This window comes from Anolis sagrei, chromosome 2, assembly GCF_037176765.1.
Source record: "Anolis sagrei isolate rAnoSag1 chromosome 2, rAnoSag1.mat, whole genome shotgun sequence".
Classification (NCBI taxonomy): Eukaryota; Metazoa; Chordata; class Lepidosauria; order Squamata; family Dactyloidae; genus Anolis; species Anolis sagrei.
This window is the reverse complement of record NC_090022.1, coordinates 264,199,610-264,771,438: the sequence shown is the minus strand read 5'-3', so window position 1 is coordinate 264,771,438 and position 571,829 is coordinate 264,199,610. Positions and strand designations below refer to the sequence as shown.

Below are 571,829 nucleotides of genomic sequence, written 5' to 3'. Positions count from 1 at the left end.
GCATGCAGATTTAAAAGTGCTTCAATGCCATTGTGAATCATATCTCGATATTGTTTCCCCCCCCCCTCCTATTTGATATATTTTTATCTATTAATCTTGTTTGAAATTGGGTTGTTGTGAGTTTTCTGGGCATAAAGGCCACATTCCAGAAGCATTGTCTCCTGACATTTCGCCCACATCTAAAGCGGCCATCATCAGAGGTTGTGAAGTCTGTTGGAAACTAGGCAAGTGAGGTTTATACATTTGTGGAATGTCCAGGGTGGGACAAAGAACTCTTGTCTGTTTGAGGCAATGTTGCAATTGGTCACCTTGATTAGCATTGAATGGCCTTGCAGCTTCAAAGCCTGGCTGCTTCCTGCCTGGGGGGATTCTTTGTTGGGAGGTGTTAGCTGGCCCTGATTGTTGCCTGTCTGGAATTCTCTTGTTTTTTGTGTGCTGCTCTTTTTTGGCACTCTGTCCATGTTCAGAGACAATTTAGGTGCATATGCAGAGAGAGTGCCTTGGACTGAGAGAAGATCCAACCAGTCCATCCTCCAGGAAATAAAGCCCGGCTGCTCATTGGAGAGAAGGATACTAGAGACAAAGTTGAAGTACTTTGGCCACATCATGAGGAGACAGCAAAGCCTAGAGAAGACAATGATGCTGGGGAAAGTGGAAGGCAAAAGAAAGAGGGGCCGACCAAGGGCAAGATGGATGGATGGCATCCTTGAAGTGACTGGACTGACCTTGAAGGAGCTGGGGGTGGTGACGGCCGACAGGGAGCTCTGGCCTGGGCTGGTCCATGAGGTCACGAAGAGTCGGAGACGATTGAACGAATGAACAACAAGAAGAGAAACAGATTTGTGCGTTATGAAAAATGTATGTATAAGAGGGATAACAAATGAAACATTGACATCCAAATGATTCTTACAGAGTATATGGGGTATTGACATTGAAGTACTTACTTACTAAGGCAGTCCCTCATCGTCCGAGTATGATTGTCTTTCAAGATTGGTGGGTCCATAGGTGACTGTGGAGCCCTATTCTTGATCTGCATCTTCTTCCGCAGTGAGGGCATTGGTTTCCAGGTGGGAGACAGTCCCAGTCAGGGTTGGCTTGACACATCTTCTTCTTGGCACGTTTCTCCCTTTTGCCTTCCATTCGTGCCTCTTCAAATTCTACAGCACTGCTGGTCACAGCTGACCTCCAGCTGGAGCGCTCAAGGGTCAGGGCTTTCCCGTTCTCAGTGTCTATGCCAGAGTTTTTAAGGTTGGCTTTGAGCCCATATTTAAATCTCTTTTCCCGCCCACCAACATTCCATTTTCCATTTTCGGAATAGAGCAACTGCTTTGGGAGACGGTGGTCGGGCATTCGGACAACGTGGCCAGCTCAGCTGAGTTGATTGCAGAGGACCATTGCTTCAATGGTGGTGGTCTTTGCTTCTTCCAGCACACTGACATTTGTCTACTTGTCATCCCAAGAGATTTGCAGGATTTTTTGGATACAGCGCTGATGGAATAGCTCTAGGAGTTGCATGTGACATCTGTAGACAGTCCACGTCTCGCAGGTGTATAGCAGGGTTGAGAGGACAATGGCTTTATAAACAAGCACCTTGGTCTCCCTACAGACGTCCCGGTCCTCAAACACTCTCTGCTTCATTTGGAAAATTGCTGCACTCGCAGAGCTCAGGCGGTGTTGTATTTCCGTGTCAATGTTGACTTTTGTGGAGAGGTGGCTGCCAAGGTAGCGGAAATGGTCAACATTTTCTAATGTTACACCATTAAGCTGTATTTCTGGCATTGGAGAGGGATTGGAGCTGGAAGAGCACTGACATTGAAGTACCGGTAAGGCTCTCATTTCCGCAACCAGCGAGCAAAACCAGGCACTGTGCCTTTAAGAAGAAGCACGTGGCGCGCTTCCCCTTTTGCAGCAGGCCAAGATGGCTCCGCTTGGTTTGTAGCAAGGACGCGGCTGGCCTTTTTGCAACTATCTATCGCCTAGCTATCTAACTATCGCCTGCAAATGCCCGAAGAAGATAAATCCTTCCAAAAGGAAGCGCCGACGTGGATTTGGGAAGACCCGACCCGAGAAGAAGTCATTTGGGAAGAGAGAAGAAGGTATGTATAATAAGGAAAGTACTAAGAGAGGGGGTGTGTGCATCTACACTGTAGAATTAATGCAGTTTGACCCCGCTTTAACTGCCACGGCTCCAAGCTGTGGAATCCTGGGAATCACCAGCCCTCATTGGCGGGGAAGGCTTAAGACCTTGCAGAACTACAACTTCCAAGATTCAATAGCCTTGAGCTTTGAGTTCAAGTGGTATAAAACCGCGTTAAGTCTACAGAGTAGATGTAGATGCACCCTAAGACCTTCTAAGGCAGGCATGGGCAAACGTGGGCCCTCCAGGTGTTTTGGACTTCAACTCCCGCAATTCGCTGTTAGGAATTGTGGGAGTTGAAGTCCAAAACACCTGGCGGGCCCACATTTGCCCATGCCTGCTCTAAGGTCTGTATTTCTTATACTATGCTTCACATTTTTTGTTCCTGGGTTATGAATGCCATTATTACCTAATTGATTCTATCATAAAAACTTAGGGAAAAACTGTTGTTACGGGACACCCTGCAGCATGTTTATAGTTTTGCAATGAATATGTCGAGTCGCAACCAATTCAATAGTTTGTGGCAGTCACAAAAACAAAGTTCTTAGAGTATAGTGACTACTTTCAAAAGCACATTCCACACAATTAATCAGGAATTAACACTTTCAAACAGTAACACATTTTTTCTTCAAATTTTGTTACATAGTGTTATTTACTGTAGTGGAATTGTATGAAATTGTGGAATATGTAGTTTGGTAGGGCACTAAAACTCCCTGGCAGAGAATTCCAATTACAGCAAGCGACTTGGAGGCACATGGCCACTCTCTGCCAATTACAAGATCTCTACTCCTTCGACTACATGTCTGCAACTGTCAGCTTCAGGGTGAGAGAGTTCAGTGAGGAAAGTGGGTCTTCATGGCTCAGTGGGGGATTCAAACTCAGGTCTCCAGAGCCATAGTCTAGTGCTCAAACCATTACACCACATTGGCTTGAAATCACAATTACATACATGCAAATACACTTACAGAGAGCCAACGTGGTGCAGCGCTTTGAATATTGGGGTGGAACACTTGGAGACCAGGGTTCGAATCCCTAAACAGCCTTGGCAACCTCCGGGTGACCTTGGACAAGGGCCCACTTTCTCAGAATCAGAGGAAGACAAAGACAAAATAATAAAATAATAACAACAACAATCGTGTTAAAAAACAAAGTATGGATCGTTGATGTCGCAACCCCAGGTGACAGCAGGATTGCAGAGAAACAACTGGAAAAGCTGACACGATATGAGGATTTAAAAATTGAACTGCAAAGACTCTGGCACAAGCCAGTAAAGGTGGTCCCAGTGGTGATCGGCACACTGGGTGCAGTGCCTAAAGGTCTGCACTTAAACACAATCGGTGCTGACAAAATTATCATCTGCCAGCTGCAGAAGGCCACCTTACTGGGATCTGCACGCATTATTCACCGATAAAACTTGGGAAGTGTCCAACGTGTGATCCAATTCAACAGCCAGCAAAGTGTCTTCTGTGGACTCATCTTGTTGTGTTTCAAATAATAATAACAACAACAACTTTATTTTTATGCCCTGCCTCCATCTCCCCAAAGGGTCTCAGGGTGGCTTACAAATAGGTTAAAATAAGCATAAAAAAACAAGCAATATCAAACATCAATAAACATAAACAGAACCCATTCTGAACACATTCTGTGAGGAATAATAATAGTACACTTTATTTATACCCCGCCACCATCTCCCCAAAGGGAACTCGAGGCGGCTAACAAAAGGCCAAGCCCAAAAGTACAATACAGCAAAATAAAATACAAGATGCAGACAACAAAATTACATCACAATAAAATATGTACAGCAGCAAAATAAAACAAATCAAGGTAACACTATAAAATCGAACAGAATGGGTGGGCTGAATGGACGAGGTAAAATGAGGTAGGACAAGAAAATATGTAATTGAGGGAAGCCCAGAAAGAATAAACGGTGAGGTTGGTTTTCAGTTTAGGACGGGGGTAAGCGCATCATAGGGTCAACACTATAGATGGAGCAGGCAGAAATGGGATAAATGGTCACTCTCCAAAGCCACATCGGAACAGCCAAGTTTTAAAGTTTTTCTTGAAATCTGCTAAGGTGGGGGCATGCGTAATCTCACCAGGTAGTGATTCCAAAGCCCCTTGTAAGGTCGCCTTAGGGTTATCATAAGCCAAAATTGAATTGAAGGCACACAACAGCAAATACTGTATTGTTATATGCGAAACATAGGGTCACATTACGGAGGACTGAGAAAATAAGGCAGTTGCACGTACTGCATTTATTGGTTATCACCTCCAAAATCAAAATGGTGCAAACGCAAATCATGTTCCTTTGACCATATAGGAACATGGTTGTTGGTTGCATACATGCTTTTCCAAATCTGTTTAAGGGAGCAAATTAAGAATTCATAGTTGTTTAGAGTTGTTATTTTTTCTGCATACGAGGCAATGAGATGTTTCTGTTTCAACTCAGGACACAGATTCTTAAAATTTATTTCTCTCAACAGGTTAAGAAAGCTGTGAAGTTGTGATGGAAGAGCCTTGCAACAATGTTCTCACATGTGTTTGGAAGCAAGATAGAAAAAACACCATCTCATTAAAAGAAAAATGTTCTGACATGTCAGTTTTGATACATTAGTAGAGGCGTAGCTGTTCTAAACCATAGAAAATACACATACCTCCACATTTTAAAAAACCTAACAAGTCAAGTTACATGCTCAGTATAGCTAAATAAATAAACCCTGCCACCTCTAAACCTGCCACTCTAAATATTTCATATAATCATAGATTTGGAAGAGACCCTCCCTTCCAGACCACGATTTTTCTGGATTTCTGGGAGTTGAAGGCCAAGGCGTGTGGGAAGGTTGAGAGCCACTGCCCTAAACAGTTCTGGCCCAGCTTACTTGTCCAAACGTAGCTCCCCCTATGAACCATCTCGAAGTTAGGATCTTCTGGGGAGGCCCTGCTCTTGGTCCCACCTCCTTCCCAGTTGTGGTTGGTGGGGATGAGAGACAGGGCCTTCTCAGTGGTGGCCCCTCAGCTGTGTAACTCCCTCCCCAGCAAAATTAGATCAGCTCCCTCCTCTTTGACCTTTAGAAAGTAATTAAAATATAGCTGTGGGATCAAGCCTTTGAACAATAATTCAGAGCAAGAAGTGGATATGGAATAAGTCAATTATGACTGGAATGACTCCTGGACTATGATTTTGGATTGTGTGGTTTTAATTATTGGTTTTAATGTCTAGATCTTTTTTAACTTTTTGGTTTTTAATGTATATGGCTTTTGTTTGTTTGTATGTCTGTTTATGCGGCATCGAATTGTTGCCTACTTGTAAGCCATTCTGAGTCCCCTTCGGGGTGAGAAGGGTGGGGTATAAATATAGTAAATAAATAAATAAATATTTTTGCAATTCTGTGTCTTTTCTCAGATCATGATTTTTCTGACCTAAAAGGGGAACTGATGCTAAAAAACTTACATGACCAACAATCAATTTTTAAAATAGGTTGCAAGGTTTCTTTCCATGATATTTACCACAAAACCAAGTCTCAAAACTAGAATTTCTAGCCTCTTCCAGAATTTTGTTAGTGCTTGGGGGGGGGGGGGGGGGGGGGTTGAGAATTCTTCCTACGGTGTAATTCAGTTTAAGCAATTCAGCATCTTTAAATAAGCAGAATAACACTTGAGGAAACTATGCTATTAGAAGCTATAATAATGTTAACATAACAGAGCACACATGAGACTCAGGAGAAGCATGAAGTGTAGACACCAAGTAAGTTGAAAGCATTATTTTATTGACATTTCAATAAATAAGTTTTCTGTTCTGGGACAGAGAGAAAAACATTACTGGGCTAAGTTCCATTGCCAGCAATGGATACAGAATAGGCCTAACAGAGTAATGACGGTCAGCAGAAAACCTCAAGCCACTCCAGTGAATTTGTAAAGGCCTACTGCCACATGGCGTGAAGGTGCAGCCTCCCTACTAAGGCTAGTCTACACATTGGCTAGGATGTGATGGGGCACCCTCCTAGCGGTTTCACCTTTTGTACATGTACACAGGGAGATGACAGCAGAAAGAACAAGCTACTGACTGCATGTTACTTGACACTGTGGTCCCATCCAGCATTTGAAAAACAGGTGGCAAAGCCAGCAGCCCCCTGCCCACCTACCTTGTCATCTGCATTAGCATGCATGCACTACCAATGAAACAAATAGGCTCATGTCCGTTAAGAATAATGCAGTACAGAACATCAGAAGTACCACTTCATAATGCACAAGTGAATATTTCTACCTCAGATCTCCCTGCATATTGTGTTAGTAGGTTTTGGGAAGAACAGGCTATAGTTGTGCTTGCATGCTAAGTTTTCAAAGAGGCTCCTTGGGTACAGGAATCACCTGACACCTCCCCATTTGGTTTTTGCCACAAATATTGCTCTAAGAGTGTACTTTCAATTCTTAATGTGTAGAACAGCTTTGGATATCATGGCAGTTTCAGAACAAGCTACCCAAATTCTTCACAGAAGAAAAAACATGTTCTTTTTGAGAGAGAGAGAAACATTCTTGTTCATTGTTTCCTCATCTCAAAGAACAATAACACATTTTCAATAGATGTTTTTCTTGTAAACTTCTAGAAAGTCCAATGATTTCATACATAAAGAAGTGGACCACTGCTGATTCTTTCATGTTAAGGATACCAAATTTGAACATAATACAGCGATTCATTTTATAGAAGTTCGTTAGATCCACAGTCTAAAAACAGACTAAAATATTTGCTATTTAAGTGAGCAAATAACATCTCTCCTAAATTACTTGGTTGTTCCACAATCTCAAATCCCTTTGATTAAATCTGGCACCATTTTAATTCATTAATATCCTATACTTAGAAGTAAAACAAAAACAATACATAAACCAAATAATAGATTGCAGGTGATCTGCCTATACAACTGTAAAAGAAATATACTTGAAGTTATCTAACTTATACTTTAGCAAAAAAATAAAACAGTGTTCTAACTATTTAAATCAGTTTCATTCTGTAGTTCCTTAGATACGTTCTTCTGAGATTTAGAGTCCTGGAAATTTTCCGCAAATCTTTCTCTTGCTTTATCCCAATTTCTTTTGTTCTTGCTGCTGCTGATCTGAATGTCTTCAGTAGCGATAGGAACACTTGAACCAAGGCCAGCATGTTTTCTGTGCAGCTGAAGCTTGATCTGTCAGAGATCAAATTCATATAAATATATGTTTAACATGTAATTATTTCATAACCTTGACAGGTTTAAGAGAGCTGAGCATGTGGAAAACAGAACTACTTTTTTAATGTGTTTGTTATGAATTTTACTCTGCCATTTTGGTTTGGGGCACCCAATGTGGCTAGTTGCAAACTAATGCAAAACAATATAATCCTTACATTTTTTAAAAAAAAGTCCATAATGTTAAAAGGATAGATACTAACAAGGAACAGTATCAGATATTGCTACTTTTATGTAATTTGCAATGGCCACTTAGACTGAATGTTTATCAAATACCCTTTCTTTTTATAGTTAAACATGTCGTTAAGGCTTGATATTTCTTTCAAATTTCACTTTCTGCTGCTTTGAGTCTCATTTAAGAAAGGAAAGCACGGTGTTATAATGATGATAATATTGATATTTTAGGCATGTGAACCATAACTGATGGGAACAGCTCTTAACTTCTTTGCTATGGCTCCCTGTTTATGGTTTGCTGTCCTCATAAAGATCTAATAGTCACAGACTTTATTTTCACTCTGGTGCCAAACTTTATTCAGGCCTTTGGGGTCTCAATTACTTCTTCGGTAAGTTTACATGGTTGCAAACTATTTTAACCTATCAAGTTGATCTCCCATGATATATTGTACACATTTTGTCTGTTTAATTTTTTTTAATTTAAACTTGTTTTTCCTGTTTACCGCTCTGAGATTCCATGCTATAGATGGGATGTAAATATTTTAACAAAATAAATAAATAATAAATCTAGTTCAAACAGCTACTTCAGGCTAACCATACCACACATAACAAAGGCCTGTCCAGTCTGTTCATTTACCCAAGGTTCATTTACATAATGCAAAATAGGAAACATCTGGAATAGCTGCCTGCTTTTTGTTTCCCTACATCCATCATAGTTCTCGTACACGTATCATCACCATCATTCAATTAATAAAAAAGATTTATCAATTCTTCCCAATTCGGCAAAACAATTTACCCAAAAGGTAGCATAAAGCATCTTTTCAGTACTTTCTGCTAACAATACAAGGCACAAGAAGTGCCAAAGTTACAAGAATTGGCACAGTGGTAGTTACTCAGGCATAGAAACATCAGCTGAAGAGAAGTCCTTATTTTCTCCCTCTCTATATGTATGTATGTGTGGGTACTATTCAGAAATAATTATGATTTCCGTAATATTGCAATTCCCATGGAATCTGCATAATGAAATACACGTACCGGATCCTTTATTCCTCCACCTTTCTTTCCAAGACCTTCTCCTTTCTTCCATCCCATTTTCTCCAACATCTTATGACCTCTGTTGCTATCACTAATTTCACTGTCAAAACAAAAGACAAAAACACAAAATGAAGGAAAGCGTATATTATTTGCGGGAAAGGTGTTTCTAAAACAACTTCAATGACTAAATTAGACAATTAAACTTATTTGTAAGCATATTATCAAAGTTATTTGATTTGTGATTACTAAAAGCATAACACATGCTTCGTGAATGGCCATGACATGCAAGTGTGTGAGAATAACAATAACAATATATTCCAAACAATAGAAATCAAAATGACTTACACATGAATAGAGGCTGGAGCATCATCTCTGTGAAAATTTCCTTCACTCCCAACTGTTTCGCGCCGCTTTTCTGCTCTGTCTTTGTAATTTGGATTTTTTATAGCTTTATCATTTTCATATTCTGTATTCTTTTCAAAACACAAATCATGTCTGTGATTTTTTCCCCCAAAGAAAACATTCAATAACACAAGCACGCACTTGTAGCTACAGTTAAACCAGTTTGCTGGACATTGTTCCATACTTAGTCTGCAATTTTGGAAATATTAGTTTTCTCAAATTTTTAATTTAGGAAGAGGTAGTGAAGAAAGCAGGGGGGTTTATATACATTCCTTATGAGGAAAGTTAATGTTTATTTACCTTATTTATTTACCTTATTTATACCCCGCCTTTCTCAAGGCAGCTTACATATATAGGCAACAATTCAATGCCATGTAAAACATACATATATAATAACATATATAATAATATTTAATATAATATTTAAAATATATCAAACCTTAAAATACTTGTTAATATCAAGTTATCCAAAATCATACTGTCATTGCACTATTCCATAATTCTCTAGTGGGTTATTAACTGAACGCCTGATTCCACATCCACGTCTTTAGCCTTTTTCTGAAATTCAGGAGGGAGGGGGCTGATCTGACCTTATTAGGGAGGGAGTTCCATAGCTGAGGGGCCATCACTGAGGGCCCTTCCACACCGCCCTTTATCCCAGGATATCAAAGCAGAAAATCCTACAATATCTGCTTTGAACTGGGTTATCTGAATCCACACTCAGATAATGTGGGATTTTCTGCCTTGATATCTTGGGATAAAGGGCTGTGTGGAAGGGCCCTGAGAAGGTCCAGTCTTGTCCCCACCAGTTGCACTTGTGAAGGGGGCGGGACCGAGAGTAGGGCCTCCCCAGATGATCTTAACTTCTTAGCTGATTCACAAAGGGAGATATGGTAATGTTGAGAAAAAAATGGAGAAGGAGACATGGCAGGTTTATAAAACCTGTGTCCCATGTCTCATAATATCAAGATATGGGATCGTCAGTGTCAACCAGTAATTATGGCTTTATGAAACTTCCAGATTCAGAGGTTATTGTTTTAAAAGAACCAAATACATGTTGCTGAAAAAACTGGCACATAAGGCAATTGCCATTATTTAAATTCTTATCTCACCACACATGTTAACTATAAAGTGCAATTATTTGAAAGGGATTCTCAAATCCATTTGCTGTAACTCATATATAATTCTAGAAATTTTAGTCCAAAAATCAGCCATAAAAACCTGATAAAGTACAGTACATTAAATCTTATAAAAAAGGAACCATTCCCATCTCTAAGTCTCTAAGAGACCAAAGGTGAAAACTTAGCCAATTCCAGGAGAACCTAAAAGAAGTAGCAACCCTCTCTATGCTCTCTGACATGATGCCACTTTGGCCTCTTAGGATGCCTGAATGGGAAAAATGGCCTAAACTGGGCAGAGGCAGCTGACCTCCCCCACTCCCCAGTGAGATGGGGCTGGCAATTTCCCCTCTCTGGGGAATGACCCTTGACTAATTCATAAATCATATCAAAATGCCTAATTTTGACCTGTAACCTGCCTTTGGCTTAAACATTTATATATGCTAGAGAAACTAGGGGTGTATCTACACCAGGTATGAGCAAACTTTGGTCCTCCAGGTGTTTTGGACTTTAAACATGAGGTTGGCCTATATGCAAGATAAATGGTATGTATAATCCAAACTTTTTTTTTTAAAAAAAGGAGACTTACTTGTAAGCCATATTTTACACGTATCTGTTTCAATTCTTTTCTTCTAATTAATTCTTTTTCTTCCTTTGTCAATGAAAGACCAACTAAAAAGCAGGGAAGAGAATTTCACTTTTAAAAAAAGATTGCAGTAAAATGTCCATCCAGAGAAGACAATCAGATAAGAAAAAGACTGCTTCAGAGGTGGAAATTTGCTATACTATAATGGTATAGTACAATATAGTAATATTTAATACTGATATTGGACTATGCTAATATAATATATTGTATGCATATATATCTTGTAAGCCACTCTGAGTCCCCTTCGAGGTGAGAAGGGCGGCATATAAATGTCATAAATAAATAAATATTCTGCACAAAATGCCTGAATCTAATCAGACTAAGAGAGGAGTTACACAGACACTCAAATCCAGGGCTAGGCTGGAGCATTGCAACAGATAAACATGGTTGGTGGTGCTTGGCCATGTGGACAATGGACTGCTTCAAATTAGAGCCGGCCCAGCTGTCTACACTAACCCAGGAGGGTGGGGCTGCTTCAGACGTTTGTCAAAATTTCATAGCATCCCCTGACTTCTAACACAGGGTAATACTGGTTAACCAGTTTTACCCTGTGTTAGACACAGGATGCCCCGAATGTCATTTGAATTTCCAGGAATTGTTTCTGATTGAAACCAGAGTATAGGGCCAGTACAGACAAGCCCTAACTACAGCCACCATTTATATCTGTGTCTCATCCTTTATTTCCTGTTAGGATTCGGATCGTCCAGACTTTGGGACCATAACATCCTCCCCTCCTTCTCATCTTGACCAAAGACTATGCTCAATGTGTATATTTGTGTCACCAGATCCCATCTGAACTTGGGAGCTAAGCTGGGGTTAACCCTAATTAGTGCTTGTATTAGAGAACAGCCGTGAATTCCAGGTGCCGTTGAGTTAAATTTCAGAGGAAGGAACTAGCAAAACCATATCCGAGTATTCCTTGGCTAACAAAATGCTATGAAATCCATTAGGTCACCATAGGTCAGCTGCTTACTTGAAAGCACATACACACATGATAAGGATACTGTTTGTGTAAGGATTTGGGGTTTTTACTAGAAACCAACAAAGCTTTCATGGCTGGAATCATTGGGTTGTTGTGAGTTTTCTGGGCTGTATGGCCATGTTCCAGAAGCATTCTCTCATGACGATTCATCTGAGGATGCCTGCAATAGATTCAGGTGAAACGTCGAGAGAGAATGCTTCTGGAACAAGACCATAAAGCCCAAAAAACGTACAGGAACCCTGGGGTCAATCTGTGGTTGTGCATTGTATAAGTTGTTGTTGTTGTTCTTGTGTGCCTTCATATCATTTCGCCAACATCTATGGCAGGCATTCTCAGAGGTTATGAGGTCTGTATAAACCTCACAACCTCTGAAGATGCCTGCCATAGATGTGGGTGGAATGTCAGGAGAGAATGCTTCTGGAACATGGCCATACAGCCCAGAAAACTCACAGCAACCCAACAAAGCTTACTTTGCTTTATGTTTAATTGGTGAAGCATTTATTTTATTAAAAAATATCTTATTATGTATATGTTTTCATCTATGTATTTCCCCTGGAAGTTGGCCATGAGATGTTAATAACCAATAGTTTATCACTTACCAGAAGATTTGTTTTTCTTGTCAAGGCGTAAATGGGCTCTCACTTGCCCTGGCTCACATCCATCACAGGTTTCACTGCCAGGATGTATGTGAAAGGATAATACTGTTTCCCCAATCTTCACTTCATCTCCATGTTCCAAAACTTGGGGCTCACTTTTTGCTTTGGGCTATAGGCAGAAAGAAAGAAAAAGAAAGATCCAGGATGCAGAAAGTAAATATTGATAAAAGGCTTGGCGGCTATAGCTTCAAAAAGGAGAATAAACAACATGGAATATCATAAAGAAAATGCAAGTGGTAACAGCACTGCAAGGACACAGAATGTTCAAAGAGAAGATATGGCAATTTCTCTTGTTGGGCAAACCCACAGCATTGAACAATACGTTCCCCTTTTTAATGCTCACCTGCAAAATTGGATTTCCATTAACAACAGTACCATTTTGACTGCCTTGATCCACAAGAACATAGCTTTGCAATTCGTGATCAAAATATACTTCTGCGTGAAACTAAAAGGAAACAAAAAAAGGATAAGCTGTTCTTTAACAATGTATGATATTTAAAATGCAGTAACTTAATCATTTTTATATTTCCTTAATATACTTTAAATTATATATGGAATTCCATCATGAATTAATTTACCTTACTAACACCCACTTCTGGAATTTGGAGTGTGTGTTCCATAGTTTTCGCTCTGTAAAAGGATGCAATAATTAAGGAACTTCAGGAAATGGCTTGAGACTACCTTAAGTTATCAACAGTGCAGTTTTATCAGTGGAATTAGAAGTTTATGGAAGGACATAAATCTCTAGTAAATAATCTCTAATTCTTCCCAGAACAAGAGTTACAAGGAGAACTGTTGAAATGCTATATTTAGTTTCAGTATGAAAAGGAGCCCCTAGTGGCGCAACAGGTTAAACAGCTGAGCTGCTGAACTTGTTGACCAAAAGGTTGGCAGTTTGAATCCAGGGAGTGGGGTGAGCTCCTGCTGTTAGCCCCAGCTTCTGCCAACCTAGCAGTTTGAAAAAATGCAAATGTGTGTAGATCAATAGGTACTGCTTCAGCAGGAAGGTAATGGCGCTCCATGCAGTCATGCTGGCCACATGACCTTGGAGGTTTCTACGGACAACGGCGTCTCTTATGCTTAGAAATGGAGATGAGCGCCATCCCCCAGAGTCGGACACAACTAGACAATGTCAAGGGAAACCTTTACCTTTTATGATGGCCTTGTATAATAATTTACTGCTGAATGAGCTAGTGGAAAAAAAATACAAAACATGTGCAGTACTGGTTCTTAAACACAACACAGGGAAGTGTATCCAGAAAGTTACCTACCCCTGATGCCAGATTCTAACAAAATCAACAGGGGCACTTAACCACCAGAATATTAATTTGAATGGACTACAGATAGGTTGGAAACATGAGAAAGTGTTTGGCCGCTTTCTTCTGTTAATGCACATCTGAATCAACACATAATTTTGCTTTTGGCTGGTAGCTTTACATACCCATTCAAACAAAATTCCACACCACCATTCCTTTTGTTCAACTGCTCAGCACCTATTCCTCATATACTACTATATGAGAACCAGATAAAATGTTGGTCCAATACTTTTTAGTTGGGTAATGTTATATGAAAAGTAACTAAATGAATTTATCATAACCAGTATATATTTTAGTTTCATTATAAGTGGGAATCTATGGCATTTCAAATAAAATGAAAACAGCCAGTTCTGTTCTCTCTTGTACATGCACTTGAATTACCTTCCAATTGTGGCAGGTTTGTCAGCTGTGATGATATATAGAGATCCCATCTGGAGTACAGGTGATCTTACTACAATCACTCTAATACAAGGCGGCCAGATCTTGTCAATATCTACAACAATTAAAAAAAAGAACCATAAGGGAAAATAGCAATTATTTTGTAAGCTCTTTTTATTTTCAAACTATCAGTATACAGCTTAGTCATTAAATCTGTTAAAACCATGCTTCCTCGAACTGGTGCCTTCAAGATGTGCTAGACCAGTGCTTAAATGTGCCCCATAAAAGAAAATGGGGTTGTGAAAAATTTGGCAACAGTAACAACTTTCTGAATACCACTTAGTGGTAGTTTTAGTTGGGGGGCGTGGGGCGTGGTGGCACAGCAGGTTAAACTGCTAAGCTGCTGAACCACCTGACCGGAAGGTTGGCAGTTCGAATCTGTGGGATGGGGTGAGCTCCCGTTGTTAACTCCAGCTTCTTCCAACCTAGCAGTTCGAAAACATGCAAATGTGAGTAGATCAATAGGTACCGCTTTGACAGGACAGTAACGGCACTCTGCAGTTATGCTGGTCACATGACCTAGGGAGTGTCTGCGGACAATGCCAGCTCTTCGGCTTAGAAATGGAGATGAGCATCACCCCTCAGAGTTGGACTCGATAAGCTGGCTAGGGCTTCAGGGAGTTGGGGGCACAAACACCTGGAGGGTGGAAGGTTGGACAACCCTGGTAAGCCATCACTCTTGGACTAACTTGGCTCCAGGCATTCAGATACAAGTGGCTCAGAGATGGCTGTGATATCCTTTTATGATAATCACAGCTTTCCTGTGCTACTGGGGAGGAAGTGCGAGCACTAGAATAATGCAACGCTAAACTATCATTGTACCAACAACATTCCAACTATGGATGGCATCAGGTTGAGGAAGACAGGGTTAAACAGATGGCTCAATGAATCAAACTATTTCAATTAATTGAGCATATTTCAAAAAGTTTGGACATCCAGCAACCCATCAACTGACCACAGGAATTATTGCTGTTGGGCCAGAGAAATGCATCTTGGTTATATATGTGAAAAAAGCAGATAAAGCAACATTAAAAAGAGTTTCTGGTAGTAATCAAAGCCAATAGACAGAAGCCCCACTACTTCTAAAGGCAGAAAGCAAGCCAATACTAAATTTGCAAAATGGTCCAGAGATAATATGGGCACATTGGGTGAAAAGGAAAGCTGCTACACCTGAGAGAACAGCTCTTGTGAGGAATACTATGAGTTATTTTCAAGATTTTCTAAAAACCCTGACCACTCCACTAACACCTAGAAATGTATTCAAATGAGGTAGAATTTTTTGAAATTACCTATCACTGTAAGTACCTACCACTTGCTTAACAATCTATATGCCTTTCAATGGCAGATACTATGGGAGGGGTGCAAAAGGAGGGTACTGTTATATCCTGCTATGCACTCAATTGGTATCTGATTGACCGCTGTAGGAACAGAAAGCAGGCTTAAATAGCCCTCTTGAATGCTCCAGGTTAGTTATGCTTATATTCTTATGAGCAATATGTAATAATAACAAGACAGAAATGAACCACCTTTAGGAATGCTATATTCCAGAGGAAGGCAGCAAAAGACATGTTTTGTTCACAGTGTGGACCAAGCAAGTAGGAAAATAGTCTATTTCAACACCATGTCATCTAAATAGTCCAATTATTAGCTATGCAGTTTGTATAGTACATGTGATACCTAACAAGATTTTTACAATACTACAATCCACATTTAATTAAATACTGGAACATTATACAACGGAGAGACTGTATTGGGCAATGTTTTGGAATTTCAGTGCAGACACTGATTTTGTCACCTTAATTCAAACTTGTAGATTTAAGTTTTTGCCATTACAGTATCTGTTTTGTTTGTTCCTCAACTTGCAATTATTTGGGAATACTTGGTTTAAAAAAATCCGTAATTCACCTTCGCTGTCATTATCTTCTGAATTTACAGTGTCATCACTTGACACTTCATCTTCACTGCTATATTCTTCTTGTTCAGAGTCTGTAATTTCACCTTCTTCTGGTTCACTCTCAGTCTCTGTTTTACTGTCATCTATAGAAGTACATTTTGTGTTCTTGAGCTGTAAATTGTTATTTGGAATACTTGATTCTTTGATTGTTAATCTGTTTCTTGTATCAATGTCCAATTTAGCTTTTTTCACATGTGGAGAGTCTTTCTCTTCAAGCAAACTTATTTCATTGGTGGTAGAAAGGCAATTCAGACTGTTGGAAGATTTCTGTTCATCTGTGTTTAATTCCTGAAGATTTATAGAGAATGAAACTTGAGAATTTTTTTAATTAAAAAAATGAACTGGATTTTGTGAACCACCTGACACAAATATGTGACTAAGCTGGTATATTTAGAGATACCTTTGTAATACTATCAAGCAATATCTGATCATCAGTTAAATCTATTGTAAGCCATTATGGTAAAATCCTCATCAGCATTGACTTTTGGTCAGTTTACCCTCAATCTACAGGTCCCTTCATTAACTTTTTAGTGGGACAGTCTTTTTTTTAACCAGGCATTCCTATCAGAGTTTGTTATATTAACTTTTTTGATCCCTCAAACCCATTAGCATTTCCTATGTTTCTGCCTCATTTTTTCTCAGCAGTGAAACCACCAAACTGGACAACAAGTCAACCAACCATCATTTCCAAATTGTCAGAAAGCATATGAGAAGAAGACACAATATTTTCCTAACTAACATCACTTTTTTTTCTCCTAGAAAACACCATTGGCAGGCCTGAAGCTCCAGCAGCATTAGCTAGCTAGACAAAAAAAGTAGACAGGCCAGAATTTCCTTCTAAAGTACAGGCAATCCCCAAGTCACAAACAAGATAGGTTCCGTAGGTTTGTTCTTAAGTTGAATTTTTTTGTAAGTTAGAACAGGTGCATTTTTAAGTGTAATTCCAGCCAAAAATATATCTGTTTTAATCTTGGATAGCACAGAGAAGGGTTAATGCCCCTGTAGTGTTTGTTTTGCTGTCTGTGACCCTGTTTATAAGATTTCACTTCACTTTCTGCTCCTGTGATAATTGGATTTTGAAAAAAATTGGTTTATTGTGGAAAAAAAGGATTGGTTAGAAAGCTTATGTGGAGACCTTTTCCCCATAACTCTTCCAGGAGTGAATTTCCCTTCTGAGGGGTAGATTTCTCTCACTTCCTGTTGTTTCACACACACCCCCCCCCCCCCCCCCCAATTATTAACTGTGAGTATGAATGAATGAATGGTTTATTGTGTATACAACACAACTATTTTATATGAAATTTGGATTCATATAACAGATGCTATAGTAATTCACAGTTATACTGAAGTGTTTAAAGCTAACTGGCTCATATTTTTCGATTCCAGTCCAACAGTGTGCTGACAACCCCCAAAGGTTTCAATAACCCCACCTGTGTTTAATAACCAAGAGCTTCTTACCATTTGTAACAGCCAGGTAAGAAATGACTAGTGTTCAATCTCTCTAAATATGATCAACAGGCTCTAATTATGAATCGTCATCTCTTTGAATAAGCATCTATTCTAGTATCCTTTTTCTTAATCTCACCAAAATCCAATTTATTGGATTGATCTCTAGCCATGTAAATCAAAAAGAACAAACATTACCACAAAACACTCTCTACTCCACACAGAAAAAACTGTATTTGTAAAGTACAAAGTATTTCTCATATTCTCACAGAGCCCATTCAGATGTAATAACTCTTTACCAAGTATAGTTTTAACAAAATATAGTTTTACAGTGGCCATATGGTACATGTTAAATACTTCTTAAAATACAGAGGAGCAGCTCTGGCTTCATATGCGAAAATTGTTAAGAAATCGCACACAGACAGTAAATAAGATGGTGTAATAGATTAACTATCACGAGCTTAGTTTAAGACAAAACTCTTTTAAATAAAATGCAAATGATTACTTTTGACAAGCTTCTCTTTTTGTAATCACATTCAGCAGTTAATCAGTAATCTATCTTCCAACTTCCACACAGACCCAATTTTCTAACTGAAAGATACATATGGAGTGGGAACATACAATCTATGAAGCATCTTGCATCCTATTAATATAAACACGACACTTCTTGGGATCTCTTCACATGGGGCAAATTTTGGCGCAACTCTGGTTCCACAACAGCTTTGTCACAGAGCCTGCCACTTCATTTACACACCGGAATAGTACTTTTGGGGCAGCTCCGTGGCAAAACTGCTGCAGAACCAGAGTTGCTGCCAAAAAAAGCTGCCAGCAGCAACACGGGAGGCTTCCCATGCTTGCATTGCCCTTAACAGGGCAAGCCGACCAGTGGACGCTTCCCATTATGTGATAAAGCAGGGAGAAGCCAGAATGGTGTGGGGCGTGAGGTTCCCACAATCCGCCGCGATTCTAGCGACATGTTTGAAGAGGTCCTGGAGAATGGACACTCAACACACACACTGATTTGAATACATTCTAATAGAAAATATGTCTCATTGGAAAAAAGGACAATTATCTAAAAAGTAAAGTCTTATGGACACATACAACTATTTTACTTGAAATATACTTTTTCAAAAATGCTTGTCAAAGTAATTCTCAGAGATGGGGTTGTACATCTTCAATTACAGAGATCACAGCGATTATATCTAAAACAATTTGCCACTGGTATTCTCTTCATGTTAAGTAGTTATGACAAACGACACTAGATGGTTAAATCCCTTTTCTATCTGTTTTGCTGGTTCTTGATGTGCCCGTTTCTTTCCATCATTTCTACAGTGGATACTATTAAGGTATACAGAAAACGGGGTGAGTTTTGCAAGAATCAACACCAAGGTTGGAGTAGATATATGTGGTTTTTTTTTTAATTGTTTTATTGGTTTTTCCCACTCCCACCCTCCCCTCCTTGTACATGCCATTTATACATCAAACTACAGAAGTTACATTTGAAATATCAGTCTCAGTCTTAATTTTTCTGCTCCACATCCTAACACATTCTCTAAATAATTCCGAACTGGTTCCCACATCCTCTTAGTTATTGTAACCTTTTCAATTTTATCTATATTATTCCATTTGCAATTTGTTATTTCCACATTTAACATATTCACTATATAGTTATACCAATTAATCAGCGTCCATTTTGTTTTGTCTTTCCAACCCCTCACTAAAACAATTTGTGCACAAGCGATTAATTTGTCAACCATTTTTTCCTTTTGTATATTCTTCACTCCTGCTATTCGTCCATGTAGTATATTTCTATTAATTATTACTATTTGTAAGTTTAACATTCTATTGATTTCCCCTTCAATCCTTTTCCAGTATTCTTGCACTTGATCACATTCCCATATCATATGATTAAACACCCCTCTTTGTTCACAGCCATGCCAACACCTATCCTTGATCCCTGGTACAAAGCGTGAAAGTTGTGCAGGAGTTCTGTACCATTTTTGTAACATTTTCCTTCTTGCTTCCCTTAATACATTATACTTTTCTTTTGCTATATTACTTATTTCCCTTTGGATGTCTTCCCTCTCAATTTCCATATCCAATCTCCATGTTTGGAAAATTTCCTCTATTATTTCTTCTTTTACTGTTATAATTTGGTCGTACAGATCTCCTGCCACTTTCTTCTCCCCTCTCAAACATTTCCTAATCACCTTCTCAAATGGACTATCCTGTTCTCTAATTTTCCCCCTCCGTCTAAAAATTTCCTGTCTTATAGCCCAGCTTTGAATCCAATTCCCTGACCCTATCCAATTCTGAATTTCTTTTTGTTCTACGGGGTTTCCATCCTCTGTATATAGATCCTCTACTAACCTTTTCCCTCTGCTTTCAATCAGTCTCAATGTTCTGCCTATCATTTCATCATTATTATAATTCATTTGCCATATAGTTGCCATCTTATTCTCATTACCTGGATTTAACTTCTTCTTTCTTTTTTTCCACACTTTTACTGTTCCTTTAAAGGGTTCCTTAAGTTCTGTTTCCTCTCTCCTCTTCCATTCCCTAAATATTATTTCTTTTCCTTTAATATTATTTATTATCTTCTCCATATTTACCCATTTTTTTTCCGTATACTGTATTTCCAGCAATCTTTGGATTTGAAATGCATCATGATAAACTTCCAGACTTGGGATCCCCCAGCCTCCCTCTTCTTCTTTTGCATTTAACCATTTATTATTTATTATTTATTTATTATTTGCATTTATTGACCGCCCCTCTCAGCCCGAGGGCGACTCGGGGCGGTGAACAACAACACAAAGAAACAGTGTACAATAAGTCAGGACAACACAAACCAGACAATACAAACATAACATATACTTATACTAAAAGTCCGCTTCGTCTAGTCCCGGGGTCGTAGCCAAAATTCATAGTCCTAGTCCATTCCAGAGTCGTTCAAGATGCACTCAATTGAAGGCCTGCTCGAAGAGCCATGTTTTCAGGCCCCTACGAAAGGCCATCAAAGAGGGCGCCTGCCTAACTTCAGCAGGGAGGGTGTTCCACAGCCGGGGGGCCACCACCGAGAAGGCCCGCTCTCTCGTCCCCGCCAGACGTGCCTGTGAGGCAGGCGGGACCGAGAGAAGGGCCTCTCCGGATGATCTCAAGGCCCTCGTGGGCTCATAGGCCGAGATGCGGTCTGCAAGGTATTTTGGGCCGGCACCGTTTAGGGCTTTGTAGGATAACACCAACACCTTAAATTGGGCCCGGTAGCGAATCGGCAGCCAGTGGAGCTGGGACAGCAGGGGCGTTGTATGCTCTCTGCGTCCTGCTCCCGTTAGCAACATGGCTGCCGCGCGCTGGACTAGCTGAAGCTTCCGGGCCGTCTTCAAGGGTAGCCCCACGTAGAGAGCGTTGCAGTAGTCGAGGCGGGATGTGACCAAAGCGTGTACCACCGTGGCCAAGTCAGACTTCCCAAGATACGGGCGCAGCTGGCGCACGAGCCGAAGCTGTGCAAATGCTCCCCTGGTCACCGCTGAAACCTGAGGCTCCAGGCTCAGCGATGAGTCCAGGGTCACACCCAAGCTGCGAACCTGCGCCTTCAAGGGGAGTGCGACCCCGTCCAGCACAGGCTGTAACCCTATACCCTGTTCGGCCCTGCGACTGACCAGGAGTACCTCTGTCTTGTCTGGATTTAGTTTCAGTTTGTTCGCCCTCATCCAGACCGTTACAGCGGCCAGGCACCGGTTCAGGACTTCGACGGCCTCCTTAGTAGCAGGTGGAAAGGAGTGACAGAGTTGGACATCATCTGCGTACAGATGACACCGCACCCCGAAACTCCGGATGATCTCACCCAGCGGCTTCATGTAGATGTTAAACAGCAAGGGGGACAAGATGGAACCCTGAGGAACGCCACAGATCAACGGCTGTGGCGCTGAACAGGAGTCCCCCAGCAACACCTTCTGAGTACGACCCTCCAGAAATGACCGGAGCCACTGCAAAGCAGTGCCCCCAAGACCCATCTCTGCAAGGCGCCCCAGAAGGATACCGTGGTCGACGGTATCGAAGGCCGCTGAGAGGTCCAGGAGCACCAACAGGGACACACTCCCCCTGTCTAGCTCCCGGCGCAGATCATCCACTAAGGCGACCAAGACCGTCTCGGTACCATGTCCCGGTCTGAAACCAGACTGTGCCGGATCCAGAATATCCGTGTCTCTCAAGAATACCTGGAGTTGTGAGGCCACCACGCTTTCCATGACTTTGCCCAAGAAGGGGAGATTGGAAACAGGCCGAAAGTTGTCCAATTTAGTGGGGTCGAGTGATGGTTTCTTCAACAGCGGCTTTACAATAGCCTGTTTTAGGCTCGCTGGAATCTTGCCTTCCCGGAGGGAGGCATTAACCACCACCGTTACCCACTCGGCCAATCCCCCTCTGGCCTCCTTCAGAAGCCAGGATGGGCAGGGGTCTAGGATGGACGTGGTGGGTCTCATTCCTCCAAGTATCTTGTCCACATCCTCGGGTTTCACAAACTGAAAAGAATCCAACAAAATTGGACAAGCAGGTGCTTGTGTCACATCCACAGAGACTGCATCTAAAGTGGCGTCCAGCCCAGAGCGGATCAAAGCGACTTTGTCTGCAAAGAACCGAGCAAATGCTTCGCAGCGCGCTGCCGAGTTGTCAGGGCTCCCACCTGCAGTAGGGGGAGTTAAAAGACCTCTGACAACCCGGAACAACTCCGCCGGACGGTTTTTTGCAGACGCAATAGTGGCCGCAAAGAAAATTTTCTTTGCGGCTTTTATTGCCGCGGCATATGCCCTTAAAAAGGACACAAACCGTGTTCGGTTTGACTCGCTTGGGTCCGAGCGCCACACGCTCTCTAGAACCCTCTTCCTTCGCTTCATTGCTGCCAGCTCCTCGGTAAACCAAGGGGCTGGTTTAGCTCGGTTACTTGAGAGGGGACGTTCCGGAGCGATCTTGTCAATGGCCCTGGTCATCTCCCCATTCCAGAGAGCGACCAAGGCCTCGGCATGATCACCTACCGCGGTGGCGGGAAACTCCCCAAGAGCCGTCAGGAATCCATTCGGATCCATTAGCCTCCTGGGGCGGACCATCTTAATGGGTCCCCCACCCTTGCGGAGGTTAGGGGGCGCAGTGAGTCTAAATCTAATCAGGAAGTGGTCGGTCCACGGCAACGGAGAGATGGACAACTCCTCCACACCGCCACCCTGCTCCCATCCCTGGCAGAAAACCAAGTCCAATGTGTGTCCAGCACAGTGGGTGGGGCCAGTTATTTGTTGGGACAGCCCCATGGTTGCCATGGCGGACATGAAGTCCTGAGCTGCACCTGTGAGGGTTGCCTCGGCGTGGATGTTGAAGTCCCCCAGCACAAGAAGCCGTTGGGACTCCACCGCCAGGCTCGAGACCACCCCCGCTAGCTCAGGTAGGGAGACTGTAGTGCAGCGAGGTGGACGGTACACTAACAGAATCCCTATTCTGTCCCGGTCACCCACCCTCAGGTGAACGCATTCAAAATTTGTGGTCTGCGGGATGGGGCTCCTGGTTAGATGGATGGAATCTCTATAGACCACTGCGACTCCGCCTCCCCGTCCTCCGGCTCTTGGTTGGTGTTGCACGGAGAAACCTGGGGGACAAAGCTGGGAGAGATTTACGCCCCCCGCTTCATCCAACCAGGTTTCCGTGATGCACGCCAGGTCTGCCCGCTCCTCCAGGATTAAGTCCTGAATCCAAGTTGTTTTTCCGTTGACAGACCTGGCGTTCAACAACACCACCTTCAAGCCAGAGGGCCCGCTCACCTGGTTACACCGCAATACCTTAGGAGACCTATTGGGAATAGTTAATTTGGAAAAGCGGTCCGAATTAGGCCGAATTCGAGGTCTCCTCCTCCCGCATCTCCTCCTTCCCACCACGACCTCTATGGGGGCCCCTCGGCTAGTGGAACACCTCCCCCCCTCCATGCCGCAGTTATGAGCCATAGGATTACTTTCTCCTACGCTTGTTGTTAGGTTTATTGGTATTTGCCAGCATCTCCCCTCACCCCCCTCCCCCCTCCCCACCACACTATTAATCACAGGCTCCGGGCCACCTCCTCTTCTGCCCCCTCCGTAACCCCAGAGCAACAAAAACAGTACACAAAGGGGGGCAGGGAACCACATGGGTAGCAGCAATATGGATGGTAGTCGATATTCCGACTGCTTCAATAGTCTAGGACTTAAAGTGCATAAATTTCAGGAGCAGTCCGTCGGTGGGCGTCAATGTTCGTAAATTACTTAGCAGCGACACACAAATTCAAAGGCACATTAATAAAGTGCTAGGTCTAAAGTGCTCTACTTAGCGATATAAAGTGCGGCACAGAGGGAGCAGGGAAGGGGCGAAAGTGCTGGTGCAATCTAGCAGCAGATGGCAGGTGCCTAGGTGCTCTAACATGTTCTTATTTCGATGATGACAGATAGCAACAACTGACTACCAGGAAAGTGCTAGTTGATATTAAACTAAATAATTGCTATGACCCCGGTAGACTAGACGGTTGGTAAACCAGCGGATAGGCTTCCGGTGTTGATAACTCGGGAATGGGGCAGCACAGATGGTTAATCACACTTTGCTAAGTAAATGGCAGCAAAGAAGCTGCTATGCGGTCTGATGGAATGGCTGCGCAGTCGTGGCCAAGTTCACAGGAGGTAAGGCTCAGATGGAAAGGCCTGGGTGGTAGAGGGCAGCGGCCGGCAAACAGCCCTCGTCGCCCGCTCTCGTAGATGATAGGCACAGATGGTAAGGAGCAGCGGCCGGCAACAGCCCTTATAAGCAGCTTCGCCGATGGTAGGCCCAGATGGTGAAGAGCAGCGGCGTTGGGTGACGGCTCACGGGCGGCTTGGCTTCCAGGAGGGAGCGCTTTCAGGAGAGAGGTTCGCGAGTGGCTTGGCTTCCAGGAGGGAGCGCTCCAACAGGGCCAAAGATGGAAGCGGCCTTGGCGCTCTACCTCTCCTCTCTGTGGCTCCAGCAGCTGCCCAAAGACAAGGCCGCAATGGCGGCGGCGCGGTCCTGCGGAGGCGGCGGACGTGGCAGCTCCACCTCCTAGGTAGCCCCCAGCGGGTGGCCCGGTTGGTGAGAGGGAGCGTTCCAGCAAGGCCGCAGTTGGAGGCTCTGGCTCTTCTCTCCGTTCCCCTCTGGCTCCGACAGCTGCCTCAGCAGCGGGCTGCAGGTGATGGCAGCGCGATGTTGCGGAGGGGGCGGGAGCGGCAGCTCCTCTTCCCGGGCGGCTCCGGCGGCTGCTCGGGCCGCGGCTCCGGCGGTGGTCTGGTTGCCGGGGGGGAGCGCTCTTTGCCAGGCCGCAGATGGGACGGCCTCGTCGCTCTTTCCCTCCCTCCTCCGCGCTCCTCCGCGCTCCAACTCGGGCCCTGGCCGCTGCCCCAGCAGCAAGGCCGCAAAGGACGCCGAGGACGCAGCACCTCCTTCCAGGTTCCGGTTCCGGTTCCGGTTATGGCGGTCAGCAGCAAAACGCTGAGCTGCGCCGTCTGAAAAATTCAATCGGGGGGAATCCGGTCGACCCCCCCCCCCCCCCGAGACCATCCTAAAACGGGGAAGAGAGACCTAAACCCCATGGGTCTGAAGAGAGCTGGGGAGCCAAGGATAGGGACCGGAAAAGCGAAGGTGAAGGCGACAAGGGAGCGCCGCCATTCCAACGCGGCTGGCTTCCTCTCCCTCCCTCCCCCCTTGACAAACCACGACCCCAGAACCTACCGGTGAGTGCTGGTGGCCCATTCGGGATCTGTGGGAGGTCGAGCCGCTGCTGTGCAGCCGCTGGGACTGCTGCTGGGACTCCCTGGACTCCCTTATTCTGGGTCTTTTCCTGCCAACTGCCCATATTCTTATTCTTCTGTCCCATGTCTTTAATGTTTTCCTCTCTACTGTGTTTGGTAAGGTTTGGAGTAAATATAATAATTTCGGTATTATGAACATTTTCAATGCCCTTATTCTGTCCACTCTTGTTAATGTTTTCCCTTCCCAGTTCTTAAGTTGCTTCTCTATTACTTTCCACTTCTGTTTGTAATTCCCCTTAACGATACTCTTTGGATTTTTGTATATCCATATTCCTAAATATTTTAGCTTCTTTGATCCTAATTTTAATCCTGATATTTTCCTAATCTCCAATTGTTCTTTTGGTGGGGTGTTAATACATAGTATCTCTGACTTTTTGATATTAACAAATAATCCAGATATATTCTTAAACTCTTCTAATTTTTTTATCATATCTTTTATCATGATTAATGGTTGATTTGTAATAATCATTGCATCATCAGCAAAGAGATTCAGCTTTATTTCTTCCTTTTCCCCTCCCTCCTTTTCTATTTTATATCCTGTCCACTTGGTGCTATTCCTAATACTTTCAGCTAGTATTTCTATCGCTATTACAAATAAAGTGGGGGATAATGGACATCCTTGTTTTGTACCATTTAAAATGGGTATCTCTCCTGTCCTTCTGTCGTTAACCCTTACTCTTGCCTTGCAGTTACTATATAGTTGCTGCAATGTTTTACAAAAGTTTTCCCCCATATTCAACTGTTGACATACATTTAATAGAAATTTGTGATTGACCTTATCAAAGGCTTTGTAAACATCCAATTTAAGAATTCCAATTTTTTCCTTATTCAAATTTGCATGATTCATTGCGATTACCACATTTTTTATTGGATCCCCAATTTTTCTTCCCTTCACAAATCCATATTGATCTTCTTTAATTATTTTTGGCATTATTGTTTCCAATCTTTTCGCTAAAATTTTTGTAAATATTTTGTAATCCTGATTACATAGACTAATAGGCCTGTATGACCCTGGTTCTGTTAAATCTCTTCCCTTTGTTGGTATAGTAATAATTTCTGATACCTTCCAGGTTTGTGGGACTTTTTGCTTAGTGTATATTTCATTAAACAACTCTGTTAAATGTGGTACCAATTCTTCAGTATATGCTTTATAATATTCCGCTGGGAATCCATCTGGCCCTGGTGACTTAGCTCCCTTTAACCCTTTAATTACCCCTAATATTTCCTCTTGTGTTATTGGTTGATTTAATAACTCTCTGTCAGAGAGAGAGTAGATATATGTGTTCATGAAAAAAACTCATTCTGGTGGTCATTATATGCAGGTGCTCATTAAAGCCAGTACATTTGGGCTACACCCAATGGAATATAACTGGGTATGTTTTAGGATATATGTTTGCTCTCTCCCTTGGGAGTTGGAGATGATATGCTTTTTGTGATGCATACAAGGACTATGTAAGTTTTGATACTCTAGGATTTATTTTTGATGGAATGCTACAAGAACTAATTGCAGCAGCATTCCATTTAGAAAAAAGAGATACAGATGAAAAAGTGCACATAGTTGGGAAAAGTGAAGTTGGAAAAGTGCAGTAGTTAGGAAAAGAAAAATGGAAGCAGGTGTCATGCAAGCAGGAGAGGGAGAAGCAGCATTTCTCACAGTTACTTCAAGCAGATGAGAAAAATATAAATCAAATTAATTTATAATCAAAGAATCAATTTAAAACATTGAACTAAACCAAGATTACTATTTTTAAATTCATTTATTTTCTGAACAAGCATATATTCTGACTAGGTGCTCTACTAGTACCATTGTTCTACTGTACAATGAAACAGAAACTTTATGCATCCTGCATCTACTGCTGGCAGTCCACATATATATTGCAATATACAATATGTCTATTTCTAGACATGAAATGTACATATGAAACCTACTTGTTTTAACCTTATGCACCTTATTTAGAAATGGGTGTTACTGAACAAGAGCAATGTTTATTTGTGAGAGATAAAGTGAATGTCCATGAAAAGCTCAGGTATGGGAATATAAAATGGAAAGTACATAATCAAACTGGAGAAATCATTTCTGAAATACAGGGTGGCATCTCTAGGGTATTATTGTTTATTATAGGTGATCTACAAATAATTTAAATACTTGAAAGGCAGTTCTTTTTGACAACTGAAGATGGGTTTCCCCAGTACTCTTTTTATCCACTTGAAAAAGGAGCTTTTCATAAGAGTCTCCCTTTCCCATTTATACTAGGATGATTTTATGCTTTGTCTGAATGTTTACATTTTATATATGTCTTACATTTAATTGTTTTAATTTATTTTAAGTTCATAGTTATATGTAGTGATTCGTTATTATGATTTCTTTGTGTACTGTATGTTGGCATTACATTTTTGCCATTAGTATGTTGTAAACCGCTTTTAGTTCCCCCAGGGGTGAGAAAGGTGGTAAATAAATACAGTAAATAAAATAAATAAACCGAATATGCAAATGTGCTCAGGTTCCATTTTAAACCAAATTATGTTTAAAAAAATAAACATATGACAACTGAACTATTTTACAAAAGAAATAACTAAATCCTGTTGCTTTTCTGAGGCAGATTCTAACTGTTCTTAACTAAAATAAATAGATATAAATTAGGATTTAGCCAACGTTATAGCTAGATATATTACTTTTAATGCCTCTCAAGATTGTGGTAAATGCCCATAGACTGACATCTTTGACATCATAACTCTACCTTTACCAGAAGTTGCCAATCCAGAAGATGAAATCTTCAGATTAGCCATGGTTTCTGTCAAATGATGTACCTAAAGATGAACAGCAGCAAACAATAAACAACGCAACATAAAAATGAAGTGTGTGTTGACTATTATGGAAACTTCTTGTCTCAAGACTACATTGCTTCCAAATTCTAAAGGACTTTTATTCTGGAGTCTAAAAAACCAACAGACAAATCTTGACATATGCTCCCTTTATTTATTTTTTTGCAACCTAAGTGTTTATAATCTTATGCATTTTATGCAAACGGCCAGGATTATAAATCATATGTCACAAGGATATCACAGCCAGCTCCAGTAGCAGCCAAGTATTTGTCCCCAATATAAATTCACAAGCCACTACTGACTGTACCGATCCATGTTTAAGAGGCTTCCGGGCAACAGCAACAGAGGGGATGTCTCCTCGCAATGCATCATATCAGTGACATTCATTTTACTAGGCACTATCTCAGACACTGGATTCAGTAGAATAAATCACTACCCATATCCCTGCACCTGCACCTAAACTTTTTACCTATGCACTTGATTTATAAACTATTTCAAAATTATCTCTAAAACTTCTGCAAAGATCACAATCACTAACTGGTAAATGTTCAGATTCTGTGAACCCGCGACATTTATAGGGGAAAGAACCAGTTAGCCTTCCCATCTTGACTTCAGTCACTGCCAGAGACACATTTACATATCTATTTGCCTATTCACCTATTAAAGATAATGAGTTTGTTGCATAGTGTGTTAAGCTGCACAAAACTAACTCCAATAGTGTTATATAACGGTAAATGCTTGTGCATGTCCAACTGATAGACAATTCTCATACTTCTACTTATGAAACTGACTTCAACTTTAGTTTCACTAAACCATGGATGACTTTTAAAATATAAGACCCAATCTCACAATCTGCACACAGAAATGTAATGCACTTTTGGATGCAAATACCTATCGCACAGAGCTCTCACCAAGCAACAATTTTTGTACATCCTTTCAGCTCACTATGACATGTATCCATGAAACACACATGTTCTGAGTAAAACGTAGGTAGCTTTTTATTCAATGTTTCTTTAAAACATTTGAATACCATCCATCTAATACAAATGTGGCAAACAGTAAACGTATAACAAAACACTAAGCATTAAAGTCATACTATTACAAGTATGAGGAGGAGGCAACTAAGAACACACTAAGTAATCCCTTAAATTAACAAAAAGAATATAATATACAGGCGCACATTTTAGAGAACACTTTCTATAACTGAGGTATCTTAACCAAACACATATTTCATGCCTATAGCTGTGTTTTATTTTTTTTATTTAACATCCCACCTTTCTCCTGGATAGAACTTATGTTTCTGAAGAAAGCATTTAAAATCTTTAGCATACAGCATTCAAGGTAGAAGGCTCCAAATTTGGACAAATCCCAAATACAGAGCCAAATCAGACTGATTTGAACATACAGCAAATGATTCCAAGCAAAAGACTCCAAAGTTTTAACAGGAGACATTGAAATACAGATAAATTGTCCTAAAAAGTTGTCACAGTTCTTCCCAAACTCTCTAGGGGTTTCTTTTTTACTGTGAGTTCCAGTTCATTATCATCTTTCTAGGGAAGAATTTACCTTTTCTTGTAAAAAAAACAACTGAAGTGATTGATTTTGCCAAGTAATTAAAGAGCTAGGAAGTGGGGGGAGATAAAAAGATGAAAAACCATCAGCATTAGCAAAACTAAGACACTATTTATCTCCTAGTCCTCCATGGTGTCAATAAAAAGAATTCTGGAATGGCAATGATCTTACATAGGGACACCAGTCTCTCTATCACAAAATTGTGCAAATTATTTTGGGAGACAAATACACAAACATCTTGTCTTAAACTGTTTTTATTTATAGTTTTAAAAGACAATTTTCAATAATCTATTTTTATTTTTTGTGTGTGACACAAAAGGTTTTAAAAATGGAAAAGAGGCTCCCCCAGGTGCTCACACCTTGATTATTTTCAACATTATTGCTAAAAACTATGTTGTACATACACTTTTGTGTAGACTATGTATAGCAGTGCTATTGAAATGATGATACATTGACTGGTGTCAGTGAATGAGCCTCTGGGTGCCAATCTATGATGCAGTTCCCCAAATAGAAGAAATTAACTCTTTTGTCATTGTACATTGTACAATGAAATTAAATGCAATCCCCAATCATGTTATATATATATGAATTACAAAACAAAACACCCATCTTTCCACATTCTAGTCGCTAATGAGAAAAGCAACTGCAGCAAATGAGAAAAGCAACTTCAGCAAATGAGTATAAATATAACTGGCCCTGCTTTACTCTTCTAAACTTCATTTCTACCTAAAGTACTCTCAAACTAAATGGATCAACCCAAAAGTAACAAAATTGTTTTCCAAATTAACCAAAATGAACCCAGAATATTATATTAAAACAAAATCATCCAAATCATTGAGCTCTCTGATACTTTCACTAATATATTCAAGTCATGCTGAACAAATGAGAACAAATTTCTAATTGGAAAATAACCTTATTTGTTCCCTTTAAAAGTGTATGCTGGTTGGGCATCAACTTTTATCTGCTGCCAAATTATAAGCGTACACTGATCTGAGATATCCAATATTTGTCTTCCAATTCAACATTTTCAGTTTGTATAAAGCTCTTATACAAAGTGCAGAAACATATATGTTGGATTATATGAAGAATCAAGCAGAATAAAAAGTAACTAAAGATGATCCTTGAAGTGACTGGACTGACCTTGAAGGAGCTGGGAGTGGTGACAGCCGATAGGGAGCTCTGGCGTGGGCTGATCCATGAGGTCACGAAGAGTCGGAGACGACTGAACGAATGAACAACAACAAAGATGATAGGACAATTCCCTGATAGCAAATAATTGTATTAATTTGGGCAGTGGTTCCCAACCTGTGGTCTGTAGACCACCAGTGGTACGCAAGAACTAAAATATGGTCCCGCAGCCTCACAGTTACTACACTGTTGCAACCAGAGTGACTGGTATTGCAAAACCCTTTTATTGTGCTGAACGTTAACAAAATGCAGGGATAATAACACAGCCCAACCAAAAAATGTTTTTCTTAGTGTCTTCATTTTAAGCCTGTTCCCGGGGTTATTTGGGGTGCTGATTCAGAAAATTGCATTGGATAGCCCACATCAGCTCTAGATTATTAAATATCGTTTTCTGTGGAAAAACAGATGGCGACTACTAGATGGCATATGTTCTATATCAGAAAGTAGAGCTGATGTGGTCTATTCAGTGCAATTTTCTGAATTAGCACCCTAAATAAACAAACCGAATCTAAAGTTGACCAAAATCTGATTCCAAACTCTTTTGATACTAATGTTGGAGTGGTCCCTGGTCAATGTGGTCCCTGGTTAAAAAAAGATTGGGAACCATTGCATGGGGAGACAATGTATACTAGCCAAAGCAGCAAATGGGAGTAATACCGGAAACATAAATTAGATGGCTGTACATCGATACTGACCACATACAAATGAAGCTTAAATGGCCTTGCCTCTCACATGTGGAAAGGCCATTAAAGCTTCTGACTCTAAGACAAATGATTGATCATCATTATAATTTACAAACTATCTCTAATGATGCTTATGGAATCCTGAAATGTATAGCTTAATGAGATGCAAATTCTCTGCCAGGGAGCTTTGATGCACTCCCCTGAACTATATAACAGAATTATAAATACTTTATCAAACTATCAATTCCTGGATTTCACAGAATGGATTCATGGCAGTTACAGCAATTTCAAATTATTACACATGTCAGGTGGAGCTACTTTGAAATTTTCTCAGTTATGTCACCTTTTCAATAAAGTTCACATTTTCCTTTCTCAATTATTATTACATTAGAAATAAACAATATAAATCATTTTTGTATAATTAAGAACAGAGTTGCCAAGAACAGAAAGCAACGTGTTAAGTATACCATATGAACTGTAAGGTGAGAAACTTCTGAATGACTGAAAACTAAATCAGCCTACAACGAAAAAGGCAAATGAACAATGCTGCCAATCAGCCAGATCAAAAGGACACTTCCTCCCAATGATTAAAAGAAAAAAAAACACCTTTTAACAAAACTATTCCTCCCTATCACCTGATCCAAGGAAATTAACTTCCAAATACAGCAGCCTCAAACTCTAAGAGAAATCCTTACTTATCAGTATGAAATACCACACTTTTTATCAATTCATGCAGATAAAAAGAAGGCACTGAAGGCCTGTTCTTCAGTGCCTTCTTTCCTTTAATATCTATATCAGATAGTACAAATGAACACATCTGAGAGTTATCATATCTCTAAATTGTTAAAATTTGAGACTAAACACTATTTTATTTTAAATATGATCTACAGCAGGGGTCATCAAACTTTATAAACAGAGGGCCAGGTCACAGTCCCTCAAACTGTTGGAGGGCCGGATTATAATTTGAAAAAAAACATGAATGAATGAACGCACACTGCACATATCTTATTTGTAGTACAAAAAACACTTAAAAACAATACAATAATTAAAATGAAGAACAATTTCAACAAATATAAAATTATTAGTATATCAATGGGAAGTGTGGGCCTGCTTTTGGCTGATGAGATAGGATTGTTGTTATTGCTATGTGCTTTCAAGTTGTTTCAGACTTAGGTTGACTCTGAGCGAGGGCCGGGTAAATGACCTTGGAGGGCCGCATCCGGCCCCCGGGACTTAGTTTGAGGACCCCTGATCTACAGCATATAACAAAATATATGTTTAAAATAAATGTATTCCAAGATATATGTTTAACAAAATTGCTTCTTGAAAACGTTACCTTCTGCTCAGTTGCCACTGACCACTCTGCATCTTTTTTCTTCTTTTTGCTTTTTTTATCTTTGCTGTGCTGAGCATTTTCACTTCCATAAGACTGGAGATCCACTCGTGAATGGAATTGATATCGACCACTTTCAACATCACAATAGTAATAAATTCCAGTGGCTGGATCATAATACAATTGGGATTCCTTTAAGAAAATCATTAAAAAGGAAATACGTATTTCAAAACTTAATAAACAAACCATACATGAAAATACCATGATTAAAAATGGAAGTATGCACAAGTTTAGGAAATAGAAAGTATGCAAGGAAGATACAACTAAAACTAAATCTAAATCAGTAATAGCTGAAAAGAGTTCAGTACAGCAAGCGAAGGTTTAGCAAAAATGTATGTACATATCTATAAAAATGGTAAATTATATTTGAGACCATCAAAAAAATATGCATAAGCAAAACTACAGAATGTTTTGATGTTTTTATATATGTAAGGTACAATGTGGACTGGCAGAGAAAATGTAGACATTCTACACCTCACAATTTAGTTCTTGAACATCTTTTGCATAGAAATGTAATATGTAGACATTACTGAGTTAACTGTTATTCCATATGTGCAAGTAAAATAGATGAAGTTGAGGGAATGGCCTTCACAACTTCAGTACAAAATTGTACCTATCCAAATCCTACTTGAGAAATTAATGTTTTCACTAAGGCAATGTATCAAAATTTTAGTATCAGGTTTCCAGTTGAAGGCCTTTGTACTGTTCCAGACCCTTGTTATTACTACTCTTGTGCCAATTTGTATGAAGTTATCTAGTGCCTTAGAAAGTGGATATTTCATTTTGGTGAGCATTATTTTTGTTTTCTTAGCATTGCCTATTACTTCAAGAAAAAGCCATTCACAAAATATTTGTTACAAGAACTGTTTTTAATAAATCCAATTAGCTTATATTTGTTAGTAAAATGTATTTATTTCACAAAGTAATAAATTAAATATTTACCGAATTATAATAAAATCCAGTGCTATGGTCATAGTATAATCCAGTGCTTTCATCATATATGAATCCTGTTTGTGATACAGCAGCTTCTGCAGCAGCTCTTAGACTTTCTGCTAATGTACCTTCTGTTAACAAAAGATCTTCTGATTTCTAAAAAAGAAATACAACATGAATGACAACTTGGTGAAGCACAGAATATTTTACAATTTGTTGTTTCCTACCATAAGAGTACTAGAAAATATAGCTATCATAGATGGGAAACAGCATGCCAAAAATACTGCTATTCCCAAGGTTGTCTTTTAAGACCCTGATGGACCTGGGATCCAGCTTCACTTAGCACTCTTAACTACTATAATAGACTATCTTATGCATTTTGTCCACAGGAGTTAGATGTTCACCCCATCTCAATTATAATATTAAAATACAGTACTATATGAAATTAATAATTAATCAATAAAGCTCTTTTTTACGAAGCACCAGGAGCCAAGAATGGCCTTATTCTATACTGCTGATGCAGCATGGATGAAAAAAAATCAATACAACTATCTGAAGAATTCAACCTTTTTCTTCATCAAAAATTGCATTGTTGACTACAGCAACATAAAGTAGGATCACATTGTATATGAGAACATATGAAATAACAAGAACCATAGTATTTTTTTGAAAAGAATATTTGCATTGGGTAAGTACATGCAGGTTCAATAATGCCTACTTAGCTAGTTTTTCATGGATCCTCTTTTATACTACAAACATAGGGCTATCATAAAAATAATACATGATAAATGTACACATCAACATCTTGACGGCAAAACAGATCAGAAATATAATAACAAAATGCAGCTCACCTGATCATTGTGGATTATACAGTCATGTTTCCCTTGCTCATCATGCTTTGTGCCATTTACATGTGAATGATCACTTAACTGTAACTCATCTGCACATTTGTAGTTTGATTCTGTATTATCTGACTGCACTGGTATACTGGGTAAATCATGAGGATCAGAACTATTATAATTATGGTAGTAGTAATCTGCAAAATAAATGTAAAATTAGCCGTATTTTATATAAATTATATAATATTTCATTTCTATAAAAATAAAATAGTACAAATAGATCACAAGATTTTAAATCACAATATAAAAGAATGGATCAAATAAAAATTCAAAAACAATATAGCTGTACTGCAGCATAAAAAGGAAAGATGAATGGGGAAACAGTCTGTTAAACTAACTGAGCTTTTGTAGCTTTATTTATTTATTTATTTACCTTACTTATATACCGCTGTTCTCAGCCCGAAGGTGACTCACAGCGGTTCACAACAAATACAACAAATACAAACAGCAAAAATTCAGTGCTACAGTATAGAAACAGTTAACAACCTAACACATTACACATTCAATACACTTCCTCATATGCCCAAAGAACTGGTCTGCAATCCACAAAAGTTCATACTGAAATACACCAATTGGTTTCCCCTTTCTATTTTATAATAAAAATATTCTATGATTCTATGATTTTAGAGATCAGGGTCACAGATAAAACAATCTGTAAACAAAACAAACACAGAGCAGGAAAAAACTTGTGAGCAAAAGACATTCAGTTTATGAAGCTACTCTTACATCATAGGGCAAAATGTTCCACAATACTTGTGCAGTCAGTGAGAAGACCTTGTCTCTTATCATCAGCTGGGCACATGGAAAAGCAATAAGAACACATACATAAGCCTCTTTGCCACTGTAGTTTCAAATGTAGTCCCACACTGAGGATATTACATCAATCCAACCTTGATTCTTTACATCAAGATTTAAATTAACATTTTACCAAACTGTAGGATTACATGAAAACAAGGACTACTATAGAACACAATTAAATCAGCCAGGAAAAACCAATATGGCAGAATGTTCTGAATACTGGCATTCCCATAATAGAGCAGCAGAATTAATTTAGTTATTTCTGTTACATATGTACATTAGGAAACAAAGCTACAAGTTTAAGGTTACTGAGCAAACCATGAGTACTTCATTAAGTCGCACCATTGGCTAGCTACCTGAATCTGACCATGATGAAACATCTTCTGTCTGTACTTCTACAGTGCATGTTGCCTTCTTGTTTCCTTTGCTCTCACTGATTTTCTTATTCAGTTCTTCAACCTAAAAAAAAAAACGTATTTAGAAGCTGGATGAGGGAAAATCAGAAAGACTGGCAGGAACACTTTAAAGACATCAGTGGTGGTGTACATACTTTTTATGCATAAAAACAAAGACTTGTTGGTCAAGGAAGTACAATTCTCCACCTACTTGCTATGTCGAAACCTTACAAAGTCATGTATATCAGTACATAACTGCTAGTTTCACAAATATGACCATGGGTGAAAAGGGGACAAGTGCTATCTCTGGGCCCTCCATGGCTGTCAGCAATCAGTATATGGTAATTTAATGAGGAGGGCAAATTCTGATATGCAGTACAACTATCCCTGTCACTTGACTATACCAACATAGAACAATATAGGTCCTCTGTAGGAATTTTCTGGATTCTCCAGATAATGTTATGGCATGCGTAAGGAAAGATGACAAACTGAAGAATGGAAGAATTCAAAATCTGAGGGAGGACATAGAAAGGTATTAGGTACATACACTAACAAGGAAATGGGTGACAGAAATTGGCAGGTTGACTTTAAGGGTACAAATATGAATTGATCTAAGTCTTCACTAGAATTTATACTTGGAACCTGCTCGCTAACCCCTAGTCCTGGAATTTGACGAGCAAAAACAAATAAAGAGTTTTCCTTCACGTCACAAATAAGAAACTACTACAAAACCCCAAGTAATCTCCACCAAGATAAAAGCTTTCAGACAGGCACTAGCATTTCATTTTTTCAAAAAACGGCTACATGACATGAGTGGAGTTGGTGACCAGGTTGGAGACAGACAGGATGAGGGCAAAACACAAGAAACTGGAATAAACTGCAGAGTAACAAACAGATGCCTTGCCTATATGGCCACTGCCCTACAATGCAATAGCTAGAACACCAAAAGCAGGAAGCCCAAATACACAACTCTATTTAATCATATAGTTAATATATTTTATTTAATTATTTTAATTTATATTCCAAATTTCACTCATATGGGACCCAACGTGGCTTAATTCTTGGATGTCAAGTTCCCTTATCCTAACCTATCTCACAAGGTATGGTAGTTGTAGGACAGGGCAAGATCTGGAAACATGTATGCTTCTGTAAGTTTCCTTGAAGAAATGGCAAGATATGATAAATGTAAAAGATATAAAATAGAAAGCAATTTTTACAGATCTGTTCTTTTTACTCATCAGATGAAGGAAATCTGTTCTCCAGATGCCGGAATAGTAACTCCCACAATCCTTGGCCATTGGCCATGTTATGTGGGAAGATGGGATATGCCACTGGCCACTTCTGACCTAAATTAATCCAACAGAGCACTCTGGGCAAGGCAAAAACAGAGCAGAATGGTTTTCCCCCCCAGAATAGGAACATTACTGAGGGAAGCTATGCTAGAGGAGGAAGAGGAAGGGGTGGTTATGCAACAGTTTGTTGTTGTGATTGTGTGCCTTCAAGTCATTTCTAACTTATCATGGGGTTTTCTGAGAGTGTGTGACTTATCCAGGATTTTTAGTTTGTTGAAGCACCATCACTCCTTGGCAGAGAAGAACTTGTAAAACTACAATGGCCAAGATTCCATAGCACTGAGCCATGGTAATTTTTATTTATCATGTCAGAAGCAAATTGAGATTACAGTTATAATGTATATTTTAAAAAAGCCACAAACAAAGTTAAAAACTAAATTTCCTATGACCAGAAGCTGACCACTTGGAGTGCTTCTAGTGTCACTGTGAGAAGGTCCTCCATTGTGCATGTGGAAGGGCTTGGCCCCATGTAAGCCACTCCAAGTCGCCATTGGGGAGATGGTGGTAGGGTATAAATAAAGATGATGATGATGATGATGATGATTATTATTATTATTATTATGTGGGTAGCTGTGGGTTAGTTATGGGATCCATACTGAGTGGTGTCGGAGGTCATGGAGGTTGGGTTCATGGGTGTGGGGTTAGAGCAGTGTTTCTCAACCTTCCTAATGCCGCGACCCCTTAATACATTTCCTCATGTTGTGGTGACCCCCAACCATAACATTATTTTGCTACTTCATAATTGTAATTTTCCTCCTATTATTAATTGTAATGCAATTATCTGATAAGCAGGATGTATTTTCATTCACTGGACCAAATTTGGCACAAATACTCAATATGCCCAAAATTGGATTGGGGTGGGGTTGGGGGGGATTGATTTTGTCATTTGGGAGTTGTAGTTGCTGGGATTTATAGTTCATCTACAATCAAAGAGCATTCTGAACTCCAGCAATGACGGAATTGAACCACACCTGACACACAAAACTACCATGGCCAACAGAAAACACGGGAAGTGTTTGGTGGGCATCGACGTTGAGTTTGGAGTTGTAGTTCACCTACATCCAGAGAGCACTGTGGACTCAAACAATGGTGGGTCTGGACCAAACTTTACATGAACACTCAATATACCCAAATGTAAACAATTGTAGAGTTTGGGGAAAATAGACCTTGACATTTGAGTTGTAGTTGCTGGGATTTATAGTTCACCTACACTCTAAGAGCATACTGAACCCCACTAACAATTGAATTGGACCAAACTTCCCACACAGAACCCCCATGACCAACAGAAAATACTGTGTTTTCTGATGGTCTTTGGCGACTCCTCTGACACTCCCTGGCAACCCCGCCAGGGGTCCCGACCCCCAGGTTGAGAAACACTGGTTAGAGGGACAATAAATGTTAAGGTATAACTGTACAGTCGAAGTTGATTTTTCATATGCTTAATGAGCACTGACTGTATACCATTCTGTAAACTTGCATACTCTTTTGTATATTATTATTATTATTATTAAACTTTATTTGTACCCTGCTAACATCTCCCAGAGGATTCGATGCGGCTTACAACAGGCCGAGGCCACAACAATACAACATAACAATACAATCAAGCAAATCAAACAATTAAAACAAATTAAAGCAAAAATAAACAACAAGCACAGTACATTAAAACACAGTAAAACTGGGCTGGGCCAAAAGGTGGGTACAAGGATTAAAAGTGCTGATTTGACAGGAGGTGCATAAAGGGTTTTTAGGGCAAGTGCGATGTGCAATGTGCAGCAATCATTGGTTCTGGTAAAGTGCTTGTGGGTATATCTTTTTTTCTGGGGGGGGGGGGGTTGTATTTTGTTTTGTTTTTTGGGGTTTTTTTCTCTGGTGTCGGTTTTGTTCCCTGTGTGCACATAAATCAATAAAAAATTTTGAAAGTATGCTACAATTTCTTTCTCTCTGTTAGTTTTATAGGCGCTAGAACAGGCATAAGCAAACTTCAGCCCTCCAGGTGTTTTGGACTTCAACTCCCACCATTCCTAACAGCCTCAGGCCCCTTCCTTTTCCCCCTCAGCTGCTTAAGCGGAAAAGGAAAGGGCCTGAGGGTGTTAGGAATGGTGGGAGTTGAAGTCCAAAACACCTGGAGGGCGGGCCCAAGTTGGTCCATGCCTGGTGGAGCTGGTACCTGTCTCCTCCACTTGGCCGCAGCAGCTTGGGCCTTGAGGCGGCGCTTCTTCTCCCGCTCCAGGCGGCTCCGACAGGCGCCCACCTCGGCCTCCAGCGCAGCCACTTCCTCTCGCAGCGTCTCCAGCTCGTCTGCCATTCTTGTGGCTGCCTTCTCTTGAAGGGGCGGAAGCAGAGGCCTCCTCAGCGAGCCGGACTGAGACGCAGCGGCCGGGAGAAGGAGGAGGAGGAGGCGCGGCAAGAAGGGAACAGGCCTCCGCCTCCAACGCCCCTCGGCGCTGCCATGGCAACGGCCGCGCGAGAGGGTGGGAGGGGGCGGGCCCAAGGGTTCCCTCCCCTCTTCCGCCGCTTTCCTTGCCGGAAAATAAACAAGCGCCACTTGACTCTGAAAACTTTCTTGAGGACCACCACAAGCCCCGGATGTTGCTCCTAGCCAAGGAGGAAGTGACGTTAGGCAGAGGCGTAGACGTCATGCGGGGAGCGTCTGTCAGTTTAAACTCTTTCCCTAGAGTTTTGGACTTCAACTCCCAGAATTCCTCACCGTTGGCCTACTGGGCTGAGGCTTCTGGGAGTTGAAGTCCGGCCAAGGATTGCCAGGCGTGGGCAAACTTTGGCTCTCCATATGTTTTGGACTTCAGCTCCCAGAAGGCCTACTTAGCTGAGGCTTCTGGGAGTTGAAGTCCTAAACTCTTAAAACAAGCCAAAGGATTGCCAAGTCCAAAATGGATTGAGTAGATAAAACTGGTGGCCTACTTGGATTGCCAGGCGTGGGCAAACTTTGGCTCTCCAGATGTTTTGGACTACAGCTCCCAGAATTCCTCGCTATTGGCCTACTTAGCTGAGGCTTCTGGGAGTTGAAGTCCTAAACAATTGAACAAGCCAAAGGATTGCCAGATATGGGCAAACTTTGGCCCTCCAGATGTTTTGGACTTCAACTCCCAGAATTGCTCACCGTTGACCTACTTGGCTGAGCCTTCTGGCAGCTGAAGTCCTAAACACGTGAAATGACCAAAGGATTGTCAGGTGTGGGCAAATTTTGGCCCTCCAGGTGTTTTGGACTTCAGCTCCCAGAATTCCTCACTGTTGACCTACTTGGCTGAGGCTTCTGGGAGCCGAAGTCCTAAACACTTGAAAGGGCCAAAGGATTGCCAGACATGGGCAAACAACCCCCCCCCCCCCCCGATGCTTTGGACTTCAGCTCCCAGAATTCCTCACTGTTGGCCTACCTGGCTGAGGCTTCTGGGAGTCAAAGTTCTAAACACTTGAAAGGGCCAAAGGATTGCCAGACATGGGCAAACTTTGGCCCTCCAGGTGTTTTGGACTTCAGCGCCCAGAATTCCTCACTGTTGGCCTACTTAGCTGAGGCTTCTGGGTGTTAATAATAATAATACTTTATTTATACCCTGCCACCATCTCCCCAAGGGAACTCGGGGCAACTTACATGAGGTCAAGCCCAACAACAACAAAGCAAATATATAACATAAAAATACAGCAATAAATTATAATGAAAATAATAATGCAAAAAACAATACAGAGTAAACACACAATGCAATATAAAATCACAATAATTAGGCACAATGGGCAAGGCCAGTTGCAAAGATTACAACGTTTAAAAACGCTGGGTGAGATGAGCAGTGTAGTGTATCTGGAAGGAAGTTCAGGTGGGACAAAACAATGGGGTTGAAGGCACACTGGAACAGCCAAGTCTGGAACAGGCTCTTCCTGAATGCTGCCAGGGTGGGCGCTTGCCTAATTTCTCCGGGGAGTGAATTCCAGAACTGTGTTGAAGTCCTAAACACTTGAAATGAGCCAAAGGATTTCCAGGCGTGGGCAAATTTTGGCCCTCCAGGTGTTTTGGACTTCAACTCCCAGAATTCCTCATCGTTGGCCTACTTGGCTGAGACTTCTGGGAGCCAAAGTCCTGAATGCTTGAAACGGTGTTGACAGCCCATGTTTACCTATGCATGATCTACACTGCAGAATTAGTGCAGTTTGACACCACTTGAACTGTCATGGCTCAATGCTATGGAACCCTGGTGGTTGTAGTTTCACAAGTACTTTAACCTTCCCTGTCCAAGACTACAGGTTCCTCACCAAACTCCCACGATTCCATAGCATGGAGCCATGGCAATTCAAGTGGTGTCAAACTACATTAATTCTGCCATGTAGATGCAACCATCAAGGTTATTAAGATCTTCCGGAGGGGCCCTGCTCTTGGTCCCACCACCTTCGCAATCACGTTTGGTGGGGACGAGGGACAGGGCCTTCTCGGTGGTGGCTCCTCGGCTTTGGAACTCCCTCCCACTAGAGATTAGATCAGCTCCCTCCCTCCTGACCTTCAGGAAACTAATAAAGACCTGGCTTTGGAATGTGGCATTTGAGGACTGAATCTATAACCTTCGTCCACATGGAAGGAGGATGATGAACTGTGACTGTGACTGTATTGACGATTCGGCTTGGGTAATGTGATGATGATGTTTTTTACTGTACTTATATTTTAATCTGTAATGATGATGCATTGTGTTGTTTTTGTATATTATTGTATTTGAACACATGTTGTGAACTGGCCTAAGTCCCTCGTTCGAGGTGAGAAGACCGGTATATAAAACTTCTAAATAAATAAATAAATAAATAACCTGTATTTCATTTTTTTTTTTTTACAAAGTTATGGATTTTTTGTTTCAAACGTCTTAGTTCTTCCATTAATCTCCAGTAGGTGGTGATAGGGGACTATTAACTGTGATGGTGAAATCTTGATTTGCATTCTAGCAAGGCCTCTGACTTCACACTAGGACCTTTTCTTTAAGAAAAAGAAGTTTTGCGTGATATTTTCCTGTTGCAAAATAACAAACTACTTTGAAAGATGCAAAAAGGAGGGAGATAAGGGTGTTTCTGAAGCTATTGTTTTGCAGGGTTTTCAAGACCATATGATTTTCTTTTTCTCTTCTTACTTACTTAATGATTTTATTAATTAGAAAATGTTAACAAAAATATTTTTTTAAATACTATATTATTTTCTTCCCCACCTGCAGAAGTAATAGGGGCTTAAGATCTGCAACTGTCAGGCAGAAATCAGGTTGTATCTACACTGAAGAATTAATGCAGTTTGACAGCACTTTAACTGCCATGGTTCAATGCTCTGGAATCCTGGGAGCTGTAGTTTCACAAGATCTTTATTTTTCTCTGCCAAAGAGTGATGGTGCCTCACCAAACTGCAACTCATATTATTCCATAGCATGGAGCAATGGCAGTTAAACTGGTGTGAAACTGCATTAATTCAACAGTGTTGTAGATGCACCTTCCATCAACTCAGGTTTGATTGGTTGGTTTTCAAGCTAAGTTTGTGTTCTCTGCATTCCAACCTGGCAGTTGCAAATAGTTATTTATGTCTCCCATAGGTTGTATAAATATTGACGTATTTGTGTATTTTCTTGTTTTTTGTCCTTTACTGTTGATATGGTCAGTGGACTAATCAATGAATTTTACTGTCGACATATTTGAGGTAAAATGGTTTATATTTCTGTAGTTAACTAATTTTTAAAAATTCTGGTAAAATACTACCTGCAGCTAATTTCCTTCTCAACTTCCAAAATTACACTATGTATGATTAATTAATTAATAATTTTATAATTTTTGAAACGTTGCTCCCATTGTTAATGGTATGATTGAAGTCGAAATTAAGCTGGCTGCAAAGGAGTGGTGTGGATCTATTGTCTGGTGCACATTGCTACTTTGACAGCCAGATGCTGAGTAAGTAGTAAAGGCAAGTGGTATGAAGGCAATAGACATAAGTTTATTAACTTTCAGGCCTGAAAGGATGTCTTTCAGAGTCTCCACTCTAAAACATACCCATGCAAGGTAGTGCAAGACATTTTATTCCCTGTGATAAAAGTTTTTAAAACTCGCCAATCAAAAGACCAGCTCCCCCCCCCCCCCTGATTGGCTCAAAAATGGTCAAGTTAGGATCTGGGCTTTCATTGGCTGGGGACTCCTGCTGGCATCAGAGATGGATGGAGTTTCCCCCATGGTGTGAAGAATAGAGAGCTGTCATTTGTTCATTTGAAGACAGAGCATTTCAAATAGTTTGCCCAGGCTGAGCTAATCACATGGATTAAGGCAATGCAAAGAGTCTGTGATAGGGTAATTATATAAATAATGCACAAAAGGAGTCAGCCTCTGAAACAATGAAGAGGGTCATGCAAGCCCAGACAGTTCAATGAAAAGCAGACAGAACAATACAGACTTTATCAAGGCACAGTTTGTGTCTGATATTTCTAAATACCTGGATATCCTCAGGAGACTGACTTTCATTCATCCTCATCACATGGGCTTTCAGTACTGTCCTAAGATGCTGCTGAGATGCAGACAGGACAGAGCCCAATGGAGCCCATTACATGATGCATGACTGTTTCCAGTGAGGCTCCATGCCAGCTCTGTGCACGCAGCATGCTAAGCGCCAGTTCTGAGAACACAGGAGACTACCTGCGTTCTCATAGAACAAATCGAGGACAAGGCAGGAGCAAGCTGGGGACAGATGGATTTCACTGTGGGATGGCAAGAGGACAATGCAGGGTGCTGCACAACGATTTACCAAGCCGCACAATGATTTACCAAATCACACTTTCGAACTTCTGATGAAAGCAAAGGAACCACTTCTGAATAAATATTGTCAAGAAAACACTATATTAGGTTTGCCCAAGTGTTCCCACAAGTTAGCAATGACTTGAACAACACAACAACATTCCATTTTGCAATAAGTTCATTTCAATCAGAATTTAATGTAAGTCGTTGATTAGTATAGCTGTTACATTCATAAGTTCTTTTGAATATTTTTACACTTTTTTGGCTGCAGACTCCCGCCAAAGAGGCTTAGTTTGAGAATGCCTCTATTGGGACCAGCCAAATTACCACTCATGTGTACAAAGTTTCAATTTCTCCAGAATTCTTTAGCCTAAATCAACAGTTTATAACCTTTTTTTTTTTTTACCAAGGTCCCCCTTAAAATATCTAGTTGCTGCAGTCCACTCATGATTTGAAAGCTTAAAGTGCATCAAATATTTATTTAAAGTTGTTCATCAGATTTGGAGAGACCAGAGAAAGAAGTAAGTTCTCACATTAGTGTTATAATATTTTACCTGGAACAATTTGCTAAAAATTAAAAAATGTTGTTGTTATTTGTTCAGTCGCCTCCAACTCTTCATGACCTCATGGACTAGCCCTCACCAGAGCTCCCTGTTGGCCATGGCCACCCCCCTTCAAAGTCAAGCCAGTCACTTCAAGGATGCCATCCATCCATCTTGCCTTTGGTCTGCCCCTCCTTTTCTCTTCCATTTTCCCCAGCATCATTGTCTTCTCAAAGCTTTCCTGTCTTCTCATTATGTGGCCAGAGTACTTCATCTTTGCCTCTAATATCCTTCCCTCAACTGAGCAGTCAGGCTTTATTTCCTGGAGTATGGACTGGTTTGATCTTCCGGTCCAAGGCACTCTCAGAATTTTCCTCCAGCACCACAGTTCAAAAGTATCTATCTTCCTTTGCTCAGCCTTCCTTATGGTCCAGCTCTCACATCCATAGGTTACCATGGGGAATACCATTGCTTTAACTATGAGGATCTTTGTTTCAAGTGTGATGTCTCTACTCTTCATTATTTTATCGAGATTGGTCATTGCTCTCCTCCTAAGAAGTAAATGTCTTCAGATTTCCTGGCTGCAGTTTGCATCTGCAGTAATCTTCACGTCTAGAAATACAAAGTCTGCCACTGCCTTTATTTGCCAGTTATCAATCATTCTGGTTGTCATAATCTTGGTTTTTTATGTTTAACTGCAACTCAGCTTTTGCATTTTCTTTTTTTTATCTTGGTTATAAGGCTCCTGCTGCCTCATAATTAGCAATGCTTCTTAAAGGCCCATTCAACTTTACTCCTCAGGATGTCTAGTTCTAATTCACTCACCACACTATCAAAGCTCTCCTCAATATTATTATACTTCTGAATAGTCTCATCAACTTCTCTTGATCTCTTCAGCTTCTGTTAGGTCCCTGCCATCTTTGTTTTTGATCATGCCCATTTTTGCCTGAAATTTACCTCCAATGTTTCTAATTTTCTGGAAGAGGTTTCTTGTCCATCCTATTCTGTTGCATTTCACTTGCAGGCTTTTTGAAACTTGTATTGTGAATTCTGATCCTATGTTTTTCAAATGATTTTATGTTTATGTATTTGTAAAATAAGGACCAAAAATTATTTTTCATGTAAGCATATCATTTCAAAAAGCATCAATACTTCCCTAAGCCTCTTTGATGGCACTGGAATATCTGCTTGTAAGTGAGCCCAGAAATTTGGAAGGGACTGGTGCTTGAATTGCAATTAGGGAGCACCATCCGTGAATATTTCTATTAGCTTGTCCTCTGTTGCTGTGATCCCATCTCATTCACATACATTAACTGAATATGGATCTTGAATCAGGTTTGTACTTGCATCAGAAACAGACAAATATTCATGGAAGCTATGTTGCAAAACTTTCAAATGCGAAGTGATAAGTGATATATCCTTCTCAGACAACTTTTGGCAGTGGAACCAATACTTTTCTGAGGTTTGGAAATGTCTCATAGTTTCGGCTCAATAGGTGATGGACAATTCCATTTTTATATCATTGCTTCAATCTTGTCTTCACTTTAGAAACTATAAGTTTTTCCCATGAATATTTGGGTCTATTTAAAGACTGAAAATATGTGACAGATATGCTAATTTAAAAACCAAAATCTGTCAAGCGATTGCTAAGGCGAAATTGCTGCTCCATGAAGAATACAAATGCAACAAAACTTTAGCTAACTATAGCAAACAAACTTCATAGTATAGTAAAAGTTAGTGGTGTTCACTGTGCATATCTTTGGGAAGTTGCTCAAAAAGTCTTTAATTCAGTGATTTGCCTTTTTATAAAATTGATGAATTTGACAGATTCATTTAAGGCACTTAAGCTGTGGGTATCAACCCCAAATGGGGTCCCCTTGATTCAATGATGGCAAAAAAATGGCTCTGATTTAAGATATGTTTTAGTTTTTCTAGTATCTTCTTAGTAACGAGGGCTGCCCTAAGTTTGCAACAATGATACCAAGTCACTAACAGTATGTTTGAAAGTAATGAGTATCCCACTCCTTCTTAACTAAGATTCTTAAAGAAGACTTTCAAAGCGAATAATTAAAGTCACTACCAGGTGTTGCATATAATTGGGTTACACCTAGCAATGCATTTTGAGGCAATGAAATAATGAGTCATCGCCATTTTTGGAATGGAGTCCAGCTGCAACATTTGCTGAATTTTTAAATATCTGTTGAAGTTTATATCCCAGCTTTGATGCAATGAGTTCAACATGACATCCAATGGGTGCTTGGTAAACTACTGAGATTTGGTTCCAGGACCTTCTGTGGATACAAAATCTGTGACTGCTTAAGTCTTATTATATACCATGACATTGCAAAATGATGTTCCTTATATAAAATGGTAAAATAAAGGTTTGCTTTGGCTTTTTAAAGAAATATTTTCAAACTGTGAATGGTTGAATTCATGGGTATGACGGCCTGATTGTACATGGTTCTGTTCTTTCCCACATTATTTCCACAACATGCTTATGGGATAGATCGGACTGAGTGTGAGTTTGTGTCCTATGGTCACCAAGTGCCTTTCAGGTTCTATGGACTTGAACCTAATCTCCCACATCACCTTGGCTCTCCCATGTAGACATAAAACAGAAATGGAAAAAAAAAGTGTAGTTGCAAATCCGGATATTAATTTTAGACAGTACCGGGGGGGGGGGGGGGGGGTGTCAAATAGTACAAAATGTCTAATGGTTAGACAGAAAGAAATCCTCAATGTAAAGTCCCTTTTCGGGTAGTTTTCTGTAATTACCTGGTCATAGAATAGATTGCCTTTATGTTATTACATGCACATGTTCATTTGCCTGGACAGACCTTTTTCCCCCAACCATTCAGGTGTGTACTGGAGGAAATGTTTCCTGTCTCTTGCAAATGAAGGTGCTGCCATTGACCCTCCTGCATATTTCTTTAACTTGGAAGTTCTGTAAGGTCCCTCGTCAACTTGTGGAAGCAATCAATGCATGAGTCACCATGCTGACTTGACTCACAGCATATCTAGTAATAACAGAAGAAAGGAACACATGCTATGAATATTTTTTATCAGCAATTACAGCTTGGACCCTTTTCTGCCAAAGGGCTAATTTACCAGAGGATACAGAATTCATTTTTAAGGCAGTTGCCATCATGTAAGAATAAAAGGCTGTGTCTCAAAGGTATGTCTTTTAAAAGTATTGTTCAAAGTTAGCACTCTTTAGAGTTAGCGGATGGCAGACAGGCAGGTAGGTGGGGAGGGGGGGAGCAGGATCAGATTATGAAATGCTTTCTACATACAAATATGTACAGAACCAAGCAGCAGCCATTCCACCAGGCTGTAGATAGGGGAAATGAAGCAAAGTAGGTTCAAAATCAGCCTTCCTGATTGTCAAATTTAATCTCTTACTTATTGTTGCCCAGCAGCTATTCCACCAAGCTAAGGAACTTCACAAGAATCTCAATATGTTTAGTGCTCTGTCTATTAAGACCATAAACCTGGAGACAATGACTTCCTTTTCCATTTCCAACTATATGTTCTAAATCTTAAAGAGAACCAACATAGTATAGTAGCTTGAGTGTTGGAGACAGGAGCCCAAGACGCAAATCCCCACTCAGGAATTTAGTAACCTTGAGCAAATTGTACTTTTTCAATCCAAAAGGAAAACAATTGCAAACTGTTGTTGTTGTTCATTCATTCAGTCGTCTCCGACTCTTCGTGACCTCATGGACCATCCCACGCCAGAGCTCCCTGTCGGCCGTCACCACCCCCAGCTCCTTCAAGGTCAGTCCAGTCACTTCAAGGATGCCATCCATCCATCTTGCCCTTGGTCGGCCCCTCTTCCTTTTGCCTTCCACTTTCCCCAGCCTAATTGTCTTCTCTAGGCTTTGCTGCCTCCTCATGATGTTGCCAAAGTACTTCAACTTTGTCTCTAGTATCCTTCCCTCCAATGAGCAATCGGGATTTATTTCCTGGAGGATGGACTGGTTGGATCTTCTCGCAGTCCAAGGCACTCTCAGAACTTTCCTCCAGCACCACAGTTCAAAAGCATCTATCTTCCTTCGCTCAGCCTTCCCTAAGGTCCAGCTCTCACATCCATAGGTTACTACAGGGAATACCATGGCTTTGACTAGGCGGATCTTTGTTGCCAGTCTGATGTCTCTACTCTTTACTATTTTGTCGAGACTGGACATTGCTCTCCTCCCAAGAAGTAAGCGTCTTCTGAGTTCCTGGCCACAGTCTGCATCTGCAGTAATCTTTGCACCTAGAAATACAAAGTCTGTCACGGCCTCCGTGACAATTGCAAACTATTTCTGCACAAATCATGCCAAGAAAACCCTATGATAAAACATAAAAAATATTGAAAGTATAGAAGAACAACAGAACGTCATATGTTCTTAAGTGACACCATCCTGAGAGATCTGTGCTATGTGCAATTTATGAATATATAGCTTAGCCCTGATCAAGAAGGCCATGTTTATCAGACTGAATTGTTGATGACTAGGGGTCTTGAGGTGTCCCATTCATGTCCTTGTATGTACATTCAAGTCACTTCTCAACTTTTGGTGATTCCATTAATTTTAGTGCTTCTCTACTTTGGGGGGAATGTGGGCAGGACCTGCCATGTGTCATGTGATGGCGCACGGCAGGCCCAGTCCTTGCTACTAAAACAAGTGGCAAAACAGGGCAAAATGCCCCGTGTAAAGAGGTCATGAGTTATTTAGGGCCCCATAGGGTTGCCAACTCAACAAAATGAAGTCAACTTGATAGTACATTACTGACAACATATCAACAAACCTGGCAACAATGGGAAGAAGTACGACATGCCTTACAGTTGTTAATTGAAATAATAAACTGTCTCTATGGAACAGGAGAGGGCAACTGCAACAATCTTTCAACAATCTTGTGCCAAGTAGCCAATTGTATTGCTTGTGTGAAATGCAATCCAGAACCATCTAGAGCAAGGGTGTCAAATCCATTTTCACCAAGAGCCACATTAGCCTTATTGTTGCCTTCAAAGAGCAATTTGTAATTATAAGATTGTATAAATGTAACTATGGACCTTATCAGACAGTCTTCTTTGCATCTTCTCATTTCTACACGCTGCTGAAACGGAGCCTCATGGAACCCAACACATGGTGCAGGGCAACTTTCATCAGAGCCCAGAGTGCCTTTCTGGGAGTCACGTGTTACCTGAGTCCTAATGGCACAAAGCAGAGAAAAGCGGGGGAAAGATGGATCTGAAGGAGGAAAGGATATTGTGATGACAGCAGACAGCCCTGATGTGAGGGAACAGAGTTAAATGATTCCCTCTACTGTCCCACACTCCTCCCCACCTTTCCCTTTGCCAGTCCGATGAGGTCTTATGTTTTCCTGGCATTGAAAGTTTTGTGGGCCACATAAAATGATGTGGTAGGCCTTGCGTTTGACGCGTGTGATTGAGAAGGTCATTGTTGCCCAGTCTTTTATTAGAACAGTGGTGACAACTGTGGTGGATAAGAGAGACAGGATTGTCCCTGGGGTTCTCTGGAGGCGGAGCAAACAACTAACAAATTGAAAATTGAAAAATTAGAATTTGAAAATGTTAAACAGGGTAGAGGGATGGGGGCAGAGGGTGAGCCATATTAGAAGGATGAATTACTTCCAGAAGATTCAGTTCAGCCTTCTTTCCCAGCTTGACCAACAAAGGGCAGCCTGAGAAGTCTGTAATGGCCAAGGTTTGAAGGAATAGTTTGGGGGACTACATGCCCCAAGAGGTGGAGTTCCCCCCCCCCCCCCACATCTTAGAACATAACTAGGGGAAGATAAACATTGCAAGCAGACCTGAGCTGCTGAGATCAGCATTGTTCATTATTCAGTCCCAAATAAAAGAGATGGGTAAGTGATATACCTTACATGATGTTGTGGAAGATCAGGAAATGGAAAGGGGTACATATCTTTCCCCCACATTGTGGGGTCATCTAGTATTCTTCATTTGCAGCTCTCCATCTTTTTCTGCCACTATTTAGAAAAGCTAGCAAAGGAAATGTGTCTGCATTTGCTCTTTTTTCAAGCTGTTAAACTACTAAGCATAGTCACCCCTGCAGTGCAGATAATAATGCAAGTATTTTCAGATGTCAAATTGTAACAGTTCCACCATTGCAGTTTCAAAATAACAAATCTTGTTCATATTTTATCAAAGAAATGAAACAATAAATGAAACAAATTGGAAACATAGCATAAAAAAGAATAAAAAGAATGAGCAAAAATAAATGATTGCTAAGTTAATTAAATTGGGGGCTTTATTTAGTTGACTCACATTTTCTGAGAAAGTCTATAAGTGTATCATTTTTTATGGAACAACTGGAGGTGGTTATCAGAACTTATGACATTTACAGCCACTGAAAAATATGTATAAGTATTAATCTCCTTATGCATTATTACCCCAGGACTATAATTCAGAACAAATTGAGTGAAAGATATATTTAATAGGTGTGTTATGTAAAGAACCTGACCCTGTAGTTGATATGCATTGTAATTACCTCAAGTAAATTATTACTTTGAAGAGGCATGAGTGATTCTCAACATACTTTTAACTAGAGAAAACTGGAATTCTTGTTGTGTAGTCTGGGTAGCAACTGGCACTAAATCTGTACTGAGTTGGACTTTATTTATCGTATCAGAAGCAAACTGATTGTACAGTTGCAATGTATTTAAAAAACACAAAGTTAAAAAAACTTGGCATTATACTAAATATCCTTTGACCAGTAGCTGGCCACTTGGTGTGCCTCTGGTGTTGCTCTGAGAAGGTCCTCCATTGTGCATGAGGCAGGGCTCAGACTGCATTGTAACAGGTGGTCTGTGGTTTGCTCTTCTCCACATTTGCATGTCATAGACTCCACTTTGTGGTCCCATTTCTTAAGGTTGGCTCTGCATCTCGTGGTGCCAGAGTGCAGTCTGTTCAGCACCTTCCAAGTCTCCCAGTCTTCTGTGTGCACAGGGGGGAGTCTCTCATTTGGTATCAGCCATGAAGTTCTGGGTTTTAGTTTGCCACTTTTGGACTCTCACTTGCTGAGGTGTTCCTGCGAGTATCTCTCTAGATCTTAGATCTGAGTTGGACTGAACCTGGCTTTTCCCATAGATTTTAGCAAAATTAGCAAATCTCATTTCCCCTTGCACAGAATGAATGGCTGGGTGCATTGCTTGTGCTGCAAATCCAGGCATAAGTTGTGTGGACTCCCCACAGCAATTGAAAGGTGACTCCAATTTATTTGGCCCCAGTTTAGTACTGGGGACAAACCTTTGTGCTTCCATGAGATTTTGAGTAACATGAACATTTTACATGAGAGCTAAAGCAGTTTACACTTCCATTGTTCACTAAAGGAGAAAAAACATATAGGTGTTTCCTCTAGAATTTTAATGCTTGAGTGATTCAGTAGTTAAGAAACACTTTCAAAATAGACATGACAGTGAATGACACTGTACAATTTTATACTATTGTGTACTTATGACATACATTCATTAGGTAAGCATTAAGGCTATTCATAGAACTGCTCAACATGCTGCATGCACAGTTTTACAAATGTTAAGTTTTTTAAAATAAAGGACATTCTCTATGTAAAGTTTCAAGATTTAATGCCAAAAATAATCACCACAAATGATAGCTATGAACTACTTTTCCTGTAGAACCAGCATGGTGTGATGGTAAAAGTGTTGAACTAGAGCATTAGGAGGATGGGGTCTGAATTTCCTCTCAGCCTTGGAAACCCACTGCATGGCTTTTACTAAATCACATTCACCCTTAGAGAAAGACAATAGCAACCTCCTTCTGAACAAATCTTGCCAAAAAAACCCTGTCACCTGGCTTTGTATATGCATATGTCACCTTCAAGTCACCTGTTGACTTACAGAGATTACATGGATTTCATCGGATTTTCTAAGGCAAAGAATACTCAGAAGTGTTTTGCCAGTTCTCTCCCCTGAAATGTAGCCCACAGTACAGCCCATTTATTGGCAATCTCCTATCCATGTACTAATCAAAGTTAGTACCTGGATAGGAGACTTTCAGGCACTTTCTGGCACTGTCTGAAAGGGGATGGGCAAATGGGTGGATGGGCATGTGAATAAGTGAGTGAGTGAATAGGTGGGTAGACAAATATGCTAGTGAGTGTGTACATGAGTGAGTGAGCGAGTGAGTGCATGATTGAAATGCCAGCTGGTGGGCAGATGGATGGGTGAGTGAGTGAAGTGCCCTTGCTGAAAGGAGGTGGGCAAGTGAGTAACGTTATTTAGGGCAGGAGAGTAACATGTGGAAGGGAACACTAGATGGTTTACAATGGGGATGTTGTATGCTAATCAGAATTTCTTGGTAATAGTGAATAGGGGTAAATATAAATCTACCATATTTCATTGCATAATAGTTGCTATCGTGTAATAGTTACACCCCCCTTTTCATTTAAAAATGTGGTAAAAACTGTGACTATTATGCAGTGAATATAGTAAAGCATTCATTGGTGCTTTAACCTTTATATTTTTTGATACTAGAAGTTTCATGATCTTAAATACGTTTTTCACATTGCTTTTTATAGCCTGACTAGAGGATTCTAGGATGGTTGGTGCAAAAAATATTATTTCCAAGCTGTAATTTTCAAATGTCTTCACTGACTACATTTTATCATCTGTTTCTCTTCCTGCATTGACACTGTCAGTGCATGCAAGGCTGAAGAAATGCAGAGATGCAGAGCTTCAGGAATATACCGTATATACTCTAGTATAAGCTGACCGAATATAAGCTGAGGCGCCTAATTTTACCACAAAAAACTGGGAAAATGGATTGACTCAAGTATAAACCGGGGGTGAGAATTTCAAAATAAAAATAGATACCAATACAATTACATTAATTGAAGCATCAGTAAGTTAAATGTTTTTGAATATTTACATAAAACTGTAATTTGAGATAAGACTGCCCAACTCCTATTAAACCATTATTCTAACCTTCTTCAATGTAAATCTGCTTATGTAGCCTTCCAATAACAATAGAGAGTAAAATAATAAATGATAATAGAGTAAAATAATAGAAATGTAACAATAACAGCAACAGATTAAAATAATATACACAATAATAACAACAATAATAAAGTAAAATAATAAATGTAATAATAATAACAATAATAAATAAATGTAATAATAAAGTAAAATGATAATATAATAATAATAATAATAATAATAATAATAATAATAATAACAGAGTAAAATATAAATAACCTTGACTTGAGTATAAGCCAAGGGGAACCTTTTCAGCCTAAAAAAGGGCTGAAAAACTAGGCTTATACTTGAGTATATACAGTAAACGTATTGTAATTATTTTGTTGTTGCTGCTGCTCTGAGCCTTCATGTCATTCTAATTTATGATGACCCAAAGGTAAATCCATCCTATGGGTTTCTTGGCAAGATTTATTCTGAGTGGGTTTGCTTTTGCCTTCATTGGAGGCTGAAAGAGTACGACTTGCTGAAGATCATTAAATGGATTTTCGTAGCTGAACAGGGATCTGAACCCTTATCTTCAGAGTCACAGTCCAACGCTCCAACCACAACACCCTGCTGATTCTCATACCTAAATGCATATTTGCATGTTCAATACAAATTTGTACATACATTTTGTCCAGAGGTGAGTGATGTCACGTGAGAGTGGTTGCCACTATGTTCTTTGTCCAGAATTGGCTAGCAACTGCGCTCAGGTTTTTTTTTAAGTTAGTAAAAGTAACTTGGTAGGTATTTTTAGTAATATTTATTCATGGAAATGGCAGTGCTTACGTGGTACATATAGGAAATGAGGGCATCAACTTCAGGGAAAAAAGTTTGCATTACAAAAGGGGATTTGCTGTGCTTTTGCAAGAGATATGTACATAGTTTACTTATAGCATGTGAGAGTGAAAAGCAGGAAACAGAGGTTTATATTTTGAGGGCAAAATTTGCATTTGAGGGGGATGATTAGGGTGCGTCATACAAATTTGGTAGGAGTTGAATTGCTGTCATTGTGAGAAAGCTACAATTTACACTGGGGAGGGATTTGTGTTAGAAAAGGCTTCAGGTTTCGTCCTTTATTTCTTGCCCCCCTACCCTGCCTGTCCTGCAACACTTTCTCAAACAGGAGGAAACTCCAGAGCTGGTCTAACCCAGTGCAAGAAGACCTTTGTGGATAGCAGTCTAGACGTTGGTTCCATGAAACATCTTCCTAGCTACAAACCAGAGCTCAATTCTCAGATTTCTACTCATAGGCAGTTAACTAACATCGTAGCACTGGACGGGATGTTGACAGCAAAAGAAGCTGCAAAACTCTTCCTGATTTTCTTTGGAAGCCAATTGTTTTTGTTGTGTGTCTTCAAGTCATTATTGATTATGGTGACCCCCATAATGGGATTTTCTTAGTAAGACTTAGAGGGGGGTTGCCATAATCCTACTCTTATTTTTTTCAGTGCTTTTTCAAAAAGCTTTTCCTTACACTCAAAGCAGTTGACTATATCACTAAAATAAAATAAACAATAAACCAATTCAATTAATCACATAAAAACAAATAAATTATAAAATAATTAAATCAATCATTAACAAACATCTAAACAAGTTAAAAGTCCTGTCTGAACAGTTGTGCTTTTGCATTTCTTTCTAATTGCAGCAAAAGTAAGAACTGATCACAGTTATTTGGCTATCAATCTTTATTGATGGAACTAAAGTGTGCTCTTCTCTTTGTTGTTTACCATTGTCATCTTGTATTGAACACTTCCAGTTTTGGAGAAGATAATCTACCATTAGATCCTGAGTGCTAAACAAAAATGAGCATGATGATGAATGAAAGCAACCCCCAGCCTTTACATTTTTTGAAAATAGCAGCTATTGTATGTGTGTTAATTCTGAGCATGGAAGATTTAATCTTTTCCTATTGTGCCATCTTATACCTCATTTTTTTCTCACTGTTTGAGTCTGAGTATGTGTTATAAACAGGGCCACTGATTAAGGCCTAAGTCCAAACAAACACCATAAACAAGTAAACTAGCTGAAGTCAACAGTTCAAGTCAGTGATGCTGGGTACAAATGTCCTCAGAAAACAGCAGAATATATGGAAGTCCAATTCAAAATAAGAAACACGAAGTACAAACAAACCAGAACACTAATGCCAAGATTCAGTGTTCCAGAGGTTGAACTCAGAAGTCCTTTGGTCAAGAAAAAAATGGGCATTGGATTCAAGCCAAATAATGACATCTGCATTGAGGGAATCACAGCACTGAGTGATTTATATTTCAAGATCTCAGCTGCTGCTTGATTAAGGAGATTTTTCAAATAATGTTTGAGATCTGTAATCAACACTCTAAAGCAGTGTTTCTCAAACTGTCCTCCTCCAGGTGTTTTGGACTTTAACTCCCGGAAATCCCAGTCAGTTTACCAGCTGTTTGGAATTGTGGGAATTGAAGTCCAAAACATCAGGAGGAGCACAGTTTGAGAAACTCTGCTCTAAAGATGTGGGTATGTGTAACCCCTCTGTATCTGGTAGGGTTTGATAGGTTCACTCAGATGTGGTGTAATTCAGGAAAAATTGGATGTTTTGTCTTCCAAAGGGACTTCTGCCATGTTTCTGCGAGGCCGTAGGCCTCTATAGTTTCAACTTTCCTTGCGCAATTGATTTCAGGGATGCGGAAGTGAGTTGGAACCTTTTTCTGGGGTGTGTTTTGGGGACTTGATGCTATATTTTCCCCTCTGCTAGGTCTCAACTGCAAAAATGGTGACTTCCAACAGTATGATTGTGTCTGAAAGTGATCCCCTATAACCTTTTGTCCTTTCCTTAAAAATTCAAGGAGGTAACTCTTTTATTTTTATTTTAATAAATTATTTCTAAAATTGTTTATTTTTTTAAAAAACAAACAAACAGTGGATTGTCTGAACATGTTGAAATTTGGTATGCTAACAGAGGAGGATGTGTTGTAGCAGTATATCAAGTTTCATTAAGATTGGTGTAAAAATAAGGGAGAAGGCACTGGATTTTCCCCAGTGCCAGTGCCATTTTCTGTGTATTGCGCAATTGCGTCCGCCATTAATGAATCAATTCGGAAATTTCAGAAGTTTCAGAAAGTTCTGACTTTTTTGGGGAAAAATTTGGAAGTGACTTTAGAATTGAACCACCAGTGCTCCCTAGATCCGAAACTGGTTTTGAACCATTTGTTTTTATCAACCAAGCCTAGTATCTGGCTTAAGTGTACTTGCTTTGGTTTCACTTGCTTACTGTGGAGTGTTTGCTTCCATTCAGGGCTTGACTCCAGCTGAGGGTTCATCTTCAGCAGACCGCTGGGAACTCCTGGTCTCCGTCTCCTCTGCTGACCCTTTTAGCAGCTGCTCAGCCTCGCTATCAAGCTGGTTATGACAGTATGATCCCAGTGGTATTATCAAACAGCATTCTTGCACACAGCTAGTAGCATGGGTTTCAAGCTAAAAGTTTCTTAGAGTTCTTAAGGAGCAGATTAGAACAATAAGAAGAATGACATCCCCCAACTCAAACCTAGATGGGTTTTCAACACCATGCCCATTTTTAGAGCCTCGTGTGATAATATTCTGTGTGTGCTAGTGGGGTTTTCAGCCTTGGTCTCCAGAGTCATACTCAAAACACTCAAATCATTACACCCCATTTGACCATGGAAATTCACTGTGTGAACGGAGCAGGCCATGATTTCTTATCATCAGAGAAGGACAATGGCAAACCCCATCAGAACAAATCTTGCCAAGAAAACCTTGTGGTGGTTTTGCCTTGGGTTACTCTAAGCATTTGTTTACACTGTTTAAAATAATCTGTTTTTGATTGTGTGTTCTTGGTCTGCATTGACCCTTTAATAACCCTCTAATGGCACATACAACATAGATGTTGTAATGAGATCACCATAACTGGCCATATGTTTCCACCTGGCAAACTCGCCCCTCTGTTAGAGTGCAGTCCTCATTTCCAATCTTTCACATTCTTTTCAGTCACGTGGTCATGGCCATTTTGCTTCCCTCCTTCCCCCAGTTATTTATACAAAGATATGTCTTTTCTGTTAAGTGGAACTGCATTGAAGGCACACAATAACAACACAATTCCTTACAGTATGCAGTTATAGGGCTATGATTCCACTTTAACCACATTAACTCTATGCTATGAATCCCATGATGCATCAATGCCAACCTGAGTGGAATCACGATAGTACAATGTGAAAGGCCCAATTCTAGGAGAAAAGTGGAGACTGCATATGGAAAGCAGAAAGAGCTTTGGGGGCAGCATATAAGAAATAGGAAGCAGAGTTATTCTGACAGCTTTGTTGAAAAACCTCATGCTTTTCCCTCTTCCCTACTCCCCCCTTTGTCATTTTAGATGGAAACTGATGGGCAGTGACAGGCTTGTTTTTACTCACTATGTGTAATCTATTCATGTGTTTTCAAGAAAATTGACCTCCTAAATAATGACCTCTAAATGATGATATATGAATTTATTTTTTAAAAAAATTCCAGGCAGTCTCACAATGCCAGCAGACTGCTTTCCTATGTTTCACACCCCTGTTAAGGCCAAGCAAGCTTCATCTCCCTCTTCCCCAAGATTGTGTTAATTGAAATCGCCTTTGGAAGACTACCTAGCTCCTGGACATGTGTACTTGGTCTGACTAATCTTCTAATGGGGGAAAAGAGAAAAAACACTTAATGAATGCATTCCAAGTGCACCACATTTCCATTGATAAAATCTCTCCTGTACTTACGAACTAAGTCAAAGTAAATAAAATTCTCTGTATTTTCTAATGCTTTATGTCGGTACTGTAAGCACTAGCTCTACTCTTTGGCCATTGAGATTGAAGACCACTGTTTTTGCCTTTATGCCCATCTATGTCTCATTCAATCTTCTGGCAGCGTGACACACCAGGCTCACAGACCCATGATTTAGTGGTAGCTGAAATCACTCAACAATACTACAGAATGCCTATAGAATCTGGTTATACGGTATCTCTTTTAAAGCAATATATTGCTAAGATATTTTGATAGCATTGTTGCTTTTAGTGAACAAATTCTTATCTCCTTTGCTAGTGACATCATCACTATTATTTCTAGCAGCACTGCAGCAAATGTGAAATGGATTGTAAAATTGAGTTACTGGATAAAGCAAAATGGTGTATAACAATAGATGAAAGAAACTTCATTTGAAACATTCATTTTAGAGACAACCCATAAAACACATTGTACCTGTTCAATATATGTGTATTTTAAATCCCACATTATGATGAAATTGAAAAATGAAGTAAGATAATATCTAAAGTTAAAACTAAATGAAAGTGCTTGTTGGAAAATGCCTGTGAAAGTTTTTTGGGAAAGGGAATTGTAAAAGGGTTTTGCTAAGTGGGATTAAATTGCCTTGGCAGGTATGTTTAGAAGAAACAGAGAACCTTTTTGGTGTCTTCTCCTGAACCTTGCAATTGTGGCACTTAGACACTGACACTATAATCCAGTATGGAAGTGGCTTGGGAGGAAATTTCAAGTTGGCTTGAAACTGTGTTAAATGATCATTGTAGATGTGACCCTTGTCTAATAGTTTTATGTTACAGGAGGGTAGATTTTCCTCCTTCCTTCAGGTCATGAGGGTACCTTTGCTAATGGCAACAAAGCCACCCAGTGACTGCCACAAGCTCTCCACAGCTTTGTGGCCTGTGCACTACAGGAAAATGTGGCATTGGCTCAAGTGCTTAGTGAACTGGTTCAAATCAGAACTGGTCTAACTCCATACCAACTTCAGTTTGCAGGGCTTCTTCAGAGCTTCTGGACAACTGCAGAGCATTCTTCAATTTCTGGGTTAACCTGTTTTACCCCATATAACAGACTGGAAGGCCCTGGATGTGCAGAGTGACTTCTATGAATTTGGGTTTCTGGCCAGTATAGACAAATCCTCAGAAATTATTTTTGACCATAATATGTTTTCTGGTTAGACTTATTTGAGACCATAATTTAATGTGGAAAAATGGGGGGGGGGGTGAAATGTTCAATGGTTTATCTCTGACATTCAGCTGAAAATAAGCATGAATGTTGAAAGGGCATCTCCAAGTCCTAATTAAGACTACCAGTTGAGACCTGTGACAGTGTTATAGCAACCATCTTTAAAAAGGCCTTCCCAGTGGAGGCTTGTACAACTTATCTGTCTCCGGTCCACAAGTTGCAACTTGTTAAGTCAATGCTCCAGTTCTGTGACAAAAAAAAAAAACCTGAGGCATATTATATTTTTCATGCTTTGGAAAAGAGAAATACAATAACAATGAAACTCCTGTGATCTAAAGCCATTTGAGACTGTTTCCATAATCACATGGGTGAATAGATAAAAGGAAAATATAAGACAGCAGCAGAAGGAAAACCCAAAATACAGACAGTCCCCATGTTATGAACAAGATTCCTTGGGTTTGTTCTTAAGTTGAATTTTTAGGTAAGTCTGAACAGGAAGATTTTAAAATGTAACTCTAGCCAAAAAGAGCTTTGGATTGCATAGGGAAGGGTTAGGACCCCCATGTTGTTTGTTTTGCTGTCTGTGCCTCTGTCCAGAAGATTTCACCTTACTTTCTGTCTCTGTGATAACTGGATTCTGAAAAAAAAATCCAATATACTTCTAGTCCTAAGAATTTCTGATAAGGGATAATCAACTTGTATTTCCTGATTGCTGGCTGCTGTTCATCTGGAAGCTTCCCTACACTTTTGTTTATTTATTAATATGAAATTGATGTCATTTTCCAGCTATTCTTGAGCTGATTTTGATTCAACAGAAAAGTATTTTTTTCTTCTATGAGTTCCAGAACGTCCTGTCCTGTCACCTTCTTATCAAAAGTAATTGAATAAAAAAAATTAAGCACCAATTTGAGAGAGGACAAAGAAATAAATTGATCTCCATATTCAAGTCGGGTGCTTCTTTCAAAAGACTAGACAATAATGCTTTTATCAGTACAAAAGCAACTACATACATCAATGACCACAGCAAGAACCATTGTTCCTTCAGGCATTAGGGAAGGCATTTCAATTTTAAAAAAGCAAACCTTATAAATTGACTTAGAAATGGCCTTCATTGAGGAAGAAGTGAATGAAGCTACTCAAGATTTGGCAACAATAGCCACAGTGATTTGCAATCATGAATGCTGAAAGATAACATGTAATTTGCATTGGGTAAAAATAGAAAGATGAATGGAATATATGCTGTTGTCCTATCTCTATGCTGCGTTCTTTTTGCAACCTACTCCTAAGTATTGTCGAAGGCTTTCATGACCGGGATCACTGGGTTGTTGTAGGTTTTTCCGGGCTATATGGCCATGTTCTGGAGGCAATTTTTCTCCTGACGTTTCGCCTGCATCTATGGCAAGCATCCTCAGAGGTAGTGAGGTCTGTTGGAAGTAGGAAAAATGGGTTTATATATCTGTTAAATGACCAGGGTGAGACAAAGGACCCTTGTCTGCTGGGGCTAGCTGTGAATGTTTCAGCTGATCACCTTGATTTGCATTCAATGGTCTGGAAGCGTCTGGGGGGAATCTCTTGTTGAGAGTGATTTTATGTGCCTGTTTGTTTTCCCTCTGTTGTTTTGCTGTTGTAATTTTTGAGTTTTTTAATAAGCCCACTATATGGTTCAGATATGTGGATGACACCTTCACTATTTGGAGCCATGGAGAAGAAGAACTCAACAGGTTCCTGGAACATCTTAACAGCATCCACCCAAACATCCAATTCACCATGGAAAAAGAAAATGAAGGAAGACTGCCTTTTATTTGATGCATTTATTAACCGCCATTCTTAGTCCTTTTCTAGATGTCCTAGTCACCCGCAAACCAGATCAACAATTGGGTCACACCGTTTACAGAAAACCCACACACACGGATAGATATATACATAAAAACTCCAACCATTACCCAAGTAAAAAAAGAAGCACAATTAAAGCCTTGGCAGACCGTGCAAAAAGAATCTGCGAACCCCACCTTCTCCAAGATGAACTGAACCACCTAAACCGGGCTCTACTGGCCAACGGATACTCCACCTCAGACATCAGAAGAGCTGCAAGGCCGAGAACAAGCCACGAGAGTAAAGATGAAGATCCACCCAGAGGAAAAGTGTTCTTGCCATACATCAAGGGAACCACTGACCGCATAAGAAAACTGATGAGGAAACACAACATACAAACCACTTACAGACCCACCAAGAAAATCCAACAAATGCTACGTTCAGCAAAGGACAAGAGGGATCCTCTCACCTCTGCAGGAGTCTACCATGTACCGTGCAGCTGTGGACAAGTCTACATAGGGACCACCAAACGCAGTGCCCAGACACGCATCAAGGAACATGAAAGGCACTGCAAACTACTCCAACCAGAGAAATCAGCCATAGCAGAGCATCTGATGAACCAACCTGGACACAGCATATTATTTGAGAACACAGAAGTGCTGGACCACTCTCACAACCACCATGTCAGACTACACAGAGAAGCCATTGAAATCCACAAGCATGTGGACAGTTTCAACAGAAAGGAGAAAACCATGAAGATGAACAAAATCTGGCTACCAGTATTAAAAAACTCAAAATTACAACAGCAAAACAACAGAGGGGAAACAAACAGGCACATAAAATCACTCTCAACAAGAGATTTCCCCCCAGGCACTTCCAGGCCATTGAATGCAAATCAAGGTGATCAGCTGAAACATTCACAGCTAGCCCCAGCAGACAGGGGTCCTTTGTCTCACCCTGGTCATTCCACAGATATATAAACCCATTTTCCTACTTCCAACAGACCTCACTACCTCTGAGGATGCTTGCCATAGATGCAGGCGAAACATCAGGAAAAATTGCCTCCAGAACATGGCCATATAGCCTGGAAAAACCTACAACAACCCACTACTCCTAAGTGTTTAAAAACACAGAGAGCTTCAAAAAGTTGCTTTTGAGACTTCAGCTCTCTAAATTCCAGATTCTGGGGGCTAAGATCCTGAAGAAATAGCCTTTCCATGCTCTGTAAAAAAAATAGGAATGGTTCAGAATTGTGTAGTGGCCCAAGTGTCTATATTTTTGTCAGAGATTGGTCAAGCTCCATAGCTGAGTGGGGATTTGGATTCAGGTTTCCCAGTGTCATAGTCCAAACTAAAATTAGTGCACCAGCACATCTACTCCAATATAATTTTATGTTACACAACAGGGACATATCTACCACTGCAAAATTATATCAGTTTGATACCACCCTAACTATTGTGGCTGCATCCATAAATTGCTGTTCAGGTTGACTATGAATCGGAAGACATGGCTTATATACAAACATGGATTGGAAGTACGTGTAATTGGCTAGATACCCACAGTCCAATGTGTTTTGAAGCCAAAACAGGATCTATCTTTGGAAGTCACTTGTGTGGTAACTGATGGTGTTTCTGTTTCTACAGGCTTTTTAACCTTACAATCCATATTCTCACCGACCAAATCCCACACCATTCTGGAGAATTCCACAACCCTCCTATGTAGCTTTCCAAGGGATATGCTCCAGGGAAGAAATTGGAGAATCCAGTCTCTGGATATCTTCTAACTTGCAGGTTGCAATCCCATTTGGTGTCTCCTAAATGAATGTGGAGGTCATGGAAAAAATGTGTACTTTGCCACCTAGTGACAAAGACGTTTACATGAATTGTTTGCAAGAACGTGCAGCAAATGCTTCAACTGTACTTCGTCAAAAAAGCAAAAGTCTGCCTTGTTTTGCAAGCCTTGCAAATGTTGATTTTGCTTGATGACTATCTTTTCTGTTTTAGAAATATTTCCCTTCAAATGTTTATTCTAAAAAGCTAAGCAGAAAGGGAAGGGTTAATACCACCTATTTGTTTTGGTGAGGAGAAAAGGATAAGGATTGCATGCATGTATGTGAACAGACCATGATGAAAACAAGAGGGAGGTCGGTATGGGTCCATTTCAGGCACTAGCCCACTCTGCAACCTGGGATCTTTTAAGTTGGAGGTACAGGCCCCCAAAACACCTCATTGTGCCCCCCCCCAAAAAAACCCAATTGTGCAGAAGAAAGGAGAGCCACAAGTATATTCTTCTTCTTTGAGTTGCAAACCAAGTATATGGCAGTGTGACATGAAAAAATGTTGAAAATGTTCTACGTACTGCAGTATCAAATATTCAGCCAATATTTAGTTCTTTACATAAACATAAACAAGCAGATCCATCTCATTAGTATGTAAGTATCTTTAATAAATGGCAAAATTATATGTACATCAAAATTGTTTTAAAATGAATTTCTGTTTAATTTATTATCATGGAATCATAGAATCATAGAGTTGGAAGAGACCTCGTAGGCCATTCAGTCCAACCCCCTGGTAAGAAGCAGGAAAATCACATTCAAAGCACCCCTGACAGATGGCCATCCAGCCTATGTTTAAAAGCCTCAAAACAAGGGGTATCAGTAAATGTTTGGTTTATATGTGTATTTTATATACTTATATACTGGAGTCACACAAACATTTCTTGGACAAAAGGGGTCGCGAGTGGAAAAAGTTTAAGAAGCCCTGTTCTAAAGCTTCTCTGCATGCTAGTTTTGTCTCCATCTGACATCAATACATTTTTAGCCAAAAAGTGCTGCATAGGCAGCTACTGATTTACCATTAAGAAAAAGCATTATATTATTAAATATTATATTCTTTTTTTAAAGAGGGGGAGAAGGAAGGGAGTTTGAAGCAGTGCCATGCCTTTTGTCATTCTGTAAACGTCAATTTCATTTGAAATAGTGGCAGATAATGAAAGCTGTTCATTTTGTAGTGACTCACGTGTAATATACTGCATTTCCTTTTATAGGAAATGATGTGCGAACAAAATCCATAGCTGCTATGATTAGTAGTTGCTGATCTTTAGAGATAAGTAGCCAAGACAAAGTGGAAAAGGAGGGAAAGTGCGTCATTTTCCCAATGAGAAAATCTCCTCAGATACTAGAAGTCATGAGGCTGTAAATAAAAATGATGGTAATGAATCACTCCTTGGAAGTGCAGTATAACTTATGTTGTAAGGGAAAGCACAGCGGATATACGAGGTCGTCACTGAGTTCATTAAGGAGAAGGAAAAGCTCTATTTGAATGGGAAACATGTTTTTGCTTTGGCTTTTTTTTTAAAAAAAAAAGATAAAATAATGATGCAAACCTAAAGAGGGTTAATTATGGAAATTCCAAACCTTCCTTCAGTTTTATATGAACTTTCCTTGCCATATAGCCTACTTACTACCAAGGCCAGCTCAAGACATTTTGCTGATGAAACAAAGGTCACAGTGGTGTCCATACTATAGATTCAACATCCATGGCTCAAAAATACTTTTAATTCAAAAACCAAACCTTTTTTTGTCATGTTATATAAGTGACACCATTTTACCATGGCATTATATAAAATGGAATTTGAACACCCACAGACTTTGCTATCCAAAAGGGTCCTGGAACCAAACCTCAGCAGATACCAAGGGCCCAAGGGACACACTTTGGAAAAAAAATACTGTATCGGATGTCATTCCAGGCATCTCTGAGGGTTCAAAAGAAGAATTGGATCTCTAAACAAATTCTGCTCAGACGTATCACTTGGTCAACAATCAAATCCCTATTGCTAAAAAATACTGGAAGCTCTTGGGCTGGGAGACAACCTCTCAAAGGTGAGGCTGATGGAAGGTGAGCTTCCAAGGGTTATATAATGCAGAGACAAGCAAAGAAAATCAAAATGTACGAAAGTGACTCATCGTCCACCTAATAGCAATGAGGACTGTGCAAACAGCTTAGCAAGAGAGAATTCACTTCCTAGTCCATTGTCAGACTTTTTCCAGTCTCAAACTTCAAAGGGATGCAAAACATATCCAACAAGTTCATAAAATATAAACAAACTTTTTCATGTCACTGAACAGCTGTTAAAGTTCAGCAGTGATGCAAACAAACCCATTTTCCTGATGACAGAGACTGAACTCATTATACTTGCTTATTTTATTGCATTGTTTTTCTTGATCTATGTCTGTCTGGGCGTGTCTCCATGTAAGCTGCCTCGAGTCCCTTTGGGGAGATGGAGGTGGGGTACAAAAATGTTGTTGTTGTTGTTGCTGCTGCTGCTGCTTTTTGAGCTAGAACTCCCCAAATCAAATAAATATAAGCAAAATATTAGGAATGCAAAAACAATTCTGAGGAACATAAAGACCAACAATACAGCAGTCTTCAGAAGGAGGAGGAGGAAATAAGCCAATGCTGCTCTGAAAGAACACATACATATAACTTTAGCATGCACACATTTTTGTCCTCTTTTGTTCTCTTTTTTGAAAGTATGTACAAGGCCACTTCATATTATCTGTCCATTTTTGATAATCTATACTATTGTTCTCCCCTAGACCATTGAAAAAGCCCTTAGGTTTGAGTGTCCTAAACTTATGTATTTCATCAGCACAGAGGTCAGCTGTGACATGGTATGCATGTTGCCCCAGTCTATATGGCTCCATTTATTTCTGATCTATATGTATTAGAACAGAAAGTAGGCACAAACTATACATTGTCAAGCTTCTTAATCATAAATGTAGGCCCTCTACCTTCTCCCTGATTGGCCAGCACTGAGAAACTGGCCAGCATTTCCCATTTGGTTGAGAGGCGGGCCTTAGGTGGTGTGCCTCCCAATTTGTGAAGAGAACAATGATGTGGCTGAGGATTTCCTTCCAGCTGGACAGGGAGGCCCTGGGGTTTCCAATGAGCCATGGAGGTGGTCCTGAGGGAAGGAGAGGTCTCCAGGGACTGTGTCAACTCCTGGGTGTGTAGCAATGGAATGAAGACAAAGTCTGAAAAGATGATTGATAGGATTATGTAGATACCAGGTCCTGGTTGAAAAGACAATGAGCACTGGATCTCCAGACGAAGAAACGAGTCCCAGAAATGTCTATTGGCGAAGGGAGTGCAAAGTTTCTTCCTAGACTTTTGTCCCATGGTTAGCTGAGATCACCAAAAGGGATGTTTCCGGGGGCAGGCGGATGGCCTGCTGGCATGTAGAAAGATTATTTGTTCCACAGATTAAGTCCTATCTCTGATTCCCATACAGGGTGTGGAAAGAGTATCTGGAATTGCTCAAGAGGTTATTGCAGTTAATAAGTTCATGTGGGTTTTGCCTTCAATTTCATATAGCTCAGTAATAACAAAAATTAAAATATAAAAGATAGTTCATGTGGTGTTTTAATATAGGATCTTAGGTAGAAATGGGGTGAAAGTAGAAGGGCCTTGCTGGGGCTGCATGCCGGGCTTGAAAGGTTATTTGCCTTATTTGTTTTAATTCATTCCTCTGTGCTCATTCGCATAAGGAAAAAAAGAAAGATGAAAAGAAATATAGAAAGATACTTTGTATGGTAAAGGGCCTGGAAATGGAGGTATATGATACATATTAGCAGTTTAGGTTGTAACTTGGTCGGGAGAGAGTGGGGCCATGAGGCGATCTCCAGGGGATCTCCAGTGGAGCTTTGGAGCTTCATTGCTGCGGACTGGCTCAGTCTGAACAGCTAAATTGAGGAACATGTGTGTGGGGGGAGTTGGGGGCTATGGAGTCAATCAATTAAGACTTTATTATGGTCCATGACCAGCACAGTCTATGGAGTCGGGGTTGCTACTGGTCCTGGGAGGCTCAGGGGAGGCTGCAGGGACTGTGGCCATTGTCATTCATTTGGCCTTTAATCCTTGGGAAACAATGTCTTCTGTGGGAGAAGAACAATGTCTTTCTTTTATTAGGGGTGAGGGTGGTCATGTTCAATAACCAATTTTGCATATGGGCAAAGCAGTTATTCATCATGCACTACCCAGTATCTGGGCTGTTCAATCCTGAAGCAAAGGTCAGAGGACAGAAGCCTGAGCATTCTTTGCATGGCACGGAAATTTCTGCAGAATGGTGTTTTGAAGAAAAACGAATATTCAATTTCCGTCTCACAATACAAAATATGTTTGCATGTATGCTGCAGCCATAATTCACTGGAGCATCATGTTACACACCTCAGAATTTGGGAAGAGGATTTTTTGAAAAATGTCATCAAGTTTTGAGGGTCTGGCTTCAATCTGAAACTCCCAACAGGGGATTCATGTGAAGCAGAAAGTGGGACATACATAACCCATTGGTAAATTAAGGTAGCATTTCACCATTTGATACTTTTTTAACATTTTTGTCTGTGTTTCAGGGCATTTGCGGGATCTAAAGGTAAAGATTTCCACTGACTTTAAGTCTAGTCATGTCCAACTCTGGGGAGTGGTACTCATCTCCATTTCTAAGCTGAAGAGCCGGCGTTGTCTCTAGACACCTCCAAGGTCATGTGGCTAGCATGACTGCATGGAGTGCCATTACCTTCCCGCCAAGGTGGTACCTATTGATCTCACATTTGCAGGTTTTTGAACTGCTAGCTTGGCAGAATCTAGGGCTAACAACAGGAGCTCACCCTGCTCCCCGGATTTGAACCGCCAACCTTTCAGTCAGCAAGTTCTGCAGCTCAGTAGTTTAACCCGCTGTGCTACCAGGGGTCCTTGGACCCTAGATGCGGCATCAAGATGCTGGAAAAAATGGTTTGTCATAATTCACAAAAAACAAAAACAAAACCAGGAGAGCAAACTCTGAGGTACTGCTGTTAAGATCCTTGAGGGAAGAAAGCAGGAGAGGGCAAAGCCCTTGCTGCTAAAATTCATGAGGCTTAAAAAATGTGTTGACAAGTCTCTTGAAGTTTAAAAAATATAGGGGTAAATAGGAGGTATCACGAACCCTTTCATCGGTATTAGGATCTGAGCAGGATCTGGTACAGTTCAGCTAGAAAACAAGCAACTCCCTGAGAGCACCTCCAGAGCTATTTTATTTTAAAGTTCAACAAGAGGTTTCTTCATCCCAAAGTATTTATTGGAGACAACAGCACTATCATTCCTACTTCCCAGCTCAGTTTAAATAAGCCCAGTATTTTTCTGAAATAAAACATACCTTCACTTAGCATTCTGTTTGTATTATCCTTGAACAAGCTAAAATTCCACCCAGCAGTAAAACATAGGTACTGTTTCCAGAATATTTCAAGAGTCTGGATGAAAACCTGAAAACATGGAGATAAAATCAAAAGAAGAACGGGAATGTCTTGCTATTTCCGTTTTTCCCCCTTTCCAAATGAGCCCTAAGGCACTACAACTGTATGCAGACATGTGCAACACTAAATACATTCATGCTGCTTTTTGAATTACTGGGATTTAGAAGTCCTCATTCATTTAATGTAGTGGCATAATGGATTAATAACCATTGTGCTGGCTGAACTGCTGACCTGAAGGTCAGCAGTTTTGAATCCATAAGATGGGTGAGCTCCCATCTGTCACCCCCAGCTGACAGGAGTCCCTGGTGGCACACTGGATTAAATCCTTGTGCCGGCAGGACTGATGACTGATAGGTTGAAGGTTCGAATATGGGGAGAGTGCAGATGAGCTCCCTCTGTCAGCTCCAGCTCACCATGTGGTAACATGAGAGAAGCCTCCCACAAGGATGGTAAAACATCAAAACATCCAGGTGTCTCCTGAGCAGCATCCTTGCAAACAGTCAATTCATTCACACAAGAAGAGACTTGCAGTTTCTCAAGTTGCTTCTGACACGATTAAAACAAATTCACTTAATGAATTCATCTAATACAAATTCACTTCATGTGTTGAATAAAAATAGAAATCCAGAAACCTAACAGTAGATTACGCCAGTCTTCTCCCCTCTTTGTTGCAAAAAGATGTGAAATAAGTGTCTATTTGTAAACCAGTGTAATATATGAGAGCCCTGACTATTAATGGTACCTCTGGAAATATTATCTTACTGCATTGCCAGCAGGGATTCCCACAGCCAGATAAATGCTCAGGGACAAACATTTCTTTGTACAATCATGTCTTTCTTCATTAATGCTTATGCCCATTTATTTTGCTATAGTAAAAATATGTTCAAACATTTCTCAAAGGTTTTTAAATATTTCTACAATCTCTTTTTAATGTCCACGTTAATGCCGCTGTAATGGTCTGCCAGCTTTGTAGTGAGTGGAGCCCACAGTGGCTGTTTTTAGTCGGGCAACATACCAGTTGATAAGACTTAAAAGGTGGAGGGAGAATATCAATGAAATTAGATTTTGACAGTACTTTGCATGTATTTATTAGTGCCCGGGCCAGTAGAAGGAAAACGTTTTTCATGCTATAAATTTTATTAAAAACAACCATCTATACATTTGTATTAAATAAATTAACAAGCAATTAATTTTCACACACAAATACAGAATGTTCTCTTACAAAATTGAGGGGTAATTTCAGTAACGGTATCTTTTAAATGCTTGTAACTGATGCAGAAGAGAAATTGCTTAGTGGTTTTCAGCATCTTCTGCGTTTTGCATGGGCCCTCAAAATAGTTAGAAAAAGTTGCACACATATTGAACTAATACTTGCATCGTAAACATGCACCCAGATTCTGTGGTGTGTGCTTGTCTTTTGCTTTGACTCAATGGATGTACACATACACAAGTACTGCTTTGGGATTCCATATGGATTTGTGTACAGTGGAAATACTAAACACACTTGGTGACGGGGTGGACAATATATTGGAAATGCTAGGATTAATACTGTTTTGATCATGGCAAGAATGACTCAGTATGAAAAGGTAAGTGTTTATACACTAGAAAGGGTTCATAAAGTTGGCCGATCAAAATCAACTGTGTTACAGACGAGAATGACTTGTCTGCCTTCTCAGATGCTCGAAAGACAAAACTCCTCAAGGCTGTTCTCTTCTCTGACTTCCAGTTCATGCTGTTCCAGCTGATGGTACTCAAAAGTAACACGGTTGATATGTTTACCACTGGAGACCATTCGCAGCACTGTGTTGTCACAGCCAACCTTCATTTGAGCTAGTGAAAAAGAAACATCAACAACGTGTTATGCTTGGAACTCTACCACGTTGATATAAATCATTTGGAAATAACTAATTATAGACTGGAAAGAACTCTAAGTGACCAGTCAACTTCTTTACCATCCATATATACATTCTCAAAATACAGGCTGTATATGATCTCTTTATAACTCAGTGCTCTAATCCAGAACAGCTGTTGTTTGTGAAAGCACAGGAAGTGGACTGATTACCGTACACGTAGGTTATAAATGCATGTGGATCCATATTTGTGATGCAAGGAGCAACTAGATATGAGGAACCTTTTAAATGCTATATTTAACCAGCCATATTATACTGGATTGGACTATTTCTTCAGGACGGGCAGTGCCCTGTGGCATATTCATCATGGTTAGAAACTTATTTATTTGCTGCATTTATAAATTTTTGTTTAATTTATATACCTCTTTTCTCCTATTTGGGCACTATGACCTTCAGAAGAGAAATAGAAAGATATGGAATTGATGTGCACCGATGAACTGGAACGGACGGACTACGTTTAATGGACCATGTGATTAACTCTTAATGTATTGTTTTATATGTTTTAAAACTGTTTTAATGTATTTTATAACTGTTATTGTGTATTGGTAATTGTACATATCTTATGGCTTCTTACAGTTGCCTACTTGTAAGCCACCTTGAGTCCCCTCTGGGGCAGAGAAAGGTGGGGTAGAAATGCCATAAATAAATAAATATCCCGCCCTTCTCACCCCAAAGGGGACTCAGGGTGGCTCACAAAAAAGGCACAATTTGATGCCATATATACATACATAGGATAAAACAAACAATATGCATTAAAATCAATAATTAAAACATCATAATCTTAAAACCAGTTACTTAAAAACCACACAGTCCAAAGGTGTATTCCAGGAGCCATTCCAATCATAAATTGCACTATCCCATAGTTATTGCATTGCAGATTACTGTCCAAAAGCTTGGTCCCATGTCCCTGTCTTCACTTTCTTTCTGAAGGACAGGAGGGAGGGAGCTGATTTAATTTCACTGGGGAGAGAGTTCCATAGCCAAGGGGCCACCACTGAGAAGGCTCTGTCTCTCGTCTCCAACAGTCGCACCTCCGAAGAAAGTGGGATCGAGAGCAGGGCCTCCCCAGAAGATTCCCAATGATTGCCTCACAATGGGATTAAATGCTTTATGTATTCTAAAAGCATTGCCCTCATTTTAAATGGGCTTCCCGCATAATCATGTACTCTGTTTGATTGGCTACTTAGGCAATCCTGCAGTTCATTATTTCCTCCCAAACTGATTTGAATAATCCAGAAAAACATTGTTCTCACTTCAAATGATCTAATTTGACCTCTGGTCTGTCCGTAAATCAAATCTGATTGACTCCATGGTATCAGGATGCCATAACTCTAGGATGTAAAAAAGAGGGAAGAACGTGTTGCGCCTCTACCCTCACATAATCTGTGAGATTACGCTTCTATACAAACCAAAAGCTTGCATCAGTGACCCAGATACATTATATGTGTATTTGTACAGAACTCACATTTTTGGCTTCCCTTTCATAAAGTTGCTTTTTCAGGAGCATTTAACAATACTGTGATGTACAATGGCACATACCCAAATTTTGAAGTTGATCTTCTGAGTAAGTTTATTTTTTGTTTAATTTATATGCCTCCTTTAACCTATTTAGGCACTGTGCCCTTCAGAATATCACATTCACTCAATAATATGATCATACAGTGGCATTGCAGATGCTTGCGTGAAATCTTCCAACATAATTGCATGACTGAATTTCCCTTTTTGTGTGAATCATGACTAATTCTAGGTAATGATCAAGGAGCTTAGAAGTAACAAACAGGACTTGCAATTAACATGGAAAAATAATGTGTTGTGTTAATTCATTGAGCTTTTCAAATAGCAAAGGGAAAATCCTTGTCATTTTGCTTTTGACGCAATGAAGCCCATGACAACAGTTCATTTTGACTCATTGTTTTGTTTTTCTTCCACCATTTTCTCTAATTAGTTGTCAGAGATTGGTGATAAGTTGCTATTTAAAACATAGTAAGGCTTTGCAATAAAATTGGCTGGTTTTTAACTCTTGAAAGGTTTGCATAGAATAGAAGCTGCGGTGTGCAGCCTGCCTATGGCTTATTTTAAAAGTAACAGTTAAAATATTAATTGATGCAATAAATCAAATACTTCACAACAATAACAGTAGATCTGATAGTAATTAATTTTGGTGGCCACTAAAAATTAACAAAAAGAAAGCAAAGTTTCAAGCTGTAGTTAACAAATAAATGGTTAGCTGTAATTGGTTCTTAATCCAATTATTAATATAATGCAGTCTTAACCTGCATTATATGGTCAGCCTAAACTCATATGATGCAGTTCAATGTAGTTAAACTTCATGATATGAGTCTACACTGACCATATAATGCAGATTCAAACTTCTGCGTTATATGGCATTGTAGATGGGGCCAAAGTCAAAGGAAGGAGCATTTTTATACTCAAAGCATACTGGACTTGTTAAAGTAATTAACACTGTTTATTTACACCTAAGAAATGGGAAAGCACAATTATTTTTATAATGGCAACTATGACAACTAACCACTTTTTTTCACCTATAAGTAGTCACTTTTTAAAATTTACATGTCTTTTTTAAAAAAATTTCTACACACTTTGTACATGTCTAAGTAACAGAAAAACAAACTTCATGTTTATTGCATTGATGCCAAATCAGTACTTTGGAATTAAGACTAAACCAGGACCCACCAAAGGTTATCCATTATGCTTTTCAGTTTCAGACCTAAGACTTCATTCATAAAATGTCAAGAACAGCTCTGGCAAATTGTTACTCCCTCCTCTCTGAGAAATTACACCCAAACTTTTTCCTCCATCCAGTGCTTTCCAGATATTTTGGATGTCAGCTCCCATGGTCCCACACACTTGACCATGGTAGGAAACATGGTGAAAATGTTCTGGAGGCTATCAGATTGGAGAAGACAACTGTACAGAATGGACCCAACAGACAACCGTACCAGCACAGCACCACAAAGCATAACATTATGCCAGTGAGACGGGCAAGTAACAACAAATCTATTTAGAACTTAACAGATTTTCATTCGCTGAAGACATTTGCACAAGAGACATGAAAAAAGGACTCACCTGGGCCATGAAAGGAGTGACACAGATCTGCTAAAGGGAACATCTTAGAAGGGTCCAACCCATTTCCTCCCAACAGCTCCACAAAATCTCCAACTCCACCACAGCCTGTGGAGGGCTTCTATTAAAAAGAGAGATAGAAAGGCAGAATAAAGTGCAAGAACATAGAACAAAGTGAATGTTTTTATATAAGATTTTTTAGTAAATGGGATTCACCTAAAGAATTCAGCTGCTTTTAAGTTTGATTGAGATTGTCATTTGAAATTAATTAAGATCAGAAATAAATACTGGATGATTAACAACAAAACACCCAAACAAACCTCACTAAAAGTGGGAGAATAGATGCTGTTGGATTCATGTAGTCCAGACAGATATCACTATCATGATGTGGCCATTATTACAAAGATTAATGATAGCAACTTTTACTTGGAGAAGATTTCATATCAGTTTAGTATTATTGGTGAATCGCTCCATCTATATAAATAAACATGTAATGTTCATTTGTGGGATTAACAAAACTCAAAAACCACTGGGTGAATTGACACCAAATTTGGACACAATACACCTATCAGGCCAACAAGTGGCTATCACTCATAAAAATACTGAAAAACACAGCAGGAGAGACTTAAAAGCAATATATATATATATATATATATATATATATATATATATTACAGTGCATGCATAAAACCACATACATACACATATACACAAATATATACACATGTATATACACACACAAAACACATATACACAGACTGGGCCACAGCAATGTGTGGTAGGAGATAGCTAGTAATAACTAAAGGACTTAATAGGTAAAAGTCCCTTTAAAACCCATCAAAGACGGCTTCCACCCAATATTAACCAAGTGGGCATCCACTCACACAATAGGTTTTCACTATTCTTCCATGCATCTCTACATTTGTTCTAGATTGAGGTCATCAAAAGCATATTCTGGCAGTAGTGTTAATTCTGTCAATTGATGTATATGTTTGGATTTTGGATCTGTATATTTTGGCTCTGCTTAGAACTGCAGTTACCAACCTTTGGTCCTCCAGAGGTTTTGGACTTCAGCTCCCACAATTCCTAACTGCTGGGTAGATGGCTGGTATTTCTGGGAGTCAGAGTTCAAAGCAACTGGAGGATCAAAACCACAGGATTAGCAGATTAGGGTCATAAATCTTCTGCAGTGATGATGTTGGAACATTTCCAAGCATACTAAAGGTTTTTACCTTGAGTTGAAGGGTCCTCGGATGTTTTGGCCCACAACTTCCAGAAATCCCAGCCAGTTTACCACCTGTTAGGATTTTTGGGAGTTGAAGGCCAAAACATCTGAGGACCCACAGGTTGAGAACCACTTGTGTAGATCATGAATAAGAAAACATATAGCTATACTAAAAACACATCAAAGTGTCTTCATTTCTTTGAAGAAGCAACTTACCTTTAATTGGAGGCCATTCAAATGTCCCAGCATAAGATCAGATATTTTTATCATCACTGGGTAGATGATGGAAAAACTGCAGTTTCTGTGTTGATGAGGAATGACCATGGTAAACCTTCCAACAGGAGTCTGAGAGATGACATTGCAAGCTTTAGTACAGGGGAAAGATACAGAATTACTTAGTCACAATCTATTGAGTGAAACACAATGCAAACTTTATCTGATGTCTCAAATAAATAAATAAACTTTATTTATATCCTGCCCTATTTCCCCATGAGGACCCAGGGCAATTTCCAACAAACAAAGGCAAACATTCAGTGCCAGGATCAGAATGGTGATTGTGTGAGCATCTGTCTTTTGTCTCTACAAAACATATCCCAAAGGCAAATCTGAAGGATGTCAGTTTAGATTAGGACTACTGTATGGTGCTTGCCAAGAGAGGATTAATTGCATGCTCTCTCTGAACAGTTTCTGTAATATAACCCATACGGACCCAAATGTTTTTGGGGAAATGTAAAGATACATCTTGATATGTTTTCAAAATTCAAGTCTTCCAAGTGTTTTGGATTTCAGCTCCCAAAATCTGTGATCGCTGGTCAAAGCAAATAAAGTTTATGGGACATGGAGTTTGAGAATCACTGGCATGATGATTTTGTATCAGTTTAACAGTCATGGTTTCTCACAATGCTGAGAACTGTGGTTCATGGTGGATATTGGAACTACCTATTACATAGTCATTTTTATCATCATGGTGGTGTGTATTTTTGGATTTCAAATGTTAAAGAGGCTCTGGCTCATTTAGCACCTGGATGAATGCATGATGATCATTTATTCATTCATTTATTTATTTTGCATATTTGTATCCCGTCCTTCTCACCCCCGGAGGGGGACTCAGGGTGGCTTCACAGCAAGCATTCATTCAATGCCAACAACAGTAATAAAGAATAAAAGTAATTAAAAACAATTTGTTAATGCTTTAAAATTACTAAAACATTGCTTAAATCATGCAAGTTTGAAATCATAGTCCAGGTCAGTCTGTTGTCATTCACACAAATTGGGTAACATTCTAAATTGCTGCTTTTACCATTTTAATGCTTGGTCCCATAACTAGGTTTTGAGTTTAATTCTAAAGGACAAGAGGGAAGGTTAGGGTTAGGGGGTCAATCTAATGTCACTTGGTAGAGAGTTCCACAGGCAAGGGGCCACCACTGAGAAGGCCCTGTCTCTCATCTCCACCAGTCATGCTTGCGAGGATGGTGGGATCAAGCACAGGGCCTCTCCCATTGATCTTAGACTTTGCGATGGTTCATAGCAGGAGATACATTCAGACAGGTTAGCTGGTCCAGAACCATTCAGGGCTTTATGGGCGAAAGCCCTATACTTTAATACTTTTTTTGTTGCTGCTGTTGTAAACATGTGAACCATGCAGTAGCGCAGTGGGTTCAACTGTTAGCTCCAGGAAATCTGCTGACCTGGAGGTTGGCAGTTCAAAGCTGCAAGTCAGGCTGCATTCCCGCTGTCAGCCCTAGCTTCTGACAACTTAGCAGTTCTAAAGCATATAATGCAAGTAGATCAATAGGTACTGCCTCAACAGGAAGATAAAAGGGTGCCCCATGCAGACATGCTGGCAACATGATTGTAGATGTCTATGGACAACAGGCTCCTTGGCATGGAAAAATGGAAGAAGAGCCCCTCCCCATGGCCAAAGTTGAGCATCGCCTCCAGGCACCGGAGATGGGAGGGGAAGGCCTTTACCTTTGTCTGTGTATTGTATGTCATTGTTGTTCACTGTGTAAAAGGCACTGAATGTTTGCCTTATATGTGTATACTGTAATCTGCTCTGAATCCCTCCAGGGAGATAAAGCAGAGTATAAATAAAGTGTATTATTATTATCTCCCAAACCAGGGCTTTTCTGTAGTGGTGCCCCTAATATGGAATATTCTTTTCAGAGTACCACAGCTAGAATTTATGGTACAATATTTCAGTACCAGGTCAAACCTTTACTATTTGCTCCTGGAATTTAGAAACATGTTTTAGCCTACTCTTCACTTTCTTGTTGTTGCACACCTTTTATTTCTGTTTAATCCTTGCCATTGTTTTAAATCATTTGTATCTAATACTAGACTATCTTACATGCTATGCATAGAACATGATCAAGAAATTTCATAAATAAGTAAAACTGAATAAATTAAATATTTGAGCTGATCTAGTTAAGACAGGATTTTAAGAATCAAAGTAGAGGATATTTTAAATACATATGGATCTGTCTAAAAATGTGTTGCTTTTTATAAGCAGCACAAAAAATGGCATGAACTGAAATATTACTACTGAAAATGATGCATTTATTTGAATTTACACCACACGATTCAAGGTGATTTTTGAAGAAGGGGAAGCATACTTCAAGATGACATCTGCAATACTATGACTGGCTGCAATTGCAGGATAAGAGCCCTGCACTGGCAGGATATCATGATACATATTGCACCCAATGCATTTTGTTCACTGGCACAACAAATCTTTAAGTCTGGGCTGTAAGAGGCTTTACCACAACATTCATAGAATCATAGAATCATAGAATCAAAGAGTTGGAAGAGACCTCATGGGCCATCCAGTCCAACCCCCTGCCAAGAAGCAGGAATATTGCATTCAAATCACCCCTGACAGATGGCCATCCAGCCTCTGTTTAAAAGCTTCCAAAGATGGAGCCTCCACCACACTCCGGGGCAGAGAGTTCCACTGCTGAACGGCTCTCACAGTCAGGAAGTTCTTCCTCATGTTCAGATGGAATCTCCTCTCTTGTAGTTTGAAGCCATTGTTCCGCGTCCTAGTCTCCAGGGAAGCAGAAAACAAGCTTGTTCCCTCCTCCCTGTGGCTTCCTCTCACATATTTATACATGGCTATCATATCCCCTCTCAGCCTTCTCTTCTTCAGGCTAAACATGCCCAGCTCCTTAAGCCGCTCCTCATAGGGCTTGTTCTCCAGACCTTTTATCATTTTAGTCGCTCTCCTCTGGACACATTCCAGCTTGTCAATATCTCTCTTGAATTGTTTATGTATATCCCTTCCTATTGCCTGACTCCAACACCCGCATTCCCCCACTTCCCTTGTGACACAGATGGATATGTGAAACAAAACTTACGGAAAAGATTGGGCTTTTTCTTTACTGTTAATGCAAATCCATTTCCTGGATCATGAATCCTGAAGAAGATCATGGCTACATTCTGCGATGATCTGATAGCACTTTTGATTTGACCAACTTCACAAAAATCTACGTATCTTTCCGAAGTGGGAAGAGGATGGTCCAAGGAGCTAGGAAACTTCTCACCTTTCAGTATCCAACCATCAAACACCTAGAGGAATACACAAATAGAGTGTTTTGATTTTCTCCAAGTTGCTTTTGTCTGTCCCCACTCACCCAAACCTGGAAATAGCAAGTAGCTAGAATATGGAGGTTTTATATACAACATTGATTTAGATTGTCAACACTTCTGAGACTTTTGCATTTTAAAACTATTGCATTCAACTTTAACTGGCGTGGAATCCTGAGGTTTGTGAGAGAGGCAAAACATTTACAATTCTTAGAAAACTTCTCTGGTGCCAAACTACAAACTCCAGTATCCCATAAGTATGTATGAAAGGTGCTATGTGTCTCGTGGAGTCTTCAGCAAAACAAAATTCTAGGTTTGGGAGGTGTTCGTGAGGGTTAAAGGCCATTGCTGATATTCAAAGACAATTTCTGAAAAGTTTGTGTGGGTGTGTGTATCAGGAGTGACTTGAGAAACTGCAAGTCACTTCTGATGTGAGAGAAATGGCCATCTGCATGGACGTTGCCCAGGGGATGCCTGGGTGTTTTACTATCCTGTGGGAGGCTTCTCTCATGTTCTGCATGGGAAGCTGGAGCTGACAGATGGAAGTTCACCTCATTCCCCGGATTCGAACTGCCACCTTTTGGTCAGCAGTCCTGCCGGCACAAGGGTTTAACCCATTGTGCCACTGGGGGCTCCTACCAAAAAGTGACTACTGGACATATATAATACCAGTGAATGAAGGTAGGAATGGTATTTTTTTTTGTTGCAGAACAGTTCATTGTTTTGTTTGGTTTTGTTCATACAACTGTTCCTCACCTACCCAGTTCTTACTACTAATCAATAATTTAATCCAATCAATTCCATGTAAGACATGATATTAACATCAACAGTAAAGTCAGCACTTCAAACAGCAGCAGTTAATTATTTTGACATTTGCTGTAGTTTTCTACTTCAAATGTTTTAATACTTCAAATGTCCTTAATTAGAGGAAACAAATTTCTGAAGCCTGACATTTAAACCTGAAGCAATCGAAGTGATCTATATGGGGTGCCAATTGAGTGACATTTGTGTGACTGTGTAGCAAGAGGCTGGTTTTCAGCTGTTACTTTCCTAAGTGTCTCACTTTGAAGTTTGTGCCAGATACAAAGAAACAGCTGCTGGCTCCTAGTTCTCCCCTCCCCAAACACTTTCTGGGAAAAAAGTGTGTTACTCTCAATGGCCCTGCTCCAAAAATTCTTGCAGTCAGCCATAAATTATGTAGATGCTACAATATTATCTGAACCATTTTCCACTCTGATTCCTCTTTGCCTTTAAAATGTATAGAGAAATCTAAAAGTTTTCTAAATCCCAGCTTTAAGTACAGGGAAATTTAAAGGTACACCAGATTTGTAGCTAGGTTAGTTTATTACATTAACAGACAAACAATCTTGTGGCACCTTAAATACTATTAATGTACTATAGCATACATTTTTGTAAATTTAAATCCAATGCATACATTTATTAGTAATCCCACAGCCTGATTTGTGACTACTTGAGATTTGCTTTCTTTAATTTTATTGCTGAGCAAGCTTTGATGTACAAAGATTTCTGTACTCAGGACAGCCATGATATAACAGTGACCATGTCATATCAGTGATCAATTAGAATTTTACACTACATCTGGAAGATCCAGGTTTAAATTCCCATTCAGTCAAAAAGCTAATATATTGTCAAAGGCTTTCATGGCTGGAATCACTAGATTGCTCTGAGTTTTCCAGGCTGTAGGGCCATGTTCCAGAAGTTGTGAGGTCTATTGGAAACTAGGCAACTGAGGTTTATAAATCTGTGGAAGGTTCAGGGTGGGAGAAAGAACTCTTGTCTGTTGGAGGCAAGTGTGACTGTTGCAATTTCTCCCACCCTGGACCTTCAACAGATATATAAATCTCCCTTGCTTAGTTTTCAATATACCTCACAACCTCTGGGGATGCCTGCCGTAGATGTGGGTGAAACCTCAGGAGAGAATGCTTCTGGAACATGGCCATACAGCCTGGAAAACTCACAGCAACTCAGCTGATATATTCAATGAGCTTGAGCCAATCACCCTTCCACTCAGCTTAACTGATCTCACAGAATTGCTGTGAGGATAAAATAGTATATGTAAACCACCCTGAGATCCTACAAAGAAAGAAGAAATGTAACATTCATCGTTCTTTACTTGTATTACATTGAAATTTAATTATTTACATTTAATAGAATTAATATTTATTTGGAGTATAATTCCCTGAATCCCCCAAGCCGTATGCACAGTGACCATGTCATTTTATGATTTTTCCTTTTTTCCCAGGTCTGGTTTCAAGGGTGTTTCTATTTGCAACCTTCATGATGAATCACATCTTTGGTAGAACCATCTGTCATTATTTTGAGCCCTCTTTGTACCATCATGATCCTAAGGCACACAACTGACACCATGGTCGACTACTGCTCATGCCTTTTGGAAAGCCCTTCCTGAACAAAAAAGTTATTGCAAACCTTCAGAAAGTCTCCTGCTTGACAGTCAATGTTGATGAAATCAAAGTCAAGCGTGATTAACTCTTGTGGGTCCCCTATGAAGAACGTAGCACAGTGCAGCTGGGGCTGGTCAGCAGTGAAGGTGAACTGCCCTTCTATACTCAGCATGTCAATGCAACCTGCAGAAGAGAATGGAAGACCTCAAAGTGATGGCTGAGTTTCACTTCACATTTTGTACTTAAGCACAAGGTAACACAGTATAACATATACAAGTCATTCATGAAATGTGAAAGCATATATGTATTTTTAAGGAACTTTCTATTCCCCCAGTGCCTATAAATTGGACCTGGCAGTCCTCACTCACCCAAAAATAAATCTCAGTCATTTTAAAGCAACACACTTTCCAACTTATCTCAATCTTAAGGCTAATCCATCACAGGATCTTTGAGGGCTGATAGAGTGCCCAAAGTCACCAAGGAGATTCCACGTCCAAGCAGGAAAATGAATCCTAGTCTCCAAAGTCATAGTCAAATGCTCATATCACTTACTCTCAACACTTTAATACATGACTGCAGCCAATCCTTGAGTTACAAACATCTGATTTACAAACTACTCATAGTTAAGACGTGTGTGTGGTGTGTATCCTTAATGAAAGCCAAACATTTGTTACTTCATGCAAAAGATAAGTCAGTAACAGGTGAATAACAATTTATTTCCCATGCCAACATGGTTGGGAATCTGATCTTTCTTTTAATCTGAACTTTAAAGAAACTGTCTAAGCCCCTTCCACACAGCTGAATAAAATCCCACATTTTCAGCTTTGAACTGGAATATATGGCAGTGTGGACTCAGATAATCCAGTTAAAAAGCAGATATTGTGGATTTTCTGCCTTGATATTCTGCCCTGTAAGGGAGAATATGTAAGAATGTGAAATCTGGCCCTTGATTGTCCACATATTAATGTCAACTTTAAAGTGGGATTTAGTATCTCAACAGGTGACAATTTAAATTTAAATTACAGCTATGTACAGTATTGTGTGTGCTTTGGAGAGAATTTATGGTAGCAAGTGATGTGAAAGACTCCGTTTGAGAACCCAGAAACATGCTGCCCATCAAAGTGGACAACAGATGAACAGGTAGTCCATGTCTTCTTCAGGTCTGCCAAAACCAAAATGCTGTCAGAAAAACAGCACAATGGCAGATCTTCCTATTTTAGCTTTCAGTACATCACTTCCTCCTTCTTTTTATTCAGGAAAGCATGCCAAATCAAATCAAATCATTTATTTCGGTCATTGACCAGCACAGGAAATAGAGTCACATTTTCATACAAACTTGGTATGTTTGGTACATTAAAAATATAAATATAACTACGCCCATTTTTCTAAGGTGTCAACCACACTATCCTTCCCATGAAATAATGATTTATAGTTGGCCTTCCCAAGTGATCCATGATTTCCAGGGCTTACATTTCAACCTGGGATTGCCATGAGCACACCTGGAGCACCCCATCTCTGCAAAAGTTCAGCACTGATGATTGGCAGCTAGTGCCTATGCTGGGTGTGTAGTGTGAATGAGAGTTGTAGTGTGGCATCCTGCAACAGGTGGGGTGCCACACATCACCATTTTTCAAGCAATCTTACTGGCATGGCATAGTTAACAATTCCCATGTCCTTCTGAAAATATTGAAAACACTGAGCTCTGAGTGTCTGTGTGCCTTCAAGCTAAACTTATGGTAACCACGTTAATTTTATAGGATTTTTTTTTAAAGGTGAGGAATGTTCAAAAGTGGCTTTGCTGTTTCCTTCCTCCAATACAGCCAACAGGAACTGGTATCCCTTGGCATTCAAGTACTGACTCTGTGTGGCTTCCAAAATCAAACATGATGTGGTGCCTTTTGGGTCTTGAGGTAGACTGAGCTGGGGTTTTTTTTTTCTTTTTGCAAACATAAATGGAGGTTGAGGAAGAGAAGGAAAAGAACTGTTGAAATTGGAACCTGTTGCACACTAGACCCCTTCTTCTCTCTCTTTACACACAATGAGGGATGCTGCATGCTGACTATCCTTGTTAGTTGGTAACAGGAATGCAAGATAATGCTACCTGGAAGAAGAGAATAAGACAGATTGGCAGCTAATTAGAAGAGGGAGTTTGACACTCTGTTCCTATCAATTTCTTCCCTTCTTCATTCTGCAGCTATAAAAGAGGATAGCTATGAAATTGTCTCTTCAAGTAAGCTATAATGGTGCATTGGGTTGAGTGCGACTGCAACTCCTTAGATTAGAGTTCAAAATCCACCCCCAGACATGGACACCTATGGATGGATGATCTGGGGCAAGAATTTCTCAGGTTTAGAGCAGTGATTCCCAACTTTTTTTTGACCAGGAACCATTCTCTAACATTAGTACCAAAAGGGTTACAAATCAGTTTTTGGTCAACGTTAGATTTGGTTTGGTTATTTGAGGTGCTGATTCGGAAAATTGCATTGGATAGACTACATCAGCTCTAGTTTTTGATACAGAACATATGCCATCCAGTAGTCGCCATCTGCTCACCCACAGAAAACCATATTTATTTATTTATTTATTTAGGATATTTGTATCCCGTCCTATCGCAACCTCCTTAGAGGGACTCAGGGCAGCTACCAACCAACACAGCACAGTACCAACAACATAGTAAAACAAGCATAAATATACATATTATAATAAAACAATATAAAAACATTAAAACAGTTTGCCGATTTAAGTTGTCATCCTAAAAGCAGTCCATCATAGTCCAATAAAACTGTATCTTTGCCAGCAGGTCAGTCTAATCCATGAACGCTTGATACCACAACCAGGATTTCATTTTTTTCTAGAAGATCAGGAGTTATGGAGCAGATCTGATCTCATTTGGGAGGGAATTCCATAGCTGAGGGGCCACCACAGAGAAGACCCTGTCTCTCATTCCCGCCAAATGTGATTGCAATGGTGGAGGGACTGAGAGCAGGGCCTCACCAGATAATATTAGGGTCCTAGGAGGTTTGTAGAGGGAGATATGTTCAAACAGGTAAACTGGGCCAGAACCGTTAAGGGTTTTGAATTGTGCTCGGAAGCTAATTGGCAGCCAGTGGAGTTGGTGTAGTAAGGGCAATGTACGCTCTTGATATCCCGCTCCCGTAAGCAACCTGGCTGCTGAGCATTGGACTAGCTGAAGCTTCTGAACAGTCTTCAGTGGCAACCCCATGTAGAGTGTGTTGCAGTAATCTATTTGGGGTGTAACCAGAGCATGGACCACCATAGCCAAATCCAACCTCCCAAGATATGGGTGCAGTTGACGCACAAGTTTTAATTGTGCAAAAGCTCCCCTGGCCACCACTGAGACCTGGGATTCCAGGCTCAGCAATGAGTCCAGGATCTCTCCCAAACTGCGAACATGCTCCTTCAGAGGGAGTGTAACCCCATCAAGCACAGCCTGTAACCCTATTTAATGATTTAGAACTGATGTGGTAGTAGTAATCTTTTGTGGATAGTCAGCCTCTCCCCTCCTGACATCCCCTTTGCCTTGGCACTATAAGAGGGTTTTGGTTTTGAGGCTTCAGTGTAGTAATGGTAAGGCTACGGACCATATTTTCGTTCTTGCAGACCATTGGTGGTCTATGGACCACAGGCTGGGAAACACTGGTTTAGAGGAAGGCAAAGGCAACCCTACACTGAGCAAATCTTGCCAAGAAAGCCCCATCATATTAGAGTTGTCATATGTCAGCAGAGTACTGAAGACACACAACTACAACAAACCCTTCAAGACAAACAAACCCCATTCTATTGTTTCAGAAATGCATTCTGTACATGGCCTTTCACCTGCATTCCTAAATACTCAAAAGGAGGCTCCCAAATGGCTATTGGTCTCCCACTCTTTCTCCCTCTTTTACTCTTTAGAGATGAACTTGGTAGGATCAACCACTTCTTTTGGCATCCCAGGTTAAGTGATGGGTGTGGGGAGGGGGAGATAAATGGTTATCTGAAGACTTTTCAGGCTTTCTGATGGGATTGGGTGGACATTTTACCCCTCATGGGACCCCTACTCTACTTGTGAGCAGTCTAAATGTCCTAAATGCAGCAGATCCTGATTGATCTTGGAAGCCTAAGTGAGAGAGCTTTAGTACTTAGATGGAAGACCATCGCAAATACTGTAAGCTCTGTTTCAAAAGGAGTTGGCAAAACCCTCTCTGAATAGCCCTTGCTTAAGAAAACTTCATGGTTCCCATAAATTGACAGGTGAAATGAAACAGATAAGCTAGGGCTAATTCTGTGTTTCCCTCACTGCAGCTGACATCTCATCATGATCAACTACTATGTGGTCTGCGGAGGAAACCCTCCCTCGAGGAGAAAGAGTCAAACCTGCAAATTAATGTCCCTCTAGTTCAGGCACGGGCCAACTTTACCCCTCCAGGTGTTTTGGACTTCAACTCCCACAGTTCTTAACATTCTAGGGATGTAGGCAGTTGGAAATTTTGGGAGTTGAAGTCCAAAACACCTGGGGGACTGACATTTTCTCATGTTCTAGTTCAGGCATGGGCAAACGTCGTCTCTCCAGGTGTTTTGGACTTCAGCTCTCACAATTCTTGAGATTCTATGGCCGTAGATTGCTGGAAATTGTGGAGGTTGAAGTCCAAAACAATTGAAGGACTTAAGTTCTCTCATGCTCTAGTTCAGGTATGGGCAAACTTCAGCCCTCCAGGTGTTTTGGACTTCAACTCCCACAAGTCTTAAGATCCTACGGCCGTAGGCTCCTGGAAAGTGTGGGAGTTGAAGTCCAAAACACCTGAAGGACTGAAGTGTGCTCATTCTCTAGTTCAGGTATAGGCAAACTTCATCCCTTCAAGTGTTTTGGACTTCAGCTCTTACAATTCTTGAGATCCTATGGCCGTAGGTTGCTGGAAATTGTGAAAGTTGAAGTCCAAAACACCTTGGGGGGGGGGGTGAAGTTTGCCCATTTATTTATTTATTTATTTATTTTGTATCAAAAGCATTGCATAAATTAGTATAAAACTGATAAAAATAGAAGGAGTGCAGGTGGCTAAATATCTTTTGACCAAAAACGGGCAACAGCAATGGCATTGTCTGTAGCCTCCAACAATTCTTCCTCTGTACATGAGGTCCATGTTTGTACTAGAGGGATGTAGTTGGACCATATCTGAACTAGAGGGACATTGACTTGTAGGTTTGACTTTTTCTCCTCGATGGAGGGCTTCCTCCCTGGACCACACAGTAGCTGGTGATGATGAGATGTCAGCTGCAGTGAAGGAAACACAGAAGCAGCCCTAGCTTATCTGTTCTGGATTTCAACTCCCATAATTCCTAACAGCCTCTGGCCCCTTACTTTTCCCTCTCAGTCGGAAAGGGAAGGGCCTGAGGCTGTTAGGAATAGTAGGAGTTGAAGTCCAAAACACCTGGAGGGCTCAAATTGGCCAATGCCTGCTCTAGTTCCACGGAGGACTAGGACTTGGGTTCTCCAAAACAGCCAACCAACTCGCATCTAGAATTAATGCAATTTGACACTGTTTCTCTGCCTTGGTTCAATGCTATGGAATCACGGAAGGCTCAAGACCTTCGTCAAAGGACAGCTCCCCTGATCGCATAGCACCGAGCCCAGGCTGAAGCAGGGTCTCATCCCGCCTCCCTTCTCCAGTGCAGACGAGCCCTTCCTTCTTCCGAAGCGCGGGACTCACGCAGGGACCGCCGGTAGAGCTGCCCTTCGGCCAGTTCCCTCTTCCACTCGGAGCGGAGCATCAGGACGGGCTCCTCCTCCTCCTCCTTCCTCACCTGCGGAGAGAGACACAAAGCGGGCTACTCACACACCTGAGCCCTTGCCTCAACAGGGCACTTTGAATTGCCAGGGCGCAAGGCGATGATGGGGGGTGTCCGCAGTTGGTTCGATATTAATGTAAAGGTAAAGATTTCCCCCTGACATTAAGTCTAGTCGTGTTCGACTCTGGGGGTTGGTGCTCATCTTCATTTCTAAGCCGAAGAGCCGGCGTTGTCCGTAGGCACCTCCAACGTAATGTGGCCGGCATGGCTGCATGGAATGCCGATACCTTCCCGCAGGAGCGGTACTTATTGATCTACTCACATTTGCTTTTTTTTTTTTTTTTGAGCTGCTAGGTTGGCAGACGCTGGGGCTAACAGCGGGAGCTCACCCCGCACCCAGGATTCGAACCAGATACCTTTCGGTAAGCAAGTTCATCAGCTCAGCAGTTTAACTGCTCCACCGGGAGCTCTAAAATTAATGTAAGCACACCCTTTCTCTCTCGCCAAGCCCATCTCTGATTGCCATCCCGTTCTGGGTACCTCTACACCTAGAATTAACGCAGTTCGACACCGCTTTGGTGGCCATGGCTCCATGCTATGGAATCCCGAGACTTGGGAGCTCGCTCTTTGGCAGAGAAGGCTGAAGACCTTGCAAAACTACAGCTGCCACTATTCCATAGCAGGGAGCCCTCTGACCGCCATCCCGTTCTGGATGCCTCTACACTTAGAATTAACCCGGTTCGACACCCCTTCGGTGGCCATGGCTCCATGCTATGGAATCCCAGGACTTGGGAAGTCGCTCTTTGGCAGAGAAGGCTAAAGATCTTGCAAAACTACAGCTGCCACTATTCCATGGCAGGGAGCCCTCTGACCGCCATCCCGTTCTGGGTGCCTCTACACCTAGAATTAACCCGGTTCGACACCCCTTCGGTGGCCATGGCTCATGCTATGGAATCCCAGGACTTGGGAAGTCGCTCTTTGGCAGAGAAGGCTAAAAACCTTGCAAAATGCCACGATTCCATAGCAGGGAGCCAAGGAAGTTAAAGAGGCATCAAATGGCAGCCCTGGAAGACCCCAAACTCCCCTCCAGCGGACAGGGAAGGGGAAGCCAGCACCTCGGTCTGTTCTTACCTCGAAATACCTGCTCTCTCCTTCCAGGGCAGCCAGGAAGAGGAGGACGAGGGGACCCGCGATCCGGAGCTCCATGCCGGGGATGCTGGAACTTGTGCTTCTCCTGCCGAGGAGGGAAGGAGCGTGGAAGTCGCCTCTCTGTCTGCTGGTGCAGAGATGGATAGACGGATGGGTTAGGAGAGCAGCAGGCGAGCCGCTCCTCCGGGTCTCTCTCTCTCTCTCTCTCTCTCTCCCCGTTTCCCGCTCGACACCTGCTTTTTATAGAGCCCTTGGGAAGGGGAGGCACCCCGGTCCCCTGACTGATCGGGTAACCCATGGTAACGGGGCGACAATGGCGTGGCAATGACGCTGAAGCCTCCTTCCACCCCAGGTCGTCCGCACTCCGAGTTCAGGGTGCATCGGCACTGCAGAAATAATTCAGTTTGATGGCACTTTGTAGTTCCCTAAGGTAGAGGCACTCCTTGGCCGAAAAGGCTAAGGAATCATAGACTCCTAGAGTTGGAAGAGACCTCGTGGGCCATCCAGTCCAACCCCCTGCCAAGAAGCAGGAAAATCGCCTTCAAATCACCCCTGACAGATGGCCACCCAGCCTCTGTTTAAAAGCCTCCAAAGAAGGAGCCTCCACCACACCCCGGGGCAGAGAGTTCCACTGCTGAACAGTTCTCACACTTAGGAAGTTATTCGTAATGTTCAGGTGGAATCCCTCACTCTAATCCTATCTCTAGTCTAGCTACTCATTGAGGACTGGAGACCTGATGTTGGAAGAGACCTTGTGGGCCATCCAGTCCAACCCCCTGCCAAGAAGCAGGAAAATCGCCTTCAGATCACCCCCAACAGATGGCCATCCAGCCTCTGTTTAAAAGCCCCCAAAGAAGGAGCCTCCACCACACTCCGGGGCAAAGAGTTCCACTACTGAACAGCACCCACACTTAGAAAGTTCTTCCTAATGTTCAGGTGGAATCCCTCACTCTAACCCTATTGCTAGTCTAGCTACTCATTGAGGACTGGAGACTTGATGACACTAGGGATGAAACCCAACACACAGTCTTAATTATCAGCAACCATACCAGTGCTATGTTTGAAAATACGTCTTTGGCTAAAGCAAGTGTAGACAATTGTGTCCCTTTATTGATTACTAGCCGCCCCTTCCGAGCGTTGCTGTCGCCCAATCTGGTGATCTGGAAAATAAAGTAATGAGAAAGTGTTGGTTTCTAATATATGTAATCTCTTGATGCTTGTGGGATAAAACTATTTCTTGTTGTTTCTTTGTCAGTGTTGATGTGGAGGTTGTCTGGTTTGCCTACTCTGGAACATGCAACATATAATTTTCCTTCTTTAGGGGTCCCTTTCAAATCTATGATACTATCTCTCTCTGTGTGTGAATCATTTATATCTATCTATATGTATGGCTGGATGGCTCTTTATCAGGAGGGCTTTGATTACGTTTTCTTGCCCTGGTGAAGGGAGTTGGACTGGATGGCCTTAAGTATTTTCTGTTGGCAATGGCGGTTCTGTGTAGGAAGTTTGCCCCAATTCTCTCGTTCGTGGGCTTCAGAATGCTCTTTGATTGTAGGTATACTGTGAATCCCAGTAACTACAACTCCCAAATGTCAAGGTCTAATTCCCCCAAATTCCATCAGTGTTAATATTTGGGCATATGGAGTATTTTTGCCAAGTTTGATCCAGATCCATCATTGTTTGAGTCCACAGTGCTCTCTGGATGTAGGTGAACTACAACTCCCAAACTCAAGGTCAATGCCCACCAAACCCTTCCAGTATTCTCGGTTTGTCATTGGAGTTCTGTGGGCCAAAACTGGTTCAATTCCATCATTGATGGAGTTCAGAATGCTTTTTGATTGTTGGGTAACTATAAATCCCAGCAACTACAACTCCCAAATGACAAAATTAATTTTTTGAGTGATGGTCACTCCTTACTAGGTGTCTTGTAGCCAAATTTGACGGCAATTCATCCAGTGGTTTTTGAGTTATGTTAATCCCATAAGCGAACATTATATTTATATATAGAGATAGATTATTATTTCTTTAGAATATTTATATCCTGTCCTTAATGACCTCTGAGGAGGGACTCAGGGCGGCTTCCAACAGGCAACAATTTGATGCTGATACAGTATAAAACACCAATAAAATACAACAATTACATAAAAATGGTTATAAATACATTAAAACCAACAACAGTAAATACAGTAAAAACCTACAACAACACATTAAAAACAGTTCACCAGGTTTAAAAGCATCATCCAAATCAGTCCAACTTACGGTCCGTAAAATCTCATCTTCACCAATAAAATCTGTCTACTTCCATAAACCATCGGCTATGCTGGTTTGAAGAGCATTATAGGCCAAGTTGGCCAGCCTTGGCTAAGCCTTAGACCAGGCATGGGCAAACTTGGGTCCTCCAGGTGTTTTGAATGACAATTCCCACAATTCCTAGCATTCTCAGCCCCTTTCTTTTCCCCCCTCAGCTGCTTAAGCAGAAAAGGAAAGGGAGAAGGAAGGGGCCCAAGACTGTTAGGAATTGTGGGATTTGAAGTCCAAAACACCTGGAGGACCCAAGTTTGCCCATGCATGTCTTAGATCCTAGTCCTGAACAAAGAGGTTGGAAAGACCACTTAAATGTTTTCCTCTCTAAAATACAGCCATGATTTTCTAAGGCAGGACTACTCAGTGTGGTGGTCTGTGGACTGTTGCCAGTTTGTGAGCCATCAACTGCCAGTCTGCAGGGAGTTTCCAGGAAACTATGTAAACATCATCGTAATATGGCACAAATGTGATACCATTTGGTGGTACATTGAAGGAAATAATTGCATCAGATAACTTGAGAACACTGAGAACCCATGTTTGACACGACAGTCAAATGCTACAGAGGAGTGCTTACTGCTACCTGCTTTTGTTTTAGCCATCTTTTGTACTGAACATACTTGCTTGTTTGTGCTAGACGGACCTGCTTGTTGCACGGGTGATATTTCATCAACAATGGCACAAAGGTTCTGCCTGTAAAAACAATCTTGCCAGTATGTGCTTGACATAAAAACAATAACAAGAAGATAGGCTTGTGTGGCAAAATAACAAGCAACTTTATGTAAAACAAACAAAAAAAGATTTTGTTTTGTTTTACAAAAGCAAGCAGTAATAATTGCTTTGAATTCAGTACTCTGTACCAGATTAATGCTGTGAAACTAAACCATCTCTACATCTAAACTTGTGCTTCACACTATAATATCCCAATTTCTGTTTTGCACTAGGAAAGATTGAACCTTACCTATAGAGACTGAAGTACAGCTGCACTTTGTTTGTTTGTTCGTTGTTTTATGGCTCTTCAGCAGCACTTAACTTTTCCTCATTGCAACCCATATTACATGCATATATACACAAGCCTTGACCACCCCCCACCCCCCAGTGATGCAGTGGGTTAAACTGCTAAGCTGCTGAACTTGCTGACCAAAAGGTTGGCAGTTCGAATCCGGGGGAAGTGGCTTCTGCTAACCTAGCAGTTCAAAAACATGCAAATTTGAGTAGATCAATAAGTACCGCCTTGGCGGGAAGGTAATGGCACTCCATGCAGTCATGCTGGCCACATGACCTTGGAGGTGTCTACAGACAATGCCAGCTCTTCGGCTTAGAAATGGAGAAGAGTACCATGCCCCAGAGTTGGACATGACTAGACTTAATGTCAGGGGAAACCTTTATCTTTACCAATACCCAAGCATTTCACTCTTTCATCATCCTCCCTCACCATTGTGCCACTGTGGTACAATGGGGCCACAGTGGCACAATGGATTAAACCTTTGTGCTGCTGAACTGCTGGCCTGAACTGCTATTCGAATTGCAGTTTGAATCCGCAGAACTAGTGGAGGGGGGGGGAGCATTTGATAGACCAGGCCTCCTTCCATTTCAGGCAAAAAGATGCTGCTAATCTGGATTGATCTTTGGCAGCATGTACAAGCCTCGGTCTCGCGATAAAACCCCGGAAAGAGGCAAAGAAGGCACCTCCAGGAAAAGGAATATTTCCATAATCATTTCAGCATTAATTCACTTCTAAATGAGGAGGAGGAATTATACAAAAGGACCACAGTGGCACAATGGATTAAACTCTTGTGCTGCTGAACTGCTGACCTAAACTGCAATTCAAACTGCACTTTGAATCCGCAGAACGGGGTGAGCTCCCGTTGTTAGTCCTAGCTCCTGTCAACCTGTCAACTTGAAAACATGTAAATGAGAGTAGATAAATAGGTACCACTTTGGCAGGAAAAAGGCAAAAAGACGCCTCAAGCAGGTCTTGCCAGCCACACAACCAGAAGGTAACAACACAGGCTCCTCAGTTTGAAAATGGAGAAAAACACCTCCTCAGGAGCCAGAGCTGAGCACTGCCTCCAGAAGCCAGAAATGAAAAAGCTTTTGCCTTGCCTGTGTTTGTGTATCACATTGTATGTGATTATAAAGTGCTCCTGTGGTGCAGTGGGACTGAAGACCAACAGGTCTCAGGTTCAAATCCGGGGAAAGTGTGGATCAGCTCCCTCTGTCAGCTCCGGTTCCCTTTGTAGGACATGAGAGAAGCCTCCCATCAGGTTGGTAAAAACATCAAAACATCTTGGCATCCCCTGGGCAACATCCTTGCAGACGGCCAATTCTCTCACACCAGAAGTGACTTGCAGTTTTTCAAGTAGCTCCTGACATGAAAAAAAAATGAATGTTTGCCTATGTCTGCTGTAAATGCTGCAATCCACTCTGAGTCTCCTAGGGGAGAAGTGTGGAATATAAATAAAGTCTATCATCATCATCATCATGACCATCATCATCATCATAATCTGCACCTATCTTTTGTCTGAAGCTGTCTCAGGATTTGCTCCTGTCTTTTCTGAACTGCTGCTTCCTAATCAACCAATAAGTCTCACCTTTTAGTCCTCCATATACTTTGCAATTCAGCTACCAGAAACTCCTCCTGCTATGTCAGGGACTCTTAGAGTTGAAGCCTCACTATACCCAAATTTTACTATTTGTGAAATTCTTGGTCAAGCTAACATTTGTAGTCTGCATGGTTCTACCTATGCCAGGATATCATAGGTAGAACCATACCAAGGAGAACAAATGTGCAACTATGCTTGTACAAACAGCTCTATGGTTAATATATAGAGAACAATAAAAACAAATAGCCGATTTCATTCTGTTTGGTCTGCTCCTTTCCAATCTTTCAACTGGTAGTTCTCAACTTTTGGTCTTCCATGTGTTTTGCACTTCAGCTCCCAGAAGCCCCTTCTGACATGCCCAATAGTTAGAAACTCCCAAGAGCTGAAGTCCAAAATATCTGGAAATCCAAGGGTTGAAAAGTAATATTTATTTATTTATTTACATCACTTCTATCCCGCCCATATCAGTCCGAAGTACTGCAACAGACTGATATTCTCAGGTTTGATTTTACTTCCACTCACCTCTCCTTTTGTGGCAGCCTTTGTCTTAAATCATGTATGTATAGCTTGCTAGCTTTCCCATATTATATGAGATATTCTTTATTTGAGGGTTAGGAAGCTTTTTATTTTATATGGCCTGAATAAAAAAATGCCAGAAGCCCCTGTATTTTGAAGTGTAAGTTATATGTAACGATAAAAATGTTTGAATTATTTTTGCATGTAAAGAATATGTTAATTTTACAGAGTAAACATACATCTAACTCAGCTGAAATCAATACTTTGATTTAGTGTTTACGGAGGACAAAAAAACCCCCAGCCCTGTTAATATTTACTTCCTGATTATCAACTCTGCATGAAATGAATTCCATCTGTCCTTTATTGCTATTTTGAAAATCTGGCAAGATTAGTCACTAGCCAACAGACTCTTTTGTTCTGTCTATCAGATATGCTTAATAAATACTTTTCCAAGCCACCAATGTTCACACAAATCCAGCAGCCTGTGTATCAGGACATTTTGCTACCTGGGTAGAGCAACAACAAATGTGGTCTCCTACTCATTCAAGTCATGCTACTCAAAGCCAGCCAAGTTATTCTGATACATGTTTGTTAAATTTCACTTGCATCTCTCCCTGTTTGTGCCAGTAAATAACCATGATGCAAAAAGCTAACAATCTGCTGTTCTTTCTTGAAAACCAAATCTGCTGCTTCCAATATGGCCTACCACGAGTACAAGTAGCGAGTTGGCATGATTTGGGAGAAATAATGAGCTACTCAAGTGGACACCAGTGGGCCTTGACAACCTAAGGGTGGTAGAGAGGAGATAAGTGAAAGAAATTGGAGTGTTTAGTGCCAGAAAGGCAACACAAGCAATTAAAAAAGGTCTGGGTCTACATCACAAATGCATGAGACATGAAATATGCTATTAAGTTAAATTTAAATACATTTGGTGTACACTATTTGGAAGACCAAACACCAGCTCATCCAACAATGCCATCACAATAAAATGAACTTTCTTTGGGAAGAATTCATGCTGTATGTTGTTAATAAACATGTTATGTATTTTTGTTATTTGTGTAGACATTATTTGGATAATAGAATCATAGAATTAGAAGTGAAACATAGGACATCCAGTCCAACCCCCTGCAGGAAAAGCACAATCAAAGCACCTCCAACAGTTGGTCATCCAACTTCTGTTTAAAAGCATCCAAAGAAGGGGCTTCTGCCATACTCCCAGGCAGAGGTCTTATGATTGGGAAATTCTTCCTAATGTTCACGTGGAATCTCCTTTCTTGTAATTTAAACCCATTGGTCCAAGTCCTAGTATCAAGAGCAGCAGAAAACAGGCTGCTCCCTCTTCCTGATGACAGCCTTTCAGATATTTAAACATGGTGATCATGTCTCCTCTCAACCTTCTCTTTTGTTGGTTAACCATACCCAGCTCTTTAAGCCACTCCTCATAGGGCATGGCCTCTAGACCTTTGATCATTTTAGTTGCCCTCCTCTGAACATCTTCCAACTTGTCAATATCTCTTATAAATTGTGGTGCCCAGAACTGGACACAGTATTCCAAGTGAGGTCTGATCAAAGCAGAATAGAGGGGCACAATGACTTCCCTTGATCTAGACACTATACAGCTTTTGATGCAGCCCCAAATCCCATTGGCTTTTTTAGCTGGTGCGTTGCACTGTTGGCTCATGATTTAACTTGTTGTCCACGAAGACTCCAAGATCTTTTTCACATGCACCGGTATCAAGTGTCACCCATCCAGTATCTGTGCATTTTGATTTTTCTGCCTAAGTGAAGTATCCTACATTTCTACTTATTGAAACTGGTTTTTAGATAGTATTCCTCATATAAGTTACAGGTCTGTTTGTAGCTGGTGCAGTTGGTACATGAAATATTTGGAAATTGAATGTTGTCACTGAAGACCTTGTTTGAAATGGCAATATAACTCCTAGAAATTGCTCTTATTTGCTCTTGATTAAGGATTTGCTCGCCTTTTGGTTGCTCATCATTAATCATTTGGCAGTTTTTGGCTGTCCATAATTAACAGTTTTCCAGTCCTTTTGTTGCTCATCATCAACAATTTGTCAGTTCTTTGGTTGTCCATCATTAACACTTTATCAGACTTTGGGTTGCCCATGATTAACAGTTTGGCAGTCTTTTGGTTGCCCAACATTAACAGTTTGCTATTCATTGGAGCAAGTTGTTTCACAGCAAGTATTTGATTCTACCCACAGCTACAGATTGTTTACCTTTAAGAGTCTACGACTTGACTTTGCACATTTATATAGCATTTAAACATACGTTTATTTTGTATTTTTGTTCTTTTGTTTAGATAGATTCCTATATTTTGCTGTTAGATTTGTAATATTACCTTTGGCAATGTTTTATGTATGTTTCCTCTTTAGGCGTAAGTTATTTATACAGATGATAAACATGTATGTTTTTTTTTATAGTCTTTTGTGTATTTAATATCAGAAAGAAAGAACCTTCAACTTCAGAGGTCACCAGCGACTGTGGACAATCACTCCATACGTTGAAATTTGTATGTGTGATTTTATACAATAGAGATGATGGAAATTTTGAAACAAGGTTGTTGTCATATCTTAGGAATATTATCTATTGAATATTAAAAGAAAGGGATAGAATACAATTAGAATCAATGAATATGTTGAACAATAAATGCAAAATGGCATTTAAGTAAATAGGAATAAATACAATTATACATTTACATACTAAAAAGGTAAAGATTTCCCCTGACATTAAGTCTAGTGGTGTCCAACTCTGGGGGGTGGTACTCATCTCCATTTCTAAGCCAAAGAACCAGTGGTATCTATAGACACCTCCAAGGTAATGTGGCTGGCATGACTACGTGGAGCACCGTTACCTTCCCGCCGAAGCTTTACATATTGATCTATTCAAACTTGCAAGTTTTTGAACTGCTAGATTGGCAGAAGCTGGGGCTAACAACAGGACCTCACCCCACTCCCCAGATTTGAACTGCTGATCTTTCAGTCAGCAAGTTCAGCAACTCAGCAATTTAACCCATTGTGCAACCAGGGAATCCTTGGTGCTACTAGATGGCATCAATTTTGATGAGTAAATGGAGAACAGCTAAAGCTAAAGTTCCATTATATTAGCATATTCATATTCCACAGTAGCCCTTATCAAGAACCATTGCTTCACTTTACATTAGTGCAAAATTCTGGGCCAAGGTTTTTTTTCCTGGGAAAGGTAGGGACCTCTTCTCTTGAGATGCTCCTGCACTGAAAAATATAAAGTCAACAATATATACCCTACAGGTGCATAGCCGGAAAATTGCCAGACATGTGGGCAGCCAGAACACTGGGATCCCATATGATTTGATCTTGCCATAGTTAAAAACATCCCAGCCCTGTCCAGTTTTATTCAGAAACAAAAGAAAAAAGTTAAGCAAAACAACCCCATGATAGTAATCTTTCAATTATTCACGCTAGTCAAGACTCCATCACTTACTATTAATTAAACAAATCCTTGTTACCACTTGTTGGAAATATAATTTGTTAATATTACACCATATAATTTAATAAAGCTCATTAACAGACTGACATTGCTTCAGGCAATTAAACAATCTAGCTCTCCCTTTCACATTATTGTGACTTTATCTGTATTAGGAAATTACACACCCATTACTCATTTCTGAATTAGATGCTAATTGTGCTGTTCTTTATGATGTAAACAAACAATTGGTTTGCTGGATATTTCCTGCTTTCCTTTTGCTTATGAAACATAACAATCAGAGTCAGGGGGTCTGGAACCCAATTAAATACCATTTTTAGCTAGGAGTTCTAGACTTTTCCAGCAGCAATGCAGACAGGCCTCCCTGTTGCCAGGCTAGCTCAAGACTGGTATACATGAGGCAAGATTACATGTAGATTGTACCTCAGGTTTTGCAAAAGGAAGCCTTTGTATAGAGTCCCAGGATCCCATGAAAGCTCATGAAGGAGACTCCCTCATATGATATGACTAGAGATGTGCTTTATACAGCCCCACCTTGTGTGCTAGGAGTAGAAAGAATAGGCACCAATAACATTCATAACAAACACATGCCCTCAGCATTTGCTCTTTGAAATTTGAAACTGTTGTTGTTTATCAGATGCTGGATGGTAGCTGGTGCCAAGTCTTCCTACTATCATTGTATCAAAAAATAAGAACTTGAAGTTGCGATGCCATAAAGAAAAAAGCATGTGCAACATAATTGGGACATGATACACCTTCCTCGTCATAGGAAGCATCTCCTCCCAAATCCCTCCTGATGGGAGGAGACTCCTGAAGTTGGAGGCTCCTTCTTTGGAGGCTTTTAAACAGGGACTAGATGGCCATCTGTTGGTGGTGCTTTGAATGTAGTTTTCCTGCTTCCTGGCAGGGGGTTGGACTGGATGGCCCATGAGATCTCTTCCAACTCAATGATTCTGTGATTCCAGCATCCCAAACAATTCCTTTTGTGTGGGGAGGACCCTCCAAAAGTCTTCCCGGTGTTTTTAGGGGACAATGTCATGTTCCAAAACTATTAGAGGTAATTGGGATTTAAAATAAAGATAAATCCAAATTTATTACAAAAATATAGATACCCAAATGATTAGGAAATGAGAAGAGGCAGTTGAATGCAAGGTAGTCCGATGAAATGGATGAGGATTGGAACGAGAGGATATAGCTGTTTTTAAACTGTTATATGCATTGTCTTTATGTTTAAATACACTTTTATTGGTTTTGCTTTTGAATGTATGTATTGATGGCATCGAATTGTGCCGATATGTAAATCGCCCTGAGAGATAAAGATCACTTAAGTAATTGTCATGAAGTGTTTGTCCACATTTTGATCCTTGTGTTGTTGTTGTTGCTGTTGTTGTGTGTTTTCACCTCATTTCTAATTTATCCTGTCCCAAAGATAATCCTATCACAGGGTTTTCTGGGGCTTAGAATATTTGACTTGCCCAAGATTACACAGTAGGTTTTCATAGTTTTCTTTGCTTGTGGACAGTGGGTTCAAGTAGTAGTGAATGGCGTGTCTTAATGTATGAGTCGGGGGGGGGGGGCTGTACAAGGTTCTGAATCTTTTTGGGAGATAGAGTTTAGTGTCATGAATGACTTTTCAATGACTTTAAAGCATTTGTTATTTTTATTGCAATTTCCAGTGTAAGAGGGTACATCTGATTACAGAAAAACATTTAGACATACAGACTTACAGATTCTATGCAACTACATTGGATTTACAATTACATGGCTAACAAAAAAACAAAGGGGAATTACATTTTCACTCAACATTCACACACAATGTACACACATTCATCCTCATGCACTCAAATATTTTCCCTCCTTGGAGAAGCACCTGTTAGGCCAGACCCTGCTTTCTTGCAGCTTGTCAATGCATAGTTCCAGAATGCCAAAACTTCAAAACGCCAAAATGCCAAAACTTCTTTCCCTAAGAACAATGCCAAGGACCAGATCTCTGTTTTCCATATAACAGAACCTGACTCACTACACAAAATCTAAGACTCCGGAAGCACTTATTCCTCTTCCCTTGAGAAAGAAGCCCCAAAGTTACCAGACTGCACCCTTGCAAATCTGCCACTCCATGGTACACTATCTCTCTCCTTCCCATGGAGCAGAGCATAGCGGGTGGAACAGACCCCTCAGGTCTGCCACACTTTGAGCATTATTAGACTGAGTCTTTTATAGGAATATTCTGCTGATGCAGTCCCAATGTTGTAAATTAACGATAGACATCTTCCATCCTGGATCCATCTCAGTTTCCTGGCCAGATGTTGGTCTTCTTGATTGGTGTTGACAAACACAACACTTGTGTTGACTTCCTTCTTAACGTAAGGAATGTTGCAAACATTTCCTTAACTTGAAAGAATCATTGTCACAGGTCTTATCACAGTTTACTTTTCAGCTCTTATTAGCAGGTTTTAATCATAGTCTAGCAAGCAGGTAGTTAGTTATTGGAAGCCTTAATATTATACTGCTGTCTCCAAAATTATTAACTCCACTTATCCTTCCATTCTTCCATTCATTCCCACACATCATTTTAATTTTAATTTTTACAAATCTGCACATTGAATTTCTTGTAATATTAGCATATTTAACCAAACATTCATTGCAGCTGAAAGGGATCATATGGACCATCTGATCCATATTCCTATATATCCTTGTAGCAATATATAGCTAAAGCACTATCAAAATACAGTCTCTTCTTTACAGTTTGGTCTAAGACTCAGAGAAGATTCACTACTCCACTAATACCAATTGTTGTATAATCCCATGGAATTTCTTTCTTGATAAAAATAGCTAAATTGGATTTGTTCAGTCTTCTTTTAGATCACTGACCCCATGCACAAAAAGTTTTTCAAAGTATTTAGGCTACAAAAGATGGATGTAAATAATTGAACTACAGTTGCTACTTTAATGTCATTTTAGAAATATTTTCTCCTTCATTTATTGTATCAGTTTTCTAGAATTGTTAACTGTCTTGCCAACCTGTATAGGCTGAGAAAGTGGTCTGTGAATCCTGTAAATGAGTAAAAATGTTTCTAGGGCAAAATCAAAGAAGCTCTTAATCTATGCTGCTTGTTCCAAGCCTCTTGTTCCCTCTTGAAAGAGAACTATCTCCACAGGACAAAAGGTCTCTAGGGTGAAAGTAAATCAATTAATAAAAGACCTGAAGATTGAATTCTAAAGAATAGAGTAATCAAGTAAAGCTGTTATAACCTGGCCCACAGGAGAACATAAACCACTTAACAGCTCACTGGGAAGGATTTGCCTGGCATTTTGCTGATAAAATTACTGTTATTTGTTCTGATTTGGGCACTATAGTTGATACTCGTCTGGAGGATATAATTCTGGTCTCTGCTTGTCCAGTGATAATGGATATTTTTCAGATTGTGCAGTTTAAGATGTGGACATGATCCTTGGAGGGGTGAGAGGCACCACATATATACTAGATCCTTGTTTCTCTTAGTTTCTTAAACAGACCAAAGGGAGACTGGCTAAGTGGGTAATGGGAGTGATTAATGCTTTTCTAAAGGAAAACATGTTTCTAAAATGCCCGAGAGAAGCTATTGTAAGATCTCTATAGGAATAAAAACGTTCATCATATGCCATTATAATATGTATTTATTTATTGTATCAGAAGGGCACCAAGGGTACAGTTGTAATGTATTAAAAAAACCACAAAGTTTAAAAACTTGGCATTATATGAAATGTCCTTTGACCAGTAGCTGGCCACTTGGAGTGCCTCTGGTCTTGCTATAAGGAGGTCCTCCATTGTGCATGTTGTGAGGCCTCAGGCTGCATCGTAATAAGTTGTCTCTTGTTTGTTCTTCTCCACATTCGCATGTCATGGACTCTACTTTGTGGCCCCATTTCTTAAGGTTGGCTCTGCATCTGGTTGGCTCTGCATCAGTGCTTTCTAAGGTTCCCAGTCTTCTGTGTGCCCAGAGGGGAGTCTCTCATTTGGTATCAGCCATGGCTTGAGGTTCTAGGTTTTAGCCTTCCACTTTTGGACTCTTGCTTGCTGAGGTGTTCCTGCGAGTATCTCTGTAGATCTTAGAAAACTATTTCTTGATTTAAGGCATTGGTGTGCTGGCTGTTATCCGATCAAGGGATGGGCTGGAGATGTTACTGCCTTGGTCCTTTCATTATTGGCTGCTACGTCCTGGAGGATATCAGGTGGTGAAATACCAGCTAAACAGTATAATTTCTTAACTGGAGTAGGGCATAGACATCCTGTGATAATATGGCATGTCTCATTAAGAATCACATCCACTGTTTTAGCGTGGTGTGATGTGTTCCACTCTTGGTATGCATACACAGCAGCAGTGTAGCAAAGTGTAGGGGCAAATGTCTTCGCTGTATCTGGTTGTAATCCCCAGGTTGTACCAGTCACCTTTTGTATGATATTGTTTCTAGCCCCACTTTTTGCTTGATATGTGTTGCACACCAAGGCTGTGATGAGGACCTTTGAACCCACAAACACACCAATATATAATATATAAACTCGATTTTCCACAGATATATCAACCCTACTTGCCTAGTTTCCAACAGACTGTACAACCTCTGGGGATGCCTGCCATAGATGCAGGTGAAACATCAGGAGAAAATGCTTCTGGAACATGACCAGACAGCCTGGAAAACTCACAGCAACCCAAAGGGTGCATTCTTAGACCAAAAGGAGAATTGTCAACAAACTGGAGAGAAGGAGGGCTGTACAATGTAGACTCATGGAGAATAAATAATACAATGGATACAAAATAATAAGGAATCGATTTGGAAGTTTTGGAAGTTTCGGAAAGTTTTTAATTTTTTTAAAAATGGGAAGTGACTTTAGAATCGAACCTCTAGCACCCCCTACATCCGAAATGAGTTTTGCACCAGTTTTAAAAAATCAACCAAACCTATACACCAGAAAGTAAGCACACTCTTATTCCATCAGGCTTTTAGAAATGACTGTGCTAGGGTTTTGATGCTGTGCAGTTTTGTTGACTTATTTTGTGTATTTTATCTCTTACAAAGAAGGAACACATTGTGTCAATATGAATCATCAATGACATTTCCTTCATTTACATTGGTATTACTTGATCATCGGTATAGTCTCCATAGTACCAAAGTGCCCTTTTCACCACTTAAGTTCCACAGCAATTGAATGAACAGATAGATGACATCTTGTCAAAAATGAAATCTAGAGCTATTATAGCAGCCTTGATATGTTTTCCTTGGCGATTAGGTTGAAGATTTGGGAAAATGTTTATATGGCATTGATAATAAATTTCAGAAGCATGTTAGTAGGTGGCATGGTAAGCTTTTACCTTAAGGGAAAATATCAATTGCTGCAAAATCACAAGGGAACATATATCTGAATGGTACAAACCTTGAAACAAAAATGAGTTATCACTCTCCTATTTGTATCAAGTGATATATCATAAAGGTAATTGCTTTCTAAATATACAGAAGTTTGGGAGAGTGCTACTTCTAAAATGTCTCACCCAGCATGGTTATGTTAGCTGGGACATTCTGGAAGCTAGAAAAAAATACTTTTCAATTTTACTTACAACAGATATAATTATCGTATCCTTTTTGGAAGCCGCCTTGAGTTCCATACTTGGATAAAGAGAGCATATTAAATAATTAGGCAAACAGACAAATAAATGGCACTTCAGCCTTACAGTACATATCTTGCAGTTCATGGAAACTGACTTCTGTCAGTGGGCCTCTGATAAAGAAGGGATAATCCCCCCCCCCCAAAAAAATAGAAAATCTCTCTGCAAACACTGCCCTTTATCTTGTTGTATGCCTTTAAGTCATTTAAGTGACCCTAAAGTGAAGTTATCATAAAGTATTCTTGGCAAGATTTGTTCAGAGATGGCCAAAGTTGTGCAGCGAGTTTCCATGGCAGAGCGGAGAGTCAAAGCTGCAGAGCCCTAGACCACTGCTTCATAAACAGTGTCTCCCAACCCCAAATGGGTTCCCCTTGGATCCCTGCTGGGGTCACAAAATATTTTGCAACAGTAAAGGGTTTCTGAACAACTTCTAGAACAGGCATGGGCAAACTTTGGCCCTCCAGGTGTTTTGGACTTCAACTCCCACAATCTGTAACAGTCTACTGGCTGTTAGGAATTGTGGGAGTTGAAGTCCAAAATACCTGGAGGGCCGAAGTTTGCCCATACTTGATCTAAAGCAGTGGTTCCAACCTTTTTTTGACCAGGAACCACTTGACCATGGATCACTTTGACCAGGGAGCACTTAACCAGGGACCACTTTGACCAGGGATCACTTTCCAAAATTAGTACCAATAGAGTTACAAATCAGTTTTTGGTCAACTTTAAATTCAATTTGGGATGCTAATTCAGAAAATTGCATTGGATAAACCACATCAGCTGTAGTTTTGGATAGAAAATAGACGCCATGGTCAGCAACATGGAAAGAGTGATAGGCAATGTGAAAGGAGCAGAAATAAAGAAAATAAAGAGGAAGGATGCTCATGGACCAGATTTTCATCCTCATGGCCCACTGGTGGTCTGCGGCCCACAGGTTAAGAACCACTGATCTAGAGGCTATTTTAGATGTTTACATGAATCTGTTAACAACAATCTTTAACAACAACCTGTACAATATTTACAGTGGACTCTGAGGAAAATGGTTCGGCTGTAAAAATGAAAATAATCCTATTTAGCAAGCCTTGCAAATGCTGATTTATCATCAGTAAATGTTTTATTTTTATGCCTATTTTATATGCCTATAAAACCAAGATGCAGAAGTATTTATTGGGTGGAAAGGGATCACAGGTGGAGAAGACCTCCCCTAGAAGACCTGCCCTACACCATGCTAGTTCTCCTTTATTGGCCTAATAAAGATAAAACTGTTAGTTGGATTTTGCAGTTTTAAAATGTTATGGCCAATATGGCTACGCCCTGACTACAAAAAAAAAACCAAAAAAACCTTTGACATTTATACACAATATGGTTGATTTTCTTCTCACATATCTATAACTGTCAGTATTATCTCTTCACTCTGCTGTGCTTTTTAATCCTTTCTACAGATTATTTGTACTTTCTATATTAAAATGCAAGAAAGTTATATTTGTTACACCACATTTGCAGCCAGTCAGTCAGGAAAAATCACTAGTATTTCTCTTCAAGATGCCCCCAGCTATGTTAATTTTAAAAATTTTGTCGACCAGCATTAGTTGTTATATCTCACTTTTGAATAAACTGTCAGATGTCAGACAAAATATTTATTATCAAAACCTTCATGAGGCCTTCATGAGGTTAGCCCAAAGTATTATAACTAACTAATTTTAGCTAAACTGAAAGCCTTACTGTGTGTGTGTATATATATATATATATCTGACCAATTTTTGATAAACAAAAATCCTCACTATATATATATATATATATATATATATATATATATATATTAAAGGTTTCCCCTGACATTATGTCTAGTTGTGTCCAATTCTGGGGGGTGGTGCTCACCTCCATTTCAAAGGTGAACAGCTGGTGTTGTCCGTAGACACCTCCAAGGTCATGTGGCCAGCATGACTACCATTACCTTCCCACAGAAGTGGTACCTATTGATCTACTAGCATTTGCATGTATTCAAACTGCTAGGTTGGCAGAAGCTGGGCCTAACAGCAGGAGCTCACGCTGTTTCTTGGATTTGAACCACCTTTCAGGCAGCAGGTTCAGCAGCTCAGTCGTTTAACCCACTGCAGCACCAGAGGTGAATATATAACTTTGCTAAACTGAAAGCCTCAACATTTTTAAAAAAATATTTAAAACTTAGTTTGTAATATATTTTAAATGTCTTCCTTCTTACACTGAGAAAGTAATTGCATAAGTGAGGTTAGCTAATGGAAAAAAATCAACATGTGATTATTCTTGCTACTATCAAGTATGCTTTTGTTCTGGTTATAAAATGGAACAGAATGAACTAGGAAAGAAAATTGCCTGACAGCTGCTTTTTCTGAGGCCAAAAGCAAAATTATCTCTGAGGTTTTTCTTTAGTTTCAGACAGAAAAGGGGTCACATCTGACAAAACATGTTGTGCATCCTGCATATATCATGGTTTTTCCTTTTCAAATATATGTGAATGAACAGAAAATGATTGGATTTGGGGAAGGTATGGTGCAAATCTTCCACCTATGTACCCTGAAGACACCAGGTACTGGCTAATCTTGGAAGCTAAGTTGGGCCAGGCCTGCCTAGCATGTGGAAGGGAGACACCGAAGGAAGGCAATGGCAAACCAACTCTAAGTATTCCTTACCTTGGAATTTTCAAAAAAATTAATGGGAGTTACTATAAGTTAACCAACAATTTAATGTACAGGACAGGACATGATCCAAGTGATATACAAACATAATCAGCAGAACAACAACTATCAACATATTCATTTACAGCCTGACTTTCCTCCTGTTTGGGACTCAAGGCAACTTACACTAGCCTAAGTATAACTAAAACTTCACAATATACAGAAGTTTAAAATGTAACTGAAAAATGAAACCTGTTAAAAAGCACACAACATTAAAAAGAGAGGCCCATTCCCCTGAGCAATCAGTCCCCAATACTCTGCTTAAGCCAAAAGGTCTTCACCTGCTTGAGGAAACACAGAATGGAGGGTTCCAGACTATCCTCTCAAGCAGAAATGTTCCAAATCTTAGGAGTAGAAACTGAGAAGGCCCCCTCCCATGTTTCCACCAGATGTACCTATAAGGTCAGAGAGAAGAGAATGGACTCATAAGGGAGAAATGTTGTTGTGCTTCTTGAAATTGTTTCCAATTTATGATGATCCTAAAATGAACCAATCACGGGGTTTTCTTAGCAAGAATTTGAGAGGGATTAGCCATTGCCTTCCTCCAATGCTAAAAATGTGTGACTTACCCAATGTCGCCTAATGGGTTTCCACAACCAAGTAGGAATTCAAACCCTGTCCTACAGAATTATAGTCCAATGCGCTTTACTATGCTTGCCATCCTACAAAGAACCTGAACCTGAGCTTTTACAGAAGCACCATCATTCAGCTATTGAGCACATGCTTTACATGTATAGGTGAAGATCCTATCCAGGTGCACTGCTTTATGGTGCCAGGGGAAGCCATCACGGCTCATGCACTTGCACTTTTGCAGTCAGAGAAATGGAGGACAACTAATTTGCCCAAACTTTTCTTCAGGGTGACAATGGACCGTAATTTTTTCAGGCTGCCAAAATATGGCAGATCTTTCTATCTGCCAGGACTTCACCAGTAGACTAAGTTAACTTAGCAAATGTAGGGCAGACCACATGACACATTGCTCTGTTTTCCCAACTATCTCCACACTATCACCACCTCCAATCACAGCATCTGCTGCTTGAAGCAGATGCCTCACTGTAACTAAGAGCTAGGCTGTCCTTAATTATATTTTCCCAATGACTGCTAGAAACTCTCATATCAGAGAAGTGGAGAATGCAGTCTGGGTTTTAATCTGAACTACAGGAGAACTACAGTATTTAAATATTATGTGAGCTTGTTGACTGAAAGGTTGCAGGTTCAAATCCGGGGAGCTGCATGAGCCTCAGCTGTCAGCCCCAGCTTCTGCCAACCTAGCAGTTTGAAAACATGCAAATGTGAGTCAATCAATAGGTACCGTTCCAGCAGGAAGGGAACGGTGCTCCATGTAGTCATGCTGGCAACATGACCTTGGAGGTGTGTACGGACAACACTGGCTTTTCGGCTTAGAAATGGAGATGAGCACCAGCCCCTAGAGTTGGACATGACTAGACTTAATGTCAGGGGAAACCTTTTACTTTTATCTAAATGTGTGTCTTGCTTGATGTTTTAAACTGTTTAATATAATGAAGTTGTTCTTGTGTGCTGAGTGCAGAAGAGCACTCAGATTGAGAGAAACCTGCATTCTCATCCTGAACAAAATCTATCAGGTTCAGCAAGTTTTGGAAAACAAGTATAATTATTCCTTGCTCTATTGGGAGGAAGGTTTCATAATTTTAACATGAGTGTTAATAGTTCTGTTGCATAATAAATTTATACACTTTTGTACTTGAATGCAGGTCCCATCTTCTTCCATGCCGGCCACATGACCTTGGAGGTGTATATGGACAATACCGGCTCTTTGGCTTAGAAATGGAGATGAGCACCACTACCCAGAGTCAGACACGATTCGACTTAATGCCAGGGGAAAACCTTTACCTTTATATTATTAATCCTGTTTGAGGGATTCAGCACCTTGGATAGCTCCTTTAAGGTCCAAATAAAATCTAGAGCAGATTCACCAGCCCAAAGGCAGTGGCCACTATAATTGCCATCATTGTAATGAAAGCATTAAAAATAACAACATTGGTCCTTATTACTAAAAGAAGGGGGTGCTGAGTAATTGCATTGCTTTTAATCTGTTTCTTCCAAACTGTAGATTTTACCTTCTCTTTGAAGATAGAGCAAAGGTTCTGGAAAGATTCATAAGAGCAGATAAACTAAAAGGGGAAGGAACCAATAAGGCAGGATTGCAAAGGTGGTGAGAAATATTTTATCACTGGCTATTTTAGGCAAGACACCAAATTTCTCTTCTCACCATAACCTTCCTGTGACAGGTTGTGCTTCCATGAAATTGGTAGCAAAATCTGTTTCAAAATGAAGGCTAATTCAACATTCTTGCTCACATAGGTTTGTAATATTTTTAGTTTAAAATGTAAGTTTATTTCTGGTTGGTTCAATTCAATCCACAGTTTACACGAAGCAAAATCAATGTTGTATTGGCTACAGATGTAAACTGTGGAATTTATTTGGAATTTTACAAGAATCCTATACAAGCAGAAGAAAGCTGAGGTTTAGAAAAACCCAAATACTAAATACTTCCATTATATTTGGAATCAATTTGTGGTTTGCACAGAAGAAGACACAATAAAGGCAAAGCATTACATGGATGTCCCTTTGTTCTGTTGCAATTTAAAAGAATCCTTTTTTCTGTAGAAATCATGTACTATTACTTGATGTTAAAACTTCCATTCCTTTGTCTAGAAAGAGAGGCAATAATTCAGTGTCTTATTTGTCTTTTTTCTAAATATGCAGCTATTCAGTTCATTTTTAAAAGTATTGAGAGTTTGATCCAAAAGCAAAAGGGAATACCAAAAAGCCATCTTCATTCAGTGCATTTAAAGATGATTGTTCTAGTATGGGTCACCAAAGGGACAAGCTGTGAACCTGCGTCATTTATATTACAAGGTATACCATGGGGTATTTGCAATTTTAATAGCTGTTGTAGCCATTACCAGTTTCTGAATGCCAGCTATTAAAGGTTATCAAAATTATTTTTCCAGCTAGAAAAATAATGACATGTTCTCTTTATGGCATAAAATGCCTTATATTGTTGTTGGTTTTTTGTCACATATATGCAAACACTTTGAGACACTGAGTCCCTTCGGGGGGAGAAGGCAGGTTATAAATAAAGTTGATTATTATTATTATTATTATTATTATTATTATTATGGTAGCTATCTAATTCAATGAATCTGTATAATCTCAAAATTATATGGCTGTGGACTCCTTTCATACCATGCAGTCACTTTGAACTGTATTATGAGTCTATACTGTCATATAATCAAGTTCAAAGCAGATAATCTGGATTTTATATGGCAGTGTAAAAGAGGGTGTCTCAAAGAGTTTTGAATTTTCTTCCAAATAGAAGTAGGGCAGAGTAGGACTCATGTGTTGCTGGACTACAGTGTCCAGCAACCCTTGCAATATAGTCAATGTTGAGAACTGAAGTCCAACAACATATGAAAGGCCACATGATTCCCAACCCAGAAGAGGAAGAAAGAAGTAGAGACAAGTGAAAGAAGGCACCTCTTGATCTATCATTTTAATGTCACATAGATATTTAGGTTACAGCCCTATTTTAAATAATTAAATTTATTTCTTTAAAATAACACCAGGATGCATACTCTCAAGTTCTTAGAATCATACCAAATTTCATTTATCTAGAGTCCTAGCAGTATGGTAGATAGTTTTATTATTATTATTGTAGATGAGACACATTGTAATCTAGAGTTACTTGTATTTTGCTGACTCCCCTTCCCAAACTAGCCATTGGAAGAGACCAGACCCTCATATGAATCCATTCCAACTATAACAAGGCAAACAGGTTGTGTGAGATCCAATGTTCTGTCCTCCAGTAAAGGGAAAGAACTTCATCAAAATATCCGGGTGGCTTCTTCCAATGTCTCCTAATCTATGCTAATGGTAAGCCTTGGCCTTGCTAGTGAGTTCTTAAAACAGGAATTTTGACTTATGCAGAGTTTTATCTATATCTTGAAGCAACTATGACCCCACTCTATATCCTTCCTCTTTTAAAATGTTATCTGTCATGTTTTAGAAGCATCAGAATATAAATGAACCAGAAGATTAATCTTACATGAACCTATCTTGTACAGCCAGTGATAATATTTACAAGGCAACATAGTCGCAAGCTTTAAAGCAGTGGACCACCAGTAGTCTGCAAGAACAAAATATGGTCTGCGGCCTCACCATTACTACTCCATTGCCTTGAAACCACACAGCAATGAGAGTGACTGGTCTCGTGAAACCCTCTTATAATGCTGAGGCAACAGGGATGTCAGGTGGGGAGAGGCTGACAACCCACAAAAGAGTACTACTACCACACCAGCTCTAGATTATTAAATATGGTTTCTGTGGGCAAGCAGATGGTGACTACTGGATGACATATGTTCTGTATCAAAAACTAGAGCTGATCTGGTCTCTCCAATGCAGTTGAATCAGCACCTCAAATAACCAAACCAATTCTAACCAATTCAAAAATTGATTCATAACCCCTTTGGTACTAATGTTGGAGAGTGGTCCCTGGTCAAAGTAGTCCCTGTTCAAGTGGTCCCTAGTCAGGTGGTCCCTGGTAAAAAAAAAGGTTGGGAACCACTGCTTTAAAGGATATATGAAATAAATGGTCAAAAAGAATAATAAACATGATCTGTATCAGAATGCTCTTACGCAACCTTGATTTCTTGTCTGTAACAAAATTAATTTCACATCCCAAGTGACTCAAAATGCTGCCTATATGTTATATCCTTCTAAAATCATATACTTTCCAATCACAATTGTAGCTATGTTCAGGAATGCCATATCAAAATATGCTTCATATATTCATTTTTCAAATATTTTAATGATGCTGAACAACAAACATACCACCACTTGTAGGATCAAAGGAAGTCAAACAAAGCCTTCTAATATTTGTTCTAAAAACATCATCATTTGCCAGTTAGAGCCATATTTTTTGTTCTTATCTTGTCAAAACACTCATTTACGCTGTTGTTTCCATGCTGCAGTTGACTTGTTCACCTTGAACCAATCGATGTCCCATCAAGCCACTGGACATGTCCACAATACTGTGGCTTAGCATGAGAGGTTGAAGAGGTGTTGCCTTGAAAAAGATTTACTTGAACAGTCAATGCATGAAGGAATTGAAGAATCCAGAATTTAACAACAGTGAATTGACGTCATCCGGACACCTTGTCATGATATCTGATTGGATCTAGCATTTGATGATGGTAAAGGCTTATTAACACTGGCTTGCCACCTACCAGAATGTGTTAATCCAGTCATTTCCCAAGTGCTACATAAAGTTTCATTTCAACAGATATAAAAGCAAATGCCAATGCCCTGCAGGATTCTAGACAGTACAATTTGTTTTCTAACCAACGTATGGACATCTCATGCACATCAAATAATTGCAGGAACTTAGGAAAGGCTTGCTTGATTTTGCTGTATTTTTTACTGGTCTCACATGTAAAAGGAAGGTTATTAGACCACAAATAGCTCTTACTTTTATATTGATCTTTTTCAGGTAGACTCTACAATATAGGCTCCTTTTTAATTTAAGTGTTTAATGATAGAGTCAAGGATGTTTGGATAAGTTCACACAACAAACACCCTTCTCATTGTTCAGAGAAAAAGACTAGTCTAAATTCATGATGAAGGCGCAATTTAATTAAAGAAAAGAGATAAATTCCCAAGTTCAGTCTGACTTTGCCATAGTCTCTCAGTCTCGTCAATTGATCCCACTAATAGAAAAAAGCACTGTCATGTCTAGAACAAAGAATTATGGATTATACCCTTCATTTTGAAGATGGTGTAGATAAATATACCTGGCTATCATTCTCTACCACTATCAGCAACATGCAGCCCTTCGACTGTTAATAGCTTAAGCTTTTTTGTGGATATCAGGGATAGAATTTAAGATAGTCTACCTAGTTACAGTCTAACCCCTATATCCAAGAAGGATACATTTCTGAACTTACCATGGAAGCAGGAAACTATGGGTGAAAGCAAACCCTAATAAAATGAATAACTTTCACTAGAAGTTACTATAGATGTGACCTAGAGGACCAGCAAATTCCTAGAGGTGTATCCTCACTAGGAATTTGATAGGTCATCCCTTTATGGTAAAGTCCAGTAAAAGCCTAAACTAGAACTGTCTGGAGAACCTAGAACATTCCTAGAGAGGGCATACATAGTTGGATATAGGTAAGTAAAACAGCAAGTATCAGAGGAGTATAGAAGCAAAAACATTGCTTTGAAAAGCAAGTCTGAAGTGTGTGTATATTTATATGTCTTATTCATTAGACTATGTCTTTTGTGTTTGAATGCTTTCCTTGACTGAGTGTAATTGTGGCTAATGCTAAAGGAAAGTTTAGATCAGATCTGTATATAATTGACCTTCCATCAAAAGCCTGAATTCATTGCAAATAAAAATAATATGGGTCCTTTCACACAGCCCTGTATCCCAGAATATCAAGGCAGAAAATCCCACATTATCTGAATGTGGACACAGATAACCCAGTTCAAAGCAGATATTGTGGGGTTTTCTGCCTTGATATTCTAGGATACAGGGCTGTGTGGAAGAGCCCTCTGATGGTGTGATATGGATGATAGAGCCATCCCACTTCCCCTTATTTGTAGACTTCATCCAAGATATTGGAGTGCCATTGAGAAAGAAGACTAAACCAACCAAACTAACCTCCTCAAATTGTACTTCTGCTCTATCCAATTAGAGTTGCCATATCTCAGACTCGGCCATATCTTCTGCAATCCTTAAGACAAAGGGGAGAAATCTCAGGGCCAGAATACTACCTTGAAAGTGTGAATGTTTCTTTATTCATAAGGCATATTATGACTATCTTTATTCATAAGGCATATTATGAATATCAAAACAATGTTTGATTCTTGCAGTGCCATAATGATACCACTGGAGGTGTCCCCTTATGAAAGCATCCTTATATCCTCACCAGAACCTGCCCGTATGACACCAGAAGGAGTTGTCCCTTGATCTCAGGTCCTGGGACTGAAATCTCAGGTTCTCTGAGAATCCTGGTTTGGCAATCCTACTGCCTATCTTTTGTTTGTTTGTTTGTTTATTTACTGGTATTTCTATCCCATTCCTTCCCAACCTCCCCCCCCCCCAAAAAAAAAGGGGGACTCAGGATAGCTTACATTTGGCAGCAATTTGATACCACTACATATAACAAAGCAATGTAATAAATAGAACATTCATTACAAGCAATAAAACAGTAAAAACAGTAAAAACAGCAAAAACACAGTATTAACAGCCATGTCATCATTCCAGTCTTTATGGATCTGCTTATCTCTTACTCATACTGAGCATGATTTTGGGTCCATGGTTGTTCATGGATTAGAGCACTTATTGCCCCAATAACTAACCATGCTGAATGAGGATGGATGTGACTTTCATGATAATTCATTGTGCTTAGATGAGGGTGGGAGAAACTGGTGGTGGAACTAGCAGAGATGTTTGGGAATACAAGATCAGAAAAAGGTTGCTAAATATGAACTTTTAGGGTAGTTCAGAGGGATGCTATGAAGATTAGAAGAAAGTCCCATCATGCTAGTTTCCTGGCACAGTACTGAATGTAAATGATATATCTGTAAAATACAGACCCCTTCCACACAGCTGAATAAAATCCCACATTATCTGCTTTGAACTGGGATATATGGCAGTGTAGATTCAGATATCTCAGTTCAAAGCAGATATTGTGGGATTTTTACCTCGATATTCCGGGTTATATGGCTGTGTGGAAGGCCCCCCAATGGAATTGCGGGCAACGAAAGAGCCATACATCTATTGCAATACATTTTATATGGACACTTGCCTGTATCTAAATGTTTGATTATAATGCAAAGCTTTATTAGGGCTCTGTCATAACCTGTCTATGAGTACAACATGTATATTTATTAAAAAATAAAGTTGTATTCTGCTATGAAAATAATCTTCCTCCTCCAATCAAAATGATCAGAGACACTCCTACAGCCCAGCTCTGAACCTCATCAAATTGATAGAACATCAGCTTTTGTTATGACCTTACATTTGGTCATCAGACATCCTGTTTGTAGTAATCAGCTTGTTTTGGGCTGCATGTGTGTCACATTTCAGCTTAAGTTAAGCACCCAAGAGAATGATACTCGGTTGGCTTAACCCATACAGGCTCATCTAGTTTCACAGTTTTATAATTCATTGTGCTTAGATGAGGGTGGGAGAAACTGGTGGTGGAACTAGCAGAGATGTTTGTTTCTATTTTGTGCGCAAAGCATCTGGATTATCTGTTATGTAGACGCCAATCCCCAAATTGGACTGCCTTTCTATACTTTATTTCAGTTTTTTGAACCACAGCAAAACTAAAGAAAATCATTACAAAATATCAATGGGAGAATGTTTCCAACCAAACAAGGCCTATCTGCATGAGAATGAGGCCAGCAATTCTACAAGTAGCTCCAGAAATAGTTGGTAGAAATCTGTTTTTGATAGATTTATGCAACAGCTGCAGCTGTGATCTGGGGGGGGGGGGGCACGACGACGATGACAAAAACCCAATATAAGAACAAATAATGAAGGAGCCTTTGGGATCAGATGAATGAAAGTGGCAGGCTTGTCTAAAATAAACATACAGAAAACTTTTGATGAGTGCTGTAGGCATGAACATCCCTCTGTAAATCATTGGCAGTGTATAATGAAGCATGATAGTCCTTTGAGACATTGCAGTCCATTAAAGGTGGGACTACTCCTGGCTCTCAGTTCAGTATAGCCTCCAGCCAGAGTTAGATGTGGCCTTGACTTTGCATCCTCCCAGTACTTCACCCACACCTGTGTAAATGTACCAGTAGCTTTTCAAGAAACACAAAGGTTCTGTTGCTTTTGTTTCTCTGTATTGAAATGAATTTAAATGGTTCTGGGTTAACCATTTAATACCTTGCTGTACAGTTTCTGTACCCACAGTGGTATTTTGTGGCTTCCATATTAGTGATGTATCTTCCTTGGGTTTTAAAGTAAACCTTATAAACAGAGTGTCAAAAATGCTGGACTATTTTGAGGATATGGTTCATCTCCTTGTATAGAAACAGAGAGTAAACTCTAGGACAGATTCACTGCTTCATGGACATACAAGCCACCAACTGCAAGTACACTACCAGTACAGTTTCTACTGCTATATTGCTATAGCCTTGTTGCATAATAGCCTTGTGGCTCAGCTGCACAACCTCTTCATGTGTGCTCAAAATTGTGTGTTTAATGCCACAATATTGCAAAGTAGAGGTACTGCACAGTCAATTTTTAAACAAGCCATCTATTCTTTCTTTCTTCAGAATGCAGTGAAATGGGAATGGTTGTCCATATCAATGGCTGATTACAATACTATACCTAAGTGACCATATAGTGACACGTTTAAAGGCACAATATATACAACAGCAATATTTGCATCTAGTTAACATCTACAACTGGCATAAGCTACTGACTGGTTTTTACAACACATTTAGCTTAAGTCTCAGTTGTTCCAGTGTGCTAATATTTTAAAACATGAATAGTCGGTGTTAGGAGTACTTGAGCTGACGAAGAGGATCGTACTAAGGGGAAAAAAAAATAAAAGGTAAACTCTTGGCTAAGTAGAAGTAACTGTCTTCATCTTTTCAAATGACGATTGAACCTGTCAATGCAAACAGAGATGCAGTAGTCATTATACAATTAAAGTTTCTTAGAAAAGAAATTATCTAGTTTAAAGCACGTCATATTTCAAATGCCATGTGCATTCAGATGGAAATATTAACATTTCCATATATATATATATATATATATATATATTCATACACATCTTTATATTAAAGGTGCTTTTTACATATTTAAAATTGAGTACCAGCATTGTTCCTTATTTTAAACGGTATTACGTCACATTTTGCGTACCTGAAATATTAAATATTTTAAAATAGATATACATCTGTACTAAGTGAAAATATTAAATATATAATATATAATATGACAAAGAAATGATCTAGTCTGACAGTTTGGTAGGCTAGCATAGGAGTTTTCCTGGTATCCTTATCATAACCGTAGTATTATACAGACAGTAGTGTTGTAGAGCCAAGCCTTGTAGGATCAAAACCCTAGGACTTTATGATCAGCAGCAAGTAACAGAGCTGTGCTTAAGAAGAGAACCACCCAAGAACAAACAAGGCCAGAAGCTCTTGAAATAACAGAGAGCTGGTGGACCATGGAAGAAAACAGAGGGACAAGAGTGTTTGATGGAGAGCAGCTGTGAAACTTGGAGGGGCTGGGACTGAGGTGGGATGAGTGCATAAACTGGCTTTGTGGGCTACAAAAATAGACAACCTTTGAGCCCCAATTTAACAGCAATATAATGAATAAAAGAGGATACTATGGAATGTAAGATCTTCTGGGGAGGCCCTGCTCTCGGCCCTGCCATCTTCACAGGTTCGATTGGCGGGGACGAGGGATAGGGCCTTCTCAGCGTTGGCCCCTCGGTTGTGGGATGCCCCCCCCCAGGGACATTAGATCAGCCCCCACCCTCTTAACATTTCGCAAAAAAGTTAAAATCTGGCTATATGAGCAGGCTTTCCCAAATGCAGTGTAGCTATTAAATTCTGATCTCAGAACGGTTGGACAACGTGACTTGACAGTGACTGGTAATGAAATGCGGAGGACTTATGGTTTTTATTATGTTTATTGATGTTAATTGTAATGCATTTTTATCCATGTTAAATGTTTTTAATGTTTAAATTATCTTTGTATTGTTGTGGGCATCGAATTGTGCCGTTTTGTAAATTGCCATGAGTTGCCCTCAGGCTGAGAATGGCGGTATAGAAGCATAGTAAATAAATTAAAAAAAATAATTCTTGGCCTTGTTCCTCTGTAAGCCACCCCGAGTCCCTTTGGGATGATGGAGGTGGGGTATAAAAATAAAGTTGTTGTTATTATTATTATTATTATTATTATTATTATTATATAGCAAATTCTTAGTTGGTCCAATGAGATTAGCCATTAGCCATAAAAGACATCCTATAGATTGATAATTAAATATGTACCACCTACCTTAGCTATTCTCCTTTTTCCTCATTTGCTCCTCAAAGAAATCATTACATGCGACTGTCAATGCAGCAACCAGGACCACAAATTCATTAAAATCCACCTCATTATCTTTATTGCTATCCAGATCTTTCATAATCTTATCAACCAGCTGAGGATCCTTTTGACACTACAAACGTGAAAATAGATATTAGCATATCTTGGCATGCTGTCGGATATTGGTTACACAGTCTTCCGAGCAGTGGCAATTGTCTTTAAGATTTCTATTTTAATTCCTTGTGGGTATGTGTGCATACTATTTACAACCTTTAGATTTTTTACATGAACGCTGACATTTACCTCTATTTGATTCAGCAAAGAGATGGCTTTGCATAATTTGTATTTCTCAAAGCATAATTTTTATTTCGAATGTTTTCAATACTTCAATTAAAAACTAAATATCAATGTGTTCTTCACACCTAGAGCTATCACTCACATAGTTTGGTGACCACTGAATGTGTTTGCATATGAAAGCATCCATAAATGGAACATTAATTCAGAAACAAAAAGCTATATCTTATTTATAAAGGATGCAGACACTAGTTGCATGGGTACAATAGATAAAAAGTTACTTCACTCTACATAACAGAGAAGGTGGAATGCCTCTTGTAAAATGAAACTTGCCACAACATATTTTTTCAGATTTTTGAAATGCAGTAGGTTACATGAAGGTGTGGATATACGCGGATCCTATATTTTCACCACACTTGGGCTGGAAATATGCCATAGAATCACAGTGGAAATCCAGAAACACTTTGGGGTGGGGAATATTTTTTTGAAGTGTGTGCAAGTGAAACCATAGACATGAAATCTGTCGATAAGGGGTCTGTACTATATTACTTTACGGGAGTACAATGCCCCTTGCCCATTATGGCTAGAGAATTCCAAAAGCTATAGATCAAAAAAGTATGTTTTTGAAACTGGAGTTTTAAACCAAGCAGAAAACCTGATTAATAACTATATTGTCTAACTGGAGGCACATTTTTAGTTGATCAAAAAGTTTTCAGTTTACACTAACAGATGAAATGGATTAACAATGAAATCACATATGTGTGTACTCAGAAATGATGTTTATGGATATTGGTCAGACTTTGTAAGTGAATCAACATGAGTCAACCTTTCTGGATTAGCATGTGGATACAATCACTTCAGGAAGTTATTTCCACCTCCACCTCCACCTCCACCCCCTCCTTTAATCAGCAAAAACAGACAAACAAATAAAATGTATATTTAGGACCAAATGTATAAAAAGTTGAAAATATTTATATTTTAAAATGATTTACCATATATAAATCCATTTGGAATTGGGGCAGAATGGTTCTCAGTGATGAATCTACTCTGTCTCACTCATACATCTATTTATGATAGACTGATTGTTTTCTAAATAAATTGAACTAACATAAACAATGAATACATAAGAAAATGAAACCGTAAAGAGATACAATGTATAGAAGGTAAAGGTAGAGATTTTCCTGTGACATTTAGTCCAGTTGTGTCCGACTCTGGGGGATGGTGCTCTTCTCCATTTCTAAGCAAAACAACTGGCATTGTCCGTAGACACCTCCAAAGTCATGTGACTAGCATGACTGTATGGAGTGCCATTACCTTCCCACCGAAGCAGTACCTATTGATCTACTCACATTTGCATGTTTTCGAACTGCTAGGTTGGCAGAAGAAGGGCTAACAGTGGGAGCTCACCCCACACCCAAGATTCAAACTGCTGACCTTTTGGTCAGCAAGTTCAGCAGGATACAATGTATATCTCTATGCAAATAAAAATTGTTATTGAGTCCCCTGGACTTATTGTTAGGTAAGTGAATATAGAATTACATATTCAGTTCAGTGAAATTTTTCAGCTAATTCAAAAAAAGATAAACATAATTGCTAACATTCATTATCTTGAATCCTGGTTGCAAAGAAGTATTAACGCCACCTAATGTCACCAAAAACTGTAAGGAACCTCCGACAATGCTAATTAAACTGCCACCATAATGTATAGAGACGCTGGTATTAAAGTCTCTGTAAGTCTCTGTTTGCGTTGTGAGGTAATTTTGGTAGAGTGGAATGCACCGAACGTAAAATCAATGGAGATGAGGCAGTTTTTTAAAATAACAAAGAGAACAAGTTTATTGTTGAACAAAGCTTGTGGTTGCAATATAAAGATGTTCAGCTTGGCATATACTTGATGGTTACAATATGGAGAGGTTATGCTTGGCATATACTTGATGGTTACAATATGACTTGGTAGAGATACAATTCAGCCTTTGATGTTACAACTTTTAAACTCTTGCTCTGGTGAAGGTGTCTATTATTCAGTGTTCCTTGCTGTGAATATTCTCACTGTTTGATCTATACTGGATCAAATAATAGAACTCCAGTCTTCCACCGACTGGCAATCGTACAAAGCCTCTGTTAGTTCTTTTAACCAAAGTAATCTAACGAGGTTTTACCCTTCAGCTCCCTAGCTGAAGAAATATTCACGAACACTAAACTAACTCTACACTTCTTCACTCCTCAGAGTCTCTTTCCTGACTCTGCTACTCTCTCAGAGTCCCTATCTGACTCTGCTCTCTCTCAGGGTCTCTTCCTCCTGACTGAAACTTAACTGTCACTTTCAAACCTTTTTCTCTCTAAGCTCCTCCCACCTCCTCTTCTGCCTTGTTTCCATGGCAACATATCTCTCACAGCTGGGCCGCTCCAGCCACAGGCAACCAATGTAAAACACAAATACAGATTTAAACACATTATAATAAACACTTCTGTACACCTCCCTCCCCCAGAAAAATTATTTTTGGACCATTCTCAATCCCAGAATGGCAAAAAATAATTCCACATATTATCCAACAATAAATACATACACAACATTTCTGGAAGGCAAACATATTATGGTTAAATACATTTCAATTACACATACATACAAACCTTTAACCTACGAAATTCTAGATAAGGCGTCCGCAACTATGTTCCGTTTACCTGAAACATGTTTAATTTCAAATATAAAATCCTGTAAACATAAACTCCATCTCAACAATTTGTTATTTGTACCTTTTACATTATCTAGCCATCTTAATGGAGCATGGTCCGTTTGTAAGGTAAACTTTCTCCCCCACAAATATGGTTTTAGTTTCTTAACGGACCAGATGATGGCATAGCATTCTTTTTCAATTGTTGACATACTATATTCATTAGTATGCCATTTTTTACTCAAAAACAAAATAGGTCTGTCTTCACCTTCTACATCTAACTGGCTTAGGACAGCTCCTATCCCAGTATCTGATGCATCACATGTCAAAATAAAAGGTTTATCAAAATCTGGTGCCATTAGGACAGAATCCGATGTAATTGATTTCTTCAATTGATCCATGGCAGTTTGACAACTTGGAGTCCAAATTACCTGGTTCGGGTTCTTCTTTTTGGTAAGATCCGAAAGAGGGGCCGCCAAATTACTAAAAGATGGGATAAATTTGCGATAGTATCCAGCCAATCCAAGGAATGCCCTAACCTGTTTTTTCGTTTTGGGCACTGGCCACTGGTGAATAACTGCCACTTTAGTAGGGTCAGGTCGAATATGACCTCCTCCCACTAAATGTCCTAAATACTTAGTGACACTGTATCCTATCTTACACTTAGAAGCCTTAATAGTTAACCCTGCTTCTCTCAACCTGCTTAACACCAGATCCAAATGTTCAAGGTGAGCTTCCCAGGAATCGCTGAAAATCCCTATATCATCGATATAGGCCACGCAAAAAGACCCCAGCCCACTTAAAACACTGTCTACTAATCTCTGAAATGTGGCTGGGCTATTTTTTAGCCCAAAAGGGAAGACAGAAAATTCAAATAACCGACTTTGGGTTCGGAAGGCGGTTTTGTGTCGATCCTGTGGTGCCATGGGCACTTGCCAGAATCCTTTAGTCAGATCTATACTACTAATAAAGTTGGCCTTTCCCATCCTTTCTAGCAGATCGTCTAAACGTGGCATAGGGTAAGTATCTGTCTGGGTTACTTTATTTAACCGCCTATAATCCACGCAAAATCTAATTGTCTTGTCTGGCTTCTGTACCAACACTATGGGTGAAGCCCAAGAGCTAACTGATGGAACAATAATACCTAGGTCCAACATTTCTTTAATCTCCTTTTCAATACACTCATTAATTCTCCCCGTGACCCTGTAGGGTGGAGATACTATGGGAGTTGCATCACCGGTGTTTATTTGATGCTGGACTCCCTGGACCTTTCCTGGCAAATCTGAAAATATGTCTTTATATTTACTCAAAACTTTCACAACCTCTCTTCTCTGTGGTTGGGACAATTCTATGTTCATTTCTACCCGATCCAAATTTTTGTACTGTTCACGATCACCCTCCCAAAAAGAAAAGGGACCGGATTCTTCCTCCGAAACAACAAAACATACATTAGCAGACCTTTCAACATAAGGCTTTAACATGTTTACATGGACTCTTCCTTCTACATTGGAATGTTCATCATAAATATCATAGTTTATTTGGTTGTGTTTTCTGATGATCTTCCAGGGTCCCGACCAATCCAATTGAAGTTTGTTGGTTTTGTTGGGAGATAAAAATAAAACTTCATCTCCGATGTTGAAGATCTTTGGTTTAGCAGTAGAATCATAATAGTCTTTTTGTCTCTGCTGAGCCGCAAGTAAATGTTCTTGTGCAATGTCCCTAGCCAGTTGCATTGTTGCTTGAAGATCTTTCAAATACTCCGACACTGGAACTGGATCTGTGGCTGGACTTTCCTCCCAATATTCCTTTATCAGGTCTAATGGACCACGAGCTTTCCTTCCATATAGCAATTCAAATGGACTGTAGCCAGTACTGTCATGAGGGATGGTCCTGTAGGCGAATAACAGTTGTTGCAATTTGACGTCCCAGTCGTATGGCTTCTCTTGACTGTAAGACTTTATCATTTTGACTAAAGTCTTGTTCATATTTTCAACTAGTCCATTTGTCTGTGGATGATAAGCTGTTGAAGTCAGGTGTCTGATACCACATAACTCAAGCAATTTCGACATAAGTCTGGAGGTGAATTGGGTTCCCAAATCTGAAACCAATTCTCTAGGATAACCAGTTCTTCCCCAAATGGATAACAGTGCATTTGCAATCGTTGTTGTCTCGATGTTAGTTAGAGCTACAGCCTCTGGATATCTTGTGGCGTAGTCAATCATGGTTAAAATGTATCGGTAACCACGTCTGCTTGGTTTACAAAGAGGACCCACTATGTCAATGCCCACTCTGTAAAATGGTTCTCCAATTATTGGCATATGGATCATAGGAGCTTTAATTTTATCCCTTCCAGTACTCAATCTTTGGCAGATGTCACAAGACTGGCAAAACTCTTTGATCTTCTGGAACATGCCAGGCCAATAAAAGTTCTTAGTGATTCTCTTTGTGGTTTTCCTCACACCCAAATGTCCACCTTGAGGGTTTTCGTGTGCCACCCTCATCAGCTGTTCTCTAAAACTTTGAGGCACTACAATTTGACTACTTGTCACTGATTCTTCTGTTGACTCCACATTCCTGGTTTCTCTATATAAAACACCATTCTTTAACACAAACTCGGAGGGCTGTTCTTTTGCCAATATTGTGGGGTTTTGAGCCAAAGCGAATAGAGGTTTAAGAGATTCATCGGCTCCTTGTTCCTGCCGAATTTCTTCAATTCCTCCCGTCTTCTTAACAAGCTCAGCAACCGTAGCACTGGATTCCGGACTCTCCTCCCCATCCTGTTGTATGGCAAAACACATGGCTTTTTGATCATGGCTTTCGTTGTTATATTCTTCCTCTTCACACGTCATCTTCCAGTTTTCAATCTTCTTAGCCAAATCATTTCCAATTAAACATCTGTATGGTATGTCAGGACTGACTGCAAAATCCCACATACCCTTCCATCCTCCATATTCTATTGGCAAAGTCACTACTGCTGTTGGTATCGCAGGTCCTAAACCTTTTAATCTTATTTCAGAGGTAGGCCGCTGAAATTCCTGAGGTATTATTTCTGGATGTATTATACATACTTCAGAGCCTGTATCTCGAAGTCCTTTCATGTCTTTGTTGTTAATAGAAATGGTTTCTAAGTAATCTTTAGAAGGGCTGCCTGACAAGATGAACAAACATTGTTTCTCTTGAGGCTCTGAATCTGAACTCTTCTTTGACACAGTATCTGGTTCTGCCTTTGGTGTTTCTTTTACTTTATTCACAAAGAGGGTTGTTTTCTCTTTTCTTAACAGGGGACATTGATACTTAATATGGTCCCATTTTCCACACTGGAAGCACCTTCTTTTTACCTCAGGAGCAGTTTGTCTTGTTACACCCTGCCTCCTCCAGATGGTGTTTTCTATGTCAGAACCCTTTTCTTGCTGTGGGCGCGTTTGTTGTTGATAAAATGGCTGCTTGTTTGTTCTTTTATCATTTGGCAGATCTTCCCTTTTGAATCCTTCTTTTAGGGTTGTTATTTGATCTGCCATAACCGCTGCCTCTACAATAGTGGATGGTTTGCGATCCTGAATCACCCAGCGAATATCATAAGGCACTAATTGGAAAAATTGTTCCAGCTTTAAAAGTTCTCTCAGCTGTTGGAAATCTTCTACCTCAGACGTCCTCAGCCAACTATCGAACAGTTGAGACAATTTAGAGGCCACCTGAGCAAAACTTTGGGTTTTGTCTCTCTTTAGGGTCCTGAACTTAAATCTATAGTATTCCGGAGTTAAACGAAACTCTTGTTGAATTTGCTTCTTAAACAGATCATAATCTCCATAAGACTCTTCAGGCATTTGTCCATAAATTTGTAAGAGCTTTCCACTAATCTGAGGCCTAAGGTATGTCATCCATTTTTCCTTAGCCACCCCAAAATCTCTACAACATCTCTCAAAAGAGATTAGAAATTTCTCTGGATCATCGTCCTTGGTAAATTTAGGGAATTTCTTTGTCAAATCTGGGGTATCCACTCCAGATCTCCCTTCCTGGATGTCACTGGATGTTTGAGACAAAGCCAATCTTTGCTTCTGTAGCTCAAACTCCATTCTCTTCAATTCTAACTCCTGTTCTAATTCTCTCTCTCTTCGTCTTTCTTCCATCTCCAGTTCTCTCTCTCTTTGTTTTGCCTTTCCTCTATTTCCAATCGTTTCATCTCTAGTTTGTACTTATAAGCCATTTCTGACATAGGCACTGGCTCCATCTCTGTCTCAGAGCCCGAACTTCCTTCTTGGTCTCTCTCTGTTTCCTCAGCAAGCTTTCTCTGTCGCCTAGTAGTCATACTCCAATAACTTTTACCTCACAACTTTTTCTTAAATTAATATTAAGGCACTTGATCAGTTGTTAATCGTATCCCGTCGTCTGCCACCAAAATTGCAAAGAAGTATTAACGCCACCTAATGTCACCAAAAACTGTAAGGAACCTCCGACAATGCTAATTAAACTGCCACCATAATGTATAGAGACGCTGGTATTAAAGTCTCTGTTAGTCTCTGTTTGCGTTGTGAGGTAATTTTGGTAGAGTGGAATGCACTGAACGTAAAATCAATGGAGATGAGGCAGTTTTTTAAAATAACAAAGAGAACAAGTTTATTGTTGAACAAAGCTTGTGGTTGCAATATAAAGATGTTCAGCTTGGCATATACTTGATGGTTACAATATGGAGAGGTTATGCTTGGTATATACTTGATGGTTACAATATGACTTGGTAGAGATACAATTCAGCCTTTGATGTTACAACTTTTAAACTCTTGCTCTGGTGAAGGTGTCTATTATTCAGTGTTCCTTGCTGTGAATATTCTCACTGTTTGATCTATACTGGATCAAATAATAGAACTCCAGTCTTCCACCGACTGGCAATCGTACAAAGCCTCTGTTAGTTCTTTTAACCAAAGTAATCTAACGAGGTTTTACCCTTCAACTCCCTAGCTGAAGAAATATTCACGAACACTAAACTAACTCTACACTTCTTCACTCCTCAGAGTCTCTTCCCTGACTCTGCTACTCTCTCAGAGTCCCTATCTGACTCTGCTCTCTCTCAGGGTCTCTTCCTCCTGACTGAAACTTAACTGTCACTTTCAAACCTTTTTCTCTCTAAGCTCCTCCCACCTCCTCTTCTGCCTTGTTTCCATGGCAACATATCTCTCACAGCTGGGCCGCTCCAGCCACAGGCAACCAATGTAAAACACAAATACAGATTTAAACACATTATAATGAACACTTCTGTACACTGGTCAATCTAAATTTCTGATTCATCATTGTTAGATACAATCAAATATTCCAACCACTAGTCCATTTAGCCCATTACTGTCAACACTGGATCGAAACAGCTCTATGAAATCCAGACTCTGGGGCAATGTTTTTACCAATTCTATCTAGAGATAATGAGGAACGAACACAGAAACGTTTCACAGTAAATTCTCTGTCACTGACTCCCCTACTGCTAGGTTTATTGCAGAGTCTTATAGCCTTCTTCAGTCATTACTCACCACACTTTCTTCAGAAAAGTGAAACATCTAGACCCCCTTCCATCACTACTTTCCTCAGGTGAAATGTGACTCAGATGAAATGAAGAAGCTTCTGTCTTCACCTTGCTTTTCCAGGCTTCATTCTCATTCTGAGACCTACATATAATCAGGAACTTCTTGTCTTCAGGTGCACCACTTTCCATGTGAGGAAAAAGATGGTGAAGAGGCCGAGACTTATTGGTCAATTGCTCCCATGTTGAAGAAAGCATGGTGAGTGGCAGCCAAACAGAGTTTGTATAAATCAATGCTTATTAAACTATCCTGTGTGAAGAACTGCACCAACATGTTTGTCCCCATTGCCTACAACTGCCACTGTCATTCCTGGAAATTGGCCACATGGACCACCACTTTGAGTAGAACTGAGATACATGGCTCAGAGTGTATATATTCAACTTTCCCTTACTAGAGGGTAAACATGCTGAGATAAGCTATGCCAGCACTACACAAACTTCATGCAGAATAGCAACATTGTGCACCATGTATCAATGAATGAATACCTATGTGCAATGCACAACTGTAATGTACAATCAGAATGTATAATCACAACCACTATGTACAATATTGCAATATGTGCAGCTTTGATTCCAGCATTGAGGGTGTCCTTTGGGAGAGATACAGTGGGGTATAAATAAATATAAATATAACAACAACAACAACAACAACAACAACAACAACAACAGATCTGTTGCACCATGACAAATAATTAACTCTGCACGTGTAGCATGATTTACATACAGTAGAGTCTCACTTATCCAACATCAATGGGCTGGCAGAATGTTGGATAAGTGAAAATGTTGGATAATAAGGAGGGATTAAGGAAAAGCCTAATAAACGTCAAATTACATTATAATTTTCCAAATTAAGCACTAAAACATCATGTTTTACAACAAATTGACAGAAAAAGCAGTTCAATACATGGTATTGTTATGAAGTGATTACTGTATTTATGAATTAACACTAAAACGTCATAATGTATTGAAACAGCTGTGGATCCAGGCAAGAGGCAGACTGCGTTGGATAATACAGAATGTTGGATGAGCGAAGGTTGGATAAGCAAGACTCTACTCTTTGTGTATGTGATTAACTAAATGTTGGCCAATAACTGTGACCTAAAGCAAACTGTATTCCAGCCTGCTTCTTCTGCTAATTATGATTATTCATATGGAGGGGAGAGTAGATAAGAAGTATTTGTAATCTGAATTAGCATTCTGGTTAATCTTGTGGGGTTTTTGCCTGGGGTGTAAAGGCACATCAGAGACAAAGTGCCTTTAATCCACATGTGTGGAAAATGCTCTACATCACTCTATGGTGAAAGTTAACATGTGAACTTGCCCTTAAAAGAAGTATAATCTTTTTTTTTTTTGCCTGATGTGCAAAGATCTGAAGGCATATCGATTGTCTACTAGTAGATTACTCTGAAGATTGGACCAATATAGAAGCATTTTATTAAGATGGTACACAAGACAGAAAAAGCCTTTAGTCCAAGAAAATTGATGACAGCTTCCTTTTTCTCCCCCTTTCTTTCCTATTTTTACAAAACTGCCAATGAGGTTTCTTGGGATTAATGGACTGGAGGATGCCAGGTATATATCAGATCTTTCTTTTCTTTTTCAGTACAAGAATTTCAGCTGAGAATAATTTAGGGACAAACTAGAGGAACACAAATCACATTGGCACTGATAATGTGTCCTGGAGCGAGGGCGCTTCTCGCCAATCCCTCTGCTCAGCAAAGATAGGAGGCTATATTTAGAGGCTGCAGGAGTTCCAATCAACCTGTGAATAAAACACCATGCAGCCTCAAGCTGGAAGAAGCACTTATAGAACAGGAACAGTTCCAGATATTGACTAGTGTTCCTCTACATAATCTTGGGTCATCCATCTTCTATAATAGTGTACCAAGCCTCCCTGAGCCTGGCTGTGCATCTGTTTTTCTTGAAAAACTTTGTGAGGAAAGAGCACCATCAGAAGGCTGAAATGGAGGAGCAAATAATAGTCTGTGATTGGCAAAAATGTACATTTTCCAGTACCTAGGGTGTCTATCCTGACTGGGATCAACATTGGTGCTCATGAAACCTTTTGAGAGCCAATTTATTTTATCCAAATCCATATATGCAATATAGTTTACATTATTTAAATTGATTTCTAAGTTGACAAATTTAGGAAGATTAGAAGATGTCATTTAGGAAGGAAACCAATGGCTGGTATTCAGCTACCATGTTAACTAAGGCCTCATTATAGGTATAGACTCATATAATGCAGTTCAATGCAGTTAAATTGCATTATATGGCAGTGTTGGTGAGGCCTAAGAGTAATTTAATAAATATATATCTAGTACATATATACAGCAGTGATTCTTTCTGTTGCAGTCTATGTTGTAGATGTAACGTTGACATTGATGAATAGGTCCATAATAGGTTAGTCAGTAGCAGCATACAGAATCATTGGTTTTTTTATGACATCTACCAGATGGTGCAGTGGGTTAAAGAACTGAGCTGCTAAACTTGTTGACTGAAAGGTCACAGGTTCGAATCCGGGGAGCGATGTAAGCTTCCGCTGTCAGCCCCAGCTTCTGCCAACCTAGCAGTTTGAAAACTGCAAATGTGAGGTACCGCTCCAGCGCTCAATGCAGTCATGCTCACCACATGACCTTGGAGCTGTCTGCAGACAATGCTAGCTCTTCAGCTTAGAAATGGAGATGAGCATCACACCCCGGAGTCGGACACGACTGGACTTAATGTCAGGGGAAAACCTTTACATTACCTAACTATGATTTGCTGTTTTGGAATTGTTTTACCTATATCTTTAATGAAAATGGATTCTCTTTTTGAACCAAGTAGTACAGAAATTGGCCCTGAAGGTGATAATGAATTTCTGAACACCGAAAATCCAGAAATCTGTGTCGCTGGTACCTATTGTCTTCCATGTCAGTTGGATAAGATTCAGAGTCTTGGTTCAGAGTGAAGTTCAGAGGGCATTCTTGGCTTCTAGGGAAACATCCTGTTTGATTTGTTCTAGAACCCATTTATTTGTCTTTTTAAGCAGTGCACAAAACTCTGCTCCAGTATCACACCTAAACTAAGTCAATTTTCTTTCTATCAACTTTTTCGCTGTTCTGTTTTCACAGCCATATTTAGAAATGGGGAACATGAAGACATGGACCATCCTAACTTGGGTATTCAGTGATATATCTTTACAAGTCAGGGTCTTATCTAGTGCCTTCATAGCTGCTCTTCTAAGCTTCTGTTTTTTTTAATTTCTTTAAGTCTCCACTCTCAGGCCTTCCGTGTTGTCTGCTCCAGGCTATAATTAGAGAGGCCAAGATTGATGTTGTGACCTTCTGCTTGCAAAGCATGTACTCTGCCATCAAACTAGACCACATGTAGCTAGTACCAGATGTTGAGAAGAAACAAGAATGGGCATCAGATCCATACTGTATTTGTGAGCTTTCAAAAGCATCTTACTACAAACTTGGGACAAAAATGCTGAAATAGATGGACCTGCATCAGGTAAAGTACAGATGGATCTGCAATAGGTGAAGCACAGCATTCTTAAACCGAACAGCTGGATACAACATAAAGAAAGAACCATATATGCATAGCATGGAAGCATTGACAGGAATGCCTGGTAATTAATTGCACAGCACCTTTGGCCACTGTCCCAGAACTTGGAAAATATTATTTTGGACCACTACTGTTAGAACCAGGACCACCACTTACCATGACTGCTGAAAAGGTTACTTTCAGGACTACAGCTACCACAACCTTCACTTACCATGTTGGTAGAAGGATTCTGGCAGTTATAGCCTAGATATTCAAAGTCTGCAATTTTCTATGCACTTTATTGCAAAGATTTCCCTCCATCAACTTCGACATACGACAGCAGCTATGCAAATCGGAAGCCCTTCCACCCAGGCTTTATGGACTCCCCAAAATCCACAAGGACTCCACCCCACTCAGACCAATCGTGAGTGCCATTGGGTCCCCCACATATGACTTAGCCAAATTTCTTGCTGCACAGTTACAAAGCCACATTGGGCTCACAACACACTACATCAAGGACTCAGCCCACTTCATTGAAAAAATCAGCAATCTCCAGCTAAATACAAACGACAAACTGATCAGCTTCGATGTGGTGTCTCTATTTACCATGGTCCCAGTTGCAGACACCATGGCACTCATCAACCAGAGGTTCCCAGAAGACATCACGGCGCTGTTTCACCATTGCCTCACCACCAGCTATTTTCAGTGGGACAATGAATTCTACGAACAGAAAGATGGAGTAGCTATGGGGAGCCCTCTCAGCCCAGTCATAGCTAACTTCTACATGGAACACTTTGAAAAACAAGCTCTTGAAACAGCAACCAAAAAGCCCACTATATGGTTCAGATATGTGGATGACACTTTCACCATTTGGAGCCATGGAGAAGAAGAACTCAACAGGTTCCTGGAACATCTTAACAGCATCCACCCTAACATCCAGTTCACTATGGAAAAAGAAAAGGAAGGAAGACTGCCTTTTCTAGATGTCCTAGTCATCCGCAAACCAGATCAACAATTGGGTCACACCGTCTACAGAAAACCCACACACACAGATAGATATCTACATAAAAACTCCAACCATCACCCAAGTCAAAAAAGAAGCACCATCAAAGCCTTGGCAGACCGTGCAAAAAGAATCTGTGAACCCCACCTCCTCCAAGATGAACTGAACCACCTCAACTGGGCTCTACAGGCCAATGGATACTCCACCTCAGACATCAGAAGAGCTGCAAGACCAAGAACAAGCCACAAGAGTAAAGATGAAGATCCACCCAGAGGAAAAGTGTTCCTGCCATATATCAAGGGAACCACTGACCGCATAGGGAAGCTGATGAGGAAACACAACATACAAACTATCTACAAACCCACCAAGAAAATTCAACAAATGCTACGTTCAGCAAAGGACAAGAGGGATCCTCTCACCTCTGCAGGAGTCTACCGTGTACCATGCAGCTGTGGACAAGTCTACATAGGGACCACCAAACGCAGCGCCCAAACAAGAATCCAGGAACACGAAAGGCACTGCAGACTACTCCAACCAGAGAAATCAGCCATAGCAGAGCACCTGATGAACCAACCTGGACACAGCATTTTATTTGAGAACACAAAAATGCTGGACCACTCTCACAACCACCATGTCAGGCTACACAGAGAAGCCATTGAAATCCACAAACATGTGGACAATTTCAACAGAAAGGAAGAAACCATGAAAATGAACAAAATTTGGCTACCAGTTTTAAAAAAATTCTAAAATTAAAACAACAGAGAGAAAAACAGGCAGGGACATCTAATCACCTTTCATTAAGAGTTTGCTCCAGGCACAGTCAGCCCATTGTATGCTAATCAAGGTGGTCAATTGAAAAGATTCACACCTAGCCCATCTTACAAAAGCCTTTTGTCTCACCCTGGTCTTTCCACAGATATATAAACCCTCTTTTTTCCCAGCTCCAGACCTCACCCTCTGAGGATGCCTGCCATAGATGCAGGCGAAACGTCAGGAGAAATGCCTCTAGAACATGGCCATATAGCCCGAAAAAACCCACAAGAACTGAATTTTCCAAGTTCTTCCATTTCTTATACACTTGGTATTTAGATGGGCCCTGCCTGATCTACACAAGGAATTTGATTTAGACATATTGTTACAAATTGTTACTTTCTAATATAATCTTAGCAGTGTACTATTATTGTTCTGATAAAACTATCAGAAGCTTTGTGATGATTGAACAGAAGCTCTCCAAAGCTTTAGGTGCTCTTACTGCCTATTACAGGGAAAACCAGCTGATTCCTAATCCATGTAAAACACAGGCATGTGCTTTTCATCTTAAGAACAGACAAGCATATCGAGCTATGAGGATTACCTGAGAAGGAATCCCATTGGACCATTGGAGTACACCCAAATACCTGGGAGTTACCCTGGACTGTTCTCTGACCTACAAGAAGCCCTGCCTGGATACCAAGCAAAAAGTGGGCGCTAGAAACAATATCATACACAACCTGAGGATTGGCACAACCTGGGGATCACATCCAGATACAGTGAAGACATCTACCCTTGTGCTTTGCTACTGTGCTGCTGGGTATGCATGTCCAGTGTGGAATACATCTCACCAAGCTAAAACAGTGGATGTGGCTCTTAACGAGACATGCTGCATTATCACAGGCTGTCTGTGCCCTACACCACTGGAGAAATTACACTGTCCAGCTGGTATCACACTACCTGATATCCGCCAGGAAGTAGCAGCCAATAATGAAAGGACCAAGGCTGCGATATCTTTGGCTCATCCCGTTTGGATATCAGCTAGCACACCAACACCTTAAATCAATAAATAGTTTTCTAAGATCAACAGAGATACTTGCAGGAACACCTCAGCAAGCGAGAGTCCAAAAGTGGCAGGCTAAAACCCAGCACCTCAATCCATGGCTGATACCAAATGAGAGACTTCCTCCTGGGCACACAAAAGACTGGGCAACTTGTAAGGCACTGAACAGGCTGCCTTCTGGCACTACGAGATGCAGAGCCAACCTTAAGAAATGGGGCTACAAAGTGAAGCTCTTGACATGTGAGTGTGGAGAAGAGCAAATCACAGACCACCTACTACAATGCAGTGTGATCCCTGCCACAGGCACAATGTGTGCATATCCTTATAGCAACACCAGAGGCACTCCAAGTGGACAACTACAGGTCAAAGGACATTTAATATAATGCAAAGTTTTTAAACTTTGTGTTTTTCAAATACAACTGTACCCTTGGTTCACTGCTGATGCGATAAATAAAAAAGCAGTGTGCTCTGGACAACTCAGACATTATGTACGTTCTGTTGAGGAGGCTGGTAGAGCAGCTTAAGTCTGGAGTCAGACTTTTCTTATCCCCGCAGAGAGCTAAATACAAATTGAAAAAAGAATTGTAGCTCAAACTGTGTAAGTTCATTTCAGTTCTGTCTCTGGTTGATAGGATTTGTATGTTTTTCCATTGTTTGAAACATAGGTTAATCAGAATAGACATTGCCCCCTCTAATCCAAATAAACCTGTAAATAGACAACAGAATTATACAATCTCTCAAAAAACTCTCAGCTGTCTTGAAAACTACTGTCCTTCATGCCCACATTTTAGCTAAGAAGACTACAGGTAGTGATCCAAGATTGGAGGACTTTCTAAAGCAGTGGTTCTTAACCTGTGGGCCACAAACCACCAGTGGACCGTGATGAGAAAAATCTGGTATGCGAGCCTCCTTCCTCTTTATATGGCATATGTTCTGTATCAGAAACTACAGTTGATGTGGTCTATCCACTGCAATTTTCTGAATTGGCACCCCAAACCGAATCTAAAGTTGACCAAAAACTGAATTGTAAATCTTTTGGTACTAATGTTGGAGCGTGGTCCCTGGTCAAAGTGGTCTCTAGTCAAGTAGTCCCTGGTAAAGTGGTCCCTGGTCAAAAAAGGTTAGGAACCACTGTTCTAAAGTAAGAAAAAAAAGAAGGGGATTACTGGCACAGCGAACAGGAATGGTCTGGATGCATCTGAGCTCAGCTGGAGTCATAGCCAAGGATTTCAATGGGTGAAAACTATAATCATGATTTTTTTTCTATTTCAAATTATTGGATTTTTAAAGCAGTTTTAAGTTGTTTTTCTTACACCATCATTAACTTAATTGCATTTAAAGGTTGCAATTTTTTGTGCTTTTTATTTCCCCCTGTTTTTAATTGTACTGCTATTGTGCTCTTTCTTTCCTTTTCTGCCCATCTTGGTTCCCAAATTGAATAGGGAAGCAGACTGCATTTGCTCGGAGCACCACAACCCAGCAGAATTGTCACCTGTGAGCTGCACCTGCCAAAGCTCCCTCACAACCATTTGCCCATATTCCAAGTCATCACAGATCTATCTGGCATACACACTTACTACATCATTTGGTTAGGCATGCAAAGCAGTCCTGTTGTGATCAAAGAATAGCATGTGAGAAAAATCTAGGGAGAAATGTGATGGATGGAAGGATGCAAGCTACACTCTCAAGTACAAAACAGTGTTAAGAACTGGATCATAGCCAACACAAAAAGAAAGTGAGGAGGTAAAGGCAAGGAGAAAGCCAGTGTGGTATAATGGTTTGAGTGCTGGATTACAGCTTTAGAGACCAGAGTTTGATTCGCCTTCTGCCATGAAAACCCACTGGGAAACCTTGGGCAAGTCACAATCTCAGTCCCAGAAAACCTTAGTCAGAAATGTCTCAAAGGCATATGACAGCAATCAGAGTATTTCCCACTCTCTATTAAAGAAACATTGTGGTATAGTGGTTTTAGCAGTTCAATTATGTTGAGAAGGATGTACTCGCATGTACAGCGTGGCATAAGACTGTGGAGGCCAAAATCTGAAGACTTTCAGAATACCTCATACATGGAGTAGATTGTGCAACAGATTTTTTTTGGGGGGGGGGGGGGGACTAAAGTTCTATAAATTCCCCAGAGTATATGGCCCATAGACATGTTTGTTGTAGGATACTGGAAATTGTAGTACAATAATAAATTTTGCAGGCTACATACAAAGTCTTATATTATAACAAGGCTTGGTGCTAAGCTTCATAGCTATGATGAAACCAAGAGCCCAATTTGGTCTCCAGCTATGGACAGGGCATGATATGTACAGTAGACCAACTATTTCTGCCCATAGAAGACCTGCTTTTGCAGAAAAGGCTTGATTGCCTGGCTGAATGAACAAATGGCTCCTGAAACAATCTTCAAGGATTGTTGGATAACAACTCCCCCTCCTCAGTTATCTTCCCAATAAATAGTCAGCTAAAAAGGCTTAATAATAGTTACTCCATCTTACCGAAAGGAAGTCAGTGAGTTCACTGGTGAGGAGCTGTTTAAGTTCTCCTTTATTGAGTTTATATTTATCCCCTTCTTTTGCTGAATAATGATGGAAGACCCTGATTAAAGTATCCATTGCACTCTCCAGTTGTGTCGGCATACTGCAGGAAGAGAGGAAGGAAAGACTTAGGGCAACTCTCCATGGACCATCAGAAAACGCAGTCATTTCCTTCCATGAAAAGGAATAAATATTTCCTCAGAAAGGGAAAAGATAGGTTTCAGATATCTGTGGTCTTCAATGTAGTCATCAAATGCACTCAGTTATTATTTATAATGCTCATTTAGGTGAGCTCTTTTTTACAGATAAATCCAGGAGAAAATTGTAATGCTTTGGATTCACTGAGTGCTATAATTGTCAGCCCTGAACCATGATTGTGAGGTCTCTTGATAAGGAAAAAGGAAAGAAAGCATAAAGGAAGAAGATTCAAATCCAAATTTCAGGCAACCTTTCCTACCTGTTCCAGTTAAAGTTGTTCCGAAATAAAGTATCGTCCTAAGCTGGCACAGACTTTATCCAGGGTGTCTCCTCAAATATCCCCTGAGCTTCTAGAAGGAAATCACCAATGACTTTCACTATTTGCGACCACTTGTTACTAATCAACAGGTGTGTGCATCTTTCCTCAGGTGGCCCTCCTGGGTAGTGGATGGCTTCCCTGAGCACATCCAGAAAGGAGCTAGGAATAGAAAAGCTATGGCTTCATTAAAATGTCAAGGATGGAAATCCAATTAGTTGCTAGGAAGCTGGCCGCTGGGAATATTACTGAAACAAACATAGAACAAGATGATGCAGGGCTGTGCCTTACTTGTTATATTTCAATCCTACCTAAAGAGCATATTCATTTATTTTCCCATTCCCGACTACTTTGTAGTGATTGGCCCAATAGGATTCCCATCTTCACAAACAAATAAGGGTTTTAATCTGCATCTCCCTAGCTCAACGTGCTAACCACTGCATCATGCCTTTAACTTCATAGGACATTGATCCAAATTTAATGTAATGGTGAGGTTCTTAACAGCATCACAGTTCAAAAGGAGAAAACAGAGCTTTCACTACATTAATTTCTGGCTAGAACATACAGGAGTGCAATGGCCAGGAATATTACTGAACATCTCCCCCTGCCAATAACCACAAGAGAATTCATTGTAGCAAATGCATTTTGGGGGAAACAACCCATAATCTTTTATCAATAAAAATGCTACCAACAGATGGGTTCACTAGAAAATAAACACTACAAATGATATTGCCAAAGTGGCCACAAATTTTCTTTGTAGAATTCAGTCCTCTACTTCTAAATTTTTCTTTATGTTTATTATTATCTAATCTAAGAATGAGAAAATCAAAGTGCTCTTTCAGCAATCACCACTCAATCCCTCTGAAATGCCAGAAATACAGCTTAATGGTGTAACATTAGAAAATGTTGACCATTTCCACTCCCTTTGTGGCTACCTTTCCACAAAAGTCAACAGTGACACTGAAATACAACACCGCCTGAGTTTTGTGAGTGCAGCATTTTTCCAAATGAAGCAGAGAGTGTTTGAGGAATGGGACGTCCATAGGGAGACCAAGGTGCTTGTTTATAGAGCTATTGTCCTCCCAACCCTGTTATATGCCTGTGAAATGTGGACTATCTACAGACGTCACACTCAACTCCTGGAACAATTCCATCAGCGTTGCCTCTGAAAAATCCTACAAATCTCTTGGGAAGACATGATGCTCCTATGCCATCAACTCCGCTGGACTGGCCATGTTGTCCAGCGGAGTTGATGCAGTTACTCTACTCCCAACTCAAGAACAGAAAATGAAATGTTGGAGGACAAGAAAAGAGATTTAAAGATGGGCCAAAGCCAACCTTAAAAAACTGTGGCATAGACACCAAAAACTGGGAAGCCCTGGCCCTTGAGCGCTCTTGCTGGAGGTCAGCTGTGACCAGCAGTGCTGTGGAATTTGAAGAGGCACAGATGGAAAGGGATAAATGTGCCAAGAGGAAGGCGCGTTGATCCCATCCTGACTGGAACCGCCTTCCACCTAGAAACCGATGCCCTCAGTGTGGAAGAACATGCAGGTGAAGAATAGAGCTCCACAGTCCCCTACGTACCCACTGCCAAGACACCGCACTTGGAAGGATCATAGTCGGACAATGAGGGATCGCCTAAGTAAGTATTACTATCTGGTCAAAAGACTTTTGAGCTCATCAATCCCTGCAATGGTGGAGGCAGCAGGGAGACTGAAGCCATTCCAAGATTAGGCAGAAGGAGTGACACCTAACCACACCTGAAAATGATTTGGCAAAATAAAACTATGGCATTATGAATGAGAAGTGTACTCAATTATTATTAACTTAAGAAATATTAATTTATTGTTGAGCCCTCCCTGGAATAATAAGGGCTAGCTGCAATCAGCCCTATTTGCTCTTACTTGGGAGCATAATAGACTACATGGAAGGAACTTATATGCATGTATACATTCTGCTTTTAAAAGGAGAAATTAATAACATGTGACCTGATAATGTTGACATGCACACACACCACAAACAAATCTCAAAAATCATTTCAGTGATCCTTCTGTAGCTACTGGATTAATCTGGAAGACATGGTTTGAAACCTATGCAGCTGCATCATTAACGCAGAGGTTTCCTTTGTTTTGTTGTTGTTGGGACACACACAGCCCTTATTGTGAAAGATAGGACTGTAACATTAGTACTGAAGAGTTAAAATAATGTTGGCAAAATGCATATACGTGCTGTAATCAGAAAATTGGTTTGGAGTATGGCTCCCCCATGTGTGTCGACATGGAATTGTTAGGTAGCTGCTTCAACAGTTCAACACACACATTTGAAGTTATTGAAATCTTTTGCCCTTTTCTATTGGAAGCAAGTGTGTGTGTGTGTGTGTGTGTGTGTGTGTGTGTGTGTGAGAGAGAGAGAGAGAGAGAGAGAGAGAGAGAGAGAGAGAGAGAGAGTTGCTTATGGGGAAAGCATCAGGCATCCCTCCAGGTGTGGTTCAGCTGTAACCCCCAGCATTTCTCATTACTGATTATGCTGGCTGGACTTGATGAGACTTGGAGGTCAGCAACATTTGGCTGCATAAATCCCATAAAGTTTTTGGATGCACCATATCTCTGAAACCTCCAAGCTCCAAAGGTTGTGTGATTTTAGCTCTGCTAAAATTGTGGGTTTGGGGCCCGGAGTGTCAAGTTTCCTGAAGGCCAGATGAGACTAGCGGCCTCATCAGAGGGGCTGCTGGAATTGCCACTCATTCTGACAAATCCAGCAGTGCCCATTGGGGGGCATGAGGAACCTGTTGCCCCATACCCCGCATCACCCAACTCAGCTGAGTTCTCAGCACATGGGGGGAAATGTCGGCCATTCGACTTCCCCTGTTGATTTCTATTCAACACAGGAAGTCTTTTGTGCTGTCGCCACAATGGCATGCACTGGTTCATCTCTACTTTTACACTAGGGCCCCACCAGAAGTTGCTCTATGCCATGCAATGAGAGAAGGCGGGCTCTGTCATAAAAGTAAAGGTGTTATCAAAACGAACCTCATGTGATGAGGTTGACAGATGGGTTAAAGGCAAAATCAGAGGCTTTATTCTTAATGGCCAAAGAGAATGTCAGAAGAGCAGCACTCCAAATAACTGACATAACACAACTGTGAATACAGAGTATGTTTATTGTATTTTGACAGCTAATCAGATCTACTGCAATTACTCTTGATTGGCACATAAACTGTCCAGCTAGAATACGTTCCCTGGGTGGTCCAGGGCTCTGTCCGATGTCATCACTGGTTAGTTCTCACTGTGATGGCAAACTTTAATAATATGTCATTGGATTACTTTGAAGAATACTGTCTGTCTATTTATTGATCTGCACAATCAGAAAAGGAATGCAATGTGGAAATGTATAATGGGCTTAATGTCCTGGCTCCAGTGGATACAATGGCGTTCATCCAGACAAACATTGGGTGCTTTAGGATGATGACCACTTCAATGGGTGTTGCAAGGATGAGTCTTTTTGGGAGCATGGAATTGGAATCATTCCCACTGGTAATCCAGATAGCATTAAGTGAAACAAGAAAAGAACCTAAGGGGTCTGATGCAACTGTGTTCCCCCAAATCTGTGTTCCTCCCAAATCTTCCAGTTCATTGTAAAAGAATTGTGGTAATTTGGGGGATTGTTTCCTGGAATCAAAGGAGTGGTGATGAACCATTCCAAGAACAAAATGGGAAAATCAAAAATTGGGGTGCTGTATATCACCATAATTCCTAATTTGAGGTCCAATTTTTCAGTAACACCAGGACAGCAAAACCAACATAAATCTTGGGGCACAACCTCCTAAAAACAAAACAAAATACATTTTTGCAGTCTAAAATGCTAACAATTACCAACTTGCTTCAGGGCTTTCCCAGTCCCACCATCAACACATATGTGTTGGTGAGGACATGGAAGAACCCCAACTCCCAAGCTGTGCAATTTCTTGTGCTAGATGGCAATCACCACCAGTCCCATCTCTCTTTTGACCGGCAAACAAAGACCTTCTTGTTTTTTCAGCTCTTTAATTGTAATCGTGCCAACACAGAAGGGCTTTCAATAGGAATATGTATTTTTTTCATCATTATTATATGTCTCTGCTTTTGAAATTGTTGTAAATTAATGACTGAGATCCTACATCAAAAGATAGAGCTATTATCATGTAGTTACACCTTCCTTGAAAACCAACATGTTAAGCTTCTGGCTATGCTGGTTGATGGAGTTTGGAAGCTGCAGTTTAGAAATATAACAAAGCCCTGCCTTATATGGCCAATGATGATGGGTGAAGGGAATTTTGCAGTCAACCAACAAACATATGAAGGGACACAACGATGTCAGAGGCCCTTAAAAAGTTGATTTTTTTTTTTTAAAAAAAAACCCTGCCCAATAAGCTTTGTCAGTTTCTTTCCTTCCAATGTGCACATGGCATCCCCTTTTGAAGATTACATGCTCACAAGCTTTGCTGCAAAGACGTGTTTTAGCAGGAGGTCAAAAGATCATATGAGTTGACAAAGTTTGCTTATTTAGTGTTTATGGATCAGACTTTGGCATTTTTAGATAATACTGTTTGATGCCGCTCCTAAAACAACAGGGCCATGTTTAGATTATGTAAATAATCTGACTGTTTGTAATCTGAGTTTCCTGTTTCAACCATACTTTCATATTGGCTAGGTCCAAGGCTGAAACATTAAGCAGCATAAATAAGGGCAACCACGCAAGGAAGCAACTGAACAAATAAACAACAAATAAACAACAACAACAGGCAAAGGGAAGTCCATACCTTTGGGATTTCTGACTTAAAACCAAACTACTGGAAATTTAATTTGAAAGAATCATGATTGTCCAGGGTCTTGGCTAGTTGGCTGTCATTTAAGGGGGGCAGGAATTTAGAGGCACTGTTTCAGCCAGAACTTGGGGGGGGGGGGCACTTTATATGCAATTGCCAAGATCCACAGCCAGCACAAAGACCCTGAAAGCTGCAGTCTAAAATGAAACTTTCAAACTCTAGTTGAACTTTTTGACAGCAATTGCCAAGATCCACAACCAGCATGGAAGACTCTGAGAGTTGTGGTCTACAAAGGTAACTTTTTCCAACTCAGATTGAAGCACGTTTAACACCACAACAGAATTCGTGCCACACTTCTTTTGGCACCAAATTAGGTCTAAAGTATAACCCCATGGGGACATTTCCAAGAGCTTGTTTTATTTCTCAATTTGCAGAGCGGCTCAGATAAGATAATGATCTCCATAAACTGGAAGGAACCCCAAGTAGAAAATTTGGATTTTAAGGAAATAGCAAAAAATAGTAACTTATTTACCTGGTTTAGCCCCATGAAACTTCAGAGTACAGTGGCACAGTGTGGAAAGCAAGACTGAGTCCGATTTGTGTGGTGGCCTACTGTCATCATCACTATCCCATTTTCCTTTTGTGCATCAGTTCGGGAAAGTTGCTGGATCAGGCTCATGTCATCACATTTGCTGCAGTCAGGTAGCTGCAGAGTTCTGTGAAAACTCCATACTGACATGAATCAGCAAAGGTGCCTGTCTAACCAGGGGGAAGAGTGGGGAGGAATAGTTACTTTTAAAGGACTTTTAAAGAGACATTTGGAATTGAATTAGTCATGTTTTATATAATTGCCTTATTCATCCAAAAGTTGGTAAAGGTGAGAAATCCCCCAAAATACCAGCTCGTATCTCTGATGCAAGGAGCTGCATGTCTTCATTTTGTTCCCAGAGTTTAATTCCCCCCACTTCTATGAAGGCCTATTTTTATGACCCCGTTCCTCATGAGCTTCTCCCTCATAAATAATCTGCTCCATTTCTATCTCATCCTGAATTTTTAGTTTTTAGTATTTTATCTTGCACATGTGGCCCGCTCATTGTCACTATGATTGTGAATGATTTTGTTTTGCATATTATATTGCTGTGTTTATATGTTTTATGTATTTTACTGGGTTGTTGTGTTTTGGTTTTTATTTTACTGTAATCTGCTGTTGGGCTTGGCCTCATGTAAGCTGCCCCGAGTCCCTGTTGGCGAGATGGTGGTGGGGTATTAAATAAAGTTGTTTATTATTATTATTATTATTATTATTATTATTATTATTATTCAGGAGACATTCATGGCAACCTCATGAATTTCATAGGGTTTTCTTAGGCATTGAATATTCAGATGTGTTTTTTTCAATTCCATCATTTGAATTATAGCCTACTGCATCTAGTTTTCATTAGCAGACCCCCAAGTACAAGTCAGGCATGCTCCTGCATGGTTTCTGAGATTGAAATTGATTCGGCACCGTTAAGATACTTCCTGCAACATTAATACTAACAAATTATTTTGTTCAGCTTTAGAATAGATTATAGAACAAGAATTACTTTTCAAAGGCAACTTTACAAAATGTGATTGAGAGCACTGCTTCTTAAACTGTGGGTGCCAACTCCATGTGGGGTCCCCTTAGCTCAATGTGGGGGGGTCACGAAAAAAATGGCAACAGTAAAATGTTTCTGGATACCACTCATTTACACAAATCTATTAGCGACAACATGCAGTGTTTACAGTGGACTCAGCAGAAAATGCTTCAGATGTCCTCCACGAAAAGGAAATCAGCCTGTTTAGCGAGTTTTGTAAATGATGTTTTAGTAAATATTTGATTTTTATACCTGTTTTATATACAAGCAGTCCACGAGTTACAAGCATCCAACTTACAAAAGACTCATAGTTTAGAATGGGTAGAGATAAGAGGAAGTGAGAGCAATCTATCCCTCAGAAGGAAATTCTCTCTTAAAAGAGATATCGGGGGGGGGGGGGGGGGTGTCTCCACTGAAGCTTTATCACCAATCCTTGTTTCCACAACAAGCCATTTTTTTCAAACTCAAGGTATCACAGGGACAGAAAGCGAGGGAAATCTTTAGGACTGGAGACTGGAGTTACACTTTAAAAATGTACTTGTTCCGACTTACATACAAATACTAGTCTTGGATGATCATGGAAAAAAATGTTTCTAAACTCATTTCGTATGTAGGGGGCGCTTGCGTTTCGTATCTGAAAGGATTTATGAAATTTCCGAATAAAAATTTCGGAAATTTCGGAAATATCCGAATTGCTTCGTTAATGGCGGACGCGATTGCGCAATACGCGAAAAACCTGCAAACGGGACAGAGGAAACTTTTGGAGCTTCCCTTTTGTACCAACTAAAATTAAATTAAATTACAGTAAATTAAATTAATATAAAAAAACAAATAAAAATAAAGTTTCTGAAATTATTAAATTATTATTAAATTATTAAATATTATCATCTCTAGTAATAATAATGGTTCTTTCCCTCTTAGTACCAGTTACTGAAGTGTGCCAGAAAAAGGGATAAGAACTGCTTTTTCTAGAATCATTTGTGGGGAAGAAACAAAGCAGGCCTTTCATAAGTCTTGTCCAGCAGAGCATGGGGTTTCCTTTTTCAAAGTAATTGGTTGCTTTTATATTGTCAAGATCTAACCTAAAAGTAGTGAATTACAGTTTTTAGAAATAATATTTTATTTATTTATTTATTTTATTTAATAATTGTATTTAATAATTTAATATTTAATAATTTAATAATATTTAATATTTAAGTTCTTTTAATGAAATAATAACGTTTTAAGAAGATAACGACTGTACCTACCCAAGCCTAACAAATACAACTTAAAAATAAGCCTATAAAACCTAACTCATTTATAACTTGGAGACTGTACTTTATAAGTCACAAAGGGTCCCTCTTCTGGGGATATTGAATATTACATGACCATATGTGAAATACAGAAGGAATGCAGTGTACATTAATGGTACTCAAACTTTATTCCTCCAGACTTTTCAGCTTCAACTCATGAAACTTTTCCTTGATTTGAGTCTCCTGGGGGGAGGCTGATAGCCATACAATGGGTGGCTTTCACAGTATTCAACCTTTTTCCTTTCACAAATGGCAGCAACTTCCCATTGCACATCGGGGGGCAATGCCAGCTAGCTTATACCGATATTTTGACATTTTGGAAACCTATGAATATTTTGAAAACCTATCTGTCAATCATTTCTCACTTATTTGTTAAATTCTACAAAATATAGCAGCTCCTTGCACCAGAGATATGAGCTGATGTTTTTAGGGATCTCACATCTCTCATTTTTTTTTGCTCCTTGCTTTCTGTCTCAGTGGCAGAGAGTGTGTGGTCCTCTGCATCATGGCTTCGTAAATCTTTTCCACCTGTGCCCATTTTCTGCCCAAGATGTTTTTATGTGACACATGTATATAAGTTCAGGTAGTCCCCTAATTAAGAACAAGATAAGTTCTGTAAGTCTGTTCTTAAGCTAAATTTGTATGTAAGTCAGAACATGTACATTTTTAAGTTTACATTTTAAGTGTAACGTCGTGTGTGTATATATATATATATATATATCTCTCTCTCTGTCATGTGTATATATATATATATATATATATATATATATATATATGAAGTTACAATTAAAAATGTACATGTTCTGACTTACTAGCTAGCTTTGGATAGTATTGGGAAGGGTGAACACCTCTGTCGTGTTTGTTTTGCTGTCTGTGTCCCTGGTCAGAAGATTTCTGTCCCTGTGAAATTGGATTTTGAAAAACTGTTGTGGAAAGAAAGATTGGTGATAAAGCTACTGTGGAGACACTTTTCCCCATGATAACTCTTTCAGGAGAGAATTTCCCTTCCAAGGGGTATATTTCTCACACTTCCTGTCATTTCACCACCTCACAAATGAGTCATTTGTAAGTCAAATGTTTGTAACTTGGGGGCTAGCTGTATATAAAACAGGTATAAAAAATCAAACATTTATTAAATCAGCATTTACAAAGCTCACTAAACAAATAGGGACACAGAGAGATGACTATTTGTAATTATTTCCACATATTGCATAGCGCCTGTTACTTCTGTTGCATTTGAATAATTCGTGTCCTATTGCATTCCTTTAAACTTTGAGAAAGTATTTGTATTATATGATGGCAGCACATTCACACTAAGTACAATCCTGCATATTAAGTGTGTTGACATTAAGGACAGGAAGCCTACAGCTAAAAGGGATATTCTTGCTCTACAACATTCTTGCCTTTCCCCAGATAAATATACCGTGCGCGATACAATGTGTGATTCAGACTCCTCCCTTTGCTTTCTGTAGGCAGGCAAATCTCCAAGTTCTGTTTTATGAGTTGCATAACAGCGTTATCGCAAACAACAGAATGTGTTTGACAGAGAAAACTAAGGTAATAAAATATAATAATACATCAGATAGCTAGATATCTGACCAGTCAGGCCTATAACACCTGGGATGGTTCAGTTTAGATGCCAAACCCCTCCAGTTATTTGCACCTATGTTCTTACGACTAGTTCACGGAAATGGTGCCAGAAGAGAGACGCTATTGCTAATGAAATATACTATTTGGTGAAATATAATATTTAATTATATTTGTCACCCAAAGAGCAACATGCAAGCAAAATATAATTATCCTTTTGCTGGATTCTTACATAGTACACTTCGTAAGCTCTGCCCAACCAACCTTGCCAAGTGACTTTGACTCATGTTGTGTCAAACTCTTATGGATGATAGTGGAATAATACCAGAGTTTGAAATGGTTGCTAAACTCCAATTCCTAACATCTCAGTTCTAGGAGTTCTAATTTTTCCTTCAAAAAGTTTCCATGCTCTGAATAATACTGATAGTGATCTGGTAGTTAAAACAGGAGAAATGCCAACATTATTATTGCCAGCATTCTCAAAAGGTACTCAAGGACTGGATCATTATTAGGATCAGTTTTTCTCTCTCTTGGGCCCTTCCACAAAGTCCTATTTACCAGAATATCAAGACAGAAAATCCCACAATATCTGCTTTGAACTGGGTTATCTGAGTCCACAGGGCCATGTATTCCAGCTCAAAGCAGATATATTGGGATTTTCTGCCTTGATATTCTGGGATATAGGGCTGTGTGGAAGTGCCCTTAGATATTTGCTTCCCTCTCCCAAGGCGAATGCAAAACACACAGATGTGTTTGCAGTGGAATAGCCATTAAAAACTCCAGCAAAGTTTCTCACAAAAATCATCAACAATTGTCTGGTTGCCCCTGACATGATAAATAAATAAATAAATCAACTGAAGGAACAGGAAGGAGGCATTGCTAAGATAAATATATTTCATGAGAATTGCTACATTAAAAAAAATCTGGGGATTGAGGAAAAAACATGGAAAGTGAAGTTTGGTGGCTTTTCGGGTAAAACTAAACAATGGAGACGTGATGGGAATTATCAAGTCATTTGTTCTTCAGCTCAACTTTTGCTAGCTTTCTTTTCCTTTGGTTATTCTTATCTCTTTGCTGAGTGGAAAGATATTAAGACATAGGAAATGGCAGAGCCAAAAGGTAGACAGGAGAAAGATGAAATAGAAACAGGCTTCCCTGAAGATATGAAACAGGAAATGTTGTGGCAAGTTGAGGGAAGAAGAACAAAGAGAGGCAGATGTTGACAGTTTTGTCAGTCACTCACCAGTTGTATGGCAAGTTTCAATTCACTACATGTCTCAGGTTCATTTCCTCTCACCCCTTTCCCAAAATCTTACAAAAATGCACTACACAACATGCGGACACAACCCAACTCGTAGTAGTTTTCAAAGAAGTAGCTGCATTAGTCTTTTGTAACATGGAAAAGAGGAAGGAACAAAAAAAAAAAAAGGAATGTGGCAGCATTTTTTTAAAAAAACTAACTGCATCTGAAGAAGCAAGTTGAAAATACTAAATTGGTTTCCATTGGATTTTTAGCCAATGGTGGTTTGACATTAATTTCCATCTCTGTACAAAAAACATGATCTTTATTTTTTTTCTTCTGCACCCTAACTTATGAGTGACCCATGTGTTCCAGTTAACATAGTACACAGAAATGAAGAATTTCAATAAAATTGTAGTATTTGTTTCTTTCATCTTTTTAGTAACAGCTGTTGGCTTGTTGTGATTTTGGGATCAAAACATTATGACTTCCCCGGCTGAGGTCTACTAAGGGATGGTAAGGCCAACCACCTCATGAGGGGAACAGCTGAAGACACTTGAGCATGGTTCATTGCAGAAACATGGTTAAAATGTGAAAAATTAAAAAGTTTTAAAGCGATTAAATTAATAGTAATAGATAATTTAACCCAGTGGCACAGTGGGTTAAATTGCTAAGCTGCAGAATTTGATGATTGGAAGGTCAGCGGTTCAAATCAGTGGATCGGGGTAAGCTCCCATTGTTAGCCCCAGCTTCTGCCAACGTAGCAGTTCAAAACCATGCAAATGTGAGTAGATCAATAGGTACAACTTCAGTGGGAAGGTAACAGTGCTCCATGCCAGCCACATGATCTTGAGGGTGCCTATGGACAACACCGGCTCTTTGGCTTAGACATGGAGATGAGCATCACCCCACAGAGTCAGAGTCCACTACACTTAATGTCAAGGGGAAACCTTTACCTTTTTAATAAAGTTAAAGTAGTGAAGTTATTCAGAGTGCTAATCTAATCCCAGAAAGAACGGAGAGAAAACAGACAGGAAGAGAAGGGGTGAAAAACATTCCTCAGAGTATCAGTTTACATCCCAAAGAGGATACTAGACAAGAAGGAAGGACAACTGTGGTCACTTAGCTATCTAACCCTCTCTAAGGCATTCTTGACTCTTTAGTGCTAAATTGTTGCAATATAGTCATCCCTCCACATTTGTGATTTTGAATTTGATTATTCATGGATTTGATTTAAAATGTCCTTTCAAGGAATATCTACTTTAATTCTATTGTCAACCTCTTCCAGTCACAGGCCCGTAGCCAGGATTTTGTTTCGAGGGGGGGGGGGTATTTTTTTTCAACGGGGTTTTTGGGGGGGGTGAGTTTCGGGGGGGGGGGCTGAGTCTGAGTGAAAGAGGGTCTAGCCTAGCAAACCTTTTGTATCATTACCCCAATACCCCCATGCATATGGGATATATTGAGTATGGTGATCAGATCATGATATGAATAAACATAACAGTTTAAATAATGCACCAGTAAGGCCTTTTTGCGAACCACCATGAGAATTTCGGGTGGGGGGGTTAAGCCCCTCAAGCCCCCCCCCCCCCCGGCTACATGCCTGTCCAGTCATTATGGAGAACCTAGAGACTTTTAGTACAAACACATCTCTAGGTCCTCAAATGCAATTCTATGGCCAGTTTTCAAAGTCTTGAAATATGTCCATCCACCCGCTGATTAAAGGCTTCCACTGTCATTCATTTCTTTCTTTTTAAAGGATGCTTCAAATAAATGGATTAATTCATAGTTTTGATCTATACTTATAACTCTAACTGAATGTTTTTGATGAAAAAACAATAGCAATGTTTTCAGCAGACTTGGGCAATGTTCTCATAGGTATTGACCTAAGCATGAGCCCACGGGTAACTGAAAGGCTACTTAAATCTGTATGTTCACCAAACGGAGAAGAACAACATACATGGTAAAATAATGTAGGCAGTCTCAGATTTAAGTTTTGTTTCACACAAGACAAGTTAATCATAACCTCTAGTAATATTAATGGCTCTTTCCCTCTTAGTACCAGTTACTGAAGTGTGCCAGAAAAAGGGATAAGAACTGCTTTTTTCTAGAGTCATTTGTGGGGAAGGAACAAGGCAGGTCTTTCTTAAGTCTTGTCCAGCAGAGTTTCCTTTTTCAAAGTAATTGGTTGCTTTTATATTGTCAAGATCTAACCTAAAAGTAGTAAATTACTGTTTTTAGAAATAATTTTTGGCTTCACTCATTTCTCAAAAGTAAACTGAAATAGTTATTTTGGCGTCTTCCCAAACTATTGCAAAGAAATGAGATCTTGTGCTACAGAAAATCTCACTTATTACTTATTAACAGATATTAAGAGTGCTGGGCCAAAACTAACAACATGAATTTCAACAAGGACAAACGCAGGATATTACACTTAGGGAAAAACAGCAAAATGCACAGGTACAGGATGGGTGATGCCTCGCTCGACAACAGACTATGTTAAAAAGATCTTGGAGACAAGTAGACCACAAATTGAACATGAGCCAACAATGTGATGCAGCAGCTTAAAAAATCAATGGGATTTTGGGCTGCATCAAAAGGAGTATAGTGTCTAGATCAGCCATGGGCAAACTTTGACCCTTCAGTGTTTTGGACTAACTTCCAGAAATCCCACCCAGCTTACCAGCTGTTAGGAATTGTGGGAGTTGAAGTCCAAAACACCTGGATGGCCAGTTTGCCCATGCCTGGTCTAGATCAAGGAAAGTCATGGTGCCCCTCTATTTCTCTTTGGTTAAACTTCACCTGGAATACTGTGACCAGTTCTGGGCACCACACTTTAAGAGAGACATTGACAAGCTGGAAGATGTCCTAAGGAGGGTGACTGAAATGATCAAAGGTCAGGAGACCATGCCCTATGACAAGCCCATAGCCAGGATTTTGATTCGGGAGGGGCTGAGTTTGTTTCGGGGGGGGGGGGGGGGGAGGGCTGAGTCTGAGCGAAAGAGGGTCTATCCTAGCAAACCTTTTGTATCATTACCCCAATACCCCCATGCATATGGGATATATTGAGTATGGTGATCAGATCATGATCTGAATAAACATAACAGTTTAAATAATGCACCAGTAAGGCCTTCTCGCGGACCACCATGAGTATTTCGAGGAGGGGGGCTAAAGCCCCCCAAGCCCCCCCCCCCCCCAGCTACATGCCTGCCCTATGAGGAGTGTCTTAAAGATCTGCAGAAGAGAAGGTTGAGAGGAGACATGATATCCATGTTTAAATATCTGAAAGGGTGTCATAAGGAGGAGGGAGCAGGCTTGTTTTCTGTTGTCCTGGAGACTAGGATTCAGAGCAATGGGTTCAAATTATGGGAAAAGAGATTCCACCTGAACATTAGGAAGAACTTCCTGACCGTATGAGCTGTTCAACAGTGGAACTCTCTGCATCCAAGCGTGGTGGAAACTTCTTCCTTGGAAGCTTTTAAATAGAGGCTGTCAAGGGTACTTTTATTGTGTTTTTCCTGCATGGCAGGAGATTGGACTAGATGGCCCATGTGGTCTCTTCCAACACTATGATTCTATCTGTTTTGACTTTCTGAAAAATAAGTCCTAACAAATAATAAATTCAACCCACACAAATCAGCCATCAGAGAACGGAGGGTGGATGAAGGAAGCTGGATAGACAACTTGCCAAATAAATACTCAGATTTCATAATGCTTTAGACTATTAGCCAGTCTTTTGTGTTTCGGTCTGGAGATCTGAGCGAGCAGACCTTTTACTGCTGTGCAGTATTTCAATAAACCTTATTGTTCCCATGAAAAATAATAATGCTTTTTTCTCCCATCCAGCAAAAGAATGGCCTCTCCCGCTTAAAACATTTTTATTGTGATTTATCCTGGGGGAACAGAACTCAGTTTCTAGGTAGGATTAAAATGTTTTGTTTGCCAAGGGACTTGCCTTTGGATGTCTGATGAAAAGGGAAGTGTCATATGCAGAGGCGGCCCTAGGTAATTTTCAATGGTAAGCAAACAGTATTTTGGCGCCCCCCCCTCCCCCAAAACCAATCTCTATCTATCTATCTATCTATCTATCTATGGGGGCATGGACAAATTTTGGCCCTCCAGGTATTTAGGACTTCCTACTGGCTGTTTGGAATTGTGGGAATTGAAGTCCAAAACACATGGAGGGCTGAAGTTGGCCCATGCCAGCCATACATACACACACACACACACACTAGCCATCCCCTGCCACGCGTTGCTGTGATCCAGTCTAGTGATCTTGAAAAGAAAGTAATAAGAAAGTTGGTTTCTAATATATGTAATTTCTTAATGCTTGTGGGTAAATAGTATTTCTTGTTGTTTCTTTGTCAGTGTTGATGTAGTTCCAATACAAAATACTGAAGGGATTTGGGGAAAATAGACTCTGATACTGGAGGGGTTTTGGGGAAGCATGTACAATAATTTAGATTTGCAGTACCTTCAGTCACTTCCGTTCATGAAGAAACCTCCTTGCCGCCCTGAGAGGGGTGATGGCACAGCTGCCTGGAGAGGCACTTGCAATGCTGCCCCTCTTCACACAGGAGAAGAGGCCCTGTGCTCCATCGGCTCCTGGGTATGCGCTTTGCATTCTCTTCCCCCACACGCTTTGCAACTCCAGGAGAGGGACACGCGCCGGCATTACCAGGCGCACGGAAAAAGAGCCCTCATGCTGGGAGCATGCTCTCCCTCCATCCTTCCCTCACAAGTGCGCACGTTGTCCTCCTCTCCTCCTCCTCCTTGCAGGCCAAGGGAGACAACAACGCCAGTGTGCATCCTTCTCCCAGCGTTAGGAAGTGCATGGAGAAGGAGGGAGATGCAGAGCGCACATTTCCTAATGCCGAGAGAGGGATGCACAGCAGCATTGTCGGGCACGAGGAAAAAGAGGCCTCGTGCATGCCTCTTTTGTGTTTCATCTTGGGTGCTATCTTTGAAATGTGTCATTGTGTATGTAAACAGCTATCCCATGATCCCAAACATTTTATTTATTTATTTACAGTATTTGTATACCGCTTTTCTCACCCTCAGGAGGACTCAAAGTGATTTACACACTTCTAGTTCAAAGCACTTTGGATCAGGGATACTCAACCTGTATTACATTACAAACTGCTAGACTGGCTGTTAGGTATTGTGGGAGTTGAAGTCCGAAACACCTGGAGGGCTGAAGTTTGCTCTTGCATGTGTTTGACCCAGAAGCAGATGAAGAGCCCTCCTTCCATCCAACTGCCACTGCTTTGGCCTTGGAGAAACAGGTGGCATGTGAAGCCATGGAGCCCTTCCAGACAGGCCCTATGCCACATTATCACAGGGTGTTTACGCCCTACACCACTGGAAAAATTACACTGTCTAGCCGGTATTGCGCCACCTGACATCCGCCGGGAAGTGGCGGCCAATAGTGAAAGGACCAAGGCAGAGACATCTCCAGCTCATCCCCTGTTTGGGTATCAGCTGGAACACCTCAGCAAGCGAGAGTGGAATCCTCGACGTGCGAGTGTGGAGAAGAGCAAACCACTGACCACCTGCTGCAATGAACCATGAGCCCTGCCACATGCACAAGGGAGGACCTTCTTGCAGCAACACCAGAAGCACTCCAAGTGGCCAGATACAAATGACAAATCAGATAAAGGAATACTGGGGAAATTAATATAAAGCAGTGTGTATAAAGGGACATTACATTTGGTAATCTAATGCAGGCTTTAAAAGGTTTTAAAGATCAAGTCAGGGTCTGCTGCAGTTTTTAGTTTTGGATATGTTTTTTATGGATTTTAACTGAATTTTTAAAATACCAATGATATTTAATTCCATTTTAATGTTTGCATATTTGTGGATTTTAAACTGTACTGAAATGTTTTTAATCTAAGCCAATTTGAGTCTTCGTGGGGAGAGAAAAAGCAGGGTATAAATAAACATAATAATGTGTTGTGGAAGGCTTTCATGGCCAGAATCACTGAGTTGCTGTGAGTTTTCTGGGCTGTATGGCCATGTTCCAGAAGCATTCTCTCCTGACATTTTCCCCACATCTATGGCAGGCAACCTCAGAGGAACAAAATCTGGCTACCAGTACCCTCTAAAATAACCCTCTAAAATCAGAACAATAAATAAAGAGCAACACTAAAAAAAGGGGGGGGGGAATTCCTGACATGAAGCAATTAGGGCCAGTTAACCGCTCCCAACAAAGGATTCCTGGGCAGCAACTAGCTCGGCTTCGAAGCTGCAAGGCCATTAAATGCTCATCAAGATGACCAATTGCAACATTCGCACTTACCTCAAGCAGACATGAGTTCTTTTTCCCACCCTGGACATTCCAGATATACAAACCCCACTTGCCTAGTTACAAACAGACCTCACGGCCTCTTGAGGATGCCTGCCATAGATGTGGGTGAAACATCAGGTGAGAATGCTTCACCAAGCACCAAAGAGCATTCTGAACTCCACCAATAGAACTGATCAAACTTGGCATACAGGACTTCCATGACTAACAGAAAATACTGGAGGGGGGGTTGGGAAAAATAGACCCTGACATTGGGAATTGCAGTTTACCAAGCACCAAAGAACATTCTGAGCTCCACCAACAATAGAATTGAACCAAGCTTGGCATATAGGACTTCCATTACCAAATACTAGAGGGGTTTGGGGGAGGCATGTACAAAAGATGACATTTGCAGTACCTTTTGACGAGGCCTCCTTGCTGCCCTGAGAGGGGTCCAGGCTCAGCTGCAGGGAAGGAAAGGGAAAGAGAAAGAAAGAGCCTGGCTGGCTGGCTGGCTGCCTCCCTCCTGGCAGCACGTGGAGGGAGGGCTTCCCTCTCGCCTAGTGGGCGGGGCCTGCGCTTCTCCATTAGAAGGCTGTGCCTCCCGCCCTCAATCCTCTCTCTCTCTCTCTCTCCCAGGACCCTCCGTGCTTCTCTCTTTCTCCTGCACATGTGGCGAGGCCTCCAGGCTCCTTGCGGCTGCCTTCCCTTCCTGGCTGGAGGGCCCAAGAAGAGCGAGTGGGAGAAGAGGCCTTGGGAGCATGCACGCAGGAAGGGAGGGAAGGCAGCCGCATGGCGCCAGGAGGCCTCAACACATGTGTAGGAGAGTCAAGCACGGAGGGCCGGGGTGGGGGGAGGCACAGCCTGCTGCTAATGGAGAAACGCAGGCCCTGCCCATTAGGTGAGAGGGAAGCCCTCCAGGTGCAAGGAGGCCTGCAGCTAGGCTCTTTCTCTCCTCTCTTGCCTTCCCTTCCCTGCCTCTCTCTCTTACACGCTGTTGAGGGCGCATGGGGCCTGCAGGAGGAGGCGTGGCCTAAGGAGACTCCGGTGCCCGGCTAGCAGAACAGCGCCCCCTGGCAAAAAAAGTATTCCGCCACCGCTTACTTCGCGTAATGGACGGGCCGCCCCTGGTCATATGGGTGTTTTTAAAATTTCCAAGAACAGAGGAAAAATCAACAAGATATATTTCTCCATCTCTTCCTCTGTCAGCAACTTTTCTGAATGTTTCCTGTGATACCAAATACACCTCTTTTCCACCTTCCTTTTCATCATTTCAGGCCACAACCCAAAGCTATAAAAATAATTAAAAGTTGTGTTCATATTGGCAAAGGAATAGTTTCCTGCTGTTGCATTGCATTCATGATGTAATGTAATAATGGCATTATTACTGGGAAAAGGAAATAAATAAAAGTAACTTAAACATAAAGGTTTTCTCCTGACATTAAATCCAGCCATGCCCAACTCTGGAGGGTGGTGCTCATCTCCATTTCTAAGCCGAAGAGTCGGCGTTGTCCGCAGACACCTCCAAAGTTGTGTGGCCAGCATGACTGCACAGAGCGCCATTACCTTTCCACTGGAGCGGTACCTATTGATCTACTCACATTTGCATGATTTCGAACTGCTGGGTTGGCAGAAGCTAGGGCTAACAGCAGGAGCTCATGCCGCTCCCCAGATTCGAACCTGTGACCTTTCGATCAGCAAGTTCAGCACCTTAGCAGTTTAACCCACTGTGCCACTGGGGGCTCCTAGTAACATCATTAGTAAATACTTACTTTCAAGCTTTGTTCTTCTGGGCTATTCTTCTGCCCCTAAATATTATCTTTCCAAGTTTAAAGCATACAGCACTGCTGGATTTGTTACAAGCATTTTATAAAGAACACAATTTCTTATCTCCCTAAATACTTTTCCTCATGTTTTCAAATGGAAGAAGGCACAACTCATTCTCAAATTCCAGGTGGTTTGCTTTCAGAATGTAAAAGTCAAGAGGTACTCACACATTTCTGTGTTACTTTTTGAGTCACATTGAATACAATTCCCAAATAAGAGAATTTCCTCGAATAGTAACTTAGGAAGACATATCCTTTCCAAGTGTAGGTAGTTGTACTAGAAGATCCTTACAATTAGGAAGGACTGATAAAACCAATTACTCTCAGCACTAAGAGACTGAAAAATTAGCCATTCTCTTTAACAATCAAGATGGGAAAAACAGGCAGGACTGCACAATACAGCTGCCTTTGTAGATGGCTGCTTTCAGCTCATGGAAGCCTTTAGTTTTCCATGGCACACAATTTCACTTGGAGTCTATACAGTGAAAACTTAAGAATCATGGAGTTGGAAGAGACCTCATGGGCCATCCAGTCCAACCCCTTGCCAAGAAGCAGGAAAACTGCATTCAAAGCACCCCTGTTAGATGGCCATCCAGCCTCTGTTTAAAAGCCCCCAAAGAAGGTGCCTCCACCGCACTCTCGGGCAGAGAGTTCCACTGCCGAACAGCTCTCACAGTTAGGAAGTTCTTCCTAATGTGTAATCACTTTTCACATAGTTTGAAGCCATTGTTCTGCCTCTTAGTCTCCAGGGCAGCAGAAAACAAGCTTGCTCCCTCTTCCCTATGACATCCCCTCACACATTTATACATGGCCATCATGTCTCTTCTCAGCCTTCTCTTCTACAAGCTAAACATGCCCAGCTCTTTAAGCCACTCCTCATAGGGCTTGTTGTCCAGACCTTAGATCACTTTAGTTGCCCTCCTCTGGACACATTCCAGCGTGTCAACATCTCCCTTCAATTGTGGTGCCTAGAACTGGACACAGTATTCCAGGTGTGGTCTGACCAAGGCAGAATAGAGGAGTAGCATGACTTCCCTCGATCTAGCACTATACTCCTATTTATGCAGGCCAGAATCCCACTGGCTTTTTTTGCCATCGCATGCGATTTTAATAAACATATAACTACGCCTGGGTTCTCCAGATGCTGGATTGCATGTGCCAGAAGCCTTAAACAATATAATCAGTGATGAGGAATGCTGACTGTTTCAGTCCCATAAATTCAGAAGGCTGCACAATTTCCAATCTAAGATTATAGTCTATCTAGTTTATAGTTTGTGATCCACAAAATAATCTAAAATTCCTAAAGTCACCAGCTCCCATCAGATCTTCAAAAACTAAGGAGGGTCAGCCAGGGGCGGTTCAACCCATTACGCAAAGTAAGCATTCGCAGTATAGTTGGTTTTACCCAGGGGCGCTCTTGGGGGAAAATAGACCTTGACATATGCGAGTTGTAGTTACTGGGATGTATAGTTCACCTACAATCAAAGAGCATTCTGAACTCCACCAATGATGGAATTGAACCAAATATGGCACACAGAACTCCCACGACGAACAGAAAGTATATATCAGTGATTGGTTGGGGGGGGGGGGCAAAATACTGTTTGCTTACCGTCGAAAATTACCTAGGGCCACCTCTGGGGTCAGCTCTGCTTAATACTCAGACGGGAGACTACCAGTGAGTACCAGATGTGGCAGGCTATGTTTCAGAGGAAGGAACTGGCAAAACCACCTCGGAGCATTCCTCACCTAAGAAAACCCTGTGAAAGTCATGAGGTCACCATAAACCAACAAGCAACTTGAAGGCACGCACACACAATCCATAAAAATTCATAACAAGCCTGTTAGCTTTTAAAGCTCCACATTTCAGCAGATTGATATGGTTATCCTTTGAAAACTGTATAAAAGTTGACCTTTTAGGATTTTAGGATTCACTGTTTTATTGCATCAGCCTGTATGCATTGTTTGAATTACCTGCCCTTTTTATGCCCTTTAACCTTGCCATATTTTATTTGCTCATAGATGAAAACCAGTGTATGTCTTCTTTGCAGACAAAGGCAGGTTGTGCATCTTATTTCTAAATAATATCAGGAAAGAATGCCAGTTTTCTTTGTGTTACGAAAAGATAGAAATGGCAATATCCAGAATTTTGTACATGCATGATGTTTTTAGTGCTATCTTCACACAAAACAGAGCTTGGGAAAGCTATTTTTATGCACTGCAATTTTCAGAATCTCCCAACTCACAGAAATTATGGGATTCTGGAAGCTGCAGTCTATTTAAGTTTGGAAATAGCAAGTTCCCAAGCCTTTCACTATTTGTTTAATGTATATATTTGCTAACCTGTCTTCTAGATATATGTTGATTTGCCAGTTTGACTTATCTCTTTGATGTGGGAGGAGCTATAGACATGATTGTACTGAGCATGTGCAGACTCAGGACTTCATTTTGTGTTCAGTCTGCTTACCACTTCATTATAGGTGAATGTGTTTTACATCAGACCTCAGTGGAGGTGAATGCATGTTGCTGTTTGGACTTTAGTAGAGAAGTATGACTTTTGGACTTCAGTGAGTACTTAAAGACTATGGACAATTGATTAAGTATCATACCCTGTGTACTCAACACAGAAAAGTAAGTACATCTTATCTAACTGAATTCTAATAAGAAATGTGCGTGTATGGTGAATTAATACGAGTTGTTTATGAGTAAACAAGAAACGTTTTCAATTTGTTTTTATCTCCAAGTGCATATTTTACCTAAGAGATTTCAAGGGAGTGTATATCTTTTGGGCAATTGCAACTGCAAATTCCACTTCAAAGAAACAACCTTCCTATGCTAACAAAATATATATTTTTATAGTGGCATGTCTTTATCCTTGGCAGTTTAAAGATGTGGTTCTTCAGTTTAACAGCTGAGTTACCTGTGTGCCATTACATGAATGCTAATGAATATCACTTGTTCAAAGAGTTTACTTCTAACAAGGTCATGCTTTTCTCGACTAGTGGTTTTCAAAAGGTGGTCTCCACATGTTCATGGAAATTCACATTTGCCAAACAGATGTGCCATCATTTTTACCTTTTAAATGAGGTTATGATGCAGTTATTTCCAATAAGTTATGGAATTTCCAATATTAAGTAACCTTTTCTAGGTTGAAAGTCATAACTACCATCAATATCAGAGACCTGGTGTGAGATTCTTAATCATTCCCCAAGCCAGAAGACAATAACAGTTTTCATTACTTTTACTTTGCAAGAAATGACTGCAATTCCGTAACATGACAACACAAAGCAACTGGAGTATATTAAACATCTTTATAAAAAAGTTTAAAATATTGGAAGTACAATTCTTTTTAAAGGCACATAATTATAGACTACATCAAGGCTACATATTGGTCACATTGCATATTCACAGCATATTTAAAATAAAGATGTGTGTGTGTGTGTATACATACATACATAGACATGGTATATTACAGATACATGTATGTGCATCAGTGCAAAAATAGTCACTTGGACATCAGTAATACAATACTCCAGAGCCCTTATAGATTCTGGTTTGACAGGACTGACAAACAGAAATCACTTGCTGACATCCTCCAGTCTGGTAACAAAGGAATTGAGTTGCATGAACAAGGAGTGTGTGCCATTTAAGTATTACATATATCCTCTTTTGCCTTCTATATCAACATACCTGGACACTAGTAGAAATACCCGGGACCTTAAGGATTCACATGGTCCATTTTGCAATCCTTTTTGCTATGAGCTAACAGCTCTGCAAAACAGAATCCTTTCGATTTAAGTATGTTTTAAAACAAAGGACACGGGGTTGGATGACCCATGTGGTCTCTCCCAACTCTATGATTCTATGAACTACATCACATTTGCAATTTCCTCTTGTTTTTCCTCTTATGAGTAGTGCTACTATGAGCTTTTGGAGTGTTCGTGATGGTCTTCTGTGAATAAACTATTCTGACGAAGCCCATTTAAAGACAAACAGCACTCTTCGCTGATACTAGTCCAGGTTTACCCTGCATCCACATGCAAATTTAATATGTTGATCTAGTTGTGTTTGAACTGGAGGAGTAAGAGGGGGTTTTCCTTGGGTATCTATTTGAAGAGAGGGAGACTTGCATCCTCTTGGTAGTGCGCACACTTCGACAAAGGAGAGCATTTTTAAGATTGTCCCTAAAGTCTTTGGAAACAAAATAATAAATGAATGGATCGATGCAGCTGTTGAGAGATGAAAGACACAGTGCAACGATGTATGCTGCATAGATGTTACTGAAGCCATGGGTTTTGATCTGGGAATAGTGCACAAGCAGCAGGATATTACTAGGAAAAAAGCAGAGCAAGTACATGGAAAGCACAATAATGATTAGCCGGATGGCTCTCTTCCGCTTCTTCCCAATGTTTACATCTGTAATTGAGGCATTCAGGGTCTTTATCATGAGAATGTAGGAAACCGCGGTGAGGATGGCTGGGAACATGAAGACTCCAATGGCGAGAGAGAGGAAGTAGCTATACATGTCGTTTGCTAGCTGTGCTTGAGGCAGGACATCGTGACAAGTGGTGATGTTGAGCTTTGGAATATAAACAGTTTGGTCCACAAGATATAATGGAATGGTGCCAAGCATGATTAGTACCCATATTGCAGCTGAAACTGCAATGGCAATTTCTGATTTCTTTCTTGACTGTACTATGGGGTTCACAATTACCCAATATCTTTGAACGCTGAGACAAGTCATAAACAGAATGGAGCAGTACATGTTCCCATAAAAGAACCCAACCATGACTTTGCATAGGGCTTTGCTGTAGATCCAGTTATTGCCATTAACGTGGTAGGCAATCTTCAGAGGGGACAAGATGACAAAGAGGAGGTCCGCCAGGGCCAGGTTAGCCATATAAATCACTGCAGGATGCTTCTTTTTGGTCCTGAAAAAGAAGACCCACAGAGCCATGGCATTGCTTGGCAAACCGATGACAAAGACGACAATGTAGACCAGTGGCAGGAAAACTGTCATGAGTTTTCCAGTAAGCATTTTAGTTGCAAATTCATCCACGGTGTATGTTTCTGTAGTTGCGTTGATTGTTTTGGTTTTATGACCAATAAAACTTCTTCCTGGTCCTCTGCTAGTCCCATTTGTCACTAAAAAAAGGAGAAAAACCAAAGTGTCAGGCTACAGGTTTGCGGATTAAATAAAGTATACACATGCATACCCCACCACTTGATCCTATAATTCAGCTTGAGTTTGACATTACTGAGGGGATGATCAGACAAGTTTTACTTCAAATTGTGGGGCCAGTAAATGATGTTGTGAGAAAGGTAATAAAAAAGGATTCACACCAATACTGCTTCAGTTCTGTCCAATACAGGCTTTATCTCTCTCTCTCTCTCTATCATAGTCTAGGAAGCCAAATATTTACTAACATATATATGTTGTTGAAGGCTTTCATGGCTGGAATCACTGGGTTGCTGTGAGTTTTCCAGGCTGTATGGCCATGTACCAGAAGCATTCTCCCCTGACCTTTCACCCACATCTATGGCAGGCATCCTCAGACATCACAACCTGAGGATGCCTGCCACAGATGTGGGTGAAATGTCAGGAGAGAATGCTTCTAGAACATGGCCATACAGCCCAGAAAATTCAAAGCAACCCGTTTACTAATATAGTTTGCCCTCTCCTATCAAAAATGGCACTTAGCCAAAAGCAGAACTTGGATAAAAAGAATTACAACAAATAATGGATTTAAAATTTAAGAATGAATCAGTAAAAAGAGACAATAACACTCTCCATAATAACCCGACCTTAGTGCCTGACATCTGTTCTGAATGAAAAGGTCTTTGTCTGCTGGTGAATTGCTAACCATCTCCATTCCTACCACACCCTTGTATTAGTGTAAGACAAACACAGGATTGGGAACTGTAAACCTGGCTCATAAAACGTAGCTCACATTATGCTGATGCGAAATAGGTTGATCATTAGGTGAGGCATTTTTCATTGTCCTCTCCCATACAAGTAATATGCTCATCACACTTAGGCTGGATGTACACTTCCTTTTTTCCTGTCAGGAGCGACTTGAGAAACTGCAAGTCGTTTCTGGTGTGAGAGAATTGGCTGTCTGCAAGGACTTTGCCCAGGGAATGCCTGGATGTTTTACCATCCTTGTGAGAGGCTTCTCTCTTGGCCCCACATAGGGAGCTGGGGCTGACAGAGGGAGCTCATCCACACTCTCCGAGGATTCAAACCTCCGATTTATTGGTCTTCAGTCCTGCCAGCACAATAATTTAACCCACTGCACCACCGGGGGCTCCTTATATCCTAGGATCTGTTACCAGATTATATTATTATCCCACATTATCTGATAGTGTAGACTCATATAATCCAGTTCAATCAGATAATCTAGGATCAGATCCTGGGATATAGTAAAGTGATACCACATCAAAACTCATACCTTGCAAAGGCATACATTTCTACTAGATGCTAAGTGAATTCATTACCCAATCAAGAAAATCCAGATTTCTTTTATACTTAAGAACATTTTTGAATTGCCCAAGAAACCATGATGAAACACTGTTTTAATTTACATAGTAAACATGTACAAGAAAAGAAAAAGGAGAGAGATCAAGAGAAGTGCTCTCCTCCCTTCCTTCTTAGAGTCCTTCTCCATGGGCCCTTTATCCCAGGATCTGACCCCAGGTTTTCTGTTTATCCCAGATTATATGGCAGTGTGGACTCATATAATCCAGTTTAAAGCAGAAAACCTGGGATCATATCCTGGGATGTAGAGAGATCCTGTGGAGTAATAACCTGAACTTTATTTGTTTCCAGTTCCATTTTAAAGCTCACATTTATCTCTTTCTCTTTTCCAAATATGGAACTTCAAAGAACATTTTTGCCTTTTTACTATTGTGAGATCTACCATAATGAGAGCTGTCAGTTTTCTTATTCTACCTCATGTCTGTAAGATTAATCCACAGAATAAGTCAACCACAGAACTGATCTGGAAAACATTAAAAGGGGTCCAAGTTATTCATATCCTTCCAACCTCTGAGTCACACACTCTATAACCTTTGAGTCATGCACTCTGTAAATCTGCAACTTAGGAGGCTTAGCCACATTGAATCCCAGTTGTGACGAGGTGGCACGATATCATTGAAGTAAATACACCAAAACATAGTAGTTTGATTCTCATGGTGTAAGAAAAAAGGAAGACAAAATATTCTAATGGCTTGAAATAATATAGGGTAGCTTTCAATTGAGTCTCGGAGCTTCGATGTATTGCAGAAGGCTTTCATGGCCGGAATCACTGGGTTGCTGTGAGTTTTTCCAGACTGTATTGTCTGAGAATGCCTGCTATAGATGTGGGCGAAATGTCAGGAGAGAATTATTCTGGAACATGGCCATACAGCCTAGAAAACTCACAGCAACCCTCTTGGAACTTTGTGGTATTAAAACTAGATTGGCAACAAAACCAATTGCCCAGAGAGGTGGTTGAGTCACTTTCTCGGAACATCTTTTGAAAGAGACAGGGCAACTACTTGCTGGAGATCCTGAACTTAGCGGAAGTTAAATTCAATGGTACATGAGGTGCCTTCCAGCACTATGATTCTATGTCCCATAACAAATTGGCTCAAATTAAACACCTATTTTTAGACAGTTGACAAGCTTCACATGTTGGGTGTGTTTCTTTTGATCTCACCAGCTAGCAGACTAGTTCTACATGTTTGGTGTTATATATCTCAAAATATCCAGTCATGAAGGAGGAGAAATTTACTCCGAAATGTGTCAGTGGTTTATACATTGTTACATTGAGCCCTTGGTGTCTGCTGGGGTTTGGTTTCAAGGCTTCCGCTGAATACCAAATCTGTGGATTGTACGAATTGACAACAAATTTGGACATAATACACCTATCAGACCAACGAGTGACCATCACTCATAAAAACACTGGAAAACACAGCAGAAAAGACTTAAAAAGCCAAAAACCAAAAAATACCTTACAACGCATGTGCAAAACCACACACATACATATATATGCAAACACACATGCATACACAAATATATACACACACATATACACATATATACACAGAGAAAACACATATACACAGACTGGGCCACAACAACGTGTGGCAGGGGATGGCTAGTGGCATAATAAAATGGTTGTCTCTTATACAAAACAGCATGAGCTCCTGTCTCAGCTCTAGCTCCACATGCGGAGACATGAGAGAAGTCTCCCACAATATGGTAAAAACAGCAAACATCCAGGCGTCCCCTGGGTAATGTTCTTGCAGGCGGCCAACTCTCTCACACCAGAAGCAAGTTGCAGTTTCTCATGTCATTCCTGACACACACACACAAAATCCTGGAGTGCATCTGACTGTGGAATTAACACAGTTTGGTGCCAATTTAATGGCTCGGGAAGCGATAGTTTGGTGAGGCACTTGTATTCTTTGGCAGAGAAGGCTAAAGGCCTTGTGAAATTACAACTCCCACAATTGCATAGCATTGAGCCAGGGCAGTCAAAGTCTCACACCAGAAGAAAACTAGCAGTTTCTTAAGTCGCTCCTTATATGAAAAATAAAGAAAAAGAAAAAACTGCCTTGGTTTGAGAGCAAGTCCCACTCAACTTATCAAATCCCAGAGTAAACATGGGCTCAGATCTTGCAGCCAGGTGCAGAGTTGAAACCAATGGATTCAAATGAGAAACATTTGACTAAACATTAGGAAGAAATTTGAGAAGGTAAGAAGAACCATTCCACAGGAAACGTCAGGAGAAATGCCTCTAGAACATGGCCATATAGCCCGAAAAAACCCACAAGAACTGAGAACCATTCCACAGTTTGGGAGGGGGGGGGGAGGACTACAAGGTTTTGAAGCCAAGGGGTGCATCTACGCTGTAGTATTAATGGTGTTTCACCACAACATTGCCCTCAGTGCAATGTGTTAAACCCTTGTGCCGGCAGGACTGAAGACCGACAGGTCGGAGGTTCGAATCCGTGGAGCGTGTGAATGAGTCCACACTGCCAGATAATCTGGGATAAACAGAAAAGCTGAGATCGGATCCTGAGATATAGGGCCTGTGGGAAAGGGCCCTATGATAATATAAAAAGGAGGGGAAGAGAGCACTTCTCTTCATCTCTCTCCTTTGAGTATCTCCTTTTTCTTTTCTTGTACATGTTTACTATGTAAACTAAAACAGTATTTCATCATGGTTTCTTGGGCAATTCAAACATGTTCTGAAGTATAAAAGAAACCTGGATTTTCTTGATTGGATAATGAATTCCCTTAGCATCTAGTAGTAATGTATGCCTTTGCAAGGCATGAGTTTTGATGTGTCATCACTTTACTATAAAAATGGTGTATTAGGCTGGATCTACGCTGCCCTATATCCCAGGATCTGATCCTAGATTATCTGCTCTGAACTGGATTAAATGAGTCTACACTAGTAGACAATCTGGGATAATAATATAATCTGGTAACAGATCCTAGGATATAAGGAGCCCCTGGTGGTGCAGTGGGTTAAACCCTTGTGCTGGCAGGACTGACAGGTTGGAGGTTTGAATCTGGGGAGAGTGTGGATGAGCTCCCTCTGTCAGCTCTAGCACCCAATGTGGGGACATGAGAGAAGCCTCCCACAAGGATGGTAGAACATCAAAACATCTGGGTGTTCCCTGGGCAATGACCTTGCAGACGGCCAATTCTCTCACACCAGAAGCGACTTGAAATTTCTCAAGTTGCTCCTGACATGAAGAAAAAAAACCAACATTGAATTGCCATGGCTCAATGTTATGGAATCCTTGGAGTTGTAGTTTGGCAAGGTCTTCTCTTGAGTTTTCTCTGGCAAAGAGGGCAGGTGCCTCACCAAAGTACAAATCCTGGGATTGCATAGCATTGAGCCATGGCGCATGATCAGTCTGCATTCATTCTACAGTGTAGATCAATGGGCGAACTTGGGCCCTTCAGGTGTTTGGACGTCAACTCCCACCATTCCTAACAGCCTCAGGCCCCTTCCTTTTCCCCCTCAGCCGCTTAGCGGCTGAGGGGGAAAAGGAAGGGGCCTGAGGCTGTTAGGAATGGTGGGAGTTGACGTCCAAACACCTGAAAGGCTGAAGTTTCCCCATACCTAGTGTAGATGCACCCAAGGATGCTTCAAATTGAGGCTTTGCTGCACTGAAAGTGACACTGGATGCTCCATAGGGGTGGATCTTTCACTGGAGGACCTCTTTACCCCTTGCTGGAAAGATCCCCTTGATGGACTGCAACCCTCACCGGTGGGGATTCCGGGCGCTGTTTCCCACCCCCAAAGCTCCATTTTCCCCAGTCCCGGCCCCTTCCCTGCCCCACCCCACCTGGGGAAAGGTGAACGTCGCTTCCCCCTATCTCACCTGTTGCTGAAGCGGCCACCAGAGCTGCCCCCAAGGCCAGGGTGCCCAGCCAAGCCCGGCCGAGGCGCCCCATTCTCCAGGCACGAGTCCCGCGTCCGAATCGGGAGAGAGAGCGCTTCCTTCTCCTGTGGTCGGAGCCTCCGGAGTTTCGGTGGCACCTCAAGGGGAGGGCGGGGGAGGAGGAGGAGAGCCCAGGGGGCGGGGCTTAGCAGCACCTTCGTGGCGTCACCGCCAACTCCACCCGCCCCCGCGCCCAGGTGAGCTCAGCGTCCTGGAATTCCGGCCGAAAGAGGAGGAGGAGGAGGACGCACAGCGCCCACTCTAAAGCAGGCCTGGGCCAACTTGGGCCCTCCAGGTGTTTTGGACCAACTCCCACCATTCCTAACAGCCTCAGGCCCTTTCCTTTTCGGCTGAGGGGGGAAAAGAAGGGGCCTGAGGCTGTTAGGAGTTATAGGAGTTGAAATCCAAACACCTGGAGGGCCCAAGTTGGCCTGTGCCTAGTGTAGATGCACCCAAAGATGCTTCAAATTGAGGCTTTGCTGCACTGAAAGTAACATTGGATGGTGGGAGTTGAAGCCCAAAATACCTGGAGGGCCCAAGTTGGCCCATGCCTGCTGTGAAGTCAGTGCAGTTTAATAGCACATGGACTGCTATGGCTCCATGCTGGGGGATTCTGGCAGCCATTTTTGAGAGATGAAGCAGGGTATAAATCTTTGTTGTTGTTCATTAGTTCAGTCGTGACTTCATGGACCAGTCCACGCCAGAGCTCCCTGTCGGTTGTCACCACCCCCAGCTCCTTCAAGGTCAATCCAGTCACTTTAAGGATACCATCCATCAATCTTGCCCTTGGTGGGCCCCTCTTCCTTTTTCCTTCCTTTTTCCCCAGCATCGTTGTCTTCTCTAAGCTTTCCTTTCTTCTCATTGTGTGACCAAAGTGCTTCATCTTGGCCTCTACTATCCTTTCCTCCAATGAGCAGTCAGGCTATATTTCTTGAAGTATGGACTGGTTGGATCTTCTCGCAGTCCAAGACACTCTCAGAACTTTCCTCCAACACCACAGCTCAAAAGCATCGATCTTCCGTTGCTCAGCCTTCCCTAAGGTCCAGCTCTCACATCCATAGGTTACTACAGGGAATACCATGGCTTTGACTAGGCGGATCTTTGTTGCCAGTCTGATGTCTCTACTCTTTACTATTTTATCGAGACTGGACATTGCTCTCCTCCCAAGAAGTAAGCGTCTTCTGATTTCCTGGCCACAGTCTGCATCTACATTTGTTCACTCCTGATATGATAAATAAAATAAAATTTATCCCAATCAGCCCCACATATGTACTTCTCAAATGTATTGTTTTGCTTAAATATAGAGTTGTTTTATATGCTAATTTTGGGCCATACATAAAATATATTTTTTCTGATATGAGATTCCTAATACATTGTCCGTTTGATGTATGGACCAAGGTAGAAATCTCTCACCTCCTGATACAATTTACAATCAAATAATATGTGTCTATATCCTGAATTTCAGGTGCTTCGCAGATACAAATCCATTCATTATAAGGGATGCTGTTAAATTTCCCATATCCGACCATTGTATCAAGCTGATCAGATCTAGCTCAAGTGAATACCTCCCCTAAAATGTTTTGGCATTTGCATTTTTAGTTGGCAATTTGAAAGATAGGTTTATATTGACTCGGCCATTTTAAGGTGGCAACCTTACTGAGGGTGGCTATATCTTTTTGTGCCTCTATATCCAAAATTCATTGAATAGCACTCTTTATATCATAAAACTATCGACTATATCATAAAAACATAACAACATTTAAACATTAACATGTGGAGTTAAAAACATATCAGAAATAAACATTACAATCACATAATCCGGAAATTATGGTCCAAGTCCATTCCAAATATCAAATATCAATTACATATAATCCCTGATCATTCCTTGTATTGCTTACTGCCCAAAGGCTTGGTCCCATAGCCAAGTTTTACTTTTTTTCTGAAGGTCAGGAGGGAGGGCACTGATCTAATTTAGTTGGGGAGGGAGTTCCATAGTCGAGGAGCCACCACTGAGAAGACCCTGTCTCTTGTCCCTACTAGTCACACCTGCGAGGGGGGTGGGACTGAGAGAAGGGCCTCCCCAGATGATCTTAACTTCTGAAATGGTTCACAGAAGGAGATACGTTTGGACAGGTAAGCTGGGCCGGAACCGAGCTAAACTCCAAGCTAAACATATCTAATTCCTCATAGGGCTTGGTTTCCAAACCTTTGCTCATTTTCATCACCCTTTGCTGGACACATTCCAGCCTGTCAATATCCTTCTTGAATTATGGTACCCAGAACTGGACACAGTTTTCCAGGTGGGCTTCCTCATACATACATACATAGAATAAATCACTGAGTTTTTTACTTAGGTGGTTAAGTTTTAAACCTATATTCATTCTCATCTAGGAGTAATCCTTCCCACATATTGTGAAAGGCTTTCATGGCCAGACTCACTGAAATGTTGTGTGGCCATGTTCTAGCAACATTTTCTCCTGATGTTTCACCTGCATCTGGCATCTTCAGAAGATCTTTCCTATGCTTAATTCATTTCTAATCATAGAAAGGGAAGATATATTATTCTGTAGGGCTGTCTAACAGCTTCACTGCACCCCAGCTGAAAGAATGGAGCCCCTGGTGGTGCAGTGGGATAAACCCCTGTGCCGGCAGGACTGAAGACCAACAGGTCGCAGGTTCGAATCCAGAGAGAGCGCGGATGAGCTCCCTCTGTTAGCTCCAGCTCCTCATGTGGGGACATGAGAGAAGCCTCCCACAAGAATGGTAAAACATCAAAACATCCTGGTGTCCCCTGGGCAACGTCCTTGCAGACAGCCAATTCTCTCACACTAGAAGCGACTTGCAGTTTCTCAAGTCACTCCTGACACACAAAAAACCTGAAAGAATGCTCAGCTGCTGACACAGTCAGAGGTGAAAGGAAAGTCCAAAGCTGCACAATAGGAACATGGAAAATAAGAAGCATGAATCAGGAGAAGTTTGCTCAAGCAAAACAAGAAATGGAATGTGTAACAGTGCAATACTTGGGGCGAGTGAGCTAAACTGATCAGGAATGAGACATTTTGAGTCAGAATTACACAGTCTTGTATTCTGGAAATGAAAACCCAAGAAATATTGGGGTGATTAAACACAATCTCTTGTTAATAATTGGCGACTGGAACACAAAAATAGAAAACAGAGCAAAAGTGAAGATTTATCTGTCTTTTCCCCTATTCTGTTCGCTATTTAAACCAATGATGGGTGGCCTGCGGTCCCACTATAACCTATGGAGAAGCAGTTTCTAGAGTTATTATAACATTCCTTGAAATGTTGTAAAATGTATTAAAATGATAATATTGGTGGAAAGTTTTTTTCACTTTTGTCATTATCTTCACATTTTTGTTTTGCCTACTTTTGAATGAAAATCAAAAGCACTTCTAGCCTTCTCCCCCTTGAAGCATTAACAACACAGAGAGGTGGCAGGTTCCCAGCATCAGATTAAAAAAAAAAGATTCCTAGTAGGAGTCTTGTGGGAAATGGGGACAGGAGAGGTAGTCGCCACTGTTGAAGTAGATAAGGCTTCACACATATTTCTCTATTGCGAGAAGAAGTTAAAAGAAGCCATTCCCAAAAGGATGCAATTGGGTAGAATACAATAGTGAAATAACAGGGCAATTCAGATGGAATGCACCACAGGGATTCTGACATGCACTTGCAAATCCATCTTCCCGAATGGCCACCAGTGCATTTCAGATTTTACTGCATCTTTGTTGGCTATGTAGTTTTATTGGCTATTGCCTCTCACTTTTATTGTTAATTTGATTGCTTTTCAAAAACATCATAGGTTAAATGTTTAGCTCAGATGTATATTCTGGTCTATGCATTTTAATAATACATCCATCATGTGATTATAGTTATTAATCTCTGCTGGAGTGCCTGTATTGTGCAAATTGTACTTATTAAACGTTATACGTTATATTCCTGCTTCTTGGCAGGGGGTTGGACTGGATGGCCCATGAGGTCTCTTCCAACTCTTTGATTCTATGATTCTATGATTCTATACTTGTCCAGTTGATTCAGCCAGTCTAGTTGAGAATAACAATCTGATTTTTTTTAGTCTAGATCTCTTACAACACTGGCCCCAATCGACAATTTAGCTCACTAAAAGGATAGAATTACAATAGGAAAATAATTATTCGTTTAGCCTGAGTAGAAATTCTGACATTCATATATAAAGCAATCCTCAAAAAAGGGAGAGAAAAACAATAATAGTATTTTTTTAATTGATGGCACGTAATGGAGCCCTGGAACAGAGATATTTGAGATATCAGTAGCTTTGCATGTGATATGGAAACATTGTATATCTCTTCTTTCACTTGAAAATCCTGTTAATCTGATCCATCAGGATAAGATTACATTGATCACACATATGCACATGCTTGATTTCCTCCTACATTTTAGACAGCACAACTGTATGTGCAAACAATCCTCTATGCTAATAGTGAACTAAGTACAGTATCTGAGAGACTTTTCTAGCCCTAGCCAAAGAAACCACTCATACAATTAGAAATGACTTTAAGAGCCATCCAGCACAACACTGTGCTAGAGCACAACTTGGAAACATCCTATTTAGGGAAGATCCACGCCTAAATCATGAGTGGATAATGTCATTCAGTTTGCATCTGGATGCAAAGGCATCCAGATGCCTTTGCATATATTTGGCTGCTGAATCTGCCAAATATACTTCAATCCCCTCTGAACTCCATCAGCCACTGAATGGCAATGGCAAAGGCTGCAGTACATAAACAGTGGTGTCCAAGAAGGGTTTGAAGCATAGTGTAGTTCTGTCTCTGGAACTATGACACTATCGTAAACTGGCTGGGATTTTTGGGAGTTGAAGCCCAAAACACCTGGAGGGCCAAAGTTTGCCCATGCCTACTCTGCAGGATCTTGACCATTGATTGCAGGTGTGTCTGCACCCACAATCTTCTCTGGCACAATTGATCAATACTATGTGTATTATATATTGCTTTGTATCTTGCTCCAGGTTAAGTAAGGGGGAACCTTATAAACTCAAAAGAAACATGGTGTATACTGTAATTAAACCACCATTATCACATGTTTGATGTTTTGTGTGTGTGTGTGTGTGTGAGAGAGAGAGAGAGAGAGAGAGAGAGAAGTACCCAAGTTCTTATATTACTTCAAGAAGGGTGAATAAAACACAGATGGTTTACTTAAGGAAGTTGTATTTATCAAGTTAATCCTTCTATGGCATTGTCAAACACACCCTTCAGTTACAGAGCAGAACAATAGACACTTAAACCATTAAAATTATAAAAACGAAAATGAAAAAAACTTTCTTAAAAACGAAATCCCTTGAGGTATAATTATTTTATTTAATGTAAAACTAACTAAACATTTGGAAACTTGAAAGCATTAGAAAATAACAAACATCTCTCTTAATTTTTGCATCTGCATAGTTTATATAAAGAAATGTCTATTCTTAAGAAAGTGTAAACTTCTTCAGAATAATCTTTTTCCCAACCCGCAATAAAAAAAAATCGGCAACAGATTCTGTCGTAGGTTTCAGATCTTGATTATTCTTTCCATCAATACAGGACAATAGGTCTATCTAGTGCAGTGGTTCCCAACCCTTTTTCCTTTTTTTTTTTTTTGGACCAGGGACCACTTTGACCAGGGACCACTCTCTAACATTAATACCAGAAGGGTTACAAATCAGTTTTTTGTCAACTTCATTTTGGGGTGCTGATTCAGAAAAATGCTTTGACTAGACCATATTAGCAATAGTTTTTTGATACAGAACATATGCCATGGTCAGTGGCAGGGAAGGAGTGGCAGGCAGCACAAAAGGAGCAGAAATATAATAAAATAAAATAAAATAAAGAGGGAGGTTTGTGGACCACATTTTTGTCCTCATGGCCCACTTGTAGACCATGGTCCACAGGTTAAGAACCACAGGTCTAGTGCCTGACCTTAGATCCCTTCTACATTGTCATATAAAATCCAGATCCAGGCTTTGAACTGGACTATATGGCAGTGTCCAGTTCAAATAAAAAATGAGATTGTCTGTTTTTATAATCTGGATTATATGACAGTATAGAAGGGGCCTAAGATTCACCACCATTGCTGCACAATACTATTCATGTCTATTGGAGCTGGAGGAAAATTCTGAGGGTGCCTTGGACTATGAGAAGATCCAACCAGACCATACTTCAGGAAATAATGCCGGACCACTCATTGAAGGGAAGGATATTAGAGGCAAAGATGAAGTACTTTGGCCACATCATGAGAAGACAGGAAAGCTTAGAGAAGATAATGATGCTGGGGAAAATGGATGGGAAAAGGAAGAGGGGCCGACCAAGGGCAAGATGGATGGATGGTATCTTTGAAGTGACTGGCTTGACTCTGAAGGAGCTGGGGGTGGTGATGGTCAACAAGGAGCTCTGGCGTGGGCTGGTCCGTGAGGTCATGAAGAGTCGGAAGTGACTGAACGAATAGACAACAACATTTAGAAGTAAGGTCCCTGACAAAGAGTAAAAAGTCTCTTGGACTAGGGCCCCTTCCATACAGCTGAATAAAATCCCACATTTTCTACTTTGAACTGGAATATATGGCAGTTTGGATTCAAGATATTCCAGTTCAAAGCAGATAGTGTGGGATTTTCTGCCTTGATATTCTGGGCTATATGGCTGTGTAGAAGGGCCCTAGGACTACAACTCCTACCAGCTACAGTCAACATGACCAATGACTAGAGTTTATAGAAGTTAGTGTCCCAAACATCTGGAGATTGTGGCTGCTGTGCGCCATCAAGTCTTTTCTGACTGATGATTATCCTAAAAGTAAGGTTTCACAGGATTTTCTTGGCAAAATTTGTTCAGAGGATATTTATTTTTGCTCTCCTCTGAGGATGAGAGAGAGTGACTTCCCAAGATCACAAAACCAAGCAAGCATTCAACCCTGGTCTCCAAAATTGTAGCCTAACATTCAGCCTACTACAACGTGCCTCGAGCTTGCCTGCCGTGTATATACTGTAGTTTTGAAGTATTCACATATATTTTAAATGGCAGTAAGTGGCAGGGTTTTTGTGTTTGTTTTCATTTTATATGTTTGGGCTTTACTTAGACATACTCACATTATTATTATTATTATTATTAACATGTCACCTTCTGAGATACTATTTAAAATCTAAAAATATACAAACATTAAAATAGAATGAAATGTTAATGATATGAACAAGTGAACAGTTAAAATCCTTAAAGACTGATTAAAATGTATTCAAAGCTAACGGCATAGTGTGGGAGCTGTTGTTCTCCAATTGCATGCTTTTTCTAGTTTTGGAATGAGCCTGATAATGGAAAAGTGATTTTGGGAAATTTAGGAAATTTAGGAAATTTGTTCCCCATAGTTAAAAGCAACTGGGTGGGAAAGAAAGTGATTGATATTGAAGCAGCAGTATAATCAGTTGGGAAATGAGCCACATCATTTCTTGACTCCTAAAGCACCCTTGTGAGACTGCTAAAAGAGCATACGTGTATTTTACTGAGTAATAAAATAAATCTTAACTTTATAACTTTAGAGTAAAGATACAAATGATCACTGATTTAATTAGATAACCAAACATGGAGTCAAGAACTGTTACACTGGCTAGACAACCAATAGGAAAAGACAGGCCATAAATTCAGTTGGATGTTTTTCTGAGGTTCACATCTGTGTTTTATTATAAACTATTTATCCAGTTAATCTCTGTTGAGAATGACTCAAGCCAACGTCACGTCTATTTAAATTACTGATAGAAAGGAACAGGCTGTTGACTCATGCAGACCATTTTCATTTAAATGGCATTCTTAGTTTCACTTGAATCTCAGCAGACATCAGGCAGAATTTATCCAACAATATCCTTTCTCACTTTGTATAAAGCATGCCCTGAGCAGCACTTTGGTGTTGAAATCATATCAAAGCATTCCCAAACTACAGTATTCTGATCCCAGATCCCAGAGATTCCTTTCTGATAGTTTAAATCTGTTGTTTAGACTAAAGGATAATTAATGACCCTTAAGAATAAATTACATTCCTTGTTTATTAACTCATCTAAACAGGTTCTCAAAGCAAGGGTCAAGCTATGTATTATGCCTCCTCCATTTCAGCCTCACAAAAGAAAGTTGGAAAAGTTCCTTTTTATTTTCAAATTATCTTCAAAAGATGTTTCTTACTTTTTTTCACTTACTGTAAATTTTCACCCTGGCTGAGTTATATATTCCTGGCAGCATTCTAGGCTAACTCACAAACATCGAACTGGAATGCTGCAGAGATCAAAGCTATGTGCCCAAGGTTTTTTGTTGCCTGAGGTACCCACAGCCATGGGAAACTGCCCAAGTCAGCCAAGTATTTTTGGCAACTGATACAGGAAATCCTAAAGATATCTCTTGCCCAACTTGGCAGTAAAAAATACAACAAGGAATCAACCTTCAGCTGAGAGCCAGCATGTTGTACTGGTCTGAGCATTGGGCAATCCTGGATGGTATAGTATGGTGAGTCACCAGCATTCTTTAGCAGAGAAGGCTAAAGGCCTTGTAAAACTACAACTCCCATCATTCCCTAGCAGTGAGTTATGTCCGATAAAGTGGTGTCAACCTGGATTAATTCTATAATGTAGATGTACCCTATGACTCTGGAGACCAGGGTTTGAATCTCTGTTCAGCCATGGAAACCCACTGAATGAGTTTGGGCACATAACACTATCAGCTGCAGAGAAAGGCAAAGCCAACCCTACTCTAAATAAATCTTGCCAAGAAACCTCATGATAGGGTTGCCTTAGGGTTGGCATGGGTCAGAAATTATTTGAAGTGTTGTCAAAGGCTTTCATGGCTGGAATCATTGGGTTACTGTGAGTTTTCTGGGCTGTATGGTCATGTCCCACAAGTTTTCTTTCCTGGCGTTTTGCCCACATTTATGGCAGGCATTCACAGAGGTATAACCCCCACTTGCCTAGTTTCCAACAGACCTCACAACCCCTGAGGATGCCTGCAATAGATGTGAGCGAAACGTCAGGAAAGAATGCTTCTGGAACATGGCCATACAGCCCAAAAAAATTACAGCAACCCAATTATTTGAAGTTTCATGATAGCAACAACTATCAGCTCCATACTAGTACTCAAAGTCAGTTGCCTGAGGCAGCCACTTTGCTGTGTCTTTCTTTCCTGAGACTATAAAACCCCCACTGAAAAGCCCCTGAAAAGTTCATTCAGTCCTTCTTGGATTCAAATCACTACCTATGGTGGTCTTAATAAGCCACTCATTATTTCAAGAGATTTTGTAGCAATCTCAAAGATCTCTTTGCATCATGATTAACATGGCTATATCTTCGGATTCTATCACTAATTATCATTTACACATTCTCTCCTGAAGAGATCCCTGTGAAGATTAAAGACAGGTAAGAGAACACGGCAAGATATGTACAACTTTCCTTTGTAATTTATTATGATTTATTCACCTCAGAGCCTATGGAAAATAACACTGTGTTCTGTGAGGTTAAAAGCCAAGAGGCAGTGGCATATTTTAGGCCACCTACTGAGACCATAGACATGGGGGAGGAATTGAAACTAGCTTAAAGAGACAAAAGCTGGGAATGAGTATTTAGTTAACAAGAACTGGAAATGCAAAATATTTTATCTCAGTAGAGTATAGATGGAGAGACGCCATCTGTATCTTACCAGAATGTTGTAGAATGGGGTCAATTGGAGGTATTAATTGGATCTGTTGAGACCTTTGATGGAAATTATTCACTCAACTTTTTTTTAAAAAATGCATTCATATCACAATCTGATGAGATCTGGTCAAAACGACAATGTAAAAATATACTACTTGCTTCATAATTAAAGGTAAAGATTTCCCCTGACATTAAGTCTAGTCATGTCCAACTCTGGGGTGGTGGTGCTCATCTCAATTTCTAAGCCGAAGAGCTGGCATTGTTTGTAGACACCTTCAAGGTCATGTGGCCGACATGACTGCATGGAGCGCTGTTACCTTCCTGCCAGAGCAATATGTATTGATCTACTCACATTTGCATGTTTTCAAACTGCTAGGTTAGCAGAAGCTGGGGCTAAACGTGGGAACTCACCCTGCTCCCTAGAACTGAACTGCCAATCTTTTGGTTAGCAAATTCAGCAGCTCAGCAGTTTAACCCGCTGTGTCACCGGGGGCTCCCTTTTCTTTATATGCCAAGTAATTCAACTTTTTAAAGGCCAACACAAACCCAAAAACCAAAACCATAAGGTTTACCCAAACTGAATGCATTTCTGTGAGATCCAGCATGCATTGATTACAACTCTGGACACTGGAGACCAGGGTTTGAATCCCCATACAGCCATGAAAACCCACTGGATGATCTTGGGTAAGCTGTACTCTCTCAGTCTTAGTGGAAGGTGAAGACAAATCATCTCTGAACCAATCTTGCCAAGAAAATGCAGCAACAGGTTCATCTTAGGGTTGCCATAGGTCAAAATTTACTTGAAGCTATATATGTATTTGGTATCAAAATCTCCAGAATTTCCAGCGAGCATAGCTAATGTTCGGGTCCAAAAAATTGAAAGAGATACAGGCTGGAGAAGGGAAGATCCATTCCCAGACTACTGTTATTTCGGTGAAGTGGTTGGAAACTTTCAGAGAAAGTTGGATGTGTTTGAACAAGACAGAAGGAGGCTGGTGAAACTGTGCAATTGCTTCTGAAACAGATACAGAGACAACATAGTTGTACAATACAAAGATACATGTCCTGACAGTGTATCTCTTGCTGGAGGCTACAAAACTATTTGAAGATCAGGCTGTAAAAAGTTTGTATGAGAGACCATAACCAGCCTGTCTAGAATAAACAGCATTCTCAAAAAATTGATGGATTTCATATGATCATAAAGACTCCAAAGACACTTTAAACTTGCAAGCGCTATGTGTTTAGGAAGTTCAGCTTTACAGAAAGCACTGCCAGAAAGATACTTTCCCTGTGGCATAGTGTTGTTCATCTCTACGATGGTGGCCTGAATTGATGCAAGATAATCCACTAGCTACCTACCGGAACCAGAACAAAAGAAATGACATCATCTCAGCTAGGAAGCCCTACGGAAAGGCATTCTGGAAATCCCCCCTCCAGATAAGAAGACTGATTAATCCAGTGTTTCTCAACTTTCCTAATGCCGCGACCCCTTAATACAGTTCCTCATGTTGTGGTGACCCTCAACCATAACATTATTTTTGTTGCTGCTTCATAACTGTAATTTTGCTACTGTTATGAACTGTAATGTAAATATTTGATAGGCAGGATGTGTTTTCATTCACTGGACCAGATTTGGCACAAATACCCAATATGCCCAAATTTGAATACTGGTGGGGTTGGCGGTTGGGGGGAGGGTTGATTTTGTCATTTGGGAGCTGTAGTTGCTGGGATTTTATAGTTCATCTACAATCAGAAAGCATTGTGATCTCCACCAACAATGGAACTGAACCAAACTTGGCACACAGAACTCCCATGATGAACAGAAAATACTGTAAGGGTTTGGTGGGCATTGACTTTGAGTTTTGGAGTTGTAGTTCACCTACATCTAGAGAGAACTGTGGAGTCAAACAATGATAGATCTGGACCAAACTTGGCATGAATACTCAATATGCCCAAATGTGCACACTGGTGGAGTTTGGGGGAAATAAACTTTGACATTTGGGATTTGTAGTTGCTGGGATTTATAGTTCTCCTACAATCAAAGAGCCCTTTGAACCCCACCAACAACAGAATTGGGCCAAACTTCCCACACAGAACCCCCATGGCTTGAAGAGACTTGCTTGCGCGAACCTTCCTCTAACTTCGCACGGTCTCCCATGCCCGCACATGTGCACCATGCTGCCATGCACCAAGCACGCCCGCTCTTCTCTCCCCACTTGGAGTCTCAGAAACAGCCCTCCCCTTGGTTGAGAGGCTGGCTGAAAGGCAGGCCAATTACAGCGGAGGAAAGCTTTTGGTGGGAGGATTCACCGTCTGTTTCCAAAAAGGAAGAGCAGGACAGTTGGAGAGATCTTCAGCCTGCTCTGCCAATGGGGTTCCTATGACCATCAGAAAACCTACTATATAGTTAACCTACTAATCAAAGAACAGAGCTGCTGCCATGGAGGTTGCCCTCAATCTGGAGAAGAGTAGAGGCCAAAGAGGTATTTGTAGCCAGCATGGAGGAACTGGTTGACCATATGGTTCACTCCAGCTTCACTCTCGGTGTGGTAATTCTTGTGACCTCCCCCCCCCCCGGGGTCCCAACCCCCAGGTTGAAAAATTCTGGATTAGCCAGTAATTCTGCAGAACATGTAACAGAGGATAATGCTGTCAGAGCATACAAGGGTAGCATAATTTTGTCTGTAATTTTTTAGAGTCCTCATCAAGCGACATGCCCTCTAGATGTGTTGGCTTACAACTTCCAGCATCCCCAGGAGTGCACTAATGTAGTCAAGAATGAGGGAAGCTTTAGTCCAGCACATCTGTTAGGCCTAAGGTTGGCAAAGGCTGTTGATGGAATAGTAGCTTTTCCGTGGCATTTTTATGGCTTTCGAAATGCAGCTGTTAACAAGTTTCACAATAAGCACTCCTTCCACAGGAAAAAAGCATCTTGTCTCTATAGCTGTTTGAATAGGATGTGGTATTGCGGATTGATTGTAGTCAATTACTGTGAACAGTTCTTAGGCAATAAAGACAGAAATCAAAGAAAGACATTCTCAGTTTCATTAAAGGAGACCGAACGAAAGTGGATGAAAATGTTTCTTCCGAGTAGCCTTTTAAAGAGCATAAAATTTTAAATCATCTTTATTAGCTCTCTGTAAAGGTTTCTCCCTGTACTTACTGACTGTGCAGACATTTTATTTGTTCTTGGCTGCTTTTACCTATTTTACCTGTGCTAACCGGTTTACAAATGCCATTCTCCTAATATTTGATCCAGTATTGTTAGTTCTTACTGTTTAAGCTACCCGAGTTTTGTTTTTTTGCTTTAACAACGAATAATCCAGTAGCACCTTAGAGACTAACAAATTCATTGGAGATTTCATGGATGATGGGCTACTTAAATAGATACAAAATGTGTTATCCAGAATTTGTGGACCAAAAAAGTTTCAAAATGGGGTTAGAATGAGAAACTGCAAAGCTAACCAGTCACTGGGAAGTCTCGGTCTATCAGCAGAAGCCTGAAACAGGATAAGAGTTTCTTATCACACCAAATGTGCTAATTGCCTAAACTAGTGCAGGGAACTTATGTATATTATCAGCTACAATTTTGTGAATGGTACCCAATGCTGCTAATGTATTTCTCAGAACTTTCTGCATTTAATTTCACTCTAACCTTATTATCTAAAATTCAGTCCCAATTATGTACATATGAGATCACAAAGAGTCAGAAACGACTGAACAAATGAACAACACAAAATTGGAATTCTGAATAACTTTTCATGTGTCTGATAGAATGGGCCACAGTCTTTAAAAGGTCGTAGTAATACATGTGAAGGTCCTTAAGGTATTTCAGCTCTTCGTTGTTTTCTAGCCACAGGCTAACATGACTATCTACCTAGAAAACATTTTAAGAACAGCAGGCAAACAAGTACAGGCAATCCCCTAGTTACAAACAAGATAGGTTATGTAGGTTTGTTCTTACGTTGAATTTGTATGTACATTTTTAAGTGTAACTCCAGCCAAAAAGATATTGTTTGCATTGGATAGCATATGGAAAGGTTAACACCCCTGTGGTGTTTGTTTTGCTGTCTGTGCCCCTGTTCAGAGGATTTCACCTCACGTTCCGTTCCTGTGATAATTGGATTTTGAAAACTTTGGATTGTTGTGGAAACAAGGATTGGTGATATAGCTTCAATGAGACACCTTTTCTTTCAGGGATGAATTTCTCTCACTTCCTGTTGTCTCAGCCACATTCTTAGCTATGAGTCGTATATAACTTGGGCACTGCCTGTACTAGGGAGAGTACTACATGGAAACATGTGACAAATAATGCCCAAATGGTGCCTAATAGTTCCATTAAAGTTCTACGATGTAAGCTTTTAGCTGGCTATAGATTGAGCTTGGAAACTACTTTTGTGGCAAGGTCATCCTGGCCAGGGAATCGATTCTAAAAAATTCAGCTTGTGAAAACCCATCACAATACTTCATATAACATTCAAAGCAAAATGTAGATACCAATTGGGCCACAATACTGCCATGTATCTTCCTTGAATCATATTTTAACATATCCATCTGATAAAGAGGCTAGTGAAATCTCAAAAGCTGGTGTGTTTTAAATAATATTTTATTTTATTTACCCTATTTATGCCCTGCCTTTCTCTACCCCAAAGGGGACACAAAGCAGCTTACATATAGGCAATTATTCAATGTCTTAGAACACATACAATAACATTAAAAATAGAATTAAAATTAAATTAATGCATATTAATATATAAAGTTAATATGTAAAATACAAATCAAACATTTTAAAACAATACATTTAATAACGATAATAACAATAATAATGATTTTTATTTCTTACCCACCTCTTCTCAAGTGTAGTTATTATAAAAGGTATTTTTTGCTTTTTGCTTGATTCAATTAAGATATTATTACAGAATTGATTTTAAGTCTTTTTCTTCTTTTCTTTCTTTCTTATGGCCAACATTGCTATGGTTCCTAAACTGAAGACACCAACATTAATGGCAAGCAGGGGGATTCTGTTTCATTATAGTATGCTTTTCTGGGGTTTTAACTTCTCCAAAACCAGATAATACAATCCAATTTTGTGTCATTTGGTAAAATTTGCTTGTTCCATTCTGTAAAGTTGGATTCTTAATATCAGATAATAAAGAGACTTTCCCAAGAGACTAAATGTTCATATATTGCCTGGAGCTTCAAACTGCATGGATACTAATGCAGTTCTCAAAGGGGGTGTTTTACAACTTCAAACAGAGAGACCAAGCTGCCTTGGTTTCAGCTGATAAGACAATGTAAACAAGTCAGAGGGAAATGCAGTGCAGCAGCTGGGGAACTGGCTGTGAGGATGAGAAAGGAAGGGCCAGATACTCTATCAAATATGAGATGTGCTAGTAGGTTGCAGCCTTGTTAGACACCTGAGTCTAACGTACCTGTTAGTTGTGTGATTAATTGCCTAAACTAGTGCAGGGAAGTTATTTATGTTATCAGCTACGTACCTGATAGTTGTGTGATTACAATACTGTTCTGAACAATCTGTAAAAAGGACAGCTTTCAAACATAGCAAAAAGCCTTCCATGTATCAATGTTTATATTACCAGTACAGTCAGCTGACTTAATGTTTAACAGGCATATAAACATCAGCTATTAAAGTTAATAATGACCATGTTTGGCCATCTGTTTTCCACCCTTGTTTCTTGGTGGTGGGGTTGTTATGAATAACTTTCCCACATTGGAAAAGAATACCCCACTTCTGACACCAATTTGTCATGAATGACTTGTCAATAACTTTAAAGCATAGCTTCTTTTTATTGCAATTTCCAGTGTGAGAGGGTATATCAGATGACAGAAAAACATTTAGACAAAGAATGACATTGGAGATACAGACATATAGATTCTATGCAACTACATTGGATTCACAATTACATGGCTAACAAACAAAGGGAAATTACATTTTCACTCCACATTCACACCACATGTACACACATTCATCCCCAAACATTCAATTATCACTATATCCTTTTCTCCCTCCTTGGAGGAGCACTGTTAGGCTAGACCCTGATTTCCTGCAGCCTGTCAATGTATAGTTCCATAACGTCAAAACTTCAAAACACTGAAATGCCAAAACTTCCTTCCCTAAGAACAATGCTAAGGACCAGACCTCTGTTTTCCATACAGCAGAACCTGACTCCCTGCCAAATTCCAAGACTCCAAAAGCGCACTTCTTCCTCTTCCCTTGAGAAAGAAGCCCCAAAGTGACCAGACTGCTCCTGTGCAAATCTGCCACTCTCCATAGGTACACTATCTCTCTCCTTCCAATGGAGCAGAGCATAGCAGGTGGAACAGACTCCTCAGGTCTGCCACACTTTGAGCATTATTAGACTGTGTCTTTTATAGGAATATTCTGCTGATGTAGTCCCAAAGTTGTAAATTAATTATAGACTTCTTCCATTCTGGCCCCATCTCAGTTTTCTGGTCAGATGTAGATCTTGATTGGTGTTGATCTTATGTTGACTTCCTTCTTAACATTGTAAACATTTCTGTCCCAATTCTTATCAGAGTTTACTTTTCAGCTCTTATTAGCTAGTTTTAATTACAGTCCAGGAAGCAGGTAGTTAGTCATTGCAGGGCTTAATATTATACTTGTGTCTCCAAAATTATTAACTCCATTCATACATTCTTTCATTCTTCCATTCATTTCCACAAATCATTATATCAAATCTACATTTTTCAAATCTGCATATTAATTTTTTGTGACAGGAGTGTGAGCTCTTGTGAGGTAAAAGGTTATGCTGCTTGTAGCAGTGTTCCTGGGAGGGTCTCACATGTCAGACAGATGTAGTGGAGTTTCTTTCTCTGGAGGTTTTTCCGCAGAGGCTATTAGGAGTGCTTTAATTGTGCCCTCCTGCATAGCTGGGGGTTGGACTGGATGGCCTTTGGGGGTCTCTTCCAATTGTAGATTCAAGGATTCTATATCAGGAGTAGGCAATATGGGATCTAATGGACACACTTTTTCTCTCCCATCCACCATCTCATCCTGACCAAGACCAAGCCTTTTGGGATCCAAACGTTTGCCATCTTTCCTTCACTTTCTGTCTCCAAACCAGAAGAGGAAGGATAGGAAAGGGTAGGGAGGGGGCTTGCAGAGAACCTCCTCTCTCCCAGCCCATCCACCCTACTCCAACCCACCATGTGGCCCCCAAGTTATAAAGTTTGTCCATGCCTGGTCTATATGATAGAATGTATGAGGTTTGAATCACTTTAACAACCATGATGCAGTGCTATAGAATCCTGGGAGTTGTGATTTTATGAGGTCTTTAGCCTTCTCTGCCCAAGGGTGTTGGCGTCTCACCAAACTACATCTCCCATGATTCCATATCTTTGAGCCATGGCAGTTAAAGTGGTGTAAAACAGCATTAATTCTACAATGTAGATTCACCCTCAGAGACAATGGCAGTGGCACCACGAATAATCCTTGTCAGTATTGTGAAGAAGGCAGTACCGAAATCTTGAAATCTTTTACCTTGAAAACACTTCTATGAATTTTGTCATCAGTTTCACCATTACTAATAATACTCCTGGGATTGTGTATTAATTTTCCCTCTATCTGCAATAACACTTCTGCTTTGTAATGAATCATATTTGCAATTTTCTGATCCAGGAATTACTCTTGAGAAAAGCATCCAGGTATGTAAAGATTGTGTGGTTTTCAATACTTTCAATATTCTGTTTTGAAGGAATCCTCGGTGTATATAACAGGCAAGCTCATTGGCTGTACTTTGAACGTAAGCTGGCAATAAAATGAATGAACTCTGGACTTCACTCTGTATGGCATACAATCCCTTTGGCTTGCTTCCATTAGTCATTGGACATTGGCCACAGGCACTGCCATCTCTGCTGCTTGAGAGCAGATTTTATATGATAAACAAAAGGGTAGGAAAAGAATTAGGTCAGGAAGAGAAGAAGGGAAGGCCCGTTTAGCTGTTGTTTCGCAGCTGAAATGTAAAAACTCATACATCTGAGTCTTCTAACAGATATAAACTAAACCTAAACTTTACTGAGTTACTCAGATCCAACATCTCTTGATTATTTGTTTGCTTAATAGATTTCTATCCTGCTTTTCCTATAAAGTAAATTGGGCTAAGAGCTGCTTCACTGAGTACCTCATGTTGGAGCATGCAAGCAATCAGTGTGGGTGGGTGTGCGCGCGCGTCAACTGCAAAATAAAATGCATGAAGCTGATTGGTCGGACAATGCACAGGGTGATGGCTGAGCCTTGAACTTTTGGATACTGTTGTATTTTTGCTCAGACTCGAGCTATGCAGGTGCAGAGAGGCGATGAGAGAGAGAAGCAGAGAGAAAGAGAGAGAGACTAATTCGCTTCTTGGCTGCTGAAAGAAGGTCTCTCATATGTACACAGAAAGGACCATTCTAAAATCTCTCATAAAAGGACATTTAGTGAGTTGATGCAACTGATTGTATTGTATTGTATTTAAAACATTTATATTCTGCCCTACTCACCCCGAAGGGGACTCAGGGTGGAGCACAGCATATAAATACCAAACATTCAATGCCGGGACAAGAATAAGTTATATGCATACATAAACATTAAAAACATGTGTCTCAACATTAAAGTAGGAGCCCCCGGTGGCGCAGTGGGTTAAACCCTGTGCCGGCAGGACTGAAGACCGACAGGTCGCAGGTTCGAATCTGGGGAGAGCGTGGATGAGCTCCATCTATCAGCTCCAGCTCCTCATTGCAGGGACATGAGAGAAGCCTCCCACAAGGATGGTAAAACATCAAAAACACGCAGGTGTCCCCTGGGCCACATCCTTGCAGATGGCCAATTCAAACCAGAAGCGACTTGCAGTTTCTCAAGTTGCTCCTGACACGACAAAAAAAAACCAACAACATTAAAATATACTGTTTAAACATATGTTGTTCTGAATTAAGAAGAGTAAACTACTTGTTCTTCACTGTTCATCTGTGTGGCATATTTTCTTTATCTGGCAAGGCAGTGTGTGGGGTGATCCAACATGAACTACACGTGGTTTATTTTACATTGTGCTTCACCTCACTGTCTGGTTACCAGAGCAAGGATTTGAAATGAGATCTGAGTTTCTCAGACTGGCATGCTCTAGCTCTGTCTTTTCTATTGCTTCCTCATTTTTGACCCCACCATTTTCCATGATGGTTAAAGTTGATTAATATCTTCAGAAGCTCTGAAGAAATGGAAAAAAAATTCTTGCACTGTATCACCTTTAAACCAGTGACCATTCTATTTGGGGATTCTGGGGAGCTGCTTTAAAAAGTAACTTTTCCAAGCCCTGCATTTAGATCCATGAGTAAACATGTTCTAAATTTCAGAGAAATTAAATGAACAGATCATGTTTCTATCTTCCAATGAGATGGAAGGATGAGGAGAGTTTGCATATTGGTATTGAGTCTCCCTAGAATTATTATAATCATATGAAAGAATTGAACCTCCATTTAGGACTCTAGTTTGATTCTCTGGCTTCTATATTTAGTCCATCCATCCTTTTTTCCAATAATGGGGCTCAAGGTAGCTAACAATGTATTAAAAACAATACACGTTTAAAACCTTGTTGAGTAAAAGTATCAATATAAGAAAAAAAATCAGACAGATTTAAAATTAAAACACTGAACACAACCCCTCCGTTATGCCAGCTCCACTGGCTGCCGATCAGCTTCCAAGCACAATTCAAAGTGCTGGTTTTAACCTTTAAAGCCCTAAATGGTTCTAGCCCAGACTATCTGTCTGAACGTATCTCCTGTTACGAACCTTCACAAAATTTAAGATCATCTGGAGAGGCCCTGCTCTCAATCCCACCACCAGCGCAAATGCGACTGGTAGGGATGAGGGACAGGGCCTTCTCAGCAGTGGCTCCCTATCCGTGGAATGCTCTCCCCAGGGACATCAGACTGACCACCTCCCTTCTGTCCTTTAGAAGGAAACTTAAGACTTGGCTATGGGACCAAGCGTTCGACCAGTGAAGTCGCTTGCAGGCTGATATGGGCGGGATATAAATAATGTAAATAAATAAATAATGTCAGCAAGTGAAAAAAGACTTAAGCAACTCATTACAATGAATTGATCCAGACATGGATTTTGGATTCTGATTTTTAATAGGTGTGTTTTAATCTATTGTTTTAATTATTGTTTTAATATTTTCAATGTATTGGTGAATGTTTTATGATACTGGCATCATATGGTGCTTCTGTGAAGCCATCCTGAGTCCTTTTCCCTCCCCAGCCAGGAGTGAGAAGGGCGGGGTATAAATATAGGAAATAAATAAATAAACAAATGCTGTCACGTGATTTCAACTATTGTAAACCAGTAGGTTTGGATGCCTGATGTGCCTGTCTAGAAGGCCAAATCAGACATGGATGGATTTGAAGGCAAAAGCAGAGGTATTTATTCTCACTGGCCAGAGAGGATGTCAGCACTCCAAAGTTACAGACATACCGCATTTGTGCATACAGAGCCTTTTTATTTCATTTAACAGTTATTCACAGAGGCGGCACTAGGTAATTTTCAACAATAAGCAAACAGTATTTTGGCGCCCCCGCCCCCCAACCAATCACTGATCTATATTTTCTGTTCGTCGTGTGAGTTCTGTGTTCCATATTTGGTTCAATTCCATCCTTGGTGGAGTTCAGAATGCTCTTTGATTGTAGGTGAACTATACATCCCAGTAACTACAACTCGCATATGTCAAGGTCTATTTTCCCCCAAGAGCGCCTCAAGAGCTCCCCTGGGCAACATCAACTATACTGCAAATGCTTACTTTGCGTAATGGTTGAACCGCCCCTGGTTATTCAAGAAACCTACGCCAGGTCCTGATTGGTTGAAAAACACTCCAGCTAGGAGCCATGCTCCGGCTGGCTGAGTACTCCATGGAGTTTTAGCTGGTTGGCTCTTTGTGGTGGCGGGAAATTCAAAAAATTGTCATTGTAGCATTTGGAGTGTCAGTTCATTTTATTGATTCACCTCCAAGAGGGGCACGATTGAAAGGAGTGTGGTGATGGTCTTAATGGATTAGTTTTGGTGGCCACAATAGTGTGAGTCCAGTGTCCACAATGGATACTTCTGGATGATGGCCATCTCAATAGGGGAAGCTGGCTCAGGACATGGGTGCCAGATCTTTCTCACAGATAGAGTCCCAGGGTCCCATGAAAGGGACCCTGGGAACTCTGGCATGCATACTTTGAGTAATTTCCCCTCATCTTCGTTCATTATGGAGGGATTGTGGAAGTGAAAGGCAGGGGTCTTGGATGTGACCAGACATTTCAAGAACAGCTTACACAAAACGTTAATATAAGACAATAAGTCATGGCTCTCTGGGCTTTATGGAGCTACGGTTTCCATTGTATATAATAGTATATATTTCACAATTTGCAGGGGCCAATTTCTCTATATCTGTGGTTCTCAACCTGTGGTCCATGGACCACCAGTGGTCTGCAAGAACCAAAATAATTGTCCATGGCTTCACTGTTACCACACTGTTGCAACTAGAGTGACTGGTCTCGCAAAACCCTCTTATAGTGCTGAGTCTTATTAAATATGCTAGATTTCCTTTTACCAGAAGCTGGCCACTTGGAGTGCTTCTGATGTTGCTGTGTGAAGGTCTTCCATTGTGCATGTGGCAGGGCTCAGGCTGCATTGTAGTAGGTGGTCTGTGGTTTGCTCTTCTCCACATTTGAATGTCGTGGACTTCACTTTGTAGCCCCATTTCTTAAGGTTGGCTTTGCATCTCGTGGTGCCAGAGCGCAGTTTGTTCAGTGCCTACCAAGTCACTCAGTCTTCTGTGTGCCCAGGGAGGAGTTTCTCATCCGGTATCTATAATGGATTGAGGTTCTGGGCTTAAGCCTGCCTCTTTTGGACTCTCATTTACTGAGGTGTTCCTGCAAGTGTATCTGTGGATCTTAGGAAGCTATTTCTTGATTTAAGGCATTGGCTTGCTGGCTGATATCCGAACAGAGGATGGGCCAGAGATGTCAATGCTTTGGTCCCTTCATTACATAATCAAAGCAGATAATACACATTATCTTCTTTGAACTGGATTCCATGGGTCTATACTGCCATATAATCCAGTTCAAGGCAGATAATCTAGATATTATATGGCAGTGTAGAAGGGCCTCGGACAAACCTGTAAAAGCCTTTGAAACAATGTATGATTTATCTGCCTCCTTTTTCCTTTCAATGCTCTTAATGTCCAATCCCATTTGATGTGAAAATGCCATTGTGTAATAATCCCTACTTTCTAATGCATCTTTTAGACCACATGTGGTTGTTTTTATCTTATTTTATGACTGCAGTTAGACAGAGAGCTTTAGTGCTTTGTCTGAAAGTCAGAATATGTTTTTCCCTTAAGTGAGGCAATAACAAAATAAATGAGCAGTTTTCTGCATATCTTTGAAAAGCTGCATGTTAAACGTTGCTTCTGTTTCTACAGTATTTGAAAAAAAATACAAAAGTAAAGGGCTACTTAAAAACAATAACAGCAACTGTTACAGTAGCTACTTTGAGTAGCTACTGACTTCATACTTTAAAAATACCTTAAAAGTAACTTTCCAAGCTTTATATGCAACTGAGATTTCTACAAGTCCCTCTCTTAACTTTTTATTGTCCCTCCCAGCTTTACAATGTTGAGTGTTGCTTGATATGTCTTGTACACTATTGGTAACACAGAAGTTGGTATGTTATACCTAGCAATGCCCACCTGCATGAACCACAAAGATAATTTCATATCTCCCACTGCAATTTTGTAGAGACCATACTGGGGAAGTGGTACTTCCTTATGGTCTTAGAGCAGGAAAGACAGTTGCACGAAATGAAAAACCTCATCTACTTATTGTATCGCAGAATGTGCTTAATATATATCAGACACATTACAACCGTGACACAGAAGCATAAAGCCTTGTATGAATCTATGAGATTACGACATTTTGAATATTCTAGTATATTTTTAGTTTCTTATTGTACAGCTGGACAATGCACAGAAAGAATTATCCAAAACAACTAATGGCTTGTGGCATTTTGGTTTAGGAAAGGCTAAAACATGTGGAATTTTCCAGTATAGAGAAAGTAAAGGAATGGAAGGCATAAAAGAAGTTTGTAACATGATACATCTTATGGAGAAAGCAGAGACAGAAACTTTCTCCTTCCTATCTCTTAACAGTGAAGCTCCGGGTCACATGGCTGTCTGGTCAGAAGTAAGGCACACAGCACATAAGTAGAATGGAATTGAGTGGCATGGAATGAGGGGATTACAGGAGTAGATGACTCCAAAATCAGACTAGAAAAATTCCTGGAAGATAAGGACTTTATTGCACAAGGAAGGCAAACTAGCATTGAAGAGGGATCATCACCTTTGGTCCAGGTCCGTCATGCATGGGGGAAATGAGTGAAGGTACTGCAAGTCCCATCATCCAGGGCAAGTTTGGTCCGCATCCATCATTGGTTGGGTTCACAGTGCTTTCTGGATGTAGGTGAACTACAACTTGTATAAATAAAAGCCAATTTCCCCAAACCTGGTCATGGGGGTTCTACGTGCCAAATGTGGTCCAGATCCATTATTGAAGGGAATTGCAGTGCTCTGCCTTGATGCAGGGTGAACTACTACTTCCATACTGTTGAGTCAGTCCCCCAAGCCCCTCCAGTCTGTTCAGTTGCTGATCAATTCCTCTGTGTGCTGTGTGCCGTAGAAATGTGCAGGAAAGGGTTAAGTGAGAGGCAGTGGGTGGGGTCATGCAAATTTGGAGAAAGAAAGGAACCCTGGAACAGCTAGAATGAAATGGTCCCAGAATGAAAGCATTCCTTGGGTGGTGGGTGTTTGGGGAGGACATTGGCAGGAGTTGGGCTACATGTTCACGGCACTCACTATAACCTGCAATGTCAGTTGAGGGAATGCCTTTGGAGACTTCTCAGCACTTGGAACTATAGCCTGTTTGTGGATGCAGGAGGCTGTCTGTGTAATTGGACACCTCCACCGTGTACACACATTTTCACTTTTATTATGTGCATAGATATAGATATAGATAGATTAGGCATTGAGCCCTGTTCTGCATCAAGGGAGGCAGCCACCCAGAATTGGGCATCTCATCCACTGTCTCTAACCCAACAAGGATAACTATGACAAGAAGCCATAGATGGAGTGGAAAACCCATGATGTAAAGACATTAAACAATCACATACTCAATAAAATTGTTGAATAAAATTATTGTTGGTTAGTTGCTCCATTTATTATTTTTAGGAAAAGCCTTTATAACACATTATGATCCAGACAGCCTTGAAATATACTTGTCCTGATGAAATTATAGGAACATGTCAAGCACTTTGGAGAACACAATGAAGCTAGAAGTAGCACAGTGAAGCGGGGAGGTTGTGTAGTTAAGAAGTTGGCACATAGTTCAGAGAAAGCCGTTTTCTTGTTCTCCAACACCATATAAGGAAACTAATCTTATAAGTGTATGAGGTTAAAAAGGACAGTATCATTGCTCAGACATCTGCAAAAGTAGCTTAAGAGCAGCTTCTGAACTCTTCTTATTCTGATCTGTGGGGGTGGGTGAGGCATTCTGATTAAATACAGCTATAGTAAAGGTAAAGCATGCCCCTGACATTAAGTCTAGTCTTGTTCGACTCTGGGGGGTGATGCTTAATCTCCATTTCTAAGCCGAAGAGCCAATGTTGACCGTAGAAACCTCCAAGGTCATGTGGCCAGCATGACTGCATGGAGCTGTAATGTAGTTTAAATATTTGCTTTTAAAAAATTCTCATCATATATGAAAATTATGTCTCCATAATATTTCTACTCTCACATCAACTACTGCCCAAACCAAAGCATTTCATTACATAATGTTGAACAAGGTTTCACTGGCTGTCATCTGCAATAGCTGGTCTGGCATTGATTTAGAAATATGGTGCCTTGAATTTTATTTATTTTATTTACAGTATTTATATTCCCCCTTCTCACCCCTGCAGGGGACTCAGGGTGGATTACAATGCACATATACATGGCAAACGTTCAATACCATTTAGACATACAGCATATATAGACAGACACAGAGGCAATTTAACATTCCAGCTTTCCGGCTTCATGAGGGTATGCTCAATTCCAGCCACAGGGGGAGTTGCTACTTCACTGTCCACTTGTGACATCGAGTCCTCAATATAGTACTTCCTCATTCTTGCACACACTGCTGGAAGGTTTTATGGTGTTGTGAATTAGTTAAATTAACCTCCCTAACCTAAATTTCCTACTTGACAGATGCAACTGTCTTTCAGGCTACATAGGTCAACCACAAGCTGAACTTTTAATGCTCAGGAGCTCACTCCAACCTGGGCTGGCTTTGGACTCAAGGCCTCTCAGTCAGTAGTGATTTAATGCAGCTGGCTACTAACTAGCTGTGCCATAGCCTGGCGGTCCAGTTTCTTAGATTTGTATAAGTATATTGAAAGCAGATCTAGTATGTATTATTTCCTCAATTATTTCATATCCCAATAAAACACTTGTTCCTCTTTGGATTCTACTTCTGGCCCAACCAGTTCAATGGGGTTTGCACCAAATATTGTGCATACGGTGAAAGTGTTAGCTTTCTGGTGCCATCTAGTGGATTTCGTCTATACAATCCTTGTATAGTACATACATGGAACAATAGTAGAAAGCAGTGCAGATGAAAGAGTTTGGAAATCAAGACAGTCCCCAAGTTACAAACAAGATAGATTTTGTAGGTTTGTTCATAAGTTTAATTTGTTTATAAATCTGAACAGGTACATTTGTTAAGTGTAACACTCCAGTCGTGTGTGTGTGTATGCAGGGGTGGCTCAACCCATTACGCAAAGTAAGCATTTGCAGTATAGTTGATTTTGCCCAGGGGTGCTCTTGAGGCGCTCTGGGGGGGGGGGGGGGTGGGGAATAGACCTTGACATATGCGAGTTATACTTACAGGGATGTATAGTTCACCTACAATCAAAGAGCTTTCTGAACTCCACCAATGATGGAATTGAACCAACTATGGCACACAGAACTCCCACAACAACAGAAAATATATATTATCAGTGATTGGTTGGCAGGGGGGGGGGGGGTGCCAAAATACTGTTTGCTTACTGTTGAAAATTACCTAGAGCCACCTCTGTGTGTATATATGCATGCATGCTTCGGATAGCATAGGGAAGGATTAATACCACTGTGGCTTTTGTTTTTCTGTCTGTGCCCCTGATCAGATTTCCCCTCATTTTCTGTCGCTGTGATAAATTGATTTTGAAAAAAAATGGCTTATGGAAACAAGGGTTGGTGATAAAGCTTGAGTGGAGACACATTTTCCCCATGATAATTCTTCCAGAAATGAATTTCCCTTCTTAGGGAGAGATTTTGCTCACTTCCTATTGTTTCAGCAGCATTCTTAACTATGAGTCATATATGAGTTGGATGTTTGTAACTCGGGAATTACCTGTCATGTAAAGCACCTATAGTGAGTCACGTCTATCTTGTACACACAGAGACAGTAACAAAGGCATAACAAAATTACATTTGAAAGTAATGCAAAGTGCAAGGATGTAGTTATTTTATTGGTGCAACAAGTAATTGTTTCTAGTTCCTTTTCAAAGCTTCACAGATGGGGCATTTTCAGAGGAATTTTTTTCATGTTTTACACATTCTTATCAAGCAAAGAAAAATAGTGAAAAATAATAAGCAACACAACCATTATTTTGAAAAACAACAACTTTTCAAGCTTTAGGACTTCTGCTGCTATCAGCTTGTGCCCATCTGAACACTACAGAGGAACAGCATGCTGAAATTTTTGCTTGGGCTGACATTATTTCCTGAGTTCATCTCTATGGCTGTGCATTTGAGACAACTATATGCGAGAAGAGTCAGGAAGATTAGAAAAGCTCGTGAGATATCTTTATGTTTCTATGGACAAATCCCATTTAGACTGGAAGGACAGGCTTAGAAGGCCAAAGGGAGTAGAATTAAGACGTACCTTAGTAGATAATTTTATCTGTAGATATTCAATGCATTGTATGATCAACTAAACAGAGCAGAACATTCATGATATCTATATTCTACTTGGAACTACTTCTGTAGATTGGAAACTTTAATACAGCACACCTGAATTTGTACACTTTCCGGTATAACCTGCACAAAGTATTTCTCTTGACAGGTATCAATACACCTGAGAGCACATACTATTACCAATTCTATTTTCAAGGAAGTCTTTCAAGGAGCCTAAAAACCTTCCTTTTCAATGAAGTTTTTGGAGAAAACTAGCAATATCCAATGTTTAGGATGCTCTTAGACTTTGTTACATATTACCAGGGTGGTTTTTAAGTGTATTTTATTGAGGTTTTAATTAGTTTCACAGAATTTGCTAATATATGGCTTTAACTTGTTCGTTTTTTTAATAAAAAAATGTATTTTTTTACTGGCTGTAAGCTGCCTTGCGCTCTTGACTGGGGAAAGGTGGGGTACAAATTTCATAAATAAATAAATAAATAAATATTATTTCTATGATTTGGAAAATTATGTTTTTGGATTATAATCTCAATAATTTGAGGATCTGAGGAACTGCTTTGAAAAGATGTGTTTGTTGTCAGGATTTGGAAATTATCTGACATTTTCTAAGTGATAGCAGAGTTAATACCTCTGGTCTAACCATCTGTAAAAAAGTTAAGCCATTATTATTACGGTATGGAGGTTAATGCAATGTGAGTAGTATATAGGTTGCAGTTATACTGAGTAATTATGAGGGTTGCTGGGAGACCTGGGGGTTTGGAGAATTACTGCTGTGAGTAGTGAGGAAGAAGAAGATGTAAGGTTTGTATATGTTTTGTATACTTTGTATACTGCTGCAACAAAGGAGAAAGAAAAGCCTCCCTGCTTATTTGGTAAAGAACAAAACTCTCTGTGTGTTTTGTTGTTTGAGTAGAAAATACAACTGTGTTTTTTGATACCTGGTTCCTTAACTGGAACTAACAGTGTCACTATTGCAAGGACAGGAATTTTATGACTGCATAGATCCCTTGACATTTCCCCTGCATTGTTTATGTCCTTCTGATTTTGTAGTCACGATGTTCTTTTGTCAAACCCAAAATCCTCATTTGCAAGGCTTTGTAGAAGTATTGGTTAAAGCACCTAATGGAGATAAAAAAAACTGGAAATCCCCTTACATTAGAAGACATGATGCCAGAATACCAATGAATGCAACTATTCATGCTGCTCTGGAACTCAGAAAAGAGAACAAGGTACAGACTGTGGCCAGCATCCTTTTGGAGAGTGATCCATTCAGTTTCTGAAAAAAAGAGCTTTCAGACCTGTCTTATTGACATTTTCAGGTGGTATACCGATAGTTCAAGAGACAAGGATTTGAAATGTTAGGGTTTTAAAAGATTGTTTCAATTCTCCCCACCAACAAGAGGAGCTGATCAGGTAGAAAACATATGCTTTGGAATAATCATAGGCTATACATTGAACCAAAACAAATAGCGGAGGAGGACCAGATGGATGCAAGCAAAGGGATATCTGTTTCTCCTCATGTAAGTCTGCAGCAGTGTCAGATGAAGAAAAGTAGCTTATAATGCTATGTAAGAGGCTAAATAAATAAACTAATATGGAAAAGAGAAATGAACAAATAAGGCAGAAAAAATATTGAAACAACCACACAGGGACAGGTTTGCCATGTTTAACTTAGATACACCATTTGTTTGTTCAGTGATAAACAGTGGTATCATTCCAGTGAGGGCTACGTGCCAGATGCTAACTCACATGATAAAGGCACAGCTTAGTGTACACCATGATAAGGACTACATTTACCTCAGCACTGGCAGGAAATAGGCAATGCACATAATTACTTTTTTTTTCTGAGAAAATATCCGGTGGGGAAAATCTGAAACAGGACTTCTTGACTTCTATTTCACTTCCTGAATAACTTCTCCTGGACCAAAAACATTGCAAAATGGCCATGGGTGTTTTGAGTAGGCAAAATTAGAAGGGTGAAAGTTCGACATGGCTGGAATCCAAAAACACCATTTGGGTTTCTAAAGGGTGGTCATCCCACAACTAGGGTACTACAGCTGAGAAGGTCCTATCCCACATAACCACACAGTGTACTCACTTCACTGAAACACGGTTTTCTGAATTGTTTGTCAACTCCTGCCTTTTAAAAATCCAGCTGGCCTTATTACTTGTAGACTGGAACATAATGTGATTTAGCTCTGATAAAATTGTGGGTTTGGGGCCTGGGGTGCCAAGCTTCCAAGGGACTTCTATTGCCCTGTCAATTGGTCTAGATTGTGGCAGGCTAGGATCTGCAGGCTGGTTGGCTGGGAAGTTGTTGTTGTCTGTTGTTGGTGCTGATTGGTCTCCAGATTTGGAAATAAACTTGCCACTAGTATATTTGAAAGCATGTATCTGTTTATTTATCCACCCAGGTGAAGGGTGAAATGGATTTTGATATCTCTGTTTCAGTCAATACAATGAGTACCAGACATGTTGTTCAGGATGTTGGCATACAGTGGAGACCTCACAGAAGGGTGTCTGGCACAACACTATAGGTGAGGAAATGTTCCCAGGATAAAATCAGATCATATCAGGTAAAACAGGAAAAAGGACCCAGGGACTCTTATGCAAGTCCACTGTGCATTCCCCTGACTCTCCTAGTTCCTTGTGAAAGGATTATGGCGATTTTGGGAATAATTTCCTGAAGTTCAAGGCGGAGTGAGGCATTATCACTATGTAACACAATTTTTGTTCCTGGGTTATAAATGCCATTTCCTAATTGGTTGGACCTAATTGGTTGGACCAAGGGCAAGATGGATGGATGGCATCCTTGAAGTGACTGGCTTGACTCTGAAGCACCTGGGGGAGGTGATGGTCGACAGGGAGCTCTGGCGTGGGCTGGTCCATGAGGTCATGAAGAGTCGGAAACGACTGAACGAATGAACAACAACAACAATTGGTTGGACACTGAAAACGTTTATTAAACTGCTAAAACTTTGTTTTTACAGGACATCCTGCAGCACATTTTGTTATAGTTTTTCAATGACTATCTCATCGAGTGTCAAGCAACAAAGTTTCTGGCAGCCACAAAAACAAGTTTCTGGAGAATAACTACTTTCAAAGTAAGTACCACACAATTAAACAGGAAATAACACTTTCAAACCAGGAACAGAAATTTTGTAAAATTTTGATACATAGTGTTATTCCAAAGGCATTTTGCTCTGGAACAATAATTCATTATTACAGAGCAAAACAGAAAGGCAATGCAGGCATACTGTATGCCCCAATGGAGCTGCATCTTTTAATTTATAATTTTGGGGATTGAATTGAAGGCACAAAACAAGAGCTGTCTTAGATCAGTGTTCTTCCGGAATAGGGAGCAGTACGACTTGTCTATGAAAGTTTGCAACGTGTCATGTGTGAGTACAGTAAACTTCAGAAACTGTAGCTCAAACATGATGACATCATCAATCCAAATTACAAGTCACTCCCTAGCTATTCAATCTGTCACTTTAATTTGTAATACTAATCTCTTTATAAAGCTTTGGAAAGTGGCACACACATCACATTACAGCACTCTTTTGTTCTGTCTGCATAACGTAATTGCATGCTATTTGTAATGTGAGCTTAATGAAATTATTTCTTGAGCTCATCTCCATCACTATATTATAGAATATGAATAGACTGCAAAGTAGGAAAATTGTTTTAAGGGAAGACTTCCAAAGGTAGCATGTAATATACATTCTTTTTTAAAATAGAAAACAATATATAGCTTCAGCCCCAGAAAAGCTAATGATAAGGTTGCCATAAGTTGGAAACTTATGCTATAAGATACAAAGCAACAATAACAACTTTAAACAATGAAAGTATTCATGCTACTTGCAGATTCAGAAAATAGAAAATAATAATTGGAAAATGCTTTGTGTTCAAAAGAAATCACATAGGTCATGACATCTTTGCTGTGTCTATACATCCTTGTCAGAGCAGACTGGTTTAACATTCAATTTCAAATAAGTCATTATTTGAAGCCTTTGGACTGCAAATAAGCATGCAGTATTTGAACACTCATAGACCACCTACACTTCAGAATTATATCAGTTTGACACCACATTAATTACTGTGGCTTAATGCTATGGGATTCTGAAATGTTTAATTTTGTAGCATATTTACTCTCCTCTGTAGGAGAGGTCTGGTAACACAATAAAGAAAAAAACTATCCCAGGATTCCATAGGATAGAGCTATGCCAGTTAAAGTGATATCAAACTGCTATAATTTGTAGTCCATTAGTCTACGAAAGTTTATCCTACCAATTTATTTTTTCTCTTTTTGTCTTGCAGATGCTACAAGGTCACTTTGTATGAAAGCCCATGTTCACCAATGACCGTATAGGTTAAGATGTCAGATATGCCCCCCATGTGTGGTGATTTTTACCCCTTTGGCCCTAAATCTGAGGGGAGGGCATGACTAGGAAGCCCTCCCATTGCCACCAATGGTCTGAAAATTTTTGTTCTTTTGGACGCGAGACAAAATTCCCATTCGGATAGGTGCCCCATTTTTGGAAGCAACAAACAAAAACAGGGCGAAACAACTGTAATAAAACAAAACGGATAGTGATTCCATCCAAATGCACAAGACTCTTAGATACTATGTTTGAGGCAAAATATTCAAATCACTGGAAATGGTGGTTGTATTACTGTTTGCTTTTTCCTGTGTATCTTTTCTGAAACTGGAATTCTTTTTAATATGCAGAAACCTCCACACTTGCTTTTGACATTTTGAGGAAGCATAATAATATATCAAGGGATCAATGCAACAGTTGATGTTACCAATACAGAGGGAGATCATGAAGGCAAAAAAGAGACCTCCATAATCTGGATCTGGAAAAATGAATGGGCTCAGCAACAGGATGTTCATTGGACCAAAACAAATAACAAAAGAGCACAAGACCGCTGCAGACAAGAGGATGGTGCGCCTCTTCTTACCTGGCCTTGCAGCAACATCAGGAGAATGCAGCTTCTTTATAATACACACATAACAGACAGTCGAGATGAATAGTGGTAGAAAGAAGAACAGGACTGATAATGAAAAAGCATAATAACGCAAGTGTACAATCTTGTAAGCATCTAGCGAATCAAGGCAGGTTGTAATATTTAACTGGATTACCTTCTCTGTTTGTGCAATCAGCATGAGAGGTATCACTCCAGAGAAGGATGCAAGCCAGATCACACCACATGCCAGGGTGGCACGTCGTGGTGTTCGCCATGACAAAGACTGCATGGGATATACCACAGCCAAGAAACGATCTATGCTTATTGCTGTCATCAGCATTACTGAGCAATAGATGTTGCTGAAGAAGGTGCCTGTGGCAAAACGACACATGTGAAGCCCAAATGCCCAGTTGTGTCCCCAAAAATTATAGGTTATTTTAAATGGCAGTACGGCCACAAGGAAAAGGTCTGAAGAGGCAAGGTTGAACATGAATATGAAAGCTGGCTTCTTCAACTTTGTTTTGAATAGAAACATAAAAACCGCCATGATGTTTAATGGAAAACCCAATATAAACACAACAATATGGACTGAAGGGACAAAACGAGTCAGCCATGGACCATTCAAGTACATTTGCAACTCTTCGGGTATTAACATGATTTTCTGATTGGGGGTTTTCAATTCTGGTCCATCTGGGGGGTTGACTGGAACAGAAAACAGGTACCAAGGAGCACTAGGATGAATAAGTTCATCTGATGAATCTGAAAGAAGAAGTAACATCAAAATGAAAAAAAATCAGTGGTGCAAATTAATTTACAGCATTCAAGAGAACTTTTTACATCTCAGTATAGACTAAGATCAGCTGCATGGTACTCAGTTACAGTAGTTTGATACCACATTAGCTGCCATGGTGCTATCCTATGGAATCCTGGTATTTGTGGTTTTGTGAGAGAATTCTCTGCCAGAATCATCTACTGCTGTAGTTCAGGGGAATATGAATATCTCACAGTTCCCATCCAGCCATAAAATGACCATGATGGTCTACTTCATCAAGCTGCTATCATTGTGCAATGGAGACATACCTTAGGTTTTCAGGCAGTACATGTTGTGTGTCTCTTATCTGGATTTCCATAACCTGAAACTCTCCAAAATTGTCCACTTGGGAGGCTGAGATAGTGTCATCTTTGCTTTTGGATGGTTCAGTGTCCACAAAATTTGTTTCATGCACAGAAATATTGTATATATGGTTCTTATGAAACAGAAATTAGCTTCATCATTAGAATTGGCTTCCATCTCCAAGATGGATGTATATGCAAACATAGCGATTCCAAAATCCCAAACACTTCAATTCCCAAGCATTTTGGATGAGATATATTCAACCTGCACTTATTGGGTTTTAACATTTACCAGACTTGATGCACCTGTGCATGTTGAAAAATCTAGCAAATTTCAGCTGCAACAATAAAAGAGGATATTCTGCTCTTATATTGTGTAGGAACAGCACACTGTATCTTTGTTCAGTGCACAGGCTGGGATCCTCTTTGATATTGGCATAATAATAATAATAATGCAAAGGCTCTGGCATAAACCAGTACAGGTGGTTCCAGTGGTAATCGGCACACTGGGTGCCATGCCAAAAGATCTCAACTGGCATTTGAAAACAATAAACATTGTCAAAATCATGATCTGTCAACTGCAAAAGGTCACCTTGGATCTGTGCGCATCATTCGAAGGTACACCACACATTCCTAAATGCTTGGGAAGTGTTTGACTTGTGATTTTGTGATACAAAATCCAGCATATATATCTCATTTGTTGTGTCATACTGTGTTTTTGTGTCAGTAAAATAATAATAACTTTATTTATATTCCACCCTATCTCCCTGAGGGTGGATTCCAACAAATAAAAAAGGCAAACATTCAATGACTCAGTACAACAACAAATACAAACATAATAACCCCAAATAACTTCATATTTGAAAACAATTTATAACATGACATCTATAAATTAAATAAAATGTAACCTATCAAAAATTATATTTAACATAAAACATCCGCATTAATGAAGGTTCACTAAGATATGTGAGTTGATTATGTGGCATAAAGCTCTGCTTAAGGATACTGTGAAGTCTAGGATGCTGTAGGTCCAAGAGGGACATGGCTGCTTGTCAGAACAACTGGGTGCTTCGAAAAGATTCTAGCCATTGTCTGGATCTTCATACCTAGTAGGGATTTACTGGTGAACACATTTGTCAAACTGAAGGCCTACAGACTGAATCTGGTCCATTATGCCATTTTATGTGGTCCTCCAGATGCTGGACTATCTCCTGTATTCCTCATCATTAGACATCATGATTAGAGCTGATGGGAGCTGTGATACAGTAACATCTGGAAGACTGCAGCTTGTTCTATTGGGTCAGGATCCTGGGATTTGAATTTAGATACATGCTTGTGGATATGATGTCTGCCTTTAAAATGTTATTTAACTTTTCCCAAAGCACAAAGCCAGAAGTGCTATTGCGTTCTGATTCCCATTATCCACCACCCGCATGGTAGATAAACAAAGTGATGGAAGTTGCCATTCAACAACATCCGGGCCCAAACTGGAGAAAAACTAAAGAACACCGACCGCCATGTCAAAAGGTTATAGTTGGTCTCTGTATCCATGGCACTTTGAAAGCAACCATAAGACTGATTAAAATGAGTTTGACACCCCTGCTCTAGAATAAGTACTTGCACCCAGGATAAGGGCCAGCACTCAGGGTGGGAAAGTCTTCAACCAGTACTAACATAATTCATCATCATCATCATCATCATCATCATCATGGCAAGCTGGGACAACGTAAAAGTCAGTCCATACTGTATAAAGAAACCCCGACTCAGCCATGAAGCTCCAGGTGTGATTTTGGGCTGGCCACACCTTTCAGTCCAATTTACTTGATGAGTTGTTGTGGAATAAAAACATTGGGAGCAATTCTGAGGAGAGGAGTGGGATATAAATGTTACCCTTCAATAAACTAATAGAGACATTGTTTAAGATATTATACCATTCAATGTAGTAGTACACTGTGTTACAACAAAGTAGTAGCACAATAGTTTTCCTGGACTTTGTGTGAAAACAGACTTTAACAAATCAAGCTGTGCCATATATGGTTATATGTATATACTCACAGTTTGCCCTTGCTGTGCTAAAGAAGTTGCAAAGTATACTGAGCAGAGACAGTAGTGTCTTCAGAGAGAGCCCCATTTCTTCTCTAGAGGAAGTCACTCCAACGTACGTTTCCAGTTCTCTGAATGCAAATGGCAGGCCACAAAGGGACTATCCAGATGAAATAGTTCACACAGAGGGAATTTTATCAGCATGAGGAAGGGATGAGCAGATGCATCACTGTGTCCCCATTTGTAATCCTCCTGTATTCTCCGACTATTTCTTCTGTCCTTCTCTATCTCCACAAAACACCTTTTCTGAAGGAAAGGATGGGACAAGTGTACAATGTCTTTTTTTCTTAATATTACCGGGAATCCTTCATCTGGCGCACCCAAAATGAAACTTTCCCTACTTAACTCGAAGAGATGATTCTACTCTTCATCCAATTTGAACTTGAATGGTTAAAGAATCAAGGAGAATGGAAGAAAAAAGAAGTCATGGGTTTTTCATTTATTCAGTCTGGCTGCTCCCTGAAGCACCAAAAGGAGATTAATTCCACCCTCCCAAACCCACACATTTCACGAGAGTAATGAACAACAGCCCATGAAGAAGGAGAAGTGTCTACTTGGTTTAATGTCTTTCTTGAACTTTATCTTCAAAAACATTTTCTAATAGCGAAAAATTTCTGAAAAACACATTAGGATAATGGATAAAGATGCTTTTCTTGTGGTTTTGACGGTATTCATTTCCATTTAAAAAGATAACTTAAAAGCCTCATTAGTGAACCAAACATTGTCTTTCACTGTACCCAGATCTTCTCATTGCAAGTGTTTTACTGATAATCTCATTTCTTGGGCCTGTCCTACCATTAACCAGAATGAGGTAGCTAGCTACCTCAGGATGTAGAAGATGCTGTTGGGGGTGACAATGATATACTGGGGAACCATAATGGAAGCTGCAGCCTACCTCCTTCAGCAGAATGCTAAATACTCAGCACTGTGTAAATACCCATCTACGCCAGGAACTAGATAGGGGGAAGCATATCTTTGTTGGTTCAGCAGGGCCTTTCAGTGGCATTTGATAACATCAACCAAATGCTTTTGTGGGACTAGCCTGTAAGAACATCTGGAGGCCCTACCCCCCCCTCCTTCGAAACACCCCGACCCCTCTGAAAAGTAAAATAAAGTTACCTGGCTTCCAGTACACTCTTGAAAATGACACGCCAGGAGAGCGAAGGGGGAGGCATTTTCCTCCTCCCCCCACTTTCCTGGCATGTCATTTCTATGCACCGGGAGAGCTGCTCCAAGAGTGTACTGGAGGCCGGGTAAGTTTATTTTACTTTTCAGAGGGCTTTGGGGAAGGGGTGGGTATTCCCACAGTTTTCTGGACTAATTTAGTGGATTTATCCTGCGCCTTCCAAGAAAGTGCAGAATAAATCCACTATCTAATTAATTCAGTACAAACCAGGGTTTTCCTGGGTTATAGCGAATTAATTCTGGACAGCCCTTTTTTATGGTGGGGGTTACCACCATAAAGGTACTGTCTGGACCAGGCCCGTAGCCAGGATTTTGATTTGATGGGGGGGAGGGGTGCTGAGGATCTACCCTAGCAAACCTTTTGTATCGTTATTCCAATACCCCCATGCATATGGGATATACTGAGCATGGTGATCAGATCATGATATGAATAAACATAACAGTTTAAATAATATACCACTAACGCCTTCTTGCGGACCACCCTGAGAATTTGGAGGGGGGGGGCTGACGCTCCTCAAGCCCCCCCCCCCCCAGCTACATGCCTGGTCTGGACTGGTCCTCAGAAATTGGTACTGGGAGATTCCTTTCCGATAATAATAATAATAATAATAATAATAATACTTTATGTATATTCTGCCCTTCTCACCCTGAAGGGGACTCAGGGCGTATCACAAGTACACATACATGGCAAACATTCAAATGCCATTTGTATAGACAATACACAGACAGTGCAGAAGGAGGTGTTGTTTCGATGCCATGGACGGTTGGCTCAAGTTCACAGAGGGTGCTGTCGCTCCATCTTCTATGACGAAGAGCTATCAGGACTTCCTCATTCCAGCATTGTAAAACATCTCCCCCGCTTTTAGCAGTACGTAATTTCGAACTGTTTTTGAGCTGTTTTCGAACTGCTTAGGTAAACAGTGAGCAGGGCTGATGGTCGGCTGCTTATGCTGACCCGGGGCTTTGAACTTGCAACCTTTTGGTTGATAAATCTTATAGTTGCTGATGATATACCAGCTGTGCTAAACCTCTGATGTTGTCCTGTGGGATTCCACGAGGTTTTTTTTCCCTTGGTCTCCCATGGTCTTTAACAGGATGAAGCTTTACAATTCTGAGATTAGGTGTTACCAGATGCTGATGACACTCAATCGTTTTCACCTCAATCCAAAGACTGTTTTGGGTCTACATGAGCAATTACGGAATGGATGAGACCAAAGAAGCCAAAACCTACTAGTCCAGACAAGATAGAGGTGCTCCTGATTGGTTAATAAAAAGACAGATCAGAGATTAGGGATTCACCTTATTTTGGATGGTGATACTCTTCCCCAAAAGATGCAGATACACAGAGTCGGTGTACACCTGTATTCAGTCCTGACCCTGGATGCTTGGGTTTCTGTGAGGGGCAGAACTGTATTAATAGCGATTGTGATGTTTTATATGTTTTTAATGTGCATTTAATTTTAATTTTAAAACTTTTACTTAATGTATTTTAACTGTCATTCAAAGGCATTAAATAGTTGCCATATATAAAGCTGCCTTGAGTCCCCTTCGGGGTAGAGAAAGGCAGGATGCAAATGGAGTAAATAAATAAATTTGCATGCTTAAAACTACTGTGCCAGTTTGGTACCACCTTAACTGCCATAGCTCATTGCTATGGAATCACAGGAGTTAAAGTTTACAAAGTCTTCTGCCTTCTCTACTAAGGAGCGCAGCTACCAGAATTCCATAGTGTTGAGACATGTCAGTTAAAGTTGTGTCAAACTTCATTAATTTCACAGTGTAGGTGAACCAAAGGATAAAGACCTTGGAAAACAACAACTCCTCGGATTTTCTAGCATTGAGATGTTACTGTTAAAGTGGTGTCAAACTGCATAATGCTACAGTGTTGATGGGATGCACCTTCTCTTTCCAGACTCAAAAGCTCTGGTTTTGAACTATAAAAACCCTATATTGCTCGGGCCCAGCCAATTTGAAAGGTCCATATGAGTTTGCTTAAGCTTTAAGATCTTACATCTATCCACTGCCTTCAAGGACAGAGCGGGAGGGAATTTGGGCGAAGGCTTTCTCTGTGGCTGCTCCACACTTTGAACTCCCTCTCTAGGGATGTTAATGCAGCTCCTTTGTTTTCCTTTTGGCAATCTTTCTTTTCTAGCAAGCTTTTTGAAACCAATGTCAACAAATATTACTTTTATAGTGCTGTACTACTTTTCATCTCAGCTTTAAAAGTAAGATTTTAATTTCTTTGAAATTCTGCTGGCATTCAATAGTGTTTAAATCTTAATGTTGTTGTTTTTTTTTACTATATGTGTTTTACTGATTTTTTTGAATTTTTTTGAAATGTTGTCTTGACTCCCCGTCTGAGATAAAGGCTGGATTCAAATAAAAAGATAGATAGAGGGCAAGAGGATGGCAAGGAGGCTAAGCTGTTTATAGGGTTTGGGTCATAGCTGCCAATGCACATATGCCGATCAATGCAGGACCAATGCAGTATATTTGAATTTGTAAAAGATGCAATTTTACACTCCCTGGGAAAAGCGAGGAAGAATTTTAAGAGGATTCAAACTACTTGGGTCCCAAGGAGAGGACTCCCCAGTCTGAGAGTAGGAAGCTTTGTTGCATTCCTGGTTCTTTTCTCATGGGCAGCTAGGAATCAAACAGATTATTTGTTAAATTTCTCAGCTTTCCTGAATTTCCACAAAATATTTTGTGCATGTCTCCTGTTTACATTCTTTTACAAGACAGAATGAGAATTATGGGAGATATACAAGAGATCAGAGGTTATTTCTTGCAACCATCTTGGAGAAATGACATGTTCTAGACTCAGGAATATTTTGATCTGTGATAAGGTATGAAATATTGGAACAAGGTATACACTGAAAGATTGTCACAACAATGATACAACAGCTTAATTTGGTAATAATGTTCTGGGTGGGGATCGTTTGTTACAGAGAAAACAAAAGATAGTGTTTTGGCACTTCGAAAGATTTGCGAGTTTTATTTGGCATAGGTTTCCATGAGCTCCTCCCTGCTACTTGAAATGTATGGGCTAGAATCCACAAAAGCTGATGTTAAACAAAAATGGCTAGTCCTTAAGGTGCTACAAGACTTTTGCGGTTTTGTTCAAAACAACAACAACAACATTTTTTTTTAAATGGCATTCATAGCATTTTTGGAAAAACACCTTTTGGAGATCATAACTTTTAGAAAAGCACGACCTTTCAGAGAAGAGACAAAAACCCTTTAGAATAGAATCTTCTCTTGTAGTATACAACCAGATATAATTATGCAAGTATTACTCCAGTTTCAAATATCTTTGAGATGGTTCCTTGTGCCAGCCAGCCAGGGCATCTCTTATAACAAAATACCTATCAACAGGTCACATAATCAAAGAGATAGAGACAGAGAGAGAGCATGTGGTCTGCAGCTCCTCCTACAACTTCTCAGGTACCAGAGTAAAGGAAGCTGCATATCAGAACATACATATAAACAGTAAGCAACAAGTTCATAGACAAACACATTGCTAGAGAAGGCTTGATGAAGGTTGTCATTTCCAACAATATCAAACCTGTTAATGTGTAAGATCAATATGTTCCGTTGTTTTAATGATATTCTTTGACCCATATATCTAAGGCCCCTTCCACACTGACCCTATATCCCAGGATCTGATCTCAGATTATAATCTTAACCCAGATTTACTGGCAGTGGAGACTCATATAATCCAGTTTAAAGCAGACAATTTGGGATCAGATCCCAGGATATAGGACAATATAGAAAGGACCTAAGAGATTATTATCCGTAGTTTCATTAATTCATGTTGAACAAAATATGTTTCTCTAGGCATTTCCAAGTCATCCAATATTGTTTTTTCAGGCTACAAGTTCAACATGTTGATTGGGTTCTCTATTCTCTAGTTTCACTTATCCACCCAAAGACCAGGAGCATGCCCCCTGTGGATATGGAGGCAGTACTATATATCACTAAACATCACTATCTTCAAATTTTCTATCCACTATATGTCTTTCACTGGTTCCATTGGCTCCATCTCAGTTTCTGTTCTCTGCACATAGTTTCCCCTTGTGTCTCTCTCTCTTTCACAGGCATGCACACATTCACCCTGGTGAAATATAAGAAAGCACATATTCATGAAAAAACTGGCAAAAAACTGAGAAAAAATCACTTCATCTCCTGTTTTTGCCGTAAAATGTTGGTAGTTTCTAAGCACAGTGATGTTTTTTTTTTCATTATGAAAGGTGCTTTAAAAAAAAAAGGGGGGGGGGTGATTATGCTGAAGCCACTCATGATTGAGCCATGGAAGGATGACAACTTGAGGTCACAAGTATCTCTCTGCCAACTGTAGATGACTTCAGCCTGCTATGATATTCAATCATTCTTCTCAGGTTGAATATAATTCCTCTCTCCCCTAATTTGTTAATGTGTGTATATAATTCTAAATCCAATTGTTTTTTTCCTACCTAGAATAAAAATATTGGATTCATGGAATTTATGTAACTGTTGACTTCTCAAGTTTCCATCGATTTGATGGGTCTGGTCAAATTGGCACTGCCAACTTGCTTAGGTCAATTTGACAGCATATCTGTCAATTCTGCATGTCATTGACCTCAGTCATCCTTTTTTTGCTATTTTGAAAACTTGGCAATACTAATATCAGCCATAAAGTTTCTGTCCCACTCTTACTTATTTAGGAGATCCCTCGTAGCCTGGGGATGATGGTCTTCCATGTTCAGTGTACTGGTGGTGGGTACGTAGGTGACTGTGGAGCCCTATTCTTGACCTGCATGTTCTCCCACAGTGAGGGCATTGGTTTCTGGTCGGGGTTGGCTTGATGCACCTTCCTCTTGGCAAATTTCTCTCTTTTGCTCTCCATTCATGCCTCTAGCTAGAGGTCACAGCTGACCTCCAGCTAGAGCGCTCAAGGGCCAGGGCTTCCCACCCACTCACTGCACAAGACACTTCTTAGGACCGGTGTGCTCTCCCTTAGCCATCTAGAAGAAAAGTGGTGGCCAGATCTATGCATCTGCATCTGGAAAATCCTTCTGTAGCAAAATCAGTTGGTTTTGGATGCTCTCTATTGCATCAAAATAAGTGGTGTGAAATAGAGAGAGAGAGAGAGAGAGAGAGAGAGAGAGGAAAGCTCTTGCTAAAATAAAAACTAGTTAGTCTTAAAGGTATTGATTTGTTGCTGTGTTCCTTTAAACTTACCACAGGTTTTGTTGTTGTTGTTGTGTTTCCTCAAACTTATCACAGTTTTTTTTTTGGTAAGGTTTGTTCAGCGAGGGCTTGCTTTTGCCTTCCTCTGAGGTTGAGATAGTGTGGCTTATGGAAAGCTATCTAGTGGGTTCCAAGGCTGAACAGGGAATCAGATCCTGATCTCCAGAATCAGAGTTAAATGCTAAAAATACCAGACCGTGCTGGCTCTTAAATGACATTCCTTTTTTCCCTCGCTCTCCTCTTTATGCTGCAAGAAACTAACATGCCTCTTTCTTTTGAAATCTGCACCTTAAGTGGACTGTGGTGGCTCTTATTTACCCACTATCTCAGCCATGAAATTCTCTTGAGTAGTTTCTTCTGTTCTTTTTAATTGCAGCCTCTTCTGCGCCACCCTCAGCACTTCCTTTGCTCAGTTTTGCAGACCAAGTCACTGAGGCAGACTCATTTACTGAAGCTATGGCATTCTCTGGTGGCCAAATGACAGAACTACAACTCATTAAAATTGCTGGAGGAAAATAATCAAGGAAGCAGCCAAGCTTTGAAGCTGCAAAGCCATTCAATGCTAATCAAGGTGGCCAATTGCAACATTCACACTTGCCTCAAACAGTTCTTTCTCCTGCTCTGGATATTCCACATATATATAAACCTCACTTGCCTGGATTCCAACAGATCTCACAATCTCTGAGGATCCCTGCCATAGATGTGGGCAAAATGTGCAGGAAAGAATGCTTCTGGAACATGGCCATACAGCCCGGAAAACTCAAAGCAATCCAAACAAGATTTAGAAATCCACCCAGACTCTGATCAGCTGTTGTCTGAACATGTGTTTCATTTGATTTATGGAGATTCATATTGAAAGGTAAGATGTATTTCCCCCTATATGCTCAAGGTTATTTGTGGTAGGGATACCTGGTACATCTGGCTGCAAGCGAAACATTGCAGAACTATTTCTCACTGAACAAGAATGCAAGCAGCAATGCCTAGAGAGGGAGCTTTTTGTATGAGAAGCAGATACTGGTATGTCAACCAAAGAATATTATCTGTGATGTTTTTAATACTGTTTATATGCTTCTTCCATTGGCCTTGGATATCTCCGTATAGTGAATTCTCTCTGCTTGTGGGCAACAGGTCCTTGCATCCCTGCTCTTCATGTGTTCATGTCACTCATTGGTTTTACCTGGAAGAAGTGAGTGAGCATGAATGTGATGCCCCCTCCAAATAGTGTCCAAGTAGGCAAGAGGCTCCATTCTCTCCATTCTCTCACAAGCCATTATGCTTCACAACAAAATGGTATAGGGCATTTTGTTCCCATACATTACATTCTGTGGGATAAAAATTGAAAATATGCACAAATTTAAACAGACCAGTTTCATTTCTGCAATAAACAAAAAAAATGTCTGTACGTGGTAGTGAGCTGAAAATTGGAAACTTCCCCTGCATTTTGCTAGTGGTTTACAATGGCACACACCCAGCACATGCCATTGTAACTCACTTCAATTCTTGCATTCTTTGGAATTCTGTTCCAATCAAGTACTAACCAAAAGCTGCCCCCAACTCACCTTGGAAGCCCACACACATTTATCTCCTCCAGGCAGGATTTTCATCCATTTTCAACATGAATTTCACTCCAGACCACCAAGCATATGGAAGAGTGGAAATATATACTGGGGCAAGAGGGGAAGGGCAAACTGAATGGCACATACTCATCCAAGATGTTGGCATAGCTTTGTGTCTCCTAGCATTTGCCATCTGAGGTGGGTACCTACCAAATGATACCGAGAATGGAATGTGTGTGTTTTATGCACACATTAAAATATATCTGTAGTCCATATTTTCAAAATACAAAATTACTGTAGAATAGTTGCATTAACCTACGGATAAATTGACTCGGGTTTTTTGGGTCAATTTTTAACTAGATTTATATATGTGTATATGCAGTATCCTTAATGATATTTTGCAATGGTTTTTGAACAAAAAACTTTCTATCTGCTGTCTCTGTCATCAGTGTTATTCCATTGTTATTATAGGATTATTCAATACCAAAAGGATGGTATCTATCTCCAATACTAATTTAAACACTTGGGATTTGTTGATTTTGCATAGTTATTAGATGGTTAGGTTTTGAGCAAGTTGATAGAAATTTCAACTCTTTTAGTACATTGTTTCAAAGCTGTTGTTTGTAAATGAACTGACATTCAGTTGCTAAACTTGCCTTACACAGTCACAATGAATCAACCGACAAACAGTTTGTAAATTTATTTGCTCCTTCAGTTTACAAAAATAGGAAACTTCTATAACTCTAAAAAAGCAATACCAGTAATAGTTTATTGGTTAAATCAGAAATATATAATATTATGTACATAACTGTAGAATATTTACACATTTTACTTAATGCACAGTTAAATACTATGTGTGAAATACATTTGATGTGGGCTTTCCCACTTTGAAAAAAATGGATGGTAGCAATGTATTTATTCCCAAGTCAATCTTTTTAATTGGGAAAATAAGATTTAAAATAGTAATTTAATATAAACTTTAAAAGTATATGGCTCCTATTCCTTTTATCATTGCCTTGTGAACTCAAGAGATTGCATAGTTGTCACCCTGGTTAAATTACATTAATGGCAGTCCCCAAGGTATGAACAAGATAGGTTCTGTAGGTTTGTTCTTAAGCTGAATTTGTATGTAAGTCAGAACAGGTACATTTTTGAAGTGTAACTTCAGATATATGTGTGTGTGTCTTTGGATAGGGGGCCATGGTGACACAACAGGTTAAACTGCTGAGCTGCTGAATTCACTGACAGTTGGCAGTTCGAATCAACAGGACGGGGTGAGTTCCCACTGTTAGCCCCAGCTTCTGCCAACATAGCAGTTCAAAAACATGCAAATGTGAGTAGATCGATAGGTATTGCCTCGATGGGAAGGTAAACGGTACTTTACCTTCAGTCACACTGGCCACATGACCTGGGAGGTGTCTACGGACAATGCAGACTCTTCGGCTGAGAAATAAAAATGAGCACCACTCCTTGAGCTGGAGATGAGCACCAGAGCCCACAGGGGAAACTTTTACCTTTATCTTTGTTTGATGTTTCTAGGCATTGAATGTTTGCCTATTGTCTGTGTTTGCTGGAATCCACCCTGAGTCCCCTCAGGGAGATAGGATGAAATACAAATAAAGTATTACATTTATATATTTGGATAGCAAAGCGTTTGTGTGCCCATTCAGAAGATTTCATCTCATTTTCTGTCCCTGTGATAATTTGATATTGAAAAAACTGGATTGTTGTGAAACAAGGATTGGTGACAAAGCTTCAGTTGAGACAACTTTTCCCCATGATAACTCCTTCAAGAGTGAATTTCCCTTCCTAGACGTAGATTTCTCTCACTTCCGATTGTCTCACTCCCATTCTCAGCTATGAGTCATTTGTAAGTTGGATGTTTGTAACTTGGGGAATGCTTGTACTAGGTTTTTAGATGACCATGGAATGGGATTAAAAGCAAGCACTTTTGTGTACTTTCAGCTTTACATTTTGTCACATTAGTAATTCTATGCAATTCTACTGCAAAAAAAGTAACATGCAAAATTGCATAGATTGGTCTCTTGCAAATACGAAATGAAAGTTTAATATAAATCATACACTATAACTTGAGGAAGAGCATCTTTAATTTAGCTTAAAGGCATATAACTTTTTTTTTACTTTATAGTTGCCAAATGTGGATTCATTTAATGATCATTCTTTCTATTGTGTCACCCTGTTGATACATGGCCAAGTCATGATGTATTTTACATTTAAAAAAACCCTCAAACTGAATGAAATTTCTGTACATGGGGCCAGGGAGCAAATGCCTATTAGAAGTATTTACTAAATAAGGATGTTCAGGCATTTTCACCCATTTTAGAAATCTACCCAAATTAATGCAAGATGTAGAGTAAAACTAGTTTTAAATTACTGCCTTGCTTAGCAGCACCTTCTTCCATACCACTTATATTAACATATAATTAAGTGATAATATTTACTCTTTTCTCTGATTCTCCAAAGGTTTGGATATCCAAACAATAATGTGATCTAATCGATAAGAGCCCCTGGTGGCGCAGTGGGTTAACACAACACAAACTGGATCCCTATTTCCTGATCTGCCTTACTACTGACCATGAGCACCTCTGTCTTGTCTGGATTAAGTTTCGGTTTGTTTGCCCTCATTGGAGCCCCCGGTGGTGCAGTGGGTTAAACCGCTGTGCCGGCAGGACTGAAGACCGACTGGTCACAGGTTCGAATCCGGGGAGAGGCGGATGAGCTCCCTCTATCAGCTCCAGCTCCTCCTGCGGGGACATGAGAGAAGCCTCCCACAAGGATGATAAAAAACATCAAATCATCCTGACGTCCCCTGGGCAATGTCCTTGCAGACGGCCAATTCTCTCACACCGATTCTCTCACACCAGTTTCTCAAGTCGCTCCTGACACGACAAAAAAAAAAAAATCTAATCAATATTTCACACAAGGTAAGCCACATGAGGGTACATAAGCTCACTCAAGGCATATGAGATTTAATATATAATGACAGCAGAAAGCATACATTAGTGCTAACCAAAAATTAAAACTAAGTTGGATTCTAAGTTTTTGATCTTGTACTAAAGAATGGTAATTCCCATCCTATAAAGAGTGCTGGGCTCATACAAGGAGCCTTTGATCTTATACACGTAAGAGCAATCTCTTCTCAGAGAATGGCAAACACTGTATGATTAATTAAATGCAATACAAATATTTGTATACTAATTTGTATACTAATACTTGTATACTAATACTTGTATACTAATACTTGTATACTAATTACTTTCCTTCCTTTCTTGGCAATATTTATTTAGAGGTGGCCTTCCTGTAAGGCCTTTAAAAATGTGAGATATACCTCATTTCCATAGCTGAGGCAATATTCAAACTCTGGTTTCATAGAGTCCAAGGCTATTAAATAATGGTGTATTAATGAGAAATTAATAGAGACATATAACACATATTGGAGGCTACCAATGCAACTAGCTTGAAATCACAGACATAGAATATAATACAGAAGGAGAATCAGGGTTCTCAAACAATTTCAGGGGAAAACAGCTTTTCCAGAGCAAATTTCTCCACTGAAGATATTTTAGAATTAAGAGACTGCTACACTTTATGCGTTTATAGATATGTTTTATGATTTAATTTATAGTTTTATGCTACTGTTGTTTTATGTGAGGTTTTCATGTTTTGTAAGACATTGAATTTTTTTTTTCGTGAATATGCTGGAAACCGCTTTGGAACAGCCAGTCTTTCAAAGATCTATATTTTGAAATGAGAGCTTATTTTAAATCACTACTGTAATAATCAAAAGGGTAAAAGGTGACTGAATTTTGTGTAAAGAACTGATAAGTTTCAGAATGGTTTTTCTTTACTTTTCTGCTCAGGGCACAAATGGAAAGAGAAACATAAGCACATGCATAGCTTGCATTCTGCTGTACTTTATACTCATAGTACTATGATTTATCGGTGTCAGTTATCAACATTTATTACACTGTAGAATGATTAAAAATAGAAGCCTGGATAGCACTGTCTCAGTGAATGGTATGGCTATACAGCTTAATTCAAAATGCTACTAGGGTCACAAGAGGCATGTTTAGCCAACAGTTCAACAATATTGCCAAATCTGGTCCTTTACAATCATCCCTATATCTAAATGTGTGAACACTGCAATGTAAAAAAGCATTGCAATAAGCGTAATTTTGTCTTAACTGAACATTCTGTTCTTGGTTACGAGAGAAATACCAGGGAAGGATATAATGCATATTTGGAAAAAAATACCTCTGTGATTATAATCAGTCCTCTGAATACATGGGTTCAACCATCCATGGAATATATATATACACACACACACACACATACACACACACATACATACACACATACATACACACACACACACAAAAGTCAACCTTGATTTTGCCATCTTATATAAGCATTTTACTGTGCTATAGTATATAATGGCACTTGAGCACCCACAGATTTTAGTATCCATTGAAAGTCCAGGAACCAAACCACTGCAGATACCAAGGCCTCACTGTTCTGTTAGTTCCAACTAGAGCAGCGCCACTGATTAACTTATGTGTCAACTCAGCATTCAAGAACTGATTGAATAGGTTAACTCCAACTATGACCAACCAACAGGATTCCAGTCAATGTAGGTATGCAAATATGTGTGCATAAATATGCATGCATGCCCTTTCATACAAACAGGATGTAGCCGGCCACGTCACAGTTCTCAACTTCCTATTCATAGCCCATTATGTTCACACATTAATTATGTGAAAAATGAGTGTAGGCCAATACTCTTTTAAAAAAACAGAGCTGCATAAAACACAAGAGCATCAAGTATACATTTGTCCACAAATGCTTATGTTAATAACTTCCTATAGACGCTGTTTCCAAGCGTACTGGTGCAGGTCCCCCTTCGGCTGGCCCGCATCATGAGCTGGTCGCTGGTGCTTTGGCTGCAGGGATCATCATTCACTTTGCAGCACAACAGGTTGCAGAGGTGTCGTTTGCATTCGGACGAGGCAAAATAATAGACCAGAGGATCAATGCAGCAACTTATACTGCTAATGCAGATGCAGAGGAGATAAACAAAATAGATACTCCCCGAATAGCTTCTGTAAGAAAAATGTATGTAATGCGCTATGAGGAGAACATTTGTTGGACCAAAACACAACACAAAAATGGAGAAAACCGCTACAGACAAAAACAAAGCCCGTGTCTTCTTGCTCTGCTTTGCAGCGATGTCGGACGAGCTCAGACGCCAGATGATGCAGATGTAGCAGACAGAACAAACAATTAATGGCACAAAAAAGAAAAGCAAAGAGAAAACTGTGAAAAATATGAAGTAATATCCTTCAAGATCCTCTTGATTCAACACATCATAACATGTTGTAATGTTTAAGTGAGGTATTTCCTGGGTTTGCTCCGTGATAAGCAGAGGTATGACTCCAGCAATGGAAACAATCCAAATGGCAATGCACACCACGGAGGCGCGACTTAATGTGCGCCATGACAGAGACTCCATTGGGTACACCACGGCCAGGAAACGGTCAATGCTTATCACCATTACCAGTAATATGGAACAATACATGTTGCAGTAAAATGTAGCAGTGACAAAGCGACACATTTCCGGACCAAGCACCCAGTTGTTTCCAGAAAAATGGTAGCCAATCTTAAAAGGAAGCATGCTTGCAAAGAGTACATCTGCAGAAGCTAGGTTGAACATGTATACTATGGCTGGCTTTTTCATCTTCATTTTTATCAGGAACACAAGAATTGCCATGATGTTCAGAGGAAGGCTCACTATGGCAACTAAAGTGTAGACTGATGGCACAAAAAGGGTCAGCCACACACCAGTCAGGTATCTTTCAGTATCTTTAGACACAGAGAATAATTTTGGTGTGGTCTGATTGCCAAAACCTGATCCAAGGTCGAAATCATTTTCAGCATCAGGGTCGTCCCATGAAATCTGTTCAAAATCGTTTCTTCTGGACATGGGAAAAGATCGTGGTGGCGCCATGCTATCATTCTTGAGAAGACATCCTAGGAAATCTAATATAAGAATATAATAATTAGGTGTGGCAATTAAATAAACACAGACATCAGAATATATTTTAATTAATTAGAAGATACACCTGAAATTCTCTATTTTCCACCTAAATATACTGACATTACAGCTTTTTTTGGTACATCATCTATATTATAATCATGTCATTTCCTTTTATTGTCCTTTTCATTTTCTTATGCATTTATGAGAAACTTTAAAGTAATTTGCATGTTGGCATATATAACAAGTAAACTTATTTTTCATTTGTTTGGTCACTTAGATAGATTGATACCATTATGTAATAAAATTAGGTTTGAAATCCTAATGACCTAATTTTCACATATAATAATAATAATAATAATAATAATAATAATGCACTTTATATTCTGCTTTATTTCCCCGGAGGGACTCAGAGCAGACTACAGAATACAGATACAAGGCAAACATTCAATGGCTTTTACACAGTGAACAATATCAACATACAATACATTGACAAAGGTAAAGGCCTTTCCCTTTCATCTCTGGCATCTGGAGGAGACACTCAACTTCACCCATGGGGAGGTGCTGTTGTTCCATTTTTCTGTACTGAGGAGCCTGTTGTCCATAGACATTTCCAATCGTGTTTTGCCAGCATGTCGGCATAGAGTGCTCCTTTTACCCTCCTGCCTGGTTGGTACCTATTGATCAACTTGTATTGCATGCTTTCAAACTACTAGGTTGGCAAAAGCTAGGGCTAACAGCTTTGAACTGCAAACCCTCCAGTAAACAGATTTCCTGCAGCTAGCAGTTTAACTTGCTGCACTACCACGACCCCCAGTTACATCCTATTATTCACAAAATACTAATTAGATTTTTTAAAGTGCAAGAATTCAAATTTCAAAAATGCTTTTCATGTTGAGTAACAGAAGGATATAACTTTCCATAGCCTTTGAAATAGCAACTGAGATGTCAAGCATCAAGTGTTATATAGGAACCTAGCCAATCAACATCATTTTGGATATTCAGTTACACCTCCTTCACATAGCCTCAAAATATTACTTCCCTAGAAGTCTCTGTGAAACTGAGTCTACATACCTCAACAGCCAAAAGCATCCCTGGAGCTGGGAAAGATGGCTAATGAGAGGTTAAGGATTGGCTAATTAATCTTAATCATAGTAGGAAGCATGAAGGATTTCCATCAGCCTGGGGATGGTGCTATAAGTCAAGTTGACAAGTTACATGTATATGAGAAGAGACAGGGAAGAAAAGTGTATTGACAATAGTCTTTCGCCATTAGTTATGGCTAATGTATGAGAATACTGTCATTAGGAAGGGGAAAAGAAGGACCAATATCCTGAGGTACAAGGAAAATGATGAAAATTAAAAATTGTGGTTGTTTATTTATCATGTCAGAAGCGAATTGAGGGTACAGTTGTAATGCATTTAAAAACACAAAGTTAAAAACTTGGCATAATACTAAATGTTCTTTGACCAGTAGCTGTCCACTTGGAGTGCCTCTGGTGTTGCTATAAGGAAGTCCTATGTTGTACATGTGGCAGGGCTCAGGCTGCATTGTAATAGGTGGTGTGTGGTTTGCTCTTCTCCACACTTGCATGTTGGGGACATAAGAGAAGCCTCCCCAAAGGTTCATTACACATCCGGGTGTCCCCTGGGCAACATCCTTTTAGACGATGACATGCAGCATGCAACCAAACAAACAAAAAAACATGGTAACCAATATGACTTCACAAAAGAAGTCTCTCCTTTGGGAGGCATGCTTCAGTCTCTCTTCACTGTGGGAAAAAAAAAAGGTTAGAACTGTGCAGGGCCCATGAGAAATACCGAATAGCAGAATATGTTCCCTAAGGGGATTTGCAAGTCAGCTTGTTGACTAAACTAAGACCAATCAAGCGACTGAATAGCTATGAAAGCAAAGCTCCGGCCATTGACAGGAATGGCATTTGTACTACAAAAGAAGAGATTAAGAATAGATCACATGACTTCTCAGCAGCCACAAAGTATTATTGCACTGCTAAGCAAGTTCAGTGTGACGCAAGCTGTGCTTTGTGGTCCTAATGAGCGCAGGAGAAGCAGAAACATGATCTGCATCACATTTTTCATAGAAGTGATTAAAGCCTTTATACAGAATCTACACTACAAAACTGGTTGTATATCAAGTGCTCTGACACAATTAAATTAAGTGTCTTACTTAAATAAGTGTGGTTAAGATAGAGGTATGGAACCCAGAGCGACACATATATTTTGTGTGAAACGGTTAAGACATGATAGGCTGACATGATTTCACTCAGTTCTTTAAAAATATTTACTTGTAATTGCTGGAGCTAAAGCTAAACACTGATAATTCCTTCTTAAACAAATGAGTATCAAATAACATACCATATTACCTAAAATATGTTGACACATCAGTGCATCTGACTCCCAGATGTACACACGATCGAACAGACCAGGTGACCCATAACAGGAACCCATCATTTAGTTATTAAAACTCCACATAAAAGATGTGCTTATGACAACAGCATATTCTTTCTACAGTGAAATGACAATAGAATTTAGTGCATGGTTCTAACCAGAGAAGTATTTACTTTTGATTACTCATAATATTGAAACCACTTCAGATATAATTGAGGTGGATTTTTACAAATATCTGTATATCACTTATCTATCACTAAAATTCAATGGGCATTACTTCTGAATAGATATGCTGCGGATAGTGCTGCCTGACATTAGGAAAAAATATTCTAATTCTTATGCATTAAAATGTAAACAACTGATCAAAATAATAAGGTATTAAGAGACTGTACCAAGATCATGACTATTATTTAGCATGGAAACAGGAACCTGGATAACAGTGAGCCCTACTGAAATGAACCACTTCATTTCAGAATCATACTGGAGGACCAGAATATTCCCAGAGAGGCATCTTCTCTAGAAATTTACTAGGTCATCCAGTGATAGTACACAGTAACTTCTGGAATAATAATAATAATAATAATAATTATTATTATTATTATTATTATTATTATTATTATTACTTTTCTCTCCAGAAGGAGACTCAAATCAGCTTATATAAAAGCATTTCAATACAATTTAAAATCTACAGATATACAAACATTAAAAGAGAATTAAATATCAATGGTATTAAAAATTCAAGGTTAAAAATGGAAGAATACAATAGAATTGCCTGGGATCTAGACAGTTCTTAGAGGGGACATGGATGTGGGTGGCAAAACCGTAGGTACTGGAGGTCAAATTGTACAATAAATTAATGGTTGCACAGCTATTTAGTGCTAATCAAGGTGGCCAATTGCAACATTCACACTTGCCTCAAACAGACAACAGTTCTTTCTCTCACCCTGGAAATTCCAGAGATATGTAAACCTCACTTGACTAGTTTTGAACAGACCTCACAACCTCTGAGGATGCCTGCCATAGATTTCAGCGAAACATGAGGAAAGAATAAATGCAGGTGAAACGTCAGGAAAGAATGCTTCTGGAACATGGCCATACAGCCCAGAAAACTCACAGCAACCCAGTGATTCCAGCCATGAAAGCCTTCGATAACACAATACATTATATTACTTTTGTTAATTTATGTGGAGATGTTCTCATCCTTTTGTGATATAACCAGAACTTAATTATAACACATGGCAGCTATTTATAATCACAAATGCAACACCTAAACAAGAATCAAGGAACATGAAAGGCACTACAAACTACTTCAACCAGAGAAGTCAGCCATAGCAGAGCACCTGATGAACCAACCTGGGCACAGCATTTTATTTGAGAACACAGAAATGCTGGACCACTCCAACAACCACCACGTCATGCTACACAGAGTAGCCGTTGAAATCCACAAGCATGTTGACAATTTCAACAGAAAGGAAGAAATCGTGAAAATCAACAAAATCTGGCTACCAGTATTCAAAAACTCTAAAATCAGGCCAGTAAATAAAGAGCAAAAACTCCAAAAAAAAACCCAAAAAAAAAACCCAGGGGAATTCCAGACAAGAATCAATCTGGGCTGGCTAATACCGCCCAACAAGGATTCCCCCAGGCAGGAAGCAGCCAGGCTTTGAAGATGCAAAGCTATTCAGTGCTAATCAAGGTGTCCAATTGCAACACCCAGACTTGCCTTTAGCAGACAGACCTCACAACCTCTGAAGATGCCTGCCATAGATGTGGACAAAACATCAGGAGAGAATGCTTCTGGAACATGGCCATACAGCCTGAAAAACTCACAGCAACCCAGTGATTTCAGCCATGAAAGCCTTCGACAACGCATCGAGGAGACAAAGTTTGTGGTATAATCTCAAGCATGCTGCAGCCAATGTAAAAGGTCTGACCTGTTAAGTGTTTGGTGTGAGCAATTTCTTGAAACACAAATACTGGTAAAAAGAATTTACACAGACAGACTTCCTGTTCAGCTTGAATCTATATGATTTATTTTACGACACCCTATATAGCACTCAGGTTAGTGTCGCTATAGAAACAGAACAGGTATGTGTAGTTTATGACCTCCATTCCTCAACTGTTTTGACCTTAATAATGGCTTTCACGTGTGCCCTTACCCTTTTTATATAAATTCATAATAGTAAAACAGGGAAGAGGATCTGTATTGATACCTGTTCCCTTGGGTTTGCACTTCTGTTTGTCTCATATAACCATGAACTCTCTTTAAAGAGCAGATGCTATCCTCCTGGTGACAACTAGTAAAAGTCTGCTCTCTTAAAACAAGGGTGGGAAACATGTGGCTTTCAGAGCGGTTTCATGGCCCTGGGGTACCTGGAATTAAAAAAGCTGTTTGCTCCCCAGTGTCATCTGGGGGCCTGGGGACAAATTTCAGCACATGTTTGCCTCTCCCGGGCCATTATATGTCCTGGAGAGGTCATAAAAAACAAGACATATACTTTAAGTTACTTTTATGTCCCCTCCTGTTGTTAAAGCAAAACAAAACAACAACGCTCCTGGACCTAACACAAATAAAAACAGCCCAGGATGGCTGAGCCAAGGAGTTTTAGATATGGTAATAGATTTTTAATTATTTAAATGGTTTTAACTGTTTATTGGTTGTATACTAGCTTCAGTACCCAGTGTTGCCCAGGTTATTTGAAAAAGTAAAAAAAATTAATTGTAGAAAATGCATAAGGTTGTGAGTGAACTACAACTCACATCACGCCAGATTAATCCTGAGAAACTCTATCATAGAATCACAGAATCATAGAGTTAGAAGAGACCTTGTGGGCCATCCAGTCCAGCCCCTTGCTAAGAAGCAGGACAATCGCGTTCAAAGCACCCCCAACTGATGGCCATCCAGCCTCTGTTTAAAAGCCTCCAAAGAAGGAGCCTCCACCAAACCTCAGTGTAGAGAGTTCCACTGCTGAACAGCTCTCGTTGTTGTTCATTCGTTCAGTCGTCTCCGACTCTTCGTGACCTCATGGACCAGCCCACGCCAGAGCTCCCTGTCGGCCGTTACCACCCCCAGCTCCCTCAAGGTCAGTCCAGTCACTTCAAGGATGCCATCTATCCATCTTGCCCTTGGTCGGCCCCTCTTCCTTTTGCCTTCCACTTTCCCCAGCATAATTGTCTTCTCTAGGCTTTCCTGTCTCCTCATGATGTGGCCAAAGTACTTCAACTTTGTCTCTAGTATCTTTCCCTCCAGTGAGCAGTCAGGCTTTATTTCCTGGAGGATGGACTGGTTGGATCTTCTCGCAGTCCAAGGCACTCTCAGCACTTTCCTCCAACACCACAGCTCAAAAGCATCGATCTTCCTTCGCTCAGCCTTCCCTAAGGTCCAGCTCTCACATCCGTAGGTGACTACAGGGAATACCATGGCTTTGACTAGGCGGATCTTTGTTGCCAGTCTGATGTCTCTACTCTTCACTATTTTATCGAGACTGGACATTGCTCTCCTCCCAAGAAGTAAGCGTCTTCTGATTTCCTGGCCACAGTCTGCATCTGCAGTAATCTTTGCACCTAGAAATACAAAGTCTGTCACAGCCTCCACGGTTTCTCCCTCTATTTTCCAGTTGTCAATCATTCTTGTTGCCATAATCTTGGTTTTTTTGACGTTTAGCTGCAACCCGGCTTTTGCGCTTTCTTCTTTCACCTTGATTAGAAGGCTCCTCAGCTCCTCCTCGCTTTCGGCCATCAGGGTGGTGTCATCTGCATATCTGAGGTTGTTAATGTTTCTTCCAGCAATTTTCACCCCAGCTTTGTATTCATCCAGCCCCGCACATCGCATGATGTGTTCTGCATACAAGTTAAAAAGGTTGGGTGAGAGGATGCAGCCTTGCCGGACGCCTTTCCCAATCTTGAACCAGTCTGTTGTTCCGTGGTCAGTTCTGACTGTTGCTACTTGGTCCTTGTACAGATTCCTCAGGAGAGAGACAAGGTGACTTGGTATCCCCATACCACCAAGAACTTGCCACAATTTATTATGATCCACACAGTCAAAGGCTTTAGAATAGTCAATGAAGCAGAAGTAGATGTTTTTCTGAAACTCCCTGCCTTTCTCCATTATCCAGCGGATATTGGCAATCTGGTCTCTCGTTCCTCTGCCTTTTCTAAACCCAGCTTGAACATCTGGCAACTCTCGCTCCATGTATTGCTGGAGTCTTCCTTGCAGGATCTTGAGCATTACCTTACTGGCATGAGAAATAAGGGCCACTGTACGGAAGTTGGAGCAGTCCTTCGCATTTCCCTTTTTTGGTATGGGGATATAAGTTGATTTTTTCCAGTCTGATGGCCATTCTTGTGTTTTCCATATTTGCTGGCAAATGGCATGCATCACCTTGACAGCAAACATTAACAACCTCAGATATGCAGATGACACCACTCTGATGGCCGAAAGCGAGGAGGAGCTGAGGAGCCTTCTAATCAAGGTGAAAGAAGAAAGCGCAAAAGCCGGGTTGCAGCTGAACGTCAAAAAAACCAAGATTATGGCAACAAGAATGATTGACAACTGGAAAATAGAGGGAGAAAATGTGGAGGCCGTGACAGACTTTGTATTTCTAGGTGCAAAGATTACTGCAGATGCAGACTGTGGCCAGGAAATCAGAAGACGCTTACTTCTTGGGAGGAGAGCAATGTCCAATCTCGATAAAATAGTAAAGAGTAGAGACATCAGACTGGCAACAAAGATCCGCCTATTCCAAGCCATAGTATTCCCTGTAGTAACCTACGGATGTGAGAGCTGGACCATAGGGAAGGCTGAGCGAAGGAAGATCGATGCTTTTGAGCTGTGGTGCTGGAGGAAAGTGCTGAGAGTGCCTTGGACTGCGAGAAGATCCAACCAGTCCATCCTCCAGGAAATAAAGCCCGGCTGCTCACTGGAAGGAAGGATACTAGAGACAAAGTTGAAGTACTTTGGCCACATCATGAGGAGACAGCAAAGCCTAGAGAAGACAATTATGCTGGGGAAAGTGGAAGGCAAAAGGAAGAGGGGCCGACCAAGGGCAAGATGGATGGATGGCATCCTTGAAGTGACTGGACTGACCTTGAAGGAGCTGGGGGTGGTGATGGCCGACAGGGAGCTCTGGCGTGGGCTGGTCCACGAGGTCACGAAGAGTCGAAGACGACTGAACGAATGAACAACAACAACCTTGACAGCATCATCTTTTAAGATTTTAAACAGTTCAGCTGGGATCCCGTCGTCTCCTGCTGCCTTGTTGTTAGCAATGCTTCTTAAGGCCCATTCAACCTCACTCCTCAGGATGTCTGGTTCTAATTCATTCACCACACCATCATAACTATCCTCAATATTATTATCCTTCCTATACAGATCTTCTGTATAGTCTCGCCACCTTCTCTTGATCTCTTCAGCTTCTGTTAGGTCCCTGCCATCTTTGTTTCTTATCATACCAATTTTTGCCTGAAATTTACCTCCAATGTTTCTAATTTTCTGGAAGAGGTCTCTTGTCCTTCCTATTCTGTTGTCTTCTTCCACTTCCATGCATTGCTTATTTAAAAATAGTTCCTTATCTCTTCTAGCTAACCTCTGGAATTGCGCATTTAACTGGGCATATCTCCCCTTACTATCACTGTTTCCTTTTGCTTTCCTCCTTTCTTGGGCTACTTCCAGTGTCTCAGCAGACAACCATTTTGCCTTCTTGGTTTTCTTTTTCTTTGGAACGTACTTTGTTGCCGTCTCCTGAACAATGTTGCGGACTTCTGTCCATAGTTCTTCTGGGACTCTGTTTACTAAATCTAGTCCTTCAAATCTGTTCTTCACTTCCACTGTATATTCGCTAGGAATGTTAGTGAGATCATATCTAACTGGTCTGTGTATTTTCCCTGATCTCTTTAGTTTTATTTTAAATTGAGCAATAAGAAGTTCGTGATCTGAGCTACAGTCAGCCCCAGGTCTTGTTTTCACCGACTGGATGGATGTCCGCCACCTTTGGCTGCAAAGGATGTAGTCAATCTGATTTCGGTGCTGATCATCTGGTGAAGTCCATGTGTAAAGCCGTCTTTTAGGTTGTTGGAAGAGAGTGTTTGTTATACACAGTGAGTTTTCCTGGCAAAATTCTATCAGCCTGCGTCCCGCTTCATTTTGTTCTCCCAGACCATGCTTGCCTGTGATCCCAGTTGTCATTTGACTTCCCACCTTGGCATTCCAGTCTCCTGTAATGAAAATAATGTCTCTTTTTGGTGTATTATCCAGTAGGTCCTGCAGATCCTCATAGAACTGATCTACTTCTGCTTCTTCAGCAGCTGTGGTTGGGGCGTATATTTGGATCACTGTGATGTTGAAAGGCTTTCCTTGCACTCGAATTGAGATCATTCTGTCATTTTTTGGGTTGTATCCAAGCACCGCTTTAGCGAATTTCTTATTAATTATGAAGGCTACTCCATTTCTTCGATGTTCCTCTTGTCCGCAGTAGTAGATCTGGTGGTCATCTGATGTGATGCTCTCACAGTCACAAAATTCTTTCTAATGTTCAGGTGGAATCTCCTTTCCTGTAGTTTGAAGCCATTGCTCTGCGTCCTGGTCTCCAGGGCAGCAGTACTTCAAGTTTGTTATGTTGGGCAAGTTTCCTCTAGATGCATCATCGGTGGGGTTCAGTGTGCTCTCTGACTGCAGGGTAAACTACAACCCTCACCCCCAAATCAAGGTGAATTTTCCCCAAAGACTTCCAGTATTTTTTGCTGGTCATGCTGTCTCTGTGTGCCAAGTTTGGTTCAATTCCATCTTTGGTGGAGTTCAGGGTGCTCATTGACAGCAGGTGAACTTTAAATCCCAGTACCTACAACTCCAAAATGTCCAGGTCAATTGAGTCTCCTGAGTAGTGGGAGTTATAGCTATTTGTAGAAGTAGGAGCTTATATGTGTAAGCGGACACCCCAGCCACACATACATACATTTTTTTTACTTTTATTATGTGTATAGATATTATATCTCTTTTTGCCTCTACTGTCCAGTGATATGTTGTTACCCTATGGGCATGCAAGCTGTTCACTAGCATACTGTAAAATAATTGTGGAGAGCTTTAGGGCGATCTAATCCAACCCAGTAAAGACTTCACCTCTAAAGCATTCCTAGTTGTGGAAGGGCTGGAAATCATTTGATTTTCCAGATGGTAACTTACAATTCCTAGCATTCACATCATCAACTATGCTGGCTAGGGCTTCTGGGACTTGCACAACAACAACATCTGGGACACCACATGATTTTCATCCCTGCTTTAAAGTACAGATTCAACATGCTTTGCCTTGCGCTCATTAACAGGAAGCCAGTCAGAATCGGTCAATGACAGGAAACAAGACCACTGTAGAGCTACCCTTCTTATCTTTTTTTGATTGGATTTGCTATCCCAAGGAACATCATCAAGGTTCAGTTTGAGATCAAAGGTCTTTCTCTCCCTTTTTGACATTCAACAAAACACTAAACTAAACTAAACTCAAATCCCTAACCTTGGAACACTTGTATATCCAAAGATGTAATACAACACTGAGATAAAGTTTAGTTTACCCTACAAACCGTCCTAGAAAAACAAAATGTTCATTGGTGATAAAATGACTCATCAAAAACACATTTTAAGTTAGCTTTTTGCTCATCTCTCAACACTGGAAGAAGTACAGCAACAACAGAGAAAAATACGCAATCAGTAAAGATTTCCTCCTCCTCCCTACATCTACAGTGTCAACAAAGAGAGAGCTTGGATTAAAGTTCATCTTCAATATGTTTGGACAGTGAAAACTTTCTCACACAGTAGATCATCCTTGTCAATAAGTCCATAAAAGTGACCAGATTGGCAAAATTATTTTGTGTGTGTGTGTGTGTGTGTCAGGAGCGACTTGAGAAACTGCAAGTTGCTTCTGGTGTGAGCAAATTTGCAGTCTGCAAGGACACTGCCCAGGGGACTCCTGGATATGTGGGAGGCTTCCCTCCTTTCCCTTCATGGGAAGCTGGAGCTGACTGACAGGAGCTCATCCCACTACCCAGATTCAAACCACCGACCTTTCAGTCAGTGGTCCTCCCTGGACAATAAAGCACAAGTTCCTTTGCCGGGCAAGAAAAAACAGAATAAAAGTTTATCTGAATGGAAAAGAGAGAGGGAGGGAGGGAGGGAGGGAGGGAGGAAAGCAATATTACTACCAAATTCACTGGAGAAAGAAGAAATTGAGAAATGTATTGTTGCACTTTCCTGCGCTCCTGTAAAAATGTATTGCACTCATTGAATCTGTACCTCAGCTATGTTTCTTTCAGCCGTATTGTTTTTATATTGCTTTCAATTGTGTTGTTATTTGTTTTATCTGATGTTCTAGCTGGTTAAAGTGTTTTACATGTGTGTTTTAATTATAATCTTGGGCGTGTCCCTTGTAAGCCACCCTGAGTCCCCTAGGGGAGATGGCTGGCGGGGTATAAAAATAAAGTTGTTGTTGTTATTATTATTAAATCTATTCCTTTTCCAACAGATTGCGGTACTTCCATTCTCGTTGTACAAAATATGTCATCCTTTCTCTGTGGCTAACACAAATGTATGTATTCCTTCCTTCACCAGCTTACACAAATCAGGAATTGTTAGGAATTGTGGGAACTGAAGTCCAAAAGACCTGGAGGGCCCAAGTTTGCCCATGCCTGGGCTATGGGCATCTCTCACCATCGTTCCAACTGGGGTTCCCGATGGGCTGATTGGGGAGTAAGCTTGCTAGATTTATATGTCGTTCTCTGATGCTTGTAGTTTTAAACACTTGTGTATCCATTGCCTTTGAATCCCCCACCCCCAAAGGAACCTTTGGCTTTGATAAAACAAGAGGTCATTTAGGAGGTGGGCATACCACGTGCTTCTGTTTAGGGCAGTACCCCCCTCCCTTTGCCTGTGTTAAACAGACATGCAGGTAAGAGGAAAAGGAGCAATTGCAGGGGAGAATCTGCATGGTAAGGGAAGTAATGCCTGTGCTAACATGCTTCCTCCTCTTCTCTCTGGGACCAGAGTGGGTAGCCTCCTCCATCACAGTGGTTGTCCCTCCCACCACAGATGTTTACATTTTCCTCAGTTTTGCAGGAGATCTGCAACCCTAACCACCTGAAAGTGGAGGAATGACTGTATATCCTTTTATATTGACACACACTAACAAGGCTATATCATTACATATTTTAACAAGTTACTCATATTAAAAAATTCAAAGTTAAAAAGTTAACCACAAGGAAAGTTATTAGAACTGCAAATAATGGTTTTCATTTCCTTCAATGCTGCTGTTTTAGACCACATTCATGGAGAATGGCAGCTTATCTGCTATGTGACGTTCATGAGACTTAAGGAGCCTAAAAACTGTGTGGGAATTCATCCCTCCTTTCCACCCAAGTATTCTGGAAATTATGTCCTAAGGAGCAAAATGCAAGAGGAAGAAAAGCTTATCTAATCTAGCATTCTGTACCCACAATGACCAAACAGATGTCTGCAAAAAGCCTGCAAGCAGGATGTGTGCACAACAGCATTTTCCCAGCCATTTTAAGAATGTTTCGAGGAGTTTTCCCCCATTATGCTAACAAGTTTCAGCACAAAACCCAAGAGTTTTGTTATATCTTAAAGACCAGCAAGTGTTTTTTGGCATCAAGCATTTGTGTGCTCAAGCCCACTTCTTCAGATGTAGCATGGGTTCAAAACATGTCAAATTCCATGACAAATAAAATAGATGCAGTTGACACAAACTGTTCTTCATGCTGCACACTGAGCTTATGCCAAATAAAACTGTTGGAATTATTTTCTGTTTCTTTGTTCTTCTTCCACCCAAGTATCCCAGGAACAGATACTGCCTCTGCTTCCAAAGATAACATACAAGTATCATGAGTGGTACATATTGATAGAAACATCACTCATGACTAGAAGTTTTATCACTTTGATACCACTTTAGCTGTATGGTTTCATCCTATAGAACAGGGGATCTCAAGCTTCCTAATGCCACCACCCCTTAATACAGTTCCTCATGCTGTGGTGACACCCAACCATAAAATTATTTTTGTTGCTACTTCATAACTGTAATTTTACTACTGTTATTAATTGTAATTTAAATATCTGATATGGAGAATGTATTTTCATTTGCTGGACAAAATTTAATACAAATACCAGATACGGCCAAATTTGAATACTGGTGGGGTTTATTAATTTTGTCATTTGGGAGTTGTAGTTGCTGGGATTTATAGTTCACCTACAATCAAAGAGCATTCTGAACTCCACCAATGATGAAACTGAACCAAACTTGACGCACTGAACTCCCATGGCCAATAGAAAATACTGGAAGGCTTTGGTGGGCATTAACCTTGAGTTTTGGAGTTGTAGTTCACCTGCATCCAGAGAGCACTGTGGACTCAAACAATGATGAATCTGGACCACACTTGGCATGAATACTCAGTATGCCCAAATGTGACCACTGGTAGAATTTGGGGAAAATAGACCTTGACATTTGGGAGTTGATTGTTAACCTACAATCAAAGCCCCCAGTGGCGCAGTGTGTTAAAGCGCTGAGCTGCTGAGCTTGTTGACCTAAAGGTCGCAGGTTCGATACTGGGGAGCGGTGTGAGCTTCCGCTGTCAGCCCCAGCTTCTGCCAACTTAGTAGTTTGAAAACATGCAAATGTGAGTAGATCAATAGGTACTGCTCCGGCAGTCATGCTGGCCACATGACCTTGGAGATGTCTATGGACAACGCTGGATCTTTGGCTTAGAAATGGGAGATGAGTACCACACCCCAGAGTCGGACACGACTGGACTTAATGTCAGGGGAAAACCTTTACCTTTACCTACAATCAAAGAGCATTCTGAATCCAACCCACAATGGATCTGCACCAAACTGGGCACACTACCTACATGCCCAGCATTGAAAACTGCTGGGGTTGGGGGGAGGGGGACGGGACTGTTTTTGAATTCTGGGAGTTGTAGTTCACCAACACCAAAAAGGAACTAAAGAACAGGCGGAGAGATCTTCAGCCTTCTCTGCCAAAAGGGTTCCTAAGACTACCAGAGATATGTGCTTTCTGATAGTCTTTGGCAACCCCCTGAAAGCCTCCTCATGACCTCCCCATGGGTCCTGACCCCCAGGTTGAGAAATACTGCCCTAACATCTTCATCAAACACTATGGAACAAAATTAGGGGGGGAAACCAGTTTCTAGTTTGAAAGCGTTATTTCCTGTTTAACTGTGTGGTACTTGCTTTGAAAGTAGTTGTTATACTCCAAAACTTTGTTGAATTGGTTGCGATTCTATGACAGGCCTGGGCCAACTTGGGCCCTCCCTCCAGGTGTTTTGGACTTCACTCCCACAATTCCTAACAATTCCTGGCAGTTCCAGTGGTGTCGAACCGCATTAATTCCCCAATGTAGGTGCAGAATGAATTCGCAAACAGCTCAGGAAACGTGCTGGGAACCGCCCCCCACCCGGAGCCCTCTTTGCGGCGCCCACCCGCCGTCTAAGCCCGTCTTTCTCTGTTCTCGGACCTACCATTGTATCCGAAGGGAAGGGAGCGCGAAGGGCGGACCACCAGCAGAAGCAGGAGGAGGAGGAAGCGGGGCTGCCCCATGGCCATCGCGCTTCTGCCGCTGAGACCGGCGAGCGAAGGCAAGGGCGACCCCGCGGCGGTCCTCGGAGGAGTCGCCGGCCACGGGAAGGGAAACGCAGGCGGAGGAGAGAGACACACCGAGGAGGGAGGAGGGGAGGGAGGGAGGGAGGAGGAGGCGGCCCACAGGACTGGGCACCGCCCCGCAGCCCCGGCGGGGAGAGAAACCCGACCCTCTCCTTGGAAAACGGATCCGGGGTTTGAGGAGGGATGGGGGAGGCAGAGAGAGAGAGTGGGGGGAGGATGAGGGGGGGAGAGAGGGGGAAAGGGAGGGAGAGGGGGGTAGAGGGAGAGATGGAGAGAGGGCAGGGGAGAGGGAAGGAGAGAGAGGGGGAGGAAGGGAGAGAGGGGAGAGGGAGGGGAGAGGGGGAAAGAGGGAGAGGGAGGCGGGGAGTAAGGAGGCGGGGGAGAGAGAGGGAAGGAGAGAATCATAGAATCAAAGAGTTGGAAGAGACCTCATAGGCCATCCAGTCTAACCCCCTGCCAAGAAGCAGGAATATTGCATTCAAATCACCCCTGACAGATGGCCATCCAGCCTCTGCTTAAAAACTTCCAAAGAAGGAGCCTCCACCACACTCCGGGGCAGAGAGTTCCCCTGCTGAACGGCTCTCACAGTCAGGAAGTTCTTCCTCATGTTCAGATGGAATCTCCTCTCTTGTAGTTTGAAGCCATTGTTCCATTGCGTCCTAGTCTCCAGGGAAGCAGAAAACAAGCTTGCTCCCTCCTCCCCGTGGCTTCCTCTCACATATTTATACATGGCTATCATATCCCCTCTCAGCCTTCTCTTCTTCAGGCTAAACATCCCCAGCTCCTTAAGCCGCTCCTCATAGGGCTTGTTCTCTAGACCTTTTATCATTTTAGTCGCTCTCCTCTGGACACGTTCCAGCTTGTCAATATCTCTCTTGAATTGTGGTGCCCAGAACTGGACACAATATTCCAGGTGTGGTCTAACCAAAACAGAATAGAGGGGTAGCATTACTTCCCTAAATCTAGACACTATGCTCCTATTTATGCAGGCCAAAATCCCATTGGCTTTTTTTGCCGCCACATCACATTGTTGGCTCATGTTTAACTTCTTGTCCACAAGGACTCCAAGATCTTTTTCACACGTACTGCTCTCGAGCCAGGCATCCCCCATTCTGTATCTTTGCATTTCGTTTTTCCTGCCAAAGAAGGAGGAAGAGAGGGTGGGAGAGAAGGGGGAGAGAGGGAGGGGGAAGGGAGAGGGGGGAGAGAAAGATGGAGATGATGGCAAGCCCTTCCACTCGCCTTCCCATCTGACTTGGCCACGGTGGTCCACGCTCTGGTTACATCCCCATATAGACTACTGCAATGCTCTCTACGTGGGGTTGCCTCTGAAGACTGCTCGGAAGCTGCAATTAGTCCAAGGAGCGGCAACCAGATTACTAACAGGAGCGGGGTACAGAGAGCATACTACTCCTCTGTTGCACCAGCTTCACTGGCTGCCAACTAGCTTCTGAACACAATTCAAAGTGCTGGTGTTGACCTATAAATCCCTAAATGATTCCGGCCCAGTTTACGTGTCTGAACGGATTCTCCCCTATGAACCATCAAGGTTGTTAAGATTTCTGGAGGGGCCCTGCTCTCGGTCCCACCACCCTCACAATCGCGTCTGGTGGGGACGAGGGACAAGGCCTTCTCGGTGGTGGCCCCTAGGCTCTGGAACTCTGGATCTGCACCTTCTCTCCTGACTTTTAGAAAACTGGTGAAAACCTGGCTCTGGAATTTAGCATTTGATGAGTGAGTCAATAACTCCTGACCACACGGACGGATGGCGATGAATTGTGACTCCATTTTGATGACTTGGCATTATGTAATTATGTGATCATATTTTAATGTTTTAGTGAATTATGGAATGTGATGTTTTAAACTATTGTTATGAATATTTTGTTGTGAACTGGACTGATTCCCTCTGCAGAGGTCGAGAAGACCAGTATATAAAAGTTCTAAATAAATAAATAAATCTCCACCTCCCTTTGCCTGTATGCCACACACTGACTGGCTTTGTGGAATGGATGTTCCTCCATAATAGGCATGGGCCAACTTGGGCTCTCCAGGTATTTTGAACTTCAACTCCCACCATTCCTAATGAGCCCGAGCGCAGCGGGGAGCCCCGCCTTCACCTTGGTGTGAGCTGCAGCGGAGAGTTCCGCAGTTCCTGGACCAAGCTTTTGGGACCAACAGATGAAATGCGCCCCAGCAGCTAGCTCAAAAACCAGGAATGCCTGCAGTTTCACCCAGCCTTCCCTTTCCCTTTACTTTGTATCCTTCCCCTAATAAAAGTACTTGAAACTTGCAACTTTTTATCTTTCCGCATGCTACTTTTGTATCCTTTCTTGACTCTAACAAAATAACATTGCGATAGACCTTTTTTTGGGCTCCGGAGAGCCGTGAGCCCGCGGGAGGCGCCTTCGGGCGCCCCCCGGACCCCGAATCTGCGTTCGCTTAGATCGCGGATACGGAAACCGCCATTTCAGACCCCCTTATCCACGAAAACACCTAAGATGGCGGATCGCCGCCGTTCCAATTTTATATTTTTCTACAACTAATTCTAAGACTAACTGTCATTTCCCTTTTCTCGTTTTGGGCTCCTTCACCCGGGAAAAAATTAGTTTTGTTTTAAGTATTTTATCTTGCAGAGAAACAGCTGATTGTCAAACTGGCCAGGCTTTCCGCTTCTTCTTGGCAGCGCTCGCTCCCGCTTGGATCCAACAGCCAGGGACCCACTGCGGCCACCCGCAGGAGTCCCGGAAAGGCGGCCAGGCATGGACCCTGGCCCCTGATCAGGGAAATGTAGTTTCCCAAAGGACATTGCCTCACAGATCGCAACCCGGAAACCTCCCTTGGACTCTCTTGTTTGCCCTCTCCTATTGACTTTCTGCTCCACATCCCGAACTGTTTTCAGCCACGTTTTGAACGTAAACCTTCAGCTCAGGCTTGCTCCGATTTGCAAGCAGCCTCCACTTCCGTGTGCCTTCACCAGGAGTCCGTGAATTTCTCCCAATAATAAAGTGACTGAATATTTTTATTAATAAACTTTCGCTGGGGATGGGGATGGGATTTGCCGTATGAAATGTATGGGATATATGAAATGTATGTAATGGAATGAAATATACTTTGGTTCCCCTCCCCGCTTTTCCTCTCTGACCCTTTTGCCCCAAAAGGAATTTGACCCAAGGATTACTGCGACAGGGAGGAAATCCTTTGTCCTCCCAAAACAGTCCATATTTACATTTGCATGGGCCCGTGATTGATTTCGTCTCAAAGCTTATTTTCAGAGCAGACAGTAAGATAAGGGATGGGTCAACAGAAACTCAGGGGAAAAGGACTGATTATATCATTTTCTAGGTATTTGTTGATCCCCCTTGTTTACAAGGCCCCCCTTGTTTACAAGGCCCCGAGGTCCAAATACCATCAATAGCTCCTCTTTTCACCTTTTCATACTTCCTCCCAAATCCAATCATAGTCCGGAGGAAACTCATTGTTCCCCTTGTCTACCACTCCGCCGATGAGAACAAAGGCTCAGTAACAGCTGGCGGATGCCCCCTGGGCATCCCATTTCCCCTGAGCTGTCAAACTTCGTCCCGCCTCCTGGCTGCTGATTGGACCATCTTCAGAGGCGCTAGGAAGGCGCCGATTGGCCCCCTAGAGGCGGCAACGCTCGCTGATTGGTCAAGAGGCGGGACGTACAGCCAAGCCTCCTCCCAGCTGTTCCGGGGCCAGCCAATCAGGGCAAAGCCGGCCGGCAGAGGGCGGGCGGGATTTTTTGAAAATGTTTCCTTTGTCTGTGCGCTATAAAAATGCCTGTAACTTCTGTGAATGTATGCTTGTATGTGAATGATCACTGCAATCGCATCCTTTTCAGCTGAATCGCAGAAATAAACGATTCGGTCACTGAACCTCTTCAGCCTCTGGTGAGATTAATTTTTAATATTTTTGCGCTTTGGATTGGCTCTCGCTGGCTGCTCACCGAGATCAAAAGACCCCTTTAGCAGTCTTCAGGGATCTCCCCCGCTGGGAGAGCCCCACAAAAGAGCTCGATATCACTAACAGCGTCAGGCCCCTTCTTAAGCGGCTGGGGGGGGGGGGGGGAGGCCCTGAGGCTGTTAGGAATGGTGGGAGTCGAAGTCCAAAACAAGCCCAAGTTGGCCCATGCCTGTTCCATAAAATAACAGGCCCCATCCAAATATTTGTTTCTCATTTTGATGCTTCGCCCAGACATGACACTGCCAAGAAAGACTTTTTTTGAATCAGCTTCAACGTTTTAATGGCAGAGAGAAAATGAAGGCTTTTCCCATCAGTCATAGAATCCTATAGTTGGAAGAGACCTCATGGGCCATTCAGCTCAACCCCCTGCCAAGAAGCAGGAAAATTGCATTCAAAGCACCCCTGACAGATGGCCTTCCAGCCTCTGCTTAAAAGCCTCCAAAGAAGATGCCTCCACCACTCTCTGGGGCAGAGAGTTCCACTGCTGAACAGCTCTCACAGTCAGGAAGTTAAGTTCTTCCTCATGTTCAGGTGGAATCTCCTTGCCTGTAGTTTGAAGCCATTGTTCCGCATCCTAGTCTCCAGGGCGAAAACAAGCTGGCTCCCGCCTCCCTATGACTTCCCCTCACAACTTGATCCATGGCTCTCCCACAGGGTGGTAAAACATTATTATAAATGTAATAATGATTAGTGAAAAAACTTGAGTGAATTTCCCTTCTGAGGAGTAGATTTTTCTCACTTCCTGTTGTTTCACCCCCATTTGTAACTATGAATTGTTTGTAAGTTGGATGTTTGTAACTCAGGGACTGGCTGTATATCAAGTTTTTTGTTCATATAAATTGCTGAAAGAGCCAGCGGCATAGTATGCCGCTTCCCCCTTCAACCACCCCAATTAAGCAGTAGTTCATTTGGTTCCTGTGTGTTTTCTGGGCTGTATGGCCATGTTCTGGAAGTATTCTCTCCTGACGATTCATCCACATCTATAGAGACATCCTCAGAGGTTGTGAGGTATATTGTCTGTTTGAGGCAAGTGTGGATGTTGGAAATGGCCAGTTTGATTAGCATTGAATGGCCTAGCAGCTTCAAAGCCTAGCAGCGTCCTGCCTGGGGGGATCCTTTGTTGGGAAGTGTTAGATAGCCCTGATTGCTTCCTATCTGGAATTTTGCTGTTTTCTGAGTATTCCTCTTTATTTACTGTCCTGATTTTAGAGTATTTTTAAAATACTGGTGACCAACTTTTGTTCATTTTCATGGTTTCCTCCTTTCTGTTGAAATTGTCCACATGCTTGTGGATTTCAGTGGCTTCTCTGTGTAGCCTGATATGGCAGTTGTTAGAGTGGTCCAGCATTTCTGTGTTCTCAAATAATATGCTGTGTCAGGAGAGAATGCTTTTGGAACATGGCTATACAGCCCGGAAAACAATGGTTCCGGCCATAAAAGATTTCGACAACAGATTAAAAAGTATTTCTTTGTTAGTAATTACTGTATAATGTTGCAATGCTCTTTGGGGATATTCTTAAAATTGTGTTGTTGAAGAAATGGAATTCTCATTCCCTTTCTAACAGAGTTGCATCCCCTACATTCCAAAGTTGTTTCCAGGAATTGAACATTGGCTAGTATTTGAAGATATTATTTCTCATCAATGGCTGCATCACTTCTCTCCCAGTGAATTATTCATTGCCTAGGGAAGTATGTTCAGAGGAGTGGTTGCCTGGAAGGAATGTAAAAAGACCATTCCTTGGTGGCCTATTGGGACACAAAACAGAACCATTAAAACCTCCTGTTGTTTACTTCACACCCTGGAAGAAATATGGCAAGGACCAGATATATTTTGAAAGGTTGGGGAAGGGGTATTATCTATTCCAAATGAAATAATAATAAGGAGGAGGAGGAGGAGGAGGAAAAAAGAAGAGAAGAAGAAGGCTCTCCATGGACAGTTCCTGGGAAAAATTGAGAGCCAAATTGACAACGAAAAAGCATGGCTGTGGCTCACAAATGAAACTCTGAAAAAGGAGACAGAGGGCCTGATTCTGGCAGCCCAAGAACAAGCTATTAGAGCAAATGCCATCAAAGCCAGAATTGAAAAGTCGACAACAGATCCCAAGTGTAGACTCTGCAAGGAAGCAGATGAAACAATAGATCACATCCTCAGCTGCTGCAAGAAGATCACACAGACAGACTACAAGTAGAGGCATAACACCATTGCTCAGATGATTCATTGGAACTTGTGCCACAAATACAATCTGCCTGTGACAAAGAACTGGTGGGATCACAAGCCGGAAAAAGTTACAGAAAATGAACATGTCAAGCTACTCTGGGACTTCCGAATTCAGACTGACAGAGTTCTGGAGCACAAGACTCCTGACCTCACGGTTGTGTTAAAAAACAAAGTATGGATCGTTGATGTTACAATCCCAGGTGACCTCAAGATTGAAGAGAATCAACTGGAAAAGCTGACACGATATGAGGATTTAAAGATCGAACTGCAAAGACTCTGGCACAAGCCAGTTAAGGTGGTCCCAGTGGTGATCAGCACACTGGGTGCAGTGCCTAAAAACCTTGGCCTGCACTTAAACACAATCGGCGCTGACAAAATTACCATCCATCAGCTGCAAAAGACCACCCATCTGCATGCATTATTCACTGATACATCACACAGTCCTAGACACTTGGAAAGTGTCTGACGTGTGATCCAATAAAACAGCCAGCAGAGTGACCTTGTTTGCAGAGTGACCTTATTTCAAATAATAATAATAATAATAATAATAATAATTTATTTATTTATATTCTGCCCTTTCTCCCCAGGAAGGACTCAGGGCAGATAATATCTAAGGACTCTGTGGTTTTGTCCCGGGGTGGGCAGCTTTTGATTCTTCAGCTGTTTTGGCATACATCACCCCATAGCATTGGACATGTTGACTGGGGCTTCTGAAAGAGTTCAATGCATCTAGATGCCCAAAGGTTCCCTATCTCAGCCCCATATCATCTCCCCACAGCCTCCCCAGCATGAATTGCAAATAACCTGTTCAAGATACAAAGACAGCCTGGATATGTGAATGCAATTGTGAAGCTAGTTTCAAAAAAGTATTAAATCAATTCGAGCAAATTTTACAGGAATTGGAAAAAATAGAGCATGCTGAAGATTATGCTGTCAATGGCCGGAATTACGGAGTTGCTGTGTTTTTCAGACGGTATGGGCATGTTCCAGAAGCATTCCTCCAGGTCAGTTGTTTGGCCGAACAGGGTATTGGGTGGCAACCTGTGCTGGATGGGGTTGCACTCCCCCTGAAGTCACAGGTCCGCAGTTTGGGGGTTCTCCTGGATTCAGCACTGACGCTTGATGCACAGGTGTCAGCGGTAGCTGGGAGGGCCTTCACACAATTAAAACTCGTGCACCAACTGCAACCATACCTTGTGAAGTCTGACTTGACCATGGTGGTCCATGCCTTAGTTACCTCTATACTGGACTACTGCAATGCACTCTACGTGGGGCTACCCTTGAAGATGGCCCAGAAATTACAACTCGTAATTTGCTTGGCAGCCAGATTAATAACTGGGGCGAGTTACAGGGTGCGGTCAACCCCCCTGTTTAAGGAGCTTCACTGGCTGCTGTTCATCTTCTGGTCCCAATTCAAGGTGCAGGTTATCACCTGCAAAGACCTACACAGTTTGGGACCTGCCTACCTTTGTGACTGTATCTCTCTCCATGAACCAGCCCGAGCTCTACGATCTTTAGGAGAGGGCCTCCTTTCGCCCCTGCCAGTATCACAGGCCCGTCCTGTGGGCACAAGGGAGAGAGCCTTCTCCTCTGTGGCCCCGACTCTGGAACTCATTGCCTGGAGAGATTAGGAAAGCCCCCACCTGAGAAACCTTTAAAAGAATCTTAAAACCCGGCTTTTCCGTTGTGCCTTTGGAGAGTAGCCACACAACCTTACTTTATTGCTCCCCTCAACTTTATTATCCCTGGAGTACACTTCCCCCCTTGTATGAAGCCCTGTTTTTTACAATCCCGTTTCTGTATGAGCTCACCTTCGCAAATCTGCTCCTCTTTTATCTCACCCTGAGTTTTAGTATTTTATTTTATACATGCGGCCTGCTCATTGTCATTGTGATTGTGGGTATTGTACTTGTATATTGTTTATTTATTCATATGTTTTATGTATTTTACTGTGTTGTTGCTTGTGTTTTGGTTTTTATTATCTTGTAATTTGCTGTCTGGGCCTGGCCTCATGTAAGTCGGCCCAAGTCCCTGTTGGGGGAGATGGTGGCTGGGTATAAATAAAGATTATTATTATTATTCTCTCCTGACGTTTTGCCCACATCTATGACAGGCATCCTAAGAGGTTGTGAGGTCTGTTGGAATAGATGTGGGCAAAACGTCAGGACAGAATGCTTCTAGAACAAGGCCATACATCTTGGAAAACCCAGCAACCCATGCTGAAGATTCTTTTGCTATAAAATGCCATTTTTCCAGGCCCTGTACTGCTGTGATATGATATATTTTGATAGTTTTGATCCGTAAATAATATTCTGCCCCTTGCCAACAATGTGCTGCCATCTGTAATTTATGATTCAATGTTTTGGAAATGGGTATCCTTTTGAAACAAATTCCACAGACTAACAAACAAGAGTTTTCTTCTGCCACCCTGGACATCATTCCACAGATATATAAACTTCACTTGCCTGGTTTCCAACTGACCTCACCATCTCTGAGGATGCCTGCCATAGATGCAGGCGAAATGTCAGGAGAGAATGGTTCTGGAGCATGGCCATATAGCCCAGAAAACACACAGCAACCCAGTGATTCTGGCCATGAAAGCCTTCGACAATACAAAAACTCTTTCATGTTCAAAGGAAACAATTTCAAACCAAGCAGATGTTGATTGATTGCATTTTATTTGTGATTTTAATTTTTTTCTTACAAAAAGAGACAGGCACAATTTATTCCTTTTAAAATACCTCAAGTACATTGCAAAAAAACCCCCGATCACTATTCAAATTGCCCCTTTACACTTAAATTAAAAGGCTGTGTATAGAAGATTTCAATGAGGCAGTAGTGCATTTTTAGTACGAATGAATTGCAATATATATATTTTTATACAGTAAGTGTTAAATTTATAATTACCTATAAAAACTTTGCATTGCACAACAATTCACTTTACAATTGACAGGTCTCCGGGGGAGGAAAGCCCCAGCATTTAAGAAATATTCGCTATTCTTTAGAGACACAAATTAGGATTTGTTTTTCCTATGAATAATTGTGTAAGAAGAACTATATTTGGTAAATTGGGGGATGTGTGGGTGGATAAGGTGGGGGGAGGAGTTCTATATATGCTGTTCAAATGAATGACCTGCATATTTAAAAAGATCAGCCACACAATGTTTGGATGCCACTAAATCATTTCTGAAATTGAGTACCAACACCACAGAAATCTGGAAGTACTTAAATCGATTTTTATGTTCTTATTTTACTACTATATTATCAAATTATGAAAAAGGCACGTAAGTACATTCTTGTGGACTTTCTTGAAGAAAGTATAATAAGCTTCAAATAGTTAAAACACGGACCCCACAGCTGGGACTGGATCTGAAGCAGAGTCCAAGGTATTATTAATCTTCACTTTCCATAGAATTTCTTGTTCAGCAGGAATATGAGGAGGTTTACATTCACTTTAGCTTTATCAAACATTTTCATCACAGAGACGCCTTCATACTGCATCTGAAGCAAATCCTACAGTAGTAAAGAAATTGTAATTAAAATCCATTATCATATATACATGAGAACAGGTATAATCCATTCTGTTCAACTGGAATTGGACAAGATTGGTATGGTGTAGTGCAGGCATGGGCAAACTTTATAACTTGGGGGCCACATGCTAGCACTCCCTGCTAGAAGGACTGGCTGCCTGGGGATGGAAAGAAAGAAGGGAAGAAGGAAAGGAAGAGAGAAGGAAGGAAAGACAAAAAGGAAGGAAGATTGAAAGGGTGGAAGGGAAGGATAAAAGGAAAAAGAGAAGGGAGGAAGTGAGGGAGGGATAAAGAGAAGGGTGGATGGAAGGTAGGAAGGCAAGGATAAAGAGAGAAGCAAGGAAAGACAAAAGGGAAGGAAGGATGAAAGGGTGGAAGGGAAGGAAAAAGAAAGAAGGAAGGAAGGGATGAAGAGAAGGATGGAAGGAAGGAAGGGAAGGACAAAGGAAAGAGAAGGAAGGAAAGAAAAGGGAAGGAAAAAAGGGAGAGAGTGAGGAAAGAGGGAAGGACGGACGAAAGGGAAGGAAGGATGAAAGGGTGGAGGGGGAGGATGGATGGAAGGAAGGGAAGGATAAAAGGAAAAAGAGAAGGAAGGGATAAAGAGAAGGATGGAAGGAAGGGAAGGATAAAGGAAAGAAAAGGAAGAAAAGACAAAAGGGGAGGAAGAAAGTAGAAAGGGAGAGAGGAAGGAAAAAGAAGGAAGGAAGGACGAAAGATTGGAAGGGAAGGATGGAAGGAGAAAGATGGAGAGAAGGGAAGGAGATAAGGAGGAATGGAAGAGAGAAGGAAGGAAAGGCAAAAGGTAGGGAAGGAAGGATAGAAGGAAGAAGGAAAAAGAGAAGGAAGAGAGGATGAAAAGATGGAAGAGAATAGAGGTGGGGAGAAAGAGGGAAGGGGGAGGAAAGAGAGGAGGAAGGAAAGACAGGAAGGAAGGAAGGAAGGAAGGAAGGAAGGAAGGAAGGAAGGAAGGAAGGAGTGAGGGAGGGAGGGAGGGAAAGAGGGACGAATGTGTGGAAGGGAAAGAGAAAGAGGGAGGGTAGGAAACAGGAAAGAGAAGGAAGGAAGGATAGTGGAGTGCCTGAGAAAAGAGCCCAAGGGGTTGCATCCAGCCCCTGGGTCTGGGTTTGCCCATTCTTGGTGTAGTGGCTAAATTTTGAGTTTACCTCAGTGAATTCCATAGACAACATGAATAGGGATTATGCTAATTGGGGGATACTGGGACCAACTGTCCAAAAACAAAACAAGTCTTTTCAAGTTCAGATATCACCCATAAACTCACTAAGTCACTTTAGGGAAGACTAAATTTCAGGAGCTGTACCCCAACCTACCAAAATGATGATTTAACTGTACTGTTGAAATAGATTACTCTTTTACATAAATTACTATGTAAAATACTCTGATCACTTCTAATTTACTGCCTAACACAATAAATACAAGAATGAAGCACACACACCTCTTACAAGACATTTACTTTTTAAAAAAATACCTGAAAATGGAGCTGCACTTTTTCCATCTCCACACCCAAGAATTTAGCTTTGATATCAAAGTCACCCACTTCTTCACCAGGTGAAATTTCAAACATCACATTCTTAAACCTTAGAAAAGAAAAAAGGCACATGTTTGAGTGAATGGGCTAAAAATACAACACATAAAAACAAGTAGATAAGCTCTTAAAAACTCAGATTTTAAAGAATTTAGTTACTAAGTATTGGCCAAATTCAAAAGCTATACTTCTGCATCACATAACGGAGAACTAGAATTTTCTTCTTTCCTTCTACTGCACTTTGTGGTGTAGAAAACATGTCTCACTGTGCTTTGGAGTATGCTTTTAAGGCACAGCAGCAGGAAGGAAGGAAGGGGGATGGCAAATTCAGCTGTAAGAAGTGGCAGAATTAGACCACTGGATCTTGGTCAGGTCATACGATTTAATAGTTTAAGTAGCCAGACTAATACTCTGAATACATTAAGCATAAAACGCACTGGTTAGGCTGAAGATCATCAATTCCTAGTATAACCCCCTTTTCATGTAGTCTTGCTGCTGTATACTTCAGCGAAACATTCTTCAGTTTGTTTGCTTTCTCCTCTTGTTTCCCATTTAATTTGATTGATCTCCGTGAGTTTCTGGAAAATTAAAAAGAGTGAAACAAATATTAGGTATAGTCGAAGGATTTCATGGCCGGAATCACTGGGTTGCTGTTAAGTTTTTCGGACTGTATGGCCATGTTCCAGAAGCATTCTTTCCTGGTGTTTCGCCTGCATTTATGGCAGGTATTCACAGAGGTTGTGAGGTTCTGACCTCACAACCTCTGAGGATGCCTGCAACAGATGCAGATGAAACATCAGGAGAAAATGCTTCTGGAGCATGGCCAGACAGTCTGAAAAACTTACAGCAACCCAAATATTAGATAAGCAGTGTATTTACCATTTCTTTGGGAAGGCAAATGTTTTCAAGTTTAATATATTTCTCCTAAATGACATATTTAAAAGGACAAAGGTAGGCACACTCTGCCAAGCAAGAAGATTTATCCTTTTTTGTAATTTTCAGAATATAAAAATCAGGACTAGTTCAACCCTCTACATCACAACTAAACGAACTCCAAAAATTGGTCATTCGACTGTCATTTAAAGACCTCGAACAGATTCTAACATTTGCAGGACGTCACAGCGCGTTTACAGGTTTTAGAAGGTCTCTATTTTGTCCTGGCCTTTGACATGTTAGAGATACTGCGTATTCTATGAAAGTAAAAACATTTTACTTACTTTCTTGTTAAATTATCTAGGCATGTTTTGATATAAGTGTTATAATAATTGACTTGGTCTTCATAAAAAGCTTTCTTGGAATTGAGTGCATTCAATGTTTGCTGGAGTTTCACCAGTTCTGCTTTCCGATGTTGCCTGTATCTTCTTTGATTTCGGATATCCTAAAGAATTTTCAAGGAAAGGAAATATGGTTTATTTTAATTCTGCAGACCCATCTTAGCCAACAGGCCTGTTTGTGATGATGATATGGGCAGAGGTAGGTCGCCTATACCAAACTTGAGGTATGAAATAAACAAACAAGCAAACTGCATATGATTTGAAAAGGACAATTTTGGAAACCTTTAGGGAATACTCAAAAAATCACAAAAGAGTCCTTGTGAACTAAAAGTGGAGTGCAGGGTTTTAATACCCACTCATCCAAGGAAACCTATTGGGTGACCATGGACAAGTCACACTCTCACAGCTTTAGAGGAAAGCAAGGGCAGTACAAATTCTGCCAAGAAAACCCTGTGATAGATTCACCTTAGAGTTGTTATAATGTCTCTGAGGAAGTAAAGTTAACCTATAAAAACTTCTGCTTCTTTCTTTCAGTTTCAAAGGTGCCACAAGATGCTTTCGTATCCTACCCTTCAAATAAAGTTCATTGGAATTATTATACTGTACATTTTTACTACACGTATCATACTTTATTTTATAAAAAATAAAGTATAGTGTTACACTCCATTAACTACTTGCACGTTTTCATTGTAAGTATCATTTTGTGTCACAAAATACTTAGAAAAAGTATTTTGTGACACAAAATGATACTTAGACTGAAAACGTGCAAGTAGTTGATGGAGTGTAACACTATAATACCAAGTAGTTGACAGAGTGTAATTATAATAATTACCTTTGCTATTTCATTGATGATGTCCTGGTACTTGTTTTCCGACGAAACTAGTCCAGCCTGCTCCAGTGTTCGGAGATTCCTCTGTATTTTCCTTTTCTTTTGCTCTAATGGAAGCTGCCCTTCTTCAAGGATAGATCGACTGTGTTTCATTTTCTCTGGAGTTTTTGAATCCAAGAGTGCACGTTTTTCTATTACTTTTAAGTGCTCTGCTTCCTAAGAGAAAAAACAATTTACATCTTTATATACATAAGAAAACATATTAGACCCAGAGATGTCATCACTTTACTTCATGAAATAAAAAAGCTGTTGTATTTAAGATTGCTCCTGCAGCTTTTGGCAAGGATTCTTCAACCAAGCAAAAGCAATGTATAGGTCTACTCTCACATACTACATTGCTAACATTCTCTACATAGTTACCCTACTTTGCTTTTGTCTAGTGAACAGAGGAGAACCTAACTATGTTAAAATTGTAGGGGTGCTCTCTGCTTTTGTCCAGGTGCCTCAGTAGCTTGTACTACTATTAGTATGTATACATAAGCTGACCAGCTGTTATTTATATGACAGATGATTTGGCCAGATTTATTTTGGAAAATTTGTCAGGGAAATAACTACAGAAGACATACCTCTCTGGAAACCGGAGGTTTAGCACAGCTGATAAATCATCGGCAACTACAAGATCTGTCAACCGAAGGTGCAAGTTCAAAGCCGTGGTTCGGCATGAGCAGTTGACTGTCAGCTCTGCTTACTGTTTACCAAAGCAGTTCAAAAACAGCTTTAGCTGTAATTAGAAAAATTAGGTACCACGAAAAGCTGGGGACATGTTTTATAACACCATAAAGAAAGAAGATCAGAAAATGTTGGGTGACCAAAAAGGAAGGAGGAAGTCCTGTCTGTATACTGTCTATACAAAAGCGGCATTGAATGTTTGCTGTGTATGTGTGTTGTGATCCACCCTGAGTCCCCTATGAGGTGAGAAGGTCGGAATATAAATAAAGCATTGTTGTTGTTATTATATTACATGTTTCCTCCTAATGATAGACACAAATCACTATCTATTTCTAAATACATCCAGGCTTTCCCTTCTGCAACGAGAAGGTCTCCTGTACATAGACGGATTTTGATCAAGCAGAGGATTCCACTGATAAAATGGAGAAGATATTATGATTTGCACGGGATCCTGTCTTCATCTGTAACCAATACAATATTGTTCTAGAATGGCTGGGAATAGCACAGAAGGTGACACTAAGCCAAAAAGCAAGGGATGTGGGCCCCTTTTCTTCTACAAGCAAAGCACTCTGAGATATATTGCGCAAAGGGGTACTACTGGTAGGAAAATATACATAAATTAAGTCTGCTGTTTCTTGTCTTGTTCTGAGGAGGAAAAAGCTGTTACCTTCCTCTTGTTATCTTAATATGTAGAAAGCTTGCCCATCCATCCTCCTCAATTGTATGTGTTTTCACAAGGGCCACCAGCATAACAAGCAACATCTGTTGAATTCCCTCTTCCACACACCCACGAAAGGGAGAGGAGCTCTATATCTCTTATTTCACATGACCACTTTACTCCCACTTAAAAACACCTTCCTCTTTGTACAAAATTCCCAAAACAAACTGCAGGCAACATTTTAATTTATATAAATACGTTACATTTATTTCCTTATAATGACCTGGTTTTTGAATACTGACAGTTTAGAAAGCATGTAAACAATTTTAAAGGCAAATATTTCCACTCAGTTCCCACAACATTTTCCCAGACAGTTGTTTGTTTTTCCTACTAAATGAATAAATTCAAGTTGAAAGCCCATCAAAACATTACCCTGGAACACTCAGTGGGAATCAACAAATTTTCCATGATATTAAACTAAAATTAAAGGTAGAGCATAGCCCTTGTGAGCTGAATCCCATAAGTACAGGTTTAACAGATCAATCTTAAATATGCATTTCAAATACCCACAAATATAGCGATATTCAAGAGCTGACAGTCCACAATGAAAAAAAAAAGCTGTGGATCTGGATACATGGTGAACAGTCAGTTATCTAGTAATAATATTGAACATTTCTCAACAGCCAGTATAATGTACTGTAGCTAGCTGAGTTGATTCAAGTTTAACAAATTCTGGCTCAAATCATACCAAATAGGAAACGTAGTGAGAAGTTTGGTCGTGGCATATTCTTTCAGTATAAATAACCTCAGAGTGATTGTAAGGATAAAATTATGTGCATGGATGAGAGAAGAATGATATATGCTTCTCTGAACATCTTGGAAACAATATGTAATATAATCTATGTATAATCTGTAATACAGTATACAAGAATTTGCCTCTTTGACTTGGTCTATCTCTACTGCAGCCCCAACACTATGAAATCTAGACACCAGACTTAAATGCTAAAGAGAGTGTACCTAAGTATTACTTTTTAATATTAAGCACATTCAGAAGAAGATCTACAAGCCACTCTAAACACCTTTGCAGAAGCATATGAGAAGCTCGGCCTGCCATTGAACATCGAGAAAACCAAAGTGCTCTTCCAGCAATGACCAGCAATCCCTCTGTAATGCCAGAAATACAGCTTAATGGTGCAACATTAGAAAATGTTGACCATTTCCGTTACCTTGGCAGCCACCTCTCCACAAAAGTCAACATTGACAATGAAATACAACACTGCCTGAGCTCTGTGAGTGCAGCATTTTTCTGAATGAAGCAAGAGAGTGTTTGAGAATCAGGAGATCCTTCCAATGGCTGCAAAATATGGACTGTCTACAAATCCTGAAACAATTCCATCAGCATCGCCTCCAAAAAATCCTGCAAATCTCTTGGGAAGACAGGCGGACAAACGTCAGCATGCTGGAAGAAGCAAAGACCACCAACATTGAAGCAATGCTCCTACACCATCAACTCCATTGGACTGGCCATGTTGTCATAATACCTGATCACCATCTCTGAAAGCAGTTACTATACTCCGAACTCAAGAATGGGAAATGTATTGTTGGTGGACAGGAAAAGAGATTTAAAGATGGGCTTAAAGCCTATCTTAAAAACGATGGCATAGACACTGAAAACTGGGACACCCTAGGCCTTGAGAACTCTAACTGGAGGTCAGCTGTGACCAGCAGTGCTGCAGAATTCGAAGAGGCATAAATGGAGGGCAAAAGGGAGAAACTTGCCAGGAGGAAGACACATCAAGCTAACCCTGACTGGGACCACCTTCAACCTGGAAACTGATGCTCTCATTGTGGAAGAACATGCAGGTCAAGAACACAGTCATCTATGCATCCACTGCCAAGACACTACACTTGGAAGGCCATCATACTCGGACAACAAGAGATCGCCTAAGTAATTACTTCGTATTTCACATGAATTCATTTTAGTTTAATAAAAATATGTTTCTTGCAAAGTGAGGTTATTTCTGCTAATGAGTAAATAACATTCAATTATATTCATACATAGGAAAAAATGCCTAGTATTTTTAATTACACATTTGCTCTTTACATTGCTCTCTCAAGACATAAGTCTTCGAGATTTATATATAACAAGTTAATTACCTGAAGTTCTGTTGCTGGTGTTTCCAAGATTTTTGCAAGTGACTCTCCGGGCTGAGCTCGTATCACATCAATAATAAGTCTTTTTGTCCTTAATGGAAGAGTTGAAACAATTTACAGAAATCCACTTTACAAGGCAACCCCATGAGATAAACAGAACTACCTCCCACTGTGTTCATTTCAGGTTTAGTGATCAGTAATTTAATTCAAACAAAACGGAAACCCTTTTCCTTAGCATTATTCATTCTCTACAATGTTATGTCACGAATGGAGGTGTATTATGCATGTATTGTAGTAATGCAGAAATATGTATTTATTTACTCAAGCATTCTATATTCTAGTCCCTAGTGTGAACTGGCATTATTTAAGATTCATTCTCTCTGCTCAAATTTTAGATCAAGTTTGTTGCTGCTCTGGTAGTCTTCTTGTTTATGACTCATCCTGATGTCTCTTTTGTTGGCACCCTCCTAAGGTTTTTTTAAAACATCTTTTAAAATAATCTATGAGTCGATTTCCCAAGACAATGATATTCAGAATTTGTCTGAATCCCTTCCACCTCTGTGATTTTAAAGATTTCTGTGGGTGGAACTGCCAGAGCCCTAAGGGAATGACACTTTGAGAGCTGTCAAATGATAGCTGATAGCTCTTAACTCTTGGGTGAAGGCACTGGAGGCTAAGAGGGCTCAAGAAAATAAGAGATAATGAGCCAAGAGGGTTTGTCATCGTTCTTCTCCACTAGACAAGGAGAGGAGAGCACGGCAGCTCTCTGGGTAAACAAGAAATAAAAGTTCACAACACATTTCTCAGGGAAACTGACAGTTACACAGAGAAACCAGAATTAATCTCTGCAAAAACTTTTTGGTACTGGTAAAGTCTCCACAAAGTGGTAAAATGAAGCCCCCGGTGGTGCAGTGGGTTAAACCGCTAAGCTGCTAAACTTGTTGACCGAAAGGTCGCAGGTTCGAATCCAGGGAGCGGTGTGAGCTTCCGCTGTCAGCCCCAGCTTCTGCCAACCTAGCAGTTCAAAAACATGCAAATGTGAGTAGATCAATAGGTACTGCTTTGGCGGGAAGGTAACAGCACTCTATGCAGTCATGTTGGCCACATGACCTTGGAGATGTCTATGGACAACGGCGGCTCTTTAGCTTAAAAATGGAGATGAGCACCACCCCCCAGAGTCGGACACGACTGGACTTAATGTCAGGGGAAAACCTTTACCTTTACCTAAAGTCTCCACAAAACCTAACAACAAAGTGATTACTTGGATATTATAAACTGGAGTCCATGAAGTTTTATATAGCATATTTCTTCATTGATTGTAAGACACACAGTAATTTCTGTATCACTACCACCAACAAAAATACACATTATACCTGTGATTCAAAGATATACCCTGTTTTTAGAAATGTTTATATAGGGGGAAAAGTGTGTCTTAGAATTGAAGAAATACAGTAGTCCTCTGCAATCAATTGTCTGGGTTAAGAATGAGTGAAAATTTGAGTTCAGTTTTATTTCATCAGAATCCACACAAAAAAAGGTCAATGTGTTGTTGAAGGCTTTTCTGGCCAGGATCACTGGGTTGCTGTGAATTTTCCAGGCTGTATGGCCATGTTCCAGAAGCATTCTCTCCTGATGTTTCACCCACATCTATGGCAGGCATCCTCAGAGATTGTGAGATTGCCTGCCATAGATGTGGTTGAAACATCAGGAGAGAATGCTTCTGGAACATGACCATACAGCCTGGAAAACTCACAGCAACCAAAATTTGACAACTTGAATGGTGGAGAAAGTACAACTGGATCGATCTGCCCATTCAGCTGCACTGTATGGTGTAATGATCTGAATGCTGGACTACAACTCTGGAGGGTTTGAATTCCCTCCTTGGTTGCTGGAAACCCTTGGGCAAGTTATTCTCTCTTAGTTTCAGAGAAAGGCAAAAGCAAATATCCTCTGAAGAAAACTTCTCAAGAAAACCACATGATAGATTCACCTTAAGGTCAATATAGTCGGAAATTACTTTAAGGCACACACCAACACTAATAGCTGGTGTGTTGATGTTGTGAGCTTCTACTTCAGTTTGAACTTCCACTCAACCAAAACACTTGCCATAAAATGCCATAAGCTTCCAGTGACATAATCCCAAGAAGAAGAAAGCTCCAATTAAAGTTTGCACCCCTGGTATTATCACCAAACACTACAGTAAATAAAGAACCATCTCCAGTTCTGTTTATCCTCTACATTCCAATTCAGTGAGTTTTCGATGCAGATAGGCAAGTAAGTCTTTGTATGTTCAGATCTTTAGTTTTAACTCCACCACATTATTGTTATTTATTATAAATGGTGTCATCGGTTTACTGTTGTTTTAACTGAACACACGTAGATTGCTTTGGAAATTGGTTGAATTCTAAGAAACAATGCAAATTTTAGAATAATAGTATTGCATACTGATGACTCAATGGGGAAAGTTGTTTTTGTACGATGATATTTTGATAACCTGTCATTGGAAAATGTAGTAAGATGCTCTTGAGAATACCATAGAAAGAACATACTGTAACTGCTTCATGATAAGGTTTTAAGAAAAAGGGATGTTTTACTAGCAGGATACAGATTAGACTTTACAGGAAACCAAAGGAAACATCTGTCTTAATTTAACGCTGCTAAAAGTGTTCTGGAACTTATTTCTTTGGTGGTCTTGCCCATTGAGCTACCTCATTTTTCTTCCCATACGGACACACCACCAAAGTTGCTTCAGAATACATAGCAGGAGTTAGAGGAAGGTTATAGTTACTTAGTTTTTTTGTTTGCTTCCATTAACTGTGTATCAACTAAATCCATTATATTGAACAAACTTTAATGATGTCCCACTAATGTACTATATTGCTTGTCCAGGAATCAAAACAAGCATTTGTCTCCAGTGAAGAAATATTCTAAAGATTGACACTTCATCCCAAATAGACTACTGCAATGTGGTCTATGTGGGGTTACTTCTGAAGACTGTTCAGAAGCTTCAAGTAGTCCAAAGGGTGGCAACCAGGTTCCTTACTGGAGCGGGGTACAAGGAGCACACAATCCCCCTGTTGCGCCAGCTCCACTTGCTGCCAGTCTGCTACCGTGCACAATTCAAAGTGCTGACTTTAGCCAACAAAGCCCTAAACAATTCCAGCCTAGCTTACCTGTCCAAAAGTATCTCCCTCTATCTTGGAGGTGAAGGTTGTCTGGGGAGGCCCTGCCCTCAATCCCACCTTCTTCTCAAGTGAGGCTGGTGGGGACGAGAGACAGGGCCTTCTCAGTGATGGCTCCTCATGTGTGGAATTCCCTCCCCAGTGAAATTAGATTGGCTCCCTCCATCCTGACCTTCAGAAAGAAAGTGAAGACATGGACGAGGGACCAAGTGTTTGGACAGCAACTTTCAGTGCAATAAGTGACTATGAAATGGTGCAATTTATAACTGGAATGACTCCTGAAATATGCCTTTGGATTGCTTGTTTTTAAGTAAATGGTTCTTCAGATTTACATGTTTTAATTATTTGGTTTTAATGTATAGATTTGGTTTTATCCTATGTACGTCTATGTGGCATCAAATTGTGCCTTTTGTGTGAGCCATCCTGAGTCCCCTTCGGGGTGGGAAAGGTAGGATATAAACGCAGTAAATAAATAAATTATAAATTATACAAGATCCTGCATGCCAAACCTTTGTAGGTATAAATATAATTTCTTAGCCAATAACCTCTTTTATCTATTACTCAGATAAAGTAAAAGATTTTATTTAATCCAAAGCGACTAACAATTTATAGCACTTAATTTTAAGGAATTTTTTGGCAATTCTGCATTTTGTGAGAACCTACTTCATCATCAAGCCCTTGATGTCTTGTTCTTCGCCTTCCCGTAAATCATATTTTTTGGTCAACGAAAGAGAAATTTCTGTCTTAACAAGTTGACTTAAAGTGCTTTCCTTGTTAGGATCATTGGGATCAATAGTTCCTTCTCCTGTAATTAAAAAAAGAGAAATATTAATGCTTTGAATGTTAAGCTGATGATAACAACCAGCATCTAAATTGTAATTTCTAAAATAGCATTTCTAAAATCTATCTTACCTAGGAAGGTGTCCACATCAGGAACTTCCCCCAGTCCTTGTAGGAGTTCATTTAAGACATCATTTTGGTCAGGAGCAATGGCATCCTGGTGCTCTAGTAATAACTGTAAAGACAACAGCCCATGTTGTAACTACCAGAATAAATGTGACCACCATCCACATGGTACTACAGGGTGGGCCAAAAGTCACAAAGGGGGTCAAATATTTAATGATTCCTTTATTTTATTTCTAATTTATAATAGCATAGCATCATGCAAAATATAGCTAGACAACAAATTTACATTCCACATGAAAAATCAAATCTCATAAGTGGAATCCATGTTCTGCTTATTAAAGTTATTAAAACATCAGATCCAATTTTCTCAAATAAAGAATGTTAGAAACAGAAGAGAAAGCTGAGAGGAGACATGATAGCCATGTACACATATGTGAGGGGAAGTCATAGGAAGGAGGGAGCAAGCTTGTTTTCTACTGCCTTGGAGATTACTCGGAGACTAGGACGCGGAACAATGGCTTCAAACTACTGGAAAGGAGATTCCACCTCAACATTAGGAAGAACTTTCTAACTGTGAGAGCTGCTTAGCAGTGGAACTCTCTGCCCCAGAGTGTAGTGGAGGCTCCTTTTTTGGAGGCTTTTAAGCAGAGTCTGGATGGCCATCCGTTGGAGATGTTTTGAAGGTGATTTTCCTGCTTCTTGGCAGTGATTTGGACTGGATGGCCCACAAGGTTTCTTTCAACTCTATGATTCTATGATTTTAAGTGGAGATGAGGTAAGTGATGATGATGATGATGATGATTTTTTTTTGTCGTGTCAGGAGCGACCTGAGAAACTGCAAGTCTTTTCTGGTGTGAGAGAATTGGCTGTCTGCAAGGACGTTGCCCAGGGGACGCCCAGATGATTTGATGTTTTATCATCCTTGTGGGAGGCTTCTCTCATGTTCCCACATGAGGAGCTGGAGCTGATAGAGGGAGCTCATCCGCCTCTCCCCAGATTTGAACCTGCGACCTGTCGGTCTTCAGTCCTGTCGGCACAGGGGTTTAACCCTCATGATGATGATGATGATGGAAAGATGTGTATGAAAATACTCGGGAAGGGGAGTTATGACTGACTGAATATGCCAACATGGGCTGATGCCAAATCTATGTTCCTAAAGTTAGATAAAGAAAATAATTCCCATTTCAGGAGCAGGACATAGATCAAACTATAGTTTCACCATTCCCTACTCTCCTTCTGGCAGCAGGTAAAGCTTTTTGTCTAAGAAGGTTTCAAATATTTAATTGATCCCACTGAGGGTTTGGGGGATTTACTTTTATTTTTATATGCTCTTTAAGTAATTCATACCATTTTAGTGTGATTATTTGTAATTGTGTTTGGAAAATTTATTGGTGGATATTAGCTGATTCTTTTTGTGAGCTACCTTGGGGGTCCCCCCCAGGAAAAAGGCAAGATATATCATGAATGAAACAAAACAAAACAAATACCATAATTGTGAGCTATAGCCCTTCTTTAAGGCTTTCATATGGTCAATATTTTATCATGCATGCTTAAAATAAACAGAGAGAAGAATTTCTGCATTAGAGAGAGGAAACAATACATAATCCTACAGTATGTTTCTAATCTCTCAACTATGATTCAGAGACAGGCTGTATTAAATCACTTTTTCTGTTTCTTAAAAAGGGTTCAAAAAGCTCTTGTTGCTGAAGGCAGTACAGTATGTATGTTCAGAAAAGAAGGGCCCTTCCACACAGCCCTTTATCCCAGAATATCAAGGGTGGGACAAAGGACTCCAGCTCCAGCAGACAAGAGTTCTTTGTCCCACCCGGTCATTCCACAGATATATAAACCCATTTTCTCAGTTCCAACAGACCTCACTACCTCTGAGGATGCTTGCCATAGATGCAGGCGAAACGTCAGGAGAGAATGCCTCTAGAACATGGCCATATAGCCCAAAAAAACTACAACAACCCACTACTCTCCTGAATTCCTGGTCCAACACTTAAGCCATTACTCCATCTTGGCTTTCATGAAGCTACCATTAACTTACAGGATTTCTGAAATGTTACTTTAATAAAATGTTAACAATCCATTCTTGGGAGTAAAATTAATTCATAAAAGAACTTTGCCCCCAAATTAATGTAGTCGGCTATGTATTTATTTTTAAAAAGCATGAGATATCAACTTTGAAGTATCCATGAAATGCAGGGCAGCTTCTACACCTTGTTGCACCGTAGACTATATTTGAGGACTAAGTGATAACCAACAATTGTTACTCTATTAATGGAAGGTCTCCATCCATAGAACAGAGAGGGAGGGAGCAATGTTTAGTGATTCATTCTTCCCTTTAGAATCCTTTGCCAACTTCTAAAACAAGTGAAGATGATTTACTGGACCCTCCAGAGCAAATGAGAGGGACACACAAGACAGAAGGGGAACAATTGTTTGCATTTCTGACAGACGACTTCTTTGGCAGGAATAAACTAATTGGATATCAAACTCTCAAGTTATTGTATTTTTCAGACTCCCATATAATTTTTGGACCAAAATATTGTGAGGATTTGAAAAAGGACGCCATGATATGGTGGGTTAACTGGAGAGGCATGTGTCAGCAGCTCATTTGCTGAGCATGCAGGAGCCAGAGTTCTGATTGGCTACTGCCTCTGGCTAGCTGCTGAGACCAACGGTTCTAACTGTCATTTTGCCATTTTCTCACTTTGGACAGTGAAGAGATAGTGCTGGCTGCAAACTATCTTGAATACTGATCATTTTATAGCATGAGGCATATTTCAAAGACTATTTTAAAAGACTGTTTTATCCCTCTGTTCTCTGTCTGAATTCAAAGAGAATGAAATATATATTGTAACCCTGTCTGAACTTTTGAACAAAATTAATTTATTTTTTTACAATATTTCTATCCCGTTCCTTCTCAGCCCCTGAAAGGGGACTCAGGTCAGCTTACATTTGGCAGCAATTCGATGCCACTACATATAACACAGCAATATAATAACAATTAAAACAATAAGTGAAACATTCATTAAAATGCTAGAGTGACTTTTATTATACTGCAGAATATATCTTGGTTTAAATACTGTGGTAAAGTTTCTGCTTATTCTGCTTATTCACATTTACCAAGTCTCAGAAATATACTGGGTATATATGTACGTGTGTGTGTGTGTGGATAGAGAGATAGATACACATGCATATCTTACCATATTCTATTCTATGGGAAAATCTTTAAAAATTCCCCCTCTGTGACAGCACTTCAGTTCTATAAGGTTATAAATGAGTAACTGCAGATATATTAAGTATTTCAATCAATTTCAGAGGATCAGCTATTAAGCCTTCCAAAAGGAAATGTGCAGAGAAATTAAAGCTGAGCAAAAAGCTGTAATTTGAATTTTTGTTTTAACGATGAAAGAAGTGAATGATCTCATCTGAGTGTTCTCAGAAAAACATTATCTGCTAACTTTTCACCCATATTTTTTCCTACAGTTAGCAACAATTATTATCATAACAAGAACTACAGGCTATAAATAACAGTGCTGCAGCTGTGCTTCCTCCACTTTGAAGTATTTTTAAAAGGAGATCATAAAAAGCATGTTTGAAAACACTGGGTGATTATAGGTATATGCGAATAACCAGACCAAGGGGCTTTCCACACAGCCCTATATCTCAGAATATCAAGGTAGAAAATCCCACATTATCTGAATGTGGACTCAAATAACCCAGTTCAAAGCATATATTGTGGGATTTTCTGCCTTGATATTCTGGGATAGAGGGCTGTATGGAAGGGCACCAAGAGGTTTCTAGCAACTGAGGGTACTCCAGCACAACTATATAACCCATAATATCAAGGCAGATAGTCCATAATATCTGTTTTGAACTGGGTTATCTATCTGAGACTACACTGTCATATAATCCAGTTCAATGTGGATTTTATACAGCTGTGTGGAAGGAGCCTGAGGTGCCTTTTTCTACGTGTTTTACTCTTCTCACAATACCGTTCCAAGAGGTGGAAGACTGACATTGTTCTAAAGCCAATGAATCTGGTCTTCATTTCCTAGGGCTTCATTGTCTAAGCAGAAAATTCTGCATGGCTATGCTATGAATATCTACTACATCTTTGGACTACACAACGAACCAACCCTAGTTGGCTGTTGTAAATTAATTATGGATGTTTGTTCAGATTTTATGTCATAGAATTTTGCTGTCTACATGTAGTTTAATTTATTGATGTTAGCTCTTAATGTTACTTTCATAGGTGGGTTTTTTTTTACCTGGATTGTAGGTCAATATCTGTGTGTGTTTTATGGAGGCATTGAATGTTTGCCATTGTATGTTGGAATCCCTTGGGGAGATAGGGTGGAATACAAATAAAGTTTTATTATTATAAAACTGGAGATGGGTAGAGCCAGAAGGAGAGAAGTAGCTGAGGCAGCCATTTTTACAGCAGTTAGGAATTTGGTGGGGAAGAAGACAGTCAGAAGCTTTGAAGGGGGAAGGAAGGAAGGAAGGAAGGAAGGAAGGAAGGAAGGAAGGAAGGAAGGAAGAGTTTGGGAACTGTTTGTGGTTTAAGGATACCTCTTTGAGGGTAATAATTAATAGGCCTCTATAGTGATTAGAGCGCTGTGGAAGGAAGGGAAATTCAAAAAGTTTAAAAGACCCTGTTTGGGTTTTCTCTGTGTGTGTAACTTTAAGAAACTCAAGATATAAGTACCATCCTCTATAAGAAGTAAAGCCTGACAAGTTATTTGAGACCATTATGCATACTGACTGTTCAAAATAAACAACATTCTCCTGTTTCATCTCAACTGAAGTCTTTGTGTGGCTTCTTAAACATTCCAGTGAAGGAGGTGGCCTATTAAAATAATGAATTGGTGGCAGAAATAGAAACCTTTAATAATAATAAGAGATAACAAAGACAAAATATAGAATACAGTGGTGGCTTCCCACTGTTTAGGTTTGTGTGAGTGAGGGTGTGCGTGTGCTCTGGTTCCCTCACGGCCTTGTCATTTTGTCCTTTGTTCTCCATCTTGTGTGTGTGGTGGTGTCTTGTGGTAAGTTCTGCCTTCCACCCCGCCTCCCCCCCAATCCATTGTTGCATTGTTCATTTACATCACCAGAAAGATCCAAGGATGTTGAATCAAAGCAAGTGCCGAGACAGATGTGGAGTAACTGGAAGGAGGGAGGGAAGAGTAAAGGAAGGGGGATAAGAAAGGAAATGGAAGAAGGATAAGCTCTGTTTGACTTGTCTGAGTGTCTGAAATAAAGGAGGCACTGGAAGTATTCCAAACAGCTGTGTGAGTCTTGTTTGAAGTAAACAACTGACGAATTGATGATCATGCTTATCATGTCCCCCTGCCTATGGAGGACGCTGGATTATCTCACATGAACTCAGCAGAATCACAGAATAATAAGAGTTGGAAGAGACCACATGGGCCATCCAGTGCAAACCCCATGCCATGAAGGAAAAGCACAATCAAAGCACCCCTAACAGATAGCCATCCAGCCTCTGTTTAACAGATAGCCATCCAGCCTCCATGGAAAGAGCTTCCACCACACTCTGAGGCAGAGAGTTCTACAGCTGATAACATAGATGAAGCCAGAACAGAATATAGGGAGACTATTATTTTCCTTGCTTCAAACAATATGCTTCTATTAATGTAGGCTATGGTAGCATTTGTGTTTTGCTGTATCACACAGCTGGTTCATGTTCAAGTTATCACCAACAATTTGACAGGATCTGTTCTTGACAAACATATGCTGGTTCCAACTAATCACTAAATCTCCATCAAGATATTTGAAAATAGACTGATGTATAATCGTTTGTAATACACTTCCTGGAACTGGGGGGTGGTCAGGATTTTCTTTTTTCCTTTTTTTGAATCAATGTTTAACCATTTCTTTAACTGCTCATCTCTTCCTATCAAGATGTCTCGCAAATGATATTAGCTTATTTTGCAATGTTGCACAAACTTACTGAATGTGTGTTGATAATTTCTTCAATTGAGATATATATCACTGGCTTGCTAAGTGTCACCATATCAGAATATTCATCAATGTTGAATTTTTCTTCAGGCTCAGGAACAACACATGCTGCTTGAAAAAAATTCCTAAGGGAGAAACATACATTTGTAATTTTATGGTAAGAAATGAGTTGTAGCAATATCCAATAACACAAGCCCAAGCATCACAGTGACTTCAATCTTAAGCGTACACACTCCATTTTCTGCATTATTCAAAAACAAACTAGCCAATGCCAACATTTAACATTTCAAGCGAGACTGTCTCAATCCTTGGAATATGAAGCCATTGTTAGCATAAAAAGAAACTGAACAGGTGCCAACTGAGCTGATATTCCATTTTATGGGAAGTTATATAAATATGACATCAATGAAGTTATTTCAGACAGCTGTTATTAACATTGCAGTTTATTTTGACTCAAGTGAACGTTTGCAAAGTGACGACACCACCCAGACTGCAAATTTATTTGGGTCAAAGACCATCGTTTTTTCAAAACATTTTGGCAAGCTAACCAAGCACCATTTACTACTATTGTCTGAAGAAATAGAAAAAAATGAGTACTGTAAATATGCTTTTCCTACTATAGCATACAGTTTTCTATAGCATAAATTATGCAGTTATTCCCCCTGAGATGAACACAATCTGTCATTACAAGAACTACCAAGACATGCATGTTAGGTGGGAAGTCTGCGAGCAGGTGAATGCACATGGCTAGTTCATCTGGTGGTGCAGTGGGCTGAATTGCAGAGCCACTAAACTTGCTGACCAAAAGGCTGGCGGTTCAAATCCGGGAAGCGGGGTGAGCTCCCAGTGTTAGACACAGCTTCTGCCAACCCAGCAGTTCGAAATCATGCAAATGTGAGTAGATCAACAGATACCGCTCCGGAGGGAAGGTAATGGCGCTCCATGTAGTTATGCTGGCCACATGACCTTGGAGGTGTCTATGGACAATGCTGGCTCTTCAGCTTTGAAATGGAGAAGAGCACCACCCCCCAGAGTTGGACACAACTAGACTTAATCTCAAGGGGAAACCTTTACCTTTACCTAGTTGTAATATTAATAAGGAAATGATCTGGGTAATAGAAAAGGCTTTTACCTATAGAAAAAAATAATCTAAAATATAATTTAAATCTAAAATTTCAGAAAACTGGCACCTCAGGTATGTTTCTGTCTCATAATTTACTGGGTATTTATTTCAGTACGTACCTAAATTTCTCATATGTTTGAGAGAGGTAACTGTTCATGGATGAGAGATGTGCGTTTTCCCCTTCAAAGAGGTTATTTGAGGCAGCATGTTGAAGGACTTTGGCCACACAACCCAAATTCCTCCTCTGTTCAGAATGGATCTGGCCTCCTGCCGTCATGTCAATTATGTCAAATCCATCAGGTGCAACAATCGCTGGATTCATAAACCGGTAATAGAGGAGATTTCCAACAATCTATAAAGGGAAAAGTTTTTTTTTTTAAAAAAATCCTTGTGTTCAAAAAGTTTATTCATGGACCATATTTCCATGTCATGGTGAACCAAAGTTCTTAGAAATTAGCTCATAATGAATGAATAATCATGCTGGTACATGCTGCTTAATAGCTCTGGCTTGGCTCCCTTCTCAGGAAGAATAATGCAATGAGCTAGGCTGTGGTTTATCTGGCACGATAGTTAAACCAAGATCTTTAACTTGTTGTTCTTTTAACACGCCAGTGTCAGAAACCACGAATACTTCTTATTTATCTGATCTCCCACAATCCAGAAAGCCCAGTGATAACATCATATCCGAATCACAGAATTAGTCTTGTTTCTATGCACCAGCATGCCCCTGCATCTCTCTCTTTCACTTACAACAACTGTCATTTGAATGTAGCTAGAGTTTTGGTCCAGAGATAGTATTTCTTAACTAATGTATATATTAGCTGCAGAATAGACTATACAGATAGGAAAGGGGGAAATCCATTAATATAGTAATGGCCTTACAAAATCAAACCTATGATTCATACTTATCACTAATATTATTAAAATCAGTTTAATAATATTGGAAACAGGGAAAAGTCCTTTTCTAGGATGCACTTCTGAAGATCTTGCTTGATTAGGGGATTCTTATCATTGGAGCCACATGGTGCAATGGGTTAAACCCTTGTGTGGACTGAACTGCTGACCTAAAGGTTGGCGGTTTGAATCCGGGGAGTGGGATGAGCTCTCATCTGTCAGCTCCAGCTTCTCACATGGGGATATGAGAGAAGCTTCCCACAGGATGGTAAAACATTCGGGCGTCCCTTGGGCAACGTCCTTGCAGATGGCTGATTCTCTCACAACAGAAGCGACTTGCAGTTTCTCAAGTCACTTCTGACATGACTAAAAAAAGGGGGGGATTCTTTAGACCTTAGCTATTTCCTTTTAAGTTCAGACCCAGAGTGTTATTGTATCTGAGTTGTTCAGTGCTGCTACTAAAAATCAAAAAGCGAGATTATTGAAGATCAGTTCAAATGCCTTTCAGGTTTCACTAACATCCTGATTTTAAGTATCCTTATATTTTGAAGTTATGCCTTTTGAGTTCAATAAGATTTTATCCTCAGTGAAAATGTAAAATTTTAAAGCCTTGTATCTTATGCCAATACTCTGACCATCAGGAAAAGAGTATTTATGCACAGAGTTCAATGTTCACTGGTGCTAAGAAGTTACTGATAAGGACACTGGCTTTCAGTTGCTTATCACTCAACATGGACATTTCCTCCAGGAGAACTTGCCAATTTGGTATCACACTTTCCAACCAAAATAGAAAATGCAAGTAACAAGCAGGAGCAAGTCATGCCTAAAGAGGCAAGTCTGATTATGGAAGAATGGGATGATATGCCAAACCGAGTTATATAGCAACTGATAAATAAGTACAACTTGAGATAATGTTGGGTCAGCTCCAGGCTGATTGTATCTACTCTGCTTTTGATTTTTGTTTTGGATTCACTTGAATCCAACATATACCAGACAGAGCCAGGCACAAATGATACACACTTACAAATAAAGGAGAAGGAATATCCTGGCATATTATCTTTAGTTTTTAGAAAATGAATCCTGGGGGTATAATTTGTATACATATGGATATAAATGAAAGCAATATAGATGTTTATCCTCCACACCCTTATTTAAACAGTTTGAATGGTGGTAGACTTTGGCCTCTTTGAGCGCCAAAAAGTAGAAACAGCACCTTAAGCACCTAGAACTGCACTAGAAAGTCAAGTGCTTTAGTAACTCAAGACTGAATACAATTTCATATTCCCACCTTTTAATGAAGTGGTCCTCAACCTGTGTGACCCCCAGGTGTTTTGGCCTACAACTCCCAGAAATCCCAGCCAGTTAAGCTGGTAAGCTGTTAAGATTTCTGGGAGTTGAAGGCCAAAACATCTGGAGACCTACAGGTTGAGAACCACTGTTTTGAAGCATTTTCAAACAACTAAGATGTATCTATATGCTCCAGTGCATCTATGATTAGTTATAAATAGTTTAAAGAAATATTCTCATGTAAATGAAATGTGAAGTTTAATATCTAATCTTAAGGCAGAAGCTTATAACAATTAGACCCTCCTAATGTTGCTGGACTGCCACTCCCATCATCGCGCACTATTGTCTATTTTGGCTACAGTTGATAAGTACTACAGTGCAAAAACAACTGAAAAGCCACAAATTGGCTACTCCTGAATCAGGCATTCATGCATCCTTTATACTAGCCCTGGAACTCATCTTAACCCTGCCACCAGCACAGGAATTGACACCAGCCATTAAAGCCTGTGCTCTAAGAGATACAATGAGAACATTCCATCTAAGTTGTCACATCTTCAAGCGCACCAATGAGCAAACAGAGATACTTCTTTTTTATCACCTGCTGACCTACCCTGTTCCCTAAAGCAAGGCACTTTCTCCACATAATTAGAAAGATGTTGACAAATCACCCTCACAAATCTACCTTTAATAGCTCATCTTCTGTTGCATCTGGAAATTTCTCATGGAGCGAGTTCTTCAGAACTTTGGCTATATATCTCAATCCATAACTACATGAAATAGATGAAAAAAGAAAATAATGGAGAGAGGATGAAAAACAACTAATTCAAGTCAACCCAAGGAAACTCAAAACAAAGCATTGCATTTGTTTTTACAAACTTTGGAACTAAACAAAACAAGATGGCACTAAAACCATATGTTAACACAAAAGAGAAAGATACATTATGAATGCTAATAACATATCTGAATTTGAGGATGCAGGGGAATACCCCCCTCTGCTGGTGAAGTGCCACTGTAGATCAAAGCATGCTTAAGCGCATTCTTGCATTTTTCCAATAATTCTTCCACAAAGTTTCACCAAAGTTCTACTTGGATCCCAGACTTACGGCATTAAGTTTAGAGATGAGAATATGGAAGTGAGGACTTTATCAGTTACTGCTCTAAGGCTCTGAATTGATGTCTCCAATCGATTCACCACTTCAGGATGCGTCAATGCTTGTTCTGTTGTTACATCATAAGGTAGTTTGCTACATAAAAGAAATAATTAAAAAAGAGGAAGAAATAAAGACACCTGTGCAGAGCACAAGAATGTTGCATTTTTAAAAAGTTCAATACAAAGTTGGTGAAGCTGGGGACACTTGCACGGACCCCTGGCCATTGACCTGTGGTGTCCCACAAGGTTCCATTCTATGTTGTATGTTATCACACGCTGTTCATAAACTTTACTTCCATATCTGAATATCAATCACATGCTTATAATCCATAGTACAAAGGCTAGAATGTCTTGGACTAAGATTATGGATGGCATGACTTACATATGAAATGTAATGTTTTTAAATGTTTTTAGTATATCTTAATTTTAATTTAATTTTAATTTTCAATATTTTGGAATTGTATGTGTTTTAAGGCATTGAAAAATTGCCTCTATGTAAGCCACCATGAGTCCCCTTCGAGGTAGAGGAAGGCATGAAAAAAATAATAATACTAAGCTCTGACTGAAAGCAGTGGAAAACAGCCAGAAATAGCAAGTTTATGTGTATTAAGATATGTAAATGATAATAATTTGTACTTAACGTCAAAATTAACTGATTGATTGAATAAGGTAGATAAGCATGTACACGTCAAAAATATTGGTACCCGATTATATCTGATTTACCATGGTTTGCTTTTCTGTTATGTACCATAATAAAAATAAACAGTTTTAACAAAAAAAAAAAAGAGGTAGAGAAAGGCAGGGTATAAATAGTGTAAATAAACTTTAACATTTCATTTTCTCATTTAGATGCCAATTGTTTCAGTGTGCAAGGTGATCTATCCAGCCAAAAGTAAGAAACATACTTAATAATAACTAACTTCCTTTTTTTTTTGGAGAATCCAGCTTACTTTTAATTTATACAAAATATGTCATGCATAATATATCACAGCTTGAGCTTCTGGGCAGAGAGCGCCCGCTTCTTGGGCTTCCGCTGGCTTTTCTTGGCTTCTCCGATTTGCATTTTCACTTGATCTTGGAACTGGGAGAAGAACGCCTTGGAGGACTTCAAAGCCATGTCTTTGCCGTCATCCTTGAGCAGTGAAGTCTGGCCTTCCTTGGTCAGCTTTTTCAGCTCAGCCACCGAAGCCTTCTTGGTGAACCTGGGGTTTTCCTCCACCTTCTTCTCCAGGAGCTTCTGGCGCTTCTTCTTCTCTCGCAACTTGATCTGCCTCGCCAGCTTCTTCTTCTTCCACTCCCGCTTTTTGTCCGTGGAGCTCTTCTCGGCAACGGCTTTCACATCCCCACCTTTGTTCTTCTCTTTTTCTTTCTGAGAAGAGACTCGAATTGCTATTCCTACGTCTCTCTAGGAACTTCCAGGTCCGGCAACAACACTTCTATATTCAGATTATATTCAGATTATATTCACATAACTAACTTCCTAACAGCCTAAGCTGTTAACCCTGACCCTAATATTTGGGATATTTGCTCCTTCCTCCCACTAATAAATAATTAAAAATTACACTCTGTTTTATCTACCTCTGCAGATATACCTACCTAGCTTCTCCAGTTTGCATTTCCAGTTGATTTACCCAGGCCTTGTATACTTCCACAGGGCTTGTGTTGATCACTAGAGATTTGTCATCCATTATCTCTTTCACCACAGGTGCCAACAGCTGGCGTAGAGTATTCTGTCCCCGAGCACCTCGGTTAAAGCTGACCACCATCTTGATGACAGTCGGATTTCCTGTGACAATATCTTGAATCTGGTCTACTTTGGAACTGCAATAAAATAATAATCACACTTCAGCTCTAGTTGAAGACAATCAAAGCAATATTGGCACCATCTGAATATAGCAGTTTGTTCTCTCCACTGTGATTTCTTTAAAAAAAATCCATGATTTTGCAACACTATACTAGTCAATTTAAAAAAATTACTAAAATGAAGAAATGGCACTTGAAACAGAAATATTGAACAATCCCAATATCTGTGGGGAATATGTTCCCAGACTTAGCGCAGAAATATGACAATACAAAAAATGATGAACCTTACGGAAATGAACAACTTTCAGTGGAAACATATTACAGAATCTCTAGTATTTCTAGGTCATTCAGAATGATTATTATATGGTCAACTTTTGCAAGAAGCATACTACATACAGAATTGTACTGGAAGAACTAGAAAATATCTAGAGAGAACACATTATTTAGATGTGAGTAAGATTGCAGATAATGGTACCATGGATTGTATTGTACGGTATGTTATTTTTAAGGATATTTTACTTAATCAGTCAAGATAAAGAAAAGTACGATAAAACAGAAAAACCTAAGAGGAAGTTTTCCCTCTTTTAATATACGCACTGTATCTCTTCTTCTAGAGCAGTTTTAAACAGCTTCAGAAGCAAGTATTCCTCTCGTGGATTAGAAGCATAGTTGTACAAAGTGAAAATAACTGTATCCATAAACTTGGTAGATTTATTCTGGGGCATCTGGAAAATCAACTTCGCCAGGTAAGTTGGATTAGTCTATGAAAAATAATAATAATAATACATTAATAAAAATATATACTTTCCTACTACTTGATTTATAAGCACAAATAAATCAAAACCATCTAGATGAGTACTAATTCACACTTAATAATGACTGAATGCTGCCTGAATAAGTGCCACAGTGAAGAACAGACAAAATTACCATCTGCCAACTGCAAAAGGCCACCCTACTGGGATCTGCACACATTATTCACTGATACATCACATAGTCCTAGACACTTAGGAAGTGTCTGACTACAACAACCAGCATAATGATCTTGTTTGCTGTGTACTAATCTTGTTTTGTTTCATATAATAATAATAATAATAATAATAATAATAATAACAACAACAACTTTATTTATATACTGCCCTATCTCCCCAGAGGGCAGATTCCAACAAGAAATTGTAAACATTCAATGCCAGAATACACGAACAAAGAGAAATAAACGCACACACACCCCAATACTAAAAGAAAATTCACAACTATAACAAAATTAATATTATAACAGATAAACAAAAATTAAGTAATAACATAACCAATCAACCACTGAATATAGCATTTTAACTCTTGTCTGGCAAAAGGTAAGAGCTTCATTTGTCCCAGGAGAACCTAAAAGCAGCACTGACACCCTCTAATCTCTCTTCTGTGGTGCTACTTCTGGCCTTTTGAAATGTCTTGGCAGGAGAATGGTGGTAAAAGTGGCCAGGGGGAACAAACCTCCTGAGGTGAGACTGGTACTTTCCCCCTCTCCATGGAATGACCCATATCTTATCTATCTTGTAATCTGCTAATCTACATCACTCTACCCTGGTCAGTTAAGGATGGAAGCCTCTTTAAACAGGAAATTCTTTGCTAGCCAGCAAAAGGACAGCAGAGAATGGGGTCATCCTTAAAAGGGAATAACCACTGCGAAGGCTCCCTCCCCATGTCCTCACCAGCTGAGCCCGAGAAAACCTTTCTCTGAAAGTCACTAGACTTGGGCAAGCTTATATGAGGAAATAGGGCTTTCAGGATAGCATATATCAAAGCCATATAGGGCTCTATGGCTCAAAACAAGTACTATGAATTGTGCCCAGAAATGGACCAACAGTCAGTGAAACTGTTTCAAAAGGAGAACATGCACATGGATGAAAGCATTAAGATGAAATCTTACTATGGAAGTATCACAGCTATCTTTGTAGTTCATAGGAACAAACTCAGGCTACCTTTAAAGTGTTATTCTCAAACTCCTAGCTTGTTAGTCATCCAAGGGGCCACCTCCACTGGTTTTGCAACAATGATCCCACAATTTCCCAAAGAATGGTGCTTGATAAGTTTCTCAAAATACTCCATGCCATCCAGATAAGCACACCAGCTGCCCACATCACTCCTGTTAGAATCTCTTTGCCATCATTATTCAGCTCTGGTCCAAGATCCCCTGCTTTCTACTATTTTAATATTTTCCCATGTATCACTGTGTTACTTCAAAAAAGCTCTCAAATTCCAGAAATCCCAAAAAAACTGTCATATTCTCCATTCCTGGTGGACTAAACTTCCTCTTTTCCCAATCTCATTATCTAAAGAATGATATATCTTCATGATGGCAAACTACAGATTAACCAGAATCCTTGTCATCTGTCCTCTTAATTTCAAGGATTTCAAGAAAAAAGACTAGCCTGGAAAGAGACAGATGTGCTATTTGTGTGGAATGTATTAAGAAAGCCATGGATCAGTGATGAACCTTTTAGGCTTTGAACTGGATCTTAAACTTCCAAGTATACTAAGACCCCAAAGATACCTCAGAGTATGAGATACTGCAAGAATGGAGAGGTAAGGGAGGCTGTATGGTAGGGGAAACAAACTAGGTGCTTCCATGTAGTTTTGGCTCATTTTCTTCTCCTTTGCCATCTCAACTGGATGGGTCAATGCCTCCTGGCAGCATGTTTTCAAAGGGTGCAAGGCACTGTTACAGATAGGAGTGGGCGGGAGAGTTCTCTTTCCCTGTAAAGTTTTGTATTACTTGTGGTCTTTAGACTTCAATCCTTATGTACTGACAGAATGATTTTAATGTTGTTGTTTTTTTCATTCAAGATAAGTATGGCCATCATTAAAGATCATCACACAGCTAAACACCAAGAAACAAAATAAAGGAACATGGGGAAAATACAACTGACTGTAATCATCACAAACTAAAAGAGAAACTTGAATCCTGGATATATATTTTTTTTAAAAAAGAAGAGTAACAATGAAAGCAAAGCAGGATAACAACACAGAAAATAGTACACTGTAACAAAGAGTTTTTATTCCACAGAGTAAAAATGAGAATTTGACATCCTCTAGAATGCAAATTATACAACGAACTAAGCTGGACTTTCAGCTATTGGACACTTACCTGCAGAAGATAAAACAAATGTTGATAGGCCTCCAGTTTTTTTCTCCTCTCTTTGCTCAGGCCTTTGATGCCTTGCTTGTCCCCAGTTACCATCTCTTCCATCTGATTTTTGCTTTTTTTGTTCAGCTTCTTGCTGTGTGATATGACATCCTGTCAAGGCGAAGGAGAGCTATAATTCAACAGCTATCTTAAAAGTTTGTGAACATTAGACATCGGGCATTTGGGGTAACTGAAATTCTCCCCTACAACCAGATAAACTTTCCTATCTTTCTGTGTAAACAGAACATGAAAATTGAATGTTTTTGGACTACAAATCCCTGAAATTTTCCAGCTAGAATCTTTCAGATTCAGGAAGTTGTAGCCCAAAAAAGCAACATTACCAAGTTTTGTGTTTCAGTTAATATGGCATGATCCCAGAACTATGAAACCCATATCCATGGTTTTACTTACCCTGTGTTTGAGGAAAACTGTCTATCATAAAATTGCATGACCCTCCATGCAATTTTATGATATGCTTTCTCAGTAGTTACTAGGGTTGCATTGGAAGACCTAGAAAGTTCTGAAAGAGCATATCTCCCATAGGAATCTCTGGATCCTCCAACACAACTCTATGGGATTCTGGGCCATAAGTGAGGTAATTTAGTGGAGTCTAGTTGTATCCATAGTTTCACATAACCATAGTTTGATAATAAATCCCTCATAAATGCAGGAGACTTACTGTATTATAAAAAAAAGTTCATACTATGGGTAAAAGTAATTAAACAATGAACTAACATCTAAAATACTGGCACTGAGTTAATACATAGAGCCCAGTTAAAATGTCAGCCATAGACACTCAACAGAGTTGAAGGTGGCAAACACAGATTGTGGAATGAAGAAGAGGAAGTATCACATCATTAATTATCATTTAAGGGGAAAGTAGCAAGCAACATGCCTTAAATTTACCAAATCAGCAAGTCTCATCCAAGTTGACTAACCTGTAATGTTATTCTATTTTTTACCAGCAATCCTATCTTGATATCCATAAGATTCAGATCTTTTTCTAGTTGTTGACTAGATCGGATATTTGTGACCACCTCTTCCCTTAACCTGGTTACTTCCAGCTCTTCTTGGAAGTCCAAATCACTCTGATCCATGAGGTAGGCAAATTTGCGCAGGACATTCAAAGGAGGGTTTTCAGAACCCGCTATAAGTCAAATAAAGAAACAAGAAATTACATTTAATAACTTTAGACATTTCAATTCTAAACAAATTCCACAAAACTATTGCAACACTTAGTGCTGCTATTTTTAAGACACCCAGCTGTGCACTTATGCAGCTTTCCAGATGTTGCTGGACTGAAATTTCAGCATCCCTAACCAGTGTAGTCAATGGTGAAGTATGTTGGGAGTTGCAGTCCAACAAATCTGGAGACCATATAATTCCCCTCTGTCTTAGAACATACTGTACATAAAACTATTATTTTGCACTTACTCAATATTCTGTAGTCTTCCCTAGCTTTGTTCGCTTTAAGGAAGGCTTGAATCTTCACAATTTCGTCATTCTGAAAGAGGCCAAAACAATGCATTTTCAGACATTACCACACAAGAAACGGCCTGGCTGCAATTATTCTTTATGTACACAGAGTACAAACTAAATCACCAACTTTCTTCCCCCCACACCAACTCTTTGACCTCAAGGAGAAAATGTCTGATCTGTAGAAATGTTTTCCTCTGGTCAAATGGAAAGCAGCAAGAACCTACTAATGAACAAGGAAGAAATATGAAAAGTAAACATCTTACATGATCTTTGAAATATTGCAGACGTTTCTTGTATGCTCTTCTTGCTAACCACATTTTAACCCATGCCTGGATCTAAAGGTAAAAGGAAGGAAGAGATACTTAAAAACTATAGTTAAATTTTTTGCTGATTTTTAAAGATATTAGTTTTAAATAACATGTGTACAAATCATCTGTAAGACAAGCATTTCAGGCAGGGGCTCCTTAGAGCAACTGTTTCATTTTATTTCAGGGCTCAGTTTCTATACATTATGTCTATACTGTACTCATTTTAATTTGTAAGCTGCCTTTAGTCCCAATTTTGGAAAACAGTCTCAAGTACAAACAAACATACTAAGATGCAATTGATATATTGGATATAATCTGAACATATATATATATATATATATACACACACATCAATTGAATGGATGAACAAACAATGCATCCAGGGTTGTCAAAGGCTTTTATGGCTGGAATCACTGGGTTGCTGTGAGTTTTTCTGGGCTGAATGGTCATGTTCCACCCACATCTATGGCAGGCATCCTCAGAGGTTGTGGGGATGCAGTGTGCATACATTAAGAATACCTACTTAAGTCTACAGAAAAGGTAGACTATGAAAAAAGGTATATAAGATATGCAACACTAATGCTTAACAATAGTGTCAGTGTTCGCTCTTCTATGAAATGCATACAATAGTAGAAATTTCTCTACAGTTTTCAGTCACCACTATCATTCAGTCAACTCTTTCTGGAGTTCCAAGCCCAAAATACATTTTAAACAGTTTCCTTATGGTTGAAGGCACCAGAAGACAACTAAGATAAATCAGCACAGCAGTTTTTCAAACATATGGGGCACTTACCTTAGTAATAGATGCAACGTTTCTTTGCAGCATTTCAAGTCTTTCAGAATAGATTTTCCTTTGCTTATATCCTTTCCAGCATGCCTGTTTTATTTTTTCAGATGCAAAATATTAAAAATATGATCAATTCTAAAATATTTTCTAAATCTACTTAAGAGTACTTTTTGGCAAAAGACATTTTTTAAAAAGAATTTATTAAATATATAATGGATCCTCCGGTGGCGCAATGGTGAAACCCTTGTGCCGGCAGGACTGCTGACCGAAAGGTCAGTGGTTTGAAACTGGGGAGCAGGGTGAATTTCCGTCTGTCAGCTTTAGCTCCCCATGTGGGGATATGAGAGAAATCTCCCACAGGATGGTGAAACATCAAACATCCGGGCATCCCCTGGACAACATCCATACAGACGGCAAATTCTCTCACACCAGAAGCGACTTGCAGTTTCTCAAGTCACTCCTGACATGTATTTTTTATGATGATTTAATTTTCTAAATAAAATATCAGCACTCAAAGCTTTCTTCATAAATAAATAATAATAATATTTAGATCAAATTCTGAATTGTTTCAAAAGAGGACCAGCATTAATAACACAGCAACTGTTAAACAAGGTAATGTAATATTATATGTTTTGTCAAGGTGTTCTAATGTTAATCCTTAAACCATCATATAGGCACAGAAAGAATGCAAGGCTGCAACAGTGACCCTGGTCTATCAAGACCAAGACTACTGTAGGGCCTGCCAACATGACTACAAGGAAATGACAACAAACTGCATATGACAGGACTGATTATGTACATGGTTTCTCTTGTAGAAATCAAAGAAGGCATAAGCACATCTCAATTGTGTGCATAAATAACAGGTTTGTTCACTACACAGGAATTATTTTCCAGTTTATATGTGCTTATTATAATATTGTGCACAAACGGGACACTTGGGTATTTCCTCTCATCATCAAAAATGTAGCAAGACATTCTCCAAAGTTATCTAAAATAATTTTCAGGCTATTGTTCATCAACATCCAGGTGCAGCAAAGAATTTTCACTAAATAATGATACCTGAAGTTTTATCACTGATGGCTCCTGGGTTTGAAGATATGCTTTTCTTTCCTTGTATTTTCTTCTGATGAGGAACCCTCTTGCTCTAGCCTGCAGTTGAATGATCAGGTCCTCATTTGCAAACCACAACTGTTCTCTGTTGTAATCTGATGTGATCTGATTAACAATATTCTAAGAGAGGAAAAGAGAATGCAATGGTTGGAGCAAAGCATAAAGAGCCATGCAAAAGTCAGTTGCAGTAGCTTACTATACGTCCTACTAGCCAAAGTCTACCCTCACAATGCCATCATCTCACTTCAATTAAGTTGTAAAATGGCTTCTGAGATTCATGTTGCTTCACAATGGAATAGTACAAGGCTTAAAACTGCACTGATTATGTGGGCTCCACATAAGCATTCATAATATCTTACTTATTTTTAAAATGCTGTCAAGTGTCTTGAGCAATGTACTCGACAACAACATGGTTCACCAATGTATAAAACAAGTTTCCTTCTTGTCACTGAAATAACAAGTTCAACAGAAGCTACATATGTTGCGCCTGTTGCAATCTTTAGCTGTTTCGAAAGACATTAACAATTTGAGGGAATAATGAAATATACCATAAAGGTATGTTTTGCAAGTTACTTCATAAAATCCCTGGTCCTCAAAATAGCAGAATCCGCCTATTTCCTATATAAATTTATTCCTGCCATATATAGTAACTAGTTGCCTAGAACTACTAGCATTTACTCAGCCCCCTTCCACACAGCTGAATAAAACCCCACATCATCTGCTTTGTACTGGAATATATGGCACTGTGGACTCAAATAACCCAGTTCAAAGCAGATATTATAGGATTGATATTCTGGGTTATATGGCTCTGTGGAAGGGCCATTAGTAACCATTTTCTCCAGTATTCAAATTTGGGCATATCTAATATTTGTGCCAAATTTGGTCCAGTGAATGAAAATACTTCCAGCATATCAGATATTTACATTACAATTCATAACAGTAGCAAAATTACAGTTATGAAGTAGCAATGAAAATAATTTTATGGTTAGGAGTTACCATAACATGAGGAACTGTATTAAAGGTCACGGCATTTGGAAGGTTGCGAACCACTGCTCTAGGAGTTGTTTAGCCTTGCTCTAAAGCAGTGGTTCTCAACCTGTGGGTCCCCAGATGTTTTGACCTTCAACGCCCAGAAATCCTAACAGCTGGTAAACTAGCTGGGATTTCTGGGAGTTGTAGGCCAAAACACCTGGGGACCCACAGGTTGAGAACCACTGCTCTAAAGGAAACACATTCTCATCCACTCCAGATTACTGGTGTGCTTGGATAAGAATTATTTAAGTAACTTCCTTTGACAAAAGAAAAGAAATATAGAAGGAAATTAAGAAAGAAGGAAGCTATACATGTTCTCCAGAGGTAGGGGACATTTTCAGTGTTTTTGTCCTCTTGGGATAAAATAAACTGAAAGGACCCCTGGTCCTGCTCCCTGAAAAAAACAGACTTGGAGAGCCACAGTGTGCCTACTCAATTAAGATGAAATATTAGATGTAAAGCCTACTGTGTGATTCAAGTTGAATGAATATAACCACATTTGAAATTGGAAAATCACCCCAACTCCAGGCTTTATCCCTTCTGCTTAAAAATAAAAGAAAAAAAAACAAACAAAAACAACAACAAAAACTTCCGAACAGCCCATGTTTTCAACATTCTACCTTAATCTCTTCACCAGTCAGCCAAGATGTTTTGGGGACAATTCCTTCAGGAGGAATACAGGTGCCTGTTCCAGTTTCCACATTGTAGTAATAATTATAGAGGCCTTGCATTAAAATGTTGATCCAAGGGCCTTCATCTGGATCTATAAGTGTTAAAAGGAAATATGATTATATTACATAACTAATATAACCATAGATAGTTTTTTTTCTACTCCTTTAACACCAGGAGTAAATCAATGTATTAAGTAATCTTAATACATTGATTTCTGTATCTTCAGAGAGGAAAGCATCAATTGATATGCAAACATTACAAACACTACAGCATAAGCAGATCAAAAGAACGAATCAGTTTTGAAACAGAGGTAAATGAACAGCTAATGTATGTATGTATGTATGTATGTTTGCATGCATGTTACAGCTGAGGTACACAATTTTGCTGAGTTCAGGGGCCAGTTTCAAGTCCCTTTCCACCCCAGGTCATGCTATAGTCACCACTTCAAGTAGAAACATGAGAGACTCCCCCCTGGGCACACAGAAAACTGGGCGACTTGGAAGGCGCTGAACAGACTGCGCTCTGGCACTACGAAATGCAGAGCCAACCTTCAGAAATGGGGCTACAAAGTGGAATCCACAACATGCGAATGTGGAGAAGAGCAAACCACAGATCACCTGCTGTAATGCAAACTGAGCCCCACCACATGCACAATGGAGGACCTTCTTGCAGCAACACCAGAGGCACTCCAAGTGGCCAGCTACTGGTCAAAGGACATTTAATCAACTACCAAGCTTGCAAACTTTGCGTTTTCTCTGTTTGTTTGTTTGTTTGTTTTTGTTAAAAAATGTAATACAACTGTCTGGTTGCTCCTGACACGATAAATAAATAAATAGGTAGAAACATAATGACATGGTTACATTTTTAAAACTTCAAATAATCTCCAGCCTTTGTCTATGCAGTATGGGTGGCTTTTATAATCATCATCATCTTTATTTCTATTCCGGTCTATCTCCCCGAAGGGACTCAAGGTGAATTCCAAATATAAAAGGCAAACATTCAATGCCCAAATACAACAGCATCCTCATTATTTGCACCAACTGCTAATGAAAGACTCAAAAGCTAATAGCCTTTATATAACATATTTTATTTCCAAGAATTCCTGGAACTTACATTTCGTTCTTCACTTGGTCTGCTTTTTAGAAGAGACTTTGTGACCTAAACTAGAAGCTATTTTACAGGAGCAGTGTCTATTGAGCATTAATATAGTTTTTTTCTTTTCTCTTCTCTTAGTCCCATGCCAGGTGACCAGGGGATGACATAGTTTTTAAGAACTGGTTAGGATGGAAGGTTTAATTCTCCTGTACTCATGTGATCTTTTTTAGTTCTGGATAAAATAGGTAAGGGATAACACCCCTGTGGTATTTTCTTTGCTGTCTATTCAGAAGATTTCACCTCAGTTTCTGTCCCTGTGATAATTGGATTTTTTAAAACAAGGATTGGTGAGAAAGCTTCAGTTGCAACACCCTTTCTTCTGTGATGAATTTCCTTTTTGGGGGGGGGGGGTAGATTTCTCTCACTTCCTGTTGTCTCACCCCATTCTCTTTTTTTTTTTTTTTTTTTAGTGAAAATATTCTGGCTTTATTTTATAGTGGGACTGCCTGTATTTATATCTTAACGTTTCTAATGTGATCTCAGTCACCATCTACAGTGTCATATAATACAGTTTCAAATTCCATAATATGGTCAGTGTAGACTCAGATAATGCAGTTAAGCTGCATTATATGAGTTTATACCAGTGGTTCCCAACCTTTTTTTTTTTGACCAGGGATCACTTGACCAGGGACCACTCTCCAACATTAGTACCAAAAGTGTTACGCTCCAGTTTTTGGTCAACTTTAGATTCCATTTGGTTATTTGGGGTGCTGATTCAGAAAACTGCATTGGGTAGACCACACCAGCTTTAGTTTCTGATACAGAACATACACCATCCAGTAGTCACCATCTGCTCAACCACAGAAAACCAATTTAATAACCCTGGAACTATAAGAGGGTTTTGTGAGACCAGTTACTCACAATGCAACGGTGTAGTAATGGTGACTCCGCGGACCATATTTTAGTTCTTGTGGACCACTGGTGGTCCATACACCACAGGTGGTCTACACTGCATGGTAGTGCATATAAGGTGGTGCATTATATGGTCTACACTGACCATATAATGCAGTTTCAAATTGCATTATATTGCAATATAGAATGGGCCTCACAGAGGCTAATACTAAAATCAACAACTTTAAAAATTTTTTTTAAAAATAAGCAATAAAAATAACAAGAGTAAAATCATATTAAACGATTTAACAAATTAAAACTACCTGAAACAAGAAGAAACAATTAAATCCATGTCCATGTATATTTTGGAAGAGCTCTATTAGGCTGCAAAGTGTTTAATTAAAAACATGATTTAACTTGGCACTGGAACAAAACCAATGCCAATGCCAACGAAGCCTCTATGGGGAAGGTACAGGCACCACAACAAAGATGGTCTTCACTTGTGTTCTCCCATAATTTATTGCTCTTATTGGTGCCCCATCTGTCCAATCTCAGTCTTTATGCACATAGAAAGAGAGGTGCTCCTTTAAGTACTGGGGGTCCAAGGTTGTTTATGGTTTTGAATGACATCTTTCTAATAAACAGGGATATTTTTCCTTAGTCTCCAGCATTAAGTTGTGGGAACGAGAAGAAAGAAGACTGGAGCATGTGACATGGATAGGAAGGGAAGAGGCAACTAATCTGTGGTTCAAACCATGAGCAAAAGGAAGCTGTTTCCTCACAGATACTGTTTGTATTGCTCTTGGAAGTCACATTTCATGCACACTTTGAGAGCTAGGACTGGTAAAAACCAGAAAAAAGTGGATGTTGTTAGAAGAACATTGCATGACTGCCCTTTGCCACATGCTCCAGATGCCTCACAGGAAGGAAACTAGTCACTGAGAGACAACAGGATGTTGAATTTGATGAATAATCAGTTTGACCCAAAAAAAATTAGTTCCCAAGTATTTTGAGAGTAAAGTGTGCCTCTGTTATGGGGAACATATTTTTGCAGCCTCCACGGCACGCATACGCAGATAACTTTTCATTGGTTACAGTCAATATAAACTGTTGTGAGACTCAGAAATCAGGAATTCTGGGAATGTGAAGTGTTTTCCAGAAGCAACTTTTCAGGAATATAGGTAAAATGCGAGCAATTCCTGAAACATCAGGAATTTATGTGGACAACCGCTTTAGTTTGCAACAACGCTCTGAATCCAAAATTGGTCTACCATCTACTCTTCCCCATGCTTAATAAGAAATAAACACTCTCATCACCAGATCATCCAGAGAGATCTTTCAGAAATACTTCACATGTTGCCATCAGACCAATTAACGTAATTGGTTCAAAGACCAGCTAGTACATGCCCTTTTTTTCAATGTTTACTTAGGCATAAGGTTAACAAAGCACAAAAGCAAACAAATTCTTGTGTAATACGAAAAGCATTTACAAACTAAACACATGTTTGCTGTGATGTGACTGAGCCAGGCAAGAATGTTACCTTTGGGTTTTAAACTTTTGGCTTCCAGCAGACTGCTGTAGTAGGTTTCAGCACACTCTGGAACAGTTCGTAAATTGAAGTTTGGCGATTGTAAAATGGTGATGATCTGTGCAGGGTTTCCTTCTTCTAAACACTGGTTTATTTCTGTTGTCCCAACAGCCACTGAAAAGAGAGTTCAAGTTAAGCACTAATAATTCTATGTTACTAATGCCATATTACAGATGTTACTCTCATTACAACGGTTTGCTATCCAAATTCATTAGAGGGAAATGCAAACATTAAGATGAATGAAAATCCCTCCCATATAGACATACAGTCAAGACCCTTACTTTACATTAGAATACACCCAGATTACAATAGAAACAATATAATTCAATGTATGGATTTCAGAAGTTATTTGAATTTAGGTTTAAATGCTTGTTAATAAAACTTCAAAATATGGTAAAAGGTAAAGGTTTCGCCAGACATTCAGTCTGGTTATGTCCCACTCTGGAGGGGGGGGGGGGGGGTGCTCATCTCCATTTCTAAGTTGAAGAACCGGTGTTGTCTGTAGACACCTCCAAGGTCATGTGGCTGGCATGACTGCAGAGCGCCGTTACCTTCCAGCAGAAGTGGTACCTATTGATCTACTCACATTTGCATGTTTTCCAACTATGTTGGCAGAAGCTGGGGCTGACAGCAGGAGCTCAGCCTGTTCCCTGGATTTGAATCATCAACCTTTCATCAGCAAGTTCAGCAGCTCAGTGGTTTAACCTGCTGCACCACCTGGATGAATCTGAGTGAATGAATCTCCTGACAATGCAGGAGATTGGGTTGTTGTAGGTTTTTCGGGTTGTGGGTCATGTTCTAGAAGCATTTTCTCCTGACATTTCGCCTGCATCTGTGGCAAGCATCCTCAGAGGTTGTTAGGTTGCACTCAGAATTCACTCAGAATGAATGCAGGAGATTCATTCACTCAGATTCATCCAGGGTTAATTAATGATAGCTAAATTCACTATGACATTAATTCCTATCACATATAATACTGAAATTTCCTCAGAAAGAAATCATATTCTGAAATAATTTAGACTGTCAGACACACCTAAAGAACTCGGGTACAATTGTGTGAGTCAAGAGAAAATTAGTGGAAATTTTTCATTTAAATGAGAGACAAGCTTATCTGTTTTGCTGGCATCAAAGGAAGAAGAAAGCTAGAATTCAACAACTCAAAGAAATATCTGTCACAATGAGAATTAAAAGGAAAAAAGGGGAGATTGCAGATGCAGTCATAATGAAGTGGGTTTATATACATGAAATTTAATGCTGAAATAAAACCACTCAAAAATGCTTCCATACTTAATATTGTATCTCCTCCCTTTCTCCTTTTTACATTGTAACACTTCTTTGAAAACAGCATGAAACTGATTTTTTTGAGGTGTTTTAAAGTATATCTGCTCAGTTTGCTTGTAGGTGGAATAAAGTTCCTATGTAATTCCCTAATTCATGATATAGGTAAAGCCAAAGGTTTCCCCTGACATTAAGTCTAGTCGTGTTCGACTCTGGGGGGTGGTGCTCATCTCCATTTCTCAGCCAAAAAGCCAGCATTGTCTGTAGAAGCCTCCAAGGTCATGTGGCCAGCATGACTGCATGGAGCACTGTTACTTTCCTACAGAAGAGAGTTCCAAATGATCTACTCATATTTGCATGTTTTCAAACTGCTAGGTTGGCAGAAGCTGGGGCTAACAGCAAGAGCTCACCCCACTCCCTGGATTTGAACCGCCAACCTTTTGGTCAGCAACCGGGGGCCTAATTCATGACATTAAGAGGTGATTAACGTTAGAAGATCACAATGCAAATAAGTAATTGTCTAAGTACATGGGAAGTGCCTTTTCATGTGTGGAAGAATCAAGATCCGCCAGAAAGAGTCAGAGCAGACAATGAAGAAGGCTTTAAAGAAATATTGCTCTTTAAGATCAATACACATTCTGAATGTCCCATGTGTATGACTTTTTAAATCCCCCATTTTAATCCCCTAACCTCACATTAATCTTCCAAATTTCCTCAGTTTGTTTGAATGACACAGTCTCACATTTTATAAATGAAGAACTGAATTCCAGTATTGCCACAAAACTCTTTAAATACAAAGTACAATTAGCTTTAAAAAAAAAGAGAGAGCAGGAAATGCTTCATGGAAGGCATCACCTCTCATGTTGTGTACATGCATACTTCTTTTGTCCCAGTATCCTCTTTCAATCTGGCAGAATGTTTAGCTAGAAACCAAATTCATTAGCTTCAATACAATGTTCCCTAAATGTTGGTGTCTGATCTAAGGTGACACCAAGATATTTAGGATAGGAACAACCCTCAAAAAGAGCTTGGACTGCTGTTCCTAGACGCAGAAAAAGCTTTTGACCGGGTCAATTGGGACTTTATGTTACAACTGGCAAGAGAGAAGGACATGGGCTTCCAGTTCATCAACACACTAAAAACGATCTACTCAAAGCAGAGTGCCAGGATAAGGATTAATGGCCAACAAACAGAGAAGATCACAGTAGAAAAAGGCACCAGACAGGGATGCCCCCTGTCACCGTTGTTATTCATTATGACCCTGGAGATCTTACTAGATGATATCAGGAGGGACAAAGACCTTAGAGGAACTAAGGTCAGGAAGGATGAGTTCAAGATAAAAGCCTATGCCGATGACATAGTGTGCATCATAGAAAATCCAATCGAAACAACTCAAAAATGGATGGATAAGATAGAAACGTACGGGAAGGTCTCGGGGCTCAAAGTCAATAGGACAAAGACAAAAATTCTAACTAAAAACATGGATAACGCTAAGAAGACGAGATTAGAGAACACCACAAAGCTAAGTGTGACCAACAAGATAAGATACCTGGGGATCTATTTAACATCTAGTAACTCACAACTGATTAAGAACAACTTTGAGCCAACATGGAGAGAAATGTGTAAAAAGATGGAAGGCTGGAGGCAGTTAAATCTAAGCCTCTTGGGCAGAATTGCCCTCATAAAGATGAATCTCCTCCCCAGAATGATGTTCCTATTTCAGACGATACCTGTGATTAGAACTAACCATCTCTTCACTCGATGGAAAAAAGATATGATGAAATTCGTCTGGTGCGGCAGCAAGGCAAGAATTAAATATAAAATAATGATAGATGCTCGGGAAAGAGGGGGCTTTCGCCTACCCAGTCTCCAATCTTACTATGAGGCCTGCGTTCTATCCTGGGTTAAGGAATGGTCAACCTTAAAAAAGAAGAAGCTCCTAAATCTTGAAGGCTTCGATATTAGAAGAGGCTGGCACGGGTACTTGTGGCACGGCAAGGCCAAAATTGAAAATTTTTTTACAAATCATTTCATAAGAGCTGCCCTGCTGAAAGTGTGGGAGAAACACAAGGGGAAACTATACAGCAAAACCCCTCTCTGGCTGTCCCCCATAGAAGCTACACAGAAAAGGGAAATACCAAGCGAAAGATGGCACACCTATAAAACTCTTCTGGAAAGAAAAGACAGCCAATGGAAACTGAAACCCCTGGACTCCTTGAGAGAAACGGACGAGAAGCTCTCCTGGTTCCACTATATGCAAATTACTGACTGCTTCAAGGAAGACAAAAAGAAAGACTTCTCCTCACAAGAGTCATTGTGGGACAAAATAATGGAAAAGGATAAAAAAGTGGTCAGAGCCTTATACGGGAAGCTCCTGGAGTGGGAAACTGAATTGGAAGTCGTAAAGGAGAACATGACCAGCTGGGCAGCCGATTTCGGGCACTCTATTCTCCTCAGCGAGTGGGAGGCAATATGGAAGGGAAAATTGAAATTTGCAAAATCCGCCAACATACTAGAAAACTGGCAAAAAGTCTTTCACCGGTGGTACCTAACCCCTCAGAAGATGGCAAAATTCCACAAAGGAACGAACAGTGACTGCTGGAAGTGTGGGGAGGAGCTGGGTACCCACTACCATGCATGGTGGCAGTGTAAAAAAAGTCAGGAGCTTCTGGCGGGAGGTGCATAGGGAAGTGCAGAAGATCTTGCAGATAAAAATGGAGCTTAAAGCAGATTATTTTCTTCTACATCTATTAGACTTTCAGTTAGATCCTAACAAAGACATGTTGTTGTTTCATTTCTCAGCAGCCGCCAGAATTGTGCTCGCTAGCAAGTGGAAGAGCAAGGAGATACCAAAAATTGACACCTGGCTATTAAAAATCAGAGATCTAATGGAGATGGACACTTTAGCGACTATGACTTATGAAATTAGCGAGAGACGCAGGATTGACTGGCAACCATTCAGGCACTATTTGAAAGAAAAGAAGAGTATAACTTTAGGAGACTAGGGAAGCTGCGCAGATGATTTAGAGACTTTATATTCTCTTGTTACTAGTATAACTCTGCTGAATCTTTGAGGAAGTCCACCTGTTTATTGTTATTTGTCGATAGAATGACGCCCCTGTAATTGTGTGTGTAGGTGCTACGTAGCACCATTTCCTTGGTCACCTTTTTTTTTCTCACTCCCCCCCCGCCCCACTAACCTCTCCCCCCCCCCACCCACCCACCCCTTCCTCCCTCCTACCCACCCTAACCCCTTGGCTGAATGTGGAATGTGTAATGTTTAATGTTCAATGTTCAGTGCCTAGCTGACTACAATTGAATAACTGTGCAATTGTATAATTGTATAATTGTATAATAGTATGTCTTAATTATGTGTCTCAAAAACAAAAAATTCTGAATAAATATTATTAAAAAAAAAAGGATAGGAACAGTGTTTGAACTCTTGGTCTTCCCAGGAAACTTTCCATTTCCTGTTGGCTTCACGATTACATAGGTGGATTTGGATTTGTGTCTTGGCAGGGATAGGCTTCAGGTGGTTATCTTTGTAGTAGCTGGAGAGATCTTTCAGGGCATTAATAAATTGATTTTCAACTGTTTCAAAGTCTTTTGCTTGTGATGTTAGGTCAAAGTCATCAGCATATAGAAAGCTCTTTGTGAATAGTGCCTGTGGCTGATCATTAGTAAAGATGTTAAACAACGTCAGTGTATGAACGCTGCCTTGAGGTAAACCATTATTTTGCCTCCTCCATCTACTTTTCCTGGCTTGAAGCTCCACATAGAAGCTACAGTTTTCTAGGAGGGTCTGGACAGTTTTTGTAAAATCATAGTCCTGGGTAATATGGTTGATTTTCTGCAGCATTTTTATATGTTACACTGTGTCATAGGCTGCCGTAAGGTCCACAAAAACTGTTCCTGTAATGCAACCTTTCTCATATCCTTCCTTGATATATTCATAAGATAAGTAAACAAGTCATTTAATAAGGCTATTTTGAAACATTTGACAGTTAAAGTAAATATAGACTCTATAGTTCAGACAGTGTCTCGTTAGGTTTGTATTTGGCTTGAGGTAATAAGCAAAGTTCCAAAGATATGGATAAAGACTGTTTCAAAGTTCACGTCTTCTCTTCCAGGAAGAGAACAGCAGGTCAAGCTGCCGTCTTTGATTATTAAGGCATGGGGTTCAATACAGACAAAAGATTAAAAAACCTCTACAATGCATAAGAATTATGGAGTTGGCTATTCCACACTGACACAACCTGTTTCATTATCTTGTTTATTTTGTTTGGTTCCAGGTTGATGTTTTTAATTTGCCAAGTATCTCATAATCCTTATTGTATGCATCTTCAGAAAATGTAAGAGGTTGGTCAATCTCTTTCCAATTTTAATAATGATGGCTTAAATCCTGTTGGTAAGCCCCAGCTATAGAAGACCCATTCAATCAATCATTTTATACCCTTCTGAAAACTCCTGTATGGCACTAGAAGCATACTACTGGTTGGGAAGTGGAACTGGGTGTCATACCATATCAAACTAATTTAGAATAGCAGCATGGGCCGAAGTATTAGCTCTAAGTACAGCTAATTATTTGCCTATTTTATGTAGACATCTTAAAATACGCATGTACACAGTTTTCAGTTTGGAGAACAGAGCCCCAATGTATTGCTCATCTCAATTTAAGCAACATTATTTCTTTCCCCTTCTGAGATAGTTTGTGTACAGTACTTCTCTTTAGCTTATATACACTATAAAAGTATTGGTGGGTTAGTCATTGTACACTGAATTTAAAGAATTGAAACATTTGAATTATTTTCTGAAATCCTCTTTTGCCAGAGACTGTTGGGAGTGTTAAATGGCATTAACACTAAGGCCAAATCAGCAGAAAGAAAGGATGAAGGGGTCTGAGTTCCCATTTAGCAAAAGAGGTGCTTGAATTGAAATAGCTGAGTTTTTCTCTTTATTAGTATTTTTTCTACTTGGTAAAAGAAAATGCTTGTGGTAAAGGACTTGAAGGAAGTAAATTGCAGAGAGGAAGATTCATTTCTCATTTACATCGTAAAGTTAAAGGTTTCCCCTGACATTAAGTCCAGTCGTGTCCAAGTCTGGAGGGTTGGTGCTCATCTCAATTTCTAACCGAAGAGCTGGTGCTGTCCGTAGACACCTCCAGGGCCAAAGCAGTATCTATTGAACTACTCACATTTGCATGTTTTTGAACTGCTGCGTTGGCAGAAGCTGGGGCTAACAGCAGGAGCTACCCCCGCTTCCTGGTTTCGAACCGCAAGTTCAGCAGCTCAGCGGTTTAACCCACTGCGCCACCAGGCAGCCCATTTACATACTGTCCCTTAAAGTAGACACAATCCTACACATTTCTGAACTATCATAACTATATACATTCTACTACAGATGTCATTGTTGCTTTGTAGTGTGTGTTTCAGTCATTTATGACATGGCAACCCTAAAGTGAACCTATCTTGACAAGATTAGTTTAAAGAGAAGTTGTCTTTGCCTTCCTGTGAGGATGAGAGAGTACGGCTTGCCCAGGGTCACCCAGTGTGTTTCCTTGGCTGAGCAGGCATTCAAATCCTGATTTCCAGGATTGCAACCTAAAGCTCTCTATAATGTTATTGTATAGTGTTAATAGATGTTATTTGACACAACACACACTATATCTACTTGGAGAGTTTCTTCCAACTTGTTTAAAACACAGTATTTTGCAAGTGCTCTTATTTTTTTGTCCTGTTTAAAATCCTTTGTGTGAACAACTGTGACTCTTTGCTAACAACTCCTGCAAACAAACAAAAAAGCTGCTACATTTACTATTTCAAAACTATTAGTCATACAGCTTGAAAAATCTCTGCTGCATCTGCACATTGGCAAATCCTTACTTTTCTCCTCAAAGTATTCTGGTTTAGTTGTCAAAAGAGGAACTAAAAGACTAAGAGAGAGAAACTGATTTGCTTCCCAGAAAATAATTTTATGAAAGAATATCTCTCCATGTTTACTGCTCTTCCCATTACTTTGTAATTAACATCACCAGGAACAGGAAACATGGGCTATAATAACTTGGAAATCCTGACTTCTACGTCTAGTGGCTTATGTAGTCTATTTAATCTGTTGCTACAACTTATCTTTATCTGAATGACCTCAAGCAATGAAGCAACCCTCCTTACCAATGAAAGGTATAATCTTCCAGCAATTTATTCCAAAGTAGTTTTACTGAGGTCACGGACATCAACACCAAAGGTAAAGGGCAATTGAAGGAATGATGCACAGATTTTTAACCTAAAGCAAACATTTCCAACTTTAAATAAGTATCTGTCAAATTCTTCGGCACAAATAACTCACAGGCTTTTTAAAATAAGAATTGGCAAACCTGTTGTTGGAGCATTTCCCATCCGCTCTAGGCACATAAGCCAATGATGAAGAGAGGTGGGAATTGCTTTTTAGTAACTTCTAGACCGGGGGTTCTCAAACTTTTTAAACAGAGGGCCAGGCCACAGTCTCTCAAACTGTTGGAGGGCCAGATTATAATTTGAAAAAAAAAACCATGAATCAATTCCTATGCACATTTCACATATCTTATTTGTAGTGCAAAAAACACTTAAAAACAATGCAATAAGTAAACGAAGAACAATTTTAACAAATAAAACTTATTAGTATTTCAATGGGAAGTGTGGGCCTGTTTTTGATTGATGAGATAGGATTATTGTTGTTGTGTGCTTTCAAGTCATTTCAGGCTTAAGCTGACCCTGAGTGAGGGCCGGGTAAATGACCTTGGAGGACCTTATCTGGCCCCCAGGCCTTAGTTTGAGGATCCCTGTTCTAGAGGGCCACATGTTGCCACTACTGTTTCAAAGAATTGATATCCACCAGTAAAACATCTGCTTTGGGGACTGTTGCAGGGTCATTAAAATGAACCAATATGCTGGTCACTGAGGACAAATTAGCACGAGGCATTCTGAAACAACTTGAGATGCAGAACTTCTACTGCTGGATGATGTAATACCACACTAAGACAATCAGTCCATGCAATCAAACTACTTGTCTTGTGAAATTCAATTTCAGGCACTTTGTCAAAACTAGAAGTGAATTCTCTCTGTAGAACACAGTTAAATGTATGGATTCAGATGAGTGCTTACACTTTGATGCGTCTTCCAAGTTTCTATTAGCATCTTCAATTCCCTTCTGTATCTCATCTAGCCAAAGAAGTGATGAATCATCGTGACATTCCTGCATATGAAGGCAGAAAACCACAGTTAAATTAAAAAAATAGTCAAGTCAAAGCATCCATAGCTACCAAACAATCCTCAAAAGTTGGGACTATAGGCTAATTTATGCTCAGTCTCAGGACGATTTATCTTGAACTCTTCTGAATAATTATGTACTATCTAATTTTGGAGTCATAGTCCAAAATTAACCCTTTCAAGCTTTGTTAGGTTTGTCTGACAAGAATTATAGAATCATAAGAGTTGGGAAAGACCACATGGGCCATGCAGTCCAACCCCCTGCCATGCAGGAAAAGCACCATCAAAGTACCCCTGACAGATGGCCATCCAGTGTAAGGTGTTATGATTCTGCCACTGAAACCAGGAACTAATTTCTAGTACTGTTACTACATATGTACAAAATATTTGCTATATTTTATCCAAGTGCAAAGATATTTAGAATGTATTTCTTATTGAATGTATAAGATAAGGCATACACAGGAAGCTGAGTCAGTGACCATAAATGAAAGCTAGTTAGCAATTTCAACATCAGTGAAAAGGAAGTGTGCATACAGATAGAGCCATGAGCCAACTAAACCACTATGAACTTTGAGACACACACACACACACACACACAAAGATTTTATAGTAAAATAATATTAGAAAATAAGGACATCATGTTAAAGCCAAATCATTTTTCTCCTTTACATAAAGTTTTACTAGAATTTGAGGGAAAAAATGAAAAGGGGGGTAAAACCTGCGATGTTTACAAATCTAAAGCATTTCCTAAGCCAAGCAAGTGATGGTGAAAGCCCATTTGCTAAACTTATGACTCCGAAAATAAGTATTACAAGGGAAATGGAAACACATGAGTCTTAACTAATAAGAGTATTATATGAAGCAGCCATCCTGAATACTTCTCATGTGGAAGATGGAACATGCTTGTTTTCTCTGCTCAATAAGTAGGACATAGACCATCCAAAGTATAAGAAAAAAAATCAAATAGCATTAGCAAGAACTTCATAATGGTAAAAAAAAAAAGTTCCGTCTTGGAACACGATGCCTCAAAAAGTGTGGTGCTCTCCTTCATTAAACAGCTGTTGGATGGACATTCATCAGGAATGTTTTCGCTGTGAATTTCTTGCATTGATGGGGATTAAACCTGATGACTCATGAGGATCTATTCCAGCTCTACAATTCTTTGATTATAGGATGCATTGATATGTTTGAAAAAATGTTTGACAATTAACGTTCCTAAGTCAAGCAGAATCTTAATTAGATTTTTCCATGAACTTTTTCATCTTTCTTCCACTCACTGAGTGACACTGTGAGGCAGAATCTTCCAGATCATTTACAAAGAAGAATATATGTCTGTACATGTATGATATGAATGAAATACATTTGAGTAATCTAATCTGGCAATAGGTTGCAACATATTTCTTCAATGAGCTTTTCCACTTTCCAATGGATACAACTTTCATTGTGTATTATCCGAAATCAGCCTCCTTCAACCTGACGCCCTCCAAATGTGCTGGACTCCAGCACCTAACAAATCACAAGCATGCAAATTATGACATATTTCTTATGAATGAGTATTTTTCCACTCTAAGTTATAAAAATGAATGAAAGGTTGTGCTAATTCCTTTAATCACAGTGAGGGCTTTCTCTTTTTAAAACATTAAGGATCAAGCATGGTCCGTGGAAATAAGAGAGAGGGCCCCCTGGCTCTGGAACTTTCTCCCCAGGGAGATTAAATTAGCCCCCACCCTGTCCATCTTCCAGAAAGACTTGAAGACTTGGATGTTCCAATGTGCCTTCGCATAATGGTTTAGCTACTGATTAAGTCTGCCTAGCCCTAATCTTTTTGTTAGATTCCCAGCCCCAGCCCTACAGTTTGTGTTTGCACATGCCCTTGTCCTGCCCTATTAGTCTCAAATCTGCACATCGGTTTATGTTTCATGATGTCTTACTTTTTATTGGTTTTATTGTTTTAATATATTTTACTGTTATATGTTTTAATTGTGTTACCTTCTAATCTATTTTTATATTGGGCTTGGTCCCAATGTAAGCTGCCCCGAGTCCCTTCAGGAAGATGGAAGCAGGATAGAAGAATAAAGTTGTGGGGGTGGTGGCTGTTGCTGTTGTTATTATTATCATCATTATTATTATGGTCTTTTTTCCTAAACTGAACACCACATTTATTACATATATAATACTGAAATCAATTTTGTATAGCTTAAGTCCTAACTTCTCTGAAGGTCTGGAGATGGAACACACCATCCATTTCTCTGCTTGTGGCAGTTTATGAGTTAATCTCCTCCAAGAGAAGGGAAGTTTCCCTCTGTGTTGGTTTGAGGCTCTAAGCAGCCACTCCTGTTCTGCGTCACACAATCTTTTCGGAGTGAGAGGAAGAACAAAACAGCTCATCCCTGCTCCCAATGCAAACCCGTACTTACAGGATGGATTCAGCGGGCATTTCTAATGCTCCTAACACCTCTTCAGCAGAATGAGGACTAACCTTAAAAGCTTAATTAAAATTGAGAGTCTCCAATTGCCACAATGAAAAGTTTGGTTTTCCTGACAACTTGGTTGCTCTTTATGTCTTCTTCTCTATGCCAGAAAGGTAAGACATTTGTTTTGTGCCTGAGTACTTTCTTGCTTTAATTTTGGAAGTGATTAACCAAGTTAAAGATACCAGAAAGACAAAGACTGACAGTTAAAAAAAATCTCAAATGAGATAAGTTTCCTTTTTCAGATACTATCACTTGAGAAAAATAGTATTTAATAGTGATCAGCAACACCAAGCTGGCAAACATTCTTGCACTAGCATTTAGTGATATTCACCTTTACACATAGAACAGCAAAGAATCCCTGAACTTAACAACTATTGGGGAAAAAAGAAAATCAAAACAGTTACAAACTTTTGGTCATAAAAATCTTTAGAAATTAGTGAAATAAGTATTAGGGTTTGTTGTTTTTTTTGGCATAACATTCCTGCAGCTAATTCCACTCTGACAACTGTTTATATTTGCTAACTTTAAGAAAAAAAATCTCCCCTTCCTGATACTGTGCAAGCATTAATACAAGTCAAACAGAAAGCTCGATAAACAGCAATGAAAAGTAATTCAGTACAAAATATATGAGACGGAAGAGATGAAATAAAACACTTGATTAACTACTTTATTTGGTATGTTCACAAGAAGTACATTCTAATAATGCTGTTGTGTTAAACAATACATTATTCAAAGGCAACTACAGCCACAGGCTCCTTCCTCAAGATCTCTCTTTTTCTTTTTTTCATGTTTTTTTTACTTACTTTTATTATACATTTATCAAACAACATGTATAAGCATACATTCTTCCCTCTTTTTACAACATCTTAGATAGAAGAATTTGTCATATTATATACAATCTAACAGTAAAAATAATAAAATACATCTTTTTTATCTTTCTTTCTTAACGGAACAATATTTCTTATCGTTCCGTTACAACTTATACTATGTATATCTCTACCACACACCTTTTATCTACTTATACATGTTTTATTTCTTTATAATTAGTATTATACCATTTCCCCCCTCTTCCCTTTACCCTTAGTTTGTGCCCCCTTCACCAGGACCAACCTACTCATGGCTATTTCTCAATTCCAAAATGTCATTGTTTCTGTTGCTGGCTTGTGCCCCTTTCCCTCATTAAAAATATACTCAATAAATTTTTCCCATATTTTCCAGAAATCTGTTTGTTTCCATATTCCCCTTTTAATTTTAATATTGCAGGTAAGCAAGATCTCTCTTTTTCTATTTGGAATTGGCATTACTTCTTTCCTCAGTAGTTACTGAAAATTTAGGAATCAACACTGCCGAGCTGTTGTGTGTCAGCATTTTCTCTGTTGTCCTAGAATTTTTGAAGAACTAATTTGGGGAGATCTACCCAAGTTTTAAATACAAATTGCTATACAAACTGATCAGTTTTGACTGGCACGGTGCTTCATATATACCTGGGAGGCAAGTAGTCACATTCTTGACTAGGGCCCACCTTTCTCATTGTTTATCCTGTTTTTCCTAATTGCACTGCCCTTACTTGTTTGGAACCGTGGCTCTTTCTTGTTTAGACACCCATATTTTGTCTTTTATTTTCTTCAGAGTTATTTCATTTCTGCATTAAGTGCAAGTTTGCTACACAGAAGGGGAAAACATGAACGAACAAACTAGCACAAGAACCAAACAATTGAACAATTCCTGGAATTGTCTTTTATTTGCTCTACTTAAATCTTATTTAGTTCCTACAGAGCGCATCTGCTGTAATTTCTGCCTTAGAAGGTGGCTTTAAGGGGCAGAATTAATGCTGCATTTTGAAGGAACACAGTAGTAATTAAAGGATAAAGGTCTGTAAAGCCCAATGTAGGTCATTTAAATAACTTATTCAAAAACCTCACAAACTGCAAAGGGAAAAATATTATTCTCTGATGAATTGTTCCACACCTCATTATGAATAGCTCTTTATTTTGTCAGCTGTCTACAAACATATCTTTGAATTGGCTGTCAGACCTGGATCAGAGAAATCCGGGTTCAAATCCCAAATCAGCCATGAATCTCACTGGGAAACATCTTGCTCTCAACTTAACCCACCTTACAAGGAAAGCTTGAGAATAAAAATTGGAGGGTAATACATGCATATGTCACCATCAGCAATATCTGTTCATTGGGGAGGTGGATTTGCGATTATCTTCCTTTGACAATGAGAGTGACTTGCCAAAGTTCACCAGTAGAGTTTCTACAATCAAGTGGGTATGTGAAGCCTTGATTTCAGATTCATAATTCAATGCTTAAACTATACTGGCTCTCAAACCTGTCACTCTGCTTATTTATTTGACCTACTTATACCCCGGCTTTCTCTACTCCAGAAGGACTCAAGGCAGCTTACATATAGGCAATTATTCAATGCCTTAAAACATATATAAAACATTAAGCTTAAAATAAATTAAATTTAAACTAATATATATTAAGCATTTAAAAGCATTACATTCAATATGAAAATCATGCCATCCAGAAGTCGTAGTCCAAAGCTATTCCATGGTCATTGCATATATTCCAAATCTATTCTTGCACTGCACTATTTTCCAAAAGCCTGATCCCAAAGCCAAGTTTTTACTTTTCTTCTGAAGGCTAGGAGGGAAGAGGCTGATCTAATGTCATTGGGGAGGGAGTTCCATAGCCAAGGGGTCACCACTGAGAAGGCCCTGTCACTTGTCCTGTATATATTGTGATCTTAAAACTGTAATGTTTGAGAGCTGTTGCTCCTTTTCAAATTACTTTAAATGAATGTATTGCAACTATTATGTTTGAGAGCTGTTACTCCTTTTCACTTCACTCTTTGTGAACACACTGAATTACACTGAACCATATACTGAATATCATATACTTTATGCTCCTTGAGTATTTTTTCCTGTCACTTGTCCCCACCAATCACACTTGTGAGGAAGGCAGAACTGAGAGCAGGGCCTCCCCAGATGATCTTAAATTCTGAGATGGTTCATAGGGGAAGATACTTTCGGACAGGTAAACTGGGCTGGAACCTCTTACTGTAAAAACGCCATCGCAAGTATGATATTTAGAACATAACTGTTTTTGCCTGTAAGTTGACATTTCTGTAACCACATTTTTTTCCAACTTTCAGAAAGTAAATATGACAACCACACAGTGTACAATAATTCAGGCCCTAAGACTTTCCACAGCACTGTACAAGATGGATATGAGAACATACCTTATTCATGCATAGAAGGAGTGAAAAGGACAATTCAGATCAAGGACAATAAGTGCACCTCAGTGAACTCCAACATCTCAACTCTGAAAATAACCAATGTCACAAAGGAATACTTCACCAGCTCCCTGAGCACAAAGCTAATACCAGCTATATATATAGCTGTTGTTTTAATAGGAGTGCCATCAAATGCCATCACTCTATGGACGTTGTTTTTCAGAATAAGATCTGTTCGTACTGCCATATTCTACACAAACTTGGCTATTTCAGATTTCCTATTCTGTATCATGCTGCCATTCAGAATCACCTACCACCTCAATGGCAATAACTGGTTATTTGGAGAAGCCATGTGCCGGATCACGACTGCTATCTTCTACGGTAACATGTACTGCTCCACTCTACTTCTCACTTGCATCAGCCTTAGCCGTTACGTGGCCATCGTTCATCCATTTACTTACAGAAATCTGCCTAAGCAACTCTTATCCACATTCACCTGTGGGACAGTATGGACGATCGTTTTCTTATATATGTTACCTTTGATCACAACAAAACAAAGCTATACTCTGGAGCAACTAAATATCATTACCTGCCACGATGTGTCTAACAACTGTGAAACCTGGGCACATCTCCAACATTATTACTTCATTTTTCTAGCAGTAGGTGGATTCCTGATTCCTCTTTGTATTGTTATTTTTTGTTATGTTTCAATTATTCGGACACTCAAAGCTTACAATCTGAAGTGGTTCTGGTATATCAAAATCAGTCTCCTTATCCTTAGCATTTTTGCTGTGTGCTTCACTCCCAGCAATATCCTATTGATTGCTCATCATATGAATAACTACTATAATTCTAAAGACAGTTTGTATGGCTCTTATCTTATTGCTTTAAGTCTAAGTAGTCTGAACAGTTGTCTTGATCCATTCCTTTACTTCCTGATGTCCAAAATTAACAGCAAAAACAATGTAGCTTGTCTCACCACAATTAAAACAATCCGGAGAGGACAAACATGACACCATTCACCTTTCTGATATAAGACACAATTGTACATATGTAATTTATTAAGATACAGTATTTAAGGTTTATATTTTTGTAACAATAAAACTCTAATAATATGAAGTGTCTTGTATATGTACATTATTCTAAGGTTGAAAGCCTTAATTGTGTTGAGGGACGATTTTAACTGCGGAAGTGATAAGTTAGGGACTACAGGCTCAGCTACTTTATGAACTTATTTTGGTTCTAATACAATTCATGGTAACAGAAAGTCAAAGAAAAAAAAATTAAATATAGACTCCTTCTCTGATAATGAGTGAAATTTTCAATTACACAAGTTCATTCAGTATGTCAGAAAGGTAAATATTTACAGAAATTACAGTTATTCAAATTTAGCCACTACCTAATCAACCAGCAAATAACCCTTACACACCATATAGATCTTTGGTTGCTCTTTCACACTGTAGTCTGTTGTCGTGCTCTGTTAAGTCTGTTATGCACTTAAATATTTAGTATGGAGACCTGAACAGTGTGGCTGTTACTCCCTGTGCTCATTTTCCATAAACTGTGTTACTAAATGGAGACTACATAAATTGCTCTGAACAGTAGCAGCTAAAGAAAGTGAGCAATTTAGATTAATACAACGGTATGAAAAACAGTGCCATTGTGGTTTCACAATTACATGACAGGACAGTAATACAGGATACATACATTTTCCAGAATTGTGCAATAAATATATATCACACATTACACACTTTGTTAGTTGCTCCTTTATCATGTAGCATGATATCTATGATTATTTAGGATACAACTTTATGATTCTATAAAGCAAATCATTCCCAGCTGCAGTATCCACTATTCTTTTCTCTCTTTCTGGGCCACAGGCCCGTAGCCAGGATTTTGATTCGGGGGGAGCTGAGTTTGATTTGGGGGGGGGGTGAGTCTGAGTGAAAGAGGATCTACCCTAGCAAACCTTTTTGTATCGTTAACCCAATACCCCCATGCTTATGGGATATATTGGGCATGGTGATCAGATCATGATATGAATAAACATAAGAGTTTAAATAATGTACCAGTAAGGTCTTCTCGTGGACCACCATGAGAATTTCAGGGGGAGGCTGAAGCCCCTCAAGCCCCCCCCCCCCCCCCCGGCTGGGCCACATCCTTCAACATGTCATTTTGCTGCAGCACTGATGGCAGTTAAGAAATAATTCTTTTTTCACCATTGTGTTAGAATAGTGTCATCAAATAGTGTTTGTGGTTTTATTCTTGTTTAAATTACAAAGCGCAGATATGATGAATGAACTTATATAAAAATACATGAAAGGAATAATTAGGCTGTTTTCTTGACAAAATACAAACACCTGAAATAAGCAATACTAAGTGAGCTTAGCAAGTGCGGAAAAGTGTGGAAACATTCACACCTAGCTCCAACAGACAAGAATTCTTTCTCCCACCCTGGACATTCCACATAGACCTCACAACCTCTGAGTATGCCTGCCATAGATGCAGGAGAAGCGTCAGGAGAGAATTCTTCTAGAACATGGCCACACAGACTGAAAAACCTACAACAATCCAGTGTGGAAAAATGTTTTCCATCACTATGGAGATAACAGTGGTAAGTAGGGTTTTTACATATAAATATTCATGCAAGGACAAGACAAAAAAGGAAAATTACATGAAACTTTAAGAAACATCTACCTGGCATTTGTCTGCTTTTGCATTCCTCAGGACCTCTTGATAATGCCATGCATTTTCTTCCTTCACACCATGGAGTTTTGCTGTAGGAAGCAATAGCGCTTCCACTGTTCTTCTGGGATCTCCTACATCAATGGCCTCATTAATGTGACCAATTGCAACAATTCCTAATTAAGGAAGAATTATTTCAGAAGTAAACATATTATGACACACAGTTGAAGATGAATAATAATACACAGCTAAGCTCTTATGTAAATATTAAAAATCAATTTCTAAATTGAAGCATACATTTTTCTACTAGTCTTCCACTGATAAACAGAATTCTTCATTATATTTGAGAATCTCTGTGTCAGAATGACTTGCTTGGGAGTGCAAGAACATTTAGAAGAACCTGGCCTTAAAGTAGCAGGTAGCATCATGGAAGAAGAAGTGGGTAAAACACTCTGGAAAAATGTCAATTAGTTCTTTCTTGTTATCATCTCCAATTATTTACAGAACATGCTGTTCCCTATCGGAATTGTCCCATGAAAATTCCTTGGGAAAAGATGGGTTACACTGCATAGACATTTTAGCGTTCATGGCATTGGTGTTGTTATTGGCTAGTATAACAAGAGTAAGCTCCGTGTAGGTAAATAACAGAGAACAACATGCTTGCCAATAATTCTTTATGGCAATTAATCACTGGGCACTGATGGTATGTGGGTTGGTGAAGCCACATCAGGTTTTATCTGGAATGTTACATGAGTTTAGCAACCTGAATAATATCCTGAAAGTTTTGATTAAAACCCAGAGTGGCTCCATCATCACACTGACATGAAACTTACCACATCACTGCCAATTATTATGCTTGGAGAAATTCCATATGGAAGCTATGGTGTAATATTTGCATTTCTTCAGCTCTTTGTGAATAAATAAATTCTTGTGTGTTATTGTGCGAGTTATACTAATTGTGTTGTTTATTTTGATTATTGCTTGTTGTTTTTATCAATGTGTCGTTCGAAACTGGCCTCATGTAAGCTGCTCTGAGTCCCTTGGGGAGACGGTGGGAGGGTATAAATAAAGTTGTTGTTGTTGTTGTTGTTACTAAAGCCGGCCCTCTTAGCAGCATGCAAGATTTTGGATGAATTAAATATGATGCAGTAATGAAACAAACTAATGCCATTTAATAGAACACATGTTTGTTTGTTTTTCAGTCCTTCACAGCACTGAATGCATTTTGCACTTACTATCGTTTTCCTCTCGAACTTGAGTATTAACCATGTCAATACAGTTCTGGATATCATTCCAACTTAAATATTTTTGTCCTTGAGATGATGCTTCTAACTTAATAGACATCAGGGTGTCTGCATAACTGTAGAGAGATAATTATAACACATCTGTTATTATTATGTATCACAAGAGTATTTAGGAATTCAACAATAGACTTGTTTTCATAAGTGAAAAAGGAACAACACTCTAGGAAGATAAAAACATAATACACTGAAAGATTCATTCAGCTATAAACCAGTGGTTCTCAACCTGTGGGTCCCCAAGTGTTTTGGCCTACCACTCACAAGAAATCCCAGCCAGTTTACCAGCTGTTAGGATTTCTGGGAGTTGAAGGCCAAAAGGTTGAGAACCACTGCTATAAACCAATGGAAATAAGCTTTCCTTAAATTTCTACTAATTCCAATAGCAACAGGTGCTTCACAGAAACACGTCAAATATGGGTGTTTTTTTTTTTACCGTTGCAGGTTCTCATCTTCCAGGTTATTAAAGCCAATGGATGGGTTGCTGAGATGTGTATTTATTTCCACAATGTTCTTATTTTCCAGAGCTTGGTTTAATAACACCACCGCTGATAGCATTTCAACAGCAATAGACAGTTCATCATGAGCCAAGTAGTTCTGTAAGAATATATTCTCATTACAATAAAATTAAGCTTCCACCACCAAATCAAAATGAACCTTCAATTTACATATACATTAAGATCCCCCCTCTCTATATATATGTATAATTAACTCTTAAGTAAGGTTTAAAAAGGAATTATTAGTTTACCCATGACCCAAACTAATATATTTTCATTTTGATGCTATCAGCGACTCAGTTTTATTGATTTGGACCAACAATAACATTCGAACCTCAGGATGAGCCAGAATTCTTTAGAATACTGACTTATTGTGAAAGAAAAAGTATGCTGGTAATTGGATTGTTCTTTTAGTTGGAGAATCCAATTAAACCAGATTCTTATCACACCATTCTGTTATGACATCACAGTGGTGGTTTGGTTCTGCTTTTCTCTCAGCTTTATCTCACAGCTGTTGTGCTATCCAATCATTGGTAAAATATTTTTAATGCTGAAATTAATATGGTAATGACCTTATAGTTATTTAAAATACTGTATAAAATCTCCTTTAGGCTATGTGTACAAAGATACATGAAACGTAAGTGAACTTCATGTTTAGACTCCAAGATATTTCATTATAGATGTATGTGCAAGTATTTCAAAATCTGAAAAAAAAAATCCAAAATGTATGTAGGGATGTAGGTGTGTGTCTGTGTACATATATTTATATATGTATACACTTATACCTGTATTTACTCGAGTATAACACGCTATCAAATGTAATGCACACCTCAATTTTGAAGGTGTGAATTATACAAAAAGGGAAAATCGGGCTCCAATGGGGACACTCTAGCTTTGCCCCTTTCCCTCCTTCCCATCCTGAAATTGCATCTCAGCCTCCCCTCCCCTCCCTTTCACCCATGAAGATGAGGAGGCTCCACCTGAGAAGACCACCATGGAAGATGCCTGCCAGGGAGGAAGTCAAGGGATGCTCTCAATGTATGATAAGCTCTGTCCGCACCAGGGTTGCCTTGGGCTCAGGGAAGGAGGTACCCTACTGGTCTCAGGATGTGGTGAATATAGCCATCTTACCACAGCATTCTGTTGTTGAAGATTGAAGAGTTCGTTCTGGTACACAGGAGCAGCAGACGGGTAAACCTCACACAACTGGGCCTCGGGTTTCATCAGAGCAGCAACTGTCTTATTCGGGTCACAGTTACGAATTGCAATATTAATATTGTCAACTGCGATAAGCTCTAGAGGCCAGGGGAAAAATAACATCAGTAGTCCTTATTACAGCTGGCACATGTAATGCTATGCACTTGATATACTGAGCAATAACATTGGCAAAGAAAGCCTGTTAGCCACTTCCAAGTCAAGTGGAAGGTGCTTTAGGCATTTGTGGCATCTTCAAGCTACCAATGAGAATATTCTGTAGAGAAGAGCAAATTATGCATCCATGAAATATGTTTTCAGTTGTGCAAAAGTGCAGTTAAAATATAAAAGGAAAGAGGTAGTAGGGCTGTATGAATAGGGAGATATGACCAGGAAGCAAGAATAGTAGCATGTTGTGGACATCCTTTTATTTTAACATTAAAGGCTCTGCATGCTTTCAGTGCCACATTCACCATAAGGGATAGACATTTTCTTTGCTTCTCATCCTTATTATTATTATTATTTTTAAAAAACTTATTTGACAGGCAGTATATTCCTTTTTGTGATCTTACAACATTGTTCAATGTGTGCACGAGTCTGTGCTAGATGTTGGAACAAATGGGAAACTTTTCTCAGATGACAGTTTCATTTGTTGTACTGAACACTATACCTGCTGAATCAGAAAACTTGATAGTCATAACTTAAAGACCCCAATGTTTGTAGAGACACTACTTTTATAGAAAATATTTTCAGAAATATAAGCATCCAAAGTCAAGTGAAGCAAGGATATTAAACACTTATTAAAACTGCATTATGTCAAAAGAGAGGCATAAATATGATGCAACATAAGCAAAACACACACTATGCTCATGCTGTATTTTCAGTGCATACACAGCAAGCAAAGAGTTGTTAGACTGATGGATTCAAGCAAACGGATAAAACATAAATTGCCAATAACCTAAGCCAAAGAAAGCATGACATAAAAGTGTGCTTCAAGCTTAATATCCCAAAGGAGGAATTTTTATGTTTCAGGAATTGAAAAAAAGCAAATGGTAGAGAATGCGGCTGCAAATTTAGAACCCCCTTCAATATACCAGGTCTATTTCTGAAACACTAATGTACTCCTTGCTCGAAAAATCCCTATGAAATTCAAAGGGCTGCAATAAATTGACAAGTGGCTTGAAGACACACACACACACACACAATGGAGAACACAGGCTGTGTATTAGCTATTGAATAATACTATTATATCAACGCTAGGAGCACTTGATGTTTCCAAGGTGTTGTTAATAAAGTACAAAACAGATTTCATTGACAAAATATGTGAACCAAGTATGATTTGTTTTCAATGTTGAGTCTCCTTGTAGAAAGAAAAAGCGGGGTATAAATAAACATAATAATAATAATAATAATAATAATAATAATAATAATATCATGTATTTAACACATTTAATTAAACTGCCTTTTAACACCACCAGGAGAGTGGACAAAAAAGTGAACCCAATTTTCATCTTCTGTTTTGACACCAAAAAGTGATAATACACAGCACTGTGCAAGTAGTTAAAAAAAAAAAACCATGACTCTAGGAATGATGGTAACTACTCTACAGTACAGTTACTCAGGTAGTGAAATTACAAGTGAAAATCAAGAATTTACTCACTAAATTTGTGAGAGTCTGCTTCCTCATTGGCAATACTAACTTCAGTCTGTATCTCACTTTTGTCGAGCATAATAGGAACCCCTGCTATCTAACAGATTAGAGGATAAATTAAAGGAAAAGATGTTTCATTATACTTCCTAATTAAGGGGTAAATGAGTACTGTGACACACTTGGAATTGTTGGCTGAATACCTCCTTTAAGGTCAGTGAAATATTCTGTGCAGAATTGTTATCTCATTTTTAACTAGAAAATAAGCAATTCCCTTAAGAAAAATTTCACAAATCATTGCTTTGGAACAGGCAGCTCTCTAGCTTTCCAAAAATACCCTTTCAACCTAAAATTTAAATCTAATAGTATATGCAATGAAGTACTTTCATACAAATGAGTGAAATCAGGGCTTTCTTCCCCGATATCGTCTTACTACAGCCCTCTTTGACCTCCAAAACTTCCTTGAGAAGGTTTTCCACTTTGCCAGAGGAGAGGTCTTTAGTTCTTTAGTTCTTCCCTTCCGCCCCAGTGCATAGGGGAGATCACAAAATATGAAGGAAGTGCACCACTGCATTTTAGATACTTATATTTTCTCCTTAATCCACTTATAGGTGGCTGTATCAATGGATATACAGTATTCCCTCTCTACTTCGTGGTTTGCTTTCCACGGACTTGCTGTTTCGCGGGGAAGGAGAAGGGGGAAAAGGAGGAGGAGGAGGCATTGCTTCCTTTCCTTCCTTCTCCACACAAGCAGGGAAGGAGGAGGAGAAGGAGGGATTGCTTTTTTCCCAAAGGTTTGGAGTTGTACAAGCTGAAGGCATCAGAAGATCACACGGGAGAAGGGGGGAAAGGAGGAGGAGGAGGGGGGGGGGTTGCTTCCTTTCCAAAGGTTCGGAGTTGTGCAAGCTGAAGGCATCAGAAGATCGTGCGGGGAAGGAGGAGTGGAAAAAGGAGGAGGGCTTGCTTCCTTTCCTTCCTTTCCCACACTGATGTGTATCAGCTCATCAAAATGAAAAGCACGTATATGGAGAAAGAGAAAATATTTTGCAAGCCTCTCTCCATTAACTCCTCAAATCCTAAGAGGGCCACAAGACATGCTGAAATCATATTTGGAAACTAAAGGGGTTTAAGGTAAACTCAAGTGTCACACTAGCATGTTATGTTCAGTTACCTGTGTTTTCTGCTCTTTAAAATCAAATAACTGTGCTAGGTACCATGTGGAATTTTGCAGCAGAACTTCCAATAGGCTCAGAGCAGGGTGGTTCAAGCCTGCCATCAGTGCCACTTCATCTTGCATGTCAATAGCCTTGTTCACTTGGGCTAAAGCTATGTGAACTGAAAGGAAAACAATGCTTACAGATAGCAAAATATACCAAATTAGGGGTTTTTTTTCCCTCTTCCCTTTATTTTTTCAAAGAGAATCTCTACCACATGTCTGTGCATCACTATGCATTGATGCATCTGAATCAGAACTTTCTTAACTTGAAGGGCTTGCAGCATGTAAAAGAGGGGTCAAAATTTACAGTACTTTGCAGCCAGCAGAAGACAGAAGAAAGTAGTTAAAGTATATTGGAACCAATCATCAAGTTTGTTGTTACCCAGAATGCAAAGGCCAAAGAAGCATAGCATCATCCAACTTCACTCATGAAACAGGAAGAAATGCCCCAGAAGATTCAACGTAATTGCTGAAGCAGCAACATTCAGAAGTTTTTAAAAAATCAAAGACCAAAAAATATTAACTGCATATACTAGCATTTTTCACTTGCCTCGAATTTCAGAAAACTCTAGCTTGACAGTAAATGAAGATTACTCACTGTTGACCTTATTGAGGTTCCCCTGGATCTCAGCTTGTGTCAGTAATTCTTCATACACATCTCTTTCTTCCTCCAAAATTGAGCCATTCTAATAACAAAAATACAATTTATTAAATGAAGGCAATTGTAGCAAGGGATGCCACTGAAGACTTCAAGATATGATTCTATGATATGGATGCTCTCTTCAAATATAAGTGAACACACAGACAGTTCAATAGGGAAATCAAGTTTCAGGAAAGTAATTACAGTAGAGTCTCCAACCTTCACTCATCCAACGTTCTGTATTATCCAACGCAGTCTGCCTCCCGCCAGGAATAATGTCAGGGGTGGGAGAAAGAAAGAACCCTTGTCTGTTTTGGTGCTAAATTCGTAAATACAGTAATTACTATATAACAATACTGTGTATTAAACTTTTTTTTGGTCGATTTGTTGTAAACCATAATGCTTTGGTTCATGATTTGTAAAATCATAACGTAATTTGATGTTTAATAGGCTTTTCCTTAATCCCTCCCTATTATCCAACATTTTTGCTTATCCAACGTTCTGCTGTCCCATTTATGTTGGATATGTCAGACTCTACTGTACACGTAAAAACAATCACAATGAGAATTTGGTGAAGGTAAGGTAATGGTCCCCCCTTGACATTAAGTCTAGTCGAGTCTGACTCTGTTGGGGTTGTGCTCATCTCCATTTCTAAGACAAAGAGCCGGCACTGTCCATAGACACCTCAAAGGTCATGTGGCCAGCATGACTGCATGGAGCACCATTACCTTCCCGCAGAAGCGGTACCTATTGATCTATTCACATTTGCATGTTTTGGAACTGCTAATTTGGCAGTTCTGCTCCCTGGATTCAAACCACTGACCTTTCAGTCAGCAAGTTCAGCAGCTCAGTGGTTTAACCCACCGGACCACCAGGGAACCCCTTTGGTGAAGGTAAACATCAAAAACAGTTGATCAACTCCATTTGTTGCCTTTTCTTAAAGAAATCCTGACAAATTAGTAGAAGCTATTTGCATGCTTGGACTTGCATATTGATCATAGTTCTTTTTAAAATATAGTATCATATGGAAAAAGAATCTTGTGGCAGCATTAAGAATGGCAAATTAACTAATATGCATTTTGTGATCTGCAGTCTTCAGATACATGGAGTACAATCCTTTAGAACATGAGTATGACTAACGGTCATAAATAATCAGGATTTCAGATGGATAGACTCATTCAGGCACGACCCTGAGTCTGCAAGACCTGAGCAGAGTGTGACAAAGAGGTCTCTCATTCACAGGGTCACCATAAATCCAAGTTGACTTGAAGGCAGCTAACAACAACAAAAATAAACATCCTGCCAGCAAGAAAAGGAGGTAACACACGACAACCATCTGTTATCTAATATACACATTTGTTCAGCAGTTTATTATCTCCAAAGTAGTAAAACAAAATGTTCTGCTTGCAAGAAACCTTTAGTACTGTTGTGCTGAAACCAAAATGATCTACTGCACATTATGGTCTTAATAAAATAAAAGGCCTACTAATACACACACACACAAACACACATCATATAGTATATTAAGTAATAGTCTGTATGTCATAGCAGAGAGTAGACAGGCCTAAGTGAGGCATAACTGTCAAATGTTGAAGTGTTTGATATTATTATTATTATTATTATTATTATTATTATTATTATTAAACTTTATTTGTGCCCCACTAGTATCTCCCAAGGGATTCGATGCGGCTTACAACAGGCCGGAGCCCAGCACAACACAATACAACAATACAACAATACAATACATAGCAAATAAAACAGTTAAAGCAGAAAACAATAGCAATAACAATACAACAGGACATTATTAAAAACTGAGCCAGCCGGAGTAGGGTACAGGATTAAAAGTGCTGAAAGTGTCGGAGGGATATGAGATTAAAGTATAAGTGCTTCTGGGCTTTGGTAGTGGGGTTCCTAATCTGAGAAGGCACGTTGGAATAGTCAGGTTTTCAGGTCTTTTCTAAAAACCGCCAAGGTGGGGGCCTGTCTGAGATCTTTTGGGAGGGCATTCCAGAGGCGGGGGGGGCCACCACAGAGAAGGGAGCAGAATCACCATGGATGATCACTAATAGATCAGATTTTGATCCATACTGGTCAGTTTTTATTAAATATGTCTTAGAGAATGAAAAAAGAAAACAATACAACTTTGTTGGTCAAGAATTTTGGATATGACAATTGTTTACTGGCTGACTCATACATTTATGGCAAAGAAAATGACACTTGTTCAGGTCTTGGTGGTGGAGTTATGTGTTTGTAAAATGTTCATTGTTTCGTGTTCTGTTTACACTGTAAGCTGTTAATGTAAGTAAATAAAATTATATTAAAAATGGATGACCCTTCATGGCCAAGTACAATTGTTCTCCTTAGGCAAAATCTTGGCACTGGATCCATAAATGAATATAAAGACCTATTCCAGATTCACATGTTATATCACAATGAGGACATAGATTTCTAGATGGAAGGTGGTCCCGACAAGGGGAGTCAATGCTGATGGAATCTTTCCAGGCGCTGAGAGTGACATTTGTATATGGTCCATGTTTTGTAAGTGTACAATAGAGTTGGAAGGACAATAGTTTTATAAACAAGCATCTTGAAAACACAACTTTTTCTAAATAATCTGAGCCTAAACATCCATAAAAAGTGAATAGGAACAAGAAATATGAATCTTGAGTTCACGTCCTTTTCCCAAACTAGGCATCTCTAAAACTAATCATGCTAATTATAATGTATTTCAGCTTCCCTGATATGCTGCACATAATTTCAAAAAGGTGGACCATTTTTAATAGTCTCAAGATGTAGATTGTTTACTGAACATTTTCTTATTGAAGAATGTTTCCAGCTCTAGGGTCGTAAAAGAGTTAAAAGGATTTAACTGGGGATTGCAGGAACAAATGCATTTCTGGCAACCATTTGTTTGGCACTGCAAATTTCACAAGACTAGAGATTTAGATCTGCCATAAAAATGCAAAATGGCATTTTGACTCTTCTGTGCCAACTCACACTCCGTTCGGGCAAGAATGTAAAATCAGATGGATTAATACACACCCCCAAAATGTGTTATAATAACATGTTCAAATATGTTTTAAATTTAAACAATGGTTGTGAATTGAGCATAGCAATCTTTATTATATGGCTGTCATTCTGAATCATTGCTGTAGTACTGCTCAGGTAAGTATGTACTCTTGTCTTATCTTTACACATAAAGAACAATTACATGAAACAGTTCACATCCTCCATTTGGTTCCATCCAATGAGCCATTTGCATACCTTTAGCCTTGCATTTTCTTCTTTTCTCCTCTTAGCTTCAGAAAGTTCCTTCTGATATGCATGGGCAAGATCATCATCCACATTGACCAACATGGCATTTGGATTTTTGAGTGTTTTGATAGTTTGATCTGCAACTCCCTTCTCGATAGCTTCATTAATTGCAATTACTGCTGCGTGCACTGAAAAGAGAAGAATCCTTTTTTTAAAAGGTGATGCTGACTGGATTTGTAGAATGTTTCTCTTTCAGTAACCAAAACTGAACTCCCAATCAGCGATAGAAACTCAGTGGGCAAGCTTGGGAAAGTCACACTCTCTCAGTTTCAGAGGAATAAACAATCTTACCTTAGGGTCACCATAACTTGGAAATGGCAAAACAGATATTGCAAAACAACACTGGGAATGATACTTTAAGGATCTACATAATAAAAAAAACTTTTCCTTTAATTTACTTTTTGGTAAATTCAGGAGACCCAATCCAGAGACAGAGGGCCTTAGCCCTTTGGCCCTCTCTTGGTCCTAGTCTTGGTTAAGGGTCCCACATCTGAAATTATGACTGCACTTTATATTTTTACCCTCTCTCTATGACAGACACCTTCCCTGCTAGCTCCCAAGCTACTCAGGATCCCAGAGAACAGTTTCCTCCAGCTTTCTCTACCATCTCCCTGCTGTCAGTGCACACTACTCCAAAAAGTGATCCATGAAAGCATGACAGACCCTTATAACAGTGTAAGCCAATAACAAGATTCCAGGTCTTGCTTTGTCCTTCCATCTACCCCTACTTTAAAGCAGGGGTCCCCAAAGTAAGGCTCATGGGCTGGGTATGACATTCCAAAGTCATTTACCTGGCCCACATGCTAAACTTTAGACTTAGGGTCACCCTAAGTCTCAAACAGCTTGAAGGCACACAACAACACCACTCCTAATAAACCTGACTGTCTCATTAACCAAAAGCAGCCCCACACTTTTAATTGAAATACTGGTACGTTTATGATGGCATAGTTTTTTGCATGGCAAATAAGATGTGTGCAATGTGCATAGGAATTCATTCATCAACAGTGAGGAACCATGAACTGGTTATCTGCTTAAAAAGTCTGAGGATTCCCACTTGAAAGGGGGGATTTGTTTTCTTTGTGTTTGGAGAGACTTGAGAAACTGCAAGTTGCTTCTGGTGTGAGAGAATTGGCTGTCTGCAACAATGTTGCCCAGGGGATGCCCAGAGATTTGATATTTTACCATCCTTGTGGGAGGCTTCTCTCATGTCTTCACATGGAGAACTGGAGCTGACAGAGGGAGCTCATCCATGCCCCCCCCCCCCGGATTCAAACCTCTAACCTGTCGGTTTTTAGTTCTGCTGGCACAAGGGTTTAACCCACTGTGCCACTGGGGGCTCCTAAGCTTTCAAGGGTTGTTATAGATAGTGTGTTCAATAAAGCACTATTTGTTAAGCCGGCAGCATTTCGGCTAAAATGATCTATGCACTTATCAGAAGTGGAAGCAGTGGTTTGAAAAGGGACAGTAGCTAAACTGCAGCACTTTACATATTATATATTTTTTTCAAAATACTAGAGAAAGGAGAAACCTCACTCCCAGCAAAGACAAAGCTTGTTTTTTTTATCTTCTGCTTTCTTATCCCTTATCTACGCAGTCCTATGGGAGTGGGTAGAATAACCTTCCAGATAGAATATTGGGTAGGAGGAGAGGATAAGGAGAGTAGAAAGAGTAGAGAGATTTTTATCTCACATATTTTAGGATTAACTTGGTATAGGGTTAACAATAACGTTCAATATTAAGGTTTTTACTACACTGATTTGGGAGAACTCAATATAGTGTGGACTGATAAGGGAGAGGAGAGGGTTAACTTGGATTGGAGTTATATTGGAGTTAACATGGATCAGGGTTAACATCCAGATACTGTAGTTTAAGTACACTGATCTGGGATAGTTCTGCATAAATGGAGGCGGAAGAAGAGGAATGATGTCAGTGTTTTTCTTGGCATTTTAACTTTGTGAATCATACTGACGTCAATAAATCATGTAGATATCTATATCCCTCCTGTTATCCTCATTCCCCTCTCCCCAATTCTCCTTTTTGTGTCTGTTCTGGGAAAGCTTCTGTACACTTGCTCCCAATCCTTTCCACTCTTCAAGCATTTTGGACGCTCTGTAAAATACCTGCCTTTGGTCTCAATATTTATTAAGTAGAGTAGACTAACTTTTGATCTGTTTTTTGAACTCTCATTCAAATTTTAGTGGACCCTTTTGTTCTCAAACAGCTTTTACACATGTAAAGTTTGAGTTGTATATCTAGAAGAGCTTGTTTAAGAGGAAGGCAAAGGCAAACCCTCTCTGAACCAATCTTGCCCATAAAACCCTATAAGTTGAACCTTTTGAAAATGACTAGAAGGCACAAAACAACAGCCATAAATATTATAGGTAGATTCACTCAACAAGGGATGCCACAGTCCTGAATTTGCAGTGTTTACTCATTAATAAAACAACCTCTTGGCGGTTTCTCATTCATATATACACCATAATTTGAAGCCAACTTGATAACACACAATAATACATCTACAATCTTAAGAAGTAGGATGGAAACTTATATCTTTTTAACTCCAATAGCTTTTTTTCACTCAAAATCAATTCCTAAATACTTATTGAATTAGTTGCATTTAACTACAGTAGAGTCTCGCATACCCAACATAAACGGGCCGGCAGAACGTTGGATAAGCGAAAATATTGGATAGTAAGGAGGGATTAAGGAAAAGCCTATTAAATGTCAAATTGCGTTAATGTTTTTACAACTTAAGCACCAAAACATCATGTTTTACAACAAATTGACAGAAAAACAGTTCATTACACAGTATTGTTATATAGTAATTACTGTATTTACGAATTTAGCACCAAAAGAGGCAAGGGTTCTTTCTTTCTCCCACCCTGGACATTATTCCGGTGGGAGACAGACTACATTGGATAATACAGAACAACAGATGAGCAAAGGTTAGATAAGCGAAACTCTACTGTACTTAGTTAAAGGCATTTTTTGAGTATTTCTTTGGTCTATGTAAGCCATGAAAAAAAATTACTGAAAGACTAAGGAGTTGTGAACCATGAGAGTTTGGGAATCTTCTGGGTAACGTATCTATCTAGTTAAAGTCAGAGATGAGGTTTTTTTGTGTGTATTTCAGAATTTTAAAAGGAATTTTAAAAGGAAGATTGCTAAACCTAATCTGGCTTTCTGGTGATGTTTTAAATCAAAGGAACTTGCAGACACATTTTAAATAACAATTCAGAACGCTTGTTTCTAATGCTCTGATTAGGTAAACTTACATGCTGCTTCATCCACTGAGAGTTCACTGGCTAGTATACCTCCGATTTTATGAAATGAAGGCATCTGTATACCATACTTCTCCAGTTCTTTCCGCATGTTGCTGATTTCTTCCTCTAATTGAAAAAAAGGAAGGGGGAAAGAAGACAGAAGAGTTACATGGAGAAAACCACTTATGATTTTTTTTACATTACAAAAGAATGCACAATATATGCCTGAGGGATAGGGGTTAACCTGTGCACCTTTACATAATTCTTAGTCATGGGCCCGGTATCTGTATCATCTATTTAATTCGTGTTTCCATTTTGTTCCGTCCATTCGGATGGCACAATACAAAAGACTCCCCCCCCCCCCAGAATAAAAATAAACTTGATACGAAGGGTAGGTGGGTGCAAGTACAGGCTTCAAGCCTACTTTTCAGCATCATAGTTATAGAGAGAAGAGGGATTGCACTGAGGTCTCTTTATTTGAGATGTTAGGTGCGGGGCTGGAGGCTTCCCAGTTGCCAGGGCTTGTTCTCCACCACTCAACAACCGTGCAGGCCCAGAAAGACCCTTGCAGGCCCACACGCTTTCAGCCTACATGCACAGGCATGCCAGGGACTGCACGAGTGAGGGCCGAGTAAGCAGCGCTCCTTACCCCGTTTGCTGGGGCTTACCCGGGCGGGTCTGCACAGTTGCCGAGTGGTGGAGGGCAATCCCAGGCAGCCGTTAAGGAGCGCTCCTTACTCAGCACTCAGTTGCATGCCCTGGCAGACCCCCGCACGTAGGCCCAAAGCATGAGGGCCTTTCTGGGCCTACATGGTTGCCAGCCAGTGGAGGGCAAGCCCCGGAAAGCCATCAGCCCCATGTCAATGATCTCGGATGAAGAGATCACCTCAGCAGCAGTGGTGCAAAGTAGGTTTCCCAATTGAAGTGGGAAACAGCAGCAGCCCTAAAACTATGGGGAATGGGAGCATTTGTATATGGTCACCCTCCCATTGCTGCTAATGGGACAAAAACAGTCTTTTTTGGGGGGGATGTGGGACAAAAAAGCTCATTCAGAAAGGCACCGTTTTCTAAAGCGGCACTCGAAAACTAAAACGAGGCCAGACGAATTAAACAGAAACGGATAGCAATCCTATACAAATGCACGAGACTAATATATATGATTCTCCTTGGTCTTCTCCTGTCTGAGAAATCAGCTCAGAAAACACAAGGATTTCTTACCTAGCATATTTTAATGAATTAGACACATTCTTTGCATAACTATTCTACACCCACTTGGGCACAAGAATATGGAGAATGCTGGGGGAGTACAGAAAAAAAATTGTCACACAAATCCAGTGTTTTTAGAAGCTGCTCTAAAGGAGGAGTGAACAAACAAAACATATTGCAAACGAAGATGAAAAGGTACCTGTAAAGTCTACTTTCCCCAGCAAGTCCTGGATCTGAGGAGCTATTCCTAGTTTAAACAAATATAAACTACAAAGGAAAAAAGGGAAATATGTTAGATCACAAAATGTTAAATTACATGTTCAAGCATCTGATGAAGTAGTTTGTTTTCTATGAATATCTGCAATACATTTCTCGGTCTTTTAAGCTAACATAGATTTCTGATAATAATAATAGCCTCCTGTCTTCCTGAGGAAACAGTTTTTTAAAGGTTAAAATTTGCAAATGTTGGGGTTTTCTGTCTTCATATCCGAAAGCCATGCGTAAAATATAGAATAGTAACCAAGGTAACTTATCTGGTGAGAGTTTACTTTGGTTCGGTTTAACAAGAATACAACTATACAATGTTGATTTTGCATATAATATCAGGAAATTATGTCTTTTTGCCTTTCAAGATTATTCAATATTCAGATATTCTTCTGGGAATCTAAAATAATTTCAAAACTTCGTAAGACATTCCAAGGAAATCCAGCATTCATTTAAGCATTGCCTAAAATACCTATGTTAATACCATTCGAAAACATCTGTAGTGAAACCATCTGGACAACAGCTGAACAAATTCACATCTTTATTCATGTCTTCTTGCCATGAGAAATTAACAACTGTTAAAGATTTGGACAATTTTATTAAGACTACACAAGGGACTAATCAAAAGTTGTTTTTAGAAGTGGAAGTCAAAGTATCTCATGCCCATTTAGAGAGTGATGCCAGTTGGCAAGGCACTCTCTAGAACGAAAAAGAAACATAACTCCTGTTCAAAGGATCTTAACATTTCAAAAGCGGGTAAAACAAAGAGGTGACAAGAGAGGAACTGTGAGCAAATGTAGTCACATAGAGATATAGCGGAGTTGCTATGTGTTTGGAAGCAAAGGCAAAAGGAAAACATATCGAAGAAAGTCTGTGGATGTGACAAATTTTAAGAAAGGAACTATAATATTTCTAATAATATAAGCTTTCCTACAAGGACATTCCAAGTGTAACCAAGAGGAATGCTAATCAAAACCAAAGGATTTAAAAATACATGTTTAAACAGATAATTGTCTGCTTGTAAAACTAACTTTATCTTCTTCTGACACCAAATCTTCATCCTTCCCAGTTACTCTTTTATATTTTTAAAAGCAGTATTTCCTTATGGGTACAGGATTAGTATCTTTATCCAAAATGCTTGGGATCAAAAACATTTTGGATTTTAGAATTTTTTTCCATATTACAGAATGCATATATTGGCATATATATACAAAATGAAATAGCTTGGAAATGAGACCCAAGTCTAAACATGATGCTCCTCTATGGTTAATATACACCTTATACACAACATGAAGGTAATTTTATACAATATTTTAAAATAATTTTGTGCATGAAGCACAGTTTATTTACAACGAACCAATGTATAATAATAATAATAATAATAATAATAATAATAATAATAATCTTTTTTCTCCTGAAGGGTCTCAGGGTGGCTTACAAATGGGACAAGATGTCTACAAGACATAAAAGCCAAAACAACCCATAAAAGCCAAAACAATCCATAAAACACAACATATTAAAATAGAAGCATCATAAAATACAAAAGTTAAGATAAAACGGACTAGAAATAACAGAACAGATTACATCGGAGCACCATCAGACTAGGTTCAACAAAAACAATGACCAAGATTTCTTAAATTGACATGAAAAAGCTATAAAAGGGCTGGGCAATGGATGCTGCAAATAGCATACCATAGGGCCGGGACAGTGAATGAAGTGCAAAACAGACTACTGTATGGAGACTTGGGGACTGGGCATATATAATTAGGGACTAATCAATCTCGAATGCTTCCTGGAACATCCAGGTTTTCAAATCCCTACAAAAGGAGGACAGTGTGGGGGCTTGCCTAATCTCCCTGAGGAGGGTGTTCCAAAGTCAGGGGGCCACCATTGAGAAGGCCTTTCTCTCGTCCCCACCAGTCTTGCTTGTGATGGTGGTGGAAGCAAAGAAGGACTATCATTATCTTAGCCACCTATTTTGGATTTTGGAGTATTTGGGATTTCGGAATTCCAGATAAGGGATGCTCAACCTGCAAAATAATGCTATTTGCTTCCATTTAAAGTTGTTTCCTTCATTGGAACAGAATGCTGGACAATTTTGTTATTCCTTCCTAGGTTTAAGGCAAATTCAATGAGTTATTTTCAGGTTGGCATGGCTGACATTACCAGTCACCGATATATTATAACTTTCTTGGAAAAATCAGCATCACAGTCCTCCTTGTCTTGAGAAAATATGGTTTATGTAAGGATTATTTTTACCACTAGAGGGCAACAGAATTTTCCTTAATACTTGACAGAGACAAGCATTCTACCTAGTTGTAATACAATAGTGTTTTTTTTTAAAAAAAGAAATGAGTATTACAACTGAAATCATGTAATACATGCCTTTTCATTTTTAATAATAACAAGAATTGCCATCTCTGATATTCAGATTTTAAAATACATTTGTTGCCAAACTGATTGTTAACATACATACATGCATACATGCATATATACCCCATATTGTTACAAGAAACATAAAGTACTTGAAAACACATATTAACTTTGAAATCTCAGCCGTGAGCAATTAATCTTTAATATTGCTGCAAGTCAACAACAAAGCACAAAAATAATGAGAAAATATTGGAAATTAGAAAGAAAATACAGTACTGGAACAAGGCCATACAGCCCAAAAAACTCAAAGCAACCCAAATATGGTACTTTCAAGTGTACTTTATGAAGATAATATAAGAAAGAACTACACTCCAGAGATTTAGATTGGGAATGTATAAACAAGTACCTAAAAGTATCCAAGAGTTAAATATGGGTATCTTATTGAAAGAATCTTGTACCATAAAAAAGACTGAAAAACTAACAAACAGGATACAAAATACCTGTTTGAGTTTATATTCTTACTATTTCAACCAGCACAGAAATATTGTATTTCTTCTATTGTAAGAAGCCATTGGTCGTAAGACGCACCCTAATAGCACCACCATCACCAATACATAAAACACACCTCCAATTTTAAGATGCACCCCATTTTTATAGATGTTTATATGGGGGGAAAGTGAGTCTTAAAATTGAAGAAATACAATAGTAATATCGTATATTAAAATATAGATACGGATTTTAATTAACTATTTAAGGAGGGGGGTCAAACTAAACCAGACATAGGCAAACTTTGGCCCTCCAGGTGTTTTTGGACTTCAACTTCTACAACTCCTAACAGCCTACTCTATGATGCTATGACATATACCAGCCAAGGTAGAGCAAGCCAAGCAGGATGAGGAGAAAATGTATGTGTTTGTGAATCCATCAGCTCAAAACCTGTGGCTCATACCAGCCAAGGCAGAAGATGTGCAGGCAGTCTCCTCTCACTGCTGCATTCACTCAAATTAGAATAGCTAGAAGGCAGGAGGATTTGACTCCTGATAGTAACAATGGATCAAATGCTCTGTTTCAGATCCTTTTACTACTGTACTAGCTTCTGAACTTTCTACAGACAGAACAGGGCCAAAAAACTCTACTAAGTTCCTCTGCTCTACTTGAGGACACCTTCTGTCCAATCCTATCACCTTCAGTGAACTATCTGTAGGGGTTAGGGCTTCAGTCCAGAGCATCAAGGGACAAATGATATATGTGAAAAGTCAGAACAATAGCACTGTAGATAGTTTTTTCTTGTCAGCTCAAAATATGTTTTAACAGCAGGAAGTTAACACATATCCATTAGATTTTTTTTCATTTCAGGAGTGACTTGAGAAACTGCAAGTCGTTTCTGGTGTAAGAGAATTGGTTGTCTTCAAGGATGTTGATCAGGGGATGCCCAGATGTTTTACCATACAGTAGGAGGCTTCTGTCATGCCCCCGCATGAGAAGCTGGAGCTGACAGAGAGAAGCTCATCCCACTCCCCGGATTCAAACCACCGACCTTTCAGTCAGCAGTCCTGCCAGACAATTAATGATATACAGAAGCTGAGATACTAGAGAAATGAATCTCAACTTCCTTTGAAACTAAATGTTTTTCCTTCCAAGAAGATGTGCTAAGATGCTCAACTTCAGAACAACAACATGTAACAAGTGAACATCTTTTGTAGTTGATGGCTCAGATTGTGTCTGAGGTCAAACTCAAGTTCAATGACTTTTGGGAAGTTAAATCCCAAAAGCAATAATACTGTACACATGAGTACAAAATATATGGAAAACTACTCACTGCCATTGCAGTAATGCACAGTTAAATGCAGAGCGTGCCATGCCTATGTTTATTATAGTAGTCAAACAATCGATTAAGCCGGCTTCAGCACTCCAGCAGAAATAAACATTTGAAATCCGCTCTTGCTTCAACGTTCAGTTAAACATATGAGCATGTGACATCACTGCAATGGAACTTAGTTCATCATTTCTTTATAAGCTGCTTAACTTTAAGAGTCCCATGTGTCCATGTCAGGAAACAGCTACAGACTTGCAAAAATATCCAATCATATAGAATATTGTTACATAGGAAATACAAATTACCCTTTATGTTTTTACACAGCACAGTTGCTTTCGATTATAAAATGGTCATCATTTCAGAAATATTTAAAATATTTTTTGTTTTGTTTACTGTTTGGATCATACCCAAGTCAGCAAGTTGATTAACAAAACTGAAATTATTCAAAAGGTTCAAAAATTGAATATCAAATACAAGAAATGGTTCATTCATAACAATTATTGCTTGCAAAAGACTGATAGGGAAAATGAGATAATTTCACTTGGGTTTTGAATTTCTGAAAGATAAATGGCATCTACTATCAAAAATAAAAAATACAGGCTTACCGTATATCTAGTGGTTTGTTCCAACTGGAATAGAAGGGATTATGTCAACATTTCCATTTATTCAGGGCATCTATTCCAGTTGGGACTAGCAACTAGCTGCAGGCCATAACCAATCCTGTTTCATGTGCCAGAGGAATATTAAACATCTCTATCTCGTCTATTCTACCGCAGTAATACCTACAGCACCTTACCATAATGAGAACTATGAAGTAGAGTAAATCTTCTTAGAATCCTAGGGTTGGAAGAGACTCCAGGGGCCATCCAGTCCAACCCCCATGTTCCATGCAGGAACAGCACAATCTCTCTCTCTCTCACACACACACACCTCCTCAACAGATGGCTATCCCATCACCCAGTGTAACAAGAAAGAGCCCCTGTTGAACTCAGATGCAGAGAGTTTCACTGTTGAACAGCCCTTCTTGTGGTCTAGACCATAATCCAGGGAGAGCGAGTTGAGTTCCCTCTGTCAACTCCAGCTCCCCATGCGGGGTCATGAGAGAAGCCTCACCACATCCGGGTGTCCCCCGGGCAATGTCCTTGCAGACAGCCAATTCTCTCACACCAGAAGCGACTTGCAGTTTCTCAACTCACTCCTGACACACACACACACACACAACTGCTCTGATAAGTGCTTTTCGGGTTATTTGATACACTAGAAGATAATTCTTTTTCTGCCAGTGTGCCTATACACTTTATTCATGCCTTATTATTATGTTTCCATAGTTGCTGAAAACTTGATAGCGACTGGTAGCTGACAGCTTGCAGACATCACTCATGGACTGACACTAGTTAAGAGACCACTACTTTGAGCAGTATTGCTCTTGATGATGTTGGATTGCAGGTAACATTATCCTTCGCCATTGGATATGCTGGATGGGAGTGATGGGACTTTAATTCAAAATTATCGGAGGGCCTACAAATTACAAGATCTATTACTCATAGGATGCTCTTAAAGGAAACGCATGATTGTGACTACAATTCTGAAAAAACTTTGTGCATAGACAATGTGTTACATAATCTTGGGGGGGGGGGGGCACAATAGCAATGTAGAACAGATGTCTATCATTTTATAATCTGGCTAGTCACATAAGATCCAACAGAAGATCCAACCAGTCCATACTTCAGGAAATAAAGCCCGACTGCTCATTGGAGGGAAGGATAGTAGAGGCCAAGATGAAGCATTTTGGCCACATCATGATGAGACAGGAAAGCTTAGAGAAGACAATGATCCTGGGGAAAATGGAAGGAAAAAGGAAGAGGGGCCGACCAAGGGCAAGATGGATGGATGGCATCCTTGAAGTGACTGGACTGACTTTGAAGGAGCTGGGGATGGTGACAGCCGACAGGGAGCTCTGGCATGGGCTGGTCCATGAGGTCATGAAGAGTCGGAAACGACTGAACGAATAAACAACAAAAGTCACATAATGCTGTAGCAAACACACATTTTATATCAGTGCAAGTGTAAAAGTAACATCTAATACTAGAACATATCATAATGTACAGTGGATTTTTAGTGCTTTTATATTTATAAAAGCAAAAATGTAGACCTTTCCTATTCCTGAAGTCTGGCTGTTTTCTTAATTCACATTTTTCAAATGTGAGAAACCGTTTGAAAAATGGTTTCTCACATGTTCTTCGATACAGAGAACTGTGCACATGCAGGTCACTTGTTCTTTAAAATGTTGCTTCTGGTATTTACACAACATCAATTTTTAATAGCCACGTTACCTTCATAACCTGTAAACTACTTGCTGTAAAAAGGAAGTAGATTCAGGGGTGGGAAGAAGATTTATGTTCAAGTCTGGTCTAAATTTTACCTTAGTGCATGAATGCAATATATCATTCGAGGTATGTTCTTCCTATCATATACATCTGTGGTTTCTGGGTAGAATATCTGAATGAGGGAAAAACACACCATCAATTATTATTTCAATAAACAAACGTTTCATAGACCAGCAGACTGGATTCATGTTGTATTTTGACACAGAGAAACAATTCAAAAGCCAGCTCAGCTGAAACTGCCTAATTAATGATGCTGGATTTTCCAAAGCATTCCGAATCTGGTAGTTGTCCAATAACCTGACAGTATAATCCTATACAGTGCAGCCATATACATTTCTACACAGAAATTAATGACACTAAGCAAAGTGGGACTAACTTTAATATATCTGTGCATTGGATGCAGCCTGAATCCATCTGAATGTAATGTAGTATGTCAGAATTATATGCATTGTTGAACTCATCATTGTCTACAAATAAATAGCTCATGGATGTATGAGTTGGTCTGCTCACACAATGTACCTTGTGACTTCTATTGCTTCATTTGTACTACTGTTGCTGAATACGCATGCTCAGTGTGGAATACATCTCACCATGTTAAAACAGTGGATGTGGCTCTAAATGAGACATGGTGCATTATCACAGGGTGTCTACGCCCTACACCACTGGATAAATTATACTGTTTAGCTGGTATTGCACCATCTGACATCTGTCGGGAAGTAGCAGCCTGTACTGAAAGGACCAAGGCATTGACATCTCCAGCCCATCCTCTGTTCGGATATCAGCCAGCATGCCAATGCCTTAAATCAAGAAACAGCTTCCTAAGATCTATAAAGATACTCACAAGAACATCTCAGCAAGAGAGAGTCCAAAAGTGGCAGATCAAAACCTGAAATATCAATCAGTGGCTGATACCAGATGAGAAACTCCCTGCTGGGCACACAGAAGACTGGGTGACTTGGAAGGTGCTGAACAGACTGCACTCTGGTACCACGAGATGCAGAGCCAAACTTAAGAAATGGGGCTACAAAGTGGAGTCTAAATCATGCAAATGTTAAGAGCAAACCACAGACCACCTATTACAATGCAGCCTCAGCCCTGCCACATGTACAATGGAGGACTTTTTTACAGTGACACCAGAGGCACTCCAAGTGTCCAGTTTCTGGTCAAAGGAAATTTAGCATAATGCCAAGTTTTAAAATTTGTTTGTGGTATTTCTATACATTATAACTGTATTCGCAATTTGCTTTTGACACGATAAATAAAATCACTTTTTGAGCAGATTGCAAGCAGTCAGAGCTGCGAACAGCATTGAAGGAATTTAAAAGAAAAGGTTGTATGCATTATGTGGCCTGCCCTATTGTCCAGGCTATCTAATGGGGGAGCACCTATGAATGTTTTTCCTAATGTGACAGCACATTTGTGTCCCTTGGTGTACAAGTGATTTTTTTTCCTGGATGCTCACCACAGGCAGTACCAGTCCACAGACTCACAACTACATATCTGCCCTAACTTATTCCGCTACTCTCAAATGCATTAGGGAATACTGATCAACATTAAAGATTCAGTTATCTGTGTGGTTGGCTACTCAATGTGGAATGAAAGGAAGTGGGTCATCTTGCCCTTTGCTTCAGGCTGCAAAATACTTTGAGCTGCTCATTGGGGTTAGGGCTAAATTTGTTCCTAGAGACCCATCTGGCTTGGGTAGATTTTGGGCTCTTATCCCCCTTGCACATTGCACCTATTTACTTTGCCCTATTGCTTGCAAAGATGGTAGGAAGAGTGGGAGACCACACAACAACGGGGTATTGGTTCTATCAAGGAAAACATGTCTTTAAGTCTGCAAGGCCTTTTCATGGCTGGGGCTCTTGAAGGTTTCTCACTCATTGGATTACCTTAAGTCGAAGTTGTGTTGATTGCAAACAACAACCTGCCAACAGAAAGGTCTATCCCACCTTTTAATTTGGTTAGAAAATTAGTTCAGAAAAATAAAGAGAGTCGAGAAAATTTTAAATTTCAGAGCTACTTCTATAGTCCATAGTCAAGTTACTGAAAGAAAAACCTACTAAATATTTCTGGTGTGTAAAAAAAACCCCGCTAAAAACAATATAGAAATGAATAAGCTGTTTATGAAATATTTCTGGGAGCTTATGAAGGAGAAAAAAAAACCAAACCTTGTGAAACACCTGTTGGCAATTTGTATAAGTATTAAACACTGGTATTAAATCCTACTGGGAGTTCCTTAAGAAAAAAAAATATATAAAGAAAGGTGAAAGAAGGGTAAACAGGTAAAACAGCTTTTTAAAAATAACTTTTTGGCCGATGATTTCCAGAATTCTCCAGCCAATAGGGCCAGTGCACTAAATAAAGCAAGTTATTTAAGCTCTGAGATGATGAAGTTCTGTGCTACGGAAACATTATATTGCACTGAGTTCTGGGCAGCTGCCTTGGAAGTCCAAAAATGGTGGACAACAAGCAATGGATTTGAAAGAAGTCAGAGGGAATCAAATTTGTAAGCATGGCATACTAATTCATGTGTCTGTCACCAGTGTTGTAAGCTTGCTGGTTACAGATTGGCTTTTAACCTTATACTGGGGAAATGCCAAGTAATTCTTTCTTCTGTGTCTTTGGCATTGTCCAGTTGTTCCCAGCCTCAATGCCAGGTCTCTGAAATATTCGTGAGCTGCTTGACCTAATAGCACCAACTGATGCCAGCTGGAAAACACGAGAGCTTCCTCCTGTTCTGCATTGTACCAGCTGCCTTTGCAAAACACAAGGGGCAGAATACAAATTCTTTTTCTCTTCCAGCTTTCCTGCTAATTGGTAGCAGAATTTCAAAGTGATACTTTTTCAATCCCAACTCCCAAAATCCATGGCCACTGGATTCTAGGGGCTGCAAACCAAAAATGTAAATTATTCAAGCTCTAGTTTGTAGTAAAGGTTTTGCATCATCTCCAAATTAGGAAGGGTTGTAATTTGCATGTAAATGGGTGTCCGGTTCAAACTGCAGCACCTCTTAGAAAGCCATGGCAAGTCAGTGTAGACAACCCCGAGAAAGAGGAACCCCTTGATTTAACTTGCAGTAATTGGAGCTGATTTAACAAACATTTTAACAATGTGGGCACAGCATCATCAAGATTCAAATACTTACTTTAGGTAAGCCAATTGACTCCATTGCCCGCAACCACTGTACCGTGTTGTCTGTGTGACGGAAATGAAGACCTGACCGCTAGCAAAGGAAAAAGAAAAAGAGTGGAGAGTAACAGAAAAAGAAAAGATTCCTCAGTTATTTCATTATCTCCATATATAGGATCACCAATATGAAAAATGGAGGTGGTTTCTGTAATTTTTTATGGTCGTATAAAAGTGAGCACATAAATAGGTGTTGCTTATAATCTGGTTGCACTATAGACAATTCCTGCTAAAATGTCCTCTCCTTCAAAATTAAAATATATACAATCTTCTCCAGTCTCCAATCTAATGGTATCTAGATTTCTAAGCCTTCCCTATATAAGGAGTTTTGAAAATTATCTAGATAATTAAATATATAATTTCTAAACAACTAAATCCGTTTCACAGAATTTGACATTTATTAAGGGAACAGAAATATTCAATCTACTGATCAACTCATCCTCAAACTGTATTTCCAAAAAAAAAAAAACCCCTATAAAATGAAACCGTGTACTTATTAAATCCATCTCATTTAGACATTGTTCACCTTACCTGCTTAAGTCTCAAGATTTACCACATCAGTTCACTGATACAAGATTTTTCACTAATGTGGTTCACTGATACAAGGTTTTTTAAATATAAGAATAACTAAATCATAATTTTATAATTCAGATTTCTACTGACCTCCAGGGCGGAAATCATGATTTAGTAGTAATTCATCTAGTTTCCTAAGCACCTGTCTACAAAATGCACACTTGGGAAGGACCAATTAGTATCTTCTTTGTAGACTTTCGGTTATTCTATTATCCTCAGGTCCAAAGCTTAGCCTCTGAAACCGCTCCCATACATGTGACCCAAAAACAATGATTGCAGCCAGCTGAGAAATATGGGAGCCTACTTGAGGCTCTTCAGTGGTTTTCAACTTGTGAATTCCGAGGGTTTTTTTTGGGGGGGGGGGGGAGGGTTTCCTGCAACTCCCAGAAATCCCAGCCATCTGTTAGAATTTTTTGGGAGTTGAAGGCCAAAATATCTGGGGACCCACAGGTTGAGAACCACAACCAAAACAGCGGAAGTACAATAATTCTACCAAATTACCTGAAACAAGATGGGCAGTGACCTGGGGAATAGCTTTTTTAGTTGGAACTTCCTCCCCAGAGAAATTCATTTGATGTCATTCTTATTTCTGTTCTGGTGGTCACAAGCAAACATTAAATTTTCCATGCTTTTTAGTACAGATTCCAACTATATATTTGATTGTTTGCTGTGCCGTATATGTTTTGTTGTATTTTTACACTTTTGTGTGCTGCTCAGTCATATTTAAAGAGCTGATAAAGTGCTTGTTTTTAATGAACTCCTGCTGTTTATTTGAGCATTAAAGGAGTCAAGTAGTTACCAACTGAGACAGCTAAAAGTGAAGCAAAGAAGTCCCTTATCCCAAAAACCAGGAGAAAAAAAAGTTCCAATGTTTCAACTTTAAGTGTTACAGGGAATTCTCGGATTTTAACTTCTCATGTATAAAACAGATGACTGCCAATGATCCACTGACATTTATCTACAGTTTTATTATTTTAGCAGCAGGAAATGAGGTTCTTAAGACAGCAATTTTTCTCTTTCCAGTAACTTGAGAGATTTAACAAGACACAGATTTTTAAAAAATACACCTGGAACTGGACACCCACATGCCGTACCTTTATATCTTTGTCAATGGAAATAAATTTGTAAATACGAAATCTGTCTATTTAACTAATGATTGTTTTTAGGTTTTGCAAAGGAAATTGGATAAAGCTTTAAAAAACAAAAACAAAACCCAGAACAATTCGGAGTGTTGCTGGGCATTCTGACACAGGGCTTACATCTTTATCCATCACTGCTGAGTTGCAACTTTGCCTACTAAGGTTACTATGGGATAGAATGACAGGAGGAAAGGATTACTTGCTACCCACAGCTTCCTCAAGCCTGGTGCTCACCCTTGTCATGCTGATACAGTACAATTTGAGGCAGCAATCACAGACAGAGCAACAGATTTACTCTCTCATCTGTTAATCAACCATTTACCTTATAGCGTGTTTGTTCCACATCGTAGATCTTCTTATCAGAGACCAATTTTGGTGCAAAAAACTTTGCTAACTTGGCAAGGTACACACCATTCCTTAATCCTTCTTCCAATTCTGTAGTAGGTGGCAGTTCTTCATCTAGACAGACTTCCATCCACCTGTAAATATACATAATTAAAAAAAATCTGTAACCAAAGCAACTTTAAAGTGGTACAAGTTGAGCATCATGAATGCAGAATGCAGAAATCCAAAAGACACAAAGATCCAAAATTGTACACATGGGGGGCTGGGAAAAGGGAAATTTTGCTTTGTAATGATTCAATGTACACAAACCTGCACAAAATTATTATAGATGTTGTATGAAATTACCTTCCGGCTATGTGTATAAGGGATAAACAAAACATAAATACATTTCATGTTTAGACTTGGGCCCCATTTCCAGGATTTCTGACTGTGTTTGTTTATGCAAATATAGTATTCCAAAATCTGAAAATCCAAACCCCTATGTTTTTGGTTAAGAAATACTCAACCTGAATAATGCTTTATTTTCACTTTAGTTCAGCTATATAGACTGTGGTGCTAATAACACAGTTTAGTGCTTTTGGAATAAATTTCAATGTCACCTATTTTCTTGCCCTTGTCACAGACATTACATGACTGATTTATGACGATGCTTTTTCTCACTGGCAAGAATCATAGAGTTGGAAGAGACCATAAGATGCAACCTCCTGCCACACATTTTAGTTGCCCTGTTAGACATCAATGAGGAGGCCTGCCAACTGAAGGAAAAGAAAGTGTGATTCTTATCTCACCATGGCTGTATGAGAGAGAGAAAGGGTGTGTCTGACAAGCATTATGTACAAACCATAAACAAAGGTTTAGAACTGCATCAGAAATACACAACACAGCAGGAAGGAGATAGTAAGTTCTGGGAATGAATTAAGCCACACTGATTATCAGACTTGCTAAAAAGTCAGCATATAAAGTAATTGATTGGTTGACTGATTGAAGCTTCTGAGAATAATTAAGTCTTCAGAATTAATAAGCTCATTCGGGTGCTTCTTTATTAGCAAAAGTCATTGAGACGCTCTAAATGTGAAGTGTACTGACCTATTATGGGTCTCCTACTTATTTCCAGTCCCTTGAAAGAATCTGAAATACACGTTTGTGGTCCTTTTCCATGTTTGTGGAACATACAAGACACAGCAAAAACCATCAAAATGGATACAATGGAGACTGCATGTGCTGTTTCTCCTTTCCTGGAATTCAATGGAACCATGATAGATTTGACAGTAGTGCTTCTAGGCTGTTGCATAGTTGATTGGAAAAACTACTGAACTAAGGTGTACTTATGGTTCAACTCACTAGATTGCTGAATTGCTGGGGAAAGCATAAGCCTTGAGTTGCTTGTTATCAAAATCAACAAGGATTAAATAAACTAGAGGGTTCCACTGTTATTTATGACACACAAACACCCATGATTACCATAACACACTGTATGGAGACCTGTCTTTGTATAAGATGGTGATAATTCAGTACAAAAGTTGCAATAAAATGTTGCAATAAAGAGAAAGCACTCTTATTCATGATTTCAGCTAGCTACAACCTTTTCCTAGCCAGCTTTGTGTAATGGTTTAAGTACTGGATTATGGTTCTTGAGAACAGGTTTCTGAAATCCTGTTTGGACACAGAAACCTATTGGGTGACTTTGGGCAAGTAACACTCCTTCAGCCTCAAAGAAAAAAAATCAGAACCTCCTCTAGGATACGGAACAATGGCTTCCGCATGCTACAGGAAAGAAGATTCCACCCGAACATTAGGAAGAACTTCCTGACTGTGAGAGCTGTTCAGCAGTGGAACTCTCTGCCCTGGAGTGTGGTGGAGGCTCCTTCTTTGGAGGCTTTTAAACAGAGGCTAGATGGATATCTGTTGGGGGTACTTTTAGTGCGATTTTCCTGCTTCTTGGCAGGGGGTTGGACTTGATGGCCCATAAGATCTCTTCCACCTCAAGGATTCTTTGATTCTATGATTCTAAATTACTCTTGCAAAGAAAGTAAGGTTGCTTACCTGTAATCATGTTTCTTCTAGTGGTAACTGTGAAATTCACACCTGTGGTATTTCCCTGCGTCCACGCAGCTGACTCGGATCTTTCTTGAAAGCTTTTCCTAATTAGGGACTCCAGCCCCGCCCATCTACTCCTAATAAAGCCAGGCAGTGGGGCTTGGAGCCTTAATTCCGTACCGCGAAAGACAGTCGGAGATAAAAGGCATGACAGAATGTGGGGAGGATGGGCGGGTTGTGTGAATTTCACAGTTACCACTAGAAGAAACATGATTACAGGTAAGCAACCTTACTTTCTTCTGCGTGGTACTGTGAAATCCACACCTGTGGTAGACTAGCGAGCAGTCCCACGGATGGCGGGTGTCATGCTAGTGCAGAAAAAAGTACTGCTCTCCCAAAAGCCGCCTCCTTCTTGGCAGCTAAATCCAATTTATAATGGGAGACAAAAGTATGCGGTGGTGACCATATGGCCACTCGACAGATATCATGCAGAGGTACACTGTGCAAAAAAACCATGGAGGGTGCCAATGTTCTAGTGGAATGAGCATGGATCTGAACAGGTAAGTCCAGTCCTGCCATTTCGCAAACTAGCCGGATAGCTGCAACTATCCAGGCCGCCACCTCTGGGTAGAAACAGGAAGGCCCACAGTATCCCTACGGTACTTAACAAAAAGTCGTAGGGACTTCCGTAATGGAGCTGTGCGGTGGACATAAAAAGCAAGAGCCCTCCGCACATCAAGAAGGTGCAAAGACTGCTCCAGGGGAGTAGAAGGATTTGGAAATAAGGTTGGAAGGACAATGTCCTGAGACATATGAAACTATGATGCTGCCTTAGGTAAGAAGGAAATGTCTGTGCCCAGCATGACATCCTTATGAAATTTCAGGTAAGGACTATCGACTCAAGAGCCATAAGCTCGCTAGCGCGACAAGCAAAAGTAATAGGCACTAAAAATGCCGTTTTCCATGATAGATGGAACATGTCAGAAGTGACCATTGGCTCAAATGGTGGTTTCGTAAGGGCGAAAAGAACAACCTCCAACCTCCAAGAGGGGGCACAGGCCTACTTGGGGCCAGAAATTTGTAAAGCCTTGCAGAAATCTCTTTACAAGAGGATCGGATAAAGGAGAGGGAAGAGAATGCTCGCTTCTAAACGAATCTATATTTGCCAGATTGACCTTCAAGAATGATAATGAGAGTCCTGAATCTGACAGAGAGATCAAAAAATCCAGGAGGAGGGAAGTGGAAGCAGACAGAGGCTGAACCCCTTGCTTTTGTGAAAAAAATGCAAAAATGACACCACTTACAAATGTAACAATGTTTAGTGGCAGGTCTCAGGTCAAGGTCCAAAATGCCCTTTACTGGTTGAGAGAGGGCTGAGGCTGGAGCTGCCACGCCGTCAACCGGAACTGAGTGACCTGGGAGTACGGGACTGGGCTGTTGCCCATAGCCAGCAAGTCTGGCCTGAGTGGCAACTGAATGGAACAGCTGCCTGCAAGTTGGAGCAGAATGACAAACCATGGCTGGCGGGGCCACCATGGTGTGATGAGAATGCAATCTACCTGCTCTGCTTGAAGACGAGAGACCACGCTGGACAGCACTGGCAATAGTGGAAAGATGTACAGGAGGGTGGATGTCCAATCCAGGAGAAAGGCATCTCCCAACAGCCTGTCTGGTGGAGGCAAGACGTGCTCCAAAGAATTGGCACTTCATGTTGGCGGGAGAGGCAAACCAGTCCAGAAGGGGAGTGCCATCTGACAAAGAGTTCCCATGCCTGGGAAGGAGGAAGGGACCATTAGCGGTCAGTATAAACTGTCTGACTGAGGGAGCCAGCAAGAGAGTTCTTGATGAATGGCACTGATGGTTATGGTATACCAGTCCCAGATTCTGATGATGAGGGCAAGCAAATCACAATCGTGGTGGTGGTAGTAAGGTGGACAATACTGTCCATGAGCAAATGAGAGATAAGGTGCAGTGCCATTTCTACTGCGAGTAACTCCAAATAGTTGATGTGCTCCATGCCCTCTATGGCCGCCTAAGGACCATGGATGGTGTGACCCTTAAGGTGAGCTCACCACACTGAGAGGGAAGTGTCGGTTGCTAACATCGCCCACACAGAGATTGGAGCGATGAGTCCACTAGTTGAGAGACCTGAGGATGGCTAGAGGGACAATGACACATTCATTGGGCTCATCCTGCATGGGATGAAGTGCCCGAAGAAACCAATTCTGGAGAGGCCGAAGGTGCAAACAGGAGACAGGAGTGGCAGCTGTGGTGAATGCCATGTGTCCCAAAAAGCACTGGACATCCTTGGCATGGATGTATGGCATCTGCCAGACTCAAAGAGCTAATGAATGCAGATTCAGAAACCTGTCTGCTAGCAAATAGGCCCTTGCATGCCAAGAGTCCAATACAGGCCCAATGAATTGGTTGTTTGGATAGGCTGAAGAAGAGATTTTACCTTGTTGATAAAAAGACCAAGCGTCTGCTATAAAGACAGAGTAAAGTGAATGTTCCTCTGTAGATACTCACAGGACTGTGCACCAGCAACCAGCCATAAATATAGGGGTAAAGTACTACCCCGTGCACCCAGGGATGAACCGGCATACAGCCATCTCCTTAGTAACACCTGTGGAGCTGTGGAGATACCAGAATGAAGAACTTGAAATGAAAAAGCCTGACCCATGTCTTGCTGGATAACAGAGGGAGGATGGTTGGTAATGACAATACCTGAAATTTGCAATATGCAATATATGCATAAAATCCTGTAAGGTCCAAACCTGGCCAAAGCCCACTGCCTTTATTGGAAACCAAAAAACAGCTGGGGAAAAGGAAAAAGAAGGAAACATAGAAAGATGTAAAGAAGCTACTGCTCCTTTTGAAACAAAGTAATTACCTCCTGCTAGAACACAGGAGGAGGAGTGGCCCGTAGAGTCCCTACTGGGGACAGTTTGAAAAATTCAATTGCATAAACATGCTCTGTAATCTCCAACACCCATGAGTGAGAAGAGATCTAATGCCATGCATCTAAAAATGATGAGGTGGAGCTCCAAAAACTGGAGCTGAAGGGTTGGAGGCTATGAAAGAAGAGAAAATGCATGCGAAAAAACGATTGGCCCTGATCTACTTCTTCCCTTTAGTTTGTTGTCACCCCTGGATAATTAAGCTGAGGGGCTGGCCACCACAATCTAGGCTAGATTGTGGTAAAAAGCCAAACTTAGAAGTAGGCTATGTTCTGCCATGGGCAGTTATCCCGCCATTGCTCTGCCTTCTTTGGAGAGGGTAGAGGATCTACACATGCTGGTGGATGGCTGCTGCAACCTTAGTACTGTATCGGTGCTGTGCTTAGCCGTAGCATTGTGATGAGAAGCTAAGGTGAGATACTACTGACAGAAAGCCCTTGGGATCTGTTGATGTTGTAGGGGAAGAAGATCCAAATAAGGTGCTGAGCTATGCCACAAGAGCACCTGATAGGCTGCCATACAAGCATGGTAATGAATCATGCAAGTGAGTAGGCTAGCAGTGGGGTGGATCTTCTTATCACAGTGGATTAAACAACTTTGACCACAATAAAGTTCAGTTTAGTAGGCTTAACTAACCACTCTGCTGAAGAGGTGCGTATGCAGTAAAGTGCATTTACAAACTTAGAAATTCCAGACACAGATACAGGAGTTGCCCTTTGTTTTTCGCCAAGCTTAAGCGAATATGAAAGTGCTGGGAGAACTGTACTTGGAGCTTGTTTCTGCTGTTGCTCAACTGAGAAAAGCAGATCCTCTAAGCAATCAAGGAGGAAAAATTAGGTAACACATCCCCTAAGGAAGCTGGGATGGAAAAATCCTCCTCAAGAGTAGGAGAAATCTGCTACTCATAGGAGTCAGAATCTACATCAGACTCATTGACTGGTTGCAGCTGAAGGAAGCACCAGAATGAGCTTAGGAAAAAGTTTTAATAAACTCCTGAAAACCAAAAGAAGGGACTACAAATCCTTGAAAAGGAGAGGAGGGTGCAGTTTGCCTATGCAAAAGAGTAGCAACCTACCTGTTGAGGCATGGGCCAAGTGGAGATGGGGCCCAAAAGACACAGTACTTACAGTCTGAGCCGTCACTGAAGCTCCCAGGCAGCATGACGCAGAGGGAGGATAGTAGCCCGAAGGCCCCTCCAAGGAGTTATATTCCATGGGCTTAGACCCAAAGCCTTGGCAGCCATCACTCACACAGGTGGCGTGGCTACCTTGAGCCTCCCCTCCCCTGAGGGGGGCAAAAGCATGGCAGGAATTGTTGCAACCCGAAGGCCCCTCCAAGGCGTTATATGCCATGGGCGTGGAGGTAAAGCCTTGGCTAGCCATCACTCACACAGGTGGCGTGGCTGCCTAGAGCCTCCCCTCCCCTGAGGGGGGCAAAAGCATGGCAGGGATCGTTGCAACACAAAGGCCCCTCCAAGGCGTTATATGCCATGGGCGTGGAGGTAAAGCCTTGGCTAGCCATCACTCACATAGGTGGCGTGGCTGCCTTGAGCCTCCCCTCCCCTGAGGGGGGCAAAAGCATGGCAGGAATTGTTGCAACACAAAGGCCCCTCCAAGGCGTTATATGCCATGGGCGTGGAGGCAAAGCCTTGGCTAGCCATCACTCACACAGGTGGCGTGGCTGCCTTGAGCCTCCCCTCCCCTGAGGGGGGCAAAAGCATGGCAGGGATCGTTGCAGCGTCCACTGCCTGCTGGGGTAAATGGGGCAGAGAAAGCACGGGCAGTGAGAGCAAGCTGTCCTTAAAAAAACAGAGACAGCTGAGAGGCGTGGCTGCAACCCAAAACAAAGTTATTGGCACAAAGCCACAGTGGCAGTTTGTTGCCACAAGCTCTACCAGTTCCTGGGTCTGGAAGGGGTGGTAGGCTGGTAAAAATCTTCTTCCCTCCTGCTTTCTGAGCGAGGGGAACAGAAGAAAAAGAAGGTAAGTTACTGCCCATTGCCAAAGGCAAAAAAGCCTGCGCCTCAGAGGACACGGCATTTTTTTGTTTTTTAGAGGGAGGGAGTGGGTTTGTCTAATAGGATAAACAAAGGTCCCAGAACAAAAGTTGGAATTGCTGTCTGTTAGAGTAGTCAAACTGGAGTCCTTGAGTCAAACCAATAGTTGTTTTAGGAGAGAACACCGAGTTGTTGCTGCTTTCGCGGACAAAAGGAATTAAGGCTCCAAGCCCCACTGCCTGGCTTTATTAGGAGTAGATGGGCGGGGCTGGAGTCCCTAATTAGGAAAAGCTTTCAAGAAAGATCCGAGTCAGCTGCGTGGACGCAGGGAAATACCACAGGTGTGGATTTCACAGTACCACGCAGAAGAAAACCTTGTCATAGGGCTGCCATAAATACGAAACAACTTGAAGGCACACAACTAGTACTACAACAACAGCCTTTTTAAGGACAGATCTCCCCTTTACTGACCAGTCAGTCTACACCCAGTCTTTCCCAGGTTTATTGTGTGGGAATTTTTTATTTTTGTTAACTCTTGCATAGTAGGTCAGTTTTCTGGAATTTTTGTTTGTTCACCAAAGTATTTAACCAATTGGTGCTGTTGTTTATGGCTCTCATTATTTCCCCCCTCTTTGGATGGGTTTACGGTGATTGTTCTTAATGTTGTTTCTTTTTTGTAAAAAGAAAAGCTGTTACATGCATTTTAAATAAGATGAATGAAATAAAATAAAATGAGATATTAAAAGAAGGAAATGGGTAGAGGAATTTGAGTAGTAATTGTGGGGGACAGAGAGAGTGTATCAGTAAGGAAGGAAAAGGGTCAAGGAAAGTAATTTAATAGAGACCCAAGACTGCAAAGACTTACAGAAGAGGAAAAGGGAAACAAAGTAGAAATATTGTAGGAAGGATGGGGCAAAGATCTCAGAAAAATAGTGCATGCTTTGGAACAAATAAATAGGGTTATGAGAGACTCTTAATAATAGAGACAGCTCTTCAGTCTTCACCATGTGTGATAAGAGAGAAAATGGAGGAGTTGTCCATGATAAAAAAGAGATAATTTTACCTCTACCCTTTGCCCCAGTATTATAAATCAATGTCTAGCCAAACCACAGTTCAGGGGGGGGGGGGTCAATTTCCCCCACTTTTAAACATTTCTTCAGACACAGATAATTCCTTGTCAGAAAAAGGCAAGTGTTTAGCAAGTCAGTGTTTCATGAAATAACTTCCATCAGATATGATACTCTTGAACCCATTAAATGACACGTGAAAATTGTTTTCACTGAGGAAATATGATCTTGAAAGCTTTCCAAGAAGCTACAAAATAATAAATCTACATGTTGAGCAATGTCACTAAAAGCTGTATTATACAAGATGTTAGGCTGTATTCAACACCTACAAATATGAAGTCTGTTAAGCTAGCAAAAAGCTATTACACTGAAATTATTATTTGCCAATTCCACTCACCCTGTTTATACTGACTGTACAGATTTATTCCAGAGTGGGCTTAAATGTATATTATTAATATGGAAAGGTATACACATGATATGACAATTTTGTCTTCTGCTTACTTTGAAAAAGACAAACAGGGAGGAATTAAATATGTCTCGACACCTGTGGATTTTCAAATTCTTCTAGGAAACAGTTTTACTTTTTAAAGTCCAGCTGTACAGAAAGTCAGCAGAGCAAAAACTGATTAAAATGTGACAGTAGCTATTCAAATACAATTGTACTGTGCGGTGCAAATTAACTCTACTATAAATATCAGTCACATATTCTTCATTTATGTCACTGTCACAACTTGGCAGGATTTATCCTGGAGGCTCCCTTCTCAGCCACAAACATTCCAAAGCTGTGTCTTGTAATTATACTGATAGTCTTAAATCTTTTAATCTGACTTGCAGCCTTCTGTCACAGTTAAGAGTTGCCACCTGATATATAAGAAAAGATCTGAATGGCAACAGAAGGTGAATGGGTGGGTGGGTGGTAGAGTGACTTACAAGCTAGGCACCTAACATTTATTTCAATGCCTGCACTCTACAGTAGTCTTTGCAGTAATTTTGAAAAGGATAGTATAGAATTTCACTCTAAAGGAAAAAATCTCCTTCAAAACATTAGTACGACAAAAGGTAAAATAAACATTAGTGTTCAAGAAAATAATTTACCCAAGTAGAATGCATATTTAATATTTCTACTCCCTACGAAAACCCAACACAGAGCTGTGTCCAAATGGGACAGGTAAAATTATTATTTGCATACATGCGTAAATAAATATTTATGCAATCAAGAATGTCGCTCATACACTGAGCACCATGTTTTGATTCCAGCAAGGTTAAACAGTGATCCTCACCAGTGGAAAAGAACAATGATAAATAGATGCTCAATTGTGTGAATTATTGGAGTGGGGGAAGAAACACTGATCAAGTATCTTGTCATGGTAACGACTAAGCTTGTTTCTAATACGTGATCTCTTCAGTGTCATCAAGATGAGCTCTCCACTTAAAATCTTGTTTGCATTGTCTTTAATGGTTTTTTTTCCTTCAAATTCTTCATTTGTTTTGTCAAAAAATTATGGCAGCATTCCGGACTGGAACTAAATGCAGTTATAGCATATTCTGAAAGTTTTCACCATCTTAAACATTCTCAGATAGCAGTTCATGTTTTGAAAAAATAAATGCAACATACAGTAACTGCTTCTTAGAATATAACAAGCTACAAATGTCATACTTTCACCAGGTTCTAGACCTTATTTACCATACTAAAGGCAATGCATGAACGCATATGTTCTATCTACAGAATTGGAAACAGCTCCATTTCCTCTATTTCGTTGTTACAGACCCACAGCTAATCCCTTAACAAAGGTAGGTTCAGATGACATGTGTTGCATACCTGTACTTCAGGTGACCTCTTTCAAGTGGAAGCAGGATCTACCTTTACTGGAATCCTGAAATTCCTAATTAGATTTACTTTCAGGCACACACTCCCCAATCTACCTTAATTATATCCCAAAAATTAATTCCTTTTTTAATAAGTTGACAGCCATAATTTTGACTAAGAAAAAAATAACCATCCCAGCTTTATATTTGAAGATCATCACCTACATTTATTTTAGAAAATTTATAAGTCAATGTTTGGCGTAAGTTCAAAGGGCAATATACTAGTCAACACAACAAAGAAGAACATTCAACAATAAAACAATAGAAAACAGCAGTATGTTCAGTAAGACAAGCAAATGCAAAGCAAAATTAAATTCAGTTCTTCGGTTTTCTGGAATACCTGAGCAAATGTCTGTGTCTGTTGCTGTTGTTAACTGCCTGCAAGTCAACTTCAACTTACAGAATCATAGAATAACAAAGTTGGAAGAGGCCACATCTAGTCCAAATCCCTGCCATGCAGAAAAAGCACATTCAAAGCACTCCTGAAAGATAGTCATCTAGCCTCTGTTTAAAAGCCTCCAAAGTAGGAGCTTCCACCACACTCTGAGGCAAAAAGTTTAACTGCTGAACAGTTCTTACAATCAAGAAGTTCTTCCTAATGTTCAGGTGAATCTCCTTTCCTGTAATTGGAACTCATTGTTCCAATTCCTAGTTTCCAAGGCAGTGGAAAACAACTCTGCTTTCTCTTCCTTGTGGCATTCTTTCACATATTTATACATTGCAATCAGGTCTCTTCTCAACCTTCTCTTCTACAAGCTAAACATACCCAGCTCTTTAAGATGCCTCTCATAGGGCATGGTCTCCAGACCTTTGATTATTTTAGTTGCCCTCCTCTGGACACCTCCCAACTTGTCAATGCCACTTAAACTGTGGTGCCCAGAATTGGACACAGTATTCCAGATGAGGTCTGACCAAAGCAGAATTGAGGGGCATCATGACTTCCCTTGATCTAGACCAGTGGTTCTCAACCTGTGGGTCCCCAGATGTTTTGGCCTTCAACTCCCAGAAATTCTAACAGCTGGTAAACTGACTGGGATTTCTGGGAGTTGTAGGCCAAAACACCTGGGGACCCACAAGTTGAGAACCGTAATCTAGACATTATACTCCCTTTGATACAGCTCAAAATCCCACTGGCTTTTAGCTGATGCATCATACTGTTGGCTCATGTTCAACTTGTTGTCCATGAAGACTCCAAGAACATTTTTACATGGACTGTTGTCACGCCAGGCATCACCCATTTTGTATCTTTTTATTTCATTTTTTTTTCTTAAGTGTATTATCTTACATTTGTCCTTGTTGAAATTCATTTTGTAATTTTCGACCCAACTGTCTAATCTTTTAAGGTCATTTTGAATTCTGATCCTGTTCTCCAGAGTATCAGCTGTCCCTCCTAATTTGGTGTCATCTGCAAACTTGATAAACTTGTCCTCTAAACCTAAATCCAAGTCATTAATAAAGATATTAGACAGCACTGAGCCCAGGACCGAACCCTGAGGCCCTATAATGAAAGAGCTCCAAGTCACCTTATCCTCAACAGCCCTGCTCAGGACTTGCAAACTCAGGTCTGTTGCGTCCCTGATTGAGGCTTCCTCTTTTCCAACTGCATTCCACTTTACCAAGCATTATTGTCTTTTCTAGTGAGTCATCTGTTCTCAGGATATGGGCAAAGTATGATAGCCCCAATTTAACTATCATCACATGTAGAGAGAGTTTAGGCTGAATTTGTTCTGAGGCCCATTTATTTGTCCTCAAAATGCTTCTCCAGCACCATATTTTGAAAATCACATTATTTTCCAGTTTTCTCCAGATGGTGAATTTCATACATGAAGTAACACACAGGAGTTTTATCTAAATATTTCCCATCTAACTGCAGACAGCAGTGGAGCTTTATGAATGGCATCTGATGGAGAGATGCTTACATAGTTGTAAGATCAGTGGTTCTCAACCTTTGGTCCTTCAGATGTTTTGGACTTCAACTCCCAGATCACTTTGTGCATTTGTCATATTGCAAATTGAAATCCAAAACATCTGAAGGACCAAATACTGAAAATGATTCCTTTAGTAGCCAGATCTAAATCCATTTAGGACATCATAAAGACTACTACTCTGAACTGTGACTAGAAATTTAAATGTAAGGAACTAGTGGGAAATACTCTCCACAGATGATTCAGTTTTGTAAAATAGCAGCAATGATCTATATTAACCGGAAGTAACTAAAAAGTCATCCGAAAATAACTCATATGCAACCCAAATGTTTGCTTCTTCTTAGAAGGTATCAAGATATGGATTTATAAGCTACTAGCTGTGCCCTGCCACGCGTTGCTGTGGCCTATAGTAAAACTTATCAAAGTTGAGGTAGATATCTGGACTATTATGAAAGAGAGGTCCCTACCTATTCCTTCCCCCTTTTCCTCCCCCTTTCTCTCCTTTCTTCCTTCTCTACCTCTTTCTTTCTTTCACTACTTGGTTTCATCCTTCTCTCTTTCCTTCATTCCCTCCCCCTTTCTTCCTTTGCCTTTCTTCCCTCCCTGTTTGCTTCCTTCTTTCACTTTTTATTTCCTTTTATTTTACCACCATCATAAGAATAACAATAATGCAATACATTGCCTCTGGGACCTGACACCTCTCCCATTCCCCCAGGGTCTCATAGGAACAATAGCATAATAATAATAATAATAGAAATAACAACCTTTACCCGCCACGTGTTGCTGTGGCTAATCTTCACTCTTTCTCTCCTTCTTTCCCTCCTTCCTTTCTTCCTTCCCTCCCATCTTTCCTTCTCCTCTTCTTTCTCTATCTCTTTCCTTCCTTCCCCCTTTTTCTTTCTTTTCTGCTGTCTCTCTTTTCTTTCCTTCCATCTTTCCTTTTCTTTCCTTTTCTTCTTCCTTCTTACTCTAACTTTCCTTCCTTCCCCCTTTTTCTTTACCTCCCTTTCTCTTTCTTCCTTCTTTCCTTCCTTCCTGTCTTTCCTAGATTTTGACAGGGCGGGAAGGGGCGGGGTGGGGTTTGGAGGTGGCGTGAAGTAAAAGGAGGTAAGATTGGGGTGGGGGAGTGATGGAGCGTGGGGTTGCGTGTGTGTGTGCAGCGGCGGGGGGAGTGATGGAGCGTGGGGTTGCGTGTGTGTGTGCGGCGGCGGGGGGAGTGATGGAGCGTGGGGTTGCGTGTATGTGTGCGGCGGCGGGGGGAGTGGGGTTGCGTGTGTGCGTGCGGTGGCGGGGGGAGTGATGGAGTGTGGGGTTGTGTGTGTGTGTGCGGCAGGGGGTGTGTGTATGCGGGAAGCGGTGCAACGGGGCTTGGAGTGAGTTGTTTTTCATTTTGAGTAGATATGTTTGTACCTTGTGGGTTGTGTTATGGGCATGGGAATTTTGGTTAAGTTTCGTTGAGGGATTTTTGAGTTTTATTCTTTTGCCGTTTTGTGAGTGTGTTGTTGTGTTGTTTTTCATTTTGAGTAGATATGTTTGTACCTTGTGGGTTGTGTTGTGGGCATGGGAATTTTGGTTAAGTTTCGTTGGGGGATTTTTGAGTTTTGTTGTTTTGCCGTTTTGTGTGTTGTTGTGTTGTTTTTCATTTTGAGTAGATATGTTTGTACCTTGTGAGTTGTGTTATGAGCATGGGAATTTTGGTTAAGTTTCGTTGGGGGATTTTTGAGTTTTGTTGTTTTGCCGTTTTGTGAGTGTGTTGTTGTGTTGTTTTTCATTTTGAGTAGATATGTTTGTACCTTGTGGGTTGTGTTATGCGCATGAGAAGTTTGGTTAAGTTTCGTTGGGGGATTTTTGAGTTTTGTTGTTTTGCCGTTTTGTGAGTGTGTTGTTGTGTTGTTTTTCATTTTGAGTAGATATGTTTGTACCTTGTGGGTTGTGTTATGGGCACGGGGATTTTGGTTAAGTTTCGTTGGGGGGTTTTTGAGTTTTGTTTCCTCGTTGGATGCCCCTAACAAATTTATATATATAGACAGTAAGGTCAAAATATAATTTCTTAGAATATGAAATAGTTTTAATGCAACACTGAACTTATTTCTTCCCCCAGGCACTAAAAACAGCATGATGTCCTATTAGATATCATTCTAAATTTGAAAAACTTTTCAATTTGCGTTGTTTATAAAAGCCTTATTGCTCACTGCATTATTACACATCCTCAAGTCTATACTTGAATATGATTTAGAACATGTTTGTTTATGAGTTTGGCAAATTAAATCCATGACTGAATATCGTCCGTGGGCCTTTCCAGACAAATATATTGAGCAATAAATATACAAGCTGTTTATCATAAATGCTTAGCATTTATCCCACTAATTCTCCATATGTATTTTCAGAATATTAGTTTGAAAACTCTGCCAACTATGAGTAATTCTTAGGCAATATCAGTAACTCAGGAAACTTTTCTGAGCTTATGCAAATTAAGGTCCACAATGTTTGTAGCCAAAATAAGCTATCAGTTTCCCTAGTTTCTCTTGTTGTTGGTCCTTGGTATATAGTACATTTTTAGAGGTGGAGGAATCTCATGGAAAACTCACTCCCACACACCTCACTACCAGTTTAAAATTAATATCCAAAGCAAGATCAATATTTCTACTGGCCAACAGGAAATCCTAAAGATATGGAGATACCCTTTGCTGTTGTTTATAGATGACACCACATGTACATCAGAGTCTCTATGAAAGGAGGCATAACACAAAAGCATGTACTTAAGCGTATCTAAGCCCCTTCTGAAATGTTTTATCAGTGGTGCTGCAGCATATCAGATTTGACTGTTATTGTTATCATAATTGCTGCTTTCTGGGACCACTCTTCAATATTACTGGTATTTTCCTTGGTCCTATTACAGCACAATTTTACTTCAGATAAAGCGAACAGATTCAGCAAATCTACATTCATATTCATATTCATATTAAGCTAGCCTTCAGGCTGAGAAAGGCGGTATATAAATATGGCAAATAAATAAATAGCCTCTGGTGGCACAATATTAAGGAGTGTCCCCAGTGGAACAATTGGTTAAAGCCTTGTGCTGGGAGGACTGCTGACCAATGGGTCTGTGGTTCAAATCCAGGGAGAGCAGGTTGAACTTCCTCTGTCAGCTCCAGCTCCTTATGCAGGGACATGAGTGAAGCCTCCCACAAGGATGGTAAAATATCAAACATCCAGACATCCCCTGGGCAATGTCCTAGCAGATGGCCAATTTTCTCACACCAGAAGCAACTTGCAGTTTCTCAAACTGCTCCTGACATGAAAAAATTAAGCTATTGGTCAGGGTTAATTCAGGCATTAAATAAGATGAGCTACGAGACCAGTAATTTCACAACTATATGCACAAACATGACATATAATGGCTGTTAGTTGGCAGCCACGCTCAAATTTGAGTGTGGAGGATTGGAATTATCGTTCCTTTGATTCGTAAGTCATAGAGGTTTCTATGAATATTTTTTTTCTAGCATGCAGGTGATTTTTGTTTGTTCATATACAGTATATTAATATATAATAAATCACTGAGCCCCCGGTGGCGCAGTGGGTTAAACCACTGTGCCGGCAGAACTGAAGACCGACAGGTTCGAATCTGGGGAGAGGCGGATGAGCTCCCTCTATTAGCTCCAGCTCCTCATGCGGGGACATGAGAGAAGCCTCCCACAAGGATGATAAAACATCAAAAATCATCCAGGCGTCCCCTGGGCAACCTCCTTGCAGACGGCCAATTCTCTCACAACAGGAAGCAGTTGCTCCTGACACGACCAAAAAAAATAAAAAATAAATCTATATTCCAGGTAGCTACTAGCTTTCCTCTACTTGTATTATCTAAGGTTTTGAAATACAGCTCCCTTCATTTCTAGTTACTGGAGACTGACAAGAGTGATAATCCAAACCATCTGGAGAGCACTAAGATGGAGAAGCCTTATCATTTCAAAGATTAGTTATTGTGAAAAGTAAAAATGAAACATGTTCACCTAGAACCAGAATCTTTTCAATGATTAGATGATTAGGATACATAGAGAACTGCTGACTATAAGAAGAGGGCATGCATAAACTAGATTAACCTTTGATCTGATCCAATCATGCAGTTCTGATATTTTTATGCTTGCTCTTACAGGGAGGTGGCTGGAAAAAAAGACTCTCCAACTCACCCTTGCTTCCTTATGGCTGCTTGTATCCTAGAGAAGGAGTGTCAGCATTCGGAGAGGATAACATGAGTTATAACACCAGTTTTGATATACCTAAGAGTGATAACACTCTGAAGATGGGATTAATAGTAGACTATTTATGTCTAATAACATCAGATCATGTCTGATTTTGGAAGCTAAACAGAGTCAACCCTGATTAGTACTTGGTTGGGGAGTCACCATGAAGGAACTTGCAAAACCACCTGAGTATTCCTGGCCTACGAAAATCTTACATCATCAACAGGTGAGGTGAAGGCACATACAAAGCTCAGAGGACAAGAGTAGCAGATGAAAAAGGGAAACAAGACATTGCTTGAAGTTTGAATCCTATGATCAGTCTCTCCCATCACTCCAAACATGCTGTTTTGTGTAAGTACTCTGCAAGGATGGGATATTTTTGGTCCTCCAGATGTTTCAGAAGGCAACTCCCATTGTTCCTTACCATAAATGCTGGCTGAGAGCTTTAGACCAAATCAAGTAAGAAATCTCTCCACACCAGGCGGAAACACATGCTACCTATCTCATCCAGGGTTTTGTCAATGCTATCAATTTTACTTCTAGTACATTTGGCCTGCCCACTCTGTTCCATTTCTCTATCATGTTTTTGGAACTGTTTTATTTTATTTTGTTATGTTACGTATTTATTCTGATGGTATTTTTGCTGTACTTGTATTGTATTTTGTTGTAATTTTTGGGCTTGGCCTCATGTTAGCCGCCCTGAGTCCCCTTTGAGGAGATGGTGGCAGGGTATAAATAAAGATGATGATGATGTCATCCAAAATCATCCATTTAAAGATAGCAGCACTGAGCCACCTGGTCTGAGCTGGAAGGCCACAGCAAAAATCTGAAGAACAAGAATCAGGGGACAACACAGGTGTAGGAAATGAGGCTGGAGACCACTGAAGACGAGCATGTCACTGTGCTTTAGAAATTATCTTCACCTTGTGGAAAATACATATGTATCTCAATAATTAAATAAGAAGTATGACTCGATTTCACACTCTATAAAACCTTAGTTCCCACAAAGGCTAAGAACACACATTTTTTTCCAAAAAGAAAAGCTAAGATGCTTAAGAGTTTAATTAACGCTTTCAAGTGAATAGAAGTATCCTAAGATATGGGTTAAGAGGTTCTGCATGTAAACCTCATAACTCAAACCCTACAGGAAATGTAACGAAGGGCTCTGTTAAAAATACCAGACCTATTCAAGCTGTCCAGTAGAGCAATAGGCAAAGCAAACATGTTAGACTTAAATCTAAGATAGCGACAGTGTTAAAAAGAAAAACAGTCATTAGACAGGAAATCTGAAAAATCCTGCTATCAATCAAGATCCTAAAGAAAAATGTAAATTTTCAGTTTTGGAAGACATATAGCACTTAGTAGCATGTGATTCCTAGACAAACCAATTATTTCTTGAACTGTCTAAAATTCAAAATAAATGGTAGAGCTCATCATTGGGGAGTTAATGTTAAATCCCCAAGTATATAAACTGCAATGTGAAATGTAGTCACCACCAGATTTTCTGAAGTGGGTTGGAAAAAAAACCTACAATATAAATTAGAAATGTTTGCCCATTTCTATTTTTGTTTAGGAAGCAATAATAACAAAGTCACTCCCATCTCACTTGTAAATACAGATTTTAACTTTTTCAAAGCTTTTTTCTGCCAGGCTTCCCTATGACACTAGCATCATATCTCATCATTAAGGATGCTTCTGCCTATGTATGCAAAGTGAGTTCCAGCCAGAGATCACATTCTGCCAATGGAATATTACATTGCCATTTTGACTATGTTTTGCAATTACGAAAGGGAAACTAAGACTATTCAAAGTGAGGGCAATGTGTCCTGAATAAGCAAATAGTTTCTTGCATACCATTCAACATTTCCTGATAGCATTTCATGAAAATATCTCATCTACTTCCAGCTTAATATTGCCATTAAGAATTACAACCCATTCAGGTGAACGCAGCAGAAAATAAATCATGGGTCCAACAACAACAAAAAACAACTCTATCCGATAGATCTTTCAAAATTAAATCTAAAACGAGTAACAATATTCCACCTCTGTATATCTTTATCCATCACTGTTGTTTAACATAAGAAGCAGGATTTGTTATGAAGTCAAAATCAAAGTAAAAATCCATATTTATATAGGAATGCATTGCATTTGTCACTTGGACCCCTGTCTTAACTAGCATTCAAATACGAATTGGAAAATACTGTGAAAGGTGCTGACTTTTACTGGCTTCTGTCAAGAACTGCCACCGGATCTCCTTTATTTGTTTTACTGACATATTGTTTTTTTAATTTGGCATTGTCTCACAGATTCAGAAAATAAATACATTATTACAATTAATTCAATTCAATAACAATCCTTAAATGGAGTTTTGTTAGTAAATTAGTATCACCGGTTCAATGAAGGAGTTCACTTGCCAATATTAGCCAATGCCTTATCCCTGAACGTTCAAAAGAAGGCTCTGGAGTGATTCATACTAGCAAAACTAGCCATGTAACAGTTCACGTTTGTAACAAAAGAAAATAAATCATTAGGTCATCATCTTCAGATTGTATCTGTTGGTGATTACAGGGCAAACAGTCTACAACTAACTCACAGTCTAAGTCAGGGGTCCTCAGTCTTTTTAAACAGAGGGCCAGGTCACAGTCCCTCAAACTGTTGAAGGGCCAGATTATAATTTGAAAAAAACATGAATGCATTCCTAAGCACACTGCACATATCTTATTTATAGTGCAAAAAAAAAAACACCCCCACCTTAAAACAATACAATAATTAAAATGAAAAATAATTTTAACAAATATAAACTTATGAGTATTTCAGTGGGAAGTGTCGGCCTACTTTTGGCTAATGAGATAGGATTGTTGTTGCTGTTGTGTGCTTTCAAGTCATTTCAGATGTAGGTTGACCCTGAGCGAGGGCCGGGTAAATGACCTTGGAGGGCCATATCTGGCCCCCGGGCCTTAGTTTGAGGACCCCTGGTCTAATTGATTCAGTGGAGATGCTCTCGCTATGGCTAATTGGAACATCCAATATAAGGTATTTTTGTATAGACAAGAATTCAAGCTAATACCTGTTCCTGTCCTCTGAAGTATTATAATAGAAGTGGCATTTTTTAAATATGCTTATTTGGCTCATCACAGTCACCCATACCTATATAGAACAGTCAAAATTAGATATGTATGTGTGTATCTCATATATCCCAGGGACAAGGAGATTGCCAGTCTCAACATTTTGTTTTGTCTCCTAAATGCACCACCAATCAACACAATTTATTTCAACCTCCAAAATGTTATTCTGGCTTTTTAGCATATTACTTGAATTGATTAAATATTTATCTTACTTTAAAAGGTTAGAGGAGGGCTGTACACTTTTTGAAACAATGAATAGCCTGTTTCCTCTTTGTTACACAGCCAAATAAGCCAATCTCTTATTGAAAGTATAGATAGGATATAACAGAAAATTAAACAGAGTTGTTTCCTCCTTCTGGGAAAACTCTGTTGAGACCATGATGTTTCAATTTTCTTGTTGAAAGACTTAAACAAATGTATTACTGAATTACAGAATGAGATTTCGAGTGACCCATAATATTTAACAAGCACTTCAAACAAAGATAAATCAATCAAACAAACAACAAAGAAGCACTATCTTCATAAATATGATGCATTCCTCAAATATTAATTGTATTATTTAACATTAAAAAGGAGCCCCCGGTGGCACAGTGGGTTAAACCACTGAGCTGCTGAACTTGCTGACCAAAATGCCGCAGGTTGATTCTGGAGAGCAGAGTGAGCTCCCACTGTTAGACCCAGCTTCTGCCAACCTAGCAGTTCGAAAACATGCAAATGTGAGTAAATCAATAGGTACCACTCTGGCGGGAAGGTAATGGCACTCCATGCAGTCATGCTGGCCACATGATCTTGGAGGCATCCATAGACAATTTCTCTTTGGCTTAGAAATCGAGATGAGCACCAATACCCAGAGTCACACACAACTGGATTTAATGTCAGGGGAAAACCTTTACCTTTACCTTATCATTAAGAAGTATTCTAAGAAGAAAATTGACAAATATGCACTTCTACCCCAATCCAAATTCCGAAACTACCAACTTGAAGAAGAATCCACTGCATGCCTACAAAAAGTTTTGCTCAACATTACAAAAACCCTTATTTCATCCAATGATGCTCTAAGTCAAGGCTAGGCACCTATGTGAGGCTGTCAGTTGCATTCTACTGGTTCTCTAAGATAAGACTTTGAATTCGCTATTTCATGTCTACTATCCAAGGACCAGTAAGAGGTTTGTTTTCAGAAGAAACTTCCCCAAATTGGCCACAGTAATTCTACACACAATGACAATGCAAAATACTTTTTGTTTGCAACCAGGAAATACTATTCATATCTCCAAAATCATGGGTCTGTGAAGCATAGCTAAGTACAGATATAAATTACACAATTTCCATTCTCAAAATAAAACTGTGAATTGAACTGAAATACTGGATTACTCCCCCACCCCCTAAATACCTTTAGTGGGCCAATGTAGACTTCATTCAGACATGAAACTAAAACATGGCTTTTTAAATAATTATATTGTGGAATTTTGTACAAATACACTATTTGTTTTAAACTAGTTGTTTTGTATACCCTAAATTGTTTTAAAATGTTCTGAGTCTGCTTTAAATCCCTTATATTGTTTTAAATTGCATGACAAATAGCTGTGTATAAATACGAGGGTGGGTCAAAAAGCTTTGCCTCCTGTGTCATAAAAACATTATGAATGAACATATAACAGCAGAAGTTGCTACAGTTTTGTGTAGTGAATAGTTCAGGCTATGATCTGTGTCTATGTGTTTATTCATAACGTTTTTATGACACAGAAGGAAAAGCTTTTTGACCCACCTTTGTAGTTAAATAGGTGAATAACTGATTGATTGATTGATTGATTGAATGAATGAATGAATGCTATGAAACATTCTGTAAAAATGTATTGTTCTGGAATGCAGACCCATCCTATTTTAGCAGCCAAGAGAAATATGAATAACCTGTGAGGACCCATTATTCATTGGCAAGAAGGAATCAAAGAAGGGATACCAACAATGACATTTCATTGGTGTTCAGGCAGTTTTTGTAACATAACATAGCAATCAGTTGAACAGACACACATGCCCCATCCTATGAAGTAGATTTATTTCTAAAAGATTATTGTTGCATGCTCCTCAATTTGGCGAATTTAAAAAAGTTCCTGAGGTAGTACTATAGCACTGAGCTTCCTTTGGACAGTAGTATGTAACCAAGATTTATTATGGTTTTGTAATATTATGAAATATGAAGAGCACAGTCTGGGAAACACTTCTTCCCGTGATAGCACAACTACTGATCTGAAATACAAGTCTTCTGTTGCAAGATCTGAAAAATGACTCAAGATTGTAACCAGATTTCTTCCATCTCTAACTATTATTTTTTTGACATTTTTCTTCACTCTGAAAATGATGGAATATCCTTTCCAAGAGAAAGTAAGAGATTGGAAAACTGCTTTTGGACTAAAACTCCTCAAATCAGCAGCCACCATGGTACTTGGTCATGCACTATTTATCCAGGAACATTATTATAGAACCAGGCATGGTAAGAAAGTGTTCAAAAATAACCAGATTTTTTCCAACAAATTTGATGAGGAATGTGGATATTACTATATCCAAGCTACACTTAATTTGAGCTGTAGGAACAAATGCAATCCACACCTATTCCCCAATGGCCATTTCCTGGGGAACACATTTTGACAAGACAGTCTGAGACAGCTTTTTACTTGTGATCCCTTGTGATTCAATAAATGTGTGTTTGAAGCTCTGATTTCTCCGTTACATGTGATTGTTGTTTTTCATCTATATTTCCATTCCAAGTCTTTGCTGAAGTTTGATACACATATTGTCTCTCTGAAACAAGACAGATGTTAGAGGTTAAAAGGAATTTCAATCTGCTAAACGTTTCTTTTCATGTGTGTACAACATGCTTCGGTTTCTTTCTTTCAATACTACTAAACACCAGACAATCAATGTCCTTGCTGCCCATATGCAAACCCGATACATACGCGTATGTGGAATTAGCAAGAATCATACAGCTGTCCTTCAGAGAAAATATTTTTTCTGTTTTTGCAACAGTTTTCAAGACAATTTCTGCTTATGTTCACAGAGAAAACAGGGAGAGATATGAAGAAAGTGGAGTGAGAAAAACAACTCCCCTTTTACAACAAGATCTGAAGTAGATGAACCTTTTGCAGCTCAACAAACCAAGCTCAGCACAAGTAAAACGCAAGGGCTGGAATTCTTTCTAGTGATTTTTGCACACATAAACCTCATTTTGTATGGTTACTCCCCTGCCCATACACTCAGTCCAAGAAGGACATTTGCTGCTATCACTTACTGGTGGAGGAAAGAGTGGGGGAATGTGATTCAGGTCATTACAATTCGGCTCCTTCAAGCTGCCTGAGAAGAAAAAGGCAGATGCGCTCCACTAGAGAGCATACCATCAATGTTTTTCCCCTGGCCAAGCTGTGATGAGCTATTTCTTTATGGCCTGAGTTGAGTCCTTTCTCTAGCAGTAAGTGAGAGCATTAGGGAACCTTCCTGGAGTTTTAACAGATGATGGATGATGGGAGGATGCAGAAGTGATGTAAGAACCAGACAATCATGTGACACAGCAAAGATACCCAAGAATACACTACTCATATAAGTGAACTAAGTCACATATTAAAATATAAATGGCTTTAAAATAAACTGATTTAAAAGTTTCCTTCTGTAACAGAAATTAAGTCCTGACTGATCATGAAATCACAATTCTACTTGCAATATTCATCATGGCAAAGCACTCCCTGTCCTTCGGGTGAGTGAAGGACAGCCCTTCCCTTCCTCTGAAAGGTGAAAACGGGAAATATCAACACAGTGACACTACATTTTCAAGATTCTTCAAGGAGAAACACAGTTCACACACACCCCTTTTAAAATGGGTGCTTCAAATCATTCAGCAACAATCTCTCACCTCCCCCTTCCCCTTCCTTTTCAACTTTCAAGTTGGAAAATTAAAGTGGAGGGATTGTCTCAGATGTAGTACTGTACTTCAGAGAAATGGTGCAGCATCAGAGTCACAACTGTGCCTCTAGCAACCACACAATGGCCAATAACAAGATTCAAGCTTTTCTAAGAAATGATGAGACACACATTCATATCAATGTATTGTCGAAGGCTTTCATGCCTGGAATCATTGGGTTGTTGTAAGTTTTTCAGGCTGTATGGCCATGTTCTAGAAGCATTCTCTCCTGACCTCACAACCTCTGAGGATGCCTGCCACAGATGCAGGCAAAACGTCAGGAGAGAATGCTTCTAGAACATGGCCATACAGCCTGAAAAACCTACAACAACACATTCACATCATTTACCAAGGATATTAAAAAAAGATACAAGATCATGTCTGATCTTGAAAGTTAAGCAGGATTAGCCCTTGTTAATACTTGGAAGAGAAACAAATAAGAAATAACAAGCTATAGTAAGCTATACTTCCAATGTAAGCTAAACATCAGATGAAGGAATTGGCAAAAGACACCAGAATATTCATTGTAGAAGAAAACACTATGAAATTCCGGAGGTCACCATAAGTCAACAGGCAACCTGAAAGCATATGGACAAGATGTTCTTTATTTTCATGACTGATCATTTAAATTACAGAAAAACACAGGAGCCATAAATTGTAGCTATCTGTTAGAAGGGGCATGCAACACCTGTATCTCATACATTTTGTATCTTACTTCTACAACAAATAAACTCTGTAGGCTCTAAAGCCCTAACCGGCTTGGCACCATGTCACTTACAAGATAGTTTCCTTACATACCAGTCTTCTCTTTCACTCAGATGGCCAAGGGAGGCAACCTTTTGGAACTGGCAGGAAAAGAAGACTGAACCTTCTTACTGCAATGTTGTAAACTCCCTTTGTTGCTGTTTATTCATTCAGTTGCTTCCTACACTTTGTGACTTCATGGACCAGCCCACATCAGAGCTCCCTGTCACTATTTTATCAAGATTGGTCCTTGCTCTCTTCCCAAGAAGTAAATGTCTTCTGATTTTCTGGCTGCAGTCTGTGTTTGCAGTAATCTTTGCACCTAAAAATAAAAGTCTGTCACTGCCTCCATGTTTTCTTCCTGTATTTGCCAGTTATCAATCAGTCTGGTTGCCATAATCTTGTTTTTTTTTTAATGTTTAACTGCAACCCAGCTTTTGCACTTTCTTCTTTCACTTTTGTTAGAAGGCTCCTTAACTCCTCCTCACTTTCAGCCATCAAAGTGGTATCATCTGCATATCCACCCAGCAATTTTAACTCCCGCCTTGGATTCATCAAACCCCGCACGTCACATGTGTTCTACATATAAGTTGAATAGGTTGGGTGAGAGTATACAGCCTTGCTTTACACCTTTCCCATTCTTGAACCAGTCTGTTGTTCTGTGGTCTGTTCTTACTGTTGCTACTTGGTCATTATACAGACTCCTCAGGAGACAAACAAAGTGATTTGGTATCCCCATACCACCAAGAACTTGTCACGATTTATTATGATCCACACATAAACTCCTTATTTACAACATATAATTTAATCTGTGAATCTTTTAAAACCTGCTATGTTCTGGTTTTTTTTGTTTAAAATATTACTGTAAATAATTATTTTCATGGTGTTATCTGCCTGTAGAATGAGTCTAAAAGAAAAATTATTTCAAATAGATAAGCATTCCCAACTTTTCATGGGTTTTTAAAATACCACACTTGTAAAGTTACATCACTTTCTGGCAACCACCAATGGTAATTTTCCAAAGCCTAAAAGAAAATTAATCTGAAGAATGTATGATTCAAAGATTTCTATTGTTCCAAGAAAAAATGCTTCATTTTAGCCTAAGCTTTATGCCCTCTGTATGAAGAACAAAAGTTGTGAAAATTTACCATTAGCTCTGCTAGTCAGGAGCGACAACCCTTTAACCTGTCAGATGTTGATGGACTCCAAATTATACCAGTAATCATACTTGGTGGATAATGAGAACTGTAGTACTTTGACATCTGGAAAGTCAGAATTATTTATTATTTATTTATTTTATTTACTTTACTTATATACCACTGTTCTCAGCCCGAAGATTTTGATATAAGGAGCCTTAACTAACTTCATACTGAAGTAATGTGGCAACTACTGATGGCCAATTCTTCCACCTCTCTCCTCTTCTCTGGTGTTATCAAGACCTCTAAAGAATCTCTCTCTAAACCAGTGTTTTTCAAACTTCCTAATGCCATGACCCCTTAATACAGTTCCCCATGTTGTGGTGACCCCCAACCATAAAATTATTTTCGTTGCTACTTCATAACTGTAATTTTGCTACTGTTATGAATTGTCATGTAAATATCTGATATGTAAGATGTATTTTCATTCACTGGACCAAATTGGGCACAAATATCTGATATGCCCAAATTTGAATACTGGTAGGGTTGGGGAGGGGTGGTTATTGATTTTGTCATTTGGGAGTTGTTGTTGCTGGGATTTATAGCTAACCTACAATCAAAGAGCATTCCAAACTCTACCAACAATGGAACTGAACCAATCCTGACACACAGAACTCCCATGATCCAGAGAAAATACTGAAAGGGCTTGGTGGGCATTGACCTTGAGTTTTGGAGTTATAGTTAGCCTACATCCAGAGAGCACTATGGATTCAAACTGTGATGGATCAGGACCAAACTTGGCACAAATACTCAATATGCCCAAATGTGAATATTGGTGGAGTTTGGGGGAAATAGATCTTGACATTTGGGAGTTGTAGTTGCTGGGATTTATAGTCCACCTACAATCAAAGAGCATTCTGAATCCCACCAACAACGGAATTGGGCCAAACTTCACAAACAGAACCCCCATGCCTTAAAGGGACTTGCTAACGGGAACCCCCTCCAGCCTCGCATGCTGTCCCTCGCTCGCACATGTACATCACGCTGCCATGTCCCAAGCATGCCTGCTCTCCCCTCCCCACTTGGAATCTCAGAAACAGCCTCCCCTTGGCTGAGAGGCTGGCCAATCACAATGGAGGAGGATTTTTTGGTGAGAGGATTCACAGTCTGATTCCAAAAGGAAGAGAAGAACAGGCTGAGAGATCTTCAGCCTTCTAAGACCATTAGAAATATATGTTTTCTGATGGTGTTGAGCAATCCCTCTGAAAACCCCTCGTGCCCCCTCCCCCCCGAGACCCTACCCCCAGGTTGAGAAACACTGTTCTAAACCCATTCTTTGGCTGCTCATTTATTTTTGGCTTTTGCAACTACCATAAACAAATCAACTTCTACCCTGAAATAGTTAATTGAAAAGAGATTGGAACATTAATAGTTTTATCAGTATTTTCTGTTAGTACACCTACATACAGTGATATCTTTCTGTCATTTGGTAGAAACAAAAAGAAAGACTGAAGCTACTCTCCAGCCTTTCCATTCCAGGATACCGCACAGCATGCTAAAGTGTTTTGGCCTATTGCCACACAGCATCTGGACTTCTTCCAAACAAAAACTCTCCCAAGTACACATGGTATCAGGTTAGAATTAATCTGTCCTAAAATGCAGGAGCCAGATTCCATAGTCCAATTGAATTTCAGTGAAAGCAGGACTCGAAAAGAACAAAGCTGGCTTTAGAGTTGCTTTCCAATTTGACAACTGTCCAGTGCTCTTCAGACATAATTCAGAACAGCAAAAAGGGCACTTGCAGTCTGGAGGACTAACCACTGCTGGGAAATAATCATACTAATGTAAGGCAAAACATAACTACTATTGCTGCCATAGAAATTCACAGGTATCTCATATGAATTTCTTATATTCCCAGATTCGCTATGTTAACTGGTAGCTTTTTGATGCAATTACATTAACTACAGTGCTCATATCCAAAAGGATTAGTGGCCACTCTTCTATAAAACAAAGACTGACTACCCTTTGCTAAAAACAAAACTGTTAAATCTTCCACATGTATGAAACCACATCTCACAGTAGAGAGCACGACATTATTTTCATAGCAAAATCTAAATAATTCTATTTGATCCTTCATGCGATCAAACACAACAATGCAAACAGTGCGCAAGCTTTTGCAACTTCCAGATTTTTTTCTTCAAGAAAAGCAGAACAAACAGAAAACAAATTAAGGCTTAGTCTTAAATCTGTGTTGTCTGCATACAGTGGAAAAGGAAGAGGTTTCCAGATTCTCAAATGAATATTTCCACAGATAACAGATTTGATCTGGATTAGGTAGGCCCTCAGCACAGTGAAACCAGGAAAGGCAAAAAAGTTTTTTTCTTTATTTTTGCAAATGTAACTGTATTAAAAGCCTGTATAAAAACCCTAAAAACAGTAAGAACAGCACCACACAGCATTAAAAGCCTAGCTATAATCCATTTATAAAAGCCCGATGGCACAAAAATGTGTTGGTCTGTTAATGGAAGAAGAATGAGGATGGAGCCACCTGGCCTCACTCTATGGAAGAAGTTCCAAAGTTCAGGGGCAGCGATGGAGTAGGTTCCCTCCCTTGTTCCTACCAAACAGGGCTCTTTGTGGTGAGTCAAAGTGAAGGCTATCTCCAGATGTCTTGGAGGTCTTATGGTCTCATAAATATATTTTACAAAGGCAGACCCACATAATCCAAATGGGATATAACCAAAGTATCTGCGACTATGGCCAGATCTGGTTTTTACAGGAATAGGCACAGTTGAATATAAATTCCTACATATAAATTCCCACATCTTCAACCAGGTGCAGCTCACAAACTCCTTTTCTTTGGAAAACAGAGAATAAGTAGGCTGTCTTTATGATGATAATGATGGATTAAGTACAATTCAAATGAATATAAATAGAAATCAAATTATGCTTTGATTGTGATTTTTCTGCAAGGCAAGGGGTTAGACTAGATGGCCCATGTGGTCTCTTCCAACTCTCTTATTCTATGATTCTAGGATCAATTGGTTGGGGAGGATTATAATAAACAATAAACTCTCTATTTGAGGTAGCATACGTATCATTTTCCTAAACTTTAAAAGCAAACTGTACATAAAGTACAATTTTGGATTAGTTTGAAGAAAAATATCAAACATTTCCTCTCTGATATATTAGGACATGTGAAAATCAGATCATATTAGAAGCAGGAGGAGGTTATTATTTACACCATTCTCTTCCTGTAGCTCAGAGGGACTTCCCGATAGTTCCCAGCTGGCCCTTCATCAAGGAAGTTTACAAAGTCAGATCTGCTTAGCTCCAGCAACAGAACTGCACTGCATGCCTTCAGATCATTCTCTGCTCTCTGAAATCTAATAATAATTTATTCTGTTATTAATGTAAGCAGGGGGACCGCTGTGTTCTGTAACCCTCATGTACTCCAGCCAGCATGGACAATGGGCATGGTTTGTGGGAGTTACTACATATAACATCTGGCGGGCACTCCTGATTATACACCATAGGGAAGGATCACTGATTAATACAAAAATCTACTAATGCAAATTCAAAATGAGTAGAGTCACAGAAGAAGACAGATTCACACTGCAGTTCAACCTTTCAGATACTAGGTTTCATAAGCCAAATGCCTCATTATGAGATAATAAAATATGACTTCTTGGGACATCACTCTTTTTTACCTAAATTATTTACAGGATTGCTGCTGTAGTTTGATTGGAGAAATGTCATGATAAATATGCAGGAGGTGATAGCTGCATAGTTACATGGCTGGCAACTCTACCTAGAATCATTGGCCAAAAACTAAATGTAACTATTTGGAATAAAAGCTTGCTTTTATAGTCATAACTTGAAAAAATATCAATCCAAAAGAGAGGAGCAAAACTGTAACTACTAACTGTCTCCTTGTCCCACTCACTTACCACAACAATAAATAAGGGGAGTCCTGTCATCAAAGCAGAGTGGAGTGTCCACCTCAGGGAGAAGCTTTTAGGTGTCATGAAGGAGCAACATAGTCTTTAGTTATTTATTTTGTTGTTATTATGATAGGTTTACTGCCTGGAATGTGGAAAAGTGCTTGTTGGATTTTCTGTCTCAGCTGCCACAATATCCTAGTTAAGAACTACACACCTTCACTTGCGTGGTGGTATGGTGCCTTTTGTTGCTCCACTTAGGATAGCAAAATTATCTGGTTTGGAGATTATAGTATTACCTATAGAAAAATATACATCCACAACCCTCTCTGTCCAAAATAGTATTGACATAAAAATTCCCAAGCAAAACACACACAAATATTTGACTACTTATTACAGAATAGCAGCATGATAAGGCTATTCCCACAGGACATGGATTCTATCACTATAACAGTAACAGGAACACCCCTCCACACACACACACACACACACACATACTTTTGCAGACCAGAAAAGTGTTTATGACTACCATGTTACACACATGGACCACATGACCACAATCAGCCAAAAGATGGAATCCTCCCTTGAGATGGCTATCGTAACTGGGTTTTATTTCAATTTTACTCCAAGATACCCTTCTTTCATACGTTTCCAAGATTAAAGTAATGTGTTGGATATGTTCTGAGGCCTGAACAAGGAAAAATGGCATAGTAAAGAAATCAAATCATTATACAAGTAGTGGAAAGTTTTCTCATATGAGCTTTTAGATGAGGCTCATGAACACATTGCAAAAGTATTTCATGTCTTCCACTTAAGGCGTTAACCACTGTTTACTATTCCAACACCAGCTGTTCTTACAACATTTACTTTGATTCTTTAGTAGTATCAGTTCATACTGCGAGTATTTACAAGATGTTACAGCTATTTGAAGTGAGGTCTTGTGGGGGGAAAGTGGCTTTAGGATTATTGAGTGCAATTACTATATTTATCATCAGTTTAAAAATTCTTATTAACTTATCCATGCTTTTGGAATGAACTGTATTTTGATCTGCCACAACCAATAGCTTCTTGTGGGGAATGTTTAACAGGCTGTGAAAATGAAACCTTCCAGAGGAACAAAAAAAATGCTTAGATTCTCAGAAAGTTAAGATAAAGGAAATCACAAGAATACATACTTTTTAGTGTGTGGTATCTTATGCATAGAATAGTACAGGCCGTCCCCAAGTTATGAACAAGATAGGTTCAGTAGGTTTGTTCTTTAGTTGAATTTGTATGTAAGTCAGAACAGGTACATTTTTAAAGTGTGATTCTCGCCAAATACATACATTTTTTAACATTGGATAGCATAGGGAAGAGTTAATATCCCTGTGGTGTTTGTTTTGCTGTCTCTGTCCCTGTTCGGAAGATTTCACTTCACCTTCTGTCCCTAAGATAATTGGATTTTGAAAAAAAAAAGCCTTGTTATGGAAACAAGGATTGGCAATAAAGCTTCAGTGGAGATACCTTTTCCCTGTGACATCTTTTCCAAGAGTGAATTTCCCTTTCTAGGGGTAGATCTCTCTCAATTCCTGTTGTCTCACTCTCTTCCCCCCCTCCCCGTTCTTAACTAAGAGTCATTTGTAAGTCAGATGTTTGTAGCTTAGGGATTGTCTGTATAGCTAAGTTATAAGTTATATAATCTGAAAGCCCAGCCAGTCCCCATAAGGAGCATAATATCTTTAGGCATCTGAGATACTCTTCCAGCCACATATCTACATTAATTGCACCAACCTAAAACTATGACAATAATTACTACACTACATAGTAGAAAAATCATAGATACTTACAAGCATTACAATTAGGGCACTATAAAGCAAATGATACTATTTTTAATAACAAGGAGGCAGGTAGGTTATTATTCCCTCTCCACATTAGGAGCTTCGTTTGTTTAATGAGATATGTCTAATGAATAAATGTTAGAAGGTATCAAGCTGTACTAAAAATGTCTGCAGCATTAAAACACAAAAGAACTTATTTTATTCCAGTAAATATGGACACATTAGTCACTGCTCCTGTTTCACATGCAAAGCAGAAATACCAAGGCGATTGCAACAGCATCAAGATCTGTGAATAAGAAAGGACATTCATTGTTCCAGCGCTTGGAAAATATTGTTCATCATTAGCACTCATCCCACATTTCACTGCTTACCTCATGAGAATCCAAACTGAGTATAAAAAGAAGCATTGAACGCCACATGCTCAAACTTCATTTCTCCAGCAGTCAGAAGTATAGCTTCCAGCAATTCATGTTTTCTGAAGTGATAAAGTACTGGGCTCAGCAACCCATTAACAGGGATGGGAACTGCGTGGCCCTCTCATGGGACTTAACGGCAACTCTCAGCATTCCTTACTACTGGACATGTTGGGTAATGGCTAGCAGTACTGGGAGCTGCAATCCCATTTGGAGAGAAACAGAATGATCAGTCCCCCATTAAAGCAATGGATAAGTGTAGCCTGTACAACAGGATGTTGTATTATTCCATGCATACCCTTTTACGGGCTACAAACCCCCCTTTTCTTTATGTACCTACTCTAAAGCTTGTAGATCAGAGAAAAAAATAACTCCCAAACAACCATTAAGGAACATGCTTTAATCCCAGGTCAGTGAAACAAAAAAATGCACGCCACTATAATTTCTGAAAAGTGTTTCAGAAATTATGTACTGAAGTAAGATAAGGCCAACATACACTCAAGGTTGTTACAGCTGGCAATAAAATACAGTAGAGTATTGCTTATCTAACATAAACGGGCCAGCAGAACATCGGATAAACAAAAATGTCAGATAATACGGAGCCTCCTACTGTTACCCATCCGACACAACACTAGACACTTAGAATACCAACAAAAGGGACTCAAAGGGTAAGGCAAGGCAATGCCTTGGGGCTAGAGTAGCCCAACAGGAAGGGCCCAGACGCAGAAGAGGAACATGGAGGTTACAGAGGGAAGGAGAGAGGACACTTCCACTTCCGGTCCTGCCTCTTTTCCCCTTTCCTCCCTCCTGCTCCTCCTCCTTGTCTTGCCTTTCTCATGTATGGGGAATGGAGGAAGAGTTGGGGAGCACTCTTTTAATTTAAGGGGAAATGCTGGAGGAAAAGATGGGTGTAGGATAAGAGCGTCGGATAAGAAGGAATGTTGGATAACTGAAGGTTGGATAAGCGAGACTCTACTGTACTTATGGTGCAGCTTGAGTATCCCTTATCAGAATTCCAAAACCCAAAAATGCTCCAAAATCCGAAACTGTCCAGTGTACAAAAACACTGTTTCATGCATAACATTATTAAAACTATTATATACAATTACATTGAGGTTAGGTACATAAAATGTATATGAAACATGCATAAATGAGTTTCATGTTTAGACTTGTTTCCAAGATATCTCATTATCGTATCTATATGCAAATATAGATATTCCAAAATCCAAAACATTTTTGGTTCCAAGCATTGCAGATAAGGGAGACCCAAGCCATATTTATTAAAATCTAATGCTTGAACCATAGACCTATATTTTCAGATTTTGTTTCAAATTTTCTTTGCTTGCAGCTATCAATGCCATAGCAACATGCGCTGCAAAATATAACAGCTGCACAGAAGTCAAAATTATCCCCTTTATTTCCAAAGCTGTGTAACCTCAGCCTGATTTGACTGCAGTTTCAACCTAGTACCAGGTAGCTGTTAAGAAGTACCCATGGCAACCACTTAATTCTGTAAGATTTGGCAAGTTAGTTTCAGGGAGAAGGAAAATTCTGCATATCAGGAAAATGAAATATACTTCTGAAAACAGAAAATGTGTCTTAAAAATCTCAGTCCCTGAAAAAAAAAATACCGCACACCCTGAGATTTTGATTAAATCAGCAGCAACACTTAAACAATGTCAATGCCATTTGCTGTTTTAATGCAACACATGTAAGTGACTGAGTGACTGATGTTAACTACTGAGGATCAGTTACAAAACAAACAAACACAAATGATGGATGATGAATTCTGCTCTGGAAAGGTAGTGTGTTTATATCAAATTAAATATAAAACCAAAGACACACTCTACATCTGATTGCTGTTATGCTAGAATTATTTTCCCATTTTTGGCTTTCAGAGTGAGGAGGTAGTCCTATTCTGTTGTCATTTATAGCATCCAATTATGACCATGAATGCTAGCCTTATTAAATGTAATCCCAAAATACATGAGCGAATCAATATAGATATATCTGGTACGGGATCACTCATGTCAGGAATGATTCACAGCTTTGGTTGCAAGCACTGCTATGGAGACAGGATCTTTCCAGATGATGTCTTCATTGTGCAGTCAACCTGCGTCAGATACAGAATATTACAGGGATGCTGCCATTGTACTGTGCTCTTCCCACTGTAACCCAATGTTTGCACAATGGTTCTTTTATCTTATGATCATGATGGGGGAAAGTCAGTTAAGGAGAGAAAGTTGAAACTGCTGTGCATGCCCACTGAACCCCTTTTTGGAAACCTCAGCAAACCATGACACTCCTTGGCGCAGCATCAAGCAAACGCATGTTGCCACTCTTCAAACATATTCAAATCTAGTGCTACAATTCTATCTCCAAATTCTCTACTGCACTCTAAACAACTCATTTTCTTACTCTATTCTACTTCTTGTCTAAGAAAACAGTTGGGTTCTACATTTCAAAGAGTTCAAACTAGACCCTCCACATTCAGTGATGTTATGGGCACAGGACTCCCATATAGGTGGAAAAACCGTGAATAAAAGAGTCTATTTTTTTTTTACACTTTCTAGGAACCTCTAAGTGTCCCAATGTGACTTTATGGTGAAATTCCACTGGAAGTTGACCACTGAACCATACTGGACAATCTAGAGATTCCTAGAGAGACCATATTAATCAAATCCACAAATAATCAAATCCAAAAATGTTAAAACCACAAAAGTGGAGTGTAACATTTAAATTACAGTGTCCTGAATTTCCACTTAACAATACCATTTTTACAATATGGGGTAGAAATGTGTATTTCACACTTCCATTTCTGCCTCATTATCTCCAACGTACAATATCTAGTCAGTAAAACCTGAATAACTAAGTTACGAAATATCCAGAAGATGAATAGCCATTATGTACCAACATGAAAAAGAAAGGATCTCGGGCTCTTTATCTCAAGCAACTTTGTGAAAATACAGAAGTCATAGAATCATAGAATCAAAGAGTTGGAAGAGACCTCATGGGTCATCCAGTCCAACCCCCTGACAAGAAGCAGGAATATTGCATTCAAATCATCCCTGACAGATGGCCATCCAGCCTCTGCTTAAAAGCCTCCAAAAAAGGAGCCTCCACCACACTCCAGGGCAGAGAGTTCCACTGCTGAATGGCTCTCACAGTCAGGAAGTTCTTCCTCGTGTTCATGTGGAATTTCCTTTCTTGTAGTTTGGTTGAAAGCACTGCTATGGAGACAGTCAACCTAGCACTTCCAGAAAAACACTCTGTATCACCATCCACCAACAAACAAAATAAAAATTCAGTATCTCTATATTCAGAGTAATCTATTTTTATTTTTTAAAAAAATCTATTTGCCACCTTGTTTTTTAATTGCTGATTATTTGCTGATTTGTTCCTGTTGGCATCAGTGCCACAGATTCCAGCTCAGATTGCATTACACCCTTTTGAACTCTGTACACTTTTTGAAAGTGGTCCATCAGGTATAATAATAATAATAATGGATATATTACCCACCTCCCCCTGCGACTCAAGGTGGGATTCTTCCTCATCAGTTTGTGGAAGCCCTGGTTTGGATACATCCTTCTTCATCCTCACATCCTGTGATTCTGTCTCACAATCCTCATGTGACTTTGAAAAAAAATGGTTTCATTTGAATTTACCCTCAAGCTTTGGATTATTCCCCATCCTGCCATGGAAATGCTTCTCAGCATATTAGATAGGTCAAACATTTAATTACTTATTTTCTTCTGTCTCCTTTAGGACCACCTTCCATAACAAACCTTGCAATTTGATTTTTATAGGGGGACACGAATATTTGAAAATGTTCAAAGTATTATTTTCCACACAGAAATATCTGCAAACATATAATGTGTGAATTTGCAGTAATCATTCTACCACTACAGCATTTTTATGCACATAAAAATTGTTTCCTGTACAGAAATTCTTTCTGTGCAAAAATATAATGTGCAAATTTTGTGCAGAATAAATCTCAGTCTACACATAATCTTTGAAAACAGCATTAAAAATAGCACAAATAACTCAGCTTCCCTCGGGAACAAAATAAGCATTTAAGTTCCTATTTTACTATTTCTCAACCCTTTTACACCACCCACAACCTTAATAAACAATCAAACAAAAACTTCTGGTGTCATCAATGCAGTTTCCTAGAAAGGAAGTTTTCAAGTCAATCTGACAGCAAAATATCGCTGGGAGCACACCAGAAAGAGAACATTGTATGATTGGAAGAAAACCTGTTATTCATATTCCAGATAGTCTTGCTCGTTAAATGTCAAAACATGGGTTTCAGATCAATTATATGTGATCTAATCTAGCAGGATAGAAAAAAAGTACCTACTGCATCACAGTTTGATGGTATGGCATCAACTAGTGAATTCCAACAAGTTAAATAGACATTACTGGGGTTCTCAGAAACTACATTTTAGTTTAGATAGTACTTCTTGACAGCAAACATGCCTGGAACCCACATTGTCCCTTCTGTTCAACCACAGTAAGCATTTTACCAATTTCTACTGAACATCCCTAGGTGGATGGAGAAGTGAAATGATTTTTGCTACTACCTTTCTTTTAAAGGAATTAGTTTGCTTCTGCTGTGCTGATAGAAACAAAGTAAATAATTACGTGTCTCTTAAAGTGATTGGTGCACAATGCATAATGCCTCTCTAAAGCTCAAAGATGGTTATGAAGTCACAATAGAAAATAGAGGAAATATTACTTTAGAACACAGCAAACAATTATACTGAATTTACTGACAACAGTAACTGTAGCCATCTAAATATTGTGACTGCCTTATATACTGCACTGTGGAATAAATCCAGAAAGACAGGTTTCCTTGCATTGTTGCGACAAAGGCATACAATGGATAGAGGGGCATTAAGCCGTTACGTTGCTATACATAATGAATGCTCAAACTATTTGATACTATTTAATTACTATTTTTCAAAGTAGTAATTTTCCTAGTTCCAACAGACCTCACTACCTCTGAGGATGCTTGCCATAGATGAAGGCGAAATGTCAGGAGAGAATGCCCCTAGAACATTGCCATACAATTAACTGGTGCGAATTACAGGGAATAGTCAACCCCCCTGTTTAAGGAGCTCCATTGGCTACCATTTATTTTCCGGTCCCAATTCAAGGTACAGGTTCTTACCTACAAAGCTTTGAACCGTTTGGGACCTGCCTACCTGCGTGACTGCATTTCCGTCTATGAAACTTACGCAATCTCTTCGATCTTCCGGAGAGGCCCTTCTCTTGCTCTTGCCCCCATCGCAAGTGCGACAGGTGGCGACGAGGGAGAGAGCCTTCTCTGTGGTGGTCCCTCGGATCTGGAACTCGCTCCCCAGAGATATTAGGCAAGCCCACACCCTGGCAATCTTACCTGGAATAGTCACTAAGAAAGCAAGTATGTCTGATGTCTGAAAACAGGTAGAATTTTTAAAGAGGTTTCTTGTTGCTTGCAGAAATCATAGAATCATAGAGTTAGAAGAGACCTCATGGCCCATCAAGTCCAACCCCCTGCCAAGAAGCAGGAAAATCGTATTCAAAGCACCACCAACAGATGGCCATCCAGCCTCTGCTCAAAAGATTCCAAAGAAGGAGCCTCCACTATACTCCAGGGCAGAGAGTTCCACTGCTGAACAACTCTCACGGTTCGGAAGTTCTTCCTCATGTTCAGGTGGAATCTCCTTTCCTGTAGTTTAAAGCCATAGTCTCCAGGGAAACAGAAAACAAGCTTACTCCCTCCTTTCTATGATTTCCCCTCATATATTTGTGCGTGACCATCATGTCTCCTCTCAGCCTTCTCATCTTCTGGCTAAACATGCCAAGCTCTTTAAGCCACTCTTCATGAGACTTGTTCTCCAGACCCCTGATCAAACCTTTGTCACCACGCTTCACCTTTCTCAAAGCAAACATATGAACATATCACCACTTTTTTGTTGGTGCTCAGTCAATTTTATCACTGGCTTTTGAATATCTTAATATTTTCAATACTATATTATTGTTTTAGTTGTATATTTTATTAACTGCCTTAGTTTTTTATCATTGAAAACTACACTGATGGCAATTGCAATTTAAATGAAGTATAAACTAAATACACACACACACACACACACATACATGCATGAATAGCAGAATTAGCCAATGTGGTTTCTCTTATTCCAGCAGAAGTTTAAAAACAGAAATGGGTGCATGTTAGGCTCAAAACAACTATCCCCCAAAATAAATATTTAATTTGCGAATATATTTCAGCACACCACTAAAAATAAAAAAATTGAGGGATAGTACTGAAACAATTTGTGTTTTCAAGAGAATAGAAAAGAATGGCTTTGTGAACTTCTTCAATAATAAATCTATGTAAAGGTCTTAGGTGTAAAATCAAATCAACCAGACTGTTACAGGCATTACAGTATCTTGTTAATTTGCTGATTGTTTTAAACTTCCTGTGGTTATGTTTCTGTACTTGCCACTGATGAGTTTTTAGAGCAGAAATGCCAAATGCTACCTTTTTCTCTAAGTATATAGGAGCACTGCAGATAACAATTTTGACATCAGCAAGTTTTAGATACAAATTCTTCAACTACAGTGCCAAGGGTATCAAATACACTCTTACTATGACATTAAAGTAAACAGGGTATTAGGAACCCTATATTTGCACACCTGGTTTCCCCATCAGTTATAGAAAAGTTATAATTACGTATTTTTATTATAGTTGCCAAACAAGAACTCAGTCTGTGTTCAGGGAGCCAAAATAGATGTTTTCTCTTTCAGCATTTCCAGAGAGTAATGGAAGGTTTGGCATATCAAATTAGACCTTAGAGAGAAAACTTCAGACTAAACTAGCTTCATAACATCTTTGAAAGGCATATTATCATTTCAACATAGTGGATATCCTCCATCTGTGAGGGAATGTCTGTCAAACTTGTAATGGTAGCTCCTCTTTGAGAATTGAGGTGCATGGGCAAATATGATTCCAGATGTGCTAGCAAACTTTTGAAAACCAGTATTGGAATCAAACTGTTGCTATCGTATTGTAGGCAATTTGACAAACCAAATTATACTGACAGTAGGTTAGTAAAAACTGCACATTTTTAACAATCCCATTATTGTGCATTCCAAATGAAAAGTAACGTATTTACTTTTTTACCTACAGATGTTAGGAAGTGGATTTTTAAGACCTTGTTGTTGTTGTGTGCCTATACAAAGTATATATGAAACAAGAATTAATTTCATGTTTAGACCTAGATCCAACTCTCTAAGATATCTTACTATGTATATACAGTATAAGTACTGTATTCCAAAATCTGAAAATATAGAGCCTTTCTGATGCCAGGCATTTCGGATCAAGGATATTTTTACTATGTGAAAATATGTCTTTACATCGGTTTCCAGCCAGCCAAACTAGTTTTCAGGTTCCTTCCTTTTCCTCAAAATTTTCTATTTCTTCCCCACGCCTGACACTCAAGGCTACAAATGTGTTATGATGGTTATGAAATTGGCAGACCAGTAAATAGGCCAATAAACTGATACACACACACAGAGAGAGGGATGGAGATGTATAGACAAATGAATTAAGAGGAGCAAGTAGCTTAGTAGCTGCCGTGATAATTTTCTGGTGGTTCTAGCTTCATAAAATCAAAAACTTCAGTAAATCATAAATATTTTGCAGGTGACTCAATGTTATTTGGCTTGATAACAGACATATGTAATAGGATGAGGCGAAGACAGCATTTACAGTCACCTCGCATACTATTTTAATCTGCATTTTATGAGTCGTTATTAATCCTCTTTGCCTCTGTGAAAAATCTCTAAAAATGTCATTACACATATTGCATAGCTTGCTAGAAGACAGCTAACGTGTTAAGTCATCTGACATTTAAATTGACGTGCATCATCTCAAAGTTTAAGTTATTTAATTTTTGTTGTGACTGAATACAGCATCTTGACGTCATGGTATGAAGAAGCCAAGTTTATGAGATCCCCTTTGTTCACTACAGACTTTACAGAAGCTCTAGTTCTGAATCCCTGGAAAAGTGATGCCCAGTATCCACTCTCTCCTATTGGAGATGAGAAAGGTAATCATACTATAAGTAATAAGGAAAACTAAGACAAAGCTTCACAGATTGCAATCACCACCTCAAAAGGCTCAAGGCAGATGAAAAAGCAACTTAGAGGTTGTTTGCAACAGATGGATGGGAAATACAATGAGCTTTATAATTATGACACAAAGGAAAAGAAAAACTGAGACATTGTTGAAATGCATTTTAAATGCTCATATCTTACCTTTTAATCTTATGATCCTCAAGGTTATTTACCACTGTAACTTACAGATTGTAAGAATTGAATACACCTGTCTTTGTTTTTATTTTATATTGCATTTTATCATGGCCTTGTTGCATTTTTCTTTTCTGTTTTATAAACTACTGCAATGTTATTATCTGAAATAGCAGTGAAAACAGTACAAAAATATACTGTGATATTTGGGGTACAAAGAGTGATGCTGTGGCAGTGGGCATGATGCAAAGTATCATGACTTTGGATAACAAGACTAACAATGTAGGTATTATTTTATGTTTTTAATTTTTTCTTAATGTATGTATTTTTATAACTCTGTTTTTAATGCTGTTTTTAGGTGCACATTGTTAAAGGCATCAAATAGCTGCCTAGCTGTAAAGCCGCTTTGAGTCGCCTCCAGGTTGGAGAAAGGTGGGGTACAAATGTTGTAAATAAATAAATAAAAGTAAGGGTGGGGAAAGCACATTTCTATAGCCCTCAAATAACTTTTTAATGAACAAAACAAAATATATAGTGAAATGCCACATTTCTTGCCCACTGGGTCATTTGAGTCCTAAGAGAAGCTTTAAAAAAAACAGTAAGGAAAGCAGAGGTGACTGCCAGGTAGGTTTGTGCAATTTGGCCAAAAGGCATCCCATTTTGGGGCCCACTGTTGGCTGATCCCATTTTGGGGCCCACTGTTGGCTGATCCCTCAAGTAACTTAGTTTAATGCTAAGTTACTTGAATCAGGAGAGGTTTCCGTTTTCATTCGGCAAAGATTCGGCCCATTTGCTACAATGGTAAACTCAAAAGGCTATCCTCAGTCATTTTAAGGCCTATCTGCATGAACCCTACCTTGGTTTTAGACTCCATTTATAACTGCAGTCCTGCCAAGTTTCAAAACAATTGAAATCTATTGATTTTTTAAAGAATTATTTTAAGTTTCAACCATAACAGTTTTAAAAAATAAGACAAACTGCAAGAGAGGGTTTTGGGAATTCTCAGTCAATCCGATCATGGACACAACCAGGCTTTTATTGGCTGTGAAACAGAGAGAGAGAAAACTTCAACTCCCATCATCCTCCAAGAGGAACTCAGAGACTTTTCAATGCCCTCCCCATACAAGTTCTGCTGGGAAAGCGAGTTCCCAGCAGCGCCCTCTCTGGAGGAGGTGCTTCGGAAAATTTCCAAAAATAATGGAGATACGACGTTGCTGCCGCCGGGGAGAATGTTGCACCTCAGAGTAGATGCACCTTGCTGAAAAACACCAAACTGCACATAGCTTTATTAAGCTGGTTTATTAAAAATAAAAGGGAAAAAGTTTATAGAAGCAAAGGTTAATGTTCTAAAAGATCAGGATAACATAGCACTTGAAACATAATCCAATAGGCATCAGCAAAGCAAGACCCAAGAGAACATGACAAAGTCCTGGAAACCATGAACACAAAGACTGTAAGATGTAGTGATGTATTGATATTGATGTTTAATGATTTGTGATGCTATTGCTTTTAAATGCTTAATGATTTTGTATTGTGTATACCTAAATTGTTGTAAACCGCTCTGAGTCGCCTAAGGGCTGAGAAGGGCGGTATACAAATAAAGTAAATAATAAAATAATAATAAAATAAGATAATCCAGCCTAGCCCAGGCAAGCTCCTTAGGTAAACACGAAGTTGCTTTGACAAAGATCTGGTCTCAAACACCATGTTTAATACCCTTTGCAAAACATGAAGGCATTTCTCTGGCCTCTGGCCTCCCTCTTGTTTGCTATCCTCTCACTCCTTCGAACACGGAATTCCAACTGATCAGCCCGATCTAAAGTTCCCATATCGTCAAGGTCAATCTGGTCGTTAGCATCAGCCTGTTTTCCTGCTTGCTCATTATCAGGCTGAGAACCAGGCAAAGAGCTGTCCTCCTTTTTGGAGTCAATTTGCACCTGGCTATTTTCAGTATCAACACTTTCATGCCTTGCTGTGAGAAACTGCGCTTCTTCACTGTCTATAGCAGGGGTATTTTAAACCAAACTGTGAACCTGAGTCCCATCATCCTCTTCAGAAACACTCTCTGATTCCAGCTGTGTCACAACAGAGGGAGAAAAAGACTCTCGCCTGCAATAATCCCATCTTCTCTAGGAGTCTCACCAGACCCTTGCCTCAGGTATATTGCACTTAACTCTATTATCTGCAGTAGCCAATAAAATCTTTTTGGTTCCCTCCTACCTGTTCTGTTTTCAGAGATTAAACTGACCACTGTATATAAAAAAATAATTTTCGTTCAAACTGATTTGGGCTCAAGTCTACTGCCAGGTTACTTCTTGTTGCTTTAAAAAAAGCCTCTCCTGGGTCTAAAATACCCTCTCCCAAAAAAGAAAGTAAAATGTCCCCACTGGGGAAATATTTGGGGCAGAAAATATTTTGTAATTTCTTTCCCAGACATAGTAAGATGTGTGGCCATCCAAGACCTCTTCGGGAAATAAGCTCATCACTAAGGAAATATAGAACTTGGCCTTTCTATATTTCCTTGGCTTTCCAACTGCAGCAGCCCTAACAATATTGGTCAAGATCCTTCCCTATGGAAGGCAATTAAGAGGTGGTGATATGGCACTCATATAGCTGCCTTAAGTAGCACTTGCTCAAAAAAACAAGTAGCAGCAGCCATTCAGTCCTGTTGATTGTTGTACATTAAGACCAATTTTTACCTTCTGTCATCCCTCGCCACAGTCCATTTTAACTAAAGTAGAGTTCACACACAGAAGAAAGACAAGAGTGCACCATAATAGCTCTAAACCCATTATCTGCTTGTTCACATCCTTCTGAAAGATATGAGTGCCACTACAGCATGCACCGACCAACCATTAATAATTAAACAGTTGCTTAGGGATCAAGTTACAAAAAGCATCTGCTTCACAACACTCTCTAAAGCTCTGAAGTTCCTTCTGCTACAGATATCTTAGACAAAGCAAAGCTGCAGGCAAATCAGTAAGTGTTAATGCACACTCCACCTTTAATAAGGCCCATATGAAGTTAGCCTTGTGTATATTTCTAATATTAGTATGAGGCAAAAGGACTAAATGCACTTGGAGAGTTAAATATTAATAATACTCGGAGCAGAACAAGCATTTTTTAAGAAGTCAGCCTGCAAATTTATCTCATCATTGTGTAAAAGTACATTTTCATCCCCTCCCTTTTTTGACCAAGTATCTACAGAGAAGTGATACTTTAACACTAGTATTTGGAATTTACAAAGTGAGGTAGAATTTTGAGGGCACAGTGTGAAAATATTAATGCAATGCCAGCCCTCTAAATTAATCTGGCTACATTCCCAAATGGTAGTTCGGGCTGGAGTCAGTTCAAGTGGCATGCTTATCTTGTACTGATCAAAACAGTCACCTGTCACCTCTTCATCCATGAATAACTACATCCAGAGAATAATTTGTATACATTTTTCCTTTAACAGAAGCTGCAGATGTATAAGGTACACAAGCTGGCTGGTGCTAGATCTGTTCTCCAAGTTCGGGAAGTAGAGCATCCTTTATAGGGCTGAATTGCATGCCACATTAAACAGACAGAAACGAGTTTCTGTTCTTTTTCTGTTTTCCAATGTGCACATGGGACTCTGGTTTGGAACCCACATAAAAAGAGGCTTAAAAGCTTCTCTGCTGATAATTGTTGTATACTTTCAAGTGTGATTTCCAACTGAAGGCAATACTAGGCAAATCTATCACAAGGTTTGCTTGGAAATATCTATTTCAGAGGGGGGTTTTCCCATTGCCTATCTCTGAGACTCATTTAAGGTCTGTGGGTTTTGATGCCTGAAACTGGGAGAAAAACAATATTGGGAAGATTTTAAAATAAAAACCAGTGACGAAAGTGAGTGTTAAACGTGCTCTGACTTATTAATCACAATTCAAATTGGGGCTGTGTAGGCTTACTAGAAAATAGAAAAATGTTAAGAAAAAGATCTTAAACTGCACCCTAGGTATTTAACACAGTATTTTGTTTTGTTTTCACGCAATGAAGACTTATTTCACCAGGATATCAAATCACTTAGGATCATATAAACTTTACATGCTGCCCATATAAAAACCTTTTCAAAAAATCCAACCCCAACAAAACCTAAACGAAATTGCTGATCAAAGCCAATCGCAGTTATACTTCACACGGTTGCTGGTTTTATTTATTTACACAAGACTCACATGGCATACACATTTTATTTCACATGTGTATAAGGTTAGTTTTAAATAAAATGTTGCTGAAGCATGTTGAACCACTCTTCTTTTAGAGGAGTAGGAACCAGCAAGATGTGCAGACACAAGGCATCTAGAAAAAAGTTCTTGTGTCAAGTAGGCCATCTTGCAAGTACTGAACACACTGTAAAGAAAATATTAACCTTATTTGTGGAGCAAGAACTAAAACCAACTGATAAATGATAGGAACATGAGGGCTCTCAATTAACTAAGGGCCCATACAGACAATATCTTTATCCCAGGAACTTCCGCAGCAAACAGGATAGTGGCAAGATGCCATTCCCTGTAAATGCGGAAGCAATTGGTACAAAAGGCAAAAAACACAAGATTTCTAGGTTTGGGAATATCAAACATCTTCGAATGTCTGTATGTCCCTGCAATCGGAAATCACAGGAACTTTTTACCTAGAGTCCAAAAGTGGCAGGCTAAAACCCAGAACCTCAATCAATGGCTGATACTGGATGAGAGATTCCCCCATGGGCACACAGAAGGCTGGGTGACTTGGGAGGCGCTGAACAGGCTGCGCTCTGGCACCACGAGATGCGCAGCCAACCTTAAGAAATGGGGCTACAAAGTTGGAATCCACGACATGTGAGTGTGGAGAGGAGCAAACCACAGACCACCTAGTGCAATACAACCTGAGCCCTGCCACATGCACAATGGGGGACCTTCTTGATGCAACACCAGAGGCACTCCAAGTGACCAGATACTGGTCAAAGGACATTTAATGGCATACCAAGTCTTCAAACTTTGTGTTTTGTTTGTTTGTTTGTTTTTAATGCAATACAACTGTTTTGGTTCGCTCCTGACACGATAAATAAATAAATAACCTAGGTTTGTTCCTGGGTTTTAGATGTTTGTTCTTGTTTAGTCAGTTTCTAAAAAGAAGGTGACAGTTGAGTAGAATGCAAAAACTTTGTTTGTGTGCCAAAAACTTTGTGAAACGTGTAGAGGGCACAGTTTCTCTGGCCAGGACAAAGAACAGAACTTTTGCTATAATTCGCTGCAGTGATTCCCCATATATCTGCATCTTGGGGTTTTTTTAAAAAAGAAGTTTCCAGCAGAAGTCCTGTGGTCACTATCTTGGGAGCCTCTAAATCTCACAACAAAGCATCAAGTCTGGACAACAGAGGCAGAAATCACAGGACCAACATGTGGATCTCTTATGAAGTCTCAAGATTTCTTGCTCCTGTCTAAAACTCATGATTTAGTGCTGTCTGGAAGCACCCTAAGCCTCCCAAATATGCACTGAAATTTCTACTACCTCCTCATATTCCCTAGGGATATGTTCCTGGGCCTTGTGTGGATTCATGAAACTATGAATAATAGTAAACACTGTTATTTTCAATGTGAACAATGATGTAGGTACTGAGAAGGGGAGGCCCTAAGTCAGTAAGAGAAACCACGGGTGGGTGAAAATACATATATTAGTTCTTCAGATACCAGGATCATACTGTATTATGGAAAGAAGAACACACCATTTATTTCTAAGAATAGTGAATAGAAAGGAATGGACATATCATGGCCTCCCCGCTCTTCTGTATAATCTTTTGGTTGCCTATATTCCCTCCTGCTCTCAAATGCAGATATTTACACGCACAGTTATTTATCAGGAAATATATTTGAAGCTCATCTGATATCTTGGCAAGGCCTTTCCACAATGCTTTCTTCTTGATCAGAATCCCACAAAGATGTCACAAGAAAGCAACTTTCATTATCACAAAAGCATTAATACAAGTCTTTTGGTCATTCCACTCACTATCATATTCACAAAAGGCATTCAAAGTTTCTTCCTCCCAAGGTTTTGAGGTGGTAAAAAAGAATACATCAAAATCTTCTTCTTTCTACCTCATTGTACTGTTTCATGTCTGAGGGTGGGGTAGAAGAAGACGTATTCTATAAGAATAAATGCACATGATGTTCCTAAACCATAGAACATCTCCACTCTTTCAATATGACCCAGATTTACTCATGCTTCCTGCAGTTACACCCATCTCAGATACTGCTTTATTCATTTGTTCACCTGTTTTGATGTGTATTTCTATACACAATGTTTGTAGCTGAAAGGACATCTTGAGTTGATGTTAATATAAATACTAGGGCAGTGCAAAATTATCGTTAGTCCTAAATCAGATCAAATTCGTTGAATTCATACTTACAACACGATATCTGACATGTGGACATGGCATACACCAAAAACGTAGGAATCGAAACTCACCCAACACTTTTTCATTTAAATCTTGTAAACCTTGGAAGCCTCCCAAAGTCTGTTTCATTTTCAGCGCAAGCAAACAAAGCCTCTCGCCATTAGGAGAGGGAAGCAGCAGGGAGAAAGCAGAATTCGCTGGGAAAAAGACTGAGAAGGCACAGAATTCTGGGAAATGTCGTTTGGAAAGGTGAGGAGACCTATGCCAGAGAATGCAAAAGGCCCTGCCCTAAAGCACATTTCCCAGAATTCTGCTCAACATCAGAAAGCTCCAATTAGGATAAAGGAGAGCTGTTTTCATCCCGTAGGAGCAGCCAACCAGGGTTTCAACAAATTGTTGAATCTGAAAAAAGGAGGACTGACTGATATTTCTAGTAAGTACATCTCTGTTGGACGAAATCCCTAAATTTAAGTTCTATTGAATGAGAAACATTCGATGAGATAGCAGTTGTGGTTTTTTTAAAAAAAACAATTGTCAAAACTTTCTTTAAAAACCATAAAACCAGTAGATGTATGAATATTTCTGAAAGTTGGGGGGGGGATCCATTGTTATCTTGAGTGATTGTATAGAAAATTCAAGGAGAAAGCTCTTCTAGTTTTTAAAATGTTGCTTATTAAAATTTGAAAATTCCCCACAAATCAATGGATAAGTGAAACATTCTGAAACTTGATGGGCTAACAGTGGTAAATGTGATCAACCATTGTCGCAAGTTTCATCCCAATAGCTGCAAAAATAAAATAACTAAACCCCAACTAGCAAGCACAGGGGAGACTCAACCTTTCTCCTTCACTGGGAACTTGGCAGATGTGGATGTGCTTTCAGACCAGTCGCTTGAAGTATAGGCACTAACTAGGAATTATTCCAGTTAAATATTTATCTCTGAAGAATTCAGCAGGACAAGCTTTCTTAAGCGAGAGCAGTCCTTGAAGTTTAAAAGCATCTGAGTGCCTTGATGTTGACATATGGCACCATTCTTTCAGGTGTCCTGTAGCTTTGATCTTTTAAAAAACTGCAGTATAGAGGCAATAATATCTGAGTCATATGCTGTTACTTTTATATGAAATCTGTATTTGTCCCAGATTCATGAAGCCGAAGACTACAGTTGTACTAGGTGATTGGACAAACATGTTTTGGGTGCTGGCATCAATGGAACTAACACCTGTGCCATGTGTTAAGTAAAAAAAAAAGCAGCTGTAGGGAAACCTGGTTAGTCTCAAGCCTGGAATGGTAAGGAGGTGAGTTTAATTCCCTCCCATTCAATTTCAACCACAATTAAATTGCTCCTCTGAAAAAAAATTTTTTTTACAAATGAAGCTTCCAAAAATATTATAGATGTAACTCCTTATATTTTTATAAGGATCACTGAAGGAGAGAAAGAGTTAACATAAATACACACACACATACTTTCTCCCCAACTGTAAAAAAAAAAGTGTATTTCCTTCAAAAAATGCATGTCATGTTTTATTTGGCCTTTAGACACTGAAAATGAGTGGTTATGTTAGAACACTCTATTATAGGGATTCCTATCCAGGAAGTCAGAGGTAACTGTGGGCTGATTGCCAGGTTACTAGTGACAGATGTCAGAGACAATATAGTATTTGGCATCAGCATTAATGCCCCAAATAAAGAAAATCTTATTTCTATTGGTGCATAACATTGGGTATCCAAGATACTGATAAGGGATGTTTGCTAGTTCTGTCTATTATTAAAACACTGCCAAACATACTTTGCTTTTGTGTAGACAAAAACCTAAAGGCTCTGTTCAAACTGTAGCATTCTTTCCACATTTTGTACATTTTTAAAAAGAGATGTCCTCTAAAACTAGGTGTCAAATACATTTGTGTACCAACCTAAGAAAATGCCAATAAACGTGTACATTTTGTTGCATTAGCCATTAGTGTAATTTTCAAGCATAGCCTGAAAGAAGCAAACTAGGGACAAGCAGCTTGGACGGTACAAATGACTACACTAGTAATTTCATGACCTAGTTTGCCTATTTTAGCTGCCACCAATTAACATACTTGGGACAATTATAAACTGCATAAATCAACAGGCTTTGCATATCATTTCAAGAGCACTGTTGTTGCCAGACTTGAGTCAGTGGACAAACTGTAATTACTTCACAATACACTTATTCTTAAAGTGCTAACCTTAGATGAAAACCTCAAATCAACCCTTGTTAAAACGTGTACAGACTTGAGGGACAATAATTTTAAAAGTAATATATTTGGAGCCCATCCCTCTTTTAGTAAAGAAATTCAGACAGATAACTTGTAGTCCTGGGACTCTCAGTAGGTATTCTATGTCCCAGTCTTTCATTGATCTTCTTTTGTAAGACACACAATGAAAAATGAGGCAGGAAAACGATGGATCATACCATCATCTGGAATTCTCACCAAACCTCCACCATAAATCCTGTCAATGTAGCAATATAAAAGCTTCATCTGGAAGAACAGGTGAAAAAATATTTTTCTACATTGTAAGCCTGTGACCACTGAGTGTTTTTTTCTTCATATTCCAAGCATTTCCATTTCCCAAACTCCAATAAGGAAGCACACCCAAACTCCCCTTACAATTCCTTTAGCATTTTTGCAAAACAGACCACAATTAACAATACTGGGATGACTGGAATTCATCAAATCTATTATAGGTGATACAACTGCTCATGGTCAGCAAGGGAGGGGCACAGAGACAATAAAGGTGAGGCGGCATGAGGCAAAAATTAGCCTGTGTCTAAAAAAATAGTAGTGTGGACTACAGACATAGAGAATATTTGAACGATAACAATATTAATGACTGACCATCAAGTCCAGATACAGAAAGTTGGGTTAAACAAGGGCAATATAATGGACAGGATTAAAAAGAAGTGTGCCATACAATGGACTACAAAAGTTTATACATTATACTCTTCTGACCACTCAGGAGAGTCAGTAAGGTGTACCTGTTTGATTGTTGGATTACTATTCTGGAGACCATGGTTGAAATCCCTGTGACCTTGGGGAAGTCGTTCTATCTCAGCCCCAAAGGAAGGCAAAGGCAAAACTCCTCTGAACAAACAATACCAGGAAAACTCTGTGATAGGTCCACCTTGGGATTGCCATAAGTCAAGAATGACTTGAAGGCACATAACAACAACTACTACCACTGCAATATATGCACTCGAAATCCAAAATACTATTACATTGTTTCTATGCCAAAAAATCTGAAATTAAATCACAACCAACTTTTTTTTTGCATTTCAAGAAATACAAGTACTAAAGCCAGATTTACAGGGTGGAGAGCTGTACGAAAGACCTGCAGTTTTTTCAGTAGTCTTACCCTTTACCTACTGAATTATTTTGCTAGCTAGTTAAATCATGTGATCTAACTTTGACCTTGAGGAACAAGAGTAAAAATCGAAATTAGGACTCTGTCACTGAAAGAATACATGCGGAAGCATATTTACTTAGCGGGAACAGATCAAAGTCTGCTGCTTAAGGACACAGTGCAGAGAATTGGCTAAATGAAGCAGCTGACAGTAAACATACATGAGCTCTTATAAGACAACAGAAGGCTATTGGCAGTTAGAAACCATGCCTCTTTCAACATAAACTTTGTTGCTCATGAGACTAAATGGGCCAATAATACGTTGCCTGTTGTTGAATGTACCAAAGAAGAGGGTTAAAAACCCCCGGAAGTAGCCAAAGTGATTCAAAAAGCAGATAAAGGTGCCTTCGACAATACTGATAAAGGTGCCCTAATCATATCCCAAGAACTCATTTCTAATTCAAAAACCACTTATTCAATCCCTGTAAAATATTTATGTATATGCATACATACTTACATACACAAAGGAATGGTGTGGTAAACATGCATATACACTTTTGTAAACGTTTAAACAATCATCTGGTAAAATACATGATATCTGCTCTCCCCATTTCATTCAAACTCACTGCTTTTCCTCCAACTACTATTACAGCCCCTGAAGACGGTTCTTCCGTTTTAAAAACTGGATATAGTAGATATAATTTGGACACTGCTTGAATCAGATATTCATCACACCGCTTGCTACATATTTTTTAAGACCTTGGCTGCTGTTTGCTATGCATGCAAAACTGATTTGTTGCCTTCTTCTCCTGGAATTGGAATGGATAACAATGTAAAAGTTCAAAGTAGGCAATTCATTTATTTTCAGATTTTCATCATTCCTATTCATTATGAGCAAATCAATGAATCTCTGTGTCTCTAATATTATCAGGGAAAAACAAAGACTCAAAATGGTTGGAAATAACAATAAACAAATACTAAAAAAAATCACAGAAATCTCTATCAGGATTTACATGGGAGGTGGGGGAGGAAAACTGGAAGTGCAACCATTAAGTTGGTCAACTTTTAACATGCTCCATCTGTCGAGTATAGTAGTCACAACCGCACATAAAATTTCAGTCAAAAAGACCAACCCAAAAAAGCTGGGTTGACTTGTATATGGGTCAATATGAGTACTGAACCTTAGCTCTTGTTTTAAAAAGTGGTGAAAGGCAAGAGCTTAGTCCACCTTGGAACTGAAAGAACCAACTCCTTCTATTCTCTCCACTGCAACACCACTTTTGACCTTTTTGAATGCTCCCACAGACAAATGGGCATGCCTGCCAAGGGCAGCTAGCCCCTAGGCAACATTGGTGCTTTCTCTTCTCCAAAGAATGATCCTTGAGTTTTCCAAAGGTCATATCAAAATCCACAATTTTGCCCCCTGAGTCTTCCTTTAACTTATTTGTACTTCAGGTTGACTTATACATGAGTATACACAGTAAGAGTTAGGATGGCTCCGCAGAACTTATAGGAAAATAGACAGAATGCAAAGGCAAGAGAGGACTATTGCTTTCAAGTCCAGTGTTTGCGCTTCCTTCAAACATATGGGTTGGTCACTGTGGGAAACAGGATGCTAGATTACATGAACCTTTGGTCTGATTCATCTAACCTGCCTTTATGTTCTTGCTTGTTTGCATTTGTAATGCTAGGTCTACAATAAAACTTGAAATGTTGAAGTTCACAGCTCTTGTTACAATTACCTTATCAGCACTCCTGGTTTCAACTGGTTTTATGCTGCCACAAACCCAATCCCTATTCTTGATAAGATGGTACTTAAGAATGTTCCATATGTTTTAGCAACCCAGGGGCAGGGAGCGCAAATCTGCTGTGCCCAAGACTTTTTCCTATAAGAAGCTGTTCGACTGACTAAACATTAAGCACCTATGCAAGTGTTCAACAAAAAACTAACCTTTAAAAAGTGTTATCTATCTGAACATATCAGAAAGCACAAATCTCTACACACCTATCAAAGAGTGAAAGTATAGTTATTATCTGTATGAGCCACCATTTGAAGTCACTTTTTGTACTGTTACTACCAGAATCATCAACCAACTTGGCCACTGTCCCAAATATTATTTGCTTACAAAATGTGGAAAACCAGCATGGTAATAGTTTGAGTGCTGGGCTAGCATTCTGAGAGTGCTTCCAAATGACAGCATAACCCGGGTCAATGAAGTGGGGCAAAATATTGTGGGACTTGACATCAAGTCCAAACACAGAGCTGTCAGTCCCGGTAAATGCTTTCCTGCTGTCCTGTCAACTTAATTTGTAGCCGATTTAGAAATCTGCAATATGGACAGGGACATCTGGCAGAAATGTACTTTACTTTTTTTTAATTGACTCTCTGAGATGTGCTGGACCTCAGAGGCGCTGATGCAGATATCTAAATATGCAAACAAGCAGATTTCTCATGATCCCTCTTCACCCTACTGAAAATTCAAGCTCTGTTTAATTTCTTAATTAAACAGGAATGGTTGTAGAGCATTCTCGTTGTATTTGCTTTCCAATTGTGCTTCCATTTAGCCACCTGTGTGTCCCTGGCTCCATTTGTTTACAGCCCTGATTAGCTGTTTCGGGATTTTAAAATGCGGACACATAGTGGAGCAGTCCACACAGGGGGATGGGAAGGAAGTCATGTGTTTTCTTTGACTGCAGGGATATACAGTCATGCTAATATGTGCATTTTTCAGCCAAATTCGGGGTTTAAGTACACTTTTTAACATGTGTTTTTCAGCTGTTAATTCGAAGCAGTGCACATTTCATGAAAAATCATCCCCCTACCCCTTTTTATCCCCGTTTCTTCCATGTTTTAGGGCCTGTGTAAAAGGGCCCTGAGAGATCAAGGTTCATTGCTCACTTGCACCATGGAAATCCACTGGCTGACTTTGGGTAAATCACTCTCTCATCCTCAGAGGAAGGTTATGGCAAACCTCCTTTTAAATCATGTTTAAAAAAAAGAGCCCCTCTGTAATTCTGATTTGGGTTACTGCAAGTTATGCAGCAACTAATAATATACATGACAAAAACAAACCCACACTATATTAACAGTAATGCAAGCCTGAAGTTCTCCTTGTAGCCCAAGACTATGTAATAACAGAGGCACTTTCAAGTCAAATCATTTAAAGCCAAGCAGATTAATATAAGAAATGAATGTTGTTGACTTAATACCGTAAAAGACAACATTAAGCCATTGAAAAATGCAGTGAGATGGAGAAAAAATTTAGAAGGAAAACATTTTAAGTAAGATATCCAGTAGGCTCTCTACTTTCTTGAGGGTTGAGAAGCAGGACATCCATGAAAAAATATGAATTAAAAACCCACATTTTTTTTTACTTGAGAGAATACTGCTTTAGGAAACTCTCAGTCCTCCAGCCCAACTCCAGAAGTTGACCATAGAATTGTGCTTAGACAAGAGTTCTTTCTAGGAATCTCTAGGTATGACTTTATGGATCTAGAGATTCCTAAAGAGAACACATTAATAAAATCTAATTTAAATTTGTACACAAGAATTAAAGCAACAAATGTGAAGGGCCAATTATATACACATACAGGTTGCCTATTGTTCATACACCCATTTAATTTATTCCATGTTTACAAAATTAAAAGAACACCACTGAGAGATTCAATTACAATTTAAATTTATGTTTGATAAAACCTGTGCTAGTTAAAAGTACTTAGAAATATTATTTTCATACTAATAAATTATTTTAAAGGTCGCATTTCCTTATTTAATGAGCCTTTCATAGAACTGAATAATAAACTGCGAACAATATAGTCCCGAGCATTTCTGATAAGCCTTCTGCAAATTTTATTTCATACTTTCAGATGAACTTTTCTTCAAGCCTCTAATAAATGGAATATATGTTTTAAGATCAAATATGGTAGCCTGTTTACACATGGCAACAATCTGCTTGTTCTATCTAAAGAGCAATTTCCTACACTTTTTATATGTGCTACTTAGTGCTGAAGACATAACTTACAGAAGCACAATCCCTAAAACCACAATTCTCTTTTCAGTTTCAGCTCAGAAGCTTTCTCTCATTAAACCTGCAATACAGGAAGTAGGCAAACAGTAATTTTACAAAGCAGCTGAAAATACAAACGCATACCCACTTCAGCTTATTAATTAACTGTGGCACTTTGAACAACCATTACTCAACTTCTTTTTTGTACAAACATGTCAAGCTATAGTAATAACATCTCAGCTGAGATGTTAGCTTGAACATCGCATATGGTTTAGAAGATACTGTTCACGGAAGACTTTGAACAATCTGGTAAGAATTCAGAGCAGATATAAAAGAAAGATAAAATAGGCTGCCTTATGAAAGAGAAATCAGGAGAAGTATCAAATGCAAGACTACTCTGGAACCAGACAAAGTCACTTAGGAAGATTATAAAATGCTTTTAAATTAAGCTCCCTCTATCTACCTGGAGCACGTTCCTGGCCAGACCACAGTTACCTGAAATTGTGGATACAACTGCCATTAAATTACCACATTACCAGCATTTCACAGAATCCCTTTGAAAGACCTAGAATTTCTTAGAGACTTTTTTTTCCTCTGGGAATTTGGTAGGTCCTCCAGTGTGACTCCACCACAGCATACCACAGAATTGCCTGGAGGTCCTACCAAATTCCTAGACAGATATTCTTTTCCAAAGGTGCAGGTAAGTGAAGCTATGGATATGGGTTCTATAGTTAAAGGGTTTTTACTGTGTCTGCTTGCTTTTTATTTGAGACAAAAAGCAATGGAGAGAATATGGAGGCCTCCTTTGGGTCACAGGTGGAAAAAAGAGTGGATCAACGTACAATCGAACTCCTCCTCACAGATTCCCTAATATTTAACATATTTTCAAGTGCAAAGGCCTTTCTAAATACCCAAAAGACAACCAGGAAACACCTGCGCCCCAAATGGCTAAACATTGCTTGATAAATCTAGAAGCAGACTTCTGAAATCTTTATTTGGACATTTTCTAGTTGAAAGCATACTGTTTTTGACTGCTACAGGTGTGTGTGGGCAAAATTTGGCCACCATCCCAATTGTTCGTACTTGCTTTAGGTACAAGATGTCTTGTCTTGGAATGAAGAGTTGGATAATCATTGCCACGACTCACTCTCAACTGGTACTTGTGCTGGATGGGAATGTTAATAGTTCTAGACCAATCTTTCTAGAAGTCACCTTGTTGGACACAGTGAAGACATCTTCCCTTGCACTTTGCTACTCTGCTGCTGAATATGCCCAGTGTGGAATACATCTCACCATGTTAAAACGGTGGATGTGGCTCTTAGTGAGACATGTCGCATTATCACAGGATGCCTACGCCCCATACCACTAAAGAAATCATATTATTTAGCCAGTATTGCACCACCTGACATCTGTCAGGAAGTAGCAATCTGCAATGAAAGAATCAAGGCATTGACATCTCCAGTACATCCTCTGTTTGGATATCAGCCAGTAATGCTCTTTGATTGTAGGTGAACTATAAATCCCAGCAACTACAACTCCAAATGACAAAATTATAAATTTTTGAGTGATGGTCACTCCTTGTGTTGTGAGACGTTTTGTTGCCAAATTTGGTGCAATTTGGTTCATTGGTTCTTCTGTTTTTAAGGTACTCATTATGCACAGAGCATTTTTTTATATATAGATAGTAATGACAATAATAATAGTAGTAGTAGTAATAATAATAATAATAATAATAATGTAGTTTTCTGGCGTATATTTCTGCTGCTTCTGTGATTGTTTATTTGTATTTTGATTCTGTAGCCCACTTGTCGATGGATATCCAGAATCAGCAGCATCCACTAGGGTCTTTTTTATCCTGGGCGTTGACCGAGCCAGTATAGACTTGGTTTTGGTTTGCTTCTCCATAGTGCTAATGGGTTAGGTGCTCTTAGTGCCACTCCTCAGCTGAGACCTCTCTGACTTGGTTGGACCTGCTGGACTATTATTTATTTATTTATTTACTTTGCTTATATACTGCAATTCTCAGCCCAGGGGCGACTCATTGCGGACTACCGCCAGTACAGCTCTCAGCATCCTTGGAGCTGCACGCATCATTTGAAAATACATCACACAGTCCTAGACGCTTGGGAAATGCTTGACTTGTGATTTTGTGATATGAAATCCAGCATATAGATCTCGTTTGCTGTGACATACTGTGGTTTTGTGTCAGCAAAATAATAACAACAACAACAACAACAATATACTACACTTTTGTTTTCCACTGACTGAATTGGAAAACATATTTCAGTTCATTTCTCTTCAGTTTGACTAAGACAGAATACTATCCCTTTGATTTTCCACATTTAAGTGCAAAACCTTTAGACATGTGTTTCACCAGTCATGGGATGATTTGTGGATTTAGAGTATCCCCTTTCAAACGCATCTGGCAGTCTAAAACAGAAAGTCTAAACCTTCTTGATGATGTGAATGCTTAATATTAATATGCTGGATAAAGATATGAAGACCAACGTCATCAGTCACATCCAAGGACAAAGTTCAAGGACAGTAAACACCTATTGATCTTTAAAAATAAACTTTAAAAATCTAATTTTTCCCTAGACCACTGTATTTTTCAATATGGCTACAGCCTTTCCAGGAGAAATGGACTGAATAGCGCTTAGAACAAGGATTGTCCAAAGGCTGGATGCACTGCTAAAATATTTTGCATTTTTAAAATTCAAACTGCAAGTAAGGTTATTCATCCTTTCGTCTTATGGATCTGAACAGGCTGAAGGTGGCAAAAAAGGGCAGAAGGAGGTGGGGGTGGGAATGTGGACATGAGGCACATTTTGCCCATCAGTAAGCTGCTACAATATTACTTTCATGATTCCAGTATATTGAGCTTGCAAAGAACTGTAATGAGCCAAGGTAAACTCTATGCAAAATATAAAGCAGTGGTTCTTAACCTGTGGGCAGCGGACCACCAATGGGATGCGAGGATGAAAATCTGGTCCGCAAGCGTCCTTTCTCTTTATTTTATTTTATTTCCACTCCTTTTGCACCACCTGTCACTCCTTCCCTGTTGCTGACCAGCCCCACCCCCTTGGATAGACCACATCAGTTCTAGATTATTAAATATGGTTTTATGTGGGCAAGCAGATGATGACTACTGAATAGCATATGTTCTGTATTAGAAACTAGAGCTGATGTGGTCTATCCAATGCAATTTTCTGAATCAGCACTTCTCATAACCAAATCAAATCTAAAGTTGACCAAAGCCTGATTCTTAACTCTTTTGGTACTAATGTTGGAGAGTGGTTCCTGGTCAAAATGGTCCTTGGTCAAATGGTCCCTGGTCAAAGTGTTCCCTGGTATAAAGGAATTAATTTCACCTTTGGTTTTCTTTTTAATATGATTATGAAACAGGAAGGGAATCCTTGAAAAATCATACATACAAAACAGATATTTGTTTTAAAATACACCTTGGGACCAAAGGGGACATTCCTCAGTAATATCCCTAGTCAATTAAGAAATGGTGGAAGAAGGGACTGTTTACGGACAGCGGCTATGTTTTTGTGTGATATATGTTGTGTTTAATAATGTTTAATGTTTTATCAGGGGAAGGTCAATTTTGATGTTTTATACTTTTTTATCAATGGCATTTATCAAAGGCAAGATATAGTTATCAAAATGTTATTATCAAAATCCATGACAATCCTCTATTTTGAAAGCTGTGGAGTGTCTGAGCTATATGTTCGCAAGGAACTACATTGTAAGACATTTGTCTAATGTTCTGTGGTTGACCTTTCCAAAACAACAACATGTGGTTGGTCTCTGGTGAAGGCAGAGTGCTTCCTTGGTCTGATCCAATAGAGCTATTCTTATGCTAAAGAGCTTTATAGTAATGAGATGTGTTCAACTGTGTCACGAGACTCTTAACTCTTGACTTTTTAACACTTTACAAAATCACAAACGTTAGATTCTACTAGAGTTCAGTGCTGACCACAAAAGTGATGACTTGGACCCAAACATCCCATGAGAAAAATACGCCACTTGACAGATGGAAGAGGAAAAAATGGTTTCAGCAATTTTTGCTATAGACCTCCCACTTCTGCCTTCAAAAATCTTCTCCACAAAGTTCAGGCACCTTCTCTCATTCATCATAGGATGTCGTAATAGATTTGTATGGAAAAAGTGCAACTACTGAAACTTCCTAACAGGGGAAGCACGGTCAACAGATTTTATTAAATTTGCGCAGTGCTATGCCTGTGTGGGAAAAACAAATTTCCAAAACACAAGGCCAATGAATTTCTCAGAACTACTCTTTATAAGACTTCAAAAAGGGTAGCTTCTCATAAATTTTACAGCAAACCAAAATCTCTAAGCAGGCAAAACAGATGCATGGAAGTTACTGCAATTCCTTTCCATAGTAAAAACAAGCTTGGGTAAGATTTGGTAAATCGATTCCAGCAGATTCCTTTCAACATTGTCAATTATGAGAAATTTCTCGGCCATAAGACACAACATCCCATGTTTAGAATATTTAAAATATTGATAATAATTTACCTTTTAGCTTCTTCTAAGTGACATAAATACTCATAAGCAATATTCTGACGTCGCCTTTCATCCATCTCCTCAGCTGAAAGCCGTTCATCATCCACAATAGCTGTAAATACAAAATCACAACAAATTATATGTAATGAAAGGTAAGCATTATAGTTATTTTACTCATGAAGAAAGCCATACTGCTACAGGGGGACGACTATTTATTAATAAATTGAACACAATAGTTTAATACAAATACTCAATAATTGTGTGTTAAAACAAATACATATTTCAACATGTTCTCATTTAAAAAATAGTACAAGAAGTGCAAAGGTAAGTTCCTCAATGCAAACCATATTCCTATTTGTTGTATATAGTTACGCACTAAAGAGGAGAGGTTGTTGACTAAAGAGTCTTGACTAAATAGTCAAGAACTAAAGAGAAGGAGAGAATCTGTTTATTTAAGATCTTACAATGAGGAAGGGGGTAAATTGCATTGATGATCTTTAGAATGTTTACATCTGTATCCCCACATTACCTAGGAACCCAACAATGGTCAAAACCGAAGTTGAGAAAGAATGAAGGAGGGGGAACTACCTTTCTATTTTGGTAAGGAAGGAGTAATGGGGTGGCAGAAGTTTTCCCCTCTACTTTTTATCACTACTTTTGCACTGCACCCCATTCCAACACTGACCCATGTAAAAGTTGACCTCAGATTTGGTGGGCAATTTTTGTCAAAAAAAAATCAACTTATACAGTAGTTTTAATTGTGACCTCCAACAAGCTTTTGAAGTGAAAAGACATATAAAGTTAACATCCTATAGTAAATGATAAATACTCTGGTTGTTTTGGAAAAAGTTTAACGGGATTTCAACTTAACCATTTTCTTAAAAGTTACAAATTCAAACAGATATGTTGTTGTTTATTCGTTCGGTCACTTCCAACTCTTCCTGACCTCATGGACCAGCCCATGCCAGAGCTCTCTTTCGGCCGGGCCACCCCCGGTTCCTTCAAAGTCAAGCCAGTCAGTTCAAGGATACCATCCATTCATCAGATCCAAAGATATAAAACATGTTGTGGGCCAGCAGCGAATGGTTCACAGATCAGTACTGGTCCATTGACCAGCACGGATATATAAAATATCATTAAATACTGGAATGTAAGGGATCACTTCCTGTAATATAATATAGAAAGTCGTTATAACAAAATTGCTACTTTTTATCTCTCTGGGAATATTTAGATTGTTCAGCATGACTCGACAGCCATGCTGGACAATCTAGAATTTGGCCACAGAATTGCACTGGAAGACCTAGAGATTGCTAAAGAGAACACTTTAATAAAATCCATGAATCAATTCTAAAAATGTTAATTCTGCAAATGTGGATGGCTGACTGCATATATTCTTATTAGTTTAAGGATGGATGGTATATCAAAAGCTAGTTAATCTTTCACAAAACAAAGTTATATACGTCAACTTTTCTTTATTTATTTTTTTTGCCTGAATAATATAACTTATTTGAGCCAGGTGAACTTTAGAGGAGCATTTGCCAAAGTGAGTTTACTGTTCCTTTAGGTACATCATGTCCTCGATTGATCTTTGGGGATCATTCAGAACAGCGACAGGTAATTGGGCTAGATCATTCTTCAACTCTTAATTCTATGAGACACTGTTTCCTTTTGACATGGCTAAAAGGAAAGTAAAAATGACACATCTCAAATCCCACTGTGAACTAAAACCTTTTCAAAGCCCACTGACCTTGGAAGAAGAAAACAGCTCATGTTTTCTTTCTTCCAAAGCTCTGTTTGTGTGTCTTTGCACCTGTTGACTTATGGCGACCCTGTAAATTTCACTGGTTTTTCTATAGAAGGAATACTGAAAGGATTTTTCCCAGTTCCTTCCCCTGAAATATAGCTTACAGCAGTCTCCCACCCAGAGCTGATCCCACTTAGCTTTCAGATCACAAAAATGGCACTTTTAGGGTATTTAGGACCTTGCGCAAAGAATCCACTTCATAGTTATTTTTATAAGCCAGATTTTATCATGATATGATTCTTTTGAAAAAGATGTTTAAAAGCACAACACAAATCAATCCACTGGATTACTACTATTTCTCCAAGGAAACCCAGCTTATCTTTTAATATATAGAATTGGTACTACAACATACCCCAGTTCACAGTGAAGTTGTTTTTTTTATAAAGGCTTATACATCTGCCTAACCCTCACCCCTTTCCCCCCTATTCCTGTCAATTGGAAGCATTATAGCAGTATCAGTATTGGGAAGATGGTGAAGGAGAACTGGAAAACACAGGCTTTTGTGTCAGGTTGCAGCAACACTGTCAACAGTAAACAATGAAATAAGTAATACTTTGGCTGGAAAGAAGGGGATCCTATTTCAGCTGACCCTACTGTTTGTGCCAACCTACATTAGAAAATGTTGACCACTTCTACCTCCAAAAAATCCTGAAAATCTCTTAAGAAGACAAGCAGACAAATGTCAGTGTGCTGGAAGAAGCAAAGAACACCAGGGTTGAAGCAATGCTTCTACGCGATCAATTCCGTTGGACTGGCCACATTGTCCAAATGCCTGATCACTGTTTCCCAAAGTAGTTACTCTACTCCCAACACAAGAACGGGAAAGATAACATTGGCGGACAGGAAAAGAGATTTAATTATGGGCTTAAAGCCAACCTTAAAAACTGTGGAATAGACTCCAAAACTGGGAGGCCCTGGCCCTTGAGCACTCTAACTGGAGGTCATTTGAAAAGGCACGAATGGAGGGCGAAAGGGAGAAACATGCCAAGAGGGAGGCGCATCCAGCCAACCCTGACCGGGACAGCCTTCTGCCTGGAAACCAATGTCCTCACTGCAGCAGAACATGCAGATCAAGAAGAGGACTCCTTGGCTGGAAAGAAAGGGACCCTATTCCAGCTGACCCTACTGCAGTTGTGTGTGTCAACCTACAACCAGAAAAGTGAACATAAGCTATTTCAGAAGCATAAGCCTCACAAAGCATGGGTGAACTGAAAAGCACACAGAAATGAGGAGAAGAGCTAAGTCTGCCTCACCAGCAATCCCCGACATAAAAAAATAACCCATAGATCTATATGTTTGACCACCAAGATGGAAATCATTCCCCAGGATTATTTCTATCTTTCACCATCTGGCAAAAGAAAAGTAGCTCCTGGATGCATTTTGGAAGAAGCTTTCAACTGATCTCCTGAAGGGTATTTTCATTATCTCTGCCTCTGGTAACAACTTTTCTGTTAAAGAAATAATGCCTAGAAATACATTAACATCATTCAATATGATATACCTATATTTGTTAAAATATATTTTCTAACAAATGCACTCCTCCTGCTTTGATGTTTGGCATTCCTACATTCTTACATTTGAGAAAAGCTTCCAGAAAAAGGGAAGATATAAAATTAGCAAATGTATACATCAAAGTAACTTCCTCTAATTAAATGTAACTGGTATTATTAAGTCAGCACACAATTTACAACAAAGACAAGAAAAGATTCAACATTTAAAGCGGTTTCTCTTACAAATATGCCCCTGGGTTCCTAGTTTGTTAATTATCATCAAGCAAGCAAGGTATATATTTATCCTAACTGTACATGAAAACAGTGATGCTAAAGATCCACGCACTGATTAGCCAGCCAGAGTCTAATTCCAACAAAGATAATTAAGCTTCAAAAATCGGTACTTCACTGTGAAGATACAGACGGGGTAATAAAAATGAGTAGAAGAGAAAGAGATTATCTAATTGACTGAAATTTAACCTCTCTAACCTAAGAGTCCTGATGAATCGGATCATCAATCAAAAATTGGATCAACAACCCACATATATGTTGAGAGCATCCTGCATATTTTAAGCAAACAAACAAACAAACAAAACAAAAGCGTTCTTGCCATATATCATGGGGAAGCAGATGAGGAAACACTACCTACAAACTATCTACATAACCACTAAGAAAATCCAACAAATGTTACGTTCAGGAGTCTACAGTATACCATGCAGCTGAGGACAAGTCTACATAGGGACCACCAAATGCTGCATTGCCCAAACACGAATCAAGGAACATGAAAGGCACTAGAGACTAATTCAACCAGAGAAGTCAGCCATAGCAGTCCACCTGATGAACCAACCTGGACACATGTTGAGAACACAGGAATGGTAGATCACTCTAATAACTAACATGTCAGGATACACAGAGAAGCCACTGAAATCCACAAGCATGTGGACAATTTCAACAGAAAGGAAGAAACCATGAAAATGAACAAAATCTGGCTACCAGTATTAAAAACAATTCCAAAATCATAATGGTAAATAAAGAACAACACACAAAAACAGGAGAACTCCATACTAGAAACAATCAGGACAGCTAATCACCTCTCAGCAAAGGATTCCCCCAGGCAGTAAGAAGCCACACCTTGAAACTGCCAGGCCATTAAATGCTAATCAAGATGGCAATTGAAATATTCACACCTTTCTCCCACCCTGGACATTTCACAGATATATAAACTCAATTTTCCTAGTTTCCAACAAACCTCACAACCTCTGAGGATGCCTGCCATAGATGCAGGCAAAACGTCAGGAGAGAATGCTTCTGGAAGTTTTTCAGGATACAGCCCAAAAAACTTACAACAACCCACACAAGAAAGAAAGAAAGAAAGAAAGAAAGAAAGAAAAACAGACAGAAATTGAAGTGTAGCTGAGATATTCCTTCCTCAGTATCAAATTCCATAGAAACCATAGTTCCATTATAGCAATGGTCTCCCTTATATTAAATGGCAAAAGATTTGCTTTTTGGAATATTTTCAAGCCATAGATGCAGAATTTGTGGATACGGAGGACTGACTGTAGTTTACTACTGAAGTCCATGTTATCACAATTACTTACTTTTCATGGCTCTATCCTCTGTGATATTTTTTTTAATTCAAGATTTCCAGTTACAAACTAATTTGAATCAAGTTCTTTCTACACTCTGAATAGAATTTTTCTATATTCTCTTTTGTGACTGTTGATTAAGAAGTACACACAGCAATGGAACTCTGACATTTATGATTGCAGGGGAGAGCAACTATATCAATGTACTGAGCAGTTATCTCAGCCTGAAATAACATGCTTCTGACTCTGGACTATCAGATTATAGATTACACATAGACATGGAGGCTTCGTGAGCTTTGTCTCTATAATTTAAGCATATTTTTCATACTACTGCAGGAGGGCTTCGGTATGAATTAAGAGGAAGAATGTAAACAACACTCATGGACACAGAATGTCCATTAAGTCCGATAGGCAGAAGAGCATTTGAATTTCAGTTCCAATCCCTATTTTCTGGCTCTTCTTCACCACCCCTCTATTAATAAAACCAGTGCTTTGCACATTCCTAAGCCTTTCTCTTGCTAACATAACTGTGCATCTAATTTCTACTCTCAAAAAACTGATTCATAGCATGCAAAGATCTGCTATATATTTAAATAAGGTATATTTCATAAAATATACCTTATTTTATTTTCTGGAGAATACTTTAAAAAAGTATTTCTGGAGAATACTTAAAAAAAGAATCGGGTTCAAATGAAACTGAATAATATAACTAGTAAGCGAAGCAAACCAGAATAGAAACTATTTTTCCCCATTAGAACATGACAATTCTGGGACATGCTCAAGAATGTTACTTCTGATCAGAAAGTCACTGTCAAAGCACCTGCCTCCTGCAAGTCTCATGTAGAGTTGGTGATCCTCTTTTCCTTCCTAAACACAGAGCAGGAGGAACTGTCAAGGACAACCGTTAAGAGGCAGAATCTGAATAGATGACTAACAGCTTTAATGACTCAATCTGCAACTCAGCTCCAAGTCAATTGAAAAAAACTCTCCTCTCTCCCCTTATATTCAATTAGATGGTAGTGTGCGTCTCCCAAAGCAGTTACTCAAGACAGGAAAAGAGATTTAAGGATGGGCTTAAAGCCAACCTCAAAAACTGTGGCACAGATGCAGAGAACTGGGAAGCCCTGACCCTTGGGAGCTCTAATTGGAGTTCAGCTGTGACCAGCAGTAATGCAGAATTCAAAGAGGCACAAATGGAGGGCGAAAGGGAAAAACGTGCCAAAAGGAGACATGTCAAGCCAACCCTGACCGGGATGACCTTCCATCTGGAAACCGATGTCCTTACTGTGGGAGAACATGCAGATCAAGAATAGGGCTCCACAGCCACCTACGGACCCACTGCCAAGGCACCACATCTGGAAGACAATCATCCTCGAGCTACAAGGTATCGCCTAAGTTGGTAAGTAAGTTAGTAAGTGTGCCAGCTGCAACCATACCTTGTGAAGTCTGACTTGACCACGGTGGTCCACACCTCAGTTACCTCTAGATTGGACTATTGCAATGCACTTTACATGGGGCTTCCCTTGAAGACAGCCCAGAAACTTCAATTGGTCCAGATTAATTACAGGTGAATTACAGGGAGCAGTCAACCCCCCTGTTTAAGGAGCTCAATTGGATGTCATTCATCTTTCAGTCCCAATTCAAGGTGCAGATTATTACCTATAAAGCCCTGAATGGTTTGGGACCCGCCTATCTTCGTGATCGCATTTCCTACCACCAACCTGCACGATCCCTTTGATCCTCCTTTTGCCCCTTCCTCTATTCTCAGGCACAACTTGTGGGAACGAGGGAGAAAGCCTTCTCCGCTGTGGCCCCCCGACTTTGGAACTCACTACCTGGTGAGATTAGGCAAGCCCCCACCCTAGCAGCCTTTAAGAAAGATCTGAAATCCTGGCTCTTCTGTTGTGCCTTTGGAGAGTGACCATTCATCCCATTTCTGTCTGTTCCATTTACAATGTTGTCCTTATGATGCACTTTCCCCCATCCTAAATTGAAGGCCTAACTGTACCATTCGTCCTTTTTGGGCTCCTCTCAAATACACTTTTTCTACTCCTACCTCATCCAGGGTTTTATCATTTTATCTTGTCCATTTGGCCTGCCCATTGTGTTTGATTTTCTATTATGCTATTTTGTTTTGTTTACTTTTATTTTGCCACTGTATGTACTTTATTGTGATGTAATTTTTGTTGCTGTATTTTGCACTTTATTTTGCTGTATTGTATCTTTGGGCTTGGCCTCAGGTTAGCTACCCCAAGTCTCCTTTGGGGAGATGGTGGCGTGGTTTAAATAAAGATGATGATGATGATTATTAGTGTGGGAATCAATAAAAGTTAAAGAAAAGGAGAAAAGTTAAGATATGTGATTGCAGACATTCACACACACTCAAATTGGTGGTTAGTGGCCCAGAACCTCTAATGGAAAAAGTGGAAAAAAATGCAAATATCATGAGTATGTTCACACATGTATGATATATACCTCTTTCCCACCAACAGTCCCAGTCCATCACTCCCTTGTCCACCTTTCCACCAAAAAGATTCAGCCAAATTTTACAACCCTTTCCCAGTGACCCACCTCCTTGCCTCCTCTTTAAACCCATTTTCTGTGAGACCTGTTTTAAAATCCGGCAAAAGAAGCAGAGTGGGGGAGGATATGGATTATTGGAGAATGGGTTATATCTGGTAGCAAAAGGAGAGGTATGGATGGTTGGGAAAGGGGGTTAAAATCAGGCTGAGTCTTCATGGTGATAAGGTGGTAAATGGAGTATACAAGCCTTTAGCAGAGGAACAGCCTACTGCTGGTGTGGCGCCATGATACAGCAGTACACGGGTCAACAGGGTGCACTACAGTTCTATCCGGACTGTTGGATGTGGGTAATTTGTTACCTGGATCTTTCCCCCTAATGTTTTAGATACTATTTCTGCGGCTACTGATACAGCTTTACAGGAAACACTCAAATTGTTCATTTACTGGCACAGTTTCAAGAATGACTGATTTGAGTAAAAATAGTGCATGTTGCACAGTGTATTCTGCACAACTCCCTTGTTGCAACAGCTCCACAGGCTGTTGATCCATTTCAGGCACAATTTAAAGTGCTGGTGGTGACGTATAAAGCCTTCTGCAGCTTGGGGCATGCTATTTGAAGGATCATATCTCCGTTTATGAGCTCATTAGAAGTCTTCTCTGAGCAGCCTTTCTCTTTGTCCCACCACCCTCTCGGACTCCTTTGATGGGAACATGGGAGAAGGCCTTTGCAATGGCTAGTCCTAATCATCAGAACTCTCTTCCTAAGATAGGAAGATGGCTTGGTCCTTTCTTTCCTTCTGTTGGCTACTGAAACTTTTTTCGGGCCACCAGGCTTTTAAACTGTTTTAAATGTTTTAACTTTGTACATTGTTTAATTTCGTCTTAATATCCTTTATCAATGTTTCGTATTGTTTTCAATCCATATTGTTTTTAAATATGATGGCAGCCACCTCGATTCAAACTTGGAGGATGATAAGAAGTAAATGGTTAAAATAATAAGAGAAAGGGTGAGTAACTGCATGAGGGATGGGGCGAAGCATTCAATCCACTATGTCATGGTGGCTCCTAAAAGCCTCTTAGCTAGCCTTTTTACCCTGAATCCTTATGACATGGTGCTCCATCCCTCATATGAACTTGCTCATCACTTTTACCCGCACCTCCATGAAGTGGTGCCAATGCACTGGAAGTGACATTGTATCTCTTCTGGTTATTGTCAAGTTTTTGTGGGAAGTCCTGGGAGGCTACCAGAAGGTATACTGCTACATTTGGGGTTTTTTTCCCCGAGTCGTTTGAGGTGGGAAATATCTACCCTAAAATCTAAGGAGGGCCATGAGTGATGTCCTGTGACCTTAGAGCCCTTTAAAAAGGGGTTGATAAGGCACATATGGCTCAAGGGTTGCATTTCCATCACCGTTGTATCACTATGCAACAAAAATTATCTGTTTCTGAAGGTTTAAAAATGTTTGTTTCCTGTTTAATTGTATGGCATGTACTTTCAAAGTAGTTGTTATACTCCTGAAACTTAATTTTTATGGCTGCCACAAACTATGTTGAATTGGTTGAGACTCTGAGATGTTGGTTGAAAAACTATAGCATAATGTGCTACAGAACATCCCACAAAAATAAAGTGTTTGCAGTTTAATAAACCTTTTCTATGTTTTTATGATAGAACCAATTAGGAAACGACATTGATAACCCAGGAACAAACACTGTATGACTCAGTGTATTTCACTAGGACTGCAGAATCAGTAATTTGCTACTCCAATTTGAATACTCAAGGATGCTCGAATCTCGCAGGGGCAAGTCACATCAAGTGAAATAACCATTAGATAAACAGAGAAAGATAATCTCCATTCCAACTGTAAATAGAAATTATATTCATGCATACATATTAAGAATCTTAAGGTTTGTTATACAAAACTCAAGGCCATATTATGCCACACTGAGTGACTTCCATAAAGTCCTCTCATTGTTGTTACTGTGTGCCTTCAAGTAGTTTCTGGCTCATGGTGACCTTAAAGTGAACCTCTCACCAAGTTTTCTTGGCATGATTTATTTAGATGGGATTTGTGCCTGCCTTCCTCTGAGATGAAGGGAATGTGACTTGTTCAAGATCGCCTGGTAGGTTTTCAAGACCGATTGGGGATTTGAATCCTGGTCTCCAGAATCCTAGTCCAATACCCAATCCACTATATACCATGCCTCTTAGTCACCCTAACTCAATCTCGTTGTAGCTATAAATGAACTAATCATGGTAAGCCACTAGAAGCTGCCATGGAAGTTAAGGGTGTGTCACAGATTCATCAAAAACTGCTACTGAAGATTGCTTAAGTTAATTATATCATCTGTCTGCATTCTATCATCCATCACAGTTTAACAGATTTCCTTAAAGCTGTCAAAGAAAAGGAAGGTCTGATTGAGAAATGTAAACCCTTTCAAGATTTTGGGGATGTGAAATAAGATCTGTTCCTCCTTCAAGTCTTCACCCTGTTCTACCTTCTTTAACTAAACTTGATCTTCCACAACTTCCTGGTGACCATAAGCATTTATCAAGTTGATTCATATCCTCATGACCTGACTATTATCATAACCTCATTTCAGTATGGCCTCTCCCACCCTCCACACTTCAGAAATACAGCAGTGTTTTTCTTTAAATAAATGCTAAACATAAACCAAGACTGCAGTTCAACAACTACATATGTAATATAACGTGCTACACATTTTTCTGTAATAATAAGGGTATTGGACTAGAAGTACTTGTTTTACTTCATGCATCTGTACACTACTCTTCAAGCAATTGGTTTCTTGAGCAGATAACAAAAAGATAAACAATCCAAACAATGCAAAACAAAATGCAGATTCAGCAACTGTTATTAATTCCACATGCAGAATCTGGGTTCTCTGTTTACATATTTGTAGTGTTTTCTATGAGAATTAACAACCTCTGCCAAAAAGCACAAGGTTGAAAAATGTATAATGCAAATCACTGGAGAAAACTGCTCAATTTTGCAAATCCATTCCAGGACAGTTTGGAGTAAAGGCATGTCTCACTTGTAAAGATTTAAGAAACTCTGTCCATTGTGCCGAACAACTACAAAAATTGGGAATGAAAAGTGGCTGAGGTATTTATTGCTTCAGAACAGCTAGGATACTGAAATACCTTTAAACTACCACTATTATCACTCCTGACTGACATGACGACTGTACTTATCTGTACTACAAATATAAATCCTAAATGGCATGGGGCCAAGACATATGAAAGACCACCCCTCCCCATATGAACCTGCCCATAATTTGACTGTGTTACTTTGTGTTGTCCTCAAGACATTAAGTTGATGGGTAGATGAGTCTGAGATCTTTCAGTAGCATCACCTCAATTTGAAAGTCCCTTCCAGAAGACATTAGATTAGATCTAATTTTTAGATGAGTTGCCAAAACGGAGTAATTCCATCAGGTCTTTGGTTTTTAAGATTAATATAAAAAATTAATCTCCTTTAAAGAATGACTGGATTTTTAAATATTTTATTGTACATCACCCTGTAGCCAGAAAAAACCATTCTCTCTCTTTATGTATGCATACATGTTTGTGCGTTTATAAGCACTAACACAACAGATGTGGACAATGAGTTGAGCATGGGCCAACAGTGTAAGGGATTTTGAGATGTATCAAAAGAAGTATAGTGTCTAGATCAAGGGAAGTCATTGTGCCTTTGTATTCTGCTTTGGTTAGACCTCACCTGGAATACTGCATCCAGTTCTGGGCACCACAGTTTAAAAGAGATATCAACAAGCTGGAAGGAGTCCAGAGGAGGGCTACTAAAATGATCAAAGGTCAGGAGACCATGCCCTACGAGGAGTGTCTTAAAGAACTGGGTATTTTTAGCCTGCAGAAGGGAAGGTTGAGAGGAGACATGATAGCCATATATAAATATGTGAAGGAGTGTCATAAGGAAAGGGGAGCAGGCTTGTTTTTGCTGCCCTTGAAACTAGGACTTGGAGCAATGAGTTCAAATTAAAGGAAAGAAGATCCCACCTGAACATTAGGAAGAACTTATTGACCATATGAGCTGTTCAACAGTGGAACTCTCTGCCTCAAAATATGGTAGAAGCACCTTCTTTGGAAACTTTCAAACAGAGGCTGGATGGCCATCTGTCAGGGATACTTTGATTGTGCTTTCCTGAATGGCAGGGGGTTGGACTAGATGGCCCTTGTGGACTCTTCAAACTCTGTTATTCTATGATTCTATGTTCAGTGAAACCTTATTCATATTTACTCAAAAGGAAATGCCACTGATTTCAGTGGAAGTTACTCCCACATAAGTCTTGACAGAATTGCTGCCTCAGTATCTCTTTCATACTCTGTTCCATATAATGAATGCAAGTTGCATATTGTAACAAAATATTACTGCGAAAAGTACTCTATATTTGAGTACATGCTGTACATGATTAGCCTTTGCGACCCCAAGAAAAAGCCAAAGATACATTACTCTGTTTCATCTTGCTAAAAGAACACTAATAATTACCCTACTACCAATTACTTTATCTTGAAAATATCCTAAGATAATACCAACCTAGACCTTCATGATCCATGGTACTGTTAGGTAGGTTTCTATTTTCAGTGCAATTATAGAACTGTTAAAAGCACTGTGAGCAATTAAGGAGAGTGCTTACAAATACCAAGTATAAATTACCCGACAGAATGGTCTCCTACTAATTTCAAGCTCTTCCCTTCCCTTTGCTCCCCAAAGAAATAAAACATTTCAGCTGGTTTTCACTGTAACACAAATATGTCAGTACTACCATCTTACTAATCTTATCAGTGCCTTGTAAAGCCTACTTTAGAATTTAGGAAGACCTCGGTCTCTTTGAAGACGTAGATTACAGAGGCAACCAGAGTACAGAAACATGAGCATTCCTGCATTGCTATGGTAACTAGAATGCATAGTAGACATGTGGACAAAACATGGAATCAAGCTTCTAGAGCGACAGGATCTGTGTTATCACGGAGTATTCAAAACAATATTACCGCAAACCCACAATTTGCCCAGCCTCATTATCTAGGCACCATGCAGAGGGGATGGAGAAAGGGCAAACAGAAAGCACACACTAAGTGTGCCTGGTGGAGCAAGAAAGCAAAAAAGGTTGAGTTTTCTAAAATAAGCTGGTTGCCAAGAGATACATTTTATTGGGCTAAACTTACCAACACATCTACACATTACACATGATGAAAATATTAATGAATTAACTGTCAACTGATAAAACAGTCCACGAATAATAACTTGTACATCCCACTTGGGTAGGGAAGAAGTATGCAACCCATATTGTACATAGAAAACCTTGGCCAGACGATATATGCATTACATGCATTTATTACAAGTATACTGAAGCGATGCTAAGCAATCATATTGCCCAGAGTTTCTCAAACCTTTTTAGCTGGGAAACCCATTTTGAAACAAAAGTTTCTCCTGGAGCACCAAGAAATGTTTATATATTATATTATATATGACATATAATGTATATATCAGGCATGGGCAAACTTTGGGCACAGGGGCCACATTGCATTTTAAAAATTTACAGACGTCCCAGGCCAGTGGCAGATGGATGGAGAGTTTTTATGTGAACTAATTGAAAAACACATCAATAAATTCCTAAGCACAGTGCACATATCTCTTTTATAGTGCAAAAAAAGAGAGAGAAAAGAAAGAACAATACCATATTTAAAATGAAGAACCATTTTAACCAACATAAACTTAATGGTATTTCAGTGGAAAGACTCCATGGCCATTCAGTGCAACCTCCTTCTTCCATGCAAAAAAAGCACAATCAAAACAATCCCTGAGCAGTGGGAGGAAAATAGGATTTTGGAAGCAAAGAAGGCAAGATGGGGGGGGGGGATTTGTGGAGCAAGGAAAACAGTATGGGCAATGAGGAAGATGGAGGAGAAAAGGTCTGTGCCCCGGGAGTACACTGATGCTGCTGTTTCAGGTTCTCCAAACTTTAATTTCCCTACATTTTGCAAGAGGGGGAAAGAGGAGGAGCAAGAAGCAGCATGTTACCAAGGAGGCCCTGTGTATCATTTATGGAGCCTCCAAGGGTTCCATGGAGCACAGTTTGAGAACCCATGATATAGCCTATTAATCTAATCAACACAGGGCCTTCACTCAGTATGTGATCTGCATTACAACCAAGCACAGTTAAGAATGATCCTAAAATCCGATTTTGTAATGGCACTTGCGATTTACTGCTCTGTGTCAGACTATGTAGCTCGCCACTCTGATTTCCAGTTTTCGCATAGAAACTTCTATGAAATTTTCTAATTATATTGCATCATTAGAATCATAGAATCCTTGAGTTGGAAGAGACCGTGTGGGCCATCCAGTCCAACTCCGCACCAAGAAGCACGAAAATCGAATTCAGAGCACCCCTGACAGATGTCCATAGACACCTCCAAAGTCATGTGGCCAGCATGACTACATAGAGTGCCAATACCTTCCCGCCAAAGCGGTACCTATTGATCTACTCACATTTGCATGTTTTTGAATTGTTAGGTTAGCAGAAGTTGGGGCTAACAGTGAGAGCTCACCCCACTCCCTGGATTTGAACTGTCAACCTTTCAGTCAGCAAGTTCTGCAGCTCAGCGGTTTAACCCGCTGTGCCTCCAGGATCTCCTTGTATAAGATATATAAGAAGCATACATTAATTTAGGTTTGGGTCCTATTGGCAAAATATTTCATTATCCACAAACTGGTCAAATACATTCCAACCACTTCTACCACAACTGCTGTTAAGTCACAGATCTAATCCACTAAATGTGAGATGAATGGTATGTTATATCTTGAAAATCAAACCAATTAAGAGGTTTCCCAGATTTACTTTAACAAAAGAAACCATTTTAGTTTCTAACTCTTCTAAAAGATATAGACACATTGTGAAACATACTGGCGTTTTCCCTGCTGCTTCCCTCTTGTTTTAAGAGTGCCACATTAATCTTTCCCTGGTAAAATAAACCATTAAACTTTCACCTCTTGTCTTGAGCCAACTCGTATTTAGTTCATAATCACATGAAGTAAGAGCCAATGCAGTACCAAGGTAATTTGCTACTGGACTATGGCCAGGCAGCTATTAAAAACTGAATTGCAGTTTTACAAAACGGTTGGCTTGTGATGAAAAGTCCAGAAGCAAAATTAAGTAGACAGGTTAACTTGCACATCAGTTTTATAGTAATATTTTACACATCTTTCCCAGCTTAGAAGCAACATGGGAAAAATTATCCCGCATTTGATGTATACGACATAATCACATTGCTATAAAGCACTTGCTTAGAAAGGAATTCTCCTCGCACCTAACAGCAAAGCAACAATGGGATACAGCACTCAGTCTGATTTTCAAAATAATTATGGCTGTATGTATGTGTGTGTGTATGTGTGTGTATGTATGTGTGTGTGTGTATATATATATATGTGTGTGTGTGTGTGTATCAGAAGAATAAGTACAGATTCAAATCAACAAGTCATACATTATGCACTGGAGGATATATATTTTGGCAAATGTGAGCATCTTGGACCATAATTATTACTAGTTAAATTAATATACTCTTAACCACGCCAGCAGGAAGGTAACGGGGTGCCATGCAGTCATGCTGGCCACATGACCATGGAAGTGTCTACGGACAATGCTGGCTCTTCAGATTAGAAATGGAGATGAGCACCAACTCACAGAGTCGGATACAACTGGACTTAATGTCAGGAGAAAATCTTTACCTTGGCAAAGCCACAATAATTAGGAATATCAGTGATGAGAAACTAAAAGATAAAAAATCCTTAATAGCACATCTAGCTCCATGCTGCAATCTATTCGCAATGGCCATGTAAGTAGATTCATGCATACCTCTTGTCTGCACAGGAACAGTAGACTATAGTTTGGAAATACAAATGTATTTGTATCACTCGAGTGGGACACATTTACTAAAGTAGCTACTGAATGCAAACGTTCATTCATAAATTAGAGAAGGAAAATGTTTTTACTCCTTCTAATGTTAAAGGACTCAATTCTGCTACACAACTCAACTTTACATTAGAAAAGAAAAAATATATTAATGGAAATATCATAATGAATGGTAAGATCAGATCTAGAGTACCAAATCTACAATTTTAGTCAAGAAAAGTATGTAGCTTGAACCAAGCATATGTAGTCATACTTTTGGAAATATTCAACAACCTTTTTACAGTTAAGCCACTACTGAAATACAGAAACGCAATTTAATTGGATTTATATTCCATCACTTCTCTAATGAGCTCAAGGTAGCTTGCATGACTTTTCTTCTCCTCACTACAGTGCTTCAACCTCAGAGGAAGTGATTTGCTCAAGGTCACCCACCAAATTTCATGGCTGAACTGAAATGTGAATATGGATCTCCCAAATTCTAAGTCTCAAGTCTCCTTCCATGGGATTTGTTCTATTTTTCATGTTACTCACCTTTAACTATTTCACACCTCTAGCTGTGGCACTAGATTTGAGTACTGGACTACAGACAGCCCCAGGCAAATAACATACTAAGCCTCAGAAACCCCTGTGATGCCACATATATTCAGGTATAAGTCAGGTGCATGTTTGGGGGCTAAAACCGTGGATTTTGATATGACGCATGGATAAGTCAAGGGTCATTCCACAGAGACGGAAAAGTATAAAATAGGAAATTGTTGTGTTTCTCTATGCTAAAGCTCTTTAGTGCAAAGTCAGATTTATTTATTTTGCAGTAAGTATAGTCTAACACAGTCCAACCTATATAACCTCCTTCATTCCATTTAAGTAGTACTAAAAATACAGCCTAAGGCATTTTCCATCTTGCCCAACACCACTTCCTTATTTTTCTCCTATACAGAATTTGAATGGGGTGGTTGTGCTCAACTTTCAGTTCAATGAAGAGCTTAGATGAACATGAAATTTTGTCTTCTAGTTTGTGATTGCTTTTTAAAAAAATACTTTAAGTTGGGGTAGGGAGGATAATTAAATGAGGAAAAAAGGATATATCAGATTATTGTACAGTATTAGTTTTTAACTTTCCTCCCTAAAAGACAACCAGGTTTATATCCAAACATCTTTAATTCACATTCATGTAACAGCGTTTTCCAAAATTGAAGCCTTATTCCAAGGCTGATAAATGGGCAGCAATGAAACATAAAACACAGTATTTATTTGGCTAATTCTGTGCAAACATTAAGATGAATAGCAGTGCAACAGCCATGAACTTTCCTGTTACAAACCGTATTTTGAAATCTCTACAGCAAGATTAGTTTTCATAGGCAGCCTTCTGCATTTGAAAGAATAGCTGCCCTTTAGGTTATAAAGCTCTGTAGTTAAACAACCAGGATGATTTGACCCTTTCCATAACATATTTGTTAATTAACATCAAGTTGTGACAGCTATTCTAGGTTTCATCTGTTAGGGTTATAACATATAAAACTCTTGAACAAACAGGTTTAGATTGTTTCCTTATTCCTCAACCCAGAAGAGTATTATATATTGCTATACGCAGTCAAACCCTCATCCTTTAATAAGAAAAAAGGAAAGTAGGGAGGAAGTAAGAAAGTAAGGAAGGCGAGAGAAAGGAAAAACAATATACATTGAATTTCCTGTTTCAACAATCTTTTCACCAGTTTGTGCCTCTCTGCAGGAGCTCACCAAACCTGTTCTGCAACACATCAAATCCATATTATTTACTTGATTTATGAAAGGCCACGTATCAACTGAAGTTCTGTGGGTGGCATTTTTGCTCTCACCCCCAAATGATTTTGTTTTTAATTGAGAAAATGCTCCCCTTACTAAAAGTCAGTTTGAGCATAATTTATCCAGATTTCCAAAATCCAAAATGTTCGAAATTCCACAACTGTTCATGTTGATAGCTAAGATAGCGAAACGTTTGCTTTTTGATGGTTCAGTGATCCATGTAGTTCTGCTGCTCCAAGCAAATTCCTCTGTTCAGAATTTTTAAATTCTAGATATATGGTTTTGCACCAGGTGGACTTCAAGTTTCTTGTCAAAGAACAAATTAGATCCCACAGGCCTCTTGTCATCCTAGTCCTTGGATTGTTATTGTGTGCCTTCAAGACATTTCCAAGTGATGGTGACCATAGGATGAACCTAACACGGGGTTTACTTGCTAGTAGTTGTCTGGAGGGGGTTTACCTTTGCTGAGAGAGTATGATTTCTCCAAGGTCATCCACTGTGTTTCCCTGGATGAGCAGTGATTTTATCCCTGGTCTCCCAGAGTCCTACTCCAATATGTAAATCACTCCACTACGCTGGTTCTTTAATCCTTGGAACCCACAACTCAAATAGCAAGTGTCCAGTTTTGTATACAAGTTATTTTACAGACGTAAACCAACCAAGAGATCACAAAAGAGACCCCAGGAAAGACGTCCCAACAAAAACTGACTACACACATCAAGAGGGCTGTTTCTCTTGTGACTTAAGTACCACATATCTCCTAGTAAGGCAGCACACAGAGCAGCATTTCCAATAAGGATCATGAGATTTGCACAAGTATATGTAGAGTAGAAAGGGAGTGATATTTCAAGGAAGTTGGTTCTAAAACAGCAGATGCTAAAACTAGTACAGTTGAGTCTCACTTATCCAAGCTTTGCTTATCCAACATTCTGTATTATTCAATGCAGTCTGCCTCCCACCCGGATCCACAGCCGTTTCAATATATTGCGATGTTTTGGTGCCAAATTCGTAATTACAACGTAACGTTACCATGTATTGAATTGCTTTTTCTGTCTGATGTTTTGGTACTTAATTTATGAAATCATAACGTAATTTGACATTTAATAAACTTTTAATCCCTCATAGTAATAATAATAATAATAATAATACTTTATTTATACCCCGCCACCATCTCCCCAAGGGGACTCAGGGCAGCTTACATGAGGCGAAGCCCAACAACACATCAATAAAACAACAAAACAGTAAGCAAATAAAACAATACAATTAATATAACTCACATATAGGCAATAACACACAAAAAATTAAAACCTATGGCTGGGCCAGATGTAATAGATTAATTTTTTAAAAATAAACACGGCGTGAACAGAGGTAGGATGTATCTAAGCAGGAGGGTTTTAAAGGATAGTGTAGGGAGATCAACCCAACGGGTAGATAAAGTGCTTCTGAGGACATTTTGCAGGGACTTGGTCAAAGCAGGGCATTGTTTCCTTTATTCAGGGAAGGCACACTGGAACAGCCATGTTTTCAGGCTCCTCCTAAAGACTGCCAATGTGGGGGCTTGCCTGATATCCTTGGGGAGTTCCAGAGTCGGAAGGCCACCATAGAGAAGGCCCTCTCCCTCGTCCCCACCAATCACACCTGCGAAAAAGGCAGGAGCGAGAGCAGGGTCTCCCCAGATGATTGAAGAGGTCGCGTGGGTTTGTACACAGAAATGTGGTCACGCAGGTAGGCGGGTCCCAAACCGTTCAGGGCTTTGTAGGTAAGAACTTGCACCTTGAATTGGGACCGGAAAATGAACAGCAGCCAATGGAGCTCCTTAAACAGGGTTTAAAGTATCCAACATTTTCGCTTATCCAACATTCTGCCAACCCGTTTATGTTGAATAAGCAAGACTCTAGTATATTTTGAACTGAATCATGAAACTGCTTGTGAGACAATACATTTGAAATTGTTCCATTTCAGAGTTAGGTGAATGGATGACGGGATATATTTGGATATTTAAGTCCACACAGCTGGGAGGAATCCTGACAAAGTTCAAGAGGTCATCTGCTGCCACATTTACAATATTGTTTTTAGTCCTTCCTGTTGAATATAAGCATGTAAGTTTCTTTATAAATCCATAACAGCTTTCTGCACAAGTACTTTTGATATGATTTTAAACTTACACTTTCACCATCAAAAAGCTTGTTCTTTTAAATTGCTTATATTAAAAACTAAAACCAGTCTAAATTACATTTAACTTTCTATCTAAACAAATTGTCACAGTAATATACAGTGAAGGATCCATTGAAATAAACTTCTCTTCCCATGTAGAACAGTCAGAAAAGGGAACTTAATTGTTTTCAGATTTTAAGGCCTCAAGTGAACATATGCGATTTGTATTGTTACTATGAAACAAAGCCACCTGGCATAACCAAGATGAAGGACCAAATTAGGCATTACCTAAGTAGCGCAGCTACCACCTGCATATGCTTCTTTTTCCACATCGCACCTGTAGTCTGTGAACTGGGGAACTATGTATTACAACCATAATTCATAGGAAGCACTGACAACAATGCCAAATCTACTTGTGATCTGTTCACTTACCTTTAAATCCCTAAATGGTTAGGTAACTTAAGTATTTATGAATTGTCTCTTTCCATATCTGCCTTTTTAGAAATCTTTTAAGAAGTCTTTATATAAATGCCATCCTTATCTTAGAAATAGTCTCAAAAGCTGTTGGTTACATATGCACACATACCTCAAGGTCTTGTTTTAGTCACTGCACAAGGGACTATTTACTATTTTGGACTGTCCTAAATTTTTCTCCAAGGCAGCTACAAAGTCCTGTGGGGTGCCACTATGGTTGTTTAATGACTACGGAAAAGAGAGGGAGGCAGGTAAGCTCCCAAAACTGTAGCACATCCCAGTTATGGTTCTCCAACCAGAGGAAGAAAAACGAGGCTGCTCTCTATACAGAACAATGGCCTCATTTCTCTTCCTCCACTTGGATAACTGCAGCCAGGATGGATCACTGTCCCAATGTTTAACCACCTCCTTCCCACCCCTTGGTCTCTAAATAGTTATATTAGCAGCCAGAAGTCATGACAGCTGTTGGGAGCCACAGAACATGACACCTCAAATACCTGAAATGGTATCTCAGCCATGCAGTGGTGGCTTCCCAGGTATAGAGCAAGCTCACCTTGAAGTACCTGGCAATAAGCAGAAATGTTGTTTACTGCAGCATCACAAGCTGTTGCAAGTTTATCTTTGTGGTGTTTGGTTGATGTATTTAAGCTATCATTCCTCTTTATTTAAAATTTTAACCTTCATCCTGTTTAGAGATCAGGGTGGCATGCAATTTACAAAAAAAAAAAAAACAACATTGTTTTTAGCCAAAACAGATGCCTATACATCACTTTTCTTGTATGATTATACACACAGTTCCTCCAACATATAATTTAACTTACTCCATATATCAACAAAACACTCCATAGAAGGAAAATGACAGGAACTGGTTCCAGCACTAGAAACTGGCAAAAAAGTGACCACATTAGACTTTGGTCAATAACCTGAAATTCTGGAAGCTGTAGTTCAATGATATCCAGGGACCCAAGCTTGAGAAACAGGGCATCAGAAAGAAAAGGTTTGTCAACATGTTTGCTTGTTTTTTCCGGAAAATGAATTAACAGACAAGACACTCAGATGTGCATAAAAGCTGTTAGGAGGCAGACTGCCACTTTAAAAAGAAGCAACAGACCATACAATCTGTTATGTATTGGTGTCAACAGAGAATATGCTCCCAGTGCAAATAGCACCTTAATAAGGTGGATTTTCCTTAGAAGCACAACAGGTGAGGGATAGATCAAAATCCACTTCAACATCTTCTGTAATTCAGAAAATAAATTAGCACCTAACCTGCTTGATGCTATTTTAATTTTTATAAAATCTGCTAGTTACATGCGAATTTTCCATTGTGCCCCAATGGCTGCCTGTTTTATAAGAGTTTCTCCCCCAAACCCTTTTTTCTTAGTCCTCCTGCCTTCCCAAGAAAGAATAAAGGGAATACATATCTATAACTGCAAGAAGAGAAACAGAAATCTCAAAAGATGTACTTGAAGCACTACATTATGGTCTATTTTTTTCAGTGTCAGATCACTATTTCTCAGATCAGCTACAAAAGAAATACATATTCCTCTGCTCAGCTGCACAGCTTGTCAATGTGAACCCAGATATAAAGACTCGAGGCTTCTCAGAGATCTCAACCCCACTGTTAGCAACTTCCTGTTAATAAAAGCTCTCTGTCCTAATGAAGGCCCAAAGAACAGCAGTTTTCCTTGCTTTTGCAGGCAGGCAAGGTCTGGGGAACGTGGAATTGAGCCTCTTAGGATATCTCACATTGTTGCACAAACTGAAAATTCAATAGGGTTTTTACTCTGACTATGAGAACACTTGTTTTTCCAAACCTCATCCCATTCCCAAACTCACCATTTTCATTAATTTTCTACCCACATGTCTTAGATAAAACAACTACAAAGAGAATGTCTGAAAAACAACTGCTGCCTTGCTTTTACATTATTCTGATATTTACATCAGCCCCTCATGATGGAAAGCCCTAAAAAGATTATATAGTGATGTTATATGAAATAGATCTGAAATAATGAGGTGGTGGAAATGTACAGTGTATAGTCATAAATAAGCCAATTGCATGTGTAATCTCAGGGTAGGCTTTGGGGAAAAAATTCTGGATTTTGATATGACCCATGGTCATTCTGCAAAGAAAGGAAAGCACTAATGCTATCTCAGGTATCCAACCCCCCCAATGGCTGCTGCTGCCCTTTCCTAACCCAGGCATTCAAAACAATGCCATGGCAGAGAATGTAGAAGCATTTGATGCTTCTTTTAGGATCTCCCAGGATAGACTAAGTTCCTGCTTTTCTCCACCCTACTCAAAGTAGGGGATGTTTTGGGTTTGTTTTTTTAAATAAGAGGTAATATGTAGTTGGGATTGATTTTTTGACTTCAATTTCTAGAATTATACATGGATATACAGGACAATCTGTTTTTCCACATAGCATGACAATGGAGGATTGATCCAGACACTTAAAATCTAAAAAAATTCAAGTCAGGGCAATGTTTTATTTTTCTTAACTGATCCATAGATACCTTCAAGCTGCTAGAGAACAATCTGCAGCCAAAGCAAGAACTGCAAAGGGCTGTTTTTCCACCTGCACATTCATTGCCTAGTAAACATTAGGAGGCTCATCTAACATTCATCATCAATACGTGATTACGGAAGCGTATGTCTGTGGTCTGGTCGGAGAGGGAGAAAAGAGGAACCATGCTATCACAAGCTTTGGGTGAATCAACTGACAACAGAGAAAGATGGAGCAACAGAGAAAACATTGCTCATCCGCTCCTTTCACCAACCATGTTAGCTTCTCCTCCAAGGCCAGTTGCAAGTCAACAAACAAGCTCTACTTAATTAGACCAAAGGGTTTAGGGCCTTTTCACATTATGCAGCTGTAGTGATTCAACTTCAACTGACATGGTTCCATCTTATGAATTCCTGGAATTTGCTATCCAAGGAGGAATATTATAATTCTCTGTCAGAGAGCTTTAATACTTAATGAAACTCCATATGTAAGGATGCCACAGAATATGGTCACCGGACCTAAAGTAAAATCCTAGTAATGTAAAGCATGAAAGGGATCTGGTGCAGTACTAAAGCATGGATGGAAGTCCTTCCTGACTTGCTCATCACTGCTTGTCCGCAAAATATCACCTTCAGAAGAAAAGAGAAGAAGAAAAAACATGCTCAGAAGAAAACAGCACAACTGTTCTGTTTTCTTGTCATGAATAACAGATATTCAGGTTCTTCTAAAAGCTATCTAAACTATATTGCATTACCTCTTGGGCTACAGGCTACCACTGAATGGCTCTAATTTTACCATAACCACAATGGAAGAACACTAGCACACTTCTGTAGATAACTGATCTGAATCCATTACTTCAGTTTCAGAATCTAACACAGAAATCTCAAAGTACCGCACCAGCCACAACTAGGCAATGTGATTTCCATAGCAGGCTAAATTTAAGCCAACAAAACAATAATCATGTTCATATTTGAAATGGTGACCTTTCTTGTGGAATTTCCATCACTGTATAAATCAGAAACAAGAATAATTTCAATTGTATGTCCAAATAGAATTTCTTGTTCAACCACAGTAGCTCCACTGAATTAATGAATAGTATTAAGTCGTCACAAATGTATCCTCCCCTATGAGCCAATAGTTTTACACTGGAGGGAAAAACAGTGCAGCCCATGGACTGCATGCGGCCTCAGCACCTGACTTTTGTGGCTCCACTTGCTCAAAGATCTCCAATTTCCCCATTTAAAAATCTGCAGGATTTTCAGGCAATCTCTGTCCCCAAATAAGTAAAAGTATCCCAAAATGTGAAAACATGTGAATACCCACACATGTACAAAAGCACCTAGATCCCATGCTACATTCAAACAACTATCTTCTCCTCCAATCTCTCTCAAGATTGTGGCAAGAAGCGATACATTACTTCCTATCGCCATTTTGATAGGATCTGTAGAGGAAAGCAAAGATGTTTGGGTTGGTAGTGGGCTATGAAGGCTCTAATTTATTTTATTATTTGCTATATATATATATCCCGCCCTTCTCAACTCCAAAGTGGAGTTGCTGGCTGCCAGTCAGCTTCCGAGCACAATTCAAAGTGCTGGTCTTAACCTATAAAGCCCTAAACGACTCCGGCCCAATTTACCTGTCCGAACGTATCCTCCCCCATGAGCCATCAAGATTACTAAAGTCGTCTGGAGGGGCCCTGCACTCGATCCCACCGGCCTCACAGGCACGGCTGGTCGGGACGAGAGACAGGGCCTTCTCGGTGGTGGCCCTTCGACTCTGGAACTCCACTGGAGATCAGAACTGCTCCTTCGATCTTAACGTTCAGGAAACAGGTGAAAACCTGGCTTTGGGGATTGGCATTCAACGAATGAGCCATGATCCATGATCCTGTGATATGGATGGATGACGACGATTAATGACTTTGATGACGACTGACCACTTTAATCATATGACTGTATTTTTGCCATTTTAATTGTTTCAATGTTTTAATGTTTTAGTGTGATTTAGAAATATGATGTTTTAATGACATCCGTAATATTGATGTTGGAAACCAGCCCGAGTCCCTCGAATGGAGGTGAGAAGACCGGTATACAAATTACCAAATAAATAAATAAATAAAGTGGACCCAGAGCAGCACACATAAAGGAACAATTTGATGCCATATATTACATATAATACATATCCAGCGAATAAAAAACACATACAATTTGATGTCATGCATTACATACAATACATATTCAGCAAATAAAAAACGTATACATTAAAACATCCGCTAAAAACATATCAACATTAAAATTATTAAAATCACATAATCCAATATCGTAGTCCAGGCCATTCCAGTTATCATTGCACCATTCTATGTTTATATATTGCACTAATCAATTATCCAAACACTTGGTCCCACATCCAAGTTTTCAATGTTTTTCCTAAATGTCAGGAGGGAGGGGGCTAATCTGATGGCATTTGGGAGGGAGTTTTACAGCCGAGGGGCCATAACTGAGAAGGCCCTTGTCTCTCTTCCCCACCAACTGTACCTGTGAAGGAGGTGGGTCTGAGAGCAATTATCCAACAGGATTAAAAACTGGGTTTATCCCTAGATCATTTTTATACATAAAATTATTTTATTTGACTCTGAGTTATTTTTATTAGATATTAGTAGAAACCAAAGTTTGAATATATAATCCAAAATTTCTCTTTCATGTAAATGGTAAAAAAAATCTCATTAAAACACAGGAAGTAAAGAGCTGGAGACAAAACAGTTTTGCAGGGTATATAATTAATTTCTTTTGCTCTGCTGTAGTATCACTCATCTAATTACCCTTCATAATGAAGGCGTGTGCCAGTCTTTCCCTCAATATCCAGGAAAACATGGAGAAAAGGGAGGAGATTGTATGGTGACTCTTTCCCAAGCTCATATCACCTCAGGAAAAGGACACAGTAGTTACCACCTGGAAAACTACACATTGCAAAATAATGCAAAAACCTTATAGGGATCAATAGTAAAAGTAAAATATCAGAACTATGTAACATTATCAGTTTCCTTTGTTCTTATCTTCTGGTTCCCACATGTGCAACTGTTAATCACTGTGAAGCAATCACAGCCCATATCAGAAGACAACCACAGTACCCACATGGCAGTTTGCTCTACTGAAAGGAAAAGCAGGAAAGAGCATAAGTGACTAGTAGACACTAATACTGAGTGATGGAGAAACTGAACACTATCAGGTAGGAAGAATGTCAAGCTTCGCTTTCTAGATGAGCCTTTGCAGCTCAACAGGAATTCTATACAATATAATTTTACTTAATTTTACTCCATCAGACGGGTCCAAAATACCAATGGCCAAAATTACCAGAGTAGACATGGCCAACTTTGAAAGGGCTGGACAAGGGCTACTGCAACAGGGTATCATGGGGCTGGGGAAGTGGATAAAGTGCAGAGCAGGGTCCTAAGTGATGACCAAAGGAAGCGCCTAGGGACTAATCATTCTCTTAAACCTGCTGGAACAACCAGGTTTTCAGGTCCCTCCCTACGGAAAAAGGACAGTGTTGGAGCTTGCCTAATCTCTCGAGGGGGGGGGGGGCAAAGTCGGGGGGCCACAACCAAGAACGGTGGTGGGAGTGAGAGGAGGATCTCCCTGGCAGATCTTAAAACCTGTGCCGGTTCATAGGGGGAGATGCAATCACGAAGATAGGCAGGGCCTGAACCATTTAGGGCTTTGTAGATCATTGGAATGTTTTCAAAAATATATGGATGGTGGAATCTGTTGACACAGAATATGTAGACAGAGAGGACCGACTAGATGCTCTCATACACCTATATTTTTTGGAAGTAAAGGAGTTGGGATAGCAGCAGATAGAGTTCTCCTGAACTCCTGAGAGTGGGACTTTAAAAGTAAAAACTAAAGACTAAACCTAGTGGGTATCTTCTATAAAATTAATCAGCAACAGTCTGTTACCCCAGTCCAAGTAACAGTGACTAAATGTTACTTACTAAACTGAAAAAACTGTAATGACATCGCAATGCATTATTTTGCATTGCAAAAGAAACATCATTATGGTCACATTGGCTCCTAAAGGCACTTATTACAGGTAACACTATTATTGGTAACATGTTACTTCCAACCTCTTACATATTGCACAAAAACTGGACACCTGAAGATGTTTTCAGTTTGCATGAAATCAATGGCAAGTGAATAAAGTCCTATTATAGAGGTAATGAATATAGTCCTATTTTTACATGAAACTGACGACTATTGTTGCATTTTAATAATATATAATATTTTCGCACACTATTAGCATTTTCTTCTGGTAATTATATTTCATTATATTTAGTACATGCCACTGCACAGTTTCTCCTCCTCTGCATAAGAATGAATTGTTCACTGGAAGCTTTTAGAATAAATAGCTTATTAGAATTAAATACGTATTACACATTTCTCATTCATGAAAGAATTCTTAAATTGCATGCTATGAATGTAACGTTATTATGCCCTTAGTTTATAAAATCCATTAATACAGCTATTAAATTCATAAATGTTTGGTTCAAAAGAATATGGGACATCAATGTGGCCAAAAACTCACTCGCCAGACAGCAAAGGTCCCTAAAGACAGACAAAATTGACACCAATTTGTATTAATGTATGTCTGCCCTTGATAACAACCAAGTAATATTCCACCTCCCACAAAGCCTGACTCATTGAGTCCAGGTACTTCTACTTTTGCTTTAAATGAACCCCCATTTTGTTGGATGGGAATCAAGTATTATATTACATCTTTTAAAAAATCCACAATCAGAGAATTCCTTATTGAAGAACACAGGTGTTACAATTTTGCCAGAACTCATGTTAAAGAGTCGGCCCTCCACATTCACTGGTGTTAAGGTGCACAACTCCCATGAAAGTGAAAAACCCCAAACAGAAAAATTTGCTATTTTGTATCTGAGAGTACATCTTTCTAGGAATTTCTAGATCTTGTAGAATGACTCTACTATCAGCTTCTGTTAGATGCTGACCACAGTCTTACACTGGAGGACCTTGAGATTATCATTAGAGAGGAATTATCTCTAGAAATCTCAAGGTCTTCCGGCATGAACAGCGTTAGTTGACCAAAGAGCCACAAAGGAGGATCCGGAAACTCCTAAAAATAACATTTTATATAATGTTATATATAATATACAGCATATTATTTGAATACACAGAAATGCTGGACCACTCTAACAATCACCATGTCAGACTACACAGAGAAGCCATTGAAATCCACAAATATGAGGACAATATCAACAAAAAGGAGGAAACCATGAAAATAAACAAAATCTGGCTACCAGTATTTTTTTTAAAAAGAACTCTAAAACTGGGACAATAAATAAAGAACAACACTCAGAAAACAGGGGAAATTAAGACATAAAACAATCTGGGCTGCCTAACACCTCCCAATAAAGGATTTCCCCAAGCAGGAAGCAGCCAGGCTTTGAAGCTGCAAGGCCATTCAATGCTCATCAAGATAGCCAATTGCAACATTCACACCTACCTCAAACAGACAAGTGTTCTTTCTCCCACCCTGGACATTCCACAGATATATATACCTCACTTGCCTAGTTTCTAACAGACCTCACAACTTCTGAGGATGCCTGCCATAGATGGGGGTGAAATATCTGGAGATAATACTTCTGGAACATGATTATACAGTCTGGAAAACTCATAGCAACCCAGTGATTCCGGCCATGAAAGCCTTCGACAACCCATTTTATATAGATCCAACAGTAATTATATCCATAAAAGTCAAAATCCCAAATGGAGAGCGATGACTGTACTGTGTTAGGTGGGAGCTGACTTGATACTGAACCACAAAATTATTATTTAGTCATTCTTAAGATGCAGCATGGAAGACAGCAGAGTATGTTTGTTCAGAATTAAGTCCCACTGCTTTCAGTGAGGCTTACTCCCAGGTGAATAGGAATAGATTTACAGACTAGGATTTACTAGGCGACATGCAGGTTTTCCAACTGCAGCTAGGAATGTTGGAACAAAGAAACACCCAGTGTAGCAGTTACCCGGATCTGTCTCCTGAGTTAAGCTCAACAAACAGGTTCCTTGTTAAGCAGAGAACAGAAGTGAAGAGAAACGTGGCAGTTTTTATATTAACTAAGCTATAGATTAATTGTAGACATACCCATAAAAAGAGTCTACAGAAGCCAAATTGTGCAGCGTTACTCTGGGAAATGTAATTCTCAAGTATGCCAAAAAGCCTCATCTTCAGGTGGCATAAAAAAATCCTTCTTAATCAGAAGTCAACTTCTGCTGGCTTAAATTTGAAATTCTCAAAGACACAAGAAAAAGAAATGGAAGTTGAATTTGTCTATAAGAACAAAATTCATGGTCACGAACCACAGCCCACTAAAATATCACAAAACTATGATGAAGCTTCTTCACAGCTCTTCATCAGTCAAACACAGAATCAAGCCTGAAAGCTGGCCCACAATGCTGCAATGTTTTGGGCTTTTCCCAGTGAAGGCATTGGCTGACAGAGGAGTGTGGAATTTTTATTACAGCCAGATATGACTTCCATTGTTTTATGAGTTTATGATCACCTATGAATGCTTAAGCCATTTTCCTTTACTACAATCAGACAACATTATATTACCACCCTGATCTGGCAGTTACTGATTAACTACGAAGCAAAAAGGGTCGAGATAAACATTATGTCTGGATGTTAATACTGAAGCAATCAGTATTTACACCTTGCTAAGAAACATTTGCAGAAACATTGTTATTGCAAGTGCACACCTAAAAAGTACACATAGTGCAGACTTTTTTTAATGGGAGGTGCTCATTCAGAAAGAACTCAGGGCAGCTTACATGGGGCCAAGCCCAAGCCAAAATACAATTAAAAACAAAACAGTAACAAATTAAAACAGCATAAAACAGCATAACAATAAACAAGCATGAAAAGCAACAGCAGACTAATTTTGGAGGGGTGGAAGGAGGACAACTATACGAACTGGTTAAAGGATAAGGTGGTTCAATAAGGTGGATAGAAACATATAATAGCATAGGAAATAGCATGGAAACAAAGCAATTAAACAGGATCAATTAAACTTAACTTAATATATATATAGTAATGGAATATAGGAATTCAGAATCAGGTCATGATTCAAGTCATTTGTCATAGGAGTCGTCAGTCGAATGCACAATGAAACATCCACGTCTTTAATTCCTTGCGGAATGTGGGTAGGGAGGGTCTAGCCTAATCGCCCTGGGGAGGGAGTTCCAGAGATGAGGGGCCACCACCGAGAATGCCCTCTCCCTCGTCCCCACCAATCGTGCCTGAGACGGGGGTGGGAGCGAGAGAAGACCATCCCCAGAGGATCTTAAGGACCGCGTGGGGAGGATGCGGTCACGAAGATAGGCAGGTCCTGAACCATTTAGAGCTTTATAGGTAATAACCTGCACCTTGAATTGGGACCTGAAACTTATAGGCAACCAGTTGAACTGTTTAAACAGGGGGGTTGACCACTCCCTGTAACTTGCTCCAGTGAACAATCTGGCCACCGACCTTCGCACCAGATGTAGTTTCCGAACCATCTTCAAAGGCAACCCTATGTAGAGTGCATTACAGTAGTCCAATCTTGAGGTAACTAAGGCGTAGACCACCATGGTCAGACTTACATTTACATTATTCTAATGTCCAGACTTATATTTACAGTATTCTAATGCAATCAATGGGAAATTAAAATGTGTTATTTGTCTGGATCACACCTGAAATTGTAACAGTAACAGGGCTCAATCCTAGCATCCCCATTTTTAGAATGAGGAAGACCCCTTTCTGAGAACCTGGAGAACTGCTGCCGGAAAATGTTGCCAGTCTCAGCTAGATGGACCAACAATGTGGACTGATGTAACACTGTTTTCTACATTCAAATAAAGTGACAATGCTTTTTGAACACATCCACTTCCCATTATGTGGCACACTTTCAGTAAACAGGAATCCCCAAGTTATGAACAAGATAGGTTCCATAGGTTACTCCAGCCATGTGTGTGTGTATGTATGTGTGTGTATATATACACAAACATACACACACACATTTTAGCTTTGGGTAGCATAGGGAAGGGTTAATATCCCTGTGATGTTTGTTTTGCTGTCTGTGCCCCTGTTCAAGACTTTGACTCACTTTCCGTCCCTGTGATAACTGGATTTTGAAAAATTGGCTTGTTGGGGAAACAAGGATTGGTGATAAAGCTTCTGCGGAGACACCTTTTCCCCATGGTAACTCTTTCAACAGTGAATTTCCCTTCCGATGGGTAAATTTCTCTCACTTCCTGTTGTCTCATTCCCATTCTTAACTATGAGTCATTTGTAAGTCAGATATTTGTAACTCAGGGACTGCCTGTATATGTACAGAAGACTTTGGTTTTCAAATTACTTCAGTATGGTAATTAATACTGTATACTTGCGTATAAGTATATGACATATGTGTAAGTATAAATCGGGGGTAGGTTTGGGACCAAAATCATGAATTTTGATAAATTGAGAGTCACTCTGCAGAAAGGTGAAAGCACTAACATCGCCTCTGGGACCAGCCATCCCTGGCCATGGCCATTTTCACACCCAGGTATTCAAACAGTCCTGAAGCTGTGCCATGACAATAGATGGATTCTTTTTTAGAGTCTCCTGGAATGAGCTACGTTCTTCCTTTTTGCCACTCTATTCAGAGAAGATTAGTTCCTTCTTAATAAGAGTTTTTATTATTTATTTATTTATTTATTTGGGCATTTCTATATTGCCTTTTTCCAAGGACTCAAGGCGGTTTACAATAGATGAAACATAACACTTTAAATAAGTTAAGGTCCAGCAATCACACTGACCTGTGGATAAGTCAACCAAGGGGGTTGGGTTGATTTTTTGAGTACAATTTCTAGACCTTTACCCAGGTAAGGTTACATAAGTTTAAAAATTTGTCAAAAAAACTGGACCAATTTACAGTACCTCTGTTCACCATTTTTGTAATGCCTGTTCAAAATAATAGTGGCAGTGCTGGCTCTTTTAGGATTCTGAAGAAGCAGCAGAGAGAGCAGAGGAGGTGGGCTATACTTTAGGGTGTCTCGGCACAGAATAAGTTCCCTGAGTTTGAGAGCTCAGTCTTATATTAAGCATAATACAGAAGTCAAATGTGCCAGGACTATTCCCTACATGTCCAACAATATTATGCACCAAAAGACTGAATACTTCCAAGACAATTCAATCTATAACTGAGGGCCCTTCCACACACACCCATATAACCCAGAATATCACCACAAGAATGTGAATGCATATTATTGTTGTTTAAAACTGCTTATTTTATCATGTTTTATACTTATTATCAATATATATGGATTGTTGTTTACATGATTTTAATATGTTGTAAGCTGCTTTGGGTCCCGTGAGGGATATAAATAAATAATTATTTTACTGACACAAAAACACAGTATGACACAGGAAATGAGAAATATATGCTGGATTTTATATCACAAAATATCAAGTCGAGCACCTCCCAAGCATTTAGAACTGTGTGATATATTATTAAGAATTATTATTATTATTATTATTTGAAACACAACAAGATGAGTGCACAGCAAACAAGATCGCTCTGCTGGATGTTGTATTGGATCACACATCGGACACTTCCCAAATGTCTAGGACTGTGTGATGTATTGGAGAATAATGCGTGCAGATCTCAGTAAGGTGGCCTTTTGCAGCTGGCAGATGGTAATTTTGTCCGTGCCAATTGTGTTTAAGTGCAGGCCAAAGTCTTTAGGCACTGCACCCAATGTGCCGATCACCACTGGGGCCACCTTTGCTGGCTTGTGGCAGAGTCTTTGCAGTTCAATCTTTAAATCCTAATACTATGTCAGCATTTCCAGTTGATTCCCTTCAATTTTGAGGTCACCTGGGCAACATCGACGATTCATACTTTGTTTTTTAACACGATCATGAGATCAGGAGTATTGTGATCCAAAACCCTGTCAGTTTGAATTCAGAAGCCCCAGAGTAGTAGTAGTAGTAGTTATCATCATTATTATTAAGGCTGATAATCCATAATACCTGGTTTGAACTGGGTTATCAGAGTCCACCCTGCCATATAATCTAGTTCAATGTGGATTTTATACAGCTGTGTGGAAGAAGCCTCCGATATACCTCAGTTAAAGAGGCAAATATAGAAGCTTTGGTATCAGAGATAGAAACAATGTGGAAAGAATGAGGATAGTCCCTATACCACAAAAAAAGAACAACAGTTCAAAATGTTTTAGAAGACTTTAAACTTAGAACTAAAGATAGGCACATGTGAAATGAAACACCCACATCAGGTAAGCTGTGCATCTTGAATCTACTAGAGATCACCTGAAAACTTCTTCCATAATAAATCCTGGAGTGATATGGTATTTTTTCTTCCTACACTTGAGAGATTTATGCTTTTTTTTATAACAGGTTGGGAGAGGGGTCTGATGAGGCTTGCCTGCCCTCCACTTGTCCCTCTGTTTTGCTGTTCGTGCATGCTCAGTAAGAAATTCCAAAGCTGTTTACCTTGCCTGGCACACATAGCTATGGCTGGATCAGCTAAAACAGAACCAGTTCTTTCCCTGCTTGAGCTTTATTGCATTGTTTACTATAGATGTGCTTCTGCAGTCTTTCACCAAAATTGTGTGTTTCTCCTTCATTATCTTCCCAATGCCAATCCTGCCAAAAAGTTTCTAACTTAGATAGAGGACAACAAGGAAAGGTGGGGCTCAGCTGGCATAAAAAGACTTTGTAAAAAGAAGCTTCTTTCTCATATGTTATGTTGGCTGAAGTATGCCTGTACAAGAATAATTTGAAGTAAAATACACAGAGAAATACGATTTTTTTTTCTATTTTTAAAAATCTGTTAAGTCTCCTTGAGTCACAACTTCAAGGGAAATGTAGAGAATAGATAAAACAGTTTTTCAGTTTGTGGCAGAAAGACATGATGTGCTACTTAGATGCACAACAGAAACAGAGACAACTCTCTACCTCTCTACTCTAGCCCTCCATGATTCCCCAAAGCTGGCTCTGAAAGGTTAAGAAACCCTCTGAAACAGGTTTTCATCAGCACTAATTTTCAGCTGTGTTGCATTACTGCTCCCTTCATGTTTCCTCCCCACTCAGTTCTCAGTAGCACATAGTACAGCTCCCTATACAGAGCTATTCTCACTGATAACACTAAAACTCTTGTCTGCAATTTATCACTTTAAAGTCAAGAGTAGAATGACTATTCTTCCATTACAAAGAGAGAGAAAACAATGCCAGGATCAGGAAAAAGTCAGCCTAGAACCCTTCTTCTCTAAATGCTGGCCTTCTATTCAGGAAGAATTATTTTATGTCAAAATGCATTCACTGCTATCATCGCATGAAATAGATTTAACACCATGGTAAGAATCAGAGTATAGAATTACAATCTCTAGTCCTCCACGAGAAGCTTCAAAAAACTCCCATGAGCACCACAATGCCATTACTCCAATGGGAATGGGAGGCCATGTGACAAGTCCTTTACATATTGAGCTCAAAAGACAAATGGATTCATCCAAATTACGGTGTTCCTGATCAGATCCAGGGCTGGTCTGTATCACTTTGGCAGCATATTAATAATTATTCCATTTTACATCCTTTAACAGTGAACTTGGGTGGTCAAAATGACAAGTCCTATGTCATCAGCATTGTTACACAATATACTCTTTAAAAAATTAATTGTGTATTTCACGTAATGCATGGGGTGTTATCCACACATTTAGGGGGTCAGCTTTTACACAGTTAGGTTAGAGGTAAATTAACTGCAAAATGCTGCCAGTGACAATTGCATAAAAATATTGGCCATTCCCAAAATGGTTGCTGACATCAACTAACTTATATCAGATTAACCTCACATATAGAAGAGGAGACTTTAAGTTCACCTCAAGCTAAACAAGACCTCCTGTGTTTTGTTTTGTTTTGTTTGTATGCTCTTGGGTTGGGTAGGAGAAACCCTCTATTCATACAGAAGTCTTTTAATTTCCCAACTTCTGATCCAACGGATGAGGGAAGGGAGAATTAAAAGCACCCACAGACTGTGTTCAATACTGTATATCATTTAAGTATAGAAAGGCCTATGGCAGAGAACAGTTGAGCAACAGACTACTAAAAGAATCTGCTAAAAATCAAAGAGACAATGGAAAAGGAAAAAGAAGAATGTACTTTCCTGAGTCCTTTATAATAGGGATGAGGAATTTCCAGCACAGAGAATTTTGAAGCCATAGAACTGTGGCTTCAAAACTACAGCTTAGTGCTTTTGTTCATTTCTTGACGTCCCAGATCAGTAAAGATAAGGGAGGAGTAAAATACTGGCTGATACTCAAGGTCAGGAATCTGCTGGCTCCTAAAGCACCAGCTGTACTCTTCTTCACCTTTCCTGCATGGTGAAATGGAAGAGTCTGAGGTCAGGATTTGCATGATTCGGCTGTTAGGAATTGTGGGAGTTGAAGTCCAAAACACCTGGAGGGCTGAAGTTTGCCTCTGCCTGATCTAGTCTCACATCCTTAATTTATTGTATCTTGGGTATTAGAAAAGAAACAAAACCAAAACCTCATCCCCATGCTGCATTCAAATGTTGCAGCAACATTATTGTTTTATTAATTATATATCTGTTCCATGTGTTAATGGGTCTTCTCTCACATCACCATTTTATCTTTACAGCCAGTAACAAACATCTGACGTACAAGCAATTCATAGTTAAGAACATGGGTGAGAAACAGGAAGTGAGAGAAATCTTCCTCTAGGAAGGGAAATTCACTTTTGAAAAAGTTATCATGGGGGAAAGTATCTCTTCCATTGAAGCTGTATCGCCAATCATTGCTTCCTCAACAAGTCAAATTTCCCCAAATCCAATTATCGCAGAGATAGAAAGTGAGGAGAAATCTTCCGAACAAGGGCACAGACAACAAAACAAACACAACAAGAGTGTTAACCCTTCCCTATGCTACCCAAAGCTCTCTTTCTCTCTTTGGCCTGAGGTACACTTAAAAATGTACCTGTTCCAACTTACGTGCAAACTGAGCTTAAGAACAAACCTACACAACCTATCTTGTTCATAACTTGGGGATTGCCTGTACAAGGTTTGTGAGGTAGGTTAAGCAGAGATTTGCCTTGCCCACTGCATTTCAAACTTTCTTCTACAACTTTGGAAGCTCAGCCCTACTGTAGATGACATGGTACTCCCATTCCTAGCTCCAAGCTTGGGCTATTCTTCACCTAGGGCCCTTCCACACAGCCCTATATCACGGAATATCAAGGCAGAAAATCCCACATTATCTGAGTGTCGACTCAGATAAGCCAATTCAAAGCAGATATTGTGGGATTTTCTACCTTGATATTCTGGGATATATGGCTGTGTGGAAGGGCCCCTAGAGCAGTGGTTCCCAACTTTTGGTCCTCCAAATGTTAGGGGCCCTTCCACACAGCCATATAACCCAGAAAAGCAAGGCAGAAAATCCCATAATATCTGCTTTGAACTGGGTTATTTGAATCCACACTGCCAGTTCAAAACAGATACTGTGGGATTTCATTCAGTTGTGTAGATGGGGCCTTGGATATTAACTCCCAGAAATCTCAGCCAGTTTTGCAGTTGTTAAGAATTGTTGGAGCTAAAGTGCAAAGCATCTGGAGGAAAAAGGGTGAGAATCACTGACCTAGAGGTAGAAGGGACCCCCTACTACAGAAAATAAAGCATATTAAGCATGGAGTTTTTACAATGCATGGTTTTTACAATGTTAGCCTGTAAATTAACAACAGTTCCACAAAATAGAAATATTATCTAGAAGGAATGTCTTAAAAACTAGTTTTGTATCAGCTACAGTGGCTACATGACCTCTCTCAAAGCATTCTCTTGGTTTCTTTTTTCACTTCAAAACACTAATCTCAGATTTACCCAAAGGTTGTGCAGGCCTGCCTTAGTCGCAACCTATCACATGGTTTTCTTGACAAAATTTGTATCACAGGGTTTTCTGTCAAAAAATGGTTTCAAACTTAGTCTTTCAGAAGCCGTGCACACAACCATATCATCAGAATATCAAGGCAGAAAATCCCACAATTTCTGCTTTGAACTAGGTTAACTGAGTCCACACTGCCAAATATACCAGTTCAAAGCAGGTAATATTCCATTTCAGAGCATATAATGTGGGATTTTATTGAGCTGTGTGGATGGGGCACCAGAGTCCTAGTCCACCACATGCAGTGACCTAGACTGACTTCCAAGAGGAAGGCGCATCAAGCCAACCCCGACCGGGACCGCCTTCCACCTGGAAACCAATGCCCTCACTGCGGAAGAAGATGCAGAGCAAGAATAGGGCTCCACAGCCACATGCGGACCCACAAGGAAACCCATGATGGAAGACCATCTTACTCGTCCAACGAGGGATCGCCTAAGTAAGTAAGTAAGTAAGACTTGCATATGACTGGCACCTGACAGCAAGAATGCCTAGTTGGACAGTAATTAAAGTATGGGTTAAGTAAACAAATGTCAAAAATAATTTTACTGGAATTAATTCCACAATAGAGCAAAGAGCTTTAAAAACACAAGAGACTTGCATCTAAACTCTGAGAGTGTCTCTGCGCTTGATGAATGACTTATATGGCACAGGTATACTTCCCAGGAATTTGGGAATGAACCCTGCTTTTTATTATGCCCTAAGTCACTGAACCACCAGATGTTGCCATATATTTTCACTATCTATCAAATGAATCTGATCTATATGGAGGATTAAAGTATGGCCATATGAACAATAATTTACTGACCTTCACAGAGGTCATCTACTTATCTTTAGTACTCTCCAAGGTGGCCTTGGAGGGAGAAGAGGAGACAGTATCTCTTAGACTTAATCCCTTCCCACATTGTCATTCCTTTTGTGTGTGGGTGTCATGCCTTATTTAGACTGAAAACCTAAGGGCAGGGAACTGTTTTGTTGTTCTTTACATGTGCAGTGCCATATGTAGCATGCTGGTATTATATATATATATATATAAATAATAAAACTTTACAGAAGTGTATTTAAATGCATCTAATTTTAGGTCATCCATTTTGATTGCAAATGGAAGTTTGATTGCAAACGGAAGTTTTATTTTAGGGCAATATAAAATAGTACAATGCAAAAGAAAGTTTCAGAAAGTATGAAGTAAATTCTTCTGGAATTTCTGTGTGCTTGTCAAACTTTTCCTTACAGTAGCTTCCAAACATTTTGAATTGATAGAACCAGTGTATGCATGTGTCAGCACATACTTGTTGTACCATTAGACAAGGTGCAGTAAGGTTAAAGGAAAATGAGGTGGAAGTCCAAAAGGATTGGCAAGGACAAGTTAGTACTTTGGGCTTAGTTTCTGTCATTATCACTTATAATATTAAACAGTGTCCTCTTTGCAGCATGTTTATTAGTTATTTTCCATGACTGTAGGATTCTATCACTGTATACCAATTTACTACAATTAGTAATACTATGCATAGTATTCAATGCACCTGAAAATAACCTTGACTAAAATCTGCTCTTGAAACTGGTCTTGTAGCTTGCCTCTGCCAAAGAAGAACAACTGTTTCCTCTGTTTTCAGCTCTAACACTACTATCAGTCAGAAAGGTACATCTTTTTTCAAACCACTTCCTGGCTCGCTCTGAAGGAAGACTCTGAACTTCTGCCATGGAGCCATGTGGCGTCCTCTGTGCAGGCAATTATTGCCAGAGAAAAACAGCACACATTTCAGCCAAAATTTCTAGCCTTCCTCTTTGGAAGAAGTAGCAGCGAGGTCAGACTGGAAATGAGGTAGATGATGGTCCAGTGTGTCATTTGAGAAATCAAAACTAGAAGAGAATGCTTGCCAGTTCAAAACCTTTACAGGGAGTGGCCAACCTACAAGAGAATCCCACTTATCAATGATGCTCTAAGATAATAATATATAGAATCATAGAGTTGGAAGAGACCTCATGGGCCATCCAGTTCAACCCCCTGCTAAGAAGCAGGAAGAATATAATAACTTTATTCTTACACCCCGCCACCATCTCCCTGAAAAGAGCACCCAGTGGCACAATGGGTTAAACCCTTGTGACGGCAGGACAGGTCGACCAACAGGTTGGTGGTTCGAATCCAGGGAGCGGGGTAAGCTCCCGTCTGTCAAGCTCTAGCTTCACATGCAGGGACATGAGAGAAGCCTCCCACAGGATGGTAAAACATCAATCATCCAGGCATCCCCTGGAAAATGTCCTTGCAGATAGCCAATTCTCCCACACCAGAAGCGACTTGCAGTTTCTCAAGTCGCTTCTGGCGCTTCACCAAAATAATAGGTAAAGGTAAATGTTTTCCCCTGACATTAAGTCCATTCGTGTCCGACTTTGGGGGTTGGTGCTCATCTCCATTTCTAAGCTGAAGAGCCAGCATTGACTATAGACACCTCCAAGGTCATGTGGCCGGTGTGACTGCATGGAGTGCCATTACCTTCCCACTACAGCAGTACCTATTGATCTACTCTCATTTGCATGTTTTTGAACTGCTAGGTTGACAGAAGCTGGGGCTGACAGCGGAAGCTCATGCCGCTCCCCGTATTCAAACGTGCAACCTTTTGGTCAACAAGTTCAGCAGCTCAGCAATTTAACCCACTGCACCACAATGCTCAACAAAAACCAATAACCAGAAATACTAAAATGGATGTGAACAGGCTATAAAAGGGGACAGGTATGGGATAGTGCAAGCAGTGTACCACAGGGCCGGGGCATTGGATGAAATACAGAGAACAGAACACTATCTGGTGAAATAAAGACTGGGCATATATAACTAGGGACTAGTCATTCTCAGATGCTTGCTGAAACATCCAGGTTTTCAAATCCCTGCAAAAGGAGGACAGTGTGGGACTTGCCTAATCTCCCTGAGGAAGGTGTGCCAAAATCAGGGGGCCACCACCGAGAAGGCCCTCTCCCTCATCCCCACCAGTCATGCTCCCTGAGGCTGTCACCCAGGGCTAACATTTAGAATGTTAGTATCGGTTTCTTATAATTTTAAATGCCTTTGTAAAGCTCTTCCAGGAGGGGAGTACAAGCTGTACAAGGAAGGGGAGCAGCCACTGTGTAAGACATCTATCACAGTATCACAAGTTGGGTAGCTCATGCTAGTGTGGGCATGACTTTACTAAAAGACTGGTTAACTGTCAAGACTCCTCCCTGGCAAGAAAGAACGGCAAAGGCAATTTAACACAGGATTCTCAGCACACTGCAAGGACTGAAGCTCACATAAACTTTTCAGTGAAAACCATTACATTGCTCTCAACCTTGTCAATGTTTGAAAACCATCAGATCAAACACCAAAGCTCTTTAACGAAAGGTACAGGCTTTCATTTCTTAAAAGATAAAACCAGATGAACAATTCAACAATTCCTTCATAAGAGCCTAAACTCCTAAAAAAGGAGGAAATGAGGGAAAGAACATAGGGAATTGTGTTTTTTTAAATAATCTCTTTCACACACTGGAGACAGGATATTATTCAGTTAAATTGCCATAAAACATGCCATGGAATTGTCAAATACATCATGTTTTGTTTTGTTTTTCACGTATCAGAAGCGACTTGAGAAACTGTAAGTCCCTTCTGGTGTGAAAGAATTGGCAGTCTGCAAGGACATTGCCCAGTGGATGCCCATATGTTTTACCATCCTGTGGGAGGCTTCTCTCACATCCCCACATGGGAAGCTGGAGGTGACAGATGGGAGCTCACCCCATTAACAGTAGTCATCTCATAAACTAGGAGCCCCCGGTGGCGCAGTGGGTTAAACCCCTGTGCCAGCAAGACTAAAGACCAACAGGTCGCAGGTACGAATCCGGGGAGAGGCGGATGAGCTCCCTCTATCAACTCCAGCTCCTCATGCGGGGACATGAGAGAAGCCTCCCACAAAGATGATAAATCATCAAATCATCTGGGCGTCCCCTGGGCAATGTCCTTGCAGACGGCCAATTCTCTCACACCAGAAGCGACTTGCAGTTTCTCAGGTCGCTCCTGACACGACAAAAAAAAAATCATAAACTGGAAAAGAGCTGCTGTATTTTGACAGCATTTGATGACATCTTTGGATGTGTTTTCAAGCATATATCTGTTTTGTACACTCTCAACACATAAAGAGATGTAAGCATTTCAAAACTTGGCACAACCTGGGGATCACAACCAGATACAGTGAAGACATCTGCCCTTGTGCTTTGCTACTCTGCTGCTGAGTCCGCATGCCCTGTGTGGAACACATCTCACCATGTTAAAACAGTGGGTGTGGCTCTTAATGAGACATGCCGCATTATCACAGGATGTCTATGCCCTACTCCACTGGAGAATTACACTGTTTAACCGGTATCGCACCACCCGACATCCGTCGGGAAGTAGCAGCCAATAATGAAAGGACCAAGGCAGTGACATCTCTGACTCATCCCCTGTTTGGAAATCAGCCAGCACACCAACAACTTAAATCAAGAAATAGTTTTCTAAGTTCTACAGAGACACTTGCAGGAACACTTTAGCAAGCAAGAGCCCAAACGTAGCAAGCTAAAACCCGGAACCACAACCCATGGCTGATACCAAATGAGAGACTCCCTCCTGGGCACACAGAAGACTGGGAGACTTGGAAGGCGCTGAACAGACTGCGCTCTGGCACCACGAGATGCAGAACCAACCATAAGAAATGGGGCTACAAAGTGGATTCCACGCTATGCGAGTGTGGAGAAGAGCAAACCACAGACCACCTATTACATTGCAGTCTAAACCCTGCCACATACACAATGGAGGACCTCCTCACAGCAACACCAGAGGCACTCCAAGTGGCCAGTTACTGGCCAAAGGACATTTAATACAATATAAAGTTTTTAAACTTTGTGTTTTGTAAAAAAATACATTACAACTGTACCCTTGGTTCATTCCTGATATGACAAATAAATAAATTTCAAAACCCATGTACAAGATCCTGCAGTGGGCTCACAAATGGTGTCCCCCTCCGTATATAAATCTCAGGAAATGAACTCTGAGACACTTACTTCTAAGCAAACACGAGAGGGCTGCACTGTTAATCTGTAAAGCAGACTGTTCAGATTTTCTCTTCAAACTAAACGCACATAACATTGCAGTGGGCTGACAGCAATGGACTTTACCTTTCACAATGGATATGACTGATTAGCTAGTATTTACAATCTGGCCTGGAAATCACGATGCATATTTAAAACTACAGTGGAGACATTTCTTCATGCACAAGCCTTCAAAACAAAATGCACACAACTTGTCTTAAGCTTCTTAAACCGTGTGAGACTTAGGACTATTAGGAAACTCTTAAGAAGCAAAGGTATTCCCCCTGCAAGCTAACAAGTAGAGCCTCTATTCCCAAGCCTTCTTCCTTCTTGAGAGAGATTACAGGACATCTGTGCAAGCTGCTTGTGCCTGATACCTTGACAAGGAAATCCTTCCTGCTGCAGTTGAAGGGCGAGGGAGGGGGAAGGGCAGTCTCCCTACCCTTCAGGTAACATTCAGCCCTTCTCCAGCCACAGGTGTCTCTCTTCGCTCTCTGGTAGGGAGAAGATTCCCAAGTAGGCCCTTTTGGGCTTTCCCTCCCTCTCTTTCTATCTCACCTGAGAGTTGGGATACACCTATACCAGGCATGAGCAAACTTTGGCCCTCCAGGTATTTTGGACTTCAACTGCCACAATTCCTAACAGCAAAGGCTGTTAGAAATTGTGGCAGTTGAAGTCCAAAACACCTGGAGGGCCAAAGTTTGCCCATGCCTGATCTACACTGTAGGATTAATGCAGCTGGACTCTACTTGAACTGCCATGGAGCTTTAGTTTTACAAGCCCCTCAGCCTTAGTTGCAGTGAGTTTTCTGAGCTGTATGGCCATGTTCTAGAAGAATTCTCTCCTCACATTTCACCTCCATCTATGGCAGGCATCCCCAGAGGTTGTGAGGACAAGTGAGGTTTATGTATCTGTGGAATGTCCAGATACATAAACCCCACATGTCTGTTTGAAGCAGGTGTGGATGTTACAATTGGCCACACCAATTATCATTGCAGTTTCAAGGTCTGGCTCCTTCCTGCTGAGGAGAATCCTTTGTTGGGAAGTGATTATCTAAACCCCACTTTCCAACAGACCTCACAAACCTCTGAGGATGCCTCCCATAGATGCAGGTGAAATGTCAGGCGATAATGCTTCTGAAACATGGCCAAACAACCCAGAAAACTCACAGCAACCCAGTGATTCCGGCCATGAAAGCTTTCCTTGCCCAAGAGTGCTGCTGCCTCCCCAAACTACAACCCTCATGATTCCATAGCATTGAGCCAGGACACTTAAAAGTGGTGTCAAACTTCATCAATTTGACAGTGTAGCTACACCCCCACTAACCCCTCCACCCTTGTCCCAAATCTCAGACAGAGAAGAAGATAAACAAGTCAATAAACCAGAATTTCTCAACTTGGGGCTCAAGACCCCCGGGGAGGGGGTGTCTGAAAGGTCGCCAAAGACCATCAGAAAACACAGTATTTTCGGTTGGTCATGAGAGTTCTGTGTGGGAAGGTTGGCCCAATTCTACAGTTGGTGGTGTTCAGAATGCTCTTTGATTGTAGGTGAACTATAAATCCCAGCAATTACAACTCCCAATTGGCAAGCTCTATTTTGCCCAAACTCCAGCAGTGTTCACATTTGGGCATACTGAATATTCATACCATGTTTAGTCCAGAGTCCATGGTGCTGTCTGGATGTGGGCGAACTACAACTCCAAAACTCAAAGTCAACCAAACCCTTCCATTTTCTGTTGGTCATGGGAGTTCTGTGTGCCAAGATTGGCTCAATTCCATCGTTGGTCATGGGAGTTCAGAGTGCTCTTTGATTGTAGATGAACTATAAATCCCAGCAACGACAACTCCCAAATGTCAAGACTATTTTCCTCAAACTCTGCCAGTGTTCACATTTGGGCATACTGAGGATTCGTGCCAAGTTTGGTCCAGAGTCCACAGTGTTCTCTGGATGTAGGTGAACTATAAATCCCAGCAACTACAACTATCAAATAACAAAATCAATGCTCCCCTCCCAACCACACCAGTATTCAAATTCAGGGGTATTTGCCCCAAATGTGGTCCAGCGAATGCAAATACATCCTGCATATCAGATATTTACATGACGATTCATAACAGTTGCAAAATTACAGTTAGGAAGTCGCAAAGAAAATAATGTTATGGTTGGGGGGTCACCACAACATGAGGAACTGCATGAACGGGTGGCGGAAGAGGAAGGGGGAGAACCACTGCTCTATAAACAGAGAGAGAGACCCCCGAAGCCCCCCTCCTTTCCCTGCTGCCCGGAGCCCAGGTGCTCCATTTTGGCGCGCGTCCAGCCCGAGGGGAGTCAGTCAGTCAGTCAGTCAGTCCCGGGGCGCGAGGCATAAGGAGAAGCAGGAGGACTTACAGCCATAGCGGGGTCTCTGCAAGGCGGGCGAGGAGGGCTCCTCGAAATGCATGCTTCCTTCCGGTGGCCCGAGAGGGGGGGACTCCAAACAAACTTTGCGGGGCCGCCAGCAAAACTGTGGACCTCCCGGGAGCACCTTCCTGCCTCTCCAAATGCGCGAATTGGAGGACACGCAGGAGAAAGAGGGAGGGAGGGAGGGAAGGAGAGAGAGAGGGAGGAGGAGCCGCTTGGTCTTGCTGCTCGGACGCGCACACAACGCCTTCGCCTCGTCCCCAGACGGAAGGAGGCGAGGAAAAGCCCAAGCTTGACCAAGTCCAAGCTGGGAGGCGCACGCCCTGCTGCCTCGTCCTCTTCCTCTCCTCGGCGCGCCAAAGAAGTTGGAGGAAGGCTCTCCGGAGTGGCCCCTTCTTGGGCTACCTGGCCTCCTCCCTCCCGGGGAAAGGCACCAGGAGAGTCCCCGCTCCCTCCCTCCGCGCCCTCGGCTCTGTCGTCATGGAAGCCTTGAGGAGCCTGAGCGCTCTTCCTCCTCTTTCCTCTTCCTCTTCGTTTCCTCTTTCTCTTGAGCCCCGTTATTCATTTGAGGGGGGGGGGGGCTCTACTTGCTCCACAGCGACCCCTGCCGCCTGCAACCACCAGCCACAAGGAAAGGAAACTCGGGGAGAAGGGGGCGAGCCCCCTCCTCTCCTCAGCAACCCCGAAGCCTTGCAGCAAGACCAAGCAAGGAAGGGGGACCCCCGAAAAGGAGCTTCCAAATGGGGGCTTTCTTTTTTTCTCTCCCTCATCCCTTGATTCAGGGTCGGTGGGAGGCTTGGAGATTTGTTTTGTTTTGTTTTGGGGCGGGAGGGGATTTTGAAAAAGGACATAGATTCAGGCACGTAGGTAAGGAGGGAACCAGCTCCTGTTCTCCTATTTCTGTCCCCTAAGCAGTTGCTCGGTTACAGGGAAGCTGCTCTCCTTCCCTCCAAAAGAAGGAAGTTGCCAATGAAATGCCTCTTTCCACAAATAGGAGCTATTGCTTGAGCATCCCTTACAAGAAATGCTAAGGATTTCAGGGGATTTTGGAGTCCCCTTGAATCCCATCTGCTCACCCACAGAAAACCATCCGAAAAATCCTGCGAATCTCTTGGTGAGACAGGTGGACAAATGTCAGTGTGCTGGAAGAAGCAAAGACCACCAACATTGAAGTGATGCTCCTCCGCCATCAATTCTGCTGAACTGCCCACGTTTGTCCGAATGCCCGGTCACTGTCTCCCAAAGCAGTTACTCTACTCTGAACTCAAGAACAGGAAACGTAACATTGGTGGACAGGAAAAGAGATTTAAAGATGGGCTTGAAGCTAACCTTAAAAACTGTGGCATAGACACTGAGAACTGGGAAGGCCTGGCCCTCGAGTGCTCTAACTGGAGGTCAGCTGTGACCAGCAGTGTTGCAGAATTCAAAGAGACACCAGTGAAGAGCAAAAGGGAGAAACATGCCAAGAGGAAAGTGCATCAAGCCAACCCTGACCAGGACCACTTTCCACCTGGAAACTGATGTCCTCACTGCAGGAGAACATGCAAATCAAGAATAGGGCTCCACAGGCATCTACAGACCCACCAACAAGACACCACATCTGGAAGACAATCATCCTCAAGCTACAAGGGATCACCTAAGCAAGTAAGTAAAGTAACTGGAGTATCTGTAACACAGTGGTTCCCAACCTTATTTTGACCAGGGACCACTTTGACCAGGGAGCACTCTCCAACATTACTACCAAAAGGGTTACGAATCTGTTTTTGGTCAACTTTGGATTCGGTTGGGTTATTTGGAGTGCTAATTCAGAAAATTGCATTATATAGACCACATCAGCTCTAGTTTCTGATACAGAACACATGCCATCCAGTAGTCACTATCTGCTCGCCCACAGAAAACCATATTTAATAACTACACAGGGAAGCCATTGAAATCCACAAGAATGTGGACAATTTCAACAGAGAGGAAGAAGCCATGAAAATGAACTTCCTCACATTCGTCAGTAAGTAGCAGCCAATAATGAAAGGAGCAAGGCAGTGACATCTCCGGCCCATCCCCTTTTCAGATATTGTCCAGCACGCCAATATCTTAAATCAAGAAATAGTTTTCTAAGATCTACAGAAATACTTGCAGGAACACCTCAGCAAGTGATTATTCAAATGTGGCAGGCTAAAACCCGTAACCTCAAGCCATGGCTGATACCGGATGAGAAACTCCCTCCTGGGCACACAGAAAACTGGGCGACTTGGAAGGCGCTGAACAGGCTGCACTCTGGCACCACAAGATGCAGAGCTAATCTTAAGAAATGGGGCCACAGAGTGGAGTCCACGACATGCGAGTGTGGAGAAGAGCAAACCACAGACCACCTATTACAATGCAGCCTGAGCCCTGCCACATGCAAAATGGAGGATCTTTTTATAGCAACATCAGAGGCGCTCCAAGTGGCCAGCTACTGGTCAAAGGACATTTAATATAATGCAAAGTTTTAAAACTTTGTGTCTTTTAAAACACATTACAGCTGTACCCTCAGTTTGCTTCTGATATAATAAATAAAATAAATATAAATACTATCCATCAAGATTTCAAAATACAAATATGATCCTGGTGCTACGAAAGTATCCCTGTTGTCTATATCTTATTTGCTATTGCACTTTGTGGCTAATACTGAGGAAAGTGGAGATGATGTGACTGATTACCAATCTTTAATCCTCATACACATGTGGCCATGAAAACAACCATAGTTCTGTTAGCGCAAAAGAAAAATCAAACAAAAACTATTGCTTGGAAGAGTATCTTTCAAATTAATAGTGAAATGCAGCTTAATTAATTAAGCCTCAATTCACTATTCACTTAAAAGATACTTTTCCAAGCAATAGTTTTTGTTTGGACAAATGAACGAAGGCCACATTGCATTCATTGGTGGGTTTCTTCTATAACAGGGACCAAAACAGCTCCATTGCATAGTTCTCTGTCCTTGAAGCTTAAATGGGTTTCAGTCTCCATCCCCAAAGCTCTGGACAAGATTCTCTATTACAGTTGCATAATATAAATCTCTAAATGTAGAGATTTACATGACCCTTGTGTTGAATATCAATTCTGGGGAACCCAGAAACAACTATATGCTTCTAGATACATTTTCACCATTAATGCACATCCATACAATAAAATTGGATGTGCAACCCTGCTTCTACAGCTTGATACTGACATCTGATTAAATCCTCCACTTCAGTAAGGGGTAGTAAAGGTAAAGGTTTCCCCTGACATTAAGTGTAGTTGTGTCTGACTCGGGGGTGGTGCTCATTTCCATTTCTAAGCCAAAGAGCTGATGTTGTCTAGACAACTCCAAGGTCATGTGGCCAGCATGACTGCATGGAACGTCGTTACCTTCCCGTAGAAGCGGTACCTATTGATGTACTCACACTTGTATGCTTTCGAACTGCAAGGTTGGTAGACGCTGGCCCTAACAGCGTGAGCTCACCCAGCTCCCTGGATTTGAACCGCCAACCTTTTGATCAATAAGTTCAGCAGCTCAGTGGTTTGACCCATTGCACACCAAGAGGCCCTAGGGAGGAGCTACATATTCATAAAACATTAAAAAGATACCAGCCTCAGTTGGACTTTACATTTGTCAAAGCATTATGGACAGACTCTGGTATTGGATTGAGCAGGAAAGGGAGAATAGAGAAAAAAGTGAAAAGTAAGACGCACAAATGACAAATGATTAAGCCATGCTTCTGACAGATAACTGACAAGAGACATTTCCCCTTTTAAATGTTTGCAAAATAAATACTTAAGAAGTGCTCAGTTGGAAGAACTGAATCATCAATCCAAATTTAGAATATCAGCCAAAATAAATTTGTAAAAACAAGACAATCCAGGATAGAGCAAGCATACAATACGCATTTTCCAGATAAACTGATGCCCCTCATATAATGTCATTGTTCCACTCTTAATAAAACATTTCTAGATTATTTCCACATAGGAATACAACTTTCTTTGACTGAAATATACATTTGGCAGATCATGTCATGCAACATGCCTGACAGAGTTCTGTAATAGATTAAATAAGTTCCTTTGCTGTAAAATAGCACTGCACATCTGACAGCGAGGACAATAATCCAGGAAAGTGTATGTTGTGGTACATTTGTTAATCTTTGCAATGTCACACAACTTGTTTGAGTTTTGCTGCAACCAGGATCATCCAGCCTATGAGGCAGAATGGAGCTGCTTCCTCAAGCAGCAAATGCTATGAAGCAGCAGTGGCAGACAGCATGCTATTACTTATGGGACCCAGAGATATTTCCTTCTGCCACACAATGGCCTAAATTCTATTGTTAGTCCTGATCAGGGTAAGTCCATTAAATCAATTGGATTTGCCTCCATGACTTACAATTCAAGCAGTTACTGTATATACTCATGTATAAGTCAACCTCATGTATAAGTCATGGGTAGGTTTTGTGGTCAAAATTGTGGATTTATTTATGACCCATTGACAAGTCAAGAGTTATTCATGGAGCCCTGGAGACTAGGACGCGGAACAATGGCTTCAAGCTACAGGAAAGAAGATTCCACCTGAACTTCCTGACTGTGAGAGCAGTCAGGAAGTTCAGCAGTGGAACTCTCTACCCCAGAGTGTGGTGGAGGCTCCTTCTTTGGAAGCTTTTAAACAGAAGCAGGATGGCCATCTGTCGGAGGTGCTTTGAATGCAATTTTCCTGCTTCTTGGCAGGATGTTGGACTGAGGTCTCTTCCAACTCTATGATTCTATGATTCTGTTCCATGGAAAACGAAGGGCCCCAGTGTTGTCTAAGTGGGCCCTGGTTGCCACAGCCATTTCCTCATCCAAGCATTCAAAAAGACCAGAAGTACTGCAGAAAATACAGTTGTGCAGAAAATACAGAGTTGGTGCATTTTTTAAGATTCTTTCAGGATGGACTAAGCTTTCATTTTTCACCCCTCTTCAGTGAAAGAGATGGTTCCTTTCTGAAAACAATTAAAATTCATTACCTAAACTGACCCATAAGTCAGGTTTTTTGCATGGATTTGACTAAAATTTCTACACATACATATGAGTATATAATGGGTTTATGTAGCTGGAACTAACCATCAACTTTCCAGCCAGAGTGTCCTTAAATTAGCCTTTAGTGTTCTGGAGGATACCTTCCCTTCTCCAATGTTGAAGTGATGTGGATTCTGTATGAGAAACAGAAAATGGGCACTACCTTGTTCTCTCAGGGAGCAGAGACCTTGGGCCTGCTGTTGCTACTACTATCTCCTCCCACCCTTTTATATTTATTTATGTATTTATTCAGTAGCCCCCAAGTACATGGCACTTCACAAGATAATGCAACAAAAAAGACAGGCCACCCTATCAAAAGCACATTGTTTATATCTACCTATCTATGCAGGACAGAAGGAATAATACAAAAATAAAACCAATACAATGCAGTTGTAAAATGAATTATACAAATACAAAATACGATGGAATTAATTACAAAGTAAACTGATCAGTACATATAATCAACGTGTCAAACATTTTTACACTATATTAAACACAGAAAAAAATGTAAATGATTAATTTGTCTTGAGGCCAATTCACATAAGCTTTATGTAATTCTTCCATCACTGGTACTGACTGGAAGTTGTTTGTGAATATGTGCATATGAACCACTGTGGTGCAGTATTCTGAGCATTGGACTATGACTCTGGAGACCAGGCTTCGATTCCCACTCAGTCGTGGAAACCCACTTTTGCCAAGTCACACTCTTTCATCCTCAGAGGAAGAGGGTGGTGAAACCTCACATCTTGCCAAGAAAACCTTGTGACAGGTTTGCCTTAGAGTTCCCATAAGTCAAAGACAATTTGATACACAACAACAACCATGTATGTGTGTGAGAGAGAGTTAGGCACGGGAAGAAGTGTGGGGTTACTGCATGTCATCTTGATAAAATCAGGGTTCCTTTAAACTGCATGTGCAGTGAAAGGATAATTTAAAGTTGTAACACAAATATGTCTTAATTTTTTAAAAATATGCATTACATAAGCGATAGCTTTCTCTTCCCCCTTCTGTAAAAAGTGCTGTTACTTAAGTTTATACTTCTTCTCAATTTCAGGATGGCATAAAACACAAAAAAGAGGAACTGAAAATAAAGAAAAAACAATGCAAAACATATCACATTGCAAAACAATATACAATGGAAATAAGTCCAGAATATAATAAATAAATAAGAAGTCATTGAATAGAGTCCAAAAGCACACACACTTCAAAGGATTCCAGACTGTATTTTCTCTCCTCACCTCTTCCATTCTGCTTTTAACCCATACTCCTTCATATGACCCAACCCATCTTAATTATTCAATCATGGTAAGAGGGGTGCAGAAAATAATGGGCTTGCTAGATAATCTTCTTTTAAACCCAAAATGCCATAGGCTGATTTTGAGATAGATCTCTAGTTTCAACATGTGCTCAGGTACCAGCTTTTGCAGACCGCACTTTGTGTCTGTGAAAGTCTGCAGGCAGAAGGGGTGCAATGATTCAGCTGTGCAAAGACATGTTTTCCAGATGTCAGATGCGCTCAAAATACTTCTATATTTAAACAAATGCTCTACCTTTGATTCACTGACTGATGTGTCCTGTTATTTCTGTACTTTTGATGGGTCAATGTCCTTTAAGGGAATGCACAATTCCTTATTGACCTGTAACAAACAGGCGTTTGAGTGAGTGAAGAGTATACAGTGGAAGAGATAAAAAGAAATACTGTACAGATCAGTGAACAAACTTACTGTATAAACTCATGTATACACTGAGGAGAGGTTTCGTGTTCAACATTATGAGTTATGATAAATTGGAACCATTCCATGTAGAGGAGAAAGCAACAGCATCACTTTAAGTGCCACCATTGCCATTTTCCAATTTTAAAAACCCAATATGGCACCATAGCAGAGAGAGTAGAATTATTTTTATTAAAATGCAGTTCCTATATTGACCAATGGATAAGTCAACTCAGGTTTTTTTGGGGTCAATTATTTAAAATTTCTAGATACAGCAACTGAACAGGTTATAAACTGAAATCCTCAACTCCGAGAGAGCATTTCCCAATCATACTGTTACAATACATATGTGAATTCTCACCTTTCCCATGTGTTTGTGTGTTTGTTTATGTCTTATTAATGCTGTAACCAGCCTTGACCTGTGAGGAGAGGCTGGCAAGAAATATAACTATTATTATTATTATTATTATTATTATTATTATTATTATTATTATAGTCCTGTTATGGACTTTGTAGTTTCCTCAAACTAAAAATTTAAACAATGGGTCAACAGACAATAACTCAAGAATTAAACTATTTCATTATTGTTGAGGTTAATGTACTACCTTTGTAATGTTTAGCATTGTCAATTTGATTTTCAAACACAATGCTGCAAACACCAGTTTTTCCCCACCTCATATTTCTTCCCAGAAATGCAAAGAGATTTTACACCTAGAAGGCTCTTTGCTGTTTGAAATTCCAGAGTAGCTTAACAAAGAGTGACGCAAATACATGTAGTTGATTAGCAAGGCTCGTTCTGGAAATAACTGTGTGAATTTACTCTTGTTGTTACAGTACACTTACTTTATTGGAAATCATGTGCTATAAGTAATTGGATTTTGCCTCAAGGAAAATAAAATTCCACTTGTATTTTTAAACTCATTCTGCTCAGATTCATACAGACTGGAATGCTTTGCTTTAGTTTCTTTGCGAAGTAGATAAAAACTATGACTTTTTAATTGAAAGGCCATTTATTTGCAAAAGAGTCAGGCAGTTACTTTTTGGGTGTGACTGTGCGGATGTGAAAAGATTAACTTAATGAAAGTCTTCAGAAACCAGGTAGAACATTTAGATTGTTTTCTGCAAACTGATAATTAAACCTAAGAGTCAGAAGGGCAGGGACTGGATGGTTCGTGCTGTACAAATAATTGTGCACACAACTTATTGATCGTACTCCTATTGGTGGAGACATCTAAAGTATTGAATCTTTTGGGTTTATGTACATGTTGATTCGCCTTCATTTAAGGCAGTGGTTCCCAACCTGTGGTCCATGGACCACTTGTGGTCTGCAAGAACAAAAATATGGTCTGCAGTCCCACCATTACTACACTGGTACTACTCATAGGATTCAGGCCAATGTGTTTGTTCTAACAAAATGTTTGCCATTTATAAGAGTGCAACTTAAAGATGTTCATTTTTACAATAAAAGAACATGAGAATATGGCTCTTTCTACGCTACCATATAAAATTCAGATTATCTGCTTTGAAATGGATTATATGGCAGTGCTGACTCATATAATTCAGTTCAAAAGCAGATAATGTGGTTTATGTGCTCTGATAATCTGGATTATTGGCAGTGTAGAATGGACCTAAGAATCATAGTAGAATCCTTGAAAGAACTGATTTAGCACCCTTATTATACATTAGTAACCTTATTGTGTCTGTGGTATCTCACTAAATTGGCATCACACTTTGTATTGAAACAATAGCATTGTTGGGTAAACGTAGCATAGGTAAGCATGCACATATTATTGTTGCAAGCTGGTATTGTGCAACATAAAAATGTTGTTTTGGTCATAAAGGCATAACTAGAAATGTCCCTGCTCCAGCAATCACAGCTCCATAGAAGGGTTGGGGGGGGGGGGGGGGGACAGCATTCTTGAACTATCCTAAATCTTGGAAACTGCTAGGCATTCACCATTTTTATGTTGAAACGTCTGAGGAGTTATAAACCTTTTACTGAAAAGCTTTTTCTCTAGTTCATTTCACATGATGATTGTTAGAGAAGAGGTCATAGGATTATTTTTCCCTTCCTTCCATAATGAATACATTTTAGCTGAATAAAGTGTTGAAACAAGGTATTATCCAGAGATCTCATTACAATGAACACAAGAGTAGATGAGTGGAATGTGTCCAGTTATTTTAATTTTAAATGTATCATTATTTGTAGAGCTTTAGCATAGATAAGTTGAGATGCTGCATTTGGAGATGATCTATCACATCACTGTAACTTCATCTCCCAACAGTAACCCCCAATAACTCATACATTTTAATGTGTTTGGAGAATGGAATGATGAACAATGATGTGTCTAGCTGTTTTCCTATAGAAGGAAGTACTGCCACAAGCATCTATAGCAGTGGGTCCCAACCTGTGGTCCCCAAGAAGTAAAATATGGTTCACGGCCTCACCATTACTACACCATTGCAATGAGAGTGACTGGTCTAGTAAAACCTTCTTCTAGTGCCGAGGCAACGGGGATGTTGGGAGGAGAGGTGCTGACTTCCCACCGGAGCTGTTCCATGTAGTGCCTGGAAGCCAGGATGCCTTGGTGTCTTCCTTTTTATGCCTGTTCCTGGAGTTATTTGGGGTGCCGATTCAGAAAATTGCGTTGGATAGATCACATCAGTTCTAGATTATTAAATATGGTTTCCTGTGGGTGAGTAGATGGCGGCTACTGCGTGGCATATGTTCTGTATCAGAAACTACAGCTGGTGTGGTCTATCCAATGCAATTTTCTGAATCAGCACCTCAAATAACCAAACCAAATCTAAAGTTTTTACTGATTCATAACCCTTTTGGTACTAATGTTGGAGAGTGGTCCTTGGTCAAAGTGGTCCCTAGTAAAAAAAAAAAAAAAAAAAAAGCTTGGGAACCACAGATCTATAGTATGATCTCAGAACATTCGTGGAGCACATCCAGCTTCAAGAAAATAATTGGACAGATTGCACCCATCCTCTACTATATTGTGTAGTGTGTGTTTGTATCATATTGTTTTGGAGACAATTTTGGCTGTTGTACAACTTGAACAGAAAGCCAACCATCACAATGAAAAAAGTGAGCTGTAGTGGTGTAAGTATGTCATCAGAATTCCCAAATAGGATGTAAGCCAGAATGTTTTTTGACCATGATGTAGGTTCTGCTGTTGTAAATATTGTGTTCTATTCACTGTGGCCAGAGTTGAAGTAAATCTCAGACAACCAGTTATTATAAGCCTATAATTGAATCTCTTTGATTCATTAAATAAATATGCCTTCAAGAAAAGTCTGAACATTATTCAATATCCTAGTTAACTAAAATATAATTTAACCTGTTCCTTTTCATTCAGTCTAGAACATAAAGGCACACATTTTTGACGGCTCCTCTGAAAAGCTAACATTTTTTCTTTGTGCATTTTCAACATCAAATATTTTTAAAAGACACAGTAAAATGTTTTCTATTACAAAGTTTCCTGTGACTCATCCTCCATTTTATTCAGACATTCATAACATTAAGGCAGAGATTTAAACATTCTATTTTCATGGACACTCCATAATAAAAGCTTTAGAAATCTAACACAAAAGGATGATTGAGTTGTACTGTAAAAGCCATAGTGTACATTAACATAGGGTGCATCTACATCATATAATTAATGCAGTCTGAAACCACTTTAACTGCCATGAACACCATGGAATCATGGAATTTGTAGTTTGGTGCACTCTATGGCAGAGAAGGCCAAAGGACTGGTAAAACTATGATTACATGGCAGTTAAAATGGTGTTAGACCATATTAGTTTTACAGTTCTGTTGTACCCATAGTTTAAGGCCTCCACCATGCTTCCATTCTGGTGTCCTTATCATATTGTTCATATATAATCTTCTTGGTTTGTTGTCATTAACTACTGTCAAATCAAATTTTACTTCTGGCAACCATATGAATGAGAGACATGTAAATTACCCTATTTTCAACATCTTGCTCAGGTCTTGTAAAGTTAGGGCTGTGGCTTTCATAATTGAGTCTATCCATCAGGAATATGGTCTTCCTGTGTTCTTATTTCCCTCCTATCTTACCAAGAATTTTTATTTTTTGTACTAAGAAATTATGTCTTCTCACACTATGTCCAAAGTACAACAGTCTCAGTTTAATGATCAAGGGTCTGGAGAACAAGCCCTATGAGGAGCGGCTTAGGGAACTGGGCATGTTTAGCCTGAAGAAGAGAAGGCTGAGAGGAGATATGATAGCCATGTATAAATATGTGAGAGGAAGCCACAGGGAGGAGGGAGCAAGCTTGTTTTCTGCTTCCTTGGAGACTAGGACGCGGAACAATGGCTTCAAACTACAAGAGAGGAGATTCCCCCTCTCCCCCCCTCCTTCCCTGCCCCCCTTGTGTTTTCTCACTTTGTATGTATTTAATTGAAATGGCCAATAAAGAGTAAATTAAAAAAAAAAGAGAGGAGATTCCATCTGAACATTAGGAAGAACTTCCTGACTGTGAGAGCCGTTCAGCAGTGGAACTCTCTACACCCGAAGTATGGTGGAGGCTCCTTCTTTGGAAGCTTTTAAGCAGAGGCTGGATGGCCATTTGTCAGGGGTGATTTGAATGCAATATTCCTGCTTCTTGGCAGGGGGTTGGACTGGATGGCCCATGAGGTCTCTTCCAACTCTTTGATTCTATGATTCTATGATTCTATGATAATAATCTTACCTTCCTAATTTGCACTAGGACCCATTTATTTGTCTTTTTTGATAGTCCAGGGTATCAACAGAACTTTCCTTCTGCACTACATTTGAAATTGATGGCATCTCTATCATCCAGCTTTTATAATCATACATAGAACCTGGAAATAAAATGATTGTATATATTCTGTTTTAAATGTATTATATTTTAATTGTACTTTAACCTAAATCCACACAGTACTATTTTTTTAAATCTTTGTATTCACTTTGTTTTAAAGTATGGCCAAAATGTGTTTTTGTTAGCTGCTTTGAGTTTCCACAGGGAGAAAGGAAGGGTATAAATAAAGTAAATAAATAAACATTCTATACTAACTAGGGACCTCATCAGATGGGTGGTTTTCCCCTCATCTTTGCATGCTGCCGGCATGCTGCTGGGAAGAAGTCCATTGGAGCCCATCAAATGATGCAGAGCTACTTCTGATGGGGCTCCATGCTGACATAATTAAAATACAACCATAAAAGCACATTTGAAAACATACATATTAAAATACATAAGATAAAAGATAAAACACACTGAACATAGAAGCCAGGGACAGCGAGGAAACATTGTGGATGGCAGCCACAACAGTAAGGGAACGAAGCAGAATGCTGCCCCACGGTTTCCCCTGCTGTTCCCCAACTTCTGGACCTCCATGTGATGAGGTCCTAGGTGATGTCTCCATATCTTTGGAGAATTCTTCATCACTTGTGTTGCCAGTTACAAGAGCAAGACAGTTCATTTCATTCTTCACAATGTCTCAAAACCCACACATGACCCATGTAAAAATAAACAGGAGCAACACAGCGCTGCATCTTCCGCTGTGGGTGCGACGTGATCTGCTCTGATCCGAAACAGACTATTTGGAAGGAAACTGTGTCTTTCCACAATGGGAACCATTCCTCGGACATCGCCCTTTACACAGTTATCTGCCTAGATCTTGTGTCAAAAAATAAATGTTCCACTAACCTGGAAAAGCTGAAAGTGAATCAGCGAACAAGACATCGCTGTTCTGATTTGACCATAAAGGGCGTTGCTCATTGCAATTTCCTTCAAACGGCTTCCCCGGACCCCCTCTCTTTGGAGTACCTTCTCACTCCCCTGGGGAGAAGTATATGTGCGAGTTTCTCTTAGAACAATGTCACAAAGATTCTGCAAATGCCTCCTCTTACTTCAGTTGCAATACTGAAAGTACAAATGACATTTGGGAGCCCCCTGAGTTCTGTACAGGAGTTGAATAAGCAGCTGCTATTTCTCCTTAGTTTAGGGGAGAGCTTGAAAACTGGCACAACTGACTAGCCTGATAAGCCTTCGAGGAAGAAATCAGCTACTGAACTGGTGCAACAAGTTTTGAAAGATTTAAAGGATAAAGTACATAGATAAGTTGAAGGTGCCAAACAAAAATCAGAGGGGAGTCCTTGATTTTGTGGAGCAGCTGTGGTCTATAATATGAGCAGATATCATTTTGTATGAGGAATTGGTGGAATATTTCGCGTTGGTAATGAAATCCCTTCAGTGTGGCAAACTGAAGGCACTGGTTCATCAAGGAAACAACAGTTTGCTGAGTAAACAGATTAAACAATCTTATCATGGAAATGTTGAGACAGTTTCTCTTAGTAGTGACACTCCCATACAAATGCTTCTAGAAATTGGTGTGGATAAACTGAAGAGAGATTATTTCCACTATTTGTAGGCAAGGAATTTCTCACACAGATTCACTTGGACTACTTCATGTCTGCTTCGGTCAGTCTTCAGGAACAGGTTCATCTTGTGCAGAAACTCCATCTCATGCTGGAAACAGTGAACTGTGTGGAGCTCCTAAAACGTGAGCAATAACACCCAGTCAATTTTAATTATGAAATTTAAAATCACATTCTATATTTAGTGTGTTTTACCATTAGCCTCATGTATTTTTTAAAATAAATTTTATTTACATACATTAACAGCTTACAGTGTAAACAGAACATGAAACAATGAACATTTTACAAACACATAACCTCACCACCTGAACAAGTATCATTTCCTTTGCCATAAATTTATGAGTCAACCATTAAACAAATGTCATATCCAAAATTCCTGACCAACAAGGTTGTATTGTTTTCCTTTATTACTCTGCAAAGCATATTTAATAAAAACTGACAAGTATGAATCAAAATCTATTAGTTTTCCCCCTGAACACCCTCATTTCCATTGATAGTTTATCATTTAAAGCTATGTTCTATACTTCCCCATACCATACTTTCAGCATGAAATTAATTACCATTTTCCAATTTCTTGCAATTATAAGTCTTGCCACTGTGAGTACAATAATCACCAATTCTCTCTTTTCCATTTCTAAATTTAAATTTGTGGCACCCATTAGTAATGCTAACCTGGCATCCGAGATGATGTTTAGTCCTAGAATGTTACCTATTTCTATAAATATATTGTTCCAAAAACTATTCAGCTGGGGGCATTCCCACTGTAAATGAAAATGTGTCCCTTTTTGTATGCCATAGCTCCCTCAGAGGTTACTTTGCTTTTATCCATCTGATGTAGTTTAACCGGTGTGGTATACCATCTCCATACGACTTTGTACACACTTTCTTTTAATCTTATTGGCAGACTCTTAACAACTCTCCATTTTAGAACCCCTTAGGTCTCCTTCCCATGCCTTTTCTAACAGGGTCAGCCCTATTCCTTTGCCTATTAATCCACTGTATATTCCCCCAATTAATATTTTGCCCAATATGTCTTGCTTTTTAAGTTTACTTAGCCATTTTTCATATTTATTCAACTTTTTCTAGCTGGGATTTTTACCTAACCAGTCCTTGTTCCAATTATATAGCTGTTGCCTCTCAAACCAATTCTGGACACTTTGTTGTTCTAAATCATTAAACTTGCCCATCGAATTTTGTATCCATCCCTTCCATGTCTCATGTATTTTAATATGTGTATGTTTTTATATGTGCTTTTATGGTTGTATTTAACTATATTTTAATATGTGACTATTTTATGTCCTGGCTTGAGCCAAAAGGAGAGGTGGCTAATAAATAAATACTACTACTACTACACCTTTATACTTGAGGATCTTATCTAGTGCCTTCATAGTGGCCCTTCCAAATCTTAGTCCTCTTCTGATTACTTGACTGTGGTAGCTTTTGATTAATGACTGAGCCAAGGTATCAGGTATCAAGGTATTTTTTTGCTATCTCAATGCCTTAATTGTTTACTTTAAAGCAGTGGTTCACAATCTGTAGGTCCCCAGGGGTTTGACCTACAACTCCCAGAAATCCCAGCCAGTTTACCAGCTGCTAGGATTTCTGGGAGTTGAAGGCCAAAACATCTGGGGACCCACAGGTAGAGAACCACTGCTTAAAAGTTATTTGAAAATATGAGGAGGGCAGTGAGACTCAACTGTCCCCTTCAGCCGAGGGATCAATTGAGGTCCCTGTCAAAAAAATGATCAGCCAAGATTCCTGTATAGATGAACTCTCTCAGAATTCTTAATCAGAAGTCCACTAAATGATACTGTTTTTGTTGCTGTTTTAATAGTTATCTGATTGTTACCAGCTTCAATTAAACAAAATGTTAGTTGAGAACTGTTTTAATACAATCTATTTTGTATTTCATGTTTTGTAACTATATATCTAGAAGTAGTAAAAACAATAACCTGCTTGGAAATCCTGTGTCCATCCCACCATGAAAATAGTTATAGGATGTCTGCTAACATTGAGGGTGAAGTTAGAGAATTCTTTAAGAAATGAATACAGTCAGTAATTCTAGCAATGAAACTAACTGCATATTCCTACCTATTTGCACTTAGATGCGCAGTAAATATTCAACAATTCTAGCAATGAAACTAACTGCATATTCCTACCTATTTGCACTTAGATGCGCAGTAAATACTCAACAATTACCCTGAAGTGTCATTATATATAAACCTGTTAGCCCACCTCCGTTGCTCTTCAGTATTTACAATGATAATTCCCTGTGCATTCTTAAGTGTTTATATGCATGCAATAAAGTGCCTAAGGCTTCTGTTCATATAATAACTATAGGAGGAACATGGGGGAATGTGTGTGTGTTTGGAGATACGGGGTTGTTGGTTTATTTCCTTGCTATTTTTCAAAAAGTCTCAAGGGTGGGGATGAGTAAAGATGAAATATTAGGGAAAGGCATTTCACTTGGGAGCATGAATGTGCACATTGACGTATGTCAGACTTCTGTCAGCTGGGCAACAACAGCTCACTCTTATTCCTAAAAAGAGAACAGGCTGGTTGCCAAAGACTTCTCTCTTTGATTATTAAATGTACCAGCACAGATGAATGTTAGTTATGCTAGCAAAATAAAATTTTGAAAATGACTTTTAAAAATGTTTTGTTGAATAACTCATTGAAATTACTTCCCAAAAAGTAACTTGTTAACAGTGATGTGTGCAAATTTGCATGACTTGTTATGTGGAGCTAGGTCTTGCATGACACAGGAGCCAGGACTTTTGGAATAGCAGATAATATGATGTTGTATGGCACTCTTGACAAGAATGATTGACAACTGGGAAATACAGACTTTGTATTTCTAGGCGCAAAGATTACTGCAGATGCAGACTGCAGCCAGAAAATCAGAAGACGCTTACTTCTTGGGAGGAGAGCAATGTCCAGTCTCGATAAAATAGTAAAGAGTAGAGACATCAGACTGGCAACAAAGATCCGCCTAGTCAAAGCCATGGTATTCCCTGTAGTAACCTACGGATGTGAACCTTAGGGAAAGCTGAACGAAGGAAGATAGATGCTTTTGAATTGTGGTGTTGGAGGAAAGTTCTGAGAGTGCCTTGGACTGCGAGAAGATCCAACCAGATCCAACCAGACCATCCTCCAGGAAATAAAGCCCAACTGCTCATTGGGGAGAAGGATACTAGAGACAAAGTTGAAGTACTTTGGCCACATCATAAGGAGACAGCAAAGCCTAGAGAAGACAATTATGCTGGGGAAAGTGGAAGGCAAAAGGAAGAGGGGCCGACCAAGGGCAAGATGGATGGATGGCATCCTTGAAGTGACTGGACTGACCTTGAAGGAGCTGGGGGTGGTGACGGCCGACAGGGAGCTCTGGTGTGAGCTGGTCCATGAGGTCCATGAGGTCACAAAGAGTCGGAGACGAATGAACAACAACAACAACATGGCACTCTTCATTGGACTCCCTTGTTCCCTACAACTTTAGCTGCAATCCCTTCAGTAGCTAGAGCGAGGGTCACCAACCTGGCAACTTGTTAGCAGGAGGCAACTCTAATTTAATCCAAAGTATTGGAGGGCATCTTGGGGCACATCTAAACTGACCACTTAATGCTGAAATCAGCTCTGTGGTGGCCAAATGCTGTATGGAGTAATTGAGGGTAACACAGAGCAAAGACACCTTAACGTGGTTTGCCCCACATTAATCAAAATAGTTCAAATTCTGGTCCAGAATGCGGAGTAACTTTGGATCCATCTAAACAGGTTGGTCAGTCCTAAAACAGAATTGTCCACAACTATTTTCACTGCCACCCTGTATTTCCTGGGCTTAGGTGGCCCAGGAACATGGAAAGCAGTTACTGTCACTTCCTGTCCTCTAATTTGCAGTGGGTCCTGCCTGTTATCCGCAGTGACATTGTCTGGGTTGACGATGTGGCAATCATTTATTTATTTATTTATTTGGGGTTCTTTTACCCCGCCCTTCTCACCCCGAAGGGGACCCAGGGCGGCTTACACAGTAAAGGCAACAATTAGATGCCAGCATCACAACAATCATCACAACTTACAGTAAAATTTCACAGTTACTAACAGTTTCATGCATTATTCCAGTAAAAATCAATAAAATCAATAAAATCAATACAAACCTAAATTCCTCCCTTACATTGTCAGTGTTTGCTCAGGGAAGGGATTGGGAGAAGACGGGGCAATTCCTGTTCCCTCTTTTCTGTCCCTCCTGCTTTGATAGAAAGGACCTGAAGGCATGGTGAGGTTGGCTGTCCAGTGGCACCAGACTGTTCTGCGTTTGTGATGGCATGCCTGAGCCTTTGGGAAAACTATAGTGTCTGGCTTTACTCAGGGGCCATCTGTATACCTTCTGATAAGATCAAGACCCTTAGCAGACAAAGGCACTTTAGGCAAGGTGAAAATATAACCAAAATGAGTTTACTGCAAACAAGATGAATAAAGGGTTAACTCTACCTGGGACTATCATAAGGTAACTTAAAACAATATATTACAAAAGGAGGCTTTGCTGGTTGCAGCCATCTCTCTGGAGTCTTCTGCCTCTGGTGCAAAGCAATGGTTATAAACTGTCTCAATCTTCTTTGTTGTGAAGCATGAGCTGGTCATAAGCGTCTGTTGTCTTTTGGACTGCTGGTATAAAATACTGCTGAATGCGGGTGCTAAGGATGCCTGTTTGAATTGCTTGGGCCTAGAATTACCAGACAATCCCAAGCCTAAGTCACAGTAGCTCTGTTGCAGAAAGAGGAGTCCAGCAAGGGAGCTCCATACAGGGAAACAGAATAGACCAACTTTAGTCTAAAATCTCTGGGGGGATTTTAAGCTCCACCCATAACTAATGCAAAGGAAGGTATCTACTGTTGGGAAAACCTATGAACAGGGGGAATTGAAGGAGAGAAGAGAAAATAGCAGAGCCAAAACTTCACAGTGCTGCTGAGAAGTCAGGACTCTCTCCCTCCTTTGCAGCAGTCAAGAGTACCTCTCTGACCCATCTATTTCAAACCAAATCCATGAATAATCAAATCTCCCAAAGTCAAACTTGCAAATGTGGAGGGCCAAATTTTGGGATTTTTCTCTTCTCAGGCTAGTTGCTACAATGACCATCATCCACCTCAAATTGCAACACTGCAGTATTGGTGAAATCACCCAAAGTTGTCCATGGACAATAATATGAATTAAGGATATTCACAGGCAGAAAGTTTTGTAGTTGCTCGGTGCACCTGACACTTCACAGGCACCTCAAGCTTCCTGGTAAGTGCAGAGGGCTGAGATAGAGGATGGAAAAGTTGGTGAAAAATCTGTTTATGTGCACTTCCTTAAAATAACATAACTTTGGAAACCAGCAATAGTAAAACATTTTTAAGGATAAGCAGCAAAATGTTGTGATTCAACAGAAATATGCTGGACATTGTTCATGGATAGCCAAGTATTCAACTGAAGCAATGCCCTTTCAGAACAACAGTGAAAGATTGTTCTGTAACTTTTTGAAGTCATGGGGCACAGATGTAGTAAACTCTCATTAAATGGCATGCAGCAGAAAAACATTTTTAGTCTGAGCTGTCACCTGACCAAATTCAACGAACTGCATAAAGAGAAAAATGGGAATGACAGCAAGAATTTTAGGTAAAATAATGTGACTTGTCAGTCATTTCAGATATTTTTCATTGTTAGCAGGAATTAATCTAACAATTAACTGAGGGCGACAAACAGAGCTAACCCCAGCCCTAATTCCCAGCAATAGAGAATGGAGATCGCTTCCAGTCTTGACTGAGGGGTAGGGGGGTTTCCTGTTCTTGAATACCATGTAATTAGCCTTGTAGGTGAAGCTGATCCTACCATCAGACAAAGACAGGGAGCCACTTGAGATGGCCCTTGTTGGAAAGTGGGCCACAGAGAATTAGGCACATCCTAGAAAGCAGAGCTTTGTTGTGTCGGGCAGCCTTCCCACACACACAAACTAAGCTATTGTCTCTAGGTGCAATGAACTCCTGTGACCAAGGTTCAAGTAATTACATATTTCTATGCCGGCACTTCTGGGAGTAAGACTTAATATTTTATGTATTTTAACACAGTGGCCCTGGTTTTCAGGAACCACAGCACATTATGAGTATTTATAATTTAAGGAATAGATACAACTTTATTTTTGTTTTATTACAGCTCATGACAGTAGTTCAAATAGGTAAATTTCTGTTTTAGTTTCTAGATTAAGGATACATAAAGTGGGTCTCTTCTGCCAAACTAGTAGTTCAAAAACATGCAAATGTGAATAGATCAATAAGTACCGCTCTGGCAAGAAGGTAGCGGAACTCCATGCAGTCATGCCAGCCACATGACCTTGGAGGTGTCTATGGACAACACCAGCTATTTGGCTTAGAAATGGAGATGAACACCAACCCCCAGAGTCGGACACAACTGGACTTAATGTCAGGGGAAAACCTTTACCTTTACTTAAAGCAGCTCTACTGATTCCTAGCTTAGAATCTTGCATCTAAGATTTCTCAAGGAGAAGTATAAGTTGAGCAAGAAAGCCTGAAGTCTCTTTCACACTACACTAGAATAACACTATGGCTGCACCCTATAAAATCCTAGGATTTGGAGTTTAGGGTTGGATATTTAGAATTCACCACCACAGAATTCTAGTGCCAAAACCAACTACAAGCCATAGGATTTCATAAATATTTATCTTGTCAGTTAAATGGAATCCTTATGCTATAATTTAGTAGTGAAAGAGCCTAGAAGGGCCATGAAAAGAAGAAAGTTACCTGGGAAACTATAGCTTTATGACATCTCTGCAGCTATGCTGAACATTATTGTCTTGCCAGCATCTACTGTAGGTGTTTTTACATATGAGAGAGTTAGTATTGTGTTGTTTATTATACTATTATATTGTTGTTGAACTGCAAGTGCCCTTCATGACTGGGATTTATCTGCAGGTTCTTTGTTTCATGTTGCAATGAATTATCAGTATCCTAAGAATGAAGTACCATTTTGTACACATTGCCTTCATGCAACAATTGACAGATGTTGCATACCAATGTGGCAATAGCTACTGATAGCCCTCACAAACTCTGTCTGTTTTCCCATCAGCAATGTTGGTAGTTCATTTCTTCCAAAGTAAGTCAGGTATAGCTTCTTTCCAGCTCCACCTGGTGCTTATCCTGTAGACTGCACCCTGGAGCGGCTTCCATAGCAAAAAAATGAAATACATTAAAGTCACTAATATTGTCTAGTAAGAACAAATCACTGTTTCCCTGAAGTAGGAATGGCTAAATCTCCAATATTATTGTGCTTCTACCCATTCCTACCTGTTCAGTTCCCAGATTCTCAGTTTATTTAGTGGAATCATATACTAAGACATTGCTTCTTAAGCTATCTGTTATAGGGAACCAGCAGAGATGGAGGAGTTGGAGCAGGCATGGGCAAACTTCAGCCCTCCAGGTGTTTTGGATGTCAACTCCCACAATTCCTAACTGCCAGCAGGCTGTTAGGAATTGTGGGAGTTGAAGTCCACAACACCTGGAGAGCCAAAGTTTGTCCATGCCTGGGTTGGAGTGTGTCAAGCCTTGGCACCCTATTTGTGCTGATTGGCAAGAATTGGCAACTAATGGTTCAGGAACTACTCACAGCTCAGGGACTGCTACTGCTTGGTTTTGCTGTGAGGGACAAATGCAGCTACTCACCCACCAACCCCTTGAAGGGTACTACTGACAATCAACATTACTCTTTTCCAAACTAATGCTTCCATTAGCCCCAATCAATATGCAGTTCAGTGTACAGTGGGCCCTCATTATCTGCTGGGGTTTGGTTCCAGGATCCCCCGTGGATACAGAAATCTGTGGATAGTCAAGTCCCATTATACACAATGGCACAGTGAAGTGGTGTCCCTTATATAAAATGGTGAACAACTAAAATGAGAGCTGAAGAGTTTCCCCCTAATATTTGCACACTGTGCTTGGTTGAATCTGTTGTCACAGAACTTGAGGATATGGAGGACCAACAGTATTTAATAGGATTACTTTTTGGATTTATAACCCTGTCAGTTTGGGGCTAAATGAGATTGTTCAATGAGCTAGGAGAGATGCCAGAAGATAGCAGTTATGTCTTACATATTCCTCCCCAAAAAGACATAGGTATAAAGTCAAACTAGAGGAGTAAAGGTAATGCTGGCTACCTTCTCATCCGGGATGTACAATGGCTGAGAACAGAAGGAATAACTGATGCCTATCTTCTTCAAACATAGTAGAATTTTTACAGAGTAACTCTGAACCTTTTTATTGGGCTCTGTCTGCTCACAGGTCAGTACCTTTTAAATATGGACTACAGACTGACATTTCATTTTTAGGCTCAATAGAATCTGTGTTGTGGCTCCAATGTCCCATTGAATCAGATGGGATGCTCTAGGTGAGCAGAATGCAATGTGAATTCACTTGAAGAATTAAAAAAAATAGAATACTTTAAAAATACATAAAGCAGTGCACAATAGGTATATTCCGCTTTCCAAAAAGCAATCAGTGGAGAATGATTATGAATGTGCAATAAATGTTTCTGAAAATGGTTTGTAATGTTAACCATTGCAGGGTGAATACAGTATAAGATTTGGGAGACATCACAGGGTCCACAGAAACACAGATAAATTAATTTTGTATGGCTCTTTGCAAAGTATTTGCCTGTGGACAAGTACCTGGTAATAGAAGTGCTCACGCTGTTCCTTCAGAACTTTCTGTGAGATCTTGAAATCAGAATTGTCAGCTGGGTAGCTATAGACTTTATATAGCTTTAAAGACACAGGTGCTAACAGAACAATTTGTTTTGCAACTGAAAAACTAATGTAGCTTGGCAGCTGTTGAAAATAACTTCTCTGTGGTGAGGTTTTTCACAGCTGCAGCAGTGTTTGATGCGTTTGATTCAAGTCTCAATCACAACCTCACTTTTGCAGATGGATGAAATGGGAAAGGTTTCAGCGGTTTCATACCCACTGGTCATGTTTCTGTGCCCTTTGACTTCTTGAAATCAACATTTTAAACAACAGATTTTGGACTTGGGTCCTTGGACAGACAAGCAGTCAGCAAAAAATATCTACATTCACCCTCTCATACAAATATCTTTCACAGTTTCTCTTGTTATGCAAAGCAAAAGTTCTTTAAAATGTAAGTGGGATTTATTCATTTCCCAGGGTTGAAACATATACAGCATGGATGTATTATTTAGCAAAACAGCTCTACAGACTACTTTACAGAAACACTTTATAGAATAGCAATACGAAGGAAGGCATTTGCCCAAAGAGCTTACAATCATAAGGAAGTCTGCTTCCTCTTCTCCTCCCACCAACAAACATAGCCTGGGAATTAACCTGCAGGAGACCTAGAATTTGCAGAATGTTTTCTTTACAATTTTCCTAATTAGATAAAGTATTTAATCAAATATTAATGATAACATTTTGCTTTTCAGATAGGAATTCAGTGTGTGTCTTCAAGTTGCCTGTTTACTTATGGCAACCTTATAAATTTCACTGGACTTTCTTAGGGAAGGTATACTCAGGCATAGTTTGCCAGTTCTATCCTCTGAAATAACACCAATTACTGGTGTGTGTGTGTGGAAAGAGAGAGAGAGAGAGAGAGCTTGCACGTAAATGAAGAACCAGGGTAACCATCTCATTTGAACTAATTTCCTCTGGGTCCTGTTCAAATTTTAGTTAATGTATGGCAAAAAAGAAAGGGCACCCCCTCTTTTTCTTTACTTTTCTAATTGTTTACTAAAGCAGCAATAGGTGTGTTTTAACACGACATCTTTTTGAGTCTAATAACAACTTGTTGTGACCAAGTGCAGTTTTCCCCCAGTTTGCTGTTATTTGCTGTCAAGTCAATTTCGATCTATGGTTACTTTACACAAGAGAGATCTCCAAGAACCAAGTTCATCAACTACTCTTGTAAAATTTGCCAGTCTAAAACCTTTTTATTGTGTCTAAGATGTAGTCAGGGGGTGCTGTGGTTTTTACCTGTTTTGATGGATTTTAACTGTGAATTTTTAATGCTGCTTGTATTTAATTCTATTTTAATGTTTGCATTTTTGTGTATTTTAAATTGTATATTAATGTTTTTCTGTCAAGCTGTTTTGAGTCCCCTTTGGGGAGATAAAAGTGAGGTATAAATAATAATAATAATAATAATAATAATAATAATAAGAAGAAGAAGAAGAAGAAGAAGAAGAAGAAGAAGAAGAAAAATGGGGGCCAGAGTGCCCTTTGAGAGTTGGGCAATTTTTATGAAAGCTTAAGTGAATCTCTAGACAGATAGAACATATCTAGAGTTTCAAAGATCCCTCACTTACTTTTGAAAAATTCATACACAGCAATTGTTTTGAAATACAGCAATTGTTTTGAAATTAGCTTAAACAGCAAGATTCATTTGTGACCAAAAAGATATAATGTGAGACACCTTCCTATCAAACAAATGATGGAGCTGGGAGTGGGTGTGTTGACATGTCTCAATTGGGAATGTCCTTTTGCGTAATTGTTAGCACCCGAAGTTAGACCACCTATTAGCTAAATTGAAAATTTGACTGGAATCAGTAAGTCTTATTCTTGTGCAGATGAGTGATAACTGGCTGCTACAGGCGAAACAAATACCCTTTTTGCAAAGAAGATTTTCAGCAATGGAGGTGGGGGCAATTGTCTGTAAAACAATATACTGTATTTGAGTAGAATATACAAATGTGCATGTAAAACAGCAATACCTGAAGAAGTCATTGTCTCTATTCAGCAGCAGCCTGAAATCATTTACTCTTCAGTATTTACATGTACAAGAGAAAATAAGCAACACCCCATCAACCCCCCCCCCCCCCGCCTGATCTATCTGTTCTCCTTTTGATAACAGATTCATGGAGAGGGAGGATAAATAAATTTCAGGATGGCATAGTGACATGGTTTACAGCATTTGTGTCTATCCCGATGCTCTTTCAGATTATTGGAATATCCCGATGCTCTTTCAGCATGCACATTCAGAGGCTTATTGGGAACAGTGGAAAATGTAGTTCATTGTGTCTGAAAGACACTAAATTAGAGATAGCTGATTTACACTCTGAACTGCTAGAATATTTTCAGATGGAAAGATATAAGAACAGCTCCCAGACCCAGGCCCCATGTGTCCAAACATGCCATCCTGTTCAGTAGTGATTAATCATCCTTAAACCCTTGGTTTAAAGCATGACAAAAGAAAAACATATACTACAAATCAAATGAAACAAAATAAAGCTGCACACTCTGTACCAAAATGGAATTAAACCACACAATCTGCCTGTAAAGCAGACCCAAGGCATTGTGTTGACAGTCTTAGGATAAAGTTACGAACGTGCAATCAAACCACAACCTGTTGCATACAACTCAAAACAGAGTCTGATTTTTGGACCATGGCTCCCAGCATCCCTTTGCCATAAGATATTCAGTGATGTTCAGGGAGTTTTAGACAAAAATAACTTTTCCAAGCTCTGAATCAAATGAGCAGCCTGAGGCGATACTGGGGGTAACTCCCTTAAATGCCACCATTTCATTGGCCTTACAGTTGCCACAAAAATGAGCACATGTAATTTTGTTGGGAAAACAGAAAGCCAGCATAGTGTAGTGGTTTGGATGTTGGACTTAGCAGTCTGGAATCTAATAACAACTCATGGATTTGATATTTACGTATGAAGTAAACCATGAAGAAAATAGCATAGCTATCAGGAGGCTGAATGAATGCAGTCATTCATTCATTTACAGTTAAAGATGAAAGCAGATCTACTTACCATCTCCTTATATAGAAAACTCATAAATGTCAGCACCTATTTATGATTTGACAACTCATGTTCAAGATTTCTTAAATGCAATCTCCTCTGTGGACATTTCCGTAGATTAAGACACAACTGGTCCTGTGTATTGATGGTCCTGTATATTGATGGAGCAACTTTAGGCTCCTCTGCACCAATAGTTTACAGAGTTCCAAAAAATTGAGAAATATCAGATTGTCAGGTTAAGACACTGATTTTGTTTTTAAAAACCAACAACATCAGAGACATTCTGGTGAGGAGAACACTGAAAGAGCACAACACACATTACACAACACTGCGGCAAATGCAACCATTTCAGAGTTGCTAGCTCAGAAATTTCTGAAATTTGATTCTAAATAGGTAGGTACCGGTCACAAGCAAAATGTAAGAATGATTTTAAGTAGTGTGTGGTATGGCTCGATGGCCATCTATTGGGGGTGCTTTGAATGCAATTTTCCTGCTTCTTGGTAGGGGGTTGGACTGGATGTCCCATGAGGTCTCTTCCAACTCTATGATTTTATGATTATATATTTGCATGTTGTCCTTTTGATCTTAAATTGTAACCTGAAGACCTTAAGAGTACACACAGGACAAAAATACACTAGGTATTTTTTTAATTAATAAAGCATCTTAGTATCTTGGAAAATGTCTGTTGTTTCTGATGTGGATTCCATTTGCTTCTTCTCTTTCTGCTCCTTTTGTCTTCCCATTGCGCAAGATGGCTGGAATTCCACATGCACTACCTAGGAATTTAACTACCATAGTTGCACAGCAAAGTTACATTTTCTAATATGACCTCCCCAAACATGTTTTTACTGGGATTCAGGCACACAGAGAGAAGGGGTGATAGAGTCACAGGCAGATCGTAGGGTCATATGTGGATGCCAATCAGAAGAAGAAACCTCTTGATAAATGGCAAGAGGTTCACAACCTCATTTGCTGATGGGGAGAGGATGGCAGTGTTGTTCAGCCATGCCCCAATTGCCAAAAGAGTGGATCTTCTACTGTCCATGCAGCTGATGCCCAGTAAAATAGGCAGAGGGGCAGTTAGGATAGTGGCAACAATACCATGATTTTTAATACATATTTGCTATGGGTTCATAACTCCGGGTTATACATTTATAAAAATTATCCTGAATTCCAACCATTGTCAAAATTACAATCATATAATTTGCCTCTTAGTTCTAAAAATGCAGGGACTGGCTTGCAAGGTTCTCCAAATCTTGTTGGACTGTATCTCTCATCAAACAGAAATAGTGAGGAATTGTAGTAATTGACATTCAGAAATTGAAGGACTATACAAGTCCCACTTCAGGCTTTGTGTTCAGAAAAATATCTGTGTACTGCACAAGTGATTACATAAGAAAGTGCATGTTCTTTTAAGAAATATGCAAGTGAAAACCGTTTCCACTGAAGCCTGCTCAACATCATATGTAGAGATTGCATGCAGATACAACTATTTTATTAATTGTATTTGGAATCACTACATCCGCAGTTGCAGAAAAACTCAAACAGGCAACTGACAGATACATTGACTTGAAAACAATTTCTTTCTACTTCATAGAAGAAAATGCTTAATATTTATGTATGTTGTCATATTCAAAACAATCTCAGCTCTACAAAATATTCCAGTATAGTTTTTGTGGCCTCATTAATGTATTAAACATGTAAATGACTACTTGTGAAGTTATTAAAATAAAAGTGTATTCATATTGTAGTTGTTATTATTCTACAAAATGTGAACAAAACATTTAGGTGGCAATACACACAGTAAATTCTCAATGCAGAGAACATCTCTTTATTGAAATATAATGGAGTTTCTTTTTCAATTTGATGTACGTATATTAAATATCCTTGCTTTTATTACATGAAGAGATATTTGGCAGATAATGTATACACACTTCCACATTTTACAGATTTACACTGTACATCATCATCCCACACAGCACATGCCCTTTCACAAGTATACAAACAGTTTTTCCCAGGGGATTTTATAAAAACACACTTGGCCTAGTGCTTTTGGCTGTTGGCAATCTGACACAGAGGAGCATACCAGAAAGATGAGTTCACAAATATACCAGCTGTACTTGGAATGAAAAATGCAGAAACGTGGAAGTGATTTCAGATTAGATTTCAGACTAATAGACTGACATGTAAACATAGACACACACAATGAGAAAATCAGCAATAAAAAAGGATGAACTTGCAAAGCATTGACATTCAATAGTGGCCAGAACCACTGTCAAGCTTTCATTACAAAGAACATTTCCCTCTACTTGTTCCCACTTTCCTTTTAATATAGACAGGAAGGCATAGGGGGGGAAAGGCTGAAGATCACTCATTTTGGAGGTTTCTGTAAGAACATCTTGTGACACGTGTGTGTGTCAAACCATTCTGACATTCAAAGTCATGTCTGCAGGGACATCCTCCATCCACACCTGTACACAATATAGAGAGGTCTGCCTGGAAATAGCCTTCAAATTACACCTACAAAATTTGGGATAAATCATGCCACTGTTTGTAATCATGACAGCATGTGAAACATTTAAATACAGTTCAAGTAAAAAGGCTGGTGATCAAGAGGGCTGGTGGACAGTTGGATAGAGTGAGATCAGGAGTGGGAGTTGTGTGGCCCTCCAAATGTTATTTCACAGCAATTCCCAGCATTCCTCACCATTGTCTAAACTAGCTAGTGTTGATAGGCTTTGGAGATCAACAAGATCTGCAAGGCCGCATAATTCTCACCTGACAAGAGACATGGTTACTTGGGTTTCTGTTCCTGACAGAGATTGCCATTTTCTGAAGAAGACCGACTGGGAGTGGTATTTATGAGTTATATAAAGATTACAAAGAGATAGCATAAGCACCGGCACAGCAACAGATGGGAGTTTGGCAAATTCTATTGACTTTTAACTTGGTATTATCCAGCTGTTTTAAGGCAGGGGTGGGGAATTTTGGTGGCTTTGACACAAACATATCCTCTAGGGCTACAGGACTCCCACCTGTTTTTGGGCAGGACTAGGCAACTATGACTCTACAGATGTTGATGGACTTCAGCTCCGTTCAACCCTAGGCAATTTAGCCAACAGTGAAGGATCATGGAAGTTGAAGTCTAATATATGGAAGGGCCACACTCATAAGGGTTATTGTTGATTGCCAAAGATTACAAATTTTAAAAATAACTTTATTGTAACACCAGAAACTGGAGTTCTGAAAAGTTTAGTAATCCATCTGTCATCATGGTAAAGGTTTATTCTTAAGTATGTGATGAACTTCTTATTTACCCAACCCATGATCAGGTCAGTAAGCTTCCCTTAAATTCCTTGTACCATATATAACATATGGCCGTGTTCTAGAAGTATTCTCTCCTGATGTTTCACCTGCATCTATGGCAGGCATTCTCAGAGGTTATAAGGTCTGTTGGGAATTAGGAAAATTGGGTTTCTAACAGATCTCACAACCTCTGAGGATGCCTGCATAGATGCAGGCAAAATGTCAGGAGAGAATACTTTGAGAACATAGCCATGCACCCCAAAAAACATACAACAACCCAGTGATTTTGGCCATGAAAGCCTTCTACAATACATATATAATATATGTAGCAGGCTACTTTTTGCATCTGAGCAAATGTTTATAGCCAGCAACTATTTGAATAGCCATTCTCCGATCTAATTATTTCTTTTGATACTCTTGCTTGCCATGAAAGCAGGCTTGCTATGAAAGCAGGAGGCATGTTCATTAACCTACAGCTCTATTAGCAGAGAGGTTTCACTCTGTAATTTGGGGAACTTCCCATTACCTGCCAAAATCTGCATAAAACACATGTGAATAAATGCATTTGATTCATGGCCTCAGAATCTATTATTATTTATCATTATGTTTATTTATACTCTTATTTTTCTCTCCATAAGGACACTCAAAGCGTCTCTGGGAAGGGAATGGGATTATTTAAAAGGTCATGATATTGAGGAAGTAACTTTTTTGTAACACTTATGCATTGTATGTATATATAAATATTGCCTTGGCATTATTCCTGCAGTTGCCTAGGACACAGCAAAGTCCAACAAGAGTTGCTATGCTAATCTTTGCAATGTTAACTTTGTTCAAATCATGCCCTGCCTTTTATGTAGTAACACAGACATTCTCTTTCTCCAGCCAGAATCAACCCTTACTAAGAATGTGCCAGAATTTAGATTCTCAACTGCCCTTTAGACCATAAGCTTTGTTTGTTCTTGTGGGTGGAGAGGGGAAAAAATACCACTTTTCTGCTGACTCCTTAGTTATACATTTAAACACACCCACCCTCACTCCTGGTTATGCAGAGATGAAAGTCACATAATGGAAGGGAAACAAACAATGAATGCCACCACTTTGGAATAAATTCTCTTAATTCCTCTTTCTTCCTGGGTGAGCTTCAATAAAGCATAATAGGGCCAGATTTGGTAAAAAGGTAACAGAACTGGAAGGCAGTTTGGCAATGGCTCTATTCCTGACCAGTCAAAAATACTAATGAGCGATGTGTAGGCTATGTGAACACTACTGGAACAACATTAACCATCTGAGTAGAAACACAGAAAAATAAAAGGAAAGAAAAGGCAGACAAACACTATACAGAAACTGTTTTAGCTACACATAATATTAATTAGAATATATATAACATTAAGAAAAGCAATAGAAACACACCTTTCTAAAGCCATGCCATTTTCTGAATTTGCTGAAACACGAAATGCTCTTCACAACTCATCACTTGCTTATATGCCAAAATGCATGGAGCAGAAATATTAAAATAGTAGGATATTGTCAAAAAGTACTTCACATCTAATCTTATTTTTCATACATAAAATCATATAATACCATCAAACCCTCCATCATATCCTTTGCACTATCAGAACTTTGTGGGATTAAGAACTAATTTTCTTATCCCCAAGGGTAGGTTAAATTCTGACTGCCATTATATGCAACATGGGTCCTGGATCTATATAGAATATTGGAGATAATCTTGGTTAAGCATGTGTAAATTACACTAATTTCCAGAAGTAGTTATTTACTACTTATTCAGAAGCAATATACAGTGATAAGTACCCCAGTTAAGTGTGTACAGGATAACTACTTTACTAATCAATGATACCAGCAGAGGAAGGGAGACCCAACTGTAGAAGAATAAATTAATACCACTGGGCTCACTCCATAGGGACAGAAGAGGAGAGATGATTCCCTTTTTTGTTTTCCTTTTGGACAATTTTTCTCAAAGGGAGGGAACATGGTATATACATTAGCTTGAGTGTACATTCCCCTTAACTACTACTAGTAGACCATGGGAGGAAGCTCACTATGAACCTTATCCTGGCCCAGACTATAGAATCACATGGAAGCTGAGATCTTCCCATGATATCATTCCTGTTTTTCCCTTTTGTCTCTACCAACACTGGAAAGGAACAAAGAGGACAATTGGAGATGGTCATGAAAGCTTGGGGGGTATCATCTGAAGCCAAATCTTCCCCTTCTGGAGAGGTATGGGACACGCTTTCTGTTTTCTGGGAATAGCAATCAAAGATATCCTAGATTATAAGATGGGACTTGTGTTGCTAACTTACAACGTTCCCATTTCTTCAATGGGTTTTGTCTAGTTTGAACTGACATTTGGGTTTGATCAAAGTGATTTGAGCTATAGGTGGAACGTAGACTTCACACACGTATTTCCAAGGAAGCTTTTACAGTTAATAAAATTATTTTGCATGTCAAATTTGTAAACATAGACAGGAGTGCATAAAGAAATGCATTATATTATATTATATCTCAAATAATATAAAAACATCTATACCTATACATATTATATGTATAGAGTTATCTTGTATTTTATATAATAGAAAATCAATATATATATATACCTATACATTGCATATTGTTTATAATATACATTGTTTTTATTATGTCTGAGTAATTTGGAGGAGTAAGAAGAAATGTTTAGACGAAGACCTGTTTTTCCTGAAACAACCACAGGAAGCTGCCTTAAACCAGGTTAGGCTATTTGTGCATCTACACTCATATTGCCTGCACTGATGCCCATTCCTAAGGCCTCAGATTTCCATCCCCAACCCCAACCCCCCTAAAACATGTTCCTTTTGACTGAGGAAGCCAGAGATTCATGGGGGGAAAGTGAGATATAAATAAAGTGATTTATGGATTAAGCCTGAGATCTTTTGCACTTCAACCCAATGTTCTGCCATTAAAATATGGTCTATACCAGTGGTTCTCGACCAGTGGGTTTCCAGGTGTTTTGGCATACAGCGCTCAGAAATCCCAACCAGTTTACCAGCTGTTAAGATTACTGGGAGCTGAAGGCCAAAACATCTGGGGACCCACAGGTTGAGAACCACTGGTCTATACTCAATGGCAATTATTGCCATTAATAGGATTAAAGAGTGTAGGATAGGGTTGCTGTGTTTCTTATATTAGTGATATCAAGAGGGAGATAATTGTAGACATATACGAGATTATTAGCAATCAGGAAAAGGGTTTCTTTTTCTCCCTCAGATAAGCATTTATGAAAATGCCAGCCATGACAGACATTTATGACAAATATGGTTCAAGATTAATTCCATGTCAATCTCTTCTGTCTGATTTCCCTACTGACACAAACAAAATTGGTCAAATACAGTGGGACCAGTGCCAAAGTAAATACAGATTTTCTTGAAAAATAATGGAGGGAGAGGTTTCCTTCTGCTTTAAAGTTTAAGTCTGGTTAAAAAGAAGGGTGGAGAAATAGAATGTTTTCACACAAATTGGGCAGCAAAACTAACTAAAAGCACCACCTCAGCAAAATTAGAAAGTGCTATGTTAGGAATTATTAAGAAAGGGACAAAAATGTTCAAACAGCAGACCTAGTAACATAGACCTTTACACCAAAAAAATTGACAAGTTCTTTAAAGCACAGGAGAAGGATTAAATTGCGGTGAGAGAGACACTCTGCTTCCTACGAAGTATTTCTCTGCACCATTTACCATCAACTGTGAAGTGGGCAGCTGGACACACCTGACTGTACCCAGCCATTTGCAGTTCAACTAATCCTGGGAAGAGGGCTGTAAGTGAAAAGGAAAGAAACCAGAGGAATTTGTATAAAAGAAAGAATAGAGGAATGCTGCATTCTACAGCCAGAGAAGAGCAGAAAGTCCATTGTTATTTTTTTTCTTCCTTGTCAGAAGCAACTTGAGAGACTGCAAGTCACTTCTGGTGTGAGAGAATTGGGGGTCTGCAAAGGCGTTGCCCAGGGGATACCGAGATGTTTTACCATCATGTGGGAGGCTTCTCTCATGTCCTCACATGGGAAGCTGGAACTGACAGATGGGAGCTCACTCCATCTCGCTGATTCAAACCACCGACCTTCAGTTCAGCCAGCACAAGGGTTTAACCCATTGTGCCACCATGGCTCCTGTCAATTGGAATGAGGGATGGGGACAGGAACAACATACCATTTAGTGTGCTACATGTATCTATTGTCTCTTTATTGTAACTTTAATATTAGGCAATTTATTAAAATTGATCAAAAAGACAGAAAAAAGTATTGAGAGATATGCCCAGCAGAAGACTATGAACAAGGATCGATGTGACCATCTGACTAATCACTGCTGGAAAATGAAATGGTCAACTGAAAGCAGGAACAGTTTTATCCATTGCTTATATTCTTCTATTCATAAAGAGCAGAGGCAGAAATAGCAGAAGAGGGAGAATTGTTCAAGAATTGCTAGTAAACATAGAGCAGTGCTTCCTGCTGTGTTTCCTGCCTGATAGGATCAAACATTATTAATATGAACATCGAGCCTGGGCTTTGACAGTGCGGTTGGTGACCAGAGAGACAGGAAATCTAGAAAAAAAGGAATTATGGCTGCTTTGTTTGACTTTGAACTGAAATGCTGATTTGTCCACCACTTCTTTAAGAAGTAGCATAGCAGCTTTCGGAATACTTCCTGTGCTTTGTCCCTATGGGTGTTCAGAGTTTCTTCAAAACATTGACACAAGAACGTGATGTGAGTGCACGTATGCATTTTAGGCATGCAGTAAGTTTGCAAAGAATATGGATTTTAAAAAAACACAAGTGACTTAAAAGTAAGAGAACCTACTCTAATCTGGCCTCATCCAGATATGCTGATTGAGGGTTGCCAAATGTTACAATTATTATGCAAGCACCCCCTGCTGAATTCTGCTTCTACACACCCATCAATGGGATAGGAGCCCTGTCCCTCATTTGGCAACCTAGCTGTATGGTATCTCCCATCATAGCCAGGAAGGTAGAGGAAGGTAGATACTACACATCTGGAGGCTGAGGAAGGTAGATACTACACATCTGTTGGGTGAGCTGTGGTGGCACAATGAGTTAAACCTTTGTGCCGGCTGAACTGCTGACCTGAAGGTCGGCAGTTTGAATCCACAAGGTGGGATGAGCTCCCATCTGTCAGGTCCAGCTTCCCATGGGGGACATGAGAGAAGCCTCCCACAGGGTGGTAACACATCCGGGCATCCCCTGGGCAACGTCTCTGCAGATGGCCAGTTCTCGCATACCAGAAGCAACTTGCAGTTTCTCAAGTCGCTTCTGACATGATAAAAAAAAATCTGTTGGGCACCAAACTGAGAAAATCTGAGATGAGATGTAAATGATAAAAGAACCAGTTTACCATCCCATGCTGTCTAGAACTCTTAAAAATAAAAACAATCACAGGGACAGAGCTTCTCCTTTGTGTTTTGAAAGGACACAATTTAATCAAAGTGCAGTTATATAATAAACATGGAAGTCCCCCCAACAAAACTCAATACAATCAAATTTCTTTACTAAAACAGGTTTTAGAGGAGAATTGTAATTTTTACTTTCTGGGGAAGGGGAATAAAAAACAATTTTGGGGGAGGGGTGGATGGTCACCCCTTTGCTTCTGAAGGGGGCTCAAATATCAGGAAAAAGACCTTGAAGGTCACTATGGCCTGAAGATCACATAATTTCCTGTTCTGATTTAGAACCAGCCATACAGGGTGTGCTGATTGCAATGCCAAAGAAGTCAAAAATGAAAATATCGACACAGAAAAATAACCATTTCTTAACAATGTAATTAGGCATGTCAGTGGAGTGGGGGTCAGATGGGAAGTACTCCTATCAATGATAATGTCAGTTGAACATAATTCAGAATGTAAAACAAAATTGAGCTGTGCCACTATTTGTCTGCATTGGTAACAGGAAAAAATGCATTTTTGAGGGCAACTGATTGGTGACAATAAAGGAAATAAATGTTTCATCATCACATTTCAACCTTCGTTTCCTCTAGAGTACATTTTAAGGCTCTATCCATCATATTTACCTTATAGTGGATACATTAACCAGTGGCTTTCTCTCACACATTTTAACTGATTACATATTGTGGAAAACAAAGGTCCCTTCCACACAGCTCTTGATCCTGGAATACCGAGGCAGAAAATCCCACAATATCTGCTTTGAACTGGATTATCTGAGTCCACACTCAGATAATGTGGGATTTTCTGCCTTGATATTCTGGGATATAGGGCTGTGTGGAAGGGCCCATAGACGCAGATTTACTTCAAGACTCTGCTCTGAAACATATAAAGTTGGGGGAAAGTGTCATATGGGTACATTAATTTAAAAATTTCACAACATATTGGTAGATGGGACACTCAACTTCTGTCAAAAGAAAATGGCAAAGGGGTGGATTAGAAGGGTCAGCAAATCAGGACCACAATCCAAAACTTACTAAAGCAGAACTTGGGAAAGGTGCCTTTTCTACTAATCCCCCAGACCAGAGCAACTTTTCCATTTTCTCAACTAGGACCCTTCCACTCAGCCTTATATCCCAGAATACCAAGGCAGAAAACCCCACAATATTTGCTTTGAACTGGGTTATCTGAATCCACTCTCAGATATTGTGGGATTTTCTGCCTTGATATTCTGGGATATAGGGCTGAGTGGAAGGGCCCCTAGATAGGTGAGCTGTGACATTTAAAGCAAGCCGAAATATGAGGTGCAAACACTGGATGTGTTCACTGACTTAGGAGGACCAGTGGGGAGTTTCCTAATGATAATTAAAGCACATTAAAATGCAAACATATATTTAGTTTATGGAAAAGTATAATAGCATTTATTTTGTATCACTGGGCTACCAGACTAAACAAGTCGTTATTCTGATGCAATCACGTGATTCCTATGTTCTTAGAGAGCTCTGTGTCAAGTGGAAGGAATATGAGTGTTGGCATTCCTTCAAAGGATTAAACACAGCCACGCTTCCCCCACAGAAAATGTAGCTAGTACTAAGGATGAGAAAACTTTTATCTACATCTTGCACAAATATAAGACAGAGAAATATCCATCTGGGCAACAGTAACATTGCAGAAGGGATTAAGACAGTGTTTCTCAACCTTCCTAATGCCGTGACCCCTTAATACAATTCTTCATGTTGTGGTGACCCCAAACCATAACATTATTTTTCTTGCTACTTCATAACTGTAATTTTCCTACTGTTATGAATCGTAATGTAAATATCTGATATACAGGATGCATTTTCATTCACTGGACCAAATTTGGCACAAATACCTGATACATCCAAATTCGAATACTGGTGGGGTTGGGGGAGATTGATTTTGTGATTTGGGAGTTGTAGTTGCTGGGGTTTATAGTTAATGTACATTCAAAGAGCATTGTGAACTCAACCAACGATGGAATTGAACCAAACTTGGCACACAGAACTCCCATGACCTACAGAAAATACTGGAAGGTTTTGGTGGGCATTTACCTTTAGGTTTGGAGTTGTAGTTCACCTACATCTAGAGTGCGCTGTGAATCCAAACAACAATGGATCTGGACCAAACTTGGCACAAATACTCAATATGCCCAAATGTAAACACTGGTGGAGTTTGGGGAAAATAGACCTTGACATTTGGGAGTCGTAGTTGTTGGGATTTATAGTTCACCTACAATCAAAGAGCATTCTGAAGCCCACCAACAATAGAATTGGGCCAAACTTGGCACACAGAACTCTCATAACCAACAGATAACACTATATTTTCTGACTGATGGCCTTTGGCGACCCCTCTGACACCCCCTCGTGACCCCCCAGGGGTCCTAACCCCCAGGTTGAGAAACACTGGATTAAGAAGTTATATGTAACAAGAAGAGCAAGAATCTGAACTATAGTTGAGAAATACTTTTAAAAACAGCCAATGAGGACAAAATCATTGATTCTCAGAAGATCTTCAATGCTGCAGAATCTGGAGGCAAGAAAGTATGGCTGGCATTCAATTCCTCTTTTCTTCCTTGTTTTAACATGAAAAACATCCTTTTGTACCTCTCCTTTGTAATGGGATTCATGCTCCACATTAATCCAAAACTCATCTTCCTTTCTGCAGGGGAAGTTTATTGTTTTTCCCCCTCTGCCTATTTTACAAGAAAGTTGGGAGGCAACAACAACCCATGATAACATCCCCTCTGTTTATCTGTTTCCAGTGTAAGTTGAACTTCTCTTATTGTGCAGATTGTATGCACAATTTACGACTTAACAAAAATATCCAAGGTGTTTCAAAATGATGGATCCATTTTCAAAGCAATATATTTCACAATGGCAACATGTTATACTTACACAAAAAATTACAAACCATTGAATGAGTTATCAAGTTACCAAGCTGTACTAATCATTTTGAGTGAGAAACAAATCTAAAAAATAATTTCACGAATTGAGAATATCTCATTAGGTCTTATGTGGCAGGGTCACCATCTTGCAAATAATTGTGGCCAGAGGCTATTTGTGGGCTGGGAGAGGCATCTAGCTGCAATTATGGGAACTCAGTGCCCCACCTTTTCAAGTAGCAAGACCTTCATTCCTGGTTGCAGAGATACAGAGATTTCAAATCAGGTCCATAGTTTTGAAACATTTTGCGTAAGTAATCCCAACTGTTCATTTTTATGTCACTGCTGAAAAAGGCTTGCTTGAAAGTGAACAGCATAGCTTAAGCAAAATTGGTTTGGCCATATCATACATAATGCCTGGACAATGAAAGGATTTATATTAGTAATCAGACATCTGCATCTAAGCCATAGGCAATCATCTGCTTAGATCATGTGTGTTATCCAGCTGCATTTCAAATATTATGTGTTCAAGAGGTTCAAACGTTCTTTCTTTCTTTTTGTCCTTAGGACTGCTAAACCCTCTTCTACCAATTCATATTACAACTTTTTCTCTTCCCTGCTTTCCATGCACAATTTTCCATTCATTTAGGAAGGACGGAGAGTCGTGGCCAAAGAGACAAGGCTGGTCTTCTTGAAGCATGAGTCACACACCCCAAAGAAGATGGATATACATGTCTTTGGTTGTTCTTTGTACACTTTCTTCACCTTATCTAAAACCTCTGCCCACTTTCATTGCCTACATTGTGTCAAGGAATTACCCAACACAACACTTTCAATATGAATACTGAGCATTATTAGATTCTGAGAAAGTAACACAATAATAAAATAGTGAGATTTTGTCCTGCTTTGGAGCTGGTGCTTAATTTTCCTTCAAAAGCTTAGTTATGGCTCTGGATTCTTCAGTGGTTACATAGAGGAAGGAAGCAGACGAAACACCACATCAATATAAATGGACAGTGCATGTCAAAAGCATGGTTTACAGCTGGCGATTGATCACCACTCCCCCATCCATACAAAGGCTTCAGATTTTTAGAAGTATTGCATAAGGTCTCCTTATGGCAAAGAGCAGGATAAAAAGTTCCTCGTCTCCAAATGAAAGAAAATCTGTAGAAAGGCCGAATTCAATGTCCGGCATTGGTTATAACATAGTTTTGCAATTTAAAGTTGGGCTAATATTAAAAGCTATGAGACTCACAGATGTTGCCACTGTCCAAAAATGGGGGAACAACTGAAATGAGCAATTAAACTTATATTAACATTAAGACATTAAAATGTATACTGAAAAGCTATCTTAGTATGATTCATATCGAAGATCTAATTCATAAAAAGGTAGCCATCTTACAAATCCCTCTGCAATGAATGAACTCACTTTCTCCTCTATTTGCTTATCTCATTTCTATTTTTCAGAATCACCATAGCTCACAGCTGATGAAAAAACACTTAGTCTGACAGTCTGTGAAACGATTGCCCTGAAGTATGCTACTTCTGCCTAGTTCAAGTAATCCTGTGTTGTCTAAGTGGAGTAGAAGTATTACAGCAATGAATCTACTTCCAGAGTTTATGGGACAGTTGAGAATGATGTCTCTCCCCTTTTCAAAGCAATCTCTAAGGACACCAGGCTAAATAGAAGAAGAAGAAAATACAGTCACCCAATTTATACACTAAATGGAGTGGCAGTTTGTCACTCTCTTCTAAGTGCTACAGTTATTTCTTTTAGGACCTCATCACAAAGGTCCATGGATTCACCACACATCATGGTGATACAATTACTATTACCAAATTGAAATAGAGACAACTCTTTTTCTGTATTATAATTTTACAGAAAATCAAATTTACCCTGGAAAGCATGCCTTGCCTTGAAAACATGTTTATTATTGGGTTTTTAATTTGATTTTTTTCAATTAGTAGTATGGTTGTGAAGGTGCAAAATTTATTTTAATCTTAAATGTGATTTAGCTGCAAGTATCAGTCTAAACTCCCAACCCAAATAATCATTAAAAGAAAGCACGAAAACTAATGTTACGTACACTCATGCAGGTAATTCTGCATCTTCTTATACACATTAAGACTAGCATATATTGTCAAGAAATGGCTTGATGGCTCTATTTATATCAGCTCAATTCAAAATAGTGATATTATTTGGTGGCTTCCATATACAGAGTGAACATTACAAGGTTAAACTAGCAGAATAGTTTTCATGCTGCGATTTATTTAAGTTTGCATATGGCCAAATGGTATTTAGGTGTTACAATGTCTTTAACCCCTCTGCCTATTATGAAACAAAGCATTCACACTGTCCTTGAGACTGCAGAATGGCTGAGAAATACATTTTCCCACATGGAAACAATCTCCGCGAAGGGAACTTGTTATATATGAAACCACCATGACTGGCTTTCAACAACAATTTTTTAAAAAATCATTTGGAAAGAAGCAACTTGTAAGGTGCACAATTCACAGAATTCTCACCTTAGTGTAACACAGGTGAAATCAATAAGACTCCACTAGTTTAACTGATCATTGGGATGTCCTTTTGCTCTATCATAGAAAAGACAACATATATAGTTTGTAATGGATTAACAACTCACTTCAAACATTAACTGAATGCATAAGGTGGTATGAGGGAATGAGAATGGCCATGGCTGTTTGTTCTCCATCTGATAACATATTTTCATCCCTTTTCACAAGAGTAGATCTGAAGTAGGAACTGCCATGCAATGACTTTTATGTGCATAGACATATTTGTGAGTTTTCAGCTTCATATAGGAGAATAATAGGTGGTGGGCTCCAAATCATCAGACATTCCCTAAATATATGGCTGATTGGGGATAGGAGTTGATCAGACGTGTGAAGCTAGATGTGGATCTAGCAGATATAGCTCAGAGCCTGGAAAAGTTATTTTTGTGGAGTACAACTCCTCCAGGGGCTAAAATGCTAAAGTAATGTTTCTAAGATCTGGGGAATATTTGAAGTGGACTTAAATCTATTTTCTCATCTTCTGCCATAGATATTTCATTTTGAGAATAGGACTACTGCAACCTTCCATGATCTGAAAATCTGAAACCTTTGCCTATCCACCCAGGAGATCTGACACTTGGAAAGAGAGGAAAACAAATTGTAAATGGCTTTTTATCCACAATCCATCCCAAGTTACATCAACACTTGGGTTCTGGTGTCAGGGAGTCGAAGTCCAACCAAACCTCCACAGACCAGAACTGTAGAAGCCAAAAGAATAGGAATCGATTTGGCGATGACAACAAAAGAACCAAATATTAAATTCCCAAGAACAGCTGCTGCTTTGCATAATGCATTTAGGAAGCCAAAGCCCGTTGCCCTGAAAGAGAAAGAGATGGAGAAAGAAGAGTTAACATGGGTAGGAAGAAGTAAACTAGGAAAGAAAAGCATAGTGAAGAGAGCAACTATATGGTAGTTTAAAAGTCATTTCTGAAAATGCCTAACACATGTAGAAACTGTACTTAAAATAATGCAATATGCCTTCTGAAAAAATTACCCCCTAAAACAATAATTTATCTGGAGGAGATAAATTCTTTTTTTTTTTCAAAGGCAGTTTGGAAACAAAGAGTCTTGTGGGAATTATTGAAATGGAGCCAAATGACTATAGATTTGACACCATAACCTTCCTGAATGAAAAAAACAAACACCTTCACTTATTATCATGTTCCCCAACACACCATGCCTGGGGATTGAGATTGGTCTAAATAAATGGACAAGACTGATCCAATGACTCTTCTCCAATCAAACTCCAAAACTCAGTTACCGAACTCCTAAGGAAGAGTGGAATTGGGAACCTCTAGATTGGATTATAAAAACAAAGAAACATAAGATGCAATAAGCATATTAAAATAGCAAAATTGTATTAAAACTAAAACGTTTGCCTGGTACCAAAATGGTATCAATACATTCAGCAGGCCTCTTTGGGGAGCCACCCTGAGCTTGGATCACCAAGCTTGATAATTCATTCATTCATGTTAATTATGAGATTACCCGCGTTGTCTTTGCCTTTAGCAAATATAATTTGTAATTTAAATTAATTCATAACTTAGACATTAATTGTCAGAAACTGGATTTTCCAGTAATTACTATAGCATTCTGCTAATGCACAAATTAGGATGGACTAATCGGGGGGATGGCTGGGGAAGACAAAATGAGGATACAGCATGCTGATAAGAATTTTACAAATCTAAATGAAATTTTCTTTCCATTCACAAATTTCTAGTATTGGAGAGTTAGACAATGAAAATTATTCATGCCTAACAATTCTTGTATTTGTTGTGTTTGTATTCTCTTAATACATTTCCCTGCCTTTTTATTTGGATTTATTACTGCAATAGGAGAAATTTATGGAATGAAGAAGAATTCATGGAGGGGGGGACACACCAGAAAGGGGGACCGATGCCTTCATTTTTGTCCCCTCTCCTAGTAGATACACAACAGCATTCAAACTTAAGACAAGCAATTTTGTCAGCAAAGTTAAGAACTCATCACTGCAGCCATTAGATGAGAAAGGTATTGGGGGAGATAAATGGAAGGAATGTAATGGATTAAATCGGAACTGTTTCTTGAAACCTTTCTTGCAAGTTGTCCACCTCTGTCCCAGAGAGATACAACAAGGAGATAATGATCCTTCCCAGAATAAGGAATCCTAAGCAAAATGTATGTCCTTAATGCACTTTATGAGAGATTTAGAACTATCTGCATGTCCACCTATCCTAAAACATTCCTCCTATCCCCTTTGAACTTTCCAGCTTTTAATTTTTAAAATTTTCACATATGGCCCTGCCCATGTTTTTAAAATGTGTTGTATTATTATTGTATTGTTTTGCTTTTTATGAGTTATTTATTGTTTTGTTTTTGTTGTTTTCATGATGTTATTGGGCTTGGCCTTTTGTAAGCCGCACCGTGTCCTGCGGGAGATGGTAGTGGGGTATAAGAACAATAAATAATAAAATAATAATAAAATAATCCTCTCAAGAATAGAAAATATGCATGTGTTTTTAAGCAAGCCACCTCTTTAAGAAGACTTTATTCAAGTGCTGATGAGACTACAACCAGGACCTTATCACATTAGGAAATACTCAGTTTCTGAGACTGTTTGAGAGTGATTTCAAAGGGGTCCCATCACATGATGTTTGCCCCATCCTGTCAGTATTTTGTCAAAATTTTTCTGCAAAGCATCACAGAAACTGATTATTCACAGATGGTATTCAAATAGTGTTTCTTCAGTTGCTGCAGCGCTGGTATACTGTATTGAGTCAGGATGCATACTCTCCTCATCACACCTGATTATTACAATTCTTATGATTTGAAAAAACTGCACTTGGACTCATCACACCACAAAAGGCTGGCTCTTCCCAATCCATTCAAAACACCCTCTACATTACTCTATGACCTTTGAAAAAGTATTGTTGCTGATGCAATGCATACAGATTTTCCTATCACACATAAAAACAGCGCTTCCACAATGGAAGAATACGTAGCATTTCAAAAAACACGACTAGAATTCTGTCTGCAAATAATCCATTTCTGTGACACTTTGCAAATGGATTTCAATGGAATACTGACGTCATGTGATGGGACCCATTCAAAATCATTCTCAAACAGTCTCAGAAATTGAGTATTTCCTAATGTGATAAGGTCCATAGAGTGATGTAGGGGATGTTCTGAATGGATTGGGAGAAGCCAGCCTTCCATGGTGTGATGAGTCAAAGCACAGTATTTTCAAATTGTAAGAATAACAATAATCAGGTGTGATGAGGAGAGTATGTATCCTGTCTCAACACAATATGCATCTAATCCTAAAAAATGGGGGATGCATACTGATATAAATGGATTATATCCCAATGTGATAAGGTCCCAGGACAGGCCATGAATGTTATCAGTTCAAAAAATGATTACTGAGGTGATAGGGCATCTTATAGACCTTTCGGAAACAGAAACAAATGCAGAACCATTTTTCCAAAGCATTTTTATATAGAATTCAGAAGGACTTCCGTGCAATCTCTTGTTGAACACTTGGTTACTGAAAAGAAGTGAGTCTAAAAGCACAGTGTTAAAGGGGAGGGGGTTAGGGCTGGTACTATATCCATAAATTCATGCTGGTAAGAATGGATAGGGAACCAGTGTGTGTAGTGTCTTCAGTGTTGGACTAGAAACCTGGGAGACCAGCATTTGAATCCCTGCTCAGTCATGGAAACCCACTGGTTGACCATTGGCAATTTCATATTCTTTTAGCCTAAAAGAAGCTTCTGCACAACTTCTGCCAAGAAAACCCCATGATAGTTTAGCCTTTTTAATGCTGTAATCAGAAATAACTTTAAGGCCCACAAAAAAACAAATAAAAGTTAAGAGAGACAACATGGTATAATGGTTTGAGCATTGGACTACAACTCTGGAGACCAAGGTCCAGAATTATGCAACTTCAAGATAATATCACAGACTGGGATTTATATAGATCACATTTAAGCTTCCAAAAGGGCCAATGGCCCCATGTCCTTATGACTGGGTATGTTGTTATTGCATTTTCAAAATGAGTTGCTTTAAAAAGACACATATACACCAATTATTTGAAACTGCATACATCATCATGCCACTGCATAAGAAGGTGCCTCTCCCAATCTATGCCTGGTTGAGATCTGATAGAGCAGTGGTTCTCAATCTGTGGGTCCCCAGATGTTTTAGCCTTCAACTCCCAGAAATCTTAATAGCTAGTAAACTGGATGGGATTTCTGGGAATTGTTGGGTAAACACCTGGGGATCCACAGATTGAGAACCACTGCAATAGAGGAAGGTGCAGTTTGGGAACCTGCTTTGTTTGGGTCCCAAAATTATGTGTTGGACATAGGTAATACTTGTATAAATACATTGTAAACACCTGGTCTGTGTATTGTTTTGTATTGTCGAATGCAATATTGTGTATTGCTTATTTGAAAAGGTTTCATTAGAGAGAAACTGCTGTTTCCACAGTTAAAAATACAGAGTTGAACACGTTAAGAAAACTTGATGTTTCTTGTATTTTAAGGACTGAAGAGGAGAAAAGCTCTGTTGCTGAGCTTATCTGAAATCAGCTACTGCAGAGCACAAGTTCAAGGCAGCAGACTGAAATAATCAGGATTATATTGCATATAAATCTTTCCTAAGATCATATCTGAAGAAAAATATACCACAGTAGTCTACAAATAAAGATATCCAAGAAAGATTAGGGTAAGTAGTGACCACATAAATGGAGTAAAATTCCACATTCTGCTTGCCTAGGTAGAAAAAGAGCTTAATAAATGAAATGAGAGGGGGAAATAACAAAAGGTTGTAGTGAAACATGATACTGGATGGAATTCTCTCGATGACATACATGTATTTAATTCTGGGTTTGTTTTCTTTTGTGCAGATTGCAAGGAACTATCCAGTGTTTAATATGGGGTGAAATGTATATGAGCCCTGTAGCTCAGGCGTGGGCAAACTTTCTAACATGGGGGTCACAAGGTGGACCGGAGCGGGGTGGGTGGGCCGGGAGAGAGAGGGTTCTCCCCAAGTCCCCTACCTTCCCCATTCCTCCCCATCCTTTTCTCTTTTGGAGGCAGAAAGTGAAGGAAAGACAGGAAATGTTTGGACCCTGAAAGGGTTGGTCTTGGTCAGGATGAGATGGTGGAAGGGAGAGAAAAGGTGTATCCGTTATATCCCGTATTGCTTAGTCCTGATATAGAATCCTAGAGTCCTATAATTGGAAGAGACCCCCAAGGGCCATCCAGTCCAACCCCCTGCCATACAGGAAGGAACAAACAAAGCACTCCCAATAGACAGCCTCTGTGGAAAAGCCTCCAGAAAAGGATACTCCATCACACTCTCTAGGAAGTTCTTCCTAATCTTTTCAGTCAAATCTCTTTCCCTGCCATTTGAAACCACTGTTCCCTTGTGCCCTGGTCTCTGGGGCAGCAGAAAGTCAGTTCCCCCCCCCCCCCCTCAATCCTCCTCAATGGAGCACCCTTTTAAATATTGAAACATGGTTCTCATGTTCCCTCTCTCCCTTCTCTTCTCCCAGCAAAACATCCCCCAGGAGAAAAGGAGGAAGGAAAAAGAGAAAGAAGAAAGGGTGGAAGAGAAGGATGGAAGGAAGGAAGGGTGGAAGGGAATGGAGGGAGGGAGGAAAGAGAAGAAAGGAAAGACAAAAGGGAAGGAAGGAAGGAAGGAAGGAAGGAAGGAAGGAAGGAAGGAAGGAAGGAAGGAAGGAGAGAGGGGGAGAGGAAAGAGGGAAGAAAGGAAAGACGAAAGGGTATGAGGGAATAGTGGGAAGGAGAAAGAGGAAGGCAAGGAAAGGGAGGGAGGGAAGAAAGAAAGAAAGTTGAAGGAAGCAAGGATAGGATGGTGAGAGAGAGGAGGACCTGAGAAAAGATCCCAAGGGGTCGCATCCACCCCTGGGCCTGGGTTTGCCCATATCTGTTGTAGATGGTTGAAGGACTCCCTTTCCAATTACTTTCAATGAAAGGAAACTTTATTTTGAAAATTTTTTAAATGGTAAAGCCCTGTGGATAGTTAGGTAGGGGGATTAAGAAATAGTTCATCTGCCTTGGTACCATAGTCCAGAAAGGGTTTTAGATAATCCAGAGCCCCTGAGATTGAAGCACTGCTTCACTTTAGGACTGCAGCCTTAATCAGATGGTCACTAATATTGGCATGGTTTTATATATGCCTGGTGGGAAGAAAAACACTTTAGCTCAACAGAGCTTTTCCAGTGCATTAGCTCATCAAGTGCATTATTACAGAAGAGTAACATGCTTTGAAAGTGCCTAATCCATAAAAAGTTGAGGGAAACAACAACTAATGCTGGTTTTTCAGCCATGTTATATGACACGAGTAACAAAAACAAGACCGGAACATTGTTATGTTCTTTCCACAGGATGGCAGTAGACACTTGCTGTGCCAATGTCTCCAAAATTATACTCAACCCCCCTGACAGGATTATACATAGATAATACTTATAACAAATTAGGGAGGCCAGTTGAAAAGGAAACCTGAAAAGCATGTACTAAGGAGAGGGAAGGGAAGACACTGTTAAACAATGGGTATGTGTATGTGTGTTTTAATTATACTCAAAGAGGAAAAAAACGTATATTTTCAAAAATTAAAAAAACAACTTTTAAAAGATAGTAATACAATTCTCATTCACAATCTCCTACTTTGCCATGTCATTGAGGCAAGGAGGTGATTCTAAAAGCTATACCAGTGAATGTCATATTCAGGCAAGTTCTACAAAGTTGGCAGTCCCAGTCATGGGTTGTATGCTTTGATTTGCTTGCAAAAATGTAGATGCCATGCCATAAACGGATCTATGAACTCAAGTAGCCTTCAAAGAAATAGCTGTCACTATAGTCTGTCACTACATAAAATGACTGGATGGCTCTTGTGGTCCCTTACAATTCTTTGATTCTATTATTAATAATGGAAGTGTTAAGTATTAATCAGAAGAACAATTTAATGTTTTGGATTTATTAATACCAATTGCAAGAGAACACGCTGCTAATCTAGAAACCAAGGGTCACACTTTATTGCTTGCTTGGTGGCTGATTGGAACAACAGTCATACTGGATTAATCCAAACTGAGTAGCTTAGTACATTGTCTCTGACATTGACCAATGTCAGCAGAGATCCAAGAAAATATACCATCTATAGGTCCACAATTTATGACTAAGTCAAACAGGGCCAGTCCTGCAGATAACTAGGTGATTCCTTTGCTTGCTTTCCTCCAATATAAAGGAGGATGTATAGCTTCTTTAAAATACAGAAGCATGCCCAGATAACAATGGAAAGGAAAATAAGGTCATTTACTCTATCCCGTTTGTTGATGACAACGACAATAATGATAATGATGTTTTGGGAAGACTGTGACGCACAGTAAAAATATAAGAATGTACCTCCTGTCTGTAGGATAAAGTTCCACAGTAATGACGTCAAGGGAATTCCATGCCGAAATTGTGAGGCCATTGTATAGACACAGCATGCCTATCATCATGGATTCACTTGTACCAAACCATAGGAAAAAACAACTAATCCCAGAGAGAATCATAGAGCCACCTGTAGGCAAAAAGTGAGAATTACTACTTATGTTGTCTTAGTTTTTACTACACTGTAATTCCATACTAAAGTCAAGATCTCCTACCAGAAGTAACCTGCATCCTGCAAACACGCTAGACCCAGGCAGCACCCCCAACCTCACAGCATCTAGAGTAGTGAACACTTCAGCTGCGGCAATCATGTTTATCCTACTCGCTCATCACTCCAAGGCCCAATTGATGGCATACAGTTTGTCTGCTCCCTGAGCAATAGGTGAAATGATAAGAGATCATTTCCTGACTATGCTATTCACTGATCCATGGTTTCTGATCTCGGTCTGTATTCTGCCTAGACTTCTTGTTGACTATTCTCACCTGAGCTTTCTGGCTAGATGTGTGCCTCCCCAACCCTTCTATGGGCTTGGTCATTCCAAGAAAGACAACTGATTTATTTGAGTTAGTCCACTTGACAAAGTTTCACAAATAAGACCTAGGTCAATGGTTCTCAATCTGTGGTTCCCCAGGTTTTTTGGCCTACAATAACAATAAATAATTATTTTTATACCCCGCTTCCATCTCCTCTAAAGGACTTGGGGTGGCTTACCAAGGGACAAAATTAAAAACATAACACAATAAGATAGCATCAAAACAAAACCAAATAAAAACATATCACAATAAAGAATGACCATAAAAACAGTACCATACAGAACAATAAAAGTGCTGAGTTCAGAGGGTTCTGTGTTTATGCAAATTCCTAGCTAGAGCTAAGGGAAAGTGCAAAATTCAGAAGGCAGGACTGGGAGGATAATGTTCATGGCTATTAAAATGTCAGGATTGTAGAACGGAGGGCCATGCTAAAGTTCTGGAACTTAGGTAACATTGGGCCAATTCTTTGGAACTGCCTAGTCAAAGGCACAGCGGAACATCCTGTTTTTAGGTTCTTGCGGAAGGTGGACAAGGTAGGTGCCAGTCTAATCTCCCTAGGAAGAGAGTTCCAGAGCTGGGGGGCCACCACCCAGAAATCCCAGTCAGTTTACCAGCTGTTAGGATTTCTGAGAGTTGAATGTCAAAACATCTGGGGACCCACAGGTTGAAAATCATTGACCTAGGCCTTATTTGTGAAACTTTGTCAAGTGGAATAACCCACATGAATCAGTTGTCTTTCTTGGAATGACCAAACCCTCAGGTTGAGAGCCACTGGCCTAAGTAGACAGTACACGAGCAGATACTAATAGTATTCACTTGATTAAAAAAATCATTTGACCCTAGTCCTCACATGGCTGAGAGGAGGGTGGCCCCTCAAATCCTTCAATAACATCTTAACAGAGATAGAATGTATGATTTTTAATATTTTTGCCCGATGCAAATATTTTTGCCTGATGCAAAGTTTGCATATTGCATTGTATGCTTTGGAGCTGGCCTGATAAGGTTATTGCTGATTTATGGATTTTGGTGCATTTTGCTACATGGCCAACATATGGCTACCGCTCAATATATGGGCATGTATCAATAATTCCTCATTAGCAAAAGTTCAGAATTCCTCATCAGCAAAAGTTAAAACAAACAAAGCCAGTGGGGAAAATATAACATTTAGGATGATACTGAACTTATTAAAAGAATGAATAACATTTACTTTATATTACCCTGAGGATTGTTTTTAAATAGTTTTTATAAAATTATTTTTAAAACCCATCTCCCACTTCAGAACCAGTTAAAGCATTTTAAAATCCATTTTAATGAAAAACATACCTAACATTGTTAAACGCCCAATTCTGTCCATCAGAAGAGCTGAAACAATATTTCCTGGTAATACTGCTAAAGTCCCCAGAAAATTAACAAAATAAATCCAATAGGCACTGTAGTCATCATCAAAGGAGATCTGACACCCTGTCTTGTTGTGATAGAATGTACAGTTTATAAATTCACTGCCAGGATATTTGTATGGCTCAAGATCTATGGAAACAGAGAAAATGACAGAACAATATCAGGTAGGTGTGAAAGTATTTGATCTTAAAACGTTTCAGACACCAAGCCTCAATGATGATAGTGCTTTTTGTTTAAAACACTTGGATGTCATTTCAAAACCTTTCAAAAATTCAAGGCTTTTAAGAGGTAATTGGTAGTTGATGCTTCCATAAGTAAAGGTAAAAGTTTTCTCTTGACATCAAGTCTAGTCATGTCTGACTCTCGGGGGGTAGTGCTCATCTCCACTTCTAAGCTGAAGAGCTAGCATTGTTTGTAGATGCCTCCTAGGTCATGTGTCCAGCATGACTGCATGGAGCGCTGTTACCTTCCCACCAAAGTGGTACCTATTAATCTACTCACATTTTCATGTTTTTAAACTGCTAGGTTGGCAGAAGCTGGGGCTAACAACAGAAGCTCACCCTGTCCCATGAATCTGAACCACTGACCTTCCGGTCAGCAAGTTCTGCAGCTTAGAGTTTAACCCGCTGCACCACCACAGCCCCAATGGTATGACCTTTTATTTTAAATTACATTTCTGATTGCTGTCTCTACACAGGTTGAAAGTCTCTTATCTGAAAAGATGAAATCCAAAATACTTCAAAAACCATTATTTCCTTTTACCAGCTGCCCACTTCTTCCGTTGGGGAAAGAGGGCTAGTTATACATCCACTATCTGCCAACGGTGGTGCATAATGGGACGGACACTCTGGAAATGGGCTGAATCTCAATCATTGGGTATTTGTACGTGGCAGGAAAAGTTTCATGTCAGACAGAACTGGTTTGCTATTTTCCTTTATTTTTTATCCTTCAGGTACTATTCTCATCTACACATCTACTATTTAATTTAAGCGAATTCAATATTAATTTCTTGAACTAAAAGATCAAAAATCATGGTGCTACCCAAGCAATTCATCATGACTGAGGAATTGTTAAATTCTGGGAAATGTGGTTTATTTCTTTCCTCCAAGACCTGCTCTTCTTCCTCCAAATTTATACTGAAGTTCTACCAAAGATAAGACCATCCAGCAACTCAGCATTCAAAATGCAAATATTGCTCAAAAAGAGTGCTGAAAAATAAGTGCCCTCTTTTAAGTTTGTTCTGGATTCCCACTGTATGATCTATAACCATGGGATCCTGGCTAGATATTCTTCATAAAATGGACCCCATCCGATCCCCACCTAACAGTGAGTTCCTTTCACCATACCTGTGCTGAAGAAAGTGGTCTCCAAAAAAATGCAGTTCCTAAAGTATGTGTTCAATGTAGTAACATCTTCAAAATTACAGCTCTTAAAAAGTGTATCTTGAAAAGTAACTGCTTTAAATTTCATCATGGTGAACCTGACCAATAGAAATAGTTTGTAATCAGCTTAGAATATTATACATTGCAAGAGACCTTATTTTGAAAGCAATTTTTCAATTGATGCTCTGGCATTATATGTCACAATGTGATCATCCAAACTGTGGCAGTAGTAATTAAAAATAATCAAATAATCCATAATTTCCAGGCTCGTATATTTAATATTTTCCTCTTGTATGCAAAATCCTTTATCAGATTCTGATAACCATGCCTTGCTCCGCTGTGACAATCAACCACACTATAGTTGGCATTAACCAGGGCCTGCCTCCAACCCATCATTTGAAAACAATGATTCAGAAGTCATCCCTGGCTAGTGCAAATCATATTTCACCTAATTTATAAAGTAGAGCAAACAAATGTGAATATAAATGAAAAGAAGGGTTTTAAGGGGGGGGGGGGGAAAGTGGGGAGGAGGCATTTGGCAATCAGAACAGCATCAATATTCTTGACACTCATACATACAAATGAAAAGGAAACATTCCTGAAATATAACAAGATACAATGATACAACATAAAATGCAATATGTTGCTCATAATGAAATGCTTGAGAGGGCTGCTGTTACTATAAAGTGTGATAAGATAATGAATGTTGCCCTGGGTTTATTGAATGATAATAAATATGTAAATGTAAAGAAGTCTTTGCTGGATGAGTGTTCAAGCCTCAGCCCAACTGCCTGAGATAGCTATGAACGTGTCACTATGATCTCTGCCTCTTAGGTGGGACTAGTGACCACTTAAGACCTGGCTCTTCTCATAGGCGTTTGATGAATAGGAAAATATGGAGTGAGACTTTAACAACTTGAATAGCGGATTATGGATTTTGGAAAACCATTTGGACTTGGCATTTTATGTGGTTTTAATCTGCTTAATTGATTGATATGTGTTTTAATCACTTAGACTGTTTCAATTGCTTAGATATGTTTAGATTGTTTATATTTTGATGAGATGTGTTTCTTGTTTACCTGTGTGGCATTGAATTTTGCTGGGTTTGTAAGCTGCCTTGAATCCCCTCAGGAGTAAAGAAAGGCATGGTAGAAGTGAAGTAAATAAATAAATCTATATAAATAAAAATGTAATGTTCGTTTGTGGGATTAACATAACTCAAAAACCAGTGGGTGAATTGACACCAAATTTGGATACAATACACCTATTAGGACAACGAGCGATCATCACTCATAAAAACACTGAAAAACACAGCAGAAGAAACTTAAAAAGCCAAAAAATACATTACAATGCATGCACATAACCACATAAATACACATACATGCGCACACACAAAAACACATACACACAGATTGGGCCACAGCAATGCATGGCAGGGGATGGCTAATAAATAAATAAAATAAGAGCTAAATCTATCACTCTCTTAGGTGTGTTGAAGTAAGATCTCTGTTCTTAATCCAGAGTTAAATTATTAAGAGTAAGACTCCCCAAACCAAGAATAGTAGTTAAGTGGCTAACAACCCTTCATTGTTAGGAGTGAGGACAATGTCTGGATACCAATGCATTACTAGAGATTTGTTTGGGAAGGTAAATTGATTGTTTATCTATTTCAACCTGTCATTGATGAATGTTCCATTGAAGTGGATCTGATTTTCCAAAGTAAAGTTGAAGTCAAAATCTATTATCTTCTCATTTTCAAAACTCTTCCTCCTAGAAGCGTATTCATCTGCTTGAAGATGCTTGATTACATCTGGAAACCAGACTGACAATCCATAGTACCTTTGAAGAGCAATGAGTATAAGGTGAGCAAATAGAATGGCTTATATGTTTTTATCTTATATGTACTTTTAACCTATTGTTTATATATGATGTTTTAAAAGTTGATTATTGATTATTGTTAGCATTGAATTTTTGCTGTTAGCCATTCTGAGTCCCTCTACGGAGGTAGAGAAGAACGGGATACAAAAATTTTAAATAAATAAATAGTACCTCAGAGGAATATGTTTAATATATTTTCTTTAAAAATAATTGAAGCCCACAATATGTACTTGTATTGCAACACAGCCATTTTTTTTTTTGAATATGCACTGATAAAAAGTAATACAGTAGAGTCACGCTTATCTAACATAAATGGGCCGGCAGAATGTTGGATAAGCGAAGATGTTGGATAATAAGGAAAGATTAAGGAAAAGCCTATTAAACATCACATTATGTTATGATGTTACAAATTAAGCACCGAAACATCATGTTTTTCTACAAATCAGCAGAAAAAGCAGTTCAATACACAGTAACATTATGTAGTAATTACTGTATTTATGAATTTAGCACCAAAATATTGCAATGTATTGAAACAGTTGTGGATCAGTTGTGGATCCAGGCAAGAGGCAGACTGCGGATAATACAGAACGTTGGATAATACAGAACGTTGGATGAGTGAAGACTGGATAAACGAGACCCTACTGTATTTTAAAATACAAAGGCTACATTCAGATACAACACAACATATAATGTTTAAAAAACCCAAACTTAGCTTCCCATTCTGGCTTTCTCTCATCTGGTTCCTTGTCCTTTAGATTAACCATGCCTCAGTGTGGTCGCAGTGCCACATGATGGTGAATTTTAATTGTGAGTAATGAAAACAAATAACAACTTTTGATCTATTCCAAATATTCTGCTATTCATTTTTAGTGGATGGCCCTGAATTCTAGTATCTGTGAAAGTGGGACGAAAAACCTCTTTGTTTGAAAATTCCTTCATCAGGTAAAACTTCCAACCCATTTTACCACACTTCAATAAGTAAGATTAAAATACAGAAAGAAGAATACAATCTCATTTCACTACAATGGATTTGTCTTGTTATCTTACCCAAAAGAAAGTGTAAACCATACTGCTGCAAGTTTGGTTGTATTGTCCTTGACTGGATAGGTGAAACACCTCATAAATGTTAGCCAAATCTGTGAGAGATTAAGAATATTAGCATTTATTTCTAAACTCTATGTAATTAAAATATAAAAAGACACAACAGGAGTATCAAGCGTGTGACCCTTCAGAAATTGTTTAGCTTCCACTTCTGGAATTCTTCACCATTGGCTCTGCTGGGCGGGGATGTTAGGAGTTGCAATTCAATAATACCTAAAGGGTTGCATATCTTGGAGAACCAAATGTGAAGCATTAGAATTACCAGGTCAGGTCTATGCATTGATGAAAGTGAATGGCTTTTTTATCATGTCAGAAGTGACTTGAGAAACTGCAAGTCGCTTCTGGTATGAGAATTGGACATCTGCAGAGACATTGCCCAGGGGACACCAGGATATGTTACCATTCTGTGGGAGGCTTCTCTCAAGTCCCCACATGGGAAGCTGGAGCTGAAAGATGGGAGCTCACCCCATCTCGTGGATTCGAACCACTGACCTTCAGGTCTGCAGTTCAGCCAGTACAAGGGTTTAACTCATTGTGCCACTGTGGTTCCTAGCTAATAGCTAATTGAAAGGGTTGTCTATTCCACTGTATCTTCAACTATGTGTTCCAACCCCAAATGTGGTCCCCTTAGCTCAATGTTGATGTCTTGAAGTGTAGGGTTTTCTGAATATCACCTAGTGGGTGTTTTAAACATTTACACAAATCTGATGTGCAGTGTTTATAGTGAACTCTCAGAAAATGCTTCATAAAAAAGGAAACTCAGCCTGTCAGCAAGCCTTGCAAATGGTGATTTGTTAAAAGTAAATGTATGATGTTTATACCTATTTTATCTATACCTATATATCTGGGATCATATAAACATTTCTCGGGTCAAAAGGAGTCCTGAGTGGATAGGGTTTAAGAAGCCGTGGTCTGTGCAGGAAAACTACACCAAGGGATGGTTTTTTTCTCCACTGATAAAATTGATAGCAGTGAATTGTTCACAGTCTCTGAAATGTGTGAGTCCAAGAACAGCATGTGACAGGGGACCTGGCTAATACGATTGGCATTGTTCCCTAAATTGACATGGGCATGCCAAGCTTTTCAACTTTTTTTGGTGCTGATGGCAGTATCCTTTCTTTCTAGTAAGAGGGTGGCCAACCAGACATTTATAATTTTAGCTGTGAGTATTATTATCTGTTTCTGCCATACAATAATATTAATTTCACTAAAAGTATTTAGCATCAGGGAGGCAGCCTTTTTCTTGCAGTCTCATGGAGCTACACTTTGAAGGAGTTCGAAATGGGAAACTACACACAGAGTGATTCTGGTTTTGGTTAGTATTTACAAATAGTTGGGATTTTCAATTTTATTTTTGTTTTGCCATAATATGCCAGAAATACAGAAGCAGCTGAAAAGCATGAAATGGCAGTAGGGCAGGTAAGGAGAAATGCTACTTGCACTGAAGTAATACACACAACTACCTTAAAGAGGGATCTTAATTCCAGGATTTTAAATACTCCAGCAATAGCATATCTCAGGTGATGTATCTCCTTCTCTTAAATCAGCTACACCAGGATGTAAAAAATGTGGATTGCCTTGGTCCAAGTAATGTGTGATCCCCATAACTGCAGGATGGCCAGAGTTTAATTTATCCATTTATTTATTTATTTATTTATTTACTTACTTACTTACTTACTGCATTTCTATACCACTGTTCTAACCCCTGGGGGGAACTCAAAGCAGTTTACAACATAGCATATGGCAAATTCAATGCTTCACATTTATACAAAAATATCACATATCCAAATCAATAACATAATTTATCCAACTCTAATAAAATATGCCCTCTATAGGAATTTTCTAGGTTCTCCAGTGCAAGTCTATAGTTGTCTTGGGCTAGAAGTTCTTCATTTCATTATTACTAACAGGTTTGCATATTAATGTGAAGTCTGGGAACACAGCCCTTAAAGATATAATATTTGTAGTGTATATTTGTAGTGGAAAGACCGAAACAGATTGTACAACTCACAATCATTCCTGGGACTTTCCACATGTTACAATTATAATGCAATGCTGTGCTGTACCTGTTCACAAGAGATTAAGTCACGTTAAAATCAATGAGAACTATTTCTGTGAATACATGCATAGGATTATGCTGTTAAATATAGTGCTGTGTTAGAAACACAATGATGAAGTCAAGGTTCAAATCAGCAGTTAGCCATTGAGTTTACTGAGTAACTTTAGCCAGCCACATTGCATTAAAAATTGTGATTAAAGTTGAGAGATAAAAGTTGAGGTTCTTGGAAGTCAGACAGGATGAAAGACCATAATAAAATAAAATCAGGGCATCATCTGAAAAACACAAGAGCATGGAATAATCCTTCCATCCATACGTGTGTGTGTGTGAGTGTGTATACACACACACACCAGATCACCTGTTCTATTCAACTTTCTTCTGACATAAATGGCAATGTGAAAACAGGCATGTTTCTCTAGTACTATTTGCATCTTAGCACAAATAATATTCTTAAAAGATTACATTTACTTACACCATCCAGCTCTGTGCGCACTCTGACATAACACCTCTTGTACCAAGTTCCCGTATCACTTTCGATCTCTATAAGCTCATCTATCTGCTTGGGAGTTTTGATCCTATTAACCTATAAAGAATATAGTAAAGCTTTTTATGTTCTTCTCACTTTGAAGAAATGAAGATATTTCACTGGTAAAGGAAATCATCACATTATCCAAAAGAGGTCAAGCAAGTGGCTTCATGAAACACTTTCCTTAAACAAAGCAATTAATCTTGTCTAAAGTGCCTGTACAATACAACAATACATAAGTATAAATACAATGGCATAAGTATAATCAACAGTGCATAAAAATCTCATTAATAATATTATAGAAAATAGAAAATTATAAAATTCCTAAAACGCAATATGTGGCAACATACTAGGTGACAAGGTGGGTTTTTGGGGTTTTTTGTTTACAGTAACACACTCTATCCGTGCTTACTTTTGCAAATCATTTAGAAATCTCAGTGGGTCCAAGGTATTAAAGTTAGACTGTGGCCAGAATTGCTTATAGGGAGAATAGAAACCCATTTTAATGTATGATTTCACTGGCTACTGTTTCCAGGCGCAATTCAAATTTTTCATTATGACCTGTGAAACCTGTACTTCTAGGGTCCAGACATTCAGAAACATGATATCCAGTGTCCTGTTAGCAACACATAGTTGGCATAATAAACACCCTTACACCACTCTCTTTTCTCATTCAGTAATATTGCACAATTACACAACTAAATTCACAGTTGTACAAACAGCCACAATGCATAAGGTATCTTGGAATGAAATATAATACCTTGATCTGTAGCTATTTGAACTGTCTCTTTGCAGTTGTCATTTGACTTTGTGAAATGGGAGTGCACATCAGTATAATGTTGGGTTGCCATTGACTGTACAATATTGTCATCTGCTATAAGGGTGGCATAACACAATGACTGTCTAGCTCCATTGGAGTTATTGTACATTATGCCACCCTGATATAGGATCCCAACCTGTACCTCCCTATATGTTGCTGCCAGACTTCTAAGGTTTTGCTGAAGAGTTTCTTAAAGTCTGTCACTATAGTGATGACTACTGTTTCCCCTCTCCCACTTTTTGTTACATTTTAATATTTCCTGATTAATTTTTATTTGGTTTTAAGCTGGTAAATTAATTGTAAATGTTTCATCAATGTCCAAGTTGACTGATTTTAGCTGTATTCTGCTCTAATTTATACTGTAAATTGTTTTGGGTCCTCACTGGGTCTGTACTGCTGGAAATAATAATAATAATAATAATAATAATAATAATAGCAGCCCACTCTATCTCTCCAAAGGGACTCAGGGCAGTTTATAGCAGAGTAAAACATATTGGGAAACATTCAATGCCAAAGGTACAAATAACAAATCAGAAATAGCTTAAATAAACAAGACACAATACAATCACACTCTTAACATATTAGATCCTTAACAACTCTTATAATTCGACTAAAATTATTGCGGCTAATATGGTATACAGCAAATTAACGAAGTTAGATATTCAACCATACAAGGCAAGGCGCATATAAGGTGCAATTAGAAAGGAAAAAATGACTTAATGAATGATTTCATGATTGAGATATTATTGTGTAAAACGCACTCACTGTGAAAACTTTTTCAGGCTGGCCACGAGCACGCATATTTGTATCATGAATCTGTTTGAGAATCATCCAAGCTTCATCGTGCTTTCCAGTCTGCAGACAAGAAATTTGATAAAATCATACATATTTAAACAGACAACCAGAGGACTAATGTTTTGGGAATGCACATGATTGAGAAAGCATACTTTTAATGCATCTCATTTATTTATCTTCAAATAATTCTGCTGCTAATAAACTTTATATTCCAGAATTCACCAGGCACCTCTATTCTCTATCTAGTTTCAATATGACATAGTAATAGAGAGTTAACCCCAGGTAGACTTGAATAAGCCATCACTTAGCATAACCTACTTTTATAAGTATATTATGAAGATAAAGTGAATAACTTACAGTTTCATGAACTTACACATTTTGGGCCAGGTCCTTTCCAGGCAATTTACAAAATAATAAATTGGGTCACACATCATACTACAAAAATAATAAATAACATATATTTTCCTTTATTTTTTATTATTCATAAATGCCTGTTCGAAATCTTTGACAGAGCTTCTTCTCTCAGTCCTGCCACCATCAAAGGGTACTTCCTTTCACGGGATGCTTAGCTGTCTCCCTTTCGGTTCTCCTTAATATCATCCACTGTTTAATTATAGTTTAATATGATAATTTTTGTATCTTTTATCTGTACCTGTTTTTAATCTCATTTTGAAATTGTTGAGTCCTAGTTCTGAGAGAAAGGCACAATACACTCCCAATACATTCATTTTATTTATACCTCACTTTTCTTTCTGTTCCAAAGATATGGGGTCTTGACTAAAAAGCCCTGTGCTGCTCTGTCTTAATGGCAGGCCAGAGAGCCTGGGCTCCAAGGTTAACTTTAACACCTAAACAGGTTAAACGTGTTGAAATAATAAAGGTCTTTTACCTCAAGCAAGAACCTTGGGCTTTCTGGCATAAACGTAAGTGCCACCACAGCACAAACGCAGGGCAGAGCGCACATAATAACAAACACTCGCCAGCTATGAAACTGATAGGCAGAACCCATGCTGAAACTCCAACCTGAATAAAAAGGAAAAAAATACATACACACTGCCTTTTAAACATGTTGTATTTGAAATATTTTATAATTTGATTGATCAGTTGCATTGATTCCTCCCCCCCCCCACACACACACACTTTTCTATAATTTGGGATGCAGTGATCTTATATGTTAAAATGCATTTAAACAAGATAGCTTAAACAATTGCAATATGAAAATTAAAAATTCACATGAAAACATTAATTTAAATATTGTTAATTAAAATCTCTTATAGAACTGTTAATATTGCATTAAAATCTCTTACAGAACCGGTATACCCATTGTACTACCCCAACTAGTTAAAACTTGAACTGTGTCATTTTAATAATTGACTAGCTGTCCCCTTCCAGGCATTGCTGTGACCCAGTCCGGTGATCTGGAAAAATAAAGTAACGAGAAAGTGTTGATTTCTCATATATGTTACGTTTTATGCTTGTGGGTAAACAGTATTTCTTGTTGTTTCTTTGTCAGTGTTGATGTAGAGACTGTCTGGTTTGCCTACTCTGGAACATGCAACATATAATTGTCCTTCTTTAGGGGTCCCTTTCAAATCTATGATACTATATCTGTCATATACATATATGTGTGTGTGTGAGAGAGAATCATATATATCCATCTATATCTATGGCTGGATGGCTCTTTGTCAGGAGGGCTTTCATTATGGGAGTCCTGGTGCCAAGTTTGGTTCAATTTCATTATTGGTGTAGTTCATAATGCTCTTTGATTGTAGATTAACTATAACTCCAAGCAACTATAACTCCCAAATGGCAACATCAATTTTTGAGTGATGGTAATTCCTTGGGTTAGTAGGTGTCTTGTGGCCAAATTTGGTGGCAATGAGTCCAATTAGTTGGCAGAAGATGGGCCTAACAGCGGGAGCTCACCCCGCTCCCTGGATTCGAACCTACGACTTTTCAATCAGCAAGTTTAGCAGCTCAGTGCTTTAATCCACTGCGCCATTGGGGGCTCCAAATAGCTATGTAGAATCATAGAATCATTGAGTTGGAAGAGACTTCATGGGCAGAGGCGGCCCTAGGTAATTTTCAACGGTAAGCAAACAGTATTTTGCCCCCCCCCCCCAAACCAATCACTGATATATATTTTCTGTTTGTTGTGGGAGTTCTGTGTGCCATATTTGGTTCAATTCCATCATTGGTGTGTTCAGAATGCTCTTTGATTGTAGGTGAACGATATCTTCCAGTAACTACAACTCGCATATGTTAAGGTCTATTAAGAGCGCCCCTGGGCAAAATCAATTATACTGCAAATGCTTACTTTGCATAATGGGTTGAGCCGCCCCTGTTCGTGGGCCATTCAGTCCACCCCCCTGCCAAGAAGCAGGAAAATTGCATTCAAAGCACCCCCAACAGATGGCTGTCCGGCCTCTGTTTAAAGCCTTAAGAAGGAGTCTCCACCACACTCCAGGGCAGAGAGTTCCGTTGCTGAACAGCTCTCACTGTTAGGAAGTTCTTCCTAATGTTCAGGTGGAATCTCCTTTCTTGTAAAACTCAACCATTCCATCCTTGCAGGTGTACCCATCAGTCCCAAGGGCCTGAGAGAGGGAGTCCTGAAATAATTTGTTAAATAATTTATTACCATCCAAGTCTTCCTTCTTCCTTCCTTCTTTCTATTTTAATTCAATATTATATGTTCCACAGCATAATTATATACAGACACGCTCATGAATATCCTCCTGCCTTGGGCATTATTCAGTTTTATCAGCACTGTTCCAATACCGCCTTATGTATTAAGACAGTAAATCAGAGTATTACAAAACATACAGACACACAATCTTCTGGTTATTTTAATTGTGTGGAAGAAGCACACATCCATACCCTTAATTCTACCATATTGATCAAATTGATGCCATAATATATTAATTAGGCATTTAAACTTCCACAGGACTCTTTTGCAAAAGTTCCTGCAAGAAACGAGCATGGCCACTCTTCTGAAAATTATCATTTTTAGAACTGATTCTAAAAATGTGTCTTGAACAGATTCCCTTGAAGATAAACTGTGGTGTCAGCTCCAGCCCTGTTCTTGGCTTTTATCCAATTTGCATCTGCCATCCCTTCTTTGCTATACAACAGGAAGATATATGCGTTCTTTGTCTGATTCATTTAGACGGCAACGGCGCTCTGCAGAGTTAAACTTCACCCTTGCTCTCTGCAAATGCTGAATTCCAAAGTCATTAATCTTAAAAACAGCAGCAAGTTACAAGGGCCGACAGGTTGTTAAAACAAAAGGCCCAAGTGCATCTTGGGAATGGTTTTCTGGAGCTGTAGCATAAAATAAAACCTATAGTAACTGCCTTTTTTCAGCTGCTGCCGCTGCTTCACATTGAATATCACCTTCTCACTCTACTGATTACAAGAAACGACCAAATGAATCACCCAGCCTTTAGTGACAGATTACAGAATGATATTAGCGTGAGACAAATCAATAGTAAAATATTCAAAGATTCTAATTTACATAAAACCGTGGAATTAAATATCAAGCTGTACCCAATGCGAGTTGCCTTCTCGCTCTTCAAGATGCGTTCTTCATTTTCAGCATATTGGATAAAAACTGATTAAGCAAAACGTTTACAGAACAAAAGCTTTCCAAAATAATATTTTAGCAGCAAAGGAATAGCAGTTCAAATGATTAAACAAAAGTAAACACATTAAGATGCTTCATCATAATGTGTTGTTCACTAAATCTAAGACAAAGTAGTCTTGCTTTTAAAAAACAATCCTGCGGGAACCCAAATATTTTCCGAAAGATAACCAAACACATACAAAGACTAGAATCTTTGGCTGGAATTGGTTGAATCCAGTTAAGTCTTTCTTGAACTATTCACAGTGTTTTCTCTTTTAGATACATGGCCTTAAGGTCCTTATCACATCACATTGTTATGCTGTCATTTATTTATTAAAGTAGTTCATCCTTTGATCACCTACATTTCCTTACAGCTTCCCATTCTTAATTATGACTGCAAAGCCATTTATACACAATGGGGAAAGAGAGGTATTACACACAATAGGAAAGGGATTACAAAACCAGCATGGGCTAGGATTTCCTTTGTTTTGATTATTCAAGGAGGTTAGTGGCAAAGCCGCTGGGTGGCACCCTTTTGGCACATGGGCATAAATAATCAGTATTGATTTCAACTTTTAAATAAATATTACGGACTTAATAGACATTCAAAGACATTTTTGAGGATCTATTAGGCTTTGCTCAATTTTTCAAATAACGTTAAATTAAAGTGAAATCAGTCTTGACTGAGGGCTCCTATGCTTCAATTATAATTGACATTGCAGTATCCTATGGAATCTTGGAAATTGTAGTTTGGTCAGTTACAAGAGCTCTCTGGCTTGAATGCTAATATTCCACCATAAAATGCAAATCCCAGTAAATGATCAGTACTGATTTCAACTTTAAATAAATATTACAGACTTAATAGAAATTCAAAGACATTTTTGGGGATGCATTAGGCTTTGTTCAATTTTTCAAATAACGTTAAATAAAAGTGAAATCAGTCTTAACAGAGGGCTCCTATGATTCCATTTTAATTGACATAGCAGTATCCTATGGAATCTTGGGATTTGTAGTTTGATTAGTTACACGAGCTCTCTGGCTTAAATGCTAAATACTCCAGGTATTTAGCATTTAAGATGGTACTCCCAGGTTATAAGGCACTCATTAAGCTACTTGGGTACATCTGGGGATAAGCACTTTGGCTAATGATGCAACTGGATTCATGCTGAAAGGAAGAAGACTTGAAGAGAATCTGACAAAACACAGGCTAGACCAGGCATAAACAAACTCAGTTCTGTGGACCGGATGCAGCCCCTTGGGCTCTTGCCTCCGGCTCCAGGCATGTATCAGAGCCCTGGCCCCACCTGCCCAGTAACACGAGAGCTCTGTGCAGCTACGTGTCAAGCTCTCCTTTTCATGGGAGGACATAGTGTAGCACCATGTTCTTCCATGAAGAGGAATGCCCTGCAGGAACATGTTGCTGTGTGGGGAACAAGAGCCTTGCATAGCCACATGTCAAGCCCTCTTCTTCACGGGAGGATATGGCAGGCTGCCGTGTCCTCCCACGAAGAGGAGCACCCTGAACAGCTACATGTGAAACCCTAGCTGCATGTGAAACCCTGTGTCAAACCTTCCATGGAGTGTCTGATGGCCTCACAACTCTAAGGGTTCCTGGATTAAAAGGATTATCTAGACCAGTGGTTCTAAACCTGTGCTCCAGGGAGCCCTTGAGGATCTGTGAGAGGTGCTCAGGGGCTCAACAGATGCCCCATCTCCTCTGAGATTTCTGCTACTACTACTACTATTATTATTATTATTATTATTATTATTATTTTACTGACACAAAAATACAGTATGTCACAGCAAATGAGATATATATACTGGATTTCGTATCAAAAAATCACAAGTCAAGTATTTCCCAAGCGTCTAGGGCTGTGTGATGTAAGTTTCTGTGGTGGCCAGGAGTGTTTACACATATTTAAAGCTTGTGTGCCAATTGCACCCATTCCTTGAGACACCAGACACATACCTTAGTTACATCCTGTTTGATTATTATAACACAATGTATTTTAAGGGTATTCTTCAACTTCAGCTGGTCCAAAGAGCTGCAGACACTGTTAACTGGGGCTGGCTATAGGGAGCGCATAATGCCCCTGTTTTATAGCTCCATTGGCTGCCAGTTTGTTTCTTAACATAATTCAAAGTGCTGGTCACAGGCATGTAGCTGGGGGGGGGGGGGGGGTGTGAGGGGCTTCAGCCCCCCCCCCCCCGAAATTCTCATGGTGGTTTACGTTTATTCATATCATGATCTGATCACCATACTCAATATATCCCATAAGCATGGGGGTATTGGGATAATGATACAAAAGGTTTGCTAGGGTAGACCCTCTTTCGGACTCAGCCCCCACCCGAACCCCCCCCTGAAAAAACTCAGCCCCCCTCCCCCCCGAATCGAAATCCTGGCTACGGGCCTGGCTGGTCATGACAAATATATTCTATAGAGTTCAGGTGGAAGCTATTTTACAGATTGTGTCTCCTTATATGAACCTATCTGGGCTCTGAGATCACCAGGAGAGGCCCTTTTCTTGGCCCCTCCACCATCACAAGTACAATTGGTGGGGAAAAGAAAGAGGGCCTTCTCTCTGGACCTCTCTTTTTTATTATCCTTCTGGTGGCAGCCTAAAATCATTTTATTCAGGCAGGGTTTTAAAGCAGTGAATTTTAAAGAACGAACCAGGGGGTTGTATAATGCTGTAATTATTTTAACAGTTTTTATTTGTTTTTACTGAAATTTAATTGTGTTGTTTTAGTAATTGTAATGTTTTATTGTATTTTAATATTCATATGTTGTATAGTTTTTAAGGTTGTGAGCTGATGTGGGTCTCGTTCCATGGAGAAAAATTGGGTACAAATACAACAACATACAAAAGCAGCAACAGCAGCAACAAGAACCCACCCCTCGCTGACGATATATAGGCAAATACAGGTATTCCAAAACCAGGAGAGAAAAAAACAAGCATCTGAGATAACCTATATTAAAAGCTAAGTACCCTATTACAGCCGAAGATGAAGCTTTCTAGATTTAAGTCAGATATACTTCAGTCATGATATATTCGGAGCAATGTGGTTTGAAGAGATACAAGCAAATTCATTCTCTTGGAAATCAAGGAGCTCTCAACATAAAGCCAAGACAGAAAATTGATTCTTTCCTTCCAAGCTGTGTGAATTACCTCTAAAGGGATTCTTTTCTAGCTATGAATTATTTCTCACAATGACATGTCATTAATATTCTGAGACTCTACATATGCAGTTCAGAGGCCAATGGAGAACAAAAGGGCTGCATGTAAGTATTTGAACCTATGTCTCCCCAATCCAATTCTAATATCCTACTTCCAACACTGCAACTGCTCTAGTGTCATTTCTTGAGTTACAGTTAAATATACTGTATGTATGTATGTGTATGCACACGAGAACTATATTATTATTTTAGTCCCAGAAGTACTCTCATGGCTTCTCCTTATAGCATGGGAGCACAGTGAAAAGAATAGTACGTACTTTATTAACAAGCTTATAAAACTAATTGGTTCTGATATTTACAAAAGCCTGAGTGGTATACAATCTCATAAATGTGTTCATGAAACATGATTTCTTCCCTTCTTTTTCCCTGCATGGTTAATATCTATCCTCCATCTCAGTTAGGTATCTTCACTCTCTGCGGCAACATTTCTCAAAGTGATGGTCAAGCAGAATGGTGGCAGGTCCCCAAAGCACTGGCTGCAAATCCATTCCAAGTTTCTAAAAAACTATGAAAATGTTATAATACAATGGAACAAAATTAGTTTTATCTCTTAGCAGATTGGAGGGGGGGGGGGGGTTACAGTCTCTCACACCAAGTGGTTTAAGAATCACTGAAGAGCACGCAGCTGGGAGTGTCCAAATGGCTGATATATGGATAAAACTAAGAACAAACAACTTTAAGCATCTTTTAACATTAAAAACCACTTTTTCCCATCTAATCTCACTTTCCATATGAATTTATTTTTGTATAACTCTTTTATGCTGCCAAAACAGGTTTGGGGTAATGCATAGTTCCCCCAAAAATGGCCAGAAAAAGTACACTTGGCCTTTCACATCCATGGATTCAACCATCCATGGCTTGAAAATATTCAAAAACAGAGTTTAAAAAACCCAAAGTTTAATTTTGCCATTTTTATATAAGGTCTCCGTTTTGTTATTCCACTGTATATGATACAACTTGAGCACCCACAGATTTTGATATCCATAGGTGGTCCTAAAACCAAATTCCAGCAGATACCAAGGCTCCCTTGCATTTGGATAGAAACTTAGTATCTTAAATTCATTGTAATGCCTGAAAACACAGGATGCATTGTACTATCCTCTATAACCAGGCATGGGCAAACTTCAGCCCTCCGGGTGTTTTGGACTTCAATTCCCATCTTTCCTAACAACCGGTAGGCTCAATAACAGTGGTTCTCAACCTGTGGGTCCCCAGGTGTTTTGACCTACACATCCCAGAAATCCCAGCCAAGTTACCAGCTGTTAGGATTTCTAGGAGTTAAAGGCCAAAACATCTGGGGACCCACAGGTTGAGAACCACTGCTTGATAAGGAAAGGGGATGTGTAATCTACCTTTTTCTGCCAATGATAACTTGTCTTTCCAACAGTTCAGTGCTTGCATGAGATATATCTAAGCTAATAAAACTATTTTCTTAGATGAAGGAAATACTTGAATCCAGAAAATTCATAATCTGAAAGCTAGTATACTCAACAATAAACCTGTTTTTGAATTATAATAGTAAAAAGGAAACAGCTAAGAAACAAATTAGAAACAGTTTATCTCTGTATGTATAACATGTTATCATTTTACAACTTTCTCCAACAAAAGAAACCCTATTGTTTTAAAACTTATAAACATTCAACATTTTGTTTATTTTATATTCCACCACTCTCAAGATGGGATCCAAGATAGCAAACAACAAACAAAAAAAGCTGAAACAGCCACCTGGCAAAACAAATTTGTTAAAACAAGTTATTTTCCTTTTCAATAGTCCATATTAGAGTTGGAGCTGTTGTAAACACTACCATTTATAGCTGAGCAACAATGACTACTTTGTACAAATAACCTGATCTGACTGCAAGATCCTTGGGGGATAAGGCTACCATCTGTCCCTCTTTGGCAGGTGTAAAAGGTGGCAAAGGTTGGCTTATCAGGGGCTATTAACAACTAGAAAACACAAAGGTCTTGCTTCTTTCTAGCAAGTAGAGTAAAATTAATTCCTAATAAAGATGGAGGAAGGGCTTTGTTCCCTAGGTTCTCACCTCTACAGCAAGCTCTTTGACAAAACAGTTATTTTATAATCTATTTTTTTAAGACAAAGAAAATGGAGAAGTGCTAAACTGCAAACTCCCCTGGAAGATTTAAGGATATTACTGTTTGTTGCATAGCTGTCTGTTCCAATTCTGTGTGAACAGCACTGAACATGTGGCAGAGTTGTTTAAAGGACACAGTGTGAAATCTTTCTTACTGCTCAGCATCATTTTCATAAAGAAGTCTGAGTATCAGCATGACTAATCCAGATTCGTGTGCAGGACAATCATTGCAGACAAGCCTTTGCTGTACTCTCAGTACAAGGTAGACTTAGTAGAAACCACAAAAAATCACCAAGCACAAAGAATTAGATTCTTGATTATAAGAACTTGTTAGCCAAAATCTTATTATTTAATGCTGTTGCGTTTTTCCCCTTTGTACGCAGAAGAACCTCAGTTCAATTTGGAGGGAATGGAGAGACTGTTCAGATGCTTGGGGTGAGGAAGATGGGCATGATGCCGAAGAGAATTATGGTAGATGCATCAAAATCGAAGTGTTTTTGGATGTCATCTAAATGATAGCTCAAAGTTTTGAATCATCAAGTCAAACTTCCAAATGGGTAGGGGTTCTCTAGAAGCAAAAAAAGACCAATCTGCTATAACTCTTTATAACTGACAGTATTTAGTTGCAATGACAAATTTCAAGTTGAAATTTTAAATTAGGATAATTTCTAGTATGAAAAAAGATGAGGGTGCCATTGACTTTCATTGGATACCGAAAGTTATTGTGATAGGTTGTTTTCAAAAACATCGAATGTATGACATGCTATGATAATCTAAATATGGATTACTAAGAATAAGCTACAAATTGGAATGTAAACAGGATGCCAAGCCTAAATGGGTAAAAGGTGCTCCATGTCACAAAGGAGACTGTGCCTTAAGTGACGAAGATGCATATACAAGCAGATCCGAGCTACACAGTTGATCATTTATGGAGAGTGCAATCCTTTCCAGAATAAGGTGAATGCCACTCATTCAGGCAAAAAACCAACTGAAAGTACCTTGCTCTTAAGTTTATTGACCCTCATCCAGTCCATTTATTGCATTGATTAAACAATTTTACTGCTTCATTTGGATGCTATGAAGGGCTGTGTGTATAATCAGCATATTGATGTCACCGCACTGCAAGTCTCAACATCTTGCTGAGCTATTTCATATAAATATTAAATAGAATAAAGAATATGCTGGAACAGTGTAAGATTCCAAAATATAAATGCCATGAAGTCAAATAGAAATGTCTGGCACTACTTTGGTTATTCATGTACAGAGCCACAGTAAAACTACTATTCACATCAGAAGAAAAACATGGTACATGTTATCAAATGATCTCAAATGTTTGCATTCCTCCATACCTCTCCTATCAAAGGATGGCCAAAACACTTATAGAAATGTGTCAGGATCCAGTTTCCGGAGCCTGGGCTTTGGCGCCGAAAACTAGAGTTCTGACGCTTCGCCCTGATAAGGACCGTGAAGCTGGTGACCTTGGGGGGAGGCAGTTGCCTAGTGGCGGGAAGATTTACGCGGGGTTTTGGGTTCGGCGGGAATCCACACTTCAAATGATTGGGCGTGTATATAAGGGGTTGCCAGCCATGGCTGGACAATCTCGGCTTTTTCTATGTCTATGCATCTAGCAGTAAAGTTCTTTGTTGATAACAGAAGGAGGTCTTGTGTCATCATTGAACCTGGCTGCTGTGAGCTGACAGAAATGGGTCTAGAAAATTCAGCTCATTCAAGATTGCCTGGCTCTAATTAACTATTAGAAACTTGAGCATCACATCTTTTTAGTGAATGTTAGTACTAAGTTAAGCTATGATCGTCCACATCTAACAATGACACCTCTCCCTTGTGGTTATAGGACCACTTCTCTACAGAAGCTTCATGTGCACTGACCATTTAATGCCATTCAAAGCTAGCTTCAAACTGCAACAGGCAGACAACAAATTCTCACAAAAGGATACAAAAGGAAGCCCTTAACGGTGCTCTGTAGTTTGTGTAAGCACTATCGAGGCCTCAAATTGTTCCAGGATTTCCTATGTAATCATCTGCACAGACAAGCCACTGCAATATCAATGTATTGTCAAAGGCTTCAATGGCTGGAATCACTGGGCCATGTTCTAGAAGCATTATTTCCTGACGTCGAACGTCAGAACCTCTGAGGATGCCTGCTACAAATGCAGGTGAAACATCAGGAGAATGCTTCTAGAACACGGCCATATAGCCCAAAAAAACCTACAACAACCCACTTCAATATAAGTTTGAAACTGCATTGAATGGTCCGTGTAGATGTGGTCAGAGACTGGGATCTCTCTCTTCACAAGGAAAAGACAGAATATTCTGGACCCACCTAGGATAATAAGCTTTAGAGAACAAGGATTTTGCAAAAAGATAGTGGGCAGGACTTTGTCAGACATTCATCCACATTCTTGGGAATTATATTTCTCACCTTGTTAGCCCCCCCCCCCCAACACTTCTCAAGCTCCACAAACTGAATTGTCTGAACTATGGGCTATAAAAATAGTGATAGGTGGAAGTCATTTTGTCCTCTAAGCACCTTGTCAAAATGTCAGGGCAGTTCTAACATATCATCCACTGGGATGATAGAACACATGTTCCAAATCACTTGGAAAATCTCCATTCAAAGAAGCTGGTTGGATCTACACTGCCATATAATGCAATTTGGAACTGCATTATATGTTGAGTGCAGACCCATATAATGCAGTTTTGAATGTGGGTATTTACAAAAAAAGAAGAAGAAGAAATGGTTCCGCACACAAATGAGTTTGCAACCCAAACAAAAGGCACAAGTAAAACAACCAGAAGTAGAAGGAAGAATATGTAGTTATTGTGGCTACATGCTGTTCAACTTCTGTGGTTTTTTCAAAGTAATGTCCATCAGGTGAGATAGACATCAACTTCATTACTCCAACCAGCACTACCCATGATGGACAAGGAATGCTGGGACATGTAGTTCAGCATATCTAAAAGACATCGCATTGAGAAAAACTGCTTGAGACTTCAGTTAAGTCAATAAGTTTCAAAATAATCCACCTACAAGATTAATATCCACTATCCAGGCTAGTTCTGAAAAACAATTGGGCATCAGTTATAAATTTTTAACATTGAGCATTCAATAACAAATAGTTTAAGACAGATCAGAGATTATGCGAACTTGGAAGGGTAAGGCTCTAATTATACAACAGAAAGGCTGAACAGGCCACTGTGGGTTAATGCTTAGTTGATACCATTGAAAATCTCATTACAAGGCCTGCAGCATGTAATTGAGCTGACTGTATGGCTCAGTGAGTCGGCAGCCCCAAGATTTATATACCCACAACAAAACTGTAGAGTCCTTGATTGTGTCTGGCTTAGTGCTGCTCTTCACTTAAAACATTTTAAAATGCATAAAAACAGAGAAGTTTGAATAATCAGCAAATCAAAACACAGTGTATATATAACCTAGAATACAGTTATTTATTTTTATTTAGTTTATTTTTATTCCCTTTCTCCTGATATAGAGACTCAGGGCAGGATAGAACAAGTAAGAAATACTATATTTCAGGGGAAGGAACAGCCAAAACTGCCTCTGAAAATTTCTTGATTAAGAAAGCTCAACAACATTCATGAGGTCACAGAAGCTGACAAGAGAACTGGGCACACAAGAAATGACTACAACTGAAAAGTCAATATTTTGTTTAAAAAAAAAACATTTTTTGAAACATTTATTTGGCTAGCCTTTAATTTTATTTGTTTTTACTAGTAATTTTCTGGCATCCGTGTCCCCTGCCTACATGGTTTTAAACTGCATTGTTTTAATGTTTGGTTTTAATGTAAATATATATTTGTATAATGTAAATATACAATATATATTAGATTAGGAAAATGTAAATATGTATAGGAAAATCTCCTAATAACGATTGAATTGGGCCAAACTTCCCACACAGAACCTCCATGACCAACAGAATATACTGTGTTTTCTGATGGTCTTTGGCGACCCCTCTGACACCCCCTCGCGAGCCCTCCAGGGGTCCCGACCCCCAGGTTGAGAAACGCTGGTTTAACCCATTGTGCCACTGGGGGTTCCTGCAGATGGAAATCTTGTGAGGCCTGGATGGTGTTTCCAAAAACCACCGGGCACTGATGAACATTAAGGACTTTCTTTCACGCGTTTTTGTTGGAGTTTGTGGTTGACCACCACAGTTTGAAGCTAGCTTTGAACTGTGTTAAATGGTCAGTATAGATGGGGCCTACGTTTTCATAAAATGGACCTTCTCAGCTTTCTGATCTTCATCATTATCTAATGACATTTTTTTAAAAAAAATCAAGTTAATTCTAAATGAATGATTTCTTTGCCGTCAGTAACTTTGTGCTGATTTCATGTGGTCCAATAAGTGGATTTATGTAGTTCAGGACAAAGCAGTGCAGACACTGTTGTAACAATTAAAAGATGATGTGTTCTGTTGAAAGGATAGAAAGTTTTAACACCATGTTTATGTTTCCAAATTACACGTATTAAAGTTGTGAAAGCAGAAACGCATTTCTATTAATACCCAATAACATGGTGAGATATAATTTGCAAATAAATAAATTAAAAATCAGACAATGTGATTTTTTAGATGTGTTTTCTCGTGTTGTCTCTCATAGTCGAGGTCTACCTATAATGTCAGTTACAGCTCTCTCTCGTCTTTTTAAGTTGAAGAACTTGTACAATTGGTATCTGACTAAATACTCCCCCCCCCCCTGTACAAATTCACATTTTATACAATATAGCTGGGGCCACAGCTGAAACAAACCTCTTTATTGTGCAGTACATGTCCAATGTGAAAGAGTCAATTGTATGATATGTTTGAGGAAGAAAGAATCTTATGAAATGGCATCTTTGCAACAAACTGAATATGCCATGGTCCAAATTACACCAGGAAGTCTTACCATCAGAACTCTTATCTGTAGAGTGGAATAAAAGATTCACATGACTCGTTCACCTTCCCCAACTAGATGTATGAATTGTGGCAATATTTTTGATATCTTCAGGGAAGAAGAAAAGAATGTCTTTTTAAAGGTTAATAGAACGGACACAGAATGAGTCCTGATTTTTGGGGGGAGGGGGTGTCAAATATAACTGCAACACAAATACAAGGCTATGAAAACTGCTTCTGGCAGTGTATTTAATTTATTATGAAAATAAAAAAGAACATTCATGGAATAAGATGTTTCTTGGCAAAGAAGTCAGAGTACTTGATCTCTTGTTCACTTTAGTAAATCAAAATTCTTGTGAATGTTCTATATGTTAAAAAATTGAAACTATAAATAGAATTTTAATCTTATCACAGGCCATGTACATTTAATGCATCATTTAGTCCTTGCTGTCATTGATTAATCACTTCTCTTTCTTTGATCACCACACGTCTGCCTTTCAAAATAGCCTATGTTCAGATTAAAGTGCTTTGAATTCCCACCATGAAATAAAGAGATCAGATGCAAGAAAAAGAATCTAAAGGGCAACTTCCTAACCTATTTATTTATAAGAACTTGTAGAATAACTTGTGAAGGGAAAAACGCAGTTAAGGGGGATTTAATCTGTAAGACTTAACTCATGGTGTACTAACCGCCTAGTGAGAACTGTCCCTGGGCCAGCTGTCACTTCCTCTGACCACCTCCAAGGACATACATGCACCAAAGATCCTGAAGGCCATTCAAAATTATTTGGCTGCACCACTCGGTGATCATAACTAGAAGGCCATGTCAAGGTGCCCCTTCACGAACCTCAAAGGTTTTTTAAGAGTGAGAACCCTCATTCCAGCCCCACACACGACATGCGACTGTGGAGAAGAGCAAACCACTGACCACCTGCTGCAATGCAACCTGAGCCCTGCCACATGCACGATGGAGGACCTTCTTGCGACAACACCAGAGGCACTCCAAGTGGCCAGATACTGGTCAAAGGACATTTAATCAGCTACCAAGTTTGCAAAATTTGTGGGGTTTTTTTATCTGTTTGTTTGTTTTGTTCTGTTCTGTTAGAAATGTAATACAATGTTCTGGTTGCGGATGACACGATAAATAAATAAGCCCCAAACTTAGTCCCCTTAGTTCATTATAGGAACTGTTATGGAATCCCACATTCACCCCTAAAAGGGGGGGGGGGTATACCAAGGTGCCTACCAGGACTATTTCACCTTTTTCATGCCTCTTTGCTTCTGCATGAGGTAGGAGACATGTGACTGGGGGTAGTGCCCCCATGCCTTAGGTTTTGCCTGCCAGGTACAGGTGGGCCAACTCCCAAAGTAAGAAGGAACCGTGTTGTTCAAGTGATCTCCAGTTATATAATAACAACAACTACTACTACTCCCACTACTCCTACTACCATCTGTCAGCTGCAAAAGATCATCCTACTCTGATCTGCACACATTATTCACCGATACACCACACAGTCCTAGACACTTGGGATGTGTCCAACGTATGATCCAACACAAAAGACAGCATAGTGATCTTGTTTTCTGTGTACTAATCCTGTGATGTATCAAATAATAATAATAATAATAATAATAATAATAATAATAATAATTGTATTTCTTAGTCACCTTTCCTCATGGCTTGACGTGACTTATAGCAGTTAAAACAAGAAGTTATGTGAGTTTTCCAAAAGAAAGGGGGGAAAAGCAAAAAAGCAAAAAAGGAAACCATTACCTGATTTAGCACACTTTTTGGAATATTATATTCAAAAAGATTCAAAGTTTTATGTGGAAATTATTTCACTGCAATATTGCCACCTCAAGATGGGTAAAAGGTTGCATTCCCAACACTAGACTCCCTCCGTTTGGTTTAAATTAACTTCGTACTTTCTAAAATGAAATGTATTGATTACTTGCCAAAATGTTTCTACTCTCTTGGACAAGGTAAAGATGGTCACCAAGTTAGAGGAGCCATTGTTTACAAGACACAGATTCAACAGACATAAAGAGAGGAATATTAGCACTACCGAAAAAATGGTCCTATTGCTTAGCTAGTACATTACTGATAAAGCACTTCACAACTTGTCTATAATTCTTGAATAATTTTTTTTTTTTTTAGAAAAGGCTGTGAAAATCAATGTTGGAAGTGCTCCAAGAGAGAAAGATGCAAACTAATGAAGAATACTGCATCAGGATGTAGCACTGTTCTCAGGAAGCACTATTAGGAATCACTACCTCTTGGCTATTTAGAAAATACTGCTGCAGATAGATAGATAGATGCTCACACATCTGATGAGAAAATGAAACAATAGTGGGGAGGAAGGGAGGGATATCAAAATGGTATCAGAATGAGGGCATTGGCCCCCTTTGGATTTTCAGCAATGCAATATCTTAAAATGTCACTTGAGCATTTCAGAATGCAGTTTGGGGATCCAAAGGAAATGGGTTGGCAAAGTTACCAAAGAAAGACAAGCACAGCAAAGATAACAGTTCTAAGTGTGAATGATCTTTAGAGTCCCACATCCTCCCCACTCCTAGATGCTACATTCCTGTAACATTTTTGTTGCTTCTGCAACTTCTCTAGTATTGGTACTTCTCAAGATCACTCAAAGATCCACAGAGAAACATCACAATGGAGTGTTCAGTCCAATACTGTTTGAATTTGTCAGACAATAGAATTTAATACAGAATCCTCATATCTGCCATAGAGGCAAAAATAAGAAATAAAAATTGAGATCTAGCTTTAAGACTGCCATAAGTTGGAAATGATTGAAGGAATAAAACAACAGGACGAACAATAGCTTGGGAAAGGAATTTTGATTATGAAAAATACCACAATCTAACTATTCTCATAATATTATGACACTGTGATTGCTTTTTCTTCTGTTTCTTGCTTTAAGTGGGAGATCTAGTTCCTAATCTACTGACCTATCAATTTGAGCCTGATACAACTACTACACAAATCTTGGTGTTTCCCTCTAGTTGGATTTTCATTTCTTTATGGCAGCCTTTGAGTAAGCAGTATCCTTCTTTTATTTTCCACCAAACCTACATAATCACAGGGAAGACTAATTACTGAGCTGGCTACTAAAGTGCATTCAGTGTCCATTAAGCAAATGCATTAAATGCTACATGAACTACCAACTACAGTCAAAAAAGATGAATATGTTGCCAGCTACTAGATCTCGCTGCTTTGTCCACTTCATCCCCCAACCCTATTTTTTTAAAATATCAAATCAAAAACCTCCCAAAGTCAAGAAAATATGTGAAAATAAACCACACCCAATCACCCCAGAACTTTACACGGACTCTAAACATCTCTATGTTCTTCTGCAGCCCTTCTCAAAATGGCAAAGGAGCCATTTTCTCAAGATGTTATATGTATTTTCAAAATGTATAAATACCAACAATGCTTTTTAGAGTTTTTAAAAAGACCAAAAGAGGGAGCAGAATATCTTCCACTGAAAAACATCAATGTTGCTACCTCATCAAATGAAGAGGGAGCGTCACAAGCCACCTCTACAGCAACATGGGAGCCATAGGCAACAACAGGGGGAAGCTGGGCAATGTGGGGGCAGGGCAGGGCAGCGGGTTCTCCCTATTAGTCCTCGCCAGATTAACCATGATGTGTGGCAAATCCTGGGCTTAATAAGGTCCTTAGTAAAGCTGTTTCATAGGAATGGTAAATTCCATTCATCTATACAAGGTGTTATGATCTTTGCATTAAACATAGAGGAGCACCATACAAAAAAGGGAGATGAACTGTAAGTTTTTGTGTGTGTGATTCTCTAATGCAGGTTAATGTAATTTAGTTTCTTTTACAACCAACCCTTTCAGAAATTAGCTGACTGTAGAAATGTTGAAAATAGCAGTATTTTACTCCAGGGATAACTCCAGATGGAAAATTCCTCAAGGGATAAGCACACCAATTCACCACACCTGATGCTCCAAAGAGGACTGCACTGACTGCTGAAGCCCATTAAGTGTACAGCAAAACAGAGAATGCAGGATGGGTGAGACCGTCCAGTGAAAGGCAATGTGACGGGATCAGAGAATGAGATCTTGAACCACAATGTTACATCTCAAGTCACCATAGATGCACCAAAGTCAGGTTCAGCATGTTGGATGAGAAACAAACACCCCAGGATCCTAAATAGTTCCTTCTTCACTTTTAGGTGCCATTTTGGGAATGACACTGAGAAAGATAGAGATGTCTGTGAGTACTGTTGGATGGCTCAAACTTGTGGAGGAGACAAAACTAGCTCCCAACCCTTATTGAATTTCTCAGCCTTGACCTAATAATTTGTAACAATTACTTTCAAGCTTTGGTTCACATCATGTATATGCCAACAATTTTTAGAATATGTATTGTTGAAGGCTTTCATGGCCAGAACCACTGGGTTGTTGTGAGTTTTCCGGGCTGTATGGCCATGTTCCAGAAGCATTCTCTCCTGACGTTTCACCTGCATCTATGGCAAGCATCCTCAGAGGTTGAGAGACCTCACAACCTCTGAGGATGCCTGCCATATATGCAGGTGAAACATCAGAAGAGAATGCTTCTGGAACATGGCCATACAGCCCGGAAAACTCACAACAACCCAATTTTAGCATAGCTTTAGATGTATGCATATATACTACAATGCATGCATGGCATCAACACTAAGCCATACAACAGTCACAACTTTTTATGCAGATCATTAAAAGTAGAGGTAGGTCGGTAAAATGTTCCCTACATTTCCTCTGAAATTCACCAGATGTTTTTCAATGCTGTGGTCCATTTCTGAGACAAAATAGGAAGAAGAGTGTGAAATGTGAAATGAAGAGAAGGGTGAGAGGAAGGTTGGTGCATGTTCATGTCCATGCTGATTTCTTTCTTGAAGATAATTTATCTCTCACCAAGATCTGAAATTTACTAATGACATTAACTTATCAAAAAAGAAAATGAGGATCTGGTACTGGGAAATAAGAACTGGTGTATAGTTGCAGAAGCAAAGTATCAGAAGCACAAGTGTGTGTCTGAATCATACAGTATAAATCCTATATGGATAGGGGATATATTTCTGGGCTTGGTGTGGATATATGAAACTATAAATAATAGCAAGGCTTATTGAAATGAAGGACCTTTGGCCCAAAAACATCATACAATCATGCTGAAGGACTAGAAAATGCTTTAAAATGCATTATTTTCTCAGAAGTAGATAAATAAAATTGCAGGTAACAGTCCTACAAGTATGGGGTTTTTACTGTATTTCAAAAATGCACAAATTTGTTTAAAATTGAACAAAATGGCTACAAGTTTTTATTTTTCTTACGGAAATTATACAATTTAAAGAGTTACAGGAATGTAAATAAACACAACAAGCTTTATCATATCAGTACAACCTGTTGAAGCGTACACATTTCCTGCAACTGATGTACATAGCATTTTAATGGTTTGTGTACTATTTTAATGGTGTATTTCATATTGGATTTAATGTATGGTTTTTATGTATTTATTTGTTTGCCTTGTATGTGAAAGGCCTCTGGTCTAAGCATTAAATGAACTACTACTATATTTCCCATACCATCACTGAATTGAAAAATAATTTATGCTCATTAGTAACACAATATTTCTGCAAGACAAATATGATTCTTACCATAGTGAGGAATAATGGCCCAGGCCATGGCAGAGGCATAGATGCCTCCAATCATCCAAAACATACAAAGCCAACTTAAATGCTCTCCACGTTTCTCCCGAGCCAGGACTTCAGCAAAATACGAGAATACGATTGGAACAGCTCCTCCAATCCTAAATCAAGACAAAGGATGCATTACAAAAAAAAGCAGAAGCCAAGAATAAGATCTGTACCTCTTAAAAGCATTGTTCTTTATCTGGAAACATACACCAATTTATCTGAAAGTTTTTTTTATGGCAGATCCACACTGAAGTTTCTGGTATAGATATACACCTATGATGTTAGGAAATGAATTACTTAAGACATCTAGGAAGCCCTTTGATAAATATTTATGAAGAGAGCAACTACATTGCAATTAGTAATGTTGCTGAATACTAGCCAATGCCAGTTTGGGTAGCAGCCATTGCCCCAATGCAAAATAAATGTTATGATTCCTGGAAATCTATCGCTAATCTCAATTTTAACCTAAGTTGGACCAGAAGTTAATGGGCTGGCTTCACTTACTATGTCTCCAATTTTTATTTTTGTTGATCTTCAGTAGTAAGGAAGCAGGTGGTTGTTTCTCATGCTCCTGCCACAAGGCTTAAGTGCATGCCAGGTGAAATGAGATCGAGGATTTATAATTTTTTAATACTACTGACTCAAGTCAAAACACTCTCGTCATTTGGCACAGGGTGAGAGTATTATGCCAGACTACAAGAAAAAGGCTCCTCCATTTTCCTGCAGGGCCAAAAGTACAAGTACAAATGCTCCAAAATCCCAAATTCTCCCCATAGGTGGTTGAAATAGTGGCATATTTGCTTTCACTTGGTTCAATTTACCCAACTTTGTTTCATGCACAAAATTATGCAAAATATTGTGTATACAAATATTTGTATTTGGACTTGAGTTCCACATCCAAAATATCTCAATGCATATATGCAAGCATTCCAAAATTGGGAGTGGGGGAACGGGAATGGACAAAATACAGAATATTTCTGGCCCCAAGCATTTCAGATAAGGAATACTCAACCTTCACTACAAGCTGATTGTCTACATATGAGAACAGAGAAGCAGCTCCCACTCTACATAAGCTACTCATCACTCATGAAATTAAGCCTTTGATTACCATAAGCTTCTAAATTTTCATGTCTGCACTGACCATAATGCTTAAAAAGACACATGGGACGACAAATTCAGGAATTGAAATATTTTAAATAGTGTATTCAGTGAATTCTGATTCTAAGTATTTTTAGTATTGTTCATGAATATTTCACTGAGGACTCATCTGAATGGGCCACATATAGCAATGCTGATCAGGAATGGGACACTTTTTATCGTGTCTGAAACTGCGCAATAGAAACTGCAAGTCACAAGTCGCTTCTGGTGTGAGAGAATTGACTGTCTGCAGAGACGTTGCCCAGGGGACACCCAGATGTGTTGCCATCCTGTGGGAGGCTTCTCTCATATCCTCGCACGGGAAGCTGGAGCTGACAGATGGGAGCTCACCCCATCTTGTGGATTCGAACTGCCGACCTTCAGGTCATTCAGCCAACACAAGGGTTTAACCCATTGCGCCACTGTAGCTCCTAACACTGCGACACTGAGAACCTGGAATGGATTTCTGCTTCAGAAATGTTGACTTCCTACTGAAAATTGTCTACCTGCCCTTGCAATCAACAAAAGTAATTTTCAGTGGGATAGTGGCACAAAAAAAGGATTAATCTTGTCTCCAATAGCTCAACAATTACTTTAAAAAGACAAGAACGGTCAATAAAAACTAGGGTTAATACTAGAGTTAGATTCTTTTAGTTATTGTGATGCATTTGTAACACAATATGCCTCTGTCCTGCTGAAACTAATTTTGGATATCTGTGTTAATACAAAAGGGACAAATTTTGTACTATAACTGAGATGCACAGTCCTGGCACATGTGTAGCCTCAAATAATATGATGAATATGATTTTTTTTTACATAACACAAACTTACACAAAAACAAGGTTTATAATCATGAAACAACATCTATTACATCAACTGTGAAGTGTAGTTTTGTTTCTATTTAAAAGGAATGCACACAAACAACAGTGTAAATGAAACACACTAATCTTCATCATAAACCTTCCCATTCTCTTCAAATCCAAACTGACCCTAGAAAAATGACCAGTCCCCGAAAAGGAAATTATAAGAGGCAATATTCAAAATTAACATTAAGAAAATTGCTTGCCAAACTACACAAATTACACAAATTTGTTTACTGAGAACCGCACATAATATGTGTATGATTTTTTCTGTGAAAACTTTAATAGATTTTAATTGGATGTGGAAAATAATAAACCTGTTATGAAAACAAACTTAAGGCAACAAATTAAAACAAAACAAAAATAAAGGAACACATTTATCCATTTCTACTCTCCATTTCAAATGCCATGGGGGGAAAAACTTTCTGCCCTTTCCTCTTTTTACTTCACTTATTATAGTAATGTCAATGCATTTGTTTTTCCTGAGATTTCTATAGCCAGCACTGATGATATGGACACAAAATCATGTACAGATTAAAATCCTATTAAGAAGGCTGCTCTCCTACACTGTTTCATATCTCAGTCAGTCCTCTGTTTAACACAAAAGCTTTCAATATAACGATAATTAAACTGCTCATCTTCTTTATTAAGATTGTGCCTTCTTATCTTATGACCGATACGGACCTGCTGATCAATAAAAACCAGGAATACTGGAGTGTTCTTTCACACAAATGAGTATTTTTTGCCAGCTAAAAATTATGCTCCAAGCACAACTGCCAATTACATTTGTATATGATGGAGGAAGCTGCCCTTCTCAACTCATTGGTTGCTTCCACTGGAACAACTGAATCAGAACTGCTGTAATTGTCCTTGAGAAATTACTTCCCTACATTATAGTATATTCAGATATAATGTTATTAGCCTTTCTTGTAAATCCTCATGCAGCTGAACAAATCATAGACGTCATCCTGGAGCAAAGAAAACAACAACTGGCGCATAGAGATCCTCTGAAGATGCCAGCCACAGAATGCAGATGAAAAAGTCAGGAGAAAATGCTGCTAGAACATGGCCATACACCCAGAAACTACACAACACTCCAGTGATTTCAGCTGTGAAAGCCTTTGACAATTTCTGAGAGAGGTTTTTGGTATCCACAGGGGTTTCTGGAACCCAACCACAACAAATACCAAGGACCCACTGTATATGAAGAACATTTTCTGGGATACAGTGTTATATCTGCAGGTGAAAAATACCTGGCAGACCACAACTCTTTAAATATCCAGTTGGGTCAAAGGAAAGCCATTTTTGTTCCTTCTGCACCCTTATCTTAGATAGAGTCCATCTTCTTACCAGAAAAAAGTAGGAAAAAACACATCCAGTAATGAATAAGGAAATAGACCAAATAGAGAACCTCTGCCAAGCTGCATCAAAGACAAGGCAGGAGCAGTCATTAACAAGATGGGAAAACACAGAATTAGATATTAAAGACAAAATAAAGTGAGAGGATCTTACCCAAATCCAGAAAGTAATCGACAGAAGAGAAAGAAGCCATAGCCCTGGACAAATGATGAAAGGAAGGCAAAGAATCCATTGACAGACATACATATCAGAAGAGACTGTCTTCTTCCCACCTTGTCTGCCAAGCCTCCCCAGAAGAACGCCCCCACCATCATCCCAAGGTATACTATGCTACCTGGAACACACAAAAGAAAATTATGTTATATAATGAAAATCCATATAACTCTTTATATCACTGCAATTGTTTCTTCTCCACCCTTATATAACATGCTTTACTTCTGAAATAACTGTAGTGAACAGACGTTACCGGTGTATAATTTGCATACAACTACTCAGACATGTAATGTTTACCATATCAAAGGTTTAATATTCATTTTAAGATGCATTCCATTTGCAAGAAAGAAAGGGAAAGAGCAATTAAGTATGGACTTGAGATGTTTCAGAGGAAAACACTGCCTCAAGAGAATTTTACTTCCCTGAGTTATTGATCACTCTTAAAAGGATAGATAAGAAAATATTTCTGATTACCTCAGCACCATACCTCCAATTTTATAATCATTGCTTCATTAGTATTTGTTCCACAGAAAGAAGGGAATAAGACATTATTTAGCCTGTAATCCTAAACTGACTATCTCAGGGCGGTTCCAGATAGCCCAGTAAGTTGGGAGAAATTGCATTTTAAAAAATGCCATTCTGCCCGGGTTCTAGTCCGCACATGCCACAGAAAGTGTGAGCTTGCTGGGGCGGATGTCCAGATGCCCTCTCGGAAACTTCTGGGAGGTCAGGGAGACAGCCCCCACACCATCCCAAGACCACTTAAAAAGGGGGAGGGGAAGAAGTAAAATAACTTACCTAGCCGTCATGAAACTGCTGCCAGCCCTCTGCTGGTGTGAAGGAATGACTTGAGAGGAGAGCGGGGACAGAAGCGATTTTCCTCCTTCTCCTGGCAAATTATTCCTACACACCAGCAGAGGGCCAGCAGCAGTTTCATGGTGGCTGGGTAAGTTATTTGACTTTCCTCCCCGTTTTTAATGGGATTTGGGAAGAGGGTTAGAACCCTCTTGCATTTTCCAGGCTGATTTAACCCAGAAAATGTGAAAGGGCTGTACGGACAGTTCAGATCCTGCCCAGAGTCTGAAGGCAGTCCAGACTCTGCCCACAGCGGGTCTGTGGGTCTTCCAAGAAGTGGGTCTTCCAAGAAAACCTGCGTCTTTCTTGCTAACAAATTACCTCGGCACAAAGCAGGGCTTGTACTGAGGCTTTACATGGGGCATCTGGATGCCCCATGGAAAAACGTGGGACGTTTTGTGCCCTGTCTGGATGGGCCCTCAGAGTTAGCTTCATACACTAATTTCTAAGAAGATAGGACTACATTGCTTACTGAATAAGTACCTCTCCTTTAGTCAGAAGAAGCCCTTTAGCAAGCTGAGATAGGAATTTATTTCTTTTACATTCATTCCTTTCTTTAAAATGAAAAGTAAAATAAAAAACAAAATGACAAGAGGAAACCAGTAATTAAAGGTACCAATCAAGGACAGAGACAAATTAACTGGAGATTAATGTATCTGCCAGAACCATGCAGAGCAGTGATATCAACTTTCAACATAAACTGCCACGTGCAGAGATGGTACTGGCCCTCTCAGCCCAGTCATAGCAAATTTCTACATGGAACACTTTGAAAAACAAGCCCTGGAAACAGCAACAAAAAAGCCCAATATATGGTTCAGATATGTGAACGACACTTTCACCATTTGTAGCCATGCTTATTTTAAAGAGTTCTTCTCATTTTAAAGAGAAGAACTAAACAGGTTCCTGGACCATCTTAACAGCATCCACCCAAACATCCAATTCACCATGGAAAAAGAAAATGAAGGAAGACTGCCTTTTCTAGATGTCCTAGTCATACGCAAACCAGATTAACAACTGGGTCACACAGTTTACAGAAAACCCACACACACAGATAGATATCTCTACATAAAAACTCCAACCATCACCCAAGTCAAAAAAGAAGCACCATTAAAGCCTTGCAGACCGTGCAAAAAGAATCTGCGAACCCCACCTCCTCCAAGAGGAACTGAACCACCTCAACTGGGCTCTACAGGCCAATGGATGCTCCACCTCAGACATCAAAAGAGCCGCAAGACCGAGAACAAGCCACGAGAGTCAAGACAAAAATCCACCCAGAGGAAAAGTGTTCTTGTCGTACATCAAGGGAACCACTGACCGCATAGGGAAGCTAATGAGGAAACACAACATACAAACTATCTGCAGACCCACCAAGAAAGTCCAACATATGCTACGTTCAGCAAAGGACGAGAGGGATCCTCTCACCTCTGCAGGAGTCTACCGTATACCATGCAGCTGTGGACAAGTTAACATAGGGACCACCAAATGCAGTGCCCAAACACGAATCAAGGAACATGAAAGGCACTGCAGACTACTTGAACCAGAGAAGTTAGCCATAGCAGAGCACCTGATGAACCAACCTGGACACAGCATATTATTTGAGAACACAGAAATCCTGGACCACTCTAACAACCAACATGTCAGACTACAAAGGGGAAGCCATTGAAATCCATAAGCATGTGGACAATTTCAACAGAAAGGAGGAAACCATGAAGATGAACAAAATCTGGCTACCATTATGAAAAAACTCTAAAATTACAACAGCAAAACAACAGAAAGGATCACCTCTCAACAAAAGAATCACCCAGGCACTAAGAAGCCACACCAAAAAACTGCCAGGCCATCAAATGCTAATCAAGGTGATCAGTTGAAACATTCACACCTAGCTCCAACAGACAAGAGTTCTTTCTCCCACCCTGGACATGTCACAGATATATAAACCCAATTTTCCTTGTTCCAACAGACCTCATTACCTCTGAGGATGCCTGCCATAGATGCAGGTGAAACGTCAGGAGAGAATGCCACTAGAACATGGCCATATAGCCCGACAAAAAACCTACATCGACCCTATATGAAATGGGTTGAAGAAGGGAAAACTAATGATCAGATAAAGGAAAAATGGACAGAATTCTGGACTGGCTGCACTTAAAAATGCTTTGTTGTAAAGCTGGAGGGAGGGGGAGGGGGAAAGGGGGCAAAAATGTAATGGTTTATGGATGTATATAAAGTAAGTTTATTTCGATGGATTAGATTGATACCATTACAATAAAAACATTTAAAAAAACAACTCTAATGATTCTTTATAATTTACCATCTGTGTTTTCTAGCCACTCCATCCCCCTCCTTTTATCCCACTTTCTTCCAGATTTTGGGGCCTGTGTAGATGGGATCTGGAGCCCTATCTACACTGCCAAATAATCCAGATTATCAAATCAAATAATCCAGATTATCTACATTGAACTGGATTATCTGAGTCTACATTGCCATATAATCCAGTTCAAATAATCAGGATTTTATATGGCAGTGTAGATGGTGGCTGACAATAGGCATAGCTACTACCAAAAAGCTCTAAAATGCTACAAATGAGGCACTGCACAGGAGCAGGTGAAGCACAGAGAGTAGGGCCCCTTCTACAGTGTCCCTATATGCCAGGATCTGATCCCAGATTATGTACTTTGAACTGGATTTTATGAGTCTCCACTGCCATATAATTTGGGATAAGCGGATAATCTGGGATCAGATCTGAGGATATAAGGACAGTGTAGAAGGGCCTAGGAAGAACTTTCAACTGAGCTGAGCATTAAAAGAGACATGTACAAGATAAAGGGGTACATAATAAAAGAGTGATTCGAACAAATAGCCAGAATGTGTAAGACGAATGTCAGAAAAAATATAAAGTATAGAGGGATATTGCACCCATTTCCATAGCCAGAAAGTACATCAAGAGGAGTGAATTATGCAGGTAAATCAATAGTTTCATGTATGTAATCTCATGTGCAGGAAACTTGCTTAACTTTTTGTAACTACTGCTACAGAACGATTGCTCTTTATCAATGAGATTATTTTCAAAATCATGCATATGGTTTGAAGATATGACCTTTCAAAAACATTTTTAGAAAGCAGGATTATTTAAACTCCTTTAACAATAATAGGAATGAACAGATCAAGTGATGATCTGCTTTCTGCATGCTGGGAAATTTGATGAGTCACTGCAAACAACTATCACCCGGAGTGCTCACTAAGGAGGTATCTTGCTTGCTTACACCTGTCGTTTGTGATAACTGTGCATATTGCAAAATACAGCAAAGTGATGAGGTTGCAGCACTATCACTTGTGTTTCAGTTATATTTTGGATTTAAATCAATATGCCTTGAAACAGAGGTCCCTAAAAGTCCAGTTCTATAATAAAACACCCTCTCTTCCCTCATGTTTCTTATGACCCTCCAGGTGTTGCTGAATTGTAATACCCATCAGTCTCAGGGTGCTTCCAGACAGCACTAAATCACAGGTTTTAATCAGGGGCAAAAAATCCTGGAAATTCAGAAGAGGTCCATAAACTCTTGGTCCAGACTTGATCCTTTGTTGCGAGATTTAGAGCCTCCCAAATGGCTGCTGTGGGACTTCCACATGAAATTTTGGCATTATTAATTTTTTTAATCCTCAAGATGTGGATATTTGGATATGCAGAGAACCACTGCAGCGAATCACTGCAAAAGTTCTGTTTGTCCTGGCCAGATAAACTGTGCCCTCCACACGTTTCATGAAGTTTTTGGCACACAAAAACAAAAAAAATATATCTTCTACTCAAGTGTCACTTTCCTTTTAGGAACTGAGCAGTCAGGAACAAACATCTAAAACCCGGAAACAAATCCAGATAAAAAATCCTGTGATTTCTGATTGCAGAGACATACAGACATGCGAAGATCTGCACATTCAGCTCAAAACTGTGATATTCCCGCACCTGGAAATTTCATGTTTTTTGCCTTTTGTAGCAATTGCTTCTGTGTTACAAGGAACAGCATCTGGCCATCCTCCTGTTTGCTGCAGAAGCTCCTGGGATAATTTTACTGTCTGGACGGGCCCTCAGACAGCATAGCCAACAATGAGGGATTATGTAATTTGAAGTTCAACAATATATGGAGGAGGATCACTCTTAAAGCAAAAAAATTGGATTGGCGCCATACTCTCAAAGTGACTATAATACTACCATTATACCTCTGATTGATAGCTGCCATCCTTATCCATGACCTGCTCACCCCACCAGCTCACTAAATATATTGAACAATAATTAATCCATTTTCCCCAAGGAAATGGGAAATTATAGTTTTCATTCAATGTTTGATGTTTTATCTTATATTTGTTTTAACAGGCTGTGTTTTTATTTAATTATAGTTGTTAAGTTATAATTCATATGTCGAATTATTAAATTTTGTTAGTATGGATGTATTGTGTTGCATTCGAGCATTGAATGTTTGCCTTTTATGTTTGGAATCCACCCTTAGTCCCTTCGGGGAGATAGAGAGGAATATAAATAAAGTGTTTATTATTATTTGAAACACAACAAGATGAATCCACAGCAAACAAGGTCACTCTGCTGGCTGTTGAAATGGATCACACATGTCTAGGACTGTGTGATGTATCGGCAAATAATGCGTGCAGGTCCCAGTAAGGTAGCCTTTTGTAGCTGGCAGATGGTAATTTTGTCAGCACCTATTGTGTTTAAGTGCAGGCCAAGGTCTTTAGGCACTGCACCCAGTGTGCCGATCCCCACTGGGACCACCTTGACTGGCTTGTGCCAGAGTCGTTGCAGTTCAATCTTTAAATCCTCATATTGTGTCTGCTTTTCCAATTGTTTCTCTTCAATCATTATTATTATCACACACACACACACACACACACACACACACCCATGTGAACTCAGGGTGCATCTAAGTGTAGTTTGACATCACCTTAATTGTCATGACTCAATGCTATGGAATCATAGGAGTTATAATTCAATAAGACACCAGTACTTTTTGGCAGAGAAGGCTAAAGACCTTGTAGAACTACAATTCCCATGATTCCACAGTTGTAAATGCACCTCCAGAACTGAACAGAGCTACAGACCAAATATTTCACAGATTAAAAAGTAAGTCAACAATGTTTTGTGACTATTTTATAAACTGGCTCCTTAACCGCTCAAAGTAACAGGGTAATTAGTCTGATAATAATATTCCTATTATCACAACCACGGAGTAGCAAAAGCAATACCTCTCTCTATTCTTTCAGTCCTGTCAGTTGTTTAAAAAACACCCAACATTTATAAAAGATAAAATATTGTGATACTGCAACTACAGAACAGGGTTATCAGAATCCCAGCTAATCCCAGGTAATGATTTGAAGCCACCGGCGGATTCCTTTACTACTAGCACTGAACATATTATTTTGAAGATATCTTCCCTTATCCAATAGTTCCCTCTGGCATTACAAATCCTAACTGACAAGCCTGAGATAAAGCATACTTTGTTAAAGCTTTATAATACCTCTAATGCCTGGTTTCACTTTTCTCAGAAACTGAGGTGCCTCTGATATTCTTCTCACATCAGACTTTTGATGCAAAATGCCACAAAGGCATTCACATATAGCTCAAAATTGCCCCTGCCATGGTAGTAAATTGGTGTGACTCTCCAATTTGAAACGCACTTTTATGGCAATACTCCAGGCTCTGAATGATTATGAATGGTACATGTGACTCTACAGCACAAAGTGTTTCCCATACTATGTTCTGGGATTAATAAGAGCCTCACAAACAAAAATCCTAAAGCAGTTAATTGGCCGTAGGATTCTTCCATTGTCATGGTTCTTTTAAAAAGCCTTTATTTAGCAGAATATAAAATAATATTGATGATATTAATAATGCTGTAAAATTGCAGTAATTTTAGATGCTTTTTAAAAATTAGTTTTAAGTTAAACCACTTTGTCAGCATATTAGGCAAACCAATGGCTCACCTATCCTACCACAGATCTATGGAACGTCAGACAAGGGTTTTCCAGATTTTATGTAGTTTAGCTTACAACAGCATAGAAGGAACATATAGTTGCCCACATACTCTGGTCCAAATACTCCACAATACAGTTGGGTAAACAAGATGATATAAAAATGAGATAGTGACACTCATATATCTTTCGTTTTTTTAGAGGGGAAGGAAATGACTTTCTCTCCTTCTTTCCTTCTCTCCCTCCTTCATTGGCAGTGGATGAGACTCCCCACTCACCTCGCCCGCCATTGTGCCATCCATTCCTAGCTCCTGCTCTGGCCAGAAGAGGGAGGATGGTCAGTAGTGCCTCTTGCACTTGCTGTGTCCTCGCACAGTAGTGGAAGGGGCCATGGAATTCAGTTGCACACATGCACTGTGTAGTTTTCTACCTTTTTTGGATTATAAAGTTCTTTTCACTGTTTTGGCGAATTTTTTTTTTAGTGATGGTCACTCCTTGGGTTATTAGTTGTCTTGTGGCCAAATTTGGTGTCATCTCGTCCAGTGGTTTTTGAGTTATGTGTGTCCCAAAAATGAACATTACATTTTTATATTGAGAGATTCTTTATTTCATATTCTGCCAGACCATACAGCCATATACATTCCATCCTAAGCCTCCTCTAATAATAAAACCAGGGCTAGGTGGTGGGTTCATAATACTATATTTCATACAGTGACATCTCAACTTACAAGTGACCCAACTTGCGGGTTTTGAGTTATGAGCCATCGTTCGGTCTTTTAAAATTTTTTAAATGTGAGCCAGATTTGAGTTACACATTGAGCAGTGTCTGCCAACTGCAGTAGCAGTTCACCCCTTCTGCACACTACTTTCCAGTCAAGCAAACCACAGAGCCAGGTGCCGTCATACGTGGCAGTGGTGGGATCCCTCGGTCTGCATAGGAGGAAAGGGGAGAGTGGCCTCCTTGCCTCTCCTCACCTGTCCAAGTTCAGAAACTGCATGAAGGTGTACTTTGTACAGGGAGAGGGAGGGAGAAGGAGCCCTCTCTCCTACCTGCCTTTCTGCCCAGGTGTCGATACGGGGCTCCAAAGGGGAGGGGTTTCAACTTGGCTCCCTCAATTTATGGTGAGGTTCAGTGCTTGGCTGAGCGAGTCTGGGGTGCCATTGCTACACAGGCTTCCCTTGCTGAGGCTTAAAGCGAAAGGAGTCGAGGGGTGGTGGTCTCCTCCTCTCTCCTTGCCTGCTTCGGTCTCTCCAGCATGGCCAAGCCCCATCAGATGCTGACATACGTCAGGCATAGCAGGAGAGTGTGGCCCAAGGGCAAGCTGACACTTAGGTGGAGCACCCACAGCTCACGGCCTTTGGTGGAGCAGCCGATGTAGAAATTATAAAACATAAGGATATAAAACATCAGCTTTAAAACTCACTCAAAAATACACAAACAAAAAACCCGATAACCAGAAGTACCAAGATGGGAATGATCAGGCTATAAAAAAGGACCAGGTATGGGATGGTGCAAAACAGCGTAGTATAGGGCCAGGGGATCGAAAGAAGTCCAGAGAACAGAGTTCAATCTGGTGGGCTAGGGTCTGGGAATTTATAAGTAGAGACTAGTAATTTCCAAATGCTTGTTGGAATATCCAGTTTTTCAGATCCCTATGAAAGAAGAGGTGCGCCAAGCCTTGTGGGGCATCCTCCTCTGCCGCCTGTCAAGGAAAGCTCTGTTTCGAAATATATCTTGGTTCTGATCTTTCTCAGTGAATCCACAAATGCTACTTGTGAAATTTGTAAGCAATTAGTAAAAAGGATTAATTTTGTAGTAGGCCAAACTGTTACAACAAATAGCTTTTTGCTTCCTATAGATCTTCATTAGTCCCAAATCCAATTGTTAAAATCACCTTGAACCAATGGAATTTACTTAAGTGCCAACTTACCAAATTTCCATTGATTCAAAGGGCCTAAACTAGTTGTGATTAATGATTGGATTTAGCTCTCAATAAACATTTTTCATTTGCTAAAGATTATTTTGCTAAATGGCACTCATATTCTCTATATTGCACTTCTAGTGTCAAAATGCTGGAATGTAAGCAGCTGATAAGATCAAACAACAAACACTTGGATAGATGAGGTCTTGAATTATCTACTTAGGAAGATTAACTAAACACAAAGTGTTTGGAGAATTCCACATTGTGCTTCGACATTGTTTCAGCAAGTATGACAATGATTTAAAATGTGATGTATCTTCAGTCAAAGAAACTCATACTGGAAAAATACACACATATAAAATGGAGACAGCAGACAAATTAAGTGTCCAGGAACAAAGCTGTCAGGCCTTTTCTTTTGGAAATACTCTGAACATATTAGCAGTTCTATCAAACATGACAAACTGCTTAATAGAATTACAATTAAAAAGATAGAACTAAGGGCTGAAAGTATCCCATTAAATAGAACAGCCAGAAAATACTCCCCTATGGAGATTAGAGTGCCTGTGCAGGTACAGCTGTACCAGGAGCTCCAATTTTGTTTGCTTTGCATTTAATGTTTGCTATAGTCCTAAGTTTCAGGGACTCTGCAGATAGGTGGCTTCTTTTGGCTGCAATCATAGGGCAAGCCACCTGTCAATTATAGTTAGGTTCCCTCGTCCCGCCCCCGTTTTGGGTTTTGGAGGGAATAGGAGCCAGTTTGGGTTCACTCCACACAGAGAAGCTTTCCATGCAGGACATAATACCAAGAGCTCTTGTAGAAAGCTTCATCTTCTACGGCTTGGCCGGGGAGATACAGCTCCACAGCTTGGCCGGAAGATTTACAGCCTTACAGCTCCTTTGCTGAGGGACTTCAGTCAGCCATCCCTGAAACCTGAACTCCTTTTTCCCTGGAAGTCTACAAAGCTCTGCTTGGTAAGGGTCGCTCGCAGATGCCAGACGCAGTTGGTACTGGGTGCAGGGGCTCCACGTCAACAGAGGCAAAGACAGACTGCCCAGATTAGAAGTTAAGCAATCTAAAGACTCTGTTTTAAGGAAATCCAAAGGCCTTTAATCTGAGGCAGCCCTGGCGTCCTGTTGGGCATATGGAATTTATTTCCTGTCTACAGTCTTATGCACAGGCCCAGCATGCGACAGCACAGTGCCCCCCTTTAGAATATGAACTGAATGGCTTTTTATGTACAGATTTGAAATCCACTTATATTTCTAAAAGGAATCTCAATGCAGTTTGGTAACTAGACTTGTGCACTGATCCATTTTAGCTGTTTTATTTCGGCCAAAACGGCTTCTTCAGCTCTACCAGGTAGCCATAACAGCAAGGGCCCAGCTGTCACATTTTCCCATCCATAACAGGACCACATGACAGCCGATCATGGCTCCTCCTCCCCTATTCGGCATCACAGTTGTGTATTTTTTGGCTTGGCTTCTGGTTTGGTCTGTCTCTTAAATCGTTTGGTTTTCCTTTATTTTCTTTGTTCTTTTTATTTAGTGAGACTGACTGGGAGTTGGGAACATGCGGGGCAGTTAGGTGGGGCGCGCACGTGCATTTGGGGGTGTGTTAGAGTCACCCTTTTACCTTTTTTTTCTCCTCCCCTCCTCTCCTTCAGCAAATACTTCTAAAAGATTAGTAGTAGAAGTAGTAGTAATCCCAAAAAACAAAAAGAAGATCCTCATTTTCAGAAAACCACTATTATTTAGTTACCTCTCCTCTAGAGTAAAAATAGAAACCTGAAGCAGAAAAGCATGAGGAGGGAAAAGGCAGGCAGGGCCTGCAGTGCAAATCAAGAGAAAATAGAGTTTTTTAAAGGAAGGCCAGGGTAGGATAGCTGCCTGTCTCCTCTAGAGTAGAAAGTAGAAACAGCTTTAAGGAAGAATTAAACCTGAAGCAGAAAGGCGTGAATGGGAGAAAGGGCAGTGCAAATCAAGAGAAAAGAGAAGGCTTTCAAAAGGAAGCCCAGGGCAGGATAGCTCCAGCTCATCGCTCTTCCTTCCCAGTGCGAAGCCTCCTTTAAAATACCTTAATGGAAAGTTGCGTGCAGGGAGAGAGAGTGCACACTGCCGCCTGTCTCCTCTAGAGTAGAAACAGCTATAATGAAGCTGTAAACCCAGGTCTCCTTTACAGACCAAAGGAAAAGGATTGCAGAAACTTAACTCTAATGTTTTTAATCCAGGCCTTAATGAAGCATATAAGGACATATGATGGCATTGCCTAAAATGATGGGAAGGGGAGACCGGGGAGCCCCGTCATTACTGCCAATGGGCCGGATCTAGCTGTATTTTTTGGCTGCAGTCCAAAAACTCCATCCAACTGTGCACCTGTTTTCAGGAGATGTACAAAAATGGATATGGGGGTCTGCCAGTATCCAGCCAGCAGAAACGGATCTATATTCAGCTGAAATGCACAAGCCTAAAGGTAACCACATTTGTATAGAAGTTCCTATGAATAGGAAATGAAACATATTAGGGTTCTTAGTTACAGAAATACTATAACCTCATTCCAATAAACCTGGTTGCAAGGCTTTCTTCAGAGGGCTTCAAGATGTTTGAGGATATTGAAAGACAAGACTTATGAGTCACTCACACCTCCAGTTTTAGAGCAATGCACATTCAGGTAAATGTCTAAACTGATCTACAAAAGAATGTAAACCTAGGGGCTCCCACAAAGTGGGAATAGAAACTTGTTGTAGCTTCCTAGACAACTGGGGCAAGCCAAAGGTCGTGCTAAAACAACTTTTGAAATATCAAAACGATTCTTATGTATCACTCTGAGTCAAACTAGATGTTAAGGAGAATGTGTAGTCCCTCTGTTTAATCTGTTTTGGACTAGATCAGCACTGCCATACAGTGCAGTTTGAACTGCATTATATAACCAGTGGCTGTATCTACGCTTCCATATAATGCAATGTGCGTATCTCATGAGACTGGTGTGTCCATGCCATGCACACAGGCTAATGCAATGTAAACCAGAGTAAGCCACTTAAGGTGGCTGGACCCCAGGTCAAAAAAACCTGGGGAAGGTTCTAATCCTGCAGCAGGATTCAGACTTTCCCCTCTGTTGGGGCAGTTGGCACAGCCATCCTGGAATCCAGTGCAAAATCCAGAATTGTCAATCTGGACTCCTTGGGCTCAGGTAGCCTGGACAGGTGGGATGGCAGTACCTACCTGGCTCCAGCACTCCCATTCCCCTGAAAAAAAGCAAGGAAAACTCTCTTGCCAGCACTGCCCATTCTTCCGTTCCTATTTCTTCATCATTAAGTGAACCTGGCAGATTTGGAGGAAGGGAGTGGGCTCACTCCTCCAAACTACTTTGCTCACTTAATGATGAAGAAAGAGAAAAGGAGGAGCAGGTAGTACTAGTAAGGAGAAATTTCCTTGCTTTTTTCTTGGGAATGGGGTGCAGGTGGAATCCTGCCCCATGCTCAGCCCTATCAAACCGGCTTCAGCATGGCTGTGATATTGGGCTGGTGCCAAGATGGTTCAACTATGTGTGGCCTCATTGTGGCACCGAGCCACATTATGTGCCTGTGTGGTATGCCCAGTATAGATGTATGTAATGGTCTACACTGCCCATATAATCCAGTTCAAGTAACAATATAATTATTCATTATATGGCAGTGTAAATACAGCCTTACCTGAGTCGCCTTCGGGCTGATATGGGCGGGATGGAAATAGCGTAAATAAATAAATAATTAATAAATAACTAAATATCAACATTTCCTCAGAGGGACCTTCATTATAGATACATGCACCAACAATCAGACTTCAGAATTAAGTTTTTGTGTATTGTCCAGTCACAAAGCGAGGATGCTTAATACCATGTATGGTATATAGATGAAAAAAGCCGGTTCCGGTCATGGCGGGCAGCAGCAACAACACGGAGCTGCGCCCTAAAGAAAAGTAATCCAGGGGAATCCCTGGTGCACTCACCCCCTACGACCACCAAAATAGGGGAGCGTGAAGGCCAGCACATTCTCAAGCCAGGAAGACCGGAGGTCTGGAGATTGGAGCACAAAGGAGGGCAGACCTGGAAGCGGAGGCGGAGGCGGGCGGGCGAGCGCTGTGAACGCCGCCGCCGCCATTATAACACCCGAGACGCGGAGCCGCGGAGCCGCGGAACTCAACAGCTTGGCTGGGAGCTCTGGCTGCCGGGGAGCGGCGAGTGTCGCTGCTCGGCCGTTGCTGCCGCCGGCTGCCTCCGGGCTGGGCTGCCGCTCTGCCGTTTTTGCCGCCACCGCCCTCCTTGCTGCTGCGGCCGCCATTTTGGAGTCCACTGTTGGGCCGCTCGCCGCCGCTGCGGAGGCCGCCAGAGGAGCAGGATAGCCTCTTTGGGCCCACCGCCGTTGCGGTGGAGCAGAGGAGAGGACAGCTTCCTTACAGAAGGAGCAGAGGAGAGGACAGCCTCCTTGGACCACCTTCCTTGTGCCCACCGCTGTTGCCGCCGCCGCTGCCGCCGCCGCGGCCGTCTGGCTCGTGCCACCACTGCGGCCACGGCTGGAGGTTCTCCGGGCTGTCTGCCGGCTCGCCGCCCGCCGCCCGCCGCCGTTGTCGCCACCGCCGCGATTGACCCCGTGGTGAGTTATCCAGCTGCCTGGTCGGTTGCGGCCGCTGCTGCTGCCGCCGAGACGCCGAGGCGCTGAATCGCGGCTGAACTGCCGGGCCGGGGCTGCCTGGTGTCCGGCTTGGCGGGCTGCTGTTGCGGCCTTGTTTGACCGAGTCGCCTCTTCGGCCTAGGCGTGGTCCGTGGCGGTTGCTGCTGCTGCTAGGCCTCTTGGGGCCTTGTTGGGCTTGGGGCGCTCGCCTCTCCTTCACCATTGCCCTCCTGCAGCCGGACCATCCCCCACCACCGCCCTTCTGCAACCGGACCATCGCAGAGCTGCTGAACTGAGCCACCTGCTGCAGCTTCCCAGACGCCTCGCCTCTCCGCGCGACTGTCGCCTTATTATCATCGCTGCAGCGACTGGGGTGACCTCGCCAGTGCGGCCGCCTTCCATCGCGGCTATTGCCAACTGCCTTGCCACCTGCTACAACTTTGTGGCCTATTATTGTGCAGACCTTTGTGCGAAGATTGTGTAGTTCTAATATTGTGTAGACCTGTGTAACCACCTAGACCTTTGTGCTAAGATTGTGTAGCCCTAATATTGTGTAGATCTATGTAAACACCTGGCGCTGGCCTAATATTGTGTGGTCCTGTGCTAATATTGTGTAGACCTAATATTGTGTAGACCTCGAGTTGGCCCTTGTAGGTTTTCGGGCCCGGCCTCCTCCGCATTAGAACCAACTAACTGGTCGGAAGGAGAGACCGAGGGCTCTACTGAGCAAGTGTGAATAACCACCTATGCTGCCCCACCCCCGAGATATCAACTCCGGAAGCTTATCCGCTGTTTTTCCAACCGTCCAAGTCCTTGGGGTCATAGCAATTTCAGTTAATACCACCATTATCGCAGACGGGTAGTTACATAATTATCAACCAATACTGTCCGGTAGTCCTGTTGTCATTACTATCATTGTAATAAGAACGATTTAGAACATCTAGGCGCCGGCTCCCTGCTGCTAGACTGCATTAGCACTTTCACCCCTTCCCGATCCCTCTGTGCCGCACTTTACCGTTAAGTAGAGCACTTTAGATCTAGCACTCATCACGTGTGTCGAACGTTGAATGTGTGTTGCTGCTAAGAACCTACGACCATTCTTGATTATTGACGGACTGCTCCCGGAATTTTTTGCACTTTAAGAACTTTAAGAACTGGCACTTTAAGACCTGGCGACATCTTGCACTTTAAGAGCTAATCATACTGATACCACCATCTGAATCGCCGCTACTCATGTGGCCCCCTGCCCCCCTTTGGATACTGCTTACGCTGCTCTGGTGTGGTGGTGGGGGTGGAAGAAGAGGTGGCCCGGAGCCTGGGATTGAGAGTGTGGTAGGGAGGGGGGAGGAGGGGGAGAGGGGATGCTGGCAAGAACTAATAAGGTTAACAACAAGCATAGGAGAAAATACTCTGATGGCTCAGAACTGCGGCATGGAGGGGGGGAGATGTTCCACTAGCCGAGGGGCCCCCATAGAGGTCGTGGTGGGAAGGAGGAGATGCGGGAGAAGGAGACCACGAATTCGGCCTAATTCGGACCGCTTTCCCCAAATTCACTATTCCAAATAGGTCTCCTAAGGGAATTTGGTGTAACCAGGTGAGCGGGCCCTCTGGCTTGAAGGTGGTGTTGTTGAACGCCAGGTCTGTCAACGGAAAAACAACTTGGATTCAGGACTTAATCCTGGAGGAGCGGGCAGATCTGGCGTGCATCACGGAGACCTGGCTGGATGAAGCGGGGGGCGTAAATCTCTCCCAGCTCTGTCCTCCAGGCTTCTCCGTGCAACACCAATCTAGAGCCGGAGGACGGGGAGGCGGGGTCGCAGTGATCTACAGAGATTCCATCCATCTAACCAGGAGCCCCATCCCGCAGACCACAAATTTCGAATGCGTCCACCTGAGGGTGGGTGACCGGGACAGAATAGGGATTCTGCTAGTGTACCGTCCACCTCGCTGCACTACAGTCTCCCTTCCTGAGCTAGCGGGGGTGGTCTCGAGCCTGGCGGTGGAGTCCCAACGGCTCCTTGTGCTGGGGGACTTCAACATCCATGCCGAGGCAACCCTCACAGGTGCGGCTCAGGACTTCATGTCTGCCATGGCAACCATGGGGCTGTCCCAACAAATAACTGGCCCCACCCACTGTGCTGGACATACATTGGACTTGGTTTTCTGTCAGGGATGGGAGCAGGGTGGCGGTGTGGAGGAGTTGTCCATCTCTCCGTTGCCATGGACCGACCACTTCCTGATTAGATTTAGGCTCACTGCGCCCCCTACCCTCCGCAAGGGTGGAGGACCCATTAAGATGGTCCGCCCCAGGAGGCTTATGGATCCGGACGGATTCCTGACGGCTCTTGGGGAGTTTCCCGCCACCGCGGTAGGTGACAATGTCGAGGCCTTGGTCGCTCTCTGGAATGGGGAGATGACCAGGGCTATTGACATGATCGCTCCGGAACGTCCCCTCTCAAGTAACCGAGCTAAACCAGCTCCTTGGTTCACTGAGGAGCTGGCAGCGATGAAGCGAAAGAAGAGGGTTCTAGAGAGCGTGTGGCGATCGGTCCCAAACGAGTCAAACCGAACACGGTTTGTGGCCTTCCTGAGGGCATATGCCGTGGCAATAAAGGCCGCAAAGAAAACTTTCTTTGCGGCCACTATTGCGTCTGCAAAAAACCGTCCGGCGGAGTTGTTCCGGGTTGTCAGAGGTCTTTTAACTCCTCCCTCGGGTGGGAGCCCTGACAACTCGGCAGCGCGCTGTGAAGCATTTGCTCGGTTCTTTGCAGACAAAGTCGCTTTGATCCGCTCTGAGCTGGACGCCACATTAGATGCAGTCTCTGTGGATGTGACACAAGCACCTGCTTGTCAGTTTTTGTTGGATTCTTTTCAGTTTGTGAAACCCGAGGATGTGGACAAGATACTTGGAGGAATGAGGCCCACCACGTCCATCCTAGACCCCTGCCCATCCTGGCTTCTTAAGGAGGCCAGAGGGGGATTGGCCGAGTGGGTAACGGTGGTGGTTAATGCCTCCCTTCGGGAGGGCAAGATTCCAGCGAGCCTAAAACAGGCTATTATAAAGCCGCTGTTGAAGAAACCATCACTTGACCCCACTAAATTGGACAACTTTCGGCCTGTTTCCAATCTTCCCTTTTTGGGCAAAGTCATGGAAAGCGTGGTGGCCGCACAACTCCAGGTATTCTTGGGAGACACGGATCATCTGGATCCGGCACAGTCTGGTTTCAGACCGGGACATGGTACCGAGACGGTCTTGGTCGCCTTAGTGGATGATCTGCGCCGGGAGCTAGACAGGGGGAGTGTGTCCCTGTTGGTGCTCCTGGACCTCTCAGCGGCCTTCGATACCGTCGACCACGGTATTCTTCTGGGGCGCCTTGCAGGGATGGGCCTTGGGGGCACTGCTCTGCAGTGGCTCCGGTCATTCCTGGAGGGTCGTACTCAGAAGGTGTTATTGGGGGACTCCTGTTCAACGCCACAGCCGTTGACCTGTGGCGTTCCTCAGGGCTCCATCTTGTCCCCCTTGTTGTTGTTTAACATCTACATGAAGCCGCTGGGTGAGATCATCCGGAGTTTCGGGGTGCGGTGTCACCTGTACGCAGATGACGTCCAACTCTGTCACTCCTTTCCACCTGCTACTAAGGAGGCTGTCGAAGTCCTGAACCGGTGCCTGGCCGCTGTAATGGTCTGGATGAGGGCGAACAAACTGAAATTAAATCCAGACAAGACAGAGGTACTCCTGGTCAGTCGCAAGGCCGAACAGGGTATAGGGTTACAGCCTGTGCTGGACGGGGTCGCACTCCCCTTGAAGGCGCAGGTTCGCAGCTTGGGTGTGACCCTGGACTCATCGCTGAGCCTGGAGCCCCAGGTTTCAGCGGTGACCAGGGGAGCATTTGCACAGCTCAGGCTCGTGCGCCAGCTGCGCCCGTATCTTGGGAAGTCTGACTTGGCCACGGTGGTACACGCTTTGGTCACATCCCGCCTTGACTACTGCAACGCTCTCTACGTGGGGCTGCCCTTGAAGACGGCCCGGAAGCTTCAGCTAGTCCAGCGCGCGGCAGCCATGTTGCTAACGGGAGCTGGACGCAGAGAGCACACAACGCCTCTGCTGTCCCAGCTCCACTGGCTGCCGATCTGCTACCGGGCCCAATTTAAGGTGCTGGTGCTTTCCTACAAAGCCCTAAACGGTTCCGGCCCAAAATACCTTGCAGACCGCATCTCGGCCTACGAGCCCACGAGGGCCTTGAGATCATCCGGGGAGGCCCTTCTCTCGGTCCCGCCTGCCTCACAGGCACGTCTGGCGGGGACGAGGGAGCGGGCCTTCTCGGTGGTGGCTCCCCGGCTGTGGAACACTCTCCCGATTGAGGTTAGACAGGCGCCCTCCTTGATGGCCTTCCGTAGGGGCCTAAAAACATGGCTCTTTGAGCAGGCCTTCAACTAAGTATAGTTAATTGACACTGGAATGAATTAGGACTGCGATTTCTGGCTATGACCCCAGGACTTGACGAAGCGGATTTTTAGTATAAGTGTATGTTGTGCTGTATCTGTCTGTTTTGTATGTATAGACCCGCTGTACACTGTCTTCTTTGTGTTGTTCACCGCCCCGAGTCGCCTTCGGGCTGAGAGGGGCGGTCAATAAATGCAATAAATAAATAAAATAAATAAATAAATAAATTTACTGTGACAAATATCTTTCACATCCTACAGAGAACACTTGCTGCTCTAGCAATATATATATATATATAAATATATATACACACACACACACACACACACATACATACATACACACACACACACACAGTGAAAACAAACTTTTACAGTCACCTTTCCCCTGCACCTACTTAATTCTGTGATAGATGGAAACTAGGCATACACTACTGAAGTAAAAGAATAGTACTGCTTAAAATAAGTCAGTATGATCATTTCAAAAAACAATTTTTTAAAGTCAGACAGGAGCATAGCTAGTTAATGTTTGTATACTGGTATATTTAATGCTCAGTATATACTTACTAATTGTACTTAGCAATTGAATGTCTTAATTGTTTTGTTTTAAATGCTATTATTATGTATTACTGCTGTTGGCATTGTTTGAATGTCTGTTGTGAAGCCACCCTGAGTCCCCCTCTGGGAGTGAGAAGGACAGGATACAAATATGTGAAATAATAAATAAATATACAGCCAATAAATACGTATTAATTGGTTGGGCCATGCCCATCTGGAAGTCTGGAAGTTATAGTCCAATAAATACTTGTTCTCAGTTCCATGTTACACACAAAGTTGCTTTTATACCAATTTATGCAGATTTCAAGATTAACCTACAAGGAATACATACGGACATAACTTTTAAATCAGTAAACATCATGTCTCAAGGAACTGTATGCTAAAAGTAAGTGTATTGAGTAAAATATCGGAATGCTAGAAAAACCCTTTATCCTACAAACAGTAATTTTGCAACCTTAGAAGTATTAAGTATTTTCAAAATACATATTCTAACACACATCTGTGATGATATAAAGTGCAGATTAGAAATATTTCAATATATAAAGAAAGTTCTACTGAAACATTCAGATCTCTTAACACCCCAGTGATGAGGCACTTTCTCCAGCTTTCAGTTACCCTAAATACTTATTTTGGTATTAGGTAGCTATCTTCTAAAATACATTTGTATGGAATTTATAAGCTTTAGCATAAAGGAACAGTTTTATATTTTCCTTATCTATATTTTTCACTTTACTCATTGTTAGTGTGAGTTATTTTTTATGACTATACTTGATACATACAAAAAAACCATTTTTTTAAAAACTATTTCAACATGTTAAGACATTATGTGAAGCTCACATGCACGAGCATCCCTGAAAAGAGTTATTTCTTCTAAAAAGACATAGTCATATCAAATATCTATAAATGTTTGCCTAATGTATAGTATAACCACTGGGATGAATATAGGTAGCACTTACCAAGCCATCCTGATCCAGAGTTTGGAATACACATGTCTGTTTCAGCACTGGGCAACACAAATCCAACCACAAAAACCTCTACTCCATCAGCCATTAGTGCCATTCCAAGGACAAAAAAGAGGGCCCACTGAAATCGCCCATGGCCACATTCTTGAATGATTAGCTCATACTGTTGTGCTAGTTCTTCCTCATCAGCTTTCCTCTCTGTCTCCAGTTCAAGACGGTCCTTATGGTCATCTCGCATAGGTTGTCCTAAGGCAGCCATCCCTTCCTTGTTCTGTGCTGCATTTGGGATACCTTGATATTCTCCTTCATAAATCTCATCATCTTCATCATGTCCTTCGGTTGCTTCACTTGATCCCTCATCTTCATTTGCTTCTCCATCATAGTTTCCTTCTTCAGTGTAATACGCATTTTCTTCCTCACCCTGGAATTGATTGTAAGCTCTTTCCCTATACCCATCTTGAGCCCTGTCTGCAGTTTTATTACCTCTCTTCACTGCCTGTTTCTTGACCTCCTTGGCAAGATCTTGAGCCCCTTTCACTAATGAAGTCTTGTCTTCCATCTCATAAGCTCTATCCATCTTCTGTTAATCAATGCGTATCCAAATTGATTCTGTGCTGAAGAACTACTGTGTGCTACAAAACAACAGCAGGAGATTCCAAAGCACATTCGGTTTCTGGAAAGAGAAAAAAAGTATATATTTATGAGAAAATATTTTAAGTTTTGCTCTTTCTTTACAGAATCATAGATGTTATGATAGAAATTGCCACCTCTTTCTTCCCTGCCCAAGAAATAGAGCTAACTAACTACTGATTCCACACACTATTCAAACCACTGTGCACCAGACACAGAGAACTGGTGCACTGCAGAAATGCTCCTGCAGAGTAAATAGCTCCAGATGACACAAGCAAAGGAACCAAACATCATGCTAAAGGAAAAACTATTCTTATGGATTTGCTAGACAGTCTACAGCAAACTGCTATTTGTCTGAATTTCTATTATGTTATACAAATTCATTTGGTTAACCACAAAGTAAAAAAAAGGTCTTGAGCTAATTTTACAACTGTTTCAGACTGACTTCTTTCACACATATATGTGCACACACACATTTTGGAAATGCAGCTCTAGGATGCATAGTTTTGATCCAAATAGTATCTTTTTAATGAAACCTGATATGAAATAATTCTTACAGGTTGTAGGTGTGAGCATTCAAAATTAGTTCAAATTATAAGTGAAAGCATTGTATCAACGTGAATAGTAGCAGGTGAGCTTCCAAATAACATAATGAAAATCAATTCAGAAGAATTGTGTCTAAAATACATGTAACACAATGAAGAGTTATGCAGAATCTCACAATTGCATACCAAGTTACATGGATGGATGAATAATGGGAGCCAAGACTCTGAGCCCACCTGGTGGACAGTGGACATTAGCTCCTCTCACCATCATGTCCAAAGTGAGAGAGAATGTGTGCTTGCAGAATTATTGTCAGCAGTATTACACAACAATTTTATGCCAATGTTAACACTCCAACAGTATCTTGACCTCTATTTCCAAAATTCATCTTAGATTACAAAGCACAATTCGAGGCCATATGCAAGTTTTGGTCGCTCCCACTTTGCTCGGGGGTTCTTCGCCCATATTTATATGCTGATCACCCAAGCTGTTCCTTTCTTTTTGAGATTTCCGAAAGATTGAAGAGGCTTTCATTCCCACCACTCCCTAAACCTTATTTACTATCTCAGCACACAATGATATATGTATCTATGGCAGGGAAGTGTGTGTGTATACATGTATGAATATGTGTATGCCCAGACACACACATATATACATGTGTGGCCTCTACCAGCCTTTATCTCTGCAAAGATGATGCTGCTTTAAGAACTGAAAAAAATTATACCCCTGTCATGGACCTTCTAGAAGGTGCAAAGGTTTGTGTGCTGCTTAAATACAGACCCAAATAAGGGTTGATGTAACGTAACTGGATCATTTCTGTAAGGAAGGGTTAGCTGTCCCTATCTGTCCTACTGTTTATTAGTAGGTTTTGTAACTCTTGCTTTGGAAGAACAAATCATAGCAGCTATTAAAATGCATTTCCACAACAAAATCAAAGTCCCAGCCAGACTTAGATTATAATCCTAGGTAGAAAAAGTCAAACTTTTCTTCTTCCCTACACTTAATATTAATTCTCTCCGGTTTACTGATAAGGAAGGTTTTTTTGTTTCCCTTTTCTGTTTTCCTTCATCACAAAAAATGTTTCAATGGTTGGAAGTTGCATACCAGAGACACTGAGAAATGTATTTATTTACCACATTTTTACCCCGTCCTTCTCACCCCAAAGGAGACTCAAGGCGGCCATCTCCTCCATGCTATTTCTTGGTACTTGACTTGTATTCATAGCAATATGCCTGATACTTGAAGAGGATGGTAGAAGAAGAGACTTTCCAACATTCCACCATCCATGAAGCAATGGCAAAGCAGATAAAGAGTTGCGAGATGTGCTCCTTTTTCAGTTGTCAGAACAAAGGAGAGGACCATGTCATTCTGCCAAACTCAACTGATGTGTCATAAACTGGTTCATATCTGGCTTGAAAGAAACCAAGCCAGAAAGCAGATTAAACAGTTTATATATAAACCCACTTGGGAATTTAATCAGAAAGTCTCTTAAAATGGAAATGTTATGTTGTGATACCTCAGCTCTGATGGAGTTCCAGGTCTGTGGGGAAAGGTGAGCTATAACTAAAATGTAGAATAGAATATAACAGAATCACCAGAACCCATGAAGAAAATTTGAAGAAAATCTACACCTAAATATCCCAAAGGCACCAGACCCTATGGTCAGCCCTGGTTATTTGGATGGGAAAGTGACAAGGAATAGCAGGTGCTGCAATCTATATCTCAGAAGAAGGAACTGGCAAAACCACCTCTATGTATTCATTACATATTAATCATTTTAAAAGGGTAATCGGATGCCATCATAAAATTATATTTGCAGCTACCTGCCAATTAGGTCGAATTATGCCTTTGTCTGCCACCATTTTGAAACTTGCACTTTCATTCAGGGACTGGGAGAGTTCAAGTATTGAACATTTATGGACCGTGGCCTGGGACCTACGTGCTTGCCTATGCTCAGGCTCTTTACATGCAGCTGGGAATTCTCCAAAAGTGAGGGAACCCATCCTGTGTGAAGGGCCTATAGTTATGGTGTCTGTCCAGATTTCAGATCCAACACATACCAGTAATGGGAGAGAGCAGAGAGAGAAGGTACAATATTGCTTCCCTGCTTCTTCCATGTATTCAGTGAATACACTACTATTACCTGAATAAGCTTATGTTCATCAACCCAAAATTAGGTGGCAAATGTGAACTGAAGGATGGATTTACAAGCTTCCACATTGTGAAGTCTAAGACCAAACAAGGATTTCAGCTGTCATTGTTCTTAATAGATGATATGTGCTTAGTTCTTCCCTCTATAAGAGATGAATGACATTTGAAGGCCAACACAGAAAGAATCCAATCCAATTAGACAGAAAGCCAAACTTTTCTCCAAGGACTTTAGTCTTAAATGCTCTTATCACAATGATTTAGCAATTCTGCTAAGATGGGAGATGGGTGGAACTGTAGCCACACAGTAACATTTCCAGTGATTAAAGTGATAACGTATTCTGTTCTCAGAGCAGTTCATGAGTGGGGCATCTTTGATTTAAGATCTGTGTGACATTACTCCAAAACATCTCATGAAAATGACATTGTAAGGAAGAGTTAAAGTGTAATAGCTCATGTAAAGATAATATGATTTCACATAACTCACAACTGAAAGCTTTCTGTGACCAGAAAACAATGGAAAAGAAGCAAAGGAGAGCAAGAAATTATTCTTGAAATACAGATAGAAGATAGGATATATAATTTTGCCCACATCTTCCCTCACTGCATCTAAACTACTTCATTTTCCACTGTGCCATCTATGTTGCAACGTTTCATTAAAAATGACATTGACACTACTTTGTTCTCATCTTTCTCTTTATTATCATTATATACATCATCCCCTCTCATAAAAAAACCTTTGGTGTTTCAATGCATATCATGTAGCAGTAACAAACCTAAATATTAGTGCTTTGTGCATTCCAGGGAGGTAAATATTTTACATGCCTTCCTCCAAAAAATAAAACCTGTCAGAGACTGCAATTTTTAGGGCAAATGCTCTAGAGGTAAATGTTTCATTTAGAAGCAGTTTCCGTCCACTTTTCTTTCCGTATTTTGGTAGATAGTGGTGGTAGTGCAAAAACATAACAGTTGGACACTAAGGGCCTGTCCAGACAGTATCTTTATCTCAGGAGCTCCCGCATCAAAATGGAGGGTGGCCAAACACCATCCCCTTAAAACATGGGAGGAATTGCTACAAACTGCAAAAAAAACCGAGATTCTCAGGTGCAGGAATATCCCAGTTCTGGCTGGGAAATGCGGATATTTGAATCCCTGTATGTTCCTAAACTCAGAAAATAAGAGATTTTTTATGTTGGTTTGTTTCTGAGTTATACGTGTTACGTGGTTAGTTGTATCCTAAAAACATGGCAACAGTTGACTAGAGGGTGAAAACGTTGTCCTGGCAAGAGAAACTTTGTCCTCCACACATTTAATGAAGTTCGTGACACACAAAGGTTTTTCCATGTAGTCAACTTTCCCCATGTTTTTATGATAAAAGCAATGCGGAACAGACATGTATAACCCAGAAACAGCATCTCATAGTTCCCAGGCACAGCCAAACTTGTCTGCAAAGATGGCCATGCAGCCTCTATAACCCAGGAACTGAACTTGTACAATGATTTGTATATTCACATATTTGGACCTTAAGGTTTGTTTTTTTTTGGAGGTGGGGGGGGAACGCAGAATTTTCCAGCAAACATCCCACAGCAAATATCTTAGGGGCTGCAAAATCCCAAGACAAAGTAGCAAATCCCAGGCAGAAATCCTGGGACCAACAGTTCTGTATGTGGACCTCTTCTCAGGTCCCGCGTTTTTTTTGGGGGGGGGGGGGGTTGCCCCTGACTAAAACCTGTGATTTGGTGCTGTCTGGAAACGTCCTAGGGCACTACATGGTAGAGAGAGAGCCTGGAAATGCTGCCTGTCAAATGGCTCAGCTGCTTAGAAGTCTAGATATTCTAGTCCAAACATGTAATGCCTTTAAATGTTGTATGGATCCACTTTAAATTCAGTTTCTACTTCCTGCAGAATTCTGGGGCTTGTAGTTTCTGGTGGGGGCCTTTAAACCGCTCAGCCAGATAGGTCCTAGGCCTCACAAAACTACAAACCCCAGAATTCTTCAGAAGGCAGAAACCAGATTTAAAGTGGATCCATGCTCTAGTGCAGTGGTTCTCAACCTGTGGGTCCCCAGGTGTTTTGGACAACAACTCCCAGAAATCCCAGGCAGTTTACCAGCTGTTAGGATTTCTGGGAGTTGAAGGCGAAAACAGCTGGGGACCCATAGGATGAGAGCCACTGATCTAGTGTGATGAGGTTATAAGTCAGTGACAATCCTACAGAATTCTGGGCATTTGGAGATGTTCACCAGGGCTTTTCCAGATGCTTTCCCTCACTTTTCTCCGCTTCCCTCTGGATAGTGGGATAGCTTCCCAAGTTGCTTTTTACATCAAACTTAGTGATTTTGTTCTTAGCAGACTGGCACGAAAAGGGAATCTACAAGAAGACCAGAAATTTTATACGGAATAAATTGAAAGGAAAATGCATTCCAAAATTCATTAACTCCAAAAAGCATTATTTCCAATGAGAAAAAAGCATACATTTTCAGTGACCCTGCAATGCAACAATGCCTTGAGATCGATGACATAATGCAATAAGGCTGAGGCACAAAGGCAACTAATACATTGCTAGGGTACTAGTGTATATAGTTTCTATGATGCTGTGGTTGTACATTGTATACAGTTGCTTTCATTGAGTTTGTTTTAAGTTTAGTATATTTTAGTGCAAGGTGCAAAGTTGAAAATTTTATTTCTTTGGACTACAGCTCTCAAAATTTCCCAGCTAGCATAAAATGGACATGTGGGTTTCACAAGTTTGGAAGTCGTGTGTAAAATAAATATTTCCAAATTCTGTTCCAGTGACAGCTCAGTCTCAAACTTACTGACTGCCCTTTGATTCCTTCATTCTCAGGCCTTTTTTTGTTCCTTTCATGCCTGTCTTAATTTGCTTTGCTGCACACAAGTCCCATCAGCCCTTGAGAGCTGAATAAGGGAGGCATATTGTCACCCTTCTTTGCATATTTCTTTCAAGAAATGACAGGATAATTTGGGCACTAAAGAAGAGCACCTTAGCTTGAGTGAGCCTTGAAAGCATTGCAATAGTTTTCTCTCTGATCACACCAATTCTTTTTTCTAGGCTGTGAGAATGATTGTGTATGTTTTCAGTGTGCAAATTTTCTTGAATAATCTTAATAAGGAACCACACAAGTACCTGTAACCCTCCAGATTTGATGGGAGTGCAATCCCCATCACCTCTGGTCACTGGTCATGCTGCTGAGAGAAGTTGAAATGAAATAGCATCAACAGGGCTACAAGTTCACCTACTCAAGAATCCTCTGCTTATACCATTTACACCACAGGTTTGGATAAACTTGTGTTGGTATTGTTTTAGTGACAATGATTTTATTTTGTGCTTGTCTCACAAATAAAAATTATAGTTAGGAGTCACATGTTGCTCACAGTCAGAAAACGACTCCCTTCTGCAAATTAATTTATGACAAGCGTGCTTTACCATAGTTTATTAAAACACATTCAGATCCATCTTGTTTTAGAGTCAGACAATTATAGTAACCTCTAAGCATCATATTCCTTTTCTCCAAGCATTCTTAGGGTTGGTACAGATTGCAAAAGAAAACCATCTGGCTCTGGCTGCATTTATAAATATTTCCTAGAGTTAACGTTCTATCACCAACTGTGCCACTGACAAGTGCATAGCTGTCTTCTCTACTAGGTGTTTAGTCAACAGTTGAAGGTAGCATATGTTTTACTGTGATGATTACAAACTATCCTACTTTGCCTTCTTGCCTGATTTAGTCAATAGTAATACATATTGTAAACACGTATTATCCACTTACTTTTTTTACCACATGGCAACATTCTAGAATCAAGGTAATTTTTAAAATGTTCCCAAAACATTACTGCTAGAGACTTTCATGTTTTAAGTACAATGCTTTATATAGACAATAATCTATTGATGACTAAGGCTGAATCCACACTGCCATATAATCCAGTTTTTGATCCCATATAATCTGCTTTGAACTGGATTATATGACAGTGTAGACTCATTTAATCCAGTTCAAAGCAGATAATATGGGATCAGATACTGGATTATATGGCAGTGAAGATCCAGCCCGATATGACTTTATTTAAAGCAGATACCATGGATAGAATCCTCCTGGTGTCTTATTCATTTGTAAGTTCCCCTAGAGCAGTAACAGGACATTTTTGTTTGATGGAAACATCTTCATTCAGTTCAAGGCTACAGAAGCAAAGCTGGTGCCAATATGCATACATATGTGCACTGGAGCCGGGCGATGCAGGGTGTGGGGAGCCAGGTTCCCCATGACTTTCTATGAAGCGAAGAACCTCTGGTGGTCATGTGACAACCTGAGTCCCTTTGGGGAGATGTGGTGAGGTACAAATAAAGTTTTATTATTTATTTATTTATTATATGCAATCCCACCCATTTTTCGGGTAGTTAGGATTTCAGCTACCATTGCCCAGTCTTAATGGAAACAAACTTTCATTCTATCTTCACTTCCATATATTATACTTATTCTCAGCCTGTGATTGTGTTTCAGGATCAGGGTGCTTTGAATGTGGGGAGTGATGTCAATGAGTTTCAAAATGAGTTTCAAGATGGCAATGGTTTGGTCAGTGATATTGATGCAGGGAATGACCAGGAGATCCCTGTTCAAAGTGTAGTTTCCTATGAGAATGTCCCTGAGGGGTGTGGGGATGATGATGTGCTTTCTTATTTGTTACCAGAGAGTTCCTATGATAGGGATCACGAAAACAGCTTGGCACCTGGCCCAGCTGCAGAAATTAATGAGCAAATAAATAATGAGAAAATAGATAGATGCGAGGAGATTAGTCAAGACAGGAGAGCCAAACAGTGGCTTCAGCGGTCTGCCAGGCTCCGAGAGGAAAAGATACAAAATTCTTAGTTAAAACGAAACCAAATTCTGAATGCTAGAGACTTAGCTAATGAGGATATAAAAGTCCCAAGTACAGTAGTCAGATGAAGCATCGTTTGGAATCAAGTCAAGTCCTCATTCTTGTTCATGGAAGTTTTGCTTGGGAGATTCATGTTTTAAGTGCCTTTGTTTCATCGTTTTGATTCTTGGATTTTATGTTTCTTTATTCATGCCTTGGGTTCATGTTTCCTGATTTCTTGTATTTTATTTGGTAAGTTTTGACTTTGTTTTTATGGACTTTGCTGGTCTATTACCCTGGACTACATTGTTCCTGCTTATCTTCCTACCTAATTGGATTTACCTATTTCTGTAGAGTGTTATTTTTAACCTTACTGCTTTTTAATTATCTTCAATAAAAGGATTGTTTTCCATCCAACGGTGTGATGTTTAAAGTCAGAGGGCTTTTCCTGTACTGGAGTTCAACAATTTCCTTTATTCTCTCATTCAAAATAATACGGGTTGAAAGAAGAAATTGGGATTAAAACTATAAACATCCTTTAATCTCAACTCCTCAAGGCGGGGCACAATGAATACTCTCAGGTGGGGCCTTGAGTAATTTTGTCTCATAACAAGGGATGCATCTACACTGTAGAAATAATATAGTTTGACACCACTTTAACGGCCATGACTCAGTGCTATGGAATCATGGGACTAATAGTTTACAAAATCTTCAGCCTTCTCTGCCAAAGAGTACTGGTGCCTCACCAAACTACAAATCCCTGAATTCCACAACACTGAATCATGATAACTGCAGTGGTATCGGTCTGTACTAATTCTACAGTGTAGATGCACCCAAGTTTGCCACTTCAGTAGAGACTATTCACAACAAGGATGTAAAGGAATGAGGACAATAGACCAAGCAGCAAGTTTCGTGTGCCTTATATGAAAAATAAAATCACAAATGTCTTTGAGTTGTGCAGTAATTTAATTTAGATTATGCTTAATTATTACTTTACAAGACAGTAATCTATTTATGTAAATGAAGCCAGGGATCTAGAAAGAACTAATGTGCACTTCCTGACACACTGGTCCCTTGTGCTTAGAAATTATTAGTAGCATGTTACCCAAAATAGGACTTTCACCCAATTAAAGTAGACTAGCCCAATTAATTATAAATGTTATAATTGATTGCATATGTTTGTAAATGGACAAATTGATTGTTCTGAAGGTAAAAAAAAAGCATTCTCGGTATTTAGATGACGCACAAACATTTTGCAGCAGATGCTACTTTGAGGTATTCATTTCTTCCTACCAATTGCTATTTCCTCCAATCCATGCCTAGTGTTCACCTGTGATTTTTCTAAGTATTTGTATTGACAACAAGTTTTCTAAAATATCTCCTACTTGATTAATTGGGGCCACTTTTTAAAATCAATAATTAATTAAATATTCCACTTGCTACGACTAAATGGATGGCAACAATGATTCATCATGGAATGGAATTTGATCCATGCTACTTCTCAGTTCTAAGAATCATTGTATCAATAACTCATATGTTGTCAACATTAGCAGGAAAACATCTGCAACCATGTTGAAATCTATCCTTTCAGTGCTACTGTCTTGATGTTCCTGCTACGCTGTGGTACTTTTATATTTTGCTGCTAAAGAAATACTACATGAAACATATTGTCGAAGGCTTTCATGGCCAGAATCACTGGGTTATTGTAGGTTTTTCGGGCTGTATGGCCATGTTCTAGAAGCATTCTCTTTTGATGTTTTGCCTGCATCGATGGCAGGCATCTTCAGAGATTGTGACCTCACAACCTCTGAGGATGCCTGCCATAGATGCAGGCGAAACATCAGGAGAGTATGCTTCTAAAAACATGGCCACACAGCCCAAAAAACCTACAACAACCCACTACATGAAAGATTTCTGACACTAGGGGGGTTTTTTTCCAAAATATTTTCCAAACTTCAAATATTTCCACTTTCCAAAATATCATATTTCATAATTTATTTTAATCCATTATTCAGTGAGTTCCACCCACTTTATATGCTTTGTTCCTCGGTCCTCGACCGGGACATCCGTAGGGATACCAAGGTACTTGTTTATAAAGCTATTGTCCTCCCAATCCTGCTATAGACTTGTGAGACGTGGACAGTCTACAGACGTCACATGCAACTCTTGGAACGATTTCATTAGTGCTGCCTCCGGAAAATCCTGCAAATCTCTTGGGAAGACAAGTGGACAAAAGTCAGCGTGCTGGAAGAAGCAAAGACCACCAACATTGAAGCGATGGTCCTCTGCCACCAACTCTGCTGGACCGGTCATGTTGTCCGGATGCCTGACCACCGTCTCCCAAAGCAGTTGCTCTACTCCGAACTCAAGAATGGAAAATGGAATGTTGGTGGACAGGAAAAGAGATTTAAAGATGGGCTCAAAGCCAACCTTAAAAACTGTGGCATAGACTCTGAGAACTGGGAAGCCCTGGCCCTTGAGCATTCCAGCTGGAGGTCAGCTGTGACCAGCAGTGCTGCGGAGTTTGAAGAGGCACAAATGGAGGGCGCAAGAGAGAAACGTGCCAAGAAGGCGCGTCAAGCCAACCCTGGCCGGGACCGCCTTTCACCTGGAAACCAAGTGAAAGACTTGGGAAACCACTGTGGGAGAAGATGCAGATCAAGAATTGGGCTCCACAGTCACCTACGGACCCACGGACAGAACACCGACCTTGGAGGACCATCATCCTCGGACTATGAGGGATCGCCTAAGTAAAATAAGTAATGCTTTGTTTGTTCTCATCACACCAAAACATATGAAAACATATGTCTGTTTGAGAAATATATGCCATTTTACCAATGTTTTATTTATTTATTTATTTGCCATACTTTTATCTCACCCTTTTCAGCCCAAAGGTGACTCAGGAAGGCATACAGACTAGCAACAATTCGATGCCGAACACAAATAAATACATCATTTAAAAAAGTTGAATCACATAATAAAATTCATATAAAACAATCTAAAACTATAAAAATCAATGACTTCTGGGTTTAAATCCATATCCATTTGCATCGTTAAGCTGTTCCATATTTGTTCACAGTACTGAGTTTGTCTGATTACAATAAGGTTTTAAAAGCTTGCTCAAAGAGCCAGGTTTTTACCCTTTTTTAAAAGTCAGGAGGGAGGGGGCTGATCTAATAGAATTCACAGAGGAACTATAAAAAAGCTAAAACAAGATAGCTGATTTGCAAGATGGATTAAGTTGATGTGCAGGACACATTTCTTTGTCAAATACTTGCTCATTAAAGCTACAGATGTCACAAAGGGAATTTGAGATCGATGGCTCCTTCAAACAAATAGCTGCTTACCACTGGTCTTTACAGGCAGTACTTCTTGACTGTGTCATTCAGTTGTGCAAGTAAAGATCCTGCAAATGCAAACTCTAATTTCAGCTTCCAAATTGCCCATTCTTGTTTCACTTAACAATCTTTGTAACTATTCACTTACTAATGTACAGTACATGCAGTGGCTCAGTCCTCTATAACTGGAAAAAAATTGCTCCTGATTTTTCTATTTAATTGGATCTAATACTCACCCCCCCCCCTTTTTTTTTTTGGCAAAAGTAGGGTGTGCATTAGATTCACATTGTACAGGAATCTTAGGGATGGGCCAAAGCAAAAGGAGAAGCTGCTTCAGGAGCACCTGGAGCTCCTACTGTATTTGAGGGATATTATCTCTAATTTAATTGCCATGGCTCAATGCGATGTGATCCTGGGATTTGCAACTTGGTGTGACACTAGCATTCTTTCACAAAGAAGGTTCAAGACAAGTAAAACTACACTCAACCCCACACCCCCATCCCCATTATTCCATAGCATTGAACCTTGGCAATTAAAGTGGATCCATTCTTTGCATCCCAAGATTTTTTATGCTATTGCTGGAAATGTTCCACATTACAAAAAATGCATTTTTGGTGTTGTGAATTACATACAGCAGGAAATAAATTTGTTGGTTTCAGAGTTTCAAAAATTGAGGTGTGCATTAGATTTGATGATGCATTAGTTTCGAGTAAATATGGGTAATTTTTAAGTCTCATGGTGCATCTACACTGTAGCATTAAAGCAGTTTGACACCACTTTAACTTCTATGACTCAGTGCTATGGAATCGTAGTTTTTCAAGGTCTTAAACCTTTTATATCAAAGTGCAGTGGTGCCTCACCAAACTTCAAATCTCAGAATGCCCTAGTATTAAGCCATGGAAGTTAAAGTTGTGGTGAAATGAAAAACCACACATAGTTCATGTCTTTACCAATCCACACACTGTCTTGACAGAGAAAAGACATGTCACACAGATGATCAGTAAGAATAAGGTGTTTACTCTTTGTAATGCAGAGCAACATATATATACATTCATGAGAACAGTTGTGTTGACTCACACAATGTCCTTGGGCATTCCTATGAGAAATCTTCTTCTGCCAGCCAAGAAGCAAAAATACAACTGTCTTGGCAAGCTCTTCCACAGAAAACTTAAACATGTAGCTGTTGCCAAAACAACCAGACTCGGCTAGCTTCTGGACATAACCTAACCAATCAGCTTAGTGCTTTGCATTTTTCAGTTAACACACTCACCAACTGATTTTTTTACATGCCCCAACAAAAGTGGTGTCAAATTGCATTAATTCCAAGTTTTAACCAACTTATGTGTAAATGGGACCAAAGTATCTTTCACTGGAATAAGGTATCTGCTTATTACATCTTTCTTTAAGCCAGTGGTTCTCACCCTGTAGGTCCCCAGAGATGTTTTGGCCTAGAATTTCCAGAAATCCCAGCCAGTTTACTAGCTGTTAGGATTTCTGGGAGTTGAAGGCCAAAACATCTGGGGACTCACAGGTTGAGAACCACTGCTTTAAGCAATGAAAAGAGTATCTCATTAATATGTGACTAGTATGGTATTATTTGGAATATTTCCCCCTTTTATTGTAATTTATTTGCCTACCTATTCACAATGTTTTTTCCCCCAAAATGATGTGTTCATTTTGTTAAAATCCTGAATTATCTCCCTGTGTAGTTTGTCATGGAAAGGAAATGAACAGCAAGCAAATTTGCTAGGTGGAAAGAAAAAATGGCAGTGAACTACGTAAAGAGAGCAAAACAAACATGTCAGTGAATGAACTAATGAAACATATATTTGTTGGGGAAAGATGCTTTTGAAACCGACAGAAAACATTTGCTTTTCTTGGACAAAAGTCATGATCACAAAACAAAAACATTACATAACCAGTAGGTAAACATTGCCAAATTAAAAATTGCTATAAAAACAAAAGAAATCCAGTACTATTTCCATCCTTTTCAGAGTGACCATATAATGAAATTTATTCTGATTATCAAAGTGAATGTCTAATTACTGGTCAAGGAACAAACTTCCATGACCATTCTTGGTCAGCTCTCTAAGTGAAAGGTTATGAGTTTAAGCTCTGCTCCTGTCATCTGGGCCATCTCTGAAATACATATGTTCTGCTTACAAGGCTTCGGAAGCATATTGCTATCACAGATTTATTTATTTTTTGCCATGGCTGCTAGGAATTGCAGATCTATCTTTTCTATACTGTCATGTCTCTCCATTTCTATCTGCAATATGCAGCATGTTATTATGAGGCAGGGAGAAGAATATCCAGCTGTGTCTGCTACTGTTAAGATAGCAAACTCATATATTTCACATTCTCCTTGCAGCAGGGAATTTCCTTATAGTCCTTCTACATTTCCAACATGCAAAAAATGGCTATCCTGAAACAAGCCAACCTCCAATTTCAGCCAAAGAGACATATCATCATTCTAACTTTAAGGCGTAGGAAAAAAGAATATGAGCAAACGGGAAATGTTATTAGTCAGGGCTTTCTCAAAGATAACAAGTAATTTATGCTTTATATACAAGTAACCTTCCTTGCAATACATATAAAATATGCTGTATATTAAGCAAGGCACAAAATAGGTTAACAAGCAAGAAAAGAAACGAGACTAAAAATGCACAGGGACCCAAAATAAAGTATTAACATGGAAACACACTGACTTATAGTATTAGCTATACTATACACACAATTTTCAATAAAATATGTGATTCAGTAGAAATTTGGAAGCTCCAGTTGGGAAAATTCCATGTACTCCAACTTTTCATAGATGAAAAATGACACATATATGGCAAAGCAATATCAAAGTGGAGTCAAGATGACAAACATTATTAAATGAAGATCACAAAAACCAGGAGAATTGCAGCAGTTTGCTTTTGCTTGAGTCTACTGTGTGGGCAAGAGTAGACTCCTCCTGTTCTGCCCCCATAGAATTTTGCAGCAAATTAAATAATCTGAGGACAAAGGAGATGTGGGAACTGGAGAGAAAAATGGGCAGATTTTAAAACCTCTGGAAAAGCAGGATGACAGGAATTAATCAGAGCTGTCCCTGTGAAATTGGGAACTAAATTCGGGCCTCTAGTGGTTCTGAGAACTTCTCTCAAGCCTTTCATAGAAAATTAATTGAAAATGCTAGCACATATTCAGAAAGGGAGCTGAAAATAAAACTGCCACTACCACCTTGATACAAATTTATACTGCAACTACATCTGGAATAGTAGGAGCCCCTGATGGTGAAATGGGTTAAACCCTTGTGCCAGCAGGACTGTTGACCAAAAGGTCAGCAGTTTGAAACTGGGAGTGGGGTGAGCTCCCATCTGTCAGCTCCAGCTTCTCGTGCGGGCACATGAGAGAAGCCCCCCACAAAGATGCTAAAATATCCGGGCGTCCCCTGGGCAACATTCTTGCAGATGGCCAATACTCTCTCACCAGAAGCGATTTGCAGTTTTTCAAGTCGCTCCTGACACAAAAATAATGTGTGTGTTAGTGTTCACCATACCAAAACAAAAATATTGTACAGCTAGCAAAGCTAACATTCCTAACTCTATTTATGAGCAAGTTAAAAAGCAATGGCCCCAATACAGATCCATGTGTGATTCCAATTTCCCATTGCAAAAACTAACCATGTATTTCCAACTTTTCCTCCTTTGTTCATTATTCCGTTTTTGTTTTTTGTTTTTACCTTTTGGAGACATCTTTTCTTAACCCAACTGCTAAATTTGCTGACAATTCCTTAATTGCTGCTGCTGTTGTCTGGATTTAGACATCACCTTCTTTCCAAAGACGGATACTCAAATACATTCAAAACATAAAACATGGAAAACACAATTTAAAAAGTAAAGGTGTTTCTATTTGAAAATTTGCAAATATCAACCAATCTTGTTGCAAACACTTAAATATAAATCAACTCATTGTAATGATTGGAGTTCACTGTTTTATTTTGTGGGTACATAATAATGATATATGCATACTGATTGTGAAAGGAGACTTTAACCTTCATTAGTATCTAAAATACAGAGACTTCAGAATTATAAGGAAGAAGCATGAGCTATTATGGGTTAATACAAAGGTAGGCCTTTGTATGGCAAATCAGAAAGACAGCCAGTGTTAGCACCATATATCTTCATTTCTCTGCCAATCACTCATTTTCTTCCTTCCTTCACTGACAGCTTTGTTCTTAGCAGTAATGATGTTCACTTCACTACCTCCTTCTCGTAAACACCTGTTAACAAATCCAGGTCAGAAAGCCCATTTTATTCAGCTCTAATATTGAAAGTGACAGAAATGTAATATTCTCTTGTACACCAGGGAGACTGAAGTAGTTCAGGTCTGACACATATCCAGCCTACTGGAGAAAAACACAGACTTTGTTTTAATCAAATACAAAATATAATCTTGATGAAACTATTATTTTTAGTCCTTTGGATTCAATTACTTTAGAACAAGTAGTTCTGCAGGATCACAGCAAATACTGTGCTTTGGAGAGATGTCATCTGGAATACTGGTGACCAGTTCTGAGCTACACAGTAGCCAATATCCGCTCCACCTGCCTTTCATATCAAGTTTATTTTTGTTCTAGGAGAGGCCTTCCCATTCCGTGCCATCTTCAGGAGTGAGAAGGATGGGATATAAATGCTTGAAATAAATAAATAAACAATGGAACGACACGGAAACATGAACAGATTATACAGATACTGGGCCCATGACTACTACACATTATGAGAAGGATATTCATAAGCTGAAATATATCCAGAGGAGAGTGATCAAGATGGCCAAAGGTCTAGAAACCAAAGTGCTATGAAGAATGATTAAGGAGCAAGGTATGCTCAACCCACTGCCCCTATATCCCAGGATCTGACACTGCAGTTAAATGCGCACCGAATCGGATTAAGAAAACCCCGCTGCTGCATGTGTTTAAGTCCACCCCCCCCCCCAAAAAAAGGCTTTCCCGGTTGGATGTCCAGATGCCATCCCAGTAACTACCAGGATAGCACTCAACCACCCCAAAATCCCCAAAAGAGGCCCTAAACATCTTTTTAAAACTTAACGGTCCATCATTACAGTGATCCTTCTGTCTTCCTGGCACTCAGCAATGATATGGTATGAATTTGCTCCTTGCCTCCACCACCCCAAGTTTTTAAAAAAATTAGGGCTTCTTTTGGGAGCTTGAGAGGAGGGAGTGGAAGCCATCTCACACCTTTGGGCTCAAGGAGCCCAAGAGGTGCAAGATGACTGTGGGGACTCACCCCAAGTAATCCCAAGACTACCCGGGGTGAGTCCCCATAGTCCCATTACTCCATTAGACCCAAGCCTTTCAGGAAGTCCCAGATCTAATATGGTATTTAATTAATTTGGGTTAAAGCAGGAAACCCTGCTTTGTTTCTAATTAATTCGCTTTTACCTGAGCCGTCATTTTTAAAACTTACCAGTCTATCATTACAGTGATCCTTCTTTCTGCCACTTAGCAATAATGTGCTATGAATTTGCTCCTTGCCTCCCCCACCCCAAGATCTAATATGGTATCTAATTAATTTATTTTTTATTTATTTACATTATTTCTATCCCGCCCATATCAGCCCGGAGGCAACTCATTTGGGTTAAAGCAGGAAACCCTGCTTTGTTTCTAATTAATTCACCTTTACCTGAGGTGTCGTTAAAAGCCCGACAGGACCCGCATTTTTGGGCCTATCTGGAAGGACCCCCATATTATTTGTTTATCCCAGATTATCTGGCAGTGGAGACACATATAATCCAGTTTAGAAGAGATAATCTGGGATCTGATCCTGGACCAAAGGCATACTGGGTGGGGGAAAGTGACAATTATCCCCTCCCAGGAGGTCAGTTTAGCCCTCTGCCACCAACCATGCCCTTGGGGAGCTTTTCAGTAGACCTGTTCCCAGTAATTTACTCCCCTTCAGCAGAGGTGGACGTCTACATTGCTCTCTGCATTTTGGGGATCCTATTTCAGTCTGGATCTGGGATATACCTGGCTCAGCTGCATTATATGGCTGACATAGGACTGCCTTGTGATTTTTTAATGCACTGTTTCCCTTTTAATCTGTACCACCATGGCCTCAAGTCAGCTTCAAATAGCATTATATGGCTAATGTAGAAGAACCATATAAAGATATGAAGGTCATTTTGAAATATCAGAAGGATTGTAATGTTTATTTGCTTTAATTTTCGCTGCTCTAGAGACCACAAAATAAGACAACAGATTCAAATTATAAGGAAAGAGATTTCAGTTAAACATTAGGAAGAAGTATATTGTATGAGTTATTTGACAGTAGAACAGACTTCCTCAGTATGTGGTGGAATATCTTTCTTTAGAAGTATGCAAACTGGGGTTGGGTGGCTATCTCTCAGTGGTGCTTTAGCTTTGTTTTCATGGATGGGAGTACACTAGACTAGACGGTCCTTGCTATCTCTTCCAACTCTATGATTCTATGAGATATCCCTCAAGGAATCTGTAACTGTAGAAACTGCTTTTTGTTGTAAGTGGACAACAGGTGTGCAAAGAAGGTGCTAATTCACATCAGAAAACTTTCATTGGAGAATAATGGATGCAAATCATTTGTGCGCTGATCATTGAGGCTTCCACACTTGCTTTCTGCAATAAAAAAATAGGATTCCCCTTGGACCTGTTGATGTATGTCTTCCAATACAAATATCAAGCACAGAGGGCAGTGACATTAATCTAGGTGAAGACTATAGTAGACAGGCAAGGCCCCTCAGTTTCTTGCACTAATAAATTGAATGGTTGTTGTTGGTTTTTGTTGTTGTTGTTGTTGTTGTTGTTGTTTTTACACAGTTTGATCCAAGGGCTGGCTGTTTCACAGAACAAATATACAATAAATAGATATATATTGGGTTATTTGTATATTGGGCATCTTAAGTACTAATAATAATATGCCTTTTAGAACTGACAGGTCTCCACTTCATAGCATTTTGTTTGGAAAATAGTTTATTTATTTATTTATTTATTTATTTATTTTATTAACGTTAATGCTGCTGCCTTTGCTAACATGCACTTTCCACATTGAACTAAACCATAAATGTTGTTGGCCACATGGGTTCTGGGGGACAGATTTAAGGCAAAGTACTCTAAAGCATTCATTCTATTTTAGCATTTATTAATATAATTTATTAATAATTCCCCATCATAGAATCATAGAATCAAAGAGTTGGAAGAGACCTCATGGGCCATCCAGTCCAACCCCCTGCCAAGAAGCAGGAATGTTGCATTCAAATCACCCCTGACAGATGGCCATCCAGCCTCTGTTTAAAAGCTTCCAAAGAAGGAGCCTCCACCACACTCCGGGGCAGAGAATTCCACTGCTGAATGGCTCTCACAGTCAGGAAGTTCTTCCTCGTGTTCAGATGGAATCTCCTCTCTTGTAGTTTGAAGCCATTGTTCCGCGTCCTAGTCTCCAAGGAAGCAGAAAACAAGCTTGCTCCCTCCTCCCTGTGGCTTCCTCTCACATATTTATACATGGCTATCATATCTCCTCTCAGCCTTCTCTTCTTCAGGCTAAACATGCCCAGCTCCTTAAGCCGCTCCTCATAGGGCTTGTTCTCCAGACCCTTGATCATTTTAGTCGCCCTCCTCTGGACACATTCCAGCTTGTCAATATCTATGATTCTATGAAAACTGAGAATCCATCAGTTTCTGTGCAACAAGTACAAACCAGACAGCTTGTTCATGATAGAGAGAAGGTTAATTTGGCTTCTTAATCTTCTTGACTTTTTTCTCCTACTCTTAATTGCCAAGTTGAGGGAATTCAGCTTTTTAAATTATTCAGTGTGTTTAAATTTGTATCTCCTATAATTAAATGATCCATTTGTATACACATACTTTCCACTTCAATTCATACAGGGCAAAATCTTGAAACCTTATTCTCATTTTCAGTTTTCATTTTGAAACACATTACATAAAACAAATAACCACTGATTTCTTCTACCTATAACTAGGAGTAAGTTCCTCTGAATTCAATTAGGCTTACTTCTGAGTACATATACAGAAAAGTCCATGGTTAAATAGTATGTCTTTACTGGCTTATATCCCAGCCTCAGATATCTTTGTAAAAAATGTTCTGATTTCTATGAATCCAGCTTTTGAGATTTTTCACTTAAAAGTAGGAAATATAGCACCTGGACATAACTGCACACCTTTCTCCACACAAAATCACAAATGTCTTATTCATATTGGTGCTTCAAAACAAGTGAAGTTACAGAGTACAGACAATCCCCAAGTCACGTACAAGATAGGTTCAGTAGGTCTGCAATTAAGTTGAAATTGTATGTAAGTCAGATGTTCCGATCCTTCATGGCAAGCACCTGTGTTTTGTCTGGATTCAGTTTCAAATAGTTTTTCCTCATGCAGCCCATTACCTCCTCTAGGCATTCCTTCAGGGGAGACCTGATATCTTTAGCTGAGGCTGTTTCTGAAGGTATGGAGAAATATATTTAGGCATCATCGCCATAAAGATAACACCGCACCCCATGCCGATGGATGATCTTTTCCAATGGTTTCATGTAAATATTATGAGCATTGCAGATAGAATGGCACCTTGTGGGACACTACACAACAGCTTCTTTTTTAAGGAGGACCTATCACCAAGCGCCACCATCTGGAACCTGCCTGAGAGATACAACGGGAACCACTGCAACACAGTGCCTCCGATACCTAGACTCCCCAGACATTCCAGAAGGATACCATGGTCAATGGTATGAAAAGTCACTAAGAGGTTTAGAAGCACCAACAGAGACACACTCTCCTTGTAGGTGTTGAGACAAGATCATTTACTAAGGACCTCATCAGTTAGGAGGAATTTAGTGTGCTAGGACATGCCAGCCATGACACGATGCTGTGTGACCTCCAACTGAGACCCTTCCCCCAACTGAGGTGAAAGCATCACCGGCCACTTCGAAGCCGGATGCGAAGCCGGATGCTCTGCTTAGCCTTTGAGATGAGGCCCTAAGGTGACCATAACAGTCTCAACTCTATATCCTGCTCTGAAGCCAGTTTGAAATTGGTCAAGGAAATGTGTGTCATCCAACACTCAAACAAATTTATAGCCAATTTTTAAAAATCCTATAAAATTACTTCTCAAAAATATCAAAAATAAAGTTCTGTTGATTATAGTCCTTTAGCCTGTAAGTGAAAGTTCAAGCGCCTGAATGCTCCTCTTTGTTAAAACAAAACACACAATTCCCTACATAAAGAAAATTGGCTTGTCAGGAGAGAAAGGACGTATGTTTGAGTGATGATCAGACAGATGAACCAGAGGGAAGGGATAAATGGCTGGCAAAGAGAAATTGAGCAGATGAGCAGTTTTACAGAAACTGACTGCATCTGAGTATTGGATGTGGAAGAAAGGGACTCAGGGTGATCATCCTATTAATTTGAGAAAACAAATTATTGTTTGGGGAATATAATTAGAAATGATTTGGGGGGGGGGAGAGACTTTTCCTTCTTTAAAATGAGTAGGCACAATATAGGTTGAATTAAATAAAACATTGGGCTCAGATTCTCTATCTGCTTTGTCCTGGGTCACTGTGTAAGTCATTTGTCTTTTCACCCCAACAGTTTCCTTCAAGGAAATATTTTTGGGAGGAAAAATACAAATCCCTGTAAAGATATCTATCCAACTTTTACAAAAGCAGTCTATGTTTTACTAAACCTATTTAGTTTGGCGGAGTGATATTTTTGAAAGCTGGGAGAAGTTATTTGGGACACTATAGCTACCAGAATCACCCAGCCAGTAGCCATGTTCGCTGGGAAAGTTGCAATTCAAAAAAAGTGATTTTTCCGAGTTCTGATTCCAGACAAATGCAGGTAACTCACAATTTCCAACATTGGTACAATTGACAACTGAGGATGGTTCTCCTACTTAGCCATCTTGTCTTCTCTTTCACTGGAGAATATTTACTTTATCCTTATTTTAAAACCCTTACTTTTTTCATAATGTCACAGAGCATGTGGATTCTGAAATCCATTTATGGATCCACTTTCGTTTCCTTAGTGCATTAAAAAAATCTAAAATGATAAATGCAGTCATGTGATGAAGACCTTCTTCTAAAATTCTTTAAAAACATGTAATTAGGTCTATGTAATTGATTAAGTTAGGCTACAATAGTAGACTCAGCTTTTTTTCAGTAACAGCTAATAATGCACAGGAGCCAAGTGAAGCATGCTAAATAATAAATTGAAGTGCCTGTACAGTGAGCATTTTCCATTAGCCACAAACTGAATATTTTAATAGCTTAAACAGCCATGCATGCTTCACTACGTTACACAAACCATTCTTTTGTAGATTGAATAATGCATTGAGATAAAAGTATTAGAAAATACACTGATGAAAATAATGGTAGAATTTTTAAAACAAACATGCGACAATCTCATCATGCTATGATTTATACCCTCATGCCAGAATATTTTTTTTTCTATTTCTTAAGGACACTACAATTTTTATAGTCTAATTACGAGGACATTCAGTGCCTTTGTTGCCATAGAGTGGTTAATTCACTCAAAGTTTTATGGCCATTCTTTTTGTAGCTGCTTCCAACAACTAAATTTAAGGAATGGGAACCAGGATCTAGTTGTAGCAGGAAGATCACCTGAAAATGGGTGGATTTGACACACCTATGGCAATAGACTTTTTTTTTGTATTGTCGAAGGATTTCATGGCCAGAATCAATGGGTTGTTGTAAGTTTTTTGGGCTGTATGAGCATTTTCTGGAAGCATTCTCTCCTGAAGTTTCACCTGCATCTGTGGCAGGCATCTTCAGAGATTGTGAGGTCAGACTACTTCAACCAGAGAAGTCAGCCATAGCAGAGCACCTGAGGAACCAACCTGGACATAGCATATTATTTGAGAACATAGAAATGCTGGACCACTCTAACAACTACCATGTCAGAATACACAGAGAAGTCATTGAAATACACAAGTATGTGGACAATTTCAACAGAAAGGAAGAAACCACGAAAATGAAGCCATAGATATCCACAAAAATGCCCACTGTGATATTTTTAGTGTTTAATGTTCTGATTTTATATTGTTGCACTTTTATATTGGTTTTTGTATCTTATGTTATTTTATTTTCTATTTTTGTTGTGTTTTTGTGTTACATTGTTTTACTGTATTGCTGGGTGTGGCCTCATGTAAGCAGCCCCGAGTCCCCTTGGGGAGATGGTGCCGGGATATAAATAAAGTTGTTGTTGTTGTTATTATTATTATTATTATTATTAACAAAATCTGGCTACCACTATTTTAAAAAACTCTAAAATTATAACAGTAAACAAAGAACAACACTGAAACACAGGGGAACTCCAGACAAGAAACAATCAGGAACACCTAAACACCTCTCAACAAAGGATTCACCCAGGCACTAACAACTCACACCTAAAAATGGTCAGGCCATCAAATGTAAATCAAGGTGGCCAATTGAAACATTCACACCTAGCTCCAACAGACAAGAGTTTTTTCTCCCACCCTTGACTTTCCACATATATAAACTCAATTTTCCTAGTTTCCAACAGACCTCACAACCTCTAAGGATGCCTGCCACAGATGCGGGCAAAACACCAGGAGAGAATGCTTCTAGAACATGACCATACAGCCCAAAAATCCTACTACAAATCAGACTCTTTTTTTTGTTTTCTGGACAATGAGGTGTTGGGAATATTCTTATTTAATAGTATCTCTTGCTCCTACTTGTCTATCTTTTCTTTTTCATAATATAAACCTCTGATTACTTCTATAATCTTCCCAACTTGATATAAGCCTCCAACTTGTTCTAGCCTTCTGAAAACACATTCCCCTGACCTCTTACTTACCAATACTTAGAACCCAATTTCTTTTACATTTTCCTTCAAAAAAAATCTTGAATTCTGCAACCCAGAGCAAACTTCTCCCTTTTGGTGCTTTGTCAAATCCTCATCTATTCACCTTCTAAGCAGTCATTAAACAGAATATGTTCTTTTTTCGATTTTTACAAAATTCTCTGTTACTAAATCATGTGGTCAATGTTTTCTACTCCACAAGGCAAAACCTATGTCAGACATGCACTATCCATCGCCACATTAATGGTATGCTCAGCAGGAATGGAATGTCAGGAAATCAGAAATGAATCCCCAATCTGATGCTACTGAAATAGTTTGGGCTATGCTTTCCATCAATCTCAACCTGAATGGTCAGGAATAATAGTGTCTCTATAGTCCAAAACAAGCATCAGATCAAGAAACTCCATGTTAATAATCTCTCTGTTCTCAAAATGAGGAGTCCAAATCCAGATATTTAAAGTCAAGCAATCATAAATCCAGAGCATTGTTGCAACAGAATGACTGGAATTCAACCTAGACATTTTAATTATGCAATCTATCCTCGATAGCAGCCTAAGGGTATAGGTAACTTCTAGGATTAATTAAGTCTCAACATAGAAGGGCAGAAGGGCTTAATTTGAATCTGTACTCATTGGATCCCAGTCCCAGAATTTTGTTGCATTAGCTTCTTGAATAACAGTGTAGAACTTGCATGCTTGAACTAACAAAATTGATAATTAAAACAGATACCATATATACTCAAGTATAAGCTGAGTTTTTCAGCCCTTTTTTAAGGCTGTTATTATCAGTAGTAGTAGTAGTATTATATTACATTTATTATTTTACTCTATTTATTATTATTATTATTATTATTATTATTACATTTACATTAGTTTACTCTATTATTTTACTCTATTTATTATATTTATTATTTTACTCTCTTTATTATTATTATTATTATTATTATTATTATTTTACTCTATTATTACTGTTGTTATTACATTTCCATTATTTTATTCTATTATTTTATTACATTTATTATTTTACTCTATTATTATTGGAAGGATATGTAAGCACATTTACATTGAAGAAGGTTAAAATAATGGTTAAATTGGAGTTGGACAGTCTTATCTTAAATTACAGTTTTATGTAAATATTCAAAAACATTTGAATATTGCCTCAATTAATTTTATTGGTATCTTTTTTTACTTTGAAATTTACCAGTAGTTGCTGTACTTCCCACTCTTGGCTTATACACGAGTCAAAACATTTTCCCATTTTTTGTGATAAAATTAGGTGCCTCGGCTTATATTCGGGTCAGCTTATACTCGAGTATATTCGGGTAAGTTTTATCAATAAGATAAACTTAACCAAAACACCAACTAAAAAGGATAAAAATGCAATACATGGGCATATATGCATCCAGGGAAAAACAAATAATGTCAAAAGAAACAAGCCAAAAGGGCACGGAGATATTGGCTGATTATTCTATAACCACCTACTAATTGATTACCTGTACGAACTGCCCTACTATGAAATTCAGAAGGGCTGACAAGACCGCTACCAGCTGTCTCTTTGCTTTAGTTTTGATACTCAGTGCCTGAAACTAACAGATAAGTACCTGACAGATTTAATTACCTTCCCCCTTGATTTCATTAATTTTATTAGATGGAACATTGAAAGTCCACTGAGAATGGGATACATTGCCATGCTACATACAAAAACAAAAGAGTAAAGTTATGGTACACCGTGAAATGCAAAAGTTAAATTTTTTGGATGTCAGAATTTTCCATATTGTTTTATAAGTGACTCAAGATGGCTCTAAACTACAGAATTAATTCAGTTTAACACCACTTTATGTGCCATGGTCCAATAATATGCAATTAGGAAAGCTCAAGTTTGGTGAGGCACCAAAGAAGGCTAAAGAACCGGTAGAGCTAAAAGTGTCATGATTCCATAGCATTGAGCCATGGTACTTAAAGTGATGTCAAACAGCGTTAGTTCTATAATTGTAGATGAACCCTGTTTGTATGGCAAAATATTCTTCCAAATCTCAAATCATTGTGTGAAGAACTTGAATCCCAGCCTGGAAAGGCATGGTACAACTGTTTAGAACAGCATGGGCAAACTTCAGCCCTCCAGGTGTTTTGGACTTCAACTCCCACAATTCTTAACAGCCAGTGGGAGTTGAAGTCCAAAACACATAGAGGGTTGAAGTTTGCCCATGCCTGATCGAGATTATAACCAGTCTATTTCTACTGACAGAAACAATTTGGTCAGTGGAATTTGCAGAAGATGCAGTTTTTATCTTTCGCTGCATTGCTGTCTCTCCTACCAGGTCCTAAAGTTTCACTCTAGATTTCTGAGATAACAATAAGATTGTTTGTTTGTTTGTTTGTTTTTTATTTATTTATTGTTCATTTATTTACTTCTTTAACATGCTGCCTTTCTTCTGGCAAGGGATTCAATGTCTCCCATAAAGGCTAAAACATGATTAGCCCCCCAAAACCCAAGCAATGAAAAAGTTCTAACACAATTAAAATGCAATTAAAAAATAATACACAGGTTGAATATTTGGAATCCTAAAATCCAAAAAATATCCTCATGAGTGACTGAGATAATGAGACCTTTGTATTCTGATGGTTCAAGACACACAAACTTGGTTTCATACACACAGTGATTGAACCATTGCACAGGAAATTACTTTCAGTCTATGTTATAATAAGATGTAAATGAAACATAAATGAATTTCGCGTTTAGACTTGGGTCTCATCTTGGAGATGTCTCATTATGCATATGCATGTATTCTAAAATACAAAAAAGAAAACCAAACCCAAAGATGGACCATTTCTGGTCACAATCATTTTGGGTAAGGGATACTCAAGGTATAATCAACAATGTTAAAAATACAGGACACATATACAATAAAAGATTCCCTGCAATACATTAATTGTTAGAAAAACTCACTGAACAAAAGTATTTGTCAGGAAAACAAGAGTAATGGAGAGAAAGAAATTCCAGCTGCGGACAGGAGCATCAGACAGACTTGTTTATTATAGCGGCAGGATTGAGAAAAAGCCCATCTCCAACCCATGATGTTAGGATTATGACAGCTTTGTATAATGAGATACAATGTTTTAGATAGCCTGGACTTAAGTCATATAGGACTTTATGTCATGACCTGCAATCTGAACTGTACTCAGAATCATATATTTGAAAGAGACCACAAAGACCATCCAGTCCAACCCCTGCCATGCAGGAACACACAATCAAAGCACCCCAACAGATAACCATCCAGTCCCTGCTTAGAAATCTCCAGAGAAGGAAACTCCACCACACTCTGAGGCAGCAGCATATTCCACTGTTGAACAGTTCTTACCACCAGAAAGTTCTTACTAACATTTTGATGGAATTTCTTTTGATCTGCCCCCTGTGACTGGCCCAGTCCATTTTCTGCCATCTCATTTTGGACTCATTGAGGTTTCTGAATTGTTTCCAAAGGCAGTCCCATAGTTCAACAGGATGTAATCAAAGAGTGTATTACTCTAGCAAGGTCTGAACTCCTTTGCTGCAGGTATCACAAGACCATTAACTGTGAAAATGCACTCCTGTCCATTTCTAAGACCTGGTCAGAGCACTTCGGCTTTATCTGGATTTCAATTTTGTTCTCTCCCAATCAGTCTATTACTGACAAAAGAGACAGGTTCAATGCAGAGATATCTTTCTTGGGATTAAATGGGAAGCAGAATAGCAGGTCTTATGAAGTCCAGGAAGCAAAAGAAGCTGGCAGGGAGAATGGAGAGAATAAAGTCCTGTTAAGATCACACAAGGAGAGAACAAGGAGGGGAAATCTCCTTCTGCCAGTTGATGCAAACTGTTGGCTACTAGCCAATAAATTTTCACACACACACACCCTTTGAAATTTTGATATTTGGACAATAGCAAGTTTCAGATATCATTGGAGAGGGATCAATTCTGGCCTGAAGCAGTCTTTTGTATGCAAAAATAAAAGGGACTCAAAAGGAGAGGAGGGAAAAGGCTGTGAAGTCATAATTCACATTCATCCTAAAGAAGTCTTTTTGTTTAACTGCAGACATCACGATTATCTGTAAATCAGAGAAGCACTTCCTCGTCAATAATGTCTCCTGTATGCCATAGATAAGGTGCATTGTACTCTTATCAACACCTTAATTATACAAGCTCACAAAACACACAAGCTTCTACCATTGACTAAGCTCTTGAAACAATTTATCATTTATTGTTGTTGCTATCCTATTCATGTAGCTTTCAATCTTCCACACTTACTAATAACATTAAAAGGCTGTTTTTTAAAAAAAACATTATTGAAACGTTACCTAGAACCTCTATACATCCATATTTCAGACAAACATCAAATATCAGGTGCACTGGAAGGATGAGTCACAAGGAAGCAAATAAAATGCTTTTCTATCTCAAGGCTATAATGAAAAAGAGCTTTCTATTACTCATACATGGCCTGCCAGCAACAGGAGCAATGCTCTCACAGAAGTAAGATTAGGAACTCTCTGCCTACTGGGGCCCCAATCCAGCCTTCCTGGCTTCCCTGTTGGGCAAGATCTTTAATGTACCTCTCCAAACAAATCTCCCTCTATGAGCTGGCAAGAAGATTAAGATCTTCTGGGAAGTCCTGCTCTCGATCCCACCTCTTTCACAGGTGCGATTGGCGGAGACACGAGACAGGACCTTTTCAGTGGTGGACCCTTGGCTATGGAACTCCCTCCTGAGTGAAATTAGATCAGCTCCCTCCTGTCCTTCAGGAAAAGGCTAAAAACATGGATGTTCGACCAAGCATTCAATGAGGAATGCATCACTATCATAAGGAAAGATGAAATAGTGCATACGATATTGGATTGCGTGATTTGAAATAATTGGTTCTAAAGTTTCATATGTTTTAATTGACTGTTTTAATGCTTATGTTTTATTATGTGTGTTTTGGCATCTAATTGTTGCCTATAGCAACAAACATAGTAACACTTGTGCGGGGCCATAGCACCACCTCCTTGGCACCGCTGCCTTACAACTCCTGGGCAGAGTGCCTCCACGGCCTCTGCAGCCTTGACACGCAAGTACTATAATGGCCTCATTGCCTGCTCATAGCAACATCTGTACAACACCTCTTCGGCTCTGCTGCCTTACAACATCTGGGCAGGGCACCTCCACACACCCTGCAGCCTCGCACCGTGAGTACTCCACCGGCCTCGCCGCCCGCTGCTCGGCCATAGCAGAGCACCTCTACAGACCACTGCTTTGCCATTCAATTACTCTATTACACCGGCCTGAAGCAGGGAGCCCCCATGGCCCTGCTGCCCTGCCAATTGCTGCCCTGCTGTTGGTGCTTTGAGTTCAGGCAGGTAACCTTATTCTTAGGGTTGCCCCTCCCTACTGCTGTCCGCTTTGACTGCTTTTATTCCATCAACCCACTTCGGTTGGGATTGAATATAAGCTGTTGTATTGTACTTATATTTTAACTGTTTAACTTGATATGTTGTATTTATTGTTGTATATATAATGTGGGTTTGAATTTGCCATGGTCTGTAAGCTGCCTTGAGTCCCCCTAAGGGTGAGAAAGATGGGGTATAAATATAGCATAATAATAATAATAATAATAATAATAATAATAATAATAATATGTAAGCCGTTCTGAGTCCCCTACAGGGCTGAGAAGGGTAGGGTATAACTACTAGGCTTGGTTGATCCAAAAAATGATTTGATTCTAAAGTCACTTCCGAATTTTTCCCAAAAAATTTCAAAACTTTCCGAAACTTCCGAATCAATTTGTTAATGCGGACAAGCATGCGCAGTAGGGGAAAACAGCACTGGCACTGGGGAAACTTCAGGAAATTCTCCCTTCCTCATTTTTAGACCAATCCTGATGAAACTTGCTACAGTGGTAGAACACATGGACCACTGTTAGCTCACCAAATTTCATAACCTTTGACTTATCCATGGATTTTTGGCAAATTCTCAAAGTTTTTATAAAAAAAACATTTTTAATAATAAAGAAAATCTGTTCCTCGTTTGAAAGTGTTATTTCCTGTTTCATTGGGTGGTCTTACTTTGAAAGTAGTTGTTCTACTCCAGAAATTTTGTTTGTGTGGCAAAAACTGTGTTAAATTTGTGGATAACATAAATCATAGTACACATCCCATCAAGAGACATCTAGACTGACCCGTTCTTCTGCACAGAAAGGCACCATCCAAACTCTCCTGACATCCATTTGCTTCCTCTACTGAGTTGGAAGGGACCCTCAAGACACATCCATCCATTGATTCCTATTTGCAGATGCAACCAATCATTTTATTTTATCATTCATTCATTCATTCATTACTTACTGACTGTCAAGGGCTGGCTGTAACTGGCTTCGCCCATGACTTGTTTATGGCAATCAGGCCAAAGTAAAATGATTGGTTTTTTAAGCAGTTTATGTTTTCTTGGCTTTGCAAATGTTGTTTATTGCTTTGCTGCCTTCTTTAGACTCCTTTGTAGATTCAATCAGTTTATTTTATATTTAGACAAAGACTGCCACAGACAGCTATTTTATGGGGTCCTTCAGGCATTTTGGCTAATGAGCAGCCGTGCATTGTGGGAAATGTAGTTTCACAGCAGGGCCTTTTGCAATCTCTACCATTGGGAGCCTGGCTTTCCCAAACTACAATTACAATGGCTGTGATTAGCCACGCCGACTGTGCTGTCGCACGCTGGGCCTGTGCATAAGACTGTAGACAGGACATAAATTCTGTGTGCCCAACGGGACGCCGGGGCTGCCTCAGATTAAAGGCCTTTGGATTTCCTTAAAACACAGTCTCTAGAATACTTAAAGGTTCAACAAAGTTCTTTATTATTGAAAACAAACAGGTACTTTAAGTCTTTCTTAACAGTCTATTGGCTCTCTCTCAATCTTGTCCACAGGGAACAGGCACTATCTTCATAACTGTAACTAATTGGGAAATCCTTAACTTCTAATCTGGGCAGTCTGTCTTTGCCTCTGTTGTCGTGGAGCCCCTGCACCCGGTACCAACTACTTCTGGCTTCCGCGAGTGGCCCTTACCAAGCAGAGCTTTGTAGACTTCCAGGGGAAAAAGAATTCAGGTTTCCGTGATGGCTGACTGAAGTCCTTCAGCAAAGGAGCTGTAAGGCTGTATATCTTCCGGCCAAGCTGTGGGGCTGTATCTCCCCGGCCAAGCCATAGAAGACGAAGCTTTCTACAGGAGCTCTTGGTATTATGTCCTGCATGAAAGGTTTCTCTGTGTGGACTGAACCCAAAATGGCTCCTATCCCCTCTAAAACCCCAAAAGGGGGCGGGACCAGGGAACCTAACTATAATTGACAGGTGGCTTGCCCTATGATTGCAGCCAAAAGAAGCCACCTCTCTGCAGAGTCCCTGAAACTTAGGACTACAACAAACATTCAATGCAAAGCAAACAAAATCGGAGCTCCTGGTACAGCTGTACCTGCACACCGACCTCATCCTTTCTGGCATAGTCGGTGGAAAGAATGAGATTTTAAAAGTTCCCGTGCCTTTACCAAAGTTGCTTAATGGTTGTGAAAATTAAAATAACCTTGGGAGACATCCAAACATTATAGAATATTTTCGGGGGGGGGGGGGGTAAATGGTTCAAATTCAGAATCCCCTCCCCCATACACACACACCTTTCCTGCATGGGTCAAAACCGCTTCAGATGTCCAAATTCGTATGTTTTTCCCCAAATTTCAGTAATTTCCGACCAAACCTGTCCAACCCTAATAAATACAGTAAATACATAAATTACTTGGCAGTCTTCTAGCCTGTGTTTTGACTTTTTCTCCATTCTAGAACATGGCAGCGCTAAGGTTTCAAAAATTAAGGGCAAATATGCTGTTATTTTTTATCCCATCCTTTTCTTTTCTTTTTTGTGTTGTCTGTCACAAAACCATAGCCCCAGGGAATTTCTTGCAAATTGAATTTAGCCCTCAGACTGAATGCGTTTTCTCATCCTTCATCTACGATAAAAGTTCTCCGTCACTACTCTGCTGAAATTGGCCAAGTTGTATCTCATAAGGATTTCAGAAATAAGCACTGAAGAGAATGAAAAGCACTATGTTGCAACTAGGGTTTGCAAAACATTTCTCCTTTTTAGAAAGAATATTTTGAAAAACAATTTTTATATACAGATAGCAATCAGACAAGTAATATTCTATATGAGTACACTACTTTGGCTGAGAAAGATGCAGAGAAAAATGTATGCAGAGATCATAAAACATCTCTCTGTAAATAGAGAAAAATAGTGAATTTCCCATAATGGTTCCTGGGATCATAATGGGCAGTGCAAAGAATGGTTTCAGAAGCCCCTGGTATATGTGTATGGTTGATTCCATTTGCATGCATCAAAATCATAGTCGTAAGATTCAAGAGATATTACAATGGAAAAAGAAATGCAATTAAGGAAAATGCGAAACCATTTTTTTAAAGGAACAAACAGGAAAAAATAGCAACCCTACAAATCTATGTAAAACTAAAATAATATTGCAAAATGCATTCAACTATTATATTTGCCCTTCCTTGTATTTTTATCCCATCTTTCCATTACATGGAAAATAGTTTTTTAATGACCATACTTTAAAGAAATGCTACCTACTACACTTACTTGTATTCCCATTGCAATGTTATTTTTGCACTTGAAGCACATTTCTGCATCTCTTTGAATCCAATTAGATTTTCTAAAATAGAAAACTACATAAAAGCAAATTTCAAAATCACAAGCATCATGTATTTATTTATTTAGAATTTAATTTTTTAATGAAAGACAGGGTATATGAAAATAATACAAGTTATTTAAAATCATTTTTAGGACATGACTTTTATATTCTAAAAAAATGGCAGTGAATACCACAACTATTAATTTTGAATTTATGTCATTCTAAATCTAAATCAGATCCTGTCTGAACCCTGGACATTACTTGGACGGCAGAATGAAACAAGCACTTGGTGCTAGATGATATATTTCAGAGGAATGGACTGGCAAAACCATACCTGAGTTTTCCTTGCCTAAGAAACCCAATAAAATTCAGGAAGTTGTCATAAACTGACTCATAACTTGAAGGCACATACATACAGAAATTATATATTATATATTTCTTCAAAATGGGTACTACCCAGAACATTTGAAGGACCTTATCACACTAGAGAATGAATCCACTTTAAATTCAGTTTCTGCCACCTGCAGAATTCTGGGATTTGTAGTTTAGGGAGGAGCCTTTAACAGCCTCACTAAATGACAAACACATTCAAACCATGCTCTTCAGTGGAACCTACTTTGGGTAAGTGTATAAGTGATTGAGCACTATGCACAACTTCTTCCCTTTAATTTCTCTAGACATTCAATGGAAGCCCACTGAAAAAATAAACCACCTTCAAACACATCCAAATAATATAGCTAACCCAATGAACAAATGAAGCTTTCTGAGAACACCAACAATTGTTTCAAAGACTATTCTCAGACTCACTATACTGAAAGTACCCCATTACTAACCAGGCTCCCTGGTATACAGAGACCCTCAGAGGAAGGTTGACTAGATCATAGATGGCAGAAAACTTGACTTCTATGCAATAAGACGTGATATAGAGGATATCTTTGCTCCTGTTAGGTAGCAATACACAGAGCAAAAAAAAACCCTTCTTCTCTGCATGTATTGTATCTGTGAATTCAAGTTCAGGTGGGAGGTTTAACTCAAGTGCCCTCCCCTCTGAACCCATTGCTAGAACCTTCAGTAACTCACTGTGACATCTTGAACAACCATTTCACATATGAGCTAACTTAGGCTGGATCTACACTGTCCCAGGATCTGATCCCAGATTATCTGCTTTGAACTGGATTATATGAGTCTACACTACCAGATAATTTGGGATAAGAAGATAAACAGTGAAGATCCAGCCTTAAATCAAGCCTCATTGGAGCAGAAGTCAATAACGAGGTACCAGCAACTCTGTGGGTGGGATTACACTGGATCCGTTTAAATTGGTATTGTTACTGTGAACACGCTGCTGGTGCAAGTAAACAGGACAACCTGCTTTCTTGATCCCTGGTTCTCTTGGCTGGTCATCCAGGGAGGAGATGCAATTTGATTCCAAATACAACAAATTATCATTGCATCTCTCAAGTAAGAGAATTTTCCATCCTGTTTAAAGGAAGCAGTAGTTAGACCACTGTTGAAAAAGCCCTCCCTGGGCCCCCTAGACCTTAATAATTACAGACCAGTTTCTAATCTCCCTTTTTTGGGCAAGGTGATTGAGAAGGCAGTTGCCCTCCAACTCCAGGCAGTCTTGGAGTATACACACTTGCTTGACCCATTTGAAACTGGCTTTTGAGCAGGATACAGAGTTGAAACTGCGGTGGTCATCTTAGTGGAAGATCTTCATCTTAACACTGATGGGGAGTGTGTCCCTTTTGGTGCTTCTAGGTCTCTCAGTGGTGTTCCAATACAATATTTACTATGGTATCCTAGACTGTGAAATGACCTGCTGGAAGAGATCTGGTAACTAAATGGGTTGTCAAAATTCCAGAGACAATTAGACCTATCTCTTCTGGCAGGCCTACTCAGTCCATTTCAAACTATGAATGTTATGTTTAAATTTTATTAATATCTATGTACTTTTATGGCATTCTGTTTTATTCTAGACCCCTGTCCATCCTGGCTGATAAAACAGGCCAGAGGGGGTTTGGCAGAGTGGGTAAATGTGGTGCTTAATGCCTCCCTGCAGGAAGGCAAAATTCCAGTGAGCTTTAAACAGGCTATCATAAAACTGCTGTTGAAAAAACCATCACTGTACCCCACTCAATTCATCAACTATCGACCAGTTTCTAATCTCCCCTACTTTGGGCAAAGTCATGGAACGTGTGGTGGCTTCGCAACTCCAGGAGTTCTTGGAAGACACTGACTATCTAGATCCGGCACAGTCTGGCTTTAGGCCGGGACATGGAACTGAAACAGCCTTGGTCATCTTAGTAGATGATCTACGCTGGGAACTAGACAGGGGTGTGTGTGTCCCTGTTGGTTCTGTTGGACCTCTCCATGGCCTTTGATACCTTTGACCACGATATCCTTCTGGGATGCTTTGGAGGCATGGGACTTGGAGGTACTGTTTTGCAGTGGCTCTAGTCCTTCCTAGAGGGACGGTCTCAGAACGTGTTATTGGGGGACACGTGTTCGGCCCTACAACTTTTGTCTTGTGGGGTCCCGCAGGGTTTGTTCCTGTCTCCCTTGCTATTTAATATCTACATGAAGCCTCTGGAAGAGTTCATCTGGAGTTTCAGAGTACGGAGTCATCTGTATGCACATGATGTCCAAATCTGTCACTCCTTCCCACCTGTGACTAAGGAGGCTGTTCAGACCTTGATCCGGTACTTGGCTGCTGTGTTGGACTGGATAAGAGCTAACAAATTGAAATTGAATCCAGACAAGACAGAGGTCCTCCTGGTGAGTTGAAAGGCCGAACAGGGCATAGGGTTACAACCTATGTTGGATGGGGTTACACTCCCCCCGAAAACTCAGATTCGCAGCTTGGGGGTGATCCTGGATTCATCGCTGAGCCTGGAACCCCAGGTTTTGGTGGTGGCCAGAGGAGCCTTTGCACAATTAAAACTTGTGCGCCAGCTGCACCTGTACCTTAGGAAGTCTGATCTGGCCACAGTGGTCCACGCTCTTGTTACATCCCATATAGATTAATGCAATGCACTCTACATGGGGTTGTCTTTGAAGACTGTTCGGAAACTCCGACTAGTCCAATGGTTGGCAGCCAGACTACTCACTGGAGCAACTTACAGGGATCATACCCCCTCACCCACCACCCACCCCGCTTCATCAGCTCCACTGGCTGCTGGTCCAGTTCCGAGCACAATTCAAAGTGCTGGCCTTGACCTATAAAGCCCTATATGGTTCCGGCACAGTTTACTTGCTAAGCGTATCTCTCTCTATGACCCACCTCAGAGTTTACAATCATCAGGGGAGGCCATGCTCTCAATCCCGCCACCCTCGCAAGCGCAATTGGCGAGGATGAGAGACAGGGTCTTCTTGGTGGTGCCCCCCATCTGTGGAATGCACTCCAGTGAAATCAGGGTGACTTCTTCTCCCCTCTCCTCCAGGAAGAAATTCAAGTCTTGGCTTCAGGACCAAGCATTTGGGCAGCTGGCTGAGCAACAACTGTAATGACTCGTGAGAATTGTTAATTAAGAGACCTTGGACTGGAACTCTGGACTATGATTCAGATTTGCGGACTGACTTGGTTGTGTTAATATTTTAAGGGCAATATTTTAATGTATTTTAATTGCCCTTTTAATGTTTTTTTATATATATAGCTGTTGATTTGTTCATGTTAACTGTTGTGTCCTGTTTCTTTGTCGGCATCTAATGACTGCCCATTGTAAGCCATCCTTTGGGGGTTGAGAAGGACAGTTAATACTCTAAATAAATAAATAAATTTTATCTGGGTGCCTTAACTGTGTTGTACCCTGCCTCAAGCTGTGAGGAGAGGTGGAAAACAAATTAATAATAATAATAATATACAGTTATTACACATTAATGAATACATGCAGTGTATACAGACCTTATATTTTCCTATGCCAAGGATAAAAATGAGTGTGTAATTACAGCAGTTGTTTTCACCCGCTGTAATCAGCAATCAACAGATGCATTCACCATGGCTGCAGTGATGACTGTCCTTCGTCAAATGTCTTCCCCCATTTCTCTGACTCAATGAATGAAGAAATACGTCAAGGCTAACCAGGCTTTGAAATGTGATTGGATAATTGCCACAAATTCTAAAGGTGTGGTGTAAATATAAGATGCCCAACAGCGCACTCTGACAAAGCACTTGTGTGGGAGGGGATCAATTATCTCATCTTTTCTAATCAGAGACTAAAACAAATGGGAGGCATATAAGCTAAGCCTGACTAGTGTTTTTTTTAATTAATTGCAAGAAAGTCACAAGAAGGCATTGAATATTTTTTCCATCTTCAACATTTAAAAATGTTACCCTGAACTGTGGCAGGCTAAATACCATAAATAAAAATTACATTAAACCTGAGGAGAATAAAATAACCATACAATTTAGGGCTAGATATTTCTTTTCCTTTTTTGAGGAGACTCCTACAAGAAATTAGATAAACTTTGCTATGCTCTTGGAAGTTGTAACAGTTCCTCTTAAAATCAATTAGTCTATAATTAGAAATGCAAAGGATCAATTATAGCTGGCAAGAGAGTCTTTGTTAAGTAAATATTTAGTGTGTTTTACAAAATGAATCCATGTCCCAGGGAGGTACTTGCAGACCGTAGGCTCCTAGGTTAATAATACTAATCAAAAGACAAATCCAGATATTCTCTTTCTCTCATTAACATAATTTCTATAGTAAGAAAAATATGAAGGAAATAGTGGATAGACATGAGTTACAACAATGAGGTCTGGATCCTCAATAAATCTCCATGTGTTGAGCAGGATAATTACAAAAGAAGGGCCACATAATATAGACCAACCTAAATGTCCAGAACACTTAATGCAAGCTTTCAGAGCTCCACTAACAAAGCAAAGGATGTTTTAAAAATCATACAGAAGAAATCAAAATTGACTACTGGAGCTACAAGTCTATATTTTGGATTATATGTTGTTTCTGTGTTGCTGTTTAGATGGCCTGGAAGAGATCTGAGGAAATATGTCATGAAAGCTTCATCTACAAGCACCCTGATTTTGAGGGCTTTGCCTTCAATGAATACCAATCACTTAATGATTACCCATATGCCCTGTTGATGTGTAATCTATTTCCTTTTGGATTCCATCACAGAACCTTTTGGTTTCTTCTCCTTCAGCGTCTATAGTTGGAACATAAAGTTGGATTATGGTTACATTGATGGGTCCTTTCCTATTCAACCCTGTTGTATCATTCATTATCCATAGTTGCTACTCATGCTTGTCCTCTGCTCTTCATCAGTAGCCATACAACCTGTGATTCTCACCTTCTGGCATTATTTCTTGTTTCATTTTGTATTCTCTTATCATAGGATTTTCAAGGTAGAGTGGTTTACCACTGCCTTCATCTGTGCAGTGCTAACAAATGTTAGATGTAGTACCAATGTTGCGGCTCCCAGTAGCTATTAGGTTTGGTCCCTCAGCAAAAGCTTGTCTGACAAGGGAGACCTTATCACCAGCAATGCTACCAGTAGCATAACCTCTTGTTATAATAATAATAATAATAAACAACAACAACACTTTATTTATATTCCACCCTTCTCACTCCAAAGGGGACTCAGGGCAGATCACAGTACACATACACAGCAAACATTCAATGCTGCTTTGTACAGACAATAAAAATACATTAACCCATCAAAACAGAAAAGTAGTGCCATTGTGTTTTTGGAATGCAAAAGCAAGAAACAAAGAAGTACATATTGGAGAATTTGGCCTAGAATCAATAAATGAAACAGGGGAGCCACTGAATGAATTTTGTGAAGCCAGCAGTTTCTTTGTAACAAAAACATTCTCCTACTTGAATATCACCTGATGACAAATATTAAAATGATTTGGAAGCAAAAAATGGAGAAGTTCCACTCTCTGCCAACAGATGAACAGGAGCAGATTGTGGCACAGAACAGAAATGATTAATTTCAAATATCCAAGTAAAGCTAAAGAAGAACAGTAAATTACTGTATAAAAATACAGCCTGAAAAACCTTTCCATATAATTCAAAGATAATGTTAACACAGATTTGAACTACTGAGCCTAATCAGAAGCAAAAAGAATCCTGGGCCACAGCAAGGAAGGAGCACTTTGAAGGAAATATTCAAAAAGATATTATCTGCCACCAAAAGAAAGCAAAACCTCACTGGATGAGAAATGAAATTCTTTCAGTTTGTGAAGGGTAGTTGAGAAGCAAAATTAAAAGGTGACAGAAATAGGCTCAGAACTTTGAATACAATTGTTCAGTCGTTTTTACATAAGGAGAAAGAGAACTGCAATTATAATCAATGCGGAGAAACAAAATACCACAAAAATGGTAGAACAAAAGACTTATTTCACAATAGCCAAGAAATCAAAGGAAAATTTAAACCAAGGGTAGTCAACACATGTCACGAAGAAATAAAAAGGTGATGGAAACAATACATCGACCATAAAAGAGATTGAAGGATGATAGATTCATCCAAGGAATAAGCATTTGAAGATGACCCCACAATTTTCAAAAGTGAAATGGAAGCTGCACTTGAATCACTTGGAGGAAATTAATCACCAGAAACAAATGGCATACCAATAGAGCTTTCTCAAGTATCACAGCCTGAATTTACTCAAATTCTAACTAAAACCCATCAAAAATATGTTAAAGAAAAGAATGATGCACAGATTAGAAATGCTCAATATTCCAATCCTCAGTAACGGGGACAAAAGGGATTGCAGCAACGACTGGACCGTTGCATTAATCTGCCATACAAGACAAGTGATGCTCAAAATTCTACAAAAAATGCCATATATGAAGCAAAAAATACCAGATGTCCAAGTTGGGTTAAAAAATGAGAGCGTCACTAGAGATCATATTGCAAACATATGTTGGAGATTATAGAATTTCAGAAGAAAAGCAGCCTATGCTCTATAGATCACAGGAAAGGCTTTGATTGTTTGACTAAAAGCTGTCAACAAATAAAGGAAAATGTGCCACAACATTTGATTGACCTAATGCCTAACTTGTAAGCTCAAGATGCTACCATCAGGACAGAATTTGGAGAAAAAGAATGGTTTCCTATAGCCGAGGACGAAAGGCAAAATTGCATTTTATCACTCTATTTAAATCAGGAGTCTTAAAACTTTTTAAGATGTGGCCCGGTTCACAGTCCCTCAGACTGTTGAGAGCCAGACTATACTTTGAAAAATACATGAACGAATTCCTATGCACACTGTATATATCTTATTTGTAGTGTGAAAAAAACATTAAAGAACAATATAATATTTGAAATGAACACAAAATTTACCCAACATAAACCTACCAGTATTTCAGTGTGGGACTGCTTTTAGATAACAGGAGAGTCAAGTTAATTAGGATTGTTGTTGTTGTGTGACTTCAAGTCATTTCAGAGTTTGGGCGACCCTAAGTCTAAAGTTTAGGGCGAGGGCCAGATACATTTCCTTGGAGGGCCACATCTGGCCTATGGGCTTTAGCTTGGGGAAGCCTGATTTAAATTATATATTGAATGCATCATGCTTAAAGCTGGACTAAACCCAGATTAAGGAGATGTGAAAATTGCAAGAAGGAACCTCAACAATTTAAGGTATGCCGATGAAACTATACCACTAGCAAAAATTAGCAAATACTTGGGTTAGTCACTGAAAAAAAAAGTCCAAAGGCAGAGTGACAGCTGAAAATAAAGAAAACAAAAACAATGACCACAGATTATTTATATTTTATTCCAAGCTATTTGTTTGGAAGACTTGTTAAAGCCACTGTCTGTTAGCTCAGGCATAACTACAAACTATGGTTTTATTAGATCAGAATGTAACTATTAAGCTGTAAACACAAGTGAAGGGACACAGGAAGAAAGTGTTAAAGCTATGGCACATTCCTACAAGTGTGTTTATTTATTTATTTATCTATCATGTCAGGAGCAAACAAGACAGCTGTATTGCATTTTTTAACAAAGAAAGCACAACGTTTGCAAGCTTGGTAGTTGATTAAATGTCCTTTGACCAGTAGCTGGCCACTTGGAGTGCCTCTGGTGTTACTATAAGAAGGTCCTCCATTGTGCATGTAGCAGGGCTCAGGTTGCATTGCAGCAGATGGTCTGTAGTTTGCTCTCCTCCACACTACGAGGGTGTTTGGGAATACATCTAAAAGTCACCAATCTGTCCCTCTGTGTTTTATTACTATGAAAATGGATGGCAGGCCACATTGGTCCCTCTGGACAATAACTAGATTGGCAACTGATTGTTTGCTACATGATTGAATGGAGCCATTCATAATGATGGAAAAGATGTCAGAACTTTTCCCCTTCTTCCTTGATAGCTAATGTACCTAAGCAGAAAGGCCATCACACACTGTAAAAGAAAAATAAGATATTGTCCTACTAATGTTTTAAAAGTATCAAACAGTACTAAAGGAAGATTCTTTTTAGAAAAGTTCTGCCTCTTCCCCCAGGTTTTTTTTTTGGGGGGGGGGGGGGGGCTGAGATGAGTAAAGGCAAGTCTCAAAGTATTAAAGGTTCAATTACCTCTTCACTTTGGGTTGCCCACTCTGACCCTCTCTCAGTCAGCCCATCTCTTGGGCATGCAGAGCATACTGGGTATATTCCAGAGGCATTCAGATTATCTGCACATAGATGAACATGAATCATGTTTTCTAGCTGAAAGCTTGAATTGCTCCTATCTGCCTCCCTTTCTATTTCTTAGATTCTCAACAAAGCAGATAGGGGAGATCTCCTCAGGTTATGCCTTACTTATTGGGGTTTTGGCACCACCTCATTATACCAGGCGGGGTGGGGGATCCAGTTCTGGAAAAATTAAGTAGGGGTTGGGAAATGAAGTATATTTGGAGGGGAAAAATAATTTTCATTTTGATACTATCCATGTTGTAGGATAAAGAAATTTCGTGTTTTGTTGGCACAGCACACCACTGTACAGTGAGCAGGAATGATGGTCAGCTTTGTAAGGCATTTAACTTCAATTGATTTATCTCTGATATGGATCTTTATGACAAGATACCTATAAGGTTTTTGATTCATAGGAAGGGGTTTCAACCCAACAGCTGTAAAATAAATACTCTTATAAGGCTAAAAATCACAATATGCTGTTATTTTGCTTTTCTTTCCATAATAGGCCTCATCACACTAGATAATGAATCCACTTTAAATCCAGTTTCTTCCTGCTGTAGAATTCTGGGGTTTGTAGTTTAGTGGTGCTGTTAAAGGCTCCTCCCTAAACTACAAACCCCAGAATTCTGCAGGAGGCAGCAACCGGATTTCAAGTGGATTCATTCTCTAGTGTGATGAAGTTCATTATTTTAAGATGTATTTTGATGGATCTTAGCAAAAAGAGCTTTGTTGTGTGTCCCCCACATCCTAATCTAAACCATTAGGTTCAAAGCTAATATATTCTTTGTGACATGAAAGAACTTTTAACTGATTGCTTTGTTTTATATCAGCCTGGCTTAAGTATAAACGACAGATTCAGATGGATCTGACACTGATACCTATTTTTGCACTAAGGAAAAAAAATCTGAAATACCTCTCTTTTTCATTTAAAACTGATACTCATTTACTAAAACTATCAGAGGTCGTGTGCCAAAGGTTTTCACCTTCTCATATCAGGTAAGTGATGACTGCAGATGGAAGACATGGCTTTTTCAGTGGCAACACCCAGGCTTTAGAAAAATGTTTTATGTTGTGCTTGTGATTGTTGTTATAGTTTTAATGGTTTTATTTTATTGTCATATGTTGTCGATTTGATGTGTGATATTTATACATGTGATTCATTGAATTTTGCCATTGTTTATGTTGTGAACTGCTTTAGGCCCCCAGGGGTGAGAAAAGCAGCATACAAATGCAATAAATAAATAAATAAACAAAACAACTACTTTATGTTCACTGCCAAGTTACATTATTTTAGCTGGATGAATCCTATTTGCACTTCTGTGTAACTGAAATTATTGCATTTTACTGTTTTATTCACCCTCTTTGGAGATACAGTGCAGAAAGATGAAACAGAAATATTTTATACAAATTTAAAAACTATTTCAAATGGAAAGCTTCTAATTATATTTTGTATTTATTCTTTCCATACTTCAGAATCATATGGGCCTCAATAGGCCATAAGACCCTTTTTTCCTATGGCTTTATTCCACTATACTAAAAAAGCAACTTCCCATAGATAAAAAATGATGGAAAAGTAAAGAATCATGAGCCTTTCCCCCCAATAAAATAAAATAAGCACAGGTTAATAACTCCTATGAATCCAAAAATAACTTTGGGATTATATGACCATTGTTCAATGCCATCATCAGGGAGATGAGAGAAGCCTCCCACAGGATGGTAACACATCCGGGAGTCTCCTGGGCAACGTCTCTGCAGACGGCCAATTCTTTCACACCAGAAGAGACTTGCAGCTATGTCTAGTTGCTTCTGACACTATTTAAAAAATGCAGTCTTCATTGCGTTAGGCAGTGCAATGACATCAGTAGGATTTCAAGTAACTCGAGCTCTTTGAACCTTCAGAGCCCTTCTTTGCAAAAAGATGAATGAGTTTAAAAATGCACATTATTACACGCACAAAAATTGGCATTTGCTCACTTTACAATATTAGTGGTTCAGCTTTGCTCAACTTGAAATGATATTAAATAGACAAAGTACACACAGTCTTAAGATACCATAAATCACTAAGGTAGGTGACAACGAAAATGCTGAAATAAGAAATTTCTCTCAAGGGTAAAATCCCCTATAATTTTTGCAGCTAATATTTGTTAAATCTGATTTTTTTTTCCCCCGGTTTGCTTCAGTGATGAAGAAGAACAAATTAAATGCTTCCTTTAAAAAAAAATCAATTTCTAATAGTCTGTCAAAATCTAAATTTTCATTAAACAACTGCAAATGTTGTATTCCGATACACAAAATATTGTTATTTGCAGCACTCACTAGGACTTAATTTTAAGTTATTATATTTCCTGAAATGCCTCTTGAAAGAATGCCCCATCTTTCAACTTTAGTTCTACAGCAGATTTTTTAAAAATACATTTCTGATCTTAAAGAGAAACATTAAAAGCCTAGCATACAATTTCACATTGTTGTTCGTGCCCTCCGGCATATATACTCAATATATCCGATGCTCTTCTGTAATAAAAAAAAAAAATACTTAGCTCTTTACAGACATACACTCAGTAAAGGGAAGCTACATACACAATGACCATGACATTTTAAAACCAATTCCCTACTGTGTCATGACGTTAAATACTATATGCTACATAAAACAAAGACAACGGCAGCTACTGCTTTCATGTTTTCACATTCACTTAACTTAATTGATGTATTTTGATTTTTTTTTAAGCATTGATGTTCAGGTTTTGATAAATACAACCACATAAATCTCCCGCAGTGCATAGTCAATGTAATCTGGTTCCTTGACTGATGGAGCAATCTTGACCCTATTCAATTGGGCATTCTCTTGAAGACGACAAGGTTTGGACTCTGTTGTCTGTAAGCTTGTTTTGATCATGCACCATTTACTTAGAAGTCAGTACTATTAAAATCAGTAGGTCTTTCTTCCAGTACAGATGAGTCCAAGAATAACACGACACAATCTAACAGCATTTTCAGTCTTCAGATTTACACTAAAGGTACTGCATTTTCTTCTATCTTTACATTATACCCATCTAGCCGGCTCCATCCTGCTACAAGTAAAGTTAGCTTTTTATGAGCCTAAAGGCCCTTCACGGATCAATTCTTTTTTTGTATTTTAGAAAACACTAATTTCACAGACCTCACAACCTCTGAGGATGCCTGCCACACATGTAGGCAAAACGTCAGGAGAGAATGCTTCTGGAATATGGACATACAGCCCAGAAAACTCACAACAACCCAACGATTCCGGCTTTGAAAGCCTTTGACAATACATAAAAACACTGATTGTTCAAGACACTGAAAAAAATATTCAATTATCACATTTTAAGCACTCATACTCCACACTCGTTTTTTCATTATGCAATCAATATGGTAGAGAGGAATGCGGGCAAAGGCTTTTATGGATACTTTTGTCTTTTCAGTCTCCATTGCATCACTATGCCTTCAAAATCGGGGTGGGGGGGGGGAATCCTCACTGTTGTATAAATAGATTTTTTTAATACAATATACACATTTAAGCAAGCACTAAGTTCTGCCTTGTAATAGAACAATAGCCCCTTCCATTCATGTATTGCATGTTCTTTTAAATATACAGTGGATATTTCATTTTTTTATCTACTGGTGCTTAAAGGAGGTTTTACTAATAGAATAATTCTATGTCTGTTTACATAGAAATATGACCCTGTGGAATCCATATTCATAAAGAATACAAGGAATGTGTAGAAGCATTTACCCTCTGAGGATGCCTGCCATAGATGCAGTCGAAACGTCAGGAGAGAATGCTTCTGGAACATGGCCATACAGCCCAGAAAACTCACAACAACCCAGTGATTCCAGGCATGAAAGCCTTTGACAATACGTTTACCTTTTGCTTCCTTTACCCACGTATATGTCATACATCTGTATTCTTGAAATTAAGTTAACTGTCAACCTTTTACTTTGTCTAGATTCACTTTTACTGCAGCAAACACTCCTAAAATTACCTTTAAATATCTGGAGACATTTCGGGATGTAGGGGTCACACTGCAGTCTGTTACAAGCAAAATATTGATTTAATTGGAAGATGGGGACTTTTAAAATATGTGTGTGTCTTATGTTTTGCTTACAACATCAATTTTGCATCATGTTTTGTTTCCTACGATAGATTTGCTGCTTTTAATTACAGGCGAAATCATTATTACCACCCAGCAATAAATTGCACACACCAAACTAACATCCACGGCTGACAAGGTGGAATGCTAACATTAATATAAAAACACCCGCAAATAGTAATTTGGTATTTGTAGACAAACACCCCTAAAATACTACTAATTTCCAGTAATTTTAAGAGCAAATAAACTGGGTTGCTGTGAGTTTTCCAGGCTGTGTGGCCATGTTCCAGAAGCATTCTCTCCTGATGTTTCACCCACATCTATGGCAGGCATCCTCAGAGATAGTGAGGTATATGGGAAACTAAGCAAAGGAGGTGTATATGTCTGTGGAAGGTTCATGGTGGGAGAAATAACTCTTTTCTGTTGGAGGCAAGTATGAATGTTGTAATTAATCCCCTTGATTAGCATTGCAAAGTCTTTCAGCTTCAAGGCCTGGCTAGTTTCTACCTGGGGGAATCCTTTGTTGGGAGGTGTTACCTGGTCCTGATTGTTTAATGTCTGGAATTCCCCTGTTTTCAGTGTTGTTCTTTATTTACTGTCCTAAATAAACTCTTGCTAGTATCTGACCCACTAGCATAATATTCCTAGTATTTGGATCATGTATGGTCTTGGTTACTTTTAAGAACAGGCAGCCAATGCTGATATTTCCGACCACAGAGTCACTCAGCCCTTTGGAACCAGACGCGTGTGCCAGCTTTCTGAAAAGACCACATTTACTTGTCATTTCTCCCTGCACTGCAGTGTGTGCAATGCAGCCTAAGAAAGGCTGGCCATCCCCAGGAGCAAGAGGAAGGCTTCTTCCCTTCTCTATTCAGCCTCTTCCTTGGGACTGTCTCCCACTGGATGTGGGGAGTGAGTGGGGGGCGAGGGGGGGGGGACGCCTGGCCCCTAGAGCCACACAATATTCCCAGACCTAGTTATTCCAGGGGAGCTTTTCTGTCTCATTCGCAAACCTTATGCGGAAAACACCGTGTCCCAAAGGACCATCAAAGGGTGGGAGAGGAGGGGGGGTCTGCTTTGCACCATGCCTGCCCTTATCCCCTCTTGTTTCTGTCACGTGTGAAAAGTGCTAACACGGAGTTCGGACCCCCCACTCCACCCCTCCAATCTCCATCCTAAGCATCATCCCCAGTGATCCGCCTTCTCCAGGAAGACTGGGGGGGGGGGGGGGGGGGAGGAAGAGAGAGAGAGGGAAAGGGATTCCCAGAGCAGGAGAGACTCCCGATTGGCACACGCGCCCTGTGGGCTTCCCACGCGCCTCCCGCCCCCCTTCATCGGCTGCTCCCAGGAAAAGGGGTCCCCGCCCCTCCCCAAAGACTCATGCCATTCCCCCCTCGAGCCCCCTCCCTTCCAGCAAAAAATAAAGCAGGAAATAGCTATAGAAAGAAGGGAACTTTACAAGGTCCAGAACGGGACTCCTGAAATGCTGTTGATTGGATTGGATGTCCTCCGCCTTCGACGCATTAATAAATCAACCCTGCCACAGATGCAGGCGAAACGTCAGGAGAGAGTGCTACTAGGTCATAACCATACAAGCCCGAAAAACTCACAACAACCCAGGGCTAATCAAGGCGGTCAATTGCAGCATTCACACTTGCCTCACAGACAAGAGTTCTTTCTCCCACCCTGGACATTCCGAGATATATAAACCTCCCTTGTCTAGCTTCCAACAGACCTCACCACCTATGCGCATGCCTGCCATAGATGCAGGCGAAACGTCAGGAGGGAATGCTACTGGAACATAACCATACAAGTCCGAAAAACTCACAACCACCCAATGCTAATCAAGGTGATCCATTCCCGCTTGCCTCCATCCGACAAAAGTTCTTTCTCCCACCCTGGACAGTCCAGAGATATCTAGTTTCCAACAGACCTCAACCTCTGAAGATGCGTGCCACAGATGTGGGTGAAAAGTCAGAAGAGAGTGCTACTGTGTCCTAACCATACAAGCCCGAAAAACTCACAACAACCCCAACAGTTTATCTGAACTTTAGATATAGTCTCTTGGGGCTCTGATGGAACTACCAATGCCAGGCTGCGGAAGAAGGGAGGGAAGGAAGGGAAGGGAAGGGAAGGGAGAGTCACCCTGGTGTAAAGATGCCAGGTGTTGGCGCGTGTGGGTCTGTGCTGGAGCCCTCGGAAACGCTTCACGGGTTTTCCTTCCCCGTCGCATCGCGCCGCAAAGGGCTGGCTCAGATCTCAGGCACCGTCTCCCCTTTCTTCCTCCCCTCTCTTTCTTCCCAACTGCGGCTTTCCTTCCTGGGAGCGCTTTCAGCGCCTCTGGGCATCTTAAGCCTTCTCTGTTTTAAACCATAGCAGTTAAAGTGATGTCCAACTGCACCCATTCTACAGTATAGATCAGGTATGGGCAAACTTTGGGTTCTCCAGGTGTTTTGGACTTCAGCTCCCACCATTCCTAACAGCCTCAGGCCCTTTCCTGAGGAAAGGGCCTGAGGCTGTTAGGAATGGCGGGAGTTGAAGTCCAAAACACCTGGAGAGCCCAACTTTGCTCATACCTGGTAGAGATGCACCCCAAGATTGGAAGAGATACAAAGAGGGTAGCTGTCAGTCTGAGGCTTTAGATGGGACCCCTTGAGATCCACCGCTGGGTTTGCCTTCAGGAGAGGCTTCCCTCAGCCCTTGCTTTTCCTGGCAGTCAATCTCGCAGAGGAAGAGGAAGAAGAGGAGGAGGAGGAGGAGGAGGAGAAGGAGGAAGAGGAGAAGGAGGAGGAAGAAGAGGAAGAGGAGAAGAAGGAGAAGAAGAGGGAGAAGGAGGAGAAGGAGAAGGAAAAGAAGGAGGAGGAGGAGGAGAATTAGAAGGAGGAGGAGGAGGAGGAGAAGGATGAGAAGGAGGAAGAGGAGAAGGAGGAGGAAGAAGAGGAAGAGGAGAAGAAGGAGAAGAAGAGGGAGAAGGAGGAGAAGGAGAAGGAAAAGAAGGAGGAGGAGGAGAATTAGAAGTAGGAGGAGGAGGAGGAGGAGGAGGAGGAGGAGAAGCAGCAGTACAGGCGATCCGGAGCGGGCTGCCTACCACCAAATCTCTGAACTCGGCCAAACTTCTTCTCGCCCGCTTTGTCGGGGCTTTTGCCTCTTCCCTCAAGGCAGAGCAACTCCTTCAACTCCCTCAAAAGGAAGGTACAACGGTGTGCAAACTCCAGACTGGAGAGACTGTATGACTGTTTGGTCCTGACTGCAAAAAAGCATCCCTAAATGAAGAGCCCGACTTACCTGCAGCCTCTTCTCTCGCTCAGCGCTGCGGCTGCCTGGCTGGAAGCAGCGGCGGACTGATGGGGAAGGAGGGAGGCTTCTCCTCCTCCTCCTCCTCCTCCTCCTCCTCCTCCTCTTCCTCCTCCTCCCTCCTTTCCTCCAAGGAGGAGCCCCGAGGCGTGACGGAGGAGCCCCAAAAGCAGGAGGCGGGGAAAGGACTCCCCGGGTCGCTTTCCCTCCTCCTTTGCTGCAATGCCGAGGCGTCGGGCGAGCCAAGAGGAGGGGGAGGAAGAGAAGGAAGAGAGTAGGGAGCCCACGCACGACTCAAGCTTGGGAGGGGCTCTTACCCCCACGCGGTGGGAGGGAGAGGACAGGCAGGGAGCGAGAAGCCGTGCGGAACCACGCCGGGAAATCAATTTCCCAGAAAGAGGAGAGAGAGAGAGAGAAATGCAGTAGATGCTCCGTGTTGGCAGACACAGAGATACAGCGCGTGGACAGGGTTGGGCATTGCGTGGCTTGTGGGAATCCCCCCTACCAGAGCAGAGGTATCCTCTGGCGTTGGGAGGGGCGCTCCTCGAGACCCGAGGAAAGTTGTCTTTAGTTGAGGATGTTAGTGGAACTTAGGGATTCAACAAGTGAAGCGAAGGTATGCTGGGTTGTTGTAGGTTTTTCGGGCTGTATGGCCATGTCCAAGAAGCATTCTCTCCTGACGTTTCGCCTGCATCTGTGGCAAGCATCCTCAGAGGTTGCTTGCCACAGATGCAGGCAAGCACAACCTCACAACCTCTGAGGATGCTTGCCACAGATGCAGGCGAAACGTCAGGAGAGAATGCTTCTAGAACATGGCCATGCAGCCCGAAAAATCTACAATCTACCCAGTGATTCTGGCCACGAAAGCCTTCGACAATACATGGAAGGTATGCTTTTCAGACGGATTGCCACCTCAGTCTGATGCGGCAAAAGGCAACCAATGTCCTCATTACACTAGGGAATGAATCCACTTAAAATCTGATTTTTGCCTCCTGCAGAATTCTGGAGTTTGTAGTTTAGGGAGGAGCCTTTAACAGCCTCACTAAACTACAAACCCCAGAATTCTGCAGGAGGCAGAAACTGGATGTAAAGTGGATTCATTCTCGAGTGTGATGAAGTAGCAAGATCATTCGAGGAAAGCCAGCATCTCTGTGGCTTCAGATTTTATGGGGGAGTCCATAAGGGTGAAATAGAGTTGCCATAGATCTTTTAAGAGTACTCAAAGCTCACTTCAAGGTGCAGTAGAGTCTCGCTTATCCAACCTTAGCTCATCCAACGCTCTGTATTATCCAACGCAGTCTGCCTCCCATCCGGATGCACAGCTGTTTTAATACATTGCAATGTTTTGGTGCTAAATTCATAAATACTGTAATTACTACATAATGTTACCATGTATTGAACTGCCGATTTGTTGTAAAAGAAATGCTTAATTTCTAAAATCATAATGTAATTTGATGTTTAATAGGCTTTGGGTTGTTGTAGTTTTTTCGGGCAATATGGCCATGGTCTAGAGGCATTTTTTCCTGACATTTCGCCTGCATCTATGGCAAGCATCCTCAGAGGTAGTCTTGCCATAGATGCAGGTGAAACGTCAGGAAAAAATGCCTCTAGACCATGGCCATATAGTCCGAAAAAACCTACAACAACCCAGTGATTCCAGCCATGAAAGCCTTCGACAATACATTTAATAGGCTTTCCCTCAATCCGTCCTTATTATCCAACATTTTCACTCATCCAACGTTCTGCCGGCCCGTTTATGTTTGATAAGCGAGACTCTACTATAGTTGCAGAAGTTAAAACAGTCACGGGCAAACTTGGGCCCTTCGTCCATGTGTTTTGGACTTCAACTCCCACCATTCCTAACAGCCTCAGGCCCTTTCCTTTTCCCACTCAGCCACTTAAGTAGGGCCTGCAGCTGTTAGGAATGGTGGGAGTTGAAGTCCAAAACACCTGGACGAAGGACCCAAGTTTGCCATGTCCATGTTAAAAGGACAGCATTCCTCTGCAATTATGCACAGGAGAAATCTTAGGGAACTGGCAAAATGAATTAGCCCCTGATATCTTCATCTTCATCCTGGAAAGAAGTGAAGTGCCGCAGGGTTCTGTCCTGGTCCTGATCCTGTTCAACATCTTTATTAATGACTTAGATGAAGGATTAGAAGGCGTGATTATCAAGTTTGCAGATGACACCAAATTGGGAGGGATAGCCAATACTCCAGAAGACAGGAGCAGAATTCAAAAGGGTCTTAATGGATTGGAGAGATGATTGGCTAAAAATAGCAAAAGGAAGTTCAACAGGGACAAATGCAAGATACTCCACTTAGGCAGAAAAAATGAAGTGCAAAGATACAGAATGGGGGACGCCTGGCTTGACAGCAGTATGTGTGAAAAAAACCTTGGAGTCCATGTGGACAGGAAAGTGAACATCGGCCAACAGTGTCATGCAGCAGCTAAAAAAAGCCAGTGGGATCTTGGCTTGCATAAATAGAAGTACAGTGTCTAGATCCATGCTACCTCTCTATTCTGCCTTGGGTCAGACCTCACATGGAATGCTGTGTCCAATTCTCGGCACCACAATTGAAGGGAGATGTTGATAAGCTGGAATGTGTCCAGAGAAGGGCAACTAAAATGATCAAGGGTCTGCAGAACAAGCCCTAGGAGGAGCGACTTAAACCTTAAACTTAAACATGTTTAATCTGAGGAAGAGAAGGCTGAAAGGAGACATTATGAAGGCCATGTATCAAGATGTGAGGGGAAGTCATAGGGAGGAGGGAGCAAGGTTGTTTTCTTCTGCACTGGAGACTAGGATGCGGAACAATGGCTTCATACTACAAGAAAGGAGATTCTACCTGAACATTAGGAAGAACTTCCTGACTGTGAGAGCTGTTCAGCTGTGGAAGTCTCTGCCCCAGAGTGTGGTGGAGGCTCCTTCTTTGGAGGCTTTTAAACAGAGGTTGGATGGTCATCTGTTGGGGGTGCTTTGAATGCAATTTTCCTGCTTCTTGGCAGGGAGCTGTGAAGGAAATACCCTCTACACACGATCTATGCAGTGCTGGCCTTCCAGGGTCCCACTTTGTAACCCCTGACAGTTGCCCAGCTCTGTAAGAACACCCAGATTTACAAGGTCCAGTCCTGTAAGATCATTTTGGTCCGGAGTCTAATGCCTAGCTATTCCAATTGTGTGTTCTTCACACACAAAACCTTTTAATGCTTGTGAGATAGTCTCTGATAATCCAATCTTTAACTGGGATTGAAAAATTGGATGCCCTATGAATGAACAGGCTTCCAGAGAGGCAATTCCTTGACACAACAATCTGTTTCAGAAGGAGAGAGAGAATAAATGCACAATGCTGTTTTGATTGGGAATACTAGAAATGTCTCTGGCATGGTTTCAGCACTTTTAAGTGCTATCCTGTAAAGCCCTTTAAAATCAATGCTTCTGTATACTAAAGGTAGAGGCTGTTCCCTCTTCTTCATATGCTCCTTTCAGTACTCAACAATACAGTCTCAGTCCTTTTCATTGCAATGCTCATCTCAATGACATAAATGTAGTTTTGGGTACGTTGACATTAAGGTCAGCTTGCAAAACAGACCAGTTGTCTAGCTAGTCCAGGCTAATCTAATAGCCTGTAAGACTACATAGCAAGGGGAATTAATGAACCAGAGTGTTAATGAGACCTAACAGGAACATGCAACAATATTTTTGCATGAATGTGTCCCACTACATGCAGCTGAACAAATCCACAAATGAGTGCATATAGGATGGCACTCTAAATGTCATGTAGTCTCATACAGATTTATCTTTCTGCCTTGATAACCCATGTTTGCCAAGAGCAGCCATACATTTATATCATTCATCAGGTAATTATAAGATAAATATCCTAAATTTAATCAAACAAATCAAGATGGTTCAGGCCAACAACTATATAGCCAAGTGTTCTACTCCGTGCCAAGGCTTATAAATCCAATGAGATGCCAAAGACCTTTGGAGCGGACTAGAATACAAATCCTGTCTCTTTTCCTTTCTGTTCTTTTTTCACAGACAAGTTTATTATTGTGGGAGGATAGCATGGTAGCTACTAGGCCTGGGCAGTTTCGTTCGTTAATTTTGTAATTCGTTAAATATTCGTTAATTTTAGCAATTACAAAACGATTACAAAACTTATTTTTAAACCCGGAAGTGTTTTTAAATATCGAAACGGCAGGCGCCAAAAAATTTTGTATTTCCGTCCATTTCGGAAATACGTAAGATGGCCGCTTGCTGGGAGCTCTCCTCTCTCTCCTCTGTTAGCCAGTCAGAGGCAGAGCCTGAAAGAGGAGGAGGAGGAGGAGGAGGAGAGGGCGAGCGGCGAGCGAGAGGGCAAGCGGCGAGCGAGAGGGCGAGCGGCGAGCGAGAGGGCGAGCGAGAGGGCGAGTGGCGAGTGAGAGGGCGAGCGAGAGGGCGAGCGGCGAGCGAGAGGGCCCGCCAGAGTGAGTGCCTGCCTTCCCTCCTTAATAATAATTTCTCCTCCCTATTCTACTAAATTAATAATTAAATTAAAAAATATTTTAAAAATATTGAAAAAAAAGGGCGCCATCTTTACAAAATGTTTTGTAAATATTAACGAAATTTCGTAAATACCGAACTTTTTAAAGGGAAAATTTTGTAATTATTTTAAATATCGAAACAAAAAAAAACCCCAAATACAAATCGATTTTAGAAACAAATTTTTGCGTTGTTACCCAGGCCTAGTAGCTACCAGACATCACCAGATCACAGAACGGAGCCCATTGAGCTGTTTTTGTGCCAATTCACAATAGGGCTGGGAAAAGTTAATGTTTGGGCCAAAAGCGATAAGAATCTGATTGTGATGATTGGATGGTCCAGACAGCTGTAGCTTTCCCAAACACTGATCAGACATGCTGTGCTAGTCTCTGGTTGGCCCTAAGTCATAACAGCACTAGAGAGGAGTTGGAAGAGACTACAAGGGCGTTCCAGTCTAACTCCCTGCTCTGTCATATAGGAATATGCAATCACAGCATTTCCGACAGATGTTTAAAAACTTCCAGCACACTCCAGGACAGTGTACCTCATTGTCAAACAGCTCCTAACTGCCAAGAAGTTCTTCCTAATGTTCATGTTGTAAACAGACTTCCTAAAGGGGTTGCTTTTAAAAGTGCCGCCTTGCCTATTTCAAATGGCACATGGAATTGTATCTAACCTAAATAGGCATATTATATTTTTTCATATTATAGCATCTTACCTACCTCACTAGGAGCCCCTAGTGGCACAGTGGGTTAAACTCTTGTGCCAGCAGGACTACTGACCGAAAGGTCAGTCGGCAGTTTGAATCTGGGGAGTGTTGTGAGCTCCCATCTGTCAGCTCCAGCTTCTTATGCGGGGAAATGAGAGAAGCCTCCCACAGGATGGTAACACATCCGGACGTCCCCTGGGCAATGTCTCTACAGACGGCGAATTCTCTCATGCCAGAAGCAACTTTTTTTTAAAAAAAACCCTATCTCACTACAATTATTTATTTCTTTTCATCCCTAATATCCTTCATTGTGACAACCATAAAAAGCAGCACCTGTGGGCAGGCCTGTAGCAAGGGGGTGGTTTTAGGGGTTCAACCCCCCCCCCAAAAATGTTTCAGATTTTTTTAAAAAAACCTGGTTTACTCATGAATTTTAACTGGTTAACCAAATCCCCATGCTAAGTCTATGAGATGCAAAAAATTAAGAGTCCCTCCAGAACTGTAAGCACTATCTCAAGCAAATATTGACAATTTATTCACACTGTCATTACTTGCAGCAATAGCCGATGTAGTGAAGCAACCAAGTTGGGTGTGTGTGTGTTGAATGCTCTCATTAAGGAGGCCAGACTTGGTGGAGGTGGTTGACAGGGGTGGAGCTGCAGGCTATTGAAGGTTGCTCTGCCCCCTGCTGTGCTCTTTGCTTCAGCGTGAGCTAGGAGGCAGGCTTCAACCCCTCCCCCGAAATTTTCAACCCTCCCCAAAATTTTCAACCCCTCCCCCAAAATTTTCAACCCCCCCCCCGAAATTGTCAACCCCCCGAAATTGTCAACCCTCCCCGAATTTTTTTTTTTGGCTACGGCCCTGCCTGTGGGTGCAAAGACAATTGTTCAATTCCTTCATATACATATCTCTAATCAGGGGCCCAGACCTCCTCTTTATTATCAAGGTGCTTCATGTATGTAAATTGCATTGCAAAGGGCAGATCCAGGCAACCTTTTATCCCAGAAGCATCCACTTTTTAAAAATGCAGACGTTTCTGGGAGGCTACCTACACCCACCCCAGAAAGCGCACGTATTCAGATGTTCTCTCAGGACTAGCCCAAGAAAATGTGTGGAAGCCCAACACCCCTCCCCCCAAGCCCCCAGACCTCTTAGAAAAGTAATGGAAACTTACGTGGCCTCCATTCCAGGCTTCCGCCAGCTCTCCCAGTGAGTAGAAATTATGCCCCTCCCCCAGCTCTCCTGGCATATCATTTCTATGTGCCAGGAAAATTGGCTGAAGGGCCATGTAAGTTTCCATTACTTTTCTAAGGGTCTGGGGGCTTTGGGGGAGGGTGGTGAGTATTCCCGCTGTTTACCAGGCTTATTTAGCCCAGTAAACTGTGGGAATACTGTCTGGACTGCAGGATTCTGCAGTCCAGAACCAGAAATAGTGGGTTTATCCCGCGCCTTCCAAGAAGGCATGGAATAAACCCACAATCTAATTAATTTGCTACAAACCAGGGTTTTCCTGGTTGGTAGCAAATTAATTCGGGACTGTCCAGAACATTGCCTGAACAGCCCCTCCTTTATTGTGGTAGATCCAGCCTCTGTTTAAAAACTTCCAAGGAAGGAGGCTTTTATCATAAAGATTTGTCATACTAATTCTGAACTCTCATGCAAATGTATCAGATTGTTGCCGATTTTTAAATAGATAGATAGATAGATAGATAGAGGATGGATGATAGGAAAATGACAGAGAGAGAGCAGCCCTCTAACACAAGTTCTCTGAGTGATGCACAAAACAAGGAAAAACTAGAATACAACATAAAAAATAACAGCTATTAAAATGAAACACTGAGAGGTTCAGACAACAAGACACAGGTTATCTTAAAAGGTTTGGATGAGCTGTTGGTGACCACCACTGGTCTTTCCCACAAAGGACCACAAAGAGCCAGGAAAAACTCTTTTTGAGAGGGCTGTGCTATTAAGATGTGCCAACTGGACCCCAAGTGGTTCCCACCTCATTTCAGGAGTGACCCAAAGCTGGGCCCCTGAAGAAGATAGTGTGTATGGGCAGGGCACATGTTTGAGAAGGCAGAGTCTTCACATGTTTAAGACTTCACAAGTTTTTTTTTTATTGTGTCAGAAATGACTTGAGAATGACTTGCTTCTGGTGTGAGAGAATTGGCTGTCCAAAGAGACATTGCCTAGGGGATGTGTTACCATCCTGCTGGGAAGCTTCTCTCATTTCCCCACAAGCTA

At 39.9% G+C, this 571,829-nt stretch overlaps 9 protein-coding genes, 1 long non-coding RNA gene, 1 other non-coding gene and 1 pseudogene across 13 annotated transcripts; 4 read left to right on the top strand and 8 right to left on the bottom strand.

Moving 5' to 3' along the window:
- Positions 1-1,856: 1,856 nt before the first annotated feature.
- LOC132767059 (uncharacterized) lies at positions 1,857-5,527 on the top strand. Its single transcript, XR_009630595.2, has 2 exons — positions 1,857-2,096; positions 4,621-5,527. It is a non-coding gene; the product is annotated as an uncharacterized lncRNA (long non-coding RNA).
- On the top strand, positions 4,354-4,485 carry LOC132769579 (small nucleolar RNA SNORA47). The gene has a single exon (XR_009630903.2). It is a non-coding gene; the product is annotated as a small nucleolar RNA SNORA47 (small nucleolar RNA).
- A 356-nt stretch (positions 5,528-5,883) lies between the features above and the next one.
- On the bottom strand, positions 5,884-39,989 carry AGGF1 (angiogenic factor with G-patch and FHA domains 1). 2 transcript variants are annotated; one of them, XM_060761631.2, is made up of 14 exons: positions 39,553-39,989; positions 35,995-36,097; positions 34,793-34,977; positions 33,951-34,097; positions 32,952-33,140; positions 28,088-28,157; positions 14,067-14,178; positions 12,948-12,999; positions 12,713-12,814; positions 12,313-12,478; positions 10,675-10,757; positions 8,911-9,038; positions 8,566-8,665; positions 5,884-7,317 (listed from the first exon to the last, which is right to left on the bottom strand). In XM_060761631.2, exons 1-14 carry the CDS (start codon positions 39,688-39,690, stop codon positions 7,117-7,119), a joined length of 1,776 nt encoding a protein of 591 aa, XP_060617614.2. In that variant the 5' UTR covers positions 39,691-39,989; the 3' UTR covers positions 5,884-7,116. The 2 variants fall into 2 exon arrangements, with proteins under 2 accessions (XP_060617614.2, XP_060617613.2); XM_060761630.2 differs by lacking the exon at positions 28,088-28,157 and adding an exon at positions 16,029-16,365.
- A 29,579-nt stretch (positions 39,990-69,568) lies between these two features.
- Positions 69,569-88,197, bottom strand: CRHBP (corticotropin releasing hormone binding protein). Its single transcript, XM_060761632.2, has 7 exons — positions 87,881-88,197; positions 86,671-86,764; positions 80,988-81,145; positions 78,311-78,521; positions 75,171-75,319; positions 73,733-73,850; positions 69,569-70,565 (listed from the first exon to the last, which is right to left on the bottom strand). Exons 1-7 carry the CDS (start codon positions 87,953-87,955, stop codon positions 70,408-70,410), a joined length of 963 nt encoding a protein of 320 aa, XP_060617615.2. The 5' UTR covers positions 87,956-88,197; the 3' UTR covers positions 69,569-70,407.
- Positions 88,198-113,721: 25,524 nt separating this feature from the next.
- S100Z (S100 calcium binding protein Z) lies at positions 113,722-133,779 on the bottom strand. Its single transcript, XM_060760810.2, has 3 exons — positions 133,639-133,779; positions 116,238-116,400; positions 113,722-114,837 (listed from the first exon to the last, which is right to left on the bottom strand). The coding sequence occupies exons 1-2, from the start codon at positions 133,777-133,779 to the stop codon at positions 116,239-116,241; spliced, it is 303 nt and encodes a 100-aa protein (XP_060616793.1). The 3' UTR covers positions 113,722-114,837; position 116,238.
- Positions 133,780-156,133: 22,354 nt separating this feature from the next.
- Positions 156,134-163,434, bottom strand: F2RL1 (F2R like trypsin receptor 1). The gene is made up of 2 exons (XM_060761635.2): positions 163,223-163,434; positions 156,134-157,981 (listed from the first exon to the last, which is right to left on the bottom strand). Exons 1-2 carry the CDS (start codon positions 163,293-163,295, stop codon positions 156,882-156,884), a joined length of 1,173 nt encoding a protein of 390 aa, XP_060617618.2. The 5' UTR covers positions 163,296-163,434; the 3' UTR covers positions 156,134-156,881.
- A 31,217-nt stretch (positions 163,435-194,651) lies between these two features.
- On the bottom strand, positions 194,652-195,583 carry LOC132766419 (proteinase-activated receptor 1-like). The gene has a single exon (XM_060760811.2). It carries the CDS (start codon positions 195,540-195,542, stop codon positions 194,652-194,654), a length of 891 nt encoding a protein of 296 aa, XP_060616794.2. The 5' UTR covers positions 195,543-195,583.
- An 11,283-nt stretch (positions 195,584-206,866) lies between these two features.
- F2R (coagulation factor II thrombin receptor) lies at positions 206,867-226,498 on the bottom strand. The gene is made up of 2 exons (XM_060761636.2): positions 226,172-226,498; positions 206,867-212,238 (listed from the first exon to the last, which is right to left on the bottom strand). Exons 1-2 carry the CDS (start codon positions 226,254-226,256, stop codon positions 211,046-211,048), a joined length of 1,278 nt encoding a protein of 425 aa, XP_060617619.2. The 5' UTR covers positions 226,257-226,498; the 3' UTR covers positions 206,867-211,045.
- Positions 226,499-235,171: 8,673 nt separating this feature from the next.
- On the bottom strand, positions 235,172-417,112 carry IQGAP2 (IQ motif containing GTPase activating protein 2). 2 transcript variants are annotated; one of them, XM_060761637.2, is made up of 38 exons: positions 416,540-417,112; positions 372,812-372,911; positions 314,969-315,125; positions 312,894-312,971; positions 309,781-309,857; positions 303,105-303,172; positions 301,712-301,825; positions 298,386-298,564; positions 295,080-295,167; positions 294,437-294,600; positions 293,278-293,365; positions 291,555-291,718; positions 290,363-290,523; positions 289,864-289,988; positions 288,641-288,804; positions 280,121-280,211; positions 271,659-271,820; positions 268,080-268,222; positions 266,377-266,547; positions 265,324-265,407; positions 264,486-264,557; positions 264,178-264,247; positions 263,682-263,890; positions 262,705-262,854; positions 260,163-260,326; positions 259,359-259,583; positions 257,716-257,856; positions 257,295-257,379; positions 254,551-254,783; positions 253,301-253,433; positions 247,324-247,426; positions 247,075-247,216; positions 243,233-243,320; positions 239,692-239,904; positions 238,803-238,963; positions 238,023-238,163; positions 237,529-237,637; positions 235,172-236,025 (listed from the first exon to the last, which is right to left on the bottom strand). In XM_060761637.2, the coding sequence occupies exons 1-38, from the start codon at positions 416,589-416,591 to the stop codon at positions 235,912-235,914; spliced, it is 4,983 nt and encodes a 1,660-aa protein (XP_060617620.2). In that variant the 5' UTR covers positions 416,592-417,112; the 3' UTR covers positions 235,172-235,911. The 2 variants fall into 2 exon arrangements, with proteins under 2 accessions (XP_060617620.2, XP_060617621.2); XM_060761638.2 differs by lacking the exons at positions 293,278-293,365; positions 294,437-294,600 and having other exon boundaries at positions 416,540-417,111.
- On the top strand, positions 282,556-287,062 carry F2RL2 (coagulation factor II thrombin receptor like 2). Its single transcript, XM_060761640.2, has 2 exons — positions 282,556-282,809; positions 285,863-287,062. The coding sequence occupies exons 1-2, from the start codon at positions 282,746-282,748 to the stop codon at positions 286,954-286,956; spliced, it is 1,158 nt and encodes a 385-aa protein (XP_060617623.2). The 5' UTR covers positions 282,556-282,745; the 3' UTR covers positions 286,957-287,062.
- An 11,548-nt stretch (positions 417,113-428,660) lies between the features above and the next one.
- Positions 428,661-429,888, top strand: LOC132765375 (protein zwilch homolog; annotated as a pseudogene).
- Positions 429,889-443,360: 13,472 nt separating this feature from the next.
- Positions 443,361-564,750, bottom strand: SV2C (synaptic vesicle glycoprotein 2C). Its single transcript, XM_060761641.2, has 13 exons — positions 564,343-564,750; positions 516,192-516,870; positions 496,779-496,959; positions 493,231-493,382; positions 474,585-474,718; positions 473,666-473,755; positions 472,027-472,137; positions 469,442-469,530; positions 468,191-468,355; positions 466,481-466,614; positions 465,060-465,263; positions 463,173-463,332; positions 443,361-456,583 (listed from the first exon to the last, which is right to left on the bottom strand). The coding sequence occupies exons 2-13, from the start codon at positions 516,772-516,774 to the stop codon at positions 456,400-456,402; spliced, it is 2,187 nt and encodes a 728-aa protein (XP_060617624.2). The 5' UTR covers positions 516,775-516,870; positions 564,343-564,750; the 3' UTR covers positions 443,361-456,399.
- Between the last annotated feature and the right edge of the window lie 7,079 nt (positions 564,751-571,829).

Excerpts from the sequence above, each read along its gene's own strand:
- AGGF1 (XM_060761630.2), bottom strand. The coding sequence starts at position 39,690 with ATGGCAGACGAGCTGGAGACGCTGCGAGAGGAAGTGGCTGCGCTGGAG. Across the intron at positions 14,179-16,028 it reads AGAAGATAATGACAGCGAAG|ATATTGACAAGATCTGGCCG; the intron begins GTGAATTACGGA and ends TAATTGTTGTAG. Across the intron at positions 8,666-8,910 it reads GCTCCAGCCTCTATTCATGT|TGAAATTAGTGATAGCAACA; the intron begins GTAAGTCATTTT and ends TTGTTTTGACAG.
- CRHBP (XM_060761632.2), bottom strand. The coding sequence starts at position 87,955 with ATGGAGCTCCGGATCGCGGGTCCCCTCGTCCTCCTCTTCCTGGCTGCC. Across the intron at positions 81,146-86,670 it reads GCTCTACCGGCGGTCCCTGC|GTTGCATTGACATGCTGAGT; the intron begins GTGAGTCCCGCG and ends TCTCTTCTGCAG. Across the intron at positions 73,851-75,170 it reads TGAATGGCCTCCAATTAAAG|AAGCCCTCCACAGGCTGTGG; the intron begins GTAAGTTGCTTC and ends TCTTTTTAATAG.
- S100Z (XM_060760810.2), bottom strand. The coding sequence starts at position 133,779 with ATGCCGACACAACTGGAGAGTGCAATGGATACTTTAATCAGGGTCTTC. Across the intron at positions 116,401-133,638 it reads AACTCACTGACTTCCTTTCG|TGTCAAAAGGATCCTCAGCT; the intron begins GTAAGATGGAGT and ends TCACGTTTGTAG.
- F2RL1 (XM_060761635.2), bottom strand. The coding sequence starts at position 163,295 with ATGGGGCGCCTCGGCCGGGCTTGGCTGGGCACCCTGGCCTTGGGGGCA. Across the intron at positions 157,982-163,222 it reads GGTGGCCGCTTCAGCAACAG|TGACAAATGGGACTAGCAGA; the intron begins GTGAGATAGGGG and ends TCCTTTTTTTAG.
- LOC132766419 (XM_060760811.2), bottom strand. The coding sequence starts at position 195,542 with ATGGCGGTTTTTATGTTTCTATTCAAAACAAAGTTGAAGAAGCCAGCT.
- F2R (XM_060761636.2), bottom strand. The coding sequence starts at position 226,256 with ATGGCCATGGGGCAGCCCCGCTTCCTCCTCCTCCTGCTTCTGCTGGTG. Across the intron at positions 212,239-226,171 it reads CCTTCCCTTCGGATACAATG|ATTTCCTAGGATGTCTTCTC; the intron begins GTAGGTCCGAGA and ends TTCTTATATTAG.
- F2RL2 (XM_060761640.2), top strand. The coding sequence starts at position 282,746 with ATGAAAAGTTTGGTTTTCCTGACAACTTGGTTGCTCTTTATGTCTTCT. Across the intron at positions 282,810-285,862 it reads TTCTTCTCTATGCCAGAAAG|AAAGTAAATATGACAACCAC; the intron begins GTAAGACATTTG and ends TCCAACTTTCAG.
- IQGAP2 (XM_060761637.2), bottom strand. The coding sequence starts at position 416,591 with ATGCATTTCGAGGAGCCCTCCTCGCCCGCCTTGCAGAGACCCCGCTAT. Across the intron at positions 303,173-309,780 it reads TATTGCATTCATGCACTAAG|TTTATATTTGTTTAAACTAG; the intron begins GTAAAATTTAGA and ends TTTCCTTTGTAG. Across the intron at positions 247,427-253,300 it reads AAATTATCAACACACATTCA|TTATTACTAGAGCACCAGGA; the intron begins GTAAGTTTGTGC and ends TTGTCTTTACAG.
- SV2C (XM_060761641.2), bottom strand. The coding sequence starts at position 516,774 with ATGGATAGAGCTTATGAGATGGAAGACAAGACTTCATTAGTGAAAGGG. Across the intron at positions 474,719-493,230 it reads GGCCATTATTCCTCACTATG|GTTGGAGTTTCAGCATGGGT; the intron begins GTAAGAATCATA and ends CTTTTTATTCAG. Across the intron at positions 456,584-463,172 it reads CTTTATCCTACAGACAGGAG|GGCAACGGGCTTTGGCTTCC; the intron begins GTACATTCTTAT and ends TTTCTCTTTCAG.